Below are 576,716 nucleotides of genomic sequence, written 5' to 3' on the forward strand. Positions count from 1 at the left end.
GGAATTAGAGTAATTCACTACAGATGGTGATAGAGAATGAGATAGGCATTAAACACCATACAATTATGTTGAAAGAAGATGATCACACATAAAAGGAGAATAAAAAATAGAGAACAAAACATTGTAGTTTTCAAAGTAAAATTTGTTATGAGATTTTCGTCATTCTTTTGTTTTCTGATTTTGTCTTTAAACATGATATGAAGAATAAACTTTATGAAGAAGTCATTTATATTGAAGATATTTAATTTGTAAATTGTAATTGTTATCAAATGTTGTGCTTTGATATGTCTTAACAGAGTCTAGTTATTTGTAGTGCAAATACAGTCGATATCTTTCGGAAGTGTATAGTTAAACATGTGAATAGCTAATTATCATATCTTATCTTAAATATTTGTTTTTGATGTAGGTCATTTTAAATAGAATAATATAAAAAGTCCCAACGTTTCAATACATGACACCATCACACACAAAACAGGCCATATCAGCGTTTCTATTATCATGAGCAATTCTTTAGGGTAGTAATTATCTATAAACACATCAGCTTCTCAATCGTATAAGTTCTGTATGTAGTGTTTTTTATACAATAGTTTTGTCGTTTTATGTTATTTTGCTAATATTTTGTCGCTCTCACTTCGACACATGAGTTTTTATTCTTCTGTTGGTATATATTGCCTCTTTTTTTTATCTTTATTTTTTTATCAAAGCCAACCGATTTAAAAATCATAATTCCATGAACAAATTGTAGAACTTATGTAACGGAAACAAATCAACTTGTAAAATTAAACTTCAATAGCAACGCATTTTAAAGAAGCATGATTGCTTACGCTGATTTTTATTAATTTGAGCAGCGAATTTTGATAAAACTTTATCTTTAGCCAAAAAAAAACAAAAAAACAGTGTGTTAAGTTGTCAAAATTCCTTTTTTTTTGTTTGTTCAGGTGGATGTATATATCTGATCGCTATTCAGGAATTTCTAGATCTAGATTCGATTTAACAGAAGAAAAGAGGATCGTTAACTTTACATCAACTCATGTTCAATGCATGGATATCCATGATGTTTTCTTTATACAATCCTCTATCTATATTCATCTGTAATTAGTTCATATGCATATCAATATTATAGGTATCTATTTATAAAAACATGTACCAATCATGAACGTTCGCACTTGTATATGTGTAAAAAGAACAGAAAACATGACTGATATAAAAGAAGGACATACTAGCTGATTGTATGGAAAACCTTGCCGTCTTACTAGCATAAACATTTTGTAAAGATATATTTTACATGTCATAATAATCAGTGTAGTAACATGATCATACCAAAAAACATCTGAGTTTTTCTGAGAAGGAGAATCATTTCTATGTGTTTGTAGAAAAAGAGTGCTGTCATCTAACCTGATAAAGAAAATTGCTTCTCAATTAAATAATATATTTTCCATATATCAATGAAACTTTAATGTACATGTGTACCAACGCGTATTGCCTCAAAAACGTTAAAATTGTAGACAGAAATGAATTAGAAACCAAACTATTTAAAACAAAATGTAACTAGTAATAATGTGAAGAAACAAAACAGTTCACAAATCAAAATGTAAGATTTATCTAAATTTTCAGACTGTTAAATTGTAAATATTTGTGTTTAGATTGTAAGCATATTTATTTAGATCTGATTTAACTTGGCCAATTTGTTAAAGAAAAACAGCCAGCCTGTTTGCCCTGCTTCTTTGTTCGTTATACTTTGTCCACATTTATGTTAGCGTATCTTTGTGTAACCTTCATGCAACCTATTCTTTATTCTTAATTGATATTTCTGTTTACAATAGGCATAAAAATCGAATAAATAAAAGTAGCAAGTAGGCTAAATATATGAGCTGTTTCATAATCTGCCAAAAATCGATACAAAATATAGCTTCACATGTTTTCACATGTTTTCCCACGTTGAACACTTACTTATTTTGGAAAGTTTCAAGTTGGGTAGCTTTGGTAGAGCAGAAGGAGTTCTGAGCAAATGCAAACATAAGGAAGTGAAACTATTAAATCTTATTCCTACGTATACGTTTTATGTCAAGTGTATCAAATGTTCGGTCATGTGATCATTTTTATTTTTATATTATTGCATTTCGATCAGCTAGGAACCGCATACAGTTGAGTAGAATGAACTTTAAAGATATGATTAAGCCAGTATTATACTCCTAGATACAACAAATATTGTATTGACAGAGTCCACCAAAAATGAATATGTATTTTTTTATGAATTTTAATAAGATTTAAAGTCTAATCATGGGGACAGCGCACGGTCAGCAAGACGTTTGTTGTTATGCTATAAACTTTGAGAATTGATGATTTTATATTAAATTTAAAGACTATCTTCTTTTAGAATATCTCAGTAGATATTACAGTTTTTGAAACTATTGTAAAGTATGTTAAAAGAGGCACTAGAAACTCAAAATTAAAAGAAACATTGTGTATATGATTGAACACGCTAACTGATGGGATCTTGGTAAAAGCACCATTCTATGAAATTAAAAAATACAAGACACACATAATTATTGAGTCGAGGGTATGCTTCTCTTTTGTACAGTTGGCTTTTTTTAAGAATGACTAATTATAACTTGAAAATATGTGATCGTTGAATTTAATGTGTTTGTCCATGTGGTCATGGTTTCTGGTTCTCATAATCGGCTTTTTGATCCTAATGGAATTATAAAGACAAAACAATATGCTGATTAATAAGTAAAATCGTCACTGTATGGAGTAAGTGAAGTAGCTTGGTGCACACAGCAAGATCCATTAGTTAATTACAGAGTCCTTCGATGCTGGTTCTAGGTCCAACACTAGTAGTTGAAGTTTCAATAGAAGAGTGAACACGGTAATCGAACTACTGTCCCACTAGCTTGTCAATACTGATATTGTGAGTTCTGCACGTAGCAGGTGCGCTCGACTCTAATCTTAACAATTAATAATAAAACATCATGCATCAGAGACTGAAATCAACTAAAACACATCCCAGGGATTTAGTATTTTAACGTCATGAACAGTCAAAGAAGACATGACTTGTGCAATGCCAAAAAAAAATGTATCGACTGGTAGTAGGATAGTTAGGAGTGACTTCTTTATAGATAAAAATTAACGTGTGTGTGTCTCTATACATCCCGTTTGAAAAGAATATACAAATTTAGTTATGTTTTAATTTGCTAATGACAAAATCGATATTAGTGCCAATGTAAACTATATTCAGAGATCTAATTACAACATTGGTACGATAACCCTTACTAATAAGTTTGTTTAAAGGTTCGATGAGTTTACACGGATCACATAGTGATTTCCGCGCTTTAAGTACAATATTACCGTAAAATTTAGGATGTGAAATACCATTTTTAATACAGCCAATTTTACTAACCAAATCATATCTGTTATGTTTATGATATGTGTCGGTAAACAAGGACGTATAAGTGTACTCAAGATACAATGATATAAAGCCACCCCTGAAAAAAAAGAAAGTGATAGTCAGCTGCAGTAGAAATGATTAATGTTCAAAGGCAAACACGAAATTTCTAAATTGAGTATTATACTTTATAACGCCAATATATGAATTGGTTTTCTACATATGGTGTAGTCTTCTCATATATTTTATGATGGTATGATACTTAACCCCTTACGGGAGGGATTGTACTTGATTTTCATATGATGAAGTTATTATCTTTCAATCAGTTTAATTGAGGTCTGGAGCTGGCATGTCAATAACTGCTAGTAGTCCTTTGTTCATTTATGTATCATTGTCATTTTGCTTAGTTTCTTTTGTTACCTATTCTGACATCGGACTCGGACTTCTTTTAAACTGAGTTTTACTGTGCGTATTGCTAGGTTTCTTTATTCTACATTGGCTAGAGGTATAGGGGGAGGGTTGAGATCTCACAAAACATGTTTAACCCCACTGCATTTTTGCGCCTTACCCAAGTCAGGAGCCTCTCATCTTTGTTAGTCTTGTAATTTTTTTAGTTTTAGTTCATTTATATGTTTTGGAGTTAAGAGTGACGTCCATTTTCAGCACACAATTTTATTTAGGGGCCAGCTGAGGACTACCTCCAGGTGCGGTATTTTCTCGCTGCGTTGAAGACCCTTTGGTGGCCTAAGGCTGTTGTGTACTCTTTGGTCGGGTTGTTGTCTCTTTGACATATAACACATTTCCATTCTCAATTTTGGAAATAAAGAACACACGGAGTATGTGTTCAACGTTAATAGATAGCAGACTCGCCATACATGTTGTGTACAACGTTCTTGGACGGCGGTCATGTGAATTATCATAAACACAAATTGCAGTTCATGTATCTAAACGCAGGGAGTTGAATCGAATATTTCTGCACATAACAAGAACAGGTTAGGAGACAAACGACCTCCTTCTTTACAGTCTCTTTTCAAACTAACAACGTTTGACAGACAACAGTTCTAGGTGACAGTTGATGTAAAATCATTGTTGAACATTTTTAACCAGTTCATAATGGCGTCTCTGAAATTAAAATACTTAAGTGTTTCGAAGAGAAATGCCCATGATATTGAGTCAAAGCCTTTCTAAAAATCAATGAGTAATAATATACCAGAGATATCATTTTCTTTTGTAAAGTGCAAAAATCATATATAAGTCTGTAGTTCTTCATAATAAGTTTACTCGAATTCAGAATCAATAATTTTGTTTTGAACTAACTTCATACTCGCACCTAAACCACTCGAAGCTAGTTAGTATGTTGAGTTTAAAAGTCTAGTTTGACGCCATTATATCGGAACTGTTTTGACTTGCCTTCTTTTGAAATTCATGAAATAACTCCCTGCCTCTGTATGACAGACACCCCCCTATAGCTATTTGATATGCATAAATTATTGACCTCAAGACAAACTTTACAATGTCTATTCTAAATATTTGTTTTCAATGAAACCATCTGTCCCAGGACATTTCTTATTATTTATCATTTTCAAAGCTAGTGTTAATTCAATAAAGGATTTGTCACCTTACATGATTCTTTTTCGTATTGTTTTTTTGTTTTTTTGTTTTGTTTTTTTGTTTATTTAAGATGTAAAAAAAAAAAATGGTAATCGCCTTGATAAGTGTACTTTTTAAAGTAATATTCTTGTCATTTCTTAAGTTTTTTATGCAATATTTTTGTTTGTTTTAAAGTATTTATGATTTCCTTTTACAGTATTTTCATCGATAAGTAGTTTTGTATTAGTTTTATTGACAACATTTTGTGTTTTAAAATTGTTAAGGAATTGATTGGCTTCTCTCCTTCTTCAATTCATTTGGTACTTAATCATGATGACTTATTATCCGATTCACATTCGTCATACATTTCATTATATATAGCAATAACAATACAAGTTCTAATCCGTAATTGACGAGTCCAATTTTTTTTTTTTTCATTTATACTTTGCATAGATTTCGTAACAGTCAACATATTTTTACAGAATACTATATGAAGTTTTTCTATATCAGATGCAGTACAAAAACCCAATAATTCACCTCCATATAATACATGTAAAACAAGCGAAATATAATCATCAAATGAATACACTTGTGTTTGTACATTCAACCCTAATGTTTGATTTTACACTACAACATTGAAAAATAATTTCATCCTTTGGTAGCAATATTTAACTGCATTTGATTAAACTGTCCATTGAATTATTTTGAGTAATAACTTATTTTTAGGCAAAAACAGCATCAGTTACACCTTGACCGAGTTTGAACCAAAGCTGAGCATCAGTAAAGATGTCAGTTTCTTCGGCTCACTATGTGAGCCTTTCAATAATGATTATCGTAGAAAGATTGCAGAAACAATTACTTATCCTAACCTGATTTTCATACGATTTGTAGTTCTTTTTGGAATCTATTAGAGTTTGGCGATTCAAATTATTGTGTTCCTATTTGAACACCCCAGATTACATTGATATATATAGATATATATATAAACATTTTCTTACTTTGGTAGCAATATTTAACTGCGGTTTTATTCAACTATCCATTGTAATGGAACATAACACCGAGATATAAATATTTAAACACACAGGATTTACAAGAAAGCAAAATCGAGAATTGTTTGGACCACATGGTAATTAAAAGTCAAGTATGCATATCAAATTTAAATAGCTCTTTGTATGTTGAATACGATCTGTACGATATGATTCTCGATAAAACATCTTGTGTTCCAAAATACAATTCAAATAATAAACTGCCATAAACAAATTGAAATAACACCATCAAAGAATAAAAAAAAACACAAAGACGGGCGGCAAAGACTGCAAATACATTTAGCGCCATAAACGTCAATAATTGTATAGAAAAATATAGCGTTTACAAAAAGCCTACCTATATATCAAATAATCAATAATTGTATAGAAAAATGTAGCTTGTACAAAAAGCTTACCTATAAATTAAAAAGTGGCAACTAAGTGACAATGTATTATATACTTTTGGGGTTTACATAAATGTATCTTCTACCAAATATTAAAAACAATGAAATAACAATAGATATAATTCCGACATGTAGTAGAGTTCCTTGCTGTCGAACCAAGGCTTATCTGCATGAGCTTTACAACAATATTATCAATACTTTGTTCTTTACAAACCATTAGCTCAACATTACTGCTCATTATGTTCATATTACTAACCATACTAGTTTCATTTCCCCAATTTCGTCTGAGTCCCATCTATATGTGCTATGAACCTATCGATCATCATTTGATTTGTATGTATTTAGACCAGAATCGGCTACTGCAAAGCGCACTCGTGCATGATCCGACTATATGTTAAAGTCTATAACAACAAAAGCATTAACAAGACTTTACTGGTATTTATGTATCAATGCATAATCAATAACAATTAATCCCAAATGATTATAAAACGTTGATTTCCCTATTATGTCACTTACTAATCGACCATAACATACATTTAGTAGAATGACAAAGACGTAAAATTTCCTTCCAAAATAATTTGCCGTTTAATCTTTAGATAATCGAATCAGTACTTTGTCATCACTATCATAGCTATTACAATTATCAATATGTTTTTCAAAGTAATGTTCAGTTCGTCGTTTTTTTTTTTATTAAACCTAGTATCAGACCTATTCAACTGTTCCAATCAACAATAACAGCTCCGGGGCCTAAACTACTGTAATTTGCAATGTCTTCGGTCAGACATTCATAAATATCAACATAATACTTGTTATAAAAATGTTATTTGCATGTAGTACATATACAAAACATTAATACACATCATTGCTTTTATAAAACAATAAAGCATTGTCCACCTTCACCTATATAGTAATATCATGAGAACCGTTCAATGTTGCTTATGATTTCAAAACCATTCCCTGAATAAGAAGAGCATTCCACCACCTTTAACATTTTTTTCTTGGATACATTTATTAAACATTGATTACCAAATCATTTGTATCATTATGTTCATCGATCCAACATTCACACAAGAAAACAATATCATTGTTACAATATTTTTAACAAAATCTGCATTGTCTAGATGATTTTTTATTAACCTATAAATATTCCTTAAAACTAAATCAACTGTTTTTATAAATTGGTTATACTAAAAAATATCGTGTATTTTGGTGGAGTTCCTAAAAATAATTGATTGGTTAGTTGTAACATATCCAGTTACCAGAATCATGCCCTTTTTTACTTGCAATATCCAGTCATTTACATGTTTAATTGTTCTTATTGTTAAAATGTAGTAGTTTTACATACCTAACACTATCACTAACAGCTGGTAAGAGATATTAAAAAAAACAAAGAAAAAAAAAAAACGTCGGTGAAGAATTTGAAATGACCGTTTTCCAATATATCGGGACTTAACCTTCAAAACTCTACATGACGCCTCCGTGTATTTATAATCATTGAACAAACAATACATGTACCCATTAATACGACACAACATAGAGTATTACATTTGATATTGATGTCATAAAAATATCACGCGTGTCCTTTTCGTCTTTTAAAAATGATTTTTTTCAACTAGAAACGGACGTTAATTTACTTTTTTTCGTCAGGACTGGCCTCATATAATTGCATCTTTAGTAAATTTTAGAGTTCGTATTAAAATACAAATGTAACGAAGAAAAAAAGTATGTGGTGTTACAAAATATGTTGATCGGTATCGTAAGTGTATTTAAACACTGTATATCATTGAGATAGGAAAACACTTCCTGTTTAAATGCAGTTCACAAGATATCTTCTTTCAGCGTTTTGATTTAGGGTAAAACAAAAAGATAGTGTTAACTGAACAGACTCGTATTGTAATGTATACAAGAGAAAATATAATCAATACTGTTGTTGAAGCACATTTTACATAGTTTGATTACTTCAAATTATTACTAGCTGTCACCTTTCCAAATAAAAACATTGTATATTCTACGTCTAAATATATATACTTTATGAGAGGAATGTCGCATTATATTCTGATATATTATGAAAATACTTGTTCAAATCGCGATAAAAACATAGAATTTTGTATACAAGGTTGACTAAATGTTAGTTAATGTTAAAAAGAACAGGTGCTGGCTACACAAACTTCATTTTTTAAGGATAGCCAGTGCTGAATTCGAAAATGGCGTAATTTCAAATTGGCAACATTTCGTTAATCTTTTGAAAGCTATAAAGTAGGTATAATTCTATATACGTTTTGATAAAAAGTAAATAACAGTTCCCAAAGTAAGATCATGTAATACATTAATGGAGAAAAAGGCGACTTTCGGTTCCAAAATGGCAGCTTAAACGTCGAGAATGTCATTTTTGTTTGTCATTTCTATCAACTTAACAAGAACGTCCACTTACTTTCATCAGTTCAAATGCCTGGTTTAGTTAGAAAGACAGATTGCTTTATCTAATAATTATCTAACTAAGAGTAGCAGGTACAAACACTCTTACAAAGAAGGCTAGAACGTAGCATTTACAGTTACCAGCATAGCTTGATTTCTTACATCCGCATTTCAAAAGTACCTGACACGAGAATGCAATGACAGGAACATAAGTCCATTTTAGTATCCAATTGTCGTTGTCTTTTTCTTTCATCCAACCCCAGTGTTAAGGACTTGGTACCTGTTGAATGAATAAATCCGTTTGAGCCCAAACATGTTTCCCTTTATGTGATGCTCTTTTGGTGTGTTCCAGAAGAGCAACTCTGGTAGGCGGAATAGTATCATAAGGCTGCTGCTTCCTAGCAAACAGTTCAAACATTGTGCCTTGTTAACCTCAAATGTTGCTGTTGTTCTGTCATAAATGATACACACAATTGCTTCTATGATGTCCATGTATGTGTCTTTAATATAGTTTGTCTCATTCTCAAGCGGGGAAAAACGTCCATTACATCTGGAAATACTTCCTATGTCTCCCCTTTCCCACAATATGCCGAAAATCTGTCACATCCACTGAATGCATGGAATAAAGGTGGAGATTGCTATGTCATGTACAGGAGGCCAATGAAAGTTTGTATTCCTTCAAAAACCTATCAACAACTTGTCCACACTTGATCTTGCGAATGCTACAATTTCTAATACTACTACATCCGTGTCAATACTACTTAACATTACTTTTTTACACCAATTTTCAGCAGAATGCTTAATATGGACAAACATTCGTCGGAGATTTTTATTGCTTTTGAATATTCCGTCCAAACAATAGTTTTTTTCTTTATGGACCATCGTTAGTAAAAGATGGTTAGGAGACGTCAAAAATGTGCTTCAAACACGTGCGTCGCAAAGTCATTAATACATCGTTTGTGTGACATGTGACTTACGATATTGAACCATAACATTTTGTCAAACAATACAATCAACATCTTTATCAAGTTGTCCGTTGTTGCCTACTGCTATAAAATGCAATCAGCTGATTATTGATTTTCTGTCAAAATCTGAACGAGTTAAAGTTGAATTTCGAGTAGTGTCAGGTAAATTCCGAGAAACACGAAACTAAATGATGACATTAAATCGTTATATATATTTCTTTCGCCAAATTATTTCGCAAATGATGAATTTTAATCGCACCAATTATTATTTTTTCGCAAAATGCGAAAATGTCGACCGCCAGTGGAACCCCTGTAGAGCGTGCAAATCGCTATTTATATCTATAAATAGTAAACGCATGTGTATCACAACCTTGAAAAATGTTACTAAACCAATTCATAACATCATCATTAGAATAAGAAAAACACAAAGTATATAGTGAATATTTTAAAAGTTTTTGTGTGAAATTTGTGATATGCGAAAACCCTAGACCTGTGACATATTCAATTCTAGTATATACGTCACATGTAAGGAATGTAGCCACCAAACCTGATAAGGTTAAAAAAAAAATGTCAAAATACTTTTGAACTATTTTTTAAAAACAGTCATAAGAAAAAAAGCCTTGACCATCTTGAACAAAATGATCTTGTGTAGGGCCATTTTTTCTTAAAAAGTATATAACACTGATGAAATGTTCATGATAGTATCATGATTTGCAAAATTCTCTCGATTTCGCTTGCTATTATCTTTCACTATTAGTCATAAATTAAGCTCGAAGGACATAATCATATACTTCAGTTTAAAGCTTCACCGTATCATTAAACCGCACTTTTAATACAATACCAAAGATAATCACGTTTTGAATAAAAAATGGTTGTAATGTCCAATGAATGTACAGTCTTGCCTTTCTACGAACACAAATTAAGTGTTAAACAATATATTTAGTAAAAAAATCAACCAAATTCTGTTAAACTTTAACAAAAATGAATTCTGTTTGTGATCCCTTAGGTCTTAGGGTGTATAACATACACGTTTTAAAGCTATAGTGTGCATGTCACCTTTAAGTGCTCAAATCAACGGAATTTGACGTTTGAAGTATTGATCAAAATATAAATGAAAAATGCTTTCCCTCGAGTTGAACACACTTCTATTTTTACGTTGGATAACATACACATATTCTTTTCGTCGGATATAATGCACGATCGTTATTTCGTACATGTATAATGAAAAAACACTAGAAGATTATTGTTCATGATTAGGTAATTTTGTAATTCAATACATGCATATGTTTTCTATAAATTCTTAAAAAAATATATAGACATGAAAGTCAGTAGTATTTTTTCTTCTTTTCTATTTTGATGTTATATGACTGATTGGATGAATATAATCTATCGGGTTTTTTTTATCTTATTTGGTTCTATGTATGTAATGTAAAAGCAAATGTAACAGTTTAATTTAAAATTGTAATGCATGTTTTGTTAGAATAGGAAAACAGGTAAAGTTAAAGACAAATAACATGAATAGATATCAACCAGGTCCTAATTACATTACGTACGGATTTTATCGTGATGAATTATATGCTTGACGAAATTCTTCCGGAAGAAAATAACGATAACAAAAACAAATTATCATGTTGAAATGAATATATTCACGTTTACAGGTCTAATACAGTTTGATAAAATCTTTGCACTGACAGATAGTGGAGGTAAACGTCTGGTTTTGTATGTGTTGGTTTCTCCATTGCATTCTACTAGGATCATGTAAGTAATATTGTTTAATGTATGTTATTCGTAAGCTAAATAGAGTTAATGTCGACCTCATTTTTTTGTTATTGAATCCCCTGTGAGTTGGATTATGGTGGATAGTTCTTATTCTAAGTGGACTAATTTGAATAATTTAGCTAAAAAAACTATAAGTAGGTGTTAATATAAGAAAATATTTAAAATTTTGTTGCTTTTTCGTGTCAAACTTACTATACTGTCAATTTTGTTAATTTGGGATTTTTTCTCTTATTTAAGAACAAAAAGCTATTATCTCATTTTTTGTCATAAATGATTAAAAAATATATATCTAAGAGATTTGAAAAGAAATAGTTGATATGGGATGTACCTGTTTCTGATAAAATCATTTCTTACACCCTTCACCAATTTTCTCAACAATTTGACTAAATTGACTGACTTGATCGGTTATAATATTTAAAAATGTCATTACTCAATGTTATTCAAAAAGTACTTGTCGTAAATACATATTTTTTTTACAGAGGTAAGTTTGATAATAATCGAGATTTCACTGAGACTTAACGTCAGAAGAATACATCCTTTAAGAGTTAAAATAAAAACAAATAGAAGTTATCTGGTCCTGTATGGGTCAGACTGGTCGAGTATTGTTGAGTCCTTCGGTCTACGTTGTATCAGATCTTTAGTCGCGTATGTTTCAGACTGAAAAAAATAGATCAAGAGCTGCACTTTCTATATTCACATTCATTTACCGTTAATAACTGACAACAATCAGTAAATGCGTTACACATCGCCACCTAAACTGCTGATCAATACATATTATTAAAAAAAAATCCGCTTTTATCTATACTATATCTATTTTTTTTATCAAAACTGTAGCTAATGCCCCTTTTGGTTTTTCTTATTTAATCAACATTAATTTGACTCAGGTGGATAGTTATTTCATTAGCTATTAATATACATCTTATGTTTATCGTTTACAAAACTTTGAAATATCAAGAACGTGTACTTTATGATTGATGTATAGTTAAGTACCTAGACGGCTTCATAAAGATACAGATTTTAAAAATGGTTCAAACAACCATCTGCACATGTCCTGAAAATGAAAATCATTCTTTCTTTTTTGGAACATTTCTTATCATGCTTATATCGAATCAATAAACAAAACATGCATTCATAAAGATGGTTGACATATTCAAAACATTGTTTTAACTGTTCAAATATGCATAAAAATTTACGATGAAGAGTATGACATGACAAGATTAGCTGACTGCATGGTAACACAATCTATCAGTTATGAATTTCTTAAATTGTTTGATTCATTTTAAATATAACTCGTTCGAGTAAGTATGCGTTCTTTAAATTAAGTTAACAAATATAAACACACAGTCGTCAAGAAGTCATTATTTGCAAGTATTTTATATTTAATGATGTGAAAAAATTTGTGATTGGATTTTCTAGTTTGTCCATTCCATTTTTTTAAATCGTACTACTCTGATTCCAATTATGTTATGTTTATCTTGTTCCATAACAGTTTAAAGATCATGACGAATACAGTACGTCGGTTTTATGTATCAGTAAAACATTCTGTTATGATTTTTAAGTGTAAATGAACTAAGTTCTAAATGATTAAGAACTATGTTTAAATTAACCTATTGACATGAGAATTTGCTCTTTCACGACTGAGTTTTGGGTGTCCCTTTTTTAACGTAGGTCTTTTATTAGGCAACACGACAAACGTATGTTTTTTAGTGTGAAGATTGTTATCAAATTAAGTTTTGTTTAAATTGAAAAGGATACTACATTAACAAACAGTAATAAGGTATATGTAATATTGTTATTTTAGTGTTATATTTAGCATTGTCATAAAAGTGCGAGGTTTGGGTAGCCACAAAACCAGGTGTAACCCGCCATTTGTTCTGTATATGTCTTGTACTAAGTCAGGAAATTGACAGTTCTTATCTTATAGTTCGTATATGTGTGTTGCATTGTCGTTTTCTTTTTTGTTGCACTTCAGTGTTTTTGTTGTTTCATTGTTTTCCTTGATGTGTTTCCCTCAGTTTTAGTTTGTAACCCGAAATTGTTTTCTCTCAATCGATTTATGACTTTCGAACAGCGGTATACTACTGTTGCCTTTACTTGACTGGTATAATACTTACTGTTGTGCAACATCCATTACTAAGTTGCTAGAAACATATGTTTTAACTTCAGCCAGAACACTTCCCGTTGTTTTCTCTACTGAATATAGAAAAAAAAAACAAATATGTGTATTCGACACAAAACAATTGAAAGTAAACCTCGCCTTTCGCCAGTTTCTAAGCTGCAAACAAAAACGTAGTTATTATTTCTAGAATTGGCCGACTACTGAATAATTATTCTCTTGGTTCATTATAATGGTTAGAGGAAGCTTTGACAAAGAAAGGAAAGATACAACACGAATACAGACAGATATAGTCTTTGGCTTTTGAAAGTACTAAACAAAATAAACAACAAGCCTTTCAATATGACAGACATCATATGTAGAATAGTCTATCATGACTATGCGATATAGGCTTTGCTCATTGTTGACGGGCGTTTACTTTAAACATATGTATTTATAGCGGATTGTGAAACAAGTTATTGCAACTTATATTAATCCCTTTCCACTTTGCAGGTGCGAGTGCTGCCTTGTAGCGGCATTAGCCTACTCTTTTTCGAAATATACAATGGTGTCTTTTACGTGTAAGATATATGGCTTTCTCTTAACATGTGTCAGCCATTTATCGTCCCCTGACGGCTGTACGGTGACCTATAGTTTCTAAGCCAACTGTAACAAGGTTCACATTATTGAACATGTTTGTGTTTAATGCACTGATGTACCAGAATTATGGAAAGATTATTCTAACTTTTGAATTGTGTTTTTGAGTAGTCTTTGTTATCTTTGTTTTATGAATTTAGATGGAAATAATTGTATTCAATGTTTACAATGTATGGACCACACACTTAATGTATGTGCATGCATTTCGTCGTCTGAAATTTTAGAAGACTTATATTCTCTGAGACAAGCACGAACAATTTGTCGACAGATGGCAAGGGAGATGGTTAAATCATGGAATGCTTTTAGAGCATTCAAAGGAAGGTATCATGTACGGTATACTAATCTGGAGCTGGCATGTCAGTAACTGCTAGTAGTCCTTTGTTCATTTATATATCATTGTCATTTTGCTTAGTTTCTTTTGTTACATATTCTGACATCGGACTCGGACTTCTTTTAAACTGAGTTTTACTGTGCGTATTGCTATGTGTTTCTTTATTCTACATTGGCTAGAGGTATAGGGGAGGGTTGAGATCTCACACCACATGTTTAACCTTACCGCATTTTTGCGCCTGTCCCAAGTCAGGAGCCTCTGGCCTTTGTTAGTCTTGTATGTTTTTTAATTGTAGTTCATTTATATGTTTAGGAGTTTAGTGTGACGTTTTCTCTGAACAAGTACACAATTTTATTTAGGGGCCAGCTGAGGACCACCTCCGGGTGCGGGATTTTCTCGCTGTGTTGAAGACTCATTGGTGGCCTTCGGCTGTTGTCTGCTCTTTGGTCGGGTTGTTGTCTCTTTGACATATTCCCCATTTCCCTTCTCAATTTTGATATCAAAGACTGTTCATTCCTTATTAGTTCTCAGTAACATAACAACATTATCTCATAGTTTTAATTAAGTTTTAAACAGTGTGTGCTAATATTTGAGGCAAGTTGATTAATATTTCAAACATGGTTACTGGCCAAAGTTAACTTGCGACTGGATATATGTACTGGTCAAAGTCTATCAGATGGTGATACTTTTATTATGAACCAACCTAACAAATGGTAAAAAGCTGAAAATACAGAACAAAATACTATTTTACGATGTGATGAATTAATGTTATATTGCTAAAATGTCAAATGTAATTGATAGCACAGTCCGTTTAATGCGAGACAATGTTGTCAAGTTTCAAGTATTACACGGAGAAAAGGTTCGAATATCATAAGAGCAATTTGAAGGCTTCAAATACAATGTTGTAAACTTAACTCACTCTTTGGTTAGCCACGAATTGTGTCCAATGTGACGTTTGTCCTTAAATGTTCTCCAGTTCTTGGATGACCTTACAATTCAGTTCGAGATACGTGTAACAAAGGGAAAAGGTAACGATGATATAATGTTTTAAAGTTCTTTCAATTTCTTATAAGGTTTAAAGATGAACAATCCTCCTAGGCAAGGAACACAGAAACAGATTAATAATATAATCAAACGAACTATATCAATTAAGGAACGGTGTAACAGAATAATATGATTGAAAGCTAATGTCACTTGCTCTACATTTTTTTTTGCATCAGATTCGCATTAAAGTGACTTATCAAATGATATAAGCAAACCAGTAATAGTACGTATAAATGATAATGTGCTGTACAGATTACGTTGCCCTGCCGATATAACTTAAGAGCCAATACTACTTTTCGTAGTGGTCCAATACGGAAAAGGCCGAATTGAACCACGAACATCTTGAAATGTAAACTTTTGCAGCCTTTTAAAGAAAAATTTTAGATTTTTATCACTTCTTAATTTCCGTTCATCACTCACAATCATCAGCAGAACTGATTTAATTATTCCAACTACTTAATATTTGCTAGATAAAACGAATTTAAACAGCTAGGATTAGATACTTGGACCAGAAATCACGAATTAAATCAAAGTTGACAAAAAAAAAAAAAACACCGTGAATGCGGAAAGACAAGTTCAGACGTCACAAAATAGTCAGATCGACAATTATGAATTTCGATATCTTATAACGGTGAGTTTCTTCTTTTAAACTAAGCAACACAATCATTGACTCAAAAAGTTTTAAACTGGCTATTTCTGTAGTGGTCATGTTAAAGATTATTTATCATCAGTATTTGGCCTAACTCATCAAGTCTCTGGTCTAATACAGCAACTTCGAATCTTAAACAGAGCCAATACTCTGGCATTTAGAATGTTTAAATTTTGAATGTAGGCGCATATTGTTAGATGTCTTGCATGAAAGACACACATGTTAAATGAAATCATAAAGGTATATAGCTTTAAAATATTTTGTTCAAACTGATAGTAGTGCTATATTCAGTAACGATAATTAAGTGATAAGGTACATGTATATGTTTGACTTTTGTAAACAATATTATTGTGTATTATGTAACACTGTGCAGTCAGTTGCTTACCCAAATTATTATACAAGGACATGCTTCCTTGTTTTATTTTAAAGGTGTGATTAACACAACAAGTATATATAATCTCAATTCAGACTATTTTGGTTTTATATATTTAATCTATATGTTGATATAATACCATTATAATTCACATTACCAAACAAATGAAATATATCGGTAAAGTGACATGCTTTTTGATTAGTTATAAAACAGGGTAGGTGCTTTTGAATAACAAATTGCTAAATCGAGGAATTGTTGACAGATTTACCTAAGGATAATTTTAGTGCATGAGTTTAGATTCGTCTAATATTTTTGTTGTGTTAAATCTACAACAACAACAATAACCATACTGTAATATGATAGGATTACACAGTAAGCCACATTCCTAATCTTCCCTTGGGTCCTCATTGTATAAAAAGCGACAACAAAAACAAAAAGGTATTCATATATATGGCACGCCTAAACCATTTTTATAACTTAATCTTAGATTATCTCAGATAAAAAAATATATGGTTTACCTATCAACAAAATATAAAAATAAACAAATTGTATAATTTTTTCCTGTTTATTTTTCCATTCCGCCTAGGTCTTAATCAGACAATAGTTTGAAGTTGAGATAGGGTCTACCGGTAAATGGCATGATGCCAAAAAGGCATGCTATCGTCCATATAGTATCGTACATATAATAAGCAGTTGGAAATAACGTATATCAAGATTTTATTGAGTACAAAAAGCTGCTAAATTCATCATGATCTTCACTATGGATGTTAAAAGTAAAAAGTAAAAAAAATAAATCTCAGCAGATCAAATCATAGTTATCTAACGGCAGATAAACTACTTATAAATCTGTTTCTGTATACACTCATTACATAAATAATTAGCTCATAACATAAACACGCTAAACGAGTCCGCTTATCTGCTCAAGATGCCTTGCGACGTATAATAATGTGTGTTTACTTTCTTATATAATGGAGCTAGAAGATATATACAAATGCTTAAATTAAAGACAATTTTCCCAAACAGTCAATTATGATAGGTGCAAAAACATGTTGATTTTTTTGTCATTAAGCATATATTCCGCAGAAAAAAAATCCACAGAATGATTAAGTATTGTTCTGTGTAACAGTTGTTAGCATCTTTGCCCCATGTGACAGCTTTTTTTAGGAGCAAATGTTTTATAGAAGTTAACTTGCTGTCCAGGTTATGACTGCACACATCTGTAGAAGTCGAAATATATACTCATCTGATTTTTTTTTTTTCATTTTTGAGTGTTTTAAATACTAGTGAAATAGGCAAAGGATTAGAATGCAGATTATATACGCAGTATATTCTGTTTTCGATGTGTTTTACGGGCGATACGAATTCGGATTTAAAAAAGACTATATTTGTATTGAGTTACATGCTTTGTGTAATAAAAATAAACCTTGCAACTACTATTCGAGTGATGGTCTAACTGTTCCTACAACCGTTATGATCACAACTGTTATGGATTTTCATTTTATTTCTGATCGCCTTGATTGAAAAAAAAAATATATCAAACTTCGAGAAAAATTCAAAACGGAAATTCCTTATTAAAATGGAAAAACCGTTCAAACATATCAAACAGTTGAATAGAAACTGTCATATGCCTGACTTGGTACTGGCATTTTCTTGTGAAAATGAACGCTAAGCCACTGGACGTAACGGCGACACTATCTAACTATCAGTATAAGTCCACATTTTTTTAAAGGCGTTTTTGTGATTACTATTTCTATAAAGCTATTCATAGAGAAAAGTGTACTGGCTGTTTAAGTAAATGAAATGCGAGATATTCTGATTACACACTGCTTTGAATCATTCTATTTTTATTTCAGGTGTCCGTGAAATAGTTTTGTTTGCAGACTCATATAATATAATGGAACTCGATGTTGATACACGCAATGTAACTGTACTGTTTGTGCATGAAGATTCTGAGATAAATGCCATGGATTACGATTATGGAAACAGATATGTGTATTTTCCCAGATATTCACGTAGTGATATAATGCGGTACGATTATTTGTAAACATTGATAGGATACTAATATACCTTATTTAAAATCTTTATGACTAAATATGAAGGAATGTTAAGATGCATCACATTAGGGATATGTCTGGATGACAGTGTATTACAACATTAACAAAGCAAAAACACATCTTGATTATATTTTTTTGGATTACATGTCAAACGGGAGGTCCTGCGTATGGAATTTCTTTAACGCAGCATCAGCTTGAAGCTAGATTAAATTTGTTAAGGTTGTAATCGTGCACTAAACTGTCAAAGTTGCCAAGAAAAACCTATTGTTTTTTAAAGTTTGATACAGATTTAATGTGTAGTTGATTGCAAAAACCGTATATATAATTCACTTTCATGGATAAATCATCAATAATGTAAAATACAAAAGAAAAACAAATATAATTAAAAAGAAAAAAATACAGTTGTGTTCCCATAAATCACATACACATCTGACACAAAAAAAACATAAAGACATAGTCATTTGAAGTCTGACAAAAACAACAACAGAAAACATTGTTGTAATTGATAGTACATATCTTTAATAGTTTTAACACTTTGTATACCTGCTAAATTGCACGTCTGTAACATGCGACGATATAAACCCAATAGGTGACTTAAAGGCGACTGAGTCACGTCAAGATCCATATGACCAAAAGTACTATAGTCGCGCAGAAAACAAATAAAGACAAAACTGTTAGATAAATTGAGAGATATACAAATTCCGCATATATAGTTGATAGCTCAAGACCATGTTGTGTCATTTGTGTAGTAGATTTTAAATGTTTATCTATTGGCTATTAGTACTTTCTAAATAAATCTTCTAGAAAATTGAGGGTACTTTTCTTCTTTTTTTAATTCAATCATCTCTGCCTTAGATATCACCCAAATTCAACGTCACAAATGCTCATGGTAAGCAATAACGTAATTTATGAAATTGTTGTTTAATATGTATATATTTAACAATCCTTACCGTTCTGTAATCCGTGCTTTTAATGCTAATCATTATACCGTATGTTATATGATAATTGTCTGATTGGTTAATACGGAAACACATTGCCTAGTAAAATGTCGATGTTTTTTTTCGAAAAATTGGAAGGAGCGATGAATAACTCTGACTAATTGAAGACTTTATACAACAACCCTATTATTCATCCAAGTCAAAATTTGTAAAAGTAAACCAATATAGGTCAAATTATGGCCTTCAACACAGAACATTGTCTCACACCAAACAGCAAGCTATTAAGGGCCTAAAACTGACTTGTGTAAAACAATCGAACAGGAAAACAACGGGCTTATATATATATATATATATATATAGATATCAATAAGAAACCACATTAACAAAGGACAATCATTGCACAGCAGGTTTCTTACTTAGGATAGGTGCAAAGAAATGCAGCGGGTTTGAACGTTTCATCCGGAGTCAACATTGACCCTTACATGAGCCAGTGGTGTAACAATACGACATAAAAGGACACACTATAAACCATTTATTTAAAAAGGATCAACACATCAAAGTATGAATACTAACAGATATTAGACAAAACATTAAGACCATGGAAACCAAATTATCAAAAGGTTAAATTATAAACCACAGAAAAATATATCAAAGCCAACAGTACATGAAATAATTTTGCCAAACAACCGGTCATTCAAGGGCCACACAAAAATATCTTGTGAAGAAGGATCTTTAATGTGCAAAGTCATTGGTATTCCCTGAACACGGGACCGGGGATTAAAGAATGACGCCACTATACGTCAGATAAACAAGAACAAATATGGCAACAGCCAGGTTAGAAGTCTATTAAATAGCAAACAACCAAGGCTTGTAAATTCATTTAGTGCCGAGGATACCTCTTATTAACGGCAATTTTCAGAGCCGTCTATATTTTAAAGACAGACCTTTGATGGGCATACGAAAAATGTTAGCCACAACGATTGAAAATAAAAAAAAGATGTAGTTTGATTGCAAATTAGACAACTCTTTACAATAAATCAAATGACACAGAAGTTAACAACTATTGGTCACCGTACAGCATTCAACAATAGGCAATGCCCATACAGCAAAGTCAACAGTGTTCTAACGTAAATGATTTGACAATCTTTTTAAATATTGTCTACTTAATTGTTTGTACATGAGGGTGCATTTGAACTGCATATCTATGAATTGGAGAACTGTTATTGCGTTAAAAAAGTAGAAATTAAGACAAAGGTAGAAATTAAGACACATTGTCATGATATTTATTTTTGTTTGTTTGTTTGATTCTTCAGATTTCGGCAACAATCTTGCCTTTTGTGCAAATGTTTGTGTGTCAGGCTCAGCATAACAGTAACCTGTTTTACTGACTAGTCATTCAATTCGTCAGATCAAACGTTAGCGTGTTTGCTAAGAAAACAGCCACATAGACTTTTCGGTACTGTAAATTAGGACATGTTTGCGATCTTTAAAGAATGCACAAAGATGCAAGATAAATATTGTGATGCATGCAAATAGGGCTATCATATTTTACAATGAGAGTTGTGTATATGTTTGCAACATTAATCCCGTCACAGTCATAAATACATATCATACATTTCTGAGTTGATAGTACGTTAAAGTGTACTTTCCTATATTTGAGAATAACAGCGGTCAATAATTCAGACAGTTAATTAACAAGTTTTTTTAATTGGCCGGTTGCTAACATGCTGACGTTTAATCCTGTCGCTGAATGTGTAGGATATATCTTCCTGGTTAAATATATCAAAGTCGTTATTACCACTAAATAACTGTTGATCATTTATAGCATTTTATTTTTGTATTACTGATACATGCATTTGGTGACAGGGGAAATTTTGTAAAGTAACGTTCAATATTTGTTTTTTTAGATTTAAATATCCTTCGGAGAACAGAACATTAGAAAGAGTCATACAAACACAAAGTCCAGTAGCTATAGCTGTTGATTCTTTCAATGGTCATGTCTACTGGATAAAGTATCAGCATACTAACACACTTTCAAGATCTGACTTGGACGGAACCAATGTGTTTGTTGTATTTACACCTCTTCGAGATTTTTTTGCGATACGTCTAGATCTCTCCAGAAGGTATTATAACTTGATATATACATATAACTTTTCTTTTTGAAAAAACAGTATTATTGTTCTTATGCAATGTGTAAAAACACTCAATTTTTACCGAATTTGTATTATTATGATAACTCGGCGGTGTCACAATGAAAAGTACAACTACTTACCTGTTGGTTGTACATTGTTATGTTTTTCGATAAGACACACATTTTACATGAATATCAAAAGATATAATTTGATTTCCAATAAGCCATTTAACCAATAGAAACCAAATGAGGTAAATTAAAACAACCATTACTGTAGATCACTTTCAACAATGAACAACACAGTACCATAAAGTAAGCCGTAAAAGGCCCAATTAATCTTACGAACAAAACATATGTAGGAACTAAAGTTGCTGTACTTTTCTTGTACAATTCTACACCTAGTTTCTGTTCTAGTTCATGTGTGTATATATGTATTACTGAGATCGACGTCCCGTCTCTAATCGACGTATGTTTATAAAATCGACGTCCAAATCTGACGGCCTATGTTAAACCTAACTTATCGATGTCAATTTTTTTTACTTCTATAATCGACGTCAAATTTGTAGCTGTCTTAATCAACGTCCGCTTGTGACAAAATCGAACTGAACCGATAGTAGCTGCAACCTTTTAGACATTTACACATATTAAGTGTGACAAATAAGATCTAATTAAAAACATGTTTTTTTTTTCAATTAATTACATACTAGACTAAGTATGTAAACAGGTTGTGATTTCAATTTCTGAATTTTAGAGATTACATAAAATAAGGAGATGTGATGAGATTTCAAATAGGACAGATATCTACCAGAGTTTAAATAGAGTGAATGTGAACAATTATTGGCAATTATTGGCAACCGTACGGCATTCAACAAAACCCATACCACAAAGGATATCAAAGGCCACGACATTGATAATGTAAAAAAATTCAACTTGCGAGTATTAGGGGTTTTATTAATACAAAACAATTCCGAAAAACAAATTTGACAGACTCAAATCATCGAAAACCACTGCATTACAGACCCATACACAATATATCGGTGATGTAACAGCACAACATAACCACATAATACCAATTTCTTGCGTATATGTTTCACTCAAGGTGTAAAACTCCGAAATTTGTTAAAAAATATCCGAATTATAATACTCTAAAACTATTGGCTGTACTTCATTTGTTTATCTGTTGTTGAAAACTGAATAATGTCCTCTAGATGTCGTTGTGTTTTCTTTGTCATTGGGTTATTTTCTCATTAACTTAAAGATAAAATTGAGAATGGAAATGGGGAATGTGTCAAAGAGACAACAACCCGACCATAGAGCAGACAACAGCCGAAGGCCACCAATGCATGTCATTTATTAAATTATGAATAAGAATGATACACTACCCCGTAGATCGATTGGCTTTACTTTTTATTAAATTAAATATACTAATATGCGTGTTACCTATTCGTGTTGGAAAAAATCTACATCGAAAGTATGTATAAATGATTGAAAATTTAGTTGTCATAAGAACCCTACAAAACATGTACATGTATAAGTGTAAGTCGAGTAATTTATTATGTATTGGTATTGGACATCGATTACGAGAAGAATAGAATTGATTGGACGTCGTTTGTCCATACATGACGTCACATTGGATGTCGATTAGAGTATCAACAAAATGAAGGTCTATTTGAGAATGTGACGTCAGATTCGGACGTCGATTTGAGGAACGGACATCGATTAGACGGCGGACGTCAATCTGAGTCTTACATACATATGGGATGACTATTGCTGAAACTATATGACACGTTGACCATTTTGATTAATCACTAAAATCACCATAATCAATTCTCTAAAATGGCTTTTCGTTTATCAGAAATGTCATTAACACCGCTGTTAAAACAATAAATCGTACCTAAAAATAAAACACAAAAAAAGGACGAAAGATACCAGAGGGAGAGTCAGACTCATAAATAGAAACTTAACTGACAACGCCATGACTAAAAATAAAAAGACAAACAGACAAATAATAGTACAGAAGACACAACATAGAAAACTACAGACTAAGCAACACGAACCCCACCAAAAACTGGGGGTGATCTCAGGTGCTTCGGAAGGGTAAGCAGATCCTGCTGCACATGTGGCACCCGTCGTGTTGCTTATGTTATTACAAATCCGGTAAATAGTCTTATTCGGTAGGTCACTTTCGTGAAAAGGGAATGGTATTGTTGTTACGACATAAGGAACATATCCGATATCATCTGTGAAACGGTTATTCCATAACGGTCAAACAACTCGTGATGGCGTCCGTAAAATTTACGAAGGGATGATTTCAACTTCACCTTTTGGAACTCTGGGTTTAATAGCTTCCTTGTGAGTAGCAATCCTCTACCAAGGAAATCATGATAGGAAATACAAGCCCGGGAATATTGTATCAATTGGGAGATATATACTCCGTATGTAGGCGCTGCTGGAATGTTGCTACATAGAAATGTTACACATTATTTCTTGATATGACATTTTTTTTAGTTGCATAGTTTTCACTGTTTATAATCAATTCAAATGAAGTTGGCAGATATGTATCTTAGGTAAAAAGGAATCATCTATAAACCCCTTGTAGTTTGCTTTAGGAAAACTATACAGGAAAGTGTCCATGTAACCGACAAAAAGTAAAATCAAAGATGTTGATGTTTGTGACACATACTATTGTATAATACAACTTTTAACTTTTGTATTAATTTTGGGTTTAAAATACTGAATATCGCGGTGCCACACTAAAGTATTAATTGTACCACATCGGTCTTCACAGAAACCTTATAAATACAACTTGCGTTCCACAAAAAAGAAACAAAAGCACAAAGCAACTATTGTATTTCATTCATAATTTATATATTATAATGAATCATTGGTTGATTAAGATATAAAAACAAAAATGTGTCGATAGTACACGGATGCTTCACTCGCACTATCATTTTCTATGTTAGTGGACTGTGAAATTAGGGTCAAAACTCTAATTTGGGATAAAAATTAGAAATATCATATCATAAGGAACATGTGTACTAAGTTTCAAGTTGATTGGACTTCAACTTCATAAAAAAACTACCTTGACCAAAAACTTTAACATAAAGCGGGACAGACGGGCGGACGAACGGACGAACGGACGGACGAACAAATGAACGGTCAGACGAACGGACGAATGGATATGCACAGAGACCAAGGTGAGCGACACATGCTCTTTAGAGCCTTTAGTTTGCTTTGCAGATACACATACTTGCAAACCTACATTGTGTTTAAGTATGTTTCCAGACACACACACACAACAAACACACACACACATGACAATAAATACGCTTCAATATTAATACATTTTCATAGTTATAATGTTTTTTTAGATGGTTATATATGGTTGATCGCTTTTCCGGAATATCTAAATCAAGATACAATTTAACTGAACACAAGACGATTGTGAATTTCCATCCACAACGTGTTGACTGCATTGATATAGGTATGTTCCCACGTCTTATCATCTATGTACATTGTTACTACAATACAATTTTCCATCTTTCGTGATCAGATACATCATGTATATGTATCTTGGTATAACTTTTAACTTTTGTGTCACACAATTCGTCTTAACATCCCTTCTGCCAAAAACATCACTTTAGTTTACATAACTCCATTAACGATACATAGTCAACACTGATGCTTCACTTTTTTTAGTTAACGCCACCAAGATGTAATATTGATCCAATGCGAACGACTCTGGTTTCTGGAATTCGGATCGTATTCTTATTTGATCATGTAACAGTGATGCTATTACATTTTGCTGAAAGCTCTAAGTACCAATGATTCAAAAAGATTATGTGTATTACTAAAGGATTTTAAGGACACAGTTAATCTTTGAGAATTAAACACATGTTAAATGTTACGAAGTCCCCGTTGATAGCCACTAATATATTATGGACAGTGCATGACATATTTATTTCTACGTAACTATGCAATCTTAATAAAAAGGAAAGCAATTCCAATGATTTTGATCATATTGATTAATTGTGAGGTTAAGCTCACCAATGTATTCTAATATAGCCTGTTCAAAGTCACGAAAATTACATTTGTTTCTATATTCGTTCCATCGGTTGATAAAGTCTGACCGTGGTTTTGTCAGTTTTCATTTTCGAATTTACCTTTGCAATCGTTATTTTTGTTTGTTTTGTTTTTTTTTATGAATAAGACATTTTAAATAAAATTGGTTGGTGCTAAAATAAACGTCCAGGGATTAATACTCCATGCTATCAATTCATTTACCAATGTAGAATAAAAATATAAAACGAACCATCAACTCAAACAAAGCAATGAAATACAATATAATAAAAACTGACTCGTTCATCAATCGTAAAGCGGTGATTGATCATACTTGTTTGGTTTGTGCGAGGAATAACGTACAATTGTACAGTGTCTGTTCAAAATATGACTTTCTTCATCTGGATTAAATGTTTTGCTGAGTAGCAAAACCGTTAGAATGAGTCAATACACGGTAAGTAGTAGTGTTATGTCCCTTTATACAAAGAATACGCTTTTGAGAAAACAGCTTAAAGTTTTCAACAGACTATAAAATTGATAATGCACGATTAAAATAAATTCTTAAAATACATTTAAAGCTAACAATTTCTCATTGTTGGCATTTGTTTTTGTATAGACCAATGGAAGTAGGTTATAAAAGTATATTAATGGTATTGAAGACTTGATCATTTGTTAGGTCACTAGTCTAAATACCCCAAGTTAAGATAGTCGGTAAGATAAATTCGTTACATTGTGTGCCAGTGACCTAATACGATATATATGGGGTCAGTAAATTTGATACTGGGATTCGAGGTTCGCTCTCACCCCATGTTTTACTGACCCCATATATATCGTATTCGCTCGAATCCTCACATAGAATTTACTAACCCCCATATATATCGTATTAGGTCACTAGCACACTATGTAACGAATAATACCTACCACGATGGCTGACTTCGATAACACAGAGCCTAAGGGCCAAATACAAGTTTTGTCTATTATTTTGAGAACCGTCATAAATAAAGAAAATCTGACAAACGAAAGTTCAGAGCGTCGATTTGTACCAATTGTTTATATACGTCAAAACTGGTATTGCTCTTGAACGAGAAATTTAGCGAGTTTTATATAATGGAGGAAATCGTAAGATGATTCCTTACTTGACGTACCGCCCTTTAATAATAATGTTTTTCCATTTTTGTTTTGGCTTTTTTACTTTTATGATCAAATCTTAATAGATACAAAGGCACTTTAAATAAAAAAAATATCAGCAAGACACGATCTACTAACAAGTCAAATAGTAATAAGACTGTCACTCCATATAAGTAATGGTTTACACTCGTTTGTGTTTTGTTCAAAAACTAAGGGAGGTAAAGTGAAAGAAAACAAGCTAATGTTTCATTTATTACACTTTAGTCATGGTTTCTATTTTCGTCTACAATGTTGGAAACTGCACTTGTTGAATATGCACATATAACAAGGTGAACGACACAGGCCCTTTATAGCCTCTATCGACTATACAATCAATAACTTTTATTGTAGGAAAAATATATCATATTACAAATGTTTTGAAAACATTGTAGATATTGTTGAAAATAAACTGTATTGGATTGATAGTATTGGAAACTTAAAATCAGTCAAAGATGATGGTTCTGATGTAAAAACGATCAGTTCAACGAATGTTTCCGGAAATTACTATGCTATTGGTATTTTCGGTAGTGTCATTTATTATGCTGGACACAATCAGTTAATGATGATTAATAAAACACAAGGATCAAGTCCAACATCGTTATACAACGTTTCCAGCAGGATTGGCAGTATATTCGTTTTTAATCGATCAGGTATATTAACAGCCATGTTTTTAGATTTTTTTCAAACAATTTTATATTATATATGATTATTAATAAGAACGGGAATGTGTTGCAGTAACAATTATCAGAAAACGGTTGCGCAATTTCGGGTTCCTTTTTCATATGATTTGTACTATAAAACTAACCTTTCACAAATAATGTTAATGATGTAAATGTTATCATACACTTTATTGAATGTTTTAATACAAATACAAGCACTTGATAATTTAGGAATACTCATAAAAATAATAGCGATTTAAATATAATAGTTTATTGTTTTAACTTCAAATACCACAATAAATATAGTTGTTAACAAATATACATACATTTCCCACTTTTATGTTACAAAAACTTTGAGTATAAAGTGTATTCCAAGTCACAAAATGAAAATAAAAACTAATATGAATATGTTACATTTCTGGCATTTATAAGTAATAAGGATCTATGACCGCAACCAATAAAAGCACGATAAAGTTGGTTGAAGGAATTCTTGATTTTCAATTTGTTGTTCTTATATTTAACATAAAGGCTTGGCTTACACATTTGTTCATACTGCTTATAGTGAATTGCCTGCTGATTTATATTATTATATGTATTTCATTATTTAATATCAATCGTTACTGCTGTTTGATTTTGTGTGATGATCTTAACCTTGCATAATTACAATATTGCTTTGAATGTCTGGTAACACTTATAACCATCCACAGCTAATCAATGTATTTGCAATATTTAAAGAACGTTTTTTGTTACCTTTGTGACTGTCAATTCAAAGTCCGTTCATGAGTTCATATAAAATTTACTTCCACACCTTATTTTACTTTAATCTGTCGTTTTTTATGGTCATTGTTAACGCTTAAAAATTTGCACTTTAAAATTTGTAAAATATTCATTGAAAATATTACAATATTCTTAATGAAAATATGAACAAATATTAATAGGTATACATTAGGGTAGTACGATTGAATGTACACTCTTATTATTCAGCATGTAAGCAACATTTTCTTAAATTTTGTACAATAAGACATAACAATCTTTAAAAATCAAAAATTTTGACTTTAGTTGGAATGACGTATTATTGATTTTATTTGAAGTATGTAAAAAAACCATTAAGAAACTAAATTTAGTTCGCATAAAAAGGTTATCTAAAATACTTTTGTTTTCAATTTGTAATATTTCAATGGAGCAAGACTAACATGACGTCAACAAGAACTACTCCAACACTACTACTTTAGACGAAAATAAAACGAACTGGGCGGAAACAAACAGACAGACATTTGAAAATTGCGACGAATGATGGTATGATAATTATGTCTCGAACAGTTCTAATATGCTTAAACTTTTAAGTAGTCCATGCTAAAAAAAAACATTACTGAAGAAAATTGATATTGACGTAGAAACAAATTAAAATAGCTCAACTTGAGACCAACCACCAAACTAATAAAATTTATGAATGAGTTATACGAAATTGCAATAAAGTCTTTTAGACACACTAGAATGGCAGTGTTCAAATGCCACCTGCAGTGTAGTTTCTCGATAAATATGACATTTGTCAAATGTTTTGAAAATGGATGAAGGTGTTGCTGTAACAATACCTAGTGCCGATATGAATTTTATAAAGCTAGTGATGAGTGCAAATTGCAGGGTGGCAATTAAAATCGTAAGCTTTTTTCAAACAAGATAAAAAAAACAGTAGCCAAATAGAAAAGAACAAAATAGTTAAACAAAGAACACCACACAATAAACACGCTAAACTTGAAAGAGAAACACAAACCCAAGCCAAGCCTGATGTTATTTTGTATGTTCTAGATAGTTTGTTGAATGCAAATATTATATAAAGTGACAGTAATATAGTTACACCAACTATTGATTTGTCTATGTTATCTCACTTAATGGCCATGTAAGCTTTCGTTTTCATTAAGCATCAATCGACGTCGTCCGTTGTAAACGATTAGTTAAATCATGTCATCTGACATCATTTAGCAAAAACGTAACCGAACTTGTCTTTATTATATGTAGCTAGACATTTTATCCAGAGATTTGATCTAACAATATACTAAAAGTATGTTTCTAAAAAGAAGAATATGCAAGTTTTAGCCCAATCTCAAAACAAAAAACAAATTGATTAAAACTGACAATGTCAAAATGACCGACAGGTAATGTAGGTTCATTTCTGTAAATATTGACAATGCATTTTCCCATAGGAACTCCCTTTACGGCTAAAACTGTACCACTTTTATTATGAAGTTTTGAAAAAAATCATATCCTAGAATGGAAAGTTTATATGCCCTACTATTTTTTCAACGGTCCAAATTTGGGGCTGTGCGGCATGTTTTCAACGTTTATATGCCCCGAACTTCGATGAGTTTACACTAACACTAAATGTCTTTACTACCCCTACCTCGACTGTAGGGTTACCACTGATTTCAATATAAACAATATATACACATGTATATTTATGGGTAACATTCCCAAGTTATGTCTAAATGAGATGCAACATAGAGATCATAACTGGAAACCAGTATGTTAACAACATTTATTATCTATGAATATTCTATTTCTCCCCAATAGAGGCGTGGTTTGCGAAATAACTGTATTTACAAAGTGCAACCTATACAAACATTTATTCAAATAGAAAACTCTCTAAAACACTTTTCTTACATTAACACTTTTTTATCAGAATTATAGCCTTAAAGAAATCAATGCATATACTTTAAGTTTTATTTTACTGTACATTTTATACCCCCTCCCCTCTTTTAATTTTTTTAAGAATTTGAAAACTAGACTTTAATTATTGCCAACTTACCCTATTTGCATGTTTTCTGTCATAAAATGCCTAGAACCTGTTTAGAACTGTTCTGATAATATATTTAAAGCAATTCAGAATACTGTAAATGTAATGTTTAGCAGTCAATCATTCCAACATTCAAAATTATTTAAAATATCCAATCCTGCCCCTGTCTCCAGTCCACATCTAACTGTATGCCTATGTGTCAATAAAAGTTCACATTTTCTGCCTTAAATGGTCAGTTTAGAATTCTTGTCACACCAGTATCGTTTGTAACCATATATCTGACACAATTTAGCTAATATATGAACTAGAAGTGTTACAACAAAGCCATAATTGCAATAGTTGTAGGTATGCAGATACCAGTCTGATGTATAAATTCACTTAAAATGTTATAGAGATGACTTCTAACATCTGGCTATTGCATAACTTCCAAGCACAGTTATTGGTTTCTATATAAAGACCTTTAAAATCATAAAATCACAGCATTTACAAGTTAAATTATTTGTTTTATGACCCAGTGGGTAGGCAATTTTCTCTGGTTTTTTTTTGCCCCTTGGGCATAAAATTTCCTAAATTATTCTGCTGTTCCTAGCAATATGAAATATTTAGTACATATTCAGGATTGAACACACTATTGTAAGTTTTGAAGATATATTTTTGTATTTCTAGCTTGTATTTTTTATGCCGCAGTGACAAAAAAGCAGATTTAGGTGTTACGGCTTACTTTTGGGTTTTCGACAGGACAAAAACACCCCACCGATAATATTCAGGAAGTATCTATGAGTTTCAATGACTGCGAAGAGTAAATATAAGCACTTCTAAACAATGTAACTTACAAATACAATGTATGCATATATTATGCATGTTTTCTGACATAAAATGCCTAGAACCTGTTTAAAACTGTTCTGATAACATATGGAAAGCATTTCAGAATACTGTAAATCTAATGTTTAGCAGTCAATCATTCCAACATTCAAGTTTATTTAAAATATCCTATCCTGCCCCTGTCTCTAGTCTACATCTAAATGTATGTCTATTTGTCAATAAAAGTTCACATTTTCTGCCTCAAATGGTCAGTTTAGAATTGTTGTCAAACCAGTATCTTGTGTAACCATATATTTGACACAATTTAGCTAATATATGAACTAGAAGTGTTACAACAAAGTCATATTTGCAATGGTTGTATGTATGCAAATAGCAGTCTGATGTATAAATTCACTTTAAAAGTTATAGAGATGACTTCTAACATCTGGCTATTGCATAACTTCCAAGCACAGTTATTGGTTTCTATATAAAGACCTTTAAAATCATAAAACCATAGCATTTGCAAGTTAAATTATTTGTTTTATGACCCAGGCGGTAGGCAATTTTCTCTATTTTTTGCCCGTTAAGCATCAAATTTCCTAAATTATTCTGCTGTTTCTAGCAATATGGAATATTTAGTACATATTCAGGATTGAACACACTATTGTAAGTTTCGAACAAATATTTTGTATTTCTTGCTTGTATTTTTTATGCCGCAGTGACAAAAAAGGCAGATTTAGGTGTTACGGTTTACTTTTTGGTTTTCGACAGGACAAAAACACCCCACCGATAATATTCAGGAAGTATCTATGAGTTTCAATGACTGCGAAGAGAAAATATAAGCACTTCTAAACAATGTAACTTACAAATACAATGTATGCATATATTATGCATGTTTTCTGACATAAAATGCCTAGAACCTATTAAACCCTGTTCTGATGACATATTGAAAACATTTAAGAATACTGTAAATGCAATGTTTAGCAGTCAATCATTCCAACATTCAAGTTTATTTAAAATATCCTATCCTGCCCCTGTCTCCAGTCTACTTCTAACTGTATGCCTATTTGTCATTAAAAGTACTATTTTCTGCCTCAAATGGTCAATTTAGTGTTCTTGTCACACCGGTATCTTGTGTAATCATATATCTGACACAATTTAGCTAATATATGAACTAGAAGTGTTACAACAAAGTCATGTTTGCAATAGCTGTATGTATGGAAATGCCAGTCTGATGTATAAATTCACTTAGAAAGTTATAGAGATGACTTCTAACATCTGACTATTGCATAACTTCCAAGCACAGTTATTGGTTTCTATATTAAGACCTTTAAAATCATAAAACCATAGCATTTGCAAGTTAAATTATTTGTTTTATGACCAAAGGGGTAGGCAATTTTCTCTGTTTTGTACCCGTTGGCCATCAAATTTCCTAAATTATTCTGCTGTTTCTAGCAATATAGAATATTTAGTACATATTCAGGATTGAACACACTATTGTACGTTTTGAAGAGATTTTTTTGTATTTCTAGCTTGTATTTTTTATGCCGCAGTGACAAAAATGCAGATTTAGGTGTTCCAGCTTACTTTTTGGTTTTCGACAGGACAAAAACACCCAAACGATAATATTCAGGAAGGATCTATGAGTTTCAATGACTGCGAAGAGTAAATATAAGCACTTCTAAACAATTAAACTTACAAATACAATGTCTGCATACATGAATTTTATGAATTTAATTTGCATTCAGGCCTGTAAGTAAACTATGCATACTGTAAACTGTGAATTTATGCTGAGTCATCATATGTAAGGCCCATGATTTTTTCAATCTTCCTGAACTATTTAAAAACTTCATATTTGAGTTTTATTTCATTAAAATCTGTGAGATAAAACTGTATGTTCTCTTTTTTCATCCAATATAGGTTGCATTTCTGAAAATATCAACAATGCATTTTCCATAGGAACTCCCTTTGCGGCTAAAACTGTACCACTTTTATTATGAAGTTTTGAAAAAAAAAATCATATCCTAGAATGTAAGGTTCATATGCACTACTTTTTTTTCAACGATCAAAATAAAGGGCCTGTGCGGCATATTTTCAACGTTTATATGCTCCGAACATTCTAAGAGTTAACACTAACACTAAATTTCTTAACTACCCCTACGTCGAGTGTAGGGTTACCACTGATGTCAATATAAACAATATACACATGTATATTTACTGGTAACATTCCCAAGTTATGTCTCTATGAGATGCAACATAAAGATCATAACTGGGAACCAGTATGTAAACAAAATTAATTATCTATGAATATTCTATTTCTCCCTAAAAGTGGTGTGGTTTGAGAAACAACTGTATTTACAAAGTGCAACCGTTATATATTTCACACAAATCGGGCAACTGTTTCGGAGAAATTACACCTGGAAAGTCAATGTATGGCAAATGTTATATTGAACACTATTATAGATAAACAGAACCACCAATATTCTTAATTACAAAAAACATTAACAATATGATCTACAAATAAGTAAAAAAGGCAAACATCGTAAATAATCATTCGCCTTACTGCAGTTGTTGTCCTTGCATGATATTTCCAGACTCTACAGAAGATAGAGAGAAATGTTTTGTAGGCTAATAACATGATTTTTTCGACCAATATTATTAACTGAGATTATGAGATTTTGAACCGGAATAACTATTTTCTTTTTATCTTATATCCATAAACGGAGAGACTGAGCTACACACCCTCCTCCCCCCCCCCAAAAAAAAAAAAAAAAAAACAACGCGTGGTCTGAGGCGCTCTGCGATAGGCTTTAACTGGGGTTACGACAATTGAAAATTATTTGTCGTCATCTGTGAAATATCATTTTTCGAAGGTATGATTTTGACTTTCAACTCTCAAATATAAATAGTGAATGAAACTCAGAAAAGCAACAATGATTCACAAGGCGAGACCTTAAAAGCCGTCATTTTTGCTGAAATCGATGGTCAACTGTTTAAAGGAATGTCCTTGCATGACTTTGTTTACCATTTGTAGTTGTATATATACTCATGGATATCAGTGTATCAAACATATGACGAGCTAGACAGATACTATAAAGTTTAACATCACCTCAACTTATCGTTGTTTTATATTTCCATGTTTAAATCTAAAATATTATTTAGACTCATGACTACTTTTTCGGTAAACACCGTTCGTATTTTCATAACAATCGTAAGTTTGACGTTTCTAAAACTTAAGTTTATCATAGACAAAACACTAATAATGTTGATTCAAGTTTGGCTAGTCAAAAGATTTCGCTTAAAATTGCTGTAGAAAATCGTTAAAGTTACGATGAAAAATCAGGGTGTTAGCACACTTTCAAGTTACTTAAGTTCTTACTTCATCCTTGGATTTCAAATATTCGATTTTGAGCGTTTTTGACGAAAACTAATGTAAGCGTGAAATTTATATCTTGTTGTTTTTCACATTTTTTTTACATCTAAGGGTCTGGAACTATTCAAAAATGTGTAACTTAAAATGAGTGTACATTATACAGATTCAATTATTTTTTTTTTAATTTTCAAAAAAGGAATTAATATTATAAATGCATTGATTTTAGTTTCAAAATGTCAATATGAACTCTTCACTAATATAGGAAAGCTTAAGTATTCAGTGGTTAATAATATTAAAAGTGCCATTTTTTTCTGCAACAGATACGCAATTGAATAATTATTAATTATTCGGTGATGCTCAAGCCAAAATTTATTTTAAAAAGTACGACGAGCTTATAATCAAAAAAGTTAAAGGAGTTAAATCAACGCCGTCAGCAGAGGTATAAAATACCTGGTAGTACTCACATTAAATACACCATTAGTTTGTGCACCAAACGCGCATTTCGAATAAAGATGTCTCTCCACTGATTCATGACGACAGAGTATTTGAAAATCAATACGTTTTGTAAAAACACTTTAAGATCACAGAATGCCATCTAAAATGAATAAACACATATGAGGCATACTCAGTTTTGTCTGTGATATTTTGAGTGCGTATGCATGTTACGTATACATTTGTTTAACGTTTGGAAATGATACTGATATTATATCAAAACTAGATTTTATTCAGTTGAATGCATTAAACCTTTGGTATAAAGTTATGCAATGCAGTTTATACATGAGTGTTCATAATCATTGTTAACTTTTTGTAGGATGAATCACTGACTTCATATTGTGTAAATATTCCTTAGAAGCTGACATTATCTCCTTGAAGACATGGCTAGAACCTTGCTAAATATAGATGGTATTGAATCTACATAAATGGATGACCGACACAGACATTTCAATTCCTTACTCTAAAATCTTCTTTGTGAATATACGTTATCAAACATATGTCATTTAAACTTGAACTTGTACATAATAGATGTGTGTTTTGAATTAACGGTAATACATCAACTATAGTGTGGTTAATGAGCCCTTCTTATCTAAGAGGACATATATGTAACATTGACGAGAAGGAAAAGACACATTACCATCATTATTTCAAATCAATATTTCCCTTACCTATTAGCAGATAAAACCCGATGGTTCCCTTTTGATTACATAATTCATGTATCCAATCTGTGCATACCATGAGTTGGTAATACTTCTGTGTAAAACTTGAAGCAAATAGAATTGTTGTCGATGTTTTCTCACAAACAATAAGGTTTGTTATTATAGAAATTCATTTAATTTGCATTCCTTTGTACACTGAAGAGTAGAAACTGGAACTTAATGACTTAAATATATAAATAATCTCCGGGTCTTGATTTCATTTGAACTATACATGTGACTTCTCATTTGCTTGTAAAAGTGGTGATGATCATATAAATGATCTATGGATGTAAGCCACGTACACAATACAACATAAATGATCTTACTCTAAACAAAACCAACCAAAATTTGCATTCGATATTAGCATGGTGTACTCTTCAATATTATTCAAATCTAAGTGACCTTATCCAATTACCTAAATGCATTTCGTAAATACTAAATATACAGCTGTATATCGGGTTACTAAAGTAAATTAAGCACATATGTTAAATCTTTCTTTGAAATTATCTATTGCTTGATGTCAACACTATTGTGTATTTCTTTGTTGTCAGTTTCTATTTGATGACAAAGTCGCCGGAGAGAACTAATGTTCGAAACCTTCGGTTGGAAAACTGACAATCATAGTCGTATAACAATAGAGTCGGACAGACTTGGTACGTGGAGGGTTAAAACTCAAAATGTCAGTGTTATCAGGCTTGCATTACAGTAGTTGAGAACTTCTTCTATCATTTCAAAACCGAAGTCGCATAAAAAAAGGATTATTCTTTCACATTCTGCATACAAATACATACTATACGTCTGAAATCGAAGTTTTTGCTGAACAACTTATTTCAATTACAAGCACTTCCATGGTAAATAAAAAATAATGCACTTGAAAGCAAAACAGATGCTCTATATTCCGACATTTGTCCTTTTAGTTGTTCTTGACATGTTTGAAAACAGTATCTATATATCTATGCTTCTAATATAAATTGTTAATATCAATGCAATCACATTTAAAACCATGTTCAATGTGGATATGTGCGTGATTATCTTATATGTTGTTGTTTTCGGTTACTTATATCTTGCAGAATGTATTATAAATCAAGAAATTTAGATTATTTTGTGCATATCAAGTTTGTTATATTCCAATGTGTTATACTTAACATCTATTCACGTTTATTTATTTTTAAATGTAAACTATTTAATTTTGTTTATTTTCAATTGGCAGACAATCTTAACAATAACAATTAAACTTTTTGTATAAATACAGAGATGTGGTATGATTGCAAATGAAATAACTACATTTACCAACCAACGTTCAAATTAGGTGGCTGTAAGGAATTAGACGTAATTACACGACTTGCACCAATGACAAAACAAAAACGAATGGCATTGAGGAATGTTTTGTGAATATATTTATTCTATCACCTATACACTTTAAGGACCATCATTGGTTGAAAGCAAATTCGTGGTCACCGTCTGAATGTAATGTAAGGTCAGTGGATGTGTTTCATTTTAAATAGATATAAGAAGATGTGGTATGAGTGCCAATGAGACAACTCTCCATCCAAGTAACAATTTATATAAGTAAACCATTATAGGTCAAGGTACGGCCTTCAACACAGAGCTTTGGCTCACACCGAACAGCAAGCTATAAAGGGCCCCAAAACTTACTAGTTTAAAACTCTTAAAACGGGAAAGCCAACGGTCTAAAAATGAAAAACGACAAACACTTAAATATACAGTTAGTAGTAGTTCTTGGATATTAAATTGTTATCAACAACATGTTTGTTTGTATACGACGGTGCAAGTTGGTTCTTTCTTTTGAAGAATTGCATTGTATTTATCCATCTGAGACGACATATTCACGACACTGCTTGAATGAATTTTCCTACAAATAAGTCAGATATCTCTTCGATCCAAATTATTCTCAATATCCTGAGGATATAACGAGCAATTTGGTTGAATAAATTTGTCGTAATCTTTTACGGTTGCGAAGAAGTAGTGCACACAAGGAAAACAGTGTTCGGGGAGATAACTCTTACAAAATAAAGTATTCAGTTAAGCAGTCTCTGTTTTGAAAGCGCATAACCTGTTCGATATCATATATCAAATATCAAATCGACATCTTGCAAAATAACCAGCGAAAGAAAAAAAATTAGGCGGAAAAAAAAAATAATCAGAACAAAATCAATAGGTCTTTCCACGGAAAAGTGGAAAGACCTAATAAATATAATCATTGTTTTAAAAACAATTGTTTGACGGTCTTTCCCATCTGAGACATGATTAATTGATTGTTGATTGATTGATTGATTGATTGATTGATTGGTTGGTTGGTTGGTTGACTTCTTGCTTGGTTGTTTGGTTGGTTGACTGATATACTAATTAAACCCTTGGGATAGGGTCTCTTTGAACAAGCGAAAAAGACACAATTACATGCGATCTTGGACCCCGTATTCAATAGATTGATTGATTAGTTGGCTGATTGATAAGTTGTTTGCTTGATTGTTTGCTTGATTGATTGCTTGATTCCTAGCTTGCTTGATTGATTGATTGATTGATTGATTGATTGATTGATTGATTGATTGAAAGTTTGCATGGCACTCACGGACTTGACGTTCATATTCTGACCGGGCTGTGTACTTATACATCCCTCACTCCCAAACGGACAGCCTCAGGATTTCCTGATAAATAAAAGTCTTTACTTTTTTTTTTTTACTTTCTCTATTTGCTACGAGAACTGGTACTGAATGGTTTCTTTTAGGTGTTATGTGTGCATTTTGGTTTCAACTTGTAGGAAAAATCTGGGTAACATTTTGTCTTGGAAGTTCCACTTTCCATATATGGATATGGAATGTTTTATTCTAATTTTAGGTCCGCGCGCGTGATGATATTTTGAAGTCACGTTACGCTCGAATATATATGTCTGGAGTTAGAATATTAATATCTTTTCAGGGGAGACCGTTGAACAGAGCACGTGTGTATTGATCGGACTAGAGCTTAACACTATTAGTTTTATTATTTACCGGTAATTGATGTCGGATCATGCATGCATTTTACGTACACATGTTTACGGGAGCACAGATTTGTATTTTAATGCATGTTTAGAAATTTGATTGTAGGATTTCAGGAATAATTTCGAACTTGGGAACGATTTCTACGTCATTGAATTTTATTTGTCAATCAAGCGGACCGCGGCTCACGGAAACATCAATCTTGATTCATGTTACATTTTACAGGTTAATTATTGTCGTTTAATGCATGCACACAAAAATAATGCTGTTATTAAAGTATTTTAACAGAACAGTTTACATTTTGACAGTAAAATGTATGGGATTGAACTTTAAGGCGAAATATAATTCCTCCAAAAATAAAGGGGGGGGGGGGGGGGGGGTCGAGGATGATTGACCTTGTTGATAAATTAAGATCAGATGCATGTATTCATCATGATAGCTGCAAAGTGTGTCGCTATATTTAGTGAACTTTGTTCATTTTACCGTTTTAGTGGAACCCCTAAATCAATGACGCATACCATTTCATCAAAAACTTTCCAATTATATCATGTCGCGACTAACATTTTGGTCAATTTCTTTAAATTTAATTTACGGCTTACAGTTTACGTGTTTCAAAAACATAACGACATTTGCTAAAGTCAGATATTTCCTATGAAATTTCATCGAATCGATTCGAACCAAATTAGCCAAAAATTCCTGAGGATGTAACAAACAATTAAGAAAAAGAATTTTGTCGATATCTTTTTTTGTTACGAAGAAGATGCAGTCACTTGATAAACATTGAATAGGGAGATAACTCTTGTTAAAGAAAATTGTTCGGCTTAGCAGGGTGAAATTTAAAAGCGCATAAACTGTATGATACTATATAAGAAATATCTTAGCGACATATTGCGAAACAAAAATGTATCGCAAGAACAAAATTTGGCGGAAGAAAAAAAATAAAAAAATAAAAAATTAATCAGAACAAATACAATAGATCTTTCCACAGAAAAGTGGAAGGACCTAATAATAATAATCAGAAGAAAACCAATAGGTCTTTCCACAGAAAAGTTAAAAGACATAATAAACTCATCAAAGATATAAAATTATGAATTGCGCCAGACGCGTGCAACATTATATAAAAAAACTATATACCAAATAACACATACCGGTAGCCACCTTAGGTTTTCATGAAGAATCATCATATCTTTATCCACATTTGACATTCGTCTTTTTAATAAATCTATTCACATTTTGTTTAACGTTTTTATTTAAAGGACAATTGTCGTCGTAAACCATATCTGATGTAAATGTGCAACCGTTAATGGTTTCTCTTGTTATTCTGCGGTTTATATGTTATATTATTTTACCTATTACATAAAATTGAGAATGGAAATGGGGAATGTGTCAAAGAGACAACAAACCGACCACAGAACAGACAACAGCAGAAGGCCACCAACAGGTCTTCAATGCAGCGAGAAATTCCACGTTTGTTTTTACTGTACTCCTGTCACGAAGTGTTGTCATTTTAGCGGTATTTTTAGCATTGCCATAAAAAAGGGACGAAAAAAACCAAAGGGACAGTCAAACTCATAAATCGAAAATAAACTGACAACGCAGTGGCTAAAAAGGAAAAGGACAAACAGACAAATAACAGCACAGAAGGCACAACATAAAACAAGTGGCAGGTTTGACTAGTCATACAACAATGTTCAACCAACCATCGGTTCTTAAAATGTCTGTACCAAGTCATACATGTGGGAATTGTTATCGACGTTCAGTTTCTATGTATGTAATCGCTTGTTTTTGTTCTAGTTCAGTGTTTCTTTTATACCGTTGTTCTCCTCTTATAATTGATAGGGTTTTTTTCTCGGTGTTAGTTTGTGACTCGGATTAGTTTTTACTTAATCAAACTATCACTATTGACTAGCGGTATCCTACTGTTGTTAGTATATATAACTATGTTTGTTCAGTACTCCTGTACTTGAATGTTAGTTTTGATATTGTTTATTTGATTGCTGTTGTATTACATGACACAAATCATATTAAATGAAGTTTTTTTTTTATATCTTTCATGCATACAATATCTTAGGTGAAGCGTTACCTTGATCCCATCTAGCAAAAAAAATCCATTGTTTGAACGAATTATATGTTAGGATGATCAATGTATATTCACACAGTCGACAAGGCTCAAAACTAGTGGTAATCAGGTCGTCAGGAGTCAGTCAACTTAAAACTCAATGGTTAGATCGGTCGGATTATCTATTGACAAGACAAGTTGTGAAATATTTTGCCTGAGAAAGAGTTTTTTGTGCATCTTTTTTTTCTTTTCTTTTCATCTAACATTTCTTGTTATTTCATTTCGAAGAATGTTCTGTAAATTCGAAATTAGCAACAACAACTCCTTAACGGAACATGATTGTTTAATCAAAACCGATCAGTAAAGTTCCCGTCAAACAATTACGCCTAATGATGCAAGTACTGTATGTCAGTAACGGATAGTATTCCTTTGTTAACCTTTTTCATTTTGCTTAGTTTCTTTGATTACAGATTTCATTTTAGGACTCGCATTTCTTTAACAGGGTTACTGTGCATTTTATTCACATTCAATTTAGATAGAGGTATAGGAATGGGTTTATATGAAACGAAACGTGGTAAAACCGCCGCATTGTTGTAACCCTATCAATATAGGAATATCTATGCTGTGTTACTGTTTTGTGTTTTCTTTTTTTTTGTTTAGTGTTCTCATATTTTCTTTTTTATTTGAATAATCTTGGCGACTAATGGAGCTTCCATTTTTCCCCGGGTGCGGGAATTTCTCCTTCGTTGAAAACTTATAGATAGTTGTTGCCTGTGTTAACGTCGTTCGTAGAGTTGTAGTCTATTCTGTTACTTGTACACAGGAAACGTTTAATAAAAAAAGACATGAAACATCGTATGATATGTGACTATACTATTAGTTACACATTGTGCAAATGACCAAAGCTATATCTACATGTATACTGAGACCGTTTTATGCCAAAATCTTACATTTAATGCATATGATTATTGATTATGTGTTTAATCATGCTATGCATAACACAATTAGGAGTAAAACAATTGTAATATTGTCCCTTTTTGTTCATTCAAATGGAATTTTACATCTTGATATTCTTGAGTTTTTGACAAAGTATTATAATAAAAAAAGTATATCTTGTTCATCAACAACCGAAAAGACATGGACTATACCTTTAATCGTAGAGGTGATTGCATAGCATGATCTTGTTTGAATCAACGAATTAAAGAAGCTCTTTTAAATTTCTTTAGTTATCTATTATTACCAACATGTTTCTCCTTTACATGTTAATTTTTGCTGAATGCCTTAAAGTTTGGTTATATGTGTCCACTTATAGATAACCTGTTGAAACAAATCTTATCAAATTTTCTTAGTTTTTGGTTGAAATTGGAAGAGCACTATATTGTTTTGTATTATACAAACAACTATGTTTATTTCACTTACGTAACATACAATATAATAAGATGTCATTGTTTTCTGAATTATTGACATTATCGTTTGTAGACAAATACGTAGTAATCATGCAGTAAAGTTCAAATGATGTCAGGGTCAGCCAATTGTTCAGCTATTTGCATGTTGATTGTTTAGTTTTTAATTGCAACATAATGCAGTGTATCTGTTTTCAAACAAATATAAACACTTATGTTTGCATTGGTTATTATACTTTAGATTGTTCACGCATAGTCAAGAACAAGAGAAAATTTGTGTATGACAAAAATGTGGAAGACCCCAATGGACAATCACATTTTATGAGCAACAATATAATTTCATCGGAAAAACTACAATTTAAGTAGAACGACACTCTTTTTATTGTTTTCTCAAATACAACTATTCCGGAATAAGCCCTATCATGGTACATACAGATTCGCAGAGTAAAAATTGTCTTAAAATTGCGTTTTTAACTGCAAATAAATTTTGAAAATAATGATGTGAATGTGACGTATAGTAATGATACTTAATTTGTTTATCTCTTGTTGCAATATCTAATACATGTCTTCTAAGAGAAAATGAATCCATTTACCATAAAATAGTTTGTTGTGAGATCATACATTCTTACGTCCTGAGTACAATAAATGGTTTTCCATATCAGTTTGATAACTTTGCTTTTTTGTTTCACTATTCATTACACGTACTTGTTCTAATCTGTCTTGATTTATATAATTTTAATATTAACTTTTGTTTTGTTTTTACGTGTTGCAATATAGTATATTTGATTAGGAAACCATTAGCTGAGTGTCCGTAAAATCCAACGGACCTGAAATAAAAGAAAATATACATATATAAACACTTGAACAGTCTTTTTTTATGTAATAGGCATAAGTCTTCAGTAAATTACAAACGATCACATACTATGTACAAGTACACTTTTAAGTATAGTATATCAATTAATTGTATCGACATATATTATCAATTATATCAAGATATTAGGACAAGTTATTGAACATTCAATGACATTTTGAATATGAGCAAACACGCTGGTATGTATCTAAGTATTTAAAAACGAAATATGTAGCATATATACTATAATCGTGCAATACGCGTACGTATAAATGAATTATATATGTGGAATAAAAAGACATGTTCACTTCAACTTTTGGTCTTTTCAAATTTCGTTATCTCTATAATCCACAAACAACATTTAGAATAAGTGAAGAAAACAACATGAAATAGCACAAATGAGTAAAATTTTAAATGCTTATAATGTATGTTCAATAGTGAATCTAGAGAACATCATATTACAGGTTGACATACTAAAGTCGTAGTTGTTAATACTGGGAAACGAGTACAATAAAGCCCATAGGCCATTTATGAAGCTGAATTCCTCCTCTGGTTTTCTTCTTCCACTTTGCCATTTTATTATTAAAATAAACTGTCGTTTTTGTTAAAATGTTTATATTTTCAAGATTACTATGTTAACATGACTATTTAAAGAAAAATGTATAACGATCATTATTTTCATCACGATCTATCTAGTATTCAAAATAAAAGGATTATTGCGATGTACGTCAATCAGACAATCGACATTTTATAATTCAGGATTAACCAATAAACATCAGTACAAACATTATTCCTCGCTGTAATTGCCTTATAGTTTTTAATACAGAAAAGGTACAAACAAAACTAATAAACAATATTTCAATAAGAATGATCCAACTTAATAACACGTAATCCTGATGTACTACACTCTGATGTTGATGGCTGTACTGCAGAGATAATTTGATACAAAAACCTCATAAAACGTATATGTTATTTATAAAGTTAGTTTTGTGGATTTTTTTGTTTCATCAGTATTTTTTCGCGTTTCTTCTACAAATACATATATGAAAAGCATGTAAATGTACCAAGTGAATGTAGCAACATACACACAGCGTTCGCATATGGATTATTTATTTCCAAGTGGATACGTTATTCCAGAGCTTAAGGATGCTACTAATAATTCCTTGATGACGGGTGACTGCTCACAATGTCTACAAATGACAATGTGATTTGGTTGACAACTTTCGACATCAGATGAACACATGCACTTTTTGTTTGTTACATTATTCAATCGTCTTTTGTTATTGTGACATAATCGATTGCAATTTATCACTAACTTTTATTAAATATAATGTATTAAGCAAAAACTTGTTAATCATTAATATCACACACGTTCTAACGGGACGTTTTAATTGGTCACGCTTCGCTCTATCTTGTTCTATATGTGGTGTTTTCTGAACTGTTTGTTTTTTATTTATAAGCCATTTTGTTCACTTGTTTTACTTACCGATTTTTATGACGCTATAGATACTACATATCTAAAGGTTTTTCTTGTCGTATATGTTTGTTAAGATTGCTGAATTCTCCAACCGATTTGCAGGAAATTGCATCATTTACCTATCACATAAAAGAGAGAGAAATTATTTTGAGTTAAGATATAACAACGCCAAACAATTAAATTATAAGATGAAGAAAACGGTAGTGATTACCTATTGTTCAATTGTTTTTTCGGTATTTGCATGACGCAAGAAATACAAAATTCATGTCGACTGATAAAAAAGACGACTTACGTGTAAGTATATTGTCAAATTAGCTTTTGAAATATGGGTATGTGTTTTTTCTGGTGTTTTAAGACATGTTTATTGAGTAAAGGCACCTTTATATCTTCCCAAAGTTTGAAATGTACTATTCTTTGCTTGACAATATATTTTTTCTTATAACAAAATAAGAAGCAGGATAGTACATGTAGTAGAATGTTTTTCAGTCAAAAAACATCGCTGCCATGGCTGTAACAATTGCGTAAGGCTAAAATGCACGTTTGAACCCTATATATTGAAAACCAATGTATAGAGATCAATTCTGACAAAGCAAAAATTCTTAGAATTTCCAACCATACATATGTTTTATGTTCACCAACTTATTGGTACACCCATCAGAGATGCAATGCTTAAACATTTTTACGCAGGACACTGATATCGACAAATACAGTACGAAACCCAAGAGCATTGAGGACCTACGATTTTGAGAATTTTGCAAAATACAGCTACGAAAATATGTTCCTTGTAGAAGCAAATCATAGTGTGTCAGGTTGTGTAAAAGGTTTAATTATAAGTATGACCATATCTATGATAAATCTTGTCAAGATATAGTTCCGATTACTTGGCTAGTGACACTGTCCATCAACAGTGACACTTAATGTTGTTTGTAAAGTAAATAAACTCACTGTAAATATACCAGGCTTATTATTTGCATGACTGATACGTTTTACATCTACAATGACACTCGAATTAAAGCAATAAGGAGCAATTGCCAATAAAAGATTACTCGTTTGCTAATTTTAATGTTTTTGGGTTTTATCTCAAAATCTGTAATAGAAAGTAGGAAGGTAGAACGTTTGTACAGAAGAAATGATTAAAAGAACATAATCTACAAAAAAGCAAACATGAGCAAATCAATTGGAGGTCTTTTTGAGGACAATTTTAGATTGTAAGTACTTTTCCGTTATCTCGGCAATTGAAATGGATAGGTAGAAACAGTCTCAACGACCTTTACTTTTTATTTATACTTCTAATGAACACAAAGGTTTTATATTTTACAAGTAATATTTATTAATATTACGTTATCTAATGAATTATGTCTGTTTCCCTTATAACTGGCAAGTATGATACTTGATTTGAATCATATATATTCCAATCATTGGTGGTTTGCCTTGATTAGTTGAGTTATAAGGGAAACAGACAGAATTCATTAGATAACGTAATATTATTAAATATTACTTGTAAAATATAAAACCTTTGTGTTCATTAGAAGTATAAATAAAAAGTAAAGGTCGTTGAGACTGTTTCTTCCTATCCATTTCAATTGCCGAGATAACGTAAAAGTACTTACAATCTAAAATTGTCCTAAAAAAAACCTCCAATTGATTTGCTCATGTTTGCTTTTTTGTAGATTATGTTCTTTTAATCATTTCTTCTGTACAAACGTTCTACCTTCCTACTTTCTATTACAGATTTTGAGATAAAACCCAAAAACATTAAAATTAGCAAACGAGTAATCTTTTAACGGCAATTGCTCCTTGTTGCTTTAATTCGAGCGTCATTGTAGATGTAAAACGTATCAGTCATGCAAATTGTTAAGCCTGGTATATTTACAGTGAGTTTATTTACTTTACAAACAGCATTAAGTGTCACTGTTGATGGACAGTTTCACTAGCCAAGTAATCGGAACTATATCTTGACAGATTTATCATAGATATGGTCATACTTATAATTAAACCTTTTACACAACCTGACACACTATGATTTGCTTCTACAAGGAACATATTTTCGTAGCTGTATTTTGCAAAATTTTCGAAATCGTAGGTCCTCAATGCTCTTGGGTTTCGTACTGTATTTGTCGATATCAGTATCCTGCGTAAAAATGTTTAAGCATTGCATCTCTGATGGGTGTACCAATAAGTTGGTGAACATAAAACATATGTATGGTTGGAATTTCTAAGAATTTTTGCTTTGTCAGAATTGATCTCTATACATTGGTTTTCAATATATAGGGTTCAAACGTGCATTTTATCCTTACGCAATTGTTACAGCCATGGCAGCGATGTTTGTTGACTGAAAAACATTCTACTAGGTACACTTATGACCATGCATTTAAATTATGTAGAAATTGGTGCAGTAGTTTAGGGTGAAATGATTCTTATCAAAATGTTTACTACGACAATAACGACGACGGACAAATATCGACTAAGTCGACGACAGACAGCTAAAAAGGGTGACAAACATACACTTGCAAACCAATTTTGATCTTAATCAGTCATTGTAATCTTGACAGCTCTTATACAACTGATACATGTATATAAATAATTAAGGAATTTGCATTCTTTCAGTCAATATTCAGACGTATTCACGGAAGTAAAATCAGTGCTATTCCGACAATTAGTTTGATAAAAAGTCTATTTAGATCTATTCTGTCTATGTTCACCCTGTTTAGTAGTTGTTATCAACCTTAACAGCTGAACAACATATTGATTGGTCTGAAAAGCTAATATACAGTACTGAATTGACTGAAAGCGAATTTTCTAAACGGTACTACAGTTACAGCATCAGTAAGGCTATAAAATGACAGAAAGACTATAAACGATTTAACAATGTTTTGATCGGACTATTCACATGGTGTTGATATCAAATTTACTGTTTAAGACTAAAGCTCACTTACTAGTTATAAATTGAAGACTGTGTGTTCTGACTTTCCTAGTATTAAAAACTTCCTTTGGTTAAACAATTTTGTATCAATGAAGATGGCTTTATTAAACTTTAATTATTTGAATCTAAAATATTAAATATAAAACAGTAAAATTTTTAAAATACTTTTGATGATAATTAATTTGGTAAAATGATTTTAAAATGCGAGAAATATTTTGGTATGCAAGACGCACATTTCGTCTTTACATTCAAAAGACTAACTATTTACATTTATGACACATTGTATATACCGTAAAATTTAAAATGAATATAGAAAGTTTACGAAATTGATATCAGTTGGAGTTTGTTTCTACGCGTTGTTGACAAATATCCTTCATTGAAAAATATCCGTCAATATATATAGTAAGAACAACTAACATCAACTTATCATCATCATCCTCATCAGATTAAAGAAAAACAATTGAAATATTCCTATTAACCATTAACGGCGCCCTTAAGTTCACACTCAACCCGCTCGCAATGTGTATCTCATCATTAATTGATAAAAGCATGTCCTGGAATACATTTACTATTTTAAGGTAAAGATCAGTTAAAAAATGTGTACCCTTTTTTGAATTTGCCAATATACAAAAATGTGTAGCGCAATAAATAACAAAACTTACATGATGCCAGTAGAATGCAATGAAGAAACACACTTAGAAAAACCAACATTTTGTCTGCAATGTCACTCAGTGCCAGAACTTCATACTTCGTTGATCAATTGATGAGAACGTAACTATTTCGGCTTTTATATGAAATAAATAATGCGATTAAAAACTTGAAATCATAATAAATCTTTAAGCAAAACAAGTATTTGTAACCACAAATATTAAAGTCCTTGCACCAAAGAAATACTTTACTTTGATTTTGAATTGACATTTATAACTTGTTTATCATTGTTTATGGTATGTGTAAGTGGCATTTACAATGGTCAATCAACAAGATTAAGTCAAATAATAGTTAAGCTATAAATTGAATGATGTCCTTATTGTTCTTTAAATCATTAAGTCATTTACGATTGACATCAATACTACTACGTTAATGACCTATTTTTGCTGTGAATATCTGATTTGGTGGTGAATGACCGTAAATTGAAATAAATGAAATGTATTAGATTTTCAAAAAAAAACATGAACTCTGTGTATGAACTGTAATTTGACATATTTGTATTAAACCATTCGCTGCTTCCTTATGTGCATCAGTACAAAGGTTCCATTTTATATAATCACTAACAATAATAACCAAGTATTTAAATTTTGGTATGTCATTGCTTCAAACATTTTTTGTTTAAATAATCTGATTCGGGATGAGCAATCTTGTTCATGTGGGGCACAAACATTAACCATCAAGTATAAAGCAAAGATGGGTATGTCGAAAGGCATTTGCATCCGTTCTTTTTACGTTATTGATATACGAAATTGAAGATAAAAGTTATCTAAATTGGTGGTCGGTTTAAGTCCGTCCAACTTACTGTGATTTATTTCAGTGAACAGCCGCTGGAATTTCATGAACACAATTCATTAACCGTTATTGTTTCTTATATTTGTTTTTTGTTCTTTCTTTGAGTAAAAGTTCGATTTTCAAACGTTTGTAACATGCAAATGTTTGTCAATAGGTCAATGAATTCCCATGATTTAAACAAGATTATATCAGGTCAAAAATTAATGTATTGCAAAGAGGTATTTATGATATATTTCAGTATATTAATAAATTCGTATTTTAAAACTCCATACACGCGTTTCGTCTAGTGTATCACGTGATTATTCTTGTCCACTGATGAAACACATAATTAAGACAATTTCTAAGCACATGAGAGCAAACATCTGTAATTATCATTGCATGTTTTTTCATTAACTATATTCTTCAATCTTCATTATATTTACAAAAATCAATTTTCAACTTAGTCATTTATTTACACGTCGATCAATGGCCATTTTTTTTCGACAGCAATTCTAAATTTTGGCATTGTTCCGACTGCCCAAGGAATTATAACAAAAGTAATATATACGACCTTGGTTAAAAATTCATACAAATTCAGCATAAAAGCAAAAACAATTATAACTAACTTACAAACGAATGCCTAGCATTGCAAATTCTTTATTTTCATACAGAGTAAAATATGCCATTAAAGGGCAAATCCATAAAAAACAACACTTTCACTGAGAAGCAAAAGCAAAGTTTAGATGTTAATCGATCGACTTCCGTCAATCCGGGTTTCCTTGGACATGAGGAGGCGTGGATTCCTTGACAAACTGATGGTTAGTAGATCCGTGCAAAGGCGTTGATATACAATGTCAATCAGAATTGTTCTTCCATTATGGACGCGAAAAAATGACAAGGTCCACATGTGATGTTGCGTACATGGCTTTGGTTTCATAAAATTCAACTGGCAGCAGTGTTTTTTTATAAGCCATATGCTGAAAAGATCATTTCAGTAGATCAATAGTATAATAGAAGCAATATTGTTTGGTATAAAAGTTTGTGAATGCATAATCGAATTGTTGTAAATTTACGTTTGTCTTGACATAACTTGACTTAAGTGATATGGATGAATTTGATCTTTGTGACCTATTCAGAGAACTGTTGCCATCTATGAATTATGTTAAATGCATGAATCATTCGATTGTAAAATAGAATCCCCGAACATTTATTTTTCAAAAACACTTAAATATAAAACGTTTAATATAGAAATGCGTGGTCTGAAATTTGAGGTTGATGTCAATTTATGATTATACTTGAGAAAATCCAGGCGTTCGGTCCGAAAACTTCCCTGAAAAAATGCATATTTGAAATACAAGGTTTCGCCTTGCTGAAGGTCACTCAGTGCAAATTTTATTTGTGTTTTTCTAGCAGTGAAAGAAGACCAGCGTATCGTGTCAGAAATGAGACGTTGACAAAGCACATTAAAAAATATCACAATATAATTTATTTCAATTAAAAACTGTATGACAATCAAAATATTCGGAAATTGGCATGATCTTTAATACATTTTGCAGTATATTTGTGATAACATGGGACGATTATTGTGTACATTTATCTATGCATTAATATTGGAAATACGGATATTGTTTATTTAAAATCGTCTGTGTAACATTGACAATATTACATTGTACATGTTGTAACTGATTGGGCTACAAATTGGTAATTTTTTATTAAATCAACTCTTAAAACGATGCGGAAGACACTTATTGTACTAAAGAAATTATGGTGTCGAAGGGAAACAGACAAAAACAAAGAAAAGCCAAACAATTGAACACAGTATATTCTAAAACAATTTATTACTAAGTAGAACACAAAGTAGTTACCTTTGGTGTGCATGTAGGATTATTGTATACTTATCCAAATTTTACATTCGTCTATTCAATAAATGTTTTGCACGTTGTTTAACGTTTTTTTTTTATTTTTTAAACAAACGCTGTAAAGAAAATTGTCGTAATGTATATCAGATGTAAATTTGCAAATGCTAATGTTGTGCGTCGTTTTTTTGTTTTTGCGTTTTACATATTGTAACGTACTGGTATATGACTTATTATAGTATGTTGTTTATTTGTCTGTGTTGAGTGTTCTTGTGTGTGTTTGTACTGTATTCCTGTCACTAAGTATTGTCATTTGTTGGTATATATAACTATCCATGAAACCAGGTTCAACCAACCATGTGTTCTCAAAATGTCTGTACCCAGCCATACATGTGGCAGTCAGTTTCTATGTATGTTAGCGTTTGTTTTTGTTGTAGCTCAGTGTTCTGTTGATTTCCTCCTATAGTTGACGTGTTTCTCTTGGTGATATTTTGTTTTCCGGATTCATTTTGTTTTCCTTTATTGAATCATGACTGTTGAATAGCAGTATACTACTATTACATTTACAAATAACTATTACTGGGTCGTAGTAGCGGTCATCCGGTCAACCAACAACTTAACGGTTATAATGACCTGATTGTTTTATCGTCTGTAAAAGTCGTAAACATTTTTTTTTTCTGTGGAATCTAAGATTTTTTCGTACTATCATTTCAGAGAATTTTCGGGGATCTCATGCCTAATGAGCAATATCAAGTCCTCAACAAAAAACTAGATTTTTTAATCAAAGCTGGAAATTCCATAAAAAATTTCCTGAAACCGCAAGCTCATTTAAATAACATTAAAATAGATTGGCAACTAAGTTTTCGAAGCGAATGATCGATTTGTTATAAGTATATTCCTTCACTCCGATTCTCTTCCAAAGCTTCTGCAATTATTTCATTTATTGTTTTATGATTTCAACTAAATTTCTAACTGTTTTGCTTCAGATGCGTGTTTAATTTATATAGGTAGTCCTTATAAGCACGTATTTGTCAATATCATGTCCGGCAATCGCTATCAAGAGAATTTTGCAACCAAAACCGAACCGCAAAATATCGTAAATATTTGTCAAAATATCTAGTTTGGTAAAAGTTATTTAATAATATTTTAGATCAATACTATTGGAGGATGGAATAGTTTTGAAATAGCTTTTACGAATTCACTGAAACAGCCTTCGTTTCAAATGTCCAAATTAGGTTTTCAGTAAGTTTACTGTTATATTATTTTTATATTCATCATCTTATGACATTCAAATCATAATTGTTAGAAAATGCTTGTATGACATTATTTTGCACATTTCTTTTGATGCACATTTTTTGGTAGAAAAATAAGACAATCTATAATGTAAAAAATACAGATAACGTGTGAAAAGTAATTCATACATATTTTTGAATGTGTTATTGCGAAAAAGTTTATTAACAAATCAAGGTGTCTTCGTAGAGGTCCGCGTGCATCGCATGTAGATCTTGTGGAATTCGTTTTACATAAGGATTTTAATTGTATACGTATCTGTAACTAATTTACTTATCAATATTTGACGTATATGACGGATTCTATGGTCATCAATCACCGATCATTTATCGATCAGTCAAACATTCTTAACCGATCAATCACTGATCAGTCAAGATCTCGTCAAACAGTAACGCCTAATGTTGCAAGTATTGTATGCCAGTTATGGCTGGTATTCCTTTGTTATTTTTTTTGTAAACCAATTTAATTTTCATTTTGCTTAGTTTCTTTGGTTACACATTTCGATTTAGGACTCGAATTTCTGTAACAGTTTTACTGCTCATTTATTCCACTACGGATAGAGGTATAGGGAAGGGTTTAGATCTCACGAAAACCGGTTAACCCGCTGCATTATTGTGGCCCTCTCAATTCAGGAATATCTAGTCTGTGTTAATGATGTGTGTGTTTTTTGTTTATTTATTGAATGTTGTTGTTTTTTAAATTGTTTGGGCGACTTATGCAGTGTCAGTTTTGCTCCGGTAGCGGGAATGTCTCCTTCGTTGAAACCTATTGATAGTTATAGGCTGTGTTCACTTCGTTTTTTGAGTTGTTGTCTCTTTGAATCATTTCCTGTTCATGCTCTATTCTTTTATTTATTACTATTTACACAGCCAACGTAAAATAAAAAAAAAAAGACATATATCATCGTATGATGATATGTGAGAGCGGGCGAAACTCGAATTCCATATGAAACTTGTTGACTCGATATATAGTGTATTAGTTCACTAGTACACTGGGTAACACATGTTATCTTACTGGATGTATTTGTAAAAAAAATATTTACAGAAATATTTCGTGTCTGGTGTACTAATACAGTGTAAGTCTTCAATTTAAAGGGCAGATATGTACTGATATATACAAAAACAAAATCCAGTAATAACAAGTATAACTGTTAACTGTGTATTTAAAATATACAACTGAACTTAGTGAATACGCCCACTGACCTTATATCCAATAAACACGGCTACCGTGTATACTTTTAACTAATTATATATAATTATATGACGCATCTATGATGTATGATAAACCAATTTACGATAACTTTCGGCTATACGTAAGATAAATTACGATAGAAATTGTCTGTTTATTCAATTTATACACAAAAATCCTGCTTCCTCTTTAATACAATGACATAGGTTTGAGGTGTAGCAAAACTTGTATTTTACGACTTTAAAAAAAAGATTTATAACATTATCAATAACAAATGCAATAAAAGGCAAAGAGGAAAACATGAACGCAATATACAATACAAGTAAAATATATACTTAAAACGGTATAAATTTTGTCCGTTTTGATGCATACATCTTACAACTACTGCATATGGTTATTGATTCTATGTTTAATCATAATTAACTCATAACACGATTAGGAGTGAAACAATTTGGAAATTGCCCCTTTTTGTTCTTTTAAATGGAATTTCATATCTTGATGTTCTTGAGTTATTGCCTTTACATGTTAATATATGCTGAATGCCTTAAAATTTTATTTTAGTTGTCCATTTGAAGATAACTTGTTGAAACAGATCTGATCAAATTTCCGTAGTTTTTGGTAGAAATTGAGTACCATATGCTTTTGTATTATATAAACAAATACTATTATTTGAACGTAAGTAGCATACTATGTGACACATAGTAATGATAATTAATAAGTACATCTCTTGTTGCAATATTGAATGCATGTCTTCGGACAAAAAACGACTTCATTAACCATAAGATAGTTAGTTGTGAGATTCATACATCCTTAGTTCCTGAGTACAATAAAGGGTTTTCCATATAAGTTTGATAACGTTTTGTTTTTGTCTCACTATTCTTTACACGTTCTTGTTGATTTTTACAATTTTTATATTTAACGTTTGCGTTGTTTCCACGTGATGTAAAAACAAGTACACTTTTCAATAAAATAAATTGATTATTTGTAACCACAGTTATATCAAGATATTAGAACAAGTTATTGAAGATTTAATGACATTTTGTATACGAGTAAAACTTTGGCATGTATCTAAGTATCTAATAACGACATGTGTTGTATACATACTACAATCGTGCAATTAGTATAAAGGACTAGAATGTATGACATATATAAACATGTGTTCGCTTCTACTTTCGATCTTTGGAAATTTCGTGCATATAGTTTTGCGATAAAATGAAATGTTAAGCTATTTGTCCCGGTTCTCCATTTATAACGATCACATACTCTGTAAACTAAGTTAAAGTGCTTACCATGTCTCAATTGAAATGTCTGCATCGACAAATTATCAAACTTTACAGTCAATTCATCATCCTACAAAAAAGTGACAAGTTTTACAACAAAGTACGTGTTAACTGCAATATACAACTTCCTTTGAAATATGAAATACATTGAACTGAACATGACGTGAGTGTCTTGTTTGAATACTAATAAAATAATTAGTTTTGTTATATAGAATATACTTCCAATTACGAAAATACATTTTGTAATTTATTTATTCACTTAGTATCATATGATATCAAAATAATTACCTAAAGTTCAAAACTATATGATAGCATGTTTATGCAGTCAATATATAACAGGCACACCGCTTATTCTGTATATCTCTTTATCTATTATAGATGACATTAACAGGATGTGTAGGTCGTGTTGAAATAATAAAATCAACACGTTATATTTACCTTCTATTTGATATGTCAATTGAATTATGTTTCAGCACTCTGGATTCAACATGTTAGTAAACAAGATAATAACGAACTTAGTGTAATTATACTTTGTATAAGAACTATACATTGTCTTGGCTTAGGGCATACGAACTTTTTATGATACAATATTATCCCCTTGGAGTAAATTATAAGAGGTTAATATGAAATTTGGAATCGCTTATAACATTCACGGTATCAACCCTAATACACTAGATGTTCATTTTGAATTTAAAGACACTTCTATGATGCCCGGGGTAGAAATATCTGAATATCAAAAACCTAAAACAAACGATAAAGAGATGATTAAACCAGAAAGGACATAACATAAAGTCAACGTTACCCTCAATTTAGTGAATGCATTTGTTGTGAGATTGTTAAGGGATGTTAAGATACAACGCTATTTTAAAGACCGAAAATATATCAAATAACAAAATAAACACGCACATGATACTTTATATATCAGCAATGTAACAAAACTATAACAGATACTTCTGCTTTTAAACATCTAATCTAGGGAATGTTTACTGTAAGTCAACAGAGGCAGTTAAATATATTAATTTGTAATTGGGAAATATTTTACAGTACAACACTCAAACGTGGCTGTAATCCTAAAAATTTCACATTGATAATTTAGTATAGGTGTATTCCACTTGTTTATTTCAATGTGGTGTCAAATGCTAAGTATGCATCGATTGTGAAATCAAATACATTGATGTTCTGTTTCTTTGCCTATTTTATATGTATTTTAGATTGTCATTTTTTACATAATCAAGCTTAACATAAAATATATATATTAATACCCACCTGGTCATATGAGTCATGTACATTATTGCCACCATTCACGCTCTTGAAAATATTTCGACACGTTTACCATTGCTAGAATAATAAAATAATGATAAAATGCAAATAATATATTCTTAGAACAATTAGAGATATTTAAACGATAACTAGTTTAATGTCAGGATCTGCCTATTATTGATTTAAATAAGGAGTCTCCGAATTGAGTTCCTCACAAGATGGTTTAGCAATAATTTCGGCGTTTTCTCTATAATTCTCAAAACAATTGAAATAAGTATACAAAAAAATATAAAACAGCAAAAGAGACAAGCAATACAAAAAAAAAAATCAACTGCTCATTACGTATGTTCAGTAGTGAATCAGAAAAAAACATCATATCATAAGCCCACGAGTCATTTATGAGGCTGTTATTTCTCCGCCGGGTTTAATTATTCCAGACTTTTCTTTGATAAAGAAAACGGACATTTATTCGTGCGCATGTTCATGGGAATGGAGGCCGAAAATATGCTGCTCCCAGAAAAATTTGGAAACTCAAATACAGATCATGAAACATATGGATTAAATCGATATTTGAAAAAATTCAAGAACATTTGTGAAATTTTGACTTAGATATTTACAATTTTCTTTTATGTGCAGTGGCCGGAAATCGTAGTCCATGATATCCGGTTTTGAATTTTGATAAAATTTACAAAATAATAAAACTTTATACAGAATCTTTTGATTAAACAGGTTATAAATTCCTATCTTTATTCTCCCATAACGTTTCATATTAACAGTTAACCAGAGAGAATAACCTATGTCCTTGAGTCGCTCAAGGATCGTAAACGTAATCTGTTGGGGATACTAACCCCTCTTATTAATTGTTTTAACATATACTGTTAATTCATTATTATTCGTTGGATACCAATTTTCGTGGATTTCGTGGGTACAGGTGAACCACGAAATTAAATGTTCAACGAATGACAAATTTTCTGTAGGCATGTATGCAGGTTTTGTCAAAACCACGAAATAAAATACCCACGAACATGCAAGTTTTCCTTAATCCACGAAAATTGATACCCACGAAAATATATAGGTGTCACTTACCAGCTCCTCACATAAGATAACATTCATGTTGAAAGTGAGATTTTGTCAAAATGATACCTAATGTCTTGTTTACATTTTTTCAGAATTTGCAATATTGCTGAACAGTGGATTTTTTTTCAAAACTACATGTGTAAAAAAATGTGGACAATGAACTCTGTTTACCGACATATTTGTCTATAAGTGTGTCATTTCATTTAAACTACTGGCAGCTTCATGTGTTAAGCTTTAATAGACAAATAAAGCTCCGATATATGCATATACTTATGAAATTATTGCTCAGTAATCATGTTGAAGCAAATCCAGGACCAAATGACTTAGACGAATATAGCAGTCCATGTTCAATCTGCTCACGGGAGTGTACCTGGGATCAAAACGCTACGGTTAGTGATAACTGTGGTATATGGTGTCATACAGGGAATATAAATATGAGTTAATCCATGTATGAAAAGTATGGAAAAGCCCTCTTGACATGTCCTTATTGTGATACCCCAAACCATTCCAGAACAATTTGTCAGTCTTTTATTCGGTGTTTACAACAAACCCATTTTCATGTTAATCCCAAATTTATTAGCTACATCCTCTCCAAAACCAGTAGCAACACAAATAAATAAAAGAACAATTTGGCAAACTTCCTTAAGATTGTTAAATATGAATTTTGGAAGTTGTAAAAACAAAGTGGCACGAATAGAAAACTAAATAACATCATCTAAACCTGATATTATAATTCAAAATGAGACTTAGTTTAACAAGGATGTCATATCCTCTAAAACATTTCCTACTTCTCTATTTGAGGATGAATTCCGTAAAATTCGATATTGTAAAGAAGGAGGTGGACGTTTGATAGATATCACTAAAATCAGTAAGAGTCTTAAATGGCCAATATCTGTACTCGATTGTACTACTTTGAACTCGACCAGTCTGAATTGGTCTTAATTTTACTTAATTGTACTCGACCGAGTCTTAACCATACTCAACTGTACTGATTTGTATTTGACTCCTATCTTTGGTATTGAAAAAAGTCCAGACTAATTCCCGAACAGTATGAAACAATCTTAACATATTCTCTGATAACGTTAACGCGGTCAAAATAGAAATTTATAATGTCTACCGGAGATTTCACAAGTTTATTATTACGTGCACATGTAAGGATACGGACGTGTACAACAGATGTCACAAATGTATTTCTACGTGCACTTGAAAGTAAACACGATTTTACTTTTCGCGTTAACTAATTATGTAAATTATAAAAAAAAACTTCGTGTACATTTGTACATTTTTTTGAATTTTTTTTTTAATGACTGTTATCTCAATATCTTACGTAAATGTGTTTAAAACCATAACAATCCAAAGAAAAATTTAATTCGAAATATTAACTTTTAAAAAATGACATGTACAAATATCGATTTACAAAAATATTTGAAAAAAACAATATGCCAAAATTCAATATTTCAAAACTGTGTCTACACGTAAAATTATGTTTCATACAGTATCATGAGTAATTGGTCAACACCGATTTTATATTAATCAAAGAGGTGTAATATCATTAACTGTAATCGTCAATAAGGCAATCGGAAGGACAGTTGGTCATTTGTATGCGCCTCATCATGTGATTTGTTAGGTCAATGTATCCAGGCTGTCGTTTCATAAAACAATCGTTAGCGTACGTTTAAACATTAACCAAACGTAACGCTAAAATTCCGTTTCATAAAACAATCGTACTTTGCGATGGTCGTACATTGCTTGTGAATCGCGAACGCTATTTACGTGTGGTTAAACCTGTCGCAAAGCGATCGTTACATAAAAGATGGCCGTCGCCTTGCATACTTTGAGGCACGACCGACGCCGAATCTTTAGACGACACAGGGTTTTCAGGGAAGGATTGAAATCATGGACAATTTAAATGACACATATATCATATCTCGCTACCGTCTTGGTAGATAGGGCATATTTGAGTTTTCAGATACACTTTTACCACGCCTTGAAAGGACGACTTTGATAAATTTCTCAAAACTTCCTTTCACACAGACTTTCGGGTAAAGTAAAAGATAATTTGCGTGCTATGTACTTACAATTCATATGTATAACAAGTTATTTCAACAAAACAATCAGAAATATCTGGACCAAACCATTTGTTGGTGATATATATGAACAAAAACATGGACAAATAAAATATTATACCAAATGTTTACTGTTGACGCTACTAAAAGGTGTCTTCTGTCACGTCCGCGTTTTGGCAGGGAGTGCTTGTTTGTCCAATTATAATAACTCCGGTTGAAATATTAATAATATTTTGTTTTTAATTTCTATTCCGCGAGGTCATTTGAAACTATCTAAATCTGTAGCTGTTAGCAAAAAAAAGCAGCACTCTTTCAAAAAGATATGGGAAGGGTATGAGGGTATATTTATAAAAAAACAAACTTGTCAGATAGTTTGATACTGTGCGGGATTCAACATTATTCGTTGGATACCAATTTCATGGCTTTTGTGGGTACAGGTTGACCAATAATATAAGTCAACGAATTATTATTTTTCTATAGGCTTTGTATGCATAAATTGGCAAAACCACGAAATAAATATCAATAAAATGCATTTTTTTCTGAATCCACGAACATTGATAGCCACGAAAATGAATTAATCCACAGTAGCTGACCTTCCAAATGACAGAAACAAGTGCCTGTGATGTACACGGATATATTTGTTCCTTACCTACACAACAGACGAAAAATATACATAAAATTGGAACTTGAACAATCAAATTTCGGGTGTGCAACAATACAGAACGGTACCAACTTCCCTTAAAATGGTTTCAATAGTTATATATAATACAAAATAGCTTTTGCAAATGTTATTATTACTATGAAAATGAAATGGTAGTACTACGATAGCCAAAGAACCTTGATACTAGTGCCTTAAAGTTTTAAAACAATGAGAAAGGAACGATATAAATAATTTAAAGAAAGCCATTTAGTTTAAACATATCTTATCTGCAAAAGTAGCAAAATGGTTATAAATATGAACAAAGAAAAAATATTTTATTATGACGATAACCGAAAAGGAATACATGTTATCAAAAAATTCGGAACCCTTTGTCTCGCGGTTTAATGCTGCTGTCAGCGTAAAAGTGTAATGTTAACTAAAAAATTAGTCCATTTATCAGTAAACTACAGAATTAAAAAAAAAAATCTTAGATGGATACTGTCTTTTGGTCATAAACAACCTTCTGTCCAATTTCATGAAATTATACCAAGGGTTGACAAAGTTATTGATGTCTCAAACAAACTTTAACCACAGAGGGTCCACAGACTGTACCGAAATGTTGACCCCGACGCCGACGACGTAATCAATTATCGGTATGTCCCGCTTTATAAATAAATTTCGCAGGCTTGACAAAAAGGGTGGAAATATGTACATGTAAAATGATAAGACTGGTCTGGATTGGAATGAGAGAAATTAAGAATTGATCATTTTAATTGCATGTTTTGAATCGTTGTGTATTTCTGACATACGATTGTAGAGACTCCAAAATGTATACATATTTACAAGAGAGTTGTCTCATTGGCACTCATACCACATCTTCTTATATCTATTTTGCTGAAATGTAAGGTCTCCATCAACAGCCAAGTAAAACTCAAATGATATAGTATACATTTGTACATCTTTCTAATTAATAAAATTTCTCTCGCTTCATTGTGAAAATGGAACTAAAAAATTGTGAAAACATTATTCAGGCGAAAGCCATGTAAAAGAGGGTCGTAATGGGGATACCTTCATTACGAATAACGGTAAAAAAATTATTGTCAAATGACATTAACTGTAATTTTCGGTGCATGACCATTTTCTTAATGAAGATACAAAAAATCGACTGCTTTTGACAATTTGTTTTTCTCCAAAAATAACGGTAACAAATAATTATTTGAGATCGCTGAATCTCGAGAATACGGTGGCAATATGCGGCTATGAAAGAACGAGATAACTATCTTGTGGGAACGACGTATTATCTTGAGAGAACGAGATAACTATCTTGTGGACACGGCATATAGCATCTTGAGGGAACGAGATAACTATCTTGTGAGAACGACATAATATCTTGAAGGAATGACATAATATCTTGAGGGAACGACATATCATCATGAGGGAACGAGATATCTATCTCATGGAAACGACAAAACATCTTGAGGGAACGAGATTACTATCTTGTGGAAACTATATAATATCTTGAGAGAACGATAAAACTTTCTTGTAGGAACGGCATAGCATCTTGAGGGAACGACATAATATCTTAAAGGAACGAGATAACTATCTTGTGGTAACGACATAATATCTTGAGAGAACGACATAGCATCTTAAGGGAACGAGATAACTATATTGTGGTAACGACATACTATCTTGAGAGAACGATAACACTTTCTTGTGGGAACGGCATAGCATCTTGAGGGAACGACAAAGTATCTTGAGGGAACAGTATTTTTTTCTTACATGACAGCATTCTGCTACCGTACAATAAGGATATTTTGACAATCACGATAAAACTTTAAACATTTTGTCGCTTAAGCGACGTAAGCCGAAAATGACCGTTTGGCGCCTGACGGTAAAGTGCATCGCTACCCTCATTAAAGCTATCGATGTGATTAAAAAGGTATTAAAAAATAAAAAAAGAGCTATCAATGTGTATGTTCTCTATTTAATAAACACAATGTTGGAACGCAACTGTATGTTTTTTTTTTATATTGTGGTCATTCGGGAGACTGTCAAGCGGGGCTCCGACATTCGAAATAATTTTCGGATACGTGTTTTTTTTTCTCATTATTATCTCTGGGGCTTACTTGTAATGTATATAAGAAAACGTTTGTATCTGTCATTAATATTCAAACATTTAGGTGCCGAACCCATTCTTAAGGCAAGAAAACAGGGAGGAAATTGAAATAAAACTAAGAGCTTCGACCCAAATTATGGAAATAGTTGTGTTCGTTCAGCTGAAGTTTTGACTTTTAATAAAAGAATTGTTTTCAAAATTTGTAAGGTGTTTAAAAAGAATTAATATATAGTTTTTCCTCAAATTTATCTTCAATATGTTTACACTCACATATAGTTCTAAATCTTTAAAAACACATGTCACTAAATATTTTTCACTGTACGGTCACTTGTCGGTAAACAACTTTCTACTGTATTATCACTTGGATATGTAATGTCGCTTGGGTGCAGAGTCATGATTTTGGCTAGAGTATGCATGAAAAAAAAGTTACAAAACAGTACAACATAATAATAAATTATAAAGATATATTGAAAATGGTTCAACTCAACAAGGCATAAAAAACCAACGATCAAAAAGATAAAGTACCGATTGACAGTTACTGAAACTAGTTTTACACCAATTATAACTTATAAAACTCACGTGTCCCCAGACTTTAATATCACTCAGTAATCATCAAATTATTCTGAAAATTGATATGTCAAAAATAGTCTAGATCGAAAAGATATTTAGTACTTGTTTTTTTGCAGCTTTAACATTTCACATACAGTCTAAAATAGGGCCATGTTAGCCTATGTCATCACTTGACGTCCGTCGTAGTAAATTATTTTAAAATTCTTCTCCTCTGAAATTACTGTTCCAAATACATCCAACTTTAACTGGATGTTCTTTATAGTTGTGTCTAGTTTATAAATTCTATACCGGGATTTCATAAATAAAAAATTTGCCACCATTGCCAAAAATTAAACATAAAAGGGGGGGGGGGGGGGGGGGGGGGGGCGGTTTTTTGCTTATATCTCGAAACCTAAGCACTGCCATGAAATAAATAAAATATTTACTCATATTTAAATCGCCGTGGATTCGATTCTCAGCAAGTTGAAACCAAAGAAGAAAGTTGATATTTGCTGTTTCTCCTATTAGTATGCAGCATGTGGGGGTATTAGTAAAGATTGGTAGGTCCATATATGTCGGCCTAGTAAATTTCGGGGTCAATTATAGGTTCTAACCTGAACATGCATTTAACTTGCTACTGGGCGTGCATGCACACCTCATGTTTTATCAAACATGAATAAAACTGAATCCTATCAGTTCCTTTTGTGGTATTCAAAATTCTTTGTGTGTATTATATCTGGAACACACATTCTAGGAGTTGCGAGGTGGTAAATTGTAAGTGGCTTAATTACAATCAATTATAGTTCGAGTTCAAGTTCGAGATGATCTTCAAGTTATATTTCGAGTTACTTTCCAAGTTAAACTTCGAGTTCGAGTCAAAATTCCAGTATCAGCAACATTCGAGTCACCTAAATTATGTATGAATTGTTGTTACAAATTAGCAAATACGTGATTGCAAGAATATATGGCCATATTAAATACATTTTATTGTTACATATGTAAATAGTTCTATCTTGCCCTCGGGGTATAACCGCCGTACGATTGATTCCGGAAGTTAATCGCTGCATCGCGAGTTTGGCAGATAGACCATCCTAAAATTTTCACCGAAGACTAATTGACGTACTGTTCAGTTAAGTATTAAATTTTTATAAAAACATAGTTTACTGATCCTGACAGCATTCTATATTACTAGAAGATGCCCGCGAAATCGCAGTACAATTAGACAAGAGTTGAAACAAAACAAAAATCAATCATCGCGGGTAGTACGCCGACTTAGCATACACGAAAGCGTATAAGACACGGATTGATAAAGGTCTTCGAATTTTGATATTTACTAAAAAAAAATGTCGTTTTCTGTAGAAAAAAGATTGTTTCAAAGAAAAATACGTACTACAAAACACTACATGTATACGTCATATCACAAATATTTCCGACTTTGTATGGTTTCAGAGGAGTTACTGCTCAATGAAATCGGTCTCTTCCTTGAGTAGTATAGATTTATATTACAGGAACACAATGTGACATTTTTAAATATTACTTGTAATGATCGCGAAACAAATATAACAAATAATATTTCACTCGAGTTTTTTTTTTACATATATTTATTCATATTCTGTATAATTTTATTCTTTTAATGCGCATTTACATTTAATTTCGGTATTTATAACTAATAATACAAATTAAAAAAATATTATTTGCCATTATCTTCACTGAATTCACAAAGTCAAGAAATATCCGATATTTTTCGTGTATCTTTCACGTTTCATTCCCGATCATATGCCAGTTTATTGTAAAATAGGTTGCAGGTACGCGTAGCCTACAAAGGCCAATTTGGCTACGCAAAAATAAATCGTGTGTCATGTGAAAATTTCCAACTAATCTATGACTTGCATGAATTATTCTTTAATAAATAGGAAACAATTTTGTTAAGTCTACCTCGTTGGAAGAAACATTTAAAATTGGGATTTTTTATACTTGGAGTCTTTTTTTACTCTCAGTCGTTTACTAGCATATTTTTCTCCAACGACAAAGAGTACGATATCCGGGGATTCCCGTTCTAAAAATACATAGCGATTATCTAACGATCGAAAAATCTAACGATTCGTCTTCGTATGCTTTATGAAACGCACGTAACCGTAATCGTTATGTAGTCGTTAGTCGTACGCTAATATTAACGTTAGTCGTTATAAGGGATTGTTTTATGAAACGGCAGCCAGGATACAATGACAATCTCCGTTGAAGCGCGTTTACTAAAAATAGTAATCGTATGTTTACTTATTTACAAAAACAGAAGACGCGCCTTTTTTTACGTTAACGCGGAAGTAAACGCGAAAGTAAATGCCTGTTCACCCTTTACAACATTAGAAGACGCGCCGTTTTTATGCAAACGCAGAGGTAACCTCGAAAATAAATGCCCGTTTACGTGTTATGCTACTGAAATTTAGGAGTTAACGCAGAGTGGTCGCGGCGTTTGCATGAAATGTACGCCAGTAAACGCCGCTTTAACTTTTTCCATCCGTCTACATGTAGTGATTGGTCTGCACCAAACTATATATGGAAGATGTCAAACAACTTGAAGAAAATCCAAAATCCTTTTGGTTTTTAATCAATCTATAAAAGGGAAAAAGACTGAAACATCAACAGTTTTACAAGTTTGAGAAAAGAAGATGGCTTACCAACAAACACTATCAAGTATTTTAAATGAGCAATTTAAAAATGCATTTACTAAATGAGATAAATATTCAATTCCGCATAGTTCAAAAAGCCCCTACACCATGACAGAACTGTATAACCATTCATATTAAATGCATTATTAAATTCAAAAATCCATAAATGATGGAAAATTCCAGAAGAATGAAAACAGGCAAATGTTGTGCATTTTTTTAGAAGATAAACATAACACTTTAAGAGATAAACACAACACAATTAGCTATAGATCGGTTTCTGTACAAGTTATTTGCTGTAACATCAGGAAGCATTTAGATTTTAATTAATTTGTAAATGATTTCCAACATGGCTTTAGAATTCAACGTTCTTGTGAAGCTGAACTTGTCATAATCAATCAGGATAAAGCCAAAAGTATGGCAGAAGGTAATCAAGTTGATGCAACTCTTCAAGCTTTTTCTAAAGCTTTCGATAAGGTCCCCAACTAAAAGAATAATAACATAAGTTACTTACGGTATCAGTCAAAATTAGTTACTTTGGATAAGAGTTTTTTAGTCAAACAGGCACCAGCAAGTCCTGCTAAATGGTGTTCAGTCTTTAAAATTAGTTGTTTCTGGTGTTCCTCAGGGCAAAATATTAGGTCTAACTTTATTTTTGTTATTTATGACAACCTACCTGATCATGTCTCCTGTATGGTATAGTTCCAGACATGTTATCACGAGCGCCGATAAAGATCAACACAAATAATGAAGTGGAAAATGATATAGAGTGTTTCGTGAACATGGTCATAAGAAATACATCAATGTCTCATAGAAATCTTGAACAAATAACGGAAGAAACTTCAAAGGATGGAACATTACAAACAGTGACCAGGCTAGTAATAGATGGCTGGCCAGATGAGAAAAAGTAGGTACCCAAGTAGGTTTTTGAATACTGGAATTTCCGGGATGAATTATCAAACGTAAATGGAATTATAATAAAAGGAGAAAATAATTAAACCAGCGATTATGAGAAAGAGTATTATCAACAAACTACACGAAGGACATTTTAGAATAAAAAAACGAAAATTAGCAAGAAGCTCTATTTTTCGGCCAGGAATTAATGCACAGATTACTGACTTTATTTCGAAATGCAGTGTGTGCTTAGAAATCAGAAGATCAAACACAAAAGAGCCGATGTCAAAAAGTGAATGTCCGGGTCTACCGTGGATGACAGTTGGTACCGATTTTTTTTATTGGAACAATTACAATTACCTGTCGATTACTACTCAAGATAGTTTGAAATTGCGAAATGAGAGAACATACGTGCGTCATGCGTTATAACACATATGAAATCCGTTTTTGAAAGACTTGGCATACCGAAAAAGTCTGAAGTGATTCAGGATCGCAATACGTATCAGCTGAATTTCGACTATTTGCAGAATCATGGGGATTCACACACACAGTGTCTAGTCCACACTATCAAAAGTCCAATAGATAAGCCGAAAGATTCGTTCGAAGCGTCAAGAAAATGCTAGGCAAATCTAAACAGGACGGAAAAGATCCGTATATTGCTATGTTGAAATACAGAAATACGCCGTTGAAAAATCTTGACTCACCAGCTCAACTCCTAATGATTAGAAGGTTGAGGACAACTATTCCGACAATAAAGAACCATTTGAAACCAAAATGCGATAATTTAAAGAACACGCAAACGAAAATGAAACAACAAAAATTGAATCAAAAACAATATCACGAAAAAAGTTCAAAACCATTACCGGAATTACAACCAAATGACACTATTCGATTCCAGCACAATCCTAAAGGAAAATGGGACAAAGGAACCGTCGTAAGAACTAATAACACTCCAAACTCATACGTGATTGAAACACCAGAAGGACAAATTTTCAACAGAAACAGAAAACACTTATTGAAAACAAAAGAAGACAAAATCGAACACACATCTCTAGAAGAAGCAAATGAAAACAACGATTTTGACGATACAACTGATGAAATATCTACAGAACAATCGTTTGTTAGAAGAAGTGAAAGATCTGTCAAAACATCTACTCGACTAATAGAGGCGTGTTAAATCCTAAAGGAAATCTGAGTAGTACCGTAAGGGACAGAATAATGCCCTTGCTCAGGTATATCGAAAAGGCAGAAGAGTCTCTCCTGACCTTACGTTTGTATGACATTATTCAAATAGATAATCACAATTTCTTCTTATTTGTCCATCAACATTATTTAATTTAGTATACGTTTACTACTTATTTGAGAAAAAAATTTTCTCTATTTTCTTTTTTGATCAACATGTGATTTTTTTAAGTAATTTCGTATGATCATTAAATTGCATGCTGTCTGTAAATATTAATCGTAGTTAACTAGATTCAACATACAACACAAACTGGCTAGACTTTCAATGTGACTTAATGAACTGTGTTAAATCAATTGCTTGTCTCAAGAGGGGAGTTGTAATGATATTGCTATATCATCTTATCAATGTTTACATTTATAGAGACTCCGCCTATCTTATCTTGATTGACAATATGAACAGTTACACGTGCTTAAAGTTCATTGGCTTTATCTATATATAACACACTGGGGTTTTATAACATGTGCAGTTCTATATCATATAGTCTTACAATGTATTAATTATATGGATTACCTCAATTGGCCTCTAACGATGGTAACATAACAAATATAAACCAAAATAAGTTACAAACGAACAAAACATAGCAATAGTGTAATAAGTATGGCTAATACATGTAATCCTGATTTCTAACACTCTTTATTGGTGGCTGTAATGTACAGATGATTTTATACTGATTCAAACAAAAAATTCTCTGAAACTGACATTATGAAGATGCTTGATTTCTTGATTGACAACATATGCGTTACGTTTGGAGGACGTGTTTTTCAACAGACTGTCGGGATTCCAATGGGAACCAATTGTACCCTCTTCTTGCCGACTTGTTTCTTCATATTATGAGGCTGACTTCATACAGGAACTTCTTAGGAAGAAAGATAAGAAGTTAGCAATATCCTTTAACTTTACGTTCCACTATATAGATGATGTTCTCTCACTAAATAATACAAAATTTGGTGACTATGTTACACGAATTTATCCCATCGAACTAGAGATAAAAAAAATACCACAGATACAGTTACATTTTTGTAAGTCTGCCTCATATCTTGACTTACATCTATAAATTGACAATGAGGGCCGGTTGAAACAAAGCTGTACGATAAAAGAGATGATTTCAGCTTCCCAATTGTAGACTTTCCATTTCTATGTAGCAACATTCCTGAAGAGCCTGCATACAGAGTATATATCTCCCAATTGATAAGATATCCCCGGGCTTGTATTTGCTATCATGATTTCCTTGATATAGAGTTGTTGCTCACAAGGAAGCTATCAAACCAAGAGTTCCAAAGGGTGAAGTTGAAATCATCCTTTCGTAAGTCTTACGGACGCCATCACGAGTTAGATGACCGTTATGGAATAACCGTTTCACAGATGATATCGAACATGTTCCTTATGTCGTAACTACAATACCCGTCCCTTTTCGCGAATGGGACCTACCGAATTAGACGACTATTTACCGGATTTGTAATAGCATAAGCAATACGACGTGTGTCACATGTGGAGCAGGATCTGCTTACCCTTCCGGAGCACCTGGGATCAACCCCAGATTTTGGTGGGGTTCGTGTTCCTTAGTCTTTAGTTTTCTATGTTGAGTCTTGTGTGCTATTTTTTGTCTGTTTGTCTTTTTATTTTTTAGCCATGGCGTTGTCAGTTTATTTTCAATATATGAGTTTGACTGTCCCTCTGGTATCTTTTGCCCCTCTTTTATACCGCAATGTCATAAAGGTAAGTGTTATTTATGTTATCCCAGAGCTTGCAATTACTACCAAGAATTCATTGATGACGGGTAGCTGCTGACAAGGAAAAACGTAAAATCACAAAAATACTGAACTCCGAGGAAAATTCAATTGGAAAGTCCCTAATCACATGGCAAAATCAAATGACAAAACACATCACACGAATGGACAACAACTGTCATATTCCTGACTTGGTACAGGCATTTTCAAATGTAGAAAATGGTGGATTGAACCTGGTTTTATAGCGCTAAACCTCTCACTTGTACGACAGTCTTATCAAATTCCGTTATATTTACAACGATGCGTGAACAAAACAGACATTATAAATAAAATAGTCAAAATATGGGTACAGCAGTCATCACTGTGTTACAATATCAAAACAAACAATTATTTACAAAAAAGAACAAAAGCATCTATCAAATTAAAAACCACATTCATTGCTTCGCGTGTCTGACGTCAGAAAATGTAAACGTCACATAAGAAAAAATTTTGTCATTCAATGTTTATTCAAAACAATTTTATAATTTCACACGTGGAATGTTGGTATACAGGGTTAAAAAATCAAAAGTTATGTTAGAATTAGTTTCAGAAATAGACCAAGATTTAAAATTGTCCAGAAGTTCTTTAGAATTAAACTACCCAAACGTACCAAATGTTAAACATGTTTGCTAAAGTCTTAGTCAACGTTCGAAATTTTTACGACGCCATCATGATTTGGTTGAAAGATGTTTAAATCAGATCGTTACATATAATATTTGTTTGTTACAATTTTCCATCTTTTGGTATTGTCATATTATTAAATGTAATGTTTTACCAAATTTTATATGTACAATCAGTTGATTAATTGTGCGAAACCCACACGTTCACCCAGGAATTTGGATTTGGTACAAGTCGCTCAATCTAGTTATCTATGTGGTGTTTTCTGTAAAAAAAAATGAATCTATTTTTTTATAATAATTGACGACTTTGCTCACTGTTTTTGTTCGACGTAATGATTTAACTGGTATAAAAAAGATATTCTGTGTTATTACCATGTACGGCTTCTTCCATTTTCACATAAGTACCATTGCAAGATGTTTCATTATTTACTCGTCGAGATTTTATTTGATTTATATACAGAATGGATGAGAAACTTGCATAAATCAAAACATGGACATTAGAAATCCGAGAAGGGGTGTGAAAAAGAGCTGTGATTAGGAGTCCGCATCAAAGATGAGTGATACGGATAAAACAGCAGACTATTGATCAAACATTCAAGACTACTGTATGTACTACTAAATATATGATAACTAAGAATATGAGTACCTGTACATTTCACATATACCTGGTATATGTTTCAATCTGGTGATGTTTTTTCTAGGTTCTTTTTATTTTCGTCGTGAAAAGTTCATTGTGAACATTTTTGCTCCAGGTAAACAAATATGAATGAAAAAAAAAACATTAGTTTATGCGTCTATCTATTTTAAAGGTATTTATATGTTTTTTCTTTATTTTTGGCCTTTATCACTTTAAATAATCAGTAATAGTTCGAAAATCAGATATTTTTTCGAAATAATATGTTATTTGATTTTTAAAGATATCAATATCTTTTTTTTTCAAAAGCTTTATAATATTGCAAACCTGATAAAAGACATATCTTATAAAATGATAAAAGAATCAAATCTTACTGACTTCCTGTAGAATAACTCCTGTTTGCTCAGTTCTTTCGTTAATAAATAATAAGTTGTATTAATGCAGTTATTTAACAATATTGATATTTGTAAAACTAATGTATATACGTTAACAATTGACATGCTCAACTAAATATTCAATTTTACTATTTTCATCATTGGTATCTATATATAAGGTTGACCTAACATTGAATAAAAAGCCGAAAAGATAAACATGAACTAAGGTGTTCAAAAAACAAATAGGAGTATATAATAATAGGAGTTATCATTAAAACAATATGCATGGTATACATGTGAGGTTAGAAAGAAAACACAGCAGCTAATTAGCAATGTTAATAAAATATATTAAAAATTCCAAACTAACAAGCAATGTACATTAAATACAAAAGCATTCATGTAAGGTAAGCACACGCCATAAGCCACATATGTATGGGAAACTTTGATACAATCAATTACATTCAAGATATTCAAATTTCTGTATTTAAACCATTTAAGTACGTTTTTTGTATTATTATTCTTCTTTTTTTAAATCACCAACAAACAGGAAACAGATTGTTCTTTCATATTGTTGGAATACTTTCAAAACAGTTTTTTTTTTCAATTTGAATATAAAAAAGTATATATCTACATTATTCACTACCCATGTTCTGTAAGTATAGCATTACAATAAAATATATTCGTATCCGAAATCAATAATGTTGTCATTACTGTATTTGGTCACAAACATGATGTGGACATTATTACAGTTAGTTAACATGCTTCAATTTACAAACAACTAGTATGTGGATAATTTTATGCATCTGCGAATCAAAAACTAAAAAAATTAACCTGTCGCGAAATGTCAGTAATGCTATAACTCAAACTGAATCTTGTGTATTTTAAAAATATCAGTCATTGACCATGCATAACGAATTGCAGGTTTGTGAAATAGTAAATACTATTTACTTTAAAAATGTAAACATGAAACAGTTTATTGTTTTAAAACATGGTAGTCTACATACCTGATTGATTAAATACAAATATACTGGTAATCCAACCGGCATCGGCATACAGAACAGTCGGCGTTGACCCAGATGATTTAGATAGCATTTCCAATTGGTTGTAATTAGCATAGTATATGTAACTACCAAATACAGCGATAGCGTAGTTGCTTGTAAGAACATTTATTGAAAGTATTGTGTTAACATCAGAGCCGTCGTCTTTAGCTGACTTCATGTCACCTTCGGCATAAATCCAATACAGTATGTGTTCATCAGTGTCTACATTTTTCAGAAACAAATGGTGAAGCAGTCCATGTTTCCTTCACAGCTCTACTAAGTACAAATGATAAATAATACAACATTTTGCACTGTTCATTCTTTCAGTCGATTTTCAGACAAATTCACTACAGTTAAATCAGTACTGTTCAGAAAATTAACTCAACAAATAGTTGATTAAGATAGTTTCGGACTATGTTCACATTGTTCAGTACTTGATGTTTACCTGTACGCATCACCTACATGTTGATTTATCTGAAATGCTGAGAAGTGAATTGACTGCAAGAGAATTTTATAAGCATGACTACGGTAACAGCACCAATACGTCTATACAATGACTGAAAGACGTTAATTGTAATACGACCTAATAATGTAATGTTCTGACTTTTCAGATGATGTTAAGATTACATTGAAACTAAAATGCAAATGCCATTCATCAAATTAAGACCGTGTGTATGTCTTTGCTAGAATGTAGAAACTTACTTTGGTTAGATTAATAAACAACTTGATAAAAGTACGATGGCCTTTTTAACTTGCATTATTTGAATCTAAGATAGTTAGTTTGTTAAATTATGATTGTTTCCAAATGACGGCACTTTTTACCAACAGCTATACAAAAATGTTTTAACAAACTTTACTAGATAATCAAGTAGCAATTAATTAGTAAAATTAAAGATATATTTGGTATGACAGACTTTAATCTACAAGACTCAGTACAAACTTGTATAAAACATTTTATATATCTTTGTAAAATGTATGGCTAATATCCAAAGTTTACCAAATTGATATAGGTTGGAGTTTGTTTCTACGCGTTGATAAATTGACTTCATGTAAAAATATTCGTGGATATATTTAGTAGCAATAATTAACATTAAATCATCCTCATCATCCTCATCATATTTATGAAAAACAATTGAAATATTCCTTTAAACCATTTTAGATGGCGCCCTCAAGTTCATACACCGTCCATCCGTCAACGTGAATCTCATCATAAACTTTTAAAAGCACATCCTGGAGTACATTTACTATGTTGTGGTAAGGATCAGTTAAACAATTGTTATTGTGTAATGAATTTGCAAATATAGCGCAATAAATAACAATACTTGCATGATGCCAGAAGAATGCAATGAAGTAACACATTAAGATAAAACAACATTTTGACTTCAATATTCTTCCGTGCCAGAACTTCATACTTCGTTTATCAATTGATGAGAATGTAACTAGTTCGGCTTGTATATGCAGTCAATAATTCGATTACAAAATTTACCTTCTAATAAATCTTTAAGCAATAAAAGTATTTGTAACCAAAATTATTAAAATCCTTACACCTAATGTGTGACATGTGTAAGTGGTATTTACAACTTGCAATCAACAAGATCAATATAAAAAAAAGGTTTGAGCTATAAACTGGATAATTTTCTATTGTTTTCTTTAAAATACCAAGCCATATATAATGGCATCAATAGTTTAAAAAATAAAATAACAAAAGCTACTATGTTATGTTCATGATAATTTCTAGATCCTGGTTTGTTAATACTTCTTTGTATAATGGTTTATATTAAGCATACTTTATGATAACAAAAAAATATTGCACGATTATAATTTTAAAGTGGACAAAAACATTTGGTAGTGTGTTGTTAAATAACACATGTGTGATGAGCTGGCAATTATTTAAGTAATAATTAAGTTCAATTTGAATAATTCCTATTTGGAAAAAAATCTTGCAGATTTCAAAATCAACTGCTGACGTGGGAAACAATAATTATATGCTTTATGTTTGCAACAATATCATATAACAAGGTGTTTGAAAATGGTACCGCACGACATATTGTAATCAACAACAAAACCAACAAAAATATTTCTTCTTTTTTTAATTTTCAGAAGCAGGTGAAGGCGACACAACAATTAGAAAACAACATGTTTATCGTTGTACGGTTTAAAACGAGGAAAAGACGCAATGATAAATGACAACGTTTAAGTATCAGTCATCAAACAAATACTATTAAATCTGTCCGAAAATTACAAATCTTGTTGATAAAAAAACAAACGTTGAAGTAATAACAATTAATCGATTCCAAAAGAAACACATAAAATACACCAAATTATTTAACTTCAGTTTCGGCTAGGATAAATTAACAAATTACACCTGGAAAATATTAAAAACAAAAAAACTCAACAAAATCTAGCCTAATCATTTCATTTAGTATGCACGTCCTTCAAGATGCTATAATGACTGAATATCAAGATCATGATTTGTCAATCTAGGCACCACAACCTGAGAATTAACGAAGCAGTCACAGTCTTTCATCAGAATAAGTGAATGACATATTCCATTGTGTTCAAAACATTATGGATTCGTACTTGTGTCCAATCAGAAAAAATCTCAATTGCTTGTGATTTGATAACATTTATCTGGCATTATTTCTTCTTTGACATTGTTTGTTGTAACATCATTCCAACGGGTCAATTTTACAATGAATACAAATTGGTTTAAAGAAATGTGAATGCAAAATTTATTAATTTGGTAAATGTAATATTGTGGGATACATTTGTTATGAAATAAATCGATTGACGTGACAAAAGTGACTACATTTATTATTGCTGGCTTATCCAGAGACATATTTCCGTAAAGTAACATACATGAATCAAGTGATTGTAAAAATTAATCACGGAAAAATTATGTTTCAAGGAATAATAAATATAAAACTTCCAAAATAGAAATATGTGGTCAGCTATGTGAAGTTTATGTCAAGGTCTGAAAGGACTTGACAAAACCCATGTTATCAGTCCAAAAACTTCCTGAAATCAATAATATAATCGACATACAATGTTTCATTCACTGTATTTTTTTCTATCCGTGTAAGACTAACTGAATGTGAAGCAAATCACTGATGACGTCGATTTAGTCGTATAAGGCTTGGGTTCTGTTGGACGAGTAAACATATCGAAATATAAAATGTATATTTATTCATTTTGTAGTATGTGATTAACGAGGGATGATTACTTGTGTAGTATTGTCATTGTATTATCTTTGGACAAATGATATTGTACCCGGGTTTGCCTTTTAATAACAATAATAAAAATAATAAAAATAATTGTTTTAGCATTTGTATATGGTGTTTTTACAACTATCAAAGGACATTTATTAAAAAAAAAATATAACAATACTTTATAAATATTTTGTTTTATAGATTTACCCTCACTTGCAATGCTTTAAGCCGAATCGTTGTAAGCCAAGTACACACAAATGTATTTGAATAAGTAAGAGCAAATACTGATCGCAACAAAGTCGGAAATACAAAGTAAAATGCAACGAATATCCGACTCCGTCTGTCGGTTTGTATACAGTATTATATCTTCTAGTCCGAGATTCCTCTGACATCTGATTTAAAATTAGTTGAGCCGTCAGGTTTATTTCGGAAAAGGTGTCTTCGTGTCAATGTATAAGTGAAATAGTTGATGTTTGACGTTAACCCGCCAATAAAAAAATATCTTAGTTTTTTATAATCGTTTACAAAGAAATGGTTATTCAACTTAACATCAATTCTAACAACACTTTTGATTATTTGCAGAAAATCAGTTATTTAGTCAGTTTCAAATTCAGAAAGACATTTATGTCAGCAAAACGATAATATGAAAATTGAGTGTTAATGAAAATTGTTTGGAAAAAAAAAAAATGAAATATACATGTAATTTACAGGACTGTTATAAAAACACATATATAAAGCATTTCAAGGATATAATTTCAAGTGATTTGTACAGGAATGGGTCAAAACGGCTCTGACACAGAAACAATCTTTTTGTCAAGAAATGCAACATATTTTTCCACATACACTTGTCAAAGTGTTTTAAGATTTTGCTGATAATGCAAAGCATGTATACATAATAATCTGGTCGTATAAGTGGGCAATGATACCTTACGGTTTAATGTTTCCACCATTTTGTCTATATATATAAAGACAAACATTATAGATTGGTACATGTAACGTCTTCTTTTGTAAGAATTGTTTATTCCCGAGGCGTCCTTGCGTCCCAACTCTGATTGCAAATCTGTGTCAATCTACGGGAAGTGTTGTGGGTTGGTAGAATTATTTTCACGCAACGTTTTTGCCTGTGCTGTGTAAGAGACTCAAATGTGACTGGTGCTTGATTATTTGTAAAGCGAAAGGAAAAGACAACCGACTTAATTTGAAAAAAAAAAAGAAAAAAAAAACACGACTTTAATAATTATGTAGAGAGTACTTTGTTTTATGAATACGCAATTACAAGTCTCATCACTGACATTAAAAGTAAATTCCAATGACTATTCGTATATGCTGGATTTTTTGTGTATATATTTGTAATACACAGTGAAAAATGTGTTATGTATTTTCAACAAAAGTTCATGCTGATTCCAATTTTATCCGTTTTAACGAAGTTTCAAACTCAATAAAGTCTTCACATGTAGAGCCAATTATGATTGATTGATCATTTCCATTATTGTTGTTTTGAACTATTTTTAAACTCACTAATTTTCGATTATACCATTAATTAACAACTCGACGACTTTCAATTTTAATAAGGTCATGTACAGTTTAGATCAACATAAATCATCATGCTTGAAACAAAAATAGCCCCTTTGCATGGTTAAATGAATCTTTTTCGGTAATGAAAGTTCCGAGACAAAATTACTTGAACGATGAGAGACTGAACTACTAAGGACTGTTCTTTACCATTTCTTCAGTGAAGCGTATTTTTCCATAGAGATTCTCGAATGATTTATACAACTATTGTCATTGTATCATATGTTTCCATTTCTTTGACATACTTATAAGAACGACTAGATTAAATACCACGTCAACAACGCTTTTATGAAATAGATTATATTTTCTATCGCGACAATAATATACTTTCATTTGAATGGAGTAGTGGGGTGTCAGAATATCAAGGCGACCCCCTCCACCCAACTTGCCACTCCAGATAATATGAAGAAATTGTATGTTGTCTTAATGGTCACGCATATTCTTATCCACATGTGGTACTTTTGTTGTAAGTGTTTTTAAGTATCATTTTTAGCAAAATTGTCGAAATGCGCATATGAAGTATGCATACTACCGTCTATGGTATTAAGATTTTTAGATCGAAACCTATGCTGTTTTGTATGTGATAGAAACAGTTTACAAAACTGATTTTAATTATAACTTGCACTGGTTTCTTTTCCTATTTTGATAATACGGTTGGCTCTTTTGTGTTTTATCGGTCCTTTTAAATATGAATAAAGTTTGGATATTCAACTATGTTACCCTTTTTGGCATTACTGTTAGTATTCATTGAATAGCGAGTAAAAAGTAATTACAGTGGTACCTTGAATAAATCATAAACAAATTAATATCTAAAAGTAAACATTACTCTAATGTGAACCAAACACTTATATACCAAATCAAATTTAATATTTAAAAGTACATATTAATCCATAAATAGCTTTTGCACGCCTAGGAACTACGGTTTTTTAATTTATTAAATATTTCCTGTGTTATTGAATTCCTCTCATTTTTTTAAGTTCATTTTCTACTCAAAAAGAATGTTTAAATTTTGCAATGTCATTTAAATCAAAGATATGAGTTTCCACGAACAATAGTTTCGTAGGAAATTTTCAAATAACAATCAAGTAGTTTATTTTGGGAAGTTAGGCAAGCAGGTCAATTGGTATGATTTATAATGTTTTTTCTTCGTATGTCGAATAACGTTGATATGTTAATAATACATGTAATTGAAGTTTTGTTTCTATTTTTTTATTATTTACATTTTCAAAAATGATATTTGATTTGACCCCATAATTCATTGCCATCATTGGTGTTTTGCATTGATAAGTTGATATATTAGGGAAATAGAGAGAATTCATGAGATAACGTAACATAATTAGATATTCCATGTGAAATATAAAACGTGTGTGTCCATAAGAAGTATAAATAAAACAGATACCAAGTATAGGTCGTGAGAGTGTTTCTACCTATCTACCTAAACTTTTTAATTGCCAATTGCGCTTTGGTAGATTATGTATTTTTTTATTCATTTCTTCTGTAAAAACTTTCTACATTCCTAATTTCTATTACATATTTTGAGATAAAAGGCAACAAAATTTAAATAAACAAATGAGTAGTCATTTAATGGCAATTGTTTTTTATTGTTTTTATTCGAATGTCAATGAGGAGTCTTCTGTAGTTGTAAAACGTGTCCGTCATACAAAATTTTATGTATAGTGAGTTCATTTACCTAACACACACCGGTGAAGTGTCACTGTTGATGGAGAGTGCCACTAGCCAAGTAATTGAAATATATATCTTGACAAGATTTATCATAGCTATTGTCATAATTATAACTTAACCTTTGACAGAACTGGGTTTTTTTTTACACACTAAGGATTTGCTTCTACAAAAAACATTTTTCCTTAGCTGTTTTTTGCAAAAAAATCCAAATTGTAGGTCAGCAATGCTCTTAAATTTCGTTCTGTGTTTGTTCATTTCAGCGTCTCGCGTAAAAACGATTACGCCGTGCATCTCTGAAGTGTGTATCGATAAGTTTGGTGAACATAAAAAGTATGTAGGATTGGAAATTCTTATAATGTTTACTCTGTCGGAATTTATCTCTAAATATTGGTTTTCAAAATATAGGGTTCATAAGTGCATTTTATCCTTACACAGTTTTACAGTCATGGCAGCTATGTTTGTGACTGACAAACATTCTACTAGATAAACTTTTAAGATGACTTTTTTAATTTTAAATTATATGAATCTAACATATTAAATGTGTAACAGTAAAATTTGTAAAATACTTTATTTGATAATTCATTAGGCAAAATGCGTTTTAAAATGTGAGAAATATTTGTGTATGCAAGACGCGCATTTCGTCTTTACATGCACAAGACTCACTATTAACGTTGATGACACATTTATATATCGTAACATTTAAAGCGAATATAGAAAGTTAACAAAATTGATATCGGTTAGAGTTTGTTTCTACGCGTTGATCAATTTCCTTCATTAAAAAATATCCGTCCATATATATAGTTAGAACAACTAACATCAACTCATCAGCATCATCCTCGTCATATTAAAAAAAAACAATTTAAATATTCCTATTAAATCATTTTAAATGGCGCTTCCAAGTTCACACACCGCCCGCCCGTCAATGTGTATCTCATCATTAACTTATAAAAGCACGTCCTGGAATATATTTACTATTTTAAGGTAAAGATCAGTTAAACATTTGTTTACTTTTTAATAAATTTGTAAATATAGCGCAATAAATAACAAAACGTACATGATGCAAGTAGTATTCAATGAAGTAACACACTTAGATAAAACAACATTTGTACTCAAATATTCGGCAGACCAAGAACTTCAGTTCAATTTATGAGAACGAAACTATTTCGGCTTTTATATGAAATAAATAATGCGATAACAAACTTGACATTACAATAAATCGTTAAGCAATAAAAGTATTATTAAAATCCCTGCAATCTTTAATTTGATCTTGAATTGGCATGTATAACTTATTTATGCATTTGTAAGTGGTATTTACAACGTTCAATCAACAAGATCATTGTAAAAAGAAGTATTTCTTACTTATTATCGGTTTCTATATGCAACAAAACGAGGTGGAAGTTACGATAAGGACTTTCATAACTCATAGGTCGAGGAAAAACTGACAACGCCATGAAAAAATAAAGAAAAGCCGACGACATCACTGTGAAGTTCGTAAAATGCTCTATGAAAAACAAAAGACTGAGTAAAACGAGTCCCAGCACGAACCACAGCTGTTTCGTAAGCGTAAACAGTGCATACTCTATATATTGAGCCCGTCGTTTTAATCATCCAAGTAGCAACCTGGAGATAAATCTTATTCAGAGTTAATTGATAAAAAGAGGTGGTGATTGTAATTACGACCATTACAGCATATGCACGATAATATATGATACAGATATTGCATCAAGGTCAACCTACTCGTGATGGCCTCCGTAAAACTTTCGAAAGTGTTGGTACAACTTGACCTTTTGAAATCTTTGGTTCCACAGATTTCTTATACGCAGCAATCCTTTTTCACAGAAATCATGACGGGAAACGCAGGATTTGAATAGTGCATCAACCGGGAGATAAATATTTCATAGTCAGGTACTGCTGGAATATTGCTGTATAGAAATTGAAAGATCAAAGCTGAAAGCTAAAATCATCCGATGTCGTTATGTTTCAAATTCTTTGCCTTTTTGTAATGTCTATTCGAAATAACTAGTCTGGTAAATCAGAGACATCAGCTAAGGTGTGTCCTTGTACTCACCTGATGTAGCTACATCTATGGTAAATACATAAAATTTAAAGATATCACATATTGTTTGGTCCTCGTTTGCATATCACTGTTTATTATCCGTAGAACAAATTCCAAAATCAAACAAAATAAATCATAAACTTATTTTCTGATTAAAAAGTAATTGGTTTTTAGACGTCCAGCAGAAAATAGCCATTTTTTCTTAGTTCGGAGTCTTAATGTTAATGTCTTATCAAACATTTCTTTCAGGCACTTTCATTTTATAGTAGGAATACAATTGAGAATAGACATGGGGAATATGTCAATGAGACAACAACCCGACAAAAGAGCAGATAAAAGCCGAAGGCCACCAACGGGTCTTCTAGAAATGTATGTATTACTTTATTAGGTAACACTCCAATTGATCTACATTGAAATTATTGCGTACGCTGTGATATTGCTAATATATATAATGTTGGTCAGGAATCATGATATAGAAAACACCTTAGGAAGTATGTGCATTTATGATTGTAAAGTGTCGCATTTGATAGGCAAACAAGCAATATGTTTATATTAGCAGTGATTAAATTAGTATTCTTTTATTTTCTTAAAGTTCTTTAACTAAATGTGTATTTCGCTGTTGTTACAAACGTGAAAGAGTCGTGCATTTGATGAATATGGCATACATTGTAATTGAATGTATTTTTATGAGTATGTGTATCAAACATGATAATACCAAAATCGGTTATTATTGTACTTGTCCGACAAGTATAACTCTACTTGATATTTTGGAAAACATCATCGACACTTCATCTGTTTGGGTTTTGTTTTTATTTTGGAAAAGGCAGAACATTGTTGTTCCGGACACAGCTTTATCAACCGGAGCAGATTTCATATCTTATGTTTTTTTTATAAACTGTTAACGAAACAAATAACGGTTTATGTAAAAAAAAAGTTTTACCATCCATTCTGAAAATTAAAAAAAAATCCCAGAGCCCTTTACAGTCACCCACAATCGTGAATGAAGTGAATGACGGTGAATGTAAATATATAAAATTTATGAGATCTAAAAATATATGTTTTGAAATGCTACTAGTTAGTGTGTGTTATTATGGAAAATGTGTCCCTCTCTTTACTATCATAAGTTCATGCTCGGTAAACACTGGTTCTCCGTTAAAGTGCCTATTTTATGACGTTAATTTGTCCCACCGTAAGAAAGCAAAACTAACGACTTCGAGTTATGTACCCGTAGCTTGTTATACTTGTATCTGAGATTTGTATATCTCTTTATTAACTATATTTTTAATTATTATAAAGTTTAGTACATATTGCACAACGATAGTGATCGTACCGGCCGTCGAAATGTGTTCTTTGTAAACCTGTAATTTCCGTTAACCGGGATAAAAGACCAAGCAGGACAAACTATTTAGCAAAACATAGAGTGTGATATGAGATAAATTTGATTATAAGGTTACCGTAAATAATTTTGTTTATAACAATGGTCATTTATTCCAAATCATATCAGTCTGAAAAACTAAACAAAGTTGAAAACTGCAGAGATTTGTTAAGCATGTAATCTCCGTGGAATGATTTATTCTAAACAAACACCAATTTTGAAAAAAAAATTCTACGTCCAACAGATCGATATCGGTGTCAACATTTAATTTTAGTACAACTTCTATCTTCGGATACACATATTATGCTTTTAAAATGACGAAATCATCGAAGTGTAACCTCCGTGGAATGTAATCTCCGTTGACGTTTTGGTAAAGAGTGCTTTCTATCACGTCCGCACTTTTATCGAGTATGGCATGCCAAATAAACATATTAGATAATTATTATGGATGGCGAATATATAAATTCAATAACATACATTGTTATTCAGGCGACATAAGAAGACACCATGTAACAATTCTTATTAATCAATTGTTTAAGTGTAACAGAGTTGCTTTTTTCTCAGATCTAGAAAAAAATACCCCGAACCGGATGTTTTTATATCAATATCTATGCAGGTAAATATTTTTTTAATATTCACGATATGAAACTTTTATTATTAATATAAGTTTGATACCGAATTTAATACGATTTACCAATTATGCAAGTAGCCATAAAAATTGCTCTGCCTAATGAGTTTTATATCATGTTGAACAGGGAGAGAAGCTTTTAATTTCTTTCTTTCATTAATTTTTAAATGAAATAACGACGTCGGCTGAGAGGGAATGGTATATATTGTCCGTTACATTTATTAAAAACACCTTGTACAACTATTCTTTTCGAAAATAAAAACAGTTAAATAGATCAAACAAAACTGTCCGTCACAATGATATATGACGGTCTGGATTAGGGGATGGGGGTCTACAATTCTGTATTCTGTAATTCTTTTGGCCATTTTTTTCTATTCAGTAAGAAATATGCTTATTCTGTAAAATTCTTGTGTTCAGGTCCTGCATATGAAAATTTCCTGTTGTATCACAATTTTGACATGATAGATCTTCTTGTTTGTATCAACGAAATACGTATGACGACATTACCCCGTACCCTTCTGTTTTGAATCTGTCACTGAACTGCACAAATGATACCATTTATCAATTTTGATTAATTTCAGATTAAAATCAAACGGGGAGAAAAAAAAAAGTATTTTAATTTCTTCGTAATAATTTGGATATCTGGGATAATAAACAGAAGTTAAGATGACATGAGTTATATTTGATCATATTTGGCTTGTGATATGAGGTACTAGTACTGAGAAGCTGAACATTCAGTTTTATAACAAAAACAGTACCGGTAGTTAACCGACATTAAGAGAAATCTGATAGAATAAAATTTCAATCACCAGAACTAGATTTTATTCTCCATTACCCAACTGTCCAACAAAATATAAAAACATTGCCTATCAATCAATTGTTTTGGAGAATATTAAAATATAATTACATTACATGTATGTATATGTCATTATAAAAGGTAATTTGATTGGCTAACAGCAATCTCGCTTCATTCTGAAATTAACCTTCATTTCAAAATGAAATGTAACATTTATGATGACACGAGCTTCAACCATAAAACGCACAGGTAAATAAAAGAAAAACTTGATAGAAATCGTGTTTTCATGATCCAAGCAAAAAAATGTAATTATAATTATATAATTGATTGCTACTTTTAGTTACTTTTATAGGGGTGTAAAAACGTTGACCGTACGCACATTTTTAGAACAAAGCGCTTCCGCGCTTCATACAAAATGAACTTAGGTCAACGCTTTTACACCCCAATAAATTTACAAAAAGAAACATTCAATTCTTAAATATTTAACATTTATTGGTACTAAAAAAATGTAATACCCCCAAAAATCTAAGACAATGTCATCCGTTCTCAAGCATCAATCTTCCAGCCCTAACCAATAAATTGTTTTTTTCAATTATAATGAGCTATCATCATGGATCTTACAAATATGAAACTGCAGACGTAGGAATTATGACAGCATTTTGATTCCAGTCTTGCATCCAAACCCTACAGAGTGTATTTTCATATCTTCTCTCAATTATAAAATGGTAAACTAAAGCTGTAAATCTGTCACCTGATGCTGATAAAGGGTCAGATAATAATACTTAACAAACAGATGTTTATAACAAAAAACTGAGTTTGTAATAACAGTAGAGATGATAATACAGAAAATGTCCAGTTCTGATATTACCATTCCAGAACAGGAACAATGAAATTAATTGAAATTTTGATTATTTTAACAATTTATAATACTTACTCATGGAAATTAAATATTAAAAAAAGGATGAAGGAAAGTTTGTGATGTTATATTTCCCTACACATTAAAACAACATTGAAATTTTTATTTGTCTACCTATAAGTTTTAATTTTTATTACATGTTTACATTTGTAATTAACTAAATATTCACATTTGTATTTACTATTAATTCATTCATGCAACAACTACCACCAATTATCAAGAAAACAAAACATGTGGTATTCATCAACTAACAAACTTATAATTGGAGTGACAAATTTATTTGAAAATTTTGTGTTTTCTAAGTGGTGTTGGTGATAAGCTGATTTCCCATCAAACATCATTTTGATGCAAATTCTTGGGCATAGTTGTAGGACTGATTCTGCAATTCCTTTCAATATTTTGAAATTATAAAGAAACTAAGGTTTCAACTCGATTGGGCAAAGTTAATCTTCGACTGATTTGGTTATTTTTTTTATATGTCCTTTTGGTCATATAGCTCATCAAATCTTTCTGTTCTATTATATCCTTGGCTTTCAAATATTCGGTGCTGTGCGTAAATGATGAAGATAAATTCAAAATAGCGCTTCGGACGCATGAAATCTATAATCTGTTTTTTTTTTTGTGTTTGTTTTCCACTATTGCAGAGCTTTTTATTGTCAATGGTTATCTTGGTCTGACCTCTGTCACGAACTGTTTTATCAGTGGTGTAAAATGTAATCATTGTGACACAATGCAGGAGAAGGATGTAATATTATTTCTATTCTATAAACCACCTCATATATCTTATGTTATTTCAAACAAATATATGATATTCAAGCGGAATAGGATGCATAATACTACACATATAAGAGTATCTACAAGGAGAAGCTGTTTAATTGGTCTTTTTTGGTGGTCTCTTTTAAAATTTAAGTCGATGAGATTAATATGCTACAACCAACCAACAAAGAGGGTTACCTACTATGAATAAAAAATCTATGGAAAATGTTTTTATATTTTATATTTTGCTGGTTGCTTTTTTGTCGTCTCTCTCTCGTCATGGTTTTGTTTATATATATTTATATCGGTCAAAATGAAATATTTGCCACTTTACGTTCAGAAAACAACAATCAATACATCGTATCTCCTCTAAAATTGCAGTAGTATAATAACTTTAAACATTATCAAATAAGTGATTCGTTCAATCCTTTGGTCAGATATAAACACGTCTCGTCACTCTCCTATTATTTCAAATTTCCAATACAAAGAAAAAAAGTATTATTGAATATCAAAGGAAGTAACCCATCAACGATACAAGGATAGTGTTTCGTCTACATAAGAAAATTCTTAGTTATTCAAACTATTCAAAGCAAGATATGAATGCATTATACGCCATGCTTGTGCATTTTGAAATTGAAACAGTTGATTTATAAATATGACCACAAGGAATTAGTCCACAGGAAGATGTATTACCTTAATCTGTATTGAAGAGATAAAAAAAGACTTAGATAATAAAGCAGACATGGCTGAATTTCAACTCACAAGAAAAACGCACATTACAGTTTATGTGAATTATGTGAATTATTAAGATATCAAAACACCGTAAAAGAAATTATTACAAAGTTTTTAGCATTTTTGGTATTGAAAATCACGACGTCAAAGGATATAAAATGACGTTAATGTATTTTTTTTTACATTTTGTCATCTAAACTGTCTCGATCATTACAAATTAACGGTAGCATATTATATGGTGAAATTTAAATGGTGGATAGAATATGCTATGAGGATGTTCTATGTTCTTTATTTATAAGTTTTGCTGCAATTTATATTTTATCATTTTTAACTATGACGTTGGGCGCTTTACCGGAGAACCAGTGTGAAACGTGAACTCTGTGAATCAACTGTAATTTGACATATAAGTTTTAATCATTCGATGCTTCCTTATGTACATAAGTACAAAGTTTCCACTTAATATAATCACAGACTAGCAGTGTCTCTTAGTCTACCAGTATTTGTTATGCAGATCATTTCAATAAATCAATACTATTATAAGAGCAATATTGTTTTGTAATAAAAACATGTGAATGCAAATTGAATTGTTGTAAATATAATATTGTGTTTTACGTTTGTCATGACATCAATTGACTTTAGTGATATAGATGAATTGTATTTGTATGGCCTATAAAGAGAAATGTTTTCGTATATGAATTATGTTCAATGCATGAATCATCTGATTGTAAAATAAAATCCCCAAACATTTATTGTTCAAAGAACACTTAAATATATAACGTTTAATGTAGAAATGCGTTTCTGAAATTTGAGGTTGACGTCAATTTATGATTGTACTTGAGAAAATCCAGTTTTTCGGTCCGCAAACTTCCTTGAAATAATGAATGTATTTGAAATACAAGGTTTCGCCTTGCTGCAGGTCAGTCAGTGCAAATCTCATTTTGTTTTTCTAGCAGTGTAAGACCAGCTTATCGTTTCAGAAATGAGACGTTGACAAAGCATATTTAAAAATATCACAATATTACTTATTTCAAATAAAAACTGTATGACAATCAAAACATTCGGAAATTGACATGATCTTTAATAAATGTTGCAGTATATATGTGATTAACATGGGACAATTATTGTGTACATTTATCAGTGCATTATCATTGGTAACTTACTGATATTGTTTATTTGAAATTTTCATTGACAATATTACATTGTACATGATGTACCTAATTGGGCTACAATTTGGTAATTTTTGCTTATATCAACTCTTAAAAAAGATGCGGAAAACACTTATTGTATTAAAAAATTATGGAGTCGAAGGGAAACTGAATAAAACAAAGAAAAGCCAAAAAAGTCAACAAAATATCTTATAGAACAATTTAATACTAAGTAGCACACACAGTGTCACCTTAGGTGTTCATGAAAGATTATCATATCCTTATGCACATTTGACATTGATCTATTCAATAAATGTGTTTACATGTTGTGTTACGCTTTTTTTTTAAAGGAACTCTGAAAAGACAATTGTCGTAATTTATATCAGATATCAATGTGCAACTGCCAATGGTGTCCATTGTTATTTTGCGTTTTACATGTTGTAATGTACTGTTATATGACTTATTATAGTATGTTTTTGTATTTTTCTGTGATGAGTGTTCTTGCGTTTGTTTGTACTGTATTTTTGTCACTATTATTGTCATTTATTGGCATTTTTAACTTTCCATGAAACCAGGTTATACCAACAATGTGTTCTTAAAATTGCATGTACCAAGTCATAAATGTGGCAGTGGTTATCTACGGTCCATTTCTATGTATGTTACCGTTTGTTTTTGTTGTAGTTCAGTGTTTCGTTTGTTCCGTTGTTTTCATCCTATAGTTGATGTGTTTCCTCGGTGTAAGTTTGTTACCCGGATTTGTTTTTGCTTAATCGAATCATCACTACTGAACAGCGGGATACAACTGTTGCCTTTTTATATAACTTCTACTGACTGGGTCGATATCTCTGCTGGTTGACTGTTAGTTCTTGATGATAGTACAAAGACAGTTCCTCAGTACACCTAAATGATAGTTCTGATATTGTTCACTTGATTATTGCTGTATTACATTACAAAAATCTAATTTTTTTTATGAAGCATGTTATCTTGTTCATGCATACCTTATCTTAGTTGAAGCTTTACCTTGACCATGGTGATTTAATAATACCAACGAAAAACATGAGAAAGAAAAAAAGTTACCAAGACTTATCCCTTTAGGCGATAAAATCCACTGTATGGACGGATTTTCTGTTGGGATGTTCAATGAATATTCACACAGTCGACAATGCTCGAAATTAGCGGTCATCCGGTTGTCACGGGCGACTTAAAGTTGTTTCGGTTAACTCAAAACTTAACGGTTAGATCGGCTTGATTATTTATTGACATTAAAAGTCCTGAAATATTTTCATGCATCTTTAAATATCGCAATTTTTTTGTATTTAACATTTCTCGTACTTTCATTTCAAAGAATTTTTTGGGGACGCAACAACAACTCCTAAACGAGTACCTGATTGTTTAATTAAGGCCAGAAATTAAAGAGATAATTCACGGAAACCAGCAAGCTCATTTAAATAAACTAAACCTGGATGGGAAACTAAGTTTTCGAAGGGAAGTCACTATTTTACATGATTATACCCTTTTACTCTGAATCTCTTTTAAGCTTCTGCGATTATTTCATTAATTGTTTTACGATTTCATCTAAACTGTTGAATCTCCATTGGTTCAGAGGTGAGTTTAATTGTCCAGGCAGTCATTTAAAGCCCGTATTTGACGATATCATGTCCGTCAATCGCTCTTAACAAAATATGTGAAATTTATCTGTCCTTTACAGTGAGAGGGTTCAATTTCATTTAAATATTGTTCGATCGTTGAAGGGTAGAATTTCATGACACGATTTTTATCATCATTTTGAACAGTTAATTGTTTTTCCTGAAATATAGAAGTAACCTAAATATACAGCGTTAGTAAAATTACTATCAAATACTAGTACGCATTCAACGGTTGGCAGGATGAAGTGTTCGACTACAATTTAAAATTTAGAACAATCAAACCATAGCCATAATAATATAGCTTTTATTTTAAGTGCCGTAATGTATCCTTTACAAACGTTCCTTTAGCTTTCTGTTGTGTTGTAATTTGTATATTTTATTGACTAGTGTTGTATTAATAAATCCCTGTCACGCATCATTAAGTTATATACACTTAATTTTCGGTTTTTTTTGCTTGTATCAGATGTTCATTTGTACAAAATTCGTATAATGCAAATATATCTAGAACCTATGAAAGTAAGCTTGTTACATTAATACGTTTTCGCTTAATCGGGAAAATGTACAGTGTAAAGTGTTAGCAAGTCAAATACTAATCACTACTACAATATTCGTTTAGAGAAATGCAACAAGAAATTATCGTGATATACTGTGGATTCATTAATATTCGTTGGATACTAATTTTCGTGGATTTCGTGGGTACAGGGGAACCACGAATTTAAATGTTCAACGAATTACAAATTTTCTTTAGGAATGTATGCAGACTTTGCCAAAACAACGAATTTAAATATCCACGAATATGCAAGTTTTCCTCAATCCACGAAAATTGGTACCCACGAAAATGAATGAATCCACAATAGATACATTGATAGTTATTTATCGTTGTATTATGTGTATGAGTGTATAACGAATGATTTTCCCAAAACATCTAATCATTTCTCAACAGGTTATGCCAAAGGGGGAACAACTTAAAGAATATAACGTAAATATAAACCATTAAATCAAATATACTGCAACCTTTATATCAAAATGTAAGTACCGACATTTTCTGCAGTTACATCATGTTATTGTAATCTTTTTTTTATATGAATAAATGATGTTTGTTTCTACACATGCAGTAGCAAATACGAAGTAGTTGGTTAGGTAAGTCAAAAGTAAACTGGAAAAGAAAACAAAGTCAAACTGTATCAGCCTACCTCATTCAAATAAGTTTGGATAATAAAATTGAGAATGGAAACGAGGAATGTGTCAAAGAGACAACAACCCGACCAAAGAGCAGAAATCAGCCTAAGACCACAAATGGGTCTTCAACAGAGTATGAAAATCCACCTTCCGGAGGCGGACTTTAGCTGGCCCCTAAACTAAAATGTATACTAGATGCAAAAATCCGGCGGAGTTAAACCTGTTTTGTGAGAAATCAACCTTTTCATTTACTTCTTGTCAATGTAGAATAACCAAACACTTATCAATAAGCACAGTAAAACTCAGTTTGAAAAAAATCCCAGTCTGATTTTAGAATAGGTTACAGAAGAAACTAAGCAAAATGACTAAGATAATATAACTTAGCAAAGGATTACTATCAGTAACTGACGCACTAGCACAAGACCTCAATCAAACTGATTGAAAATTATGTCTTCGTCAAATGAAAATCAAGCACAATCACTCCCGTGAAGAGTTTAGTCTCATACCATCATAAAATACACATAAAGAACATAATCCGTATCATGCTAACAATTGGTTTTATAATACATGTGTTTATTCCCGATCATAGACCCTATGATTGAACAACATTAATTCCAAAAAATGTCATCTTTCATGACCTGACAACAGTATCGTAACTATATCCCCTCTAAATAAGTCTGTTCAAAGGTTTGGTTAGCTTTTGAGGTATATCATAGAACTACTACTTACTGTGCATCTAAAATTAGTCACGCCGACAAGCCTTGTATTTAAAATGAAATACTATTGAAGTAATATTAAATATACACGGTTCCAGTGATATTATGGGATGTTTGAATATGGTAAGGTCAAGCCTACTACCTTAATTCTTTACGTGAGATACGCGATTTTTCAGTATATGTTACTAACGTGTACGACGCCGTTACAACTAACATAACTGCATAGTATACGCGTTGACATTGTCTGTTAATTCAGAATAAACAAAAACAACTAGTTTCAAATTTAATAACAGATAAACATGAATAAATAAACATAATTAAAGATGTATTTTAAAACACATTGGGATACAACAAACTCTTAAGATATACACCTTTAAAAAAGTCACAATTACTAGTACATTCTTCAATTACAAATGCTAGAAAAAACAAAGATGAAAACGTTAACACAGTAAATAATACCAGTTAAACAATTATATTGAACACGGTATTCAATTTAACTGTCTTGATTTGTCTATAGATGTTATTTTTACTAATGCTAAGTATAACAAAATTGAAAGTCAGACGCCGGAAGATAGTGTTCTTTTCATGCTTTCAGGAGCAATTTTCACATGATCTGTTTTATTTGCCATTTAATTGCTTATAATCAAAATCAGTCTTTGTTGTTCAGCAAAAGCTTAGTTTTAAGGCGTGAAGTATGCCCTTTTATGCAGAAAATGATTGAATAATCTATTTTGTTTTAAAGCGGTCTAGGTGGCCGATTATTTTAAGTAGTCATCAACTACTGTATATCTAGCCTGTCAGCAATGAGATTGTGGGTTAAAACCAAGCCCGTAGCAGGTACATTCGACTCCCATCTTAATCATGTTAATTGAGTAAGATGCCGAAGGTCACGATCGGGAGTTGTCTGGGCACTCATAATTTCTACTCAACTAAAACTGAACGACACGAAATAGCCAATAGTGATAAAAGTGGCGCTAGACAACAATCAATCGATCAATTGAATCAAAGATTTTATAACATTCGTTGAATACACTTTGGTAACCCGATGTTGTCAAAATTTCCTTCTTATGTGCATTAAGTATTTACTAAATGCCGTTAGGTTTTCCTATATTTTCACTTAGATTTGAATACATTTGAGGAGTGCGCCATGATAATATCGAATGCAGTTTTGATTGTTTTAGTCAATATTAAGATAAATATGTTTTATTGTTAACGAAACTAACATACATCCTGATACAATGTTGTTTTTTTCTATATGAACATCATCGCTTGTAAAAACACATGAAAAGTCACTCGTATTTTTCAAATGAAATCAAGGTCCGGAGAATGTTTAACTTTTGTATGTATGTTATTGAGTTCACGTTTTAGGCCTGCCGCATACAAATGAATACAGTTCACAGATATTTCTATCATAAAAACACTTATCGTTCGTTAAAAATACTTCGAAAAACATTTTAATTCGATTAAAAGTTCCAGCATAAGTATTCCGAAAAAAAATCATGTCATGGTATGTACAGATTCGATGAATAAATAATGTTAAAAATTTGGAATTTTCGTTTGTATCAGCAACTAAAAATTGGAAATAATGATGTGAATATGGTACATAGTAATCTTAATTATGTCTCTTCTCGCAATATCGAACTTCTTGCCGTCTCAAAAAATATTTCTACATTTACAACTTTATACATTTCTTGTAAGATTCATACTTCCTTAGTTCTTTCCTGAGTACAATAAAGGGATTACCATCTTCGTTTGAACACTCTATCGTTTGACAACGTTGCGTGTTTGTGTCACTATTTTTTTTCACGTACGTGTTATAATCCATCTTGAATTTTACAATGTTTATATTTAATTTAGCTTTTTTTCTACTTGGCGTAATATAGTATATTTGATTACAAAAAATAAACGATTAAATCAGCGTTCAGGAAATCAAACAGACCTGAAATAAAACGAAATATATATATAAAAACACTTGAACAGTCTTTTTGCCGTTAATTAAAAATGAGCACAAGTTATGTACAAATGCACTTTTAAATTAAACATGTTAACAATTGTATCCACATACATTATCAATTGTATCATTATGTTAGTGCAAGGTATTGAAAATGTGACGGTATTTCGGATTTAAATAATTTATATTATGTATACCAAAAAATTGTTGTCACGTATTTCAGGATCTGTAAAACGACATGGGTATCATATATACTACAATTGTGCAATAAGTATAATCGAATAGAATGCAGTAACGCGTAGTATACATAAAACTATTTGCACTACAAATTGGGATCTTTCGAAATTTTGTGCACATAGTTTTGAATTAAAATGAAATGTTTATATATTTTTGTCTCGATTTTCTGTTTATAAAGATACCATACTCGATAAATTATGGCTAAATACTTACCATGTCTCGATGGAAATTTCGGCACTTAAAGACTAGCCATCTGACACAATTATGTGTTAACTTCAACTTTCCTTTAAATATAAAATGCATTAAACTGAACATGATGTTAGTGTCTTTTATTAAAACTAATAATTTAAGTAATTATTGTGTTATATAAAATACACTTCCAATTAAAAAGGATGCGTTTTGTAAATCTATTATGTTCATTTATAATGATATGATATAACATGTATGCTTTGATATAAAATGATTACCCGATGTTCAAAACTATATAATAGCATGTTTATGCAGTCTATATATCACAACACAGCGATTATTTTGTACATGTCGTTATCGCTTATAGATGGCATTAACAGGATATGCAGGTCATGTTAAAATAATATAATCAACACTTTATGTGTAACCTTCTTGTTATCTAGAATTTCTAGTTTGATATATCTATCGAATTATTTTCAAACACACTGGATTCAACCTGTAGGTAAACAGAATGACAATGAACTTAGTGTAATTATTTTATGACTATACATTTTCAGTTTGTTTTTTTGTTTTTTTGTTTTTTTCATTGGCTTAGGGCAGAAACACTTTTAATAACACAATAGTATCACCTCGAAATAATTCATGAGAGGTTAATATAGGATTTGCAATCGCTAATAACATTCATGGTATGAATTTTACTACACCAGATGCGCTTTTGAATTGAATGCCACTTCCTTGATGCTCGAGGAAAAAATAGTTGTTTATCTAAAACCGCATACAAACGATTAAGAACCGATCAAACCAGAAAGGACCTAAAATATAACCAAAAAACATAAACCTAAATTAAGTGATGAAATTGTTGTTAGCTTTTTAAGGGGTGGTAATACAAAAGCGCTATTTTAAATGACCGAAAAATAACAAACACAAACATGATACTGTATATTTCAGCAATGTAACAAAATTATAGGATAACAGTTACCAAACTACCAAAGGCGATTATACATTATTTTTTAAAAACAAGAACTTTGATATCTTTAGCAGATGTGAGCAAATGGAAAATTGATCTTAAAGTTATATCTTAATAGTTATCAAAGGTACCAGGATTATAATTTAATACGCCAGACGCGCGTTTCGTCTACATAAGACTCATCAGTGACGCTCAGAACAAAATCGCTATTAAGCCAAACAAGTACAAAGTTGAAAAGCATTGAGGACCCACAATTCCAAAAAGGTGTGCCAAATACGGCTAAGGTAATCTATTCCTGGGATAAGAAAATAATTTTTGAATTTTGATAACAAATGATTCAAAGATTTATAGACCTTATCGTCAGTTTATAACGGTAAAATATCACCTTTTTGTGGTGATATGTATAGAATCCGCACAAAACTATACAAAGCAGTTTATGTGTACATTATCCAACGATTACCTGAGGCTTTTAACATAGGATGTAATATCAATTATATGCCAAGGTATGACCCAAGCAGCTAAGCCTCGAAGACCAATGGACCAATATATTAAACAATTTTAAAATACATTTGACATGAACAGTTTCATCCAATAATCACCTTAAAAAATACTTCTGCTCTGAAACATATCATATTACGAACTCTAATCCCACCTACATTGTACACAATGTTTACTGTAAGTCGACAGAGGCAGTTTAATATATTCATTTGTATTTGAGCAATATTTAACCAAACAATACTTAAACGTTCCTATAATTCTACACATTTCACATTGATCAGTTAGAATAGTTGGATTACACTTGTTTATGTTGATGTGGTGTAAAATGCTGAAAATACATCGATTTTAAAAACAAATACATTGTAAGTACGACTTCAGTTCTTATTGTATATGCATTTAATAAGCAAAAGATATAATATATAGTACTACTCCACTTTCTCCTATGAGTCATGTACATTATTGCCACCACTTATCTTCCTAAAAAAACTACCGATACGGTTATCATTGCTAGAATAATAGAATAATGCTGAAATTCAAGTGTTTTTATTCATCGAACAATTTGAGATAGGGATACTATGATTAGTTAAATTTCAAGATCTACCTACTATTGATTTCAGCCAAGATAATAAGGCGATGCTGTACTGAGGTCCTCACATGGTGAATTATCAATAATTTAGGCGTTTTCTATATAATCCACAAAAACAATTGGAATACATTAAAAAAAAAAACACGAAGCAAGCAAAATGTGATGATCTCTACAAAATATTTCAAATCGCTCATTGTTCAACATTTTCAATAGTGCATCAGACGAACATCATATGGCAGGGTTGGTCTAATAATGGCGTAATCGTAAATCCTCAGAAACGAGTACAATGAGGCCCATTAGTCATTATACAGCTGGAATGTCTCCTAGATTATTGTTTCGTGATTAAAACGAACTATTATTTTGTATTCCGATGTTTATATTTTTAAGAGTACTATGGTAATATGACTAACTTTTGGAAAACTATCTCATATACAACGATTAGTATTGTCTATCCATATCTGTGTATTTGAATGAGAATAAAATGATTGTTTCGATGTACGGCAAAAGGATTGACACCCGAAGATATATAAAAGCTACAACATTTAGAGGTCAACATAATGTTATTAGTAAACAATTGTCTTTGCAAGATGGCAAACATGAAATCAATTCGAATGTGAACGGTTTTTATATCTCAGACGTCCCATTATTTTATATCAATAAGTTAAATAATTGATTGTTCAACAATGAGCAAGTATAGAAAATAGTCATCTTTTGAAAAGCGCAATAGTATAAACCAAAACAAAGATAAAAAACAAACAAAAATAGTACAATATTGTGTATTTATTACTACAAAACATGGTTACACGGATACCTAGTGTCCTACAATCTGATGCTGTTGGCTGTACTACAGAGATGATTTGATAAAGAATCGTCAATAACAGTATAGGTTACTAGTATGTTTACTTATACGAAAATATAGCAAATGACCTAAAATGTACCAGAGAAATGTAGCAACAAGTGACAGCAGCACCTGTATATGCATTAAATATCTCCTAGTTGATACTTTAGTTTAGAGGTTTTCATCATAAGTTGGATGACAGATGTGAAAAACAGATGCCCATATATACGTTTTATCCGATACTCATCCCGTTATCTTCTTTTAATGTGGCATTAACGAATGCGACTTGCTACCAAATTTGTTTTTCCCATCAGTCTAGCCAAACGGATTACATATCCGCAACACACAAGTTCATACTGAGTTTTGTGCGAGGTACTTGTTGCTCAATCTTGTTTGCTGTGTGATGTTTTTTTGTGAACTGTAGTCGTTTTCTGTTTGGCCATTGTTGACAATTGGACCAATGACTTTTGGTTGCCGTCTTGATATTCGTACTTTCTTTTTTAAGATTTATAAATCATATAAACATAACGACAATTTATGATGTTATCATTGACGAATTGGTCTTTGTTTACAAACAATCAAGCAGTTACAAGATATTGCAACTGTTTCGATTTTTCAGAAAGAAACAACTATGCAGGCAGCATTGAAAACAAGGAATTTTAATTGCTCAAGATTACTTCAATGCAATGTAAAAGTCAATTGAACTTTTTTCCAAAAGTGTTAGCTTCAAGTGTTTTATACATGTCTATGTAGTTAGTTAATTCGATCTTTAACGAGACGCATGGGCCGTGATATAGTATTTATGGTTTACAGTTACGTTGTTTGTCACAATTTATGTTTTTAATTTTTTATTTATCAATACAAATTTCCTGTATTATAGATTGATAATATTTTCGTGTAAGTTAAAAAAAAAAGGCTAAATCAAACCATCATTGATCACAATTTTCCTACCTTTCGTTGTGTTGCTTTCTCATTTTTCTTTTCATTTTCGTCAGTAGTAGTTCCTTATTGACGTGTCATCATCCAGTGAGATGCAGCAAAATAAAAAGACTATCATTAAATGTAATTATCTGTCGTGAGTTAAATTTGTTTAACATTTTCAAATTCGGACACTTTTTTATCCCTTACTTCAACAAATCATTCATATTTCTAAAATCCGATATTTTTTTTCCCAACAATAAGTAGTAGGCTTCAATTTGATTTCAAAAGATATAACTATTGTTTTTTAAAAATGTATTAACGTTGCCAACGTGGTGCAGAATATATTGTATGAAATAATAAAAGAATAGAATATTCCTCACCGCAGTAAAAACTACAAAGTTTGGTCTAGTTCTTACATTAATAAAATCTAAGTCTTTATATTGAATTTTTTTAACAATCTGCATTCTTATATAACAAGTTGTTATATGCTTATAAAATAAATATACTAAACCGCATTTTAATGTTTAATTCTATGTATTATGATCTACTCTAAGACAATTTGATATACTAGGTTACAAATGACTTAAAAATTTAATAAATTGTCAAAAAGTTAGACATATACTCGTGTATTTATAAGAGTAATGTATAGTAGTTGTAATTGTTATCAGGGTTATCTATGTAAAAATTAAACTTGAAATATATGAAAACATAACAATAATAAATATGCAAGATTAGGACGAAAATACAAAAGCAAATAAGCAATATCAAAAAATAAAATATAATCATATGTAAAGAATACAATATTAAAGCAACAAACAATTCACCATCAACCGTATAAACATGCATGTAAAACAAGCTTGCATTACAAGCTTACTTAACAAATACGAAAACAAAGAAATGGAACAATATCATATATTCTAGAAATTTTGTTTCGTTATATAGATCTATGAAAATCAAGTGATTGTTTTATCAACAACAGGTGAATTTGACCTGTATCTGCATATTGGTTTGTTGCGTTCATATTTGTTTACTCCATTTTAATGTCTAGACTTTTACATTTCTACATGATTAAGTACCCATGTTTCATAAATACAATGGCAACCAATATATGTATACTGCATTTCAACCCTAAAAAGTGCTTCAAATTCAATATTGTTGTTATGCCAATATTTGACACACATACTGATGATAAAATTAACAGTTAATTAAAATTTTGCCGCAATATATAACAGCTACTATTTGCATCTGCGAAAACAGTTATCAGTCACCGATAGGTAACCTGTCACAAACTACGAGAATAACCATCAGGGAATAGTTTTACACATGGTGTATCTTTAAAATATCTTGTTTTTGGTTGTTATTAAGGGGTGAAAGTGCCATATTTTAGATGTTTATGATAATTATTACAATACGTAGAATAGTTATTATCATATTATAGAACAATGTAAACGTGCAGTTGGTTTCCGATAAAGTTTTTATTAAGTCTAAGAAGATGGATGTTTACATACCTGATTGATTCAACACAAAAATACTGTCAATTGTGGTGGTATCATTGTAAAGAACAGTTGACGTGGATCCTTCTGTTTTATTCGTTATTAATAACTGACTGTCGCTAGAGTAGTAAATATAACTTCCGAAGATTCTAATGGATATGTACCTGCTACGACTATTTTTTGTTGAAATGATCGTTTTTACATCAGAGCCATCAACTTTGACTGATTTCATGATACCATCGGAATTAATCCAATATAAACTGTTTTCATCAATGTCTATAATATTTAAAAAAAAAAATGTTATACAGTTATAAATGATTCCTCTATCAATAATTTATGAGTATTACGACTGGTTTCAACAAGCGTAAACTTCACAATTAAAGCACTCAGGTGAGTCCAATTTCCTAGTTCCTGTGTCATCCACAGGGCTAGAATCTTTATCATTATCCCTACATGTTTTCAATAATCTCATACTTTTTTCTTCGCTACTTGTTGCTGTTGAAGGCATTTTTTATACAGAATTGCGAATTTCAGATTGTTTTGTATTTGTTTGTATTAAATGCATCGAACACCAACAATGATTTTTTTTGACAGCCATTATAATGGTTCACGCAGAATATTGAATGTGTTGTCTCTACTAAATTGGACCCAAAAACTTGAAACATGTATCAAATTGCGATTTCTATCTTTTGTTCTTTAAGTACTAAAATAGCTTCGTTAAAGTGAAGACAAAAACTGAAACTCAAAACACTGTCATAAAAATGCAAACATTCATTAAAACATAACTACATTTATTAGCCACTGAAAAAAACAAAAGACAAATCTGCAAACATGTAATTATACACCTCCTTGTACATGTTGTAATAGAACATGTAATAATCTTAGCAGATGTGCAGTTAAATATTGCCAAAATGTCTGTAGTAGAACATGAGGCATCTACAGTGGCTGAAATGGAAGCTCCTATAATTGAATTGAAAAAATATTAATACAAATATCAGCCAAAATGAGACCTGTCGTCAACCACTTGGCTAAAGTTAATGTGAAACTTAACGAAGAGTTGCACAAGAAATCACCACTGTGTATTCCTTCTAACTATTAGATGTTTTCAGATTCCAGAACTATTGGTATTATGTGTATGTGCTGTGTATCTGACGACCGTTTTTTTTTTTTTTTTTTTTTTTTAAACAGCAGTACGTTATAATATTGTATTTATATATATATGCTATCATTTGCAGAATATAACTTGACCACGGTATGATTTTGATAAATCACAGTTTAGACTGATAATTATTTGGAAATAATTTGAAAGCGATCTTTGTATAACCCATTGAAGTAGATATGCTATTTCTTTCGCAGAAATACTGAGACATTTGTTTTGATTTTTCTTTGGCCATGTTGCCGATCTGTTAATAAAGATATATCCTTACAAAATTAGTTAAATTACTGGTACCATTTTATTTTTCACCAGATTCGAGGCAAAACTCTTCTCAAATCTCAAACAAAAAATCAAGAGCTTTATAAACGGATAAAACATCAGAAAGACGGACGGACTTTTGTTGAAAGAACTGCTAGTATGTCTTTCTTGTATATCTTTGCCTTATATCTCTTTAAATGCCTTTAAAATTGGCATACATTTATATGAAGGCTTTGTGTCCGTTGTTGGTGCCTATTTTCATATCGATTGATCATAGATGAATATACAAAAAAAAATTATAATTAAAACAAATTCAAATTGTAACATGTTAATATGATTCCATCGTGAATTACAAGTGACAACGTACCTATATCCATGCACAAAACAGGTGTCGAAGTAAAGTTAACGATTGTCTGCTTTTCAGCTAAATTGAATCTAGATTTCGATATTCCTGAATAGCTTTCACTTATATACATCCATCTGAAAGAAAAATGGAAGTGTGATAACTTGAGATAAATAAAGGTGGAGCTTCAATGTGTGTTTTTTTATATATGTGTTGTTACGCTATTTATAATCAATTAAGAACTGGTCAGGTGATACTAGGTGAGGAAGATGATTTAAACCTGTGATTGCTACTTAAATTGATAACATAACACAATACCCAATGTTTCATCAATTGCAAGGTTGATTAATTGTTGTCAATTCGAGTTCAGTGAAAGATAGTTCGAGCCTGAGAACAAATTTATCATTAACCAAGGGTAGGATGAACATAGTAATTCGTTATACTTAAAATGTAATTTTTCGTTTGTGTTTTCCTTTTTTGTATGGACCGTTGCACATGTTGTCAGTTACAGACATCGGATTAACAGTCACGGATATAAACAAAAAATATGTCTTCATTCGTTTTCAGAACTGACCCCAGTTTTGTGTACAGAAGGTTTGTGGTTACCTTAAACGATGACCTGGCCTCAAGATACAATACACAAGGTATTGTCGAGTGAAATGTTTATCTACACAAAGCAATCCTAGAAAGACGTGTTCATTAGTGCACATTTCAGAAAATAATTTATCATCCGTTTTGAAATGTCCGTTATTTTAGTTATGGATATTTGTGTGACCTAAGTGTTAACACGGAGTACGTTCCGAATGGGGGTTAATGTGTGTAACTCTTTTCAAGGGAAAAACATACGTCTGAAGCTCATATATTCCATGGGCATTAATGCAAGATGTAAACGGTTTCTTTATCACCAATTTCTAAACCGCTATGCACAATCGCTCAAATATATTACATATCACTTTCTAGTTACTCGAGATTAATTGACAGATACGCCTGATCTGCGTCTTTTGTATTTATTAGTCCTCTTAATCCCCGCGATTGTTCAATGTTTTATGAGGGGATGTGATCTTATCCTTGACCTATATTAAAACATCTATCCTACTCAATCACAAAAATATAACCATTCACACATTAAGTTATGAACACGGTATGTCATTGCTATGTTTAAAAAAGACATGACTGAAACAAATATTTGTTCGTAAGGTTTACACAATATCAATGTCTTGCTCAATTCTTATCAAAAATACAATACCTGCTCGTAACATCAAGTCGTATCACCCAAGGATATATCAAAGTTGATATAACAGTCATATTAGATCCATCTAAATTGCATCTTGAGAGTTTGTATCTGAAATCATCAACCCAGTAGATATGATCATTAGCTGAATCAACAGCTATTCCTTTTAGAAATGTCGCTGTCTGGACAACTGTCTGTAATATTCTGTTATGTGAGGGATAGGGAAATCTATATAAATTAAAAAAAAACATTTCTGAAATTTCAAAAAAGTAAAACAAAAAATACCGAACTCAAAGTAAAATTAAAATCGGAAAATCCCTTATCAAATGGCAAAATAAAAAGCTCAAACACAATAAACGAGTGGAAAACAACTGTCATATTAGCTACTTATATCATTAACAAACTCTCTACTATCTAAACCATGTTACAAACAAACACATTTCATTTTTTACATCAGAGCGGATGTTTGTAAGTAACAAACAATATTGAAGCGATTGTTTTTTAACCAGATAGTCAGAAGATACTGCCACTAACTTGAATCATTGTTGCGATTTGGAAATCAGAGAGGAGAACATTTCAAAAAGGGAATGTAGTCCATACGCTGTATATAATTCATTCACATTTGCTCTTCAGTCATAGTTGTCATTTGTCTCTTCCCTGTAATCCACTAATGTTTTCTTTCTTTTTAAGCTTGTTCAACTTAACAGAAGTATTATGAAGTTTCTATGAAAAAATCATCCTTATTATTTGTATCTCAACCTCAAGTTTTTTGTTATTTACTGTGAATGTTTAATATTATTACATCAAAATGTAGCCTAAAAATATAAATAAGTAACAGAATCTGAAGCGAGATGGTTTATCAAATAGGGTTGCTTAATACGTTTTCAAGATAAAACAGTCAAAACAAACACTCCTAAACATAAAAAGTCGTACCCGACTTTTGGATGAGATGATTGCCCATTTTTGGACTTTTTTTACGAAAAAATGTTATCAGTGGCAGAGGTGCAAATTGTTGCCATAAACAGATCAATCGTTTATCTTTCTGTGCATTTTTCAGGCGGAATTTATGCTTAGGCAGAAAACAGATCCACATATATTTGCACCTACCTCAATCGCTTGTTTTGTGAACATTTCCTTTTGATTTAAAAGATTTACAAATATCTCTCAGCTACATACTATGATATAAGTATAAACACATATATAAGATGCATCATTTTTTCACTTATATTTTAAAGCCCATAGAAACAGATGTAAACAATTCAGATATAGTAACTTGGCCAATTTTACACCCTGTAATAAAGAGTTCTATGTCTTTTCTTTTTTTTTTCTTTTCAACTGGATATCAGCCTGATTCAAGATCTTTGTATTTGGCTATTTGGCTTTTGATATAAAATTTGATGAAATTCATTATTAGTTTCAAGCTATTTTTATAGTTTATTGATTTAAACCCACGCTATTTTCGACCTACAGATTTCGTGAAGAATCATTGTTGACAGTATTAAGGACACATGATAAATCTAGTCGGATCGGATACAGATGTTGGACTTGTTTCTCGGTATAATTGAATTCCTTAGATAATTACTGTTTGTTTTACTAGTGCTCATTTTGTATAAATAATAACATTAACGATGCTAATTTTACTGCACCAAATGGACATTTCGACAATGAATGGTTCTTTAGTGATGTTTAAGGCCAAAATATTTGAAAATGCCAAAACCTAATAAACATTTTGAAGAGCTAATAGTGTTAAATTAACTTTAATTGTTTTCTACAATGTTGTATACTATGTCTTGTTCAGTAGTTGTCTTCCCTAAACGGACTGTCTGTTCAACTCTTTCTTTGTAAATAGTTGTGATTTAATCATTTTGTATATGACACTTCAATTAATTTTATTAACGAAAAGTGTACTTTTTTAATATCTTTCTAATGATAAGTATATTAATACGAACACTACTTTTACAACATGTCAGAAATTAATAAAAACTTTAATTTAATTTAATTTTTGTGAATCCAGGTGACAAAGTGCGTCAATGTATTCGGTAATTATATACTAATGTTATATATTTGGCTCCTAGTTAGGCAGAATTATTGATTCATGTTTTGTTGTTCAGTTTTTTAGCTCCACTTTCAAATGATACAAGAAAACAAATAACATGATCATTTTTGGTTAAAATTCCAGAAGATGCCTAGATATAAGTCTATCAAAATATACATATTATTTCTAAATATACTAGTATCATTTAACCTCTTGAACTTGTATTACTAAACCAATCGATCCAGTAAGGTTAATATAAGGGATCATGGCTGTTTTAAAACATTCTCACAGTTAACATCATGCACAAAAAAGACATACACATTCACATTCGTTGTGCATTAGGTACCAGTCTATCGGATACCAGTATTTCTCGATATTCACAAGCATTGGTTACACCTGACCATTTCGTGGAACAAAAACTTTATACATTTTGCTTGACATAAAATATGAAAACAATGATAAATGGCTTTATATACGTTATATGAAAAAAACCATGAAGATTAGAATACAACGTGTTCGAATCGAGATATACCTCAAACAGGAGCCCAAACAGAAACTTAATATGGGCACGATGGTTACACAAATAAATAAATAGAAATGAAAGACCAATATCAGAATTGAAATAAACGGATGCATGTTAAATCAAGACACCACATATCAATGTGTTTTAGTCTGAAGCTGTAGAACAACTTTGTAGCATTTGTCATTACAACGATAACATTGGCATGGTCCGTATTAACTCATTATCTGTCGTATTATAATTAAATCTAAATATAACAGAGACAAATTCAGTGCTCTAAATTTTTAAATGTTTTTTTAAATGTATTTTCATCGGAGGACCTAAATCGTTTATTCAGGTCCTCGAAGAAAATACATTTAAAAAAACATGTTTTTGGTTTTTTTTCCCGTGGATCTAATTGTTTTTAAAAAAAAGATCCTTCTTAAATTGCCAAAGTCGAAGGTTCTAAATCACCAGTTAGAATTAAGTTTGATTTTGGTCTTTTTTCCACAAGAGGTTACCATGTCCACGTGTGCCATAAGAAAATTGATACAAAACTTTTTGTTTTTCAAATTACTAAATAAACAGACTGTAAACTGACTGTGAATAACGCCGTATTCTTTCCCTTAAAAAAGCATTCTTATCCATAGATCAGTGAGTTTAAGATAATTTCTTTAAAGATTTGCCTGTAAAGTAACGTGTTTTGTTTTTGTTTTTTTTATATTCGAGATTTCTAGATGAACAATATTTGTTCATAAGGAAAACCGAAGATTCATATATATTGGTTAACCACGATGCGAAGCATATTTTCTAAGACAGTACTCCGATTCTACCAAAAACGTATTTGAAACTAGGAGATATCTGTTGTATTCATATTCGGGTCAATTCGTTGTAAGTCTAAACAAGACAGCTGTCGTAATGCGAGTTTTATTTCATGTTTTTTATAAAGTTACTCAATACATATTAGGTTGACAGCTATGGAACATCTGTGCCACATATGTACATATTTGTCAAAGCCATAATTCTGCCTTAGCGATGAGACCCCCTAAATAGGTGTTCGATTCGAAAAGCTGGATGCATACAAATATTTGTTCTGAAACAAATGTTAAACCTTATGCCTGAAATCTGAAATCTGAGATTTCTAAGCTTAGTGTTTGTTCTGATCGTTCTGAAAAATTTAAATAAACCCACATAGGTTTATAATGTATAATAATCAACATACCGCATAATGTCTCCTTGCCCAGCTTTTGGAAAATATACATATCCGTTTCCATAGTTGTAATCCAAGGCATACACATTACCTTGTACATCGTCAAACAGTACAGTCACATTTCGTGTAGCAACATCAAATTCCTTAATGGAAGGATGACTGAAAACAAAATTTGTCCAGGGTAAGCTGAAAATACATCGGTCTAACTATGATCTAATATGTAATATTAACAAAATACTTCATATATTAATTAAAAAGAAAAATTAAAATCATCTTATCAATGTTATGGGGAAAAGCATGTGATTTTGCCAATAATAAGATACATACAAGTTTAAGGATTATCTCAAATAAATGTTGTAAGCAACATAATATTTACAGACGTATTCCATAGATATCAGAGAGCACAACTAACAGAACGTTCACTAAGAACACTTGAGGCAAACAGATTTGAAGGTGAAATCAAGAAAAATAGTTACTTATAATCATCATGAAAAAAGCCAAATATCTTATTGTGGTAAAGTTTGCCTAAATATTCATGTTTTATAGCAACCAATGACCTCACTTTTAGTAAACAATACATACATTTTGGCTGAGTTTTTACAACGATAAGGTTTATACGTAGCACTGAATAATCTTTGGTCAATATCAGATAAGAATTCCAATGCAAACAAAAGTTGTTTGAAGAGAACTAATTATGTAAAGTGTGAACCAATGTCACATTTTACTGGAAACCATCTTTATTAATGGATCTTCCTTTTGTAATAGCCCATTACTGATTTTTTTTAATTGTAAACTGATGAGTCAGAAATGTATTACATACAATGTTTGTGAAAACAAAGTAAACATTTCGCACACTTATTTTTCATTGTGTTCTAAACTAATAGAATTTCATATGTTTTTACAACAAAAGATGTTGGTTCTATTTCATAATGGTGACTCTGATAAAATAAGCACAATATTGCATGAGGAAATATTCATATTTGGTTGATTTTTATTTTTTTATTGATGTAATTGTTTGTAAATTTCATGGTATTGAAAGCGAGATATTGTATCTTCAGAAAAAGGGATTTACTGTAAAATAAAAACATTTCGGTTGACTTAATCAGACTATTTGGATACACTTTAAGACATAATATTACTAATTTTAATGCAAATAGTAGGGTGTAAGATGTATGAAAAAGGTTTTCCAAAAACAATTGTTAAAGGATGGTTAACTTGTTCAAGATTTCTTTCAAAAAGTAATTACCTTTTGTGTATTCAATTTGATGATTTATGATGATAGTTGATTATTGTTTTCTGAACAGTATTGTGCTATATTGTGTATTGTGTTGAAAATTTAAGAAATATAAACAAAAATGAGCAAGTCTGAATAAATATTTATTATTTAAGAAAAATAAGTCTAAATAAAAAAAAACAAGATAAGCAAACCATTTGTGCACGTCTCTAAAAAAAATTCAGAAAAAAAAACTATCTAGGTGACAAAAAATTGTTTTATACAACAATCATTATTGATTCTTCGCATTATTTATAAAAAGTAAATAGTGTCACTTATTTACGCTGTTAAAATATGTATTATGTTTACCGTTTTTATATGTTTCTGCATTTTCACAAAAATCGTCTTGTATGAGAAATTTACTAATAATACAAGTAAAAATAAAGGAACAAACTATAAGATACCCTTATAAATTATGTCAAGAACACGAGTGTCAGCTCAATTTACAATAGTAATATGAAAAGTGTTCTTGTTTATTTTTGATTCAATGATTCTAAACATTGGTGTGTTTTTTTTTCATGGACAAAGAATAGTAAATATCTATTATTTTAATAAGTTGAGAAGAATGCAGTTTTCTCAATCAATATGAAATCCCAGTTGCCTCATCTTTTCTAGAAAAAAAAAATAATCTGCTGCAATGATCGAAATGGATTACTAAAGTAATAATAACTAATTTCAAAATTTTACAAGAACTAATGCGAATTCAACACTATTTTGATATTTTAACGGATTTAAGCAACATCAGTCTCAGCCAAGAGGGACGAACGATACCAGAGGGACAGTCAAACTCATAGATTGAAAATAAACTGACAACGCCATAGCTAAACATAAAAAGAAAAACAGACAATTAATAGTACAGAAGACACAACATAGAAAACTAAAGACTAAGCAACACGAACCCCACCAAAAACTGAGGGTGGTCTCAGGTGCTCTGCAAGGGTTAGCAGATTCTGCTCCATATGTGGCACCCGTCGTGTTGCTTATGTCATTAGCCAACTTAGTTCATGTAATATATATGATGATTCATGGACTTTGGAATAATCTAAATGATAGCATATAGAATAACAAACAAAGTGTCCTAGAGACGATGAAATCGCTATCAAATAAAAGGTTAAGCTAGTTTTTGCTGATATGCATTTGAATTTCTTTTATTCTATTATTATGATGGATAAAATAATCGAATGCATTTAATGATTCTTCAAGAACAACACTAACGGTTGAGTTACGTACCACCCATACCTGATACGTAGTAAATCAGGAATCTGTAGCCTGATTTATGCTGTTGAACAACGTTTATCTATGGCTAGATAGTAAATACAACTGTTGGGTAGTTCATGAAGGTACTGCTACTGCAGGAACGAGGATCATTGTCAATCGTATCAGACGTCGTATGTATTGTTAAATTTATTGTAAAACGTTTAATTGACTCATTCATTGCCTGCCTTTTTTAAATTTCAACAAATATTTCAGGACCTATTTTTTGTTTCAACGCAATATTGCACCGTTTATTACTACATGATGACTAATGTAGGCGTTTAAACTAACTGTGGATGATAATTACATGTATAATGTAACTGTGTCAGAAAAAAAAGAATTGAGTAGCAGGTTTTTCTTTCTTTCTTATATGACCATATATTTCTCAAAAGGTTGAAAATAACTCGAAACTAAATTTAAGCAACAGATCAAAATAGAAAGAAACAAACATAAATCGCAACTGTGTATCGTGGTTTCAAATATCAAGCTATTAAATGTAATATGCAACGTTTTACAAATTCATTACTGGTAGAATGTGGTTCATTATCTGTATGTCATAATCATTATTGTCAATTTTAAATTTATATTTGGTTTTTTTAAAGCTCAATAGTTTTGTTAAACATATAAAATATGCCCTCTAGACACTACAAGCCCTCATAACGTAAAGCGTTTTTACTAATTTGATATAAAAGATGCGATTGAAAAAAGAAAGAAAATCTTTAAGGACACAAAGTGTGCAAAGAATTGTAAACTGTTATTCGAATCAGTACATAATAGAAAAACAAAGGTTATGGGGTATCCATCCATGACACGAAATCAGTACATGTACAGGTAAACGCACACAAAGAGCAAAGGGACATCGCTTTGATTGCTGTTCTTCATATCAGATTCACTAGGAGGTCTTCAACACGCAGCAAAACAAAACTATCATGTACGTTATCAAGTCGTATATTAGTATACAACTATGATTAAGTAAATGTAATTATGATTCATTAGATTATTTACTTTCAAAGTTCCGTTTAGGGTAAAGCATAATTTAAGGTTTTCATGTCGTATAACACCCCGATGTGTGTTATGTGACAGAAAACCCTTAACATATGCGACACCTAGCTAATATACGATAAACATATAGTATTGTCTGCAAAAAAAGGCAGGATCTGTATCCTATTTTCCAGAATACATGTAAGTGATATATTCTTTTCTCCTGTGTTTAGGTTTAATACGTCCCCATACTATTTTATAATGTGAAATAAACTAAATATTCAACCTAAATGTAAACTTAAGAAATACTTGTCCCTTAACAAGAAAATAGTATTGAAATTTCATGTAGCTTGCATTTTCATGAGGGAAAATATTGACTTACACAGGTCGTTTTTATACCTAGTAGCACATTTTATTTTAAACTTGATATTTTCCGATTTGTTTCTTCAAATGGAATGCCTATCGTTCTGCAAGAAAATAGCTCCACATACATGCAGGTACATAACTGAGGATAAACAAGGAGATCGGGCGTGCATGCTTATCATGCATACAACTATCACAAATAGTCAAAATAACGTGGATCTTATAAGGACATTTACAGATAGACAGTTTTCTCACAAATATGTTATTAAATTTCCATAATGCCTACAACTTGAATACCATACAAAATAATACTTACTTGATGCCAGAAGACTACAATGAAGTAAAATACACATACAAAACCAGACTTGCACTTCCATTGCCGTCAGTACCAGGATTTCTTCAAACTTTATTTGACAGATTACGGTGAATCCTTCAGTTTGTATAATTTGATTATGTAAGCGTACTTTTATTCCAGGCGTATTTTTTCCGACGTATCAATTATCACTTGTTAGAAACATGTCCAGGCAGTTTTCATGGTAATTCAACGCAAGATGAATATCTAAGTCACCTTGGACGATCACGTTTCTCTTTTGTGTACTAATTGTATCCTTACGTTATCAACCAGGTATAGAACTTTAAGTTGAAATTCTATCTACTTAAAAATAATTAGACATATCTAAATAGACACACACACTTAAAATATCGGGTTAAAATAGTATAACAAAAGAATAAGACCAGCGAGCTACAATCATTTACAATTTTAAAGAATGACTGTGCAGTGGGTTTTTCATTTCTAGTTTAATATCAGACTATATTAGAGTTAAAAATCAAACGTATAAGAGACCTAAAAATGTTAGCTGCAATGGGAATATGTGCATATCGTATGAAGGGGCCTCGATGGCCGACTTGTCTAAGTAGTCCAACTGCTGTATGTCTAGCCTGTAAACCTTGAGGTTGTGAGTTAGGTGCGTTCAACTCAAATCTTAATTGATAAGGATTGCCAGTTTTCCTACCTAAGTCAGGGCACGCCTGCTTGCTACACCAATACACACTGACAGCCACAATATAGTTAGTAGTGCTGAAAGTGGCGTTAAACAAAAATTAATCAATCATATCGTATTTACTTTTAAATTGCCATTATTGGCTTCTTCTTTCGCCATGCCGTTGTCTGGTTAATTTTAACTTATGTGAATTAATCCCTTTGGTATTTTTTGTCTCTCTTTTACAGCATGGATCACGGTTAAACTTTGTTCTTGTAAGGCATACTTTTTTTCTCTTTCCAAAGGACCATTTCATTCATGTGTCACTCTAATCCCGGTCAACACATTTTGCGTTTGAGTCCTTGAAGCGTGACGTATCGGCCAATGGACGATAAGGGAGACCTGTTAGATATTTTTTTTTTTTAATATTTTATGTAGAGGTTCAAAGAATTCGATATTAGGGGTTTTCACATATGGAAAATGCACAGACTAATTTTTGAACATTAAAATTACAACAACTTATTTGATTTCATCTGAAATAAAAGGTTTCTAGTTGTTACTGACGATCCAGTTGAATAAAACATACACCTCAATAAAATGTTGACTTTGATTTGATATTAATTTGTAGAAATTCTCAAATAAAAATATGAAATCTGTTTATAGTGTAGTTCGATTATTAATATTGAAGTACTACCTGTGACGTTTACTCAAAGTTCATTTAAAAGTGATGTAAACAATTGTTACATTTTATCCTATCGTGTAAAACTGGGGCAAGAGAAGTAGAACTGATAAAAAAAACTGGGTGAACTTACTATTTAAAAAAAGCGACTTACGGTCACAGTCATGTCAATACTTTTCAGCAAATTTTATGCAAGTTATTTGCAAAATTTCCTGTTTTATTGTCATTCAAGGAGGCAGTACTGTATGTTTATATTTTCACTTCTTATCTCTGTAATTATGTTTTTCTTGAATAAAATAAGAAGATGAGGTATGAATGCCAATGAGAGAACTCTCCATCCAAGTATACAATGTATAAAAAGTAAACAATTATAGTTCAAAGAACGGCCTTCAACACGGAGCCTTGGCTCACACCGTACAGCACACTATAAAGGGACCAAAAATGACTAGTGATAAACAATTCAAACAGGAAAACCAACGGTCTAATCTATATGAAAACGAGCAACGAGAAACACTTATGAACCACACCAACAAACGATTACCACTGAACAACAGGCTCATGACTTAGGACAAGTGCATACAAGTGTTTGAAGCACTTTTTAAATGAGGGCCAATCGTTTTGATAGGAAATGACTTCATCAAGGTATACAAATAAACTTTAATTGAAGTGTGACATTTCAATAGTTTGTTTAGAAACATCTTGATTTTTCTTTTAGCTTTATTCTGGAACTAGAAATTGTTCTATTATTTGTATTCTCAAAATTACTTACTAATGTAATTCTTTTTAGAAAAATATATCAGCATAAAACAATCAATCACACTTAAGTTATGTGTAATTTTAACGTTTATAATACAAAAATCCTTCATAATATGTTAAACCAGGGTTAACTCTAGAAGCAATTTTCATAACTATAATGATTTAATGTTATGGTGTTTGGAAATAAGACTTTGTTATTGTATTATCCCTTTGTTTAATTTTGAACAAAAGGGAGGAAGGAGATATATTTCAAACTTATTTTAACAGGAACTTGTTGTCTCTTGTTGAATTACTACTTTTCAATGCCGTCCAAAGATATTGATCAAAACCTGATTAACAAAAGAAGTAGTTATTTTATTTTTCTATACCAATAGTCATTTTGTTAGTATATTAAAAGAAAAAAAAATAGAGAGACAGTATGTGCTGATTTTACCTTGAACGATTCGTCCGATTTGCATTGTTTACAATTTTACAAATTCCTCAGTCTATTTGTCCGTGTTTACACGTTTTGGATATATAGACACAATGTCACACCGTGTACCTTAGCTGTTAGTAGGCAATGATTGTTTTGCAACGTATTGATATCGTTAAAGTCAAATGTCATCTTTTTCTGATGAATATAATAGTACGACAATTGATTTGAACGATATGTTTAATTTAAGGGGAAAATTTAATAAATAAACGACTTTGTTTTTACGAGATCAACACTTTATTAAAAATAGCCAAATGTTTTTAATTGCATTATGTTTTAACTGTCATTCAAAAAGGGGTATACGAGGAGTTCCCAAATGTATATAAGGCCAGGTACAGATGAAAACCATTATGTGTGTAGAGTTATGCATGTTCATTATCTGTAAACAAACATTATCTACGTAGCAGAAAATGCCACAGCTTTCATTTTTCATCGAATTATTATTTCAGATAAATGTAGCAAAAATTTTAAATAGAAAACTCCTCGAATTGTTCATCATATTTACACTCACGATTGTATGGGAAATATCTTTTTCGTGAGAAAACTTTTTATTTTTCAAGTACGTGTCCACACAATCAGCTCACTTATAATCACAATTTTGATTCGTAGTAGTAATTGTTAGTTTACAACAAAACTCGACACTACGCCTTCCGATTAATTAAAAACACTGCAATATTTGTAATGATAATTCACAAAACCGCCTTTCATGAATGTAATACAACGTTCCTAACACTTCATGGCGTGTCTCCTATCTATTAACATTGAACATACAATTAATGTGTTCTTTGATACGACACTATATGCAGAAAACCATATTAGACTTTGTCGTTATAAGGTTTAATGTCTTATTTGGTATGTTTATTAAAAATCATTAATTTCTACTGCAACGGACCATAAGTTACCTGTTGTCATCAGAAGTGGCTATAAAGCATTGACTCCTAAGTACATTTGGAACTCCTGAATCACAGACAAATAAAGCTTGCCCTGTTTACAGATATTTTTATCAATATATCGCTATTTTGCTTATGCATAGAAATTCAATGAGAAAAAGAAAACTTCCTGTTAAAAAGAACTTCGTGAAGTTCACAAAATAGCTCGTACTTTTGTTTGAATTCAAAGAAAAAAGATCAACAAAAAAAAGACAAAGTCATGAATATATTGCATCGCATACATATATACAACAGAAAATTAAATCACGGGTGTTGTAAAAGTTTACATACATTTAACTTCATTTCTTAAGATATCTTAAATGTATTTAAACAATTCCTATGGTTACATTTAAACAACACAAAAGTGCGATTTTTGTGTTAATGTATATCAGAAAGGTATTACATTCGTCACTTTTGTGAAATTTGGCGTGAACGAAATAATAAAATAAAACAGTAATCAGTTTCAACACATAATTAACATGCATTCAGATTGCAAAACACAATAAACCTTAAATAAGATTAGGCTACACTTTATGTCGTTTTTTGTTTGCATGCTCTCCAACGTTCATAATAGGTTTTGCATATCAAATGTGTCGGCCTCAATCATCACTGAAGAGGTGTAGTTTATAATGAGATAATTTCATTGGTGCCATATTCTGGTATAGTCCATTTATTCGATGAATCAAAAGTAATTCGTCATTAACATACCAATACTCATGAATATTCATTATTCCATTTATTGATATGAAAACAATAAAACAGGCATTGTTCCCACATGAAATATGATTAAATAAAAATAGTTGATAAGTAATGATTGGTCATATTGCTAATGTCATTATTACAATATAACTTTGATTGATATTGATTTTTCATAGTCCTATGTATTAATATAAAAACACTAAACGAATACGTCCAGGAAAGCAACATCACTTATACATAATTTTAACTGAAAGTAAGTTTCGGACATATGCTAAATTTGTAATTCGCGATGCACCATAATTCAATTTGGATTATCTCTCTTATCCTAGACAAATAATAGCTCCAAATGTATTTTGTATATAACACCCTTTTTCGCTCTCGAATCTATATTTGACTAGTCGTTATAAAGGAGTAAGCCGACATATAATTACTGACACAAATGCTTAATGATCAATACAATATAACCGAATTTAAATCAACGCCTACTAATACGATTGTGATAAAACATTATTCGATTTTGAAGCATTTAGCTTACACAATGTAATGAAATCACCTTCAGTTTTAAATGTTTATATATATGATGCCATGCTTTGTCATGACGTATAACCACTGAAATCATTCATTTTGTGTAATGGAAATTTAATTTATTTCTAATTTTTACATTTTTCAAAATTCTAATACATTAGTTCATTATTATAATTATTGTTATTTATTTTATTAGGAATAAAAGTAATATAGTTGAAGAGTGGCTGCCGTATATTATGGAATTGACGGGGTCTGCGTCACCAGTAAAACTGCATTTTCGACCGTAAAATTCGTTTCAACGACTGTAACTATTGATCTTCAGGACTGTCTTTCCTTAACATCAGATATGTGAGATATAAACACACCTATACAAAGAGTTGACATTAGTTCATTGAGGTTCGAACCTAGTAAATCCCTATTGAATGTACAAAACCAATACCAATAAGACCTTCTTGAACTCACAACAGAAAAATGCCATATGCCTCGACAAGGTAGGCGTGTCTTCATATATACGCACCATCCGGTCTGCAAACTCAGACGCAGTCAAAAAGTAGCGATAAGAAATGGGACATCATTGGTACATTATAACAACATAGTTTCACAGGATGTATTGATAAAATATGGCCTAATAAGCCCGAGACAACTATTTTGTACATCATTTTAACGGTTCATAATTTGTTATATGTAAGTTTATATACAACGTGATAACCACTAACATCGTTGTGAGGGTCGTCAGTTTTGTTGATAAAAGTCACAACCGCGTGATGCAGTGATTGTAAAATACGAAATCTGTCTATGAAACAAATTGAATAACCTCTCGTTTTATAATGATAATCCTATCGTTTACACATGGTGAAACGGTTAAAAAAAAAGGCACATTAAAAAAGTTAAAAGCACAACACGATTTTATGTGGTCAATTTCGTTTATGCATGGAGTAGAATAGAACAAAACACGATATAACCGCAAATAAAAAAATGAACGAAACGCGCAAACAGAATGCATGAAACACGTTACATAAATGGATAATAATCGGGAATGTTGAGTGGTTCAGCAGCCGTATTCTTGTTTAAAATTAAAGACAAATCCAAACAAATATAACGCATAATAAACTAGATAAAAACAAGCGATACAAACAAATGATGCAATTTTGAATCGTGATTTCGAATGTTGAGCTTGTTTACTACATCTTTAAAACAAATGGTTGATTATGATCCCGTGTTTATCCCTTATCTTTATGTCATTAACTTCGTCGTCAAATTTAGATATACATTTGACCTTTTTTTATAAATTTCAAAAGTTCATGTCAACGTACAAAATATGATCGCATTACCCATACATGATTGTTTATTGATTCGATATAAACGATGTCCCCTTAATACAGAAAGAAAAAGATTCAGGACGCATACCAAGGATTGTGAAATGTCATTTGAAGCGTTTCGTTATTAGTTCGTATCTCAATTTACAACAAGATGTCGTTAAATGAAATTGGATACCCTGCATGTATCATGTCTTTCAATAACAAATCTTCAAATAGCCGAAATACACCACTCCTGAATTGCAAGTTGCATACGTTTACAGCACCACACGCTTTTATTCAGTCAAGTTTGTTTATGAACGAAATTCAAAATAAACGAAACACGCAAACAGAAAGTATCAAAAACGTCACAAAAACGAAAAAAGTGAATGTTGAGTTGTTCAGTAGATGCATTCTTGTTAAAAGTTCAAAGACAAATCAAAACAAAAATATCGCATTACAAATCAGATCAAAACAAACCGATACAAACTAATCACACAATTTTGTACCGTGATTTCAAATGTCAAGCTCTGTTACTTAATATTAAAATGCATAACTGTTTGATTGTGTTCCCGCCCGTTCACTCAGTATCTTGATGTCATTATCCTCGTCGTCAATTTAGACATTTATTTAACCTTTTTGTTACTTCCATCATTCTTTATAACTTTCAAAATATGACCTGTAGTTGCAACATCCTCCAGTCTGATTACCCATACATGTTTTTGGTTAGTGAAACGATAAAAAAACGATGTCTCCCACCAAAAATAACAACTTTCATGACTCATACAAAGGATTATGAAACGTCACTTGAATCTGTATTTTATGAAGTCGTATCTCAATATCCAGCAGGTACATGTATTTACTGTATAATCCTTTTAATAGTTACCTTCCATATTCCGTAAATATAATATAAGAATAGGTGGTATGATTGGTAATGATCAACTATCGACCAGATGACGTTGATTTTACAACTATGTTTGTTTAAATTTCTATTTAGCTTGCGAAAATAATACAGTACACAAGGTTACTTACACGATGCCAGTATTGTGCAATGCAGTAAAACACACAACCAAAAGAGAACGTTTACTTCCATTTCCGTCAGAGCTAGGATTGTATCAACCTTTATTTGACTGAATATGTAAACGTGAATCTTCGGGTTTTAATATAGCCGAAATAATATGTTTACGTAAGCGTATCTTTCCCACAGGTTTTTTTTTTTGCTGGTATATTACATATCACCAGGATATTCAATCCGCAAACAGTGTATTTAGAACTTATTGACATTTAATCACTACTACAAAACGATTTAACATGTGAAAATGAAAAAGAGATATTGATCAATTTCTTTTGATTATTACATGATTTCAAATATCTGAAATACCAAATCATAAATAGAGATACATAGGTTGCACATACTTAGACATATTCAAGATATCCTCGTTAACTCCTTTTTCTAGCGGCACCAACCGTTATATTTTAAGCAAACAGCTACTATTTTAGTTGGGTACCTGGTTTCATTGTGTGAGGCTTAATATAAAAAAATGATATCACTGCACATGCCGGGTGTTCAGTCATTGCCTCAACTTTATCTTGTCCAGTAAATTGTCGGAATAGAATCAAATTGTATCTTTGTTTACAATATGTTTTTTATAGATACAAAGATTATATTCTTCGTTATAACGGCTTAAATTTTATGAATTTTCCGCTAGGTTAACATGTTATCTTTTTGAAGGCTACTCTTTTAGTTTTTCATCTGAACACCAACAGGATAAAATGAAGCCTATCTTTCAGTTGGTTATCAATGCAAACTAAAAAATATTTTTTGATGATTGAATTACACGATTGAAGATGATTGTTAAGCAGTATAAACAACTGATTACTCATTTAGGATTATCTATTGTCCTTGATAAACATGATACATGAAAACAAGTGTAGATATACTTTTGTGTGAACTTCATTTTGTTCTTTTGAACCAATGTTTGATAGAAGAAATATAGAAGAATAAAGAAAACACTGGTGTTGACATGAATTATCATTGATTTGGTCATAATTATAAATTAACTGTTTACCACACTTTGCATTTTTGAAATTCTAAGGCTTTTCTACCTTAGGAATAGATTACTTTAGCTGTACATGCTGTATTTGGCAAAACTTTTAGGATTTTTTGGTCCTCAATGCTCTTCAACTTCGTACTTTATTTGTCCTTTTTAACTTTTTTTGATTCGAGCGTCACTGGTGAGTCTTTTGTAAACGAAACGCGCGTCTGGCGCAAATTCAAAATTTCAATAAATATAGATAGCAATAATTGATAATAATTTAATCACTCAAATTGATGCAATTAAAAGTTGGAATAAGTATGTTTAACACTTAGATATTTTCAAATTACTAGAAAATGTATGCATGTTACAAGTTTGCTTGCAGATTCTTGTTTAATACATGATCTGTGTAAGTATATTTCATTTAGTAAAGATAGTAATGTTATTAAAACATGTTAATTTATAACAGCTTTTTCCAAAATACTGTTAATGAAGACAATTTTTTTTCGAAATCAAGAAACTAATTTTTTTTTTAAATCAAGAAAGTATTATTTTTTTTTAAATCAAGAAACTAAATTTCCTTCGGGTAAAGTTAAATTTCGATGAATTTTGCTAAGTATGATCATGTGTGGTCAAATCGCATGCGTGTTAGGGTCTTAACGAAATAGATAAAATAAAACATATCCTCAATTCTGAAACAAAACAGGACACTAACAAATAAGGCTCCTTTTTTTAAAAAGTCACTAAGACTGAGGGCAGTGAGTCCTTGATAATATTTGAATCTCTTATATATATATATGGATTCAAAGAAATGATTATAGTAGAAAGTGGCTGTATTGTTTATTTTCATTGTTTTACTGTATTATATGTATATCTTGTATAATGTTTGTAAGCCATTGGCGTAAAGTGCTTTTTCAATAAAGAACTTATATATGCTCTGACTTTCAATTGTTGGTATTAGTATTCATGATCATGTTAATCTTTGGACACACGAATTAACAGTGTTAATTTCCTTTACTACAACTGGGTCACTGTTATTGGGCTGAGGGTGTCATCAAATTAGTCCGTGCTTCGGTAATGACAAAACTTCTAACAACTTTCGGTAAAATTTCCGTCGTTATTCAAAATAAAAAGAGTAGTGTGTGTATCTGTACAGAAAACACTGTCTAGTCATTTGTATCTATATTATTAGCACTATACATTATCTTTTTTTTTAATTTCATTCTACCCCCCCCCCCCCCCCCCCCCCCCCCCCCCCCCCCCCAAAATACACTGTTCATGTAAACATAGATTACCCTCTTGCAAAACCCTTTCCATGATAGTTGGGTTTTCAAAATTGGCACAAGCATACATTTCTAATGGAAAGGAAAAACATGCAAACATTTCAATGGAAAGGAAAACATGTTCTAATTTATAATAACTTGTCCACTTTTTCCTTTTTTTCCGCTGACATTATAAAGTTATTAAGTTTCCAGCTCAGACAAAGATGACCTTCGATGAATTTGACTATGTATGATCCATTGTGTTTACTCCTTGTGTTTAAGGGTCTTATACATACTCGTCCTCCTTTTTGATCGAGATAGATTGATAATAGCTTCTTGGCGAATGAATTAATAGTGTTATTTTCGTTTACTACAAATGAGTCGATACTACTGCTGGTAGACTGTTAAAAGCCCTGGGACGGTAATGGGATAACTTCTTACAACTTTCGTTTAATTTACCGATGATATATTAAGTATTTTTTTAGAAACCAAGGTTCTGACCCCCTGCGGAAACGGTGACCATAGACGAATTTAGCTGTTTTAAGTTCCCTTTTGGTCGCGTAGCACTTCGTGTGTCGGTTCTTACTCTGGTTTTCTAACGATTTAAACTAAAATAACTTTATTCATTTTAGGAAGGTATTTGAAAGTTAGTTAATGTAGAGCTGAATCCATTTCAAACACCAATTTTCGACTATTTGAGTACTTAAATGTGATCTGAGATAGTCCATTGAGAACATCTGTTTTTAATGTGTGGAAGGATTGTGCAGAATTTTTTCCGCATTTTTTTTTTTTTTTTTTTTATGAATTACAATACTTATTAGGTGTATTGCGTATTTCTTGTACAGTATGCTTAATATGTACCAGTTTTAGGGAACTTATGACTGTACATATATTTTATGTTAAAAAGCAACGTGGGAATGTCTACATAATGAAGTCTGTGTTTTCATTTCTATCAAACGTCATGTATGCGCAAACAGGAGATTGCGAAATCGAAAACCTGTAAAAGCAAATAGTTTGAATTGATCGAAGGAAAAATTGATATTAGTTGTCGAATTGCTCCTCTGGTGCAGTAACATTGGAACCCTTAATGTTACCTTGATAAAACGTATATGAAACTAAGTAATAAACATTAGTTTAGTAAGATTGAAATACATTTATTACATCAAATAAAAAGTATTGTAGTACCATCTAAATCCATAAACAAACATCCATTATTTTAGTACTTAAAAGTATTATATGAATTTATTAAATGTTTCCTGTGATACAAAATTCCTTTCATGTGCGAGAGGAAATTTTACTATCGCTATGCATTACGATCTTAATTGTTCATGCGTTTTTAAAGGTACGTCAGCAAGTGTATTCGTGATATGTTTTAATGTGTGTCCTACTTATATTTAATCTAATGTCATATTCAGCTTTTAGATCGATAAAGATTTAATGCCGTAACGAAGGTATGATATCAGAAAGTGATGTTTCGTTTCTTTTGTTAGCTAATAGTTGAGTTAACCCCTCAATATTATTGGGAATTCTAAAAATTTAATTTTTACATGACAGGAGGTAACTAGTTCGCTCTTGGTTTAATATATCAACATTTCTTGGAAAAAACAAGGACAAGTTTGGGTAGGGTAAAAACAATGCAATAGCCATACAATATAAAACAAAACAAAACAAAAATACTAGTATTGTTAAAGTGGTTATTATCAACAGAATGGCACAGTCTATAGACAATCATAATGTTAAATTAGAAAGAGATCATTGTCACATGTGGAGCAGGACCTGCGTATCATCCTGGAGTACCTGAGATCATCCCCGTTTTTTGGTGGACTACATATAGCTTAGTTTTTAGTTTTCTATATTGTGTTTTTTATATGGTTGTCTGTCTGTTTGGTCCTTTTCATTTACTCTCTATCGCGCTGTCAGTTTATTTTCGACAGATGAGTTTGCTTTCTACTTAGTATCTTTTGACTTTCCTTATCTTTTCTACTTGGTTAAGTTAAACACGGCAGTTATTTAATTTAGGCAGTTGTAATTTTTCCTGCTTGCCGAAAAATTGCAAAACAAATTTCGGTGTTCGGCTATCTTGCAAAAATTATAAAGGCCAACCGGATTAATGGCATATCTATGTGTTTATGCCATTTATAAACATAAACATATTTATTTGAACAATAAAAAAATTGGAGATGTGGTTCATGTATGATTGCCAATGAGACAATTATCCACCAAAGTTCAAATAAAAAGAATGGTAGTAAGTATAGTCAAAAGTACGGCCTTCGAAAATGACAAAAACTCATACCAAGTAGTCGGCCATAGAAGGCCATAGAAGGCCCCGCCATGAAAAAAATGCGATACAATTCAATTAAGAAAACTAACGTTCTAATGTATAACAAAACAATTTACGAAAAACAAATATGAATAATGAACCAACGTCAACTACTCAAATACAGAATCCTGACTTGAGATAGGCGCATACAGAATGTGGTAGGGTTAAACATGTTTGTGAGTGCTCAACTATCCCCTAACATGGGACAGTGGTGTAACAGCACAGCACAAGAATAAACTATGAAATTCAGTTGAAAAGGCTCAACTCATCAGATCGATACAAAGCAGAAAAAACATCAAACAAAAACACAGACCGGACGTGGAAGAATATGTATCCATCCCTCATCCACAGAAAAGGCACTTAGTACAAATCTGATAGTACTTGCAGTTGCTGAAAGCCAATAGCAACTTATAAAACAAATCATGTATCTAAGACTAAAATATCGATCCGTACACATCCAACATCCAATAGATTTAGTGTAAAGACGTCATTAACAGTCAGAGAAACACATGGCCTTGTGCAATGACAAAAACAAAAAGATATCGAATTATTGTAATACCGTTAAAATGGATTTGTGCATAACAATACTGTTTAGTATGATTTCAATTTACAGATAACAAAATCAATATGTGTACCAATAAAACAATATAAAACAATATACAAAGATCTAAGAACAGTGTTGAATTGAAAAATATGTTAAATTGAGTTTATTTGAAGGATTGATCCGAGCTTGGTAAACAACATCATCTTAAAATTTAGGATGTATTATTTCGTCTGGAATAAGTTGTTTGGAGGTACAGCCAAACTTGCAAACCAAATATTTGTATCTATGAAGGAATCACTGCATGAAAGTATTAGTTTAAGGAAACAATAAACTACTTGAAAATCAGTCTTAATTTCCGAGTTTATTTTTTTTCTGGTAGTTTATAGGTCAAGTAAACGCAATGTTTAATAGTAGTTTACAAATAGTTTACTGGATGCAGTAAGTTCATGAATTGACACCTGATTTACTGTCCAGTAATTTTCAAATTTAACAAAGTTTAATAGACATACAACTTCAAATTTAATGTAGAGCAAACCTGTATAACATGATTTACTAAAAATTAAAGTCAAAGATATTCCAAACAGAAAACTGTTTACTGTGGTTTTAAATCTGATTTAACCTCGAGTTGCAAAATTTAATACAACAATAAACTTTCATTTAATGCAAATTGAAATCAGATTCAACTCCAAGTTTAAAGATTTAATGTGTGATATAACTTGATTTACTTCAAATTTAAACTCATTTTGACTCCATATACTATAATCAAATCTGTGTAATATCCGTGTTTGTTGCACCAAATATATGTCAATTGATCTGCATATTCACCACAGTAAACAGAATATATTTGCAGTTTTCATCCATATATCACCAGTTACAGTTCTTACAAACTCTATTATAATGCATGACATATTTGTTTATGCAAAAGTTCTTCATTATTACAAACAAAAGCAAAATTGTGCACCCTATGTTGCCTCAACCAATAATTCGAATCAAAGACTCATGATTGCCTCAAAATATGAGATAATTACAGTGAGAGGAGCAACTGGAAATGTCATTAAAAAGCTGTCTATAATGGAGAATTAGCTTAACTAAGGCGAAATCCTGAATAAAAAAAAAACAATTGTCTAGAGTCTTAACTAAATTTATTTATTATTTTCAATTTACAAATACATGACATATGAAAGAACTAACATTTCTTTCTACAATAATTTGAAAAAAAACCATCTGCATACATATCGAATCATAAAACTCTAATTTTGTGTATTTTTGATTGTTTTTGTTATTGCTGTTTTAAGGAACAATAAAACATACATAAAACGTAACATTTAATTTTATCATCTTCATGATGTAAAAGGACTGAGCATTTAAATATAATAAACATTACGATATTTGAAGAATCCTTTTGTTGTGGTTGTTTCCATTGTATGACCTAATTGATTCTAATTGCAACTAACAACTGTTTTAATAGAAAGATTTATTTCCCTTTGAATACAAAAGTTCGAGCTGAATAATGAAATCCAACGTAATTTGGAGGGTTTAACACGCGCACCTAATTATATGCAACCCCCTTCTTATAAAAGTAAAAAAAAATCAAGATCTTCGTACTTATTTTTTATAATAATCTTAATAATTATGAACGTATAAACCTTTAAGTTAAAACAAAAACCTTCTGAATATCCCGCTGCTGTACCGTAGATATTTTTTTTTCATTATAACGCCCGTTATCCCATAGTGAAAAAAGCCTCGATTTTTTCATGTTGTTTATTCTCTTCTTTGTTTTATTTTTATTTTTTGTAATTGCTATTTTTTCTCTCTTAAACATTTATATATTCAAAATATCCATCTAATCACTTTTCAACTGACATAACTTGTAATAAGTGTAATACATTCGTTTATATTATTTTTGTAACGTTTGAATAAGGTTTGAATTAAAGCAACATTCTATGTCTGCTCTTTGAACATACCTTTATTTCCCTTCATATTAAACTTTAAAAATTTCTTCAATTTTTTAAAGATACGAAAAATATTCTTATTTTAACAAGAGTTGTTTCCCTTTCATTGCTTACTGTTTTAAATCAATTGTAAAAAAAATCACATAATAAATTAGATCCTAGTGTTTAAAATATATATTTGATTATGCTCGCGTGGACACAAATGAGCAACATACACAATGAAGAGTTTCACCACTAAGACAAGGATTTTTAATGTAAAACCAGCTGTTGTATACATGCATTGTATGATTGCTTACATCAGGATACCAGATACAATTTACTGCTATATAGCTTTTTCATGTTAATATTGTATAATTACGCAAAAAAGAAATATTTAAAATATTGAAACTTGATATATACGAAGTTTCTTACTATTTCGAAGAATTTCCATTTTGTCTTAAAAAATTTACTACTGTGTGCAAATAAAATACACTGCTTGTTTCCGCGGTATCACTTATATATTAAATAAAAACAACAAGGTTTTCCATCTAGACATGACAATTCTATAAAATGATAATTGTTTACATTTATTTTCCGTGATGTTAGGTTTCAAATCAAAAAGGTAATAATTTTGTTTTGCAAATGACATGTGTATTGTTCTTGTTATTTGTAGATAGTTTTGCCTATTGCGACAGTACTGTTGTTTCAAGAAGCACTTAATATTTACTATTTTTTATCAAAACATCCTCCTACGAACCGCTTGTTGTTGTTGAAGACGGTATGCTGACATCCGACATGAAGGTGCATTTTTTGTCTTTCTGTTCGCATCTATTTGATTTCGTGATGACTGAAAAGTTTAATCAATGACTTTTACTATCTAAACACCCATTCATGTCCTGGCACGACTTCTGGTTTTTTCCTTGAGGAAACTGCCCCAACCTTTCGCCTATTATGCTGCCGTCTGCTTCTCTTGGTTAGTTTTCCATCATGTTTTTGGTCTAGTTTTTTGACTAATTTGTCAAAATCGTCAGACCTCCAAGGCAGAGGTCTGACGATAAACGATCCTTCGTCTTCTGAATCTGTTTGTTCAGAAGACATATACTGCATCTCCATACTTTGCATGACTGTTTCTTTTTGTTCCTTTGGAATACTGGATTTTTCTTTTAATGCCTTTTTTCTGTTGTTTAATTTCTAACAAAATAAAATAAAGCTCAAATGAAAATTCCTTTAATTTCATTTTGAATACATACAGATAGATTCTATATATGCCGTAATAACTCTCTTTCAATATAGATATTATTATTATCATTATTTTTATAAACAATAACGTCCAGCAAAAAGCAATCTTAAGTTTTTTTTTTTGTGAAAAAGCGCCGTATTTTCTATTTTGATTTTTAGATGTTACGTAGACATTCTTTTTCACTAATCTGCAAAATGATGTAAGTACTAGTATGTGATCATATATCTGACGTCGTTAGAAATAGTCACCATTTTATTGTAGCGTCACAATAGGAAATCAGCAAAAAGCAAAAAGCAAAAAGAAAATGAATTAATTAAGTTAAAAGGGGTCCCTATTTTAGAGTGATATAACTATATAATAACAAATAAAGCTCCTGTCTAAATCCGCTTCTGTAATTTATGGACTGTATGTAGTTTACTGAAAATTACAACTGAGGTATCAGAAATCTTTATACCACTGCTTTTTTTTGGAACTAATACAGATTCAAGAAACAGGTTTTTTTTTCCAAATTGTTTACCATAATAAAAAAGAAAACAGTTCTTACTCTTCTCATTCTGCTGTACACAGCCATTTTCTTGTTATGTTCTTCTTGTTTACCAGTCTCTTCTCTTCGTTTCTTTGCTTTGAACGATTCAAAATTTGTCTTTATTCCTTCTACAAAACAAAACATCTACTTAATGCAATTTAAAATAATAATTAAACATGCAATTGCTTTTCTCGAATTGAGACCAAACCGTGTCATTTGGTAGTCCATGGTAGAATGTTTTGATGTGATATGATCGAAATCAAAATGGATCTATTAAAGTTACATGATATTATGCATTTGCTAGTAAGTGATTCGTTAACATAAAACTTATTTATAATATGGAAATTATATAGCGTTTCAAAATATTACTGAAAGTGTCTGCTTATTAAATTTTTGTACTACAAACCTCTAACAACACCCTCCACTTCGTCAGGATATTGGCCTTTTACGAATTCAATGATGAATCCGGACATCTCTTTGTTCTCTGCTGAATTATATCTGAAAAAAATAATTTGAAAAATAATCTTACTGTAAATCATAGCTGACCAAAGGAGATCATTCCTTAAACAAGAGTGTAACAAATGTCGGTAAAATTATCAATGTGTGCTAAAATGTTGTTTGAATCTGAATAGAAATATGATTACTAAATACACTTATATCTCTTGCAAACTTTTCACTTAAAATGACTTAAAAGTTCAGATTTATACTCGAATTAGAATTATGATAAAAGATTAAAAGTAGTCGTATGATCAAAATTAAATCTGTTTCAATGTCGTAAATCACAAGTAATCGAACATATTTCCGAAAACCGTATTGTTTAATGATGAATGTGGACATACATAACGAATTAAATAACATCAATTAATTGAATATAGATAAGCCATGCGATTTTTTAATTTCCAACGAAATTTCAAAATCATTTAATTTCATATACATACTTAAGAATACTGCCAGCTTCGTTCTTTGTTTTCCAGATGAAATCCTTTTCAGTAATACCCTGCTGGTAACCATCCCTTATTGATTGCTGAAAGGGAAAAGATACGCTCTTAGGCATTTGAAATGAATTTAAATTGCATGCTCAAATAAAAAACTGAGAACTGAAGTAATGCATATGTGTAGAAAGTCGCAAATTATACAAAATGTAATATATATATTGTTAACTTCACGACTTCATTAATATTACGTTCTAATAAACACGACAACATGTATTCAAAGTTTGGAAAATGTCCCAGTTTTTGTACAATTAATACACAAATTGTAAGTGTTCAATATGTATGCAAATCTTTTGCCGCAAATCTGTTGCCGACAACAATCATGGTCAACACTTAGCTTTGTAATCCGTTAACAAATAAAGATAAATGACATTGAATTTTAAGTTCGCAAACTTAGTGCATATTGTTATGTTGCACTACATAAAAATGAAGATTGTATAAGCTATCCCCTCCTACATGCACAATGAATAATTACTTACTGCAATTTGTGCAGGAACGTTAATCTTTTGGCTTCCTTTTTTTGGTTCATTTGTTTTTGAGTGTAGCAATTGAATCAAAATATCCACTTTCTTTTCAACATTACTTTGGTTTTCTTGCACTTTTACCAGTTGTCTTTTCATTTGGATGACTTCATTTGTTAAAGTGTCAATCTAAACGAAATAAAAATAACTAAATCATTTGAAAAACATGAATTACAAAACTCAATGAAGTTTATCATTTAGAAAACTAAATAGATATGTCATCCAGAATATATACTGTATGTACCTAAAAAAAAACACTAAATGTATGAGAGTCACTGACTTTTTACAAGTTGTGTTTATAACAGATTAAAAGCATAACATATACATTATTATCTATTTATCTAAATTAATCAACAGTTTTAAGATTAATTGTGTGAATAAACATTTATATATACGCAGGTGTTTACTCTCTTTTATAATTGAACAACATTGAATAATTGTAACAAATAACTTGGGCGATATTACACTTCAAGCATTTTCATTAATGTTTGAATTTTAATTTCCCATGGAAATATTCTTTTGGTATTTTCTGCCTCTCTTTGGTATATTTTTATATTTATGTAAAATTTGAAAAATTATTATAACTGGTTTGAAGATTTTTTGTCCTGTCTAGAATGAAATCTAGATGATTTACATGAGATAAAGAGATATGAATATGTATAACTGTCGTATACAAATAATCCGTGTTCAAAAATCTGAATAAAAGGACAAATCCGTGCAGTCCTTGAAAATGATAGTCTTTTGATTCCATCAAGGAAGTTACTTAAGGTTCTCATATAACCTCCTTGATTCCATATAGTCACGATACCCATCCTCTATAAACAGGCTCCTATTGATTCTCAACATACAACCACTTATGAATGTTATATAATACAGTATATATAATGACGTGAATATATGACAGCATTCATTATTCGGATTCGGACAAAGATATAAGTGCTACCACAGCTTCAAAATTGATCCTCAAGAAATCAGAAAACCAGAAAGAAGAAAACCGAGTTGATACCTGTTACAGATCCAAGTTGAATTACCGTTTCATTCAGAAGATTCTATTTTAGTAAGTATAGTTATTTCAACAGGAACAGGAATATCTATGGTTCAGGGGTGGGGATCTCGACCGTTAACAAGTTCTCAAAAGGGGGTGATCCCCAGGAGACTCGCCCTTTATTTCATTTGATTTGGTTTTTGTTCCATACAAGAATATATATGGTTAAAAGATGGGGATCTTGACCGTTTACAAGTTCTCAATCAGGAGGGGGAGGTAGTGACCCCCAGGGGACGCGCCTTTTATTTTATTTGATTTGTTTAATTGTCCCATACATAAAATTCATATGGTTTCGGGATGGGGATCTCGGCCGTTTACTTGTTCTCAAACAGGAGGGGGGCTGAGAGTGACCCCAGGGGACGCGCCTTTTATTTCATTTGATTTGTTTTATTGTCCCATACAAGAATATATATGGTTTAGGGGTGGGGATCTCGACCGTTCACAAGTTCTCAAACAGAAGGGGTTGGGGGTGACCCCGGGGACTCCCCCAATATTTCATTTGGTTTGTTTTATTGTCCCATACAAGAATATATATGGTTTATGGGTGGGGATCTCGACCGTTTACATGATAAAAGCACATTCTGATATTGAAGGGGGTGGGGTGACCCACAGGGACTCACCATATTTGTTTCATTGTCCTGTGATCATTAATGGAGAATGCGTGTGTCTATCACTTACTGTTTTCAAGTTAAAGTCATTTGAAAATTAAAAAAAAAATCCATAGGGTTCTATAGTAAACATCACATATTTTAATTGAAATATATGGTAAAATTATAGAACATTTTCAGTTGTTGCCGCAGTTTTAATTTTACAATATTCATAGATAAAGAATACGAATAAATATTTCCGATTAGCGGCTTTTGCCTCCGTTTTGGTTTGAAATTGACCAAACAACTTTAGTTATAGCTACATGTACATGTAGCTACGCATTGAAAACCCAATTAACGGATTGATATTGTATAACTATTGATTTTGCAACAGTTCATTTAGACAACATGGTAATAGTGCGAATGATTGGTCTTTATTTTCTTTTAAATATTTATCTTATTTTGAAAATAATGAACATGTGTGTACAATAATAATCAGAGACGATGATAGAAAGGACCAAGAAGCGTGTTAACAAAGAAATACAAGTAGTTTTACTGAAAATAGAAAACTACGGTAAAAAAATCGGATTGAAGTGTACGTTATTGCTTTTTATTTATTCATTTATATGATATGCCTCCTTTTTTTTTGTTAGTATTTTTAAATTAAAGGACATTCTTGATGGGGTAAAACATTGTTTCAAAAATCATTAATTAATTTCATTTATTTTTTATCAACCAAAAATTGAAAGTTCATAATTATTAAAACGGAAAAAAGAACAACTAACCGACAAAATTTAGATCATAAAAGAATAAGGATATTTAACACCTAAACATACCAGTGGCGGATCCAGGGCGGGAGTTCCGGGGGTTGGAACCCCCCTTTTTTACGGTCAATGCATTTGAATGGGGACATGCAGTTGGAAGACTCCCTTTATCCTGGGTTGGGACCCCCCCCCCCCCCTTTTAAAAATGGCTGGATCCGCCCCTGCATAAGTTATCATTTACTTTTCAAAGATAATAAAGAAATAAATTGTTTTAAGATGTTTAATCTTTAATGCTTTTTTATTTATTCATTAATCGATAGAATCATAATATAAGAGATTCTCAGAAATTATATCTATTTGTCAATTGTCCGACAGATGCTTTCATTTTTTTCTTAAATCTGATAGTGTATTTATCTGTCGGGCTTTTCAATATAGTTTTATAAGAATTCTTCGACTGTTTGTTAATGTCTGTGTCCTTTGGTCTCTTGTGGAGAGTTATCTCATTGACAATCCTACCACATCTTCTTTTTGATAACCTATTTCTAAGCGTACAGGGCAAGTTGAAAAAGAAATTTCGTTTCTTTTTATCTTCGTGGAATTATTTTCTGAGCAGATTCAATTACCAGGATGGCGCCACACCATCTTAAATCAATAAAGTAGATAAATATATACTTTCATTCACTATATACTTGATTTGTCCAGATTTCAAATATCAGTATTGGTAATTTGAATTTAGCCGCAAAACGTATTAATGACCATTTCATCCTGTATTTTTTCACACCGTTGGTTTAGAAATCAGGCAGTGATTAAAACCGTTGAAGATATGAAAATTTGAGAAAAAAATATAAAGGAACATCGTTAACCTAAAAACAAAATTATGTTGGCAGTTAAGATATGTATCTTTAGGGTACGTCGAATAAATCCAATTTGGTTAATAATGATGTCTTGCTGTGTGCAATTTCATTTTCAAAACATTCGTCTTTGATTTTCTGTTGGCCGTTTTATGCAAACAATTAATAGACACATCATCTAGCCGATAGCTGAGGTAACTGCCATCAAACATATATTAGTTACATTTGCAAACTAAAGATGACATATGATATACAAATTTATACGATTACGAACGTTTTATTTTGATTCGGCTATTTTTAAATTTAACTTAAATAAACATTTTTCGTAGCCAATAAGATGGTTTTCAAGAGGAAAAACTTCTAACTATATTCATTCTGTGAAATAATAGATTATTTGCCAATTTTCTATGTTGTACTGAAAAATGCCTCTAAAATTGGTTTTCAAAGGTTATAAAAATAACCACCAGTAATGCAAGTCTAAGATAGCAATTCATAATGTTCAGCATTTGTTCTCTCTTTCAAATAAACCCAACATCAAGTAAATCCCTCGCACGTTGGTTTACTTTTGTCTTTATTTTATTGGTAACAGGAACGTACGTTAATGAAATATCCTATCCTGTTACCTTTTTGTCTATCCTGTTACCGATAGCAGTATTGCACCTGCAAATGCTAAATTGCGAAGATTAAGACGCTATAACCTTTAGATGTGTTCAAACAACGAAACGTTTCATTAAGTGTGCAACTATATGTTGTTATAAACTTTTTAAAGACGTTTCTGTTTACTATTGTCTATCCTGTTACTGTAACCATAGCAACCATAGTAACAGCCTTCATTTTTGAATGCTGTTGTGAAAAAAACTACTCCCTTTGATGAAGTGATAATGTTTTTATGTTGTGATTTTGGTTTCCGACACGTTATTGCACTTTTTGCAAGTATAATATTGGTGTAATTAATCAATATGTTGGTAACAGCTTAGACATGACAAAAAGTACCCACTTTTTTTTTTTTCACTAAAGGTTTCGAAATTTCTTTTCTCTACATTGTTATACAAGAAACGTGCTGTGTTAAATGTTTAGGTTACTTTGCGCTTTTGAAATCAACACTGACTAGTTCAATATTCATAGGGAGAAAACTTTAACGGCTGATTTAAGTAGTGGTAACAGGATGGACATGAACTTCATGTACGCTGATTGAATATAGTTTGTATAAAAAAATGTTACATATAATAATAATGACGTTACGATTTTTCGTTAGATTTATTATTTACGTTCTAAAAAAGTCCCTTTGACATGTATCAAGAAGATCAGAAAATAGGAAAAAAATCATTTGAAATGTGTTACTCGGACACTGTACGCACATAAATTACGCAAACATCGGACTTAAATATATTTTGATCTTATCAAAATAGATCTAAATCGTGTTTATTATTAATGTTCTTACTCATAAGTCCTACAAACTTTCATCTAAACACTTACAACTGCATTTTCCATTAGAAATAAAAAAATTTAGCATGGGTGTACTGAAAATTCTTTTGAAAATGACCAATATACAGCTTTAGTAATGAAGGGCTTTCATGGTAAATGCGGCATCACTGTTAATTAAAGAAAACGACATTAAAAATAGCGTATTTTTAAAACAAAAGATACACGAAAGAACATTTGTCCCGGAAATGTGAAATTTTGAAGTAGGTGTGAAAAAAAACATATTTGAACCTTTAAAGGAAAAAGTTTGTTACCCACAAAAAAATCTTGAATTTAAAGATATTTTTTTCAATGTGTGTTATGATGGTCACGTGTCTTACACTGTTCTAATAAAAATCGTTGGAAATTAGGGCAGGGTACTTTTGTTTTAGCCCTCCCCCTTTTGTTCCTGTAATTTGTTATTGTTTTTGTTTTCTTATAATTTCATTTATCTTTCTTGCGTTTTTCTGTTTTATACGAAAATAAATATACTAGAAATAACTTGTATTTGCAATTTTCTATCATTCCAAGTTTACTATCAACTCTGTCACTGATATGCATGTATACTATCCTATTATCAGTGACTTCTGTGGATAGTAAACTTGGAATTGATAGATATTTCTAGTATTTTTATGTCTCATATAAACTCCTTGATATAACACACTAAAAAATGCGAAAATAATTGAAGTTAACAGATTTTTTTTAAACAAATTTCAGGAAAAAATGGGCGGGCTAAAAAAAAAGGGTCCTGTCCCCAAGTATCTTTGACAAAATCGTGTCCGTTGTTAGCAGACAGATAGACATAATTAAACCATAACATATTACAATCAGTAAACACTTCATTGTGGGAATTTTCATCGATATTTAAAGTTTTTAATTACCTTGTTTTCTGATCCTGTAGTCTGATCTTTTCTTGATATGTCTGTGACAGGTGTAGGTGACCTGCTAGAACGAACTTCTCCAGATAAAGGTGTTCTTAGGAAAGTCGGAATGATTGTCCTGCTGGAACATGGTGTACTTGCCAAATTGGTTGAGGTACGAGAATTCATTCGAACGGACGGAGTACTAGAACGACTGACTGATACTCTACTGCATTCCAAAACACTGTCATTTACCGATGACATGGACTCATCGGGCATATCCTCTGGTCCGCCACATGCTCCTGTCATATTATCACTGGTTGTTGTTTCCACTCTTTGTCTTTTGCTGCTGTTTTCATCTTCACCAGATGAATAGTATCGTAGATGAAGGCTTTCATCTTCAATAGACACATTTTCGATCATATCAAGTTCATCATCACTAGATAGTAAAGATGAATAATCCATCACGATTTATAACTACAATACAACTTTTTTTAAGAAATACAAGGATCTAGACTATTAAACTGGCTATCTATAAATGAAGGACAGACTTTCTATACCCAAGTAATATTATTTAGGGTGTGTGTTATTTATATATATACATGATCATCTTGACAAGGTTGCATAAACAAAGTAAATAACTGTTAGTTAATTCTGAACTTCCGTGCCCAGAAGTTGTCATGACAAAGGAAGCACTATATTGGCATGTAGAGTACTTCCATACCCAGACGTTAAAGGTGAGGTTATAGAAGAACATTTGTCCACAAATGACCATGCAATTATGTGCATTGATAACGGGATACGATAAGAAACGGATCGTCATAGATTGATACATTAAAAAAATAAACCACGAAAACCCCTAAATATTATAGCTATAGATCGTGAAAATTGGGATACTGGGGCCGTGTCAACGAAGCTTTCATAGGACTTTGACGTGTCTTAGGGTGTTCGTAGGGCACGTCTTAGTACTAAGTCAGTTTAACGAGAGTCTCCTAAGATAAAATATTACAAATTTGCTCCTAAAGTTTGGATATATCAATAGGTGTCTTAGGATGGTCTTCGGAAAAACCTAAAATTTGAGATGTCCTAAGACGAAATAAAACAACACACACATCGCCCCCTTCAGTCAGTACTTAGAGAATTAATCTTTCTGTAATTACTATTCCATGTCTTCTCCTTAATATCATTCTTCGTTATACTTGATAGGTTGCTGTTTGCTGAACAAAGTTCCCCTGGGTCTATTTATATCGCCAATAATAATTTCCTTTTATTTCAACAGGATAAAATACTAGTTTATAATAAGCTCATCACCATATACAAATATATATTACAAACATAAAGTATAAACTTGAATAATAAAAATACCAATACAAATATTAAACTATCATATACTGCTATTAGAATAAACAAACTATTCTTCAATATAATAGTTTATGTTTTTTAAAGATTCAAATGTCTTACATTGTTTAAAATTTGTTGACAAATTGCTTTAATAAAATACTTCCAAATCTATCAACAATTTAGGTGCATGTATAGTATTCTGTGTTAGTTTTTGGAACACAAAGTATGTTTAAGAAATTTTCCTTTAGCTAAAGAACTAATCTGATACACATAATCTATAAATACATCGGTTCTAAATACATTGAGATATTCCGGAGTCATTTGGTGAAGTACTTTTCGAACTAAAATAATAAAATAAATACAAAATAGTATGAAATGGGCATCCATCGCATCTCTCTCAACAGTGTGTTTGACGATGTCATGTTATTTCGCTCATTTTAATTAATTCGTACTGCCCCTTTTTTAAGCTTTAATATAAAACGCCTATAAACCACACATCCCAAATAGCCTGCTATGACGCGACACTTTTTTAGTGTTCCTGCTATTGATAGTCATCCTAAGATGCATTACTTTTATATTATCAAATATAAAAATTATGTATAAATGTATTGATATATTTAGATTAAAATTCTTCATCAATTTGTATTATGCAGATCTGCCAGCATCATGGGTAAAATTGTATAAAAGTTTTAGCACAACGGCTAGTTTCTAGGCTTCATTAGTCAAATAGCAAGATCATTACCCAATTAACAACTTATTGATATATCATTTTGTCAACATTCACTTGTTTATGTGTCTTCACAGCAGGAGTTGTTCTATGACTGATAAGAAAATGACCAGCTTCTGACTTTTGAATTTACAAACACAGAATATACAAGTTTTTGTTTGCAAATTTTTTTGTTGAGTATCTTATTTTAACTTTAAAGAAATAAGGAATGTGACTGATTTTTACAAATTGATTTTTTTTATTATTAAAAAATAAAGTAGATATCAGTGAATCAATGTTTACCTACAGCAAGCCGTAGGCACTTGTCTCTGAATAATATGTTTACAAATTTTATACTATTAAATGAGAAGTCCTCATTTTGTGTGTCGCTTCTCTTCCTTCCACGATAAATTAATCAATATGCCTCTGTGTCCTATAGGTACCATGCATAGTAGCATTTGTCATCCTCGCTAATGATTATTTAGTAAGGGTTATTTTGGGAGAAAAACGAAAATAAAGGCGTCCGAATATTGTTTCCGTCATCGGACGGACTTTTAGTCATGGACAAGACTTCCGTTTAGGACTGTCTTTTATAAGTACACATAATTTTCAAAAGTACTTGGGACCTGGACAATTATTTTCGCGTTTTTCTGTATACTATGATCATACATATTCTATAAATAAAGTGTCTTTGCTATTACTATCAATTCCAAGTTTATTATCCGTGGCTGTCACTGATATATTATATAGAGTCTCTATAATGACTATATCGCCTATGATACTAAACTTGGAATTGATAGTAAATAGCAAATACACTTTATTTATATATGTATGTTCATAGTTCATAGACTTAAGAAAAACAGGGGAGGGTTAAAAAAAATGTCATGTCTCCAAGTACCCATTACTTTTGATACCTTTCCTGAAATTATCCAGTCATAAAATCTTTTACAAAAAATTCATCCTCCAACAGTTAACGTACTTTCAACCACGTTCTAAATGCCCGCGATTTCGATGGTGTGTTCTAGTATATATTTATATTAAATATTTAAAGGTATATACTAGTAGATAGGTGCCTGTGTCGCAAGCGTATTTTGGAAATTTATTCTGTTGACAACTGTGGCCAACTCTTATATTTGCTATGCTAAATTGTATACAATCGGAGAAAATAAACAAAACCTATAACCTATATTTTCCATAACACATCGTTTTCTTGGAATAAAAGGAGACACGGGTATGTTCTGTGTAGAAAAAAGGGAAATGTGAAGAAAACGTATTGTTTTCCATGAATGAAAGAAGATGTGAAATATACAGTACATGGCCATAAGGATTCGTCACCTACAATTTGTTGCTATATATATTTCATATATATGTATACGGTTTTTTTTTCTTCATACAAATAATGAGGGACTATTTCTGGTTTGATTGTAATCAACTTGGTAACAATAGACGCAAAACTGTTTTTTTTTTTGGTATTTGGTGAATTTGTTGTGAAGCGTTAACTATCAACTTCTGCTGATATATAATTTGCTGTATATTCTTACCAAATTAAATTAAAAAAACACACTTATTCGCGTCAATAGAAAACAAAAATATCTGAAGAAAAAATTATGACCAAATAAACAAATACACTTCAGACAATCCTGCGCTTTTCAACACATGGTTTGTGAAAATACAACTGTAAAGCCGTCAAAACGTTGTTTTAAATAAAATACTTATAATATTTATATTCACTGACCAATGTATTTGTGTTTGAGAAAGCCAGAACTAATAAAAATATAAAAGCATTGGAGAGAATGAGGTATGGGATAAATGCAATAGGAATTTTAACGTTCTTCCTCCCCGGACACCAGCAATTGTTGAACTACCATATAGCCATTGTTTAACTGTACTCACATCAAAGTTCACGGTATTGCATGTATAGTAAATTTACTTTCTTTCTATTTTTTTTCTATACTTATTTAGAATTTATAAAAAGATGAATAGAAGACTAGTATGAAGTTTTGAGCTCAAACTTTTGCGAATTATATACTTTTTTGGAATTTTTCTATTCTTTTCAGTCAATACATTTTTTTTTTTTTTTTACTATAGAACAGATTTAGCGTTATATGCTTTTATACCGATTAGACTTTGTGTAAAATGATGAAAAAATCTCGTGTTAAACTTATAAATATTATCAGAAGTCCATTACTCGAGCCCTAGTAATGGACTTCTGATATCATTAATTGGAACAATATATAAGTATATTTATCTTGTGCTGTGACACACGCTTAAACGAAATTCTTTGAAAACTGATTGGTTGATTGTTGATGTTTAACGCCACTTTCAGCAATCTTTGTTATGGAAGGAGAAGAAGACGTTTATTTCCATAAAATGGCTTACAAAGAGCATATTACGAAATAAGACATTATTCTAGACACCGGAATGCACAGAGAAAGCAACAGACGTTCGTCAGGAAACTGACACTGGCAATACTAGTAAATTAGTATCGAAAAATTGAGGACACTAACATTGTGACATTTAGGTAGACAACCTTGCAATGCATCGATATTTGATACTAGTCGAAAAAAATATTATTGAAAGCGTAGAATATTGTCTTTTTTATTTGGAATTTATAATACTGGCTTCATTTCTCCATTCTAAAATGCATTACACATTATTTTTCATTGTTTTCCGGAATTTCTAAAGTAACACGTTGGTAAGTTTTGAGACGGGAGATCTTTGGGGATTCATATACTCAGTATTTTAATGCTATATTTTTTATAATAATATGGTTTTCCGGGGATCCTTTCTGATTCTACAACAAGTCAAATAATATTTGATCAATTGGCAGTTCAAGCTTTTTCAAAACACACCACTAATTTTTAAAAGAATCCTTATTTCTTAGTAATTACCCAGACATGACATAGTACACTGCTTAAACTTGTTTTATAGTTTTATAACAAAGATATATAAGGAATTAAATCTTATATCTAAAAGTTCACAGAATCATATTTTTATGTCACTTTCAATTATTCATTTCTCTAACTAATTATTTGAAATAAGTTCTTAAAATCAGATATCTGAATCCTAATATTACATTCCAAACACACATGTTGGTTTCCTGGCACAAATTTCACTCAATACAGATCTCCGAAGTAGTGCTCTAATACAAATTTGAATGATTCACGTGTCTGCTTTAATTTACTTTTATCTATCGTCAATAGTCCAATTACCACGGTAACAGATAAAAGTTTCATTCTCAGTCATAAAACTTACTTATCTCTAACAGCAGGTTGTAATATATTAAATGAATTAATTAACAAGAATAGATTGTGTGATCTGATATCGTCTAAATTTAAGGATGAAATCTAAGGTTTATCCCAGCATGGAAGCATCATATTATCATTTGACTTCCATGGTGACCGTCCCAGCTTAAGACAGTTTAACCTTGATCTAGTTGAAATGTCTTCTTCTCCTTTATGCATCTTCATCTGACCGCAATAAATGCCATTGTTTTATAATTGTTTTTTCATATATAATTTTATGTACATACCTAATTGTAAGATTTATAATTTGATATTAAAACTAAAGGAATATGTTTTTTTCCCTTCATGTTCTTTGTTGCAAATTATAAACGAAAATCAAATAATGACTGAAACGTAAAACAGATTAACGTAGATAGTTTTATATAAGATATGCATACAAGTATTTTTGCAAAAGTGAAATAAGACTTCTAGCATAATTAAGAAATTAAGATACCTGTTCCTGCGAAAATGATATATTTTGAAGATAAAATTATGCGCAAATGCAAAAAAAAAAAATCGACACAATAGGACTGCAGTCATTTAGCCAGTGTTTATATTATATTTTCAGTCCAACTTAAGTGTATCTACTTTATAATAAGTATAAAATGCAATGCTTAGAAAGATAGACAGTCCGAAATATCGCCAATGTTTCAATAAAATATATATATTTATATACTAGTAATTATAGATTTGTATATCATGTGTTGCTATTTATAGGCACTTATGTACTAGTAATTAAATGTAGTTTTTTTTCTTTTTACAGACAAGACATGCCACCAAAGCACAAACTATCTATCGGTCATGAGTATTTCAAGAAAAAGAAAAGAAGGAAAATGTGTCCAGGGTGTGGAGGAGAATTTGTCGATAGGCATTTTGAAAACCATAAAGTTGAATATTTCTGGGACAACAAATGGGAGTGTGGCAAGTCAAAAAAATCAAAACGAGAAGAAAACAGCAACCAAGAAGTGCCGCCAGAACACACTATACCTGGAATGCACCAAAGGGACCATTGTGAAGAACCAAGCACCTCTGGCATTCAGCAACCTTGGGCTCATACGCAATCAATGATGGAAGTGAAACGCAAGTTCAAAGATCACTTACGAAGCCTCAGTGGAAATGAAACCTATCCAGAATCTGACAATGAGGATGAAGAATTTTGGTCAAATGTAACTTTAAACGATATTGATATGGATATTGAAAATGAAAACATTCACGAAAGCCAAGAGAAAAAACAGCAGACGGACTTTGATACAGCAAAAACAGAGATGATCAAGTCAACGGTTGCAATATTTCAGTCAATTTGCATTTTTCTTTGCTGTTGGCAATCATTTTATATAATTCCAGATACTGCCTTAAGTAGCATTTTGTCGTTTTTATCCACAGCATTTCAACATCTTTCTGCTGAAAATATTGCACTTACAGGTGTTGCATCAATATTTCCCTGTTCAGTTTATATGTTGTACAAGAATCTCGGCATGAAAAAGGACAATTTTTCGAAATACGTTATATGTAAGAAATGTTTCACTTTGTACAACTATGAAGACTGTATTATACTGATTGAAGGAGAAACGTCTTCAAAGAAATGTTCGAAGATAATGTTTCCAAACCATCGACAAATTGCTAGACGAAATCAATGTGGTGAACCATTACTGAAATCAGTGAAACTAAAGAGCGGAGACATAAAACTATATCCGTATAAGACCTACTGTTACAAATCTGTGAAAGAATCACTCTCTACAATGGTGAAACAAAAAAACTTCGAAGATAAGTGTGAAGAATGGAGACAAAGACGACAGGAACCAGGAGTTATGACAGACGTGTATGACGGAAAAATTTGGAAAGAGTTTGGGGAAGACAAAAAACAACACTTTTTGAAAACCGAGAGAAATTACGGTCTGATGTTAAATCTTGACTGGTTTCAACCATTCGAGCATGTTCGATATTCTGTTGGCGTCATCTATGCTGTTGTGTTGAATCTGCCACGAGAAGAACGATTCAAACTGAAAAATGTGTTTCTAGTTGGCATTATTCCCGACATGTCTGGCGAACCATCAGTCCAAACATTTATTAAACCATTTGTCGAAGAAATGAAAATTGCTTGGAGTACCGGGTTTTCTATGCGATCACACAACAATCCGAAGAAAGATGCAACTTTTAAATTAGCATGCCTTTGTGTTGGATGTGATATACCTGCTACGAGAAAATTATGTGGTTTTTTAGGGCACGGTGCAACACTTGGGTGCTCCAAATGCACGAAGAAGTTCCCTGGAGAAGTCGGGAAAAAAAATTATGGAGGCTTTGATGTACTCAATTGGAGATCTCGCTCTTTACCTGATCATCTTCATAACCTCGAGAGAATTAAAGAAGCTACAACAAAAACAGATAAAGAAAACATGGAGAGTCAATTCGGCATTAGATATTCACCTTTATGCGAACTTGATTACTTTGATCCAATTCGTATGTCTGTCATTGATCCAATGCACAATTTATACCAAGGAACCGCAAAAAAGATGATTAAACTGTGGTCAGAACTTAAAATTTTAGAAAGTAACAAATTAAAAATTATTGAAAAGCGTGTTGACTCTGTTTCTGTTGCAGCTAATATCGGCAGCCTTCCCAGAAAAATAGCTACATCATTTGGAGGTTTCACAGCTGATCAATGGAAAAACTGGACAAATGTCTTTTCTATATTTGCATTAAAAGGTGTCATACCATCTGAAGACTTTGAAGTGTGGCGGAAATTTGTTCTTGCCAGTCGGTGCATCACAACAAAAACAATAACCAATGTAGATATACTGAAGTACGAAAAACTAATTTTGGAGTTTTGCTCCGGATTTGAGCGGATCTATGGGGATACAAAAGTAACTCCAAACATGCATCTTCATTACCACATGGCAGATTGTATTCGAGATTACGGACCTGTTTACTCTTTTTGGCTATTCAGCTTTGAAAGATACAATGGTCATCTTGGATCGTTACCTAACAATAGCAGATCAATTGAACTTCAAATCATGCGACGTTTTCTTCGAGATTCATTCGTCAATTGCCTACAAGTACCATCTGAATACAAAGAAACATTGGACAAAGCGCTCTTTCTAAAAGAACCAACTGCAGTTTCGGTAGATGTGCAAACCGATGAAGACGTTTCATGGATTATGTATATGGGAAAGAAAAATGCCCCAATTGGTGATCAACAATGGACCAACATCAAACCATATAGAATACAAAAATCAATGGTTGACAGTCTTTCATCAGGCGAACATGCTGTATTAAAACAAATGTACAAGATGTTGTATCCGGGAAGAGAAGATATGGTTATCCCGATGTCCAGCAGAAGATGCAACTCACTCTTTCTTGGGAATGAGGTATTAGGTTCGTGGGATTCTAGGCAGAGGAGATCATCATATATTATGGCATACTGGAATGATTTCGATGGGAGAATAATGCAAGACGCTGAAAGTGTTGTTCTGACTCCAGGAATTGTACAAAAGTATATCCTCCACAACTTGATCGTCGAAGGCAATAATCAGATCCACTTGTTAGCCAAAGTAAACTGGTTTACGCCTCTACCAGCTCCATTACGATATCACTGTGGAGAACCTATCGAAGCTTGGAATAGTGAACTTATTGACACGTTTGGTCCATCAGCTTTCATATCCGTACAGAGATTTTACTGTAGATTTGTTCAGGCAGACGGGTTTATATCTAATAAGACAGTTTCCTTTGTTTGTCCTCTTAATAATGGACTAAATGTTTGATAACCTTTGATGTCATAAATTTTTACGCGAGTAACAAGATTTTGCAGATGCTATTTTTAATTACTTTATAGTTTATAATTGGCAAACACTTTATGTAAACAAAATTCCACGCGTGTATCATGTATTAAAATAAAATTACTCTCTAAATACATGGGCCGATATGCAAAAAACACTCAAGTTAAGATATCCATGCGTAGTACTAATTTATCGTAGGACGTGTAGAAAAATCCGTCCGTTCGGAACAAAACTCGAGCAGTTTAACCCTGATCGTTTAAGATGTCTGCACGTTGATTTTATTTACAGTCAGATAGCCGAATTATAATTACTATCATTCATATATTTTGGGTATATTCGATAAATATTTTCTGTTAAAAATATCTAATTTCCCGCTTTTCTAGAAACGAGGTTTATGTGTTTCCTATGAAGTTTGACAGGGGTCGTTTTAATGAAGCGTCTGGTAAATAAATGTGTTTAGACACTCTTACAGATTTTAAAACGCTTTTAACTAGTTTACGATTGTGTTATGCACAGTGTTGTGGTGTATTGTTTAAATTCAAATCATTATTTATTCATCTAGACCTCTTGAATGATTTTTCTAGTATATATCTTTGTTAACTCTTTGTGAATTAGTTTTATGAATGAAGCGGAATTTTTATTTATCAATTGTTTTCCAATCTTTTAAACACATTATTTTTACTGAATAAAAGGACGTTTACTTTGATGGGTTTTACATATAATCTTAATATTCATTTTCAAAAATCCTCCTTCTCCAATTCCGTCTCAATTGTCCCTTTGAGTTGAGTATACAAGGATTCTAGATTAATTTGAAAAAAATCGCCCCTTCCGAACATCCTATATCAGGAAACTCAAATGTATAAATGAAAGAAGCATTAAACGAAAAAGCATGCTATACATACATGCGACCAAAGATAAATATCTAAAGATAACAACGACGATTGATTTGATTTGAATTTGATTTTTGGTGTTTTAACGCCACTTTAAAGCACCGCTTTTGGGCTATTTCGTGGCGGCCAGTTTTTATTGGTGGAGGAAGCCGGAGTGCCCGGTGAAAACCACCGACCTTCGATAGGAAAACTGACAATCCTAGTCAATTAAGATTTGGAGTCGAGTGCACCCGCACGAGCGGGGTTCGAACTCACAACATCAGTGTTGACTGGCTAGTGATCACAGTAGTAACTACTTAGACCACTCGGCCACCGAGGCCCCTCAACTACGATTGACAACGGCTCACAAAACGTAAGACAAGCTATATATGTCTTTCTATGTCTGTCACGTGTCTTTCTGTGTTGTGATGTTACACTATTGTTTCAGAATAGGTTCGAAGGTTTGTACCTATCAAAACGTTTAAACCCCCTGCATTTGTTTGCACCTGACCTACTGACCTAAGTCAGGAATCTGATGTCGTTTGTTGAAACGGTTTATAAGTGTTTCTCGTTTCTCGTTTTTTAAATAGATTAGACCGTTGGTTTTCCCGTTTGAATGGTTTTACACTAGTCATTTTTATAGCTTGCTGTTCGGTGTGAGCCAAGGCCCCGTGTTGTAGACCGTACTTTGACCTATAATGGTTTGATTTTACTAATTGTGACTTGGATGGAGAGATGTCTCATTGGAAATCATACCACATCTTCTTATATATATGCTCTATGGTTGGGTTGTTGTCCCTTTGACACATTCCCCATTGCCATTCTCAATTTTATTTCATGTGAAAGGTGTGAGTGTTTTGTATCAAATTGAAGAAATTGCATATAACCATTGATGATTTCCATTAAAGAAACTCACAAAATGGTTGATTTTATACCTTTTGAAAGTTATCAATGAACTGAAAATACTCAATGGAAATGTCTCAATATCAGTTTTATTCAGAAAATATCTTTTCATGCGAGATAGAGATAACAGGCCAAAACAATTACAGAAAATAATATATATATATATACATGTATATTAAAGTCAATTTCATAGGCAATCAAGAAACACAATCTTATAATTTTAAATTGTTAAAATATGTATAAGCTTGAAATATGAAGACATTAGTATTGTTTAACTTATTCAGGAAAAGATACCAGCAATGTAAACATGACCTCTCTGCCGTACATTGAAATAGTTTTTTTCCTACCTTTTTATGCCCCACCTACGATAGTAGAGGGGCATTATGTTTTCTGGTCTGTGCGTCCGTACGTTCGTTCGTTCGTTCGTCCGTCCGTCCGTCTGTACCGCTTCAGGTTAAAGTTTTTGGTCAAGGTAGTTTTTGATATTGAAGTTGAAGTCCAATCAATTTGAAACTTAGTACACATGTTCCCCATGATATAATCTTTCTAATTTTAATGCAAAATTAAGTTTTGATAGTGCGAAGTTCAGGTTAAAGTTTTTGGTTAAAGTTTTTGGTTAAAGTTTTTGGTCAAGGTAGTTTTTGATGAAGTTGATAACCAATCAACTTGAAACTTAGTACTCATGTTCCCTATGATATGATCTTTCTCATTTGAATGCCAAATTAAAGTTTTGACCCCAATTTCACGGTCCACTGAACATGGAAAATGATAGTGCGAATGGGACATCCGTGTACTATGGACACATTCTTGTTTTTGTTATCTTATGACGGTCCTACTTTTTATGTTGCTTAGAGAAGTATTCGGATGGAGAACACAATATAAAAAAAGGAGATGTGGTATGCTTATCAATGAGACAACTATCCACCAAAGTTCATATGAAGTAATTTTAAGCAATTATAAGCAACCGTACGACCTTCAACGATGACAAAAAACCCATACCGTATAAATAGTCGGCAATAAAAGGCCCCGACAAGCCAACATTATCATTGCCCATCAACAGTTTTACAATTTTTATCGACAGAAACGATTTTGTACCATTAATTAACATAAACTTCAAATACCAATACGTATATAAAAATTATCGTTGTGCTTCCAAAAAATGAACTAAAATTGTTCCGGCTCCTAAAGGATATGCAGATCATGCTTCATATATGGCACCCGTCATGTTGATTATTTATGAACAAATTCGATAAAAAATCTCATTCCGTGATGTAACATTCAAGGGAAACAGGACGATCAAGACATGCAATACTCTAAGGAACATATAGGTGGTTATCTGTGACATAACTATTACTGAATTGTAACCAACGCGTGATTTTCTCTTAGTAGCTCTTGGCGTTGTCAGATTATTTTCGATCTATGAGTTTGACTGTCCCTTTGGTATCTTTCGCCCCTCTTTTTGAAAGGATAACTTTAATTATATTACGTGGAACCCATAGGTTAATAGCTTGCTTTTAATTATCAAGGAGATCCCATTAGTTGACAGGAGTCTATCTAGAAACATGATCATTTCTTGGTCTTCTCTCGACGGCAGTAAAATCGTATCCCAAAAAAAGGCCGTTGGGCTGTTTTGGATGTATGAATTCACAGCCACGTCCGGTCAGAAAGAGAACGTTACTCCCGCCATGCCGGTGCTTTATCATGGTATGAACCCTTGCAACAACTCTGTGAGAGGACGGGCGTTGGTCAGTTACAAGGCCTAAATTCTGTCCCTTTTCCATATACCTACATTTTCAATTTGCATTCCAAATTTCCAGCGATCATCCCGGTCTATCCCCTATTGCAGGACCTAACTATTGTATTTACTTTTAATTTGTCTCATCCTGATAATGCATGAAACATTTGTTCTGGACGTTAATCAAACAGCAATAAAGTTATCCCAGAAATTGTGTGAGGACATACAAGCTCTGAAATATCGTATAAAATGGAAGCTATACAAGCTATATACAAGAGCTGCTAAAATATTTTTGCAAAGAAATGAAAAGTTTGGTAGATGCCATCATCTCTGTTATGTCAAGTTTTTGTTTGAAATCGACCATCATGGTCAATTTCTAGATGTTTAAGTCAAGATGAGAGACAAACTTAACTGTACAGTGCTATCCTTTGTTTCAAGTTCGATGCGATAGATCAGATCGATGCGTTCGACGAAGTCACCATCATCTACATAGCGGAATGTAAATATAATTCGAAGATTCTGAATGAAATTTAACTCGTATGAATAGAAAAATAGTCGACAAGCAGAAACGCAGTTGATTCCCATATAATGCCTATTGCTTGTCGAAAAGATGTCCCCCAAAGTAACAAATATGTTGTCAATGAAAATAATCAAGCATCTTGAAAAAAACAGCTTCAGAAAATTTCTGTATGAATATATAGAGTAGTTTTTTTTTACAATACGTTGATTAATTGTTCATTGCTAAATGTTCAGTGGCAAATAGTTCATGTGTATTTAGGACGATGACCATGAGCAATGGTAGGATATGCAAGGTTCTGGTCGACAGGGATGGCGGACGGGAATTTTGGACTGTCATTGGAAAATAATGGTATGTTACGTACGAACCCCTTCTTTAACGTGCAAACAGCAGCACTCGTTTACACAAAGCATCGGATTACATAGATATAAGAAGATGTAGTATGACTGCCAATGAGACAACTCTCCATCCAAGTCACAATTTGTAAAAGTAAACCATTATAGGTCAAAGTACGGTCTTCAACACGGAGCCTTGGTTCACATCGAACAGCAAGCTATAAAGGGCCCCAAAAATAAGTAGTGTAAAACCATTCAAACGGGAAAACCAACTGTCTAATCTTTTTAAAAAACCACACCAACAAACGACAACCACTCAACATCAAGTTCCTGTCCTCATTCCGCACTACCGCAAGGTTTTTACTACCGGAACGAGTAGTACCAAAGAGGACAATATATATATAAATCCCGGTCAACCCTTGGGGTCTTTTACCAAGTATGATTTATTCCTCCCTGAAACCAGATATCTGTATCTATAAAAAATTCGTAAGGGTTCCGCGGAACCCAGTGTCACGCCTACTTTTGCTGTTAATCACAGGCTCAACAAAAATGAGGAAAAAAACTAATAAAAATATTCCTCTCTATACTATCTTTTGATTGTAAGTAGCTTCTGTCCAAGTTTGGTAAAAATCCAGGATAGTTTATGAATCTAATAAATGTTTTAAAAACTTAAACTGCAGACTGTATGTAATGTTAACTGGAAGAAAAACTAAGTCCATTTATAAGTAAAACACTGAAAAAATGGAACAAAATTTTAACAAAATTGCCTTCTAGATACTAGCTTTTAATCATAAACAAGCTTCTGTCCAAGTTTGGTACAAATCCAGGATAGTTTAAGAAAGTTGTTAAAATTTTAAAAACTTTAACCACAGAGTGAATGTAATGTTAACTGGCAGAAAAACTAAGTCCATTTATAAGTAAAATACGGAAAAAATGGAATTTTTTTTTTTACAAACTTTACTTCTGGATACTATCTTAATATGATCATAAACAAGCTTCTTTCCAAGTTTGGTAGAAATCCAGGATAGTTTAAGAAAGATATTAAAATTTCAAAAACTTTAACCACAGAGTGAATGTAATGTTTCCTGGCAGAAAAACTAAGTCCATTTATAAGTAAAATACGGAAAAAATGGAATATTATTTTTACAAAATTTACTTTTGAATATTATCTTATGATCATAAACAAGCTTCTGTCCAAGTTTGGTAGACATCCAGGATAGTTTAAGAAAGTTATTAATATTTCAAAAACTTTAACCACAGAGTGAATATTTGTGGACGCCGCCGACGACGACGACGCCGACGGAATGTAGGATCGCTATGTCTCGCTTTTTCGACAAAAGTCGAAGGCTCGACAAAAAGAAGATGTGGTATGATTGCCAATGAGACAACTCTCCACAAGAGACCAAAATTTTATAAAGGATCAATACAAAAAATGTAGATTCCTTGTCTAAACCTGTATACTGTAGAATACGTTATGATATTATAAAATGTATTTTAGAATATAATTTATTTGTTTTTACATCGACTTTCTCAGCCTAGTAGACATATTTCCTTTTAGTTTATTCATACATGGTGCAAAAATCAATAAAAGAAAGAGAAAAAATGTATAGAATATACATTTATATTATTTATTATCTAAACAGCCGTCTACATTGGTAAATATATTAAAAAAACTTTACATTGTTTAGATTATATGTCGATTTTCTGAATTTGAAGATAAACGACTGTCAAGAGTTCAAATTATTATGTAATAATTTAACACGTCCCATTAAGCTAATTGATAAGGAACGCCACGATCTTAATGTGATGAAAGTTTGATAATAGAGTACTATGGGCGTCCTTTGATCCTTTATCAGAAAATGCACCCTACTACGAAACATTTGTTCTTGCGGATGTGAAAATATCTGCCAGATTTTACATTAGAGTTTAAATTAGGGCAAGGAGCTCATATAACCAGTTTAGTTATTTTACTTCCATGGTTAGGGTAAAAAACTAAAAAAACTAAAAAGTCAAGCGTTGATAAAATAAATAATAATAATCTTTATTGTCATATAAACAAATTAAACATGTTTGTGACAAACTGAAAAAAAAACTAACATACACTCATACATATAATATATATGTATATATCAATTGTTGCAAGTATATAATATAGTGAAAAATCAAAATACAAATTACAACATATTAATATACCACAAAAATTTTAACCATCGGTAAATCAAGAGTCCCCTGTCCTCAGTTCCATTGACTGTTTTAAAAACGAGCCTAAACTTTGTACCTGTTCCATTGACTGTTTTAAAAACAAGCCTAAACTTTGTACCTGTTGAAAATTTTATTGATTGAGTATGTATTGTAGTTTTTGTTTGTTAGTGCAACTCATAAAGTCAGTATTTTGAGAAGCAATTTCAGAGAAGTAATCATTTCTTACATGTTTATTTGTTTCGCAATGAAAGAAGGAGTGAAATTCATCATGTTTAACTTTAATAGGGTAAAAATAAAAATTAATTTTAACATAGAAAGCGGTGGAGCTAATTTCCTCTAAATTTCTTTCTACTAAGACCATTATAAAAAGTTCTCCGTTATTTGAAAAGTCATACATGTAGTGTCAAATGAATACTTTTAGATTTAAACATGTAATTTTTTTACATATTTTCGCACACGTGATTATCTTATTATTGAAATTTCTTAACATGGCACAAGACTTCAATTTTTACAGATATTTGCAAATTTTTAGTATTTATTAAAAATTGATCTGTTGGACACCCATAAGCAATTTAAATCGCAGGAGAGTTTTAAACTCCTTATTTGATAATAATTGATAAACTTAAGTTATGACCTTTATATACAGACCTTTATATTTTAGAAACTTTTGGAAATTTGGATCTCAGATTTGAATAGATACCTAGACCATGGAAGTATTATATTTATATATTACTTCCATACATAGACACTGCATTTGGAAAGGTTCAGAGTTATTTGAATTTGAAAAAATATTCTTGGTATCCATTCGTTAGGCTAGCATTAAGTACACAGCTTGAGGTTATGGACTAAGTATATTTTGCCTTCCAATAAAATAGACTTGTGGTTAAAGCCTATACTTAATTTTCACTTATGTTGTATATGTTGTACACTTGTATTGTGCATTGTTATATAAATCATATGTGCCTTATCCAATGAATAATTAGGATTTGGACACGTTACATGTAGTACAACAAATACAGGGGAAATTGGCCGTACCTCTGTAAAATTTCATATCCTTTAACTTTTGCTTTATCTTAATCTTGAACTCTGCTTTAATACATAAGGCCAATGTATACCAAATCGTATATGCCACATCTGTCTATATCATAGAAACTGTGATTGGTAAACAAACATAGCTGTTATGATTACACAAAAGATTCCATTGAACCACATTTGCATCTTCCTTTCTATGATACTAAAAGAGGAAATATACATGAACATACAAAGACACATAATAACGATTTCTCGATTTCTACCGATTGGATTGAGCTGCGAATGCCCATATGTTACGACATTTCATAGATCCGTCACCCATTTTGTCTGAAAATGATAAACCACTTAAAAAAGGGGGAAGGGCTAGTTAGCCAACATTTGGACTGTTACTTTTAAAAAGTCTATGCACTTAACAAATATGCAATTCAATAAGGGGGACCGTCCCCCTGCCCCCTCCACTTCCTCATCTGCCCACTGTCGTAATCGAAATGTCACTTCATTGGAGTCGGTGTTGACGAAGTCTTCTGTGTCTTCATTATAAACAAACCTGAATGATACAATGGCATACCTTCTCTTGTATTAACGATATTATTTCAGATCACCGAAATTAAAATGGTTTATTCAATATTTTGGGCAACAAATACAGTATATCTGTTTTCAGGAATAGGCGCACAATTAGGGTTCTCAGAAGTGCAGTATCAAAAAAGTGAAGAAAAATGTTTGCGCAATCATGTCTTGAAAATGGTTCAAACTGAGATAAAATCATTTTACCCGTAAGCGAAAAGAATCGTAAATGTATGATGAGTTATTGTTATTAAAGTTGTATTGAAATTAAACTTATGTGAATTAAAAACTTAAAAACTGCAAGCTGTCAAATTATAAATCGATTATCAAAGTCTATAGATGAGTTAACGCACATCAGCAAGATCAAAATATCAATGAACAATTAGTTGTTTGCTGGCTTTAATGCCACTTTCATTACGCTTGGCTTTCCATGTCAATCAAGACTAATTTGTAGAGAAAGCCAGAGAGAACCACTGGCCTTCGACAGGAAAATAAAGAACCGTCTGTCTATTTTTAAAGATCTAAGCCGAACACGCTTTGCCGAAGAAAAAAAAACAAAGTTTTGACACGCTAGTGGCCATTAAAGTACTACGTATACAACTCGATGATCAAGTTCCCTTCACATATCGACAGTTCCAGTTTTCTTATGATAAATGAATATTCTATATCATACTCTTTGAAATGGATAGGGTTTGTTGAATTGGTTCGTCCTGGATATATCTGTAATACTTGCCACTGAACGACGAAATGATCTATTAACCATTTATAGGAATTGCGAAATTGTACTCTTTCAACTGGGAGTAAGACTAATTGTTTATTGAATTTTGATTATCAATATCATTTCCTACGTACTGTTAAGGGGATGACCATGTTATTGTTGGAGGAGAGGGGGCAGTATATGACTTTCGGGAAGAGAATATAAATTTTCCCCTTTTGCGAAGCCGGCTATTTTATTTTTTTTTATCTAAAATGGTCTTTTTTCAGAGACATGTATAACAAGGCCAGAAGACTCATGAAATAATCCCCCTCCAAGAATATCAAATGGTCGTTGACATATAAACAAAGCCGGAAAATCTTTATTATTTTTTATACATATTGATAGAGAAAATTGATTAAGAGATTTTTAGATAGCTGCATGCGTAACATCAACAAACAACAAACAGTATACTCTAATGTTAATGCGAAATGTTTTAGAAGATACTCTGATTTATGTAGACCGACACACTGAGTTGATATTTTAAAATGATGACTCCGTTATTAGTCCAAAAAAGAACTCAATGTTTAATATTTTGTCAAGACTTAGTCTTTGCTCTTATAACTACAAATACCATTTGTAAAGTCTTTGGTTTTTTTCCGACTTGGACAAACCCACAACCTCAACGCCTGTACCTGGGACAAATACACGCTCTTGGGGAGCTACCATTTGATTTTTATGGGGGGGGGAGGGGGGGCCAGGATGAAAAATTTTTGTCCTGCCTATTTATTTTTCCCTCTTTTCGGTCCTGCCTTTTTATTTTTCACTCTATTCGGTCCTGCCTTTTTATTTTTCACTCTATTCGGTCCTGCCTTTTTATTTTTCACTCTATTCGGTCCTGCCTTTTTATTTTTCACTCTATTCGGTCCTGCCTTTTTTTTCAGTTTATCCTGACTTTTGTTTTTACATAAATTGTCATCCTGCCTTTTTTTTTTGCAAATAATCTCATCCTGCTTTTTTAACTCAAAAATTCTGTCCTGCCTATTTTTTTCAAATTTTATCCTAGCCCCCCATAAAAATCAAAGGGTAGCTCCCTTACCGTGAAACTACCGATGTGGTAATACAAGAAAAAAATCTAGAGTTAAATAGAACTTAAATCAAAAGCAACAACAGTTGTATAGGATATTCCATGTAAAAATACTTTCATTTATAACCGCCCTTTCAAAGAAGGTAGGCCTATTGTGTGTGCCATTCTACCTGTGTGGAAGTGCTATTGTAAAAAACAACTTTTCTTTTGAAGAAGACCTACGACATACGATGATGTTCGGCTTAATTGTCATCATGACTGGTACAAAATGTATATTACCTTTAAGTTCGGTCTCAATGTCAAAATATCAATGTCGCATTATTCGTATTGATGTTACCTATCCGAATAAAGTCCTTTGACTTAACCTTTGTGACTTGATGTTAAATGAGTTGGTGTAATTTTTTGTCAATCTTACTTATTCATGATATTGGTTCTCTAAAAAAAGTTATCGGTTTCGAACTGTGTGTTCGTGTGACATTAAATAAAAAAAGAAAAAGATTTCAGGTTTGAAGGTTAGAAAATTTTCATACAATAACAACTTGAACTAATTTTAGCCAGACTATTAAATTCTGTGGTATTTGACAACCTGGGTGTAGAGAATATACGGAGAAATGCACAACGTCAAAATGTAATAATGGGAGGGAAATTGAAATTGTGTTTTCGTCATCGGTTGTTATAAACTGACTACTAAAACTTTCAAATAGTTGTGCAAGTTTGTCTAGTTTTCTATTACGAAACAAAAACATTCACAGCTCGACTTTCTCGTATGATATTAAAAAAGGAGCGGATGCTTCGCATGCTCAATTCAAAATAATTATCCCTGAAACACTTTTCGCACAAACTTAATCTTACATGACACAAACATACAGATTCAAGCAGGCTTCAAAGATTCGTTGATGGGTAAAATAGATACACATCTAGCATACTCGACAACACTATAGCTTTTTTGTTGATTTTATAGCAAGAAAATCCCAAAGGATCAATGTTTTAAAAAAAGGCCTATATTTTGTTTTATAATTTCCCACTTATTCTTCTTTCATTTAGAAAACAATCGAAACTAGGTGCGTAAAGGAACGACCATTGAACTTCCAAGGGGGTCCGGGGGGGGGGGGGGGGGGGGGGGGGGGTTAAAAAATTATTCTGAATGAAAATTCACCCCATGCCTTATATTTATAGTGTTAGATTTGAAAAAAAAATATTCTGGTTGATCGCGTCAAAGATTGAAGCTTGAAAAAATATTAAACATCAACAGTAAAATCATATCAATCTGATATGTTACTCTTCTGTTGTAAAATTCTAGGGGGCGATTTTTTTTCTTGATTTTATTCTTGGCTTTATGAGAGAAGTAAGCGGTCTATGTATATACATATATATATATATATATACAAGTCTAAATTGAAAACAATGTTCAAACCTATGATTGCGTTGGATAAAAACCGCAATTTTTATACGTGTGCATGCAAAACAAATTTCTTGTTAGAGGGGTCTAAATACAGCACAAACAACATTTTCCAAAAGACCAAAAAGTGAAAAAGTATATTTCAACAAAACGCATTTGACTAACAGGTCGAACAACTGATGTTCTTAAATCCTGCTGACTGCCATTGGCGATTGCCAAATAAACGGATCACCAGATATAACAAAATGGATCTTATAATAATTTATTACCAAACAGAAAACCATAATCTTGCGGAAAAGATGGTATACCGCAAACATGAGGTGCATAAATGTGTACACCATATCCGGATTTCGACAATTAATGTCTCTTCAGTGATGTTAGGAATCGAAACGGTATTTGGAAGGCCATATAATTTACCTCAATTTAGGATAGACTCTTGAATTTTGAAAGAGTCGAAATAGGATGAACGGATCATATAAACCCGAAGGCAAATATAATACAAGCCAAAACGAAAAAATATATATAACCAAGTCTAAATTGAAAACAACGTTCAAACCTATGATTGCGTTTGATAAAAACCGCAATTTTTATACGTGTGCATGCAAAACAAATTTCTTGGTAGAGGGGTCTTAATACAGCACAAACAATATTTTCCAAAAGACCAAAAAAGTGAAAAGGTATATTTTAACAAAACGCATTTGACTAGCAGGTCGAACAACTGATGTTCTTAAACCCTGCTGACTGCCATTGGCGATTGCCAAATAAACGGATCACCAGATGTAACAAAATGGATCTTATTATAATTTATTACCAAACAGAAAACAATAATCTTGCGGAAAAGATGGTATACGCTTTTTCGCGCTTTAGAACCGTTCTAGCAAAAATAAGTGAGTTTTCAGAATGAGGCTTTTTGTAAGGAGAAACTTCTATCCAACATATCTTCTTTTTATGAACAGTCCAAATAATATTATGACATAAACACATTTTATATTACAAGTATGATTACAATCATTAATCACGAACATTGATTCAGATATTATTTATAGTAAGAACAATTAGAAACAAGCACATAACGTATGTTTTATGTCAGATAAGTTTTGAGCAGTCATTGTCCTAAATCCGACATCGGCGATTGTAACACCACTGTCCAAGTTAAGCGGATTGTTGACATGTTTAAACCGGTTCTAAGGCTTGTAAGTTCCTGTCCCAAGTCATTAGCCAGTAATTCAGTAGTTTCGCTTAATTGTAATTGTTTTTATTTAATAACTTTTAATTGATGGCTTACTTTCAATATATACAATGTATGAGATTAGCTCATTGGTGACGGTCATGCGGTGAACCCATGTCTGTTGGTCTCAGGTGGATTTATGTATCATCCTAATTCTTATACAAATCGGTTTTATTTTAATTGTGAGAAAATAAAAATCTATAGAAGACAATATAATGTTTAACATATCATCTTGTCAACATAACCATTACACTGAGATTTCCCTATAATCATGGTCATATTTGTATTGATATCATGGACAGATTGTCACTAAAACTTGTATAAGGAAATCTGTTTGCAACTACAGTAAATGTATTAGCAGATACGACATAAATAAAATAATATATCGAAAATAAAAAAAGAAAAAAGGAAAAAAGAATGCATTTTTTCATTCCGTAGTGGTTGCTTCATATTTTCATTTCTCTTCTGCTTCTTAACACAAAGATTGGCCAGACTGTTCCAATTGTATTATTTACATAAATAAATACTAGATATATAATTTGTTTAGAAAATAGCCATGCCCTTAATATTTTTCAGTATTTTACATCTTTTTATTTTTTAACCTTGATCATATATTACAAAATCTTGTATGTGCTGGCGTTGTTGTGCTAGTAAATAGAAAGAGGTAAACGGTACATTAACCAATTAGATAATACATGTAACTTGTATTTATGAATAACCAAATAAAAAGTTGCTGTAAATGCAGCGCAGTTAGTTCCCCCTGAACACATCTTTTGCAATCAAAGGGAGGTAAACTGTACGAACATAAGAATACAATTTAGGATTCATAATGCTACATGTTTATATTGTTTAATGTCTATCGTTTTGTCATTAATATGCCTGTCTGTCTGTCTGTTTGTTTGTTTTGTTTTGGTTTTGTATTGGTTTGTTTATTTAGTAAGAATCCTATTGTTTGGATTTTAAACTAATAAAATTCGTATTCTTATTCTTACTGTGCAAAACCAGTACTATATATGTCTAGTTGTAGATGTATGCTAAACAATTACAATATAAAATAAATTTATTGCAAAATTTAAAAACCCTGACTATACTGATAATGCAAATGAATATGGATAATAACGAATATACGAATGATAAATACCTGATTAAACAGTTTACTAGCATAATACAGCATATTTGATGTATATAAAAATAAGGAGATGTGGTATATTTGCCGATGAGGCAACTAAGTTTAAACTATCCACCAATGTTCAGATGAAGTGGATTTAAATTATATGCAACCGTACAGAACGTCCTTCAACGATGAGAAAAACCCTATACCGTATAGTCGGCTACAAAAAGCCCCGACATGAAAACTATGAAACAATTAAATTGAGAAAACTAAAAGCCTTATTTCTTAATAACCCTCGAAAATGTTAAATTATGTACGAGGAATATAGGAATTTGCAATGTAAAAGAAGTTATATATATTATGATGGAAAAGGGAGTAAAGAATTATGATCAATTACTTGAAATCTGACCCCCCAAAAAATAGTTTTCTTTAATAAATGATTCATTAGCCGATATATCCAACCTGAGATTAATCTACTGTACAACACTAGTACTGTTGTCTCTGATCATACTACTCAAAGGTCTATACAAAAAGTAATGTCACAGTAACTTTCCTCGTAATCCGATAATTCAGTGAACAAAGAAAAAAAAAATTAGAATAACTTGAATATAAAAAAACTAATGCTATATTTTTTTTAAAAACTTGAGTAGAAATATTATACTTTCTCAAACATATATTTTTTCAAACGTAATTAGAAACATGTTTTATATGAAATTAAGTATTATCTGAAACTAATTTGCTTTGAACTACTCCTAACTATATGTATACTATAAAAATAAATCTCATTAAAGATAGAGTTAAATGTGATTTAACTAGACTTTAAATTGCAAATAAACATAGCAGAATAAATTCTCATAAATAAGAAGTAGAAAATATTTTAAATTCGCGTTATTCGTTATTAAACTCCAACTGCAAAACTTTCAATAAATTCTGATAAACTTGAAATATATTGTATTGTAAATTTACTTTAATGTGAATTAATTTTCAAATCCAAGCAATTCAGTAATTTCTGACTAACTTGTAGTAGAATTTACCTTAAATTTCAAGTATATTTCTAAACTTAAGTAAAAAGGAATTTATTGAAAAAATAAATGTTAGTAAACGCATGCGTTCATGCAATGAATGTCGTACAGGTTTTAAATAATTTGTGGTAACAAAATGACTGACTTAATAATTTACCACTAATACATAGATTACGCTCATTTTAACGTGTCTTACATTTTAAAGACACGATATAATTTAGTGATTTGAAATCCCACCCTCCAATAATTGTAGCAAAAACTATTATAATATATAAAAATATGAGAGCTGTGTCTGTTATTTATATTTCCAGAATGATCCTCGTACAAACCCTATTGTGAATTGTCATCTAAGAAGTTTATGAAGAACATCAAGTTAATCTTCTACTGGTACCGGTGTTTGACCATTGTTTACTTATATATTTGTACCAACAATTCGCAACGTGTTTGCTATTCTTATGCGGTATTTTGGTAGATCATGGAATCTAGTTAACTGTAACTTGTATGTGTATCACCTTTCCATCTACCATTTCAGTTTGGTTTTACAATTGAATTATATTCGACCACTCTAGTTCAATCTGTAAAGAAAAGGATGAAGTAAATATCTATTATGATAAGCGCACCTGTATTCTTTATATATGTCATGCATTTTGAAAAATGTCATGTTGGTTGTTCTTTATCAAATGACTTCAGACATATTTGTTAAAGCATTTTTCTATTTATTTGAATCTTTACATGAATATGCAAATACGTAACCTTCATTAAGATTAATGACTACTACAGAATAGCACAACTGTGATGTATTATTTAATATCAACTTCTTTATCCGACTAATATAACCAGTTTACTGTTATCATAGAAATTTTATCAAAAATTGTTGACATGTTGATAAAATTCACACAAATTCAGCACTATGCAAGACTTAAATATAACACAATTTATCCTGTTTTAAGTTTCTACTTCTATAATGCTTAATTACTGATTATAGGATCTATTCATCTCTCCCTGACGTCAAACATGTACTGGCAGCGCTGCATCACACTCAGGTGAGATGTATTAAAATGAACAGTGAAAATGTGGATATAGCTTAAAGAGCTTTTGTGATTTTTTCCTTCTTTTTTCGCGTGTAGTACTGCTATGTAAAAGTTCATTTGTATAAAGTATGGAAAATAATCAAATTATACGAAAAACGAGACATGGTGAATTAAATTGACTTTATAAACATAAGCATGATATTACTATTCAATTGAAACAAATGAATAGTTGTCTCGGTTGAGAATTATCCAATATTTCATTTTGATACTGATAGTGCAAAGAAGAATGTTTCTTTGTTTAATATTAAAACCGTAATGCTATTCAATTAAAACAGATGCTAAGAATTGTCTTTGTTGCCAATGCTACCACATTTTTGTATTATAATACTAACAGGGAAAAGAAGTATACTGATTTGACTAAGATTTAAAAATTAGGTTAAAATTACTTACCTTTTGTTTGTTTCGCACAATTTCATTCTTAAAAAATGCAGACTTAAACAATAACAGACAACTAACCTGTTTCCATGAAATTATCAACAATTGTAAAAAAGATGAACGAGATGGAAGAAATTAAATTCAGTTATTTCAATTAACAACAAAACATCAATATTAAAAACTTTTTATCAGTCAAGACAATGCAAAAGTTATAGAATACAAATGTTCCTTTAACTTAAATGATAAAACATTGAATAAGCAATTTGCAAGGACCGCATTGAAGCCAACGTTAGGAAGAAACTACAAATGTACATTTGATTAACCAGAATGATAAGAAATGTAAGTACTAAGTAAAAGCTGTATATAGAAATTAGAAAGCAACAAACAAGCAATTCGAAATAAACGATATAAACATGTACAACAATAATAAAATGCCTTTAAACCTATGAAATAGTAATAGTTTACAATATTAGCAAGATTGACTTCTAAGTAGTAGTGATCTACTTATGACAATTCCCAACTGAGTGAAAACGGATTGGTTCTTTCAAATATTATTCTATTTCTTATGTAATGCTTGGTTGTTTTCACAGACGTTTATGCCATTTTATTAAAACATCATCAAAACAATGTATCATTCGTGCTGTACTTCACATGTTAGGTGAATTAATATACAGATAAAAAAAACTAACAGATGTAGTGTTATTCTTTAAAATATGGAGACAAACGATATATGCACATTTAACGTTAACCAGATTGTGCACTGTAAAATCAACATTAATTCTATTTTCAAACGCAAACGACCATTTTTCAGTTATTGTGAACATATACCTAATTATAGATGGTCATTTACATACCTGATGAATCGAACACAAATATACTGTCAATCCTGTTGGTATCGTTATACAGAATAGTCGGCGTGGATCCTGGTGTTTTAGTTACCATTAACAACTGATTGTCATTTGCATAATATATGTTACTACCGACGACACTGATAGCTAAGTAGCTTCTACTTATGTTTGTTGAAAGTATTGTTTTAACATCAGAGCCATCATCTTCACATGATTTCATGTCACCATCGTTATTAATCCAATACAGTCTGTTCTCTTCAGTATCTACAATATGTTGAAACAAGTGGTGGATCAATTAAAATTCATTCTTAAAACAATAATATATAAATGTAGTTCAGTTATTTTATTTATAAATCTGGTGTAAACGTCACGATTGATTCACCTAGAGTAACGACGAAGTAAACAAATCAATGCCATAAATGTTTACAAATTCTATCACTTTTTGTTCCTCCAACGTGTAGGTAAAAAATATTTGATCAGCATTTCAAATGTTCTGAACACTAAGCCGTGAACAAAATAAATGTTCTATAAACACTTACACCAAATATCTGCAGAAAGTATGACAAATGACGATGAGGACATATCTACAAGTTCATTAATATACGATATTGCATGTGTTATGTCTGATCGTATATCAATATGATATTGTTTTCTGTAACTAACAAGAATTATAAGTTGGGAATACACTTACCAATAATTCTCCATGTTTCATATATAAAAAGGCACGCATGCAGTTACACAGATTTAAAGAAATTTGTTAAACAATGTATTGCTATCTAAATGCCTGTTAACTCCATTTTAACTTTAACAAAATACTTTAAACAGGCTCTTTTGTAGGACTCTGTTTATAAAGTATTTGTTTGATCTAGGATTATGATACTGACGTTATCATATTTTCAAAGTTCATTCTACTAAACTATGCAAAGTTCGTTAGTTTAAAAACCAGATTATAATGCACTTCAAACATTTAGCCTACTCGATTCATGGATTACTTGACTTTGATGCATATGATCAATAAATATAGTAATTCAAGAACTCGTCCAATTGTCAAATTATTATGTTACCAGCTAAATTGACATAAGTTAAAACACTGTTCTGCAAAAGGAAACAACGAATTCACCAACATTTCAACTGACTCCATATTCAGAAAATGACATCTGTAACAAACATCAACTTTTAGCAGCCTCTTTACAAGCAGAACAAAATACATTGAAAGTTCAAACTATGTACTCGCTTCCGAAGCTGAACAAAACACCTTACACATATGAATATATTTCGTCGTCAAGCCCTTTGTTCCACTACTAAACTGTTTATTTTACTTACAAGTACACTGAGTACAATAAATTAAAACCTGGTAATAAATTGTTCAAAAAAAGCCTTTGAAAATAGTGGAACTAGTTACTTTTGGAGTGTCAAAAATTCTTTGGAAATACATGATAAATTGCATGCCTATATTGGTGATTTCGAATCTGTTCAAAATTTAGATTTGTTTACCCTAGCTACCACTTTATGTCATTATCTTATAAAGAAAAAAATCACACACCTAATTAAATGCGCAATTAAAAAGTCAGAATGCGAATCTATATGTTCAAACTCTTTTAGGACATCTTTAGTAACAACAAACAAAAGAACTATGTCAATGGGACCTGCCTTAATACTATAACACTCCTTGAATTGTTACTAGATATCATTTTTGTTCGCTATAGAGATTCCGTATATTGTCAAGTTATCAGAATTCCAATGGGGACTACCTGTGCACCACTTATTGCGGACCTGTTTCTGTATTGTTATGAGTTACAATTTACGACTAAAATCAGCAAAGACCCATCAAAACAACATCTGATACACAAATTTAATAGCACTTTTATATATTTGGATGATATATTGGCTCTCAATAATGACGACTTCAGTATGTACACTATAGATATTTATCCTGCTGAAACTTACTTTAAAGAAAGCTAATAATAACAATGAAAACTGCCCTTTCCTGGATCTTGATATCTATATCTTTAACGGGGAAATAATACCAAACTTAATGATAAAAGAGATGATTTTTCATTTTCTATTGTTAGCTATCCATTTTTTGATGGTGACGTTCCCTTGTCACCATCTGATGGTGTGTATATATCTCAACTTGTTCGATTCGCTTGTGTATGTAACAACGTATTTGATTTTAACGAAATAAATCTCTGTATTACTGAAAAATAGTTGCACCAGGGTTTTCGATATCAGAAACTAGTCAAAACATTTTCTATATTAAATCATCAATACAAGGACATTAACGTGCAGACATTTTATACGTTCGGGTATTTCACATCCAATCTTTAATATTAATATTCTTTACAAAGCACACACATTTCGGCATTCACTCTTAGAGTCTTTGCATCCGAAAAAAAACAACATTTGTTCTGAAACCAGTTGTTGGCGTGATACGGGTTATGTTCTTCTCATATATTTTATGATGGTATGATACTAAACCCCTACCTGGAGGTGATGTTTTTGATTTTTATATGATGAAGACAGAATTTTCCAATCAGTTAAATTTAAGTCTGGAGTTGGCATGTCATTAACTGCTAGTAGTCCTTTGTTCATTTATGTATCATTGTCATTTTGCTTAGTTTCTTTTGTTACCTATTCTGACATTCGACTCGGACTTCTTTTAAACTAGGTTTCACAGTGCGTATTGCTGTGTGTTTGTTTATTTTACATTGGCTATAGGTATAGGGAAGGGTTTAGATCTCACAAAACATTTTTAATTACGCCGCATTTTTGCGCTTGTCCCAAGACAGGAGTCTCTTGCCTTTGTTAGTCTTGTGCGTTTTTTTTTCAATTTTAGTACACATCTTTATTTAGGGGGCAGCGCCGTCCTCCGGGTGCGGGATTTTCTCGCTGTGTTGAAGATCCATTGGTGGCTTTCGGTTGTTTTCTGCTCTTTGGTCGGGTAGTTGTCTCTTTGACATATTCCCCATTTCCATTCTCAATTTTATGAACAAAGTCTTTGGCTTGCAGTTTGAACTTAAGAAAGGACCATGAAGTACCATATCCAAATTACATATACTTATAACCTTAAAATATTTAAATGTATATACATTTGAGTTTTTTTTCTGAGAAGATCTTGTTTCACAATATTGATAGGTTCTTTCGAATTGTACTGGTTTTTTTTTTTTTTCAATTCATACATTAAGGTTAAATTAACCTAAACATACTAAAGTTTTATAGTTTTTTGTAAAGCTTATATGTGTTTATATTAATAAACTCATCATAGATACCATGATTAAAACTTTGTATTTACGCCAGACGCGCGTTTCGTCTCTCATTAGTGGCGCTCGAATCAAAAAAAGTTTAAAAGGCCAAATAAAGTACGAAGTTGAAGATAATTAAAATATTATCCGTGAGTTATGAAAAAAGTGTTCAACTTGTGAAGCAAGTTTTAAATATGTTAAGATGAAAGCACCAGTTATAAGCATTAAGATTGAATTATTCAGACATTATTCTGCTTCTATGGTTATGTTACTAAACTTCTTATTTGGATATCACCCATAATGGTGATGACAGATAGACTGGAAAGTTTTTCATGAGAACATGTATAATGTCCTGATATATCTTTTCCAATAGGTCCTTTTGTTGTACAAATTAATTTAATGGCTTACACGTTCATTGATGGTACATATAATAGAAAGGCACATACATATGGGGTATCCATTCATGACACAATGTTCACATTTACATTAACATAAGTATAAGAACATCTAAATATAAATATCAAATCTTAAAATGAAGAAAAATGCCAACTGTCACATTTTAGGCAACATCTAAACAACTATACCTGATGACCTCCTACGTATATCCATGCAATAAACAGGTGTTGATGTAAAGTTAACGATCGTCCGCTTTTCAGATAAATCGAAAGTCGACTTAAATATTCCTATATCATGTTCAACTATATACATCCACCTGAAAGACAAATCAAAGTTTGACAACTTAAAGAAATTAAATTTCAAGTTCAGTTTGTATTTGAGTATGCATGTGGTATAATATTAGTTATAAACAATTAACATATAGGCGGTCGATACTACTCGAGGATTAAGATGGAAAAAAAAAACATTTGATGACACCTTAAATTGGTTACACTATATATTGTTTGACTATACACCGATAGATACATGTAGGTTCTACATAGTGAATCGACTAGGGAAAAGGATGTATGTCTAACAAAAATTACTTTAAACGATTACACTGGTGTACTGGAAGGAACTAACATTTAGCAATGAAACAACTTCTGACCTTAAAGGTAGATGTTACAATGCCTCATTGTCAAAAAAATACGTCCCCTTAAAGACACATTGTATTTAACATGCAAATCAAACATGATGAGTTAGCTAGTTTACATATCCCGAAAGAGAAAACAGAGGTCTAATCTAACCTAATTAAGCATGAATTTTACTACCAAATACAAGTCATCAGGACTATGTTTTCATATCTAAGTCCACCCTTGATTTGAAATAAATATTTATACTATAGATATGATAAGACATTCTGGTCATTTAAGGGCATTAACGCTATTGGTGATGCCTAATTTAAATAACGTATATATGATTAAAAGAAGATGTGGAATGTACATAATTGGTAACATTAGAAATAAAATACGACCGAAGAACAAAAGTATATGTCTGATGGGAACCAAATAAAGGATCCATGACTTATGTTGATATATATATCAAGTCATTTTTTGAAAAGAGACAAATTCGTAATGATAATGTTTTCCTTTATTTTTTTTTTTTATTTTTCTTCTTTCATATTCAAGAAATTGAAAGGCCCAAATAAAACATGTATAATATGTGCATGTACTACCAATAAAAACGGACAGACTTTTATCGGTTTAATATCTCAAGGTAGGTCACGATATTTTGTGACTTAAGAATTAAGAAAAGTCCCCCTTTAGTAGGCGAAACGCGCGGCTGGCGTACAAAATTTCAATCTTCGGGTTCCACAGTGATTGTTGAGCTTGGTTTTGACAAAAAGCGCGACAAGTGTGCGAAATTAAATAACCAGGTTTCTAAACTAATGACTCAATCTTTAGGAAAAAAAGGAGACCAATATTCGAACTTTTATAAAAAAAAAAGGAATGTCCTTTTTTACAATACCTCAATTTTTGTTTGCCATGGCAGCAACAATTTAAGATATCAACTTCTTATATATAGTATATGCTTTAGAGAAATCAATGTTGGTGTTGCATTATATTTATAACAAACACTTAAACAAGAAAGTATTTGTTTGAAACAGATCGTACTGCATGCCAGACATCCAATTTATAAAATTGTTTTTCAATTTATAATGTTTTTACTGCGAACATATCCATGACATGTCTTGGTTATCCTATTGTATCGGTCAGGGCATCAGTCGAGTATGTAGGTACATGTTTACTCTCTGTATTCATATATTGTGTCGACTAAGTACAGATGTTCTTTCGTGCAAACTCAAAGTGATACGGTTCCTCGTCATAATGTAAATCTGTTAAGTTTGACTATATCAGCTGGAAATACAAATTAATATCTATAGGAAACTGTATTGACAAAATCGAAAATAAAAAAAAAACAAAACCAATTAAAGAAACCTTTCAAAAAAAAAGGACAATTTCTTTCATAAAGAGAACAAATTTCAAAAAAATCACATTAAAAGGAAACCAAAATGACAATTGGATACTTGAAACGTTGATAACGACAACGTTAAATCGACAATATACTAGACATGACTAGCAGTGACACATATAACAAGTTTCACATTCTAAAAGTAGACCATCAGTGTTGATAAACAATATAACAAAATAATACTATTAGCGAAACCAATTTTACTACTACATATGCGCTTTCGACAAGTAATGTCAGTTTCGATAATGAAAGGGGCTATAATGATAAGCAAATCTATGAATTATACATATGTCTAAGAATTATTCATAACCTAACAGTGATAGTTGTCACGGTAAAATATAATGTGCGAAGAAACGCTAATAATGATCCTTTGGATCTACTGGATTTCATCAATCGATTTAACTTCTTTTTGATAACATGTTCATTCGATAAATAAAACTCATGTAAAGCTAAATGTTCATGACATAGAGCTAAAAAGATATATTGAACTTTCTTGCATAACAGTGTCATTGTGACATCACAGTAAAAAGGGCCGGCTATCAGGCGATTTATGTTTCTGTTTAGACTTAAAGCCCAGTAGCAATGGTATCTTTCATCACAATTGAAGGATACCGAAAATCAGACCTGATTTCAAACTTTATCAGTACTTCGAGAGGGTTGTTGTGTCAACATTGACGTTACCAGTGGTCATGTATATCCTTCTAAAATGCATTGCAAGATTCGATGAAATGAATATATATGCATTCACTGGTAATGTATTTACCATACGAAAATGCATTGGTCAGGTAGATATATTCTAACTCTAGTTTCCTGCTAAAATGAACAAAATGAACGCAGCATATTTAACACGGTTGAGATATTCTGTGACTATCACCAAAACTTTGTCATTGATTTGCAAGTTTGACGCTGAGCTAGGAGTATATACCTCAGCCGTGTTTGCAAAATGAATAACTTTGAACTATAAACTTAAAACAGAGTTCTAAAAGGGACATGCATATCTTTGTAACTATGTTATTCAATTATACATAATGCACATGTATAATATAGTACGGATAAACATGTTTGCAAGGGAACAACTCAAACCCTATCATAGACATTAGCTAAAAAAGCTAAGCATACGAACAAACTGTAGACCTCAGTTGATAAAGAATTGACTAATTATTTTGACAGAAAGCAAAACATAACTAACTTCAGGACTTCCAAATACAAATCTGAGAGTACTAGCAGTGACTTATTGTTCAAATCAAATTATAACTTATACAAAAATTGTGTTTTCCAAACTTTAAAAATAGTCGTTACACATCCAATGTATAGAATGTAAAGACGGTGTCACTTGTCTGAGAAAACATCCCCTTAATTATTTCACAGTGCTTAATTCGTCACAGTTTAGAATGTGTTTGTTCTTATATCAATAAAATTGAGAATGGAAATGGGGAATGTGTCACAGAGACAACAACCCGACCATAGATCAGACAACAGCCGAAGGCCACCAATGGGTCTTCAATGCAGCGAGAAACTCCCGCACCCGGAGGCGTCCTTCAGCTGGCCCCTAAACAAATATGTATACTAGTTCAGTGATAATGGACGCCATACTAAACACCAAATTTTACACAAGAAACTAAAATTAAAAATAATACAAGACTTACAAAGGCCAGAGGCTCCTGACTTGGGACAGGCGCAAAAATGCGGCGGGTTAAACATGTTTTTTGATATCTCAACCCTCCCCCTATACCTCTAGCCAATGTAGAAAAAACAAACGTACAACAGTCATCACAGTAAAACTCAGTTCAAGAGAAGTCCGAGTCCGATGTCAGAATAGGAAACAAAAGAAAATAAACAAAATGACAATAATACATAAATAACAACAGACTACTAGCAGTTACTGACATGCCAGCTCCAGACCTCAATTAAACTGATTGAAAGATTATGTCTTCATCATATGAATATCAGGCACAATCCCTCCTGTTAGGGGTTTAGTATTATACCGTCATATAATATATGAGAAAAACATAACCCGTGTCATGCCAACAACTGGTTTTAGAATAAATATGTTTAATTCCGATGCAAAGACCCTATAAGGTAATCAATATTGAAGCCAAAATATGCAATCTTTAATGACTTGACAACAGTATCGTAACTATATCCCTTCTTAATAAGTCTGTTTAAAGGTTTTGTTAGCTTTTGAGGTGAATACTGACATGTTTGTGCTTTGTAAAGAATATTACCATAAAAGATTGGATGTGAAATACCCGAACGTATAAGATATCTGCATGTTGAGTTATATTTACGAATGTTCAATTTGTTCGACAGACAATGTATCATTCCCAATTATGTTTTAAGAACTCCGTTTGAACAACTATTTTTCTAAAATATTGAGATGGCTATTTTGGTTAATGAATAAAAATTTCATATTATGATGAAGGTCTTTGATAAAAGTTTACTCAGATATAGGAAAAACACTTGATCTATAGACCTTTCGAAATGAGGTCATGATCAGTTGATAACTGTTGCAAACACTTATACGTTTCCACAATTCTATGGAACATCAGTCCAACAACAAACGCAAAGAACAATTGAATAAAAAATGAAAGATAACCCGCTCTTATAATATATACCCATTATTAAAAGGAGAAGTACATATGTGTAACTGTAACTAATGCAAGTATTATTCAAAAAAAAAACGTATTGCATCGATCTATGTCTTTTTTCTCGTTGTAACACGCATAAACGTGTGTCATCTTTCGATCATTGAAACTCGAAGTAAGTATAATATTGTTTTAACGATTACAGATTAGAATTATATTAGACTCGAGCTAGGCAAGTATTACCTGTAAAGGTTGTTTGATTCCTTTTCAGTAGCAGTCGTCAGAAATTAGATATGGTCCATATATTTCAATGACAGTTTTCGAAAAGAAATGAAAATTTATCGGGGAGGCAATTTTTTTTCTGATTGTTTGATGTCGTAACACGAAACAAAATGCTTTAACCACTCACACATACAGTTAGGAATGCATAATGATATTGCTTTCTGGAGTAAGACCTGACCGATAAAACAGCTGTACATTTAGTTTAAAACAATTCGACATACTTGCTCGATTCTTAGAAAACATAAAACGTAATACCTGTTTGTAAGATCAAGTCGTATAACAAAAGGAAGACTTAGAGTTGATAACACTGTCACATTGCTTCCGTCTAGATTGCATCTTGAGAGTCTCCCAATAACATCATATGTAGTCCAGTAGATATGACCATTGGTTGAATCAACAGCTATTCCTGATTGATATTGATCTGTCTTGACAACTGTCTGTAATATTATGGTCTTTGAGGGATATGCAAATCTATATAAATCATAAAATTTTATTTACATTACATAGATTCATTGATAATACTGGTCTTGTATTTAATACCTAAAACTCTCCACTGTCTGGTTCATATTGCACACACACTCTATACTGAATTTGTTACATCATGATAGTGGAATAGTGTGAATGATACACAATGATGAATCTATGTTTTTAAGCACATACCTTGACATTGTGCCACTAATTTGAACGATTGTTTAAACATATATTTATCACCATTTAAATGTAGGCTGCTTATCTTAGACGAGAAAATGTTCAGTACTTGTAAAACTGATAGCTTATGAGCTTGTAGAGTCTAATGTTTTTCATTGTGTTCCTTTTTCTCATAATCCACTGATGTAACACTTCGTTTCAAACTAATTTAAAACTATTGATTTAAGTTGTCAAATGTCAAGGCAAAGTTTATAAGTTCATGATGTTTTAAGAAAATGATCTGGAAGGAATACAAACAAAATATATTGCAAAATTCCGAATATTTTGAGAAAATGCAGGTTCTTTTTATTATTTATTATTATCATTATTATTAGTAGTAGTTGTAACAGTAGTAGTAATAGCAGTAATATTTTTTTTATTAATTTTATTTGGGTCTTTTTACTTCTCTGTGGAAAGACCTTTTGGTTTGTTCTGATTATTAGGTCTTTCCACTTTTCTGTGGAAAAACCTATTGCATCTGTTCTTATTATTATTGTTATATTGTTCTTCTACCAAACCCTTTTCTTGAGGTAAAAAGTTGTTTCGCAAGATGTCACTTAGACCAATTATGTCTGTTTGTTATGTCACACATCGTTGTCAATATTATGGAATTTTATGCGACTGTCATACAAGTGAGAGGTTTCGCTAGCTGAATCGAAAACATCCGGTGAAATATTTATCTACCTTTATCAAATGCATTTGTCGTTATGTTTTTGTAACTGATTAACAGTAAGCTGTATACACCTATAATCTTTTTTTTTGAGGTCATACTAGAAAATACCCGCGAAATATACTTTGGTTCATAATTTGAAGATATATATTTTTGGTGTAATGCGATATTAAGATCTTAAATTTTTTTGAAGCGTTTCACAGACGAAATACCACCACTCAATATGACACCCTAAAGAATAGTCTTCCCGACAGAAACTATTGTCGTTTGTGATCTAATCATAGGATATGTCATTGTTATACCCTGGATTCATTGCACTGATCAAAATAATATGTGTTTATAAATACCTTTAATTGGTGACATATAGAGCGAAAACTGACTGGGATTTTTTACAAAAAATATCCTGACCCTGATTTGGTAAACAAAAAAAATCTGTCTAGCACTTCTAGCAGTTTTGTCAATCCCCCAAAAAAATTTGGAAATAAATTTTGTGTACTGAACACATAGGGAAAACATTGAATGATAAAAAAATCCAGGTGCGCATGACAGTAATTCCGCATCTGATTTCAGGTGTTTTCGTGCTCAGAACCACCCCAGTATATGAGTGGGCTGAAAATTTTATGCATTAATATATGAAGGGGGGGTCACATTCCAGCAGCACTTCTGTACCCACTTTTAACCGAAAACCGAAGTAATCCCCCCAACCTTTAGGGTATACTTTTTGCTGAGCAGACCATAATACTTGCAGACAAAGCGGAATTGATGACACGTAAATGTTTGCCAATTTACCCAAAAATATTACGCAACATGCTCCGTTCTGCAGAACAATATATTTTGCACCCCCCCCCCCCCCCCTTTAACATTAAATCCTGGATCCGCACCTGATTTCTGGTGTTTCCGTGCTCAGAATTACCCCCATATATGAGTGGGCTGAAAATTTTATGCATAAACATATGAATGGGGATGGGTCACATTCCAGCCGCACTTCGGTACCCATTTTAACCGAAAACTGAAGTAATCCCCCCAACCTTTTCATGTTAAATTGATGCAGTTCCCCAGAAGGAAAAGCTCTTGACGTGTTATCTGTTGTTAAATTGCTGAGAGTGTCAAGGGAATGTGTATCACAAAGCGTTTCAGTGTAAGGTCAATATTTACCGTATCTGCTACGAAATCAAATTTGAATTTGCTGGGCAGATGTGCAATGACGGAAATGATGACGGCACGTAAATTGCAGAGCCTAACGTCGTGACGGACGGTCGATCCGAACTGGTTTTTTCAGATTTTAACCCCCAAATACCCCCCACAAGATTTTGAAATGAACACATAATAAACTACGCTGGTCATTACCCCTTCGTGGTATAAAACTATATTCGTGGATTTTATGTGAAAGAAGAAAACGCGACACCCAATTTCAACTCTATTCAGTTAGTTATATAAATTCTGATTGTTTTCTTTTGCTTGTTTTTGCATTTTCTCTGATATCTTTATCGTTATATATAAAATGACTAATGCAAAATTTTTGTTATATTGTGATGAATATATAATACATTTGGTCTGAAACAATCCTGTGACATCTTAAAGGAGTTATTTTCCCCTGAAATGTTTTATTTTAAGGTAAATTGATTATTTCTTCAGATTGGTACATAACAAATCCATAAGTTTTTTTTTTTCAAAATGTAACATGATATATGACCTTGAAAATTATCAATCGAAAGTGACCTTGAGTGAACCGAAAGTAGTCATATTTGCACTATTTTTCTTTAAAAATACCTAGAAACCATATATTTTTCCCAATGGGTATACATAAACCTTTTTAGACCGGAGTTGACATTTCTAAAACCGTAAGTTGCAAAGTATTTCCTTATTACAGGCATAAGTATCTACAAACTATACATTTTTTGAATCAGTGTGAATAAAAGAGGGACGAAAGATACCAGAGAGACAGTCAAACTCATAGATCGAAAACAGACTGACAACGCCATGGCCAAATTTAAAAAGACAAACAGACAAATAATAGTACAGATGACACAACATAGAAAATTAAAGACTACGCAACACGAACCCAACCAAAAACTGGGGGTGATCTCAGGTGCTCCGGAAGGGTAAGCAGATCTCGCTCCACATGTGGCACCCGTCGTGTTACTTATGTTATTACAAATATATTGCTGTCATTTGACACCGAAAGTGACAAATACCTAACATGAATCAGAAGTCCCAAGGTGGCTATCAAAAGTATTTATTGAACAGCATCCAATATATTTACTATGATTTTTAATGCGTTTCGTTTCAATGGGGCAAATAACTGGGTCCCCGTTCCTGTCAGAGAGCATATTTTGAACACTTCAAATTGCAATTGTAAGATTATTTTTAGAATTACATAGATTAAATTTGGCTAGAGACTTCAAAATTCAATAAGAAAAACAATGGTGTTAACATTTTTTTTTAAATTTGAATTAAACTTTTTTAATTAAAATAAAATTTAAATTGATGAAATTTAAGAAAAGTGTTTTTGTTTTTCAATTTAAAGTTTTAAAAGGGGTTACAGTAAGGTCATTTTGTTGATAATAAGTATTCATACACTTGTAAGTTAAAATGGAGGGATTTTTCGACAAAGTATCAGCAAATAATATTAGAAAAGAGCCACCTGGCAAGAAATAACAAATGTCTGATATGGGATCAGGGGACACCAACAGATGGAAAATATGGGCTTATTTCTTTCGAGTATCATATTTCTAGGACAAAAACAGCCTATAGAATCAGTGATATGGTTTTTAATAAGTATTAAATAAAACATTGTATGCCAGCCATTTGTGTCATAATAGTTGTGTGCGAACGTGGCTCACAGTCACATTACTTTAGAGCTGCATCACATAAATAACGACAGAATATTTTGTAAACTCGGAAACTCTTGCCAGGGGCTCTCCAATTTTCAAGATTGGGTCCTGGAATTTTTTTGGAAGATATTTAATAGGTAGGGCTATAGCTTATATAAACAATTTTAACTGAATGTACAACAATTCGAGACTCCTTTTTAAAGAATGTGGTGGTCCTTAAAAGGACCGTTAATTTTGTTTGTATCTTTTTTTCAGCAGTAGATGAATACAGCTACATCTTCCTTGATTTTGGAACTTTTGGAGAACAGCTTCTGGTAGGTATATTCTTCTTAGCAGGTATTACTCCACAATTTGAATGATCGTCCTTTATGATTTTACAAATGCAGCATCAAGTCTTGGATCAGGTTGCCCTTTTTTATATCTATCTGTACATTTACTTCGATCCTTTTCTTCCACATGAACCTGTTTTCTGTCCGGTGTGTTGTAAATTTTCCTTTTTTCTTTCTAGAGTGTTTTGGTATACTTTGTTCCATTCACACTCCCTTTGCATCTGGTCCAAGTGTTTTAATGAACCGTTTGAGATTTGAAAACCAATACATTCTGCGTTTTCTAACCAGGAATAAGCTATTCCATTATTCAAAGTGTGAATTATCGCTGATGCCCTCACTTCAAATTTCAAGAAACATTCACATTCTTTGGTAAGGAAACATGTAGTGCTCCGTTAACAGCTTCACCCTTTTGAGTGTTTTAATAATTAAATTTCATTTTCATTAATGCTTCTTCGATAAGTTTCATTTTTGAAAGTTCCTGCATTATAAACTTGTCTTTGTTATCAATATTCAGGTTGGTTAACTTGTTTGGACCCTAGTACGTGGATCTCAGCCACCAACAGTTTGAGTGTCTACCACCAATCACGTATGAACTAGTGGGACATTTAGAGCAGTCACAAGTATGACAACGCACAGTAGCATTAAGAATTCAGGCAGATCCAGGATTTCCTTCGATTTCTGTTAAGCTGTAGGAGGTGCCGTCTTCGCCTTGATTTAGCTTAAAGTGTGAACTTCTCTGCATCTAGCCTCTTCCATTTTAAATTAAATGAACTTAGCAGACTGATTGAAGACTATGTCATATGTTATACCCTTGTTATGGGGTATGCTTCTTTGCATATGTAATTCTTACAACAACAAAAATTTGTTTTATAAATAAAAAAATAATTATAATTAATTTTTTTCTCAGCAAATTTTATTTAACTGAATTTCCAATCAAAGAATAAATTTATATACCATCTGGAATTTACAGAATGTAAATATCTTTTGAAATAAAAAAAAGTTTTGCTGATTTTAAGCATTTTTAAACATATGAATTTATGATTTTATTCGATCAATGTTCTGGTATTTGAGATGCTATAGATAAGGATCAATAACTCTGTAACTGTTGGATCAGATTTATTGAAACTTTGCACAGTAACTTCTGAGATGTATACCGTTATTTTAAAAGTGCAGTTTTAAGTATGGAAAAAAAAGTCTGACAGGAATAGGATCCCTGTTACGGCAACCAGTCCGGTACCCACGAATGTACTTCTTAAAAAAATATATAACTTTTTTTTGAAATGGTGTAGTGTTATTTTACACAACTTCTGTAACTGAAAGTAGATTTATTTAAAAAAAGGTAGGCTTACTAGTTTGAATTTCTGTAAAAAAAAAAATGATTGATTTAAATGTAATCTGGCGTCAGTACATAGAGTAAATTGCCTAATTTCTAGCATTTATTCTTCCCCGGAAGTAGACAGACTGACCCTGTTGTCAATCAAAACAAAATTTTGCAACGGAATGAGGCACTGAGATTGTACTTAGAAACTTCGAAACACATGCCTTAAATGAACCAGAAGTCCAAAGGTGACTATTAAAATTATTTATTGAACAGCACCCCATTTATTTACTATGATTTTCAAGGCGTTTCAATGGGGCAAATAACTGGGTCCCCGTTCCAAGTATATAAAAACAATATATTCGTTGAATCAGTGTAAATACAGCAATCATTATAAAGAAACCTATGATTGGACGCCAAAAGTAGCTTTAAGTAAACCAGGAGTATCGTCTTTGAAGTGGAAAGACCTTTCAGAGAATATTTGTTTGTTCTCCTTCCGCCACTTTTATTTCTTGCGTGTATATTTTGTTTCGGAAATGTCGCTAAGATGTTTGGTATGTGATATCGCACTGACACAGTTAGTGCACCTTTGCTTAAACGAATACTTTTCTCTGTAGGAGTTATCTCCCCAAACACTTTTTGTTTGTTGTATCTCCTCCGTTACCAAAAGATTCTTTTTCATTTTGTTCGTTACATTCTCAGACATTTTGTCATCTGGTGAAATCTACTATTACCAAAAATATTTTTCGTTATATTTTTGTAACTCAAAAAAAAAAACTGAGCCGTACAAAAGTCAAAAAGTCTGAAAAGAACAATTTTCGTCTGAGTTTGCACAAATGTTTACTTAGCATTCTCTCTTTCTCTGAAATATTTTTAAAAAATTCTTGACAAAATCTGATTTTGTCTAAATGAAGTTCTTGATTTTTTTTGACATATGTCTTGACAGTATCAATTTTGTCGAAACATTTCTCGACGCTTTTTTTATCATCTGATAAGTGTCTTGATTAGTCTCGAAAGATCGACCAATTCTCGACTGTCTAAAATTTGTCTCGATCAGTCTTGACACATTCTTAACAGTCTTAAAGCTGTCTGATTATATCTCGACACATTCTTGACGGTCTTAAAGATGTCTTGACACTATCTCAACAGTATAAATTTCGCCTAAATTGATTATAGACACTTTCATGACTTTCTTACAGCTTAAACACTTTTACTTTGCTGTTTTATACTCAGTTCACTTATCGCTCAACTAAACTTATAAGAATTAGGATACAATAATACATTGTTAATTATAAAAAGCCACATTTTGGTACATATTTTTTTATTTACCATATTAATATTGAATATTATGCTTGAACAATGAAATATGTCTACAGTTTGATTTATTCAAATCAATTAGCAATTATTTGTAAGATTTATATATCAACAATTGTAATTATTGACAGACCCACATTTAAATTGGTTTATATCAACATACTCACATTTGTATTTGATAATATTTTCATAGCCATATTTATATTTATAAAAAATATTAATATACCCAAATTTTTAATTATAAAAATATTTACATGCCCAACTTTTGTCTTTGTTGTAATAATTGTAACTTGAAGTATCAGTTTAATCCATAAAGAGAAATAGAGATGAAGATATATCATGCATATTGGTCATGATTTGTAAAGCTCAAGTCAAGTTAACTTAAGACACAATTCAAAATGTCCAGAATATGTCAAGCCATACTGAGAAAAAATAATGTCGAGAACCTGTCGAGAAATTTCAAGACAGTATTCAAATGTGAAGAATTTGTCAAGAAATTTTAAGACCATATTCAGAATGTCGAGAACTTGTCGAGTAAATTTCAAACAAATCTAATAGAAATCAAAAATTGTCAAGAAAAATTAAGACACAAGTCATACTTTTGGAGAATGTAGAGTAATTGTTCATGCAAATTGAAACAACAATTTGTCTTTTCAAACCTTCGGACATTTGTAGTACCTAAAGTCTTTTATTTGACATCCTTGGGTCCTTACTTAGAAAATGAGGTCAAGGTCATGTTCTCAATTTTGCCATTGCGTGTTTTTGCATTTTCTCTGATACTTTTAACATTATATGTAACAGAACTAGTGCAAAGTGTATACTTTACTGTGTTGAAGATATGAAACATTTGGTCTGAAATAATCCAATGACAACTGATAGGAGTCAGGGATCTCGGTTGCCTATTGCTCTAAGTAGTCGAACTACTGTATCACTAGCTAGTCAAAACTGAGGTTGTGATTTCGAATCTCGCACAGGTCAACTGCACTCGACTCCCATTTTAATTGACTAGGATTGTCAGTTTTCCTTCCGAAGTTTGGTGGTTCTCTCCTGGCACTCCGGCTTCCTCCACCAATAAAAACTGACCACCACAAAATAGTACAATATTGTTTAAAGTGGCGTTAAACAGCAATCAATTTATCAATCAATCAATCAATGTAATAGGTGTCATTACCCCTGGATTGTTTAATTTTAAGGTACATTGATTATTTCTTTAGATTTGTACATGATGAAGCCATAAGGTCTTTTGCAAAATATTGGGTGACATATGACCTTGAAAAAATTCAACCGGAAGTGACCTTGAGTGAAGCAGAAGTAGCAATAATATAATTACATTATGCTGACAACGATGTGTGAACAAAACAAACAGACATAACAGCTAAAAATGTCAAAAATAGGGGTACAGCAGTCAACATTGTGCTATAATCTTTAAGAGTACAAAAACAAGCAAATATGTCAACAAAGACAAACAAAAAGGCATAAAGACAAAAGCCAAGAATACAAAAATCTATCATATCACAACCCCACAATGACGGGATGTACAAGTACCGAGGGACGTCAAATTGAAACTGCCAAAAGTAATGCGAAACAGTAAAAGTAATTTATTGCAAAGACAAATAGAGGTATACTATAACACGTTATTAAGATAATAAACAACGTCAGTACCTAGAATCTATACTTCAACCCAATCGTGTAATATTTGTGAAGTTGATACGGAATATTTATCAACAAGATCTTGGTATCTTCCGATGAACTTTCTTTATTTTTTATTCAATTGGTATAAATTGTCATTTTAATGCAATATCCTTTATTCAATTGGTATAGTAGTTTTTTATTTATATGCAACAATTGCATTATGGGAAATTCTTTGACGTCACAAGGTCAAATTTGCAACAACATTCGTGATTTGTCGGTAATTGTTTGGATTTCTTCCCATTCTATAATATCTATAATATGTGCTCTCATGTCTTATACCGCATATCATTTTACATTTAGGATTCGTTGCTGAGCTTTTTTTACTGTTCCCATCTCCGGAGTCCTTAAATAGATTTTTTTTCAAGCCCCACAGTAGTTCAATAACTACTATATGTCTTTGCATAAATAAGTATGCAGGGCATATTTCAAAACATATTTTTTCTTCAGGACTTTTAATTGATTTACTTTTCAATACTGCAATGGGAAAAGGAGGGAGGGGGGGTTATACAAGTAACTTCATTTTGTGACACAGTATATAATATAATTAGATACAAATCTCTAATGATTTGTATCAAACAAATTGTAGGATTGTACGTTTAGCTATTATCTAGACCCGTACAAAATGTATATAATAAGATACATTTAACAGGGGCGGATCCAGAACCTCGGTGTCTAGGGGGGAGGGGGTTCAGATTTAGATATTTGTATAGAGATGTATATTTGCGAGTATTGGCAGTAATGGTTATAGTGTGTGTGTGAGGGGAGGGGGAGGGGATACAGATCAAAGATCGTTTCTATAATTCTAAATCTTTTAGTTTTTACCATTTCACTCTTTCCTTTATCCTTTGATCTCTATTATATTTGTCCTAAACATGCGTGAAATATTTGCCACTGGACATAAGGCAACCAAAAAACAATCAACGTATTCTTTATATTTCATCATTTCTTTAGTATGTCATCTATAGGTTAGGTCCCGCCCCTTATCTATTTTTTGCACATTATTCTCTCTATGTAAACCCAATTCCTGTCCTGATAAATGGTGACTCATGCATAGCATCATATATGGTTATTAAAACAAGAAACATATTCATATTATAATAATTTACTGTATGCTTGGACTTATAGATAGATGTCATTAATCCCAAATCATGTAATAAAGTAGGTCTTATTAAAATACAATAGCATTGTAATGATGATTATATATATGTATATATATTTAACAATGCCAATGTTTGGGAAAAAAGGGTAGGGACAAGGCGTTTTTAAAAAATATTAACGGGGTGCGTTTTTTTTTGTTCTTCGGTAGTGAGCCAGAAGAAGTCCATTTCTTTTTTTTTACATTGGGAAGATCTTCTGGCTCTTTTCCACCTATTCTTTTTTGATAGGTTGTTTAGACGGCAAAGGTACATAACAAACATATGGCGTCGTTAAGTCTAAATGGCTAATACATTTATGAATGCAGATATATTAGAATGTGAGCTGTGTTATAAACGTTTTTATGGTATGACAGCCTTAGTAGGACATCCCTGTGGGACGATAAGCTGGATAAATATAAGAACTACACTGTCTGACAATAACAGTTAAGGGACGATTATTTGATATTCTAGGGAAAGGATTTTGATTGATTGGTGTTTAACACTACTTTGAACATTATTGGGCTATTCCGTGGTAGTCAGTCTAAATTTATAGATGAAGGATAGGGAAGGGAAGAGAGGGTATTATTATTCATTTTAATCTGTCGCTAATCATGCCTATTTTTCAGCTCTTACCAGGCAACCATATTCATATATGAAATCCTTCTGTCCCCCACCCCAACAAATAGATAAATATCAAATGGTTTTCCACTTATTTAACACAATTTTAAATTGATTGATTGTTTGTTGCTAATTTTTAACGCCCAGTGACACATATTTCATGCTTGTTGAAAACACGAATTTAGAAGTCAGGTATATAATATAAAAACGAAGATATGGGATGGGATATGATTGCTAATAAGGCAACTATCCACCGGAGTTCAAATATGAAGTGGATGTAAGCAATTATAGACAATCGTAAGGCCTTCAACAATGACAAAAACCTGATACTGTAAAGTCATCTTTAAAAGGCCCGATATGAAAAGTGTGAACAATTCAAACGACAAAAACTAATGGCCTAATTATACATAACAAAACAATTTACAAAATATCAATTATAAGTCGAGACATGAACCAACGACAACCACTAAATTACAGGCTCCTGACCTGGGACAGGCAAATAAAGAATATGGTAGGGTTGATATAACACGAAGATGATTGCAAATGAGACAACTCTCCACAAGAGACCATATTACACAGAAATCAACAGCTATAAGTCACCGTACGGCCTTCGACAATAAGCAAAGCCTACACCGCATAGTCAGCTATAAAAGGCCCCAAAATCACAAATGTAAAACAATCCAAATGAGAAAACTAACGGCCGAATTAATGTACAAAAATGAACGAAACACAAATATGTATAACACAGCAACAAACGGCAACTACTGAATCAAAGGCTCCTGACTTGGGTCAAGCACATACATACAGAATGTGGCAGGGTTAATAGATATAGGAAGATGTGGTATGAGTGCCAATGAGACAAGTTACAATTTATAAAACTTAACCATTATAGGTCAAGGTACGGCCTTCAACACGAAGCATTGGCTCACACCGAACAGCAAGCTATAAAGGGCCAAAGAAAAGTACTAGTGTAAAACCATTCAAACTGAAAAACCAACGGTCTAATCTATATAAAAACGAGAAACGAGAAACACGTATGAACTACATAAACAGACGACAACTACTGTAATCAGATTCCTGACTTAGGACAGGTGCAAACATTTGCAGTGGGATTAAACGTTTTAATGGTACCAAACCTTCTCCCTTTTCTGAAACAATAGTATAACATCACAACATAGAAAAAACACACTATAAAATATCAATTGGAAGGCTTAACTCATTCAAAAAACGTAAATTAACACACAATGAACGAATAGATTTGACCTGTGACACCTGAATGCAAATACACAGTTAATAAAAACTTACAAGGGATAAACATGTCAGCAGGATCCCAATCCTCCCCCTAACCTAGGACAGTGGTGTAACAGTACAACAACATGTGTGTGAGCACTCAATCCATCCCGAAGCTGGGACAGTGGTGTAACATTACAATAAAAGAACAACCTACACTAATCAGTTGCAATTAGTCAAAAGATCGGTACGAGACACACAAAAAAAACTAACATTAAGACAATAGACACAAAGCACCGACATTAGAGTATTTTCAATTACTCAGTGGAAGTTTGCTCAAAGCTAATAACAACTAGTACTGAAATAAATCTTGTTCTCCCAGACTGAAGTATCAATCAGTACACAACGCGCGGCAAAGGATTTATTAAAAAAAGACAACAGTCTGAGAAACGTCTGGTTTACGTTGTATATAGATATAAGAATATGTGGTATGAGTGCCAATGAGACAACTCTCCATCCAATTCATAATTTGTAAACCATTATAGGTCAAAGTACGGTTTTCAACACACTGGCTCACACTGAACAGCAAGCTATAAAGGGCCCCCCAAAAATGACTAGTGTAAAACCATTCAAACGGGAAAACCAACAGAGCCGTCTAATATATTTAAAAAAAAACCGATATACTTGCATATAGATCCATATACAATGAAAGTTTTTGAAAAGTTGTGGTCCGAACGTTTTGACCATCGAAATTTTGCAATAGAAATAATAGTTAGGACCAGAAGATTTTAACAGCCAGTGCAGGACTCACACGAACGCCAGATTTAGTTTCAGGGGCGATATTCTGAAGCGTTTTTTAATTCTTGGTCACTTATGTTTAGAAAGAAAAGGGAAAAATCCAAACAATTACCGACCAATCACAAATGTTGTTGCAAATTTGACCTTATGACGTCAAAGAGTTTCCCATAATGCAATTATTGCATATAAATAAAAAACTACTATACCAATTGAATAAAAAAATATTGCATTAAAAAGACAATGTATACCAATTGAATAAAAAATATTGCATTTAAATGACAAATTATACTATTTGAATAAAAAATATTGCATTTAAATGAAAAAAATATACCATTTAAATGAAAAAAATATACCATTCAAATAAAAAAATATTGCATTTGATTGAAGAAATATATCAATTAAATAAAAAATATTGCATTTAAATGAAAAATATCAAATTTTTGCAACCAATAACATGCCATACTCCGAGTTGATACGATATTCCACTTCTTTCTTTACCTTCATGATTTTGTAGGTTGTTGCTCACAAGGAAGATACTAAACACCAGTTAAAAATGGGAAGTTGAATTCATCCATGAGTTGGTTTCTGTTATAGAACATCGGATTCACAGATGACGATTGAATTTGTTATTATTACCAATTGGTTATATGTCGCCGTGAGCGAAAGTACTTATTTTCGCGGATATTTGTCCTCTTGCGTTTAGTCCTTTTTACTTTACTCTGATGCTGTTTTTGACGGTTTTAATTACTGCAACTAAGAATCTCCAAAGTAAAATTATACCAAGGGGACAGTATCTAACAATGAATCAATGAGAAAGGTCCAACAACCAATTATCGTAAAAATTTGGAATGTTTTTTCTTGACCTTTGACCTTGATTAAAGTTAAATTGCACCGTACGATTGTTCATGACCGGACAAAACAGAAAGTACAAGGAATACGCTTTTGTATGATATATAATACAGCAGTGTGTTAGGTAGGTGCATTAAAGTCCTTAACTAAGAGGCTTTTTTGAAGAATGTCACTCGCATGTAACAAAATATGCCGTTTGGTATCCCAAAGTAACAAATTAAAAGGGTATGGTATCATTTCTATGTTCAAAAGCATTGTGGATTTTTTCTTTAGGCGATTTCTTAATTTCCCATGGAAAATGGTGGTATACAGGGTCGAAAAATCTAAAGTTTTGATAAAACTAATTTTAGAGAAAGATCGAGATTTAAAATTGTTCAGAAGTTCTTTACAGTTTTTAGAATCCACATATGGTTAATACCACTACGCAAGTAAACAGCTTTACAGTATTTCTGAAGACCCTCTTTTACTGCAGGACAATTCTATCGTCGAACATGCAGATAAGCCAGCAATGTACCGTTGTTTGTACGGAATTATTTTCTGTAGATTAGGTATCCAATAAAAACAAGGTAAGTCCTCCGATTTGCTGTTCAATGTAATGTCAACGTTGTTGTTTAAATACATACAATGTTGACGATCACCTCCGTTTTAATTGTACAGACAGTGAAAATTTCAGACCAGACAATGGTCGGATAAATTAAAATATATTAGGTTATAACAGTAGCACTTTTTGTAAGAGATTTGTGTTGATATGTTATTAGATGACAACTCTAAGTTCATCAATTTAATAATCACATGCTAGCCACAACGATCTACAACGTACATACATAAACATTTTGTCACTGCTCATTACACTTTATCATCATTACTCTCTAAAATAATTAATCAAAAAGTAATCAGGATGACTAGGAATTTGGAAAAGTAATTGATTGAATTCAATTACATGTAATCAGATTTTTGGCCGATTAATAATTAATATGCAATAAAATCGATTGCGGCTGATTAATGATGAAAATTGCCCCAAGATTGCTTAAGACAAGCATTTTACAAGAAATAAAAAATACTTTTTTGAAAATGGATGATATAGATATCTGTGATTTTCATTAATTACAAAAGTCTATGTCATTGAGGAGAGTCGCCGCATATGTATATTATGTCTTGTACTTTTTTTTTCCTTGTTGTGTATTATGTACTATGTATTTTGTTAACTGTATGCAAATGATGTATTCCATCAACCCCAATTTAAGGTATCAAAGATATCAAACTCACAAATTCGTTTACAAATCACGTGTGAAATATACAAACGCTTTCCGAATGAATTAGTTTTTTGCATATTTCACACGTGCCTTGTGAACAAATTTGTAAGCCTGATATCTTTAATAGATTATTATATTTATTCAAGGTGACACATCTAAACATCTGCATGTTACCACCAGCTGTATACCCTGCTAAAATTTACTTGGCTTATAGTTGCGTTGTTTGTCTATAAATAAAGGCAATAGTAGTATACTGCTATTCAATAGTTATGAATCGATTAAGCGAAATCAAATCAGTGTCACAAACCAAAACCGAAGGAAACACATCAATTTTGAGAGGAAAACAACAAAACAATATAAAGACCGAACTGCAACAAAAACAAACGCTAACATATATAGGAATGCACTATTTTATAACAACTGCCATATTCCTGGCTAGGTACAAGATATTCAAGAAACAATGATGGGACTTACCTGGTTTTATGGCTAGCAATATGGCAATGTTAAAAATTCCCTTAAATTAACAACATTACGTGACACGAATACAGTACAAATAAACGCAAGACCACTCAGGACAGATGAATAAATAAATAAATAACAAAGTATTATATTACAACATGTAAACCACATATTAGCAACGGACATCTCCCACAAATTTACGACAGTACCCCATGACACCACAAACACATTATAAACTGTGCGTCACAAAAGTATCAACGCCACAAAAAGTGACGTATTTTTTGTGACGTCTATATTATCCCAGCTAAATTTCTAGAAATAGAATAGATAAGTTTTATTGTAGACACGTACAAATATATAAAATTGGGATTGAGTTTGTAAAGGTGTTATTTTATATATTTCCTAACCATGAAAAGAATATATATATGGAATTGTGTTAGTAATGATGTAGTTATTTTATTTTCTAGCCATGTCGGTGTTTCTTCAAAATCAAAACATTGTAGAAACAAAAAAAAATCCTGTGCTTATAGTTGCTTTAAACTAGAAATCTTATAAATGAAATAGATGATTATTTATCTTTACTTTGACATACGTATAGAAAATAAAAATAAAATAACTTTTATAAAAGACAAACAGTAAACACACTTGAACACACACAACGTTAAACAAAAACACTGTTGACGTAACACGAGTAACTCAACTCGACTATACTGAAAAATAAGACATATTTGAAATGTGCCGAAATAACAGAATTCAATCACAAACAATAAGACATAACTCAATATCCAACCAGTAAAACACTCTATGTCTTGGATGGGAACACAAATTTATTGAACCCACACTTCTGTTGAACATGCTAAAATGATTTTAGAGAGCAGGAAATTCCATAATGTATAACAACATATATCAATATTTATCCTTTTTTCTGTATCTTGAAATTAGATGTTTGTTGAAAAAGAACGACTGTTAACCAACAACAATATTAAAAAATAAAGGTATTTTGCAATTCGAATGACGAGGCGTTATTTAATCGAGCAAACTATGCGATCAAGCAGACAGTCATAAGATATAACAAGCTTACCATTAGTAAAAGGCAAAATATTGTGACATCGTCACCTATATCGTACAGTTTGGATCAGTTCCAATCCTTTTTAAAACATTTAACGAACTGTACAGATTCTCATGTTTTATTTCGGAGAAAAATGGGTGGTAAATTCAAATTCTCTTATAACTCTGATATAGATGTGAAATTATATAAGTAAAATATGACTCTCAAAATTCTAAACCTTATAAGGCTCCAGTAATATGTTGTATGTATTAACACACAACATAGATACATATATTCTTAAATATGGTTCTTCAAAGTTACTTTGGTTTCAAATCATAATTATGTTAGCTCAACATCGCATACTTTCAACTGTACGTCGTGTAGTTTCAAGTGAGCATATTGCATGGAACGCCTATCATGACATTGTACTGATAAACCATCGTGAAACCGTAGCTTAACTTCAAGAATGTTCAACGTTGCATTGTGTAGTTTTAATTTAACAAATTATATGGTAAGCCTTTCGTTTCAATATAGTGTTGAAGCATCGTTCTATCATCAATTAACATCATGAACTTTCAACCGTACATCATGTTGTTTTAAATCAACATAGTGTATGATAAACCTGTCGTTATATCACAATGATATAACATCGTACTATCTCAGCTCAACATTTATTAATGATAAGTCAGCACCACACATGCTAGATATCCATTTTATTTGTTTACATAGTAATTGAGTTGAATGACTGAGCATTATTCATCTGCAAGCTTATATCATACAACGTCAACTTCACGTCATGTAGTTTAATCTCAGCGTAACGTGTTATTGGCATATCGTCACAACATATTGACTTATCATTATTCTACTATAACTAAAGCCAATGTCATTGGAATTCAATATAACGCAAATTCAACTTATCATGTTGCAATTTAGAGTTACCATTTTGATGACTCAATGCATCATCACGCTAGCTTAACATTACATTTTCAGCTTCAGCTTAACGTTTGGTAATATATGACAGCTGAGGCTTCTCATACCGACTGTCTATAAAGGATTTTTTGTAATATGTGTTTGAGTTAAGAATGTGGAATAATTTTGAAACGTTGGAGAGGATATATTTGATAATGTCAACCAAGGAGAGTATTGAACATGTTGAACGAGCTCTTATAATGATAGTAAATATTTGTTATTTGCTAAATGTGTGGTGTTTGAGTTCGAACATTCAATAATATCTCTTTTAAATTGTTTGGGTGACTTCAACCGCAGTTTTTAATTATTTTGATTTTATAGACTTAGGCGTATGAAAATTTCGACTAACATATTTCGTAGAGATGCAATGTTGACATTGTTGAGAACATCCAGTAACACTAGTCTATCCGCATCACACATGAATGATGACCTGTTATGTTTGTTCTCGAATTTTGTGTTAATAAGGTTTGAATTATTTCAACAGTTGCAAAGCATGTCTTTCAAGGATAAACCTTCATCAGGAATGCTTAAAGCCAAATATTTGAAAAACCAGATTTATCGGAACCGAAACAGTTAAAGAGCTATCTGACAGAAAAATTACCTAGAAATAATATCCAAATATATGGCCCAGATTGTTTGTGTCGTGCATTATGAATTTTTATTCTGTATATAATGTTTTAAGAGTATGTCATCTAAGCAAATTTAAGTTTTTTCCATTCAATTTTTATTGTCCCCGACCAAACCTGTGTGGGACATGAATATTCCAGGCGTCCGTCCATGTGTCTGTTTGTCTGGTATTGTTAGCGCTATTACGTGAACAATTCTTTAAAGATTTTATTATGAGATTCATGTACCAGCAATGTCTTGGACAAGTCAGTGCCAAGCCACTATTTTAAAGGAACTATCCTACTTGAAAATATACTTATATGGAGAATTGCATCGTAAGTGCTCTAAACTTTACATCAATCGTAGGACTGTAATGACACCTACATCAAAGATTTATTTAAGTTATGTCTGGGAGGACTTCGCATATCAGCACTGATCAATTATTTTTAAAGTAACTATGTTCCTAAGAAGTGTAAATTCTTAATACAATTACATTGTAAGCGCTCTTAAGTGTACAGTTTTTGCCAGTTATATATATATATATATATAAGTCTAAATTGAAAACAACGTTCAAATATATGATTGCGTTGGATAAAAACCGCAGTTTTTATACGTGTGCATGCAAAACAAATTTCTTGGTAGAGGGGTCTAAATACAGCACAAACAACATTTTCCAAAAGACCAAAAAAGTGAAGAGGTATATTTTAACAAAACGCAATTGACTAGCAGGTCGAACAACGGTTGTTCTTAAACCCTGCTGACTGCCATGGCGATTGCCAAATAAACAGATCATCACCTGTAACAAAATGGATCTTAATTATTAGTTTAATACCAAACACAAAACAATAAACATGCGGAAAAGATGGAATACCGCAAACATGAGGTGCAAAAATTAGTACACCATATCCGGATTTCGACAATTAATGTCTCTTCAGTGATGTTAGGAATCGAAACGGTATTTGGAAGGTCATATAATTTCCCTCAATTTAGGATAGACTCTTGAATTTTGAAGAGTTGATATATATATATATATATATATATAAATATATATATGTCTGCCTATGTGTAGTGACAACTGTAAATTATACCAAGCGTTAGAATATTTATAAAGTGCCTAGAAAATCAACCTAACAATGTTAAAGTAGATCTGATTCTTTACTTCCTCCCCGGCCGGGGCTAGAACCTGAACTTTTCACTTCATACCTCTACGACAACACCGCCTAGCATTGCGCAGACGCAGTATCCCCTCCTATATATATATATATATATAATAAGTACGTCTGAATCAGTGACGACTCTACAACAGATTTTATCCATCGGATCACCAGCAGTGATTGTGAAACAAGGCTGGAAATACATTCTGTATATATAATTCGTCTAAACAACAGCCCAACAATGTTAGATCTGTTAATTTGCGGAAGCAATTTTTTTGTTCTTCCCTGGCCGGGATTCGAACTCATGCTACTGAGATATCGTGGCACCAAATCGCCTTGCACTATGCCCGACGCGCTAGACCACTCGACCACCTAGGCTCTATAATAATAAAGCTTTCGGTGTCCAGGTGTTACTTTTCCTCGTCAGTTTTTATCTAGCGTCGTAACACAGAACATGATATATGAGGCATGAAGATTGAATTGTAACAGATCAGCTGAATTATCTATTGTAAAGGATCCTTCAAATTAATGAAAGATGCAGTCACAGAAATAATTATATTATAAGTACGTCTGAACCAGTGACGACTCTACACCATATTTTATCCATCGGATCACCAGCAGTGATTGTGATACAAGGCTGAAAATACATTCTGTATATATACTTCGTCTAAACAACAGCCCAACAATGTTAGATCTGTAAATTTGCGGAAGCAAATTTTTTTTGTTCTTCCCTGGCCGGGATTCGAACTCATGCTACTGAGATATCGTGGCACCAAATCGCCTTGCACTATGCCCGATGCGCTAGACGACTCGACTACCTAGCCTAGGTATATATATATATATATAATCCATCAAATGTTTATACGAGCATTGTTTCGAACACATTTTACTATCGGTGCAAATCAATTGCTACCATTTCGAAAAGATATGTCCTTGGAAATATCAATGTAATAGGAAATTGATTGTACGCACTCTCACACCTACACTTTTTGTATTATATTCATGAAATATATGATATAGGTTTATAACCGAAATGTCTTGGCGAGTTCGAAAATTATTACTGATCAATTATCTTTTTAAACATTGTATGTCTCTCTGAGATTTAATGTATATTGAAAATTGCATTTTAAGGATTCGCACACCTATGTTTCATTTCTGAATATATGAAGTTTATGTCAAATGCTCATATCAACAGTGTCTTGATAGCGTGCTGACCAACTTATTTTACAGGAGTGTCTCCCTTGGAAATAAAAAAAAATATGGAAGAAAAAAAAATAAGAGATCCCATGTCTACATTATTTGATAGATCTTTATTACACAATAGAAACAAACATATAATGTTTTAGGTGTACAAACTACAAACCAAACACTACTTGACTAGCCATATACGATAAATCTATGATATTGTTTTCGAGTTTTTAGAAGACTTATTGTGTCGCTTCATTGGTACATTGTATACCTAAGCGTACATACTAGCCTTGTTTAAATGAGGATCGATTGTTCTGTTTTCAGTTTTTATCTCTCAACTTTTAAAATTTACGACAAAACAAAAACAAGATTGACATTAACCCTATTGACTAGTTTTACTTAGCAAAGTAAAAAGTTTATTTATCAATTTGATAGCTATTTTTAGAATTTCCCAAAATAAACGTCATGTTGTTGTGAATTTAGTATAAGTCTGTCGAATATCAGTACTTTATATCATTATTAATGCTAACAGTCAAATTTTCTTACAAATAAAAGTATATACATTTTTCTTGAAAAAAATATGAAAGCAAAAGATCAACCGTCAAAGTTACAGCTTGCTTCATAAGAATAATACATATAATTAATCTTCGGCAACAGCACGATGGAACTAGCAACAAATACATTTTGAATTGAGAATCGGCCCAATAGTTCGTATTAAAGGTTTGATGATCTAAGCGTTAATTAGTGCTACTGTAAATAATGTATGCCTATGTCGCTTTGACATGTGTATGTCTGTATGAAAATAAATTTCCTTGGTGAGGTGAGTTTGAAAATGGTTTTCAAATAGAAATGTGTTATTTGAAGATAATTTACTATCTTATTCAATAAAGGATTAAGAATATGACAAGAGAAAAAACTACAAAAGATGAACGAAAAATGTTGCAGGCACTATACAAACCCCATCAGGATTTGTAGAGTTAAACACTGAATGAAGCTACTGGATGCAAAACAATTTGTCAATAAATTGATCACATGTCAGAAATATGTGCTATTACTAATTCTATTTACAATGATTTTTTTTCATTTTTTGAAAACAAATCTTTCATGATACAAGACATATTAAATATGTACCACTACTTGGATTTAATAAATATCCCTCTTTTTATTTAGAATTGTAAGTAGTTTGTTATATTGAAATGTTGATAACAAGCTTCAACCTTGTCTGCTGCGTTGAGGTAACATTGTTCATTAAAGTTGACAAAAATGAGAACAAAGATGCCTATATATATCACTTGAGGAAGTCTGATTACAATTGATTTAATTGATTGATGTTTTTCTTTATACGTGATTTTACCATTTTCATTCGATGTTTCCCTTACTATTGACGTCATCAGAATAAACGTTTACATACCGAACGATGTCACGGGTATTGTATCTTGGAAAATAAATGAATCTGTTTTTGTAATCATAGTCCATGGCATACACAGAATTAACTCCGAGCTCTACCAGTACAGTCACATTGTGTGTATCAATATCAAATTCCATAATTGAAGTGTAGGTTGAATACAAAAGTTTTCCTGAATAAGCTGAAACAAAAATAATACCATTAGTATCCTAACAATTTCATAAAAATCTAAACTACAATACATCAAATAGGATAAAACCATAGCAATAGCTTACAGTGTTACGTGACTCGCGATCTCTTTATTTTATTCAAATGGCTAAACTGAATAAAGATGTAAACAAGACGACAAACAAATATACATACAAGTAAATATTTTACAAATTATTTGAATGATCTTCACGCACAAAGAAAAAGTCGTATGCCTTACCTACTGCTTACCTTTCATTTAGAAATAGAGATCATGTTAATAATGGACAATACAACATTATTTCAAAATAGTAATGTTATCAGATATTTTCTCTTTGAGGGTAACACGGATTTGTTTTCGCTTAATCGATTTAGCCTTATTGAACAGCTGTATACTACTGTTGCCTTTATTTATTAGATATAGTATTTTAGGAAGTACACATTGTATATGAAAAAAGAAATAAAAGACACAAAATACTTTCAGACAAGATAACACAGTTAAAGTTTAGATTTAACACTTGAGATTAAAAAAATAGATGTACACTCATTTATTATTCCGTATCAACTTCACAAATAAAACATGATGGTCTAGAGGTATATATTATATGTACTGACGTTGTTTATCATCTTTATTACGTGTTAAAGTTGTTCCCCCTTTTTGTCCTTGTACATTTTAAGCCTTTACTGTTTATCCATTTTTTTATTATATACTTATGACGTGGATCGGTATTTTTACATCCCACCATTGTGCTATGGTCAATTTTGTGTTCGTGTTTTTTTGTTTGTTTTTTTTTTTGCCTATGTACTTTGTATATATGCCATTTTTCTGTTTCCTTGTTGAAACATTTATTTGTTTTTATAGTGATTACGATTATATTACAATGTTGACTGTTGTACTCCTATTTTTGACGTGTTTACCTATTATGTCTCTTTGTTTTGCTCACACATTGTTGTCAATATAGTGGAATTATATGTAACTGTCATACAAGTTAGATGTTTAGTTAGCTGTAAAACCAGGTTTAATCCAGCGTTTTCTACAGAAGGAATTGTCTGTACCAAGTCCGGAATATGATAGTTGTTTTCCATTCGTTAGATGTGTTTAAGCATTTGATTTTGCCTTTTAATAAAGGACTTTCCGTTTTTTGGAATTTCCCTTGGAGTTCGGTATTTTTGTTATTTTACTTTATACATATTATTTCTTCTTCAGATCATCTTTGACAATTGTTATATATAAGGGTAATGTTTCTTTGATGTCAAAATTGGGTCATTTTACTTTGACTGGTAGAATGAATGGAGACCATATCAAAATCCAGAATGATATATGAAGAACTATAAGCAACGTGGCGACACATAACAAAAAACAAGTATGCTATTCGAGTATGAGTCCCATCTAGTAAACCTGAGACAAATTTCAGGGACGACACATACACAATTTTGTTGTTATGCTTAATAAGATATGCTCAGTACTTTGAATAAAAAAGGACATGTTGTCAAATTCCAAATTTACGCCGACAATATTTTGTATTTATTTATGGCCAATATTGCTGTATTTTCATTTTACAACCCATCTTGAGTTACCAAATTTATGATTTGTGATACTTGCATATATTTATCATTATAAAGTACAAATATGGTTATCGTTATCAATCTAACCTGAGTTATTAAATCTAAACGCCAATATTGATACATTTCCATTTAGAGTACACACATGGTTTATTGCTAATCGACGCTACCGTAATCATTTTTTAAGCTTACAAATGCACACAAACTGTTAAGTTTCAAATTTGATCAGAACTTAACCTTTAATATAAAAAGATAAATAAAGTGTAGCTTTGACAAGTTTTTAAATTAACAATGTACGTCTGCAGTTTGTTTTTTACGGGGTTACCTGATAATCAATAAAGATTTCGATTCTAACAAGGCAAATCAGAAAATATTTATTTTCTAACCCATGTACTGTTTTCAACTGTTTTGTGTATATTGAGAAACAGAATTATTTTACTATTTGTTATAATTTAACTTAGTGTGGAGTAGACGAGCCAAGATTTAATGGTAAAGCAAGTGTGATGCAATTGGAGTTATGCAGTAAGAAGTTATATGTGTACAGGGATAGTTTCAAACTTAACTTCAGTAGCCGAAAGGTACATAAAAGATTTCAATAATCCTATATTTGTATTGAGATTGCCACCACAATTTGTGAACATGTTCAAAATATATTCATCTTGATTACAAACTCATCATATATACCAGGATCAAAGTTTTTGTCGTACGCCAGACTTGCGTTTTGTTCACAAAACTCTCATTAATGACGCTTGAACATGTTGAATCAAAAAAGAAAAAAAGCCAAATAAAGTACAAAGTTTGAGAACATTGAGCGCCCAAAATCAAAATTATAACCTCCACTAGCAATGACATTGACCTACTGGTTGTAAATAACTCATGATAATAACCTAGTTTCACAGCTAACATCTGATTTCTGCATAACTTCCATGCACAGTTATTGCTTTCTATACAAAAGACCTTTAAGATAATAAAATCGTAGCATTTACAAGGTAAACTTTTTGTTTTATGACCCAGGTGTAGGCATTTTTTTCTTTTTTTTTTTTCCCCTTGGGCCTCAAATTTCCTAAATTATTCTGATGTTTCTTGCAATATGGAATATTTAGTACATATTTAGGATGGACCATACTATTGTAAGTTGTATTGAGTTATTTTTGTATTTCAAGTTGGTTTTTTTTATGCCGCGGTCACAAAAAAAGCACATTTAGGTGTTACGGCTTAATTTCAGGTTATCGACAGGACAAAAAAAACCCACCAATAATATTCAGGAGTGGTCTTTGAGTTTCAATGACTTCAAAGAGTAAATATAAGCACTTCTAAACAATTTAAATTACAAATATGCATGTATTATGAATTTATTTTGCATTCAGGGCTTTAAGTAAACTATGCATACTATACACTGTGAATTTTTTCTGAGTCATCATAGTTAAGGCCCAGGATTTTCTCAATCTTCATGAAATATTTATAAAACTTCATATTTTAGTTAATTTCATTAAAATCTCTGAGATAAACCAGATTAGGTGAACTTCTGTATGTTCTCTTTTTTCACCCAATGTAGGTTGCATTTCTGTAAATATCGACAATGCAATTTCCCATAGGAACTCCTTTTACGGTAAAAACTGTACCACTTTTACTATAAAGTTTTGAAAAAAAATTATATCCTAGAATGGAAATTTCATATGCACTACTATTTTTTTCAAAGGTCAAATTTAGGGCTGTGCGGCATATTTTCAACGTTTATATGCCCCGAACTTCTAGGAGTTTAAACTTATACTAAAATTCTGTACAACCCTTACCTTGACTTCAGGATTTCGACAAATTTCAATATGACTGATATGCATATGCATATTTACTGGTAACATTCCCAAGTTATGTCTCTACGAGATGAAACATAAAGATCATAACTGGGAACCAGTACGTAAACAAAATTAATTATCTGTGAATATTATATATTTCCCCAAAAGAGGCGTGGTTTGAGAAACAGTTGTATTTACAAAGTGCAACCCATAACTCTTGCACCAAAGCAATCTTTACTTTGATCTTAAATTGGCATCAATAACTTATTTATGGCATGGGTAAGTGGTATTTACAACGGGCAATCAACAAGATCAATATAAATAGGGTTTTAGCTATAGAATGGATAATTTTTGCATTGTTCTTTCAATTGAAAACCTTATACAATCTGTAATACTATTTACACATGAAATAGCAATAACTACATTTGCACATTCAGAAAGTAAAGCTTGCATTTATCTATTATTTTTGATAATGGACCAAAATGCGAGATTAATTATTTTAGGAAAATCTCCATGTAGACGGAAGTTTCAAATACCAGAATGCTAGTTCGCATTATTGTGATACACACACAGTTGCATTTTTCGCATTTATAAAAACCTCGCAATATTTTCTGAATTTTCAGTGTTTACTTGTTTGAATAATGTTTGTTTTCAATCTTGTTGTTTTATTACTTTTTTATGTTACAATTTATTATTAACATACTTGATTATGTCATAAAATAGACATTTCATAATACAATTTAAAAACTTAAAATAACCTTTACTCCTGTAGGAAAATGAATAAGTTATCAAGTTAAAAAGACACAAACACGTTAGTTGTGAGTTTCGTCTAAACTAACTAAACTCGGCAGTGACGCTCGATTAAAAAAAAAAGGTATAAAAAGTACAAATATTAAAGCATTTAGAACCAAACATTCAAAAATGATTTTGCTAAATACTGCTCATTAAATATAGCTATACAGACATAAACAAATCATAACCACAACATTTACGAATTTAATACGGTTGATGCACAAATCATACCAAATTAAATCATTCTTTTTTTTTTGGTCTCTTTAATTAGAGAAAAAAAGTGCGCAGATACGGAGTTGACATTCGAAAAATTGCAACCGTTTAAAAAGTTTATAATTGGGACGCTGAAATCATACCTTATGTCGTAAAGTTCTATTCCTTTTCCGATTATCTGCAATACCATTTTTTACATTAATCCGTATAAAAATGTTCAGGACGATAATAACGGATGAAGATCGACGGATCTTGAAGACAGAAATTTAAAAACGATATTACATATACCACTTGTAAATATATTTCGATCTGAAACAGTCATGTTAGTCTTGACAGCTCTACTAAATACAAATGATAAATGGCACATTTTGCATGCAACGTTTATTCTTTCAGTCAAAAATTCACTACTGTAACAGTCAAATGAGTACTCTTCAGACAATTAGCTTGATATATAGTAGATTAAGATATTCTCGAACTATGTTCACATTAATCAGTACTTGACGTTGACCTGTATACATCAGCTACATATTGATTTATCTGAAATTCTAATATTCATTAGTTTATTGACCGCAAACGAATTTTCTAATCATGACTACAGTTACAGCACCAAGAAATCTATAAAATGACTGAAAGACGTTCATTGTAATACGACTTAACAATGTATTGTCCTGACTTTTTAGATGATGTTAAGATAACAATGAGACTAAAATTCAAATACCATTGACTGTGTGTACGTCTTTGCTAGCATATAGAAATTTCCTTTGGTTAGGCTCAAAAACAACTTGATAAAAGGATGATGGTCTGTTTTAATTGCCTTATTTGAATCTAAAATATTTAGTTTGTAAAACTATGATTGTTTCATAATGACGGAACTTTTTTACCAACAGCTTTAACAAAATTGTTTTACAATGTTTTAACAATTTTACTTGATAATCAAGTAGCAATCAATTGGTAAAATTTCTTTTAAAATGAGAGATATATTTGGTATGAAACAAGACTCACTCCAAACTTTTATGAAACATTTTATATATCTGTTTCCAATGTATAGCATATATACAAAGTTTATCAAATTCATATTGGTTTGATATTGTTTCTATGCATTGATAAATATCCTAGAAGCAAAACCACCCGTCGATAGATTCAGAAACAATAATTATCATCAACTCATCAGTATCATTATAAACATACTAAAAAAAAATTGCAATAATTCAGTAAATCATTTTAAATAGTGCCTTTAAAATCACACAGCCCGCCTGTCAATGTGTATCGCATCAATCACTTACAAAACACTTCTTGAATCAAGATCAGTTGAACAATTACTTAATTTTTAATGAATTTGCCAACACAGTACAATAAAAAACAAACGTTACATGATGTCAGAAGTATGCAATAAAGTAACACTTAGATAAAACAACATTTTGACTCCAATATTCTTCAGTAGCAGAACTTCATACTTCGTTTATTTAATTGATGGGAACGTAACAATTTTGGCTATTATATGAAAGAAATAATGCATTTACAAACTTGACAAAAGTATTTGTAACCAAAATAATTAAAATATGTGCACCAAAGCAATCTTTACTTTGATCTTAAATAGACATATATACAACGCATTTATGGCATGTGTAAGTGGCATTTACAACGTAGAAGCAATAAAGATCAATGCAAATAGGGTTTTAGCTATAAAATGGATAATGTTCTAGTTGTTCTTTAAATCACCAAGCCATATGTAAAGGTATCAATAGTTTAAAAATGAAATAACAAAAGCTACGAATTTATGTTCATGATGATTTGTAAATCCTGATCTTGTATAAATTCTTGTATAATAGTTTATAATAAGCATACTTTATAATAACATAAAAGAAAATATGTCACAATTATAATCTTAAAGTCGGAAAAAACATTTGTAAGTGTCTTTTCAACTAACACATGCGTAATAAGTGGCAATTATTAAAGTAATAATTAAGTTCAATTTAAATTACTTATATTTGGAAAAAATCTTGCAGATTTCAAAATCAACTACTGATCTGGGAAACAATACATATTTGCTTTATGTTTGCAACAATATCATATAACAAGGTGTTTAAAAATGGCACCGCACGACATATTTTAATCAACAACAAAAAAAACAAAATGTACTTTTTTTTTCATTTTCAGAAGCAGGTGAAGGCGACACAACAATTAAAAAATAACATGTTTAGCATTGCACTTAGGTCTTAAATGAGGAAAAGACGCAATAATACATGACAACCTTTAAGTATCAGTATTCAAACAAATACTCTGAAATCAGTCCGAAAATTACTAAACTTTCTTTTTTTTAAATCTTGTTGATGAAAGAAAAAGAAAAAAACGTGGAAGTTTAGCATTATTCGATTCTGAAAGAAACAAATAAAATACACCAAAGTATTTAACTACAGTCTCGGCTAGGTTTAATTAACAAATTACGCCTAGAATTTATTTTAAAAAAAAACACTCAACAAGACATTGCCTATTCATTTCATTTATTATGCACGTCCTTCAAGATGCTATAATGTATGAATATCAAGATCATAATTTGTTAATATAGGCACCTAACCCTTAGAGTTAACGAAGCAGTCACAGTCTTTGATCGGAATAAGTGAATGACATATTCCTTTGCGGACCAAACATTATGGATTCGTACTTAATGTTAAACAAATGTACACATGTTACCTAATTTCATAAAATTAGGTTTGTTAAATAATTTGCCTATGTTATAATCACATGAAACTCGTTTAATATAACTTTAAAGAACGTATTTTACCTTTATATATATATATATGATATATATCGTATTAATATCTGTACCAAATCAAGAATAGGACAGTTGTTATCAATTCGTTTGATGTGTTTGAGCTTTTGATTTTGTCATTTGATTAGGGACTTTTCGTTTTGAATTTTCCTCGGAGTTCAGTATTTTGTGATTTTACTTTTTACTTCCTCTATGTATACCCTGCATGTTTTAATGTTATACTTTGTAAGGCAAAATATGTATCTTTAAAACCCAAAATAAAAGTTATTATGTCATGCGAGACTGGCATTGTTGCTGGGTATATTTCTATTGTTAGTATATAACTTGGTTAAAGAAAGACAGATACACGATATTTTAGAATTTCAAATACACAAACCTATATAAAAACTTGACCAAATCGCATGAGCATCAATGCATGCAACACCAGTCAAACGAAGCAACACTCGTTAAGTTATAGCACAATAGCAAATAAGAAAATATCAGATAAGACGATGTTACTAGTGTCGTCAGATCGAAAATCTCAAATAAATATCTTCAGTGAACTAAGGTACAGATACATCGCGCCAGTCAACTAAAACGTTATAAAGTAACTAAAACTATCGTCAGATTGAATTGTTGAGTATTCGAAAAACAGGTTGTCCTATCAGAAAAATCTCAATCGCTTGTGATTTGAAAACATTCAACTGGCATTAATTCTTCTTTGACATTGTTTGTTGTAACATCATTTCAACGGGTCAATTTACAATGAAAACACATTCTTGTTTTGGTTTATCGAATCGTGAATGCAAAATTGAATAATTTGGTAAATGTAACACATGCGTAATATTATGGGATACGTTTGTTATGAAAGAAATCGATTGACGTGAACAAAGTGACTCAATTTGATATTGCTGGCTTATCCAGAGAAATATTTCCATATAGACAGAATGTCCAATACATAAATCATGTGATTGTAAAATAAAATCACGGAAAAATATGCTTCAAAGAATAATAAATTTAAAACTTTAAAAATAGAAATATGTGGTCTGCTATGTGAGGTTTATGTCAAGGTCTGAAAGGACTTCACAAAACCCATGTTATCGGTCCAAATACTTCCTGAAATCAATAATATAACTGACATATCAATGTTTCCCTCACTGTGTGTGTTTTCTAGCAGTGTAAAACTAACTGCATGTGAAGCAAATCATCGATCACGCAGATTTTCGGTCTTAATACAGCATGGTATCTTCTATTCCGAATTTGCTCTGACATCTGATTTAGGATTTGTTGGGCTGTCAGGCAAATCTTGTAAAAGGTGTCTTCTTGTCAATGTATTAGTGAAATATTTGATGTTTAACAATCGTTTACGAAGAAACTGTTAGTCAATTAAACATCAATTCTAACAAATCTCTTGATTATTTGGAGAAAATCAGTTATTTAGTCAGTTTCAAATTCAGAAAGTCATTTATGTCAACAAAACGGTAATATAAAAATTGAGTGTTTATCGAAAGTTTTTGGAAAAAGAAAAATGAAAAATAATGTCATTTACAGGACAGTTTTAAAAAAACATATATAAAGCATTTCAAGGATATAATTTTAAGTGATTTGTATAGGAATGGGTCAAAACGGCTCTGACACAGAAACAATCTTTTTGTCAAGAAATGCAACGACTTTTTCCACATACACTGGTCAAAGTGTTTTAAGATTTTGCTGATAAAGCAAAGCATGGATACATGATAATCTGGTCGTATAAGTGGGCAATGAAGCCTTATGGTTTATGTTCCCCACCATTTTGTTTATATACAAAAATATACATAATAGATTTGTAGATGTAATGTATTCCCTTGTAAGAATATGTTATTCCCGAGGCGTCCTTGCGTCCCAACTCTGATTACAAATCTGTGTCAATGAACAATGATGAGAAGGTTTAATGACTTTAATAATTATGTAGAGAAAAAGAGTTCTTTGTTTTATGTATACGCAATTACAAATCTCATCGCTGACATTAAAACTACATTCTAATGGATGGATTTTTTTGTGTATACATTTGTAATATACAGTGGGAAATGTGTTATGTATTTTCAATACAAGTTCATTCTGATTCCAAATTTTTATCCGTTTTAACGAAGTTTCAACCTCAATAAAGTCTTCAGATACAGAACTAATTATGATTGATGATCATTTCCATTATTGATGTTTTGAACGATTTTTAAACTCATTAATTTTCGAGCATACCAATAATTAACAACTCGACAACTTTCAGCATTTGAAAGTTTACGATCTATAAGGTCATGGGAGCCAAGTTCATGCACAGTTTAGATGAACAGAAATCATCACGCTTGAAAAAAATAGTCCCATATTTTGCATGGTAAAATGATTCTTGTTCGGTAATGAAAGTTCCGAGACAAAATTACTTGAATTAAGATACTGAACTACTGAGAATTGTTCTTTTTAGTGAAGTGTATTTTCCCTTAGAACACTATGTATTAGTATACCAAAACTTGCACGATTCTCGAATGATTTATACACATTTTGTCATTGTATCATCTATTTCCATTTCTTTGGCATACTTATTAGAACGACTAGATTAAAAACCAGGTCAACAACGATTCTATGAAAGAGATTATATTTTCTATCACGACAATAATGTACCTCTATTTGGGGGGGGGGGGGGGGGGGGGGTTTGGGGTGGGGGAGGGCAATGGTGTGTCTAAATATCAAGGCGACACCCTCCACCCAACCCCCCACTCCGGATAAACTGAAGAAAATTTATGTTGTCTTAATGGCTCACGCATATCCTTATCCACATGTGGTACTTTTGTTGTAAGTGTTTTTAAGTATCATTGTAAGCAAAAGTGTCGAAATGCGCATATGAAGTATGCATATTACCGTCTACGGTATGAACATTTTTTGATCGAAACCTATGCTGTTTTGTATGTGATAGAAAGCGTTTACAAAAACTCATTTTAATTATAACTTGCTCTGGTTTCTGTTCCTAGTTTAGCAATACGGTTGGTTCTTTTGTGTTTTATCAGCCCTTTTGAATATGAATAAAGTTTGGATATTCAACTATGTTATCCTAATTGGTATTACTGTTATTATTCATTGAAATGCGAGTACAAAGCAATCAAAGTGGTACCTTCAATGTAATTATTATTATATTATTTGTATATCAACCAAATTAATATTTAAAAGTAAACGTTACTATAATGTGGCCCAAACAAATGTATAGTAAATCAAATTTGATATTTCAAAGTATCTATGAATCCATAAACAGCTTTTGCACGCCTAGTAACTACAATTTATTTATTGAAAATTCCTGTGTTATTAAATTCATTTAAGTACATTTTCTACTTGAAAAGAAATGTTTAATTTCGCAATGTCATTTAAATCAAAGATATGAGTTTCCACGAACAATTGTTTCTTAGACAAACGTGAAAATTTTGAAATAACTATTAAGGAGTTTGAGGAAGTTAGGCAAGCAGGTAAATTGGTATGATTTATAATGTTTTTTCTTCGTATGCCAAATCTAATATCAAAGTGTTCATTCAGTCTGTTAACTGATTCAGATTTGATATTATAACTTATGTATGATAACAATACTTAAAGTTTTGTTTCTATTTTTTATTATTTACATGATATTTGATTTGACCCCATAATACATTCCCATCATTGGTGTTTTGCATTTATCAGTTGGTTTATAGACCGAATTCGTGAGATAACGTAACATTACTAGATATTACTAGTGAAATATAAAACTTGTGTGTTCATTAGAAGTATAAATTGAGTAGTCATTTAACGGCAATTGCTTTTTATTGCTTTTATAAGAGTGTCAATGAGGAGTCTTTTGTAGATGTAAAACATGTCCGTCATACAGAATTTTAAGCCTGGTATGGATAATGAGTTTTTTTACCTAACAAACTACGGTAAAGTGTCACTGTTGATGAAGAGTGTCACTAGCCATGCTAGCCAAGTAATCGGAACTTATATCTTGGTAAGATTTATCATTGATATGGTCATAATTATAACTTAACCTTTTACAAAACAGATTTTTTTGACATACTAAGGGTTTGCTTTTACAAAGAACATCTTTCCTTAGCTGTTTTTTTTTTTGCAAAATTTTCGAAATTGTAGGTCCGCAATGCTCTTGAATTCGGTTCTGTATTTGTCCATTTCAGCATCGCGCGTAAAAACGTTTAAGCCTTGCATCTCTGAAGTGTGTATCGATAAGTTTGGTGAACATAAAAAGTATGTAGGATTGGATATTATTATTTTTGCTTTGTCAGAATATATCTATATACATTGGTTTTCAATATATAGGATTCATAAGTGCATGCTATCCTTACACATTTGTACAGCCATGGCAGCTATGTTTGTTGACTGACAAACATTCTACTAGATACACTTAAGACCATTCAGTCAAAGTTTTGTAGAAATTGGTGCAGTATTTTAGGGTGAAATGATTCTTATCAAAATATTTACTACGACAATAACGACGACGGTAGTAAAATCAGAGATATTCCGACAATTAGCTTGATAAAAAGTCAATTTAGATCTATTCTTACTATGTTCAGTAATTCTTATAAACCTTTACGGATGAACAACATATTGATTGGTCTGAAAAGCTAATATACAGTACTGAAATGACTGCAAGCGAATTTTCTAAACAGTACTACAGTTACAGCACCAGTAATACTATAAAATGACAGAAAATACGTTCCCATCACTGGTGTTTTGCATTTATTAGTTTGTTTATAGGGGAAATAGACATAATTCGTGAGATAACGTAACATTACTAGATATTACTTGTGAAATATAAACTTTTGTGTTCATTAGAAGTATAAATAAAAAATATTTCAAGTATAGGTCGTTGGGGCTGTTTCTACCTATCCATTTCAATTGCTGAGATAACGGAAAAGCACTTAAAATCTAAAATTGTCCTTAAACAGACTTCCAATTGATTTGCTCATGTTTCCGTTTTGTAGAGTATGTATTTTTGATCATTTCTTCTGTACAAACTTTCTACTTTTCTGCTTTCTATTACAGATTTTTAGATAAAAGGCAAAAACATTAAAATAAACAAATGAGTAGTCATTTAACGGCAATTGTTTTTTATTGCTTTTATTCGAGTTTTTATTAAAATGACAGAAAGACTACAAACGACTTAACAATGTTTTGTTCTGATTATTCACATGATGTTGATATCAAATTTACTGTTATGACTAAAATTCAAATACTAGTGATCAATTGAAGACTGCCTTTGCTAGCATAAAGAAACTTTCTTTGGTTAAACAATTTCATATTAAGGAAGATGGCTGTTTTAAACTTGAAATATTTGAACCTAAACTATTAAATGTGTGACAGTAAAATATTTAAAATACTTTATTTGATAATCATGATAATTAATAAGGTAAAATGTTTTTAAATGCAAGGCATATTTTTGTATGAAAGACGCGCATTTCGTCTTTACATTTACAAGACTCACTAGTAACGTTTTTGACAGATTTTATATATCGGTTTCAAATTTAAAGCGAATATAGAAAGTTTACGAAATTAATATCGGTTGGAGTCGATAAATTCAGTAACAACAATTAACATCAACTCATCTTCATCATCCTCATCATATTCAGGAAAAACAGTTGAAATATTCCTATCAATCATTTTAAATGGCGCCCTCAAGTTCACACACCGCCCGCCCGTCAATGTGTTTCCCATCATTAACTTATAAAAGCACGTCCTGGAATACATTTACTAATTTTAGGTAAAGATCAGTTAAACAATTGTTTATCTTTTAATGAATTTGCCAGTATAGCGCAATAAATAACAACACTTACATGATGCCAATAGTATGCAATGAAGAAACATACGTAGATAAAACAACATTTTGACTGCAATGTTCTTCAGTGCCTGAACTTCATACTACGTTTATCAATTGATGATAATGTAAATAGTTCAGCTTTTATATGAAGTAAATAATGCGATTAAAAACCTGACATCATAATAAATCTTTAAGCATAACAAGTATTTGTAACCACAAATATTAAAATCCTTGCACCAAAGAAATACTTTACTTTGATTTTGAATTGACATTTATAACATGTTTATCATTGTTTATGGTATGTGTAAGTGGCATTTACAATCATGGTAAATCAACAAGATTAAGGAAAATGATAGTGACGCTATACATTGAATGATGTCCTCATTTTTCTTTAAATCAATACTAATACGTTAATGACCTCTTTTAGCTTTGGTCATCTGATTTGTTGGTGAATGACCGTAAATTAAAATAAATCAAATTGATCAGATTTAGAAAAAAAACGTGAAATCTGTGTATAAACTGTATTTTGAGATATATATATGAAACCATTAGCTGCTTCCTAATGTGTATGAGTACACAGTTTCCATTTTATCTAATCACACAAAATAATACCCAAGTATTTAAATTGTTGTATATCATTGCTTCTAACTTTTTTTTTTAATAACTTGATTCGGGATGAGCGATCTCTTTCATGTGGGGCACCAACATTAACGATCAGGCGATTCTTCAAAAGTATAAACAAAGAGAGATCTGTCGAAATGCATTTGCATCCGTTTTTTTTTTTTTTTTGTTATTGATATACGAAATTGACACATCTTTTCAATCCTGATTATTTTTCATGTATGATGGGACGTTTTTTTTTTCTTCTTTTCTTTGTATATATATTATTAGAAGATTAAATCTTACCTCAATTGGTAGCCGGTTTAAGTCCGTTCCACTTCGTGTGATTTTTTTAAACAAACAGCCGCTGAAATTTTGTGAAAACTATTCATTTTCCGTTATTGTTTCTATGATTTGTTTTTTCTTTCGATATTAAATTTGGAGTAAAAATTCGTTTTTTTAAACATTTGTAACATGCACATTTTTCTCGATGGGTCAATGCGTTCCCATGATTGAAACAAGAGCATATCAGGTCAAAAAATTGGTGTCTTGCAAAGATGGATTTTAGATATATTTCAGTATATAGATATGTATAGAAAGGATAAAGCATGAACATTCATATTTTGTAAATTCTGAAATATAAATGTTTACTTTGAAGTATCTACTATAAACTATTTTATTCTGAAAAAAGGTTGAAAATTATATACTTAAAAAATTCTTACTAAATTGCAAATAATGTCACTAAGAAATATTTGTAATAGATAATAAACTGCATGACTGTCTGTCGGTTATTTTTATCGCGTGGTTGCTGTCCATATGATGTTAAACACACATCTCAATGGCATAATGTATCCTTGGGAAACTATTGCGTTAAAATTAGATAACAAAAGTATTCTTTAGTTTCTTTCTTTGAACCTGTACAAACGACGAAGGTGTTAGCTGTCAATCACATGATGAATTTACCCACCAATTATTGTTTATATAACACATACATTCTACAATGGGAAAATATATTTCGAATGAGTAATATGAATTAACAATTTACTTATCAATTTCGAAATAAAATGATATGAACGTGATGATCTCGTTAAAAAATGAAACATTTTTTTTACAAACGTTTTACTGAAACTGGTGTTGGAAAGTGAAACACTTGACTATAGTGATACATATTAGTTTGATCTGTATGGACTATTAAAAAAAATACATGTATCGTGTGATTGTGAAATAAAGTCCTGGAAAATTTATTTTTCAAAGATTTTTAAATATTAAATGTTTAATATAGAAATGCGTTGTCTGCAATTTGAGGTGTAAGCCAATACCTGGTTGTACTTGACAAAATCCCTGTATTCGGTCCAACAAATTTCACTGAAATCATACATATATTTGAAATACAAGGTTTCGCCTTGCTGAAGTTCCTTCAGAGTAATTTTCATTTAGTTTTTCTAGCAGTGTACGATAGACTCATCGTGTTTGAAATGAGAACTTGACAAGTTAATTTGTCGACTTCCGTCAACCCGAGTTTCCCTGAACATGAGGGGGCATGAATTCTACGACATACTGCTGGTAAGTTGATCCGCGCAAGGGCGTGGATACGCAATGAAAACCGGAATTCTTCTCGCACTGTGGGTGCGAGAAAATGTCCACAGGTGATGTTGTGTATATGACTATCTTTTTGATAAAATTCAACTGGCATTGTAACTGTATCTGCCATCAGTTGTTGTACAGCTCATTTCAAAAGATCAATATAATTATAAAAAATAAACATTAATCATTAATAAAAATTTGTGAATGCAAAAATCGATTTTTGGTTTAAATAAAACTGTGGGATACGTTTGTCGTGATATCAATTGACTTTAATGATATAGATGAATTTTAAATTGATGGCCTATAAAGAGAAATGTTTCCGTATATATTAATAATGTCCAATGCATGAATCATGTGATTGCAAAATAAAATTCCAGCAATTTTGTTATTTTAAGAAATATAAAACGTTTAATACAGAAACGCGTGATCTGAAATTTGATATCAACTTATGATTGTTCTTGAGAAAATTCAGGTTTTCAGTCCAAAAACTTCCCTGAAATAATACATATATTGAAAATACAAGGTTTCGCCTAGCTGAGGTTCATTCAGTGCAAATCTCATTGTGTTTTTCTAGTAATGTTAGACCAGCTTATCTTTTCAGAAATGAAACGTTGACAAAGCACAATATTACTTATTTCAAATAAAAACTGTATGACAATTACAACATTCGGAAATTACATGATCTTTGATAAATTTTGCAGTACATTTGTGATTAACAAGGGACGATTATTGTGTATATTAAAGCTAGCTTAATCTCTCACTTGTATAACAGTCGCATCAGATTCCATTAAATTAACAACGATGTGTGAACAAAATAACAGACACAATAGCTAAAAATGTCAAAAAAGGGGGACATCAGTCAACATTGTGTTATAATCTCAATCACCATAAAAACAAAAGCATACGTAAAACAGAAACACAACATGGCATATAGTCCAGGTATATTAGCAACAAAAGCAAAGACAAGAATACAAAAATGTACCACAGTACAATAACACTATGACAGGATGCATTAGCAAAAACGAAAGACAAGAATACAAAAATGTTTTACAATAACACAATAGCGGGATGAAAAAGTACAGAAGTACGTCATATGTATCAAAGATAACACAAGAGGCATATAGACAAAGCATATGATCAAAAATGAAAACAAGAATTAACATAGAACAATAACACAATGTTGAATTTTTTTTATCATCAATATTGAACATAATGTAAACTGTTGTTTTTCTCCTCTGTCGAGGCTAATGCTAGAATGATTTCATATACTAGTAGGATGTATTACATTTTGAACTTCTACTTTTGAGCAACTTTAAAGGATCAATATATCAAAATGTCACTGTCGTATTAGCTCTCGGTCAATATCAGCCCTCTAGTCTTCGGGTATTGGGCTCATATCAAATATTGGGCTGATAATACATCTGATATGAGAAATAACATGTAATTATCTGATAATGATGCACGGAATAATGACGTAGAATCTGCATTGATATAAAATTGTTCAATCAGATATCCATATACGATTATGAGTTCACATATATTGATGAACACAATAACGATCCATTATTCAACGTTTGTTACATTCAATTTTTTTTTATAATTCAAAGAACTATTACTAAAATATAGGTCCATGTCAATGAATGAATACAAATCACAAGTAATTTTGAGTTTTTTAATACGAGTAGAGAAAAAGCAAAATATGAAGAATTATATACGTATATAGTATTTTCATTCGAATGAGACACAGTTAAAAAAATCATACAAACAATGATCTTCCTGTTGTTATTATGTGGTTTGTTTGATTTGTGACTTTAAATCAATTTAAATATGGTAACGTCGTCTATTAAAACTACATAACAATGAAATACAATGTACTATAATGTCCTGTTCAATCTTAAAAACGCCTTCATGTTTTAAGCACCGACGTATTTTTAGATGAATTCAGACAAAATTGTCCTGGTTTATTAAGTTCACTGAACTTCTAATACATTAACCTCCTATTCATAAAGACTATTTAGAAAGAAAAAAAAGTGTCATCAAGGCTTTAAATAAAAGAAAAATAAGTTTTCCTTGTTTTGACAGATAGAGAAAACAATTTATATAGTCTTCAACAATATTTTTTTTACAATGAATTAAATTTTTCATTTCTCATTTCTTTTAGCTGTTCGCGTGCCACATTTCAGGTTAAACGGTTCATTAATCTAGTTAATCGATTCCAATGTTCCATGTAAACAATTATTCCAGACAGTTAAAAAAAAACATGTCTTATTTCTTATTTCTTGTCTTTGAAATGTTATTATATAGACAATACTAGTGTATTGACTTGACATATCAACGATTAAAGGATGAGGCTTAGCAACAGAGAAATGCGAGGCTCTATCGAGCGTTTTCCCCTTTTTGGGCCGAATCCTTATATTGTTGATATGTCAAGTCAATACACTATTATTGTTTTTATGCTGCAATCTAGTAAAAAAATACATGTTCAGTTATTGTTTATTGTGTTATTGATATTCATTTGATACAATCTTGGGGAAAACCCTCTTTTTAAAAGACCTCATATCTGGCGGAGATATATACAACACAATGAATTGTTACCTGTTGAAATCAATCGATGGTGCACGAATTCGTTTGAGCACGGACTAAAATATCAACAATAAGCACAAAACATAATGATTCATTAGTTTTAAACAAAAAATATTAACAAGTGATTTATATTTTTCCAACAATTGTAAAAGATATAAGTTTGAGTCGTTCCATGCTTCATTGTATACATTGGAAACAAGAACAGGATGAAGAGGTCGTCATGAATAATTTAATACATGTCCGGCAACTACCACTAGAATTTATATATTCATGAAGAAAAGTGAGTTCTGGTCAGTGACTGTATATGACATAGAAATATACAGTCAAAGCATTTTGACTGCTTATAATAGAAGTAGTGCAGGATAGATAAATGTAAATACAGATAATAAAGAACAAGAAAAACAAACATTTCGTAATATAGAGGTTTTTCGTAATTACGAAATCAGTAGTTTACAGATTAGCAAATCTAACCAATTGATAAGGATGACAATTTAAGGAATGAACTAACTTAATAAATCACATGAACTTCAAACAGAGTGAGACGAATATCAACAAAAACAGTGTATCATGTCATGCATGCATCAACTGTAGACCAAACTCAGGTAAACATTTACCACTCTGAGTAGAACACTATCGGTTAAATGACAGAATAGACTACTATTATCATAGTATATGGCTAAGACTGCGGACACCATGTGGCTTGTGCGTTGTGACACTAACATATCGTTTTTGTCAAACAATTCTTATAAGTGACATTAAAAATCTATACAGTTTCGATAGTAGTGGTTCTGTCTTGTGACTCTGTTTATGCACTGCTTGCGTAACTCATGATATTGCAGTTTGTATCACTTGAATATGGACGATCGTTACATATCACTGGAGATGTGTACATGCCAAGTTGAGATACTGTTGAGCAGCAGAAAGACTTATACTGCAGACAAATGAAACATTGGTTATTGAAATGACGGATTGATGTAAATCGCCAATCCATGCCAATAGAAAAATAAGATAGATCTTTGGTTTAGTTTTGTTTCCGTAGTCAATGTACTCTACATTGACATCGATTTTTTTTTAAAATACTATATGTACACACAGTTAACAAATCGTTGTTTTTCTCTTCTTCCATACTCTTCCTCAAGACCGCTCGAAAGCAAGAAAAAAAATACATAATACGTATGATTAAATGCACGAAATCCGTTGTATAAGCAAAAAAAAAAAAAAAAAAATTAATATGAAATCTGTCATTAATTGTTTTTCTACATGTAATTAAAAAAATGTAGCAGCAGAAAGATTTATACTGCTGAAACGTTGGTAATTGAAATGACGGATTTTTGACGTTTTTTCAAAGAATCTAGTTGTAAATCGCCAATCCATGTCAATAGAAAAATAAGAAAGATCTTTGGTTTAGTTTTGTTTCCGTAGTCAATGTACTCTACATTGACATCGATTTTTTTTAGAAACTATATGTACACACAGTTTACAAAGCGTTGTTTTTCTCTTCTTTCATACTCTTCCTCAAGACCGCTCGAAAGCAAGAAAAGAAATACATAATACGTATGAATAAATGCACGAGATCCGTTGTATAAGCAAAGAAAATTAAAATTAATATGAAATCTGTCATTAATTGTTTTTCTACATGTAAATAAAAAAATGTAGATACATCTTTCTTAAAAACATCTTCGATCTTAACTTAAGAATGATAAATGCAAACAAACTTTCCTTGACAATATAAAACTAATCCATCCATAGTTTTTCTCTAACAAAACACATTGCTTATTTTATATCTACGTTCTCATTGTTGTTGTCCTCCGCAGTTTAAATATTATGGCATGAATATTAATTTATAAAGTCCTTAATTTTATCATGTCAAATGTTTGTTTTAGAAGCCGTTTTCCATTTTTTTTCACCAGGCATAGACGTGTGCATCAATAATTTTAACTTTTTTTTCAAATTAGTATCTGCATTATGACAATATATTTTGGTTTACTGTGACATGTATAGGCAAACATATATAAATCTATAAAACCATTTTTCAAAGGAACTTTTTAAAGTTTCTTCACCATTTAATTAATACTGTAATTATTTGCTCTATAGAACATTTGAGTTGTACTAAAAGTATAATACATTAATTTCGTTATTTCCATCTACAATATGTATAATTATTGTCATTTTGTCCCTCTTTTTGAATTAAAATAAAGTCAGGTCACAATACTTTAGTGTGGCTTAATTTAGGCAACAGTGTGGTTAAAACTTTAAGCTTGAAAACTTAATTGTTCATTTGCAGTATAAAAAAGTGACAATAACATAAACAATACAATATAATGGCAAAATAAGAAAAAACGATAAAAAAATAAACAAACGTTTACAAAACACTACATAGAAAAACAAAGACTTAGTAGCACAAAGTCACTAAAACCGGTACTTTTCTCAGGTTTTCCGGAATAATACGTAGGTTTTGTTGTCCTGTTGCATTAGTCGCCCTGGTCGATGCATTACCAACCCGATGATTAATCTAATTCAGTAGGCCAGTTTGGTTTGGTAATGGTTTTTGGTGTAGGATTTGACATGTATGTAAGCTACAAGGCTTGAAAATGCACTGGAAAATGTGCTGTCCACCAGTAGATATTCGTACCAGTTGATGATGAATTATAGCGATAGCAGTTAACCAATTTTCGTATCACTTGAATGAGCCAGAAAATGGCATTTATGTATCAATGATTATGTCTGTCATACGAGTACGGGTATATTATCCATCAGATATTTGTTTGAATAATGCATACATCCTTAGTTTACTTACTATTACAATTTATTTTCCTTTCATTGGTTTCGGTTACATTTTGGTACATGTTTTATTCTTATAAATTCTTTTTGTCTTTTTTATATATAAATTCAGTCAATCTCAACGTTTTGAACTGAGGTTGGTAGGAGCGTTTTAACTGCTATTTTTGGCCTGGAATTAGATAAAACACATATGAGTTACAATCTCACTTGTATGTCTCTTGCATTAGATAAGTGTTACCGATAAACTTATATTGTTAATATTCTGTTTAAAAGTACGAACGTTTATTGTATAACACATGCAATTAATTTAACACCTAACTTTATATTTATTATATATCAAATCAAAAGTATAACGGAAACAAAAAACAATATGTGCGGAACTCGCGTTTTATAATGCTTGGATTGTTAGGTAGAGTTACGTACATATCTATATGCATTTCAGTCAGACAAAATAGCCAAGTCAGGAGCCCCTAGCCATTGTTAGTCTTGTACGTATTACAATATAATTTAATAATATTTTTGGAGCTTAATATGACGTCCATTTTCACTGAACTAGTATACATTTTTATGTAGGAGCCAGTAGAGGCATACCTCTGGGACCGGGATTTTTCACGCTGTATTGAAGACGCAAAGGTGGCCTGCAGCTGTTATCTACTCTCTGGTCGGGTTGTTTTCTCTTTGACATATTTTTCATTTCCATTCCTAATTTTATTTCTAGAATACATATTTGCATCAATTTACAATTTGCAATATACGGATATTATAAACAAATTCAAATACTAATACTGGTTATCATTTTTCGAACTTTAGTTGAATGCATACATTAATAGATTTTTTTGATTTTGTTTTTAATTCCGATCATTTTCAAAAGGTGTCTCGCAATATTTTAATTAATTGTATGTCGGGACATTTGTATGATTAAACACTAGTTGAGAAAGTGACAGAGACAGGGCAACCCGTGTATATACACAATAAGACATACAATATTCCATCAATAACAGTGTTTTTTTCAAATATTGTCTACGCAATACAAGATTGACAATGGTTTGCTATTAAATTGTTATAGGTATGCAAACAGAGCTGAATACATTGATTGCAAATCATATAGTGATATGAACTTACTATGTAAATTTGGACGAAATTCCAACAATTTTTCGATAGTTTACTGTCAGCATCCAAATAAACATAATCAACATTGTATATGGTTGATAAAATTGTCCTAAAATATAGTGATTGTATTCAAACAAATTATATACAAATGAATTCCATAGCTGTATTTATACATAACAATGTACTGAATTGGGCATAACTTACACAATGTATTTAACTCTTTCAATTTGAGAAAGAAAAAATCAGGTTGATTTTCAAATCCCTAATATTTATTAATAATAAAATACCATCAGAATAATTCGCTTGGAAAATGCGCCAGGATATTATCAATTCAAATTTCAGAGCTGAATAAAGATGCAATTAATTATGTAGTTTCTGAATTATGTCTTCCTTCTTTGACAATTTGAATTTCTTAGCGTTACAAAAAGAACAAATGTAGCTGTATTTGGCAAAACTTTTATGAATTTTGGGTACTCAATGCTCTTTAACTTCGTACTTTATTTTGCGTTTTAACTTTTTTTTATTCTGGCGTCATAGGTGAGTTTTTTGTAGACGACATGCGCGTCTGGCTGTGTAATATTATTTGTTTTTGTTTTTTTATTTTTTAGCCACGGCGTTGTCAGTTTATTTTCTGGACCTGATGTTAATGGTTTGGAATGGGGAATACTCTTTTCAATATATGAGTTTGACTGTCCCTCTGGTATTTTTCGCCCCTCTTATAAATAGCTATGTAGCGTATTCTATGATCTAAATTGCTGACCATGTGAGATGTCTTAAAATGTAAAATAAGGTTTAACGACCTTCAAAAAAGTGCATTTGTTTAAAGTAGTAAACACAAATTCAAATTATAAATTATACGAAATTGTGTTAAGTAAATTGATTTTAAACATAATTCGATTAACATAAATTTAAGAGTTGCCACAGTTGACAATGCTACCACAGTTTTGTATTATGATACTAACAAGACTGAGTAGTACAAGTATTTGGTGATGATTAAACACGTTATGCTTCCAATTAAATTTCTCTGGTGCAAATGCTACCACATTTTAAAACTTATAGGTTAAAATAATATATTTCCTTGATAAAGATAAAACTAAAGGTAAAATTACTTACCTCGTGTTCGTGTTGTACAATTTCATTAAAAGCAATGTCAGCAAATTGTCAAAAAACCTAACGCTAGCAATATTAACAGATAAGTCATATTTTGTTATGCAATTATTAAAATACATAAAAAAAAAAGATATTGAAATTGATCAATAGAATAGAATGAATAAACGAAATTCGAGAAATAGTACCAAGGCATTTATAAAAACAGATATAAACGATAATACGTTTCATTTGAGAAGACAATATTAAAATTGTAAAAAAAAAAGGCAAATTGCATGAAACGCATTGAAGCCAACGTTAGACTGAAACTGCATTTGCACATGTGGTTAATCAGAATAGCAAAATATGTATATTTTAAGAACCAGGCGAATATGAACAATTCGAATGCAACTTTTAACACAAATAAACAATATAAACACATGTAGAACAATAGTACATCATAGGATCTCATTTAACATGTTGAAAATATGAAAACAAAATGTTATGTTATGAAATATTTGTAAGACTGACTTTGCTTATAATTCTTAGTACCGGGTTCTCATATATGACGCTTTACAACTTAGTGGAAACATATCACTTCTTTTAAACGATTGTCCTTGTAAGCCAGGATGTTGAGTTTTTTTAATCAACGTAAATTGCATAGAAACGAACCATCTTTAAACCACGCAATGCGTTACAAAACATGTTTGGCGAAATTAAATTCTTCAAATAAACTAATAGATGTGCTTGGATATCAACATACATTTTAATTTCATTTGGGTAGCATAACATATTAAAGACGTTATTTATAACAATAACATTGACCATATTAATAGTCATGTATCTACTTGTTTGTGATTGCCTCTCATGCATATTAACTTTGAATTAATGCCATTTACTACTAGCGTGTATATTCAGAAATTGCAAATCAAGAATGTTGAGGATCAAATATTGTGGATGCACATGACGTCACGTCGATCTCTACCTTAATATCTACATTGCCTATACTCGGGATAAAAAAGTTTAAAAAAATGTAAGATAATTTATAAATATATGCACTTCTTAATAAGATGTGAACACATACTATCTTCAATGAAGTCGACATGTGTAACTGCTTATTGTTTAACAATATGTCAACAGTTGTAAACATACCTGATTGATTAAACACAAATTAACTGGTTATCTCACTGGTATCGTCATATAGAACAGCCGGCGTAGATCCTGGTGCTTTATTTACCACCAATAACTGATTGTAAGTATGATAATATATATAACGTCCAAATATACCAATAGCGAAGTAGCTTCTGGCAATATTTGTTGAAAATTTTGTTTTAACATCAGAATCATCGTCTTTGGCTGATATCATTATACTATCGTTATTAATCCAATACACTCTGTGTTCCTCAGTGTCTACATTTAAAAAAAAACAAATGATGGAACAATTAACATTTACTCCTACATCAATACTATTTTAGTGTATTGCAGTATCTTTAGAGTATCTAATATACCCTTTACGATTTCATCTCTCCAATCAACTGAAGGCGCAGGGATCAATGTTCAAGATATGTTTGCACATTTGTTTTTAAATGTCTACACTTGTAAAAGAAACATCTGATCAGAATTAAAAAGGTTTTGGACCAGGAATATATTCAGTCAACAACAAAAAGCTTTTGAACACAAAGACGAAATCTTTGCAGCAAGCTTGTCAAATGACGTGAACGACATACCTTCACGTTCATTAATCGTATGATATTGCATCAATGTCTGATCGTATACCAATATGACATGGTTTTCTGTGACTAACAAATGTTCTTAATGTAGTTCTTTATTTAAAACAAGCGCTTACATTAGTGAATACATATGATGTTATGGTTTTAAGAATCTATTCAAAGAACTTGGTAGTGTCTTTCAAACGTTTTCCCTTTAGACGTTTAGAGAAAAATAAAATAGAATCATAGGTAATTAGGACTTAGAACTTATTGAGGTTTTGCTATAAATAGACTGCTGATGCTAATGTTCGATAAACATGGTATTGAACAATAATATTCATGCCCATGATCAATAAATATGCTTTATTGTCAAACAAAACGTGCAAATTAGTGGGACCTACATGCTTTCTAATTTTAACAGATGGGACATCCAACGTCAATCATAATACATGCAATATATAGATGAATCTGACACTCTTTTTTTATTTGTGTGCAGTGGTTTTTTTTCTCTGCACAACATTGACAATTTTTAACATATGTTGTCTTAATTTTTGTTCGATTTGACGAACTTGTTGTTACACGTTTTCATTAACATACTAATACATACAGATATACAGTTCTACTGATCGTAGATGAATATAAATATAGAATCTTATAATACACAACATGCTACATTATTAGATTTTAAGAACAATTCATCAACGATAGTTATTGATAACGTACCTATATTCATGCATTGAATAGGTGTTGATGTAAATTTCACGATTGTCTGTTGTTCAGATACATCAAATCTAGATTTTGATTTTCCTACGTTTTCTTCAGCTATATACATCCACCTGAAAGACAAAAATAATGTTTGACAACTTTAGAATATTGAAATTTCATGTGAAATTTGTGTTTGTGTATGTATGTGTTGTTGCTTCGTGTATAGACAATTATAACGCTGATCATGGATACCAGGCGCGCGTTCCGTCTGCAAACAAATCGCTTAAACATAAAAAGTTTCGAGAGTAGAAAATCCAGTGTTTTTCGAAAAAATCTAAATTTTGTAAATTACAGTTATTTATAATCATGATTATATCAATGACAATTCATGTCAAAACAGAAACTTCTGAGCTAGTAAAACACGGGGGGAGAAAACCTCTACCAGAACTGGCATTGCCCAAAGGATGCAATTAAACTCATCGTAGATACCAGAATTGAAAGTGTGTACGCCTGGTGGGAGTTTCGTCTACAAAAGATTCATCAGTTACGCTCGAAAAAATGGTTTACAAGCCGAAATAAATATGAAGATGAAGAAAAGCAAAGGTAATCTATTAATGGGGTAGAAAATCTTGTGTTTTTTTTACTTTTAATGTAAAATTATGACCATATCAGTAACAATTTATGTAAAAGCAGTAGTCCAAACTTTCGGCGATGGATCCTCCACCAGCAGTGGCATCGACCCTATATTTTTTAATGAACTCGGCATATATACCAGGATTTAAATTGTATACGCAAGACGCACTTTTTGTTTACAAACAACTCATTAGAAATGATCGAACCAAACAAATAAGAACGCCAAACAAAGCACAAACATAAAACAAAGTTGAAGGGCATTGAGGCCGCATACATCCTAAAGTTGATTTTCTTTACCTAATGCAGCTGAGGTTATCTATTCAAGGGGTAGACAATCCTGAGTTCTACATATAATTCAATTTGTAAACTGTTAACGTATGATTATGACCATATCAATGATAATTCACATCTGACTAATGGGCTGGTGATATCTTCGGAGAGGCAACGTCCATAAGTAGTGGTTTCGACTCAGTGGTTGCATTAGATAAGTGTTACCGATAAACTTATATTGTTAATATTCTGTTTAAAAGTACGAACGTTTATTGTATAACACATGCAATTAATTTAACACCTAACTTTATATTTATTATATATCAAATCAAAAGTATAACGGAAACAAAAAACAATATGTGCGGAACTCGCGTTTTATAATGCTTGGATTGTTAGGTAGAGTTACGTACATATCTATATGCATTTCAGTCAGACAAAATAGCCAAGTCAGGAGCCCCTAGCCATTGTTAGTCTTGTACGTATTACAATATAATTTAATAATATGTTTGGAGCTTAATATGACGTCCATTTTCACTGAACTAGTATACATTTTTATGTAGGAGCCAGTAGAGGCATACCTCTGGGACCGGGATTTTTCACGCTGTATTGAAGACGCAAAGGTGGCCTGCAGCTGTTATCTACTCTCTGGTCGGGTTGTTTTCTCTTTGACATATTTTTCATTTCCATTCCTAATTTTATTTCTAGAATACATATTTGCATCAATTTACAATTTGCAATATACGGATATTATAAACAAATTCAAATACTAATACTGGTTATCATTTTTCGAACTTTAGTTGAATGCATACATTAATAGATTTTTTTGATTTTGTTTTTAATTCCGATCATTTTCAAAAGGTGTCTCGCAATATTTTAATTAATTGTATGTCGGGACATTTGTATGATTTAACACTAGTTGAGAAAGTGACAGAGACAGGGCAACCCGTGTATATACACAATAAGACATACAATATTCCATCAATAACAGTGTTTTTTTCAAATATTGTCTACGCAATACAAGATTGACAATGGTTTGCTATTAAATTGTTATAGGTATGCAAACAGAGCTGAATACATTGATTGCAAATCATATAGTGATATGAACTTACTATGTAAATTTGGACGAAATTCCAACAATTTTTCGATAGTTTACTGTCAGCATCCAAATAAACATAATCAACATTGTATATGGTTGATAAAATTGTCCTAAAATATAGTGATTGTATTCAAACAAATTATATACAAATGAATTCCATAGCTGTATTTATACATAACAATGTACTGAATTGGGCATAACTTACACAATGTATTTAACTCTTTCAATTTGAGAAAGAAAAAATCAGGTTGATTTTCAAATCCCTAATATTTATTAATAATAAAATACCATCAGAATAATTCGCTTGGAAAATGCGCCAGGATATTATCAATTCAAATTTCAGAGCTGAATAAAGATGCAATTAATTATGTAGTTTCTGAATTATGTCTTCCTTCTTTGACAATTTGAATTTCTTAGCGTTACAAAAAGAACAAATGTAGCTGTATTTGGCAAAACTTTTATGAATTTTGGGTACTCAATGCTCTTTAACTTCGTACTTTATTTTGCGTTTTAACTTTTTTTTATTCTGGCGTCATAGGTGAGTTTTTTGTAGACGACATGCGCGTCTGGCTGTGTAATATTATTTGTTTTTGTTTTTTTATTTTTTAGCCACGGCGTTGTCAGTTTATTTTCTGGACCTGATGTTAATGGTTTGGAATGGGGAATACTCTTTTCAATATATGAGTTTGACTGTCCCTCTGGTATTTTTCGCCCCTCTTACAAATAGCTATGTAGCGTATTCTATGATCTAAATTGCTGACCATGTGAGATGTCTTAAAATGTAAAATAAGGTTTAACGACCTTCAAAAAAGTGCATTTGTTTAAAGTAGTAAACACAAATTCAAATTATAAATTATACGAAATTGTGTTAAGTAAATTGATTTTAAACATAATTCGATTAACATAAATTTAAGAGTTGCCACAGTTGACAATGCTACCACAGTTTTGTATTATGATACTAACAAGACTGAGTAGTACAAGTATTTGGTGATGATTAAACACGTTATGCTTCCAATTAAATTTCTCTGGTGCAAATGCTACCACATTTTAAAACTTATAGGTTAAAATAATATATTTCCTTGATAAAGATAAAACTAAAGGTAAAATTACTTACCTCGTGTTCGTGTTGTACAATTTCATTAAAAGCAATGTCAGCAAATTGTCAAAAAACCTAACGCTAGCAATATTAACAGATAAGTCATATTTTGTTATGCAATTATTAAAATACATAAAAAAAAAAGATATTGAAATTGATCAATAGAATAGAATGAATAAACGAAATTCGAGAAATAGTACCAAGGCATTTATAAAAACAGATATAAACGATAATACGTTTCATTTGAGAAGACAATATTAAAATTGTAAAAAAAAAAGGCAAATTGCATGAAACGCATTGAAGCCAACGTTAGACTGAAACTGCATTTGCACATGTGGTTAATCAGAATAGCAAAATATGTATATTTTAAGAACCAGGCGAATATGAACAATTCGAATGCAACTTTTAACACAAATAAACAATATAAACACATGTAGAACAATAGTACATCATAGGATCTCATTTAACATGTTGAAAATATGAAAACAAAATGTTATGTTATGAAATATTTGTAAGACTGACTTTGCTTATAATTCTTAGTACCGGGTTCTCATATATGACGCTTTACAACTTAGTGGAAACATATCACTTCTTTTAAACGATTGTCCTTGTAAGCCAGGATGTTGAGTTTTTTTAATCAACGTAAATTGCATAGAAACGAACCATCTTTAAACCACGCAATGCGTTACAAAACATGTTTGGCGAAATTAAATTCTTCAAATAAACTAATAGATGTGCTTGGATATCAACATACATTTTAATTTCATTTGGGTAGCATAACATATTAAAGACGTTATTTATAACAATAACATTGACCATATTAATAGTCATGTATCTACTTGTTTGTGATTGCCTCTCATGCATATTAACTTTGAATTAATGCCATTTACTACTAGCGTGTATATTCAGAAATTGCAAATCAAGAATGTTGAGGATCAAATATTGTGGATGCACATGACGTCACGTCGATCTCTACCTTAATATCTACATTGCCTATACTCGGGATAAAAAAGTTTAAAAAAATGTAAGATAATTTATAAATATATGCACTTCTTAATAAGATGTGAACACATACTATCTTCAATGAAGTCGACATGTGTAACTGCTTATTGTTTAACAATATGTCAACAGTTGTAAACATACCTGATTGATTAAACACAAATTAACTGGTTATCTCACTGGTATCGTCATATAGAACAGCCGGCGTAGATCCTGGTGCTTTATTTACCACCAATAACTGATTGTAAGTATGATAATATATATAACGTCCAAATATACCAATAGCGAAGTAGCTTCTGGCAATATTTGTTGAAAATTTTGTTTTAACATCAGAATCATCGTCTTTGGCTGATATCATTATACTATCGTTATTAATCCAATACACTCTGTGTTCCTCAGTGTCTACATTTAAAAAAAAACAAATGATGGAACAATTAACATTTACTCCTACATCAATACTATTTTAGTGTATTGCAGTATCTTTAGAGTATCTAATATACCCTTTACGATTTCATCTCTCCAATCAACTGAAGGCGCAGGGATCAATGTTCAAGATATGTTTGCACATTTGTTTTTAAATGTCTACACTTGTAAAAGAAACATCTGATCAGAATTAAAAAGGTTTTGGACCAGGAATATATTCAGTCAACAACAAAAAGCTTTTGAACACAAAGACGAAATCTTTGCAGCAAGCTTGTCAAATGACGTGAACGACATACCTTCACGTTCATTAATCGTATGATATTGCATCAATGTCTGATCGTATACCAATATGACATGGTTTTCTGTGACTAACAAATGTTCTTAATGTAGTTCTTTATTTAAAACAAGCGCTTACATTAGTGAATACATATGATGTTATGGTTTTAAGAATCTATTCAAAGAACTTGGTAGTGTCTTTCAAACGTTTTCCCTTTAGACGTTTAGAGAAAAATAAAATAGAATCATAGGTAACTAGGACTTAGAACTTATTGAGGTTTTGCTATAAATAGACTGCTGATGCTAATGTTCGATAAACATGGTATTGAACAATAATATTCATGCCCATGATCAATAAATATGCTTTATTGTCAAACAAAACGTGCAAATTAGTGGGACCTACATGCTTTCTAATTTTAACAGATGGGACATCCAACGTCAATCATAATACATGCAATATATAGATGAATCTGACACTCTTTTTTTATGTGTGTGCAGTGGTTTTTTTTCTCTGCACAACATTGACAATTTTTAACATATGTTGTCTTAATTTTTGTTCGATTTGACGAACTTGTTGTTACACGTTTTCATTAACATACTAATACATACAGATATACAGTTCTACTGATCGTAGATGAATATAAATATAGAATCTTATAATACACAACATGCTACATTATTAGATTTTAAGAACAATTCATCAACGATAGTTATTGATAACGTACCTATATTCATGCATTGAATAGGTGTTGATGTAAATTTCACGATTGTCTGTTGTTCAGATACATCAAATCTAGATTTTGATTTTCCTACGTTTTCTTCAGCTATATACATCCACCTGAAAGACAAAAATAATGTTTGACAACTTTAGAATATTGAAATTTCATGTGAAATTTGTGTTTGTGTATGTATGTGTTGTTGCTTCGTGTATAGACAATTATAACGCTGATCATGGATACCAGGCGCGCGTTCCGTCTGCAAACAAATCGCTTAAACATAAAAAGTTTCGAGAGTAGAAAATCCAGTGTTTTTCGAAAAAATCTAAATTTTGTAAATTACAGTTATTTATAATCATGATTATATCAATGACAATTCATGTCAAAACAGAAACTTCTGAGCTAGTAAAACACGGGGGGAGAAAACCTCTACCAGAACTGGCATTGCCCAAAGGATGCAATTAAACTCATCGTAGATACCAGAATTGAAAGTGTGTACGCCTGGTGGGAGTTTCGTCTACAAAAGATTCATCAGTTACGCTCGAAAAAATGGTTTACAAGCCGAAATAAATATGAAGATGAAGAAAAGCAAAGGTAATCTATTAATGGGGTAGAAAATCTTGTGTTTTTTTTACTTTTAATGTAAAATTATGACCATATCAGTAACAATTTATGTAAAAGCAGTAGTCCAAACTTTCGGCGATGGATCCTCCACCAGCAGTGGCATCGACCCTATATTTTTTAATGAACTCGGCATATATACCAGGATTTAAATTGTATACGCAAGACGCACTTTTTGTTTACAAACAACTCATTAGAAATGATCGAACCAAACAAATAAGAACGCCAAACAAAGCACAAACATAAAACAAAGTTGAAGGGCATTGAGGCCGCATACATCCTAAAGTTGATTTTCTTTACCTAATGCAGCTGAGGTTATCTATTCAAGGGGTAGACAATCCTGAGTTCTACATATAATTCAATTTGTAAACTGTTAACGTATGATTATGACCATATCAATGATAATTCACATCTGACTAATGGGCTGGTGATATCTTCGGAGAGGCAACGTCCATAAGTAGTGGTTTCGACTCAGTGGTTGTAAATAAACTCATCATAATTACCAGAATTAGAATTGTGCACTCCAGACGCGCGTTTAGTCTACACAAGATTCATCAGTGACGTTCGAATAAAAAAGGTTGAAAAGCCAAATAAAGTACGAAGATGAAGAGCATTGAGGACCCGACTTTTCCACAGTTGTTGTTAAACATGTTTTATACAACTCAGGTAATATACCACTGGGGTAGACAATCCTATGTTTTTTTTCGAAAAAAAACAGAAAAATTGTAAAACTTTATTTAAAACTCTTTATTTATAATTATGACCATATCAATGATATGTCATGAGAACACAGAAGTCCTGACTAAAAAGCTGGTCAAATAAACAGACATGCTCGAATCAAAATGATAAAAAGGCCAAACAAGGTACAAACAAAGTACAAAGTTGAAAAGGATTGAGGCCCTAAAATTCCCAACGTGCTTTTTTTAAAATTCAGCTGAAGTAATCTATTGTGGCCGAAAATCATAAGTTCTACGAAAAATGTGTAAACTGTTAATTTATAATTCATAATTATGACAATATAATTTATGTCAACACAGAAATCTGTCTACTGGCCATGGGCTGGTGATACCTTTTGGGGAGGTAACCTCCGCCAAAAGTTGTCTCCACCCAGTGGTTGAAAAATAAACTCATCATAGATGCCATAAATTACGTTTTGCACACCAGACGCGCGTTTTGCCTACAAAATACTTACCGGTGACACTTGAATAAAGGTTAAAGAGATGCAACAAATTCATAATGAGGGATATAGAAAAACAAATGATCATGGTCCCTTAAATAGGTAACTTACGACAATGTTTTGTCAGATTTCGTTTGTCCAAGTCGGTTTGATCAAACATGGAACAAGTTGACGTAAAATGGCACCATAACCATTTGACTGATGATGGTGATGATTAAGATACTATATGTGACTCATACATGTATGCTTTTGTTATGGAAAATATCTAGCTACAATATTATATTCAATTCAAATGTTGCATGATCTAGCTTTAAATAATACATTATGTTTTTTGACAACAAAATTGTCATTTTCCATTTCGTTGTCTTTATTTTTAAATATATTTTTTTTCCATCATTCGACCCTTGTAAATACGTTTTTATTGTACAGTTACCGTACACCAGGTATGTGATACCTGTGCAGTAACACTCGTCTGCAATGAAATATAATTTATTTATTTTAATGCATATCTTTGACATACATAGCGAACTCCCTGCTGAGGTACATTATTTTGAAAAGATTCGAAGACATAAGAAAAATTATAACCACACACACATACGCATAATAGTACGGCCATTGCTTTCTTGAGTCAGACTGAACTGAACCATTAAATTATTTGTGAAGTTTGGTTTTCACAATATAGTCATACTTGCTTAATTCCTTCATAAAATGGCATACCTGTTTGTAACATCAAGACGTATCACCCAAGGAACTCTTAGAGAAGTTGATACAGTCTTTACATTTGTTCCATCTAAATTGGACCTTGAAAGTTCACCATAAGTAACCCAGTAGATATGCTTTTTGACTGAATCAACAGCTACTCCTGTTGGATGTGGATCTGTCTCGACAATGACCTGTAATTTTCTGTTCGTTGAGGGATATGGAAATCTATATTGATTATAGAAAAGTACTGAGACTAAATATATTCATAAAATATAATTATCTTGTATTCGATACATTTTTCTTTTTCTATTGGTTTTATTTAGCTTTTGTATTTTATTTATTTTATCTATTATATTTATAATTTATCATTACTTCAAAATCAATTTCATCTATTTGAATTATTTTATTAATTCCATTCATCTTATTACCTTTACCTTTTACTTATACCAATAGTATGCATGAATGCATGCATTCTTGTTTTGCTCTTCTTTTTTCTTTTCTTCATTCTTTATCTCTCCTTTTTCTTATCTTATGTACCGTTTTTAATTTCAACAACACATTAGTGGGAAGTTATCGTTCTTTGTTTTTCGTAATTTGTTATTAGGTATTGTTATTCGTTTTTCATAATTAGTATTATTTTGAGAGTATTCCTTAGCTGCATTTGAAAACACAGAATTATTATTTTTAAAACTGCTTGATGAGCTATACCGTTGTTAATGAATATACTCTTAAAGATTTAAAACCGAACTCACTGTTGCACGGTAGGTATAGTGTCCGACTAGGACCGTGGTTTTTCGAGTGAATCTGTCCATTTTTTTCGAGTGATAATACATGCGATCAGGTCAATTAACTACTAATTCGTAATTATAATAGTTTGTTACGTGACTACCCATCTTATTTTGAATACTATACATGTTTTGAGTAACAAAGAAGCACAATTTCCTTGTATTTAACTATTAAATTCAGTGTTTGTTATTGTCCGGGCTTTTTCGAGAGGAACTGTGAAATCGTCCGGGTTTTTAAACAAATGGTCCGGGTTTTTTAACGAAAATTTAAAGAAAAAAGTTATTTCTGACTTTAAAAAATGACTTTTCTAGTATATAAATGTAATTTAATGAATGAAAATATCATATATTCTCAATAAATCACCAAAACATATTCCTACGTTGATCAAAATTAACCTTTTTCAATTTAGTGAAAGTTTTCTGTTCGGAAAACATTCTACCACAAATTTCCAGTATTAAATAATAAATTATTGGATCCTTTATAAAAAGGTCTTAAGAACATAGTGCAGGAGACTCATAATCTTTTCAACTTCATTTTATGGTATTTTTTGTTGTCACAGTTAATAATATTTTTCGTGGTGAACCCCGGAGTTTTTATACGGTACGTATTATGGTATACCGTTGTCCGTCCGTCGTCAGCATGTCCGACAAAACTCAAAAACGCTGTAACCAATTTACATGAAACTTCGTTGATTTTTTTTTTTATCTGTTGAGGTATCCTCCCTTTCGAATTTTACAAATTTTAGATTTAACGTTTTCGAGTTATAGGATTTTAATAAACAAACTAGAGGCTCTAAAGAGCCTGTGTCGCTCACCTTGGTCTATGTGCTGCAGTGCATATTAAACAAAGGACACTCTTCTACATTAAAGACAAGAATATAATTCATGACAAAATTCTCTGTTTTAGTGATGGTGACTTGTTTGTAGATCTTACTTTACTGAACATTCTTGCTGTTTACAGTTATCGCTATCTATAATGAACTTGTTCCATAAGTATTACAGGAGAAGATTTCTGTAAAAAAATGTTTGCGTTGCACATGATCCGCTATCCTTAACATTAAAATACAGTTATTAAGCTGCTCAGATTGTGATCTGTTCAACAGCAATTAAAACTCTAGACGTATATATCTGAGCATCACGGGACGACACAATGTAAAAATTAACGGACAACGACGGACGCCAAGTGATGAGAAAAGTTCACTTGACCCTTTAGGGCCAGGTGAGCTAAAAAAGGGTGATTTTACAGTTTTCGGACAATATTTTTAAAGTGCTTTGGGGAGTTTTCATGACATTTTGGTGACTGCTTTATATAGATTAAGGTAACCTCCCTTTTAGTTTTTTTTATAAATTTTTGATATGACAATGAGAAATTATTTATAGGTTTTATAACGAGTGATAATGGATATTGCTTGATATCGACTCGAGTTATTTAATTTCAATATAATATTAAACGATGCTCCGGCGAGTTTGATATCAATCGTATCATGTGCCCATGGCGCAGCTGTTTATTAAAAAACGGAGTAAGAAACCTACTGGACAGCAGAGAAGAATCAGAAAAATGCATTTGTTTTTGTTAGATGTATTTCTATTTGTATACATCTGATGAGTTAAGCCTTTTTCAACTGATTTTTATAGTTCGTTCTTATGTTGTACTGTTACACCACTGTCCCAGGTTAGGGGGAGGGTTGGGATCCCGCTAACATGTTTAACCCCGCCACATTCTGTATGTATGTGCCTGTCCCAAGTCAGGAGCCTGTTATTCAGTTGTTGTCGTTTGTTGATGTGTACATATTTATTTTTAGTTTTTTTTTTTACATACATTAGGCCGTTAGCTTTCTCGTTTGAATTGTTTTACATTTGTCATTTCAAGACCTTTTATAGCTGACTATGCGGTATGGGCTTTGCTCATTGTTGAAGGCCGTACAGTGATCTATAGTTGTTAATGTTTGTGTCATTTGGTCTCTTGTGGAGAGTTGTCTCATTATCTTCTTTTTTATATGTAATAAAAAATATTCTACTAAAAGACACTTGATCCGACCAGTTTTTATTCCCATTGACAATAACATCTGAATTAAATGTCATATATAGTTAACAATGAAATGAGTAATTCATCAGCTTTATTCACTCTTTGTACGTTCGTCTCAATCCAAATTGTCTTTGCTTACATTAGATTATTGACATCATGAATATATACTGTACATGTAATTTATTAGATGTGATAAACAACAATATATACAGATGGCTGATACTTGTTTATAAAGTCTAAGTGTTAGTATACCTTTATTAAACTGATGAATGCATTGGTTTCGTGCCTTAAACAGTACATAATTTGAACCCTTGTTTATTGTTTTTAAACGTAAATACACTGACACACAACATTCTAAAATATAGGAAATTTGTATAATCACTCGATAAAACACGAACGCACTCGAAAAAGCCCGGACTGCTATCGAAAAAACCCGAACACATAGAAATGAATTTAGTCTCAAAATATCGTTTTTCAATGCAACAACAAGAATGTTTGTAAAGTTTCTGTATATCTAAGGATATATGGATTCCATGTATGCATTTCCATCGACGTTTGCATTGGTATGTGTATAAAAATGGCTTTATTCTGTTTTTTGGAATAAAAGCATTGTAAGGCTAAATTCAACTTTTTGAACGAAAAATAATGTTGGATTGATAATATCTTTTTATCTCAAATACTAACACACCTTGTATATCCTTGTATATTAAACTCAAGCTTCTATATCACGTCTTTTCAGAAAGTAAGTCTGTTTGTTTACATTTTTGATCATATTCACTCGAAAAAAGTGGTCACACTAAAAAAAACTCGATCAAATCACTCGAAAAACTACGATCCTAGCCGGACACTATACCTACCGTGGTTAGGTAACCAGATAAAACTTATGCAATCCGCAACATAAACAACTACTTCAAATCTCAATTTATGTTAAAAAAAAGTCGCTTATTCATTCATTACAAAGTGGCTATGTGTACAATAATGTTTGATAGGCTGATCCGAACATCTAAATCGCCGTTTATCAAATACAAAAACTGTAAATTCAAAATAAGCTGTGTTCTGTTAAAGTTTTATTGACATGTTTTTTATTTCTTTTTTTATTCAGACAAAACTTAACATCAATTTAAGGCGTACAACCGTAAGCTATGGAAAGCCAACGGGGTCAAAATTCTTAATGCGTAAATTGTGAATGTGTAAATTGTTAATGTGTAAATTTTGAATGTGTAAGTTGTCAATGTGTAAATTGTCAATTCGTAAATAGTCAATTTGTAACTTGTATCTCTGTAATTTCAAAATTATTAATTCGTAAATTGTTAATTTGTAATTGTATCTGTGTGATTTCAAAATTCTTTATTGGTAAATTGTCAATTTGTATATTGATGTTTTGTAACTTGTAACATGTCGATTTGTTAAATGTCAATGTGTGAAATGTCATCGTTGTATTATGCTAACGATCATTATGACGACAGATGGCGCTCGATTTCTTCTTCGGTGTAATAGCCTCCTGTAAGTAAGAGCACCTCCATATGGAATATATACCTAAGTAATTTCAATCAAATAAGAACAGCAAATGCGTCTAAAAGAAAGCAAAACAAAAAAAAACATTTTTACAGGATCACAGTTTTATTTTGTTTACTGATGTGGCGTTTCATTCGCGAACGGAAACTATATCAAAATACATCCCCAATAGTTCAGTCCCTCCGCGTAATCGATCTCTCCTAATTGCGAGGTTAATGAAATGTCGTCTGTCAGCTGAATATAACGACAAGATTATTCAGGTAAATAAAATAAGGAGATGTTGTAATAAACCGTATGATTGCCAATGAGACAACTATCCACCAAAGCGAAGGTCAAATAAAGTTGATGTAAGCAAGTATAGGCAACTTACGGCCTTCAACAATGAGAAAACTTAATACCATATAGTCGGCTATAAAAGGCTATATTTTTACTGGAAAACCAAGGTACTAGTAATAAACGATTTCTTTTAATCCTAAAATGCTATTATCAGACCATTTTATTCTGACAGGAGGAGAAATGGCTGACATAGCCTAGGTGGTCGAGTGGTCTAGCGCATCGGTCACAGTGCAATGCGATTTGGTGCCACGATATCTCAGTAGCATGATTTCGTATCCTGGCGAGGGAAGAACAACAAACTTGCTTACGCAAATTTACAGATCTAACATTGTTAGGCTGATGTTTAGACGGATTATATATATTATAAAATTGAGAATGGAAATGGGGAATGTTTCAAAGAGACAACAACCCGACCATAGAGCAAACAACAGCCGAAGGCCACTAATGGGTCTTCAATGCAGCGAGAAACTCCCGCTGCGGGAGGCGTCTTTCAGCTGGCCCCTAAACAAATATGTATACTAGTTCAGTGATAATGGACGTCATACTAAACTCCGAATTATACACAAGAAACTAAAATTAAAATCATACAAAACTCACAAAGGCCAAAGGCTCCTGACTTAAGACAGGCGCAAAAATGCGGCGGGGTTAAACATGTTTTTTTAGATCTCAACCCTCCCCATATACCGAGTCCGATGTCAGAATAGATAACAAAAGAAAATAAACAAAAATGACAATAATACATAAATTAACAAAAGACTACTAGCAGTTACTGACATGCCAGCTCCAGACCTCAATTTAACTGATTGAAGATCATTGAAAGATAATGTTTTCATCAAATGAATATCAAGCACAATTCCTCCCGTTAGGGGTTTAATATTATTCCATCATAAAATATATGAGAAGAACATAACCCGTGTCATGGCAACAACTGGTTTTAGATTAAATGAGTTTAATTCCGATGCAAAGACCCTATAAGTGAATCAATATTAAAACCTGGTATTAATATACATGCCTACTGAATTTTTCTGGTCAAGAAGCTTAAAAATTGCTGCTACCGATTTCCGTTCTATAACCAAAAAAGACCAAAATATTCCCGATTCCCTCGATCCCAACAGCTGCTTAACGACCAGTACTCCCGATATGAACCCCACCCGGTGCAACACCTCCTTATAGCACGACAACCTTACCAAATCTACTATTTTTGTCGATCGGATCGTTAATTAACTGAAATGATTCACGATGTTAATCATTAAAGCTAATTTTTTTGAAATTTGCATGTCATATAAAATTTTAAAAAAATTGCAATTAATTTATAACAATATAATCCTAATATTCAATTGCCAAACCATGTTGTATTCCGCTTGCTCTTCTGTCGAGCAGTCAGCCAGGATCCCAGGCTACCATTTTACTCTAAAAATGACACAAGACATTCCTCTCGGGCCAAACCCCAAATCATGTGCAAATATTTTCATGGAGAAATAAAATTAGTGTAAGTATATTGGTGATAATTGCTTCTGTCATGCAAATGGCGAGATAGCGAGATCTTCTCTCTGACATGACAATGGGGTAGGGCGTCACTATGGTTAAAAGTTGGTGTAGGTGACGTGTGTAGTTAAAAGAAACAGTTTCAAAGTTTTAAGATCATTGGTCATTAACAAAATATCCAGAAGGGGACACCTCCTAGTGTATTTCGATCTAGTACCATGATCATTCTGGATCTGTATCTGTATCTATAGGAATACGTTGTGGATACCAATACTGGCTTTAATACAACGGTAGAGAGAGCGCCGTCGATATATTGACGGTGCACGAGAGCAGTTACTGAATGACTGACTGTCAACGCTCGGTGTGCGCACTACAGTTTCTTCAAGGTGGTGTCACTCGAATACTGTTTTTACGAAAAATGAGTTAGAATATTGTGGTATTTTGCTCGTTGAGATCTCAAAACATTTTGTGTAGTTCTTGATCTGCATGTTTTTTCACAATATTTCTTGACCGATAATTGTCAAATCCCTTGGCAGCAATTCAGTTATTTTTGGACGAGCTTTTGACTGGTTCTATAACACTTAGAAACCAGCCCCTCGACCACCTCTTACAGAAATATTAGCTTCTGGCTTGAGCGTCTTGTCTATATGTCTAGTAGTTTTAGTTTGATGATCGTGTTTGAGACTCAACCAACTTCTCTGGATTTGTAGTCTCCTGTTACAAATCTTGCAGGTTATCGAACATGTAAAACATTTTTTTATCTTCATTACTCAGGAGCCAAATGAATAAAGATTGTTCTTGCATTTGCTTCTTGTATTAAAAAATCATTAGATAATAACATTTTTTTCTGAAATTTTCATATTAAGATTATAATATTAAGGAATAATGGGTGCCAACCCATTTCTCCTATTGTACATTTAGTCCAAAATTTTCGGCCCAGAACAATATTAGTATGAATACTAGTATTCCAGCACCGTCTTATATTTCATGTATTTAGTCTAATTTTGACCCGCTCAAATATTAAGTAGAAATGTCTTGCCAAGTGACAGTACTATATTTACGAAGTTGACAAGGAAGCCCATTACAGCGACACATCTATATATACCTTAATACAGGAAGTGCCAAACCCCATCCGAGGTTTGGTGACCAGTACAGTAAACAAACATGTTTATTCGAGGTCACCTCTATATAAAACCGAGTCCCTGGTATACATGCCATATAAAACAAACAATGTATTTATCTATTTGTTTTATTTTATATGTATGTCCTGTATATAATTGATTTACATTACTTAGGTATATATTCCTGTTGGTGTATGGCGGTGCTCAAACTTACAGGAGGCGTATACACCGAAGAAGAAACCAAGCGCCATCTGTCGTCATAATGATCGTTAGCATATTACAACGATGACATTTCACAAATCTACATTTCAAACATTGACATTTAACGAATCGACATGTTACAAGTTCACTGTAGGTATAGTGTCCGGCTAGGATCGTGGTTTTTCGAGTGATTCGGTCCGTTTATTTGAGTGTCGTTCGGGCTTTATCGAGTGAAAAAAAAACATGCGATAAGGCCAATTAACTGCTAATTCGTTATTATAAAAGGTTTTTTCATGATTACCCAACTTATTTTGATTACTTTACATGTTTTGATCAACAAAGAAGCACAATTTCCTTGTATCTAACAAAAAAAAAATGAGTATTTATTATTGTCCGGGCTTTTTCGAGAGCAACTGTGAAATCGTCCGGGTATTTTAACAAATAGTCCGGGTTTTTTCAAAGAAAATTTTGATAAAAAAAAAGGTATCCTTGACTTGAAAAAAATGACTTTTTCTAGTTTATAACTGTCATCAAGTGAAGGACAATATAATATCTGCCCAACAAATCACAAAATCATGCTACTACGGTGATCAAAATTAATCTTTTTCAATTTAATTCTGTTCAGAAAACGTTCTACCACAATTCTCCAGTATTAAATTAGAAATTATTGGATCCTTTATAAAAAGGTCTTTAGAACACAGTGCAGGGGATTCATAATCTTTTCATGGTTCTTTTGTTGTGACAGCTAATAATATTTTTCGTGGTGAACCCCAGATTTTTTATACAAGACGTTTTATGGCATACCGTTGTCCGTCCGTCGTCAGCAAGTCGCAAAATAACTCAAAAACGCTGTAACCAATTTACATTAAACTTTGGAGAATTTTTATATATATTTAGGTATCCTCCCTATCGGATTTTATAAATTTTAGATTTTACGTTTCCGAGTTATTGGATTTTATTAAACACACAAGAGGCTCTAAAGAGCCTGTGTCGCTCACTTTGGTCTATGTGCTGCAGTGCATATTTAACAAAGGACACTCTTCAACATTGGAGACAAGAATAGAATTCATGACAAAATTCTCTGTTTTGGTGATGGTGACTTGCTTGTAATTCTTACTTTACTGAACATTCTGGTTGTTTACAGTTATCTCTATCTATAATGAACTTGGTCCAGTAGATTCAGAGGAAATGATTTTTGTAAAAGTAAACGGACGCCGAAGACAGATAGCGACGAACGCCAAGTGATGGGAAAATCTCACTTGACCCTTTATGGCTAGATGAGCTAAAAGGGGTGATCATGTTTACAGTTTTCAGACAATATTTACAAATTGCTTTTAGAAGTTTTCACGAAATTTTGGTGACTGGTTTACATAGATTAAGGTAACCTCCCTTTAGTTTTTCATAAAGTTTTGATATGACATTGAGAAATTATTTATAGGTTTCATAACAAGTGAGAACGGATATCGCTTGATATCAACTCTAGTTATTTAATTTCAATATAATACGGCGAGTTTATTCTATTTGAATTAAATAACGAGAGTTGATATCAAACGGTATCCCATTCTCATAAATTGGTGTCGAACCTAATTGTCTTAATATGGTCAATACTCTCATTGTGTTAAATCAAAAATTACGCGAATCCTTGGTGAGTATTTTTCACACGAAATATACATCGTCGTACCTTTTAAAGAATAGCAAATGAGATGCCGTAATATCATCTTATGATTATGGATAAGCAAATCAAATTAACACAGATTTTCGTATCATTTTTTTCGTATCAGAATCTATGCAGTGTGATACGAAAAATGTCTATTCATGCAAGATATAGATAATAAGCTACAACCATAAGAGAATGAAATGTATTCTCTGAAAACGCTACGGGCGTAGCATGCGCTCATGGCACAGCTGTTCATCAAAAACGCAGTAAGAAACCTACTGGACAGCAGAGAAGAATCAGAAAAATGCTATGTAATAATAAATATTCTAATTAAAGAAGTCGGCTCCCTTTCTCCACAAAAAAAAATCATAAAAAACAAAAACAAAAAACATACACACACTAAATCCGACCAGTTTTTATTCCCATTTACAATAAAATTTGATTAGAATTTCATTATTATATAGATAGTGAACAATGAAATGAATAGTTCACCAGCTTAACACACTATATGTACGTACGTCTCAATCCAAATTGTCTATGCTTACATTAGATTGTTGGCATCATGAATATATAATGAACATGTAATTTATAAGAAGTGACAAACAACAATATATACAAATAAACAATAATTGTTTATATAGTTTGATCGTAGTACACCATTATCAAACTGATGAATGCATTGGTTTCGTGCCTTAAAAGTGCATGATTTGATCTCTTTTTTTTTTGTTTTTTAACGTAAATACACTGACATTTAACATTTTAAGCTATAGGAAATTTGTATAATCACTCGATAAAACACGGACGCACTCGAAAAAGCCCGGACTGCTCTCGAAAAAACCCGAACACATAGAAATGAATTTAGTCTCAAAATGCCGTTTTCAATGCAATAACAAGAATTTGTGTAAAGTGTCTGTACATCTAAGGATATATGGATTCCATGAATGCATTTCCGTCGACATTTGCATTGGTATGTGTATAAAATTGGCTATATTCAGTTTTTTGGAATAAAAGCATTGTAAGGCTAAATTCAACTTTTTTAACAAAAAATAATATCAGATTGATAATATATTTTTATCTTAAATACTAACACACCATGTAAATCCTTGTATGTTAAACTCAAGCGTCTATAACACATCTTGTCAGAAAGGAAGTCTGTTTGTTTACATTTTTTATCATAATCACTCGAAAAAAAGTGGTCACACTCGAAAAAGCCCGATCAAATCTCTCGAAAAACCACGATCCTAGCCGGACACTATACCTACCGTGAAGTTACAAAACATCAATATACAAATTGACAATTTACCAATAAAGAATTTTGAAATCATACAGATACATGTTACAAATTGACAATTTATGAATTAAGAAGATACAAGTTACAAATTGACAATTTACGAATTAAGAATTTTGAAATGACAAAGATACAAGTTACAAATTGACAATTTACGATATAAGAATTGTGAAATTACAAAGATACAAGTTACAAATTGACAATTTACCAATTGACAATTTACACATTGACAACTTACACATTGACAATTTACACTTTGACAATTTACACATTGACAATTTATGCATTAAGAATTTTGATCCCGTTGGCTTTCCATAGTAAGCACGTGTGATTTGTTTGTATAAGTTGTATACAAAAGCTCAGCAACATAAAAAGTACAATGCTGTAGTTGTTTTTTTTTTATTCGGACAAAACTTAACATCAATTTAAAGCGTACAACCGTAAGCACATGTGATTTGTTTGTATAAGTTGCTACAAAAGCTCAGCAACATAAAAGTACAATGCTGTATCGACAGTTTTTTCGTAAAATGTTGATGCATGCCTCTCTGCTCAAATTAAAGGTATCCGACTGGTCAGTATTGTATTTCTAAAACGGTGACCTATAGTTGTTAATTTCTGTGTCATTTGATCATTTGTGGAGAGTTGTCTCATTGGCACACACCTTCTTATATTTACATTGGTTAAGAAACACACATTTTTCGTGCTTGCGTTCTTGCCTTAGACTCAGGTTGCGTAAAAGTCCAGAGGAAACATATTTTGTTGGACAACAAATTTTGTTGATAATGCAAAACATTAGATATGTATTACACGACGACAAATTTAAAAAAAAACAGTGAATGTACAAATGGAACAATATATCAAAAAATTAGTAGTTTTCAACCAGGAAATTAGCTCTCAGCGTTTCAGTTTAAAAACAAAACAAAAATATGCAAACGTTTGCGTCCATTGACAATGTCGTTGTTTTATACTTATGAGGTCAGGTTGTAAACAATAATGTTGTATTGTTTTTGAAAATTTCATCAAATTATTAATGCTTAGAAATGTAACCAGACTTCTGAACAAATAGTGAGATACCAATCAACTTTTTAAAAAATATACCGCAAGACAAACATGACAATAGTAAAACAAACGGACCTTAAATCTAAGTAAGTGTAAATCAAGACAAGGCATGCACAAATTTAAACAACAAAAACAACCGTTTAAGCTAGAGGTGACCTCATATTGGAAGGAGATGTATGTGATGTGTGGCACCTGTTTGTCATATGACCATTTGGTGGTAGGTCAGATACATTTACATTCAACGAGACAAGCAAAAAGGTAATGTCGATACTTAAAATTGAGCTAATCAAATGTCATCTTTGAAATGTATCCGCCATATCGCACATGATAAAATAATCACTAGGAAAGTGGTGAAGATGAAATCATTCCTTCGTAAATGTTATAGCCATTGCGACATGGTTGACCGTAATCTGATATATGTTTACCAGATGAAACACGGATATGTTTATATTCTGTCTTCTTTTTCCCCAAATGCAATTATAGGTTTAGACGTTCCAGCGCAGTTTTATACTAATTTGAGCAACATGACGGGTGGAGCAGGATATGGTTACCTATCAAGAGCACCTAAGAATATCTCACTTTAAAATGGGGTTCAATTGCTCAATTTTTGCATTAAGAATGAGGTGTATTAACTGCATCTACCACATTACCAAACTTGTGTTTGACCATTAAAAAATTAGCTGCATTACTTTTTGTTTGTGATTGCTAGTAGTGTATAACAGTTTATAACCTTGAAATATTGAATCAAAAGTCGGGAATGTGTACATTTGGTCGGGGTAATGTCACGTTCGACGGTGTGATGGATGATAAGAGAGATTTCAACATATATCACTTTAAAAGTCTTATTATATTTGATAGGAATGTAGTTTTGTGTTATATGTGATTTGATTATTACTTTTGAAGTTATCAGAATAAAATCTTACATACAGAACTATGTCAAATTTATCGAATCTTGGTAAATAAACGTATCTGTTTGTGTAATCGTAGTCCAAGGCAAACACAATACTTTCCACTTGCTCAACCAGTACAGTGGCATTGCGTGTTTCAATATCAAATTCGCTACTAAAAACGAGAGACTTTAGTGTGTGTGATCTGTCAAAAACTACTTCTTGTATATAAATACTTTAACAGCCGATTAGAGATATACATTACACAAATTACACGTGCATTATTGTTAAGAAAACTTCATATGTTTTTTTTAAGACATAAAATACATTTAATTAAAATATATATATATATAAATCAATGTTCGGTACAAATGTTGTTTATGACAGTATAAATGTATGCACAAAAATCTGAGTCAATCGATTTAGACCTAATTTCAATCGTTTCGTTGGTGCATTCAAGTCGTATATATTTTCAATGCATATTGATGAACATGTGTTAGAATAAGCCTTACTATTAAACGCCTTACATCAAAATGACGTCAGTTGGTGATAATATACATTACGGCCTGTGAACACTGCGTATGACGTTTCAGTTTTGGAATATTAAAAAATAAATTGTTTGACTCAAATTCTCATATTTGATTGATACCTTACTAAAACGTATATACAAAAGTTTAAAATAAACAATTAGCAATGCATGGACTCGATAACATGCATAAACATTTAGTGTTTATTATAGATTTCATCGAATTACCCGTCGAGATGACCTCTGAAGACTACCTACGGTCAAATTACCCGATATAAAAAAATACATCTAAATATAAACATGTTTCCATCTGCAATTTGTTATATTTACCTGTGTAAGAATGATTTTTTTGTGGACCGAATTAGTGAACCAAATTATTCTTGTTTCACTTTCAATTTTGACATTCTTTTTTTTTTTAACGACGCGTTTCCAAATAAGAAGCTGTTTTATTACAAATTTAAAACTATTAGAACCTTTTTTTTAAAACAGACACTGGTATCCATGTTTTAGAAAAAAAAAATGAGTATGTAAATGTGGGTTTATGAAAATAAAACAAATCCCATGCAATGCCCTTTGCATACTGGCCTTTCACGTTATATATACTGCATATATATAAGTTGACGGATAGCAAATTTTCTGACATTGACTTAAATAACCACAGTTGATAAGTCTTAAAATTGCCTGGTGGACTGAAGTGTACTTAATATTTCATTGTTCAGTCTTTTGACAATTGTTCAAATAAACATGAGCATTTTAGGTTAAAATTGTTTAAACACTGAAAGATAGACAGCTAAATAAAGGCAACAGTAGTATACCCCTGTTCAAAGTCAAAAATCAATTGAGAGAAAACAAATCCGGGTTACGAACTAAAAGTGAGGTAAATCCATCAACTATAAGAAGAAAACAACGAAACAACAATAACTCACCTTTATTATAATTTCTATTAATTTATTAGTAATATATATTACGAAACACTTACATGATTCCAGTAATATGCAATTAATATAAACACAAATACAAACACAGACTTTTATTTCCATTTCCGTCAGGGTCCAGATTATTTCAGATTATATAAATCTAATCAGACCTGTTAATGTGGATGTTTTGACTTTGTATTAACAACATAGTATGTTCATGTAAGCGTACTTTTTATATGTATTTTTTCGTCATATCGATTACATTTGATTGAAACATTTTTGTGTAGTTGCATTATTATTTAACGCAATCTCGTGATCTATGATACCAGGGACGATTCATTTTATGAATTATCTCTGTATTAACTTACTGACCTGGATTTGTTTACCCAGAGTAGCTCTTTGAGGTGAAGTACTATTTATTAAAACTTAATCGTGCATGACATTTAAGACACACGTAATTAAAATCAAGATCTAAAATAAGATTATTAAAAAACAACCAGGAAAATATAATAATTTACAAGTTCAAAGAATTAAATGGCATTCGCTTAATCATCTGTAAAAAAATATGGCGGTATTAGATTGGAAATTTAACATGTCTGAACAGTATCAATGAATGTATATGCAAAACATGTACATTTCTTATTTAACTCTTTACACTACCAGGAAATTAGATACCTTTTACATGTACGTTTAATGCCACTACATATACAGTACTGAAGTAAAATATCACCATTCAGTACATTTCTTATCCATATCCTTTCAGTACATATAATTATATGCGCGGTAAGAAAAGTTGGTTATTCAGTACTAAACATTTTAGTTATTTTTCAGTACTGACAATTTCAGTCATTTTTAAGTACTTACAAATGTAGTCATATTCAAAACTTAATTTAAAAGTTTTCTGTTATGCTATCACAAATACGATAAGATGGTTTTGATAAATAAAAGGTTTTTTTTTAAACTTCACTGCTGTAATTCTTCTTTCACTTCAACCAGTTAAGGCATTGGATATTCTTTTGACGAAGTATACGGCTTCATTCTTTATGTGCCTGTTTCAAGCAAGTATTTTTAATTGTCGTTGTTTGTCGTTGGTCATAATAGGTATTATTCAATGAGTTTGACGTGGATGAGAACGTTTTATTTTCTTACAATTAGTTTCACTAGTTATCAAGCAGACTTGTTTAGCCTACCATTGTTTCATTGTTTTTGTTTGGGAAAAATTGAAGAAGGAACAATGTAATGAAATCAGCCAATTTTATATAAGCAACAAATACAAAAACAACATACAGAGGTCACCATAACGGTTCTTCAATGTTTGGCAGTCCACACATTACAATAAGCTCTAAATGGCTCCGACAAAAATATAAAAAAAGTAATACTATCAAGTCGAGAGTACAATGTCAGAGTACCGTTTAGTAAGCTAAATATATAACTACCTAACTATCAAAGACATAACAATGACATTCACTTGTCCGACTTGGGACCGAGGTGCATATAAATGATACAGAGTAAATCTGGTTTATCGACGTCTAACGTTAGACATTATGGTTATACCTAGTATCCTTGTTCTGTGATTGATAGTTGGCTATCGTACCACATCTCCTTGTTTTTTTATATTACAATTTAAACTAGAGAATTATATGCAGTCGTCTATATAACACTGTTGCTGTATAAGCAACAATGCGGGGTCGTAACTATTTTTGATTAGGTACTTTTTTGGACCACTTAAATTGCAAGGAAATCAGTAATGTAGTTCACATGTTTCTTCTATAGATAGAACACCTTCTTCTGATTCTATGATAATTTATTATAATAATAATTTCAAAGTAATTTTAAAGATAGTGCACACTTTTCAAGATCTTTTTATATCATAGATCTTGTCTTTCTGTCACGACAGACATGAACCAACGAAAACCATTGAACCACAAACTCTTGGCTTCAGACGGGCACATGAAGAATGTGACGGGGATAAACATGTCTGTGAGGGTCCAACCCTCCCCTAACCTGGGACAGTGATGTTACAGCACATTTAAAAATTAGTTAAAAAAGTGTTTAACGGGACGGATCGATACAAAGAAGAAACACATATAAGAAAACCACAGACCAGACGTGGCAGGGTATTTATACATCCATAACTACATCCGTACGGTTTTTGTGTCAACTTTGGTATCGTCTGCAGAAGATACTTCATATGATTTACCTGCAAGGGTTTTTTTTTTTTTAAATGCAAACAACACAATTAGTATTTACATGGGTTTAAAGAGATTTTCCAGATTTACCTTCATCAAGAATATTTCAAAGCAATGTATGTATAAATCCGAAACAGTCGAAAATCAATATTACCAAAAAGTGTCTAAAATCAAAATATTTGTTATGTTAATTTTCTCAATTGAATTGTTTCATATTTGTTTCATTTTAGAACCTTTTTTACAGTCGACAATAAAGTATGGGTTTTCCTCATGGTTGAAATTCGTATGGTTGCCTACAATTGCTTTAATTCATTTTATTTGAACTTTGCTCGACCGTTGTCTCATTGGAATTATCACCACATCTCATCATATTTATATCATATTACACCCTTTCTGGAGTTTATTTCCATGATTATGAAAAGCAATAATAATGCTTAAGTTTACTTTGCATTTCGGAAAGCTTGCTATCGGTTTAAACATGAAAGAAACCAGCAATACCAACATTGATATTCTTTATTCAACGGCAGTTGAATAGATGCTGGACGTTGGTGTGTTTCTTTGTGTGGTGTTAGTATTGCAAGCCAATTTTGACAGCAGTTGATACAGAACTGAACTAATTGTATGGTAGTAAGGAAGAATCCAAATAAAATACATAATTTGAATAAAAGGAAATTTTAGTTGACTGCCCATGAAACAGTTACCTTTTGCCCAAGGTAATTTTTAACGTGATTAATAATAACGTATACATTACAATAACAGACGCTTTTTTGGGTTGATCTAAAGCCCTTCATTCCAAAACGATTGATATGAAAACAATATTCAAAATCCACAGACAAATTTTCTACCCGTGAATGTCACATGAAAAATGTTAAGCTGGGTTCACACATTAACGACTTTTACTGCCGTCCTTGACAGGACCATTCCCGATTAAAATTTGTCAAAAGTCTGATCAAGATCCTGTGAATCGTGGATGGAAAGTCAAACTTAAATTAAAATTTGTAAAAAAAAAATGCAATCACAACAACAATCGGATATTGTTCAGGAAGCGTCGATATTGAACCGTTTCCAAGCAAATTTGTCCCGATAATCCCGTTCTCAATCCGATTCTAATCCGATTTGTATCTTTCGCATGGTAAAATTTGACCGAGTCTGTCACGACTGCGTCCTGATTCTTCCGAATGTAATCCGACAGAGATCAGAAAGTGATCAGACAATGAACCGACGCTGACGGTAGTTATCCGTTAAAAAAACTGTCGGCATATTCCGGATGATCAGGTACTGTCGGAAAGTAATCCTATCACGCGCACGGTCCGCTCTACCGCATTGCAAACGGCTTTGTCTGGTCTCAGTCGTATTGTATTCTGTAATTTCGGGACTCTGACGTGACGAATTTCGTATTAATAACGGGACTGTTCCTGAACGGTTTCGGTAAAGATGGTTCGCATTCGACAAGATCTGGATGCAATCTGGACTCAATCGACAAAAAAACAGCAAAGAAAAGTTTCTCCAGATCATTCCCGTTTCACAAGACACCGTCCAGAAAACACAGAACACTGTTAAGATTTTGATCCGAAATAGTAGAATTTGTCACGACATAGTCACGCTTGTAATCCGACTAGACAAAATCGGCTGAGTTTTCCCGAATGTTAGGGGACGCACCTAACTGTTGGGGTGCTTGACCTACTATCCGGACCATATCCGACCCGTAGTAATTTGTTACGAACTTAAACGACAGCGTTCAGACAATAATAGGACATTCCAGATAATTGAGAATAGTAATCTGATTTTTTCACTTTTCGTGTCTTATCGCTGTCTGATCTCAAACGGGAGCAATAATCGGCAATGTGTGAAAACCGCATTATGTGAAACTAACACGAATCGAACCTTTCGCAAATATTAAACAGTAAATGAACAAAATTCAGATAATGTCAATGCTCATCTAGTATACCTTCTCTCTTTTTAAAATTTTAAATATAGATATGTTGTTTTATTGGTATTGATCATGTGTTCAAACTGTCATTTTATATTTCTGTTTTGTTAAAATTTCTTGGTCATCAACAATACTAATCAGTATTGTAAACTCACACCAACAAGTATCAGATGCAATGTATAAGATGCAAACAAGAATGCACACTGAAATGTCTTGCCTGCTTTACTATTCATGAATTATTTTATGTTGAAAGTCCTTGGGATAAAGTTTTGATACAAATGTCATATAAACTTTTTACTTGATCAATGATTCATGAAAATCAGATCAAGGTACACCATGGGCCGTATTTGGTCCCCTATTTTGTCATAAATGAACTGAGCATCGTAAAATATGTTCATATATCTGTTCTTCCGTACCACATATTTTGTCTTCTAGTATGGCAGAAACCTGAATTTGGGTTGTTTAAAAGGCGTTGATAACGTCAAAAGATAGGAAAATGTTAATTTGTGGACTGCAATTCTTGGTTTTAAAAGGCCTCCGCCAACGTGAGCAACAGTAATAATTAGTGATAAAGATGGCATATAAACGGGGTTTCCAGAATATGAAAGATATTATTGGCTCACGTTGGCGGAGTCTCTAAAAAAATAAAAAATCTCTCCGAAAAACAATTATTTATTCGAAATAGCTGTGTCGGATAGAAATCGAAGAAAGGAATGAAAATATTCGCATTCGTCTGTTACAGCAAGACACCCTCAACAAAAGCAAGAATAATTCGATAAATGAGTTTTTCAGTTTCAGGATTTTGCCATCATTTCTCAAATTGTATTTTTTTTTTTTTTATCTTTTTATCAAGGTGGATTGTGTTTTATCGATTTAGATCAACACGTCATATGTTAAAAGCATATGCACTCGGCACACACGATGAGCAGGCGTTTTTCAATTTAACAAAAGAGCCTCAGTGGTATACATAATAAAAGACTGAAAAAAGATATCCCGTGAACTTCCTTTTACAGGAAGTATTTTTTTTTTCTCTCAGTGGTATACAATATTTGATACAATAATGATACCGATCAACATATGTTGTGACGCGACATATTTTCTTTTTTGTTACATTTGTCTTTAACCACGGACTCTACAGTGCATTATAGATACAATCATATAAAGCCACTCCTGATTAAAAAAGTTAAGTTCGCGTTCGTTTAAGTAGAAATCACTTATGTTTAAATGACAACAACAAAAAACCCAAATTTGATATTATGATTCAGGACATCAATGTCAAATATGTTATACTACATATTGCGTCGTATTAAGGAGTGCATGTATTGTTAGTTCAATGTTTATGAATACAAATAGCCGTACTGTGGTGTTTGGTTTTATTTCCCGTTCGTTTAAGGTAGTCATTTCATTTCTCATATTAAACACATGAACACGAGTGATTCGTAGAGTAATCATATTTGTTGAAATATCAAACGTTATATAAGAATAACGCCAGTTAAACATCACTGTAAAAGAAGCATACACAATTTTACATCGGTTGCTGGCTGTCGAAATCAAAGGAAATTTAGCACCGTATTATATAGTACATTATACTCAGTCTTCCTTTAATACTTTGTGCAGGCTAACATAATTTGGTCACACAAACAAACTCATATTTTGTAGTATTTTTTTTCAAACTGTCAATTATAGCGAACTGTACGACCAGCAAGTTAAAAAATAAGGTCGCTAGACGTCAGAGCAATCAGGGAATATCAAACACTATGCCTAGTTATTTTTGTACTATTAATGACCGTACTGCCTAAAACAACAACAAAAAATCCACACTGTATATTTGGCTTTACAAGACTCCAACAAGAGAACTATTTAACACACACACATGTATTTATGTAGAGTAACATGTCATTCAGAGTGCTAATCTGTAACCATCACATTAAGGTCCGTCTTGTGAAAGAGTATTCATCTCATATAGAAAACAAAATTGTGCTGATATTCATGTACTATTTGCCACTGAAAGTTTTGCAAAAATCAAGAAAAAAACGAAAACAAAAACAAAACAAAAACTAGTAGTTCAGATGTAGGTTCGTGTTCAGATCACTCAATGTGATCACTTGCCTGTCAACAAGCAATGATATAGGGAGATTGTCAGATTCCGATCATGACTGTAAAGGACAACCATTTGTTTAATACAAAGGTAGCTGATTTACTCTTGATACCTTGGTTCTTTAAAAAAAAAAATGGCTAACATGATATAGCAGAGTGCTGAAAGTGGCACACACAATCAATCAGTTATTTTCAAATTACCTATCATTAATCAGTTTTGGCAAAAAAAAGTATATAGGCTATACCATACTGAAACATAAATGTGATAAAAGAATATACAATTCAAGAAAGAGAGGTGCACCAACAGCAAATAGAAACTGCAATCTTTCTTTTAATTTCATCGGATCTCAGATCTCAAAATTTTAACTCTTACCAGAATTTATTCTATCTTACAGTATAAATCGGAATTTTATAAGTGAAACTCGAGCTTTAACTAGAACTCTTACTCGAATTAACATTCGAACTAAAAATAAAACTGGAACTTTAACTCTGAATTTAGCTGGAACTCGAACTCTTATTCTACATCAAAGGTTATCCACACTCTCATTTGTCATCTGATAAAAAAATTCGTAAGGGTTCCACGGAACACAGTGTCTCGCCTACTTTTGCTGTTAATCGCAGGCTCAACAAAAATGAGGAAAACAATCAATAAAAATATTCCTCTCGATATTATCTTTTAGTTGTAAGAAGCTTCTGTCCAAGTTTGGTATTAATCTAGGATAGTTTATGGATCTAATAAATGTTTTAAAAACTTTAACTGCATACTGTATGTAATGTTAACTGGAAGAAAAACTAAGACCATTTATAAGTAAAATACGGATAAACAGGTACAAAATTTTGACAAAATTTCCTTCGAGATACAAGCTTTTGATCATCAACAAGCTTCTGTCCAAGTTTGGTACATATCCAGGATAGTTTAAGAAAGTTATTGAAATCTTAAAAACTTTAAGCACAGAGTGAATGTATTATTTCCTGGCAGAAAAACTAAGTCAATTTATAAGTAAAATGCGGAAAAAATAGATTTTTTTTTACAAAATTTACTTCTGGATACTATCTTATGATCATAAACAAGCTTCTGTCCAAGTTTGGTAGAAATCCAGGATAGTTTAAAAAAGTTATTAAAACTTCAAAAACTGTAACCACAGAGTGAATATTTGTGGACGCCGCCGCCGCCGACGACGACGACGCCGACGACGCCGGAAAGTAGGATCGCTATGTCTCGCTTTTTCGACTAAAGTCGAAGGCTCGACCAGAAACTAGAGTTAGATAAAATATATCGACATGTCCACAGAAACACGGATAGATGTAGCAGAACAAGAAAAAAAAACTAGATCCGTTTATTACAAATTAAAAGATTTTTTTAAATACATATTTACTGGGAACATTATATGTTCCTGATATCAATATGGCGATGTGTATCTTATTGTCAATTAACTCTAAATTATGAGATGCATTGTATTTCTCATAACATACCAACGTTGAGCGATTAATCGAACGGTAATAGAATATACGTAATACATATAGTTTTAATACACAGGCGATGAACATTGAACATATGATGTACAATGAACATGAAACGATGTATGAAAAATGGGTGCGGGATGATAGAACTCAGAAAACAATTTGGTTTCCACAGTTCGAATAAATTATGAAGCGTTGTGTAATTACGAAACCAATTTTAAATTCCTACCGAAAATAGGTTTCGTTTAACGTGCTGAGTTTGTGGCATTTTTAACAAGGCATTTCAGGTTTTATCTTCCCGGTGCGAATTTGACAAGCTAGTGAAATTATGGTAATGAAATTATTCTGCCTGCAGTCTAAAAGGAACGTGTTACTTTTTAGCCCGGATACCCTCAGTCTTCCGAGGTAGAAGATTATTTATCTGGAAGCCGAACATTATTTCTATAATACGGCATGAGGCAAACATTCGTTTTCCCCATACAACAAATGCAATTAAAACAATGAAATGACTTCAACTTTGACAATTACTTTATAATAAACTGTTATTGTATCTATGTTTAACGATTCGATAGATGGATAAAGATATCAATGAATAATCAAAATACCTTAAAAAATGTTCAAAAATGATATTATATTTTGTAGTGAAAAGGTTTAATTCAACCCAAACTTTGCAAGAAATGCTGTTATGCCAGCAACGTCGTTCTATAACGTTAAAAGGTTATAGTTCCCGCCAAAATTCAATAATAAAGATTATTTCCGTTTTAGCGGATTTAAAACATCGGTGACCCCCCTTTTTTATTTATGCTATTAAAATCTCCCCTGAAGCTGCAACTTTTGCAGAAGTTTGAAGGGAAAAACATTAGTAGATTTTTTTTATTTCAAGAAAAATCTATTATAAATAGCAATTAACAATTTAGAGCGGTATTTCTATATTTCATTATAACGCGATTCTTTAAGTTTTGATGACGTCATATCTCGAAAACAACATCGGTGACCCCAATTTTTTGTTCGCCTAAAATATCTTATTAAGTATGATCTGTCTACATGCAAAATGTCAATGAATTATTATTAGTAGTATAAATAGTGTGATTTCCCTTTAAGAACATTTTTGATATTGTTTACTTACCATTATATCTTTACAGACGGAATTAATATATACTAACTAAACTCATCATAGATATCAGGATTGAAATTTTATATTTACACCAGACGCGTGTTTCGTCTACAAAAGACTCATCAGTGACGCTCGAATCAAAAAAATTACTTAATGTCAGAAAAGACGACTATGTTTTTATTACTTACACACTTTTATGGTTACAACAATTATTATTTTCCTTTATAACCAATTAAATGTTGACTTGAAATAATTGGAACAAAAATAATTGCAAGTTTGCAAACGTTCTTTGATTAATAGACATACAATATAAGACCACAAAAGAATGCCCTCCATTCTTTGCCGATTTTATTCATAAAGGGGGAACATCCCAAGATAAACACAGGGAATATGTCGCCCGTTTTGCATCCGAATTTTTGTGAATCGTTACACCACTGAACCCGATCTTACAAAATCTAAAAGCATATTTACCTTTGGTCTGATTTGATCTGAACAAGGTCTCATCAAGTCTAAATCGGATGCAAGAGCAATCTGTCTTGTCTATCATGACTTGACTGAACGGACTAAACACGGTATATCGTGACAGCGACGTTTTTCTCTAGCAGTAAATCCAGTAGATGAAGACTTGCTCAGACCAAAATGACCGTTTCAGACTTAAATATCGCTACAAGTGAAAAGTTCTCAATTATCAGGTCAGTAAAAGAATATTAAAAAAAAAGAAATATTGCCACGTGTACCATTATTAGTCTACTTTGAGTCGTTTTCTCTATTTCTTACATTAAACATGCAAATAACGTAAAAGACTTAATTCTGGACCAAAAACAATACATTTAGTTTGTAATTTGTCATCATAACATAGTAGGTGTGTTTGAATGACAAGGTATCAGATAAAAGCTGAATTATATGCAAATTTCTCTACCCCTTTAAAACGCAAAATCTGACACCCCAATTTTGATGTTAATGTAGCTTTAAAACCAATACATTGTAACTAAGACGCTGGTATTTGGTCAAATTCCATGAAACTTGCAAATGAAGCCTCAGAATCTGCAACACGAAAAACTAGGGATAGGTGTTTGAGAAAACTGAGCTCTGAAAACTTGTGCTCCTGCTTGCTGGAAATAGATTACGGTTAGGTTCCTTCCGTGAAACACATTATTTGGAACTAACAATTCTGACCAGAGACATTTTAATACTTGAACTTTCATTAACATTTTTTCTCCGCTTTAAACCGCCACCACGCGTCAAGCATAGCCCACAACCTGCATGTGGCGTTCTACACGGTTTAACTGGTGTCTTTAAAAATGGAAATCAGAAGGTCTTTTAACATGTTAAATATATGTACTCTGTCCAAACTTTTCTAAATTTACGGCACATACAGTTATGTTGAATGGGTATTTTTTTGAAAAAAAGGAATATGGAAATGTATATGTACATTAGACATTCTTAGACTGTTTATTCCATATTGCATGCATACCGTTTGATGTGTGATGCTTGATTCTTTATTATGAGAGCACATTATTAATCCATTAACTATATTGTCTTTATCATGGTAGGTTTTTGTGCTTCGTGACAATCTTATGAGTCGAGGCAGTTTCAACTGATTTTTTATGGTTGTTCCTTACTTTATGGGGTTTCATCACTGTCCCAGAGTGGGGAAGGTTAAATGCTTTCAAGCATGTTTGACCTACAGCCTTCTATGTATGCCTGTCGAAAGTCAAGAAACTGTAATGCAGTGGTTTGTTGGTTTTTTGTTGTAATTTTTTTTTTTATTTCGACTTATTATTTTGTCACACATAAGGATTCTGGATTTTTAGATCAAATTGGTGAACACCCTTTATCATGTCCGGATTGTTTTTTCTCAATGGATTTTGTTCACAGTTATGTATAATTCCCTTATTTATTAATTGCATGAATGATATCAATTTCAGTCATCGTACTGACATTTTGACAGTAACTGCTCTTCAGTGATTGAATAGGCCTAAATTCCGAAGGCTTTAACACGTGTTATTCATATAAAATCTAAAAGGACAATGCTTAATCCAAATTTGAATCATAGCAAAATATAACTGATGTGATTGACACAAATTTCGAAACATATAAACGCAGTAAGGTTACAATTCCCATCACTTCAAAATAAATAAAACTATGCTATTTTTAAATGTATTGACCACATGGATGAGATGTCAAATCTAACGAAAATTAAATGTATAACTTATGAACAAGATATAATCTAATCATATTTAAAAGGAAAAAAAAATAACAAAACCGTAACAGTTTACAAAATGTATTACAATGTACGTCAAAACATACAACGTAAACAATGCATTTTTTTGTAAAGTTAATTGTTTAATCATGCATAAATTTAGAGGCAAATTATGGTAGAAATACCATCTGGTATGCTTTCATATGAAGTGCCCTATTATTTAAATAATGTGCACTATTGTCCAACGAAGTGAAGTATATCCAAAAAGGATCCATCATATTAAACAAAAGAATAACAATTTCATACGTCAATCATGCATTTTATTCAAGCGCTATGTGTGATTGATTAACAAGTTGCAGTTTTGAACAAAAGACTCTTACACGTTTAAATGACTTTTGCAATTGTCTTACATCTTCATTTATCAATCCTTGTGTGTTGCTTTCATCTATTTGCCTTGATAGTTTTAAAGGTGGTCGATTAAAATATATTGATGCTGTAATGTCTGTCGGCAATTTCGAATTTTCCATAGTGTTATATTGAATTGAATCATGTATCTTAAAATTACAAATTACAAATATGATTTGTGTAATATTGTTAATGGTAAACATGTCTCATTTAAACATGTGTCTCTGAGGAACCAAACGTGATATTCGTGTGATCAAATGTTTGAAAGTTGCAATATATCAGCTTTATTGTCTGTTAAGGTGGTACATCACACTACAGGGAGATAACCGTGTAAAACCAGTTAAACGTTTTAATCAAGTTGTTAAGTTATTATTAAGGAAATATTAAGCTTCCCAATGATTAAAATTAGTGTTTGTCAAACTGCTATATAACCAATGATTTTTTCTGGAAAAGTGGTTGGTTCAATTTTTTTGAAATTTTCATATTTTTGTCAAAGTTACAAAGTAAACATTTTTAAAACATTCATGAAAATTAAACGAGCCAACTTAATATTAATCAAGGTGATGGGTAGAGTGAGGTGCTCATTTTCGCCATAATTTTTCATATGTTCTGCAGTTTATATTCAGGTCTTTATGTTTTTGAAGTATACTGATATTTCTATATGAAGATAACATTAAAAGCAAAATATTCTAAGCTTGAAAAAAATCATCTGAAAAGTAAGATTAAAGTCTATTTGAAATTTCTTAATGTTTTGTCAAAGGGGGACACATATTCGCCGTTTTTACACATATATTTAAAACTATATAACTGCAGCTTAAAACAATATTTATCAAATCAATTTCATTGTACCACCTTAAGACACATTTAAAAGCCAAGGAATATGTTTAACAATTTGTGTAGCTTTTTTTTCTAAAACAGCAATATTATTTCATCGGGTAATTACATTTGCTACTTGAAATAAAATAGAAGACTTATATTTAACTATTTCAAACATGAGTATCAAGGATTAACGAAAAATAATTAGATAAGTTCATTAGAGTGTTCCGGCAAAATCTAAATGAAAGTATGTACAAATTTTATCACTACAACATGTTTAGGTCTAATGTTTCTGAAAGTTGAACAGTACAAGGGCCAATTATTAAAAAGAAGAATGTCTAAGTTTGCATAGAATATAAGGAGCAATTCGAAGACTGAACAATGTTCGTTTTCATGAAATATCTTTAATTATTCTTAGGATCATCTTTTTCTTTCGGTGTTGATGTTTCCTTGACAACATTTCATCCATGTTTTTCATGTTACGCAACATACATGTATTGTCAAGTAAATTGGTATTTTTCTACATCAAGGCATGCGATTCAAAAACGGGCATATAAATCAAAAGGAAATATATTGTTTTTTTCTGAGGTTGGAGGGGTATAGTATCAATACGATAGTTTATAATACAATTCATATATATCCAGTTCACTCTAGATTATAACTAAACGCGTGAAAACTTAGTATCCTATCATCAGTTTAAGCACTTCAGTTATACATGTTATACTAATTTTCTCCTTCCAAATGCATGTTATATTCCGACAAGAATTTGTTTGAATATAAGTCAAGTCTTTCGTTGACATATTTTAACTAAATGGAGTTAGAAACCACGTTTTGCATCATTTTGAACATTCACCTTCACCTGAAATTAAACAAAAATGGTGATATGATAACGAACATGATATACCATTTCACTTTCATTCTCTAGTATTAATCAAAAGTTATCAGTTAATTTAGATTGTATAACAATAATAATGTTAATTTATCATACAGGATTAAATTATACCGACACACATTATCACATTATCTGATATATGAAACTTCTATAGGCCAGGAATAGATTGTTTATGCGGAATGTCGAATTCTAGAACATTTTGCAAACGTAGATATATCAATATACATTTCATTTTGATTAAATAATGAAATGATATGGTGTTTTTTATTTCTATTCCAAACTTTTATCAATGTATTTCACAAACTGTTGACATGTTGTATAAATGGAAGTTGGTGTGATTTTTATAGTTGTTGTGAAAAGTAAAATACGCAGTGCAACGAGTAAATAAAACAGAGAACAAAATAATCACTCGATAACGCAAAAAGTAAAAAAAAAACTAAATAACATAACGAACTTCTAGGAAAATCCGAAACGGGAAGTCCGTAAAGTGAACTATCCCTCAAATCAAGTTAAATGTCAAACGATTGCTTAGGAGATGCTGTCTACTTAATACATGTCTTGGTGGTGGTATACATTTTAATTGTTAAGTGAATGTAAATTATGATATGAACTTACCATGTAAAGTTTGGGAAAATTCTAAGCATGTTTAAATCGATATATCTATATATATAAATATATATATGTGAATATATAAGTACGTCTGAACCAGTGACAACTCTACAACAGATTTATACATCGGATCACCAGCAGTGATGGTGATACATGGCTGTGTACATTTTGTTTATATAATATATATATATATATATATATATATATAAGTGCCTATAAATAGCAGCACATGACATACAAATCTATGGGAGTGTGGATTAATCAGTACAGAGATTAATTCAATTACACAAATAAAATTATAGATTGCCTAACAATGTAATTTTAACACACTATTTAGTATGTAAATATAAGAATGTTTAAAATATTTACAAAATGATGAAAATAAACGCAATATTTCGCTAGACTAACTAGCTTTATCAAGCGTGCATTTCCAGATTTCACCTGGATAGATGCACGCTTGATAAAGCTAGTTAGTCTAGCGAAATATTGCGTTTATTTTCATCATTTTGTAAATATTTTAAACATTCTTATATTTACATACTAAATAGTGTGTTAAAATTACATTGTTAGGCAATCTATATATATATATATATATATATATATATATCGGCATCAACACTTTACCAACAGTTGATACGGTCAGTCAACCATCCTGAAATATAGTGACAAACATTTAGAACAAAGTCTTTGTAATTAAAATGCCTCGCCTTATTCGAAACATGTTTTGGCCTTGACGGAACATGATTAACGTTGTGTTAACATCAAAGCATACCATAAACCAACTCATTTTTGCGTGCGATTTAATTTTCCCATATTTCGTGAGTAGAAACAATAACACGAATATAAATCGGCGCAAGTATATAAAACTTAAAATTAAATCGCCGCAAAGTAGGCTTGCACTCTATGTAGTATTTGTACTCGTATCCAGCTAATGAGTTAAGCTTTTTTCAACTGATTTTAATAGTTCGTTCTTATGTTGTACTGTTACACCACTATCCCAGGTTATGGGGAGGGTTTGTGATCCCGCTAACATGTTTAACCCCGCCACATTCTGTATGCATGTGCCTGTCCCAAGTCAGGAGCCTGTAATTCAGGGGTTGTCGTTTGTTTATGTGTTATATATTTGTTTTTGTTCATTTTTTTTACATGAATCAGGCCGTTAGTTTTCTCGTTTGAATTGTTTTCCATTGTCGTTTCGGGGCCTTTTAAAGCTGACTGTGCGGTATGGGCTTCGCTCATTGTTGAAGGCCGTATGGTAACCTATAGTTGTTTATTTCTGTGTCATTTGGTCTCTTGTGGAAAGTTGTCTCATTGGCAATCATACCACATCTTTTTATTTATATTGAAAGGGTTTAACGCGAAGAATATCCGCGAAAATAATTTGGTTTACAGTTTTGCTGTTTATTTCAATCTAGAAGGATAATTTTCCGAATCCGTTATGTTTATATATTCTATATTGAAATAAATCTCAGACATTTGCTAGCCTATACTTATTTTGAATTCGGTATTTTGACAAACGTCACATTGATATTTTGCAATTCTGGGGAATGCATCAAACAAATAAATGTATTTGCAATTTTTTTTTTTTTTTATTTTTATTAATTTGAATTCACTTTATGAAATTGAAGATAGTCCATTGACAATCAGATATTCGGATCCGAACTCTGTTCAGCTACAACATGTTCATAGAATTGATATTTTCTTACTGTTATAAGCACCACACACTATTAGAGCGTAGTATGAAGGAATCAACAATATTCAAGAACCATACCCTTAATTAATCAAAGTAGCGTTACTATCATTATGTTTACACAATCATGATTAAAGCAAGAACATATTTGTTTTTTATCTAGCCGTGTGATGCACTTTCAGTACCAGCATTCGAAAAACATAAAACCGCAAAATTCAAAACGGAAAGTCCGTAATGAAATGGCAAAATCAAAAGCCCAAACACATCAAACGATTAGATACTGTATGTATTTCTAATTGTGTGGGTTTTTCTGTCATGGGGTGGGGGTTGGTTTTTTTATTTTATTGACAATAACCGAATTATAAACGTTTATATACTATTTCTTTACGTTTTTTAATTGCAGTGTTAGCTGTTATCGTCACGTTAGGTAAAAAAAACTTGAAACTACAAAAACAAAGCTTAATGGTTATATTCAAGAAACTCAAACATTTACGCTTAGACATAAAAAAAAGGCTGATATTGTTTCCATCTTCCTTCTTTTAATTTTAACCAAACATATCAGAGGCTTTCATAACGTTATTCCTCTTACATGGCGATGCTGGTAACCGATTACCGTATTTTGGAAAAGTGATGCATTCTTACATTCTATTTTAAGTAAGGGTAATGCAAAACAGACGTCATACGATAACTTAAACAACGATTAAGAAAAGTCAATACTCGGTAATGCCCAGAATATACCTGTACAATTTTGAACAAGTTGGAGGTAGAACAAGTTCTTAATCAGAACTTAGAAAGCCCGTTCTGATGAATGAAATTACCAAACGTAAACATTGAAAAATAACAGTACAAATGATAAATAACATGAATCTAAATATAGTGACTGAATTTGTGTTGACCTTAGTGGGGGTATATAAATAGAATATTATTTTACATAACCGAAAAAAATATCAAACAAACAAACACAAGCAGACATGGTATTTTATTTTGCAACAGTGTAATAAAATACTTAGTATAGAATAACAGTTACCAAATTACTAAAAGCGATAATATATTAATTTTCAAAAGCTGATATTTTGATAAAATATCTTTATCAAATATAAGAAAATTGGAAATTGGTCTTTAAGTAATATCATCAAACATCGGATATTGATGACAGTTGATACAACGAATTATAGACCTCATCCTATGTTTATAACGCTAAATGGTGACATGTTTGTGATGATTTGTCAAAACAAAACAAAATTGCATGTATATGATACAGTTTATTTGTAAATTATCCTTTTCACATATGATGTAATATCAGTTATATACTATGATAGGACTCAAACAGCCAAACATCGAAGACCAAGGAGAAGCATGTGATATGAATAAGTAATCCAATAATTCTCTACATACTTCTGCTCTGAAACATATTTAAAACTTCAAACTAGCCTACGCACTAATTACTGTAAGTCGACAGAGGCAGTTGCATATATCTATTTGTATTTGAGGAATATTTAACCATACAGTATTCAGACATATCTATATTCCTACAACTTTTACAATGATATTTTAGTTTAGTTAAATTACACTAGTGGTGTCAAATGCTGATAGTTCATCGATTTTAAAACAAATATATTGTAAGTACGACTTTTTTTCTTGTTGTGTATGCATTTAGGAATGTCATTTTCTACAATGACTAAATTGAACATATAATATGTAGAACTACTCCATCTAGTCACACGTTTAATATACATTATTGTCACTACCTATTTTCTTGCATAACTTCTGATACAGTTGTCATAGCTAGAATAATGAAATCATGGTTAAATGCAAGTAATGTTTCTTTAGAACATTAAGAGATAAGAAAATAATGACTTGTTAAATTATCAGATCTACCTACTATATATTTTCATCAAAGTAATCAGGAGTCTCCTCATTTAGTGTCTCACATGATGGTTTAGCAATAATTTAGGCGTTTTCACTGTAATCTACCAATACAATTAGAATAAGTAAAAAAACATGAAACAGCTAAAATGATAGGCAAACAAAATATTTCAACTGCTCATTACGTATGTTTAATAGTCACTGAAAAAGCCCATCATATTGCAGGTTGACCAAGTAATGACGTAATCGTAAATCCTCAGCAAACGAGTACAATGAAGGCCACGAGTACTACTGTTCCTGCTTTTGGTTTAATAACTAAAACGAATGTGTTTTGTTATCCGTTGTTTATATTTATAAGAGTACTAAGGTAACATGACTATTCAAGGGAAACAACTATCTCAACTATAACAAATAGTAATTTAATCAGATCAAAATGATTGTAGCGATTTATGTCCATCGGTGAGCCACTCGTAAACAAATCCACAACACATGGCGTCAACATAATATTAACAGTAAACAGTTGTCTTTGCAATATTGCAAACACGGAATTAACTCACATCGTTGAGGTTTCTATCACAGACTTCCCATCATTTCATATCGATACTTTGTAGCATTATTCCATTGTCTTTTTTACTTTGATATCATCGAATGTAGCTTATTACCAACTTAAATATAATCAGTTGAACAAAAACTTATTAATTATCCGCAACCTACAAGTTCATACATGATTTTGGTTTAAGTATACGCGGCTCAATCTAGTTTTCTATGTTGTTTTTTTCATATCTATTGACCTAAATAATGAAACATTCGCCAGTTAAGCTGCGTTGGTTGTCACATTTTAAGTTTTCAAATATGTACATTTCTTTATTAGTTTAAATGTTTAAAAACATTATTTTCATACCTTCATAACCCACAGTTTTCCAATATCTGGTAATGTTGTTTTTTCCAGGTTCTTTTTTATTTTTGTCGTTAGTAGTTTTTACGTACCTACTCCAGTCAGATATAACGAAATGAAAATATTATATTGTATTCATCAATTTATTTACATGTTTACATATCTTTTTTTTATTTATAATTTTATCACTTTAAATCATTATTCATATTTCTAAAATCTAATGTATGCTTTGATTCAAATTTGAAGGATATCAATATTCTATTTCAAAAACTTAGTTATGTTGCCAACGTTCTAAAAGAAATATTGTATATAATGATGAAAGAATAGGAACTTTCTTATCGTTTGTAGAATTACTCTTTTTGTCAAGTTCTTCCTTCAATACAATTTTAATCATTGAAGTTAAAACAAAATCGATGATTGCAAAACTAAGTTGTTAGCGTTAACAATTATCATGCTAAACGAAATATTCAATTTGACTATAAGTACTATTATCAACTATCATGAAATTGTTATATAATACATGAATTAACATTAAATCAACGGTAAAAAAAGGTACATCTAAAGTAAGTAAACTTTTTCTGTATAATGAAATTAAAAAGTTATCTGTGAAAATAAGAAACTTAAAACAAATATGAAAACATAACAACAATATGCATACAAGGTTCAGACGAAAACACAGAGGCAACAAAGCAATAGCAAATAAATACATTAACATATGTTACGAGTATGTTAGTGCCAAAGCAACAAACAATGATTATATATAGTGTAAACATTTATGGAAGAACAGTATACACCATACGCTAACTTAACAAATATAAAAACAAAAATTGAAACGATACGGGCTAAATCAAGTTGCATCTATTTTTGACAGGTTAATCTCAATTAATTGAAGCCTTTGTTTTGTATTTGAGTTTTATCAACAATAAACGAAACAAGTGCAATTATGCATATCACTATTTAGTGAATAATATAGGGTCTCATGTATAGTTTTTATTCAATTTGAATACCAAGAATCATATCTAACTGATTACTCATTTAATGTAAGTACATTTAAAAAGGTGCTTCAAAACTATATTGTTGTCAAATCTTTATTGTTTACAAAATATACTGATGACAGTAGTTACAGTTAGTAGATTTGCAACATTATGTAAATTACTTATATTTGAATAGCTTTATGTATCGCGAAATCAACTATCAATTACAGTGTAGTTTTATTCCCAGACTGCCTCTTGGTATGATACATGGCTGTTTACATACCTGTTTGTTTAAAAACAAATATACTCTCAATCCTGCTGGTATCGCTATATAGTAGAGTCGGTGTTGATTCAGGTACTTTGTTTACCATTAACAAATGTTTTCCATTACCATAATATATGTAACTACCAAAGACACAAATAGCTACGTAGTTTTTTTCGAAAATTCGTTGAAATAATTTTGTTTATATCACAGCCATCGTCTTTAGCTGATTTCATGTCACCGTCCTGATTAATCCAATACAATCTGTTTTCATCAGTGTCTACAATACGTTGAAACAAATTATATATCATTTTTATATGAACAAATATCTTAATATGGGGGTTATATATAAAAACTGCAGGTATGCAAACAGATGAACTGTAAAGCAAACATACCAATGTCACGATAAAATAGATGTTTTCAAAATTCTCCCTTTGATTTCTACACTTAAAAGTCAGTAAAGTCATCTGATTGATAACAATGTGACATGCTCTGTACCAGGAATATATTAAGTCATAACAAACCTATTCATTTGAACCAGGGTTTTCACTGGGTCAATCATTTTTTTCGCCACCTCTTTCATCAAAACAATATATCTTTCGCTACATTATTATTTAATTCGCCAAGTAACAAAAATATATATTGTTTGTGTGAAATTTTCTTCTTTTGCCCCCCCTCCCCCCCCCCTAAAAAAAAAGACAGATGACTTTGCCCCATTGTTGACTATGACTATTCTCTCAGACTTATCTTTCAGTCTACATTGTAATGAATAAATACTAACATTTACTTTTAAAAATAAAACTTTGGGTTTTTTTTACTTAAAGGGGGGAAAATTCATTATATTTGGAACAATTTTCCTAAAAGAGGGGTATACTTACTTTTAACTTTAAAGAAGGTATATAAGTCCAGGAATATAAAAAAAAATCTTGGACATGTTTTGACCATATAATATCAGATAGATGTATAGTTTTTGGGAAAAGTTTTTTCAAATAATATAAATATGTGCCCTTTTCAATCATAACGTGGTTTTTACAACACAAAAATGTTTTATCACTTGAAATTAAAGTAAAGTAAAGTAATCTTTATTTAAAGTCGGGTTGCATATATACAAAATAACAAGGAACATGACCTCTTAAGATCTTGATCCCTTATTAAAGGGATTGTCTTTACGTGAAGGGTTATCACTCATTTGAGTGGTTGGTCCCAACCTGAATATATTCCTTCATAAGGACATTTTTTTTTCCAAACCATCGTAAAAGAAAAGGTTGAGACGTAAAACTATGCTTGAAACACGTGCGTCGCCTAAAAGACTTTGTCAAAAGGCAAAACGACCCTATCAAATAAATTATCTATCAAAGTCAAAGGATAAAGTTTTTTAAAAGTTAGATATTTTTTTTATTTGAAAACTTTTCATCATAACAACAGTTTTCCTTTCCAGACCATCGTTATTAAATGAAGGAGAGGAGACGTCAAAAGTTTGCTTTAAACACGTTCGTCGCAAAGTGGTTAATAAATCCTTATGTGACATGTGACGGATGCCGTTTAATCATATCATTTTGTCAAACAATACAATCAACACCTTTATAAATTAGTCCTTTGTTGCCTACATCTATGAAATGCAATCAGCTGATTATTGATTTTTTGTCAAAATCAAAACGAGCTCAAGATCAATTCCGAGTATTGTATGATCAGGTAAAATCCGAGAGACCCGAAACAAAGTAAATAAACAAGATGGCTGAAACTAAATCGTTATATATATTTCTTTCGCCAAATTCTTTCGCAAATGATGAATGTTAATCGCCACATTTATTTTCCAGCGGAAACCCTGGTTTGATCACCAAAACCAAATATCTGTCGACAATTTGTAATGAGAGAGTAAAGACAAAGTAGAAAAGTGACGATAATGCTTCGGTGACTCGAAACTAATTATTCAAGACGAGTCTATAACATACCATTCATGATAGGTAAACAATCTATAATCTGAAAGTACATTACTTCGAGTCAAATTGATTAATACATATAGCAATTTCATCAGATCTCTGTTCAATTTTTCTGCATCTGAAATACATATTTTAAAGTTCTGATTCATAATGAGAGTATCAGTTATGAAATAAAACAAATCTCGTACAATTCAAATAAAAAAAATCTCGTACAATTAAAAAAAAACTTTAAAATCTCCTTTGGTGCAGAAGTCATTCTTCGACAGAGAACTTAAATTTCAACTATAAACATATATCCTTTCAAAGTGAAATGTACGATTTTCCTTACGATCATAATTGTTATTATGACGTAGATATCAATTTGTAAGATATACAATGTATAGATGTAAGACCTTTTTTATATTATTCATAAGCTTTAACGTAGTTTAAGTTTTTCTGTAATTAGATATCGGAGAAGACGACCCATTGGTCTGAGTGACTACAGACATGGTACAAAAGAGTTGAATTTATGAAATGGGCAATCGATTTCAATCTGTAACTACGAAGCTTTCTGCAGACCAGTAGATTCAATTATATAACATTTTACGTACTGTAATAGAAATCAAGGGACTGTTAGAACAAGTAAAATCACAAAAATACTGAACTCCGAGGAAAAGTCAAACGGAAAGTCCCTAATTAAATGGCAAAATCAAATGATAAAACACATCAAACGAATGGACAACAACTGTCATATTCCTGACTTGGTAAACTATTTAAATATTCAGGTAATCTTAATTGGTGTTTGCTCACACAAACTAAGATGTTAAGTAGAATCTTCTTTGCAGGATGTAACCTCATATCCCCAACATTGATGTATTTTCATCTGTCTATGGGGACTGGAGTTTAAACTCTTATTTTCTCTCCCCAAAAATTGCTTGAACTCTTTATTCTTATATTTGGAAGGACTAATCATTAAATATAGGATTAATGAAAAAATTTGCATAAAAGCCCTAAACTAATTACTTTCTTTGATGCAGTGTAAACTAAACAGTGACAGGTCAACTGGTTAATCACTAATGGGTTTGTATTTATCAATGCATTACGATCAAAGAGGCGGTTGTGTTATATGTGAACTTGACAAATTTGGCCTCATCGATAAACGGATTATATTAAACGATCATAGATGTTCAAGTTATAACGGGTTGTTTTAAAAAAAAAAAAACGATTTGTCAACTGTTCAAAATAGATCACACACTTAACTGAATATATTGTGTGTCTTTTATAATTAACTCCATAGTATGAAATCATGATCCATCATATAAACGGTCTTTTGAATATTTGTACACGGGCAGACAAGGACACATATATTACAAGGTTCTGATTCTTTCTATGACAGTTGACATGTATTTAGACTCCATATTTTAAAAGAAGAAAGTCTTTACATTTACAGTTACATCATTTTTTGTCAATTTTTTTATAGCATTCACACGTCTTGCTGACTGTGTATGTTATCTTCAACAGAGGGAATCTTTTCTTAATTAAAGAAAACACACAAACAAAGTTTTTTTGTTGGATTATATAAATAAATAGCTTGCTTTATTTAAGATAATACTACTGACTTGAAAATATTTTGAAAGTTCGTCATAATCAACTTTACAAAGTTTCTGAATGTTCGATGTGTAATACAATGTACCACCAAGGTTTTTCCTAGTTATTTTTAATCTTACGCAGAATTTATCTTTGTTTCAAAAAATGAAATACTTAGCATGAGTAAAATTTCATCCTGTTCAGAACAACAGACAAATTTACACATATAGCCTAGTCAATTTAGCTCTAAAATCAGTCAACCTCCAACTAATTGCAACACAAGGTTTTTTTAATGCAAATTATAATATAGACTTGTATTTACAACATACTAAAATTATACATTGATATAATTTGCGGAAAAGGTTATTTTGAGCTGAAATATGTGGTTTTTAGAGAAAAAATGCGGAAAACGTGAAAAGAAGAAAAAATGTTATTTATCGTTACATTTTTAGACCTAAAGCTTGTTGAAGACTGTAAACCTGATCTTAATAGAATATTATGTAGTTCTCTAGTTATTATTATTCATACTGAAGTAATTTTGAGGTGAAATGAGTGAATTTTAGTGAAAAAACGTCGAAAACTGGAAACGTAGAAAACCTCCGTTGTTAATGGTTAATATTTTTGAAATTTGATATATATAGAAAAAAGAACATACTATTTTATGTTTATTTTGTGAAGTCCTTTAGTTATCAATATTAATATTTAGGTAATTTTGGTTGAATATATGTTTTAAGACAGAAAACCCAATAACTGGAAATGAAAAAAATCTCGGTTATTGATGGTTTAAAAAACTTTCGAATTGGGATCTAAATAGAAAATAGAAAATACTATCTGATGTTTATCTTAAGGAGTCCTATAGTAATTAGTGTTTAAAAATAATTGTAATTCTTGTGTAAAATGTGATTAATGTAGTTTAAAAATGGTGAAAAATGGAAATAAAAAGCTCGGTTATTCATAGGCTCTTTATAGACATATTATCTTATGTTTATATGCATATGTATTCCTCTTGTTATCGATATCAAAAATAATCAATTTGTTGTGTGAAATATTTTGTTTTACGAACTAATTACAAAATAAGAATGTGTCCATAGTACACGGATGCCCCACCCGCAGTATCATTTTCTATGTTCAGTGGACCGTGAAATTGGGGGTCAAAACTCTAATTTGGCATTAAAATTAGAAAGTTAATATCATAGGGAACATGTGTACTAAGTTTCAAGTTGATTGGACTTCAACTTCATCAAAATCTACCATGACCGAAAACTCTAACAAAAAACTTTAATCGAAGTGGGACAGACGGACCAACAAACGGACGCACAGACCTAAAAACATAATTAATACCCCTATGTGAGGGGTTTAAAATCTTGGTTATTTCCAGTTTGATTTTTAAAACGAAAATGGAGAATGGAAACAGGGAATGTGTCAAAGAGAAAACAAGACCACTATAATGGGTCTTTAACATAGCAAGTAAATCCGGCACACGGAGGTGGGCTTCAGCTGACCCCTTAATTATTGTGTACACTAGTTCCGCGAAATGGACACCACCCTTGAAACTCCAATACATACAAATGAACCAAAATTATAAAAAAAAAACACAAGATAAACAAAGGTTAGAGGTTCCTGACTTGGGATAGATGCAATAATTATGTGACTGGAGTAAAAAATGTTGTGTGAGAACTCAACCCTCCCCTAGTTTCTCTAGACAATGTAGAATAAATAAATACACAGTAAAACTCAGTTTTAAAAAAGTACATTTTGTGGAAGTTTGAAATTTTTATCTTATGTTTTTGTTATGTATTTATAGTAATTATACGTGTAGGTATAATAAACAAAAAAAATGATTGTGTTCAAAAATAACTGTTAATCAGTTTGGTAATACTGACTTTGATTTTGTCATGTTTATTGCTGGAAGAGTTATTTTTCTAGTGCCCTTGCATCGTCAGTGATTGTAGTCCTTTTACTGTGTATTTTTTCATTAGCTACTTTTTCAACATTTGAATTGCATAAAGTCACAGTTAAACACAGACCAATTTTATTTAGCAAGCTATATCAATATCCACGTTTAATTTCAGATATAGAAGCTTTTAAAATTTGGGAACATATACTAGTTCACTGAATAAGAATGAAATGTAGATCTGATATTGTTTAAGGCAATTTCAATGGAAGCTTTGTCAATATAATTACAAGTTTACCTCAAGAGCTTGAATTTAAATAGTTATTGTACCAAAGTAGTCAGATTTTGGATGTTGAAAATGAGATAAGCACTGCATGTTGAATGAATTGATGGGATCACTTCCTGTTGAAAGTGTTAATAGTTACAGCGCCTTATGTGTGTACCTTGTAAGCCTGTATGTGGTGGTCTTTAACATTAATCAAATGATAATGACAAAGTACTAACATGGGTTGTCTGCTGTATGAAAATATTATGGTCAAAGATATACATATATAAAGAAAAGCATTACCAAGTTCCTTCTTTAAGATATCTCATTGAATTAATTAAATAAAAGGTAATCAGCTTTAGCCTAAGAACTGTAAAAAAGTGGGCGACTTATGGTCAGAGATAGTGATTAGATAGTCATATCTAATCTGAAAGTATGTCTGTTGGTTTTTGTTAGTCGTTTGAGTTGCTTTCTCATTGACTCTAAAAACCTCAAATCTCTCTTTATTCATAATTATATTCTATTACAGAAATTAATATCAATGTTAAAGACGCGATTTTCTGCTTCCGGAATGTGCTGACCTGTATTCAACTCATTTGAACAAAACTAAAAAAATATTTTAAAAAATACACCTCATGCCTAAAGAATATTATATAGCTCTTCAACTGTTTCGGTACTTATACATCCCTCGGATTTCAAATGTTTGGCTTTGAGCGTTCCTGATGAAGGTAAATCCAGAAAAGCGCTTCCACGCATGAAATTATTAAACGTGTTGTTTTCAATTATTTACATCACTGGGTCGATACCTCTGCTGGTGGACTATCAGTCCCCGAGGGTATCATCAGCTCAGTAGTCAGTACTTCGGTACTGACAAGATTAATAACAAACTTTTCTAAAATTTCCCGTTTATAAAGTTGACCCTAGATGGATGATTTGGCTATTTGTTTTAGGTATTTTTGTCATATAGCTCTTCAACTGTTTCGGTACTTATATATCCCTCGGATTTCAAATGTTTGGCTTTGAGCGTTCCTGATGAAGGTAAATCCAGAAAAGCGCTTCGGACGCATGAAATTATTAAACGTGTTGTTTTCAATTATATTAATGTTTAGCTTCTAAGGTCCACTAAACTCTTTCAGTGATCTCTTGGTAGTATGTTTGATCACTTGCCAGTGAAACCATTAGTTATTGTAAAATCTCCCCACTTTAAAAACATAAGAAGATGTTGTATGATTGCCAATGAGAAAACTTTCCACAAGAGATAACATAACAATGATGTGGGTGTGGATATTAACAACTATAATAGCTCATCGTTTAAATTATAAAACTGTTAAGACAATAAGTGGAAAAACAAATATGACCGACAGCAAACACTAACCACCAAGTAATAAAGGGCCACTTACTAGTGATAATAATATTCATAGTGTGCAGGGTTAACCATGTTTGCGAGCACTCAGCCCTCCCATACTCAGGAACAGTCTTGAAATAGCAAACAACATGAGAAAAAATTGTAAAACTCCGTTGGAAAGGGTTCGACTCAAAAAGATCAGCATGGAGTATATAACCAATTAACAAAATGACACTGAGTTCTAATAGCTAGTTCAAAGCTAATCACACTACAGTTGATGAATATAAAGCAGTACACATCCGATTAGCAACCAGTGGAAAGTGGATTCAGTGTTACAGCGCTGATGTGTAACTACTGAGATAATCGCTAATTACATGAGTAGCTATTTGCTTCGAGGAGCCTGAAATTTTCATTTGTGAAAAAATATTTAACATACAATCATTTAACACTTATCATTCTTATTTTTTTATGAAAACAATTGTTGGATTCTAAATCTTAACATGTTTGTTCAAGAAGGAAAATGAAAAAAAAATGTTTTATTATAAAGGACAAAACATGAGTTTCGAGAACCCCTCCCCCATCTAAAAATTAACTGTCCGGCAGCCTTTAACACAGGGGCAGAGTTCTTTCAAATACCGAGTAGGATTGTGACTAAGTTGGCTAATCTAACTCAGTACAGTTTTCCATCTATAGGTTTCATACCAACACTGTAAAGGAGAATTAGATTCTTGGATTGTAAAATAGCAGAACACAATCTCGGTCTATATCTTTATTCAAATATACAAATTTTGGGACAGGAAAGTGATGCATATGTAATTTTATTCTTTTGAATAGAGATCATTATGTATTGTATTGTATTACTACAATTGTTTTAAAAAATACAGAACATTTTTTGTATTAATTTATTTTTTTCAACTTAGGCACATAAGGGGAAGCAACTCATATAACCTTACTTTTACTGCAAAATATTTACATGAATTACAACACTTTCCGCAAAATATATTTTTGTATAGTTTTAGTATGTTGTTTATAGATAGTAACAGACTTGTTTTTCAGAGAAAAACTTTGTGTTGCGATTAGTTGCAGGTTGTTCACTAAATTGACTAGACTAATAACATTTCATTGAACATAGGATTAAAACCATCACTGGAAGTTAACCAATCAAACAGTCACCCCTTTATTTCTTCTTTATAAACTTAAGTAACCATATAACCTCAAATTTCCGAAATATTTCATAGAAACGCTAAATTAAAATATGGTGGTGCTTTGAAACAATACAGAAATATGTTTATGACTCATATTTTTTACGGGAATGAAAGGACTAATTTCCTACAAATGTCCAATCCAAGAAACTATTTTTTACCCTTTTATTAATGCAACCGGATGTGACGTCCTATGATTTGGTGGTATTAAACCTCAAACAGCAACAACATAACACATGGAACCCCTTCTTATCTATTGAAACTATAATGCAATAAGCTATCCTAATGAAATGGTGTTCAGCATGCATCTGACAATAAAAGGTATTTGAACAAATCTACATGAACAATGTTTTGGGCAATCATGTTAGCCTGTACAAAAGGACCACTAATATCACATCTCAAAATTTCTGTCAATAACCTAAAATACGCAAATTGAGATAACTTTGACTTTGTTCTACATATTTTTTTCCAGAGCATTGTTTTTATACAAACTATTGTTTTACAATGTATATAATATTGATTCAATCCAAACTTGAAGACAGATCTATGCAATTTTTCGAGGTAAAATGTTATTGAACATACTTTAAAAGTTCAGAACCCTTATTATTTAAACTAGAATGGCTATTTCGTTCAAGGAAATAATGAAACATTATTTTGAGTTTTTGGTACGGTCGTGTTACTGATCTGCTTTAAAGTGTATGTTTTTACAAAAATAAAATGCTTAGATAGTCAACCAGGTTTTTCATTAATCAATAGCTGTTAGTTTTTTTTCTTTCATATTCTTTCCTTTTTTTTTTACTTTTACAAATAATCAATTGTTGGTAGATATTTTCATTAACATGAATAAAGAGTCAGTATTTTGTAAGGAAAACAATAAAGCATTGTGACTTTTTATGCTACATTAAAACTGAAAAAAAATACTGACAACGTACCTATATCCATGTTAAAAACAGATGTTGATGTAAAATTTACAATTGTCTGCTCTTCAGCTAAATCATATCTATACTTTAAAATTCCAGAACTGTAATCAGCTATATACATCCACCTGAAATCAAATTAAAAGTATGACAACTTAGGCATGTTAGGTAAATTCAAGTTTAAGATTGAGTGTTTGTGAATGTATGTGTTGTTGTTTTATTAGTTAACAATAAATAGAGAGTCGTGGAACCGCAGCACGCAATACATGCATAAATCATACTTTGTAAACAATTAATCTAGCATGTCTCATTCAAACAAAAAAAATTACTGAAACTGACAATCTCAAGATGCTTGATATGTTAATTGACAAAAGAATTGTAACGTTTTGAGGACGTGGTTTTCAACAAACAAAAATCGGCGTTACCATTAGAACTAAATGAACTCATAATAGATACGAGGATTTAATGTTGTACTTACGTCAGACGCGCGTTTCGTCTACAAAAGGTTATCTATTCCTGAGGTAGAAAAATTTTAGTATTTCAAAAATTCAAAAGTTTTGTAAACCGTTAATTTATAAATATGACCATATCAATAATAATTCAAGTCAGCACAGAAGTCCTGACCACTGGGCTGGTGATATCCCCGGGGAATTAAAACTCCACCAGCAATGGCATCGACCCAGTGGTTGACAATAAATTCATCATAGATAACAGGATTAAATTTTGTACTTACGTCAGACGCGCGTTTCGTCTACAAAAGACTCATCAGTGACGCTCGAATCCAAAAAAAAAATAAAAAGGCCAAATAAAGTACGAAGTTGAAGAGCATTGAGGACTAAAATTCCTAAAAGTTTTGCCAAATTCAGCTAAGGTAATCTATTCCTGAGGTAGAAAAACCTTAGCATTTCAAAAATTCAAAAGTCTAGTAAGCAGTCAATTTATAAATATGACCATATCAATTATAATTCATGTCAGCACAGAAGTCTGCGCCTCTCTTTTTTGCGACTTGTTCCTGTATTCATATAAGTCTGATTTCATACAGGAACTTCTTTGGAAGAAAGAAAATAAATTAGAAGTATCCTTCAACATTACTTCCCGCTTTATAGATGATTTTCTCTCACTAAAAAACTTCAATTTCGGTGACCGTTGGACGCATCAATCAAATTGAAGTTGATATAAAGGATTGAACAGAAACAGTTATGTCTGCCTCATATCTTGACTTACATATAGAACTTGACAATTCGGATCAGTTTAAAACAAACCTTTGTCACGAAAGAGATGATTTCAGCTTCCTAATTGTGAACTTTTTAAGCAACGTTCAAAAAACGTCTGCATACGGATTATATATCTCCAAGTTGATACGATATATCAGGGCTAGTGTTCCCTTGATAAAGGATTGCTACTCACAAGAAAGCTATTAAACCAAGAGTTAAAAATTGCGATGTTGAAATCATCGATAATTTTACGGCCGCCATCACATATTGGTGACATTATCAAATATCCGTTTCACAATTGATAGCGGATATGTTCCTAATGGCGAAACTACAATCTCGACCCTCCTTTTCCGGAGTTTGAATCGACGAATTAGACTTAATTACCTGGTGTGTACTAGCATTAGTAACACAACGTGTGCCATATGTGGAGCAGGATATGCGTACCCTTCCTGAGCACCTGAGATCACCCCAGTTGTTGCCCAGTCTTTAGTTTTCTATTATGTGTTTTGTGTACTATTGTTTGTATGTTGGTCTTTTTCTTTAATTCATGGCGTTGTCAGTTTGTTTTCGACTTTTGAGCTTGAATGTCCCTTGTGTGTCCTGTAAAAATAATATTCGTAAAATCGCATACAGCTTGCCTTTCATTAGGATATCTACTGATATCTAAAGTAGATGTTGTAATAGTTCATAGTAATTAAGGATATACTTAGGTGAAATTAGATAAATCAAGAATTTAAAATTGATACTATAAGCCAAAAGAGCATTAGATCAGAATAAGCTAAAAATATTGATATGTCATGGAACTCCTTTTCGAGATATTCGATTTTTAAAATATGGCGCGAAAAGGTTGACTCGGACTTTTACCTTATATTTACATTGGTATTAATTGCGTCTCAAATCAACAGAAAGAAAATAAAGAATCTGCTTAAATTTGGTAAACGACCTTTGATGAGCTATTAAGTGTTATATGATGAGATCAATCGGTGTAATGGGGCAAACTGGTTTACTTTGAATCGAATCGAAACACACCAAGGAGTCAGAACATCTGACACTCCTTTCAAAAGACTTTGTTCTCAACATTCATTTCGACCGGACAAGAATGTTAGTGTTTCAACTCACACATCAAAACAGACACCTGATTTAAAAAAAATTGTCTTGAATAACAGAACTAATCTAGAACATTTTTTATATCTCAGTCGACCCTTAATTTCAACGTATGACGAGTTTGCACATACAGTCTTTTTAAGTGCATGCACGTCATTGGGGGTGTTAATGTGACCACCTACTGTGGATTCATTATTATTCGTGACGTACTAATTTTCCTGGATTTCCTGGTTACAGATAAACCAAAAATTTAAATGTTCAACGAATGTCACGTTTTCTATAAGGTTGTATGCAGACATTGGCAAAGCCACGGAATAATTTATTTACGAAAATGCAAGTTTTTCTCAATTGACGAAAATTGATACACTAGAAAATAAATGAAACCACAGTATATAGATATATATGATAACATTTAAATAAATCTACAATTATGTACACAAAAGTCGATGTATGGTTTACGATCATATTAGTTATATTAAGGGTGACAAAAACAGCCGTATACTACATGCATACGTTGAAAAGAGACGTTAAAAGTCTTAATGGCTAGTATAAGTATATAACACGGAATTTCTGAAGTAGGGACAAATACATCATATTTTTTTTCCTTTGACAAGATCGAAGACCCAAGTTAACATATAAAATTATCTCTTCGTTAGAGAGGTCGCTAATGCGGTTATGGTATTGTTAATGATTTCCTTGCGACGGCAACATTATCGGATTTTATCCATCTTCAAAGAAAAATATGAAATAATTTTAAATGCAGGTGAATTTTTGAGATTTTTTTTTAATGTTGTATGCACTGCTTGAAAAAGACCTAAAAGCACTAGTGGCCTTAGGTTTATAAAGATAGCAAATAAGTAAACGGTCATGACACATATTCAAATTCATATCTGAATAATATAATTAAAGTTCTTCAGTTAACTGTGTCTGTAGAATTTTGAACAGTGTTAGAAAGTGGTGAAAATTCTAAAAAAAGGCTATCATTATCCATAATGGCCAGGAAATACTACTGTGCCCCCTAAACCTACTTCATTTGAGTCGACTATTTTGTAAGGACGTTTCTATTGTTTAACAAGGAACACTAAACAAAAAAGGAGACAATATAGCAGATTTTTGTTTTACCAGTCAGTAGCTTCGTTGCAATGTGACCATACCACTTGGCTCATTTTATGAATCTTTGAATTTATATCATTTACATTGTCTGAACCGTATATCATATATGCAGTGTAAGTTTAATATTGAATAGAAGCATTGGAATGTGTGTTAGATCATCAATGATCATAGAGGTGGTTATGAAGGATTAATGTTCATGATACGTATAAGTCTATAACAAAGTATATCACTGGATTGAGCTTTTTGTCTAAGTGTATTATTAAATTATTTTGCTTTGAGCTCAGTTCATTGTTATGCAAATGCATGCTTTGTGAAATAAACATTTGACACACAACTCCCAATTGCACATGATCTGCTGTAAGGTAAGATGACAACAACTGTCAGCACAAAGAGCTGTTGAGTAGCATCCATTCAATGTAAGTATTAAAGGGGAGATGAAAGCATTTTTTTTTTATACTTAAACCAAACATTTTTTGTCCAGAAGCCAAATTAAGAAAAACACAAATTTACCAAACAATGCTCGTGCTACTAGCAATATAATGCTAGGTGGTTTTGTAGCACTTTTTATGAACATAGACAAACACATAGAGTTTAAATGATCCTTTACTTATACATACTGGTAATGTTAGCAAGTATAATTTTGTTAATCCTTTTGCTCGTCGGTCCTGTTCATATCTAAAAGACTTTTTATCAGTTTGTATATATAGGAGTCTTGTGCATCTGTATTGGTATCTGACATAATTCGTATATTGTTGTTACTTAAAGCCATAACTTCATCGAAACAATTTCGACATTTTGACAAAATATTTTACTAATGATACTTGGAAGATCCTGAACAAATTTACAGTATAATGTGGACAAGTCAAGTAAGAAATTAACACCTCAAAGGAACATAAATAGAACCATACAAATATTACATTCTTGCAGGTCATCGGATCCCATCTCGCATATAAATATCACATCATGCAGAAATGCACCTTATGTGATCCTCTTCTTATTTGAAGTTTTGCTACTATCCAAAATCAAAATTGTGGAACATATTTTATCGGAATCATCTGGCAATATTTGCAATCTTCTGCTTCTTTTAGTAAATCTCTCCAAGGTTGAAGCACACTCAGCTAGCTGTGTTCCATTAACGGATCATTTTTGAAAATCATAAATGTATTCAAAAAGAAGTTATTCCAAAGTTAAAACGTTGAAAGAAAAAAACCCAATGGAAGGTTGCACATGCACAAAATTTATTTACAGGAATGTACATATTCATATACACGAAGCACTCAAAGTGTATTGTCTAATATGTAAATTTGATATTAAAGGACACCTGACATGAAATCGGGTTTTTGCTTTATTTTCTATAATTTGACTTAAAAGAGGTTTGTGTTAATGTTTTTCCAACTACCTGTAACCAGTTTCGTATATATAGGTCAATTTGATTGACATCTCATTGACCTGTGAAATATGCAAAAATTAATTGCGAAAACGAGGCACTTTACGACCATTCTGACTGACAGCATTAATCACTCATCATTATCATTAGCAAAAAGAATCAAAATACGTTTTCGTGGGACACTGACATTAATGCAAACCAGACATGGTGTATTGTGCAGCTTAAGCAATGTCTAACTAAATAAAATCAATGAACGGTTGGCACTGATTTAAATTAGTGTCTCCTCCATGACAGTCTTGAACATTAAATAAAAGACACTGCTATTTTAGTGTTTGGTACAGGTTTGCTGTCACTGTGCACAACAGTTCAACATAGCACTCTATGGGGGAAAACCAGAGACCTTTTTATGTCAGAAAACACTATCAAACATCCAAACATACTATCCACACTGATCTGTGTCCATACTTGTTTAATGATAAAAAAAAGTTCAATCAACATTATCTTATGATTAACTTAAAATAGCCATTAACTCTCGCTCATTGATAATCCAAGTTAACCACTTGATCATGCACCAATATCCTAAAATTTCATTACACAAGGACACCTGTGGTACAGCAAGGATTTGAATATATAAAATTTAGTTTGTTGTACGTTCATGAATATTCATGACATGTGACCATTTGTGTGCACTTAAAACCCGTGCAGTCATCTTTCTGACCATCGATCCGACCGTGCAAGGGCTTTATAGCCAGTCAAAGTCGTTAAACATTTCCATATATATCTGACCATCGAATCTCGCTTTAGCCTGAAGCAGAGACACGTGTTTTCACGGATGATTTAATGGAAATTTATATTTGTAATTATGATATTGTTATCATGCTTGTATTTGATACATAAGATATAGAATTAAAAGGTTATAGCGAGCCTTTTTGTTGTTTTCTAACAAACATACAAGTGTGCCATTTTTCGATAATCGGAACTAGAATCGACTGTTGAAAGTGTGTAAGATTATTATTCCATGCTGACTGCTGATCCAAAATTTTTAATATTTTACCAATTATGTCTGTTTCTTTTGCTCACACATTGTTGTCAATATAAGAAAATTATTTATGATTGTCATACAAGTGAGAGGTTAAGCTAGCTTTAAAAGCAGGTTGTTACTGCCATTGTCTACAGACATGAAAGGTAACGCATGAACATTGAAAGTTGTTTTCCATTCTTATGGTGTGTTACAGCTGATGATTTTGCCATTTGATAAAAGATAAACGAAATTTACCACAGGGACACTTTCATTAGGATCGGGTTTTTTTTTAGTTTGTTTGTCTTTGTATTCATACGTTTTATTACTCACAGTCTAGACTTATTAACACTTATTAAAAACAGTATTTCACATCCTAAATTTTACGGTAATATTGTACTACAACCGTGGAAATCACTATGTGATCCGTGTAAACTCATCGAACCTTTAAACAAACTTATTAGTAAATGTTACCTTACCAATGATGTAATTATATCTTTAAATATAGTTTACATTTGCACAAATATCGATTTGTAATCGGCAAATCAAAACATAACTAAATTTGTATTATTTTGAAATGGGAAGTATAAATAAACATCCACGTTCATTTTTTCTATATAGCGATTAACTTTTAACTATCCTACTGACTACCACTAATTTCTTATTTGGCATTGCACAAGTCATGTCTTCGTTGACTGTACATGGCGTTAAAATACTATAAACCTGGGATGTGTATTAGTTGATTTTAGTCTCTGATGCATGAATTTTTATTAATAATTGTTGTTGGCTTTTAACTAGCTTTCAGTAACTGCGAGTATTCTCAAATCGTACTTTCTTGTTAATTTAACATGTGGATACAATTTGTTTTGTTTTTGTGTTATTTAAAGTTTTTGGTATGACTATAACTTTTCACGTTCTATGAACAAGAAACCGATTTGTTTGTAAAAAAATATTTCCGTTCTCTCATTTATACTTTATATCTTACAACAAAATTATTTCATTTACCTGTGTACATTATTCTATTTGGCGACATTTTGTTCAAAGTTATGGTTGTTTTTTTTTTTAAATTATTTAACATCTATTCCCTTATTTTATTGATTTCATATTTACATTGTGTCATAGATCAAATCTATTCGTTCAATGTATGTTCACTTGTGTTACTATGTCTTTTGGTTGAGTTAAGTCATTTCAATTTATATTTTATAGTGTGTCTTTCGGTGTTGTTATGTTACACTATTGTTTCAACTAAGGATGGAGGTTGGTTACAATTTAAACATTTAAACCCGCTGCATTTGTTTGCACCTTTCATAAGTCGTCGTTTCTTGTTGTGATTCATGAGTGTTTCTCGTTTCTCGTTTTTATATAGATTAGACCGTAGGTTTTCCCGTTTAAATGGTTTGACACTAGTCATTGTTGGGGCCCATTATAGCTTGCTGTTCGCAGTGAGCCAAGGTTCCGTGTTGAAGACCATAATTTGACCTATAATGGTTTACTTTTACAAACTGTGGCATGGATGGAGAGTTGTCCCAGTGACACTCATACCACATCTTTTTTTATATTTATGGCTTATTACGTGAATTAGCTATGTATTGCCTGCTACGAATGGACAACTCCGGTCAGAAGCAGCGGTCGACAATGAAATATGGTCTATATATAACTCGATGCCATTTTAAAAAGAAATTAAAACATATTGTGGAGGCAAAGTATGGTTTGATCACATAGCATGAAATAAAACTGTATAACTACTAGCATACATAGTCGTCACAACGTTGTGTCATTGCTTTTTTAAGTAAAATCTGTCTGATGAAACAGTTGTATAGTTCCGTTTGCAAAATATCGTCAGACTTACTCAATTCCTAACTATACCTTTTTGTAACATCAAGTCGTATCACCCACGGTTTGATCAAAGTTGATAAAACTATTATATTGGTTCCATCTAGATTGCATCTTGATAGTGTGTTCATATGATGATCGATCCAGTATAAATGATCATTGGCTGAATCAACAGCTACTCCTACTGGATATGGCCCTGTGTGGACAACTGTCTGTATTGTCATGTTCTTTGAGGGATATGGAAATCTATATGAATTATAAATAGTTTCTGAAATAAGAAATGTTTATCAAATATACTTACCTTGTTTAACTCTTTTATTTGTTTAATTTATTTTATCTTTAACTTATCTTATCGCTTTGTCATTTTTTTCATTCTTGTATTTGCTTCCTTTTGTTCTTTTGTTCTTTCTTTCATTCTTTTTTCTTTTTTCTTTCTTTTTCTTTTTTGTTCCTTCTTTCCTTATCTTGTTTTATTTGTATTGTATTGTTTTTATTTTAAACAACTTTATTTTGGGCATGTACCATTTTAGAAGGAATTATAAAGTCGTGTTATTCATTTTATATAGGTAGCGTTTTTGTTTTATATTTCATCTTTATGTAAAGGATATATATAAAGAATAAAGTACTTTTTGATACTGTCTTTATCACAGTAAAATTTCATATGAGCCCGAAGTCCTTTATTCTTTTTATATGTAGTTATGAAAAAATAAAAATCACTACAATTTAATATACAATAAAAGAGACAATAACAAACGAACTACTTTTTTCGACATGACGTCACAGGCTGCATAACGTCATTTGAAATTTTGTCATGTTGCAGTAAACATGGCGTTCTCTTGCACAAAGTATTGAAAATGAATTTTTGTATGCGTTTCATTAATGCTGCTTTGGATATGACTTTAACAATGTCGAATGTAATGGTAGCATACCGGTAGGTCAAATTTCTTTATTTTCCATAAAGCTTCAGCATAGATGATACGATATGAGGACATATGAATCAGCAGATTTATCATTATTTTAGAAGTTTAACGACAAGTTATATTGTTTACTTAGTTGGGTCACAGGCGCTAGATGTTCTGTAAATAGTAATAAAATATGGCCAATGGGAAGATAATAGTGTCCAAATATATATTAAAAAAGAGCTCACTTCACACATTAACGTCCAGTGGCAAGTTAAATGCATATTCAGACTTCCATTGCCCATATTTTATTTCTATTTACAGAACGTCTAGTGCCGGTGGTTGGGTTGATAACATTACATTTATTTTGTCAGAACACGCTTAGCGTTCATCATGAAAACGATCACAATAATTTCAAATCATTTTATGGAAACACCGTGTAAGCAGACATTTCAGGAGGCAACGAGTTTGTAGCCTGACTGTAAGTTTTAATAGATGTTACTCAACTTTGGTCTATTTCTTTTAACTTAAAATTCTTGCTTTTGTACAAAGTTATGTTCATTTATTTATCAACTCGGCCAAGAAAATTTAACTTTTGAAGGCCCAGTGGTCACCTTTAGTTTCCGAAGCAGATTTCGGAGAAAGCGACTAGGGATATCCCTTCTTAAGGCTACATTCATAGTTAATGCAGACTTTTTACCTCTTCCACACCAAAATTTGTCTAGTTGTTTGGGCCCCCGGGCCACCCTTTTTCAAAATTTATATATCCGCATTTGAATTTGTTTGCGTATTTGTTCTTTGTTCTATGAATATCTGTCTATACATGTATATTGACAATGAAACCAGATCTCCTCATTATAATTGTATATGATGGTCTCACAGATAACGCAATTGTTCCTAAGTTGATCGGGTTTTTCATACATTTTCTGTTAAAATTTTCACAACAATCGGTCAAAAAGGCTAAACTTACTCTACTGAAACGTTCAAACAATGACAAGTGTTTCATTTACCAACAAACTCGTGCATTTCTGCAAAAAAAATCATGCGCGATTTTGTGAATGAAAGGGGAAAGTAGATGCTTACGCGGTGCACACGCGCATGTTAATTGCGAACTGACCCAATATTTTTTTTATATCACGACCAATCCACTGATACTGACATTATCAGAGAGGACACATCAAAGGAAAAATGCACAAATGACCAATAAAAGCCGATCACAGTCCATTCTGTAAAATTTTGGTCAATTGTTCAATATTTTACAGAATGGACTGTTCGAGGTTTGTATCTTACTTAAAATATTGTTGAACAAGCCGAAAAGAAGATTCAGACACAGCGTATGAGTATCATGATTTTTGCGTGCGTAAGGACTACTTTAAATATTTTCCGGGAATACCTTTACATGCATTTTGTGTTTCAAAATGGATAAAGACGATGAAAGTATAATCTGAATTCAAAAAAACGAAGAAAGTGATGTCGGTATGAGTGATTGTGTTGTTTCAAACTTTGGATTAAAATTAAATGTGTATTCAGATATATTTGATTTCAGTGTGGATTACAAAGAGGATATAGTTATAGCAGCTAATAACAGCAAAGTTATAAATATATTATATTTCAAAATGTATAGATATAAGAAGATGTGGTATGAGTGCCAATGAGACAACTCTCCATCCAAGTCAAAATTTATAAAAGTAAACCATTATAGGTCACAGTACGTTCTTCAACACGGAGCCTTGGCTTACACCGAACAGTAAGCTATAAAGGGCCCCAAAAATTACTATTGTAAAACCATTCAAACGGGAAAACCAACGGGTTAATCTATATAAAAAACGAGAAACGAGAAACACTTATGAACCACATCAACAAACGACAACTACTGAACATCAGATTCCTGACTTAGGACAGGTGCAAACAAATGCACCGGGTTTAAACGTTTTAATGGTACCAAACCTTCACCCCTTCTCTCAAACAATAGTGTAGCATCACAACATAGAAAGACACACTATAAAATATCAACTGAAATAGCTTACTGTGGATTCATTATTATTCGTGGGGTACCAATTTTCGTGGATTTCGTGGATATAGATAAACCACGAATTTAAATGTTCAACGAATAACACATTTTATATAAGGTTGTATGCAGACATTGGTAAAACCACGAAATCAACTATCCACGAAAATGCAAGTTCATCTCAATCCACGAAAATTGGTACCCACGAAAATAAATGAATCCACAGTAACTCAATCAAAGGACATATTAACACCATTGAACATACACTGAACAAATAAATTTGACCTAGGATACAATGTAAATACAAAATAAATAAACTAAGGGAAGAATAATAAAAGTAGTCCTTTCCTATTAGTTTCTTTTTTCATCCGGGGTTTTATTTCTTACTAGGTGAGTGAGAAAAAAAGATAAACATGTGAAGACAGATTCGATTCGCTCCTGTATGTAACAACGTATTTTATTTTAACAAAATAAATCTCTGTATTACTGAACAATAATTACACCAGGGTTTTCGATATCACAACCTAGTCAAAACATTTTCTAATTTTATCACCGGTACAAGGACATCGTTCGTAATTATAAATCAACATGCAGACGTCTTGTGCGTTCAAGTATTTCATATTCAATATGTTATGGTAATATTATTTACAAAGCACAAAAGAATACGCATTCACCTCAAAAGCAAACCAAACCTTCAAAGAAACTTATTCAGTAGGGATATAGTTACAATACTGTTTTCATGTCATTGAGAATGACATATTTAATATTATTATTGATTCACTCATAGGGTCTTTGCATCGGAAATATCATTCTAAAACCAATTGTTGGCATGATACGGATTATATTCTTATCAAATAATTTATGACGGTTTGATACTTAACTCCAAAGGGGAGGGATTGTGCTTGATTGTCATATAATAGATAGAATAAGATGTGGTATGAGTGCCAATGAGACAACTCCATCCAAGTCACAATTTATAAAAGTAAATCATTATAGGTCATATAGGTCAAAGTACGGTCTTCAACATGGAGCCTTGGCTAACACCGAACAGCAAGCTATAAGGACCCCAACAATAACTAGCGTAAAACCATTCAAACAGGAAAAACCAACGTTCTAATCTATATAAAAACGAGAAACGAGAAACACTTATGAACCACATCAACAAACTACAACTTAGCATATTTTACCGCCAACAAATTCTAGTTTGCAAATAAATGAACTGCATGTGAAATTAATAGTTTAGGCTTAAACATCTTTCCTATATTAGACCGGTTTCCACACCTTTTTGTAATGCTTGTTTTGTTCTATTTTTTATACCGAATCAAATATCAAGTTCGAATTTTTCCAGATCAACACAGCGTTGACAGAATAAATGTATATAGATTAAATGAACCAGTAATATAATATTGGGATCGTGTATACACCTCTTGTTTTCGTCAAATTTCTGCATTTTCGTATTTTTGTCATCCTCATTTTTTCTGATACTATTCGGGGTATTGCGTGCAGTATAGTCTTCATCAAAACCTTTTCTTTTTTTCGTTTTTTCACACACATGCACATGGCGCAACTCTGCTATTCTATTTTACAAACAAATCATGTCTCGATCGCTTTCCCTTTTCTTCAACTGCACGACTAAGCATAATATTAATAATGTTTGCTGAATGGAGTTAAAGTAACAAAGGAAAATACTTCTTGTATCATTATTTGTTAAATATCCACATGCACGGTTTCCTAAAAGATCGAAAACTGCATCTGCATTGCATGACTCTTTAAATGTTTCGGTTCTTATACATCCTTGGCTATCAAATATTTGGATTTAATCGTTTTAGATGAATTTAAATCCGGAATAGCACTTCCGACGCATGACGTTTTTAACGTTTTGTTTTAATTTTATCTTTTGAGTTTTAATGGCTGTAATAAGGAGAACTCGCATATATTTTTTAACAAAAAAGAGCAGATCGGAGTTTTTGATATAACTTCCCGTAGCGCATATATTATGCTTATTAAAAAAAACATACTCATAACATAGTACTTTAAGATCGACGTACCTAGTGCATTTTCTGCAAGATCATTCACAGTGTAGTGTCATAGAATTTATTATAGTTTAATGATATGGCATTGTGTATAAAATAATATTTCAAATGTAATCTTATCAGAATGTACCTTGTGTAATGCAATGTGACTGTTCATAACATAATTCTATTAGATTTTACCTAGTGTAGTGCGATACGAATATCGCATGTATATATTGCAAATGCATTGCATTTTTATTAATATAATTTTAAAATCCGGAGATGTAGTATGAGTACCAATGAGATAACTGCCCGTCACAGTTCAAATGAAGTGGATGTCAGGCAATCATTCGATCTTCAACAATGAGAAAAAAAAACCAATCCGATTAGTCGGCTTTAAAAGGCCAGACATGAAAAATGTGAAACAATTCAAACACGAAAACCAACGGCCTTATTCATAACAAATAGTTTACGAAAACAATTATAGTGATAACCACTGAACCACAGGCTCCTGTATGATTGTTATTTCTTTATTCAGTTATAATTGTGTTGGAAGGCGTTTTTACTCTATGCTGACATAAACGCGCGTACGGATTGTAGTATGTGTCTTAAACAAAAAACAGGGGTAATAAGAGAGTCAGGCTTACTAACAATCGGATACTTTGATTTCTAATTGGAGTCATTCAGAAATTTTTTCGAGGTTTTGAGACAGCACAGGTGTATAAGTTTGGAGTCATGATAGACCGCACTAAGACATTTCTCTTTCGTGCTTCTTTTTATTTTATTTCTTGAATCATGGGAGATAATTTGTGTCACTAACGTTGAACTTGTTTGTTGTTATCCTGAATCTGCCAGAGGCGTGCAATTGCGTATACTTCGCCATAATTAGAGAACAGTTACTACCTCGCCTCACACAGAAAACAAATCCACATAGAGACACGCACATGTCCAAAGCAAATAAGCGAAAATGGGTGCTAGCTATTCACACTATCTAACGCCGAGAATTGATATGCACATTACAAAGTAATGTTTAAATTTTACATTTAAAAAGTAACGTATTGATTAGGTGTCTCCTGTGGAAAAAAAAGACCGCGTACAGTTGTATGTCACTTAAACTAAAATAGACGCACGAATTTGAAATTATAGAAACATTTAAAATTACTTCTGATCAATGCGATAGAGCGAAACTAATTATAAGGGCAGGAATTACAATATATATAGTAAAATATATACGTGATATAACACAACTTTATGACATAAGTCACATTTAACCTTCAACGCTCATCGCAACTCGAATGTATTTCCTAACTTTTTTTATAAAGTAGTATATTGCTGTTTGATATGTTGAAAAACTAGCATACATCTTGTTCTTATTTTAAAGTTACTTTATAATATTAAATAAAATTTAAATCAATTGTGTTGTGAATAAGGAGGGAAGCGTTTATATTTATCACATACAGATGATTTATAAACACGATTTGTTTTTGCGTTGTTCGTGTTTGGTATTTAGTGGGATATTTGTTTAACTTTGACGTCATCAGAAACATGAAGATTGTACTATTGACAAATGATTGACATTATATTCTAAATACGTTTTCTCTCATTTCCCTCTAAACGTTTACATACCTTACAATGGCAGGCACTAATGCAGTTCTTGTGAAATACAAGTATCTGTTTTCGTAATCGTAATCCAATGCATACACTGCACTCCCTCCAGTGTGAACCAGAACAATCACAATACCTGTATCAACATCACATTCCATTATTGAAGATAAATCTGAAAACAAAACTTTTCCATGGAAAGCTGAAAAAGGTTAAAATTTATAATGATTATCATTCTAATTATTTCATAAACATCTTAATTACAAGACACTTACCGGTGAAAGCCATGTCAAATAGCCCTCATATTTGCGTAACACACTAATCACTTTTGTTCATTTAAATGGTTAAAATTACTTAACATCTTAACAAGTCGGCATTCAAACATTCACACATGTAGATAATTTACAAATCAGTTTACGACTTCGTAATTTAAGTTCAATTCAAAGGTTTTGTTTGCATTCCATATACAAATTATAAAAATGTATCATGAACTATACAAACTTGTCTTTGAATGGTAATTTTCTGCCAGATGTTTTCTCATTTAGATTAATAATTTGTCGGAAGTACACGATTGTATTTTAAAAAAGGAAACAAGGAAACTAAATACTTTCACAAAAGAGAACGCAGTTCAAGTTCTGATTTGAACATCTGAGATACAAATAATAAATTAACCTTCATATGTGTTCGCCTTTCAAACTACTATATGTTAGTAAACAAGGTTAATGTGTCTTTTAATATTAATAGTTTGATGCAAAATGAGTGTCGATAATTCCATATACAATGGGTTTAATGTGTTGAACTGTCAGTAACATGGGGACACACAATAACTTCATAAAAGATCAAATATAATATGTGATAATTCCTAATCACTTTATTGACATTCGCAATGATTTCATAGGAATAACACAATAGGTGTCGCGTGATGTGTAGGATATGCTGTCTTTCTGGAGCACATACAATCTATTCTGTTCTTTGTTTTGGTTTGTGTTGTCTCAATATTTAGTTGGGTTTTTTTTTCTGTTGTTTACTGTTTAATGTTCTTTTTCTTTCTTGTTTACGTTATTCGTACAGTATAATTTGTACCTATAAGGTTACTTTATTTCGCATTGCCTACCCAGCTCGTGTAATTCTAAACATAAATATGTCCAAGTACACTGCAGACAAATGTGGGGGAGCACATACCCAGACTTACTGATATGCTTAATAAATCACCTGAACAAAGGTAGCATGCACTGTCTACGTCAAAGCTACTCGTTACATATATAGTTTACCAATTTGCATTAACTTAACATTCGAAATGAAATATTGTTATATATTTACAAACTACTAGCTTTGGAACGTAGCAGTTTATTACATCTGACCAAGAGTTACTAGTTATGACTGTTTTTGGTTGATTTGATTCGAATTAGAAACGAACACTAACCATGTATAAATCAGATTGGTACTGTTATATACAGACGTTTTGTCTGTATATAACAGTACCAATTTGATTTAGACATTTGAAATATAAAATACAAGACCACTCTATCTACAGGAAGTGCATGATGCGTTTGATTTAGATCTGCATCAAGATTTATTTGTCTCAATGCAATATGCTTTGGTTTGTCAAATAACATGTAGTCAAAATTTTGTAAAATATAACATTAATGTTATCATTTCATTTAAAAGGTCTGAATACTCAACCTAATAAAACTTATTCCGATTTAAACAGCACATGATCCTGTTTAGATTCAGAAGACTCGTCTAAGTGTTTGCAGACAAAGTACAAATTATATTTGCTAACACCAACATCAAAAAGGAGTAAAATGTAACAACCGTCTTATGTTAACTAATATTTTATATATTAACGATAAATTTGAAGTGTTAACAATTTATTTCACAAAAATAGTCAAGGTCAATTCGTGCGATATCTGTAGTATGTAATTTTTATTGGTTACTTATGGTCGTATTCATTTCTACCTAAATTCACCGCGTCAATTTATTCATATTTCTTAACTTAGTTACAATGCAACCACGAAATATTTAAGAGTAGAAAGTTTCAGGGTAAACGTATACTACTTAGATATAAGAAGATGTGGTATGAGTGCCAATAACACAACTCTCCATTCAAGTCACAATTTGTAAAAGAAAAACCATTATAGGTCAAAGTACGGTCTTCAGCACGAAGCCTTGGCTCACACTGAACAGCAAGCTACAAAGGGCCTCAAATTCACTAGTGCAAAACCATTCAAACGAGAGAACCAACGGTCTTATCTACATAAAAAAAAACTAGCAACGAGAAACACTTATTAACCACTCCAACAAACGACAACTACTGAAAATCCGGTTCCTGTATAGTATGATACCTGGAAACTGTTTGGTTTAATTGCAAAACAGAACTATTTCGATTATTATGATCATCATTAGAAGATATGTCAGCATAGAAAAAAATATGTTGTTGCACACAATTATCATTTAAAGTTAAAAAGGTCTCAAGAGATAAATAGTGCCCGACTTTGAAAGAAAACTCTTAGTAACAGTAAGTTAATAAATGCAATTTGTTATTACTTAAATTACATCTATTTTGTATTCGTTCAAATTATATAGTTGATATTTGTAAGCACCGGATCGAATCAGCTGTTGGTACTCAGATAACACTAAAGTCACTCTGACAAAACACATAGAGCTAGTACACATTGTGCAACTTGTCAGAGTAAACAATTTAGCTACCAGTCATATTTTCAATAGTTCAATAGTACGCCGGAAGGGTACGCAAAAAAAAAATATAAGTTTTGTATTAAGTTAATTTATAATTATTCCTAAATTAATGATTATTCGTGTCACTACTGTAATACTGAAGACTGTGTTGGTGATGCCCTCGTGAAGTAAACCTTCACCAGGAGCGACATTGACCCAGTAGTTGTAAATTAACTCATAACAACACAGTTTCACAGGAATTGAACATAAAATATGGACATTAGATATGATGGCCAAAGACACAATTATCTAGCAACGTCCAAAAGTATGGGAATTATTAAAGAGAAACTTAAAAGTAGACAGCTTGTAATATATATAGCTTGCCAATAAAATACATTACACAAAAATACTCACATGCTGCATGTAGTGTGAAATGAAGTGAAAGACCCTCTCAGATATGTGTTATTTAATTTATTATATTGAATGTTCTGTTATTACTGTCGATTAAATTTCACTTTCAAAATAATAAACTATGACGTCTTGAACATAACAACCATCCGTGTTAAATAAAGCGCACACTTGATCAAGCGTCTCCGTGAAGGGTAGTATAGTATTTGCCATAGGATAGAGTCGTATTTAATAAAGCGCACACTTGGTCAAGCGTCTCCATGAAGGATAATAGAGTAAATTAACACCCTCGTATTAGCCAATCAAAATATGGCATTTTAACATGAAGTATAATAATTTCAAATATCATATACAGTGACACCTATCAAATCGAATACCTTCGGAACTTGGTGTTTTGTTTTTACAGGTGCTCGGATTGTAGAGGTGAATAAAAGTGGACAGTTTAAAATCATTCTGACACTAATTGACGACGGATACTAAGTGACACAATAGACGACAAGTGTGTCATGTTGGTTTCAATGTAAAATATAATAAAATGAAACATATGATTTTTTTTTTTTTTTTATAAATGCAGATAAAGATAGTACTCAAATGCAAGTCCTTGGTTTAGCTCGATACTAGCTCCTTATTTTCAAATCAAAAATGCCGGTATCATTTATGTCCGATCCCGCTAAGTAACATTCCCGCAAGTCTACGTCGTCGTCTAATTCAATTAAGTGTTTCCCCGTACATTCACTGTTCAAATCAGATTTCATTTCGGCTATGCAAATTTTTATCATATTTATCAATATTAGGTGTCTTGTAATGAACTGTAGCAACTAATTATTATATTAAACTTGAAATACCCTAGGGGACCCTTTGCCAGCATGTGTTTGTTTAAATACTCGTACAAATAATTGTAATATACTTACATTGTTTTGATACCTATCGATTTATTTTGACAGGTAATCTTTTAATACAAATTCACTAACGAGTCTTCCAAAAAACGTTCGGAATTCAGTATCGGCAGGATTCGGTTTTTTCAGGTTGAATTAATCTTAATTAATAGGGAAGTTTCGTGGAGCTTTTGGATTTTTCGGTTTAAAGTGTAATTCGGTTTCATCAGGCTTCGGTTTTTGCAGGTTTTACTGTATTTGTATTGATATAGCCACCATACTTGGTGAACTTGTTTACAATATATTCATCTTGATAATAACACAGTCTCACATAATATATTTATAAAAAACGGTCTTATAGGCCATAGACACCTAAATTGTACATAAATTTAACGGTTTTCAATTTTGTTATTATATTTAAGTGCATGTAAACTGGTATAACCAGTATGATCGTTGTGAGGGTCGTCATTGTTGTTGATGTAGAAAAATACGCTTAATGTAGTGATTATAAAGTACGAAATATGGCAATGAAACAAATTGAATTAATTTTTGATTCAGAATAGTACCATCGTTTACACATACATGTGTGTTGTAAATGTTCATAAATGAAACGGCAAGTGCCACACGTTTACAGCACAACACGCTTAGAATGAGTCAATTTTGTTGTTGAACGGAGTGGAGTTGAACGAAAGACGGAATGAACGGTAAAGAAATGAACTAAATTTGGATTGAATGAAAAACGCGAGCGAAATAAATGTGATAATGAACGAAAACGAAAAGGGAAATTTTGAGTTGTTCAGTATATATATATATATATATATAAACAAGTCTAAATTGAAAACAACGTTCAAACCTATGATTGCGTTGGATAAAAACCGCAATTTTTATACGTGTGCATGCAAAACAAATGTCTTGGTAGAGGGGTCTAAATACAGCACAAACAACATTTTCCAAAAGACCAAAAAGTGAAAAAGTATATTTTAACAAAACACATTTGACTAGCAGGTCGAACAACGGATGTTCTTAAACCCTGCTGACTGCCATGGCGATTGCCAAATAAACGAATCACAGATGTAACAAAATGGATCTTAATTTTAATCTAATACCAAATAGAAAACAAAAAACTTGCGGGAAAGATGGTATACCGCAAAAATGAGGTGCAAAAATTTGTACACCATATCCGGATTTCGACAATTAATGTCTCTTCAGTGATGTTAGGAATCGAAACGGTATTTGGAAGGCCATATAATTTACCTCAATTTAGGATTGACTCTTGAATTTTGAAGAGTCGAAATAGGATGAACGGATCATATAAACCCGAAGGCAAATATAATACAAGCCCAAACGAAAAAATATAAACAAGTCTAAATTGAAAACAACGTTCAAACCTATGATTGCGTTGGATAAAAACCGCAATTTTTATACGTGTGCATGCAAAACAAATTTCTTGGTAGAGGGGTCTAAATACAGCACAAACAACATTTTCCAAAAGACCAAAAAGTGAAAAAGTATATTTTAACAAAACGCATTTGACTAGCAGGTCGAACAACGGATATTCTTAAACCCTGCTGACTGCCATGGCGATTGCCAAATAAACGAATTACAGATGTAACAAAATTGATCTTAATTTTAATCTAATACCAAATAGAAAACAAAAAACTTGCGGAAAAGATGGTATACCGCAAAAATGAGGTGCAAAAATTTGTACACCATATCCGGATTTCGACAATTAATGTCTCTTCAGTGATGTTAGGAATCGAAACGGTATTTGGAAGGCCATATAATTTACCTCAATTTGGGATTGACTCTTGAATTTTGAAGAGTCGAAATAGGATGAACGGATCATATAAACCCGAAGGCAAATATAATACAAGCCCAAACGAAAAAATATAAACAAGTCTAAATTGAAAAAACGTTCAAACCTATGATTGCGTTGGATAAAAACCGCAATTTTTATACGTGTGCATGCAAAACAAATTTCTTGGTAGAGGGATCTAAATACAGCACAAACAACATTTTCCAAAAGACCAAAAAGTGAAAAAGTATATTTTGACAAAACGCATTTGACTAGCAGGTCGAACAACGGATGTTCTTAAACCCTGCTGACTGCCATGGCGATTGCCAAATAAACGAATCACAGATGTAACAAAATGGATCTTAATTTTAATCTAATACCAAATAGAAAACAAAAAACTTGCGGAAAAGATGGTATACCGCAAAAATGAGGTGCAAAAATTTGTACACCATATCCGGATTTCGACAATTAATGTCTCTTCAGTGATGTTAGGAATCGAAACGGTATTTGGAAGGCCATATAATTTACCTCAATTTGGGATTGACTCTTGAATTTTGAAGAGTCGAAATATATATATATATATATATATATATATATATATATATCCATTTAGAGTACACATGTGGCCATTGTCAATCGATGCTACCATAACCAATTTGTTTAAGCTTACAAATGTACACAAACTGTTACCTTTCAAATTTGATCATAGCTTATCTTTTAATATACAAATATGAATTAATTGTAGCTTTGACAAGTTTTTTTTTAAATAAGCAATGTACGTCAGCTGTTTGTTTTTAACGGGATTACCTGCTAATAAAAATAGTTTTCGATTTTTGAAAGGCAAATATTTGTTTTCTAATCCATGTACTATATATAAAGTTGAGAATGGAAATGGGGAATATGTCAAAGAGACAACAACCCGACCAAAGAGCAGACAACAGCCGAAAGCCACCAATGGGTCTTCAACGCAGCGAGAAAATCCCGTTCCCGGAGTTGGTCCTCAGCTGGCCCCTAAATAAAATTGTGTACTAGGTCAGTGAAAATGGACATCACACTAAACTCCAAAACATATATTATTAAATGAACTAAAATTAAAAAAAAACTGTTTTGTGTATATTGAGAAACAATTTTACATTTTACTCTTTTGTTATAATTTCACTTAGTGTGGAGCAGAACAGCCAAGAGCTAATGGTAAAACAGGTCTGATGCAATCGGAGTTATGAAGTACGAAGTTAACTTTGTACAGGACTGGTTTCGAAGTTAACTTCAGTAGCCTAAAGGTACATAAACAAGTCCAATGATCCTATATTTGTATTGAAATAACCACCACACTTGGTGAACATGTTCACAATATATTCATTTTGTTAAATTATAAACTCATCATAGATACCAGGATCAAAATTTTTGTTGCACGCCAGGCGTTCGTTTCGTTCACAAAACACAAATGAGTGACGCTTGAATCAAAAAAGAAAAACAAAGGCCAAAGAAAGTACGAAATTTGAGAGCATTGAGCGCCCAACATTCCGAAAGTTTTTTTTCTTCAATTGAAGCTAAGGTATTCTATTCCTGAAATGGAAAATCCATAGTATTTCGATAATTTTAATAATACAAGTTTTGTAAACAGTTAATTCATAACTATGACCATACCAATGATAATTCTTGTCACCACTGAAGTGCTGACTATTAAGCTGGTGATACTCTCGGTGAGTAAACCTCCACTAGCAGTGGCTTTAACCTACTGGTTGTGAACAACTGATTATAACAACATAGTTTCACATGTATTTTTTTTTATAAAAGACGGTCTAATAAGCCGGAGACAACTATTTTGTACATAATTCTAACGGTTCAGAGTTTTTTTTATTTTGTGTTTTTTTTTTTTTATATTTAAGATTATGGTCGTTGTGAGGGTCGCCAGTTTTGTTGATGAAGAACATAATCGCGTGGTGTATAGTGATTATAAAATACGAAATCTGTCTATGAAACGAATTGAATAACCTCTCGTTTTCTAATGATAATCTGATCGTTTACATATGCTGAAGCGTTCAAAAAAGGCAGTTTCAACAAGTTAACAGCACAACACGATTTTATTTGGTCAATCACGTTTATGCATTGAGTAGAATAGAATGAAACACGATATGAACGCGCAAACAGAATGCACGAAACACGTAACAAAAAATGAAAATAAATCAGGAATGTTGAGTGGTTCAGCAGCCAGATTCTTGTTTAATTTTGAAAAAAAAATAAAACAAATATATTATACACAACAAACCAAATCAAAACAACCAACAAAACCTAATGACGCATTTTTGTATCGTAATTCCGAATGTCGAGCTTTTTTTACAAAATCTGTTTAAAACAATGGCTGATTGTATTCCCGCAGTGATTTTTTTATCTTTATGTTATTATCTTTATCGTAAAATTTTGATATACATTAACGCCTAACAGATAATTGAATATATCCTCACATATCCATTAATACCATATGTCTATACGTATTGGTAGATTAAAAGGGGATAAAGCTCATGGGCTAGATCATATTAGCAAGAACATGTTGAAAAGTGGTCATTTTTTTTAACAAAATGTTTAATTAAATTGTTCAATACCAGTTTATTATATGGTTTATATCCTGAATCATGGGCGGAAGGATATAAAAAGCCACCGCATAAAGGTGGCGATAAAGATGACCCATGTAACTATGGAGGCTTGACAATCACCAGCTGTGTTGGTAAATTTTCAATTGCATAAAACTCTAGATTGGATAATTTTTTAATAAAGCATGATCTAAAAGATGACGCTCAGATTGGTTTCACTAAAACGGCTAGAACATCTGACCATATGTTTTTATCTTAAAATGTATTATTAATAAATTTTGTTGACAAAAAGATGGTAGAGTGTTTGCCTTCTTTGTAGATCTAAGAAAGGCTTTTGACACTGTAATTCATACAGGACTACCACTTAAACTCCTAGCAATTAGGGTTGGTACTAAATTTTATAATGTTATTAAGAATATGTATTCTGTAAGTAAATCTTGTAAAAAAACAAGTAACACTGCTCGCACTGACCTGTTTGAAAGTAAATTGGGAGTTAAGCAAGTCGACAATTTAAGTCCTAACGTATTCAAAATTTTTATTAATGATCTTCCTTTATTACTGAAACAAACATCAGACCCGATTATACTGAATTATCGGCCTATACATTGTTTGATGTATGCAATTGATATTGTTCTGCTCTCCTTCTCATCACATGGTCTTCAACAAAAACTAGATATTTTAGATAAGTTTTGCAAACAGTGGTTTCTTACTGTAAATTTATCTAAACTAAAAGTACTAATATTTAATAAGTCACACAGACATCTCAAATATAATTTCAATTACAATGGAAAAACTGTTGAATGTGTAACAAAATGTAAATATCTTGGCATTACTTTCTGTTCATCTGGATCTTACTCCTATGCTAAAAATGAACTGTATCAGAAGGGTCTAAAAGCTTATTTTAAACTGTGCAAGGAATTTATTTCTCATTGTTCTTAACCCAAAATTTCATTACATGTATTCGATCACAAAATTTTGCCAATATTATTATATGGTTGCGAACTTTGGGAGTACTTTAATCCCTTTACCACAAGATTGAAAAAAACCCTGATTTGTCCTTTGTTTAAATTTATAAAAGACTTAAATGTGAAGATTTGCATGTGAAATTATGTAAATTTGTTCAGGGTTGTGGCAAAAAGAGTTCTAAGTTTGCCTCCTTGTCAGAGCTTGGCAGATTACCCACACATGTTAATGTTGTCAATGCAATGCTGAGATATTGGCACCGCTTAGAACATTTAGATAATCAATTTCCTACTTTTAAATACCTATTTAACTTCCATAGAGTTGTACGAAAACAAACGACCTTCTTGGTATGGCTCTGTGAATATACAGAAAAAAAAGTAATGTTTGACAACCGAATTGACTTAAAGTCAATGACAACAAATAGTTTTAAGAAGACAAGTAAAAAATGAATGAAAACTCATTATATTAATCTTTGGCAAAAGCAAAAACATCATTATCAGATGGCAAACTGTGTACATACTTCAAGTTTAAACAAAACTTTGGATTTGAAAATTATTTTACTATTATAAAAGACTTTGGGCAGATGAGAATTTTTACCAGATCAGAATATCAGCTCATAGATTTCAAATAGAGTTAGGAAGATATCAAGGTATTATCAGGCAAAAGAAATTGTGTATTCATTGCTCATCTGGCGAGGTAGAAGATGAGAACCAATTTTTACTTACTTGTACAAAGTATAAAGTTGAGCGTTGTAATCTCATTAAAGCTATTAATTAACAATGTCATAATTTTACCCAATAACAAAATCCTGAAAAAATTATTTGTATGATGAATAATGAAGATAATGAAATTTTATGTAAAATGTGTTGCCTTATAGCCAAACATGAACATCCTAATTAGGGAGCATTGGGACTTCACTTGCACCTGCTACTGCTAAGCTAGGGTGTTGAATATTTATATATATGCATATGTATGTATAGGTATGTGCTGTTTACAACTATGATTAATGTTATGATCTCAATAAATATTTTATTTTGGTCATTTAAAAGTTTTTAACATTATACTTAAATATATTCAATATATTGTGGACTGCTGTCACTGCTGAATGTAATAAATACTTCTATGAATGCTTTTATAAAACGTATGTCTTTAAAAGTACTCATTATATTTAGACAAAGAGATGCCTAAACCTTTAAGAATCATCCCTTGGTGACTTTTGCATTAAAGTGATACAGTACTTGCAACCTTAGGCGTTACTATTTTAGCGATCAATCAGCGGTCATCGATCAGTCACCGATCTGTCAAGTTCACGTCAAACTCACGTCACCAATCCGTAAGACTTATAGTTAAAATATTTGACTGATCGGACGGATCGGACGGATCGGACCGATTGACCTTTTTGACAGATTGAACTCTACTACGTCACATGATGAACTAATACAAATTATGGAATCTTATTTTCGTTTCATTTAATTAAAATGGCGCCATTGAATATACGAAACGTTCAAGTACAAAAGCTCAACATATTGTTTTAATAATTATTCAGCAAAGTTTTAAGAATTTTAAAAGAAGAGAAATATGCATATAAAACTAAATTTAAATATCATTATAAAAGAATGGTGATTTTCGTTTTTATATAAGGTTATATGTTATCAAACCCGAAGAGTGCTAAAACTGTGTTTATCGCGATTGTTATTTTTTTTTTATTTTTCGAAAATGCTCTGGAAAATGAAATGAAATAATCGTTTATTGCAAATTTCGGTGAATTATTTTCAATATTTTTAAGTATTTTTGTCCTTATTATCTTTAAATTCTTATAACAAAATTATCGTGAGAGCTTTAAAATACATGTAACTTATTATAAATAACATTTCTGGGTTTTTTTCGAAAAAAGAAGAAATATTGGTAGTTTGGTTTAAACATGCGAAAGACTTTTAGTATATTTCCTCTGATATTCATTTTATTTTGTGAAAAACAACCCATTATGATGCAAAAAATTCAAGAAATTCCAATGTTGGTCAATAATTTCCATTAAAATGAAGAAATGATTGCATTCTTATTCAACACAAACAAAAGTGTACATTTATGTATATTTATCCTTAAGTTATTCACACTAAATACATAATTACTTATCAAAGTCATTTATAATGACTAATTAAAAATGACGCTGCATAATTTTTGATTTAAAGAAGACATTTTGCATTTTTAAGCAACGCGTACACAAATTTAGTATCTTTTCCCTCAAATTCAGCATATTTCATGCAAAACAAGCAATCCTGATTTACAAAAAGTACTGAAATCAAATGGCAGTTCACAATATCTTTCAAAATAAAGAAATTAATGCATTCGTATTCAACATAAACAAAAGTTTAAGTATTTTTTCCTTATATTATAAAAAATCTGATCTTGAGATCTTTGAAAAAACTAGATACCACAAAAATTACATCATTTTGTATCCAAAGAAGAAAACTGGTAATTTTAAACAATGCGAACAACATTTCAGTATATTTTCTCTGATATTCGTTTAATTTTATGAAAAACAGCCAATCCTAAAATATAAAAAAAGTACAAAAATCCAATGGTGGTCAATGATTTCTATTAAAATGAAGAAATGATTGCATTCATATTCAACAAAAACAAAAGTTTATGCATATTGATCCTTCAATTATTCACATTTTACACAAAATTACTTATCTAACGTCATTTATAATGACTGATTGAAATTGACGTTGCATTATTTCTGTTATAAAAGAAGAAATATTTGCATGTTTAAGGAACGCGAACACAAATTTAGTATCTTTCCCTGAAATTCAGCATAATTTTAGAAAAACAACCAATCCTGATGTACAAAAAATACTGAAATCAAATGGCGATTCATAATTTCTATCAAAATAAAGAAATTTGTCCATTCATACTAAACACAAACAACATTTTAGGTATGTTTTCCTTATATTTTTTTAAATTCTCATAAAAAAAATCTAATCTTAAGGCCTTTGAAAAAACTAGATACCAAAAAAATTGCATCATTTTCATCAAAAGAAGAAAACTGGTAATTTTAAACAATGCGAACAACATTTCAGCATATTTTCTCTGATATTTTTAAAATTTTATGAAAAACAACCAATCCTTAACTATAAAAAGTACAAAAATCCAATGGCGGTCAATGATTTCCATTGGATTGAAGAAATGATTGCATTCTTGTTCAACAAAAACAAACGTTTATGCATATTTATCCTTCAATTATTCACATTTTATACAAATTACTTATCTAAAGGCATTTATAATGACTGATTGCAATTGATGTTGCATTATTTCCGATATATGAGAAGAAGTATCTACATTGTTAAGCAGCACTTTCAAATATTAAGTATCTTTTCCCTAAAAATCCAGCATATTTTATGAGAAACAACCAATCCTGATGAACAAAAAATACTGAAATCGAATAGCGGTTCATAACTTCTAAATAAAGAAATTATTACACTCATATTCGACACAAACAAAAGTTTAAGTATTTTAATTTTTATTATATTAAAATTCTAAAACAAAACTTATCTTGAGGCCTTTAAAAACTACTTATTACAAATAGCATTGCATTATCTAAAAAAAAAATTAAAAAAGTTAAAACAACACTCTTAATCAACCCAAACAAATATTTAAGTTTCTTTACTGTTATTTTATTTATATATTCATCATCTAGTGACATTAAAATTCATAATTGCTAAATAGAGTATTTAGTTTAAATGATAACAATTTATCGCTTTTAAGTGGTACATAAGTATACTTAGAATGCCGTTATTCTGCACTTATGTTTATTTGGCAGAAACTAAAATAAGAGAATATGAAGTAATACATAAAAAGTGAAATCACAAAAATACTGAACTCCGAGGAAAATTCAATCGGAAAGTCCCTAATCACATGGCAAAATCAAATGACAAAACACATCAAACGAATGGACAACAACTGTCATATTCCTGACTTGGTACAGGCATTTTCAAATGTAGAAAATGGTAGATTGAACCTGGTTTTATAGCGCTAAACCTCTCACTTGTACGACAGTCTTATCAAATTCCGTTATATTTACAACGATACGTGAACAAAACAGACATTATAAATAAAATAGTCAAAATATGGCTAAAGCAGTCATCATATGATCCTTAAAAAGTAATTTATAATTCTGTATGTGTTATTGAGATCAAGTTGAATACAAATTAACGAGTAAAGGTGTCTTCGTAAAGGTCCGCGTTTATCGAATGTAAATACTGTGAGGTTCGTTTTACATAAGAATTTTAATTATATACATATCCGTCCGATCCGTGCATAACATTAATTAACTGATCGCTGACCGTTGTCACAGTAACTCTCACATAGCTTATTTGACTTATCTGACGGATTCTATGGGTCATCGATCATTTACCGATCAGTCAAGTTCACATCAAACAGTAACGCCTAAGGTTGCAAGTACAAGTATATAAAAAAAAAACGTGTGTGCACTAGTCACGAGGAGGTTAAGACGGTGTCTAAAATCACACTTGCTAACATGTCCAAGTGCATTTGCCCCTGGTCTCTTTTCCTTTTTAGTGACTTGTATTATTTATTCCTTCAACTTGCTTTTCTGGATAAGAGACAAGGTGGACCTCTGTTGGCAAACTATATGATAAAATGATTATATTATTTGTATTGGCAGTCTGGCATGGCAGTAAAATCAATGATATGAAACTTTGAAAGAACTAAACTAACGTATATATCAAACAATGCTTGTTTTTGTGCAGTAATATTTTATATGATTATATATTTTCTATGATAGACAATTATAATCTCAGCCACTTTATGTGAATTTCAATTTTATCTTCATTTATATGTTTATGTGTTATGAATGAGAATGTATTGTTAATTGCTGTCATTATGTCCCGTCAGGGGCACTTGATTGGAAAATAAAGAACTTTGAACTTTTAACTTATACTGTTAGACAATTGAGGACCTTGTCCTTCTTTGGTTTACTTTTACATGGTTTCTTCAATGGTGCTGTATATTTGTGTAAAAGGGTAGGTCCCGACATGGTGTTCAAAACGGACCAATTAATATAATCTTGAAAATAAACTATTTTCATCTGTATAGTGTAGTTTCAATACATCTATACTGAACACAAGATTATACTTGTAGATTTAATATTGAGCATGTTTATTAAATATCATACGCCAAACTGTTGTGTGTGACTATCACTAATGTAAAGCCTATAACTCAACATCAGAGTATTATTATAAATAACGTTTTTGACATGCACCCATGTAGCTGGTACGGGGATAGCATGTCCTAATTATTTCGCAGTGAACATATATCCGAAAAACGTTTACGTTTACGTTTGCGTTACCTTATGTAAGATGTGTTTGAGCTTTTCCGGTATTTTTGTTATTTTACTTTTGACATGCGTAATTTAAAAAAAAAGTTATACCCTGCTTCGTTTGACCTTTGTAATAGTCTTTTCTAATATGGGACATTTTGATAAGAAAACAAGTAGGGGGAGGGTAAGGGGAGAGTTGGTGCTTTCGAACATTTTTAATATGGCCTCATTCTGTATGGCCCTGTCCAAAGTCAGGAGCCTGTCGTTTCATTGTTTCCTAAAAAAAAATGGTTGTTGATATTGGATGAGTGTTATTAATTAAATTAAATGCAATATTTTTCCCATATAAATGAACCAAAAAAAAAACGCAATTTCTTCTGTTTGAATGTTATAAATCGAAACTGTTTTGATATAATCAAACTATGTTCAAATGGTTGAACAATATTAGTAATTATATCTCAATATGACTCTGTTCAAATTGAACTATCTATTTATTGCATTTCAAGCAAAAGGCTAAAAGGAGATATCCTTTGAACTTCAGTTTAATTGGAAGGTTTTGTTACTGTAAGTTGTATACAATATTGTATACACTAACGATATTTACGTATTTACGAGATCAACACATTATACAAAATAACGGACTGTTTTGCATTGCAATATGTTTTAATTGTCATTCAATAAGGTGTATACGAGGAATTCTTAAATGTATCTAAGGCCAATCGCAGATGAAAACAGTATGTTTGAAGCGTAATGCATGTTCGTTTTCTGTAAACACATTTTTTCAAGTTGATATAAAACCCCACAGCTTTAATTTCTAATGGAAACATAATGTTTGATGTATATAGCAACAACTGTATATAGACAACTCACCGAATTGTTCATCGTTTGTTAACTTCAAATTTGTTTTGGAAATATGCTGTCGTGAGAAAAGTTTGTATTTTCAAGTATGTGTCAACACAATTAACTCATACATGTCATATATAATTATCATTTGAACTTGTAGTAGTAATTATTATTTTACACACACATTCGACACCACTACTTGCGTTTAAATAAAAACAATGCAATATGTCACATGACCACCTTTAAATAATGTAATACAACGTTCCCAACACTGCATGACGTGTCTGCTCTCTATTAACATTGAACAACTAATTAATGTGCTATTTTTTCCGACATTTAAAAGAAATTCGGCTTAATCAAGGTTCGGTTTTCGCAAGTTTCACTGTATGTGTATTAAGATAGCGATCACACTTCGTGAACTGGTTAACAAATATATTCATCTTGTTAATAAGACAGTCTAACAGGAAGTATTTAAACAATACGGTTTAATACGCCAGAAAAAACTATTTTGTACATACATCTAACGGTTCAAAATTGTGTAATTATATTTAAGTGCATGTTAAATGATTTAACCAGTATGATAGGAGTGAGGGTCGTCAGTGTTGTAGATGATGAAAAATATGCGTAATGTAGTTATCTTTAAAGTACGAAATCTGTCTATGAAACACAATGGATTAATTTCGATTTAGAATAATACCATCGTTGATATATTATGTAAACGTTCATTCATAAACTGACACGTTTACAGCACTATACGATTTTAACCAGTCAATTTCGTATATGAATGAAATTTGAAATGAACGAAACACGCAATCGAAATTATTAAGAAAAGTAACGAAAACGAAAAAAGGGAATGTTGAGTGTTAGATGTATTCATGTTAAAAATTCAGAAAACAATTAAAACATAAGTAACGCATTAGAAATCAGATCAAGAAAAACCAATACAAACTAATCACGCAATTTATATCTTGATTTCAAATGTCTAGCTCTTTTACTTAATATTTAAAAAATCATGACCGGTTGATTGTGTTACCGCGCGCTTATTCAGTATCTTGATTTCATTATGTTCGTCGTCAAATTTACATATATATTTGACCTTTTTTGTAAATTCTATCATGTTGTGTAAACATTTAGAATACGACCTCTAGTTGCAACACTCTCCACCCTCAATACCCATACATGTTTTGTTATTGGTTCGATATGAACGATCCTCTCACTTCCCCCAAAAAAGAAAGAAAAACTTTTAGGACTCTTACAAGAGATTGTATAACGTCACTTCAATTTGTACTTTATAAAGTCGCATCTCAATAAACACCTATTTAAAGTAAAAGTAATTGTAATCCATTTAAAATTTGCATTCCCGATTCTTTTAATATTAAATACGAATAGGTGGTATGATTGGTAATGAGACAACTACTAACCAGAACCCAGATGACGTGGATCTCACAATTATGTTTGTTTAAATTTCTATTTAATCTTGCGAAATAATACAGTACACGAGAATACTTACACGATGCCAGTAGTATGCAATGCAGTAAAACACACAAACAAAACAAAACTTTTACTTCCATTTCAATCAGAACTAGGATTGTATCAACCTTTATTTGACTGAATATTTAAACGTGAATCTTCGGGTTTTAATACCGACAAAATAATGTGTTTACTTTAGCGTATCTTTCTCACGGGTGTATTTTTACCGGTCTGTTACATATCATCAGGATTTTCAATCCGCAAACAGTGTGTTCATGGTGTTAGAGACCTAATTGATATTTACTCAATGCCACAAAAAGCTTAAAAACATATTTAAACGAAGAAGAGATATCGATCAATTTCTTTTAATTATTAAATGATTTCAAATATCTGAAATACCAAAACATAAATACAGATAAATAGGTTGCACATACTTAGACATAGTTAAGGTATCTTCGTTAATTCCTTTTTCTAGCGACACCAACCATTGTATTGTAAGCAAACACCAACTATGTCAGTTGGGTACCTGGTTTTATTGTGTCAGGCTAAATATTAAAAAAAATAATATCACTGGATATGCTGGGTGTTCAGTCATTTCCTCCACTTTACAAAAGTCTTGTCCTGTGAATTAAGCGTGCTTCAACTAGTTGTTCCTAAAAATCCGTGCTCTTACGGTAAAAAGCCTGTAATTATTGTTAAAATAACTGTCTGAAAAGACTCAAATTGTATCTTCGTTTACAATATGTTTTCTAAGATACAATGATTGTATGTTTTGTTAAAACTGCTAAAATTTTATAAATTTTCGGCCAGACTAAAATTTTGTCTTTTTAAAGGCTACACTTAAAGCTTTTCATCTGAACACGAACAAGATAAAATGAAGCCCACCTTTCAGTTGATCATTAATGCAAGCTAAGATTATATCTTTTGATTGTTTTAATTACAGGATTAAACGAGGCTGTTAAGCAGAATAAAAAGACTGATTGCTCATTTAAGATTATCCATTGTTGCTTTTTGATTTACCTTAAACCACCTCATCGATTTAAAAACAACATTTGAATTACCGATACTCAGTTATATGTGATTTAAAGGAATGCTCGGAATTATTTGTATAAGAGCTAATAATATAATTAGCGATAATTGATACTAATTTAATCACTAGAATTGATGCAAACGAGAAGGCAGAATAATTCTGTTTTACACCTAGATTGTTTAAATTACTAGAAAATGTATTCATGTAACAAGTTTGCTTGTACTATTCCTGTTTAAATACATTACCTGTTTAAGTGTATTTTATTTAGTAAACACAGTAGTGTTATTAAAAACATTTTATCATAGATTCCCCTCATGCGAAACCCAGTTTATGATATTTGTTTTTTTCAGAACTGGTACATGCATAATCTCAATGGAAGCAAAATAAAACATGCAAACATTCTTAATGGACAGGAATACAATGCCTAATTTATTACACTTTTTCCTACATGTTTCTTTGATAGATAAAGACACTTTTAAGAAATGAAAAAAATAAGGTTCTATCTTAATCAGGCAAAGTTAAATTTCGATAAATTTTGTTTATTGTAGATCCCTTGTGGTCTATTGGTGTTAAGGTTTTATACATACTTGGCCTTTCAATTGTTGGTTTGAGTGTTTGTGATGAAGGTAATTTTCGGACACATGAATTAACACTGTTAATTTCCTTTTCTACAACTGGGTCTATACCATTGCTGGTGGCATTGTTAATGGGGTGAGGGCATCATCAAATTAGTAGTCCGTGCTTCTGTACTGACATAACTTCTAACAACTTTCGTTAAATTTTCCGTCGTTATTCAAAATAAAAACAGTGTTGTGTGTATGTGTAAAGAAAAAACCAGCTAGTCCTTTGTGTCTATAATATTAATGCTAACATTGTTTGTTTTTTTAATTCCATAACCCCCCCACACACACACACACAAAAAAACAAACAAACAAACAAAACAAAACAAAACAAAACTTAAAAAAAAAACACCCAAAAAATAAACAAAAAAAAAACAAAAACAATTACCATTAAATCATAGACTCAGCAGGCAAAGTTGACCGTCGATCCATTTGGCTATTTAAAGATAATTTGTGGTCACTCTTTACTTTGCGTTTGAAGGTCTTATACATCCTATTAATTTTTGATAGAGGTAGATTGATAATAATTGTCGGGCGAATGAATTAATAATGTTATTTTCAGTTACTACAAATGGGTCGATACCACCGCTGGTAGACTGTTAAGTAGCCCCGGGGTATCATAAACTCAATAGTCAATGCTTCGGTAATGAGATAACTTCGTACAACTTTCGTCAAATTTTCCGTTGATAAATCAAACAATTATTAAAAAAACCAAGGTTCCGACTCCCCGAGGCAATAATGACCTTAGACGAATTTAGCTGTATTAAGTTTCCTTTGTGTCGCATAGCACTTCGTGTGTCAGTTCTTATTCTGGATGTTTAACGATGTTAACTAAAAGAATTTATTCATTTTATAAAATTGTTTGAAAGATGATTTAGAGTTGCATTCACTCCAAACATAAATTTTTGACTATTTGAGTACTTAAACGTGATCTGAGATAGTCCATTGAAAAAAACTGTTTTGTAATGGGTGGAAGGATTTTGCTGATTTTTTTCTGCAATTATTTTTTCTATAATTTACAATACGTTTTAGGTATAGCATATTTCTTGTACAATATGCATGATATTTCCTAGTTTTAGGGATCTTATGACTGTACATGTACATAAATTGTATGTTAACTAGCAATGTGGGAATGTCTGTCTTGTAATCGTTTTGTTTTCAGATTTACCATAATGATGTCTGTGCTTTAAACTCTGTCAAACGTTATGTATGTGCAAACTGGAGATTGCGAAATCTAAAACCTGTAAAAGTAAAAAAAAAGTTTTAATTGATCGGAGAAAAAAATTATATTAGTTGTCTAATTGTGCCTCTGATGCAGTAAAATTGGAACCCTTAATGTTACCTTGATAAAACATACATGAAACTTATTAATGAACATTATTTTAATAAGATTGAAATATGTTTATTACATCAAATTTAAAGATCGTAGTAAAATCCTTTTAAATCCATGAAATAGCATCTATAATTTCAGTACTTGAAAGTTTTAAATAAATTTATTAAATATTTCCTGTGATACAAAATTCCTTTGAAGTGTGAGAGGAAAGTTTTCTATCGGCATACATTACGACAACGATACATTGATCTTTATTGTTCAAGCGTGTTTTAAAGGAATGTCAGCAGGTGTATATGTGGTATCTTTTAATGTGTGTCCCTCTTATGTTTAATCTAATGCCATATTCAGCCTTTCAACCGATAAAGATTTAATGCCGTAACGAAGTGATGATATCAAAAAGTGATGTTTCTTTTCTTTTGTTAGATAATAGTTGATTTGACCCAACAATATTGATTGAAATTCTAGAAATATGATATTTGCATGACAGCAGAAAACTAGATCGCTCTTGGTTTAAAATTTCAATTTTTCTTGGAAAAAAATCACAAGTTGGGGTAGGGTTAAAAGCAAAGCAAAGCCATCAAATATAAAACAACACAAACATTTATCAGTATAGTTTTAGTGGTTATTATGGTTATTATCCATTATCAACAGAATATCCAAGTCTATAGGTTGACGCCTATTAAAACGTTTAAACCTGCTGCATTTATTTGCACCTGTCCTAAATCAGGAACCTGATGTTCAGTGGTTGTCGTTTGTTGATGTGGTTCATAAGTGTTTTTCGTTTATTATATAGATTAGACCGTTGGTTTTCCTGTTTGAATGGTTTTGTTTTCCTGTTTTACACTAGTCAATTTGGGGGCCCTTTATAGCTTGCTGTTCGGTGTGAGCCAAGGCTCCGTGTTGAAGGCCGTACTTTGACCTATAATGGTTTACTTTTACAAATTGTGACTTGATTGGAGAGTTGTCTCATTTGCACTCATACCACATCTTCTTATATCTATCTATAGACAAACATAATGTACAATTAGAAAGTGATATTGTCGCGTGTGAAACAGGATCTGCGTACTCTCCTAGGGCACCTGAGATCATCCTCGATTTTTGGTGGACTTGATGTTGCTCAGTCTTAAGTTTTCTATGTTGTGTTTTGTATACTGTTGTTTGTCTTTTTGGTCCTTTTCCTTTATCGCCATGGTGTTGTCATTTTATTTTCGACTGATGAGTTTGCTTTCTCTTTGATATCTTTTACTCTCTTTATCATTTTTACTTGGTTAAGTTTAACATAGCAGTTATTTGATTTAGGCAGTGGCAATTTTTTCCGGCTTGCCAAAAAATAGCAAAACAATTGTCTGTTTTCGGCTATCTTGAACAAAAAAAACAATTCTACAGGACATCCAGATTAATAGCTTTTCTATGTTTGTATGCTATTTTTTGGCCTTCTATGACATTTAACTATATAAAAATAATGAGGTGTGGTATGATTGCCAATGAGACAACTATCCACCAAAGTTCAAATAAAGTGAATAGTAGCACGTATAGGCAACCGGACGCTTTCAACAATGAGAAAAATTCATATCGTGTTGTCGGCTATAAAAGATCTCACAAAACATGATTAACCCCGCCGCATTTTTGCGCTTGTCCCAAATCAGGATTCTCTGGCCTTTGTTAGTCTTGTATGTTTTTTATAAATTTTAGTTCCTTTATATGTTTTGGAGATTAGTGTGACGTCCATTTGCACTGAACCAGTACACAATTGTATTTAGGGGCCAGCTGAGGACCACTTCCGGGTGCGGGATTTTCTCGCTGCGTTGAAGACCCATTGGTGCCCTATGGCTGTTATCTGCTCTTTGGTCGGGTTGTTGTCTCTTTGACATATTCCCCATTTCCATTCTCAATTTTATCCGTCATGAAAAATATGATACAAATGAATTGAAAAAAAACGGCCTAATTTATTACAAAACAATTTACGAAAAACAAATATGACAGACATGAACCAGCATCGCTAACCAAATAAAGACACTTAGTACAGTTCTGAGAGAACTCGTAGTTACTGACAGCTAGTTTAAAGCCAATAACAACTAATAAAACAAAGCATGCATCTGAGACTAATATATCAATCAGTACACACCCAACATCCAATGGATTCAAGGTAAAGACGTCATTAACAGTCAGAGAAAAACATGACCTTGTGCAATGTCAAAATAAAGGTATTGACATATTTTAGTACCGTTAAAGTCCATTTGAGTATAACAATTATATTCAGTATGCTTTTAATTTGATAATAACACAATCAAGATTTATACCAATAAAAACAATATACAAAGATATACTAACAGAGTTGAATTGGTAACCTTTTAAGATAAGTTTATTTGAAGAATTGATAAGTTTACCCGGATCGTATATAAATTCCCGGGCTCGGTAAACAACATCAGGTACAGCCAAAATTGCAAACCAAATCTTTGTACATATGAAAGAATTTAGTAAAGGTTTTGAGTAATTTGTGGTAAAAAAATCACTGATTTAATAATTTACCAGTCATACATAGATTACGCTCAATGGAATCCAACACGTCACTACAGACACGGGCATATGGAACGAGTTTGGATATATAAACACCATAATCAATGCTTTCTTTTGATGCTTAGTGGTAAATATAGCCGCCGGTGGAGAATGCAGTGGCAAACAATTACTTCCTGTGCAAACAATGATAATTGGAACATTCATGTTCTACACGATGAAGTTTCATGATAAAACGTTCTGAAAAAATATCAGTGATGACAAAATAATGAAAATAACAACAGATTGACATCATAATACTGATATTTCTTAAGTAATGTTACAATCGATACGTACAGTAGATTACAGGATTTGTGTGTATAATGTGTTTGCAATGTTTTTATTGGAGTGTTTTCAGCTGATTTTTCTACTTGCCGTTTACTTTTAAAGAAAACGCCGAAACTTTGATCGATGGATAAAATTTCAGTAACATTTATTGATATGCAGCAAAGTGACTTTTGAATTTAAGTCACGTCACAAAAAGAAATGTGCCAAAAAAGTGTCCATTTACAAGGCCTAGTCGAAATGCAACTTATTTCTGTTTACAGTATACAGAATATCTTGCCTTTGGTCACCAATCGTCGTTGTTTTCCTCCGTTTTACGAAATTTTGTTCCTCTGCAACTTGGCTGAAGATCAAGCTTGGACAACATTATCAATGGGTTATCCGATATTTTATCCGACAAATATAGCCCGTAGCTAGAAATAGAAGACAGGGGTATACAATAAGTTATATTATAGATAGAAAATATGATACAAAAATGTTCAAAATGTTGAAAGCTATTCATATGGAGTCTCACATATTGACATTGGTTTTATAGTAATTTCGTGCTCTAACTTTTCACAGTAAATTATCAAAATATGAAACACATTTTCCAACTGTAATTATATCCATTGCATAATCGAGTTTAAAAACCGATAACTCATTCTGGAGACATATCGAAAGATGATACTGGTGTCGAAATAAAACATTTGAAAAAGGGTAAACACAGGGTCGGATATTGATTGATTGATTGCTGGTTGCTTTAAGCCCAGTTGCAAATAGTTCATGCATGTTCAGGACGAGAACAAATTAGCAATAGATACACTAGGTAGGTGCTGCAATAGAGGTCGTCTGGGATGAAAGTCGGGAAAATTTAGACTGCCACGAAAAAAGAGGGTATATTGGATAGGAACGGAAATTTAGCCTTGCAATAGGCCACCTGCGGGCCTCGCATAGAGTTTAACGTCACCATTCTGACCGGATGTGGATGCTAACTTGTACATCCCGTACAGCTAATCTGAGGCCCGACTTTTGCGATAATTTTATTGCCGGTCGGAAGAAGACCAATGGTGACCATATTTCTATTCGTCAGTCACCTTTGGGGAGGGGTTCGGAAAATAGAGTTTTTTTCCTAATCTTCCTAGCTAGAATGAAAAAAAAAAACGTACATTAGTGTCAGTAATATCTTAAAAAAGAATATATTTCCTATTTCGATTTTCTTTTTTTTTTACCTCAACGAGTTCATTCACCAAATCATCATGGTCAAGGAAAGTGACACAAATACCAAAAAAACACTATCCTTGCTATTAGTACTTTTTAGAAGAAGCTTCTTTGGAAGTGGAAAATAGTTGCAGCAAACATATTTGCGATAATAGATCGGGGAGTTCACCATGACATGGGAAGCACAGACTCCAATTCAGTGCAAGATTTGTTTCTTTCATAGAGAAGAATATAACATGAAACATTTCCTTCTTAGTTAATAATTTTTAGAACTAGAGTATTTTTTGCTAACACAAGTAACAGTTTTAATGATCATAATATTATAACAGCATCTGCACATGTTTATGACAAAGCTGATTTTGTTCACTTCGGCTTCTCAGACGATAATATTTCATTGATTCTAAACTCACATTATTTAAATGATACAGAGTCCTATTGAAACCTTTTGATTTTTTATGATCAAGATGAGATGACAAGTGCATGTAAATACCAGAACGCAGAATAATTTATAAAGTTATTATATATTCATTAATACATGCTTGTTATATAATGTTTATAACTATCAAATCACGTTTATTTAACAGTTATCTAAGTTTACAGATCATATTATTATGTTGGAGATAGATATTTGAAGACTGACACACCTCAATCGGTTTTTACAAAGACAAGTGACTGGGTATGAAATATATGAGGTTAAATGTCTCATCAATTTAAGTGAATCCATGACGAGAACCGGTTGAAAAAAAAAATCATACGTTTTTCGATCGTACACCAGCTGTCAATAACGTGCTTCAATATAAAAAGTAAGACTTATAATAGTTTTTTTTTATAAAACATTCAAAAATACTATCATGTGACTGAATAATTATCTTTGCTATCACACGAAGACCAGTGTCACGTCATCTGTATAGGGTTTAATATATCATCATCTTAATACAAAGATGAAATAAGGAAGTGTAAAATAATAACCATATACGTTTATATGTTTTCAAAAGTTATATGTGTCCATGATTTATCTGATTAGGGAAATATCTTCTTTCAAAAGATACGTACATTATTTTAAGTAATTTCATATTGAGAAGTGGACGGTCTTTTCAGAACAAAAATCTCAGTAAGATTTTTTTGTTATGCTGCCAACTATTTCTTATGAACAACCAACTGTTGATTTTTTTTTCAATAGTCATGGTTTCACAATCCTATTTTATCCCCACCGACTAGGGTGTTACGGGTTTTTACAAATAACAAAACAAATGTTATCAGTTGACTACATGTCTACTATTACATAATTACACACATACACACAGACACACATACACACAATTACAAACACATACGCACACATACACACATATACACACACTAATATACTCGCTTTTAAATAACATAAATCAACTTGTTTATTGCAAGAAAAGCATGTCATCTATGTAAAGATCTGCTCTTTATAGACTGAAGATAATCATTGTAAGTTTTCTTTCTTTTTATATATCTACCTATCAGTAAACATGTATTTTACTGGGGCAAATAATAATTTTGGAAAAAAAGCATGGTACCATTTTTCTTTGCTCTGTAATGGTAACTTGCCTCTTATTTTCATATTTTTGCTCTGAGCTCAATTATACTCGTGTTCTTATCATACAATTTGCATGTGTATATATATATTTATTTTTTTACGATTCTGCAATTATAATCATAATTGTCGAAAGTAAACTCATTTTTAAGGTAAAGAAAATTATGTGCCTTTGATAATTTAAAGTTCATAAAATATTGTTTTAATTTTCGAGAAAAAGATTCCCATATAAGATTTGCTATTGAACACTCATAGAACAAATGCTCCATGTTTTATTTGAAACCTTACAAAACGTACAGTCGTTTACAAAACAACCCGGTCTCTAATAAAACGTCGAATTTATAAGTTGAAAAACTGTGTGAATCATCGTTTTCAGAGACGAGGAAGATGGGAAATGTCTATCATCTCTTCACGATAAATATGTTGTTGTTAATACGGATAAAGCTTTAACTAATATTGTCTTGATATGCAAATCGTACTACTACGAGTGTCTTGTAAAGGAATTAGGAATAAATGAGCACTCAGGTAATACCACATACAAAAACATATCATTTGGCAAAGATGAGATTTTTGTGGATCATAAGTCCTCCATGGCTTCAATGAACAGCAAATCTGAGGATTTACCTTGTTTGTATTGGATACCTAAGCTTAAAAAAATTCCGTACAAACAACGGTACATTATCGGCTCATCTGCATGTTCTACAAAGGAATTGTCCATGAGATTGACAAAAATTCTGTCCGCAGTGAAAGAGGGTCTTCAGAAATACTGTGAAACTGTTTACTCGCGTAGTGGTATTGACCATATGCGGATTCTGAGGGACTCTAAAGAACTTCTGGATAATTCTAAATCTCAATCTTTCTCAAAAATGTTCAACCCTGTATACCTGTTAATAGTGAACGGAGGGGTGAGGCATGCTACATAGGGGAACAGGTGGTCGGTGTGCTGGGGTTTCTAACTGACAAGTTTGCAATTTGATAAAGGACTTTCCGATTTGGATTTTCCTTGGAGTTCGATGTTTTTGTTGTTTTACCTTTTAGCTTAACTTTATGTTTTACATATACCTTGAGGGCCTTATCCCGAATGGTTTTAACTAATGTACGCCAAGATATAATTGTTAGTGTAGAACGATAGTTTTCAATACTTTTGAAGTGGGGTCATTCAGCCATTGAATCATGTGTTCTTGAAAATCATGATAAATGCCGGGTTTCCAATTTCATTTAACAACATCTCGGTGTTAATTTAAAGCAATACGTTGCAATTATTATATGCACAATCGTATATTAACAAGTTCTTAAATACGTGTCTTTTCATGATTTTCTTCACATAATATAATATTCTGACCAATCTGGAATTGCTATAATTAGTTATTCTTTCCATTACAAGAACGTTTAAATTTGAAGTTACATATTTCTATCGACAGGATATTTGTCTACACATTTGGCTTTTTTGATCTACAATAATCTTCCAAAAAATTACCAGTACAACTACACGTTTCAAAACTTACATGAGCAAAGTTCTCTTCAGCATTTTTCTCATCGTATATGCTTTGAAATGTTGGAAAAGAGACTTCAAAAAATTATTTGTCTGAAGTGTTGGTCCTACATTGTACCGGACATAAATTATAAAAATCGTTAGGTTCTATATTAACAAGGCCTAAAAAAGATTGCACATCAGTATGAACAATCGTTATATCAAGCTGCACAGTACATCCTTCAAAAGTATTGTTTTTAGATTATCAGTGATTTCTGTGAGGTTTATCCTTCTGAAAATGCAATATTCTTTCTACACCATGCTGTTCTAGGTTTGATAACAATGATAGCCAATCACCATCTAGATTGGATCGAATACATGTATCAAGCTAATCATAAGGTATCTATCAAAACATGTAAAATAATTACATTTCGTCTTCTTGTGATTAATGTATTTCTACCATGTTATTTATTCCATATTTCGACTCTGGCAAAGTTGACAGTGCAGTAAACATGTCGATTATTGTTGGCAGTGCCAACGTCTTGAAAACAGTATTTTTCCCTTTACGAGTAACTTTTAATATTGCCAAGTCATAAGCATGTCTGACCTTTATTTCATATTTTATGAGAAGTTAATTTCTGGAATACTGTCAAGATCTCAAGAGAAATCGATTTCCAAAAGTATAAAATGTTAATAGAACTACTGAAATTTTAATTCAGAGCAGACAAAAGGGTCTGAATAATGATGACTCACAACCCACGCATCTTTATATTGGATGAGTTAATGTTCAAACCTGACATTTTTGGAAATCAAAACATTATAAATTCTCCTTTAATTATGTTTCACTTCCATCTCAAATAAGGAAAGTGTCATTAGCATATTGAGTCAAACGTTATTCATGTTCATGAACATATATTCATTGTACATGTATATTAGGGTTTGATATAAAGTAACTAAACACCATAATCTATAGTTATATTGTTTTCATTGCCGTTTATAAGCGTAAGGATGTGGGTTACAGAGTAGTTAACCTATAATGGTTTACTTTTACAAATTGTGACTTGGATGGAAAGTTGTCTCATTGGCACTCATACCACATCTTCTTATATCTATATAGAGAGTAATCAGCAAAAATGTAAAGATAATAAAAAAAAAGGTGACAGAGAATAAATGCTGAAAATAAAGGGGTGCATGCATATAATAAATAGAGACAATTGGATAGTCAAAATAGAGAAGAACGACTTTAGAATTTAAAAAGTGAATAAAAATGAAGACCATAATGAACATACATATACATAACTGAACTAATCCTTGGCTTTTGCTGCATTGAGCCTCTTCCCTCCCCAGCCATACAGGTTATTGATTCACCCAGAAATTGTTATCTTTGTCTTTTACATTGTAAGTGTAACATACAATTTAATTTAGGAGTAGCTATATTTTACTAGTTGAAATCGATCAAACAAGTATTTTCCTACTGAAATATGCGCAGTGAAAATCTCAACCAAAATATTCAGGTCGTCCCCTTATCGCTAAATCTATTGTACTTGCGATGAGTTAACGTAGCTATCATAGAGCAGCCACATATAACGACATAATTACAGGCGTTATACAAGTATCATGAAAACTGTATAGGTACCTATGTATTACTCACAAAAACGCAATGGTATAAACAGTTGGTATATAATATCCGAAACACATTCGTATGTAATCTCTTGCGGACACAGGCATAAATCAGAAACGATACTGTGCCTGCTATGAATGTCTTTCAATCAACACAATGAAGTCACAAATACTTACAGTCAACAATTATCGATCACTGTACTTTCAACTAATATTTGAATTCCAAATACACATTTACAGTTAACTTTCAAGGTCTAATACAATTCGCAAAATACTCCGGCAATGTCTATTTTCCAGCTTGGATGGGTTCGAGCCCCAATCTTTCGCTAGAACAACATTCTAACTTTTATCAATAAGCATCATTAAGTTGCAGAACATTCTACCGTAACATTCTTACCGACATTTTCTGGTGTTAATGATTATAATTAAGACTCAGCTTTCTTCTAAAATGTTGTTTAGTTTACTCAAAAAAATACAGTTTCAAATAAAAATATCAAGAAAAATAAATGATTATTGAACTTCTTGTCTTATCGAAACTAAGTAATACATTTTATTGTTTTAAACATTTGGAAAAGATTATTCTTTAAATAGGTTTATCATTTTTATCAACTTATGATTGACTTGATTTTTTACGTGTGCAGGGCAAACATTTTGATGATTATGTCTACTGACGGGAATTGTGGTTGTCTGAGATTTTCAATCAGGAATATTCAAACAAAATTTCAACCACTTACGAATAGGATTGAGGTAAACGTTAGTAGTAAGATTAATCATCTTACTCCAATTATACATCTTCTTTAATCATACAAATCTTTCTTCTTTTCCCTAATTGCTGCGTTGATTGTATTATGTTATATAAATTCAATAACCGACATTTAAACGCTTGTATATGTAATAAGCATCTTCTAGTCGATACGTTATTCTAGAGTTGCGTTTCGTATCGTCATTTCTTTGATTATAGGAATTTACTTACACTATTTTACATAGTTAGCTGTTGAAACAAGGGTTAATAGTGACGAAAATGGATTTATTCTTTCCAAAACTTTATGGACGCAATAAAAGTTAAGATGGATCCATATGAATTCCTGTGTCTTAAATGGGCATGGCTATGTTCTAGTTGTAGCCAAAATCCCGTAATTTTTTCCTTCGATTTTGACATTACCGAATTAAACGTATCAAGAAATTTGAACTTATCATACCGCCATATACAAAATCATACGACAGTTGCATTGTTTGGAGCAGGATATTTTACTCTTCCGAAGCACCTGCAATTTCGGCATTTTTTTTTTGTATTGATCGTGTTGCTCACTTTTTAGTTGTTTTTTTTATGCAGTCTTTTATAGACCGATGTATTGTTACTTTCTGTTTTATGTATGTATATGTTGATGTGCAGCTGTAAATTATAACTGTTGTTGTTTGTGAGTATTTTCCCAATTAATGTTTCTAAAAGATTTGATAATGCCATGATCAAATACCTGTGTATTATTAAAATGATCGTTTCAGAATGTTGAACAAACAAACAGGAAACCACCGGAAAACAGAATAAAAGAGAAATTACTTTTTGGCAAATATAGTGTAACTTTCATTTTCGTTTTCCATTTAAAGCTTTTTTTCTTTTTGTAATTCGTTTTGAAAGTCAAATATCTTCATTTCTTATTGATACTTATTTTGTTTTGTAATTGCAACTTTATTCAAGCCCTTTTCAGTTTACTAAATGTCATTGACCTAGTAATAGTTTCTCCTAACGTTTGTACAACAGTTGCAGTCAGAAAATATGTGTTAGATAATACTAGTAAACAGATCAAGCGTTCAATAAGAATATTTGAAATGAAAGTATAGAGACGCTTGATTTTGCATTTTTGATTATTAACCTACGTACAATGTGAAAAACTTAATCATAATAAAATCACTTGTTCCAAAATAAAAAGACATTACTTTACAACGGATTACAGAAACAGATTTCGTGACAACAACAAATAAATAGCATCATTTTAATGTCAAGTTCCGCTATATAGATAATATTAACTAACTAAACCAATTAAATTTGGTGAAAATTTTGAACGTACCCATATCATCCAATTTCAAATAAAAAACATAAACAGTTAAGTATGCTTCAAATCTTAACTTGCATCTATACATAGACATTGATGATCGAAGATCAAAATTATGAGACAAGAGAGATGATTTCAGTTTTCAACTAACGAACTTTTCATTTCCACTGACATGTTTCAACATTCCAGCATCGACAATTATACGGATGTCATCATAAAGTTGTTGACTGCTATAACATATATATTTCAAAGATGACGAGCGATGTTATCCAATTGTCGTAACCAAATTACCGTCCTTTTTTCTTCTAATGCCATCACCGAATTATACTTATCACTGAGTTTATAATTACATGCGCAACACGACGGGTGCCATATGTTGAGCAAGATATACTTATCCTATAATTTTCTGTGTTGTGTTGTTTATCTTGTTTCTTGTCTTTTTGGTTGTATTTTTTTTCCTATCGGTTTTTTATAATCGATTTATTTTTTGGAACATCCTTTAATACTTTTTGCAAATTCTTTACACACAGAAACTCTTAAAATATGCCGGGCTATTAATTTGTAACGCTAGTCGCAACTAACGTCCACAATGTTGACCATTGTTGAATATCTATTAACAGATGACGGCGGTATAGTTCAAATTATGGGAGCCACAATGCCGTCCTCTTTTCCTCCAATGTAATATTACCGACATAGACTGATCACTGAGTTTGTACTTGAATGAGCAACCCGCCAGATGTCACATGTACAGCAAGATGTGCTTACAATTAAGAGGATCGTGGATTGTTGTGTATACGGTGTTTTGTCTTTTGGTCATTTTTTTTTTTTTTTTGTAACGATTTATTACTTTCGATATCCTTTTAGAATATTTCCATCTGTTTTCAAAACTATAATTCATAAATATACTAGCCTGATATTTCGTTATGCTGAACATACGTTGTAGGTTTCAGCCACAAAAAAAAAATCATCAGCGACCACCAAAAGAGCAAATCAAATATGTTGTGCTGTTGAAAAATCATCTTTTTTTTATCTTGATCAGTAGACTTATTAATAGTAAATGAAAATGGGTCCATGGGATATTAAAACAGGAAAAGCACTACACCATATAGTGACTATATAATAGAATACCATACAGAAACAAAACACACTAAGCAATTCAATTTCGAATTTCATAGCATTCCGATAATTACGCTTGTATAATCAAGGGAAGGATATAGAACGGAGTGGATATCTCTTCATGTCTGGATAGCTTTTCTCTTTATTTTCCCACATTAATCTCTTTTTTTTCATCTTTATTATCTATCTTGTTTTGCACATTTTTATGTTCTATTTTTGTTGGTTATTCTCTAGTTTGTAAACCATCAAGGACGATTTTAAATTAACAAATAGGAAACCTTAGATCAAAGGCGTCATTGTAAACAACAATCCATTATTAGGAAATCCTGATATAACCGTATTGACCCCCAGTTGATACATATAATACCATAAGAGGTGCAATGAACATCAGATAATTCCACCAACAATAGAAACAGATAAAAACGGACTCATTCAAACCAATGGCAGATTACAAACAAAAAACAACGAACATAACTTTCTGAAATAAGCTATGACCGTATATCCTACATGAACAGTATACTTTAAACTAAGTTGGTGTGGTAAAATGTACCTAAGTTTTAAAATAAAATTTTAAATTATCAATTTAATACACGATTCTAGCCAACGAAAGTCGTACTTGATTCAGTTAACGTATTTCTATATTTTGATTGCATTGTTTTATGAGGTAAGTTGCTGTTAAACTAACTTTTGTTTAACCATCTAAATTGCGTGGGGTTTGAAAACATACAACTAAACTGTCCTTATTTCAGCTGCATTGTTGTACTTAGATCCACATTATCATGATTATGATAAAAAAATCCTTGTTTTTTAAACAAGAGATGTGCATTCAAAAAAGTATATTTAAAATATAAAATCATCGCTTACGTCTGTTATGATAAGATAACATGACTTAGATAATATGACGTAATACCATAGCATTAACAAAGTGCAGGACAATAATGAATATGAAAGTAAATATAAAAACAGGGAAACATCTGTTGAAATAAACACGTTAATATAAAACTTCCCGTAGGAAAATATGGTCTGGAATATTTAATTATATTTAGTATATTTTTATCACAAAACGTCCTGTAATAAGAATAAATCTTTGAATAAAAGAAATACAATATACAGTTTCACATGTAGTATGACGCAATATACTATACATACATATACAAACATATAGTTACAATAGCAACTTTTAGATGTAAAACATTTTCTATATGTATCCCTATCTTTTTCTTTAGAATTTTTGGTGTCTGCAAATAATGCAAATAGGGCAAGTGTTTTGTAACACGGGATTTGAATCCAATTAGATATTAAAAACGGGATTGTTTCAAGTGTTAAAGAATAATGTAAAGTGTGTATTTTGTATTGTGTTAATAAACACTTAGATATGATTTTCTTTAAAACGTATGACTATTCATTACTTTAAAGGAGGTTTATGAAGAACCTGCAAAAGAAACAAAACATAACACTGTGGCAAAAAAGTATAACAACAATACTGAGCTCAAATTAAAAAAAAAAGGAAATCCATAAAAACTGACAAAGTAAAACTGTATCAATCAACGGAACAAGCTAAACTCAACAGTCATATATCTTGACTTCGTACAGATACAGAGTAACGATTACGCCAACCCCTAGGGTCCTGTACCTATAAAATGAAGTATTACCTACCCTGAAACTTTGCATTTTTTTTAGATGAGTTCATAAAATATCTCTTGTGTCATTAAATACCATAAAGTATGGAAAAGTAGACTTTCTGTGGTCATAGACTTCTTGAACACGAAAGTGTTATTCAGGTTAATATACATGTTATATGAAAGAATTGAGATTCTTATCACAATATATCCTTGTTTTGACAAACATCATTTTGATAATGGTACGTCAAAAAGTCAGTACGGTATTTTTGTTTATGCTAGCTGATCGAGTTCAAACTTTAAGGTCAAACGGTTCATATATTCATTTACGATTCATACTTGATATATTCAAATTGATAACAACATTTTTGTTCTGTTTTGTTTATTCTTTCCAACGACATTAGATGACGAATACAGGTACAATCTTAGCTTAATATAAATTAGATGTGATTATTTAACTTACTAGTAATGATGGCTGCTACACATTTGTAGTGTCGGTTTACTTTGTGCGCGAGAAGCATAACCCTGCTACTGATGTATTGTAAGGTCCAAATGAGCACAACTCTTCATTACTTGTAAGGTATTATATATACTTAGTGTAGTTGTTGCTGATGAAACTAAATACAGAAAGTGCTTTGTCTATATGCCTTTTTGTGTATCTTTCATAGTGATTAATATTATAACACAATGTTGACTGCTGTACCCCTATTTTCGACCTCTTTACCTATTATGTCTGTTTGTTTTGTTTACACATCGTTGTCAATATAATGGAGTTGTATGCGACTGTCATACAAGTGAGATATTTAAATAACTTTAAAACGGGGTTTAATCTACCATTAGAAAATGCCTGTACCAAGTAAGGAATAGGACAATTGTTATCCATTCATTTGATGTATTTCAGCTTTTGATTTTGTCATTTGCTCAGGGACTTTCCGTTTAGAATATACTTCGGAGTACGGTATTTTGTTATTATACTTTTTACAAACAAGAATTAAATAAAAATTGAGAATTGAAATGGGGAATTATCATAGAGACAACAACCCGCTCAAACAGCAGATTGTATTTTATCCAGTTGACATTCTTTTATTAAATCAGAATCTTGTTAGAACGAACAAAAATTATCAGTTTCAAGTTATAATTACTAACATCTACAAATTACAGGATGTGTGTTCCAAATCATTGCCTGTCAAACACAAATCACTAGTGTTTAGAAAAGAAGATCAGGGTATTACCTTAATATTATATATATCAAGCTGTTTGGTGTGAGCCAAGGGTCCGAGTTGAAGACCGTACTTTGACCTATAATGGTTTACTTTTATAAATTGTGACTTGGGTGGAGAGTTGTCTCATTGCCACTCATACCACATCTTCTTATAACTATATACATTCATTTGTTTATGTGTAAGCCTAAAGCTTTATGTCGGTATCAACAATGTGAACACAATTATTAAATAACGTTGAAACGCGTATTTACCTAATCGGTTCTGTTTATCTTTAATGGTAAATAACTGTACAAATTTGTCCTTAATATTAACTGTCTGTGGAGTACATTTTCTTTGGTTTCAAATACGAATCAGCATATATGTTTTCCTTTAACGCTGAATAACGTTAACAAATAATATTGAAATTGAAAAGAAAATTAAAATTAATATATGCTATGGTGTGTTGTGTATTCTCTTTTTAATTTATGGCTGATTTTACAATTACCAGAATAGAAAAAAAAAGTACTGTTGTTTGAAAACAGGATATGTATGCTGATCAGATTATAATCATGGTCATTGATGTATTGTGTAGGTAACCATTAGAATGAAACATTTAACATACCTCCGACAATTTATTTTGATGAATACATATTTATAGAATTGACCTTCTCATACCACTTTTTTATTATAAAACGAAAAGCAGAAGATTCCAAAGGAAAATCAAAAATGCACGTGTCCACGTAGAAAAACCGAGAAAGCTATGGCTTACACAAAAAAAAAACATAAAGACCCAAAAAAAAAAGAAATGACTTAGTATCATTAACCCCATCACAACTCGGGTGGTAACTGATTATACAACCATATCACAATTGAAGTCGATTATATATTGTGTTACCCTGTTTTACAATGGCTTATACTTCATCTGTAGATCATCGAAAGGTTTTGTAGTTCAAACATTTCACAAATGAGGGGGAAAAATGAAAATTGTATCGTGATAGATGCGCATTCCGACAAATAAAATGGCTTTGTAAATAAGGAAATAGAAGGTAAATACATGTAAAAGGACATAACCAAACGTAAACAATGTATCAATATAAGAAATGAAAAAAAACACACGACGAAGAAAGATGTGCATAAACACATTCAATGTTATCTGTGTATAACATGCATCGTCTATGTACAGGCACATCAATGCAAGTCAGATGACATTACATATCATTACATATATACCGACAGTGTTAGTTCTGCTCTATATTTTTACCAATATTGGTGAGGTTTGAAAAGTATTTCATATTGGCATGTTTAAGTGGTTAAATATATTATTGAAATGCATCTATATACAATAAAGACGATATATTGTAATATAACTTTTTAAAATCTTTGCGTCGGTTTACGTTACGCATTCCTCCATCCCAGCTTAGTGTTTTGCTGATTGTTGCTTTTTTTTCATTTCCTTTTGACAATGATGCCAGCACGGTTTGTCGGTATATGGGTTTTGATAACCACCTGCTATACAATTGTTTTATCCCAACTTGTTGCCTACTCTCAACAAAGTTCTCTTTACATTGTGCAGTTATAGATTTTTTTGATCTGGCGATAACATATTTTGGTTTTAGTACCTCATTGTATCTTTCTTAAGATATGGCGTGGTACTATTTTTCATCATGCAGTGTTACATTTTTAGCTTTAACCGGTACTGTTAAGATTTCCTATACACATCCTCTTAAGACTCTGTGATTGCTAGTATGTTTATGATCATATAATGTTCGACAATACATTAAATTTTAGTATTTCACAGTTATAAGTAGACCGTTTTGGATTAGATTAGGTTTTGAATGTGATATTTTTGTTTTGCGGAAATCAGACATGAACTTTCAAGTCTTTTATTCAAAATCTTACTGCAAAAGGCTATTTGCTCCATATATGTAACCCATCCACATTCAATATTTATTTCTAAAGTCTGAAGCCTACAATTCAGTGACTGTCGTTGGTTATATTCTGGCATATTTGTTAACGACTTCTTGTGTTGTAATAAATTAGGCCGTTGAATTATTCGTTAAAATTAGTATGAATGTTTTCATGTTTAAGCCTTTAAAATCTGTTTATAGGGTATGGATTTTGCTCATTGTTAAGGCTATGTGGTGACCTTTAGATCCCTGACACCACGCTATTTAGACTCAACTGGATGTTATCTTATAGAAATCATACCACACTCTTTATTGCATAATACTATCGGTAACGGTTCTACATGCACTGCATCATATGCACATTTCTTAAATTAAGTCTCCTCAGCTGTGTCATAATATTTAAAAAATTCTAGACCTTATACTATTTTAAAGAGCTAATTCAATCAAAAGTACAAAAGTCTCGCTAAATGTTGAGATAGAATCGGAGCTATGGTTGAGGAAGATACATTTCTTTATTAAAAGAATTGTTAAGATATAAATGACATGTTCGACAAAGCTATGATAAACATTAGTATGCCATGAGATTAGCATTTTCGTAAAAAAATGCTGTTTTCAAATTAAAAGGATCACGCTGAACACATGTGAATATAATATATTTGTATGTAACGAAAATTAAAAATACATTCTAGATGAATTATAACACAGGTATGATATAAATATATAGAGAAAAAATCAATAAAAGAACAGAGCAAAACTGTATCTGTTTAGAAAATATATTACCAAGTCAGGAAAATGGCCATTGTTATATTATAGTTTGTTTCTGTGTGTGTTACATTTTAATGTTGTGTTTCTGTTGTGTCGTACAAATGTAGTTCTCCTCTTATATGTGATGTGTTTCCCTCAGTTTTAGTTTGTAACCCGGATTTTTTTTTTTTCTCAAACGATTTATGAATTTCGAACATCGGTATACTACTGTTGCCTTTATTTAAGTAGAAATCTAGTTGATCCTTTATACAATACTTGTATTAGTGTTAATACTAATATCAAATCATATACGTATTCCACAATACTTTGTATTTAATCATGCAAAATCCAAACGACAAACTGTGATATATATAATACAGTTGTACGTTCTGATGCAGTTTCATGCTTCCCTGATAATATGAATTATTTGACATTTAAGTACATTATTTAGAATTGGTCTTGCTTATTGAACCAACTCGATAGGTCAATCATTCTATCTATCCAAGCTATATTTATGATTTGCTGACAAATTAATGGTTTGGATCAAAGACTTTAAAAAGCTTAATTGACCATTGATATTCATTTATATTTCACGATATGTTCACATATCATTGACTTGCTGCAACAATTTACGTAAATCGTTTAAAAATTTCTGCAGTTTGAGATCAAATTGAGGGAGTGCAATTCGATATTACTGAATGCATTCATGATTTGTTTAATAATGACTGAGACAAATAATTGCTATTGCAAACAAGAATCGCTATGAAAGAAAAACAATTTATAGTGTGCAAATAGATTTCAAAATTATCAACACTTTTGTTTGTGAATAAAGAAACATAACATTAACAGGATACTATAGCAAGTCAACAGTTGTATTATTTTTTTTTATAAGCTACGATACTATCTCATAAAAAATAAGTTAGTTTTTATATATAATTTAACTGAAAAGACAACCCTTGTATTCGCTATCTGAATTATCTGAAAGTTGTATAGTACATGGACGACTATACATAAACTTGTCTGAAATTTTGCAGTAAAAAGAGGAACTCGGAGAATAAAAATGATTTTTTTTAAATTGATCCTTGGGCCACCTGTATTTTTTATGGTGTGTCCGTGGCAACATTCAACAGACACAATTTTATCCTGGACGACGTGTCGTCCATTTCTCGGTTTCTTTTCTAATATGTGTCATGCAAGTGCTAACAAGCTGGTAATTCCTCGGAGAAAGTCCTGCCCACCAATAGATATTTCAGGTTTTGTTCCCAAATTTATCTTTTTCTTCATATCGATTAAGTCAATCTCAACTTTTGAAAAAAAAAAACCTTTGACAACGTTTAATTTATAGATTTATAAACCACTTTTTGCACCGTTTTCACAATTCAGTTTGACCTAAAATAAAAAGAGAAACAGATATGATATACAATGTCATGGTCATTTCTGTAGTATTAGTTAAGCATTACCAGTAAATTTACATTGTACATTGTTTAAACATTGTTAAAAGTACCAATGGTAATTATCTAAGACATGAAATATTCTTAAGGCAAAGTATACATAACATGTGCTCATTTTGGAATTAATTGTGATTATGACATTTAATAGAACAACATGCAAGTAGAAATATTTATACGCAATTCACATGTTTCAGAAAGACTCAATTATCAATTAAATACCAAATAGAAAACAATAAACTTACCTTTCATGCAGACATAAAACGTATTGATTATGGACAATAAAACATTTTTTTTTTTAAATAATCATATTATCATCAAACACTGTCTCTTTTATATATATTTTGTTTGGAAATACACGATTGTATATACAAAAAAGTAAAAAAAAGACACAAAATACTAACAGACAAGATAACTTAGAACGCAGTAAATGTTTAGGTTTGAACAATTGATATTCGAATAATAGATATACGCTCATACATATTATTTCTTCTTTATTACAACTCTGTAACAGTTGTTTTATTTACAAGAGTTATTTTCTTTGATGACAAATTGGCTCATCTTAAATTGACTGATAGAATGAATGAAGACCTACTCAAAATCCATAGTGATATATGGAGAACTATTAGCAACATGGTGACACATGATGACAAAACAAGTATAGCACTTGTTACAGATAAGATGCCATTTAAGAATAACTTCCATCTGGTAAACTGGAGACAAAATGTGTTGGACGACACATACAAAATGTTACTGATATCCTGAATGAAATAAGTTATGTGTTTTGAATAAACATTGGACATGTTGACACTCTTAATTAAAGCCCATACAATGTTGAAGTCTAAATATTACTGTCATTTAAAAATCATACAACCCTTCTTGATATCTGATGTATGCTACTGGCATATAGTTATCATAAAAAAGGGCAAATATGGCTAGCGTTGATTGATGTGGGCAATCAATTTTGTTGTACAATCCATCGTGCGATACAAGTATAAAGACTTCTAATATTTAGCGACAGTATTTTGAATAAACAGGAGAGCACTTTGAATCGAAACCGACCAAAAATGTTAGCATCTGAACACTAATATTGCTGTTATTTATCAGTGTTTGTTTCTATTATCTATCGCATACAATATAACCCGATTAATCAAATATAATTGATACTTATTTTAATATACGACACACGTTAACTTTTTTTTTAAAGGGGTTACCTGGTTATCAAAAGAATTTTCGATCTTTAAAGGGAAAATATTTGTTTTATAATCCATGTACTATATATAAGCTGTTATGTGTATATTGTGGAACAAAAACTTTTACTATTTGTTATAAATCATCTTAATGTGGAACAGACCAGCCAAGAGTTAACGTTAAAACAGGTCGGATGTAATCGAAGCTCTCTAGAACGAAGTTAACTTTTACAGGACTGGATTCGAAGTTAGCTTCAGTAGCTAAAAGGTACATAAAACAATTTCAATGATCCGATATCTGTATTGAGATAGCAACCACATTTTGTGAACTGGTACAAAATATATTCATCTTGATAACGTAGCAAACTGTTTTTAGATACCAGGATTCAAACGTTGTACGGCAAATGCGTATTTCGTCTACAAAACACTCATCAGTGACCCTCGATGACAAAAAAATTAAACGACAAAATAAAGTACGAATTTTGAAAGAATGAGCACCCAAAATTCCGAAAGGTTTTGTCAAATAAAGCAAAGGTGATCTATTCCTAGGGTGGACAATCCATAGTAATAGAGCAAAACGTTGTTGTAAACAGTAAATGTATAATCATATGATCATATTAATGATACTGTATGTCAACACTTACATGCTGACTACTGAACTGGTGATAGCTTCAGCAGTGGCATTGACCCAGTGGTTGTAAATAAACTCATTATAACAACACAGTTGCACAGGCGTTATTGATAAAAAACGGTCTATTAGGCCCGAGACAACTATTTAAGAGCATCATGTGCATGTACAACGTTTAAATTAACGTTGTGAGTGTCGACAGTTTTGTTGATGACAAACACAATCGCGTGATGAAGTATTTTTAACATACAAAATCTGTCTATGAAATGAATTGAATAACCTCTCATTTTCTGATAATAATTCTATCGTTCACAAATGCTGAGACGTTAAAAAAATGCAAACTCAATAAGCTAACAACACTATTTTATTTGGTCAATTTCGTTCATACCTGGGGTAGAATAGAACGAACACGAAACGGAACAAAAATCGGGAATTAAGTGGTTCAGCAACCATGTTCTTGTTTAAAGTTTAAAGACAAATTCAAACAAATACATGAAATATAAAGCATAACAAACAAGATCAAAACAACCAATAAAAAACAAATGGCACAGTTTTTATCGTAATTTCGAACGTCGAGCTACTTCACAAAATATTTTTTTCTACGGTTGATTGTGTTCACGCGTGGATCGTTATCTTTATTCCATTATTTCCGTAGTTAGATTGACATTTGACCTTTTTTTTAACCTCCTCTGTTAACATACAAAATATGACCTCTAGTTAAGACACTATCTATCTTAATTGTGTATGAATGATTTTTTATTGATACAGTACTTGCAACCTTAGGCGTTACTGTTTGACGTGAACTTGACTGATCGGTGAATGATCGCCAAGCAGGCACAACAACGTTGATTCAACATTGAATAAACGTCAGATTTCAACGTTGAATCAATGTTGAAAAGTAGTGTTGGATTGAAAATTGATATGACGTTGAAAACATAACGTTGATTCAACGTCAGCTCCCAACGTTGAAAATAGGTTGAATTTTGGTCTAAATTTGGTCGGTGTATGTTGAAAACAAGTCGATTGCTGGTTGAACTGTGGTCAAAGAAAGTTGAAATCAGGTTGAATGTTGGTTGTTCTGTGGTCAATGAAAGGTGAAATCAGGTCGAATGTTGGTTGTACATGTTGTATGGTGGTCAGTGTATGTTGAAATCAGGTCGAATGTTGGTTGAGTTATGGTAAGTGTATGTTGAAATCAGGTAGAATGTTGGTTGAACTATATGGTCAGTGTATGTTTAAATCAGGTCGAATGTTGTTTTTACTGTGGTCAGTGTATGTTGAAATCAGGTCGAATGATGGTTGAACCGTTATCAATGTATTTTCAATGAGATTTCTGCTTGTTCGAATATTTCCCTTTTTATATTTCTCTACATTTTATGATTACAGCTAATTTCCTAATGCATGTAGAGTAAGACTTTGGTTAGCTTGCTTGCTTTGTTTGTATATTGTACAACTGTTATTGGGATTACGTCCAATCAAACTTAAATATAATTTATACAGAATAACTATGCCTGTCTATATTGTAAGCAGATGTTTATCTTTATTACAATGTTCGAGCTAACGTTTATACAAACATAGCAAGCAAGCTAACCAAAGTTTTACTCTACAAACATTAGGAAATTAGCTGTAAGTGGAAAATAAGTCATTCCCTTTGTTTCGGTAATACTGGTAAGGAGACCACTCACTTCTGAGTCTGATATTTATAATACAAGACTTGACAAGAAGAACAGGCACAACTTTTAACCTTACCAGGCATAGATAATCTGAAACTTTATTGTTGTGTCATACACAAAATATGTTTGTGACACAAACTAGTAGTTATACAACAAGTTGCTCACATATGCATCTTACAATTTCAAACAAACAAAAACTGAATACTTAATTTTATTTAAAAAAATTAGTCCTTCTGCTAGACACATTCCCAGATATTTCAGGGGCATATTTTAGGCATCTTGCACAGTAGTTCCATATTGTGGTCTCCGTTGCACATTCGTAACTACAGCATCTGCAACAGAAAAAAAAACATATTGTACTATCTTTATCATATTAACTTGATTAATATCATTATGCAGCTCAAATAAAGAACACTACTGTCATATGTGAACAAATAATCTCTGTGCAATGCTATTGTTATTTTAAAAATTATTTAAAAATTTATCGAGAGCGACCATGTGGTTTTTTTTTAAAACTTGAGTTCAGATAGTAAAAAATAAATATTTTTAATAAAAAACAAACCTATACTAGATTTTAGTAGACAAAGATGCTAGAGCACATTTTAAAGAAATTGTGACAAAATCTCACACATTTTTAATGTGGAAAAACATTGGTATATATTTCAATACTCACCCTCTTATTATTTCAAACAAGCTTGAACCACCAAAGGCATGTTTATTCTTTTTACCCGATATGTATTTTTCAGACATGGGTTTATTGGTAAGACATCATCTACAAAAAAAAAAAAAACACTTTTAAGTGCAGCATTTCCAAATTGTTAACTCCCCTTTAACTTTAAAATAAAAACGCGTACAAAATTTGGACTTCCAAAACCTTTCATTGGGGACTTTCTGTTTTGAATTTTCCTCGGAGTTCAGTATTTTTGTGATTTTACTTTTTTTCATGAACTGGTTGAAAACCCTTTAAGTCCAACTATTTGTATTGTAGCATTACAGGAAATTTATCCTGCAGAATCCAACAAGATTCTGGAATCAGTGGCGGATCCAGCAATTTTCATAAGGGGGTCCACTGACTGCATAAGGGGGGCTGCTCCAGTCGCCCTTCAGTGATTCCTTATATAATCAACCATTTTGTTCTCTCTAATGAGACCGGCAACGTCCCTAACTCGGCCTCCGGGAATCAAGGGCTTTATAATTAATTTTAATCCTAAATCATAGTTTAAAGGTCTCACAATAAGCTAATGGGTTTTCAATCTTTTTTATCTTGACAGTCACTCATCATGAGATACAATACAGCATCAGAAGCACCGAGATCTTGACAGTTACTCATCTTGAGATACAATAATGTACCACAAGCACCGATATCTTAACAGTCACTCATCTTGAGATACAAATATGCCCCACAAGTACCGAGATCTTAACAGTCACTCTTCTTGAGATACAAAAATGCCCCACAAGCACCGATATCTTGACAGTCACTCATCTTGAGAAACAATAATGCACCACAAGCACCAAAATCTTGACAGTCACCAATCTTGAGATACAATAATGCAGCACAAGCACCGAGATCTTGACAGTCACTCATCTTGAGATACAAAAATGCCCCACAAGCACCGAGATCTTTACAGTCACTCATCTTGAGAAACAATAATGCACCACAAGCACCGAGATCTTGACAGTCACTCATCTTGAGATACAAAAATGCCCCACAAGCACCGAGATCTTGACAGTCACTTATCTTGAGATACAAAAATGCCCCACAAGCACCGAGATCTTGACAGTCACTCATCTTGAGAAACAATAATGCACCACAAGCACCGAGATCTTGACAGTCACTCATCTTGAGAATCAATAATTTACCACAAGCACCGAGATCTTGACAGTCACTCATCTTGAGAATCAATAATTTACCACAAGCACCGAGATCTTGACAGTCACTCATCTTGAGAAACAATAATGCACCACAAGCACCGAGATCTTGACAGTCACTCATCTTGAGAATCAATAATTTACCACAAGCACCGAGATCTTGACAGTCACTCATCTTGAGAAACAATAATGCACCACAAGCACCGAGATCTTGACAGTCACTCATCTTGAGATACAACAATGCACCGCATACACCGAGATCTTGACTGTCACTCATCTTAAGATACAATAATGCACCGCAAGCACCGAGATCTTGACACTTACTCCTCTTGAGATACAATAATGCACAACAAGCACTGATTTCTTTCAGCAACTCCAAATGTTCTTATAAAACATCCATAAAACAACGCATCCTATATTGCATGATAGGATCCATACACTTTTTAGTGTTTTCGCAGATAAAGCTTTAATAAATATTATTCACGTATAATTAATTATATTGATACATGTCATTGTATACCTAAATTCTTCATCAATAGATACTTTCGGCATGGTTGCTTAACGCAAGAAGTAGTTCAACTTTGAAACTTTGTTTACATTCTTCTTCAAACTGCAATACATTCCAGTCTTTCGTGATACATGTTATAAAATTAACGTATTCATACACATAGGTTATGTTTAGATATTAAAACTAAAGGATCGAATATTTACTATTTCCTTGAATTGTTTATGCTGTAATCATTCAATACTGTCAATTGATAAAGCATTTATTTTGACGTTATCATATACCAGAGACATATATACCTGCATTTTACCAACTTTGAAATTAGTAAGATTGTGTATTAATTTGTTATGGTCACACCTGTTTCTTATCTGCCGTATTGCTTCACTTATACAAAGATTAATAAATCCTCGGAATACATGCTGTGAGTGACATCTATTCTGATCAAGAGAAAATAATTTGTTTGTTTTAAATGTGTTTCAAGGTCAAGAATGCCATGTGTTGTAAATCTTTTGACTTTTAATTACATCAACATATAAAAGAGCGAGTTTGAGATCAAATAGGTGAATTTCAATAATTGGTTTTAATTATTTGCCAGATGAATAAATTCTTCAATTTCTACGATGTTCCATGGTATTTAAAACAATCTACCTTTCTGTATCTGCAATGATAGAATACTTTGCCATACGCTTTAGCTTTTTACCAAATAATTGTTCATAAACCCCATCCCCCTTTTTCAAGTTTTTACATTATAAGTTGCCTCACCCAATTAAATGTACAAATATATCTTAAGGTCAAGGTGGTCCCCGATGCTTCAAAAATGTGTATCTTGCCTGCTGGATAATGACAACTACGTACATGTATAATTATAAATTATATCCGATAGATCTGCTTAACTCACTATTGTATACTCATACTTGCTGGGACAGCGAATAATTACGGCTACATTAATGTTTACATTAAATTACAACTATCATTAAAACAAACAATAAATGAAAATTATACTTACTTTGCACTGCTTAGAGCAACTGTTAACTTGTTGTGGTAATCAAATTGGCGCAAATTTATATTTATGAATTCGAAATGTCGGCCTCATATGCATGCGCCAATCGGAAAAAGAAATCTGTTTCGCGTTATTGAAATATTGTATCGCAATTTGAAGATTAATTTATATATGCAACAGTAATCATTGAATTTATTCAAAAACATCAGTATACACCAATATAAATAAAAAGTGAAACTTAAATCAAAAAGGACTATACAAAATTGGTTCAATCTCATCTTAAATACAAATTTCAGTCGACACTTAAAGTCATCAACCTTAAATAAACCTTTTATCAACGTTTTATTTTCAACCAATTAAAGCATTGAAAGCATCAACTTAAACTCAATGTTTTTTCAACGTTGACAGTTCAACGTTGATATTTTTAATCATACATCAACGTTGATTCAACAACGTGATTTAAACATTGATAGGATTGACGTTGATACAACGTTGGTTTTTTCGTTGATCAACGCTACAACCAAATTTCAACATATTTTCAATGTTGGTTCAACGTTGTGTGCCTGCTGGGCGGTGACGGATGTTTGACTGATCGATGACTGATCGGTGATCGATGACCCATATAATCCGTCAGATACGTCAAATAGGCTATGTGAGAGTTACCGTGAGAACGGTCAGCGATCGATCAGTAAATTAATTGTATGCACGGATCGGACGGATACGTATGTAATTAAAATTCTTATGTAAAACGAACTCCACAGTATTTACAGTCGATAAACGCGGACCTCTACGAAGACACCTTTACTCGTTAATTATGTACCACTAAAAAGCGATAAAATGTTATCATTTAAAATTAGTTCTCTATTTGTTGTCGTTAGATGATGAAAATAAAAATAGTATAACAGTAAAGATACATACAACTTTGTTTGGATTAATTAATTTAGAGTGTTGTTTTAATTTTTGTTCTAGATTACCAATATTTCTTTTTCTTATAATGCAATGTTATTTCTGATTAGTTATTTAAAAGGCCTCAAGAAAAGTTTCTTTGATAGAATTTAAAAAAAAATAAGTATTAAAATACTAAAACTTTAATTTGTGTTGATTAAAGATGCAATCATTTCATTATTTTGTTCTTTTTTGTACATCAGGATTGGTCGTTTTTCATAAAATATGTTGAATTTCAGGAAAAAGATATTAAATTTTTGTTCGAGTTGCTTAAAAATGCAAATATTTCTTCTTTTATATCAGAAAAAATGCACATCAATTGCAATCAGTCATAATTAATGCATTCAAATAATTAATTTTGTATAAGATATGAATAATTTAAGGATAAATATACATACACTATTGTTTTTATTAAATAAGAATTCAATAATTTCTCTTTTTTAATGGAAATTATTGGAAAGCCTATGGTTTTTTGTACTTTATATGGTTCAGGATTAGTTGTTTTTTATAAAATCAGAATAATATCTGAGAAAATATACTAAAATATTGTTCGCATTGTTTAAAATTACCAATTTTTTCTTCTTTTGATAAAAAATAATGCAATGTTATTTGTAACTTGTTATTTCAAAGTCCTCCAATACGATTTTTTTTAAGAATTTTGATAATGTAAGGAGAATAATACTTAAACTTTTGTTTTGTGTTGAATAAAATTAAATAATTTCTTTATTTTAATAGAAATTATGAACCGTCATTTGATTTCCGTACATTTTGTACATCGTTGATTGGCATATTTTTTTCATAAAATATGCTGAATTTCAGGGAAAAGATACTAAATTTTTGTTCGCATTGCTTAAATTTGCAAATATTTCTTCATTTATATTATAAATATTGCAACTTCAAATGCAATTAGTCATAGTTAATGCATTCAGATAAGTACTTTTGTATAAGATATGAATAATTAAAGAATAAATATACATAAACTTTTGTTTTTGTTAAATAAGAATTCAATACTTTCTCTTTTCTAATTGAAATTATTGGAAAGCCTATGTATTTTTTACTTTTTATGGTTCAGGATTCAAATTGGCTGTTTTTTATAAAATCAAAATAATATCTGAGAAAATATACTAAAATGTTGTTCGCATTGTTAAAAATTACCAATTTTTCTTCTTTTTATAAAATATAATGCAATGTTATTTGTAACTTGTTATTTCAAAGTCCTCCAATAAGATTTTGTTTGTAAGAATTTTGATAATGTAAGGAGAAAAATACTTAAACTTTTGTTTTGTGTTGAATACAAATCAAATAATTTCTTTATTTTGATAGAAATTATGAACCGTCATTTGATTTTGGTACATTTTGTACATCAGGATTGGTTGTTTTTCATAAAATATGCTGAATTTCAGGGAAAAGATACTAAGTTTTTGTTCGCATTGCTTACATTTGCAAATATTTCTTCTTTTTTATTAGAAATATTGCAACTTCAATTGCAATCAGTCATAGTTAATGCATTCAAATAAGTACTTTTGTATAAGATATGAATAATTTAAGGATAAATATACATAAACTATTGTTTTTTGTTAAATAAGAATTCAATAATTTCGCTATTTTAATGAAAATTATTGACCTTCTATGGCTTTTTGTACTTTTTATGGTTCAGGATTGGTTGTTTTTTTATCAAATCAAAATAATATCTGATAAAATATTCTTAACTGTTGTTTGCATTGATTAAAATTACCATTTTTTTCTTTTCTTCTTTTGATACACGAATATGCAATGTTATTTGTAACTAGTTATTTTAAAGTCCACCAAAAAGATTTAGTTTTTTTGTGAGAATTTTCATAATGTAAGAAGAATTATACTTAAACTTTTGATTTGTGTTGAATACGAATGCAACAATTTCTTTATTTTGACAGAAATTATGAACCGTCATTTGATTTAGGTACTTTTTGTACATCATGATTGGTTGTTTTACATAAAATATGCTGAATTTCAAGGAAAAGATAAATAATTTTTTGTTCGCATTGCTTAAAAATGCAAATATTTCATCTTTGAAATCAGAACAAATGCAACGTCAATTGCAATCAGTCATTATACATGCCTTTAGATAAGTAATTTTGTATAAAATGTGAATAATTGAAGGATAAATATGCATAAACTTTTGTTTTTGTTAGATAAAAAAGCAATAATTTCTTAATTTTGATAGAAATTATGAACCATCATTTGATTTTGGTTCTTTTTGTACATCATGATTGGTTGTTTTTCATAAAATATTCTTAATTTCAGGGAAAAGATACTAAATTTTTCTTCGTGTTGCTTGAAAATGTAAATATCTCATCTTTTGTATCAGAAATAATTCAACGTCAATTGCAATCAGTCATAATTAATGCATTCAGATAAGTACTTTTGTATAAGATATGAATAATTTACTGATAAAAATGATAAATATACATAAACTTTTGTTTTTGTTTGATAAAAATCCAAAATTCCTCTATTTCAATTTAAATTATTGACTGCCTATGGCTTTTATACTTTTTATGGTTTAGGATTGGTTGTTTTTTATAAAATAAAAATAATATCTGAGAAAATATACTAAAATGTTGTTCGCATTGGTTAAAATAACCAATTTTTCTTCTTTGAATAAAAAATAATGCAATGTTATTTGTAACTTGTTATTTCAAAGTCCTCTAATAAGATTTTTTTTGTAAGAATTTGATAAAGTAAGGAGAATAATACTTAAACTTTTGTTTTGTGTTGAATACGAATGCAATAATTTCTTTATATTGATAGAAATTATGGACTGTCATTTGTTTCGGTACATTTTGTACATCAGGATTGGTTGTTTTTCATAAAATATGCTGAATTTCAGGGAAAAGATACTAAATTTTTGTCCGTATTGATTAAATATGCAAATATTTCTTCTTTTATATCAGAAATAATGCAATTTCAATTGCAATCAGTCATTATACATGCCTTTAGATAAGTAATTTTGTATAAAATGTGAATCATTGAAGGATAAATATGCGTAAACTTTTGTTTTTGTTAAATAAGAATGCAATAATTTCTATATTTTTATAGAAATTATGAACCATCATTTTATTTTGGTTCTTTTTGTACATCAGGATTGGGTTTTTTTTCATAAAATATGCTGAATTGCAGGGAAAAGATACTAAATTTGTGTCTGCGTTGCTTAAAAATGCAAATATTTCTTCTTTTATATCAGATATAATACAACGTCAACTGCAATCAGTCATAAGTAATGCATTCAGATAAGTACTTTTATGTAAGATATGAATAATTTAAGGATAAATATACATAAACTTTTGTTTTTTTTTTAAATAAGAATTCAATAATTTCTCTGTTTTAGTGGAAATTATTGAACGCCTATGGCTTTTTGTACTTTTTATGGTTCAGGATTTGTTGTATTTCATAAAATATGTTGAATTTAAGGGAAAAAATTCTTAATGTAATGTTCGCATTGCTTAAAAATACAAATATTTCTTCTTTTATATCAGAAATAATGCAACGTCAATTGCCATCAGTCATTATAAATTCCTTTATATTAATTGTTTTTAATAAAATGTGAATAAATGAATGATACATATGCATTAACTTTTGTTTTTGTTGAACAAGAATGCAATAATTTCTTTATTTGAATGGAAATTATTGACTGTAATTAGATGTTTGTACTTTTCATAGTTTAGTATTGGTTGTTTTTCATAAAAGTAAAAGAAGATCATAGAAAATATCCTTAAATGTTGTTGGCATTGTTTAAAATTACCAATTTCTCTTGTTTTGTTAAAAAATAATCAATGTTATTTGTAACTAGTTTTTTCAAAGGCTTCGAGATTATGTTTTTATAAGAATTTTAATATTGTAAGTAGAATAAGGCTTAAACTTTTGTTGGTGTTCAAAATGAATGCAATAATATCTTCATTTTGAGAGAAATAATGAATTACCATTTGATTTCAGTACTTTTTGTACATCATGATTGGTTGCATTGTAAAACTTCAAGATGGTGTTCTTTGTACTGAAAGTAAATTTGACATACATTCTTAGAATCAGGGGTACAGTACTTGCATCCTTAGTCGTTACTGTTAGGTGGGAACTTGATTGATCGGTTGTTATCAAAAACAATGCATCGTTTATTGTAATCTGTTATCTTTAATACCTCTGGATGAGTCAGTTTTATAAAATGTTAATATCAGGATGAAAATACCTAAACGTTTGTTCGTTTTGTATAATAATGCAATTATTTTCTTACTTAAGAAATCATAAACCGTTATTGGTTTTTTGTACTTTTTTGTGCATAAGGATGGATTGTTATTTAGAAGGTAGGATACATATCAGAGAAAGGATTCTAAAATACTGTTTGCCAGGTTTTAAAATATCAGTATTTCTTCTTTTTATTATAAATACGCCAACGTTATTTGTAATCAGTCATTTTAAAAGCCCTTGATAAGTAATCATTGATAAAATGTGAAAAATATAAGGATACAGACACTTAATGTTTTGTTTGTTTTGAATTCTAATGTAATTTTTTTCCTTTTTGTAAAGAAAATCATTATCGTCATGTGTTTATGGTACTTTTGTAATGTTTTTTTTCCTCACAAATAATAATAAATATCAAAGAAAAGATTAAATTTTTGATTGTATTGTTAAAATATACTATAATAATCCTATTTCTCATTTTAAACATAAGCTAAAAGAACTCGCAAAATAATTTGTTTTGTCCCGGCTGATAAGGCTGCTTATACTTTCATTATTGTTGGATGTAAGTTTTACATCCAGGTACTGCAAAAGGAAATAACAAATTTACCAACATTTCAACTGACTCTATTTTCCGAAAATGACATCTGTTACAAACATACAATTTTAGCTACCTCTTCACAAGCAAAACCAAATACAATGAAAGTTTCAACTATGTACTGGTTTCCGAAGCTGCACAAAAGACCTTATAAATATAGATTTGTTTCGTCTTCAAGCCTTTGTTCATCTACTAAACTGTCTTTTCTACTTACTAGTACGCTGGGTACAATAAAAAACCTGGTAATAAATTGTTCAAATAAGACCTTTGAAAAAAGTGGAATTAATTACTTTTCAAGTGTCAAACATTTGTTGGAAGTACTGGATAAATTGCATGCTTATATTGGTGATTTCGAATCGGTTCAAAGTTTATATTTGTCTACTTTATATACCACTTTGCCTCATAATCTTATTAAGAAAAATTCACACACCTAGTTAGATGAGCGTTTGCAAAGTCAGAATGCAAATATCATGAATATATATGTTCAAACTCTTTTAGGTCATTTTTTAGTTACAACAAACAAAATAATTATGGACCTGTTTTGATACAATAACTGCCCTTGAATTTTTACTAAATAACATTTTTGTTCGCTATGGAGATTTCGTCAAGTTTTTGGAATTCCAATGGGGACTAACTGTGCACCACTTATTGCGGACCTGTATTGTTATGAGTTATGACTAAAATCAGTAAAGACCCATCCAAACAACATTGATACAAAAATTTAATAACACATTTAGATATTTGGATGATATATTGGCTCTCAATAATCAGACTCCAGTATGTACACGAAAGAGACTTATACTGTTGAATTGACTTTACATAAAGCTAATACTTACAATGAACACTGCCTTTCCTCGATCTTGATATCTATATCTTAAACGATAAGCCTAATATCAAAATTATGATAAAGAAGATGGTGTTTTATTTCATATTGTTAATTATCCGTTTTTAGATGGTGACGTTCCCGTGTCACCCTGTTATGGTGTTTATATATCTCAACGTGTTCGATTTGCTCGTGTATGTAACAATGTATTTGATTTTAACGAAGAAAATCTCTGTATTACGGAAAAATTATTACACCAGGGTTTTCGATACATCACAAACTAGTAAAAACATTTACTAAATTTTATACTGGCATATATAAAAAAAGTAGCTGTGGTATGATTGCCAATGAGACAACACTTCACAAGAAACTAAATGACACAGAAATTAACAGCTATAGGTCACCGTACGGCCTTAGACAAGCAGTTATTTTCATTCTCTGAATATTTTTTTTTTTTTTTTTTTTTTTTTTTTTATAAAATTTGAATAATGTAAGGATAATTTTGTATAAACTTTTGGATTTTTTTTTTATAGGAATGCAATTATTTTGTTTTTATTTTAATGAAAATATACTTTAGTTTTTGTTTGCCGTTTTCATTAGAGCGTCCGTTTGCAGATGTTTTATGCTTCGGAAAACAACTCCCCAAAATTTGCAATCATTTATCATTTAATTTCATTTTTAGATAATTTTCGGCAAATGTTACTCATTGGGTTTAGAAAAAAAACACCTAGATATTTACGACAATCACCATTCGTTAATGTATTTAAATTTAAAACAACTAGTCTGGCTTTCGTACGTGAACTTTTAGTACTTTTCGGTTGCGCCATGTTAATAATAATCAAATGAAACGAAACTACGATTACGTAATTTATATGAGTTCTCCATGTGATGTAGTAGAGTTTTATCCATTATAAAGGCTATTCCGTCTGATCCGTCCGATGTCTGGTCAGTCAAAGATTTTTACTATAAGTTTGACGGACAAATGAGGTGAGTTTGACGTGAACTTGACTGATCGATGACTGATCTATGACCGCTGATTGATCGCTACAATAGTAACGCCTAAGTACCGAAAAAAGAAACAAGCGAAATACCACCATTTACAATTTGAAAGATTTAACATTCATTGAGTTGATCATCTCTATTTAAAACTCAGACTGTAGAAGTGTTTTAATTCAAACATGTAAGAAAATCTGAAAGTTGTGGCTCACATTGTGTATGAATATACATAATTAGTACATATTTCATTTACTTATTGCCTTTTGTTCCATTTTTTGACGCTTGTTGTTGGCATTTGTTTTCACTGGAGAGAAAATGGCATCACACAGGTAACATTACGATATGGGTCACGGTTTTACTGTATTATTGATATGCATCTGTTTTCAACGTATCATCTCATTAATGTGTCACTCTAATTTTGCTAAATAAGACATCGTAAAAAAAATCCTACTCTTACTTAATATTTTCGAGAAATAGATCATTGAATAGATCCTAACATATAAAATAATACCATATGTCTATACTTATACTGTTAGACAATCGAGGATCTTGTCCTTAGATAGATATAAGAAGATGTGGTATGAGTGCCGATGAGACAACTCTCCATCCAAGTCAAAATTTATAAAAGTAAACCATTATAGGTCACAGTACGGTCTTCAACACGGAGCCTTGGCTCACACCGAACAGTAAGCTATAAAGGGCCCCAAACAATTACTAGTGTTAAACCATTCAAACGGGAAAACCAACGGTCTAATCTATATAAAAAACGAGAAACGAGAAACACTTGTGAACCACATCAACAAACGACAACTACTGAACATCAGATTCCTGACTTAGGACAGGTGCAAACAAATGCAGCGGGTTTAAACGTTTTAATGGTACCAAACCTTCACCCTTTTTCTGAAACAATAGTGTAACATCACAACATAGAAAGACACACTATAAAATATCAACTGAAATAGCTTAACTCAATCAAAGGACATATTAACACCATTGAACATACACTGAACAAATAAATTTGACCTATGACACAATGTAATTACAAAATAAATAAACTAAGGGAAGAATAATAAAAGTAACATGTTATATCGGTAAGATGTCTTGTTTGGTTTACTTCTATATGGTGTAGATTTTGCGATAAAACATTTTGAAGAACCTTTGGAGTATGTGACTTAAAAAATCGATAGGCTCCGTGTTGAAGACCGTACTTTGATCTATAATGTTTTACTTTTTTAAATTTTGGCTTGGATGGACAGTTGTCTCATTGGCACTCATACCACATCTTCTTATATCTAATAAATGTAGTTCGTATTGTTTTTTTTTTTAGAAATGTGTATTAAATATTGTTTTTTTTTTTTTAAATTGTTATGTTGGGACAATATGCATCTGCATCATTCTTAATAATACAAAAAATTCATTCACTAATATGGCGTAGAAAGGCAAGAATATATATTCACTCGAAATAACGACCATTCTTATTTCAAAAAACCTTTTTTTTTGTATTGTTTTTAAAGTGCAGTTTAATTATATGTTATATAATTATATGAAACTACATTTTATGAGAATTTCAGTGGAGCTCAATTTAGGATTTCAAATAAATGAACACACAAACAAACTCTTCTGTGTAAAGGCTATAACTTAAAATAGTTTTGATACAATCAATCTATGTTAAAAATGTTTTAACAATATCAGTCATTATACTTTCTGTTGAAAACATTTCAATATGACTTTGTTCAGTTTGCATTATCTATTTGTTTTATTTCAAACAAAAGGTTGAAAGGAGATATCCTGTGAACTTCATTTAAACAGGAAGTTTTTTTCATGTCATGCAATATTTGATTATACTCACGATTATGATATCATATTTTGTTAAACGACATATTTTTTTCTTTTGTTACATGTGTCTTTAAACACGGACTATAAAGTGTACTATATTTACCATTATAAAAAGCAACTCCTGATGAAAAAGATAAATTAGCGTCCGTTTTAAGTTGAAATCAATAATTTTTTTTTAATATTGATGTCGTATTATTGAGTGCATGTATTTTTTGTTCAATGTATATAAATACATGTACACAGAGCCGTAAAGTGGTGTTTGGATGGTTATTTTCTGTTCTTGGAAGGCTGCCATATCATATCTTATATTAAGAAATATAGCTATAATCTTTTTTTTTTTTTTTTTTTATTTCTTACCAGCGATTGACGATAGTGTTTGGTATATGAAATACTTTGGCACATTTTGGTCTGTTGCAAACAATAAATCAATCATTTATATAAAATAAGTCACCACACCTCATATGTATCAGTATTACCGACTATAAATAAAGACTTTTTTTTATAAGTTGAAAGTGTTTTCTTCTGATCGATGTTTGTGTCCTCAACAAATATTTATTTTTAAATGATTCACCTGTAAATGATATCTTATTGCCTTTTATAATATGCGAGTGTTTGGTTAAATGCTGATAATTGTATTATTTTTAACTGTATTGACTGGGTTAATTTTTTTTATGAATTACAGGTTTCGCTGTAGATGATTTGTTTGCACCTATTTTGGGTTTAAGTCTTATTTATTCACATAAACAAATACATGATGTATTAATGTCATCCATTAAACAGAATTCAATATATAGTAAATATGTTCCATAACAATTTAACGAAATCTTTGAAAGCATATCCTTATTTTATTTTAACGTAAACTAAGCTATATTTGATCTATCCATTGTACATTCTATGCAAATACGAACGCATGCAGCAAACAGTTTGGAAGAACAGCTCAAGTGATGTTAGTGCATGATGATGAGTACAAAGCAAGATCTTAATTCCTTCTGATTAAGATATACTCTGCATTGATTTTTTTTTGTTTGTATTTTTCCATAACAATAGTCATTTTGATAGTACAAACATAGAAACAAAACAGAGAACTGTATTTGATGATTTTACCTTGAACTACTCGTCCGACACGTATTGAAAACAATTTTACAAATTGCACAATTTATTTTTCCGTGTGTATACATTGTGGTTATATAAAAAAAAGCATTATCAGACCGTTTGTATTAGCTAATAACAGGTAATGACTGTTTTCTAACGTATCGATATCATTAAAGTCAAATATCATCTCTATCTAATGAATATTATAGTTCGACAATCGAAATTTAAATTCATCGGCACGATATGTTTCGTAGTGTTTAAGGGGGAAGTGAATAAATAATTGCCTTTGTAATTATGAGACCAACCCTTCATAAAAAAATAGCAGAATGTTTTCCGTTACAATCTGTTTTAATTGTCATTCTCAGATTTGTATACGAGGAGTTCTTAACTGTTTCTAAGGCCAAGAGCAGATGAAAAACCATTATGTTTGTGGAGTTATGCATGTTTATTGTCTGTTAACAAATGTATTCCAGTTGACAGAAAATGTCACAGCTTTAATTTGTCATTGAAATATTATTTCTCATGAATGTAGCAACACTTTTGATTAAAAACTCCTCAAATTGTTCAACATTTGTTACATTCACGATTGTTATGATAATATCTGTGAGACAACTTTTTTTTTATTTTTCAAGTACGTGTCCGCACAATTAACTCACTTATCATAATTCACATGACCGCCTTTCAAAAACGTAATACAACGTTCCCAACACTCTATGGCGCGTCTGATATCTATTAACATTGAACAAACAATTCATGTGTTCTGTGGTACGACATTATACATGTTATATGTAGTAAACCACATGATACACTAATGTTATAAAATTAAATGGCCAATTTGCTTTGTCTTTTACAAATTGTTAATTTCTAATGCCCTAAGTTACTTTTAAGTGACTTTATAGCATTGATTCATGAGTACATTTGTAAGTCCTTATTCATAGACAAATGTAACAAAGAAAAAAAAACGTATCCTGTTAAGAAATATTTTACTCTTGGATAGAAGTCGAAAAGAAAAATTAGCGTTTTAAAAGAAGTTCAAAAGATATCTCTTCCCCTCCTTTTGTTCAAAATAAAACAAAAAGATAAAACAAACAGAACACAATCCTACATGTATTGCATCATAACATCAGAAAACGAAAACACGGGTGTGGTAAAAGATCCATCTAAATCTGAAAGCATTTTTAAGATATCTTAAATGTACTCAAACGATTGCGATAATTACGTTTACAAAACAAAAATGCGATTTCTGTGTTAATTTATATCAGAAAAGTATTACAACCGGCAACAATTTGGTGTCAAGGAAATGATAAGATAACAAAGTAATCTGTTTCAAGATGTGTTTTAAAAACGAAACAAACAAAATAAACATAGAATTGGATTTGGTTATACTTGAGGTTCTGTTTGGTTTCATAAGCTGTTCAATGTTCGTATTAGGTTTTGTATTTTCAAATATTTTGGCCTCTGTCGTCACTGATGAGACATACATTAATGAAATGCGCATCTGGTAAAATTGGTACCATTAACTTTATTCAGTTTTTAAGATAAAGGGGATTGTATGTATTTACTAGATGCTTTTCTACAAACACCATATCTATTGCTTAGAATTCACAATTATTGTTAAGTGAGGTGTATGTAGAATATGACCAAATAAACACAAACAATTAAATACAAATTTAAAACAGTATACATACTCCGACAGATTAGTCGGGAGATTCAACCTGTAAAAAGAGACCCCTCCGAACACTTACGTACATACTTCATTACCTCTAGTTGTCACTGCATCAATGCGCAGACTCATTCTCAGAAGGGGTGTAGTTTATAATTGGGTATTTTTATCAATGCAATATTCTTGAATAGTCCAGTAATCTGAAGAAAGACAAGTAATTCGTCATTAACATACCTTTACTTATAAATAATCAATATTCCAGGCATTGATACGGACACAATTAAAGAAGTAAGATCGGACGTATGATAAATGTATGATAAATTTAATGGACGATGTTTCATGATTCAATTTGGATTATCTCTCGTACATCAGACAAGCGATTGCTCCAAATGCATTTAGAATGTAACATCATTTTTCACTGTCAAATCTACAATTGACTAGTCGTTAGAAAGTAGTAAGCCGCCGTATTTACTTGATGATCTTCAAAAATGTTTACGGATGAATACAATATAAACTAAAATAAAACAACGCCCATCAATATGATTGTGATAAGACATTATCCCAATTTGAAGCGTGAAGCGTAGACAATGTAATTAAATAGCCTTCATATTTTAATGTTTCATACGTATGATGCCATACTTTGTCACGATGAATAAACGCTGAGATAATTCATTTAGTTTCTTAGAATTTTAGACTATTTTTATATTAATAATTTTGTTAACATCTAATGCATTAGGCCTGTATATAATGCATTTGAATATGAAGTTGGGTAATATAGTTGAAAAGTTGCTACCGTCAATTGGGCATTTTACAGGCTCCGAGTCACCAGTAAAACTGCATTTCGACCCTAAAATGACCTCAACCTGTTGTTCAGTGGTTGTAGTTTGTTGAAGTGGTTCATAAGTGTTTCTCGTTTCTCTTTTTTTATATAGATTAGACCGTTGGTTTTCATGTTTGAATGGTTTTACACTAGTCATGTTTGGGGCCCTTTATAGCTTGCTGTTCGGTGTGAGCCAAGGCTCCGTGCTGAAGTCCGTACTTTGACCGTTGTTGATACTAATCGGATCAAGCGGTCTGTTCGAATATTTGTAATCAAATTCCGTTTCCAAGTCCAAAGGTTCAAAGACTATTTGTAACATGTACAAAGTGAAACAACATACCAAGCAATGTTTTCGTGAGAATATATCTGCTAGGATACATAACAACTTTTTTTGTTTAAAAATCAATATATCTTTTCATGTAACAAAATTTAAGCAAGAGATGTCGTTACAGATTGTAATTAGATTTTATACATTTGTTAAAAGTGTTATTGAATTTTATCACAAATATTAAGAATTATTGTGCACGTATATGTCAACGCTCAGGAATACAAATACAATCAATTTCACAGCGAGCTTTTTGCAGTAATGTTGTTTATAAGCTAACATATATATGTAGATATCCTCAATCCTTTCTTCGTCCTGAATATGCATGAATGTTTTGCCACCGAACGTTAAGCAACCAACAATCAATAAATCTGTCCCTTCTCCTTTTCTTTATAGGCTTATTGATTTTATTTGAAATTATACTGACTGTGTTAATTCCGCCGTGTCTCGTATATCAATTTGTGTATCAGAGTTTGAAGTAATAATGAAATGCTTCCGGTGATTAATTTATGATGGATATTGCTCTGGATAATGTTTTCCCGAGATTTTTATTTCGTTGATAATTGACAATAAAGTAGAGCAATCATCAGGGCTATGGTGTGTGTTTTTGTGCAATGGATTTTTTACCATTGATATTTTCTGCCTCTTTTTTAGAGTACGTATTTTAAGTCTGTGTTCAGAAACTGCATGCATACTTTAGATTATAATATATATATTGTTATTTATTTTGTGCTGCCGAAATTAATCACACCGTTGATTAAAAAAATACTAGCTATTCATCTAATGATGTTGTTCATTTGTGTACGCTTTGATATTTTACGGATCATGATAATCAGATTACAAAAGATGATAGACATACAACGTTGTGATACTTTAAACTCTTTGAAATACCAGGCTTAGCATTGTTTTACGGTGGTCACGCGTTCTGAATACATAAGTGGCGCTTGAATCAACGCAGTTACAAGACCAAATCAAATGAGAAGTTTATGAAAATCTTCAGAAAACCAAATCCCAAATATGAAAATAAGAAGATGATGTATACTTATCCATGAGACAACTCTCCACCTGAGACCAAATGACATAAAAGATAGCATCTATAGGTACAGTCTTAAAAATGAGCAAAACCCGTATCACATAGCAAACATTTCGAAACGTTGTGCGTAAAACGGCTAAAACTATCTATGCCTTGGGGTAAAACATAAGTGTAGAGAATGAATAACAATTTTATACAAACAAGTCATGTTATAAACAGATGCTTTATTGAAAATGACAGCATCATTGAAAGATCATGTCAACACACACGTGGTTTTTACTGGGCCGGTGAAAAACAAGTTTAAACATTTCGCATTTGCATGGCATGCTTATCCCAATTCAAATCATCGGCAGTAGTTGTCTTATATTGTACCTTGGTCTCCTCAGGTTTTTTTTGTATATGATTTGGACATTGATTGTGAAGTGTTGATTGTTTTCTGTATAAACGCACAACAATCTGGTGAACGTCTTATTCAGTATGCAAATTGAAGAAAAACAGACCTGGGGTGTGGTAACGAGACACGGAGCATATCATTCGTCATCTGTGAAGCATATTGTCTACAATGGTCAACCAACTCTTGGTTTAAAATTATGATAAAAAATGCAATTTCTAGAATTTTGTATTAACTGGGAGTTATCAACTCCATACACAAGCGCTTCTTGAATGTTACTACATAGACATGGAAAGTTCACAATGAGAAGGTAAAATAATCTGTTTTGTCTTAAGGTGCTTTTCTCACCCGACCGTCATTGTCAACTTCAGTTATAAGTCAAGATATGAGGAATACCCTCACGGTGCCCTGTGATTTTATGCTTGTTTATAATTATAAGATTGTCGACAATACATTACATATTAATTATTCACAGTCATATTCTGTCCCTTTGTGGTTAACATGTGTGTGTATTGTTCTGGTATTGTATATGGTGTCTGTTATATATGTACGGATTGATAATTTCGTCACGTAGAACATGATTTGTGTATTAAATGTTTATGAGTATGTTGCCTTCATGCTATTAGTGTTTGTGTTGTGTACCAATCGTCGAGCATTCCAAACTTATGTTTACAGTATTTGCTTATGTTGTATGGTTTTACTTCTGTCACCTGTAAGGGGGGAGTCGAAGCTTACAAACGCGTTTAAGCAGCAATATTAATGTTTTCAAACTAAACAAATGTATGATGTATTTCCTGAATACAGAAAGCTGAATAAATGTGAAACATAACTTATTAAAAAAATGAGCAAAAAAAGCCAATACTGTAACATATCAAACTACATATTAAAGAAAGATCTATTTTGAACATGCATACACTATGTTTATTGGTGTACATCATATTATAGATACAAAGGCCCACACACTTTGTCCAAAAACTTAAAGGCAACAACAGAAATATAGCAACTTTTGATCTTCCATGATATCCTGACACTGTGCATTCGTTACTGTAGAAGTGCAATATATTTAAATGAGTCTATCATATTTAACCAAAGACAAATTATATAAAACGTGAGACATGCCAGTTACTTCTGCGATATTTGTGATTCTATAAGAAAATAAAGTGTTGTAGCAAAGAAGCTTAATTGAACATGTGAAGTGTATTTTATTTAAATTTTTTTATGTTTGGTTCCTTGCAATCTTTATATGCATTTATATCTGACGATATTGCTATCTAGAGTCGACTTGCTACAAACATGTCTGTTCACATTTCGAAATTCCCACTGTTAAAGATAACCAATGATGAGAACAACTTAATAAAACTGATTACAGTTATGATTCGTTTTATAATTATTAAGATAAGTAAACGTGTACCGATAAGAAAAGATTATATTTTAATATATATATGGATTTCAATGTTATCAAAACTATTATTTGTTAAAGAAAACTGAAAAAGACCATGATAATCTTTAAACAATTGTATAAATTTGTGTTTTCTATCTACAATTTTTTTTCAAATAATTTCATTTGCTATTTTAGTGAAATGACAGCCGTTTCATTCGCTATTTCAAACATTAGTATTCATGCAAAAGTCATGACACAGTATGAATATATTAAATGACTAGAAATTGTCTGGATCAAATTTATCTGAATGTGGTACAGCACTTGGATGACTATATATAAACTAGTCTGAATTTTTTGAAATTCGAAACTGAACAAGTTTTTTTATGACATCTTTTCAAAGCAATCCTAGGGCCATACTCTTTCTCTTTCGGAGTTGTTGTGTCCTTGACAAAACCTCATTCACTCCATTTCATCCTTGACGACGGATCATCTAGTTTATTGGTTCTTCTTCTACTATATGAATGCATACAAGTGACCGGAATGGTCAATCCTCGGGGAAAGAACAGTCCATCGGTAGATATTCTAACCATTTCATGATGAGTTAAGGCATTAAGGCGACAGTTTTTTACCGATGTATAAATCTCGTAATGAAGCCAGGAAATGGCATGGTGGGAAACATGTTATTTCTCTTGGCGCAATATTCATGAAATTGAAATCACTGTCTACTTGAAGAGTATGTGTATATTATCCATACGATATTTGATTGTATAATTCATACATCCTCAGTTCACTTCTGATTAAAATTAAACGTGTAAACGTTTTATTCGTTCATCATTTTAAGCTCATTCGGTATCGTTTTATTCCCATTTATATTAGTCTTTTATTTCAAATTAAGTAAGTAAACTTTAACTTTTTGAACTGTCTTTCGTTGACAGAGTATAATTTAAGAGATGTATAAACCACGTTTTGCAGCGTTTTAACAATTCAGTATGACCTAAAATATAACAAAAGAAACATATATGATATGCAATGTCATGGTCATTTCTGTAATATAAGTTAAACGTTACCAGTACATTTAGATTTAAAAGTACTTACGTCAATTATCTAAGACATGGAATAAATTGAACAACAGCTATTATCACGATTATCGATAGTATCAAAAGTCTTAAGGCCAAGTATACATAATATGTACCGAATATGGATTGTATTAATCGTATAACAATTTATTGGAATACACATACGTAGGTATATCTATACTCATTTCAGTAAGACTTAATATCATGTGTAGCATGCATGTTTCTATTATGTACCATTTCCATGAGAGGGATATACATACAAGTACAGATACGAATAAGTCTTGCGATTTTCTTTATTGCCTTTGTACAATTATATGTTTTTTTGTTTTTTTTTTTATTTCAATTCCAATAATTGAGAAATGCATTTCACAAATTATTAATTGGTTCTGTTTCGGGAAGTTTGTATGATTTAGCACTTGTTTGTGGGAAAAACAAGATTCCGGCAAACGAGCTTATATACAAAGATAAGGCAAAATAAAAAAGTATGATTCGATTACGTCTACTTTCCGTCGATATTTTTTTTTGTCCTTCTCAAATACAATTATTGATTTAGAGATACTGTCTACTTAATACAAGAGTTGATCATGGTATGCTTTTAATAGTGAAAGATAAGTGAAACTGACCTAATGACGTTGGTTACTATTTATATAGTGATATCAACTTACCATGTAAAAGTTGTCCAGTTCTGATTACGTTCGATAGATTGACGTAGGCATCAATACATAATCAATAATGTATACGGTATAGAAAATCGTCCTAAAATAGAGTGACAAGCACTACAAACAAAGTATATTAAAATGAAATCCATAGCTTTATTCAAAATAGTTAATGCACTAAACTGAACATTACTTATATAATTTGTTTAACATAAATGAAGCCAATACTCTTTTTAATTTCTATTAACATGTAGAGAGGTGCATTTTCCGAATCCTTAATGTTCATAAACATAATATACTTTCAGGATAATTACCCAAATTAACAAATGTATGTGTATGCACTTAAGATATCACATGCAAATAGGTACCTGTGAAAATGTCTTAGTTTATTTCATGAATCAACCACCGGATATTCAGCTGTTCAAGTACTATCTGTTAAAATAATAAAATCAACACGTTATGCTTACCTTTCTACCTATTATTTCAGTTTTGTTTGACCATCGAATTATATTGCAGCACTCTGGTTCAATCTGTGAATTAACGAAGTAAATATATATCATAATTAACACGCATGCATATCTAACATATGTCCTGCATATTGCAAAATATCATGTTTGGATGATCTTTATTAATGACTACACACATATTTGTTATTCAGTTTCTAATGTTATAGGTTTTAATGTTTGTCTTTGATTAAGATTAAAACATGATATATATTATTACTGCACGTACGCGTGGTCATATTAGCCATGTGAGCTGTCACCATCATTTTGATACAACTAGAAACAAAGCATAGAGGTTAAAACAAGAAACTGAAAGCATTTAAGAACAGATAACAAACGACAAAACAAAAATTGCTACAATTGATAACAACTTGTTTTTATATTTTAACTAAAACTATCAGACACATCCATAACGGTTGTTGTCCTTACATGACGAAGCTGGGTACCAAGTTCCGTGTTGTCTTTATCATCGCGAAAATTATTGTACAAGACAAAACAGAAAACGTAACAGCAAAATTGCTCTAACATATTTTCACAAATGTTCAGTAATATTGTTCAACTGTGATTCCAAAAACCATCTTGCGGGTACATATACAAATACCATATATTATTTTTTTTACAAATCTAATAACATTATATAAATTTATCATGAATGAAGATGATTTTTTTCTGCAGTTTTCGTTGTTTTTTGTATTAAAACACAATCGTCTTTTTTTTATTCTGATGTTTATATTCTAAATGATATCCTGCTGACATAATCTTTCAATCAGTTTAATTGAGATCTGGAGCTGGCAAGTCAGTAACTGCTAGTAGTCCGTTTTTCATTTATGTATCATTGTCATTTTGCTTAGTTTCCAGTGTTACCTATTCTGACATCGGACTCGGACTTCTTTTAAACTGAGTTTTACTGTGCGTATTGTTATGTGTTTCTTTATTCTACATTGACTAGAGGTATAGGGGGAGGGTTGAGATCTTACAAAACATGTTTAACCCCGCGGCATTTTTGCGCCTGTCCCAAGTCAGGAGCCTCTGGCATTTGTTAGTCTTGTATGTTTTTTAATTTTAGTTCATTTATATGTTTTGGAGTTTAGTGTGACGTCCATTTTCACTGTACTAGTACACAATTTTATTTATGGGCCAGCTGAGGACCACCTCCGGATGTGGGATTTTCTCGCTGCGTTGAAGACCCATTGGTGGCCTTCGGCTGTTGTCTGCTCTTTGGTCGGGTTGTTTTCTCTTTGACATATTCCCCATTTCCATTCTCAATTTTATCTTTAGGTAAACCACGTTCTATCAATTTGAATATGAATAAGATCATGAATTTGACGTCAACACAAGGAAATAAAAACACAATCTGTTAACAATAAGCGGATGTTATTTTTTTTTACAATATATATCAATGTGACAACCAATTCGAACGTAAGAATATATATACCTCCGTTCAAATTCGAATATAGATACTTAAAAACCAACAACTATCATCATACAAAACACTAAAATAGCGCTATAGTTTATAACAAAATGAAAGTATAAACAAAACAAACATGGTAACACTTTGACGAGTTAATCCCTTTTCAACCGTTTTGTATAGTCTGTTCTGATTTTGTTTTATTACACCACTGTTCCAGATTCGCAAACGTTCATGTCTTAGTCCACCATATTCCAATTAGCCAGTCCAAAGTCAGGAGTCTGTTATGCATTGGTTGTAGATGATACTGTATATTATACTTGTTTATCGTTTATCATTTTGCATATTAATCACGCCGTTAGTTTTCTTGTTTGATTTGTGTTGTATTTGTCATTTCGGGGCTTGTTATAGCTTACTATGCGGTATGGGTTTGTTCATTGTCGAAGGCAGTACGGTGACCTATAACTTGTTAACTTCTAAGTCATTTGGTCTCTGGTGGAGAGTTATGTCATTGGTACTCATACAACATCTTCGTATTTGTGTATGTGTATTTGTGTATGGTAAATAACTGACAATACTGAAGACATTACTACTCTTTCTATGAAATCCTGCCCTTTTTACAATTTAATGTTAGTACCTTTAATGAAAAACGGAATTCATAAAAAAAAAGTATAAGAATGCTCAATCTTGTGTAATGGTTAAAAAAGACCTGAAGATAATTTTTGAGGCAGAAAAAAGACCCAAACAGATCATTTAATTATTTTCAAAAATTCTGAATACCCGAATTGATGTTAATTCCTAGCGCAAATATTGAAAAGTAACAATATAATAATTTCTTAAAAGGTCAGTTTGAAAATCCCAAATAATTTACAACATAATAGCCCAAAACGGTTTTAAATGAAATTACCTTATTAAACTTTGTGTTTTAACAATGATGATGTCGCCTAGGTAAATTGTACAACGTTCTGTTCACGTGATACGATTTAATTGGGAATTACCAAACGATATCCAATTTTAGTGTTCACACGATACGATTTTGTTAGGTAAAGAATTGGATGGACCACAAATCAGGCGGAATTCAAAACTTGTCAGTTTAACATTTCCGGATGATACTTCTTTAATGGGTCGACTTATTTCAGTCAACAGTTTGTTTTAAGTATTATTGTGTTGACCGTGGACTGTTTATACGTGTTTCAATATTTCGCTTGGAAAGATGCGCCATGATATCATATATTCAATTAACAACTGATTTAATATGCCACAAATCATGTGTTTTCTAATCGTTCTTTCTTCTTGAACAATATCAATATCCTGGACAGACAAAAAAAAAATTGCTGTTATAATAGAATTTGATCAAACATTGTTACCATGTTTACAAAAATCACAAAAATACAGCACTACTGAAGACCCTAATATTATACAGTTTACCCGTGTTTAATTGCTACCTCTATGATCTATACCCATGTTATGTTGCTGTTTATATGACCTATACATCTCATCCTGACGTCAATCTGGTACTGACGGTGCTGCATCACTCTCAGATGAGATGTATGAAAATGAAAAATGAAAGGAAAAGTGTTGATAAAGCTCTCAGAGTGTCTTTTTTATAAACACAATTTCGCATGTTTAACAACTTAGAAAACAGTCCATTTGTATCAAGTAGAAACATTTTTTTCAAACAACGAAATTTGTTGAATTAAATTCGTTTATATTCGAAAATAATCATGATAATGCTATTCAATTAAAAATAAAATGAAGAGTTCTCTCAGTTGATAATGATAATACACATGTTTGCATTTCTTTACGAAGAGGGCAAAGAAGTATAGTTCTTTGATTTAGAGTAACATGATTGAACAAGTATTCATATTCAATAAAAACAAAAACAGTGAAGAGTTGTCTCAGTTGACAATACTACCACACTTTTTGTATTTATATACTAATAGGGCAAATTTGTATATTGATTTGATTAAGATTAAAAACTTAAGGTAAAATTACTTACCTCTTGTTTGTGTCGTACAATTTCATTTATAGCAACTTCAGTCGGAAAAATTAAACATCAAAAACATACCAATATTAATACATTTCATCAGTGAAGACAATACAAAACTTATAGAATACAAATGTAACTTAACTTATATAATAAAAACATTGCATAAACAATTTGCATGGAACGCATTGAAGCCGATGTTATGATGAACTTACACATGTTCATTTGGTTAATCAGAATAACAAGATATGTATTACTAAGTAAAAAGCTGAATATGAAAAACTAGGAAGCAACTAGCAAAATCGAAATCAACGATATAAACACATGTTGGACAATAATAAATCATACAATGTTTGTAAACATATGAAAACATAATGTAATGTAATAAATATTTACAAGATTAACTTTAAAAACAATTATAAGTATTGGTGATTTAGTAATGACAAATCCCAACTGAGTGCACACGGATTTGGTCTTTCAAATAGCTTTCTATGTCTTATGTGATGTTTGGCTGCTTTCATAGACGTTTATACCATTTAATTAAAACATCATCAAAACAATAACTCGTCCGTGCTGTACTACACATGTTAACTGAATTAGAATACAGAAAATCTAGTATTATTCTTTAATAATATGGAGACAAACAATATATGCGCATTTAAATTTAAGCAGAATGTGCACTTTAAAATCAACATTGATTTTATTTTCATACACAAATGACAATTTTTCAGTTTTTATGGACAAATAGTTAGAATTGTGTATGTATTCGATTCCGTCGTATAACTACCACTTACATTGCTAGTATGCATGCTTAAATGTCGAGTAGTTCATGTAATAATTTAACAATAAAAACCATTTTAACAGGTCTATGCATGTGTGTATAATGATTTAATATGATATTGTAAAGAGGTATTAATTAAAGTCAATTTATGAAATACGTTATCGATTTATGTATTATAGATGGTTATTAACATACCTAATGAATTAAACACAAAAATACTTCTAATCTGAATAGTATCGTTATACAGAACAGTCGGCGTAGATCTTGGTGTTTTAGTTACCATTAACAACTGATTAGCGTTAGCATACTATATGTAGCTACCAAAGACACCGATAGCGTAGTAAGTTCTTTTATCATTTATTGAAATGATTGTTTTAACATCAGAGCCATCGTCTTTAGCTGATTTCATGTCACCATTGTAATTAATCCAATACAGTCTTTTTTCATCAGTGTCTACAAATTTTAGAAACAAATGGTGAAACAATCATAATGCATTCATATAGCAATGATATAGGAGTGTATTGCAGTGATTTCATAAATCTGGTGAAAACTTTACGGTTGATGCACTCAGTTGAACCGTGAAGGAAACAAATCAATGTCACGAACAAAGAACTATTACAAAAGTGTTATAAATGTATTTCCTTCAATTTATACATTTGTAAGTAAAAACACATAATCAACATTTAAAATGTTTTGTACCAAAAGGAAACAAAATTGTATTTTTGAATACCTAGACATACCTTCAAGTTCATTAATACACGATACTACATTTGTTATATCTGATTGTTTACCCAAACGGTATGGTTTTCTGTCACTGGCACGTGTACTTAATTGGGTAAAATTGCCAACAATTCTAAATATTGAATAGGAAACAAGCGCTTAGATAGGTACAGCGACTTGATAAAATTGTTTAAAGCATGTACTCAAAGATATTCAAAGTATACTTCGAACGTTTACACTAAAAAAAAAAATAGTAGGTGTGGCAGTTTTTACTCTGAATTTATTGTTCAAGACGAGTTTAGAATTGACATTTTTTGTTGACTTAAAAACAATTTGAAATTTGAAATAAAATGGTAATATAGAATACCGAATCAGATGAATTAATCTTAAGGCGAAGTGTACGTAATCAACTACTCCACAGATTTTTTGAAAATTTTACATGTGGATTCTGCTTGTACAAATACATCAGAAAATAAAATAAAAAAAGGGGGTAACCGTTTTTGTTTTTCAGATACAAGCTGTTGAAATTAACAGCATATTACGCCAAAAAAACAAAGGATATATAGGGAAAATCATAAAAATCGGCAGATATTTTTACTTTATCAAGATTTTCTAATTCGTTGGTCCACAGATTTTTTTTTTAAATCGAAATGTGATTCAAAAATGAACGATGAATCCATTGGTGCAAAGAAAGTCCTTAGCAACCGTGCTAGTTTTCAAGCTATATCGTCTGGAAGTTTCATTTGTAGCGGAAAAAATAAAAAAATATTCGGCGACGTTATTGATGTCTACTGTAACGTCGTCATAAATTCTACTCTATAACGCTATTATACCGTACAGTGTCGTAACAAAAATCGTGTGTATAACCAATTTTCCTAATGTTTGCAAATGCTCAAGCGTAATCGAATTGATAAGGAAATAAACTGACTAATTCTTAAGGATATTTCTGCTGCCAGAAAAAAATTAAAATTGGCAAATAAATATACTGCAAGTGAAATAAAGTTACTTTATAGACTCCATCTTTTCTAAATAAGACAGGGTTCCACTTCTGTTTGGCAATGTTTGTATTGCTCTAATAATTATGAATCAAATATCGAGTTTGAAATTGTCCCGGTTAGCACAGCGTTGACAGAATGATTCGATAGATAGAAAATAAAAGGATAGGGAGTAAATGTACATGGGACAAAATCGCACACAATGTATAGAAAAAATAAAAGAATTATCAATGAACAGGGCTTTTATTCCTGTTCTTCATCTTGACAGTTGATGTAGGGTCTTCAACAATAAACGAATCATTCATACCATACAACAAGTTCAAGACGGCCCCTAGTGTCGACTTATGCGGTACTATTGATAAAAATAAACCACAGTTCACCTTCTTGCTCCCCATCCGCCTCTGAGTGCCAACTTGTGCGATGCTTGTGTACGACGGTTCTCCAGTCGAAAGCACCAGAGATACAAGAAAAGTGCAGTAATTTTGAAAGACATCGATCGCCGTTAAATATGCTTTGAAGTTACACATGTCGGGAGCGGTCAATGAATTAAATTATTTATAATTACGGGCGAGGTTTTTCAACTTTTTGTCACACATTGCCCAAAAAAAGACCAATATATTCGAAACAACAAATGATAGACAATACATATAAAACTAAACAACAAATGATAGACAGCACGGGACACATCGAAATATATGTAAGAAAACCTAAAAAAAATATATATATTAAACAATTCGGTTATAATATGGAGGTCGCGTATAGAAGTCTTTTTTAAATCTTATTTCTGGATGTTCGTATTTGAAAGAAGTAAATGTTATTTTCTGCATCTTTTATCCTCACCATTTCCGGTGCTATTGAGGTATTGCGTACAAAACCCATTATGTTTGTCAGGTTCACACACGTGCATGTGACACAACTCTGCAATTTCATTTTAAAAGTTCCTGTCTCAATCGCTTTCCCTTTTTCTTTAACTACACGACAAAGCATGATGTAATGTTTGATGGAGTTTCAGTAACAAAGGAAATAATTTCTTGTCCCTTTTTGTTAAATATCAACATGTACGACTCCCAAAAAATAAGAAAACTGCATCTGAATATTATCTTGAGAATTTGTATGGCTGTAATAAGGTCAAAAGAAGAACCCGCATATGAATTTTAGCCAAATAAAACAGATCGGAGTTTTTTTATATAACTTCCCGTAGCACAGATAATTCCCAGTGTTAAGCCTTAGCATTGTGTATATTGTAATGCAGCTATAGCATTGTATAGTGTAATTCTAAAGCTTTGTGTATAGTGATATGCTATAAATGTACTGATGTAATGCTATAAATTTACGGATGTAATGCATGTACAAGGGCGATGTTATGATAATGTATCAGTATGATGCTAAAAATTGTACCTAGTGTAATGCAAGGCGATTGTTTATAATGTAATGCTATACGAGTTTAACTTGTGTATAGTGCCATTCAAGTTTTTTTATATCATATAAAAATAAAGAGATGTGGTATGATTGCAAAAGAGACAACTATCGGTAGATTAAATGGGTTATTTTTCTGTGAGTCCGTTCTGGTCATGGTTCAAATTCTCTTTTGTTTTAAAAATATTTTACCAAATATCATTCAATATAAAACAAAATACCTAAAACTTGAAATTTAAAGACTGAACTATCGACAAATTTAGTGTCGTAAAGTTTATTTAACATTGTTGGGAATTTTTTCAAGAAAGTAAGTCTCGTGACCCCTATTACTTAAAAGTTTCCCCTATATAAACAAAATGAAATACCCCAAACTTCGTTAATTTCAATGTATTATGACGGAAAAATAAGGTCCGTGATCCCAAGTTTTTATATTGAAATTTGAAATTACATTGACTGAAAAGTCTTTTACAGAAGTTTACGAATAATCTATCGTCGAACATTTAGACACCCCAGGTACCTTACTGAATGAAGTGGATGTAAGCAATTATTAGATAGGCAACCATACAGCCTTCAACAATAAGAAAAATCCATACCGTATAGTCTGTTATAAAAGGCCCCGACATTGTAACATCATTTTCTTCGCCCTTCCCCCTTCTTCCCCTACCTTATACTTTTATACTCTATTCTATCATAATCTTCAATTGAGACTTGAAAAGAAAAATTGTACTTCAAAATTGTATTCACTTCTTCTGAATGATACCTTAAAGCACAACAAAAGAATACAAATTTTGCAATCCCTTCCAAATTAGAATTTGATAAAGTAAAAACAACATGTTCTATTTTTATCATACATGCGTAGTTTCAGTTTCAACCATGGTTCAAAATTTAGATTCTACTTTCCCCAAAAATTGCGGACGGAATAGAAGACACCTGTTTATTTTCTGCACATTGTCATTTGAGAACTGAGATTTGGATGACATAGATTTTACTTATTCCGAGATAAATGTGATAGTGCTCAATTCTAAGTTTTTGTGTAATGTTTTGTGGATGGAATCTGATTGTCTTTTTTGGTTATGTTCTTCGACTTATAAATGTTATAAGGACTTATAAATGTTGCACTATAGTGCCGTAGTAATCGATAACCCCTTTGCATACTTTTAACATAAATGAAATCATCCTAAAATTTTCAATTTGCATAAAAAACGGGACATGTCAATGTCTTTCTAGTTCAACACACAAATTCACATGCAATATAATTATTCGTTACCTACAATTTTACGCTACACTGTGAATTTCATTAAAAACTATTGCTTTTCAAAAAATATTGTGGGGTCAACTTTGGTTTGATTTTAACGAGTTTGATACGACTAGAAGCAGAACTGTCACTGGTTTATTTGTTTATTTGTTTATAATTTTGTTGTTTAGGCGTTTTTACTTTCTACTTAAATAAACACTGAGTCGTATTGTGTACCTGTTCCTGCCTGTCTAAAACAAAAAAACAGTGGCAATAGAGTCAGACTAACTCACAAGAGGATACTCAGATTTCTGATTGAAGATGTTGTAGTCATTCTGATAATTTCTTTGAAGTTTTGAGATGACACAGGAATACTTGTTTTGATTCACGATAGACCACACGAAGTCATTTGTCTTTCATGTGCCCATTTTCCCTTTCTTTGAGTAGGGGAGATAACTCGCGTAACTAACGACGCACGTTGTTTATCCCAAATTCCGCTAGAGGCGTGCAATTACGTATACTTCGCCTTAAATCAATTTCTTCAAGTCTCTGTATAGCTATTTTGTTTTTGAAAATCAGCTTTTGAAGTTCGGATCTATAATATCAATATCAGTAATAACAGTAATATATTGAATAAATCTTTTACGAATTTAGAAAAAAGGAATAGACAAACTTTTGTAGCCTGTCTAAATCTAATCCAAAACAAATATCCTTTGAATTCCAAGTTTTTCATAAAATCCTTATTGATACTTCTGAAACGATACCGGGTACTGTCTTTGGACACCTAACATGACTTTGTATCGATGAGACAGCAACCCAACAACCTTTCCTTTATATAGATATAAGAAGATGTGGTATGAGTGCCAATGAGACAACTCTCCATCCAAGTCAAAATTTATAAAAGTAAACCATTATAGGTCAAAGTACGGTCTTCAACATGGAGCCTTGGTTCACACCGAACAGCAAGCTATAAAGGGCCCCAAAAACTACTAGTGTAAAACCATTCAAACGGGAAAACCAACGGTCTAATCTATATAAAAAACGAGAAACGAGAAACACTTATGAACCACATGAACAAACGACAACTACTGAACATCAGATTCCTGACTTAGGACAGGTGCAAACAAATGCAGCGGGTTTAAACGTTTTAATGGTACCAAACTTTCACCCTTTTTCTGAAACAATAGTGTAACATCACAACATAGAAAGACACACTATACAATATCTAGTCTAAATCGTTCTAGGACTTAAATTAATAATTATGCCCGTCTGTAGAATATTTTAAAGTGTTATTAGGTATATTATTTATCGGTCTATACCACCAATTTATAAATGGTTTAAACCTGTGTATTCCAGAACTGTATATATGATGGTTATAATACCCAGATATTCAGTCATAAGAAGTTTCTAGAACCTTTCTCGAACAGTTGATAAAGAGTGATCAGTTTGCTCTTACGACCAATTTAGATGCTAACCTTTGACCTTGACCGCAGCCCGACTTGCATAGTGTCGGACTATCTATACCAAAAGATGAAACAATCATGTTCGTCACAAGACAGATCAGGAGCTGGCGGTGTACCAATAAAAAGTTTTCGAGGAGATTCAATGAATTTACAGGAAAAATCACAAACACAAGTGTTCTGGGAGATGTTCAGTATATTATTTGTACCATCGGTGTCATACCACAAGCATCAAGATGCATCTAGAATGGAATATCTCTCAGTATATTTAATTTTAACTCAAATACGAAGAACAATCCTAATCTATCTTTATAGCAAGTATCAGAGTAAAGCTACTACATTTAAATAAGTTTGGGTTAAACAATGAATAAAGGTGGAACAGACCAACAGACAAAATGTAACTAGCTCGACTTGATAATAGTGGCCGTTTCAAGCACGGCACAACAAAGGTATAATCAAGACTTTTCAAAAACTAGTTCTCAATTCTAAGGCCAGTAAATTTACAAGAATATCAAATATCAAATACTGAAATAATAAGAATCAGTGTGTAAATCACTGAGGGAAAGTTGAAACAAAATAAGACACGTTCTGTCCTGAAAATGCTTACACACAAACAGTCTGTAGTCAGGACAGACTAAAATACTTTTCAGCAACTCAAACTTACATACCAAAATTTCAGAGTAGACTGGTACTAAATATCAAACCATGAAAGGTAATTATCAAGGGGAATGGGTTGATGTCTAGGTTATTGTCTATACAAAGGGGAGTAACAATGATTATTTTAATCACAACACTTAACTCAGGCCATGGACAAGGCGTTTATCTGCAATAAAAAAATTCAGTAAAGTACAACTTTTATTTAACAACACACAGTTGTTAAAAGACAATAGGATTCAGCTGCGTCTCAAGCACATGTATGATTCTGTTATTGAATGGTCTCTGATTCAACAGTCTCTATATTTCTAAGACCAAAATGTTAAATGTTTTTACAACTGTAATTTTTTTCTAAAAAATATCACTATGTCATTCTGGCTAGGGTTTGCATTTAAAAAACCCTTAACGTTTTAATACTTTAAATGTCTGTCTTTAAGTTTAAGTCATAGATTTGAGACACGTACGAAAATGTCAGCAAATAATGACCCCGAACTTTAATCGTTTTCAAGCAATCTATAAATAACTTTAACTTAAACGACTGACAAACTGAACAGTAAATCGAATTTCGATATTCGCAAACTGACAACGTTTATTCAGTTCAAAGAACTATTCTAAAACTCAGCTTATAATTTAACTAAATTAACCCGCGAACCGCTTTCTAAATAAACTGCGTCTCAATACATAACTATTCCAAGTTTCTGCTTAAATTTTCAATGCAAACCCTGACCAAAACTAGCCAGTTTTATTCAACCAAAATATACATCAAATGGGAGGGGGGACTTCTTACCCAGAACACGCCAAAATACACATTTTAAATTCACGAAAAAAATTGTACAGATTTAATGACTAAAAATTGTCTGGATCTTATGTATCTGTAAGATGCACATCATATTGCCGACTATGCATACACCAGTATAAATGTGTGCAGTACAATGAGGAATTCACAGAATGAAAAAGACATTGTCCTCATGAAATCTTTTAAAATGAACCTACAGTAAACCTATTTCTTTCGGCGTTGTTGTGTTTTTGACAACACCCCCACTGACACCATTTTATCCATGACGACTTGTCATCCAGCGCATAGATTCATCTTTTGATATTTCGCATGCAGTTAAGCTACCCGGCTGGAAATCTTCGGGAAAAAGTAATATCCACCTGTAAAACTGTTAACCGTTTGATGATGAATTATAGCTGCAGTAGTTGACCGATGTTTAAATTTCATAAACATTCAGGAAATGTCCTGGTGTATCACATATGTTTTATTTTGTTGCAAAATTCGTAACATTGAAATCCTTGTCTACTGAAAGAGCATGCGAATATTATCCATACAATAGTTGATTGTATAATTCATGCATCCCTTGTTCATTCGTGATTTCAATCGAAATATGCGAACGTCTAATCCTTTAATGAGTTTTAGAACTTTCGGTTTGTTTTCAAGTTTTGTTCTTAAATTTATCTTTTTCCTGATATCAATTAAATCATTGTCATCTTTTGAAAATTTTTATCTTCCGTTGACATAGTAAACTTTAATGGATTTTTAAACAGCTTTTGCAGCGTTTTATCAATTCAGTTTGACCTAAAATAAAAAACAAAAGAAACACATAAGAAACACATAAGATATACAATGTCATGGTCATTTCTGTAGTATAAGTTAATCTTAAAAAGCAAATTTAGATTGTATTGTTGTTAATTCTCTAAGACATAACATAAACTGAACATCATGTACCATTTTGCAAAAGAGGGATATACATACAAATACAATTACAAATAATTATTGCGATTTTTCTAAAAGTGTTGCATTCATAGGATGATATGTTTTTTTTCCAATATTTTATAAATGCATTTCACAAATTATTAATTGGTTGTATTTCTAGAAGTTTTAATGATTTAACACTTGTTTGAGGTAATACAAGATCCAGGCAAACGTTCTTGTATACAAAAAGATCATACACGAAAATGAAATATAACTCGATTACGTTTAGGTGTAATACCACAAAATCATAGTACGTCACATCATGTTGCATACGAAAAAGGGTTAAAAAATGTTACCTTAATTTGACAGTTGTAGGAAATTAATCCTACATTTCATTTCAGTAAAAAATGTCTGTGTCATAGACATTCATCTTGCGTGTTTAAAAGTACCATTTTTTTTTTATTTGATGTTTCTATAGAATATTTTGGAAACTTGCGGTTACATAAAAAAAGGAAGTTGTGGTATGATTGCCATGGTTACATGGTTACTAAAGCTTGTACACAGGTAAAAAGAGGTGAAAATTCGATTGATTAATTTCCAATGATGGTTATTTTCTGATATGCAATGACATGTTATATGAAATTTTGTTTATAGTACTGGACAAGATAAAACTTTACTCATGCCAAGTATTTCTTTATTTGAAACACAGATAAATTATGCACAATTTTTGAAAAGTTCAAATTTAACAAAGACTAATAGGGGAAAATCAATAGTGGTAATACACCTTTACTGTCCGTTGATATTTGCATGTTATTTTCTCAAATAAAAGAACAACAATTGATTTAGTGATACAGTCAACTTAATACAAGAGTTGATAAATGGATTATTTGTAATTATAAAAGATATTAAATGAATCTGAGATTATTACCTCGATAACAATGTATATAATAATATCAACTTACCATGCAAAGTTGAGCTAAATACTGACAAAGCTTCAATAATTGATTTTTGCATCCACACAATAATTTTAAAGGTATAGTAAACGGCCCTAAAATATAAAATATAGTGACACGCAATTAAAACACTTTATATACAGATACAATGCATATCTTCATTCAAAATATGTTATGCATTGAACTGCACATTACTAACATAATTTGTTAAACATTAATGAAGTTAACACTTCATTTAAATATTGGTTTGATAGCTGTCTCATTGGCAATCATACCACATCTCCTTATGTTTATATTTATATTCCTTCAGTTTCAATCAAAATGTAGAGAGGTAGTTTTACCGAATCCATAATTTTCATAAAGAATCAAAGACTATAAGAATAATTACTCAACTTCACACAGGTATGTGTATGCACTTACAATATCATAGACACATATAAATACTTGTGCAAATGTCTTAGTATATTTCATAAACCAACCACCGGATATTCAGCTGACAATGACACATTTGTTAATAGTATCAAATCAACACGTTATACTTACATTTGTACCTTTCTATGTAAAATTTCAGTTTTGTTTGACGTTAGAATAACATTGCTGCACTTTAGTTCAATCTGTAAATATATAAAGTAAATATCTATTATAATTAACACGCGTGTATGTCTTATACATGTTATGCGCATTGCAAATTATCATGTTTGGATGCTCTTAACTTAATGATCAAAGACATATTTGTTACAGCATTTGTCTACGTATTTTTATACTTCCATGAATAGGCAAATAAGGAATCTTCATTCAGATTGATGGTTACTGCGAATAACAATACTTTAATGTGTAATTAAAGAAACAAGCACACTAACTGGTTTATAGTTGTTTTGAATCCAGTGTTTGACCAAATTTCAAATTGATCTTTAATGCAGATTTTGTCAATAAATCATACAAATCAATGTATTTGCCATTGTTGCGTTTCCTTATAACTTGTCTGCACACTATGACATTAAGATTAGTTTATGAAACAACCAAAAATAAATGTTTTACTATAACGTATTTTTACACTCAACGATTTCTCACTGCAATTAGCACGACAAACTGTCGACACGTCGTTAAATACATCAAACATATCTACTAACCTACATCCAATGAACCAAAGTAGCGTTACCAATATCATTAACACACAATGTGTACAGATGGCTCGCACATTCATATGTTTTTGCCGAGTGAAGCATTGCAAGAACGCAGAATTGAATAGAACAATAATGTTTTTAATTTCTAATGTTGCATGTTTTAATGTTTGTCATTGTGTACAATATTTGATTTTATAAGATGATATATATTATTACTGCACATATAGCAATGTGCGTTATCACCATCATTTTGAAACAACATGAAACAAAGCATGAAGGTGAAAACAATTAAAACGATGAAAGAAAAATTGCTACTACTGTTAACAACTTCCTTGTTTTAATTTTAACCAAATCTATCAGACGCATCCATAATAGTTGATACCTTTACATGACAAGGCAGGTTACTAATTGTCGTGTAGTGGTTATTATCTCGAAAATTATTGTATTAGATATAACAGAAAATGTAACAGCAACAATTATCAGTAATACAAAATTGCTCTAATATATTTTCAAAAACGCTCAGTACAACTGTGATTCAGAGCAATATTGTCTTGCGGGTAGATACACAAACATCATATAGGTTGCACTTTGTAAATACAGCTGTTTCTCAAACCACGCCTTTTTTGGGGAGATATAGAATATTCATAGATAATTAATTTTGTTTACATACTGGTTCCCAGTTATGATTTCTATGTGTCATCTCATAAAGACATAACTTGGGAATGTTACTAGTAAATACACATATGCATATTGTTTATATTGTGTTATGTGGTAATCCTACAGTTAAGGTAGGGGTAGCTAAGAAATTTAGTGTTAGTTTAAACTCTTAGAAGTTCAGGGCATATAAACGTTGAAAATATGCCGCACAGCCCTATATTTTGATCTTTGAAAAAAATAGTAGTGCATATGAACTTTCCATTCTAGGATATGATTTTTTTCAAAATTTCATAGTAAAAGTGGTAGAGTTTTAGCCGTAAAAGGAGTTCCTATGGGAAATTGCATTGTCAATATTTACAGAAATGCAACCTATATGCAATGTTTACCAATCGAAATTATATACATTTATAATTAATGATTTTTTTCTGCAGTTTTCGTTGTTTTTTATACAAAAAACAATCGTCCTTTTTTATTCCGACGTTCATATTATAAATAATACTCTGCTAACTTGAGGGGAGACCACGCTCTATCAATCTGAATATGAATAAGATCATTGATTTGACGTCAACACCAGGACACAAAAACTAGTGTGTTAACAATAAGCGGGTGTTTTGTTTAATAAAATCTATGTGACAATCAATTCGAACGCTAACATATATATTCCTCCGTTCAAATTTCGACAAGATAACTAACATATAGTTAAAACGACAACTATCAGCTTGAAAAACCCTAAAATAGTGCTATAGTTTATAACAAAATGAAAGTACAAACATGGTAACGATTTGACGAGTTGATCCCTTGTTTACCGCTTTTAATAATCTGTTCTGATTTTGCAATATTACACCACTATTTCAGATTCGGGAAAGGTGCATGTTTTACTCCCTCACATTCTCTATGTGCTGGTCCCAAGTTAGGAGCCTGTAATGCGTTGGTTGTCGTTTGATACTGTATATCATATTTGTTTTTCGTTTATTTATTTTTTTGTACATAAATCACGCCGTTAGTTTTCTTGTTTGATTTGTTTAAAATTTGTCATATCGGGCCGTTTATAGCTTACTATGCGGTATGGGTTTAGCTCATTGTTGAATGCCGTACGGTGATCAATAACTTGTTAACTTCTAAGTCATTTGGTTTCTGATGGAGAGTTGTGTCATTGGTAATCATACCATATCTACGTATTTTTATATGGTAAATAACTGACAATACTGAAGACATTACTACTTTTTCTATAAAATCCTACCGTCTTACAATTTAATAAAAGTGGCTGTAATGAAAAGTGGAATTCATACAGCCACTCAAAAAAGTATAAAAATGCTTAATCTGATGTAATGCCCAAAACATACCTGTAGATAATTTGGACATGTTGGATGCAGAAAAAGACCCAAACAGATCACTTAATTCTTTGTAAAAATTCTGAATACCCGAATTGAAATTAATACCTAGCGCAAAACTTGAAAAGTAACAGTTGATGATTTCTGAAAATGTCTGTTTTGAAATCCAAAATAATGAACAACATAAAGGAGCCAAAAGATTGTTTAATATAATTACCGTATTAAACGTGGTTTAACAATGATGATTTCGCCCTGGTAAATTGTACAACGTTATGTTCACGTGATACGATTTTCCATTCGAATTACCAAACAATTTTCGATTTGAGTGTTCATATATGCGATTTTTGTTAAAACAACACTAAAGGTAAAAACATCGGATGGACTACAAATCTGGCGGAACTCAGGACATGTCAGTTTAACACTTCCGGATGACATGACTTTGATGCCTAAAGTTGTTTAACCAAAAGTTTTTTTTTTAATATATTGTGATGACCGGTCTTTGTTTATAAGTTTTTCAATATGTAGCTTTGAAACATGCGCCATATTATATATTCATAATTCACAGCTGATTTAATATACCATAAATAATTTGTTTCTTAATCTTTCTTCCTTCTGTAACAATACGAATCGTCTGGACTGACAAAATGCTAATTTACTGTTATAATAGAATTTGACGAAAAAATGTTAACATGTTGATAAAAATCACAAAAATACATCATCACTGAAGAAATTGGTATTCTACAATTTACCCTTGTTAAGTTGATACATCTATGATCTATACCAATGTTATGTTGCTGATTGTATGATCTATACATCTCACCCTGACGTCAATCCGGTACTGACGGTGCTGCACCACACTCAGATGAGATGAATTAAAATGCAAAAAAGAAAAGTGTTGATAAAGCTCTCAGAGATTGTTTTTTATTTTTATATTTTCGCGTGTTAAACGACTTAGAAAAAGTACATTTGTATAAAATAGGGAAACAAATCATTTTTTCGAACCACGAGATTTGGTGAATTAAACTGATTTTATCAACATAATCTTGATAATGCTATTCAAATAAAAAAAGAAGAGTTGTCTCAGTTGACAATGATACCACATGTTTTTTTATACTAAGAGGGCAAAGTAGTATATTTATTTGATTGAGATCAACATGATTAAAAACGCAATTCTTTTCAATAAAAAATAAACAGTGAAAAGTTGTATCAGTTGACATTATTGTATTTAGATACTTATAGGGCAAAGTAGTATATTGATTTGATTAGAATTAAGAACTTAAGGTAAAATTACTTACCTCTTGTTTGTGTCGCTCAATTTTATTAAATGCAATTTTAGTCATAAACATTAAAGATACTTAATTATCAAAATTGTTGTCAAAAGTTGTTACGTTAACCATTATAACAGATTCATCACCTTATTCCACGAAATTATCAAAAACAGTGAATAGATGAAGTGAAGTAAAGAAATAAAAATAATATTAAACAACAAAAAATATCAATATCAATATATGTACATTTAGTTAATCAGAATAACAAGATATGTATATACTAAGTAAAAAGCTGAATATGAAAAATTAGGAAGCAACTAGCAAAATCGAAATAAACAATATAAACACATGTAGGACTATAATAAATTATAAGATGTGAAAACAAAATGCAATGTTATAAAATATTTGCAAGATTAACTTTAATAATAATTCTAAGTACAGGTAAGTTAGTTATGACAATTCACAACTGAATGCAAACGGATTTGTTCTTTCAAATAGCTTTCTACGTCCTATAAATATGGTTGACTGCTTTCATAGATATTTATTCCATTTAATTAAAACATCATCAAAACAATAAATCATTCGTGCTGTACTTCACATGTTTCGAGAATTTAATGCAGATTAAAAAACATGTAGTAGTATTCTTTAAGAATATGGAGACAAACAATAATGCGCATTTAAATTTAATCAGAATGTGCACTTTAAAATCAACATTGATTTTATTTTCATACACATATGACCATTATTCAGTTTTTATAAACACCTAGTAGTTATTGTGTGTGTATGCAATGTCCGTGTGTCGTATTACTTTCCCTTACATTGCTAGTATTAAATGTCTAAGCTTGTGTGTATAATACTTTAATATGATATTTTAAAGACGAGTTAATCCAAATCGCTTGATGACTATGGCATCGTTACAAATAATTTTAAATTGTTATGAACATACCTGATGCATTAAACACAAATATACTGTAAATAGGGTTAACATCGTTGTACAGAACAGTCGGCGTGGATTCTGATGTTTTAGATACCATTAACAGCTGATTGTTATTGGCATAATATATGTAACTACCGATGACACCGATAGCATAGTAGTATGAATTATGAGTTGTTGAAAGTATTGTTTTAACATCAGAGCCGTCGTCTTTAGCTGATTTCATGTCACCATTGTAATTAATCCAATACAGTCTTTGCTCATCCGGATCTACAGTATGTTAAAACAAGTGGTAGATAAATCATAATTCATTCTTACAACAATAATATGTAAATGTAGTTCAGTTATTGTATTTTCAAATCTGGTGTAAACTTGATGACTGATCACTTAGATGAACCATGAAGTAAACAAATCCGGTTGAAATGCTATGCCCGACTTGCCCGACTCGTACATTTGACCGACCGTTTGTGTCTCTGTTGCCCGTGGACAATTAAAAAAAACGTTGCTTGACAATGTTTATTTTCATAATCATATAGCAAAGTCCTCGAAATTTATTCACTAAAGTAGAAAAATATTAAATAACAAGAGGAAAGCAACATGTTTAGGTAAAACAACATCAATGATCAAGTAATAGATCGATTATCAAACACAAAAAAATAAGTATGCAGACCTGGTTTTCGTTAGTATTCAGCGATTTTTCCCATTTGTCTGGGATCGTCAATCAGGTTATAGCAACGATACACTGGAAATCGTCATTATTAGTTTCGACCTCTGATTTCTCAAGAATGAAACTAAATGACCAGTCGATTTGGATAAGGATATTGAGATAGGTCATCGTTGGAAAGTTTACCAACGGAATAGAGTCGCCTCAGAAAAAAAATAACTGCTGATTGAAGAACTTGGTTTTGACAAGAAACATAGATTAGTTCTAGCAACAACAATTCAATAATTTACCAATCATATGCTTTTTATTTCTCCATTAACTTTAACACTTTGCACAGGCTCACAGAAGAAGTGTAAGTCATGATATAATCTCCCAGGTTCATGTAAGCTAACACTAAAACAAATAATTTGCAAAGTTGGCCTGTAGATTATTTAGTTAAAAGTTGTTTTTTTGCTTAGTTTCTATCTCGTTGGTGCATACTCTACTTATAAACATTTATTATTCGCACATACAAACAGAAACCACGAATACCATTTACATTGTGTATAAAACTTTTTAAGAAATATACACATCTACCACAAAATACATCTTCATTCCAAAATTCATTAAGAAATCAGAGCAAGTAGCTTTTCTTCTGGACATTTAGAATTTGTTATACACTTTCCCGGAGACAAGTGCAAGGGGTCTCAACAAATATGTTCACACCTCTGCAATGGCATGAATGTTTACAGATTCTATCATGTTTTGTTCCTCCAATTTGTAGTTAAAATCATGTAATCAGAATTTCGAATGTTCTGTACACTTAGCCGTGAACAAAAATGTTTTTGAATACTAAGACTAACTATCTGCAGACAGTATGTAAAATCACGATGAGGACATACCTTCAAGTTCATTAATGTCTAATCTTATATCAATAAGATATGGGTTTCTGTAACTAACAACTATCATAAATTGAGAAAACAGTTGTAAATAATTGTACATATTGCATATTTGAAAGGCGCTCATGTAGGTGTACAGACTGTATGAAATTGGTTGAACAATGCATTGAGAGAATATGGCAGATTCCTGCTGCATAGGTATAAGAAGATGTGGTATGAGTGCCAAGAGACAACTCTCCATCCAAGTCACAATTTGTAAAAGTAAACCTTTATAGGTCAAAGTACGGTCTCCAACACGGAGCCTTGGCTCACACCGAACAGCAAGCTATTAAGGGCCCCAAAAATAACTAGTGTAAGTAGTTATGAAATGTACCAGGCTGATAATTTGATACCAAAATAACTAGTGTAATACCATTCAAACGGGAAAACCAACGGTTCAATCTTTATAAGAAACGAGAAACGAGAAACACTTATGAACCACATCAACAAACGACACTATTGAACATCAGATTCCTGACTTAGGACAGTTGCTACTTTACACATGTTTTGAGACAAAGCAAAGTTGTAGGAATTGCAACTTGGAATCTCAGCTAATAATCCAAAACGATTATAGAATTGATATTTGTTGTCCGGTTAACATTTTGAAGTACAAAATTATAATATAGTACACCAAACCAAATCAACAGATTATTAGAACAAATTCATTAAATATCATCTGTTCAACTATTCCTTATTTGAAATACATATTTTGAAGTTCAGATCCATAATAACAGTATATTTGATATGTTAAATGCATATTTTATTTCTTTTTTCAGGAACAGGCAAACTTCCTAGATTTAATGAACTTTCTTAGTGCAACATTCCAATCCAAAACAAAGCAGCTGCAATACACGTATATCTTAAAATATGTTTATTGATACTGATACTCAGATGTGCATATGTATGTACGAATAAACATCCTTAAGTGACAAAAAAAGATGTTGACGGCACAGCAGGAAAGCAGTTTTTTTCATTTCTGCTTCAATTATTCCGACTATGATTCATAAAAAAATGAAGCACTTTCAGACCATTAAACTTAACTAAATAACCTGTATGTACTCCAAAGTCAATATACAATACTCAATTATGTTCATATTCTCGTAATTAAATCTCCCCATCTTAATGTATGTCTTCTCAACCGAAATAAAATTTTTGATTGGATTGAACCCTCTTAAAAGGATGAACCCTCTTAACCCTTACATTGATACATCGCCCTCTGTTTATCAATGTGTCAGATGCCACTCTCTGTTCATCAAAGCTGCTGTTGAACACTATCCATGGAATCTGAATCTAGGAATACTTATGCTTCAGATAGTGTAAACTAAACATTGACGGATCAACTGGTTAATCGTCATATTGGTTTGTTGTAATCATTGAATAATGACCCAAGTGCCGAATACCTTTTTTTGTGTCAGAACCAGAAACAATAGCATCATTGACATACATGTATGGATTATATTAAACCAGCATATATTTTCAAGATATAATGGGTCATTCTTACAAAAAATATCAGCCAACTGTACAAGAGAGATCGAACCCCCGTCTGAATATATATACGTGTTTCGTGTATTTTTAATTAAATAAAATGAAATCAGGACCAATCATATACACAACGACTCGCTGAACTGATTGTTTTAGGTATCGAGTAAAACATATCTGCCAAGAAAGCACATTCTTTTTTTATAAACAGTAACATCTACCGTAATTTGACTTTCTATATTTGTTTTCAATAAAAAAAAAAAAGTCTTCAAATGGACCAAATTATCAATTTCAAAGGAAGTTTAGTGCAGACAAACACCCGACTTTCCGACCATTATAGTCTTTGACTCCATTATAACTTAAATATGTTAAACAAAATAATCTAAAAAAGGACTTTTGTTGGACTCTTATTGTTGTTTATAAATTATTTGTTTTATCTAGGATTATAATAATGGCGTGATCATATATTCAAAGTTCATTCTACTAAACTATGCAAAGTTCCTTACTGCTTAAAACGCACCATCAAACAAACACAGCATGACAATATGACCGAACGTTCAATATACATAACGTGTACAACATGTTTATGAATCAGACTAAAAAATAAAATCTCCTAACGGTTTATGATAAGCACATAACATAATTTTCCTTATCAAAGCTGCTTTACCACATGCTTTCCAAATAAGTTAGCGTTCAACATGTTCAATGTTTAAAAACCAGATTATATTGCAGTTCAAACATTTAGCCTACTTGAATCATGAATTACTTAACGTTATTGGATATGATCAATAAATATGGTAATTAAAGAATCAAACTTATCTACATGTCCAATTCATATGTTACCAGCTAAATCGATACATGAACATGAACAAAGTTTTGGGCTTGTATTTGAACGTAAGTAAGGACCATGAAATGTCATATCTAAAAACTTACATTTATAGCCTAAAACTATGCAAATGTAGATAAATCTGACATGTGTACTGTAAAGTCTTTGTTTCACAAGTTTCTTATGAATTAAACTGTTCACTGTGTTTTCAATTCTTACCTGAACGTGAAATCTACCTAAAGTTTAATAGTTTTAAGGCTTAGATGTTTTGATATAAAACAAAGATTTCCTTAGCGTTTTGTGAAGCAATCTGTGTTTATTTGTTAAGACGAATTCCCATTTATATGCAATAAGATTTTTTCAGACATTATTCTGCTTCTATGGTTATGTTACTGAACTTCGTATTTGGATATCACTCATAATGGTAGTGAAAAATAAACGGCAACGTTTTTCATGAGAACATTTATGATGTCCTGATATGTCCGTTCCAATAGTTCATTTTGGTGTACAAATTGGATGGCTTACACGTTCAGTTATAGATCATGCATATTTTAAGGTTTTTCTTGTCGTATAACACACCGAGGGGTGTCAGGATCGATCAAACGAAAGACCGACCGTCGGGAGGTCTCTCTTTGGGCAATCCTGACACCCCGAGGTGTGTTATACGACAAGAAAACCCTTAAAATATGCATTATCTGACTTCTATACCGTCGAAAATATTATTGTTTGCAAAGATTTGTAGGATTTGCATCCTATTTTACCGACCACACTAAAGTGGGATATTCTTTTCTGTTGCGTTCAGGTTTAAATTCGCCCTACGGCTCTTTTATAATGAGAAAAAAAACCTCACTAATTAGCCTATATATAAACTATAGAAATCAGTATTCAGTTACAATCAAAATATGACTGCAACTGCAAGAAGAATCGAATAAATAAATAGTTACGGGGTATAAAACAATACAAGTCGTTTTGTAAGTAATTTATTCTATCAACTTAACGAAATAGGGATGCTATGTTTTTGGTTTATTTTCTTGATAATTTTATCGCGGAAAGCAAATATTTTTTCAATAATGTTTAACGAACTATTCAGAATAATAGTTTTCTCTCTTTTGTCTGGAAAACTTTTCTTTTTTCAAGCTGAGATTAAAAACTAAATATTATATTCCACCCACCCTTTTATAGAGTACGTGTCTGTTATTCTACAGACAATACAAATATTTGGTCATTTGGTCATTTGATAGAATAAATGGTATATATATAGATGTGAAAAGTTAATAACTGACACATAGAGAACACGCAATCGTGATACATGTACATGTAATACGAAAAACGAATACCCATCATACGTCAAAGTACAATACAGTGTGAATCAATAAGATCAGAGGCTTATTTAGGGGGGGGGGGGGCTTAAGTAGCTTCATTTATGATAAATGCATAGACGTTTTATTAATATTACTCCATACGTTAGCTTGCTAAGGGGACCCCCTTTTCAAATTCCTACACACGAATGTGATAAATCTTGCTTGTTTTAGAAGTGTTATAATAAGTGTTGTATTATTAAATTCATCTCATATAATGTCTCTTTATTGTAGCAATACATAATTAACTTCACATTATTTGTTTCGAAAGTTAAAATGTTCGTCAAGAACGATGTTTGGTATTTCAGTCTAATGAACGGAGGAAAGAATTGTTTATGCCTTAAACCTAAGTAAAATGTAAAAACGCAATTGACTACAACATACGATAACTTTCAAACGAATTAAATGTTTAAGTAATTTATAGTTTGCATTTCAATCAGGCAAAATAATGACCTTACACAGGTCATTATTTTATGCCTTGAAGCAAATTTCATTGAAACTTGGTATCGTCCGGGTTGATTCTTCAAAAGAATGACATATGGTTCTGAAAGAAAATAACTCCATAGAGGTATATAAGTGTTGGTACATATAATTGAAAACATAAGGATATTGGGTATCCATCTATGACACAATGTCCAAATTTACATCAACATAATTATACAAAAATCTGAACCTAAATATCCAATCATATAGTGAAAAAAATGCAAATTGTCACATTTCAGGCAACATTTTAACAAATATACCTGATGACCACCTACCTATATCCATGCAATAAACAGGTTTTGGTGTAAAGTTAGCGATCGTCCGCTTTTCAGATAGATCGAATCTAGACTTAGATATTCCTGAATAGCTCTCAACTATATACATCAACCTGAAAGACAAATCAAAATGTGACTAACAGAAATTAAAGTTGCTGGATCAGTGCATGAATGAGTATAAATGTGTTGTAACGTTCTTCGTTACCAATTACGATAGAGGCGGACGATGCTACACGAGGATTAAAATGAAAACACATGAATATTACAACCAAAAACAAGTCATCATGACTATGTTTTCATATCTCAGTCCACCCTTGATTTAAATGAATATGTCTACTATCAATATGATAAGACATTCTGGTAATTTAAAAATTAAAATAAATCACATTAAAGGGAAACCAAAACCACTCTGGGGTACTTTAAACGTTTATAACGACAAAGTTAACTAAAACAATACTAGACATGGGTAGTAAGGCCATGTTGGCAGATATGACATCTTCAAATTTATGCAAATGTCTAAGAGCTAATTATAACCAATCAAAGAAAGTTGAGACGGTTAACTATAATGTTCGAAGAAGCGCTAATAGTGATCCTTTATATACATTGGATTTAATCATTTTATCTAAGTTGCGGTTGATTACATGTACAATCGGTAAAGGATAGAAATCATGTCAAACGAAATGTTGCTGAAATAGAGCGCAATAAGACATATTGAAATGTCTTGCATAACTACATGTATTTCATCGTGACTTCAAAATAGAAGAGGGCCAGCTGTCGTGCAATTTGTGTTTTTGTCTAAGACATTAAGTTCAGTAGCAATGGTTTCATTCATCACATTTAAATCATATGGAAACTATGACCTGAATAATCGTTTAGGAAGGGTTCTGTGTCAAAATTGACGGAAAACATAATTTTTCTTGATATAAATGGTTATGTATATCCTTCTAAATATTATTGTACTCTGTATATGTAGTATTAAACGATTGTTGAACATACATATCTATGCATTCACTGGTAAAATATCTACCATACGATAATCTTTGGGTGGGTAGATATGTTCTAATTTTGGGCACTCCCTAAAATGTTCACAATACATGTAACATATGCATGGTGTTTAAGAGATGCTTTAGCTATCAAAGGTGCTTTTTCATTGGTCTTGTTTGCATGTTGGACGCAATACTAGGGGTATTTGCGTCAGCATTGTTTGCAAAAGGAACAACGTTGAATTATTTACGCAAAACACACATGAAGGAAGACCATTTATATCTGTGTTTGTTATTCAATAACTTTCTCAATATTGGCCAAATTCCCTGCCCTAAGTGGTCACATTTTAAAGAAGAGGTGAAAGATACCAAAGCGATATTCAAAATCTTAAGTCGCAATGTAACTTACAACACCATGGCTAAATAAGAAAAAGACTAACAAACAAACAATAGTACACAAAACACAACATAGAAAACTAAAGACTGAGCAACACGAACCCCACCAAACATTGGGAATGATCCCAGGTGCTCCGGAAGGGTGAGCAGATCTTCCTCCATATGAGGTACCTGCCGTGTTGCTCATGTTAGTACAAACCCGGTACTGAGTTCAATTTGGGAGGTCATATTTGTGGAAAAGGGACGGGATTATAGTTACTACATTTGGAACATATCTGCTATCATCTGTGAAACGAATATTCCATAACGGTTTACCAACTCGTGATGGCATTCCTAAAATGTTCAAAGGGATGATTTCAAGTTCAAAACTTGGAACACTGGGTTTAAAAGCTTCTTTGTGAGCAGCAACCCTTTATCAAGAATATAATGAATAGGAAATACAATGCAGGCGGGGCTAGAATGTTGCTACATAGTAAATTAAGGACCACAATTGGGAAGCTAAAAAAATCTCTTTTCTCGTAATTATTTGTGTTCAATCTACCCTCTTTGTCAATTTCTAGATGTAAGTCAAGATATGAGACAGACTAAACTGTAGACTTCTAGATGTGTTCAACATAGTAACCACATTTTGTTTGAATTATTTAGTGAAAGAACATCATCTGTATAGCGGAAAGTAAAGTAAAAGGATATTGCTAACTTGTTTCCTTTCTTCCTTAGGATATTACAATTGAGACTGGTATATAAGAATTAGAAGACGTGATATGATTTTCAATTAGACCACTATCCAAGAGTCCACATGACTAAGATTTAACAAATATAGGTCATCGTACGTTCTTGAATACAGTACAGTAAAGTGAGTTATAAACGGCCTCGATATGACAGTATACACAACAATATAATCGAGAGAAGACAAAAACAACGGCTTTATGTACGGAGTACCACAAAACAGTTAAACATCAAGCAAACATACCAGACAATCATAAACAGCATATGGTCAAACACAGTAAAGAACCGTCTTAATTCCATTTAATTGATACATTCATCCACATTTACCGTTATCTTGAGGCTACTTTTTCGTTAAATAATCAAGAATTCACTAACTATACTGCTGAAATTTTCCCAAAGGAATTTACTTTAAATACATTTAATATCAACAGCAATAACTGTCCTGTTCTAGATTTAGATAATTCAGTTTAACACCATAAGATCTACACAAACATATACGACAAATGGATCATTTTTCTTTCCCTAGTGTTAATTTTCCATTTCTAGATGGCGATGTTCCTTTGGCACCGTCTTACGATGTTTATATATCCCGACTCGTTCGCTATGCTCTTGTGTGTAGAAACGTTTTGGATTCTAATGAGCGTAATCTATGTATTACAAGTAAATTATTAAGTCAGGGATTTCGTTACCATAAGTTACTTAAAACCTTTAATAAATTCTTTCATTGATACAAATATTGGGTCTGCATGTTTGGCTGTATCTGTAGAAAAAATTGACAACAACACGTTTAATAATTTCATGCGTCCGCAGCGCTTTTCTGGATTTACCTTCATTGTGAACGCTCAAAGCCAAACATTTGAAATCCGAGGATGTATAAGTACTTGTTTCAAACGGAAGAGCATATCCTAAATTTTACGGTGTGATGTTGTAAACCGAGTCAGGACATGTAGATACGATCCGGGTAACTTATCCATCCTTTAAATATACTTATTATAAAAGGTTACCTGTTCCACAATGTAATTAAATCTTGGAATATTGTTTTTATTGGTTTAAATATTGATTTTGTGATCCATGAATTAAAACCATACTAAATATTACACATATGCACCTTCACGGTACTACAATATGTCGATACTTATAGTTAAACAGTGCACAAGTTCGTGTTTTTCTCTGACCGTTAATGACGTCTGTACACTAGATCCATTGGATGTTTGATGTGTACTGATTGATATTTTAGTCTTAGATACAATATTGTTTGCATTAGTTGTTATTGGCTTTTAACAAGTTTCAGTAACTGCGAGTACTCTTAGATCTGTACTTAGTGTCTTTTTTGTTTTTGTTTTTGGAATGTATTAGTACGCAGCCACATCTACTTTGTGTTTTTGATAGATGTACTTCTATGTGTATCCATCTGATGAGTTAAGCCTTTTTCAACGATTTTTATAGTTGGTTCTTATGTTGCACTGTTACGGGGATGTCCTATGTTTTGCAGAGGGTTGAGCGCTCACAAACATGTTTAAACCCGCCCCATTTTGTATCTGCCTGTCCCTTACATAATTCCTCTTGCTAAATTTCATCAGCTATGATAAGACAATAGCAAAAGTCAGGAGCTTGTAGATCAGAGGTAGTCGTTGGTTCATGTTTGTCATATGTGTTTTTCGTAAACATTTTTGTTTTGAATTAGGCTGTTAGTTTTCTCAATTGTATTGTTGTATATTTTTATATCGGGGCCTTTTATAGCCAACCTAACGGTATGAGTTTTCTCATTGTTGAAGGCCTCACGGTTGCCTCTAATTGCCTAATTCCACTTTATTTGACCTTTGGTGGATAGTTGTCTCATTGGCAATCATACCACATCTTCTTTTGTCTTTATATAAACGCCTGTTTCGGGCATACACATGTATAATATAACGGGGTTAAACATATTTGAAAGGCCACAACCCAACCTTTACCTTAAACACTTGGTAAAGCATAAGAACTTTTGAACTCAGTTGAAAAAACCTCATTACATAGACAGAGGCAAAACAAAAATAACTCAAGGCCTATAACACACAATACCAATCTACGAGTACTTGAAGTTACCATAGTTTAGTTTAAATCCTATTAAAAGTTATAAGAAAAATCCCAAATATCTGAATTAGTCTTTACACATCCAAAGTAAAGCGTGTAAAGACGGTATAAATTGTCGAGGAAACATTTTCTTGTGAATACCAAAATACAAGTTTCTACAGGACTTTTGACCGTCAGTGTCCATTAATTTCTGCGAATACATATTTAGCTATGTTAATTTTCTTCAAAATATAATCAATGTTTTACCGATAAAACCAGTTCTACAGATTGTATCACAGTGCTAAATTTGTCACAGTTTTGAATGTTAAATTGAAAATGGAAACGAGGAATGCGTCAAGAGACAACAACCTGAATAGAGAGCGGCAAACAGCCCATCTATTGGTCTTCAACACAATGTAAAATGTCCGCACCCGTAGGCGGGCTTCAGCTGACACCTAAATAGTATACTAGTTCAGCGAAAATGAACGTCACACTGAACAATGAAACATACAAATGAAGGAACCAAAATTTAAAAAAACAACATACAAGACTTACAAAAGCCGGAGGTTTCTGACTTGGACAGGCGCAAATATTCGGCGGGGTGGGTTAAACATATTTTTGAGATATCAACCCTCCCCCTATACCTCTGAGTATGTTCTTGCATCAATGTTAATTTGTCCAACATGCCAAAAAAAAAAAATCGTTTTGACAGTGTGATATTCTAAATTAATGAGTTGGCTTTTCTGGTAAATCAAAAACTGCACATTTTGATGAATGTATTTGATAAAAGTTAAATCAGGTATAAGAAAATAAAAACTTTTGAAATGAGGTCATGGTCAGTTGATAACTGTTGAATAAACATATAAGTTTCCACAATTATATGAAATACCAGGCCAACTCCAAAAAACATTATCAACCACCGTATGGAAAATTGGATAACAAAATGCAATCTCACGCAAATCATTGCAAAGGAGCACATGCATGATAATTAAAAAGTTAAGGTTTGTAACTGTCACTTATGCGAGTGTTATTCAGAGAAGGAACTTATTCTAACTGGATGCATTAATTAATATCTTTTATTATTATGCATCTGCAATTCTATAATATAATGTTTGAACCTGATATATAGATAATCTTTGTTCCTTTACATGTTTTCTTCATACTATAATAGAAAAAAACAAAGGATATTGAGTATCCATCCTGGACATACAATCAGTACATGTACAGCAAAAATACACATAGTAAGCATTGAAACAGAGCTTTTTATGCTGTTCTTCATATCAATGTCACAATGAGGCCTTCAACATGGATCAAATATACTATCAACTCATTGCAAGTTTAAGACAGCCCCTTGCACCAGCTTGAGCGGAATTATTTGCAATACATTTGGATTGACTTTGTAAGATATAACACAACGTAATCGGGTCCGGTCAAAAAAGAACATGCTAGAAAGTAGTACATATTTAAAAACAAAATAGTAACAACGCATAGGTGTATATCTAAAACTCTCTAGCATATATTCTAGTAAGTATTGCCCATCAAATCAATCTGCAATGTTACAAGCTTTGTTAAATTTTAGCCAATCAGATTGTATCATTTCTCTGACGGCCATGTTGAATGATCTATCCGCCACAAGACACACAATACACAGAATTTAACAACTGATTGGTTGTAGATATTGAACTGAACGCGGTTACACACATTATGTTTAAATAATGGCAACGAAAGAAAAGCGTACAGAATACATACATGCACGGATCATACTGTGACACTGTTGTTTGCTATTTAGTTGGAAAATTTCAGTTTTGTTTTTGTTGTCGTCTGAGTTTTTGCACCTATGTGCGTGATCCTGTCGATGTAACGCAATTTGTTTTCATAAGTATAAGGCCTAATGAATATTTGCATAAAAACTTGTTTTAAACAATTGCGAGTGTACCGTATATCAATCAGTTTTGTTGATAAAGGTGTCTTTGTGATAAGGCTTCATAGATATACAAAACATGTGCTTCTATCTATGGCGTACATAACAGATGATCAATAGAATAAGATTGGCATTTGATAAATTTATTCAAAATCTTAATTGTGAAAAAAAGTAAAACACCAAAATTACCGAACTCCGAAGAAAATTTTAAACGGAAAGTCCCTAAGCAAAAGACAAAATCAAAAGCTAAAAAAAATCAAACGAATGGATAACAAATGTCATATTCCTGACTTGGTACAGGCATTTTTTCATGTAGAAACCTGCGATACGCAGCAAGTTATATCGTAAACATAGAATAACATTAAGTGGTAATTCTGTTTTGATTATTGCCATAATTATTATTTTTCAAACAGCTTTCTTGCAAACTATTGAGTCCTTGTAGAAAACTAGCCAACTATCAAAGAAAACCGTTTGTATGTGAAATCACGGACGATAAGGTTTTGTCTCTGATTTTCTGACCGATTACATATGTGTCTGTCTATACGACAGAAGCCCGAAATCCAATGCTGGTCGTTGTTTGCTGTCTGCCATAATTGTTTTAAATTTTATCTAGATATTTGATAGATAAGATATAAATAATCACAAGTTTTTATCTAACTCAAATTTCAATATGATTGTTTACCTATGTTAATCAACGAAGTAATGCTATTTTATGATACAATGTTATTTTAATTGTTGCGATAAGCGACGTAGTTTATGATCTTTAATTAGAGGTTTTCCGTTTTGCTACGTTTCAGATGCGGTTGGTACGTAACTTAATCGTTAGTGTTGTGTTGGCAGGATCATTTAATGCAGCAGATTATTCTAGTCATTATGATGACATTACTGAAATAGAAAAACATATAAGCAAAAACTACCGTACCTGTTTCTTTGATAACGATTTAACCGTAGCTAAAACACTGTGTTAGTTATTCTACATGATATTATTTAGTTAGTCCACAGGTGCATAAACCAATAAGACCTTATATGAACTGAAATGACACGGCGTTTTGGTTCTAAAGCAAAGATTTGCGTTTCTTGGTATTGTTTTTGTTTTGTTTACATATAGAAAACGTAATAATTTATCTCGAGTATAAACTGATGTTAGTTATATACGTAAATATGACAAAATTGTGTTGATTTCTCATTAGTTCTAGCATGATTTTAAAATTAGTTATTAATATCTAGAAATGCATTTTAAAAAGAAAACATAAGAAATTTACGAAAGCCGAGAAGGATCATTCATAATTCTTCATTCAAAATTCAAAATTCAAAATTCAAAATTCAAATTTCAATACTCCAAAAAATCCTACTTCAATCTATCATGTTTCCCCGCGCTTACGAAAGCCAACAAAGATATCACTTTACTGTACCACTGAAAAATATGGTATAACGTTTGTTAAGAACACGAACCCATTAACAAAGGCAAAGGATCGATAAAACTTTCATAGGATAAATCTAACTTCTTTCGAAACTCTTGATAAAACAGCGTCCTTGCAAGCATGTACCCTCTATCAAGAAAAATAGGAAATGAAACATAAGCCCTATACTATCGTATCGTATCGTAACGTATATATATTCAATGTACAGGAACAGCTGGAATGTCGCTTCACTGAAATAGAACGTTCACAATGGAAACATTGAAATCATCGCTTTTTTGGAATGTTTTAATTGTCAACCGACTCTTGTCAATTTCTGAACAATCCTGTACCTGTGGTATCGTTATATCAGGTTCGTTGATTTAGATTTACATAAGCTAAGTCGAAGAACCCTTGTACCAAATTTTAAGGGGTCTTGTTGCAAGGCCCAAGTTATGTCCTAACCCTATATATCCTTATTTCCAGTGATATTCCAAATTTTTTCGCCCTCGATGGACCACCTATTACAGGACACATCTTTTGTATAGATTGTTATTTTTATCTCGTCATGAATATGCATGAAATATTTGCCACTGGAAGTTAGGCAAATAACTACCTCTTCATAACCCGGTTTTCTACAGGAAAAATATAGTTATTATTATGAGTTTTTATATACAACAGACAGATTGTGTGTATCCTTTAGAAACTTGTGATAATTGTGTGTTGTTATATCGAAAACGAGTCAAGTTTTTGACGATTTTCATTTATGTTGTTTATGAATTACGGTCTGTGATTAAACGAAAGATGACACTTATTTTTCATTAAATTATGTAATTTAATTTAAAGGGGCATTAACTGTCAAATTCATGTTCATCGATTTGACTCGAATTCTCATATTTGATTTTTAACATAATAAAACGTAAATCAAAATTAAAAAAAGTCTGAAATAAACAATTTGCAAGGCATAGGCACGATAGTATGTATCACCGTTTTGTGTGTATTATTGTCTAGTCGCCATCTAATTAAAGTCATACAAAACCTCAAATTTGAAAAAAAAGTTGAATATGTTTCATATACTTGAATGGCTAAGTGTTAATCTAAGAGAAGTGAATGTAAACTTTTTTTTTAACGAACATCCTTTATATGAAGTAAATCGTCATAAATGTACCGATATTTTATTATTGCACTCCCAGACACTAATTCGCCGATGATTTCCCGTATGCAGTGAAAGTTTTAACTTCGACCAACGCGCTTGGCAAGGCCGAGGGGAAAACCGCAATGAAAAAATGTAAACACGTGCTTTTGAAGGTAAATAGAAATAACAGATTCTTAAAGAACAAATTTCATACAACAATTTTTTTTTAAATTGTTAATGAATAGTTTAAATAATAAATGGGAACACATCGGAAATATAAAAACGAATGTCATGGCTCTTTCAATTCACTTCATGCTTTCCACGTGCACTGTTTTTATTGTTTATCAATGTCATGATCCGGTAAACTTCGGCAACAAACATGAAAATAATAAGCTTGCAATCAACAACCACTGAATGAAAAATTATTTGTCAATAATTATAGATGTTTGATAAATATAAAAAAAAACGTGTATGCGAGACTTATTTTATTTTATATGGATGCATTATTTGAATTATTTAGAAAACCTCAAATTTGTAGAAACTCGTCTTATATGACTTCACTTTCGAGTTGACATCCGAAGACTGCCGTCGGTCATATAAGGACTATAAACATAAATATATTTATAAAAAGACAGCGAACTCGTGCAATTGGATTTTTCTAGATCTGTTTAATTCCATATTATAGGTTAACAATATATTGTAATCGTCGTTTTTACCTATATAAGAAGTTTTGTTGATCGAATTAGTGAATCAAATGATTTACCTTTGTATCACTTTTAATGTTGACATTCTTTTCCTGTTAATAACTGAACACGCATAATTCATGCGTAATCCAATTCTAGCTAATTGGTTACATTGAAGGTCACATGAATACAGATTCAATGAGGTCGAATTTTTGACTTGTGAGTGAATAGCCCATCATCGATGTTTCTAATGAAATTGAGAATGGAAATGGGGAATGTGTCAAAGAGACAACAACCCGACCATAGAACAGACAACAACAGAAGGTCACCAACAGGTCTTCAATGCAGCAAGAAATTCACGCACCCGGAGGCGTCCTTCAGCTGGCCCCTAAACAAATATATATACTAGTTCGGTGATAATGAACGCTATACTAAACTCCAAATTGTACACAAGAAACTAAAATTAAAAATAATACAAGACTAACAAAGGCTAGATGCTCCTGACTTGGGACAGGCGCAAAAATGCGGCAGGGTTAAACATGTTTCTGAGATCTCAACCCTCCCCCTATACCTCTAGCCAATGTAGAAAAGTAAACGCATAACAATACGCACATTAAAATTCAGTTTATGAGATCTCAACCCTCCTCCTAAGCATATTTTGAAAAAATAGAATCATACTGGCTGCTAAAAGCGAATTATTATTTCACTATTTCACTTCCATTAATGATTGAACAAAAAAAAATATTTCTTTTTTTTACATATCTCGTAGCTAGTGCCCTTTTAAACATTCATAAAGATAATTGTCTTGAAAATATATATAAGTATGTAAATACAAAATCTAATGAAGTCTATGGGTTGTCCTGAATCGGTGAATATTATACAAATGTCCAAAGTAAGCTCACAATTCATTTATAACAATTTCACAAAACTGTCACAAGTACAAAGTTTAAAAAAAAAATGCAAACAATAAACACTGTAAATATACACGTTCTACACTTGAACTCGACAAGCCAGGACGATCGGTCGGTGACCTCAATTGATTTGAGAATGCAGATCAGTAGCTAATAAATAATAAGTCACCAATAAAGGGGCAAGTGATGTGCATCGATATGATATACTAACATTGTTATCATAAATATATGATATACAAGAACAATGCACAAAAAGCAGCAAAAATTTATTTTGTATTTCTACCGTCTGGACACTCGCATGACCGACATACAGTCAACAAACACATAGGAGGCGTAGAAAAGGGCTACCACACATTAAATTAAATTGAACATGTATACACATACATGTAATGTTGAACATACAAAAGTTGAAAATCGTTCTCCTGTTTTTTTTTAAATAGTCACCCATTACTAAGGATGCAATTCTAATCGTTAACATGTCAAAGATTAAAGTCGTTATAATCTGTTTCACGCTTAAAACTGATAAAATGAACACGTTGTCAAATGTTAAAAATTACCAAAACAGCTTCTGATATATTAGTATGACAAACGTATTTGGGAATGCTGGAAAATTAATAATGTTTTCAAACTGTAAACATAATAAAATTTTAAGAAAATATTATTCACTTCTTTGAGGTCTTTTCTCATAATTCCGGAATTCTACAAGATCTCAAATAACAGGCGCTTAAAGGATTTGGCTCTTCTTTCACATTTCATTTTTGAAAATTAATTCAAAATTGGAATACAGGGGCATCGTTCATACACTTTTCTTGTTTTTAAATCAAACGAAAAAGCACGAATACGTTAAAAAGGGGAGAAATAAGTTAAAGTACTGAAAAAATAAGAAACTTTACTTAAATTAAATTGAAATTAAAAAAAAAATAAAAAAGTAGCATTCCCCAAGCGAATGCAACTCCAATATGATGGGCTTGGTTCTTTGTACCCTATTTTCTATGATTTGTTTTTTCTATTAGCTAGACAGGGACAAAAACGGGGAAACTATGTCCACCTCCAATGTTAAGCTACAAATTTAAACTAATTCCTGAATATGAAAGAGGACAATGACTAACTTTTAGACTATTACACTACTCTGTTTGTCACATTCAGAAGTTGCGCCTACCTTTCCACACACCCACACTTTCCAGTCTACTTCATTCTTATAAATGGACTATTCCTATACGGAGATATACAAATACGTGACGCTGAAATAAATTCAGCTGCGGCAGAGGGGGCATTATTGTCCGACTGTACGTCTGTACGTTCATCCCAAAATAAGTTTTCGTTCTCTTACTTTAGTTTACTTCAACCAAATGGTATGAAATATACACAATGCTTTTCACTACCGAACTCAGATAAAGATTGGATTTGCATGGCGTAACTTTAACCGTTCTTGGGTTATGTCCCTTTATAAATTGATGTTTTTCTAAATTTGATTTTGTTTTGGCCCCTAGTTACTAAACAGCGTCGCCAATAACCCCAAAATAAAGCCCAACCTTCCTATTGTAGTATGGAACCTTGAGCTAAAATGTCATAGAGATTTAAATGTTTATACTCAAGTTATTGTCTACGAACCAATGTATTGTCTATAAACGAGTAAAATGCTGGTTTTTTTGGATCATGTTTGGACCATAATTAACACGGATACGATAATATTCCACAGTATCAATAATAACCTTCCTATTGTGGTATGGGACCTTGTGCTAAAATTTCATAAGGATCTATACACTTATATTCAAGTCATTGTCTGCGAATCTAAATGTTGTCGTACGCCGACGCTGACATCGCCATAACATTATTTGAACGCCAAAAAACATTGCGGTCGTATAAAAAGCCCCGATGTCAATATATGAAAAAACTGGATTGCTTCAAATGCCATTAGTGCCGCTGAACCAATATGTACATATGATACATATGCGGTTAATTGGGATGTTCCAGGGAGGTATTTTGCCAATAGAAACATAAATTAAAGCTAGTTCTGCAGGATTTTTTTCGCAAATGACTATTTTATCCCAGTTTTACACAAAACTTCTACAGCCTGTTATACTTATTATTTGCTATTTTAGGATGAATATGATAACTTTTTATGGAAATTTTGTTTTTTATTTCAAATCTTTTTTTATTGTTACTATTTACCAGAACGTTTTCTTGTGAATTTATAACTGATAGTTTTCTTGCTTAAATTGAACCAACATTGCAAAGATCAAGTTTTAAGTGTTTACAGGGGAGGTAACATTTCAACACTAGATTTCCCACTGACAGTATTGTAATACAAAGAAAAATATCTAGAAGCACTAGGTGAAATTAATATCTGGGAACATTGCAAAACAATTCGCCCTTTACACAGGCAATTTCAAGTTCACTGAAAACAGAATTAAATCGGTAAATAATTATTTTAAAAGAATAGTTGCAGTCTTATAAAACAATCAAATATAGTTTGTAAAAATTATGTAAGCACGTCATCTACAATGTAAAAAAAGTCATTTCTGACACAATGCGAAATGCTTGATTTCTAACAGCATAGGATTCACAATTTGCTCCCTGTGTGAATAAAAACAAACATCGCTACAATCTCCATCGATTAGTCACCACAGTGGAGGCATGACATGATTTGCCTGCCTATACTCTAATTTGATAACTGACAATAAGTCTCATTCACTACACCGAAAAGCGGACGCGATATATGTTTATGCTGTATAAATGAAGATGGTACAACCTTTGCCACGAAAAGGTTCACCTACAATCTAAATCAATGCAAACATTTTGACTTACGGAATTTGGAATTGGTATCAGATATAGGATTCATTAAATTTAAAAACATTCTGTTTGAAAGTGAAATATGCTAAAAGCCCGGTTTATTTATCAGCGGATGCGGATCCAAGCAGGGAACACCTGGCGTCCCTCCAACCCCCACCTCTCCCCCCCCCTCCCCCCTAAAAAAAGAAAGAGCCTATTCTGCGTCAAAATATAGTCCTGTAAATCCTACTTCTAAGGAGTGACACTCGATATCCCACGCTAACCCGAGTATAAGTGATTACAAGAAATGTTTCACTTGTCTGATATGATGTCGGCACATATTCTTTCAAAAGTGTATTGTTTGTATGTGCATATTTATATTATTAATCTACGGTATATATCAGATCAAGTCATAAGATTAAAATGCTATTTGTTCTGTTTAATTTCAACTGCAATAAAATAGGATTATCTTTCTTGATTTGCGAGTTCTGAATTTTGAATTTTGAATTCTGAATTCCGAATGATCCTTCTCGGCTTTCGTAGAAAATAAATATTAACTCCTCTGTTGCCCATAAAAAAAATCCCGCAAACGTCTAGAATATTTGCCTAAAAATAACTAAAATAATTGTAACATAGTTATAGTAAATTGCACTAACACTCGTGTCCTTATAACAGTTAATTAGCATCCGTGCTAATTTGACTCTTTCTTCGTACTTTTATTGTTGGAAAACTGTCTCATACATGTTTAAGACGATTTTTGACAGCATGCAGAAACATTCCAAAATGGAAAGACGATAAATATATACACTTTTTTTTTTGCGGTATAATGACCTATAGAAACTTGCACAGTTTAAGTGAACACATCAATTATTTTCTTCAAAGGTTAAACGACTGCTGCCAGTTCGTACTACGGTTGGTAATTTAGAAATTCGGGTACCTTGTATACGTTCGAAATTACCTGTTAGAACTATTATTATTAAAAGTTTCTTGCAAATTTGCTATTAAGATATGCTTTTATTACAGTTTGTGTTTGCCTTCGAAAATAATTATCGTTGATAAGTGTACTTTACTAGAAGCAAATTTATTTTGATGTATCACAACGCAACCACGCACGGGTCGTTTTATCCATTGCCTCAATTAGGAACATAATTTTGATCTGTACATGTTAACATCTTGCAACAATTATTTGACCCATCTGTGAGGGTCTTGTCAAACTGTTTACCCCTATTCAACATAGCATAGTTCCACAGTGACAGTTACATTGTTGTCTTAATTAAGTATGTTAAAACTTTTGGAATCGATTGTCACTGGTGAGTCTTTTGTAGACAAAATGCTCATCTGGCATACAAATATACTCATCATAGATACCAGGACTAACATTTCTAGATGAGACGCGCGTTAAATCTAAATCCTAGTATATTTGATGATTTTCTTTATAATAAGCGCTTTGCTGCTTCAAGCTCCAAGTGACGTGGTCTTATCCTTGATCTTTATTTAAAATTTACCTACTCTTTTATCATAAACACTTCCACATATTGTTGTTCCAAATCCTTCTTAGCAATACCCTTATGACAAAACTTTTTTAAATTTAACAGATAGTGGCTTCAAAAACATAGGGTTAAGGGTGTTGGCAATACCATGATACTTTTGTTATGAACATATATACCCTCAATACTATATTTGTCAATATTGAACTTATCGTATAATATATTAATATCCATATGCTCTCTATGTCTTTTTTTCGTTTTGTAACAATCATAAACGTGTGTCATCTTTTGATCATTGAAACTCGAAAAAGATACAAACTTTTTTTAAATGCTGACAGTCTTTAATTTTACTCGAGCTACGTAAGTACTACCTGTTAAGGTTGAATGATTCCGATGAATGGTTCAGTAGCAGCCATCAAAAATACAATATTGTCCATTCATCTTCAATGACATATCGCGGAGGCAATGTGTTTTTTCTTCAAATGGTTCGATGTCATAGCATGCAATAAAATGGTTTAACCATTCACACATACAGTTAGGAATACATTATGATATTGCTTTCTTGAGTAAGACCTGACTAAAAAACAGTTGTATAGTTTGGTTAACACAATTTAGTAATTCTTGCTTATTTCCTAAAAAAAACCCACTTAATTAATACCTGTTTTTTACATCAACTCGTATCACAATGGGATAAATTAGAGTTGAAAGAACAGTCCTATTGCTTCCATTTAGACTACATCTTGAGAGTCTGTGTGTATTATAATCAACCCAGTAGAGATGATCATTGGTTGAATCAACAGCTATTCCTGTTGGATATGATAATGACTGGATAACTGTCTGTAATGTTATGTTCTTCGAGGGATATGGAAATCTGTAAGAATAATAAAAAGTCATTGGCATTAAATAGATTCATTAACTTTACTGATCTAATAGAAAAACAAAGGATATGTATTTTACACTTAAAACTCTCCAATGTCTGATTCATATTACACACACACTATGTTTAGTCCATTACATCATGATCATAGTGGAATAGTGTAAATAATATTCAATGACAAATCGATGGGGTTTATTTCAAAGAGATAACTTAAGATTGTGCCACTAATTTGAACGATTGTTCAGATATATTTATTTTAAGGTATCAATTAACGCTGTACATGATAACGAAAACATTACCAGTACTAGTAAAACATATACAGTATGAGCTTGTCTAGACTAAGTATCCTATTGTTTTCCTTTTTTAAAAATCCACTAATGTTATCTTTCATTTCAAACATATTTGAAACTATTAATGTAAGTTGTCATATGTCATATGAAACTTGAAGATGTTTTAAGAAAAAAAATTGTTTGGCCAAGTTACTAAGATTAACAGAAGATTATCAAAAATATCGAAAAGAAAAAAAAAATACTTAAAAGGGTAATAACTCATTAAGGGGTAAATTAAACATTTTGGTCATATTACCTTGGACATTTCCTGAGGAAATATGTACACAATGGCACTCTCTCTTCTCTTTTTATATTATCGCACTTCAAAAAATCATGAATACACATGGCAAGATAAGAGTACATAAATATTATTAATTTCTCTCTATGTATTATTTATCTTCAAGATAATAACCAAAAACAGCAGCATGTCCATAAATTATCAATTCAGGGGCAACAACCCAACAGCCTACTTAAATAACAGCTAGGCAACAAGTAACAACACTGTGTAGGCGCCTCATTAGGAACAATTAAATATGATAAATAAGAACATGTGGTATTAGTGCCAATGAGACAAGTCTCCTTTCAGGTCACAATGTATTTAAAAGTCAGTAATTAATGTCAAATACCGGCCTTCTACACAAAGCCTTGGCTTTGGATCCATTCAGCTTTTCTTTATAAGACACTTTGAAAATTTCATGTATTTCCAATAGGTTCTTATGGTACACTAAGGCCCCTTCTTGAGGCCATCTAGAATAACAAATCGTATAAAAGGTAACAACACTAATTGGTTCACATCTCAGAAGGAACTTTCATGTCATATTTGATTTCATTCCATTTAGTTGATCATATAAGAACATTTTTTAATGTTTTTCCTATAATTAGGTCTCCCTTTGGTGGCCATCTTGGATGACAAATCAGTTACAAAATCGAAAACCTGGATATTACCGGGTAAGCACCTCAGAAGGAACATTAAAGCTATGTTTGGTTTCATTCCATTCAATGGTTCTCTAGATGAAGACATTGGCTACATATTTCCCATGGTGTTCTATTCTAAAATAAGGTCATCCTGGCAAAGAATGCACAAAGGTTTTTCAGTTCAGCCACAATAGAAAATAATACATAAAAATCTGCTTGAATCTTAAGTCAAGCCAATGTTTATGATAAAGAAACGATAATTATTAACTTAGGCATATGTTGGAAAAAAAACATAAGTGTGACTGATATTCTTTTTGACCTTATTAGCTGTCAACACTAGTTATCGTTTCTATTTTCCCCTTAAATGTGTATTTTGTACAGTGGCGAAAATTTACTCGCTTTCGTTGTGGTCCATGGTGTTAATCAAGGACTTGAAATTTTGTTCTGATCCTTCAATACTACTTGTCTAAATTCGGGTGTCTTCCTTCGGCTGTATGTATAGATGACCGGCAATAAACAATTGATAGTGTACTGTATAGCTCAGACATTTTGCATATGGACAGCTATACAACAGTATTAAAATTATATAGAGTATAGCAGAGTATACATATATTTATTTGCAAACAGCCAGTGATAGGAGATTTATTGCAAAAGCTAATTTTCAATTATAAGAATAAATAAGAGTTATAAGAAATGAAAATATAAACTGTATAAAAAAAAACAGTAAAACTAATATATAGATGAAGGAGAATGTACAAGAAATATAAAATCTGTTTCTTTAGGCCACACCAATTTATTTCCTCGTTCCACGGACCCTCAGGCCCCCCTCCCCGCACATGTTTGTTTTTCTAAACAGCGAACTATTAAACTGTTTCTAGCATTTACACAGATTTTTTACCAAAGGCAAGGACGATTTGATGCCGATTTTCGTTGTCAGAATAAAGAACGCATAAGGAGAAGTGTTGCCTTCAACTGCAATATCGTTTGCCGGCGGAACAAAACTATTTTTACCCTCTGCATGTTTATGCAACTGTCCTGAGTCTGGAGCCTGTTGTTCAGTAGTTGTCGTTTGTTGGTTTGCTTCATAGGTATTTCTCCGTTTGTATAAGATTAGATCGTTGGTTTTCCTGTTTGAATTGTTTTACACTAGTCATCTTGGGTCCTGTATAGCTTGCTTTTTAATCTGGGCCAAAAGCCACGTGTTGACGGCCGTACTTTGACCTGTAGTCTGTAACTGTTAACTTCAAATACATTATGACTTAAATGGATAAATGTCTCATTGGCACTCATATCACATCTTATGTATATACAAAGTACCAAAAAGACAAAGAACAAAAAACAAAAATGAGAACACCAAAACGACGGAGATACAGATAACCAACATGTATCACAAAAAAAATAAAAAGTACAACAAATTCAATGGAGATCATTTAAAGCAGTTTAAATATTTATTCAATTATTAAGTTCAAGATTTGAAGTCCTCAGAAACTAACAGAAATACAAGAAGTCATAAATATGTTGCAATTCAAAAGTTATACAAGTCATATTTGCGTTTACTGTAAATTTCTTACCATTTTTGAAATAGTTCGTACTGCCGATTTCTGAATAATTATAATTGTCTCTGGAACATACTCCACAGCGTGAATCGCCACACATTTTTACGGATGCTATGTTTTCAACTATATCGAATCGCGCTATTGTAACGTTTCAAATTTTTCGGTTGTCTTCTACTATAAATGATCGATTCTTCTTTTACCAAATTTTTCATATATATATATATAAATATATATTGTCAAAATCCGGATCTGGTGTACAAATATCTGCACCTCATGTTTGTGGTATAACATCTTTGCCGCAAGTTTATTGTTTGCTGTTTAGTATTTAATTAATATTAAGATCAATTTTGTTACAGCTTGTGATCAATTTTTTTGGCAATCGCCAATGGCAGTCAGCAGGGTTTAGGAACATCAGTTGTTCGACTCGTTAGTCAAATGCGTTTTGTTAAAATATACTTTTTCACTTTTTTGGTCTTTTAGAATATGTTGTTTGTGCTGTATTTAGACCCTTCTACAACGCAATTTGTTTTACATGCACACGTATAAAAATTGCGGTTTTTATCAAACGCAATCATGGGTTTGAACATAGTTTTCAATTCAGACTTGTTTATATTTTTTTCGTTTGGGCTTGTATCATATTTTCCCTCCGGTTTATATGATCCGTTCATCCTATTTTGACTCTTTAAAATTCAAGAGTCTATCCTAAATTCAGGTAAATTATATGGCCTTCCAAATACTGTTTCGATCACTAACATTACTGAAGAGTCATTTATTGTCGAAATCCGGATCTGGTGTACAAATATCTGCACCTCATGTTTTTGGTATAACATCTTTGCCGCAAGTTTATCGTTTGCTGTTTAATATTCAATTAATATTAAAATCTTTTTTGTTACATCTTGTGATCAATTTATTTGGCAATCGCCAATGGCAGTCAGCAGGGTTTAAGACCATCAGTTGTTCGACCTGTTAGTCAAATGCGATTTGTTAAAATATACTTTTTAACGTTTTTGGTCTTTTGGAAAATGTTGTTTGTGCGGCAAAGATGTTATACCAAAAACATAAACAAGTCTAAATTAAAAACAACGTTCAAACCTATGATTGCGTTTGATAAAACCCGCATTTTTTATACGTGTGCATGCAAAAAAAATTTCATGGTAGAGGGGTCTACAGCACAAACAACATTTTCCAAAAGACCAAATGAGTGAAAAAGCATATTTTCACAAAACGCATTTGATATATATATATATATATATATATATATTTAATTTTAAGATATTATGAAGCAAAAACAGCAATTTAAACTTAGCAAATTGTGCCAATTTGTTAGAATTATAAATGACAAACTGGATTATCTCAGAAGTTAACCTGTCGGCTGCTTCTGATACGGTTATAATGTAACTCATATGCATGTTTCCTCAAAAATTGTACAACTGAATGTATGTAAAAAAAATTGTTTTTCTGTATACCTTTGTTCGACTAAGGTGATACCAGAATAAAATAATTAAAAATGATTGTGTTACAACTTTATGAACATATATATAATATATAATGTCTGAATAATAGCAAACGATAAATCTTACGAGCCGATGAATCATATAATTATGATACAGTACATTACAAATATAATATATAATAAGCAAGTCTAAAAGGGTACAACATCGTCAAACAATTAAATCATGAACAAATGTAAAATATTTCGGATAACTAATTGTACTTCATCAGTAAGAATTCTAATGGTTCTTACACTGTAATAGTAATATTGATCATTATACAAGTTATCACGAATCAATAACGTAACGCTGGGATTTTTTCTCTCCATTGATGTTTGGGATAAATTCCTTAAAAACTATAAGAGTCCTTTACAGGATACTGGGTTACTGGACACAAGTGATGATAGAGACTCATTCTATGTTTTTTCATTAATACCCTCTGGGGAAACTGTCCTTAACTTACTTATCCAAAAATTTACCCGAGCAAGTCTGTCGGCTGTTGACCAACCCTTGTTGTGGTCTATGATAGTGATTGTAAGGCTTTTGAGATCAGCTTCGGCGTCCCCAGGTTATCTCAAATAACGACTTATAATATAATATCTTGTCCTTTTTAACAAAGAATGATATGTAACATATTTATAGTTGAATCGAAAAGAATGATGCCATATTTACTAAATGAAAATTATTATTACATTAAGGATAAGCGACCATATTGAAATTGAATGGGGTACATAATTGTATCTGATTATAATAGTTTTCAAAATGACCCATTTGAATGATATAAATAATAAACGGTAGCACTTGAATCAGCAAAGTGGAAAGGGATGAATATAAGTTGCAATTACTTGTTTTCCAATCCATAACATGCACAATATTAAAAGGTTTCAACAATAGCACTTTTTATGAAGTCTTGTTGTTGATATACCATAAGATGATACAGATGGGTGCAGTCATTGCCTGTACATCAAGTTAACTTGATAACCAGTAATTTGGACTTATCAAAGTGAACCTGTGACAGGATTTAGGACTGCTCTGACCAGTCCTAGATTCACAATCTAGTTAATTTTAAATAGCGGACTTGGTCCTAGGACTGTTTGTATGTCTGCCGAAAAAGTTAACTTGGAAACAGGTCCGCTACTGATATAAGTTAACTTCGAAACCAGTCCTGTCATACGTTAACATAAGTTAACTTTGATTTTGAACCATTCGAACCAGACCTGATCTCAAGTTAACGTTTGGCTGGTCATACGTTAACATCAGTTAACTTTGATTTTGAACCATTCGAACCAGACCTGATCCCAAGTTAACGTTTGGCTGGTCTGCTCAACAATAAGTTAACTCGTAACTAGGACCGCTCTACATCGTTTTTTTTTTTAAATATTTTGTAATGTCTGTTTCTTGCAGAAAAATAAAGTCAATTTAATACTTCCGTGATATCAAGACGTCTATTAAATATATGTATTTGTAAATAAAGTACGCATAAAACTGTGCTTGATATACAAATTTATCTTTCTATATTTAAAAAAAAAATATTGGTTACATTAATAACGGGCATTGAATATATATTCCAATGCATAATCGTATAATATTTTCACTTTATTATGTAAATCTATACAGCTGCAAAGTAAATCAGCAATATTTTTATGTCAGGATAGAATGTATAATACAAATGACAGCAATATTGGAACACAATAACTACAAATTTGTTTCCGCATAAATTTAGAGTGCCAGCATGTCCTCCTTTTGTTCAATGTATCGATATATTGATACGTAACAAAATTTCAGTAGTTTTGATACCTCAGGCTGACTCGTATAGCAAAATTAGTTGACCGTATCAACCAAAATTGACCATAATTGCACTTTATTATGTAAATCTATATAGCCGCATAGTATTTTTAATGAGCAATACTTTTATGTCAGGATTGAAGGTATAATACAAATGACAGCGTTATTGGAACACAATGACTACAAAATTTAGTCGGCATCAATTTAGAGTGCCAGCATGTCCTCCTTTTGTTCAATATACATGATATATTGATATTCGTATAGCAAAATTATTTGACCGTATCGACCAAAACTGACCATTTTGCACTTTATTGTGTAAATCTATATAGCCGCATAATAATTCAGTAATATTTTATGTCAGGATGTATTGTATAATACAAATATCAGCAATATTTGTTCGAATCAATTTAGAGTGCAAACATGTCCTCCTATTGTTAAATATATTGATACGTAACAAAATGTCAGTAGTTTGATACCTCAGGTAGACTGGTACAACAAAATTATTTGACCGCTTCAACCAAAACTGACCATATTTTATTGTATTATGTAAATTTATATAGCTGCATAGTATTTTTAATCAGGAATACTTTAATGTCAGGATTGAATGTATAATACAAATGACAGCAATATTGGAACACAATGACTACACAATTTTGTCCCTGTGAATTGAGAGTGCCAGCATGTCCTCCTTTTGTTCAATTTACATGATATATTGATAATTGTATAGCAAAATTATTTGACCGTATCAACCAAAATTGACCATATTGGCACTTTATCATGTAAATCTATAAAGCCGCATAATAATTCAGTAATATTTTATGACAGGATGTCTTGTATAATATAAATGACAGAAATATTGGAACACACTGACTACAAAATTGTGTTTTCGGATCAATTTAGAGTGCAAACATGTCCTCTTATTGTTCAATATATTGATACGTAACAAAATTTCAGAAGTTTTGATACTTCAGGCTGACTTGTAAAACAAACTTATGTAACCGCATAAACCAAAACTCACCATATTTGCACTGTATTGTGTAAATCAAAATAGCAGCATAGTAAATAAGCAATATATTTATGTAAGGATAGAATGTATAATACAAATGACAGCAATATTGGAACACAATGACTACAAAATTGTTTCGGCATAAATTAAGAGTGCCAGCCTGCCTCCGTTTGTTCGAAATACATGATATATTGATATTCGTATAGCAAAATTATTTGACTGTATCAACCAAAACTGACCATATTTGCACTTTATTATGTATATAGATATAGGAAGATGTGGTATGAGTGCCAATGAGACAACTCTCCATCCAAGTAACAATTTATAAAAGTAAACCTTTATAGGTCAAGGTACGGCATTCAACACGGAACCTTTGCTCACACCGAACAGCAAGCTATAAAGGGACCCAAAAATTACTAGTGAAAAACCATTCAAACGGGAAAACCAACGGTCTAATCTATATAAAAACGAGAAACGAGAAACACTTATGAACCACACAAACAGACGACAACCACTGAACATCAGGCTGACTTGTACAACAAAATTATGTAACCGCATCAACCAAAACTGACCATATTTGCACTTTATTACGTAAATAAATATAACGGCATAGTAAATCAGCAATATTTTTCTGTAAGGATAGAATGAATAATACAAATGACAGCAATATTGGAACACAATGACTTCACAATTTTGTCGCCATTAATTTAGAGTGCCAGTTGTTCTCCGTTCGTTCAATATATTGATATGTAACAAAATTTCAGTAGTTTTGATTCCTCAGGCTGATTTATACAACAAAATTTTTAGCCCGTATCAACCAAAATTGACCATATTTGCACTTTATTATGTAAATCTATATAGCCGCATAATAATTCAGTAATATTTTTATGCCAGGATGTATTGTATAATACAAATAACAGCAATATTGGAACACAATGACTACAAAATGTTGTCCGCATAAATTTAGAAAGCCAGCATGTCCTCCTTTTGTTCAATATATTGACATGTAACAAAATTTCAGTAGATTTGATACCTGGGGCTTACTTGAAAACAATGAATGCAAAATCTTTTTCCGCATCAATTTAAATTGTCAGCATTTCATCTCTGTATTTAAAATATTGAACCGTCACTGAAGTAATTAGTAAAGGATAGTTTGTATAACAAAACTATTTGACCGCATGATCCTGATATCCCATGATATATCAAAATGCTTCCGATGCGTTGGATAACCTTTCTATTTGCCTTCTAATAAAAAAAACACTTTCCTTTCTCTATGATAGCTGTGTGTAATTTTATAGCCATTATTTAATATATTTATAAGAATATGAAATGAAAAAAAATATTTTGTTTAATGTGTATAATATCTATACAGTCTATAGGAGTAAAGAAATTTGCTTTACTGGAAAAAAAGAACAATGTGATTATTTTTTACATAATTAAAGCTCAGGTACATTATGAAAAGTCTTAAACACGGAAATCTGTCAAAAGCAGACCTTTTCCTCAGGCCTTGTCAATAGCAGATTTGTCAGCAGGTCTGGTCGGGAGCAGACCTGTCAATAGATCTGCAGTTGTCCTAAAAAGGCAGACCGTAGGTCTGGTCTACCAACGACGAAGTTAACCTGCGTGTCTGCTTACATTGTCTTAAGTTAACTTGGAAAGCAGTCAACAAGTCTGCTCCAAGTTAACTTTTTTACAGACTAGGACTGCACCCATCTGTAACTCAAAGTTCATCAATTTAACAAAAAACATGATAACTACAAAATTAACAACGTATATACATAAACATATTGTCACTAGTTATGGCCATTACACTTTATCATCATTAATCTCTGAAATATACAATCAGAATATAATCAAAAAGTAATCAGAGTTACATGGTATTTTGAATAGTAGTGATTAAATCAAATTACATGTAATCAGACATTTGGCTGATTCATGGTAATAGTTATTATGCAAAAACACGATTGCAGTTGATTGATGATGACAAGTTCCCAAAGGACAATAATTTGTACAAGAAATACAAACAAAATACCTTATTAAAAAATGGATGATGTGGATATCTTGGATTTTCATTTATAACAAAAGGTTTTGTCATTGAGGAAAGTCGCCGCACGCACTGCCTGTTATATTAGTTCTATTATAGACCCGAACATTAATATAAAATTGGAATTATGTTTGTAATGGTGTTAATTGCAATACTCATAAAAGAAGACCCTATATTAATACTGAACGAATAACAATTAAATGAAGAACAACGATCAAGAGTTGTTGACGTATTTTCTAAACTATGTTGAAGTCCTTCCTTTAATCACAAAGTGATTAAAAATTGTTCTAGAGTTGTCTCTATTTGTCTATTGTTAATTGTAATTCACAAATTCTAAAATTAAAATACTACAGACTTTCTGTATATTATACTCATTTGTGTATAGGTTCCATCCTCTGTTTTTCATTTATAACTTTTACAATTTATACCAAAACAATCATTCTAATTACACATACATTTTATTACACCAACTTGTATTTACATTTTCATGACTAGAATATACATTTTTACTTTGTGTCATTACTTTGGCTACAGAGTATTCTATAATATTTTGTTGAGGCGCCAGGGTGACTACCAATTACCTATACACAATGGCTATCAGCTGACCTATGTTGACATAGTGTCATAAAACACCTGGTAGTTAAACACGGTTATACCCCCACCTACCATTGGGAGTGACCGGGGAAAACACTCGTATTACCAATGCTCCAGTTATTAGTGCCCCACCTGTTCGCAGGTGTAGGCCTCCCCTCTATAAGATGAGGTGGAGAATGTCCCAGAGTTAACCATCTGTAGACCCCACCGTTACCACTAACCACATTTTCCAAACCTGCAAATTGTAGAACTTGTCAGGCCCAGAGCAAGGACCGAGTGAAATAATCCCCCAACCACTACCAGTCTCCCTGGACCTCCCCCCATTCAAAATTGACTCTGCGCCTAAGGATAGTAGAAGAAAATTAATTTCTTTAAAATGTCTTGTTTTCTTCCCAATTAATAAAATTGGTAATTAATATAAACCTAAATTCATTCTGGTTGCTTAAATCACAATAGTTCTTATATAAATAAAGTGCTTAATAACGGAAATGTCCAAATCAAAGAAACGCAAGTTTACTCCAAACTATCCTGTATTGGTCCAATACCATGGAGGAACTGCTTGGATACTGGTAACCATAATATTGCAACCCAATACAGCAAACTAGTGCCTGCAAAAATAAAACAAAAAACAGCAGCAACTATTCTTATTTGGGAGGGTGGGCGGGTTTTAAATAATTTAACTAATTTCTACAGCACCTGCTTTGTTGTTGACAGCAAATTAATAAGTGCCCGATACGGGAATTCCAAAATTCAAATTCCACCTGAGAGCGCCATCTATGGCCATGCCAAATATGGCAATGAGCTAAAGGCTGCAACACCCACACGACCACACAAATATTTTATTGAAATAAACCAGACTATTGAAAATATAAAATTTTGATAATCTCTATTAATTGCAATACTCATAGAAGAAGACCCTATATTATTACTGAACGAATAACAATGAGATGAAGAACAACGATCAAGAGTTGTTGACGTCTTTTCTAAACTATGTTGAAGTCCTTCCTTTAATGACAAAGTGATTAAAAATTGTTCTAGAGTTGTCTCCCTTTGTCTGTTGTTAATTGTAATACAAATACCAAAATTAAAATATTACAGACTTTCTGTATATTATACTCATTTGTTTAGAGGTTCCATCCTCTGTTTTTCATTTATAACTTTTACAACTTACACAAAAACAATCATTCTAATTGCACATACATTTTATTACACAAACTTGTATGCACATTTTCATGACTAGAATATACATTTTTACTTTGTGGCATTACTTTGGCTATAGAGTATTTTATAATATTTTGTTGAGGCTCCAGGGTGACTACCGATTACCTATACACAATGGCTATCAGCTGACCTATGTTGACATAGTGTCATAAAACCCCTGGTAGTTAAACACGGTTACACCACCACCTACCATGAGGAGTGACCGGGGAAAACACTTGTATTACCAATGCTCCAGTTATTAGTGCCCCACCCGTTGGCAGGTGTAGGCCTCCCCTCTATAAGATGAGGTGGAGGAGGTCCCAGAGTTACCCATCTGTAGACCCCACCGTTACCACTAACCACATTTTCCAAACCTGCAAATTGTAGAACTTGTCAGGCCCAGAGCAAGGGCCGAGTGAAATAATCCCCCAATAACTACCAGTCTCCCTGGACCGCCACATGAGAGCCTTAGTCAGCTACCAAATCTGACTTGGGTTCTCACCTCCATAAAATGTTCATTACTGAAGCAATGGAAAAGTTGAAATTGTTGTGCCTAGAAAAGACCCCCCCCCCCTTGTATATTATTTAAGAAAACCTGATTTCCAGTTTGTGATAAATGAGTTCCATCTGTTCTGTATAAAGACACTTCACTTGCCCTAATGTTCTCGTGTAAAATAGCTTTCCCCCCATTTTCTATTACACAGTTTTTAACCACTGAATTCACTCTTTTTCTCTTCTGTTCGATTATTGCACCCGCATTCAAGGGTGCAAAATGCCAGTATCTGCGCTGTAGCATTGAAGACCATATTATAATAACATTTTTAAATAAAGCCTGGTAACGTAGGATAGAACATTTTAAATTTTCAATTAAACCCTTCCCTGTCAATTCTAAATCTGTCAAATCATAAGCTCCACAGTGAATAATAATAAAATTAGGAGAAGGTAAACATTTTCTTTTTGCATCCAGTAGGGAGTCCAAATCTTTAATCTGTAAACCAGGTTGCCCAATTCAGTATGTTGTAACACCTTTGGACTCCAGTCCCAGGTTGGTCCTACCATATTTCTTCGCCTCTACATTGGCCCAATGAACAAGGGAACTTCCAACAATCCATAAAATCTTGCGACCTGTGAAAACTTGTAGCTTGTTAGCCATTTTAAACTAGAAAAATGGCAACCTAATATAGCGAGAATAAGCATGCGATGTCCATCTGCCTAATTTCATAATTACCTCCTCTGAGACCCCCTGCCTGGCTAGTTCCGTGGCTCCCCCAATTCTAAAACTATGTGACCTAAAATGACCTTTACTAATATGAAGAAAATGTAAAGCCTTTTCCAGTATACTGCTGAATTGGTATCTAGTTAAAGGCATACCATTATAATGAATAAACAAATCTTTATTGTCACAGGTAGGTCGTACCTTTAAGTATTCGTTAATGAGTTGTATCGGACAGTAGTTTTTTTTTCTGTTCTCAGGTATCAATAAAGTAACGGACTTTCCCTTTTGGTCAGTTTTTGACTACCTTACCCTTAGCTCCAGGACTTTTTCTTAACTAAAATATCAGAAATTGTTAAGTTGGAGCCATTTATAACAGACTTAGTTTTTGAAGTAGTGATTTCCCCTACCCTTAGCAAACCAAAGAAGGCAACTGAAAAAAACTGCTGAAAATAAAGCAAATTCATATTTATTCTTACATACTTTATCTTAACAACCTATCATATCTCCTAACAATTGCACTGTAATTGGTGCTCTAATGTCATTACGTTTCCCTCCTTGAATTCTTTTTATTCCTTCTAATGCCTTGCCAATTATAAAGAATTTTGTAGTATCCTGTATGCCTTGTATTTTATGATGGTATGAAACTCCTGATATATAAGATGATATGGTAACCCCAAAAAGACCTTGTACTGACAAAAAAACTATAATTTAGCAAATCATTGACTGGCACTGGCCAATGCTGTTTCAATTTGTAAGATGATCTAAAATTACAAAGTTTTGACAGAGCCAAATTGTATGATTTTTGTGTATTTTTGGACACACCTTGATTGACAATAAAATCCGCCACCTGACTTAAATGATCCAGATCTGTGTTGGAATTTTGGTTCGCCACTGGTCTGATTCTGGAGCTAGGCTTCTGAACTTCCCCCACTGAGAACGAGAAAGACAATCAGCAATTTGGTTTTGTTTGAAGGGATATACATTGCCTTAACTGACGTATTGTTTTGTAAGTTCATTAAAACCATTTGTCTTACTAAAGTCATAACTCTACTTAATTTGCTAGTTTTCATATTAATGATTTGAACAACCGCCTGATTATCAACATGAAAAATAACTTTGTTGTTAACAAAATATGATTTCCAGGACATAAGTGCTGCTACAACTGGAAACAACTCTAACAATGTCATATCTCTGGTGATTCCAGTTTCAACCAAATGTTTTGGCCATATGCCTTGGGCCCACTGACCTGCAAAATAGATCCCATACCCACCTTTGGACCCCCCTGCACTATCCGTGAACAACTCGAATTTTTCATTTGAAACCCATACATTGTCGGTTATTACAGTGACACCATTGTATTGTTTTAAAAAGTCTAACCAAACTTCTCAAATCAGCTTTTATCTGCTTGTTTACTCGAATTTTGTAATATGATTTTCTTACCCCGATTGTTGAATTTATGAGTCTGCGACAGAAGGTGCGGCCTGGAGCAACCACCTTACAAGCAAAATTCAGGAGCCCAAGAAGAAATTGCATATCTTTAAGAGTTATTTTAGAACTGTCTAAGGTATCTCTGATTTTTTGTGAGAGTTTGACAAGTTTTTCATTTGGAAGCCGCATGATTAAATTCTGTGTATCAAATTCTATACCCCCAAAAAATGAGTAATGTAGTAGGCAAAGTAGTCTTGTCACTAGCAAGAGGAATACCTATTTTATCGCATACCTCTTGGAATATCTTCAAAGTATTGCCAACTTTTGATGTTTGGCTCGACTCGACAAAAAGAAAATCATCTAAATAATGGAGGATATTATCATTTCCGCTTTTTTGCTGTATTATCCAATGCAAAGCTTTTGCAAATTTCTCCCACAGGGCACAACTTATTGAGTCCCCAATTGGCATCATTTTATTAAGATAATATTCACCCTGAAATTTTATCCCTAACAAGTCAAAATCCTGCGGGGCAAATGACAACAAGCGAATAGCCGCTTTTACATCACACTGACTTAAACGGGCAAATGTTTTGTGTCTATTTATCAAACATGCTGCTTCGTCCACTGAACTGTACTGCACTGAACAATGATCTTTATCAATACAATCAGTTATTGAATTATTCTCAGGATAGGATAAATGTTAAATAAGTCTTAAATCCCCTTCCTTTTTTGGCACTAGCCCCATTGGTGATAATTGAAGTGTGGGAAAAGGCGGGTATCTGAAAGGACCAGCAATGCGACCAAGTTTAACTTCCTTCATTAATTTTTCTTTAAAAATGTTGGGTAGCTGTAATGCACTTTTTAAATTGGAACTCTCCCTTGGTTCCCTAGAGCCAAAATATTTTAATGAAAAACCATATTTGAAACCAGATATAATTTCATGTGCTACATTGTTATGTGGGTAAAATTCTAAATAATTTTCCAAGACCGATACTTTAACAGGAGTATTTCCTAATGAATAAAGATTAATACTTTTTGTTACTTCTTCCTTGAGCCCGGTTGTTACATTGGGCCTTTCTGTGTTTGCCACTGCATATTTCACATACATGTTTAAACCTACAACGAGGGAAGTAGGGACAGTCATGACCATTATTATAGTATTTACATGACATATTTACACTTCCACTAGTTACCTGTGATTGTTGATGTGTTCTCGTGTTAGTGATTGAAAGTGTAGCTGCATTTGAGTTATAATGACCACGATTTTGTGTATTTGTTCTATAACCCTGTCATTGCACTGACACATTGTTTTGTACTGTGGGAGATGTGATGTGTAATAGCCAATATTCACCGTGTATATTTCCCCAAGATAAATTTGGATTCTTTTCTATTTTTAGCCTAAATTGCTCGTCATAGGTGGCCCAGTATTCTGACCTCGTTGCCTCTAATCTTATATCGCGCATATATTTTAACAATTTCTGTGCCCGTGTCCTGTATTTCTCAATGTAGACACTCATGAAAACCATAAATGCTGAAGTCCATTCATTTATGGACAAATAAACACCCGACGATCTTTTTTCAATGCAAATTTTCCCCCTTTTTAATTTCAAATCGCCCTCGTCAACCTCCTCAATTTCTTTTTGCGTTCTCAAAAGATAATGAAGCTCTATTAAACTTTCCCTCCCAATTTTTTTACTTAATTTTAAAAGGCACGTGTTCCCCTACTGTGTCATGAATGCTAGACTCTTGTGTCGGAGTGAAATCAATGGAATTATTTGCCATTTCAAAATGTTTGTGTGACGGGTTGTGCCTAAAAAAGGGGAATGCCCGTGCATCCTCCTCCGACTCATTACCTGATGATATTTCAGCATTTTCTTCTGGTCCTTGTGTCTCCACGTGTCCCACCTCCTGTGTTTTACTGACCATTCTTTGCCGTGTAACTCCGTCCTTCTTTTGAGTGATTTCTTCGTTCCGCACTCCCTGTCCTTCTTTCCTGCTGGTCGTCCTCCTCTTCTTTCCAATGGCCCTTGATGGCGATCCCCTGGCATTTCTTTTGTTTGGCATCTTTTCGTTTAAATAATTTAACTAATTTCTGCAGCACCTGCTTTGTTGTCGACAGCAAATTAACAAGTGCCCGATACGGGAATTCCAAAATTCAAATTCCACCTGAGAGCGCCATCTATGGCCATGCCAGTATGGCAATGAGCTAAAGGCTACAACACCCACACACCCACACATATATTTGATTGAATTAAACCAGATTATTGAAAATATAAAATTTTGATAATCTCTATTATTTTATGTATTTTCTAACCATGAACAGAATAAAATTATTGAATTGTGTTAGTAATGGTGTAATTATTGGTATTTTCTAACCATGTTGGTTTTTCTTCAAAATCAGAACTGTAGAAAGAGAAAAAAGTCCTGTGCATATAGTTGATTTAAACTTAAAATCATATACATGAACTAGATGCTTATTTATCTTTACTTTAACATACATATTAATGCATATAGAAAATAAAAATAAAATAACTTCAATATAAGACAAGATCAAGTAAGACCAAACAGTTAACACACTTGAAAACAAATAACATAAAGCAAACACATTGTAGACGAACCAGGAGTAACTTTACTATAATGACAAATAAGGCATATGTGAAATGTACCGACATTACAGAATTCAAACCACAAACATTAAGACATAACTCAATAACCAACCAGTAAAACACTCAATGTCTGGATAGGAAAAAAATGAACATACACTTCTGGTGGAGATGTTGAAATGAATTTAGAGAGCCATAAATGTCATAATGTTAAACAACATATATCAATATTTATTTTTGTATGTATCTTGAAATTAGATATCTGTTGAAAAAGAACGAGTGTTAATCAATAACAATATTTAAATATTCAGGTATTTTCAATTCGAAAGACGAAGAGTTATTAAATAGATCAAACTATGCGATTAAGCAGACGTCATAAGATATAAGAAACTTACCATAAGAACAAGTCAAAATATTATGAAATGCATCACCCATATCGTAGAGTTTCAACCCCTTTTACAAATATAATGAACTGTACAGTGTCTTATTTTCTATTTCAGGGAAAAAGGTATGGTAAACTTAAATTCTCTGATAACTCTGACATAGACTTGAACTTATAGGAGTCAATTTTGACTTTCAAATCTCTAAGCCTTATAAGGCTCCGATAATATGTTATATGTATTAACATATATCATAGATAAATATGTTCCGAAATATGGTTCTTAAGGTAACTTTGGTTTTAAATCATAATTAGCTTAGCTCAACATCACATCCGTTCAACTGTACGTTGTGAAGTTTCTAGTGAGCATATTGTATGGACAGCCTATCATGACATTGAACTGACAAACCATCGTGATACCGTATCTTAAATTTAATAACGTGCAATGTTACATCCTGTAATTTTGAGTCAACAAATTATAAGGTAAGCCTATCGTAACATTTTAATTATATATCATCATGTACTTCCGTCTCTACATTCTTTAGTTTAGAGTCAGCATGTGTTTTATAAGCCTTTCGTTTCATTATAGTGTTGAAGCGTCGTTATATCTTCACTTAACATGATGTACTGTCAACTACAAATCGTGTTGTTTTAAATCAACATATTGTATGATAAACTTGTCATTAAATCGCAATGGTTTAACATCGAACTATCTCAGCTCAATGTGTATTAAAGTAAATGATAAGTCAGCACCACACATTTTAACTATTCCTTTTATTTGTAATCATAGCAATCAATCGAAATGACTGAGCATTATCCATCTGCAAACTTATATCATACAACGTCAACTTCACCATGTTCACATCATCATAATATAGTGACTTATTAATACAATACTATAAAATAAGCCATTCTCATTGGAAGTCAACATAACGCAAATTCATCTTAAAATTAAGAATGGGAAATATGTCAAAGAGACAACAACCCGACCAAAGAGCAGAAAACAGCCGAAAGCCACCAACGAATCTTCAACACAGCGAGAAAATGCCGCACCCGGAAGGGGGAGGCTTCAGCTGGCCTCTAAATGTTACAAATGTTACCATGTCACAATTTAGGGTAAGCACTTGGATGACTCAATTCATTACGCTTTCTTAACTTTACATGCCTTAGTATAACGTTTAGTAATATATGACAGCTGAGGCTTTCTTAACCGACTGTCTGTTAAGGGCTTTTTGTAATATGTGCTAAATTAAAGAATGAGGAACGATTTGAACGCTGCTGGGGATTTATTTGATGGAGTTAACTGAGGAAAGTATTGAACGTGTTAATTGTTCGTTCTTGAATTTTGTATAAATAAGGTTTGAATCATTTCAATAGTTGCACAAAATATGTTCCAGTTGTTTTGCTTTTTTTGATGACATGTCTAAAATAATTATCAATTTCCTTCGTTCGAGGCACTTTTCTGGATTAGCATTCGTCAGGAATGCTTAAAGCCAAATATTTGAAAACCAAGATGTATCAAAACCGAAACAGTAGAAGAGCTATCTGACCATAAATGACCTGAAAGTAACAGCCAAACATATGGCTCAGTTTGTTTGCGTCGAACATTATGAATTTGTATTCTGTATATGATGTTTCAACAATATGTCATCAAAGCAAATTCAACTCTTTTTCCATTCACTTTTTATTGTCCCCTACATTACATCATTCGGGAGACAAACATATACTAGTGCCTTGCTTCCGTGTGTCTGTCCGGTCTTGTTAGCGCTATTACGTGAACAATTCTTTGAAGGTTTTTTCATGAGAACCATATTTGTATTAGTAATGTCATGGAACAAATTAGATAGTCAGTGCCAGGCAACTATTGTCAGGAAACTCTTTCACTTCAAATTATAGTTATGTGGAAAATTTCATCGTAAGTGCCCTTAAGTTTACATTTATTGTAGGACTATGATGAAACCTATAATAAAGATTTAATAAAGTAATATCTGGGACGACTTCTAACATCAGCACTAATTAAATATCTGAACAGAAACTGTTTCTATGAAATGTAATTTTTTTTATTATATTGCATTTTAAGCGGTCTGAAATGTACAGTTTTTGCTAGTTTAAAATATAATTTCCATTAAAGGTTAATACGAGCATTGTTTCGAACAAGTTTGATATCAGTCAAAATAAACACCTTGTATTTCGCAGAGACAAGTCCGTGAAAATAACAATTATTTTGAAAAAGGTGTGTCCGCACTCTCCTATCTACTTTTCCTGTAATTTAATCATGAAATATATAACATAAGTTTATAAACGAAATGTCTTGGGCGAGTTCGAGAATCGGTAGTGCTGATCACTCATTTCTTGCACACGCTATGTCTCTATGAAATGTAATGTATATTTAACTTTACATTTTAAGTATTCTCACACCTATATTTCTTTTCTGAATATAGGAAGTTTATGTAAAATGCTTATATCAACAGTGTCTTTGTAGCTTGTCAAACAAAATATTTAAAAGGAGTAATAATATGACGTTCTTCTTTAGCTTTGGATACAAAGCCATGTTCTCAATCCAATAAAACATGGGCTGCACGTAAAATATGATATTGTTGTTGACTTTTTAGGAAACCCTTTGTGTCGCGTTATTGGAACAGTGTATATCTAGGTGGACATACTGGTCTTATTTTAATGCAGAATTGATAGTTTGTTTTTCAGTTTATATCTCTTATCTTTTAAAACTTACAACAAAACAAAAACAAGACTGACATTTTCCCTGTTTGGTAGTTTCACTTATCCAAGTAAACAGTGGTTTTATCAAAATGATTGTTTTTTTTTTTAGAAATTACCAAAATAAACGTAATGCTGTTGTGAATTAAGTATAAATCTGTTGGATATCAGTACGGTAAGTTATCATTAATGGTTACAGTCGAAATATTTATACGAATAAAGGTATATACATTTTTTTGCAAAAAATGAAAGCAAAAGATCAACCGTAAAAGCTACATCATGATACCGGAAAATAGTACATGTAATAAATATCGATTTTCTTTCAAGTGGATTTGAAAAGTATTCGATTTACGCTAACAGCATGCAGAAACTAGTTACAAAATGCATTTTTAAATTGAATTCGGAAAGTATTTAATATACAAGGTTGGATGTTTTAAACGTTAATTAGTGGAACTGTCAAATAATGTATGCCTATGTCGCGTTGACATGTTATGGCTGTGCTTAAATTATTGTCCTCGATGATGTGAGATTACACATTGTTTTTTTGATAAAGAATTTTTATCTGAAGTTAATTTATGACCCAAATTAATGAAGGGTTTAAAATATGACAAGTAAAAAAAAATGCAAAAGATGAACGAATGATGGTGCATGCACTAATCAAACCCCATCAGGATTTGTAGATTTCATTATTGAATGAAGCTCCTGGATGACAGACAATTTGTCAATCAAATATTCACATGTCAGAACTATTATATCAATAATTCCGTTTACAATGAATTTCGATATTATGAAAACAAATCTTTTCATGACACAAGACAGATTGTTCGTTGAACGTTGTGGTAAATGAGAACGGAGATGCATGTATATATCACTAGAAAAAAGTCTTATTACAATTGTTATGAATTATGCGTTTCCCTATACACACATTTAACATAATCAGTCGATGTTTCCCTTACTATTGACGTCATCAGAATAAACGGTTACCTACCGAACGATGTCACGGGTATTGTATCTTGGAAAATAAAGGAATCTGTTTTTGTAATCATAATCCATGGCAAACACATGATCATCTCCATGCTCAACCAGTACAGTCACATTGCGTGTATCAAAATCAAATTCCATAATTACATTGTGGACTGAATACAAAAGTTTTCTTGAATAAGCTGAAACAAAGAGAATAAGATAAGTATCCTAACTATTTCATAAAAATCTAAACTACAATACATTTAGGTAACTCGCCATCTCTGTATCTTATTAAAATGACTATACTAAATAAAGATGTAAACAAGACGACAGACAAATATGTATACATGTCTATAATTTACAAAATATTTTAATGAACTTCACGCACAAAGTGAAGGTTTTATTTATAATATATATATTATAATATTTACTGCTTACCTTTTATTTAGAAACACAAAAAGGACTGGTAAGGGAGGATGCAACATGTTTTAGAATAATCATCTATCGAAAATGTTCTCTTTTAGATATATGTCTTTTTCGGACGTACACGATGGTATATAACAAAGGAAAAAAAGACACAAAATACTTTAAGACAAGATAACGGAGTTAACGTTAAGATTTGAACACTTGAGATTCAAATATAAATTTACGCTCATACATCCTATTTCTTCTTCAATACAACTGTTTTAGTTAAAATGGTAATTTTCTTTGATGACAAATCGGGTCTTCATAATTTGAATGGTAGAATTAATGAAGACCTACTTAGAATCCATAGAACCATAGTTATATATGGAGAACTATTAGCAACATGGTGACACATGATGAAATAAAAACAAGTATTGACACTTGTCACATATACCATGCCATTTTAGAATAACTCCCATCAAATACACTTGAGACAAAATGTTCGGGACGACACATACAAAATGTTACTGATATCACGAATAACATAAGCTAAGTGTGTTAAATAAGAAGACGACATGTTGGCAAACTCTAGATTTAAGCCGACAACATTTTGTATTCATTTTGAGCCAATATTGCTGTAAGTCATATGATACAGTCCCTGTAACGTAAAAGTTAAAACTCGGGAATCGTACGTACAGCGTTCGAGAATCGTTAGTATAGAGTTCCGGCATCGTTCGTACATCATTCGTATATCATTCGTACAACGTTCGGTCAGCATTCGTTCGAATTCATCGTTCGTTCATCGTATGGTAAATGTCATCGTTTAGGGTTTTGTACATCGTATGGTTCTTGGTATCGTTAAGCGTTTTATTTGTCGTATGGTACATAGTATGGTTTCGCGTTTAGCGTTTCGTTTATCGTATGGTATGAGATATCGTTTAGCGTTTCAATTGTCGTATGGTATATCGTTATGTTAAACGATAATATATGTTAGGGTGTTATTTCAGAAAGTTATTTCAATTGTTGCATTGTATTGTTTGAGTAAAATAATTTATTTAAAAAAAAATAACTATTAGATTGTATTGATTGATAGTTGGTTGCGTACTTGTATATCCCAAACAACCAAACGAATACCACACTTGTTCAAGGTTTTTGTAACGCTAGCCGAAAGAACACCTGTACTGACCTTTTTTCTACCCCCTAGTCACCCTTTGCACTTTATTAGATTGGACAAATTAGATTGGAAGCATTTCGATTGTTAATTAAAGCAAATAAGTTATCTTAATTATTATATTTTTTGTTTTATACTAATTGCGTAATTCTTAATGTCTTTTTGTTATTTTGATTCACTGTGTAAATAACATTTCAAATTCGATCTTATAAAATGTTAAAAAAAACTAACCGAAAAAATATCCTTAGTTCAATGGAACGTGAACTATCTATTCTGCATAAAACTTATTAAGTAGTAAAAAACTGTATTGGTTGTAAACGTTTTATCGTCATTGAGAAACGTTTAGCAGTTGCATTTAACTTAATTTACATGTACTATAACTCTATGTAGATTTCGAACTGTAAACCATTTCTGACCGATAGAGAAAAAATCTGAAACTTATATCATTACATTATTGAATACCCTGCTATATAAAACGAAGGGGAAACATTTCCTTCCATCACATTTTGACATGAGTAACATGAGACCAAATACCGCGAAATCTCTCTTTCTCTCTTTCTTTCCTCCTCCCCCTCCACCAAATATTTCTTTGATACAAATAATTTCTTGACACAATAATTAATATATAATGTTCTATAAATGAGGCTGTATACACGTTGTATATCTAAATGTAGAAGACCAAAAACCTATGAAGTTTGTAACTCTTATACAAAAAAATGTTGTGAATTAAAAAAGACAAGATATCCATGGCATTTGTTCCCTCAATGTCAGTCTGGTATATCACTGAACTAGTATATATATTTGTTTAGGGGCCAGCTGAAGGACGCCTCCGGGTGCGGGAATTTCTCGCTGCATTGAAGACCTGTTGGTGGCCTTCTGCTGTTGTCTGTTCTGTGGTCGGGTTGTTGTCTCTTTGACACATTCCCCATTTCCATTCTCAATTTTATACACCGAAGATTGCCAGGGATATATAAAAATTCGTGAAGACTTTTATCGAACCAGCGTCGCTTGCGGTTCCTAAAACTAAAACTGAGGGAAACGCATCAAATATAAGAGGAGAACAACGACACAACATAAACACAACATTAAAATGTAACACACACAGAAACGAACTATAATATAACAATGGCCATTTTCCTGACCTGGTACAGGACATTTTAAGAAAAAAATGGTGGGTTGAACCTGGTTTTGTGGCATGCCAAACCTCCCGCTTTTATGGCAACGTCAAACACAACACAAAAACGACAACATCACATGACAGGACCACAATACAAATAAATGGGAGAACATATAGGACAAAGAAACACACGAATTATTTCTAACAAAAGGTACTAGGCTTAAAATTCAATACGCCAGACGTGCGTCTCGTCCACACAAGACCAACCAGTGACGCTCAGATGAAAAAAGTTTGAAAGCCAAAACAAGTACAAAGCTGAAGAGCAACGAGAACCAAAACTTCCAAAAAATTGCGCCTGACACGGTCAGAGTTTTCTGCCTGGGACTAGAACATCCTTATTATTTAGAATAATTTATAATTTTGCAAACAGTAAATTTTATAAAATGACTATATAATAGATATACATGATAAAACCGAAGTGGGGACTAACTACAGAATAAAAACGGATACATTACATAAAACAATTAATCCAACACAGAAAAATACACAGCCGAGTTAGCCAAAGCCTCAACGCACAAAGTGACGTCACATTTGAAATTCTAAAAAAACACACAAAGTGACTTCACATTTGAATTTGTAAAAATATTACCCAAAATAAGATAGGATTAGACAGTGTAAAAGATGAATACACGTTTGTTAGTGTACAAACGGTGTTTTGGAGGCCGATATCCATTTGCGCTGAAACAAGAATTAATTTGCGCCAAAACTTAATTACGCAAGTTCTTCTTTTACGTCACTGTATTTTGAAAACTGCAGCATTCATTTGCGCCAATTAAAACCAGCATATAATTGTGCAAATTTTATAGACTTATATACTTTTACTTTGATATTTACTTAATAACAAACATGACTCCTTCCTCGTATTTACAAGCTAGTTTCTGAGTGCTTAATTCATGTATGTGATCTTATTCACCATTCGAAATGATTGTGCACGTGTCATCTGTAAATAGCCTTAAAAAGCATGATTTGACAGCGCGCATTATATTTCCATCAAATTTCTCCATTTTCTCTATAAAAGCCTGGCGGAATTTATAATATTCACAACCAGGTCAGGTTTCGAGACCTCTATCAGACTCTCAAATTTCGGATATCCTTTCAAGTGAGTATTCTAATGTTACATGTAAATAGGTTAATCGTTTAGAGGTAAATATGGCACAATTAAGTTCCATTTATTTGCGCAATTCATACTATAAGAAAAGAAGAAATTGGCGCGATTCAAACCTTTTCAATATGGTAGTTGGCATAAATTACACATAACCGTTCTGACCAACCGGTAATTTCTTCACCCGAGGATATGAATTTGACATTAATCTTCCTTCAGTAACTTTACAATACCCAGCCGTGTCATTTCCGTATATTTTACATGTAGATAGTACGTGTGATATATGTATATTCACCAAATATACCGATCCAAGTGAATTCTACCTTTTCGGAAAACTCCATATCGGGTAACATTTAATATATATAAAAATAAAATTACAATAAAAAAAAATGATAAAAATAAGTTCAAATGTTGCTTTTTTAAATGCACCTAGGTACGTATTTTAAACTTATGTTTTTTTTTTTAATTTATATTCTTTTTAGGGGTCAATTACTTATTATTTTTTTTAATTGACTTCTTCATAAATCGAAAAACGCAAGAAACCTAAAGAGAATCACATGGCATTTAGTGATTTCTCCAACTCAAAACTAGTTATAGATGCCTCTTAAATTTTATTTTTCTCGTTGGGTTGCTTGTCCATTAACGTTTCCGCCATATTCTTTTTTTCGGTATTCGTAAAAAGCCGCTCATCGGTCAATTTCACAAGAAACCTAACGAGAAAAATACTTGTAAGTCATTAACATTAAATTATTACTTGCTATCAACTTTTGTAGTAAGATTGTTTTGTGAAGAGAGCCCTTTATGACACTTTATCGTATACGCACAAAGATAAAAAAAAAATAAAAAACTGTTAAGCTGATTAAATCATGCAGTGCATTTTAAAAATATGGTTTTGAAAAACCAGTTATTTCTGTTTAATACTTTTCTGTCCATTGTCTTAATAATTAGGACATGTGGCACTGGTTCTACAACTAGTCAACCATGAATAATCTCAAACAACAAATGTCTGATTGGTTTGTCATAATTGTTTATCAATGTCGTATTGTTTTCGGAAATATTGTAACAATAAAGGTTTTTCCTTTAGAATTATAATATTTTGCTTCAGTCATTTAATATATTTGATTTTTATTGTGAATGATTTATATTGTTAGATTGATAATATAATTGGATCATTCTTAAGCAAAATTTATAATAATATATAATATTTATTTAACGTGCAAACCGATTTTATTTTTACACGTGACTGCATAATAATATTATACATGAGCGTTTTTTTTTAAAATTCGGCGGATACATTTAATCAACGGCTCCCAGGAAAGTTTTTTTGTAGGGTAAAAGAAGGGGGAAATATACCTCTAAGTAGTAAAACTTTAAGATTAGTAACCTTAAAATTGTTTTACTTTTCATATTCAGGCTTTCTCCTCAATTGTTAAATTATATGGAGAATCGCGTTTTAATGCCAGATCCTTTATTATTGTTTCTGTTAAATCAAAGACATGTAATGCATGTATTCTATTTTTCTGGGTAAATTTATTCACAATGATCATGTTGATATAGAAATTTGGGATGATTTAGAAATTGGCATGTTGTGTATACACTTTTCTATTGGTAAACACTATATATGTTGCCCACTAGATGTCCTTATGTGATTTTTGTTGTGTGAACGCTGTCTCATTGTTTTTAAACCCAATGTGATCTCCTACAGTTTAAGTTCCGTTTGATGTACGTTAAAATAGGTTTAAAACAAATCATATTTGGGAGGGTTATTGAATATAGATTTCCCTTAAGAATTTGCTCAGAGGAAGAGTAATAGAATAGGCTTGTATATACATTTTTAGTGCAAAGTTAACAATAAAAAAAAAGTTTACTTTTCAATTTTTAACTCCCAAAATTTTAAACTGTATCAATTTTGAAGACGTGTCTCATCTAAACGAAGTCTGAATGGTCTCCTATTTACCAGTTTATTGTTTCCCTGCTCGGAACATACCTAAATATAAACCTCATCACATTTGATCCAAAAATTATCAATACAATTTAATTGGTCGTATTAAATTCTATTGAGCACAAAACAAATCCAAACCAGATTTGAATTATATATCGATATTCATTTTTTTTTAAGAAATATGAAGAAAAATAATAACTATATTGTTTGATTTTGAATCACGGAGTTCATACTTTGAACTACATTGTGCACAAAATATCCAAATCTTCCTACGAATGAGAAACTTTCTTCATAGAAATGTACAAACTAGTTTACACTGGACATTAAACAACCGACAATCAATCAACTAAAATAAACACTGCTCAGGACCTCCTGAGTTCAACCAGGACTTATAAAGTGCACTCAGGACTCTTTATAGTTATCGACTATGCACACAGGACGACTGTATATATTCGTTGAACGCTGTTTATTTCAGTGGTTAATTTTGGTAAATTTTGAAAACGAACTTCGAGAGTTCTGGATTCTTTCAGATGTTAACCTGTCGGCTGTACTGATCATACCGTTGTAATATAACCCATATTTAATGTTTCCTCAACAAATGTACAACGCAATATAATGTTAAATAATATGTTTTTTTTTGTATACCTTTGTTCAACTTAGGTGATACCAGAATAAAATGACATAGAGATATTTATTATTTTTATAAAATATTGAGGGCACGTGTCACTTATAACACAACTATTCAGCCTTGAATTATCAAATCAACAAAATGATTGGATTATCCTTATTGCTTATGAATATCATATCATGTTATTAAAATAGTTTTTGAGTAAAATTAAATTTCACACGTTATACGATATTTTTTATGTTGGGCGGAATTGTTTCATGTTTACTTTATGCGTTGTGCATTTTTACGATTATGAAGAAAAAAAATACTTTCAATGCATTTTTACAGTTTCTCGTATAATCTTTGTCTATTATATATTTCTTGCATGTATATAATTATATATGTCTCGTATCAAACTGTACGCACGAAGTAGGATACGAAAATGCGTCACGAAAAAACTTAATTCTAATTATTTGAAAAATACCCAAATATGATGACTGACAGAAAGTGAGAGGAAAACGGAGATAGATTCATTTATTCAGAATTATCTAAATTCCTTCAAGGCTTTAAATACTGGGCCCGTATGTATCATACAATTGAGAATGGAAATGGGGAATGTGTCAAAGAGACGACAACCCGACCAAAGAGCTACTAAAGTTGAAATTTGTTCGAACGGACGTATTTTTCTTCATGTCCTACGATAAATTACTATACAAAACAAAATATTGCTTCATGAAAATTAAGGAGAAATGTTGATGTGAAATTCCTTATTCAAATTGTATTTTCCTTTTCAAACTCGTTCGAGGAATTTATGATTGGACAAGAACGAGTTAATTGTAAATGGGGGAACATATTTTACGTAATGAAATTTGAAATTAGATCGTATTCTTTTTTCACAAAAAGGCTATCGTAATAGAGATAATTAAAACAAAATTATTTCAGAATTTCGCTTGTTCAAGAAATGTATTACTAGACAAGAATGAGTTTTAATGGCGAAATATGATTCAAGAAAATTTAAGCTGTCTAATAATACTGTTCGACTCTATCATGAGTTTCAAGAACAATAGGGGACGGGGGGGGGGGGGGGTGGGGGGGGGGGGGGGGGGTGGGGGGGTAGACGGTTGCGTCTTAACACTGCTAAGGACTTCTTAGTGCATTAAGGACTGATAATATGTCACAAAGGACTAGAAAGACTGCTATTACATGTAAAAAATTGCATATTATGTTAAGTTTGGTATTTATGCATTTTATCGAAAAAGAATCACAAATAAATGAATAATTTAACAATGTTTAGGCACGTGCTGGGTTTTCTTTGATTTTGCAGAAAATCGGTGAACCGTAAGACACCCGTCAAATTACATATCTGATAACACTATTATCTAAAAAAAAAATGAAAAAATAATAATTTGCATAAAAAAATAACCCAGATATTAGATACGTTTACCATAAAAAATACTTTGGGATTTATTATTGTTTTTAATCTTCTTTTTAATTCAACATCTATAGTTGAAAATCTTTAGTATACATCGGTTACTTTAATGATAGAATATAGAAAATTGTTTAGTGTTTTTTGAATAAAGAAAAATGTTTGTCCCGAGAACTCCCGAGAACTCCCCCCCCCCCCCCCCCCCTAATCTCCTTATGATTGGTCATTACCTAAGTGGGGGTATACATTTAGAGACAGAGGCTTAATAGACTACGAACAGTAAACAGTGGATACAACATTTGATATGTTTGAAAGACAACGTTGGACACAAAATGATTGCACTGAATAATTTCAACTACCACATAATACCATATGAATTTATTTATATACTTGAACTCGTCGAAGGAATATATTTCTGGACAAAAATGAATTCGGTATATGTTTACTATCCAAACAGACACCAATCGATGGATACACTTGTGGATTATATTGTTAAATTCATTTTAAAAGCAAAGTTTTATTAATCGATTGATGGTTGCTTAACGTCCAGTGGCAGTCATTTCATGCATATTCAGACGAGAAGTCGTTTTAGAAACAGATTATGAAGTATTAGGTACTGTGGATTCATTTATTTTCGTGAGTATCAATTTTCGTGGATAGAGAAAAAAAGAAGTTTCGTGGTAGACGTAAACTCGTGGATCGCTGATTACAAAAAAAAAATCAAATACGTAATTCGTGGATTTACTTTTGATTTTGGAGATCATATAATCTCCTTGGTTTGATCAATAATAAAACAAACAAAAAAGAAGAAATTCATTGAAAAGGTTTTGAATTGTCAAAATCCTCGCTTGGTCATTCTAGGTTAAAGTGTTCATTGAAAACTTATATTACCTGATTACAATAATGGACAGAGACAACTAATTATTTGTTTGTTTTACAATTTATAAATTATTGTCGGAATTTTATAAGGCATTCAAAACTCTATGATTGAAAGCTCATTTCCCTAATCACGATATAATAAACAGTCATATAAGTAAAAGGTGTGAAAATAAATGTTCCTGTCATAAACAATATTACCTACGGGCAATATCCCCATACTTAATCCTATTGATTTTTAATCACCAGTAAACCAAACTATGAGACGGTAATTAACACTTGCAGTTATTTTCCAAGAACAGTTTTAATCAATTTTAAAAAGTAAATTATCACTGATATTCGATATATTTATTATTGATTTAAGGTAACTTACGATACTAAGGGAGATAACAACGTTTTACTGATGTAAAACTGGTTTCCTGTTTTAATCTTAGGATATATCGCCTATATATCTGGGTCACGGGTACAGTTCCGTTGTCGCCTGTTGATAACGTGTGTAAACAAAGTATTGCTGATCGCACGGAAGAGTGGAAGGTTTATCAAAAAGATTAAACTCATGTGTTCGTTTAAAATGAAGAATATGAATAGCTTCAGCTTGAAAGTTCACACAGTCTTAAATGATTCTCAACTTATAAGATCATATGATACAAGTTTTTGTGAGTTGGAGAAATTCGGCGTCCGATCACAGTGGCCTTTCGTTTGACGAAACCTGGAAAGAAGGTCGACGGCTAGCTCTAGCTCACCACCTAGCGCAGAATCTGTTCGTTAAGATGTGTGACTGTCCCCTGTCCATACCATGGTACCTTGTAGTAGCTGCAGTGCATGTAACCTGCATATCATGCATATGTAACAGCGTAGATACGAGGAAAAAAATGGGACTGGTGAATTTGTTATCAATTCAAAAGCTGCACTTGGTAAGAGATCTAAATTTTCTCTCTAGATTCTCTTTACACATGTTACTTAGTGGAGAAGGTGTATGGTTTCATGTCTTGTATAAATGAACCTGCCCCACACCTCTTTTTAAAGTTGTATTTTAAATCAGGACGGCCGAACGTCTTCATTTTCTAATCGTTTACATTTTTATAGCTAGCATTCGTAATGGTTTTTGCTCGTTGTTGACGGTCATACTTTGACTTGCAATTGTTCACATCTTATTCCATTCTAGTCAGTTTTCATCACTCATGTATGATAAGCAAGTCTGGGTCGTTTTTTTCATCCAGTCGAAATGTATTGGAGACAGTGTATTTATTAAGGATGAAATTAGAGGCACCAGTAGTTAGATCATCTAACCTCGTATATTTAATTGAAATTAAACAGTCAAACGTTTATTGTCGTTATTAATGTTGCTTTACCTCAAAAACCTTTTAATTGTTACGTAGTTATCATATTATGATAAATCCAGAAAAGCGCTTCGGACGCATGAAATTATTAAACGTGTTGTTTTCAATTTTTTATGTAGAGAATTATCAATTTAGGGGCGTTCAATATCTTAAATAAAACTATTCTAATTAGATACATTTTCATCTGATATTGGAAGGAAGATGTATCCCTTTTATGTAATATAAGTTACGATTATTAGAAAACAATTATTAAACAGCCAAATAGATGCGCAAAAGTAAAAATAGGATTTACAAATCCGATGGAATACAATTATCTGCCCAATTTTATTGATTCTGTAACGTTTGTTTTGAATATAACCAACCATTTACCAAACATCATCAGCAACGTATCAGGACCCACCAGCACAGAATCAGGACATGTATAAACTGCGAAAATGCACAATTTTAATAAATTACGCAGGTTTTTCACAAAATAACTTTGTCGTGTGGATTTGGGCATAGAAAGCGGATTCCAGGGCATATTCTTTTTATTTTTTTCAGTTCTAGATTTTATAAAAATGAGCACTTTTGTGTTACGCTTACTGAAACAGTGTAGAGGGTCACATTTTACATTGTGTGCATTGTGAACACATAAGAAACAAAATTAAAACATCTCAACTGTTTCCTTTGTAGCATAAAGGTAGCATAATGTTAAAAAAAAAGAGCAAATGTTCATCTATGCCACAACACCCCTGGGAATATATAACTTGACAGTACTAAAAAGCAAATTATTTCGTTTTACAAATTTCTTCCACTCTATTGAAAGTAATATATTTAATTGTTAACATGAAATTACAAAATGTGTTGCATAAGAAGGAAGACATGTTAACTCTACTTGTACACTAGTCGTTATGGGCTCATATTGGTCATCATCTATGTTTGTTTCAGTCCTTTAACAATGGTGCTTGTTTGTATTTATCTGGTGTGTTGTTTCAGTTTTACTTGTCCTCATTCTGTGATCACTATATCACCTCTCCTGTTTTGAAAAATGTGTATGCAAATATTATCTGCAATACATTGAAAAGGCACAGATGCTATAACAAAAAAGACATGTGGGGTATATGTCAATGAGACAACAACCCAACAACAAAAATATTCTTTGCACATCTATGTTTGTTTAAAAATTCTTGTGGAGGTCAAAAGCACATAATGTGTACTTACATATCAGTAACCTGGTACATGTATGTACCTATTGATGCATATTCCATCCAAAAAATAAGTTGTGTTAAGAGACAAAGCAGTTTGATTATATGCTTATAGAACTGATATTAAAACGAATTCCTGTATAAAATATTCAGAGAATGAGACACTATCTTATTAAAACCAGTTTAGATATTAGTGGTAAAGGTTTAAACAGAAGCAGGAGATGTCAAGGAGCAATGCAAAAGTACAGAATCGTGTAACACAGAGGTAAAAAATAACAAATGGAAATTAAGAAGATAACAGCCCACACAACACTGCACCGAAAATTACCTTGAACAACATAAACCCACCAAAGATGAAATAAAACTTGTACACAATTTCAAATCTTTCTCATTTCAAACTCTAGTTTAACTTCCCGATAGTAAAAAGTAAAGATAAGAATGTTGCAGTATTACGAAAGTCTATGAAACAAAAAAATTAAAATCTTCAGTTCAGCAGAGCATTTTACTGTACTTATGCTGTCGATACTATATTTTGGCATTGCACAGGGTCATGTTTTTCTCTGAATGTTAATGACGTCTTTACATTAAATGCATTGGAAGTTGGGTATGTACTGATTGATGGTTGAGTGATTGTTTGTTGTTTAACGTCTAATGGCAAACATTTCATGCATGTTTAAAACGAAAACAAATTAACACTTAATACAAAAGGTAGGTCCTGTAATAATGGCCATCCAGATCAACATGATCAAAGTAGGGAAATTAAGACTGCCACTGAAAAAGTAGGGTAAACTCGATAGGACAGAAAAATTGACACAGGCCACCTCCGATTGATATTTTAGTCTTAGATACATGTTTTTTTTTTTCGACTGAGTGTTATGGGCTTTGAGATAGCTTTCAATAACTGGGAGTAATCTCAGATCTCTGAGACACATACATTAGGCCGTAAGTTTTCTCGTTTGAATTATTTTACATTTGTCATTTCGGAGCCTTTTATATCTTACTATGCGATATTGATTTTCTCATTGTTGAAGGCCGTACAATGACCTTTAACTAGTAATTTCTACGTTATTTAGTCTCTAGTTGAGTTCTCTCATTAGAAATTGTCCCATCATAGATGAGCATGTGTAATATAAAAAAGAAAACTACGTATCGTATCTCGGATACATATCTATTATATATAATAAAGAAAACTTTAGTAAGATTAAGTACAACAAAAGCTTTGCCTTATGAAATCCTTGATGCTGTCTCCCTCAGACTGTCAAACACGTCACCCTAATTGTTAACACGGTATTATATGTGATAAATTGCCGTAAACAATAGAAAACTGAGTATTTATTCACAGTAAATTCAGACTTTGAAAGAAAATGAACAAATATATAACACCGGTATGATACCATCTGATTTTAAAATCAATGTTGTTCCCTTTATCTTCAATTACATGTCATCAATGTTCGTGTGGTTTAAAGCAATTCCTTTAATTTTTTTGTTTTTCTTCCAAAATTCATGTGCACGTCCGGGCGTTTTGACGTAAACGTAGCTACGCACTTCCTATTTTAGGTGTGGTGATAGAAATCTTACTATTATTGATACACGTTTGAGAAATATGTGCAGTTCTTCAAATGCAGATTTAAACCTTGTTAATATTAAACCCAATCCCGCATGCAGCTGTGGCCATCCTATTGAATATAGTATTCATTATTTTGTAAGTGCCTTTTTCACAGCGAAGCAAGATAAATATTGTTTTCATAATTAGAAAGATATTCTATATCCATGTTGCTTCTATTGGCTGGTGGCGGTGACCTTTCATTTCAGCAAAACAAATAATTTTTTGAGTCTGTACAATCATATATCAGAAATACACAAAGATTTAGAACATTCAATTAAAATTCGGAATTACTACTTTCCATTTCTTCACTCCAGTCCAGTTTTATATTATATTCTATATTATATTGTATTTTTGAGACAAGGCCATGTTTTGTCAAAAGAGAAGCACAATTACTCCAAGGGGAATTGCGAGAAGTGTTATAGAAAAAAAATACTGGTCTAGTAACGACTTTCTTGCGATTATGTTGCGTTAATATCTTTTTAATAAATTGGTGCAATTGGATGCAAAAAAAAAATGACCATAAAATGACAGGTTTGCGAAATCAGACAGTAACCCAACAACGAAAAAATTTGAAAATCTAGGGATCAATATTTAATATTCGTCAGTAATAAAAAAAATCATTACAGTCAATAAAACATGATTAAGTCGAATTTGTTGCAAGTAAAGTAAAAGAGACTACCATATATTTGTTAATAATCCAAAATGCTTGATGGGTACAAATGCAGTATTCAGGAGTTGCATTTTTCGCATTAAACCACGTTACAACAGAAATTTGAAAATTGAGTCTCGTGTATTTCTAAGACACCGTTTTTTCCCTGTTCTATGTAGCTATCTTACTGGCTAAAATGGTGATAGATTTTATAAATGTTGTCAGGTACCGACCATTGAAAAACAATCGATCTGTTTAAGAAAAAATGAAAATAACTCTTGTTGGCAAATTAGTAAAATGACCGTTTGATTTAAAATTATTTAAAACTATTTTGAAATAGATTAATAAAAATAACTTATTTACATGTGAAAAAGCTAGACTTTGCAGTGAAGGGATGTGATTGAGTGGTTTTGTGTTTGATTTACACATTATAACAAAACTAAGAATATGACGTGAATTTATAGTTAGCTGTTAACGTTCAGCGGCAACTATTAGATGTATTATAAGGAGGACATTTAAAATGTTATAAAAATGAACAAGGACATCCTTTGTTATGAAAAATGTGTATCTATGCACAAGCGATGACCTATAGACCCTCTGTAGCATATGTACATTTAGGTTGGGGTTGCTCCCAATAAAGGGAGTATAGATACAGGAAAATAAAAAAAAATATATAAAATAAGAATAGAGTATAACGGACAAAATAAAGAATAGAGGAAAATAGTCTTAGAAAATTAAAGAACAGAGGGAAATTGTCTAGTTTTTTTGTTGTTAGAAAATACAAAAATTAACACGCTCAATTATAATTTCACTTAAGAATTCAATTGTTCATTTGCCGGACACGCTTTTTTATGATTGTTTAAAATCAAGTTCATTAGTAGTAAAAATAATACACCATCGTTTGTACATTGATAAGGATTGATGTATGGGGATTGATGAGGCACATAACGGGTAATTGTTTTTATTTTTATTTATCCTATTTGAAATTTTTCAAATATTTGATTTTTTTTGACTGATTTGATAGATGAATAAGAAATATATTTATAATCTAAAAAAAAATGGTTTAATTACGATATATAGATAAAACTGTTATTCAGTCGATTTTAAAATACATGCAAAAAAAGAGAATACATTAAAATAATTAACAAACCTTTTGAACAAAAGGCAAACCTTAAGACCCCGAATATACTTTTGTAATAACATTAGATTTATTCCGAATTCCATGTTGATTTTATAAAAAAAAACTAAAGGTAGACAGTCGTCTCACACACACTTCCTTAACTGCTGCAGAGCTTGCGAATATAAAACATTTAGCAACAATACTTACATGCTGCAAGAAATATGCTGTGAAGTAGAATGAACATACACAACCAGACTTGTACTTCCATTTCTGTCAGTACCGGCATTTTGTTAAACTGTGTTTGATTGACGCTATTACCGTGCATCTTTTGGTTTTAATACCAACAGCATAACATGCTGATGTAAGCTTACTGTTAGTTCGTATTTTCTCCGGTAAATTTACTATCAATTGTTACAAACCCTTTTCATAAACGCATAAAAACTATCTAACATACCTGTGATAACGACATTTCATAAAGGAGTTCTTTTGTTTATTTTTTAATTGTATCCTAAAGTTATTAACCCGGTGTAAAACTTTAGATGATGTTTTATTTACTAAAAGTGAATTAAGAATACACCCTCAGAATTCGGGGTATAACATAGGACTAAAAAAAGCCACTAGCGAAATACCACCATTTACAATTTCTAATAATTAATGTTCATTGGGTTGACCATCTCTATTTAAAGCTCAGACTGTAGTAGAGTTTAAATTTAAACATGTAAGAAAATTTAAAAGTGTGGCTGCCATTTGGGATGTATATACAAAGTAAGTACATATGTTATTTGTTTTCACTTATAAATTGCCAGCATTGACTTATATTTCATTTTTTGTGGGGTTTGTTGGTATTTTTTGCCGTGGACAGAAAATGTCTTTAAAAACGTATCTTACGGTAAAGGTCACGGTTTAACAGTGTTCATGTAAGGCATATGTGTTCACTCTTTTCAACGTACTATCTCATACACGTGTCATTCTAGTTTTGTTTTATAGGACGTCCAAACAAAGGTCTTACTTTTACTGAATATATTGAAAAACACAAAATTGAATAGACCCTTACACATCCAAAAATACTTATACTGTTAGACAATCGAGGACCTTGTCCTTGTTTGATTTACTTCTTCATAGGGTAGATTTTGGGATAGAAAACATTCAATTTGAAACAAACCTGAAGTCTTCATTAGTGCTCTTTATTGGTGTAAAAGAGTACGTTTCGGCACGGTGTACAAAACGAATTAATTAATTTACTCTTGAAAAAAAAAAACCATTTGTTATCTCTACAGTGTAGTTATATGCAAAAAAAAAACAATTTTCTTCTGTGTAAAGGTTTAAACTTGAACTTGTTTTGATATGGTCAAACTATGTTAAAAAAATTTAACAATATCAGTAACTATATTTTCTGGTCTATTCATTGCAATATGACTCTGTTCAGTTTGCACTATCTATTTGTTTTATTTCAAACAAAAGACTAAAAAAGGAGGTACCCGTTGAACTTCATTTTAACCGGGTGGTTTTTTTTTCTCTCTCTCATTTGTACACAGTATTGAATAAACTAACGATAATTACTTGTACGTATTGAAGAGATCAACATTAAAAAAATACCAGATTGTTTTGAATTGCAATATGTTTTAATTGTCATTCAATAAAGTCTATACGAGGGGTTCCTTAATGTATCTAAAGCCAAGCGCAGATGAAAACTAGTATATTTGTAGAGTTGTATTTGATTGTTTTCAATTGATATATATCCACACTGTTATAATTTTTAATTGAAACATTATTTTTGATGAATGAAATAACAATTGTATGAACTCGTTTTTTATTGTTTGTAAAAATTCACGATTGTTTTGGAAATATAATGTTCCTGAGAAATCGTTTTATTTTTCAAGTACAGGTCAACACATTTAACTCATATATAATTAAAAACATATTGTTCAGAGAGCAATTGTAGGTCTTTCCACATCAATTGTCTAAGCAATTTATAATAACCTACTTTCTGTTTACTCAAAGTTACTATTAGCGTCTAATGGTAGGTTTCTTCATACTGATTCAGAAAAATATGGTTTTGTCAGAAAATAAGATAATTTGCTACTTCTTGTTTACAAAATGTCACTTTAGATCTCATTTGATTGCTTTATTAAAAAAAAATTAAAAACAAAAATATGGTTGTTATATATCTCTGCCTGAAAAATGAAAGATAACTTGCAAATTTCGGTTTAGAAAATATCACTTCTGGTCTCATATGAAAGCGGTATTTACACTGATTCCAAAACATATGGTTTCTATGTATGTTTGCCTATAATAAGGGTGATGAATATATATTTCCGATTTATTGAAGGTCCCTTCCAATCTCAAATAATAAGTGAATGAATGTCTTTTAACAAATTAATATGGTTTCTAGGTTCTTTTCTATGAAAAAGTACAAAAATGGCTACATCCGGTTTACTCAAGGTCACATCCGCTTGAGTTTGTTGAAGTTATGTGTAACCCAACTTTTTTGCAAAAGGCAATATGAATCAAGTTTCAAGTTGAAGTAATAATCATTTAACCTAAAATTGAAACATTTTAGGGGCATAAACTGTTATAAGATTTTATTGGATTGATAGAGACAAAATTCATCATATCTTTATTACAATAAAGCAACCATTTTGCGCTAGTTCTTTATATATATATATATATATATCTTTAAAAGAGTCAAAGAAAATGCAAAAAAACAAGCATAAATAAAATTGAGAACATGACATTGACCTTGACCTCAAGACTCTAGGTTCATAATTTTTTAGTTACAAAAACATATCGACACATTCTGTTTTGATAAAGGAGGGACGAAAGATACCAGAGGGACAGTCAAACTAGATCGATAACAAACTGACAACACTATGGTCAAAAATAAAAAGACACACAGACAAATAATAGTACAGATGACACAACATCGAAAACTAAAAACAAAGCAACACGAACCCCACCAAAAACTGGGGGTGATCTCAAGTGCTCCGGAAGAGTAAGCAGATCCTGCTCCACATGTGGCACCCTTCGTGTTGCTTATGTTATTACAAATCCGGTAATAGTCTAATTCGGTAGGTCACATTCGTTAAAGGGAAGGGTATTGTAGTTACGACATAAGGAACATATCCGATATCATCTTTAAAACGGTTATTCCATAACGGTCAACCAACTCGGGATGTCGTCCGTAAAATTTACGAAGGGATGATTTCAACTTCACCATTTGAAACTCTTGGTTTAATAGTTAACTTGTGAGCAGCAATCCTCTATCAAGGAAATCATGATAGGAAATACAAGCCCGGGAATATCGTATCAATTGGGAGATATATACTCCGTATGCAGGCGCTGCTGGAATGTTGCTACATAGAAATGAAAAGTTCACAATTGGGAAGCTGAAATCATCTCTTTTGTCGTAAAGTTTTGTTTTCAACCGACCCTCATTGTCAATTTCTAGATGGAAGCCAAGATATGAGGCAGACTAAACTGTATCTGTAGTATCCTTTATCTCTAGTTCGATGGGATAGATTCGTTCAACATAGTCACCAAATTTTGTATTATTTAGTGAAAGAACATCATCAATATAGCGGAACGTAAAGTTAAAGGATATTGCTAACTTCTTTTCTTTCTTCCTAAGATGTTCCTGTATGAAGTCAGCCTCATAATAATAAAGAAACAAGTCGGCAAGAAGAGGGACACAATTGGTTCTCCTTGGAAATTCGAACGGTCTGTTGAAAAAAAAAACACGTCCTCCAAACGTAACAAATATGTTGTCAATCAAGAAATCAAACATCTTGAAAATGTCAGTTTCAGAGATTTTTTGTTTGAATCAGAGTGATTCTTTACAAAGTATGATGTTTCCCTCCCAAAGACAAGATACTTGTATCTACAATCGTCATTCTTTTTAATGAAACAAAGTAATACCAACTCTTTCAATTTGTCTTTTAGTTTGGAATGGGGAATAATTGTGTAAAGTGTAGAAAAGTTAAATGTTTTAATACTATTGCAAGATGAGAGAGTCTTAGATTGTATTTACTCTTAAAGATCTTTGGAATTTTTTAGCATCCACATCTGATTCACGCAACCTCTAGAATAGGCAGTTTCACAATAATTTTAGAGTCCGGCTTTGATTGCTGATAAAATAGATGTTAATAATTTAGAAAGAGGTTTCGTGGAGCACTTGGAAGACCCAGCAATATACCGTTGTTTGTAAGGACACTTATGTAGTTAAGGTATCCAATACAGTGATGGAAGATCCAGTTGTTCATCTTTGGTTGAAATTCCAAAGGAACATAGAACAGACCTATGATTATCCAGGATGTCCTCTTAGGGAAGTGTCGTGAGGGTATATGTTGAGTTTCCAAGTGAATTGTCAATACCTAATTCATTTATCAAGCAGTTCATGTAATGATATTTACACACAAAAACGATGTTATTTGGGGCTTTATCTGCGGGGACAACAACATATTTGTCATGGAGAGAGGACAAGGGTTTTGCAACATTTGGGTCTTTAAAAATTGACGTAGCGTGGGTATTGATAGACCTATTTAGTTTCTTAATCCGGATTTGTATCAACGACCTCACAGCCTTAATCCATTCGGAAAGAGTATCTACGTCTTCTTTCTCTCGTTTAGCCCATTGCCTGGCATAATCCTCGACTGAATTCATCAGTATTTTGAAGTTGTATTTCCAATTGATAGATTTAGGCTTACGATATTTCGGACCTTTGGATAACAAATTTCGCAGGCAAGTGTTATTGACAATGTTGAGGTCTCCGGTAATAACGTGGTCAGCCGGATAATATGTGAATTGGGAACATTGCACAGGTGCAATCAGGAGGTTTAGACTTGAAGTCGTCAATGTTGAAATCCTGCAAAACATGTTTGTAATTGAAAATTGTAGTTGCAATTGGTTTGGTATAGGTATAAGAAAGTATTGGTAAAGACTGATCTTTAACATAAGGAGGTATTTTCGACTGAACTAATTTATGATGAAGGATATTGCCTAAGTTGACGCCATCGAGACCTTTGTTGGCAAAGGAAAGTTTAAGAAAAGATCTTTTCTCTTTTTCATCTTTTCCAATGCGAACTGGTTTGAAAAGTGAGTGACTTGCAATATCCGAAATGATAGCTTTAAGTTTGTATTGGTTTGAATGAGGGTTTGTAACAGTGGTTTCCAAACATAAATTGAACAGAGAATGAAGTTTTGAATGGGGTAATGAATAAAGTTTCGTGCGAATGTGATAAATACCTAACGGCTTTTGTATAAATGGCAGCAAGTCATTAATAGAGACATCATGCAAAGTAGGTGATATATAATGACGATGACCATGACTGCGTCTACGTCGATGAGTAGAGTTGAAAATATTCATCACATTCACCGAGCTACAGGAAGGACTAGATAAAATACCTATACCATCAAGTTTGTCATTGCAACCAATTGGTGTCGCAGTTCCCAATTGTCGAATCCGGTAGTCCTCTTTTTGTCTACGGAGAGGCGTTGCGAGTTGGGGATTGTAAGTCTTGTTGTATATGTTTTCGATAATACGAACTGTCATAGAAACGATGGAATGATCAGGCTGATTAAAATGCTGGTACAGAATGACGTTTGCATTGAGGTTTATATCTGATCTATGGCCGCACATACGTTTGTTTAGCCTTCCTTTCGTTTCACCGACGTAAATCAATCCCCAAAGGTTACACTCTAATCCGTAGACGACATTTATAGATTTACAATTCAGATCATCGTAACTTCTAGTAAAATAAGACTTTTTAGTTAAATTGCTAGTGAATGGAGCATCTGTTATTAAAATTTAACAAGTTTTGCAGCCATTTGTTCCACATTTCGAAATGAGACAGTGTTGTTCAGAGTCATCAAAATCCAAAATGTCTTTAAGGAGAACTGAACATGGCTGTGTATGTGTATTATTGCTATTGTCACTAGTATGATTATCTGAATGAGTCATGTTTGGGATGTTTGTCATGTCTGGTGATGAGGGGACACCTGCCTCATCAGATGACACCGTGTCTATGGGGACGTCTGTTTCGCACCTTTTTATTCTGGGCGACGTCCGAGCCAGTATCCTGTTAGATCTTTGTAAATTCATACAATTTCGCTACTGGGCGGGTGATGTCCTCGGGGACAAAATGTCCACCAGCAGAGACATAGAACCAGTGGTTATAAAAGAGGTACGAAAGATACTAGAGGGACAGTCAAACTCATAGACCGAAAGCAATCTGACAACTCCATGGCCAAAAATAAAAAGACAAACAGAAAAATAATAGTACAGATGACACAACATAGAAAACTAAAGACAAAGCAACACGAAGCCCACCAAAAACTGGGGGTAATCTCAGGTGCTCCGAAAGGGTAAGCAGATCCTGCTCCACCTGGTGCACCCGTCGTGTTGCTTATGTTATTACACATCCGGTAAATAGTCTAATTCGGTAGGTCACATTCGTGAAAAGGGAAGGGTATTGTAGTTACGACATAAGGAACATATCCGATATCATCTGTGGAACGGTTTTTCCATAACCGTCAACAACCTCGTGATGGCGTCCGTAAAATTTACGAAGGGATGATTTCAACTTCACCGTTTGAAACTCTTGGTTAAGTAGCTTTCTTGTGAGCAGCAATCCTCTATCAAGGAAATCATGATAGGAAATACAAGCCCGGGAATATCGTATCAATTGGGAGATATATACTCCGTATGCAGGCGCTGCTGGAATGTTGCTACATAGAAATGGAAAGTTCACGGATGGGAAGCTGAAATCATCTCTTTTGTCGTAAAGTTTTGTTTTCAACCGACCCTCATTGTCAATTTATAGATGCAAGTCAAGATATGAGGCAGACTTAACTGTATCTGTAGTATCCTTTATCTCTAGTTCGATGGGATAAATTCGTTCAACATAGTCATCTGTTGTCGTAAAGTTTTGTTTTCAACCTTCCCGCATTGTCAATTTCAAGATGTATGTCAAGATATGAGGCACACTTAACTGTTTCTGTAGTATCCTTTATCTCTAGTTCGATAAATTCTAGTTATAAAGGTTTATAACTCCTATAAGACGACATTCAAATCAGCCAATAATAAAAGGGAACATAATTTTGTCGTTATCATTTAGAGTAGAGAAACACTAACAAGAAAAACAATGTTTTGGGATAAAACTCTTATAATAAAAAACAAATATTTTGCTTAACAGGCTGAGTTTTCTAAGCGCAATGACGGTTCTATAAAAAGTCCAAAATATCTAAGCGACGTCTTGCGAAACCACTTTTATATATAGCAAGAAAATGGTTTGGCGGAAGAAAAAAAATAATGATAAATATCATCAGAACAAAATTATTAGGTCTTCCCACGTAAACCTGGAAAGACCTAATTACCATTTGAACTCGTACAATGTTATACACCCCTTCGACACCACTCCTTGCGTTTAATTAATAATACTACAATATGCCTGATGATCATAAACATGACTGCCTTTCAAGAACGTAATACAACGTTTCCAACACTTCATGGCGTGTATGTTATCTCTTAACATTGAACAACTTCTTATAGGTGCAGTCCTAGATACAGGAAGATGTGGTATGAGTGCCAATGAGACAACTCTTCATCCAAGTTACAATTTATAAAAGTAAACCATTATAGGTCAAGGTACGGCCTTCAACACGGAGCATTGGCTCACACCGAACAGCAAGCTATAAAGGGCCCCAAAAAATTACTAGTGTAAAGCCATTCAAACGGAAAAACCAACGGTCTAATCTATATAAAAACAAGAAACGAGAAACACGTATGAAATACATAAACAGACGACAACTACTGTAATCAGATTCCTGACTTAGGACAGCTGCAAACATTTGCAGCGGGATTACACGTTTTAATGGTACCAAACCTTCTCCCTTTTCTGAAACAATAGTATAACATCACAACATAGAAAAGCACACTATAAAATATCAATTGGAAGGCTTAACTCAATCAAAAAACGTAAATTAACACACAATGAACGAATAAATTTGACCTGTGACACCTGAATGCAAATACACAGTTAATATAACATAACAAGGGATAAATAATTAAAGTCGAAGGTAAATAAACAGGTTTAAACTAGCCTGTACAGCAATTTAACTTGCTAACCGGTCATTTTGAAATGTCAAAAATAAATTGCAACAGTAGTTTAACTGCTCTGATCAGTCCTCGTATTGCATATAAGTTAACGTGAAAAGCGAACTTCGTCCAAGGAATGTTTTATGACTGCCGAAAAAGTTAATTTTGATACAGGTCCGCTTCTTTTATAAGTTAACTTCGAAACCAGTCCTGCAATAAGTTAACTCTGATTTTGACAACTCCGATCGAACCAACCCCGATACCAAGTTAACGTTTGACTGGTCTCCTCAACACTAAGTTAATTTGTAACCAGGACCACTTTACATCGATCCATAAAATATTTCTAAATGTCTTTGTTTCCTGATTTATCAATACATTTTAAACTCGTAAATAAAGTACTCATACAGCTTTGCCTGTTATACAATTTCTCCGTGATTTGCCTTTTTGTAAATTGAAAACGATATTGGTTATACACACTGCCAATATGCCTTGAATATATATTTCAATAAATATCAAATTATTTCAGTCGTATATACCTGTATTTCATATAAAATGTGTAAGTTCTGATCAGAGGAGGGACGACACTCTGCACACAGCACGCAGATTTGTATTATATTATCAATCGGTCACGGTGATAAGGTGTCATTTATTACAAACATCTCGTGGCGTTAACATCACCTGGACATTCGAAATTTGTTGACTGAGATTATACATATAAGCAGTTATATACAGTTATAATAGTTACAAAATATACATTCATGTACACATAATAAACGTATGTTGTAGTTGTCACTATTTGATTATTTGTCGGGAATATACATAAATTTGTTATACTTGTCCCCGTATTAAACTAATTATTCCCGAGGGTTTATTTCATACGGCATGGACATTAAAATAATTCAATTGATTAATTTTAAGCTTTAATTTGGAACCAACTTTTATTTGTTACAAAATTATAAATATTGTTCTCGTTCTTTATTTTTTTGTACAATATGTGATGAAAAAAAAAGAAAAATCGTTAACGAAGTCGACCAATACACAAATTATACACATTTTTAAAGAAGCTATTTTATTACATAGTTTTTCGGGTGAAATAAAATCAAAATACACAAACAAGTAGTTTTTATGCCTAAGGGGTTACTTATTTACTCACGTATATGACAAATATATTTGGAATTTAACTTGAAAATCGTCGTTTGTTAGCGTACAATGCAGCAACGGATCCAGACTTAAGGAGACCTTTTATGTGTTAGGTTGTATTCACAATGTTCTTTAACGGTTATAAATGTCAATGATTTCTACTGGCAAACTCACGAAATTCTAACAAAAACTTGAGCCTTGTATTTTTATAGACATCGAATAAAAGTCCCGCCATTACGGAATATAATCTTTAAAGATACAATTTACCAAAAGAAGTAAACAATACATTATTTCCGATCATCAATAAATCTTTCTGTAAGAAAACTTGCTATATTTTCCATGAATTCAGTAGAGTTGATTTTAAAACACGTACAAATCGATCTTTTTTTCAATATCTAAAATTGCCAAACGGAAGCTGACATTGTACCACGTGTAATGAAAAGTTTTGCACACGGCACCTAGGCTGTCGTCCCTCCTCTATGTTCTGATAATCTGTTTTAAAATGTAGCATTAATCTTTAAAACTTGGTTGTCCGATAAAATCGACGAACAATGTCAATAACGCACAGTACTTAGATTATATAAAATATTCATGAAAAATGAAAGCAATATTATGTACAGTTACTAATATCTATCATGTTAGGGTCGGCTATAATTCAGAGTGCACACATTACTAATGTTTCTTTTTCTGCATCAATTAACAGTGCCAGCATGTCCTTTTTGTATTCAAATAATTTAACCATCACCAAAATTCAGCAGTTTCTATATCTCAGACTGGATCGTATAACAACATTATTTTACCGCATTAACCAAAAATGACCATATTTGCACTTTATTATGTAAATTTAATTAGCCGCATAATAAATCAGTAATTTTGTTTTTGTCAGGATGGATTGTATAAAACAAATGACACAATATTTGAACACAATGACTACAAAATTATGTCTGCATCAATGTAGGGGGCCAGATGTCCTCTTTTTATTCGAAATATTGACCCGTACCACATATTCAATAGTTTTGATACCTCAGGCTAGTGTGTTCTTTTATACCACATGTGCAACACAATCAAGTTTCGGTTTTCGCAAGTTTCACTGTATCTGTATTTATATAGCCATCACACTTACTGAACAGGTTAAAAATATATATTTATCTTGATAATAAGACAGTCTCACATGATGTATTTAAACCAGACAGTATATTGGCCCGATACAACTATTTTGTTATATACATTTAACGGCTCACAATTGTGTTTTTATATTTAAATGCATGTTAAATGATATAATCAGTATGGATGGTGTGAGTGTCTTCATTGTTGTAGATGTAGAAAAATACGCGTAATATAGTTATTTTTTAAAGTACAAATTCTGTCTATGAAACACAATGGATAAATGTTCGATTCGGAATACTACCATCGTCTACACATGATGTAAGAGTTCATACATGAAATGACAAGCTTCACACGTTTACAGCACTACACGTTTCTAATCAGTCAATTTCGTTCATGAACAAAATTCGGAGTGAACGATACACGGAAACTGAAAGAATAAGAAAAGTAACGAAAACGACAAAAGGGAATTTTGTGTGTTCCAATAATGTATTATTATTGAAAGTTCAAAAACAAATCAAAACAAAAATAACACATTACAAATCAGATCAAGACAAACCAAAACAAACTATTCACGTATTTTGGTTTCAAATGTCAAGCTTTTAAATTAAAATCAAAAAATCATAATTTGTCGATTGTCAGGATCCTGTAGTTCAGTGGTTGCTGTTGGTTCATGTCTATCATATTTGTTTTACGTATATTGTTTTGTTATACATTATACCGTTATATTTCTCATTTGAATTGTTTCATCTCTCAATGTCGAAGTTTTGTACAGGTGACTTTACAATATGTTTTTTTTTCATTGTAGAAAGCCGTGCGGTTGCTTACATCCACTTAATTTTAATCCGGTCATAGGCTATACAATTGATTAATTTCTCATTGCTCGTTCAGTTGGAAAGTTAAATAAAATCGGTATCAATATTTACATTATATTACAATTACACTATAATTTTGTTGACAAGTGGTCCAACAAATATGTTGATAACACTTTTCAATAAATCAAAAGGACATAATATCTTTATATTTAATAGGCTAAATGTCAAGATCATATGCCATGGGTTCAAATTAAAAGACCCTAAGTCTTTTAGATAAATGATCGAGGAGTTTGACTGATTTCAAATATGTAAGGGGGAAGGGGGGGGGGGTGTCATCGAACCACTTCAAAGTCGCGCTAAGTCGTAACACATTTTTTGACAAAGCCTTTTATTATTTTTTGTTACAGTTTCTGTGGAAAAAAAAAATAGCAATCAAAGTTCAAGATTAATAACATGACCTTGACCTTTGACCAGACTGACATTTTCCTCCAAATTAACAAATGACTTCATATCAAAAGACTTTAGCTCTCTATAGCTTATGGTGTATATCACGTATTTAGTTCAACAATATTGAAAGAAGCGTCTTGAAGAAAGTATAGACCATCTGGAGGAAAAAAATGTCGATTGCTTTTACGGTTACAGGGAATCAATGATAGCAGGAAACAAAAGATTCAGGGAAATAACTCCTATACAATAACCAGAACAACAGTGAAGATAACCCTCACATGAGAACGTTAACGGTTAAACAGGATCAACTGCGAAAGCGTATTAACTGTTCGAAATAATATGCAAAAACTGTTCGAAAAAAAAACAACATAAATTTCAACCTCAACAAGTGGTGAAAAAAGGAACAATATCTAGAAGTCTTTTCATATAAAAGAGAAAGGACCTTAAAATGCGGATGGGCTAAAGAGCGTCACCGACAAAAAATGGGACTGATTTATTATCAGTTGTTTCAAATCAAGTAATGGGATTATACTTAAATCGTTAGCTGAAAAAATCTGCAACGACATTACATTTTGCGTTTCATTTTGCTAGTTAAATGTACATTTTAGCATTTCCTCACTCATATATCTTAAAAAATATATGTAGTAACCGAATTTGTAGATAACGTCGTCTACACTTGTTCAGGTAACTCAGTTCGCTGAATATAGTTGACTAAATTGCTTAAAACTTTTACTAAATTCGTTCATAGATACAAAGATTTGATTAGTAAATTTGGCTCTACCTGTAGAAAAAACGGTATTTCACATCCTAAATTTTACGGTAATATTGTACTAAAAGCGCGGAAATCAGTATGTGATCCGTGTAAAATCATCGAACCTTTAAACATGCTTATTAGTAAAGGTTATCTTACTAATGTTGTAATTAGATCTTTGAATATAGTTTACACAAATAGCAATTTTGTCATCAGCAAATTAAAACATAACTAAATTTGTATTCTCTTCAAACAGTTTTTGGGATGTATAAATACACATCCACGTTCATTTTCTATATAGAGATTACTCTATCTGTATATTGCATTATGCATATTTACTAATTATCCTACTGCCTGTCGATACTTTTATTTTTGGCATTGCACAAGTCATGTCTTCTTTGAATGTCCATGACGTTAACAAACTAAATCCCTGGGATGTGTTTTAGCTGATTTTAGTCTCTGATGCATGCTTCTTTTTTATTAATTGTTTTTGGCTTTTAACTAGCTTTCAGTAACTGCGAGTACTCACAAATCGTACTTTGATGTTAATTTGACCTGTTGATACAATTTGTTATGCATTTTTGTTATTTAATGTTTACTTATTCAGTGTTATATCTAGTCTCACTATTTTTAATATAGACCACCTTTGATAAGTGTTTAGTATGAAGATAAATTTTCACTTTTGTTCTCGTACTAGGAACAACAAAATTATTTACTTGTTTTTGTTAATATGTCTTTTAATTGAGTTAAGCCATTTCAATTGATACTTTATAGTGTGTCTTTCTATGTTGTGATGTTACACTATTGTTTCAGGTAGGGTGAAGGTTGGCGCCTATTAATACGTTTAAACCCGCTGCATTTGTTTGCACCTGTCCTAGGTCAGGAACCTGATGTTCAGCTGTTCGTTTGTTGATGTGGTTCATAAGTGTTTCGCGTTTCTCGTTTTTTATATAAATTAGACCGTTGGTTTTCCTGTTTGAATGGTTTACACAAGTCATTTTTGGGGCCCTTTATAGCTTGCTGTTTGGTGTGAGCCAAGGCTCCGTGTTGAGGCCGTACTATGACCTATAATGGTTTACTTTTACAAATTGTGACTTGGATGGAGAGTTGTCTCATTGGCACTCATAGCACATCTTCTTATATCTTTAAACAATCTAGAATGACTCTGTACAACAGTAGCTGTTCAATTCATGTACAAGTAGTTCACTTATTTGAACATATTGACTCTTGCCAATCATCGGAGACCGTTTATTGATCTCAATATCTGTTGATAGTGTTGTTCGATTAGTACCACTTTTGACGTTTACCCAAAACTGCATTCAGACCGTCAGGTTGACTTATTTGCAGCACTTGTCGTACTATTTCAGGGCAACAATTTCTATAATGCTTCATCTGACGATTTGAACCGTTTTACCAATATGCATACCTTATCTTACTGGCTTTTGTCCTGTTTAAAATGTCTCTATACCTACGATAGTCTTTGGCAAAAAAAGCAAAACATGAGTATAAACAGTCTTTGAAGGCGACAGACACTTTCAGCCAAGTGACTTATTTGTAGATCTAGTTGACCAGTTTTGTAGTTAAAAATTGAGCTCTATTTTTAACAGTTTTTACAATTGAAGCCAAACACGTACACTTGTATGTAGTTCGAAGGCACCCAATAAGTCCGACTCAAACATAATTGAACAAGGTATGTATTTGTCGTACAAATGTAATATACATTCAATTTCATAAAAGTTGATGTGGCTGTTAAGAGATGGATTCAGGTTTGGGGAAGCGGGCTTGCAACCCTTCCAGAATATTATTTTGGCATATAAGAAGTTCAAACAAATCCCTGCTTTTACTGAATATATTGGAGAAACAGATAATTGAATACAACAACTCGTATCCAATAAAATCATACACATTAACATACACTATAAGATACTCTATGGCCATGTCAATAATGTATGCGTCTATAAATGTTTCTTGTTTTATTTTTCTAATTGATATTTAATGTTTGTAATCTATTTATGTATTTACTTATCAATCGTATATTGAAATATTTGATAATTCCCCAAATAATTTCTGACGCCTGTATTTTATTTTAAAGAATTTATACTTATAAATATAAGAAGATGTGGTATGATTGCCAATGAGAAAACTCTTCACAATGGACCAAATTACACAGAAATTAACAACTGTAGGTCATATTTACTAAAAGTTATAAACGTTAATTTGACATAACAGATTTGAAAGAAACGGGTATTGTGTGGATTTTAGAAATTAGTAGGAAAAAGGAAGTCCTTCTTCTAAATTAAATATGTATGGTAATTTCTTTTGGTTGAAAACAAATTGCAAATTTTAAACGTAAAAGAAAAAAAAAAGAAAATAAATACTTTATAAATTGCTACGTATATTACTCATAAATACTTGGTCCGAAGCACTTTTCAGGATTTACCTTCATGGGGAATGCTCAACACCGAATGTAATATGATTTGTGTCAGAGGATTCGTTTCGTTATTTTTCGATACTTTCTTCTTACAGTAAATGATTAGCTGTGGGCATTTATTCGTAACAGTCGTGGAAGTTTTTGTTTATAAAGCGTCTATTTTCGTAGCTTTGAAATATTATCAGATAATATAATTTACATCATACAGTGATGTGTCTAAACACCAAGCCCACCTCAGTGCAACAGAAATATAGATGTCTATGAGTTCACTAAGCTCCTGAAAAAGAGGCGAAGGATATAAAAAATCAATAATACTCATAAGTTCGACTTATTCCTTTGCATTGTTGAATAAAAGTTAAATTAATTTGAACCATAACAAGGATATATATTTATTGGTGCTATGGAGCTAGTCAGTTCAGAAGTATCATTAGTAGCATGTTTCTTTACTAAGAATGTATAAAGGTAAATCTCGATGTTTGCTTCAAATGTATTCAATATGTAAGAGATTAGGATTTTTTTTAATCTCTGCCAAAAAGGACAAAAAGCAATTGTGACTTTCTATCCTACCTTCTGATTGATACCTTAATCCAAATAGTGTAAGCATGTAATGTATACATACATAATTCGACTCGGGGTTATCATGTTAGAGAAATACCTTTATGATGATTTTCAATTATTCTAGATTGAATTATGTATAGAGAAGTGTATTTTTTTTCTATTTCTCTAGCAAAATTGTATCTTTATATACATTTGGTATTTCCCATGTCCATCTAAAGTTACATTATCATAACTATGTTTTGTTTTATCATGATAAAACATACCACGAATTTTACAAAAAATACCGTAAATCGTGTTTTTTTCGCGTCGGCTTTTTTTTGGCGATTTGATGACAAAATGGGCAGGTTAAACTTTCGCTGTGTATAGTTTTTGCTGAATGGGAAAATGCACGCGAAAAAATCACCGTATTGTATTGTTAAAGATGTAAACTATAAATATGAATGACTTACAGATAATTGATTACATATAAATAATTAATTTCAATTTAATTTTTACACTAAATACAAAATGTTCGGGTTCTGACAACAATCAATAGATTTGTATGATTAGCCAATTTAATTATTATAAAAACAGATATCTCAATTAGTTGCACACACTCTTTTGATATACCGATCAACACAAAAGACTTACTTTATATAAAATGTAATATCACCATTAGGACTAAATGAGTATACATATACCTTTTATGTAAACTCGATAATTAGCCGTTTTATCTATGAAACGTATAAAAACAGCTGTAAATCTAGGAATAGGCAGGGAAATTTTCGCGTTTCTGTAGGTGCCGCGAACAAAGTGAAAATGAAACATATGCGGTATATTGAGAGGGAGGAGGTTTTGTCATTCTGTAAAAATAAACAGTGAATTCAGAATTATTGAAAATAAAATCATCCATTCCCGAATCCCAATAAGTGTAAATCCTGAATTCCCGCAAAAATAAATGCTAAATCCTTTAGACCAGAAATTATTTTTCCCTTTGTATTATGTATACACATAAAACAAAATAAAATATAGTTATGATAATGTAACTTTAGATGGACATGTACCTCATTTTCGCAACTCTTTAGATTGCTTTATAAAGTCACCAACTGCTGTCATAAGTTCGATTCAGGATATGAAATTATTTTTAGCTTGAAAAGAGGTTTAGAACTTGTATAATCAAGTTTTAATATTATCAATTAAAAACAAAATTACTGATCTCTTAAAGTTGAGTTCAGTTTGCAAACTAGAATGCGAGAAGTTATGGGTTTTATCCCCAGTCATCGTATCAAATAAAAGACCAATGGGTCTTCAACGCAGCGAGAAAATTGCCTGTCTGAACTTTCGAAAAAAGGTGGAACATGTTGAAAATGTCAAAACGCGTATTATAATTTTATGTAAATATCTTTGCAACGCAAAAAGGTCTTTTGAAATTAATAATGATTGATTGATTATTTATTTATTTATTTATTTATTTATTTATTTATTTATTTATTTATTTACTTATATATTTATTTATTTACTTATTTATTCATTCATTTATTTACATGTTTATTTACTTATTTTAATTTTTATATTTTTATATATTCATTTATGTATTTATTCATTTATATATCTATTTTCTTATTTATTAATTTTAAAATTAATTAATTTATTTATCTATTTTTATCATGTATTTATTGTTATACATATATATCTATTAATATTTTTTAATTATTTATTCATTTATTCATTTATTCATTTATTTATTGATATACATATACATCTATTAATATTTATTAATTTTTTATTCATTTATTCATTTATTCATTTATTCATTTATTCATTTATTTATTTATTTATATTTTATTTGTTTATTTATATTTTAATGTATGTATTAATTTATTTATCTATTGTTAGATATTTTATTCTTTTTTACGCTTTTGTCATATCGAAAATATAAATGAATAAGAACATCTTAAAAAAGGAACAATACGCCTTAATCTATTTATTAATTAATAAAACAAGTTGAAGTATGACCTGATTATAAAAATTATCATGACATTTTTTCCAGAGATGTGTAAATACTCGACTACTTCAGATGCTATATTTCGAAGAGAGAAAATGCCTAGGACATGTAAATATCTAATATTTGGAAAAGCTATATGACAAAACAAGAGAAAACCGAAGATAATTCAGTACTTGAATACTTGAGAAGCTATATGACTAAAATAGATAAAACCAAGGATGTGTAAATACTTGAATACTGTTAATTCAAAAATAATTTAGTTTTTTTTATTTTTGCAAAAAAATGCAACTGTATCATGTTCGCAATAATAAAAAAAATCGCATTCATTATTTCAGTACTAATTTTCCTTTTTACACTTTTAAGATAGCATTATAATTAGATTTCGCAAATTTTATCAAGGATTCGCAAAAAAAAAATGCACACATTTATGTCTAAACTAACAGTTCTTGAGAATCTATATGTCAAACAGAGAGACATTCAAAGATGTGTAAATACTCTGATACTGAAGAAGCTATGTGACCAACAGAGATCTAAAATAATTTGCGAAATCAACTTAAGGTGATATTTCCCAGATGTATTTGAGCCTCACTTTTTTAATATAGCTAAGTCCATCAACAAAAAAATTAGAAAAGAAATACGTACATGCAGATAGAGTTAACGATGTATGCTAGGTAGTCTTATAATTGGTCTTTGTTGAAATGTTTTGGTCGGTTAGACTTTTTTTTTAACATGTTATTGGAGTATGTGAGTTCAAAAAGCATTTAGATGTGGTTCGTGTTGTTCTATTTTATGTGTTTTTGTATAATACATTGTATTTTTTACGATTTATGTGCAGTATCATCATTCTTAACAAAAATAACAAATGTAAAATTATGAATGGAAATGGGGGATATGTCAAAGAGACAACAACCCGACCAAAGAGCAGACAACAGCCGAAGGCCACCAATGGGTCTTCAACGCAGCGAGAAAATCCTGCACCCGGAGGTGGTCCTCAGCTGGCCTCTAAATGAAATTGTGTACTAGTTCAGTGAAAATGGACGTCACACTAAACCCCCAAACATATAAATGAACTAAAATAAAAAAACACACAAGACTAACAAAGACCAGAGGCTCCTGACTTGGGACAGGCGCAAAAATGTGGCGGGGTTATACCTGTTTTGTGAGATCTCAACCCTCTCCCTATACCTCTAGCCAATGTAGAATAAAGAAACACATAGCAATACCACAGTAAAACTCAGTTTAAAAGAAGTCCGACTCTGATGTCAGAACAGGTAACAAAAGAAACTAAGCAAAATGACAATGATACATAAATGAACAAAGGACTACTAGCAGTTACTGACATGCCAGCTCCAGACCTCAATTAAACTGATTGAAAGATTATGTCTTCATCATATGAAAATCAAGTACAATCCATCCCGTTAGGGGTTTAGTATCATACCATCATAAAATATATGAGGAGAACATAACCCGTATCATGCCAACAACTGGTTTTAGAATAAATGTGTTTATTTCCGATGCAAAGACCCTATGAGTGATTCAATATTAATATCAAAATATGCAATCCTTAATGACTTGACAACAGTATCGTAATTATATCCTTTCCGAATAAGTCTGTTTAAAGGTTTGGTTAGCTTTTGAGGTGAATGCCGACATGTGTAATCATTGATATGGTGTAGTACAATTCTTTTTTTATTAAAAAAGAAATCAGAATTTTCTCATGGTATTGTATATTGACACTTGAAACTGTATTTTATGATTATTTCCTTGCAGCTCTATTTATGACTTATGCAATACTTGTCTCATATAAATGGACACAAACAACGCAATGTTGTTCTGTTTTTTTAACATAATTTAACTATGTTTAAAATGTGTTAACAACAACAGTGATAATATTTTTGTTGTATCCATTGCTGTTTGCATTATCTATTTGTTTTATTTCAAATCAAAAGCTGAAAGAAGATATCATGTGAACTTCTTTTAACAGGAAGTTTTTGTTCTCTGATTGATATACAATATTTAAATGCACTAACGATATACTGATCAACATATTTTGTAACACGACATATTTTCTTCTTTGTTGCATTTGAATTTAAACAAAGACAGTACTATAGATACAATAATATATAGACACTCTGAAGAAAAAAGTAAATCAGCGTCTGTTTTAGTAGAAATTAATATTTTTTAAAAGACAAAAAAGAAATCCCAAATTTGGTATTAATATGTATGACATCAATGTTTAATGTGATATACTAAACATTGCGTAGTATCAGGGCGGGGATGTATTGTATGTACAATGCTTATAATTGCATTGTGACGTCATGTGGTGTTTTGGAGGTTATTTCTTGTTCTTGTGAGGCGGTCATTTCATTTGTCATATAAGCGACGGGTTTTTCCGGTTTCTAATTTATGTCTTACTAGCGTTTGGTGATAGGATTTGGTATGTGAAAACATTATATTATAACGTTGGTTACAACTAAATGCCTTAATTATTGACGTAAGAAAAGGCATAATTCGGGTCACATGTCGTCTATTGCAAACAATCAATCAATCATTTCTATAAAATAAACCAACAAACATGATATGTTTCTGCATTACCGATTTATAAATTAAGATGACATATTTTTTAAGTAAAAAACGTTTTCGAAAGTCCAATGTTTGTGTCTTCAATGGACATTTCTTGATAAGTGATTCTTCTGAAAATAATCTCTTTTTTGCCTCTATCGAATGGTCGATAAATTACTGAAATGTATGTTACGTTTGACTTTTCCGACTCGGTTTAACTTGAGGAAGAAATATAAACTGACACCTGTTTTTTGGGGTGTTCTTTTTATGAAAAACACGTTTTGTAGTAGACGATTTTTTCTTTTGTTTACCTGTCATTGGGTGTATGTGTCATTGACATACAAATAACTAGTGAATAAATGATATCCGTTTTTGCAAACAAAATTAAATGTTATGAAAAGATGTTCTTTTCCCATTGAAATTTAATCTATGAAAACGTATCCTGAGTTCTAGTAAAATACGTAGTTTTAGCTATATTTGATAAAAAACATTTTAAGTTCAAAGCCAACACGAATGAATACAGCACAAAATTTGGTTTGACAGCTCATGATGACGAGTACAAATCGTACAGATCTTCATTAATTATAGTTTGCATTTACTCTGCATTTTTTTTTTCCTATACTTATAGTCATTTTAATATTACAACAATAGAAACAAAACAGAGAAACAGTATGTGATGATTCATCCATGAATTATTCGTCCGATTCGTCTTGATTGCAATGATACAAATTTCTCATTTTTTTTTCCGTGTGTATGCATTTTGTTAAAGTCAAATATTCTTTATCTGATGAATATACCTACGACAATTGTAATTTAAATCGATCTGCACGAAATATTTCGTTTAAAGGGAAAATCGAATGAATAAATGACTTTGCATTTACGTTATCAACACTTTTTTTACAAATAACCGAATGTTTATAATTGCAATATTATTTAATTGGCATTTAATAATCTATATATACACGAGGGGTTCTTAAATGTATCTTAGGCCAAGTGCTGATAAAAGCCATTATGTTTGTAGAGTTATGCTTGTTCATTCTATATAAACGAATATTTTCCTGTTTACAGAAAAAACTACAGCTCTCATGTTGCATGAAATTATTCATGTTATTATTTCAGATGAATGTAGCAACACTTTTAATTAGAAAATTTCTCGAATTGTTCATCATTTGTTACATTCGAGATTATTTTGGAAGTACCTGTGAGACCATTTTTTATTGTACCTGTCAACACAATTACCTCAGATATGATACCCATTTGAACTCGTAGTAGTAATTAATAATTTTTAACAAAAATTCGACATTACTCCTTCTGATTAATTTTAACGCAATATTTCGTATGATATTTCACATGACCGCATTTCAAGAACGTACAACTTTCCCAACGCTTCATGGCGTGTCTGCTATCTATCAACATTGAACAAACAATTAATGAGTTCATTGATATGACACTTTATGCAGAAAACCACATCAGACATTGACGGTCTTAAGGGTAATGGCCATTTAGGTATGTTTAAACATTAAAAATAATCAATTTCTACTGCAACGAACCATAAGTAACATTTTGTCATCAGAAGTGGCTACATAGCATTGACTCCTAAGTACATTTGGAACTCCTTATTCACAGACAAAGAAAAAGTTTGCCCTGTTTATGGATATTTTGATGATATATCGTTATTGTACTTATAAATAGAAATTCAATGAGAAAAAGAAAAAAAAACTTAATGTTAAATAGAAGATCATGAAGTTAAAAAAAATAACAAACAAAAAGAGCCATACGATGAAAAAGTTCATAAAATCATAAATCGAAACAAACCTGATATTGCAATGTTATTAAACGGAAAACGAGGAAAAGAAAACAAAAAACAGTTATCTACAAACCATGAACAGAGAAAATATATCTCAACATCGGGACTTTAATTACCGATATAATAAAACATAACATATCACTATATGTTTCCGGACGGTAATGAGACACGACGAATATAACATGATTGGAATCAGACATATAGGATAAGTTAAAGAAATAACAGAATAAACAGAAAAGTCATAATAAGTGTTCCTGGCATTATTACATGGTGAACCTCATGGTGAACCTTTGCAAATGTCAGTCAATTTGTAAAGATGTAAAGTCAGAGCAATACAATAATAGTGTGGTATTTATTTAAAGGTTCGAAGACAAATCATTCAATGTGTACTTACTTACTAACGTTTAATTGAAACGAAATAGAATTGCAATGTATTAAACGATATGAAAATAAGTTGAGGAATAATCATTTTGCCAAAAAAGGTTCTATATGACAACAACTTAAGTATTCGATTTTACGTTTTGTATCGCGCTTTGTTTAACATGACAACTACATACATCATATTTCACAGAAACGAAATATGCGGAATAGTAATGGTACTGATGATCAATACCTGATCCATGCAACAACGTTTATCTATGCCTTATGTATTCATATGCATGTTAGGTAGTTAGTCCATGAACAAATGGTCTTGTCGGTCGTATCATGCGCTGCATATTGTGTTACATTCCTTGTAATCGTTTCATTGATGCATTCATGGCCAGCATATTTCAAATGTCAACATTTATTCCTGAACCTATTTTTGGATTGAGCTTAATAATTGCATGGCTGACTGCAAGACAATGAATACTTATTACCGATGACTGAACTACATGTATACCGTTACGATGTCAGATACAATTATAAAAGAAGCTGATAAGGCAGTATTCCTTCTTAATTGAAAATATATTTATTAAAAGTTTAACGACAAATCGTAACAAAAACAAAGCAAAACAAATCAGATCAAATAAAGCGAAACAAATGTATGACGCATTCTCGTATCGAGGGTTTGAATTATGAAAATTCAAAACAAGTAGATAGTGTTTCCACGTGGTGATTTATTATCTGTACGACATAAACTTCGTCGTCAAATTTATATACATATTTGACATTTTTAAAAAACAATTCAATGACCTTGTAAAAATCATATAAAACGTGCGCTGTAGTTCAGTAACTACCGAGTGTATTATTTCCGGTATATTAAGTATCACTTGTAACAACCTTTCATTGTTATTCAACACAAAATAATCATACAAGACACCTTTGACGATTACATTTCATACAGTATTTCTTTTGTTTACTTATTGTAACCCGTTGTTATTAACCATGTATAACTTTAAATTGAGGTTCTAAATACTAGGGTTTGACTCATTAGACACATACCCTTAGAAGTAGGGGTTCAAATTATGATAACCAAAAGGCACCAGCAATAAATGTACATTGGGTTGATAATCTATACAAAAAAAATCATTGAAGAATTATTAGAGTTGAAATGTATACATGTTCGAAAACTAAACATCCTAGCTGCATGTATAATGGGGATGTATATACATAAGCAATACATATAGTATTTATTTCTAGATGGCCTTTATTGCCTTTTGATTTATTGTTGTTTTATGGTTTCGGCATTCGTATTCCGTGGAGATAAAAGGAACGCTTATATCGGTTACCTTACGATATGGGTAATAGTGCAATTATATTCTTGTAAGACATATGTTTTGCATTTTCAAAATACAATGATCTTATGCATGTGTCACTCTACTTATCTTAACGTTGATCCGGGCCGACCACATTTGCACAGGGTCCTGCATATGTACGACAAATAAGCCGCTGGATGCTAAGGGAGAAATGAATTAGTCAGATGCATTTGTTGACCTGAACAGTTTTTAATCTGTAGTCTTTAAACAAGATTGCCAGTTTTTAGATGATTGATTTCTAAGCGAGAGTGTAAGTAAATATGACAAGACTAGTGTACATTTACTTTTACATGGATGAGTTCAAAGACTTCTTTAAAAGAAGTTCCTATATATGGAACATATAATTTGTGAACATATAAATCAAGATTGATTTGGTTTCATCTGGAATAAATGGAGTATAATTGTTACTTAATATTCAGCTGAATACCATATACATGCACAACTCAATATATAGCTGACTTTGTTTCGGTTATTTCAATTGTACACATTCTAAAATGAAAATATAGAAGAGTTCAGGGCTTGAATTTCATATCATAATTTCATTGACATAAGGTTGTTGCCCACAAGGAAGCTGTTAAAGGCAGACTTTCAACTGGTGAAGTTGAATTTATCTATTCGTTAATTTTACGGACACCATCACACGGTAATTGAATGTTTTAACATATCTGTATCACAGATGACGACGGATATGTTCAAATTATCGTAACCAAAATCCCGTCCTTTTTTCCCCGAATGTGACCTACCGAATAAGACTTGACATCGGGTTTGAACTTACATGAGAAACAAGACGGGTGCCACATGTGGAGCATAATCTGCTCATCTTTCCGGAGCAGCTTAGATCACCTCTGGTTTTTGGTTGGGTTTTTGTTGCTCAGTCTTTAGTTTTCTATGTTGTGTTTTGTGTACAGTTGTTTGTCTGTTAGTATTTTTCTTTTTTCGCTATGTCATTTTTATTTTGTGTTCGACTTATGAGTTTGAATATCCCTTTGGTGTCTTCTTCTAACTGTTTAAAGAGCGTCAGCGACAAACAAATGGAATTTATTGTTTAATCACGTCTTTCAACCCCGGTAATGGGATCATACTTGAATCGTTCAGCTTGAAGATCTGCAACGACGTTACATTTTGCATTTCTTTCTGTTAGTTAAAGGTTACAGAACATCTAAGGGTGTCTACTTTTTAAAAAAATCAGTTCAAAATGTTAATCACATAATTTTAAAAAAGAGAAAAATCAAGCTTCCTAATGCACAAAATCTTCTTTTTTTTCAAACATCAGCTATATTTCTATTAAAATTTCTTGATTTTTTTTTTACTTATATGTTTTAGATAACGTCGTCTACAATCTTTTATGTAACTGAATACGCTGAATAGTTGACTAAACAATCTAGAATGGGTTTTTGATGGTACAAAAAAACACTATGAAATTGATGTAAAAGTACTCTACTTATTTGAAATATACATATTGATACTTGTCTATCTTTGAAGTAGTTCGAGTACCTTGGACGTTTAACTGCATTTAAAAAGTTAAGTAAAATGTTAAAGTGTAATAAAACGAAAAAAAGGGGTATTTAATTCAATTCGTAATACAATTTTATTCTTGTATTTGCCAGTATAATTTAAGGTGTATATACATGATAAAGTTGTATTGAAACGAGATAGGTTTAAAAGGACTTACCAATTTAAAAAAAAACAAGATGGCGAATAAACTTTTCATAAATAATTCCTCTGTATGAAAACAACTACAGTTTTAAGATTTTCCGTTTTGCATGGTACTATGTTCAACATGACAACAACTTATATCATATTCGCCAGAAATAAATGTATTGATTGTATTAACAGAACATGTAATTAAAACTTGATCTTTCCTGTCGAACAACGTTTATCTGTGACTTGTTTATAAACATAATGTTGGGTAGATAGTGTAAACACTACTGCGCGAACAAGTGTTCTCGTCAATCGTATCAGATGTTGTAAATGATGTTAAATGTATTGTGATCATTTCATTGCTTTATTCACAGCCTGTCTGTTTTAAATTTTAACACATATTTCTTCTGGTCATATTTTTTTTCGTAAACTTTAGGATTGCAACGGTTACTGCAAATACATAATGACTACTGTAGTCGATAAGACAAATTATGGGTAAATAAACTGCATTTTTATTGTTGTGGTGTCAGAACATGATCATAAAGTAGCTGATGGAGGTGTCTTTATTTCAATTAAACTTATACTTGTTAAAATTTTAAAGATAAAGCAAAACCAAAACAAAGCAACACAAATCAGAATAATACAAAATGAAACAAAATCATGACACAGTCCTGTGTCTCGGTTTCAAATGTCAAACTTCTATAACATATTTTAGAAATTTATTCCATATAGATTGAAATCCCAAACGATATGTTATTTCAGTTATGTAATAATCTACGTCGTCAAATTCAGATAAATATTTGATATTAAAAAAAAATCAACAGATGTGTAAAGCATGTAAATGTGCCCCTCTTGTTCAGAACATATCCGCCCTCGTTATGCATAAATATTTTATTTTCTGATTTCATAAACAATAATGTCAGGAAACATACAAACGTAATGTAATTTGAATTTATTTATTATATAGCCATATCTCACTATACACTTATTATAAACTAGTCGCATTTGTATTTAATTTAATTATTTACTTATTAAATTCGTCAGATATCAAATAGGAAGATGTGGTATGTTTGCAACTACTACTATCCACCAGAGTCCAAATAACAGTGGATTTAATAAGAAAAAGTTAATGTAGACAATATCTGTTAATTCTATTACGCTTACGAATAAAATACATCAAACATTAATACTTACATGATGCCAGCAGAATCCAATTGAGAAAAATACACATACAAAACCAAACTTTTACTTCCATTTTTTTGTCAGTGCAATGATTTTATTTGACTAGTGAGACCTGTAAACGCGAATCTTAGGTTTTTAAACCAACACAATAGTGTGTTTACCTAAGCGTACATTTCTTCCGGATGAATTTTGTGATGTGTAATAATAATCATGATGAAATTTAATCTGTAAGTAGTGTAAAAAGGACCTTATTTATATTAACTCATGTTAGTTTTCTTCATATTTGCCTGTTTCCCCATGTTAACAACAGATGCATTATTATTTTACGTTAATCGGGTATATTTTATCTTAAATTAAATGCAAGTAAACCTGTATATTAAATCAAATAAGATAACACAAAATGATTAGTGATATTGATATAATCAGTCACATTAAAGCTAAATAAAAAAAGAAAAAATAATCGTTTTGACATTTACAGATTGCTAAAACATGCATGCATGCTAGAATTTCACAAAGTATCTTATCATGAATAACAATCTTTTTATTTATTTGATTCTACGTACTCGTGCATTATATCCTACGAACAAATGTGTCTTTTATCCGATATAAGAATAGCAGTGTGTTTAACATGTTTAATTCATGAGAAAATACGATATCAGTTTAAAATATTATCTTCTTATTTCAATTACACCCAAACAGCTAAGGCCCATATTAACATATATACTCCTCATGAAATTCCCATTTCATGGTGTTTGGCTTTTCACAATGTTGCATGCATAAATTCCCAAAAGAAATGGAAAAAACAAGCATACATTTATAAAGGAAAGAAAAAAAAACGTTCTTATTTGTAACAACTTTGTTTGTCTTTCCTTATTTAACAAAAAATATAATGTGAGATAAACTAAGGTTTTTACTTCCTCAGGCAAAGCTGAGCTTCAATTTATTTTGGCCATTTGTAGATCCGTTTCAATCATACCGGTAATCACGTGTTGTGGTAGTTTAATCCTCGGTTTTTAAAAGTTTGGGTTTGAGTGTTCGTCATGAAAGTAAATCGGACGCATGACATTAATAATGTTATATTCATTAACTACCACTTGGTCGATTCCACTGCTTGAGAATTGTGAATGTCATCAACTCAGTTGTCAGTGCTTCCGTAATGACATGACTTTCCGTTGAAACATTAAGAAATTAGGACAATAAAAAGGATGTGACTCCCTGCAACAAAGTTGACCTTTCATAAATTATGTTACTTTTATGTTCCTTATGGCCATACAGCTCTGAATTTGTTTTCGTCTTTTTTATCCTTAGCTTTACTAATTTTCTATTTGAACGCTTCTGGTGAAAGTAAAACCAGGAACGGCTTCAAAAACACGAAGTTAATAGTGTTATTATCATCTTTGAAAAAAATATGCAGATAACGATTTACTCTTGGATCATTGAATAATTCCGCTATTACATTTCCATACTTGAAATTTGATAACCATGAGCACAGACACATTTTGAACCATGTCATTTCATCAAGTTTCAATTTTTCATGTATTACCTCCATTATTTGATATATCTATGGCATTTAAACGTGCATTCACAACTAAAAAAAATGCTAAATCTATAATTTTCCTGTTGTACTATAAGGGTTTGAGCCATATAGAATTAGTATTCATATCTGCACATGAGATAAGAATAAATCTGTATTTTCTTAAGTACTTTTGATGCTTCATTATATTTTAAATCCTGATTGTATATATATATATATATTTTTTCTTTTTACTGAGAATTATTCGGATACTTATGAGGTCACTCAAAGAATGAATATTGAATAATCACATTTTGAAATTTTAAACAACAATGTTAATTGTCTTGTTAACTAGCAATCAAAAGACATTTAACCCAGGCGAACAACTTATACATTTTGTACCTCTTGGTATATTGGCAATACTTGTTATATTAAACAGGATTAATGAAATTACACAAATTTATTTCAATTTGTCATCTGCAGATAAGATGTAATTATTTTGGAACTATCTACTGCTGCATATATATCGAGGAAGAGAAGTATTCAAGTTATGTTTTATAACAAAATCATGTAATGAGGTGTTTTCAAATGAATATAAATTTGCGTACATTCCAGACGTCAATTTCCGTTGATTTTAGTACCTAAAATTGAATTATTGTCATTTTTAAACAATGCGAACAAAATTTTAATATCTGTTCCATGAAAGTCATTAGTTTTTCGAGGGTTTAATGCAACAACTACTGAACTGAAAAATTAGCAGTTTTGAGATTTATTGATTTTTTAAACATAATGGTATTAAAGAATATTCTCAAAATTTTTTAGGGCAATTGGATATAATGTAAAATTTTAATCGACATGTTCATCAATCTATTATCAGTTTAATATAGAAAGACTTATCTCTTATTACTTTGTAGATGCAAGTTAACTACTCATTTTATAATTAGGGACTTTTTCATTCGATGTCAGTTAAAAATAAAATATCACAGGAAACTTGAATTTTAGCTCTTCAAACTAGGCTGAAAGTTGTAGACTGTACCTTTTGTATCTATATTTCACAGCAATGTGAAAATGGTAATATTATCCACAACGTTTATTTTTCGCTTTCATATGCAACAATTTAATATCCTATCGGGACCTACGCTATTTATAGAAACGTAAACAGACATCAAAATGTTGCATGCATCATCCTGAAGTTGAGAACAGTGAAATGTTGTAGATATCCTAATCCAATTTCGTCATTAAGGTGTCTAATTCTGATCAACAAAATTTTGAGTTTTCCCCCGAAAAGATACTCCGTGTTCACATATTTTTCAATGATCCATCGCTCCCCGCAATCTACAACATATTATCTTTAAAACAATGTTCAGTTTATGTAAATGTGGTACGAAATGAGGAGGCGCCAGTGCGTCAACGGCGGCAAGGTCCAACATTAAAAGAACCATAAAAGCGCCGTAACGTTAGATTTATTCACTGTTCACATCTTCATGCAGTCAGTTAAACATTTAATTTCTGCTAAAAAAAATACACTGACGAACGTAATGGTTGCGTTATTCACGATCCATTGTTGTCAATTCGTCAGATTATAAATTCGAATACATATTTACTTGCACAAATACGACAAAGATTCGCTCGTTTCAACTTCATGAAATATTGTCATTATGGATACCTGATAAGGGTTAATTCCCTTTGTTTATAAAACAATAGTTTGAGGTACTGTGCAGGATATTCTGTAAACTTGAATTCACACAATTTATTAAAACTTGTAATGCAATAGTAAGAGTTAAGTATAAATAATCTATTTACTCAACCAATTGATACTTTCCTTTAAAGAAAAAAATATATTATTATAATTGAATTCAAACAAAATATGCAAAACAAGCGACGTAAAATTTTTCTATTTTAAAAATTAAAATGGTCTAGGTTTCGTCAAAAATGTTGAAAAAAAAAAACTATCCTCACCCCCTTTTCCAAAAAAAAAAACAAAACAAAAACAAAAACAAAACAATGCAAACATAAAACAAGACGAAAAAGAAAAGTTCAAATGATTTAACGAAAAATTAAAATGAAAATAAGCAAAACAAGCAAAAAAGAATTAACAACATCATGTTTTATCTTAAAATGGTATGGATACAAACAAAATAAAAATAAAGAGATGTGATATGATTGCCAAAGAGACTACTATCCATCAACGTTCAAATGAAGTGGATGTAAGCAATTATAAGCAACCGTACTGCCTTCAACAATGAGAAAAAATAATAACCTATGGTCGGCTATAAAAGCTTTTTATTGATTGTCTCCAGTTATTACCATTCAGTATAGATTAAATTTGAAGGAAACATTTATGATAAGCATTTAATTCAAATTGAATTATTGTCACGGAACACATACTACATGAGACACGTCTTCTTTAAAATATTACACTTGTACGAAATTGAACTGATCTTTATTTAAATCGATCTTGAAAAGACCAGTTCGCGTTTACATTTGCACAAGCAAGATCGATCGAGATCGATCTTATTTAATCTGGCGCGTTTACACTGCAACATGAACAGAACCAGTCTGACCTGATTACTTTACATTTCGTAAACAAATAATCGTTAAAAAAGAATTGAATAATAACGAGTGCATTTCGCGCGGGCAATCACACACTGCAAAATTATGGAGAAAATAGTTGGATCATTGGACTTTCGTATGCAGTTATCTATTCTCTTTTTCGTTCACACGTCACAAGTAATTAAACATAGAAATGCGAGAAGACTATCACTTTAAAACAAACTGTCAATGCCTTTGAAAATGAGGATTTGCAGCAAAGAACTATAATTTATCGATTCAGAAGAACGATCCAAAAACGGCGGAATAATTTTTTAATGTTTTGTGCTAACTAGTACAGTTTCCCGTATTTTCCTGTGCGAAATAAGATTTTCACGTACAATGGTCATACGCTATAAAAAGTAGTTAGTTTTTGCATCCTTTCTGCTCATTTTTTGTATGATGTGTGCTGCGGTAGTTATATTACTAAGTTTTTAAGTGTGTTTTATTGTAAATTGGAATGTTGGCAGACAAAAGGTACATATTCAAGAATATCAGGCAGATGCTTGGGGTCAAAGGTCAAACATAAAAATGAAAACTCTTGTCCTAGTATATTTCTACCTCATATATATTTCAAATAATTAATGTTTTTTGTGTATTTTTTTCATTAAAAACAATTCCAACAGAGTCCCTAATTAAAAAGATTGCCCTGAGAACCACATCACAGTATCTATAGATAATTTGTGTTGCATTCCTTATAACAAATAACGTTTGCAAAATCGTATGCCATAACACAGCATCTCGAAATACTTGCTTATTGCATTTAACATTTTAATTGATTTATCTTAACACTTTATACCACATCCCATACAACATCAGATAATGGGTTACAGCTGTAAAAGAGAAGTGAATATCAGCAGGTCATCAACCAAGTAAAGTCAATTAAGTGTACCTATCATGACCTCATAGTATATAAGATAAACATCAATTGAGAATAAAACAAGTAATTGTTATAATTTTTAATGATTTTTGATATGGAATTTTTTATATTAAGCTAATTTAGAAAGGTGTATGTAAATTAAGGTTTATATATGAATATTATATTTAAAAGAATTTATTCTGAATTATATACATGATATAATAACAATGTTATCGTTAGATATGTCTGTAATCATGGTAATATGAATGTGTAATGCTACAAAACATTCAAGAAATATAAAATTTATTTTAAAAAATTAAACCTTTTTTTCTAGTTTAGTATAAATTCAATCAATTAATTTGCAGTAATATCATGATTTCATCGTTTTTTTTTTTGTTTTTTTTTTGCTGTTACATAGATATTTTCTTTTAGTTAAGAGATCAATGATCATGATTCAATTATGATTTTTAACATTTACAAATGAAGTATCCAAATAATATTTTAAACATACAAAACTTCAAACAAATTAAGGTTGGGTTTTTTTCAAAACACAAAATGTGTTTCTATTGTATAAAAGATAATTTATTTATATAAAAAAAAAGATTTCAAAATTTAGAATAAAAACGAAATCTCAACTCATAATAGAATAACAGCAAACGAAAAATTAAAGAGGTTTCATTAAAATGTATTACCTTTACAATAACAACACTTCTAAAGATATGCACGACCTAGAAATATTTGGTCATTTCGGTCTTGTTCCTTTTTGCTCATTATCATATAGTTCCTAACATTCCATTTTAAACATTCACGGCTTTCGAAAAGTTTGGCGCTTCGAATACACAAAATATCTTTAATGTGTATTTCATTCACATTAGAGAAATCTTAAAACGAGAACATTTATTTATATCAACATACAATTTTCAAGCTAATAACATTTTTTCATTTCCAAATTCTTAATATTATTATTAAAAGATCAGCAATTATATTGTATCTGTTGAAAATATTCGTGCGAAACATTAAAAGAAGACAATAAAATGGCTGAAATAGTGGAGTTTTGAAAAGACCCGAATCACATATCCTTCAAATATAAATTTTATGACCCTATTCGTAAAGATGACCGTTACAGAAAACACTAGATAAACTCATCCAGCAATTTGCTGGAGGCACAGGCCAATTTAATGCAAAGCTAAACAGACTGTACCAGCTGCTAGGAAGAAGGTTTTACTTTTTACTTGAGGTGTTATTCCAAGACAGTACCTTGGCTTCTACATAGGATTACTGTCTGACAACAAAACACGTGACTAACACCCTGGTCCAGATTTTGTGGTTGATGAAATTGACTCCGAAAAAAGTAAAATGATTTAGGAAGAATACTACATCAGTTGACATTGAAAAACAACATCTAACAATGTTCTTGCACATGAGGATTTATCAGATATGATAAAACCTTAAGTTATATTGAGACTTGCTCCTTTTATAGCATATACCCAAATACCGTATTACATATTTATATTTTGTATTTTATTATTTTTTTTAGTAAATTAAAAAAATTCTGCCATGGTATATCATAGTGTGATAAATAGTGCAGTATGTAAGTTTTTAAGTCTATTCTTACAGACAATCATATAATATAAACAGATAATAATCAAGAGAACTTCGTCCATTCTGTGTTTTTGGTAGATGTATTTCTATTTTTATCCAACTGATGAGTTAAGCCTTTTTCAACTGATTTTTATAGTTCGTTCTTATGTTGTACTGTTACACCACTGTCCAAGGTTAGGGGAGGGTTGGGATCCCGCCAACATGTTTAACCCTGTCACATTCTGTATGTATGTGCCTGTCCCAAGTCTGTAATTCAGTGGTTGTCATTTGTTGTTGTGTAACATATTTGTTTTTCGTTCATTTTTTGTATTTTTATTAGGCAGTTAGTTTTCTCTACATTTGTCGTTTCGGGACCTTTTATAGCTGACTATGCGGTATGGGCTTTGCTCATTGTTGAAGACCGTATGGTGACCTAAAGTATAGTTGTTAATTTCTGTGTCATTTGGTCCCTTGTGAAGAGTTGTCTCATAAACAATCATACCACATCTTCTTTTTTATATTGGTTAATTTTTGGGGAAAAGAACTATTCTGAAAGGAAAGTCTAAATTAGTAATTTTTCCTACTTGCGAGCAAAATTATATTAATGATTCAACAAATAAACAATAAACATGTTAAATTATGATTTCAATTTTATTTTGGGTTACTATATATTCGTTTGTGAAACACATCCATTACACACAATTTTCTTTTGGAACTTTGATACAATTCATCGTTTTGTTTTGTCTTTAAGATTCAATACATATTATTTCACATAAAAAATGTATCAATCCAAGGTCTTTGTGTAGATAGTCTGATTCAATTATATTATGTGTTATTAAGGTCAAACAAGTATTATAAAGACAATGACATATCTTTTATTTCTGAAATGTTTTAACCTTCTCTTATTGCTTTAGGAATGTGCGAATTAAATGATATTTTTTTAGTTTGACAAGAAGTAAATTATAAGAGTTTTCAAATATGTGTATGTATTTCTGTATAGTTACATCCACTTTCCATAATTCCTTTATGTACTGTATTGCTTTGCATCATCTTTTGTTTCCTCTTAACAATGTTTTATTACGTTATGTGTATGTATATAATTGTTAAATTAATATATCGTTCATAGTACAGTTATATTTATTCATATTTCAAATTTCACAATCTCTTATCGCTTGTAAATGCAATGATGTTTATCAAACACAATCTAAAATATGATATACCTCAGAGCGTATACCTCTTATCACTAGATACGACCTTGTGACAAACACATCTGCATTAGATTTAATCATTATGGAATGCCTATATCCGTTAAACATTACAAGTGCATTTTTATTTGTTATCTTTCGTCCAAAATAGCATCAAATTATAATCATTAGGAGTATTTGCGCAATCAAAGTTAATTTGATACATTTTTGAAGTAAAATGAAATTGATATTGACATTCAAAATTTGTATGTCGATTTCTGAAAAGTGACAAATTTTCAGTTACGAGGTTATGGCATTAACCCATCGTTTTTTTTTTTAGAACTATCAAGATGTACAAAATGTAACAACATTCAAAAACGGTTCATGATTTCTATTTGGATAAAGAAATGATTGCACTCTTATTCAGCATACAAATAACTTAAAGCATCTTTATCCTTAGATTATTCACATTTTATAAAAGTAACTCAGCAAGAAGGATTTGAAATGACTGATTTCAAATAAAAGTCCTTTGCTTTTTATAAAAATAAGAAATATTGGCATTTTTTAAAACAATGCGAACAAAATTTAAGAGGTTTTTTTTTTTCTGATAGCATTTTTATCCTTTGAATATAAATATTCTATAACAACAAAAAAATTATCCAGATGCATTGACAATGACTGATTGCAAACAACAGTGCATTTTTTTTGATAAAAGGAAGAAAACTTGGCATTTTCAAACAATGTGGACAAAATTTTCTGTGATAGTCTTCATATTTTATGGAAAACAACACAAGCTGATGTACAAAATGTACTAAAACCATATGCAATTTATGATTTTCATTCAAATAAAAAAAAATCGCATTGCTATTCAACACAAACTACAGTTTTAGCATCTTTATCCTTACGTAAATCACGTTTAGTAAAATGAACTCATCCAGAGGCATTTGAACAGACTGTTTGCAAATAAACGTGCATTAATTTTCATAAAAAGAAGAAATATTGGCAGTTTTAAAAGAATGCGAACAACATTTAAGTATTTTTTCTCTAATAGTCATCATATTCTTTGAAAAAAAGAACCATCCTGATGTACAAAATGAACAAAAATAGCGGTTCATGATGTCCATTAAAATAGAGAATTAATTGCACTCTTGTTCAATATACACATAAGTTTGATCGCATTTATCCGTAGATTATTCACATTTTATTAAATAACTCATCCAGAGACATTATAAATGACTGAATGCAAATATAAGTGTATTGGTTTTCATAAAAAGGAGAAATATGGCATGTATGGTTATTTTTAAACAATGCAAACACAATGTGATAATTGTCTCTGATATACATCCTATCATATGAAACACAACCCATCCCGATGTTCAAAAAGTGCCCAAAATCATTAACGGTGAATGATTTCTGTTCAAGCGAAGGGGTTATTGCACTCTTATTCAGTACACAGGTAAGTTTAAGCATCTTTATTCTTAGAATATTGACATTTTATAAAAAATAACTTATCCAGAGACAATAACAATGACAGCTGGCAAATGATATTGCATTCTAATATGACGTTCTATTTCGCTTTGTAAACAACACCGTGATAAAATTCTCGATATATCTATACTTATAGCAGACTCAGAGCTGTACATAATAATGACTGTTACAATATATCTCCCACGTAAATCCACATGTATCGTAACCTATGTGCAAACGCTATGCCGATTTCGCTGGGTTTAAAATTGCATTTGAAAAAAAATATCGTGACTTCATTCTTATTCTGATGCATAACAAAAACAATTAACGCATTACAGTTAGGAAAAATGTACAAAATCAAAATAAAATAAAATTCCGCCGAATTCCATGAATGCTTTTGGCACATTAACGTCATTTCAAAACATGACGTCATACGAATGAAAATGTTATCAAAGCTGAAGTTTCTTCCGTTACGTGAACCCTCCAAATTCGGATAATAATGCATTAAAATGGAGTTTTGAGGTGAGAGTTATTTTATTTGCTATTCTAATGCATTATTCGCACATTTACTTATTTCAGCAAGAAAAAATGGCGGATCCTTAGTTACGAAATGTCAACTGAGGATAGATTTGACAGAATTCTTACGAGAAAAACATGTAAATATAGAATGTCAAAACAAATTTTTGTTCAATCGTTTATTTTAGAAATAATTTATTCAAGCTATAAATTTATTTAAATTGTTTAGCTTTAACTAACAGGGGGTAAAAAAGAACAGCAACACACAAGGCAAACCCACCCTCGCTTTCATTTTTTTAATAACCATATTTGTCCTATAGATTAGAATCGAAATGATTCACGGAAGCCATAGATTGGTTGTAAATTTACACATGGTCTGAGCCATGATATTCGTTAACGCTCAGGATAAAATTCGAATGTCACGGCCCAGGCCATGTGTAAATTTCAAACAAATCTATGGCTTCCATGAACTATTTCTTAATTTTGTTTTGTAAAAAGAAGAAATATTTGCTTTTTTAAACAATGCAAACACAATTTTAGAACTTTCTAGTATGATATAATCATATTTTATGAAAAAAAAAACCCATCCTGAAGTTTAAAAGTACTTAAAACAAACCCATCCTGAAGTTTAAAAGTACTTAAAACAAATGACGGTGTATGATTTCCATTGAAATAATCAAATAATTGCACTCTGTTTTCAAAACACACATACATTATCCTAAGAGTATTAAAATTTTATAAAAAAAACAACTCATCCAGAGCCATCTGAAATGACTGATTGCAAATAAATGTGCATTTATTGTATGCAAAGTTTAAATATTGAATTGTTTGTACAATGTAAACAAACTTGGTAACTAATCTCATATTTGATGAAAAACAACTCATCCTGATGTAAAGAAACGTGCTAAATACAGATAGCGGTTCATGACTTCGATTAAATAAAGAAGTCATTGCACTCTTAATCAACACAAACAAAGATTTAAGTATCTCTACTGTTATACCTTTTGCATTTTATAAAAACTGACTCACCTACTATCATTAAAATGCATGATTGCTGTATAGGGTTCTTATTTCAAATGATAACATTTATCTCTTTTTAGAATAAGTGATACAGAAGCATTACGAGCATGTCATTATTCTGCAATTATGTTATTTATTGAGCATAAAAATAAAAGAACCAATAATGAAAAGATATAAGAAGATGTGGTATGAGTGCCAATGAGACAACTTTCCATCCAAGTCACAATTTGTAAAAGAAAAACCATTATAGGTCAAAGTACGGTCTTCAACACGGAGCCTTGGCTCACACCGAACAGCAAGCTATAAAGGGTCCCAAAAATGACTAGTGTAGAACCATTCAAACGGGAAAACCAACGGTCTAATTTATATAAAAAACGAGAAACACTTATAAAATGCATATAAAGCTTTTGAAGTAATTTATATATTTTTTTTTAAATGTTATTTCGACCAAGTTGATGGACCCAAGTTGATGACAACTCATCGGGTAAAGGTGTCTTCGTAGAGATCCGCGTTTACTGCATGTAAATACAGCGGAGTTCGTTTCACATAGGCATTGCAATTATATATGTATCCTTGAATATAAATAATTGACTTATCGATTGCTGACTGTTGTCACAGTAACTCTCACATAGCTTATTTTGGGTATCTGACGGATTATATGGGTTATCAATCACCGATCGTTCATCGATGAGTCAAACATCCGTCACCGATCTTTCACCGATCATTCAAGTTCCTGTCAAACAGTAACAACAAGTACCGTAATGATGATGATGATGATGATGATGATGACGATGATGATGATGATGATGATGATGATGATGATGATGATGATGATGATGATGATGATGATGATGATGATGATGATGATGATGATGATGATGATGATGATGATGATGATGATGATGATGATAGAAACTCTATTCAAACATATGACCAAGAGGGATGAAAACATTCTGACAAGTCCTCATAACTTAAGAGTAGTAAAACTAAAAGACAAAGCGGATTTGTTTGGCTTAAATGTTTCCAAAGTTTCATTATATGCAACTAATCAGAAATGTTATGCAAAAATCAAACAGAGATGAAATTTGATATTTCAATTATACAATGAACCAACCTACAAATGGCTATTTTTTTATGTTATCAAACATACATAATATCTCCAGGTGACAACACGTCAAGCAGAGCCGTTACTTTAGCGGATTTTTTGTTTTATTCAGTTTTATTTTACAAGATAAAAAACGTAATTGAAAAATAGACACTGTATAAACTAAAAATCTTCTTTGTAGAGAAATTTAGCAGAAAAGTGCGTGTCATTCTTTAATGCTTAAGTATATGCTTACAAATTTTCAGCATGAACCAGATTTATCTTCATCTCAAAACATATTGCAAACTGTCATACAATTCATGTTCTGACATAAAAGATACTGAGAAATGTCACTCGAAAAGATAAGTGTGATAAAGAAAAAGTGACACAAATACCAAAGCCAATATCCTTGCACTAAAAACTTTTTAACATTATCTTTTTTTTTGATTTGGAAAATAGTTGCAGAAATATATTGGCGATAACATATCGGTGGAGTTCGCAATTAAATTGGATGCACAAACTCAAGTTCTGTTGCAAAATGTGTTAGATATCGAGGATAAAAACAGAAGATGAAACATTTCCTTCTAAGTTAGTTTAATTGATGCTACTATTTTAGTAGAGTTAGAATGTTTTCGTAAATAAATAAATTGGTATTTCAAATATCATATTGTTATAAAAACACCTGCACATATGTATGACATAGCTGATTTTTCACAAAAGCTTCTCAGATGATAATATTTCATTGTATTTAAACTTGCATTATTTAAACTATGTAGTGTCATATTCAACCCGTTAGAATTCTTAAGATCAAGATGAGATGACAAGTTTGCGTAAATACCAGAACGCAGAATGATTTATAAAGTAATTCTATACTTATTAAAACATCTTTGTTATATGATATTTATAACTATCAAATCACGTTTACTTAACAGTTATCTAAGTTTACAGATCATATTATTATGTTGGAGACAAGTATTTGAAGTCTGACACTTCTCCTTAGGTTCCAACAAAGAAAAGTGACTTGGTATGAAAAACATGAGGTTACATGTCTCATCAATTTAAGTGAACCCAAGACGAGAACCGGTTGAAAATAAACATGATATGTTTGGTGTACGTACAACAGCTGTCAATAACGTGCTTAAATATAAATAGTAAGACTGATCATAGTTATTTTTATTAAACATTCAGAAATACTATCACCTGACTGAATAATTATCTCTGCTATAAAACGAAGACCAGTGTCACGTCATCTGTATAGGGTTTAATATAGTATCAACTTAATACAAAGTGGAAATAAATTAGTGTTGAATAATAAACATCTACATTTATATATCTATATATGTTATATGTGTCCTTGATTTTTCTGAATAAGGAAAATATCTTCTTTCAAAAGATATGTACATTATTTTAATTACTTTCATAAGTGTGCCGTCATTTACAAACAATAATCTAATTAAGGTTATTTTGTTTTGCAGCCAAATATTTTTTTATGAACAGCCAACTGTTGATTTTTTTTTTGTTCAACATTCATGCTTTCATAATCCCTTCTCATCACCACCGACTAGGGTGTTAAGGGTTTTTACAAATAAAAAAACAAATATTAAATAGTTGACTACATTTTTACTATTACACAATTACTCACACATACACACAATTACACACACAGACGCACACATATACACAATTACACACACATACGCACAAATACATACACATACACACACTCTTGTGCTTGCATTGACATAACATAAATCAACTACTTTAGTGCAAGAAAAGCATGTTAAATTGAGTTTTACTGTGCGTATTGCTGTGTGTTTTTTTATTCTGCATTGGCTAGAGGTAAAGAGGGAGGGTTGAGATCTCACAAAACATGTTTAACCCAGCCGCATTTTTGCGCATGTCCCAAGTCAGGAGCAACTGGCCTTTGTTAGTCTTGTATGTTTCTTAATTTAAGTTCATTTATAAGTTTAAGAGTATAGTGTGATGTCCATTGTCATTGAACTAGTACACAGTCATGTTTGTTTAGGGGCCAGACGATGCCCGCTTCCGGGTGCGGGATTTTTTCGCTGTGTTGAAGACCCATTGGTGGCCTTCGGCTGTTTTCTGCTCTTTGGTCGGGTTGGTGTCTCTTTGACACATTCCCCATTTCCATTCTCAATTTGATGTTTGTAAATATCTGCTCTTTATAGACTGAAGATAATCATTGTAAGTGATATTTTCTTCTATATAATTACTTATCAGTAAACATGTATTTTACTGCGGCAAATAATGTTTGAAAAAAAGCATGGTACAATTTTTCTTTGCTATATAATGGTCACTTGCCTCGTTCTTCAATTTTTGCTCTGAGCTCTATCCCAGCAAACATACAACATTCTAAAACATTTTTTAAATGTCATATGGACGTCTCTCACAAAACATTTTAATGTGATATCATTTGAACATCAACTTATCTTTATCTTATTGTTTTTGAAATGTTTTATTTCTAAAATTTAAGTTAAATGTTTTTACAACATTCAAAAACTATTATTTGCTAATATCTTTTATTCATGTTCTCAAACATTGTTCTAAAATATCCCGTATATATTTTATAATATAAACAAAAATATTTTCTTTAATAAGTATTCCATATTGTTACAACATTTAAAGCAAATTTTTTTCCAAATATCAAAAAAACATTCTGCAAAAAATGTTTTACAGAAAACATAATTTTGCTATTTGCATAAAATGTTTATAACTTAAAATTAAAATGTGTTACATTTAACATCTGAAAAATATCAGCTAAATGTTTACTATAAAATATTTTGACATACACTTTATTTTATAGTCTTACTGATATTTTATTCAACATTTTTCGGATATAAAATTAACATTTTATTTAAACTTTGTTCAAAATCCCACAAACAACGTTTTGTGGAATTAGCTAGTTTTTTTTTCAGGATAAGATATAGTACTAAATTTCATCAATATCATCAAGCAAGATACTATCCGGGGATACTATACCGTTAAAATCCTTGATATCTTGAAGTCAGATGTTATTCCTTCTAATATTAAAATTCAAAAGAGTCAACATTAAATTAAGCAATAATGTATTAATAAGCAATTACCTTTCTTTAATGTATATTTTTATTTAGAAATTTTAAAGAAATTAATTCATTTTCGTATCGTTTATATGCATTACGGAAAACCGACCTTTTCCGGAATTGGTGCAAAAGTCGACTTTTGTTTTATCACCGGAAATGATATTGAAATTTGAAATTTGAAACAAAGACAGGATATCAACAAAGAGACAACCAAGAAAATTTGTTGTTACTTACTTGGTAAGAATGATTAATCTCTTAAGATGAAACTTGTACATTCATTTTGTGTGTTCAATCATAATCGGAACCAATACATCTGTTTCTAGAGGTGCGGATCAAGGTTTTGAAACAAGTGGGGCCTTCCAATGGCAAGGAAACGTTTGGAGTGATACTTGTAAATAGTCTATGCATTTATCTTATATGTAGCTCCATCAGGGGGTCGGGGCCCCTAAATCCGCCACTGTTCTAGCATCTACGTACCAAATTAGGAATTTGTTCATTGATATAAAAATAAGGAGATGTGGCTTGTGTGTTTGATTACCAATACACCTTATCGCTATTTGTCCGCCATTACTGGACATCACAAAAGTTCCCGTAAAATGTTGACGTCATATTAGAAAATATCTGACACCACAATGGAAAAGTAATTGTAAACGTATGCTGACGTAAAATTTCAAGCGTGACAGATTTCCAAATAACAATGAGGTGTATGAGACAGCTATCCACCAGAGTTCAAATGACTTGGATGATAGAAGTTATAGGTCACTGTACGGCTTTCAACACTGAGAAAACCCATACCATATAGTCCCCTTTAAAAGGCCTTGAAAAACAAAATGTTAAATTTTTTGTCAACACAATTGAAACAAAACAAATAACCGCTAACATTTAAAACACATTATGAAAAACAAATATGACAGACTTAAACCAACAACAACTGTTGCAATAAGCTTGACCCAATATATTGTTCCGAGGCACACAAACAAGTAACATTAACAATAATCACCATGTGAATATGGTGAATTTATTTTCTAGTAAAATCAGGGTATATATTTGCAAAACAGTAAATTAAATTTCCTTTAACAGCTTAATGAATATTACAAAGACTATGTAAGACTTGAGTTACAAGCAAGATAATATAAACTTTTGCTTAAAATTATATTCATTGATTCATACGCACAATGTATATATCTTTTATTTTTTAACAGGAGCTAAAAGAAAAGCCACAAAGGACAAGTTCAATATGCAGGTTTACAATTTGGAAGTGGCGCAGGTTCTTTGGAATGTCTACAACCTTTCAGGAGAAATTTTTTTTTGAAGTAAGATGTTCATACAGAATTACTGTTATTCCATATTTAATTCAAATATTTAGCATAAACAATACATTACATTCAACGTGTCCAAGATTAAGGGCATACAATACAGAAAAGATATTTGGATTTTTGAATAAATTAATTTTGTTGTGACAAAATAGAAACAAGTTGTTTATCATGTTTATTTAAATCAATCTTTTAGTCAAACAGTATGCTTTGATAAACAACATATTTGCTTTCCTTTGAAAAGCTTTCAAATACAAACAACCGATTTGATGACATCTGCTTGTTTCTCGGAAGTTAAGTTATAGTATTATCATCATTGCGAAAACAATGCGTAAAACTTCGATAAGTTATTATTTGCCTATATTATACTACTAGGATGGTATCGTATGCCCTTAGATACAAATCACAAATTATAAATTATGTCACTCTACGGATTTTAACACTTAAAAAGAACAATAAGATGTTTAATGTAGCAGGGCTTTTAAAGGCCCCTACATGATACAATGTATAATGAAAACTTAAAAAAAACCAAGAAAAACAACAGACTGATTGATACAAAACAGTAAAAGAAAAAAAATATGATAGACAACAATCAACAAATTAGTATAATAAAACAAGACTCTTGACTGGACACATCTTTAGTCTAATTTTTTTGTATGTGTTTTTTTCATAACAAAATGAAGTTCAGCGTGGCGTTAATCATGTTAATGAAAGGCAATTAAGCCATTTATTGATTAAATGAAAATGGTTTTATCTGAACTATAGATGCCTTTTTAGAATTTTTCAATATCCTCATTTTGAGACTACTGGTTATTTAGTTTAAACATATTTATTTTTAGTGGATTGGGAAACAAGTTATTGCAACTTATATTAATCCCTTTCCACTTTGCGGGTGCGAGTGCTGCCTTGTAGCGGCATTAGCCTGCTCTTTTTCAAAATCTACAAGGGTGTCTTTTACGTGCAAGAGATATTGCTCTCTCTTAACACGGGTCAACCATTTATCGTCCCCTTCCGACAGACTATCATCGTTATTTGGTTATTTGTTTCGAAACTTTAAAGGGGAGGGGATGCATATCCTTCAGGCATCGTGAATCGTTCTCTAATAAAGGAATGTGCAAGAAATTTAAATATAAATGTAAGATTAATTAATTTTTTTCAGAAGCATGGCACAGCAAGAAAAAGATGCAAGACACTACAAGACATTCCAAGTGATTCTGAATAAGACAATTGATGGACTTTTTCAATGTATTCTTAAATAAATCAAATAGTGGATGCAAAATGGTGTTTTGCTCTTCATCTCTTAAGCCATTTATTAATCATTATGGACTTAAGATGTAACCATATTAGAAGTGTAACGTTTTAGTTTAGATAGAGAAGTTATATTGAAAAATCTAAATTTGGGACACAAGTTTTAGTCAAAGTAACCTCAACTTAAAAATGAGTATAATGTTTGCTTAATATCCAGTGGCAAATATTTCATGCATGTTCAGGTTGACATATGCATGGTGTGTATAAGATAGGTAATACAAACTGAGATTGACAAACTAAACAGTATACCAATGTGGTAGGAATGTGGGCTTTCTTGCACTGCCTGTCGTCTGTCCATATATATTTGTCCAACAAATATTTTCATTACTGTTTTTCCCAAAACTGCTGATCAAGATGAGTTCATATTTGATGAGCTGCTTGATAGTGATGAACTGTGATGTGTGAACATTTTTGTATCTGGAACTAATATACCCGTTTCCTGTTTGCCTTTACATGTATTTCAATATGTTAAATGTTCTCAAATTTTGCATTACTTCTATTGGTAATGCTGCTGAACAGAATGACTTCATATTTGGTTAGTGGCTTGACCATGATGAATTGTGTCTGCCATTTTGGATGTTGGTTATTTTCAGATACTTTGAATTGTGAATTTTCATATGCTTAGCAAAACAACTGATTTATTCTTGTTTGTATATAGAATGAATCACTGTGTATATATTAAACTAATGATTTGTTATATAAAAAAGCAGGAAACTCAATTAAAAATACAGAAATTTTTATATTGATATGATCTAGATATCAACCAAAAACATCTTCTTAAAACATTTTGAAAACATTTTTTAGCCACAGTCTCACTTGAAAGAAAACATCCAAAAATCATTTTTATAACATTATTTGATGTTCATGATGTTTTTCAAACGTTCAGAAAATATTTCTAGAAAATATTTTTTGAAAGATTATCAAAATGTTTTATACGCCATTGTTTTTCACATTATCATGATATATCTTGACAACATTTTAATTATATAATGCAAATATTTTAGAAAATATATTAGAAAACGTTTTAGCGATGTATATCCAACCATACACTTTTATATTTTTCTTACGTTTTTTTGCGATATTATCATGACATTCGACATAACATTTTAATAACATTTTAAAGATGTTTTTGTGTTTGCTGGGATAATACTCGTTTTCTTATCATACAATTTGCAATTTGCATTTGTATATATATTTAGTTTTTTTTTTTTTTATGTTGCAATTATAAGGTAAAGAAAATTATGTGCCTTTGATAATGTAAAGTTCACAAAATATTGTTTTAATTTTCGTAAAAAAGATTCCCATACAAGATTTGTTATTGAACATTCATAGAACAAATGCTCAATGGTTTCATTTAAAACCTTACAAAACGTACAGTCTTTTACAAAACAATCCGGTCTCTGATAAAACGTCGAATTTGTAAGTTGAACAACTGTGTGAATTATCGACCGAAGTCCGTTGTCAGAGACAAAGAAGCTGTGAAATGTCTATCATCTCTTTACTATAAATGTGTTGTTGTTCCTGCGAACAAAGCTTCAGATAATATTGTCCTTGTATGTAAATCGTACTACTACGAATGGCTTGTAAAAGAATTAGGAATAAATGAGCACTCAGGTTATCCCACATACAAAAACATATCATTTGACAAGGATGATATTTTGACGAATTATAAGTCCTTCATGGCTTCAATGAACATGATGATCATCACATTGAACAGCAAATCTGAGGACTTACATTGTTTGTATTAGATACCTAAGCTTCACAAAATTCCGTACAAACAACGGTGCATTGTCAGCCCATCTGCATGTTCTACAAAGGAATTGGACCATTAGATTGACAAAAATTATGTCCGCAGTGAAAGAGGTTCTTTAGAAATACCCTTCAGAATCTGTTTACTTGCGTAGTGGTATTGACCATATGTGGATTCTAAGGAACTCTAAAGAATTTCTGGATAATTTTAAATCTCAATCTTTCTCTGAAATTGATTATATCAAAGCTTTTGATTTTTCTACCCTGTGTGCCGCCTTTCCCCGTGTGAAATTTGGGTGGCGGGTCGTCTAAGGGAAATAATTCACAGTGCTTTTCAATATAAAAGTGGCAAAATACGCTGTGAATTTATTGCTTTTGGATACCATACGTCATATTTTGCTCATAGTGTACAGAGCGGTGCAGCATGCTACACAGGGTAACAGGTGGTCAGTGTGATAGGGTTTCTTGTTGACAGCATATTTGTTGAATTTGGGGGTAGACTTTTTCAACAATTCGTCGTCATTCATGTGGGATGGAACTGTGCGCCTCTCCTTGCCGACCTCTTCTTGTTTTCATATGAGTCGGAGTTCCTTCAGACACTCGTCAAGAACTAGAAGATCAAAGAAGCTAGATCATTTAATTTCACATTCAGATATATTGATGAGGTTCTTACAGTTAACAATCCATACTTTTCTGATTGGGTTCCATTAATTTATCCTCCAGAACTAGAAATTAAAGAATCAAGACTCGGCTTTCCTCGCCTCAATTTTAGACTTATACCTCGAATTTGACATAAACAGTCATCCCAGTACCAAAATTTATGACAAACGAGACGATTTCAATTTTGAAATTACCAATTCCCAATTATATTCTTGTTTTTCATTTTTGCTTAATATATGCTTTGTCTATATGCCATTTTGTTTGTCTTGGTTGACATATTTGTTTGTTTTATAGTGATTAAGATTATAACACAATGTTGATTGCTGTACCCCTATTTTTGACATTTTTACCTATTATGTCTGTTTGTTTTATTCCCACATTTGTGTAAATATAATGGAATGTTATGCGACTGTCATACAATTGAGAGGTTTAATTAGCTATTAGCACATTAGCAAAAACGAAAAACAAGAATACAAAAAAAAAATAGATGTAGCACAATACCACAATGACGGAATGTATAAGTAACGATCCACGTCAAATAGATATTACTAAAAATAGACTAAACAGAAGAAGTAAAACTTTACAAAGACAAATAAAAGAAAACAACAAAACGTTATTAAGATGATTAACAACGTCAATACCTAGAATCTATACTTCAAAACCATCGTGTATTATTTATGAAGTTAATACAGAATATTTATCAACAAGGTCTTGGTATCTTCCAATGAACTTTATTAGAAAAAGGACGGGACATTCTTTGACATAACCCTGATTCATCAACTTTCTGCCCATACACTGGTGACGTTTTACGAAGTCTGAGTAGCAGCTGTAATCTCTTGAATACCGACTGAGTTGGGAAATGTATCTTCCATATGCAAGTGAAGTTGGTTTATTGCTGCTAAGGAGGAGAAATTTATCATTTCAAAATTAAAATCATCTCGTTTGTCATAGATTTTGGTACTGAGATTACCACTTGTGTCAAATTAAAGGTATAAGTCTAAAAATGAGGCAGAGGATTCCGTGTCGTGTTTCTTTAATTTCTAGTTCTGAAGGATATATTAATGGAGCTCAACCGGAAAAAGTTTGGATTATTAATGGAAAGAACATCATCAATATATCTAAATGTGAAATTAAATGATCTGGCTTCTTTTATCTGCTTGTTTTTGACGTGTCTGAAGGAACTCTGACTCGTATAAAAATAAGCAGAGGTCGGCAAAGGTGAGTCGACAATTCTTTCTCATTGGAATGCCGAGAATTTGTATAAAAAGTATACCTCCAAATTCAAGAAATATGTTGTCAATAAGAAACTCCAGCATACTGATCAGTTGTTCCTCTGTGTAGCATGTTACCTTTTTGCTCACTATTAATAAAATATGCCGTATGGTATCCCAAAGTAATAAATTTAAAGCGTATGCTACCATTTTTATGTTGAAAAGCATTGTGGATTATTTAATTTAGGCGATTCTTCAATTTCAAATGAGGAATGGTGGTATACAGGGTTGAAAAATCAAATGTTTTAATAAAAATTAATTTCAGAGAAAGATCGAGATTGAAAATTATTCAGAAGTTCTTTAGAGTGTTTTAGAATCCACATATGGTTAATAGCACTAAGCGAGTTAACAGTTTTATAGTATTTCTGAAGACCCTCTTTCACTGCCGACATAATTTTTATCAATCTAATGGACAATTCTTTCGTTGAACATGTAGATGAGTCGGCAATGTAACGTTGTTTGTATGGAATTTTGTGAAGGTATCCGATACAAACAAGGTAAGTCTTCCGATTTGCTGTTCAATGTAATGGTCGTTGAAGCCTTGAAGGACTTATGATTCGCCACAATCTCATCCTTGTCAAATGATACGAAGGTACGCCAGCAGGTCAATATTTGATTACTAATGTCTTTGTGTGTCAAATTTAATGTCAAACTGTTCATTCAGTCTTTTAACTGACCCAGATTTAATTTCACAACGTTGAAATCATTACAATAACGAAAGTTGTATTTAGGACTGTTTTCATTTCTTGCAATGATATTTAATTTGACAAATTTGTATATTTCCAGCATTGGTGTTATGCATTGATTATTTTATGCATAAGGGAAATAGAAACAATTCATTTAATTTTTTGACGTTATTGGATATTTCTAGTAAATAATAAAACCTTTTTGTTCATAAGAAATATAAATTACAAAAAGTGTTGAGTATTGATCGATGACACTGTTTCTACCTATCAATGATTGATGTCGAGAAAGGAACTTAAATTCTAAAATCGTCCTTAAAAAGTCCTCAAATGTATTCGCTAATTTTTGCAGTTGTTTAGACTATGTTGGTATAATCATTTATGCCGTAAAAAATTGTACTTATCTATTACAGTTTTTGAGATAAAGGCAAAAGCATAACATAAGCAAACGAGTCTTAATTTAAAGGCAATTACTTCACTAGTTAAGTAATCGGATCTTACATCTAGACATGATTTATCATAAACATGGTCATAATTATAACTTAACTGTATACACAACTGATTTTTTAAACACAATGAATGTTCTTCTACAAGGAACAGATTTCCTCAGCTTTATTTTGCAAAGCCTTTCAGAAGTGTAGGTCCTCAATGCTCTTGAACTTCGTACTTTATTTGTATTAACACTTTTCTTTTATTCAATCGTAACTAATGAATCTTTTGAAGACGAAACGCGCGTCTCGCGATCAAAAGTGTAAGCCTTGTATCTGTGATGAATGTACTGATAAGTTTGGTGATAATTAAAAGTGTGTAGGTTTTAAAGTTCTTATATTTTGTGCTTCGTCAGAATTTATCTATATATACAATGGTTTTCAAGATATAAGGTAAATTAGAGCATTTTACCCTTACGCTCTTTTTGTAGCCACGATGGCCATGTTTGTTGACTGACAAACGTATTTTAGATACACCTATGACCTTTCAATGAAAATTTAGTAGAATTTGGTGCAGTAGTTTAGGATAAGACGACCCATATCATAATGACTACAACAATAACGACGACGGACAAAGATCGACGAAGATCGACGCCAGACAACTAAAAAGAATAGAAAACATACACTTGTAAACCAATGTTGATCTAAACAGTAATTTTAATCTTGATAGTTATCAAACAACATATCAATAAATCATTGAGAAATTATCATTCTTTCAGTAAATTTTCAGACAATTTCACGGCAGTAAAAGCAGTACTGGTCAGACAATTAGCTTGATGCAGAAAGCCAAATTAGGATCTATTCAGACTATGTTCACACTGTTCCGTACTTGTTATTTACCTGTACACATCAACAACATATTGATTTGTCTGGAAAGCTTATATACAGTACTGAATTGACTGCAAGCGAAAACAGTACTACAGTTACAGCACCAATAAGTCTATAAAATGACCGATAGACTTAATACGACTTAATAATGTATTGTTCTGACTTTTCAGATGATGTTAAGATCAAATTGACCGTAAAAGACTTAAATTCATATACAAGTGATAAAATGAAGAATTTGTTTATGTCTTTGCTAGCATTTATAAACTTCCTTTGGTTTGGCTCATAAGCAACTTCATATCAAGGAAGATGTTTTGTTTTAACTTTAACTATTTGAATCTTAAATATTAAATGTGTAACCGTCAACTTTTTTTTATGATTATTCAACAATGACGGAACTTGTTTACCAAAAGTTATAACAACATTTCTTTTTTTAAATACGATAAACAAGTAGCAATAAATTGGTAAAATTGCTTTTAAAATACGAGACATATTTTGATATAAGAAACGTGCATTTCGTCTTTACATTCACTAGTATCACTTATAACGTGTATAACACATTATATATATTTATATATATCGGTTTCAAATAAAGCTAATATACAAAGTTTACGAAATTGATATCGGTTGGATATTGTTTCTACGCGTTGACTAACTTTCTTCACATAACAATACCCGTCGATAAATTCAGTTACAACTCATCCTTATCATTCTCATTATATTAATGAAACAACTGCAATACTTCTATAAACCATATTAAACAACGCCCTTAAGTATAAATACCGCCCGCCTAGCATTGCGTATCTTATTTTAAAATGATAACAGCACGTCACGAAAAGAAGTTAAACAATTCGTTTTAATTTCAAATGAATTTGCCAATAAAGTTCAATAAATACTTACATGATGCCAGTAGTATGCAATGAAGTACAACAATCAGGTAAAACAACATTTTTACTCCAATTTTCTTTAGTGACAGAACTTCATACTACATTTATCAATTGATGAGAACGTAACTATTTCGGGCTTTGTATGAAGTAAATAATGTGATTTCAATCTTGAGATCATAATTAATCTATAAGCTATAAAAGTATTTGTTACCAATATCATTAAGATCCCTGCACCAGGGCAATCTTCACTTTGATTTTGAATTGGCATGTATAGTTTATTTATGGCATGGGTAAGTGGCATTTACAACGAGCAATCAACAAGATCAATGAAAATAGGAGTTATAAGATACATAGTTTTATCATAGCGCTTTAAATCATTGAGTCATGTACAATCTGTATCAATATTTACACGTGAGCTAACAAAAAAGACCATTTGATGTTTTGAATATTTTCTAAATACTGATTTGTTTTTATTATTGATCTATTCTACAGTTATCAGCTTTAACATGGATATTTAAAAAGGTCAACCAAATAAAGATGGCGTAGATACAATTTTAGAAGCGACGAAATACCAGGTGTCCTTTTTTTTTTATTCCCACGGTATTTATTATTCTTTATATTTGTCCACCCTTTTTTTTTTGTCTGTTCTTTACATTTTGCTCATTATTATCTAATGTGTAAACCTCGTTTAGAAATGAACTTTCCCTGAAGAAACCTTTATTTCCAAAAGCTGTCTTCTAATCATCAATTCTTTTCAGGGAAAGCAATAGAAATTTAAGGTATTACAGATACTCTAGGTATACCCAAAATAAAATATATGGACAAAGCAATAGAGCACATTAACTACCAACAACCGACTCCTGCCGAATTTCAATAAATCCATCATTTGTTACACTAATCCAACCAAAGTATGTCATACTTATTTTCGGCTTCTATATGCAAAACAAAGAGGCAGAAGATACGATCGGGACATTCAAAATTCAAAAGTTGAAGAAACTGAAAATGATATGACATATAGCGAAAAACCGACTTCAACGTCGTTTTGATCATGCAAGTAACAATTTGGAGATAAATCTCATTCGGTGTTGTCGTAATTGATAAAAAGAGGTGGAGATTGTAGTTACGACCATTATAACATATTCACGATAATCTACGATACAGATATAGCATAAAGGTCAACCTACTCGTGATGGCCTCCGTAAAACTTTCGAAAGTTTTGTCACAGCTTCATAATTTGAAATCCTTGGTTCCACAGCTTCCTTATACGCAGCAATTCTTTTTCACGGAAATCATTACAAGAAAATACAAGATCTGGAATATTGCATCAAAAAGTTAAATCACAAAAATACTGAACTCCAAGAAAAATTCAAAACAGAAAGTCCCTTATCAAATGGCAAAATCAAAAGCACAAACACATCAAACGAATGGACAACAACTGACATATTCCTGACTTGGTACAGGCATTTTCGTATGTAGAAAAAGGTAGATTGAACCTGGTTTTATAGCGCTAAACCTTTCACTTGTATGACAATCGGCTTATATTCCAGGATAGATAAATATTTCATAATCAGGTGCTGCTGGAATGTTGTTATATAGAAATGGTAAGATCAAAGCTGAAAACTGAAATCATCCGTTGTCGTCATGTTTCAAATTCTTTGCTTTTTGTAATGTTTATTCGAAATAACTTTTCTGGTGATTCAGTGACATCGGTTAAGGGTGGCCTGGTCCCCATCTGATGGAGCTTCATCTATGGTAAATGCGTAGAATTTTACTGTATCACACTCATATGCATGATATTCCGTTACTGCTCGGCTGATTATTTTTTGGTCCTCGTTTGCATATTACTGTTTGTAATCAAACTGTATACGTTTATGAATACAATTTCTAAATTAACAAAAAATAACTTTTGGTATGATAACGCCGGCATTTAAAAAAAAAAATATTTGTAGAGTCAAATTCTTAAATAGAACAAAATAAAACTAAAAACTTAATTTCGTGTTAAATGGTAATTGGATTCTATATGTCCAGCGGCAAATAGTCCTTTTTCTAAGTTCGGGGTCTTAATAAAGAATGTTGAGGTGCAGTTGTACAAAATAATCAACGTACAAATAAAAAAAAACAATACTGATTGCAGAAATTAACGATGTAAAGAATAAAAGAAATCAGAATTACAAATACATTGAATAGTAAACTAATTGCTATGACAATTTTTTGGAATTTATTTTCGAAGGTAACAAAAAATGCCCCCACAAATTAAAGAATACAGGAACAAAACATCTTCATCCGTACCCTAATGTTTGCCAAATATTGGATTAACAAAGCTTTATGGCTTCATCATTATTTACTTTGTTTAAGATTCTCAATTTTGTATACCCCCTATATGCGATGTTTTCACCAGGACACATAAACCAAAAATACGTGCAATAGTTACAGGTGACTAACTTACTGATCGAAATAATTCGAATTTTGCTTCACGCATATCGTGCATCAAATAAATTACAGTGATATATACTTTTGTATCAAGCATAATTGTATAAAATCGGATATTATTGTACTTGTCCGACAAGTATAACCCTATTTGATATTTTGGAGAAAGTCACTGACACTTTATCGGTTTTTATATGTTGGAAAAGGCAGATCTATCAACCAGACAACATTTCTTATCGTATGGTCCTTATATAAACTTTTAACGAAACAAATAACAGTTTATATAAAAACAAATATATAAAAAAAACAAAAGTTTCAATTCGTTCTGGAAAAAAAATAACCCCGAGCCCTTTACAGTCACACACCGTCGTGATTTGTTAGTGAGGGACCGCGAGTGTAAATACATCAAATTGATGATGCTCAGTGAACTCATACAGGTATTAAACCATTCGCTGCTCCCTTATGTATATAAGTACAAAGCGCGAGGAATGACTTATTCCACATGTACTGTAGTGTACATGGCTTTTGGTTTGATAACTGGCAGTGGTTCTTAGTTACCAGCATTTGTTTTACAGATCATTTCAATAGATCAATATTATTATAAAATAAACATTGTTGTGTTATGTGAATGCAAACTAGAATTGTTTTCAATATAGTATTATGGGGTACTTTTGTCATGATAAACATCACTTGACTTTATTGATATGGCTGAATTTTATCTGTATGGCCTATTCAGAGAAATGTTTCCGTATATGAACAATACTCATTGCATGAATCATGTGATTGTAAAATCAAACCCCGGAAAATTTATTTTTCAAAGAACACTTAAATATAAAACGTTTAATATAGAAACGCGTGATCTGCAATTTGAGGTTGATGTCAATTTATGATTGTACTTGAGAAAATCCAGATTTTCGGTCCAAAAACATCCCTGAAATAATAGATATGTTTGAAATACAAATTTGCCTTGCTGAAGTTCATTCAGTGCAAATCTTTTTTTTTCTAGCAGTGTAAGCCCAGCTTATCGTGTCAGAAATGAGACGTTGACAAAGCACATTTAAAAATATTTGCCTGTGTTTAAAAAAACAACATCACAAAATTACTTATTTCAAATAAAACTGTAAGACAATCATAATATTCGGAAATTGACATGATCTTTCATAAATTGTGCAGTATAATTTTATGATAAACAAGGGACGATTATTGTGTACATTAATCAGTGAATTATGATTGGTAACTTACTGATATTGTTTACCTGAAATTTTCTGTATAACATTGACAATATTACATTGTACATGTTGTACCTGATTGGGCTACAATTTGTTAATAATTGCTTATATCAACTCTTAAAAATGATGCGAAAGACAATTATTGTACTAACATTTATTGTGTTGAAGGGAAACTGACAAAAACAAAGAAAAGCCAAACAAGTCAACAAAACATCTTATTAAACAACTTAATACTAATTAAGACACAAAGTTGTCACCTTAGGTGTTCATAAAAGAATCATCATATCCTATTCCACATTTGACATTCGTCTATTCAATAAATGTATTTCCATGTTGTTTTACGCTTTCTATTTTAAAAGAAACGCTGAAAATACAATTGTCATAATATATATCAGATGTAAATGTGCAACTGCTAATGGTGTCCATTGATATTTTGCGTTTTACATGTTGTAATGTACTGTTATATGACTTATTATAGTATTTTTTTGTATTTTTCTGTGATGAGTGTTCTTGCGTTTGTTCGTACTGTCTTCTTGTCACTATTATTGTCATTTATTTGCATTTTAAACTATCCATGAAACCAGGTTATACCAACCATTTGTTCTTAAAATTGCATGTACCAAGTCATTAATGTGGCAGTGGTTATCTACAGTCCATTTCTATGTATGTTACCGTTTGTTTTTGTTGTAGTTCAGTGTTTCGTTTGTTCCGTTGTTTTCATCCTATAGTTGATGTGTTTCTCTCGGTGTAATTTTGTTACCCGGATTTGTTTTCGCTTTATCGAATTATCACTACTGAACAGCGGTATACAACTGTTGTCTTTATATATAACTACTACTTGGTCGATATCTCTGCTGGTTGACTGCTAGTTCTTGATGATAGTACAAAGACAGTTCCTCAGTACATCTGAATGATAGTTGTGATATTGTTTACTTGATTATTGCTGTATTACATTACAAAAATCTATTTTTTATGAAGCATTTTATCTTTTTCATGCATACCTTATCTTAGTTGAAGCTTTACCTTTACCATGGTGATTTAATAATACCAACGAAAAACATGAGAAAGAAAAAAAGTTACCAAGACTTATCCCTTTCAGCGATAAAATCCTCTGTATGGACGGATTGTCTGTTGGGATGTTCAATGAATATTCACACAGTCGACAATGCTCGAAATTAGCGCTCATGCGGTCGTCATGGACGACTTAAAATTGTTTCGGTCAACTTAAAACTTAACGGTTAGATCGACTTGATTATTTATTGACATTAAAAGTCCTGAAATATTTCATCTGAGAATGACGTTTTCATGCAGTTTTAAATATCGCAATTTGTTTGTATTTAAGATTTCTCGTACTTTCATTTCAAGGACGCATGCAACAACAACTCCTAAACGAAAACATGATTGTTTAATTAAGGCCAAAAATTAGAGAGATAATTTACGGAAACCAGCAAGATCATTTAAATAAACTTAACCTGGATGGGCAACTAAGTTTTCGAAGCAAAGTCACGATTTTACATAATTATACCCTTTTACTCTGAATCTCTTTGAAGCTTCTGCGATTATTTCATTAATTGTTTTACGATTGCATCTAAACTGTTGAATCTGCATTAGTTCAGAGGTGAGTTTTAGTTGTCCAGGCAGTCATTGCAAGCCCTTATTTGACGATATCATGTCCGTCAATTGCTCTTAACAAAATCAGTGTAATTAATCTGTCCTTTACAGTGAGAGGGTTCAATTTCATTTAAATATTGTTCGATCGTTTGAGGTTAGAATATCATGACACGATTTTCTATCATCATTTTGAACAGTTAATTTGTTTTCCTGAAAAATAGAAATAACCTAAATATACAGCCTTAGTAAAATTACTAGCAAATACTAGTACGCATACAACAGTTGGCAGGATGAAGTGTTCGACTACAATTTAAAATTTAGAACATTCAGACCATAGCCATAATAACATAGCTTCTAATTAATGTGTCGTAATGTATCCTTTACAAACATTCCTTTAGCTTTCTGGTGTGTTGTAATTTGTATATCTTATTGACTAGTGTTGTATTAATTTATCCCTTTCAATCATCATTAAGTTATATACACTTAATTTTCGGTTTAATTTGTTTGTATCAGATGTTCATTTGTACAAAATTCGTATAATGGAAATATATCTAGAACCTATGAAAGTAAGCTTGTTACATTTATACGTTTTCGCTTAATCGGGAACATGTACAATGTAAAGTGTTAGCAAGTCAAATACTAATAACTACTACAATATTCGTTTAGAAAAGTGCAACAAGAAATTATCGTGATATAGATACATTGATATTTATGTATCGTTGTATTATGTGTATGAGTGTATAACGGATGATTTTCCAAAAACATCTAAATATTTCTCAACAGGTTATGTTAAAGGGGGAACAACTTAAAGAATATAAACGTAAACATATACCATTAAATTAAATATACTGCAACCTTTATATCAAAATGTAAGTACCGACATTTTCTGCAGGTACAGCATGTTATATTAACCTTTTTAATATGAATACATGACGTTTGTTTCTACACATGCAGTAGCAAATACGAAGTAGTTGGTTAGGTAAGTCAAAAGTAAACTGGAATAGGAAACAAAGTCAAACTGTATCAGCCTAACTCATTCAAATAAGTTTGGATAATAAAGTTGAGAATAGAAACGAGGAATGTGTCAAAGAGACAATAACCCGACCAAAGTGCAGAAATCAGCCCAAGGCCACAAATGGGTCTTCAACAAAGTATGACAATCCACTTTCCGGAGGCGGACTTGAGCTGGCCCCTTAACTAAAATGTATTCTAGATGCAAAAATCCGGCGGGGTTAATCATGTTTTGTGAGATCTCAACCTTTTCATTTACTTCTAGTCAATTTAGAATAAACAAACACTTATCAATACGCACAGTAAAACTCAGTTTGAAAAAAAAATCCTAGTCTGATTTTGGAATAGGTTACAGAAGAAACTAAGCAAAATAACAATGATAACATAACTTAGCAAAGGATTACTAGCAGTAACTGACACACCAGCACAAGACCTCAATTAAACTGATTGAAAATTATGTCTTCGTCAAATGAAAATCAAGCACAATCACTCCCGTGAGGAGTTTAGTCTCATACCATCATGAAATACACATAAAGAACATAATCCGTATCATGCTAACAATTGGTTTTAGAATACATGTGTTTATTCCCGATCATAGACCCTATGATTGAACAATATTAATTCCAAAAAATGTCATCTTTCATGACCTGACAACAGTATCGTAACTATATCCCCTCTAAATAAGTCTGTTCAAAGGTTTGGTTACCTTTTGAGGTATATCATAGAACTACTACTTACTGTGCATCTAAAATAAGTCACGCCGACAAGCCTTGCATTCAAAATGAAATACTATTGACGTAATATTAAATATACACGGTTCAAATGATATTCTGGGATGTTTGAATATGGTAAGGTCAAGCCATCTACCTGAATTCTTTACGTGAGATACGCGATATTTTATTATATGTTACTGACGTGTACGACGCCGTTACAACTAACATAACTGCATAGTATACGCGTTGATATTGTCTGTCAGTTCAGAATAAACAACAATAACTAGTTTCAAATTTAATAAAAGATAAACATAATTAAAGATGTATTTTAAAATACATTGGGATACAACAAAATCTTAAGCTATACAACTTTAAAAAAGTCACAATTACTAATACATTCTTCAAATACAAAATTTAATGCTAAAAAAACAAAGATGAAAACGTTAACACAGTAAATAATACCAGTTAAACAATTATATTGAACACGGTATTCACTCTAGACAACAATCAATCGATCAATTGAATCAAAGATTTTAAAACATTCGTTGAATACACTTTGGTAACCCGATGTTGTCAAAATTTCCTTCTTATGTGCATTAAGTATTTACTAAATGCCGTTAGGTTTTCCTATATGTTCACTTAGATTTGAATAAATTGAAGGATTGCGCCATGATAATATCGAATGCAGTTTTGATTTTTGTATTCAATATTAAGATAAATATGTTTTATTGTTAATGAAACTAACATACATCCTGATACAATGTTGTTTTTTCTTTATATGAACATCATCGCTTGTACAAACACATGAAAAGTCACTCGTATTTTTTAAATGAAATCAAGGTCTGGAGAATGTTTAACTTTTGTATGTATGCTATTGAGTTCACATTTTAGGCCTGCCGTATACAAATGAATACAGTTTACAGATATTTATATCATTTAAAATACTTCGAAAAACATTTTAATTAGATTAAAAGTTCCAGCATAAGTATTCCGGAAAAAAAATCATGTTATGGCATGTACTGATTCGATGAATAAATAATGTTAAAAATTTGGAATTTTCGTTTGTATCAGCAACTAAATATTGGATATAATGATTTGAATATGGTACATAGTTATCTTAAATATGTCTCTTCTCGCAATATCGAAATTCTTGTCCTCTCAAAGAATATTTCTACATTTACAACTTTATACATTTCTTGTAAGATTCATACTTCCTTAGTTTCTTTCCTGAGTACAATAAAGGGATTACCATCTTCGTTTGAACACTGTATCGTTTGACAACGTTGCGTGTTTGTGTCACTATTTTTTTCACGTACGTGTTATAATCCATCTTGAATTTTACAATGTTTATATTTAATTTAGTTTTTTTTTCTACTTGGCGTAATATAGTATATTTGATAAAAAAAAAAAAACGATTAAATCAGCGTTCAGGAAATCCAACAGACCTGAAATAAAACAAAATATCAATATAAAAACACTTGAACAGTCTTTTTGCCGCAAATTAAAAACGTGCACAAGTTATGTACAAGTGCACTTTTAAATTAAACATGTTAATAAATTGTATCCACATACATTATCAATTGTATCATTATATTAGTGCAAGATATTGAAAATGTGACGGTATTTCGGATTTAAATAATTTATATTATGTATGCCAAAAAATTGTTGTCACGTATTTCAGGATCTGTAAAATGACATGGGTATCATATATACTACAATTGTGCAATAATTATATTCGAACAGAATGCAGCAACGCGTAGTATACATAAAACTATTTGCACTACAAATTGGGATCTTTCGAAATTTTGTGCACATAGTTTTGAATTAAAATGAAATGTTTATATATTTTTGTCTCGATTTTCCGTTTATAAAGACACCATACTCGATAAATTATGGCTAAATACTTACCATGTCTCGAAGGAAATTTCGGCACTTAAAGACTAGCCATCTGACAAAAAAGTATGTGTTAACTTCAACTTTCCTTTAAATATAAAATGCATTAAACTGAACATGATGCTAGTGTCTTTTATCAAAACTAATAATTTAAGTAATTATTTTGTTATATAAAATACACTTCCAATTAAAAAGGATGCGTTTTGTAAATCTATTATGTTCATTTATTATAATATGATATAACATATATGCTATGATATAAAATGATTACCCGATGTTCAAAACTATATAATAGCATGTTTATGCAGTCTATACATCACAGCACAACGATTATTTTGTACATGTCGTTATCGCTTAGAGATGACATTAACAGAATATGCAGGTCATGTTAAAATAATATAATCAACACTTTATGTGTTACCTTCTTGTTATCTAGAATTTCTAGTTTGATATATCTATCGAATTATTTTCAAACACACTGGATTTAACCTGTAAGTAAACAGAATGACAATGAACTTAGTGTAATTATATTATGACTATACATTTTCAGTTTGTTTTTTTGTTTTTTTTTTCTTGGCTTAGGGCATACATACTTTTTAAAACACAATAGTATCACCTCGAAATAATTCATGAGAGGTTAATATAAGATTTGCAATCGCTAATAACATTCATGGTATGCATTTTACTACACAAGATGCGCTTTTGAATTGAATGCCACTTCCTTGATGCTCGAGGAAAAAATAGTTGTTTATCTAAAACCGAATACAAACGATTAAGAACCGATCAAACCAGAAAGGACCTAAAATATAACCAAATAACATAAACCTAAATAAAGTGATGAAATTGTTGTTAGCTTTTTAAGGGGTCGTATAAAAAAAAACGTTATTTTAAATGACCGAAAAATAACAAACACACAAACATGGTACTGTATATTTCAGCAATGTAACAAAACTATAGAATAACAGTTACCAAACTACCAAAGGCGATTAAACATTATTATTTAAAAACAAGAACTTTGATATCTTTAGCAGTTGTGAGCAAATTGAAAATTGGTCTTAAAGTTATATCTTAATAGTTATCATAGGTACCAGGATTATAATTTAATACGCCAGACGCGCGTTTCGTCTACATAAGACTCATCAGTGACGCTCAGATCTAAATAGTTATAAAGCCAAACAAGTTCAAAGTTGAAGAGCATTGAGGACCCAAAATTCCAAAAAGTTGTGCCAAATACGGCTGAGGTAATCTATTCCTGGGATGAGAAAATAATGTTTGACTTTTGATAACAAATGATTCAAAAATTTATTGAGCTTATCGTTAGTTTATAACGGTAAAATATCACCTATTTGTGGTGATCTGTATAGAATCAACACAAAACTATACAAAACAGTATATGTGTACATTATCCAACGATTACCTGAGGCTTTTAACATAGGATGTAATATCAGTTATATGCCAAGGTATGACCCAAGCAGCCAAGCCTCGACGACCAATGGACCAATAGATTTAATATATTTAGAATACATTTGACATGAACAGTTTCATCCAATAATCATCTTAAAAAATACTTCTGCTCTGAAACATATCATATTAAGAACTCCAATCCCACCTACATTGTACACAATGTTTACTGTAAGTCGACAGAGGCAGTTACATATATCTATTTGTATTTGAGTAATATTCAACCAAAAAATACTTAAACGTTCCTATAACCCTACACATTTCACATTGATCAGTTAGTATAGTAAAATTACACTTTTTTAAGTTGATGTGGTGTAAAATACTGAAAGTACATCGATTTTAAAAACAAATACATTGTAAGTACGACTTCAGTTCTTATTGTGTATGCATTTAATAAGCAAAAGATATAATATATAATACTACTCCACCTTCTCCTATGAGTCATGTTCATTATTGCCACCACTTATCTTCCTGAAAAACTGCCGATACGGTTGTCATTGCTAAAATAATAGAATAATGCTAAAATGCAAGTGTTTTTATCCATCGAACAATTTGAGATAGGGATACTATGACTAGTTAAATTTCAATTTCGTACACTTTTGTATCCCTTACTTCGACAAATCATTCATATTTCTAAAATCAGATATTCTTTATCTCAACAATAAGTAAGAGGCTTCAATTTGATTTCAAAAGATATTAATACTGTTTTTTTAAAATGTTTTAACGTTGCCAACGTAGTGCAGATAATATTGTATGAACTAATAAAAGAATAGAATATTACTCACCGCAGGAAAAACTACAAAGTTTGGTCTAGTTCTTACATTAATAAAATCTAAGTCTTAATATTGAATTTTTTTAACAATCTGCATTCTTATATAACAAGTTTATATGCTTATAAAATAAATATACTAAACCGCATTTTAAAGTTTAATTCTATGTATTATGATCTACTCTAAGACAATTTGATATACTAGGTTACAAATGACTTAAAAATTTAATAAATTGTCAAAAAGGTAGACATATACTCGTGTTTTTATAAGAGTAATATATAGTAGTTGTAATTGTTATCAGGGTTATCTATGTAAAATTTAAACTTGAAATATATGAAAACATAACAATAATACATATGCAAGATTAGGACAAAAATACAAAAGCAAATAAGCAATATAAAAAAATAAAATATAATCATATGTAAAGAATACAATATTAAAGCAACAAACAATTCACCATCAACCGTATAAACATGTATGTAAAACAAGCATGCATTACACGCTTACTTAACAAATACGAAAACAAAGAAATGGAACATATATTCTAGAAATTTTGTTTCATTATTTAGATCTATGAAAACCAAGTGATTGTTTTATCAACAACAGGTGAATTTGTGCAAACAGCTTTGACGTGCATCTGCATATTGGTTTGTTGCGTTCGTATTTGTTTACTCCATTTTAATGTATAGACTTTTACATTTCTACATGATTAAGTACGCATGTTTTCTCAAATATAATGGCAACCAATATATGTATACTGCAATTCAACCCTAAAATGTGCTTCAAATTCAATATTGTTGTTATGCCAATATTGGACACACATACTGATGATAAAATTAACAGTTAGTAAAATGTTGCCGCAATATCAAACAGCTACTAATTGCATCTGCAAAAAACGTTATCAGTCACCGATAGGTAACCTATCACATACTACGAGACTAACCGTCAGAGAATAGTTTTACACATGGTGTATTTTTTTAAATATCTTGCTTTTGGTCGTTATTAAGGGATGAAAGTGCCATATTTTAGATGTTTATGATAATTATTACAGTACGTAGAATAGTTATTATCATATTATAGAAAAATGTAAACGCGCAGTTGGTTTCCGATAAAGTTTTTATTAAGTCTAAGAAGATGGATGTTTACATACCTGATTAATTCAACACAAAAATACTGTCAATCGTGGTGGTATCATTGTAAAGAACAGTTGACGTGGATCCTTCTGTTTTATTCGTTATTAATAACTGACTGTCGCTAGAGTAGTAAATATAACTACCGAAGACTCTAATGGATATGTACCTGCTACGACTATTTTTTGTTGAAATGATCGTTTTTACATCAGAGCCATCAACTTTAACTGATTTCATGATACCATCGGAATTAATCCAATATAAACTGTTTTCATCAATGTCTATAATATTTTTAAAAAAATGTTATACAGTTATAAATGATTCCTCTATCAATAATTTATGAGTATTACGACTGGTTTCAACAAGCGTAAACTTCACAATTAAAGCACTCAGGTGAGTTCAATTTCCTAGTTCCTGTGTCATCCACAGGGCTAGGATCTTTATCATTATCCCTACATGTTTTCAATAATTTCATACTTTTTTCTTCGCTACTTGTTGCTGTTGAATGCATTTTTTATACAGAATTGCGAATTTCAGATTGTTTTGTATTTGTTTGTATTAAATGCATCGAACACCAACAATGATTTTTTTTGACAGCCATTATAATGGTTCACGCAGAATATTGAATGTGTTGTCTCTACTAAATTGGACCCAAAAACTTGAAACATGTATCAAATTGCGATTTCTATCTTTTGTTCTTTAAGTACTAAAATAGCTTCTTTAAAGTGAAGACAAAAACTGAAACTCAAAACACTGTCATAAAAATGCAAACATTCATTAAAACATAACTACATTTATTATCCACTGAAAATAACAAAAGAAAAATCTGCAAACATGTAATTATACACCTCCTTGTAATAGATCATGTAAAAATCTTAGCAGATGTGCAGTTAAATATTGCCAAAATGTCTGTAGTAGAACATGAGGCATCTACAGTAGCTGAAATGGAAGCTCCTATAATTGAATTGAAAAAAAATATTAATACAAATATCAGCCAAAATGAGACCTGTCGTCAACCACTTGGCTAAAGTGAATGTGAAACTTAACGAAGAGTTGCACAAGAAATCAACACTGTGTATTTCTTCTAACTATACGATGTTTTCAGATTCCAGAACTATTGGTATTATATGTATGTGCTGTGTATCTGACGACCGTTTTTTTTTTTTTTTTGTTAAACAGCAGTACGTTATAATATTGTATTTATATATATATATATTCTATCATTTGCAGAATATAACTTGACCACGGTATGGTTTAGATAAATCATAGTTTAGACTGATTATTATTTGGAAATAATTTGAAAGCGATCTTTGTATAACCCATTGAAGTAGACATGCTATTTCTTTCGCAGAAATCCTGAGACATTGTTTTGATTTTTCTTTGGCCATGTTGCCGATCTGTTAATAAAGATATATCCTTACAAAATTAGTTAAATTACTGGTACCATTTTATTTGTCACCAGATTCGAGGCAAAAATCTTCTAAAATATCAAACTTATTAACAAAAAATCAAGAGCTTTATAAACGGATAAAACACCAGATAGACGGACGGGTTTTTGTTGGAAGAACTGCTAGTATGTCTTTCTTGTATATCTTTGCCTTATATATCTTTAACTGCCTTTTACAATTGGCATACATTTATATGAAGGCTTGTATGTCCGTTGTTGGTGACTATTTTCATTCAAAATATACAGATAAGTATACATATCGATTGATCATAGATCAATATACAAAAAAAAAATATTATAATTAAAACAAATTCAAATTGTAACATGTTAATATGATTCCATCGTGAATTACAAGTGACAACGTACCTATATCCATGCACAAAACAGGTGTCGAAGTAAAATTAACGATTGTCTGCTTTTCAGCTAAATTGAATCTAGATTTCGATATTCCTGAATAGCTTTCACTGATATACATTCATCTGAAAGAAAAATGGAAGTGTGACAACTTGAGATAAATAAAGGTGGAGTTTCAATGTTTGTTTTTTATATATGTTTTGTTACGCTATTTATAATCAATTAAGAACGAGTCAGGTGATACTAGGTGAGGAAGATGATTTAAACCTGTGATTGCTTCTTAAATTGATAACATAACACAATACCCAATGTTTCATCAATTGCAAGGTTGATTAAATGTTGTCAATTCGAGTTCAGTGAAAGATAGTTCGAGCCTGAGAACAAATTTATAATTAACCAAGGGTAGGATGAACATAGTGGTTCGACTTGGATAAAATTCTTTATACTTAAAATGTCATTTTTCGTTTGTGTTTTCCTTTTTTGTATGGACCGTTGCACATGTTGTCAGTTACAGACATCGGATTAACAGTCACGGATATCAACAAAAATATGTCTTCATTCGTTTTCAGAACTGATCCCAGTTTTGTGTACAGAAGGTTTGTGGTTACCTTAAACGATGACCTCGCCTCAAGATACAATACGCAAGGTATTTTCTAGTGAAATGTTTATCTACACAAAGCAATCCTAAAAAGACGTGTTCATTAGTGCACATTTCAGAAAATAATTTATCATCCATTTTGAAATGTCCGTTATTTTAGTTATGGATATTTGTGTGACCTAAGTGTTAAAACGGAGCACGTTCCGAATGGGGGTTAATGTGTGTAACTCTTTTTAAGGGAAAAACATACGTCTGAAGCTCATATATTCCATGGGCATTAATGCAAGATATAATCAGTTTCTTTATCACCGATTTCTAAACTGCTATGCACAATCGCTCAAATATATTACATATCACTTTCGAGTTACTCGAGATTAATTGATAGATACGCCTGATCTGCGTCTTTTGTATTTATTAGTCCTCTTAATCCCCGCATTGTTCAATGTTTTATGAGGGGATGTGATCTTATCCTTGACCTATATTGAAACATCTATCCTACTCAATCACAACAATATAACCATTCACACATTAAGTTATGAACACGGTACGGCATTGCTATGTTTAAAAAAGACATGACTGAAACAAATATTTGTTCGTAAGGTTTACACAATATCAATGTCTTACTCAATTCTTATCAAAAATACAATAAATGCTCGTAACATCAAGTCGTATCACCCAAGGATATATCAAAGTTGATAAAACAGTCATATTAGATCCATCTAAATTGCATCTTGAGAGTTTGTATCTGAAATCATCAACCCAGTAGATATGATCATTAGCTGAATCAACAGCTATTCCTTTTGGAAATGTCGCAGTCTGGACAACTGTCTGTAATATTCTGTTATGTGAGGGATATGGAAATCTATATAAATTAAAAAAAAAACATTTCTGAAATTTCAAAAAAGTAAAACAAAAAATACCGAATTCAAAGTAAAATTCAAATCGGAAAATCCCTTATCAAATGGCAAAATAAAAAGCTCAAACGCATCAAACGAGTGGAAAACAACTGTCAGATTAGCTACTTATATCATTAACAAACTCTATACTATCTAAACCATGTTACAAACAAACACATTTCATTTTTTACATCAGAGCGGATGTTTGTAAGTAACAAACAATATTGAAGCGATTGTTTTTTAACCAGATAGTCAGAAGATACTGCCACTAACTTGAATCATTGTTGCGATTTGGAAATCAGAGAGGAGAACATTTCAAAAAGGGAATGTAGTCCATACGCTTTATATGATTCATTCACATTTGCTCTTCAGTCATAGTTGTCATTTGTCTTTTCCCTGTAATCCACTAATGTTTTCTTTCTTTTTAAGCTTGTTCAACTTAACAGAAGTATTATGAAGTTTCTATGAAAAAATCATCCTTATTGTTTGTATCTCAACCTCAAGTTTTTTGTTATTCAAACACACCTACTCTGTTCTTAAGACTCATAATAAAGGTATTTCGCTTGACCAATATATCTTATGTTTATTACTGTGAATGTTTAATATTATTACATCAAAATGTAGCCTAAAAATACAAATAAGTAACAGAATCTGAAGCGAAATGGTTTATCAAATAGGGTTGCTTAATACGTTTTGAAGATAAAACAGTCAAAACAAACACTTCTAAACATAAAAAGTCGTACCCGACTTTTGGATGAGATAATTGCCCATTTTTGGACTTTTTTCAGTGGCAGAGGTGCAAATTGTTGCCATAAACAGATCAATCGTTTATCTTTCTGTGTATTTCTTAGGCGGAATTTATGCTTAGGCAGAAAACAGATCCACATATATTTGCACCTACCTCAATCGCTTGTTTTGTGAACATTTCCTTTTAATTTAAAAGATTTACACATATTTCTAAGCTACATACTATAATATAAGTATAAACACATATATAAGATGCATCATGATTTCACTTATATTTTAAAGCCCATAGAAACAGATGTAAACAATTCAGATATAGTAACTTGGCCAATTTTACACCCTGTAATAAAGAGTTCTATTTCTTTTCTTTTTTTTTTCTTTTCAACTGCATATCAGCCTTATTCAAGATCTTTGTATTTGGCTATTTGGCTTTTGTTATAAAATTTGATGAAATTCATTATTAGTTTCACGCTTTTTTATAGTTTATTGATTTAAACACACACTATTTTCGACCTACAGATGTCGTGAAGAATCATTGTTGACAGTATTAAGGACACATGATAAATCTAGTCGGATCGGATACAAATGTTGGACTTGTTTCTCAGTATAATTGAAATTCCTTAGATAATTACTGTTTGTTTTACTAGTGCTCATTTTGTATAAATAATAACATTAACGATGCTAATTTTACTGCACCAAATGGGCATTTCGACAATGAATGTTTCTTCAGTAATGTTCGAGGCCAAACTATTTGAAAAATGCCAAAACCTAATAAACATTTTGAAGAGCTAATAATGTTAAATTAACTTTAATTGTTTTCTACAATGTTGTATACTATGTCTTGTTCAGTAGTTGTCTTCCCTAAACGGACTGTCTGTTCAACTCTTTCTTTGTAAATAGTTGTGATTTAATTATTTTGTATATGACACTTCAATTAATTTTATTAACGAAAAGTTTACTTTTTTAATATCTTTCTAATGATAAGTATATTAATACGAACACTACTTTTACAACATGTCAGAAAATAATAAAAACTTTAATTTAATTTAATTTTTGTGTATCCAGGTGACAAAGTGCGTCAATATATTCGGTAATTATATACTAATGTTATATATTAGGCTCATAGTTAGGCAGAATTATTGATTCATGTTTTGTTGTTCAGTTTTTTAGCTCCGCTTTCAAATGATACAAGAAAACAAATAACATTATCATTTTTGGTTAAAATTCCAGAAGATGCCTAGATATTAGTCTATCAAAATATTCATATTATTTCTAAATATACTAGTATCATTTAACCTCTTGAACTTGTTTTACTAAACCAATCGATCCAGTAAAGTTAATAAAAGGGATCATGGCTGTTTTAAAAAATTCTCACAGTTAACATCATGCACAAAAAAGACATACACATTCACATTAGTTGTGCATTAGGTATCAGTCTATCGGATTTCTCGATATTCACAAGCATTGGTTACAGCTGACCAATTCGTGGAACAAAAACTTTATACATTTTGCTTGACATAAAATATGAAAATAATGATAAATGGCGTTATATGAAAAAGAACCATGAAGATTAGAATACAACATGTTCGAATCGAGATATACCTCAAACAGGAGCCCAAACTGAAACTTAATATGGGCACGATGGGTACACAAATAAATAAATAGAAATGAAAGACCAATGTCTGAATTGAAATAGACGGATGCATGTTAAATCAAGACATCACATTTCAATGTGTTTCAGTCTGAAGCTGTAGAACAACTTTGTAGCATTTGTCATTACAACGATAACATTGGCATGGTCCGTATTTAATCATTATCTGTCGTATTATAATTAAATCTAAATATAACAGAGACAAATTCAGTGCTTTAAATTTTTAAATGTTTTTTGAAATGTATTTTCTTCGGAGGACCTAAACCGTTTATTTAGGTCCTCGAAGAAAATACATTTCAAAAAACATGTTTTGGGGTTTTTTTTCCGTGGATCTAATTGTTTTTAAAAGAATTATCCTTCTTAAATTGCCAAAGTCGAAGGTTCTGAATCACCAGTTAGAATTAAGTTTGATTTTGGTCTTTTTTTCACAAGAGGTTACCATGTCCACGTGTGCCATAAGAAAATTGATACAAAACTTTTTGTTTTTTAAATTACTATATAAACAGACTGTAAACTGACTGTGAATAACGCCGTATTCTGTCCCTTAAAAAAGCATTCTCATACATAGATCAGTGAGTTTAAGATAATTTCTGTAAAGATTTGCCTGTAAATTAACGTGTTTTGTTTTTGTTTTTTTAATATTCGAGATTTCTAGATAACTACAATATTTGTTCATAAGAAAAACCAAAGATTTATATATATTGGTTAACCACGGTGCGAAGCATATTTTTTAAAACAGTACTCCCATTCTACCAAAAACGTATTTGAAACTAGGCGATATGTGTTGTATTAATATTCGGGTCAATTCGTTGTAAGTCTTAACAAGACAGCTGTTGTAATGCGAGTTTCAATTCATGTTTTTTATAAAGTTACTCAATACAGATTAGGTTGACAGCTATGAAACATCTGTGCCACATATGTACATGTTTGTCAAAGCCATAATTCTGCCTTAGCGATGAGACCCCTACATAGGTGTTCGATTCGAAAAGCTGGATGCATACAAATATTTGTTCTGAAACAAATGTTAAACCTTATGCCTGAAATCTGAAATCTGAGATTTCCAAGCTTAGTGTTCGTTCTGATCGTTCTGAAAAAATTAAATAAACCCACATAGGTTTATAATGTATAATAATCAACATACCGCATAATGTCTCCTTGCCCAGCTTTTGGAAAATATACATATCCGTTTCCATAATTGTAATCCAAGGCATACACATTACCTTGTACATCGTCAAACAGTACAATCACATTTCGTGTAGCAACATCAAATTCCTTAATGGAAGGATAACTTGAAAACAAAATTTTTCCAGGGTAAGCTGAAAATACATCGGTCCAACTATGATCTAATATGTACTATTAACAAAATACTTCATATATTAATTAAACAGAAAAATTAAAATCATCTTATCAATGTTATGGGGAAAAGCATGTGATTTTGCCAATAATAAGGTACATACAAGTTTAAGGATTATCTCAAATAAAAGTTGTTAGCAACATAATATTTAAAGAAGTATTCCATAGATACCAGAGAGCACAACTAACAGAACGTTCACTAAGAACACTTGAGGCAAACATATTTGAAGGTGAAATCAAGAAAAATAGTAACTTATAATCATCATGAAAAAAGCCAAATTATCTTATTGTGGTAAAGTTTGCCAAATATTCATGTTTTATAGCAACCAATGACCTCAATTTTAGTAAACAATACATACATTTTGGCTGAATTTTTACAACGATAAGGTTTATACGTAGCACTGAATAATCTTTGGTCAATATCAGATAAGATTTCCAATGCAAACAAAAGTTGTTTGAAGAAAACGAATTATGTAAAGTGTGAACCAATGTCACATTTTACTGGAAACCATCTTTATTAATGGATCTTCATTTTGAAATAGCCCATTACTGATTTTTTTTTAATTGTAAACTGATGAGTCAGAAATGTATTACATACAATGTTTGTGAAAACAAAGTAAACATTTCGCACACTTATTTGTCATTGTGTTCTAAACTAATAGAATTTCATATGTTTTTACAACAAAAGATGTTGGTTCTATTTCATATTGGTGACTCTGATAAAATAAGCACAATATGGCATGAGGAAATATTCATATTTGGCTGATTTTGATTTTTTTATTGATGTAATTGTTTGTAAATTTCATGGTATTGAAAGCGAGATATTGTATCTTCAGAAGAAGGGATTTACTGTAAAATAAAAACATTTCAGTTGACTTAATCAGACTATTTGAATACACTTTAAGACATAATATTACTAACTTTAATGCAAATAGTAGGGTGTAAGATGTATAAAAGAGGTTTTCCAAAAAACAATTGTTAAAGGATGGTTAACTTGTTCAAGATTTCATTCAAAATGTAATTACATTTTGTGTATTCAATTTGATGATTTATGATAATATGTAGTTGATCATTGTTTTCTGAACAGTATTGTGCTATATTGTGTATTGTGTTGAATATTTAAGAAATATAAACAAAAATGAGCAAGTTTGAATAAATATTTATTATTTAAGAAAAATAAGTCTATATAAAAAAAAACAAGATAAGCAAACCGTTTGTGCACGTCTCTAAAAAAATTTCAGAAAAAAAAAATATCTAGGTGACAAAAAATTGTTTTATACAACAATCATTATTGATTCTTCGCATTATTTATAAAAAGTAAATAGTGTCACTTGTTTACGCTGTTAAAATATGTATTATATTCACCGTTTTTATATATTTCTGCATTTTCACAAAAATCGTCTTGTATGAGAAATTTACCAATAATACAAGTAAAAATAAAGGAACAAACTATAAGATACCCTTATAAATTATGTCAAGAACACGAGTGTCAGCTCAATTTACTATAGTAATATGAAAAGTGTTCTTGTTTATTTTTGATTCAATGATTCTAAACATTGGTGTGGTTTTTTTTCATGGACAAAGAATAGTAAATATCTATTATTTTAATAATTTGAGAAGAATGCAGTTTTCTCAATCAATATGAAATCCCAGTTGCCTCATCTTTTCTAGAAAAAAAAATAATCTGCTGCAATGATCAAAATGGATCACTAAAGTAATAATAACTAATTTCAAAATTTTACAAGAACTAATGCGAATTCAACACTATTTTGATATGTTAACGGATTTAAGCAACATCAGTCTCACGTGTCAATAGTCGTTCATTGTAAGTCACTGTATCAAAAATCTAAATGATGTGCCAAGAGGGACGAAAGATACCAGAGGGACAGTCAAACTCATAGATTGAAAATAAACTGACAACGCCATGGCTAAAAATAAAAATAAAAACAGACAATTAATAGTACAGAAGACACAACATAAAAAACTAAAGAAGACTAAGCAACACGAACCCCACCAAAAACTGGGGGTGATCTCAGGTGCTCTGGAAGGGTTAGCAGATCCTGCTCCACATGTGGCACCCGTCGTGTTGCTTATGTCATTAGCCAACTTAGTTCATGTAATATATATGATGATTTATGGACTTTGGAATAATCTAAATGATAGCATATAGAATCACAAACAAAGTGTCCTTGAAACGATGAAATCGCTATCAAATAAAAGGTTAAGCTAGTTTTTGCTGATATGCATTTGAATTTCTTTTATTCTATTATTATGATGGATAAAATAATCGAATGCATTTAATGATTCTTCAAAAACAACACTAACGGTTGAGTTACGTACCACCCATACCTGATACGTAGTAAATCAGGAATCTGTACCCTGATGTATGCTGTCGAACAACGTTTATCTACGACTTGATAATAAATACAACTATTGGGTAGTTCATGTAGGTACTGCTACTGCAGGAACGAGTATCATTGTCAATCGTATCAGACGTCGTATGTTGTGTTAAATTCATTGTAAAACGTTTAATTGACTCATTCATTGCCTGCCTATCTTAAATTTCAACAAATATTTCAGGACCTATGTTTTGTTTCAACGCAATATTGCACCGTTTATTACTACATGATGACTAATGTAGGCGTTTAGACTAATTGTGGATGATAATTACATGTATAATGTAACTGTGTCAGAAAAAAAGAATTGAGTAGCAGCTTTTTCTTTCTTTTTTATATGACCATATATTTCTCAAAAGGTTGAAAATAACTCGAAACTAAATTTAAGCAACAGATCAAAATAGAAAGAAACAAACATAAATCGCAACTGTGTATCTTGGTTTCAAATATCAAGCTATTTCATATAATATGCAACATTTTACAAATTCATTACTGGTAGAATGTGGTTCATTATCTGTATGTCATAATCATTATTGTCAATTTTAAATTTATATTTGTTTTTTTTAAAGCTCAATAGTTTTGTTAAACATATAAAATATGCCCTCTAGACACTACAAGCCCTCATTACGTAAAGCGTTTTTACTAATTTGATATAAAAGATGCGATTGAAAAAAGAAAAGAATTGTAAACTGTTATTCGAATCAGTCCATAATAGAAAAACAAAGGATATGGGGTATCCATCCATGACACGAAAACAGTACATGTACAGGTAAACGCACACACAGAGCAAAGGGACATCGCTTTGATTGCTGTTCTTCATATCAGATTCACTAGGAGGCCTTCAACACGCAGCAAAACAAAACTATCATGTACTTTATCAAGTCGTATATTAGTATACAACTATGATTAAGTAAATGTACTTATGATTCATTAGATTATTTACTTTCAAAGTTCCGTTTAGGGTAATGCATAATTTAAGGTTTTCATGCCGTATAACACCCCGATGTGTGTTATGTGACAGAAAATCCTTAACATATGCGACACCTAGCTAATATACGATAAACATATAGTATTGTCTGCAAAAAAAGGCAGGATCTGTATCCTATTTTCCAGAAAACATGTAAGTGATATATTCTTTTCTCCTGTGTTTAGGTTTAATACGTCCCCATACTATTTTATAATGTGAAATAAACTAAATATTCAACCTAAATGTAAACTTAAGAAATAATTGTCCCTTAACAAGAAAATAGTATTGAAATTTCATGTAGCAATAACATTAATTGCTACGCTGTATGAAATAAACAAGTGACTTTCTAATTAATTGATAATGTTTACTTTATATGAAGGGAATGGGTTGTGTTTTCTCTTGTTTCATGAGATACTTACCGTGAAAAAACATATTATTCTTTCAACTATTCCAAATAATTGTGTTTTCTTTTGTTTGGAAATATGAACAAAAGAAGTCTCTTTGAAATTTACTACATTAATTTTATAAAAGGTGGATGCTATAGTCAGTCAGGGGTGTTACTTAAACAAGTTATTTTTTTAAGTTACTTATATAAGTAATTTTTGTTTTTAAAAATAATAAAATTACTTAATAGAGTTATTTTAAATTTCAATAGAAGCATAGACTAAATGTAGTTTTCATGAATTTTTACATCATTTTATATCATAAAATAAAGAGTTTATTAGATTTGAGAGGAGTATAGAGATAAAGGGTTACTTTAAAAATAATGACAAAAATATTACTTGAATAAGTTATTTTATACATTTTTGAAAAAAATAGTAATAACACTTATTGAAGGAACATATGTAATTGATTTTGGTTACAAGTTATAAATAACTTCAAGTCTTAATTAATTCACAAGTATCTATCTATTTATACCAGTCTACCTTCAAGATTTTGGAGGAAAATGATAATTTAATAGTCCCATGAGACCAATCTTTGACCCAGAAGCGTCGGTATGAAAGATAAGTGCGTCAAAAAGTTAATTAGTGTTTCAGAAGGATTAGATTTTATATTTCATGAGAAAAATAACCAGATGACTGTGAAAATTTGTTAAAGCTACTAAATTCTGTATAATTGGACACCTATAAAAATAATATTCAGAAAAGTTACTTATATAAGTAATATTTAAAATAGCCTCGTTTTCAACATTACTTGTATAGGTAACTTTAATTGTTACTTATTTAAGTAATGCCCCTGACTGATAGTATTGTCTTGTTTTATACCATTTTAACCGTGGAAAAGCAGATTACTTATTCAACTATCAACAAGATTTTTTATTTTTTTTTGAAAATACAACTTTTTCTTCAAAAATCAGGATAAAATATTAATCCCCAATTATGAAGTACAGGGAATTTCCTTTACTGAAAACGAGTTTATTCAGTCATTTAATAGATTATATGTGTATATATATATATATATATATATATATATATATATATATATATATATATATATATATATACAAATGAAAAAAAATTGGAAACTCCACAAAGACAGCACAACATTGTAATGTACATGTAACAGAAAATATCGAAAATTAACAGGTCAAATTTCATAGTATTTTTTTTAAGTTAACATGTGCGTTAGCGACGTTTTCTGGTATTTCAGTAAAAAAAAAAACAACAGAAGAATGGATGGATTCTTCCTGAAACATATTTAAGACGGAAGATTAAGAAATAAAACCATAATTGCCAGCAGCACAATAATACTATTAAATGAATTGAATGATTGAGCAAACTAAAGCTTGCATTTTCATGAGGGAAAATATTGACTTACACAGGTCGTTTTTATACCTAGTAGCACATTTTATTTTGAAACTTGGTATTTTCCGACTTGTTTCTTCAAATGGAATGCATATCGTTCTGCAAGAAAATAGCTCCACATACATGCAGGTACATAACTGAGGATAAACAAGGAGATCGGGCGTGCATGCTTATCATGCATACAACTATCACAAATAGTCAAAATAACGTGGATCTTATAAGGACATTTACAGATAGACAGTTTTCTCATAAATATGTTATTAAATTTCCATAATGCCTACAACTTGAATACCATACAAAATAATACTTACTTGATGCCAGAAGACTACAATGAAGTAAAATACACATACAAAACCAGACTTGCACTTCCATTGCCGTCAGTACCAGGATTTCTTCAAACTTTATTTGACAGATTACGGTGAATCCTTCGGTTTGTATAATTTGATTATGTAAGCGTACTTTTATTCCAGGCGTATTTTTTCCGACATATCAATTATCACTTGTTAGAAACATGTCCAGGCAGTTTTCATGGTAATTCAACGCAAGATGAATATCTTAGTCACCTTGGACGATCACGTTTCTCTTTTGTGTACTAATTGTATCCTTACGTTATCAACCAGGTATAGAACTTTAAGTTGAAATTCTATCTACTTAAAAATAATTAGACATATCTAAATAGACACACACACTTAAAATATCGGGTTAAAATAGTATAAAAAAAGAATAAGACCAGCGAGCTACAATCATTTACAATTTTAAAGAATGGCTGTGCAGTGGGTTTTTCATTTCTAGTTTAATATCAGACTATATTAGAGTTAAAAAACAAACGTATAAGAGACCTAAAAATGTTAGCTGCAATGGGAATATGTGCATATCGTATGAAGGGGCCTCGATGGCCGACTTGTCTAAGTAGTTCAACTACTGTAGGTCTAGCCTGTAAACCTTGAGGTTGTGAGTTAGGTGCGTTCAACTCAAATCTTAATTGATAAGGATTGCCAGTTTTCCTACCTAAGTCAGGGCACTCCTGCTTGCTACACCAATATACACTGACAGCCACAATATAGTTGGTAGTGCTGAAAGTGGCGTTAAACAAAAATTAATCAATCATATCGTATTTACTTTTAAATTGCCATTAATGGTTTCTTTTTTCGCCATGCCGTTGTCTGGTTAATTTTAACTTATGTGAATTAATCCCTTTGGTATTTTTTGTCTCTCTTTTACAGCATGGATCACGGTTAAACTTTGTTCTTGTAAGGCATACTTTTTTTCTCTTTCCAAAGGACCATTTCATTCATGTGTCACTCTAATTTAGTAAACACATTTTGCGTTTGGGTCCTTGAAGCATGACGTATCGGCCAATGGACGATAAGGGAGATCTGTTAGATTTTTTTTTTTTTTTAATATTTTATGTAGAGGTTCAAAGAATTCGATATTAGGGGTTTTCACATATGGAAAATGCACAGACTAATTTTTGCACATTAAAATTACAACAACTAATTTGATTTCATCTGAAATAAAAGGTTTCTGGTTGTTACTGACGATCCAGTTGAATAAAACATACACCTCAATAAAATGTTGACTTTGATTTGATATTAATTTGTAGAAATTCTCAAATAAAAATATGAAATCTGTTTATAGTGTAGTTCGATTATTAATATTGAAGTACTACCTGTGACATTTACTCAAAGTTCATTTAAAAGTGATGTAAACAATTGTTACATTTTATCCTATCGTGCAAAACTGGGGCAAGGGAAGTAGAACTAATAAAAAAAACTGGGTGAAATTAATATTTAAAAAAAGCGACTTACGGTCACAGTCATGTCAATACTTTTCAGCAAATTTTATGCAAGTTATTTGCAAAACTTCCTGTTTTATTGTCATTCAAGGAAGCAGTACTGTATGTTCATATGTTCACTTCATATCTCTGTTATTATGTTTTTCTTGAATATAAATAAGAAGATGAGGTATGAATGCCAATGAGAGAACTCTCCATCCAAGTATACAATGTATAAAAAGTAAACAATTATAGTTCAAAGAACGGCCTTCAACACGGAGCCTTGGCTCACACCGAACAGCAAACTATAAAGGGACCAAAATGACTAGTGTAAAACAATTCAAACAGGAAAACCAACGGTCTAATCTATATGAAAACGAGCAACGAAAAACACTTATGAACCACACCAACAAACGATTACCACTGAACAACAGGCTCATGACTTAGGACAAGTGCATACAAGTGTTTGAAGCACTTTTTAAATGAGGGCCAATCGTTTTGATAGGAAATGACTTCATCAAGGTATACAAATAAACTTTAATTGAAGTGTGATATTTCAATAGTTTGTTTAGAAACATCTTGATTTTTCTTTTAGCTTTATTCTGGAACTAGAAATTGTTCTATTATTTGTATTCTCAAAATTACTTACTAATGTAATTCTTTTTAGAAAAAATATATCAGCATAAAACAATCAATCACACTTAAGTTATGTGTAATTTTAACGTTTATAATACAAAAATCCTTCATAATATGTTAAACCAGGGTTAACTCTAGAAGCAATTTCCATAGCTATAATGATTTAATGTTATGGTGTTTGGAAATGAGACTTTGTCATTGTATTATCCCTTTGTTTAATTTTGAACAAAAGGGAGGAAGGAGATATATTTCAAACTTATTTTAACAGGAACTTGTTGTCTCTTGTTGAATTACTACTTTTCAATGCCGTCCAAAGATATTGATCAAAACCTGATTAACAAAAGACGTAGTTATTTTATTTTTCTATACCAATAGTCATTTTGTTAGTATATTAATAGAAAAAAAAATAGAGAGACAGTATGTGCTGATTTTACCTTGAACTATTCGTCCGATTTGCATTGTTTACAATTTTACAAATTACTCAGTCTATTTGTCCGTTGTTACATGTTTTGGATATATAGACAAAATGTCACACCGGGTACCTTAGCTGTTAGTAGGCAATAATTGTTTTGCAACGTATTGATATCGTTAAGGTCAAATGTCATCTTTTTTCTGATGAATATAATAGTACGACAATTGATTTGAACGATATGTTTAATTTAAGGGGGAAATTGAATAAATAAACAACTTTTTTACGAGATCAACACTTTATTAAAAATAGCCAAAAGTTTTTAATTGCATTATGTTTTAACTGTCATTCAAAAAGGGGTATACGAGGAGTTCCTAAATGTATATAAGGCCAGGTGCAGATGAAATCCATTATGTGCGTAGAGTTATGCATGTTCATTATCTGTAAACAAACATTATCTACGTAGCAGAAAATGCCACAGCTTTCATTTTTCATCGAATTATCATTTCAGATAAATGTAGCACACATTTTAAATAGAAAACTCCTCGAATTGTTCATCATATTTACATTCACGATTGCATGGGAAATATCTTTTTCGTGAGAAAACTTTTTATTTTTCAAGTACGTGTCCACACAATCAACTCACTTATAATCACAATTTTGACTCGTAGTAGTAATTGTTAGTTTACAACAAAACTCGACACCACGCCTTCCGATTAATTAAAAACACTGCAATATTTGTAATGATAATTCACAAAACCGCCTTTCATGAATGTAATACAACGTTCCTAACACTTCATGGCGTGTCTCCTATCTATTAACATTGAACATACAATTAATGTGTTCTTTGATACGACACTATATGCAGAAAACCATATTAGACTTTGACGTTATAAAGTTTAATGTCTTATTTGGTATGTTTATTAAAAATCATTAATTTCTACTGCAACGGACCATAAGTTACCTGTTGTCATCAGAAGTGGCTATAAAGCATTGACTCCTAAGTACATTTGGAACTCCTGAATCACAGACAAACAAAAAGCTTGCCCTGTTTACAGATATTTTTATCAATATATCGTTATTGTGCTTATACATAGAAATTCAATGAGAAAAAGAAAACTTCCTGTTATAAAGAACTTCGTGAAGTTCACAAAATAGTTCGTACTTTTGTTTGAATTCAAAGAAAAAAGATCAACAAAAAAAAACCAAAGTCATGAATATATTGCATCGCATACATATATACAACAGAAAATTAAATCACGGGTGTTGTAAAAGTTTACATGCATTTAACTTCATTTCTTAAGATATTTTAAATGTATTTAAACAATTGCTATGGTTACATTTAAACAACACAAAAAAGATTTTTGTGTTAATGTATATCAGAAAGGTATTACATTCGTCACTTTTGTGAAATTTGGCGCGAACGAAATAATAAAATAAAACAGTAATCATTTTCAACACATAATTAACATGCATTCAGATTGCAAAACACAATAAACCTTAAATAAGATTAGGCTACACTTTATGTCGTTTTTTGTTTGCATGCTCTCCAACGTTCATAATAGGTTTTGCATATCAAATGTTTCGGCCTCAATCATCACTGAAGAGGTGTAGTTTATAATGAGATAATTCCATTGGTGCCATATTCTGGTATAGTCCATTTATTCGATGAATACAAAGTAATTCGTCATTAACATACCAATACTTATGAATATTCATTATTCCATTTATTGATATGAAAACAATAAGTAGATGAGTTTGCTTTCTACTTGGTATCTTTTGACTTTCCTTATCTTTTTTACTTGGTTAAGTTAAACACAGCAGTTATTTAATTTAGGCAGTTGTAATTTTTCCTGCTTGCCGAAAAATTGCAAAACAAATTTCGGTGTTCGGCTATCTTGTAAAAATTATACAGGCCATCCGGATTAATAGCATATCTATGTGTTTATGCTATTTATAAACATAAACATATTTATTTGAACAATAAAAAAATTGGAGATGTGGTTCATGTATGATTGCCACTGAGACAATTATCCACCAAAGTTCAAATAAAATGAATGGTAGTAAGCATAGTCAAAAGTACGGCCTTCGAAAATGACAAAAACTCATACCAAGTAGTCGGCCATAGAAGGCCCCGCCATGAAAAAATGCGATACAATTCAATTAAGAAAACTAACGTTCTAATGAGTAACAAAACAATTTACGAAAAACAAATATGAATAATGAACCAACGTCAACTACTCAAATACAGAATCCTGACTTGAGATAGGCGCATACAGAATGTGGTAGGGTTAAACATGTTTGTGAGTGCTCAACTATCCCCTAACATGGGACAGTGGTGTAACAGCACAGCACAAGAATAAACTATGAAAATCAGTTGAAAAGGCTCAACTCATCAGATCGATACAAAGCAGAAAAAACATCAAACAAAAACACAGAACGGACGTGGAAGAATATGTATCCATCCCTCATCCACAAAAAATGCACTTAGTACAAATCTGATAGTACTCGCAGTTGCTGACAGCTAGTTCAAAGCCAATAACAACTTATAAAACAAATCATGTATCTAAGACTAAAATATCGATCCGTACACATCCAACATCCAATAGATTTAGTCTAAAGACGTCATTAACAGTCAGAGAAACACATGGCCTTGTGCAATGACAAAAACAAAAAGATATCGAATTATTGTAATATCGTTAAAATGGATTTGTGTATAACAATACTGTTTAGTATGATTTCAATTTACAGATAACAAAATCAATATGTGTACCAATAAAACAATATAAACAATATACAATGATCTAAGTACAGTGTTGAATTGAAAAACATTTTAAATTGAGTTTATTTGAAGGATTGATCCGAGCTTGGTAAACAACATCATCTTAAAATTTAGGATGTATTATTTCGTCTGGAATAAGTTGTTTGGAGGTACAGCCAAACTTGCAAACCAAATATTTGTATCTATGAAGGAATGTCGTACAGGTTTTAAGTAATTTGTGGTAACAAAATGACTGACTTAATAATTTACCACTAATACATAGATTACGCTCTTTTTAACGTGTCCTACATTTAAAGACACGATATAATTTAGTGATTTGAAATCCCACCCTCCAATAATTGTAGCAAAAACTATTATAATATATAAACATATAAGAGCTGTGTCTGTTATTTATATTTCCAGAATGATCCTCGTACAAACCCTATTGTGAATTGTCATCTAAGAAGTTTATGAAGAACATCAAGTTAATCTTCTATCGTGTACCGGTGTTTGACCATTGTTTACTTATATATTTGTACCAACAATTCGCAACGTGTTTGCTATTCTTATGCGGTATTTTGATAGATCATGGAATCTAGTAAACTGTAACTTGTATGTGTATCACCTTTCCATCTACCATTTCAGTTTGGTTTGACAATTGAATTATATTCGACCACTCTAGTTCAATCTGTAAAGAAAAGGATGAAGTAAATATATATTATGATAAGCGCACCTGTATTCTTTATATAAGTCATGCATTTTGAAAAATGTCATGTTGGTTGTTCTTTATCAAATGACTTCAAACATATTTGTTAAAGCATTTTTCTATTTATTTGAATCTTTACATGAATATGCAAATACGGAACCTTCCTTAAGATTAATGACTACTACAGAATAGCACAACGTTGATGTATTATTTAATATCAACTTCTTTATCCGACTAATATAACCAGTTTACTGTTATCATAGAAATTTTATCAAAAATTGTTGACATGTTGTTAAAATTCACACAAATTCAGCACTATGCAAGACTTAAATATAACACAATTTATCCTGTTTTAAGTTTCTACTTCTATAATGCTTAATTACTGATTATAGGATCTATTCATCTCTCCCTGACGTCAAACATGTACTGGCAGCGCTGCATCACACTCAGGTGAGATGTATTAAAATGAACAGTGAAAATGTGGATATAGCTTAAAGAGCTTTTGTGATTTTTTCCTTCTTTTTTCGCGTGTAGTACTGCTATGTAAAAGTTCATTTGTATAAAGTATGGAAAAAAATCAAATTATACGAAAAACGAGACATGGTTAATTAAATTGACTTTATAAACATAAGCATGATATTACTATTCAATTGAAACAAATGAATAGTTGTCTCGGTTGAGAATTATCCAATATTTCATTTTGATACTGATAGTGCAAAGAAGAATGTTTCTTTGTTTAACATTAAAAACGTAATGCTATTCAATTAAAACAGATGCTAAGAATTGTCTTTGTTGCCAATGCTACCACATTTTTGTATTATAATACTAACAGGGAAAAGAAGTATATTGATTTGACTAAGATTTAAAAATTAGGTTTAAATTACTTACCTTTTGTTTGTTTCGCACAATTTCATTCATAAAAAATGCAGACTTGAACAATAACAGACAAATAACCTGTTTCCATGAAATTATCAACAATTGTAAATAGATGAACGAGATGGAAGAAATTAAATTCAGTTATTTCAATTAACAACAAAACATCAATATTAATACTTTTTATCAGTCAAGACAATGCAAAAGTTATAGAATACAAATGTACCTTTAACTTATATGATAAAAACATTGAATAAGCAATTTACATGGAACGCATTGAAGCCAACGTTAAGAAGAAACTACAAATGTACATTTAGTTAGTTAACCAGAATAATAAGAAATGTAAATACTAAGTAAAAGCTGTATATAGAAATTAGAAAGCAATAAGCAATTCGAAATAAACGATATAAACATGTAAAACAATAACAAAATGCCTTTAAACCTATGAAATAGTAATAGTTTACAATGTTAGCAAGATTGACTTCTAAGTAGTAGTGATCTACTTATGACAATTCCCAACTGAGTGAAAACGGATTGGTTCTTTCAAATATCATTATATTTCTTATGTAATGCTTGGTTGCTTTCATAGACGTTTATTCCATTTTATCAAAACATCATCAAAACAATGTATCGTTCGTGCTGTACTTCACATGTTAGGTGCATTAAAATACAGATACAAAAAACTAGCAGATGTAGTGTTACTCTTTAAAATATGGAGACAAACGATATATGAACATTTAACGTTAATCAGATTGTGCACTGTAAAATCAACATTAACTCTATTTTCTAACGCAAACGACCATTTTTCAGTTATTGTGAACATGTACGTGATTATAGATGGTTATATACATACCTGATAAATTGAACATAACTATACTGTCAATCCTGTTGGTATCGTTATACAGAATAGTCGGCGTGGATCCTGGTGTTTTAGTTACCATTACCAACTGATTGTCATTTGCATAATATATGTTACTACCGACGACACTGATAGCTAAGTAGCTTCTACTTATGTTTGTTGAAAGTATTGTTTTAACATCAGAGCCATCGTCTTTACATGATTTCATGTCACCATCGTGATTAATCCAATACAGTCTGTTTTCTTCAGTGTCTACAATATGTTGAAACAAGTGGTGGATAAATTAAAATTCATTCTTACAACAATAATATATAAATGTAGTTCAGTTATTTTATTTATAAATATGGTGTTAACGTCACGATTGATTCGCCTAGATTAACGACGAAGTAATTTAATGTCATAAATGTTTACAAATTCTATCACTTTATGTTCCACCAACGTGTAGGTAAAAAATATTTGCTCAGAACTTCGAATGTTCTGAACACTAGGCCGTGAACAAAAAATGTTTTAAACACTATGACAAAATATCTGCAGAAAGTATGTCAAATGACGATGAGGACATATCCACAAATATAAAAAAGAAGATGTGGAATGATTGCCAATGAGACAACTCTCCACAAGAGACCAAATGACATAGAAATTAACAAATATAGGTCACCGTACGGCCTTCAACAACGAGCAAAGCCCATACCGCATAGTCAGCTGTAAAAGGCTCCGAAATGAGTTCATTATTATGATCGTATATCAATATGATATTGTTTTCAGTAACTGTCAAGAATTATAAATTGGGAACACACTTGCCAACACATCTCCATGTGTCATATAAAAAGGCACGCATGAAGTTACATAGATTTAAAGAAATTTGTTAAACAATGTTTTAATATCTAAATGCCTGTTACTCCATTTTAACTTTAACACAAAACTTTAAAAAGGCTACTCTGTATATAAAGTATTTGTTTTATCTAGGATTATGATACTAACGTAATTATATTTTCAAATTTCATTCTACTAAACTATGCAACGTTCGTTCGTTTAAAAATAAGATTATAATGCAGTTCAAACATTTAACCTACTTGATTCATGGATTACTTAACTTTATGCATATGATCAATAAATATAATAATTTAAGAACTCGTCCAATTGTCAAACAATTATGTTACCAGCTAAATTGACATTAGATCAAACACTGTTCTGCAAAAAGGAAATAACGAGTTCACCAACATTCCAACTGACTCTATATTCAAAAAATTCCATCTGTAACAAACAACAACTTTTAGCTGCCTCTTTACAAGCAGAACAAAATACATTGACAGTTTAAACTATGTACTCGCTTCTGAAGCTGCGCAAAACACCTTACACATATAAATATATTTCGTCTCAAGTCTGCCACTTCTACAATGTCTATTTTACTTACAAGTACATGTACACTGAGTACAATAAACAAAAATCCTGGTAATAAATTGTTCAAATAAAGCCTTTGAAAATAGTAGAACTAATTACTTATGGAGTGTCAAAAATTATTTGGAAATAATTGATAGATTTCATGCAAATATTGGTGATTTCGAATCTTTTCCAAATTTAGATGTGTTTACCCTAGATACAACTTTATGTCATTATCGTATAAAGAAAAAAATCACACACCTAATTTAATGGTTTTAAAAAGTCAGAAGTCAAAATAGATATGTTCAAACTCTTTTAAGTCATCTTTAGTAACAACAAACAAAAGAACTATGTCAAGTGAACTCGCCTTAATACTATATCTGCCCTTGAATTTTTACTAGATATCATTTTTGTTCGCTATGTTGATTCCGTATATCGTAAAATTATCAGAATTTCAATGGGGACTAACTGTGCACCACTTATTGCGGACCTGTTTCTGTATTGTTATGAGTTACGATTTATGACTAAAATCAGCAAAGACCCACCGAAACAATATCTGAAACACAAATTTAATAACACTTTTATATAATTGGATGCTATATTGGCTCTCAATAATGACGACTTCATTATGTACACTATAGATATGTATCCTGCTGAAACTAACTTTAAAGAAACTGCCCTTTTCTGGATCTTGATATCTTTATCTTTAACGGGACAAATGATACCAAACTTAATGATAAAATATATGACTTTTCCTTTCCTATTGTTAGTTATCCATTTTTCGATGGTGACGTTCCCCTGTTACCATCTTATGGCGTGTATATATCTGAACTAGTTCGATTTACTCGTGTATGTAACAAAGTATTTGATCTTAACAAAATAAATCTCTGTATGACTGAACAATTATTGCACCAGGGTTTTCGATTCAGAAACTAGTCAAAACATTTACTAAATTAAATCATCGGTACAAGGACATTAACATGCAGTCATTTTATACGTTCAGGTATTTCACATCCAATATTTAATAGCAATATTCTTTACAAAGCACACACATTTCGGCATTCACTCTTATGGTCTTTGCATCGAACAAAAACACATTTGTTCTGAAACCAGTTGTTGGCGTGATACGGGTTATGTTCTTATCATATATTTAATGATGGTGTTGTGCTCGATTTTCACAAGATGAAGACAGAATTTTCCAATCAGTTTTATTTAAGTATGGAGTTGGCATGTCAGTAACTGCTAGTATTCCTTTGTTCATGTATGTATTATTGTCATTTTGCTATGTTTCTTCTGTTACCTATTATGACATTCGACTCGGAATTCTTTTAAACTGAGTTTCACTGTGTGTAGTGCTTTGTGTTTGTGTATTCTACATTGGCTATAGGTATAGGGAGAGCGTTGAGATCTCACAAAACATGTTTAACTACGCCGCATTTTTCCGCTTGTCGCAAGACACGAGCATTAGGTCTTTGTTAGTCTTGTGCGTTTGTTTTTTATTTAAGTTTATTCATATTTTTTGGAGTTTAGTATGTCGTCCATTTGTACTAAACTAGTACACATTTTTATTTAGGGACCAGTGCCTCCTCCGGGAGCGGGATTATCTCGCTGTGTTGAAGACCAATTGGTGGCCTTCGGCTGTTTTCTGCTCTTTGGTCGGGTAGTTGTCTCTTTGAAATATTCCCCATTTCCATTCTCAATTTTATGAACAAAGTCTTTGGCTTGCAGTTTGAACTTAAGAAAGGACCATGAAGTATCATATCCAAATAACATATACTTATAACCTTAAAATATTTAAATGTATATACATTTGAATTTTTTTCTGAGAAGATCTTATTTCACAATATTGATAGTTTCTTTCGAATTGTATCGTTTTATTTTTTTTTTCAATTCGTACCATAAGGTTAAATTAACCTAAACATGCTAAAGTTTCATAGTTTTTTTAAAGCTTAGATATTTTTATATTAATAAACGCATCATAGATACCAGGATTAAAACTTTGTATTTACGCTAGACGCGCGTTTCGTCTACAAAAGACTCACTAGTGACGCTCGAATCAAAAAAGTTTTAAAGGCCAAATAAAGTACGAAGTTGAAGATAATTAAAATATTATCCGTGAGTTATAAAAAAAGTGTTCAACCTGTGAAAGAAGTTTTTAATGTGTTTCGATGAAAGCACCAGTAATAAGCAATGAGATCGAATTGTTCAGACATTATTTTGCTTCTATGGTTATGTTACTAAACTTCTTATTTGAATATGACCCATAACAGTGATGACAGATAGACTGCAAAGTTTTTCCTGAGAACATTTATAATGTCCTGATATATCTTTTCTAATAATTCCTTTTGTTGTACAAATTAGTTAGATGGCTTACACTTTCATTGATGGTACATATAATAATAGAAAGCCATAGGATATGGTTTATTCATCCATGACACAATGTCCACATTAACATTAACATAATTTTACAAAAATCTGAATATAAATATCAAATCTTAAAATGAAGATAAATGCCAGCTGTCACATTTTAGGCAACATTTTTACAATGACCTCCTACCTAAATCCATGCAATAAACAGGTGTTGATGTGAAGTTAACGATCGTCCGCTTTTCAGATAAATCGAAAGTAGACTTCAATATTCCTATATAATGTTCAACTATATACATCCACCTGAAAGACAAATCAAAGTGTGACAACATAAAAACAATCATCGTTAAATTCTTTGATAAAATTTCAACCAATCAGATTCACATATTGGCTCTGACGGCCTTGTTGAATGATCTATCTGCTACAAAACGCATAATACAAACAAAATCTTCCAATGTACTTACAAAGGACAGTTGTTGATTTATGAGAGTAGAATTTGAAAATCACTTTTAAACATTGTTCCTCAAATGACTGATATGATGATTGATCTTGATTTTGATCAATAACACAAAACACATTTGTAATAATATTTGTTTAGATCAGGTCGTCTGGATGTTTACAGATATGCTTGTGATCTTGTTGGTTTAACGCTACGCATATTTCCATCAGAATAGAAATTTTGCCTAAGACTTCAGTTCAAATTGTTCAAATATATTGTATATACATATGTTTTGTTGATTAATGTTTCATAGCAACATAAGAACAAATGTGAGCATAAACTAATCAGAGAAACACAACACAAATAAAAAAGAGTTAACTCAAAATTGAATACACAAAAAACCTTTTAAATAGTATTCACTGGTTCTGACAGCTTGTTCAATGTCTATTATTAAAATTAATTGCAACTGTTTTAGCTCCTCTTGGTTAAACCTCAGATTATATTTTGTGTGTAAATAAACAAAATATTCGTATTTTATAAGATGATCTTTCTTATTTAAACAATTTAACATCATGTTATATATGAATAAAATATGCAATGATCAGATTACCTCCTGATGCTATTTGGAGGACCAAAAATATGGTCTGAAAAATGGTCTGTCACATGTAAAAGAAGAAAAAAACAGTTTGATTAGACCGAAGATACATCAGCTTACGTATTTTGTTTTAAGATTGAGTGAGATCAAAATAAAAGAGGTAAACGGATATCCCTTGGTCTAAATTTTCAGAGTAATACCAGTTGGAAATAACATGTGACTATAATCCACAAACAACCGTTGTTCATAGTAACATGTAGTAAAACTACCTTAAGTTTATGAGTTGTATCAATTGCTTGTAAAACAATAAATAATGTTTATATTCGCCCTAGATATGCCATCAATATGTGTACACCAAAAGAAGCAAACAGATTTGAACGTTCAAAGCGCATCACGTGACGTACTTATACTTTGTTTTAAACTAGCCTACTGGTTTATATTAAACATTGCAACGCCTTTGGCTTTTCTGGATATTATTTATCGAATTCGGTTTAGTTATAACCAAATGACTGAAGATAATTAAAACAGTATGTGATTTATACCCCTAATTTTATACAAAAAAAAAGTATTTAGGTAAAATATTATAATGTATTTAGTTCGTACACATCTAAACGTGTAATAACATTGTTTGTTTAATATAAATTAGTCTTATTTGGTCTATACTTCCCACTGCCAATTATGTCTTTTTGTCGTCTTTTAATCGAACATAAAATCGTGTCATCTTTTGACCTTTGCAAATCAACAAATGTGTATCCTTTTAGAAAAAAATAGTTTAGGTTTTGTAAATAACGCGAATGAAGCATTCACTACATGTGAAAAATGTGCAGAAGAATCCATAAGGGACAAAATATTCGTAACACTTGTCAATGATAAATTTACAAAAGAAATTAAAACTGTTGGTCTAAAGTGTTTGTAAATGGTTATATAAAACAACACGAACAATGTATAAATAACTATTCGCATATTTATAAATTATATGAAATGGCATTTCTTTCTTGATGTTGCCAGAAAAGAAACACAAGTGTATTGTTCAGTTAACACAAATATTCAGTTCTCGGTAAAACAGCATACCTGTTTGTAATATCAAGTCGTATCACCCAAGGATTTTTTAGTGAAGATACAACAGTTGCTACATTAATTCCAACTAGATTGCATTTTGAGAGTTTACCATGAGATTCAGTCCAGTAGATATGATCAGTTGCTGAATCAACAGCTATTCCTGATGGATATGAACTTGTCTTGACAATTGTCTGCAATGTTATAATCTTTGAAGGATATGCAAATCTATATAGAAATAAAAAAGTTATTGACATTAAATAGATTCGTTAACTATATTTATCTTGTATCTTATACCAAAAAAGTTACACTGTCTGGTCATATTACATTCACACTAAATTGAATCTGTTATATTATAATGGCAGAATAGTGTAAATTATATGCAATGAAGAATCTTTATTTGCATAAAGAAACAAGTACATTGAATTTGAGACACTAACTGGAACCATTTTTCAGACATACCTATTAAAACATATCAATTAACGCTGCACATTATTGACGAGAAAATGTCCAGTTCTTGTACAACATATACATTATAAGCTTGTCGAGACTTATTATCTCATTGTTTTCCTTTTACTCAAAATCCACTAAATTATTGTAATCTTTTAATTCAAACGTATCTAGATAAAAGCAGCAGTAGTATATCGCTGTTCAAAAGTAATAAAATCGATTGTGAGAAAACAAATCCAGGTAACAAACTAAAACCTAGGAAAACACATCAACTATAAGAGGAAAACAACGAAACAACAGAAAAAATGAAGTGCAACAAAAAACAAACGACATTTCAACATACATAGAAACGAACTATTAGATAAAAACTGTCATTTTCTTGACTTGGTACAGGACATTTTAAGAAAAATTGGTGGGTTGAATCTGGTGTTGTGGCTAGCCAAACCTCGCGCTTTAAAAACTATAAATACAAGTTGTCATAATTGAGGACAACGTTTTAAACTTAATGATGTTTTAAGAATCTGTTTTATTTGTTTTCTGCACGAACTATATACAAAATAAATTGAAAAAAATATTTTATCTTTATAATTATTATCATTATTTATAGAAGGAGTGCAAGAAGTAGTAGTAGTAGTAGTAGTAGTAGTAGTAGTAGTAGTAGTAGTAGTAGTAGTAGTAGAAGAAATAGTAGTAGTAGTAATAGTAGTAGTAGTAGTAGTGGCAGTAGTAGTAGTAATATCAGTAGTAGTAGTAGTAGTAGTAGTAGTAGAGATTTACAATAATTGTCTGACTCCAACCTGAGTCCGACTACGATTCATAGTAAGACAGTTTAAATGACGGGGGCTATCTTGAAAAAATAAAAATATTGTAAACATTGTGGTTTTGTAATTTTATACTTTTTTTTTCGTCGACTTATAAAACGTGTTCAACGGAAACTCGGTATTTTTTATACATCTGTTCTAAAGCCTAGATGTGAATTTAGATGATGAAACTGATATGGTTGTCGTTGCGCAAATAAGTAAAACAACATAATTTATGAAAACAAAAAGTCTTAATTATTTATTTATCTTTGCTTCTTTCACGAATGAATTTTGGATTGTACATCGTTTGTGTGATTTAGTTGTTCTTGCTTTTAGGAAGAACAAAATACGAAAAGTCAAACAATCATAAAACAAAGAATAAGTTAAAAATACGATATGTTATGAAATCCAATAAGACAACTTTCCATCAAATACCAGCTGACTTAAAAAACTACAAAATGTATGGGTCTGCGTACGGACTTCAACAATGAGCAATTCAGCTATAGTCAGCTATAAAAGGTCCCAAAATGACATATGTAAAACAACCGAAACGAGAAATTTAAAATATATTCCCTTTAAACGCACAGTTCCAAAAATAAAATTAAAAAAAAATTAATATGGCTATATATTATCACATACAATAAAGATAACAAGGAAAATGCATTGAAATTCACTCGCAGCTATAAAAAAAAAAAATTTCTGATCAAAAACGATTTTAAATAATTTGCAATCATGCAATTGAAATAGTTATCCTATCCTCCAAGATTTTATACGATGGGAAAAAGTATTGTTTAAAAAAAATGAGCAATCGTAATATTCAATTCCCTTCAAATAATTCATAAAATTGAATAGAGATCATATAGAAGCGATCAGATATCACGAGCACAAGATTGTTCTGAAGGTATTAGATTTTGAAAAATAAACTGTTATAAAGAGAGAATAACTAAAAAGCGTTTACTGCAACCCTTCAGGACAAAAAATAAATTGATGAATGGTTTTGTCCTATCATATTACAACTCAAAGATTTAAGACGGTAAAATTAATTAGTGAACACATTATTTTGAGATCACCCCTATAGCTTACCTCTATGATTTGTAGTCGTACTCGGACTCGAATTCGGGTAGTTTTTGTAAATCTCTACTATTACAATAACTGTTTAATTCCGACCCAAGTCCGACTACGAGTAATAGTAAGACAGTTTAAATGACGGGAGCTATTTAAAAACGATAAAAATATTGTAAACATTGTGCTTTTATAGTTTTATGCTAATTCAAAAGTTGTTTTTTGCGATTTTCAAAACTTCAACAATGGCTTTGAGTTTGTGACGAAGATGCCTCCTTATTCCATTTCACTTCGCCAATAACGTGTTCAACGGAAACACGGTATTCTGCTATAAGTCTGTTCAAAAACCTAGGTGTGAATTTGGATTCCATTGAAAGTAATGAAACTGGTATGGTTCAATGTTTTCGTTGCGCAAATAAATGAAACAACATAAGTTATGAAAAGAACAAGTCTTATTTATCTATTTATCTTTGTTTCTTTATAGCATGACTTTTGGATTGTACATCGTTTATTTGTGTTTATTTGTTCTTGTTTTTTGAAAAGTCAAAAAATCATAAAACAAAGAATAATTTAAAAATAAGATATGGTATGATTTCCAATAAGACAATTTTCCACCAGATACCAAATGACTTAGAGGATTAAAACTACAAAATGTTTAGGTCTGCGTACGGACTTCAACAATGAGCAACATTTATACCTTATAGTTATCTATAAAGGGTCCCGAAATGACATAAGTATGTAAAACAATCAAAACAAGAAAACTAAAACCTATTCCCTTCTAATGCACAATTCCAGAAATAAAATTAAAAATAGTTATCAAAGGTACCTGGCTTATAATTTAATACGCCAGACGCGTTAAAAAATTATATGGCTATATATTATCAAATAAAGTGTTTTCCCCCTGAAGCCAAACCACCTCCATATGCCATCAATGTGCAGTCCTGTCGTTTTAATTGTTTCTTCTTTTTCTATTTCATTTTGATCTACTTATCGGATTAAATTAGTCAGCATTTTGCGTCATTCACCGTTTGTTTTCAATTCTATGTTTTCTTTTTGAATTGTTTGTAGAAAAGCTAACATAGTACACTCTTTCAATTGCTTTGTCCACAAAAAAAAAACATGCTGAACTGAAAGGCTGACAGATTAAAGATCTTGTAGATTAGTCTTTTTGAAAGAAAAAAAAAGAAGCGTCGTTTGGTTCTTTGTCAGACTTTTTTTTAACTTTTAAAATCAGACGAACAATTTCAAGCTTACTTGACAGGAATCGAGGATGATTGGAATGACTTAGAATGTTAATGCTGATTGAATATTCATAATCATTCACGTAACTAATGATTTTTGTTTTTCATGCAAATAAATGCGAACAAGTGTATGCAGTACATGCACGATGGGTCCCAGACGAGGAAAACCGGTTTATTGAGACACTCGTCAGTGACGTTACAAAATTAGACGAGATATAACTGTTTTTGTCGGAGGACAGTAATGATCCAAAAGAACGAATCAATACAGTCGTTGACAAAATAGGTGATATTTTTAAAAGCACCGCGAATCGTGTATTTAAACCAAAGGGAAGATTCTATCCATCTGGATCTTCTAACCAACTCTGGTTTAATAAAAAGTGCAGGGATAAGCGAAATGTTTTTAATAAAGCGAAAAATCGTTACAGTTTTAATAAAAATAAAGAGAACCGAGATGAGATGAAAAAGTCCGGGAAAGCCTACAGAACCGAAATGAATAAAAGTTTTGAGAGTTTTCAACATGCACTAGAATCTGACATTCGTAAACTTTCGAAAAAAGATTCTGGTAAATTTTGGAAAATTTTGAAAAGATTTGATAGAGGGGGTCAGATAAATATATCCAAATTACTATTGATCAATTATATGAGTATTTTAAGTCATTAAAAAAGAGCGATGTTCCAGATGATAATATTGATTATGAGGAATTAGCTAATAGTATAAAAGTCAGGGTGTTATTGAAATTATAGATCAGGAAATTACAGAGAACGAAATACTGTCAGCTGTTAAAAAATTAAGCAATGGTAAAGCCCCAGGGGAAGATGAGATTGTCAACGAATATATAAAAAGCACGGTGAATCAATTTTTGCTTATTTACACTAAGTTTTTCAATTTAGTGTTTGATTCTGGAATCGTTCCAAATTCATGGCTTATTGGTATCATAAAGCCGTTATTTAAAAACAAGGGGGATCCAAATAATTTGGATAATTACCGAGCTATTTGTCTTACATCGAATTTAGGAAAAGTGTTCACCTCTATACTTAATTCAAGACTTAATGCTCTGTCAGACGAGATCGGGATTATAACTGATGCCCAAGGTGGTTTTCGAAAGGGGTATTCTGTCCAAGATAGTATGTTTGTCATGCATGCTTTAATTTCACTATATTTGAGTTCGGGAAAGAAATTATTTTGACCTTTTGTAGATTTTAGAAAAGCTTTTGACACAGTGTGGAGGGTGGGACTATGGCAAAAACTATTAAAATATAACATTGGTGGGAAAATGTTTAAAGTTATATTGAGCATGTAAATAGATATTAAGTCTTGTGTTAAAAATTGAGAACTAAAAACAGATTTTTTCCCGTGTGAGGTAGGTGTAAGACAGGCAGAAAAAATGTCACCCTTTCTCTTTGCCTTATACCTGAATGACTTGGAGGAATATCTGGATGAAAACTCTGTGGATGGTCTAAAATTTTTAAATGAAAAAATTACAGAGAATCTTGATTTGTATATCAAGTTATTTATTCTTCTGTACGCCGATGACACAATTATTTTTGAGGAGTCGGCAGAAGGGTTACAAAAGGCTCTGAATGTGTTAGGGCAATATTGTTTTGAGTGGAAACTCACATCAATGTATCAAAAACAAAGATTGTGATTTTTTCAAAGAGAAAGTTTAATAAGAATGTTACTTTTAAACTATGTAATGAAATTATTGAAATTAAAGATTCATATGTTTATCTTGGTCTGCTGTTTAATTACAACGGAAATTTCTTTCAAGCTCGGAAAAAATTGGTAGACAAGCTCAAAAAGCACTTTACGCTCTTTACAAGAAGATACAAAATATATCACTTCCGATTGATTTACAATTATAATTATTTGATGCATTGGAGGTTCCTATTTTGACCTATTCCTCGGAAATATGGGGGTTTGAAAATAAAAATAATAATGAAAAATTACATCTACAGTTTTGTAAGCGCATTTTGGGGGTGCGATCATCTACGCCAAATTTTATGGTGTATGGGGACCTTGGAAGATTTAAACTTGAACAGCAGATCAAGTTAAAAATGGTATGTTTTTGGCACAAGCTAGCAACAAATGATAAAAAACTATCGGGTAAACTGTATAAGTTACTTTGGTACATGCATGAGCATGAAGGTTATAATTTCAAGTGGTTTAACTATGTAAAATCTGTGTTTAATGATTGTGGCTTTTGTGAACTATATAGTATTCCGGGGCAAGTTGATTATAATTATATTAAAAGTAATGTAAGGCAGCGTCTCCAAGACCAGTTTATTAAAAAATGGTTCGCTGATATAAACAACTCATCAAGGGGGGGATTTTATTTACACTTTAAGGACGAGTTTTGCTTAGAAACCATATCTGTTAAAATTAAGGCGGGGTCATAGAGTAAATATATGTAAATTAAGGGTATGTAATACAAAGTTTCCCATCGAAACAGGAAGATGGAGAAATGTACCGCGAAATGAGAGAATTTGTCCACTGTGTAAAGCTGGTCTTGGGGATGTATACCACTATATATGTAAATGTACCAATTGTGAAGTTAAGGATTTAAGGGGGAAGTTCATACCTCCATATTATTTAAAATATCCAAATGTAAAAAAGTACTAGGCATGTTTAAATATTGTAATATTAATGTGCTGTCTAAGCTGTCAATTTTTATTCAAAAGGCAGAAAAGATGCTTGTCTAATTTAAAACTGTAATAAACAAAGACTTATTTCTGAAGATGTATAATTCAAATATGTATACTGTTTGTATTATGAACTATGTTGTAATTAATATTGTGTATAATATGCTCCTGTTACGCAGTCTTCTGCGGCTGAGTTTTCTTTAATAAAATATGAAACAATTCATTCGCAGCTATAAAAAAAAACCAGTTTTCTGATCAAAACCAGTTGGAAACAATTTGCAATCATTCAATTGAAAATAGTTATCCTATCCTCAGAGACCATATACAATGGGAAAACATGTTGCTTAAAAAGAAACAAAATACATAAAAAAAAAAATGGGAACAATATTATTATTCAATATCCTTCAAATAATTCATCAGTTAGAATAGAGAACATACAGAAGTGATCAGATAAAACAAGCAAAATATTGTTGTGAAAGTATTAGATTCTGAAAAAAAATTGTTATAAAGGGACAATGAAAAAGTGTTTCCTTCAACCCTTCAGTAAAAAAAAATGAATTTGATGAATGGTTTTGTCCTATCACATTGCTACATAAAGATTTAAGACTGTAAAATTAATTAGTGTACAAATTATTTTGAGATTACCCCTATTGCTTACCTGTTTGATTTGTAGTCGTACTCGTACTCGGGCTCGGAGTCGGGTAGTTATTGTAAATCACTAGCAGTAGTAGTAGTAGTAGTATTAATATTATTATTAGTAGTAGTAGTAGTAGTAGTAAGTAGTAGTAGTGATACTAGTAGCTTTACACAAGTCGACAACCTCACCTTTTAATATCTAATTAAATTACATTTCAGAAATTTTTGACAAAAAATGTCAACCAGTCATGATTTATAAAAGAGGAGAAGGATACCAAAGGGACATTCAAGGTGTCTTTCGTATGTCTTATGTTCGCGGATTATTTATTGTTGATGAATTTAAATGAAGGGTTACATAAGTCATTACAGAATCATTAGGTAATTATTATAAAAGAAATGGCAGTTTTCAATAAACATAACTTTAACCTAAGTTACGGTTTCTCAACAACAACAAATAAACAAACCCTACACTAAAACAGAGTTTACATTACAGTGGTGATAAGTATACCAAAAAACAATCATTGAGGCTTTTGATCATTTACACACTAACAATTTGGTACGACAAAAAATAAGACATTAGGTTTTGTTCAGTTCATCAACAATTGAAGATAACCAAGAAAAAAACATAACAAACTGTTTGAATCTTTAGTCAAACCAATTTAAATAGACGTGTTACGAAAAGGTATATACTCGACGCTGAGGTTGACAAATTAGACCTTAAATTCGGGACTGTGTCAAAGCATTGATTATCGATTAAAACAGGTAAAATTCAACTTGCGTGATGTTAACCAGGTATTCTACACACTTCTTGGTTAATTAAAAAATATACAAATTTAGAATTATCATTGCTTGTGATTATAGGATGGGAAAGTTTTACGTGTGTGCTGGGGGAGGGGTCGATGGTTTTTCTAGTATGCACATCTAGATTTGAAAGAAAAAAAATAAGCCAGTTTGATTTTTTGTATTAATTACGATATAAATCTGTCACTCCACTATTGAACCTCGTCCTGAAAATTCGTGAAATATTTGTCACTGGACGACTTTAAGCGTGTTCCACATATTCCCGACACCCGAACGATAATTCATTTTTTACATTATATGCTTTCTGCTTTTGTTCTACACGTAGCTCTAAGTTTATGGCGCCTATAGAGGGTAACAAACGGAGAACGTCATGCGGTATCTATTTGACCTAACATGACAAAATCCTGGGGAAATCTAATTTCATACCTGGCCGATTACAGGCAGTAATTTAAACTGTTGAGCATCATCCTGTTGTTCTAGGAAACTACTGTGTGTGATCCTTATATGTGATGTCCACAAAAACCTGCGTAGGTATGTAATGCCGGTATCTGGAGTAACATGGTGCCCGAGGCTGCGTGTCTGGTCTAAAAATGGCACGAGAATTGCTGTCAATTGCCGCTAACGCGATGGGCATTTTATGCCACCCGCCACGTAGTTGTTGATGATGTGCAACCGGCGAAAAGCGAGTCACATTTTACATTGAACCCTGACAAGAGAAGTTACAATTTAAGTTAAAGTTAGAGTAAAAAAATAAATAAAAAAAATACATGCATTTGAGTGTATATGACAGGAGTACTTTTCGAAATGTTTGAAAGGCTGGTCAAACGGGTAAGACAATTTCAGACCTCAGAAATTACCATGCGAAATGTTTTGAAACTTTGCAGGTATGTGTATAAGATGTCTCTTTCCAAAGATCTTCTGAGTCATTTCGTTGGGTCGAACCAGTTACATTCTACATGAAAATAACATTTAAGAAAGGTTAATATTTTTCTGCGTAGGTATTAACAGATTATTATACACAAAATCGTATCCAATGTCTAATATGGGCTAGTGAGGCCCTAGAGGTGTCATGTTGGTCATATGTACAATTGCCAAAAATCACGGAGTTCCAACTTCCGAAAAAAAAAAAGCTAACCAAATCCAAAATGAATCAATAAAAAGAGTTGCACATTTTCTATGTATAAAAAAAAATGTGCAAAGTTAAAAAGTGCCTAGGTTAGGAGTTTATTGCTCAAAACGGATACCCTCTTCTCCTGCTCGCCTGCACGTCCAACCTGCCGCTAGCTTGATTTCATCATATTATACAATAAGTCGGTTCTGCATTGTGTACAACCCGTCCTAAATTTCTGACCACGGGTAAACACACCTTTAACTAAATGTCCGTCACTTTTGATTTCGAAAACGCAAAAATTATGAATAGCAAGTTGCTTTAATTTTTAAGGATTGACGAGGGATTTTTTTCCCTCATTCATTATTCCTTTTCCTGTGCTTTCCTTCTGGATTTAACACCTTTATATATATGCCTCGCCTCATGCCAGTGTTCAAAAAAATATAAAAAGAAAAAAAATATTATGGGATTATCATTTTTATTCTTCACGGAATAATTATTTTTGAATATTTGTTCCATAAGGAATATAAATTTATAATGAAATTGTCTATGATCAAGTCTTCAAAGGGAAGTCTGTTATAAGAAACAAATATTCGTGGACATCATGACTATGCAGTTTAAACACAAGATTTAATTGATACACAGGTAATTTGAATCGTTAAATCACTTTTCTGTTTTGATACGGTACCCGCATTTAAAGTATAATTTGTCAACCTCAGCGTCGAGTATATACCATTTCGTAACACGTCTAATGATAACGATACGATAGCTTTGTTTATTAATTTAGGCATATGTTAAAAATAAGAACGTCTTTAAGCGTGCCTATTGATATTGTTGTTGAACTTACTAGTTATAGACACTGGTTATTTTTCCGGTATCCCACTAAAGACGTGTAATTTGTACAGGCGATGGATTTTCCTTGGTAGTCCGTGGCGTAAAAGAGATTTCCAAGAAAATGACTTTAAAAAATACTCGACATAACCATCCTGTCTGACCGTATCTCGGCCTGTTGCAGTGAAGGACGACGGATGGGAGCATAGACTGCATGCTTCTTAAAGCTCATAAATCAAAATAAAGTTTGAAAAAAAATTAATGGAATCTGAAGGGTGATCATATTCTCATTTGTAAGTTATAAGATTAAAACAAGAGTTTCAAACAAGCCGGATTGTAAAAGGTGTACAAGACTTGCCTCTTCTTTTTTTAGCATACTTGTATAATTTATTTCAAGATTATTTTGTCGAAGGTAAAAATTCAGATCACTGATGCATCTTTCTGATAGTACTGTGTCATCTTTCCGTAGAATTTTATCAAATGGAACTTATGAGGGCGCATCTGCAGGAAAAAATATGATTACACTTCACTTAATCAGTTAATTTATTTATATCTTTTCTTTATATTATGATGCATGGATTCTTGGAAGAGCCCGTACTTGTAAACGTAGGCGTAATTAATCGTCAGTGTTCTTAAGTTTAATTATGCAAATACGTATGACAAGCGGACATGTTCGGACTATTTAATTAAATTTTGTTAAGAAAGGTGATCGTTTTAGTTTTATGACCAACTTATGATTGCATGGGGATATTTTATTTACTGGTTTGTGCATCATTCCGTTCTTCCGTTCTGTTCAAAAGATAAAACCTTTAAAATTATATACCAACTGTGAGTTTGACCCAGATTAAGTGGTGCACTCAACATGGAAATATTATCAGTTCCGTCCATTCAGAGTGGGGACGTTGAGTCCGATGCCTCTTTTAGGTATAAAGTCACGCTCTCTACACGTTAATTGTGCATGCAATATTTGACACTGGACGTTAAGCAACCAACTGTCATTCAATTTACAGTAGCGTTACTTGAATTAAATTTCTGGGGAGGCAAATTATTTGAATCTCGACAGTTAAAGATTCACCTTGGTTTAAATACGTCAATGCCAGTAGGGAGTGGACGGTTATTTGAAAATATGAATCGCAAAATCGGTGTAGGTGATCATACTCTTGATAGGTCACACAATGACAAGCATATACTGTCTATGAAAAGTACAGATTTGTGGAATTCTATCAGGAAATATTATTTCTAATGCGTATTTGATCAATATATTTCAATGAAACTTCCGAATAAAGGCTTAATTCTCAGTATTCAGTTAGGTATTAGAAATTCAAATAGGTCCTGATCAATCAAACAAAAAATTACAGAATTATGTGTGACCTCCTCTAAAATGCTTTTGTACAGATTTGGGGATACTAAGTTCAAGATCCATTACGTCAATTACCTTTATACGTTTAGCTTTTTGTCAACATGTATGGATGATAATACATGGTAGAACTATTAAGGTTTGCTTATATTAAACAAGGTAGAATAGTACTTCATTTAATGTAGGGATGCCAAGTGTCTGTTGAAAACTTTGCCCACCAAAGTAACAAGTTAATGATTTACTCTTTAAAATGAATTCGGTGACCCCTTTTTATTTGTTAATCAATAAAATAGATAAAATACTTTTAGTTAATTAACCCCAAGGTATATCAAATATATATTCCCTAGAATCAACTTTTGTATTTGGACTCCGATTGCATTCCTGTTAAACAAATTAATACAGAGCATTCTCTAATCGAACACACCTGAATTCTAAAAAAAAACATATATAGGAATTTCTTTATCAATGCATGTTATAATAAATTCAAAATACTTATAATGTCAGAAACAAATCCTTCTAAATATTTTCCCAGCAACAAATATAATAAAAAGATAGATAAACTATAAAGAAAGACAGAACAAGGTATAATGGGGTGTTCATCTGCAAAGTATATTGAAAAATAATTGTCATAATCAAAACAATGAAAGATAACCCGAATCGTACGTATGATAGGTACGGGATACGTGTGTTAATATGCCATCAATCCCATTTTAAGCTATTAAAGATATCAAACTCACACATTTGTTTACAAATCACATGTGTTATATACAAACGCTTTCCGAATGAAATAGTAAGCCACTTCTTTGATATCCTTTTGATAAGATTCGTATTGTTTATTACATTTTTTGTTCCCGCTTTTGTCTTCTGTCTGGCCTTCTATTTAAGTGTTACGCGCCTGAATTAGAGTTTCAATTATGAGGTCGATTATATATTCAGTCAACCATTTTTTATTTTATATTTCACACGTGCCTTGTGAACGAATTGTTAAGCTTGATTTGTTTGATAACTTATTATAACTAGTCAAGTTAAAACACATAAGTATCACCATCTTACCACCAGCTGTATACACGGTTTAATTTTGTTCGGCTTATAAACGCCTTGTTCTTCTATAAAAGAGGGGAGAAAAATAACAGAGGGACAGCCAAACTCATAGATCGAAAATAAACATTGACAACGCCATGGCTAAAAAATAAAAAAAGACAAACAGACAAATAATAGTACACAAAACACAACATAGAAAACTAAAGACTAAGCATCACGAACCCCACCAAACACCGGGGGTGATCTCAGGTGCTCCGGAAGGGTAAGCATAACCTGCTCCACATGTGGCACACGTCGTGTTGCGCATGTTATTACATACCCGGTAAATAGTCTAATTCGGTAAGTCACCATCGTGAAAAGGAAACGGGATTGTAGTTACGACATAAGGATCATATCCGATATAATCCGTGAAACGGATATTCCATAACGGTCAACCAACTCGTAAATACAGGCAATAGTAGTATACCGCTGTTCAATAATCATAAATCGATTCCGCGAAAACAAATCCGGGTCACAAACCAAAACCGAGGGAAACATATCAACTATGAGGGGACAACAACGGAACAACAGAACACAGAACTGCAACAAAAACAAACGCAAGCATACAGAGAAACCCACTATTTGATAACAACTACAATATTCCGGACCTGGTACAGGATATTTAAAAAAAAAGTTGTGGGCTAGACCTGGTTTTATGGCTAGCCAAACCTCCCACTTATAGGCAATGTAAGCATGACCGCTAAAATGACAACATTACAATTAAACGCAAGAACACTAAGGGCAGAGAAATACCTAAATAAATGATATAGTAGTACATTACAACATATAAACCACAGAATAACAACAGACACATCCCATGAATTTACCGCAGTACACCATGATACCACAAATGCACTATACACTGTGCGACACATGAATGTATCAACGCCACAAAAAGTGAAGTATTTTTTGTTTTACTGTATTATCACAGGCACATTTCGAAAAATTTAATAGTTTAGTTTTATTGTAGACACGTACAAGATTGGGATTGAGTTTGGAATGGTGTTATTTTAAGTATTTTTTAACCATGAAAAGAATATGGGATTGTGTTAGTAATGATGTAGTTATTTGTATTTTCTAGCCATGTCGATTTTTCTTCAAAAACAATACTTTGAACAAATAAAAAAAAAAATCTGTGCATATAAATGCTTTAAACTAGAAATCATATAAATGAAATAGATGATTATTTATATTTACTTTAAGGTAGATTCATGGTAAACCGCCATCTTGGATTGTACAATAGCAGTTAAAAATCGGTCTAGTTATTATCCGAAATCTGCAAATTTTGAGACAGATTTGCAAGTTATGTGTCAGACTGTTTATTCGTGTAAAGAAAAATAAATGATTTATTGCATTATTCATTACGTTTAAACACATACCAAATAAAATCAACTTAGTCATTTAAGGGGATATAATTCTTTTAATAAAATATTTATACTGGAATGATAGGGAAATTTTCAATTTTTCTTGCGAGAAAACTAGTTCGGTGACACTATTTGTTTCTCTTAATTTTCTTAAAGCATATCATAAAACGTATCTTTTCATATTTTATTTTAAAATTCTATCTCATAGATTTCTATTAATGCCCAAAATTTGGTTTTGTCATGAATAGTCTATGCAAATTTTGTCAATGTTGTACGACTTGTGAAATATCACGGTAAACCATACTTTTTATTTTATTTAAAAAAAAACATATTTAAATCTTCATTTTGGCAAAATATAACAAAATGTTATCTGAGGAAATATACACCGATGATCTACCATAACATACATATCGAAAATAAAATAAAAATGACTTTAATATAAAATAAGATCATGCATGTAAGACCAAACAGTAAACACACTAAATAAAGACAATGTAAAACAAAAAAACTGCAGACGGACCACGAGTAACTCTACTTTGCTGACAAACAAGACAAATATGAATTGTACCGAAATTACAGAATTCAAACAACAAATGATAAGACATAATTCAATGTCCAACCAGTAAAACACTCGATGTCTTGATTGGAAAAAAATATACTGAATCCACACTTCTGCTGAACATGTTAAAATGAATTTAGAGAGCAGAAAATACCATAATGTATTCCAACATGTATCAATATTTATCTCTTTTCTGTATCTTGAAATTAGATATTCTTTGATATTTTGTTGAAAAAGAAACACTGTTAACCAACACCAATATTTAAATATACAGTTATTTTGCAAATCGAATGATGAGACGTTATTTAATCGAGCAAACTATGCGATCAGGCAGACCGTAATAAGATATACCAAACATACAATAAGTAAAAGGCAAAATATTGTGAAATCGTCACCTATAGCGTACAGTTGGGATCAGTTCCAACCCATTTCAAAACATATATCGAACTGTACAGATTCTTATGCTTTATTTCGGGAGAAAGTAGGTGGTAAATTCAAATTATCTGATAACTTTTACATAGATGTGAAATCGTATGAGTAAAATTTGACTATCACAGTCCTAAGCCTTATTAGACCCAAGTATTTTTGTTGTTTATATTAATAAACAACATATATACATATGTTTTTAAATATGCTTCATCAAAGTAATTTTGACCTTTAATAATTATTATCTTATCCCAACATTACGTAGTGAACTACTTTTAACTGTACACCGTGTAAGTTTAAGTGAGTATATTGTATGAAAAGCCTATAATGACATTGTACTGATAAAGCATTGTAATACCGTAGCTTAACTTCAAGAATGTTCAACGTTGCAATGTTTAGTTTTAAGTCAACAAATTATATGGTAAGCCTAACGGTACATTTTAGTTTTATATCAGCGTGCTATATTAGCTTAACATCATGTACTTTCGTCTGTACATCATGTTGTTTTAAATCAACTTATTGTATGATAAACCTGTTGTTTTATCACAATCCTAACATCGTTCTATCTCAACATAACATTTATGTATGATAAGTCAGCACCACACATTTTAGCTATCCATTTTATTTGTTATCATTGCATTCGAAGTGAATGACTGAGCATTATCCATCTGCAAGCTTATACGGTATCATACAACGCCAACTTCACGTCATGTAGTTTAAACTCAACGTAACATGTTATTTGCATGGCTTCACAACATAGTAACTTATTACTATAGTACTATAACTAAAGCCATTGTCATTGGAAGTCAACATAACGCAAATTCAACTTAGCATGTGGCAATTTCGAGTTAGCATTTTGATAACTTAATTCCTCATCCCGCTGTCTTAACTTTTACATTTTAAGGTTCAATAAAACGTTTGGTAATATATGACAACTGAGGCTTTCTAAACCGTCTGTATATTAAAGACTTGTTATAATATGTCCTTAAGTGACGAATGGGGAATAATTTTGAAACGTTGGCGAGGATATATTTGATAATGTTAACCGAGCTCTTATAATGGTAGAAAATATTTGTAATTTGTTAAATGTGTGGTGTCTGAGCTAGAACATTTAACCGAATTAATAATATATGTTGTACATTGCTTGAGTAGCTTCAACCGCACTTTTCGATTATTTTGATTAACTACACGTATTTACTGACCTAAACGAATGCTATTTACATACAAATAGATATAAGAAGATATGGTATGAGTGCCAATGAGACAAATCTCCATCCAAGTCACAATTTGTAAAAGTGAACCATTATAAGTCAAAGAACGGCCTTCAAAACGGAGCCTTGGATCACACCGAACAACAAGCTATAAAGGGCCCATACAAAACACATGTGTTTCTTTTTCATACAAATATGTTTTGGCCGTCAGTAAACAGTTTTTAGACTTAGGCGTATGAAAAGTTTGACTAACATTTTCGAAGAGATGTATTGTTTGACATTGTTGAGGATACCCAGTAATACAAATCTATTTGCATCATTCATGAATGATTACATGTAATGTTTGTCTTGAATTCTGTTTTTAAAAGGTTTGCATCATTTCAACAGTTGCACAAAATGTCTTTTAGTTTTTTGCTTTTATGGTGATACGTCAAAAATGAAAAAAAAATGATATTCTGTATATGATGTTTCAACTTTATGTCATCAAAGCAAATTTAACTTTTTTCAATTCACTTTTTATTGTTCCCTACAATAACTCATGCGGTGGACATAAAAATAACGGGCTGCCGTTCGTGTATCTGGTCTTGTTAGCGCTATTACGCGAAATATTCTTCCAAGATTTTTTTTATGAAAATCATATTTGTATAAGTAATGTCTCTGACAGATAAGACATGTTAGAAAGTCTGCGCCAACCAAATATTGTCTAGGAACTATCCCACTTGAAAATATAGTTATATCGAGAATTTTATCGTCAGTGCTCTCAAGTTTACATCAATTATAGGACTATGATGAAACTTATATTTAAGATTTAATTAAGTGATGTCTGGGACGACTTCTAACAACAACACTAATTACACATGTGTACAGGAATTGTTTCTTAGAAATATAAATTGTTAATAAAATTGCATTGTAAGTGCTCTTAATTGTACTTTTTAGAAAGCCTATTGTGTGGCTTCATTGGTACATTGTACACCTAAGGTGACACAACTAGCCTGATTTGCAGAATTGATTGTTTGTCATTTTTAACTCTCAACTTTAAGAATTTTACAACAAAACAAAAACAAGTTTGAAAAATTCCGTGTAAATTAGTTTTAAATAACCATGTAAACATTTGGCTTCTTCAAAATAATAGCTTTTTTTAGAACTTCCTAAATAAAACATAATGCTGTTATGAATTAGGTATAAATCTGTCGAATATAAATACGTTATATCATTATTAATGGTTACAGCCAAAACATTCATGGAAATAAAATTATATACATTTTTCTAGAAAAAAAATATGAGAGCAAAACAATTCACTAGTAATTGTAATAATTTTTGATTCTCTTTCAAAGGATATTGAAAGGCACTCAATTAAAGTCAACATCACGATGGAAGTACCAACAACATACATTTATAACGTGAATTTGTCAAATATTAAGTATTAAAAGTTGGATATTCTAAGCGTTAATTAGTGTTACGGTAAATATTGTATGCATATGTCGCGTTGACAGACATGTGTTAGTCTGTAGGTGAATAATTTTCCTTTATGAGGTGAGTTTGAACATGGTTTTACTCTAAAGACTGTTTTATCTAATGTTAGTTTTCAATGAAGGGTTGATAATATGTATAGAAAATTAAAGCAAGAGATAAACAAAAGATGGTGCATGAACTATTCAAACCCCATTAGGATTTGTAGAATTTTAATTTTTTATACTTTGCAAATAAATCTTGTATCTTCGTTTAACGTTGTGGTAAATGAAAACAGAGATGTCTATATACATCACTAAAAAAAGTCATATTACACATTTTACAATTGATAGAAATTATGTCTTTTTCTATAAACGTGATTTTACCATTTTCATTCGATGTTTCCCTTACTATTGACTTCATCAGAATAAACGTTTACATACCGAACGATGTCATAAAATGTATTGTATCTTGGAAAATAAATGAATCTGTTTTTGTAATCATAGTCTATGGCAAACACATGACTACTTCCAAGCTCTAACAGGATAGTTACATTGCGTGTATCAACATCGAATTCCTTAATTAAAGAGTATGTTGAGTACAAAAGTTTTCCCGAATAAGCTGAAAAAAAAAAAAAAAATACTATTAGTATCCTAATAATTTCATTAAAAAAAAACTATACTTCAATACATTAAATAGGATAAAAGCATGACAATAGCTTACAGTTTCACGTAACTCGCTATCTATTTATTAAGTTTAAATGGTTAAACTGAATAAAGATGTAAACAAGACGACAGACTAATATGCATACATGTAAATAATTTACAAATTATTTTAATGAACGCCACGCACAAAGATAAAATGTTATGTAATACCTACTGCTAACCTTTCATTTAGAAATAAAACGCATAAATAATGGACAATACAACATTTTTGAAAATAGTCATGTTAGCATATAGTGTCTTTTTTGTATATATTTTTCAGGCAGTACACGATTGCATATAAAAAAGAAAAAAAAGACAGACAGTTAAAGTTTAGATTTAGAAACAAGTAAAAAATTTACGCGTATATATTTTATTTCTTCTGTAGTGCACATCTGTGATATTTGCTATATGTACAAGGGTAAGGTTTCTTTGATGTCAAATTGGGTCAATTTACCTTGCTGGTAGAATGAATGCCAACCAAATCAAAATACGTTGGAATATATGGAGAACTACTAGCAACATAGCGATACATAATAAAAAAACAAGTATGGCACTTTTTACAGATAACACGCTATTGACTTCAATCTAGTAAACTTGAAACACACTTTTGGACCGATACATACAACATGTTACTGATATTAAGAATAAAATAAGCTAAGTATGTTGAATAAGAAGAGGACATGTTGGTGCTCTTAGTTAAAGCCGACACTGTGTTGTAGTATTAGTATTGTTGCAATCTTCATCATACAATCCTCCCCGTTTTACTCAATTTAATGATTTATGATATTGAGATATAGCTACCATTAACAAGGACAAATATGGCAAGCGTTAATTGCTGTGGGCATTCAATTTTGTTGCACAAACTAACGTGTGATACAAGAATGGAATCAAGACTACTAATTTTTATCGACAATTCAATCTTATGAATATACAGGAGAGCTGTTGTCACTTTGAAAATAAACAGACCAGAATTGTTAGCATGTGAACACTAATATTGCTGGTTTTTTACTTATTAATCGATGCTACAATAACCAAATATATACAATGTACGTTAACTGATTTTTTTTAGGGGCTACATGGATATCGATATACTTTTCGATTTTTAAATGGCAAATTAGACAATATATGTTTCTAATCATGTTCTGGATATCAATTGTTTTATGTATATTGAGAAATATTTGTTATAATTCAACTTAGTTTGGAGCAGACTATTCAAAAGTAAAATCACAAAAATACTGAACTCCGAGGAAAATCAAAAAAGGAATGTCCCCACTCAAAAGGCAAAATCAAAAGTTCAAACACATCAAACGAATGGATAACAACTGTCATATTCCTGACTTGGTACAGGTCAAGAGTTAGCAGTAAAACAGGTCTGATGCAATCAAGAGTTATCCAGAACGAAGTTACTTTTTACATGACTGATTTCAAAGTTAACTTCCGTTGCCAGTCAACGGTGAGGTTGCCAGTTCGAATCCCATACCGGTCAGGTGCACTCGACTCCAATCTTAATTGACTAGGATTGTCAGTTTTCCTACCTCAGGTCGGTGGTTCTCCCCTTGCACTCCGGCTTCCTCCGCCAATAGAAATTGACAGCCACGAAAAAGCACAATTGTGTAGAAAATATCGTTAAACACCAATCAATCAATCAATCAATCAATTGCCAAAAAGGTACATTTGTTCATTAAACAATCTCAATTATTATATAATTTTAATGAAATGGCCACCACCCTTGGTGAATTGGTGCAACAGATTTTCATCTTGATAACATAAAATAAGCTCATCATAAATACCAGGATTAAAAGGTTGTACACCAGACGTACGTTTAGTCAACAACACACTCACCAGTAAAGCTCGAACCCCAAAAAGTTAAGGCAAAATAAAGTGCGAGGTTTGAGAGCATAGAACACCAAAAATCCCAAAAGATTTTGTCAAATAAAGCTAAGGCGATCTATTCCTGGGGTTAACAATCCATAGTATTTTGAGAAAAAAAAATATTTGTAAACAGTTTATTTATAATTATGACCATATTAATGATAATTCATGTCAACACTGAAGTACAGACTACTGGACTGGTGATACTGTCTCCAGTGGTATTGACCCAGAGGTTGTAAATAAAAACCCACGGATTTATTAATAAAAGACTGCCTAATAGGCTCGAGACAACTACTTTGTACCTAATGTTAACGGTTCTTATTTTTTTTTTTTATTGTATTAAGGTGTATGTACAACATTGTGAGGGTCGCCAGTTTTGTGGATGAAGAACACAATCGCGTGGTGAAGTGATTATAAAATACGAAACTTTTCTTTGACACAAATTGAATTAAGGTGGTACCAAACACCTTGACTTAAATTAATTTGACTCGTTTAATTTTCATAAAATTTTGACAAAATATTTACTCTGACAAACATTTATAAATTTCGGAAAACTTGAACCACACACTTTCTCAGAAAAATTTCATTGGATATATAGCAGTGTGACAAACACTAATTTTGATCATTGAGAAGCTTAATATTTCCTTAACAATACAATGTCATTTAATCGTTTAGCTGATTTTACAGGGTTATCTCCCTGTAATGTTAGGTACCATCTTAACTTTTGTTTGATAATTATACAAATATAATACTTTTGTGTACACATGCTGTTAACGTTCATAAATGAAATAGCAAACACGTTAACACCCCAACACGCTTTTAATTAATTGATTTCGTTAGCCCTCATTACCCACACATTCTTTTTCTAATTATTCGTTAGAAACGAAGTCTCCTATATACAGAATGGAAAAAAAATTAGGACGTATACACAAGGTTACAAAGGGATTGCGAAACGTAATGAAATAAATGTTCTTTTTAGGCGTATCTGAATTTACACCAAGCTGTCGGTATATGAAATTGAATACCATTCATTTATCATGCTTTCAATAACAAAAAGTCAAATTGCCGAAATACCCGACTCATTGAAAACTATTATCCTACATTACGAACACTTCTTTAATATCTGTGAAGTTTGCCAGTACAATACAATACATTACACAAAAATACTCACATGTTCCATGTAGTGTGCAATGAAGTAAAAAACACAGACATAACCAAACTTGTACCTCCATTTCCGTCAACACCAGGATTTTCACAAACAGTATTTCATTGCAGTGTTACCGTGAATCTTTTGGTTTTATATCAATAAAATAATGTGTATATGTAAGCGTCATTTTTTTGCATGTGTAATTTTTCCGGAATATCAATTATCACTTGTTTCAGATCCTTTTTTGTAAAATTAGAATGGTAAGTCAGGGCAAGATAACTATCTAAGATACGTGGGATAAAGATAATTCATAAAGAAGTCGCTTTGTGTATTTGTTGTATCCCAAAATTATAAACCCGGTGTTAGTTGATGTTTTCATACTAAAAGAAAATTGGAATTACACCATTAGAATCAGGAGTATGACATAGGACCGAACAAGCCACTACCGAAATACCACCATTTATAATAATTAAAGTGCATTGGTTTGGTCATCTCTATATTAAACACAGACTGTAGAAGAGTTGACATTCAAACATGTTAGAAAATTTAAATTGTAACTGCCATTTGGGCTGTATATACACAATAAGTAAATATTGTGTTTTTCTTTTAAATTGCCAGTATTGACTTTTATTTCATTTTGGTGGGTTTTGTTGGTGTATGTTTGCCTTTAGAGAAACATGGTTTTAAATACGTTATCTTACGATATAGGTCACGGTTAAACTGTATTCTGGTGGTGCATATTTTTTTTTCACTCTTTTCACGTGTTGTCTCATTCATGTGTCATTCTGATTTTGTTATATAAGACATTAAAACTAAATTTTTGCTTTTACTGAATGTATTGGGGAAACAGACAATTGAATAGACCCTCACAAATCCAGTAACACCATACTTCTATACTTATGTTGTTGACAATCGTGGACTTTTTTCTTGTTTGGTTTACCTCCACATGGTGTAGATTTTAGGAAAAAAAAACACTCCACTTAAACCAAACCTGTATATAACAATCTGCATTGGTGCAGTCTATTGTTGTAAAGGAGTAAAATCCATTATGATGTATTAAACGCATCAATTATTCTAATTCTGAAAAAAACACTATGTGTATCTCTACAGTGTATTTTCATTATATCTACACAGAACACAAGATCATACTAGTCTTGTAGATTTGATGAGAGAAGTATACCGCTGTTCAATAGTCGATTATGCGAAAATAAATCCGAGTCGCAAACCAAAATCAAGGGAAACCAATTAACTATGAAAGGAAAACAATCACTATCGCCAAAAAAAAACGCAGACTGTGTTCGTGTCTACAACGAAGTCCTTACCCTGAGTCAACAAAAGGTAAACAATGTCACAAACAATAGCCACGATGATAATGAGTTCAAATATGCACGTACACATGAGGGAAAATCAACACAAAACGTCATTTTTAAATGGGTCTGTTAATACCCATGCTACGTCAATCTTTAATTACCCAAATGTTGCTAAAGATTTGTCGTACCTCCAAGACAAATATGTTTTTGTCTCCGCAAACAGCATCGTTTTATTTGTGTAAATCACATTACATAAACTGCTTGATATATGAACTAGGTATTGATAATTCACTTAGAAACTAAACATATACCTTAACGACACTCTCTAAATAGGAAATCCTTGATAATCATAGGTATGTTCTATGTTCCTTTGGAATTTCGACCAAAGATGTAGAGCTGGATAACTCATAACTGTAATGGGTACATTAACTACATTATTGTCCTTACAAACAACGGTATATTGCTGGAACTTCCAAGTGCTCAACGAAACCTCTTTTTTCTAAATTATTAACATCAATTTTATAAGTAATCAAAGCTGGGTTTCTAAGTTATTGTGAAACTACCTATTCTAGAGGAGGTGTGAATCAGATGTTGATATTAAAAAATTCCAAAGAGTACATAATGTCTAAGACTCTTCTATCTTGTAGTAGTATTTAACATTTGGCACTTCTACACTTTACACCAGTATTCCACATTTCAAATTAGAAGACAAATTGGAAGAGTTGGGCATGCTATGTTTCATAGAAAAGAATGGCCAACGTACAGACAAGTGTCTTGTCATAGGCAGGGATAAATCATACTTTGTAAAATAATCACTCCGATTCTCGCGAATAATTGTCTGAAATCGACAATATCACGATATTTGATTTCTTGATTGACAACATATTTGTTACGTTTGAAGGACGTGTTTTTCAACTAATAATAGGCATTTCCATGGGAACCAACTGTGCCAGTAAGCAGTATCCTCTATTTTTACTTACCGCTAAATAGATGATGTTCTCACACAAAATTTGGTGACTTCGTCGAACGCATCTTACCAATCGAACTTGAGATATAGGATACAATAGATACAGTTAAGTATGCCTCATATCTTGACTTAAATCTAGAAATTGACAATGTGGGTCGATCAAAAGCAAAACTTTACGACAAAAGAGATGATTTCAGCTTCTAGTTTGTGAACATTTCATTCTAATGTAGCAACATTCCTGCAGCGACTGCATACGGAGTATATAATTCTAAGTTTACGCTATTCCAGGGTTTGTATTTCCTATCATGATTTCCTCGATAGAGGGTTGCTGCTCACAAGAAAGCCATTAAACAAAGAGTTCCAAGTGGTGAAGTTGAAATCATCCCTTCGTAAATTTTATGAATGCCATCACTAGTTGGTTGACTGTTAAATAAAATCTGTTTCACAGATGATAGCGGATATGTTCCAAACGCCGTAGCTATAATCTCGTCCTCGTACCGAATAAGATTTATTACCGGGTGTATACCCTCATTAGCAACACGATAGGTGTCACTTATGGAGCATGATCTGCTTATCCTTCCGAAGCACAGTTGTTGTTGTTTTTTTAGGGTTTTGATTCAAATAACTTTCAGAAAGATATTATGACTATAAACAGCAAACTAGATAGACATATTACAATTACAATCTACAATCTGCAATGCAAGGTCATTAATTGAACTGTTAAACTTGCTAATGTATTGATAATTTTTCCCGGAAAAAAAAATGCTTGTGAGTTCAATGTCAACATGCTGTTGTACTCTGTGGACATGAACAGTCATTTAACATTTAAATGTGTAGAGCACCCGAGGTAAAGTTAACGATTAGGACGTTAAAGAAAATGACCATTCGTCATCACGAGCCGACTATTCGAAACATGTTGTGTCATTTCACGAATTAGATCAGTTAACGAACACATGGACAATTTCAAATAAGGATAGGGTCAACTTTAAAATACCAGTACTTGTAGGGAAATACTGAAGAAATAAAACATTGTAAAACTATAAAATGAGGATATAAACCCCACGATAACTCTTAACATTTTAGCATTGAATGCCATGTATATTATAGTTTCCGACTTTATTTCTTGTACTGCCTTGCAATAATAAATGAACATAAACTAAAACTGAATACATTGCATTATATTAAAAGTAAAAGATAAAGAATTTTGACAGAACTTTCAGCTTGGCACAAGAACATAATATTCAGACGATCAAGATAAATTGTGTGCGCCTTTCGTTAGACTTATACGGGAGTTGCAAAAAGATGACATTCAACAATGGATTAAATGATTCATAAGAATATTATACTTGTAACATTCAAAAATACAGTTATCAGCTAAAAAGAAAGATTGCAATATAATTCCTACATCTGATACCTTGATGTTTGATCGACAGATAAAGAAAGAAAGAGAGAAAACCAATGATGTTCAATTCCATGAACACAAGAGAAGCTGTATGACCAATAGATAAAACGCCCTGTATAAATGATTGAATTATGTACGTTCAAAAATATTTGATGTTTTTATTACTGCGAAATATAACTAAAGGTTTGGTATGATAAAAAGTCGTATTTGTCATTTCAATACTGATTTTCCTCATTCTTTTTTTGTTAAAATAACATTAATTAAATTTCGCATGTGTGTCAAGATTCACCATATTAGGCAAGCCTAAATTTCTATATTTACAGTTATAGATTACTTACAAAAAGATAACCAAAGATGCGTAAATATTTCAATATTGGAGAAGCTGTTTGACCAACAGAGATATAAAATGAATAGCGAAATCAACTTAACATTTGTCTGATGTTTTTAGAGCCTCACTATTTTAATATTATTTAATCTATCAACCAAGTTTTAAAACACAAATGCTTACAGAGTTAATGAAACATGCTTATTGTCCTTCAGATTTGTCTTTTCTGACGCGTTATGGTCAGTAAGATTTTTTCTTAACATTTTGAAGAACCTTTGGGATATGTGAATTCAAAAATAAAAATGTAGTTCGTATTGTTTATTTTTGAATATATGTATTATACATTGTATTTTTTTAAGATTTTTATGTTTGGACAATACGCATCTGCATCATTCTTAACCTCAATACAGAATTTCAATTCACTAATATGGCGTTCGTAGAAAGGCAGGAATAAATTTACTCGAAATTACGACAATTTTTATTTCAAAAACCGTTTGTTATATTGTATTATTGTATTTTTATATTGTATTTATAGTGCTGTTGAATTATACTTGGACTTGAAACTGTATTTTATGAGCATTTCATTGATGCTCAGTTTATGACATACGCAATATTTCAAATAAATGGACACAAGATAAAAATTCTTCTTTGTAAAGGCTATAACGTGAAATAGTTTTGATACAATCAAACAATGTTAAATATGTTTCAACAACATCAGTCATTATATTTTCTATTGAATACATTGCAATATGACTTTGTTCGGTTTGCATTATCTGTTTGTTTTATTTTTAAAAACAAGGTTGAAAGGAGATATCCAGTGCACTTCATTTTAACAGGAAGTTTTTACTTTTTTCTCCGTGGTATACCATATTTGGATACACTAAAGCTACTGATCAACATATATTGTGACACGACATATTTCCGTCTTTGTTAAATTTGTCTTAAAACAATGACTTTAAAGTGAACTATATATACAATGAGATAAAGCCACTCCTATTTAAAAGGGTAAATTAATGTCTGTTTTTAGTAGAAATGAATCATTTTTTAATTCTGAAGCGGTTTCTAGTGTACGATGTTTTTAACGGACAATTATTTGCATATAATTCAGCTTTAAATGATATCTTACTGCTTTTTATAATATTCGAATGTTCGGTAAATTGACTTTGTGATTATTTTATATGAAAAACAGGTTTTGCTATAAACAATGATAAATTATTTTTGTATTGAACCTAACAATGGGTGTATGTCTAATTGACATAAAAAATACACTGTTTATCAAACACATTTTAAGTTCAATGTTGACACAAATGCAAACAGCAAAAAGTGTTGATGGAGAGTTCCTGTGATGTTAGCGTATGATGATGAATACAAATCGTAAAGATCTTCATTATTTTTTATTTCAACCATATTTTTGTTTCTTTCATACCTATAGTACAACAATAGAAATGAAACAGAGAAACATTATGTGGTGATTTTACTTTGAACTTTTCGTCCGATTCAATTGGTTTCAATTTTTCACACTTTCTCAATTCATTATTTTCCTCGTGTGGACGCATTGTAGATTATATAAATATTTGTCAGACCAAGTACCGTAACCGATAGCAGGCAACGAATGTTTCTCTACGTATTGGTATTGTATAAGTCAAATGTCATCCTAATCAAGGAATATATAAGTACGACAATCGAAATATAAGTTGTGCACGATTTTTTTCGTTTTATGGCAACATTGAATATTAAACTAAATATGTATTTTCGAGATCAACACATTATCAATAAGTAGAGTGGTTTGCATTGTAATAAGATTTAATTGTCATTCAACAAGGTGTTTACGAGGGGTTCTCAAATGTATCTAAGGCCAAATGAAATGAAAACTCTTATGTTTGTAGTGTTATGTATGTCCGTTTGTTATAAACAAACGTTTTCAAATTGAAATAAAAAGACAGATGTCTTGATACATGTAGCAACAATTTTAAATGGAAAACTCCCCGAACTGTTCATCGTTTGTTAATTTCACACTTGTTTTGAAAATATCCTTTTCCTGGGAAAACTATTTATTTTTTATATACGTGTCCACATAATTAAATCATATTTGAACTTGATGTAGTAGTAAATATTTTCCAACAAAATTCAATACCATGACTTTGATGAAAAAAAACCTGCTTTTTTTCCTATGAATATTAAGATGCCCGCCATTGATGAACGTAATACAACGCCCCAAACACTTCATGATGTATCTTCTATCTATTAACATTGACACAAAATTAATGTGTCCATTAGATATTGACCTTATTAATTCCCATTGGTGTGTCTTTAAAAAAAACTATTATATTCTAATGCAAAGGATCATAAGTTTAATGGAAGTGGCTTTGTAGCATTGACTCCTGAGTACACTTGGAAGTCCTTATTAACAGACAATTGTACCAAAGGAAAATCACTTGACATGTTTAGAAAAAGTTTGATTAATATCGCAAGTGCACTTATAAATAGAAGTTCACAAAGAGAAAAATAATTCCTGTTAAAAAGATGTTCAAAAGATATCTATCTCTTTTCCATCTTTTGTTCGAAATAAAACGAAAAGATGAAACGAAAAGATTAAACAAACAGAACAAACTTCCTGCATGTATTACACAGTTCATGTTATTCAATTTCAATTAAGGGAATTGTAATTTCGAATGAATATACTGATTGCTCTTTTACGCACATTGTTTAGAATCTATATGTATCGTTACGAAAGGTGTAGCTACGATATGACCACACAGACACGCTAAGGAGAATATTAAAATGTATGCATACTAAGGAGTTTTAAACAATCAATCGGGAGAGTCAAACTGTCAACAAAGACCTATCCGAACACAAGCACATATATTTTATTAATTCTACTAGCGTGTGGGATTTATTAAAACTATTTGGTAAAAAATTTTGAAATGATTAAGAAAGGGAGCCTCCCAGTATCTCATTCATTGGTCCCCTTCAGTAGACTTCGATGGCCTCTACCAAAACTGAACATACATTTATTGTCGAATTCCGCATCTGGTTCAGAAAAATGGGTACTGTTATGTTACTACTTTATTTACCCTTTGGTTGTACAGCTTCTGTTCAAGTATTTACAGGATCTTGCTTTTTCACAAAATGTAAAATAACAAAAATACCGAACTCCCAGGAAGATTTAAAAAGGAAAGTCCTTTATCAAATGCCAAAATCAAAAGCTCAAACACATCAAATGAATGTAAAACAACTGTCATAATTAAACTTGGTTTTGTCATGTAGCTTAATATATATAAGTATTCACGTATTTACAAAGGATCGTCATAGAAATTATTATTGTCACTGTATCAATACGCAGACTCATTTTAAAAAGGAGTATAGTACAATGTATATGACTAGGTCATTGTATGCGTTTAATATTCGGGAATGATCCAGTAATATGATGAATGAAAAGGAATTAGTTATTCACATACACATGGGTGCGCTCCTAACCTGTACAAAAGATAATTTAGAGCAGACTTGTTGACTGCTTTCTAAGTTAACTTGAGAAATTTTAAGCAGACAAGCAAGTTAACTTCGTCGTTGGTAGACCAGACCTACGGTCTGCTTTTTTAGGACAGCTGCAGACCTATTGACAGGTCTACTCCAGACCAGAAATTTGTACTTTATAATGAAAAGTATATTAGGTTCTCTTCTGGGAATCGTATACTATTAGTATATTATGTTATTTGATTGATTGTGGTTGTAGCTAAACGTCAAGCGGGAACTATTTCATTCATGTGCACAACGAGTATATTTGTCGGACGTCCCATACATAATTTATAATCGGCAAAGACAAATTTGACGAAATTGACGAGATTGTTCATAATGATACAACACCTTATGTATCTGGACACTGTACAATTTTCGTTAGACTATTTTGTTGAAAACAGAATCGTAAATTCAAGGCAAACAAGGTGAATTACGATGAAATATTCATGCAATGCATAAAGTCAAATTTAGGAAGGGACTGTAAAAAATGGAGAACGAAGCAACGTCGACAATGATGTTGATATCCCATGAAATAAAAATATTGTTTCGGTGCGTTGGATAACCTTTCTATCCGCCTTCTAATTAAAAAAAAAATACTTGAGCTTTAAATATTAAAATATTAAATGTTAACAATAATCGCATTGCTCTTTTTTCCCAGTAGACCTATATAGCACATTTCTTTACTTGTTAGACTCTATAGATATTATGCACATTAAAAAAAAATCTTTTTTTCATTTCATATTCTTATATACATTAAACAATGGCTATAAAATCACATAAGCTATCATAAAGAAATGAATGAAATCAGACATGTCAGTGTTGGATGATGGGGTTAAATAATTTTGTTATACACACCATTCTAAACTTCTAACTTTAGTGACGGTTCAACATTATGAATACAGAGATGAAATGCGGAAAAGATTATGCATTCATTGTTTTCCAATATTGCTTTTATTTGTATGATACAATATTATGTCGACTATCATATTATTTGTTTGTGCGTTTCTCTGTTATGAATGTTCTTGCGCGTGTTTATGCTGTATTTCTGTCACGTAGTGTTTTAGCGATTTTTGTTAACATTGTCATAAAGCGGGAGGTTTGGCATGCCATTAAACCAGGTTCAACCCACCATTTTTTCTTAAAATGTCCTGTATCAAGTCAGGAATATGGTAGTTGTTATCAATTAGTTCGTTTCTATGTGCGTTGGCGTTTGTGTTTGTTGTACTTCGGTGTTCCTGTTGTTCCTTTGTTTTCCTCTTATAGTTTATGTGTTTCCCTCGGTTTTGGTTTGTAACCCGGATTTCTTTTCTCTCACTCGATTAATGACTTTTGAACACCGGTATACTTCTGTTGCCTTTATTAATCATTTATCTTGTTATCCAGTAAGCGGTGTTAAACATTATGTAGTTTTGTAATAAAGCTTGGGCAAAATACTGTCAGTACCATTATTAGGATCATTGCGTACCAACAAAAAAAAACGTATTCAATAATAGTTACTGACAGCTAGTTCAAAGCCAATATCAATTATAATGTAAAAAAAATCATTTATATAAGACTTGAACATCTATCAGTACACATCAAGCATCCAATGGATTTAATGTAAAGACGTGATAAGCAGTCAGAGAGAAAACGTGACCTCGTGCGTTGTCAAACTATAGGTATCGACAGATTGTAAAACCAAATAAATATTTATACCAATACAATCAAAATTCAATTACAGTGACCTTTTAGAATCAGTTAATTTTAAAGATTGATACATTTACCCGGATACTATCAAAATTGTCTTTTATGGTAAAAAACATGACTCTAAAGATGATGTGCTATTCCGTTTGAAATAAGTCTTCTACAAGTGTTGCCAAACATCAAGACCAAACATATGTTTCCATGGCAGAATTTAGGAAAGGTTTTAACTAATTTGTGGTAGCGAAATACCTGAATGAATAATTTACCAATAATACATAGACTACGCTTGTTGGAATCTAAAACTGCACGTCAGACATGAGCATAGGGAACGGGTTGGGATATTCAAAAACCGTAAGACGTTGTCAAAGGAACATCAGCGTCCAAAAAGAAAAAAAATACAATAAAGAAAGAAAAGTCATCCCATTTATCCTAATTTTTTGTGTAGAATTTCTCGTGTTTAACTGAAATATCTTACGCAGGGACGTTAAGGGCGTTTCAAGAAATATCCCATTTTTATACACAGGAAAAATCATGTTGAACTCAAAGTAAGTTTTCTTTGCTTAAAGGTTAAAATGCACGTCAAAAGCGTAAACAGAGGGAAAAGGGTCTATTCTGAATCACATTCCAAACTTTTATTTATAGAAAAATATAAATACACTAGTGTCACGTGACTTCAAACTGAAAGTAAGGACATTTCCTAAAAAAGTCAAAAGGGCAGGTACAAGATGAAATCCGATCGCCCTAGTTTTTGGCTCCCTGTAATCAGGATAACTTATTTTACTGGAAAAGTGCTGTGCCTAGTTTTTAATAGAGGTGTTGTAAATAAAAATCAATAAAACGTGGAGAATTATTTCGATTTATTGACTTTTTGGCACTTCGGGTTGTGAAATTTCTTTTACACGAACGCTATATAACTAGGCACAGCACTTTTTGAAAAATTTGAAATGAGGCCTTTCTACCAATACCAGAATCAAGTGGGTTGGTATACCTCTTGCACCTGCCCTTTTCAATTAATTTAGCATGAAGTAGCATTATCGCCTTGAAATGCGAGAGAAAAACGTTTGAATGACCTGCAGTAGTCGGATAGGCTGACGGAAAAACTCAGTGTATTTTTTGTACTCACCGTGAAGCGATAATAACGTTATGTTGGAGCGAATAAACAAATATTCTTTTATTACTTGCTTAATTTATTGAAGCTTCCTATTCAGTATTCGGTTTTTTTTTCAGGGAATTTTCAGTGTGACAGGCTGAACTTTCATAAAATAGAATATTTACATCTTCTTGCATTCCGCCTCTTGTGTAGATCACCGCAAATGGCTGAAATGGAAGAGGCGGATTCATGTGGGCTCTGATCCCTTGTGTATCAACCAACTTATGGTTAATGTATACACTTCTTATATGTCCATAACTTTGATTAGTGTTGGGACACGCAGCCCCCCCCCCTTTTTTTTTTGTCAAAATCCGGAATCCGCATCTGGGCAGTACTGCCAAGTTTTCATGAAGCAAATGCGTGAGATTTGGCCAAAATTGTAAAGATCAAAGAGAAAAAACAATAGATCAAAGGAAAATGCCGCCAAATATGCATGAAAATAAGTGAGTCTCACGCTACGTGAGACATGGCAGCCCTGTTCAGACTGGGGTCATAGTGCAGTTCTCATTTTTGCAAATGCAAGTTCATTATATAATTAAGAGTATACTATAAAGTCTCTTCTAGTGCTTGTTTATTGGAAACCATTAAAATCTTAATGAAAAAAGTTGCATTTTCATACAGAACTTTATACCAAAATTCATGATTTTTCTGTTTGCTCTTTGTCATTGGCAATGTTTAAATCATAAACATTAACTCCTACCTGCATATAAATATTCACATTTTACTAGTTGAATATCTCCTGTATCTCAAGTGTGACTGGTATCAATTTGTAAATCATGATTGGGAGGTCTTTTTGAATTTTATTCTGGTGGGGTAGGGTTAATTGTTTTGCCTATGAATGAATATGAATTTTCACCAGTTACCAGGCCAGTATTTTGTATGGCTTGCTTTTTTTATAAAAAAAAAGCTACGGCTTTGAGTACCCCATACCTAATAATTGTACCTTAAGCTCTCATTATTTTTGCTTACACTATATCATAAAGCTATAACCAGTTCGACAAATATCGGATGCATATATATATACACAACTAATTTTAATCGCATCTGTGAATACATGTACATGTATGTACCTATGATTCAATCAACAACCTTGTCATAATTATATCATCTCAATTTCTCAACCTTACGTATAGTTTACATTTATACCATGAAGTTGGAAATAGTGACCTATTTTTTTCTGCTGCTCATTTCATATTAAATCCCTGCCTACCAGTGTTCACCAATACAAATGGACAGCCAAGAAATAGCCAAAAGTGCTTACATGACATTCAGCACAATCAATCAATTGTTTTTTTCATTATCAAGTGCCATAATATTTTAAGGTTCATCTCAAACATGTCAAAATCAGAAAACTTATTTCCCATCACCTGCTGAGATTGGAGGCAACTGAATGGTATTTCTTTTCTGTCAGAATAAAAGAAATTCTATGTACCATATATAATATAAATACACAGAAATGACTAACTCAATCACAATTAATACATATATACACAATCCAAAAGTTTCAGGCAGTGTCAGGTGAATGAATCATGACATAGCGGACAGGACAAACTAGTCAGCTTGGAAATTAAAATGATGTGTAAATGCTTATAAAACTACTGCCTACAAATATCATTGACAAGGGTACAATCAGTGGTTAATCTTTACCTGAACCAATCACAAGAGTAAAAAAATGACTTAATTGTAAATCAAAACTTCATTGGCAATTATACCAGATCATCTTTTTTTATATCAAATTCTAGCTGGAATACAAAAATATGTGTGCAATTTCAAACTGAGAACAAAGCAATTTCTGTCTGTTTTGGGGATGCTGTCTCATTGCCATACATGTATACCCAACATCTTTTGCTTAACATGCTAGATATAAGAATCTCTAAAACAGTAACTGTGAAAATATCCCATCACAAGTTTCCAAGTTTATATATCCTTCAAAAACACTCAGAATTTTTTGAGTAAATTTATTCCCAAGATAATTTTAATTATTGAACAATGTAAGGACAATTAAAAATGCGAGATTAATTATTGCAGTTTCAGAAAATCCTGGATACAAATCATACCATCATTTAAATAAAATTATATTTTTTTTGGCCAAACGTATACAATTGTATAACCAATTTTAATTTAGACAAGAAATGAAAAAAAATTCTGATTTCTAAGTATAGACTAATATATAAGTATAGATATTTTTTTTGTTCAAACATTCTGTGGCTGTTACAGAGGTCTTGCTCAGTATTGAAGGCCAACGTCAATATGACTAAGTCACTTTAAGATGAACAATAACTGCAATTAAAACACTTTTTTATGCTTCTGAACTTTTTGTATACCTTTATTCTGTGTTAACTGTTATGAAATGAAATGAAATTGAAATATTATGATATAATATGATCTTCTTGTTCTCTGGTCATGCTGGTGGACAATATATAATATGACTATTTGTTCTCTGATGAAGAGTTGTTAATTTATTGGCAATCATATGTCATATTCTTAGTTTTATAATTACATGTAACTCCATTAGTGGTGCATCAGTGAATTGTATGCCTACATGTATATGATAGTATATCTCATGTATATCTAGGTAGGATTAATGTTTAAATCAATTACTATCTTTTCCCCGTAATTGCCATAAAAATAACAAAACACTCATTTAAGTCTTATAAATGAATAAGTCCTTCTTTACAGTTCAACTGAATATCATATGTCTATTTGTAGATCTCTCACTTGGTCAGATACAAATGTATTGCAAATTTTTCAAATATTTCATGAAAGAAACGACAAATTACATCCATGAAATATGATTTTGTTAAATGAAATCCTTTTTTGAAACTCCAATTGTAAGATAATTCACAAATCTCCAAACTGTCCGTATTGAGAATTCATTTTAACTGAGGTAAAAGCTCTTTAAGATGGTTAACATCAACTTCAGTGATACATGATGATGAAAAAGAAGCTAAATTGTTTAGTTATTTTTCCTCTGTCTCTCAGCATCAAAACACTAAATTCCAATTCATTTGGTCTTGAAACAGTCAATGCTTCTGCTTAGTATATATATGTACATTATATAGAATTACTGTCTTTTTTCTACTTTTCATGGACATATTTGGTGGCTTTCTAAACAAATTTTAATCAGATCTTCCGTGATGGCCATGATGATCGAGTTATAAGGAACTTTCTACTGCAGGTCATCATCCCTTAAATAAGAAAATGCAAATATAATATATATTAAATAAAATTTTCAACATGTGAAAAGTAATCAAAAGTTAGTGCAAACATATTTCTTCAAGAAGTTTCTGTTAAAATGCTAACACAATAATTTCCCTGTCCTTATTTAATAATGTCTTCATTCATCATTTGAACAAGGATTTAATTTTCCGCATACGTTTTAACAAAATGCACTACATGTAATTTTATAAAACTTTAAAGTTAAATGAAAAATAAACTGTTATCACAGAGATATGTCTCGCCTTTTTGTAATTTTGATAATGCAAATGTTGAAATTAAAATAGCAATACTTTAACATTTAAGTAATGCAAATATTCAAAGTCGATGAACCATGACTGAAGGTACATGGCTAAACAATCTCCATGGAATGAGATGTGCCAATGCTAATACAACTGCATACCAAATACCATTGACTTATTATAAGTCGTTCCCTTTAAACAAACCTTAACACAAACTTTAACTTGTAAACTATGTAAAAGTTTCAAAGTCAATGAACCATGATCAGGGGTGGGGCTATATAATCTCCATGGAAACGATACTTGCAAATGCCAATAAATTTGCATACCAAATATCATTGACTTAACATTAGCAGTTCATCTTGAACTGATCTAATCACAAACTAATACATGTAAACTAAGCAAAAGTTTCAAAGTAAATAGACCATGACTGAGGGGGCGGGGCCAAATATTCTCCATGGAAATGAGATGTGCTAATTTCTTATACACCTGAACACCAATTAACATTGGCCTACCACTAATGGTTCCCCTTGAACTGACATAATCACAAACTAATACATGTTAACTTAGCAATATTTTCAAAGTCTAGACCATGACTAAGGGGGCGGAGCCAAAAAATCTCCATGGAAAGGAGATTTGCCAATGCTTATACAACTGCATACCAAATATCATTGACCTACCACTAGTGGTTCCCCATAAATTGACATAATCACAAACTAATACATGTAAACTATGAAAAGTTTCAAAGTCAATAGACCTTGACTGAGGGGGCTGGGCCAAATAATCTTCATGGTAATGAGATGTGCCAATGCTAATACAACTGCATACCAAATATCATTGACCTACCACTTGTGGTTCACCATGAACTAGACCTAATCACAAACTAATACATTGTTGACGCCGCCGTCGCCGGAAACAGCATACCTATGTCTCGCTTTTTGACTCCGTCAAGGCGAGACAAAAACCCAGATGTGCCTATAAGATGTATTATGTAATAAATATTTAAATTTATGTATTTATGTTAATTTACTTTGTTTTGTATCTCCTTTTCCGACAGGAATACTTCAATATCAATTTCAGTAATCCACAGCTAAAAAAATTTTGCTAGCAAGTTCAGTATTATATTGTATTAATATCTGTCATGTCAGTGTAAATAAATTTTATTGCTGGTACAGATACTTCATTAACATTGATTTAATTAAGAAATTATCATGATTATTGGGTATATTTGTTTTTTGCAATTTTTGAAGAATGGACAAAAATGTGAGATTTATAATTGCGATTTCAGAAAAATCTGCATACTTGTACAGTTATATGTATAGATTTCAGAATGTGAGTTCCTTTTATTGCGATATTCAAAGTTGCCTCATAAAAACATTGCAATAATTTCTGAGTTTACATCATACAATATTCTTACAATGTACATGATGTAAGAACAGAAACTTATTTGCACAAATTATAAAACAGGAAGAAAAGCCAGGCTCGCTAACATGTTTAACCCATCCACATTCTGTATGTACAATGTATGTTCCTGGAATTCAGTGGTTGTCGTTTGTTGCTGTGTTACATATTTCTTTTTCATTCATTTTTGTTTACATAAATTAGACCATTAATTTTCTCCTTTGAAATGTTTTATATTTGTGATTTTGGGGCCTTTTATAGCCAAATACGCAGAATGGGCTTTACTCATTGTAGAAGGCAATTCAAAGACCCATAGTTGTTAATGTCTGTGTCATTTGGACTCTTGGGGAGAGTTGTCTCATTGTACAATAGTTAGCTGATATCAGGATAAAACAATTTACCTGTTTATAATAATAAGCACTCCAAATCAAACCATTGCTTTATTTCATCAAAGGTGGAATGGCATACTGTATCTTGTAATTGACAGGGGAGCTAAAAAAAAATAAGAGAAAGTAATTATTAAATTACATATAGGTACTTTTTTTTTAAAATAAGGAGCATAAACATATGTATGATGATTCATATAATTTTTAAAATAAAGAAATTACGTCTGCCACACAACCCTAATTTGACATGTTTGATATCAGGATTTCCTCCATAGATATACAAATGCCTATTTTTTTCTTGGATTTCTAGGATTGCTGCATCCTATGCTAAATAAAGAGCTGTGCTAAAAAAAGCCAGCCCCCCAAAATAAAAAAAACAATCTAAAACAAAGAAGTGAATCTGTGAGCTACTAATATACCCCCATACCCTTAAAGTAAAAGGTAAACAAAGGTTGTTGAGTGATGAATCTAATCAAGCATCACACGGTATAGCTGACACATATAAACCCTGAAACCAAATTTCAGAAATCCTTGTAATGTTCCTGAGAAAGATGCAAAGAAAATATTCATGGGACGGACGGACTGACTGACTTGGGGATGTACAGACAGAAGTAAAACAGTATACCCACCCCCACTTTGTTAAAGACTAAAAGTGGGGGTATAAAAATTAACAAAAAACAAACTTGCGCACAGTGGCACAATTCATGAATAATTCTTATGAATAAAATCCCATAACTGGAATAAGTAAAATATGTTCCTGAGAAAGATGCAACGAAAAATATTCATGGGACGGAAGGACTGACTGGCTTGAGGATGTACAGACAGAAATAAAACAGTATACCCACCCACATTTCTTTAAAGACTAAAAGTGGGGGTATAAAAATTAAAAAAAAAAAACTTGCGCACAGAGGCAAATTCAAGAATAATTCTTATAAATAAAATCCCATAACTGGAATAAGTAAAATTTAAAATATATCAAAAATCGTGAGGGAGCTTACTTTACATTTCAGCAAGTTTCATGAAAATGTGTTTAAGCGTTTTTGAGACATTGTCCAAAAAACGCGATAATTTCGACCCGTTATTATGAATAAAGTCCCTATACTCGAAAACCAGGTATCAAAAATATCTAATAGAAATGGAAAGGAAACTTATGTCAATAAATTTAAACAATTCACCAAAGTTTCATGAAGATTGGTGAAAGCTGTTTTGAGTTATCATCTGAATGATTCATCAGCAAGGCATTACTCCAAATAAAAATATATTTCTTTCAAATCTGTGTGATAGCTGTTATTTAATTTATGATTATTAATTTATGTTTAATTTGTGTTCATGGTGTCTGTTTCATTTTAATCGTTACGCTAGTTCGTCCATAACACTTGTACATGTAGTTTTTTTTTCTCAGCGGTTGGTGGTAGACTTACTTTCAGAGCAATAAAAATATGAGACCCTCCTTAATCTATGGGTTCCTGTGGCTTTTTCCTTTTATAAATTGATTATGTGATTTGCGTACACTAGTGATTCCACAAACTGGTCTGTTGTCACAGAATAAACGACTTTATCATGTTTATAACAAATGGGGCTTTTTTCTGCCTCTCTGACTAGTGGTCTCCCAAACAAAATCTTATAAATGGGTCCCTTCTGTTTACCGGGGATATATCTTCGAGTAATGGATTTAATTCCTGCCAACAGGAATACAGTTCAGATATTTTATGTAGTACTCTATTTTTAGAACAATGATACATGTAGTGTTCTATTCAATTTAAATACTGTTTTACTTATATATATATGTAGGACTCTAAAGTGAGATGGGGACGCTAAAACGCGATGGTCACGCTAAAGTGCGATAGTCTGTGCTATTTAATGGAACACGCTAAAATCCGATGCCGCGATACGCTACAGTGCGTTTGTTCGCGAAAGTATTTCTTGACGTTTCCAACGTTAAATCGCATTATGACGCTACAAGCCTTTTATACAAACAAAAATGGACATGCCGGTAAACGAGAATGTTAGTGCAGACAAAGAATAGACAAGAAACAAATGAACCCAATCCGGAACATTTTTGGTCGGTGCTAGAAGAGTGTGTATCCGGAGTAGTTACTTCCCGAAACTCATCCACAGTAACAGAATGCAAACCTTTGATCCCGCTGTGTCGGCGGGGACAAACATGATTCTGTCAGTATACTGGAAAAAAAATATTTTTCATAAACATAGACTGAAACTGACGTTAGTAAGGGAAAGGTGTATACCATAAAAGAGAGCGAAAATGGAAAATACACCAAGTGTCAAAGTATTTAATTCGTCCCATGTCATTTACTGGAAAAGCATATAGCTCTTCAACTGTTTCGGTACTTATACATCCTCGGATTTCAAATGTTTGGCTTTAAGCGTTCCTGAGGAAGGTAAATCCAGAAAAGCGCTTCAGACGCATGAAATTATTAAACGTTTTGTTTTCAAATTTTTACTTGCGTGAAATAAAAGCTACTTTTTAACTTTCTAATTGAATAATTTTGTAAAAACAATTTTTTAAAATATGGTTCGTCATGTCTGTAAAAGAGATGGATACTCGTCAACAAGACAGTAACATAACGACCAGAGGTGTAGTATCATAATATGATTGCCAATGCGACAAGTCGCTATCCAATTATAAATGTCATTAATGTAATTAACTATAGGTTACCGTATGGCTAACCCCGCAGATAGTATTCTATAACGACCAAAGAGTATCAAAACGACCAGTGTATAACAATTCAAACGAGAAAGATAACGGACTGATTAATATACAAAAAGACCAAATATCGTTGATGTATGCACCTAATAACGTTATGACCTTCAATGTGGAGCCTTGGCTTACGTCGAATAGAAAGCTATACAGGATCACGAAATGACTTGTGTAAAACAATTCATAAGAGAATAACAACGACATGATTTAGAAACAATACAATAAACGAAAAACTAATATGAACACAGCAAAAAACAAAAACCATCGCCTGAACCCCATTCCCGTTACACCATCGCACTTTAGCGTGTCATCTGATCGCATTTAAGCGTAGATCATCGCACTTTAGCGTGACCATCGCACTTTAGAGTCCTACATATATATAAAAAAGAATATGTCAAAGTGGGCAGTCTTGATGAGCAAACTACATATTAATTAGTATAATATTATTGTGTCATGAAAAGCATCTTCAATTTTTTGCTGCGATTCCTTCCTAATAATGACGGGCATAGGAACATGAGGAAGGCGTCCCAGTTAATCATTAACAAAGACTTTCAAGAAATTATAATATTATTTTGACTATGTATTAAAAATTGTTCTATTTAGCCAGCAATTTAAGTATTTAAACTTGCAATTGGTTATATATATATTTCTGACTTGGTAATGATTTAAAAAATACTGGTTCACAGATAATAAGATAATTTATTCAAGGTGCACAGGCTTTTTCCAGAGAAAAACGCACTGTCCAGGATATTTCCAAATAATTTCCCAGATACTCAGCCATGTCAGCCTTCTGCAGTATTTCTTAATGGACATAAAGATGTAATCATGTTGCTGTCACCTTTTAACTTCCTAAACAGCCTAAGTTGCATCCAATTTCAAAAAATTATTATTTATAGTACATTTAAATTTGAAGTTCTTTATCACATACATGAACCATAAATATTCAATAGAATTGCAAAACTTTTTTGACAAGCATGAGAAATAAATTGTACGACAGGAAACATGAAAATAAATGAGGGGAAACATGTAGCACGCACAAAGAACCAAACACGAGATACATGTATTGAGAGGTCAACCGTCAAAACACGAAAACAAGTAAATAAAATATAAACACTGGGTAAATAGAAAACATTGCATAAAATTAACCATTTACCGCCCTTTTAAATTCAAAGTTGATTAATACCAACAGCACTGAGGGGGCCCCAGCACTAATTAGAAAATAATATAGTATGGACTTCACACTGATTAAATGGTGGGAGTAGTACTAGAAGTTTGTGTTACAAATTAAGAGCTGCATGCTTTGAAAGTAGGGGTCATGGCTCCAGCAATGTGGGTGCCGGAGAGAAGTGAACGGTGGAAACCCCCCTCCCCCCCCCCCTTTTCCCCGAATGGCAGGTACCTGCTAAACGAAAATTAGAAACGAATTTAAGGGTAAATGTTGAGAATGGGCTCTCGGTATAATGGAGGGATCTTGTTTCATTCGATATTCTGTTCATTTATTGACGGGATTCGATAAATTATTCAAATTTCAGATATTTGTTGCAGTCTAGTTTCGTTTTGACCACCATGACCACGTGTATATCATGCTTGCCAACACTGAAATCGATTTTATCTATAAGTATACTTATTGATTTCTGAAGCGAATGATTAACAAAACAAGCAACGTATGTTTCATAAATAATACTTATTTGGAGGCTCACACTTACATTTCTGGTTAGATTTTCACATAGAAGTGAAATTTTTTTCGCTGCAAGGTTCTTTCCATTCTGCAAACTACAAACATCTATTTGACGGCGATCGTCTACTGATTGGTTAATCTGCAAAAGTAGGCGGGGTCCACAAGCCGACAATCTCGTCAACAAAACCAGCTATTGCAACTGTTTTCCATAATAATTAAAGCACAAACATACAATATTCGTGTTTCGATAAACAAATTACATCATATGGATACCCGTTTTTAGTTAACAGGCATGTATGTAATTTGATTTCATACAGTTTCATCGATAGACGCAGCTTACGGAATCTTCGCCATTAATGAATATATGAATACATAATGAGGTCCTTACGGGGTTATCTGCCCCTGACAAAATCTTAACGAAATTGCCTTAACATCGCTGCGTAATATAGTAAAGTTATTTCTATTAATATTTGATTTATTCAAAGTAAATATCGGCAGTATATTTAGAGAACCTTTCATCATGCTGTTTTTTCAACGACCAAATATTATCAAGACAACGGTAAGTATTGATAAATATATCAATTAAATAGAATTTAGCGGGATTTTTACAAAGTTTGTGCATACATTGTGATTTTTTAACAGAACAGAACACGTCTGCTATTAAAGGGGCACACTTTGTGCTCATATGTATACCTACAACCTGTCGATAAACTAGATTGCCGAGACACACATAAATGTTGTCAAGGCAACATTATACAGTTTGAATCATCTCATTCAACATCAAGTAAGTATATTCAGCATATTTACTTTTCTCGTTAGACAAAAAGCTTTCTGTGAATTGCAGCAAATCAAATTGAAATTTATTTTTCAAACGACGGTTTAATTCAAAACGTTCAATTCATGAAATGCCCTCAGATGTTTAGCTGTTTAATTATTGAAATGAGTGTAATCAATATGTACTCTGTCATCAATTTCCCTTAAAGTTGAAAGGTGGACTTCCTGCTGGCATAGACTCCTTGGACAATAACGTTTAATCAAAGTTATCATATGAACGAGTTGTGTGTTTGTTTCGATATAAACGTGCGTTTATTTTGATTGATTTTCAAATAAATATATTTGAATATTAGTAGGCCAACATGTCAATATGTTTTGGAGTTTATTTAGTTTTTCAGTAAGCGTGCCCAATTTAAGGTCATACGGTGCATCGCATTAGTTTACCGATTCAGATTTGTTATGCCAAAAAGGGGGAATATTCACATGCGTAACAAACGTACAGGTAACGTATAAATTGAGTTTTTTTTTTATTTATCTGTATTCCATTTATTAGCTGTTCCTGCCTACTGATAAAACTTAAGAGCAATAGCGTAATTTAATGAAAAGTAAATATATTAACAGAGGTATTGATTTTATTAACTTGTCTAGTATATCTAATGACTCTACCAGCCACAATTTTATACCTTCCAATTTTTATAACGAAGAACCATCTCTTATTTTGTACACATGATGCAGGATGGGTTTTCATTGACCTATTCAAATTTTTGAATTTAATTCTGATTTGTATCAATGACCTCACAGCCTTAATCCACTCGGAAAGAGTATCTACGTCTTCTTTCTTGTGTTTAACCTATTGATTGGCATAATCTTTGACTTAATACATTAATCTTTTGAAGTTGTTATTCCAATTGATTGATTTAGGCTAACGATATTTCGAACCTTTGGAAAACACATTTCGCAGAGGATCTTTTATCCTTTTCATCTTTTCCAACATGTCCAAAGCATACTAGTTTGAAAATTTTGTGAGTGTCAATACCAGAGATGATAGGTGTAAGTTTGTATTGGTTTGGATATGGGTTTGCAACAGTGGTTTCCAAACTTAAGTTGTACAGAGAATGAAGTTTTGAAAGGAGTTCTGAATAAAACTTTGTTCGAATGTGATGTATACCTAACGACTTTTGTATAAATGGCAGTAAATCGTTAGAAGGAATATCTTGAAGAGTAGGTGATGCATAATTACCATGACCATGACTGCGTCTAAGTCTAAGAATTCACCGAGCTAAAGGAAGGACTAGATATAATATATTTACCATTAATGTGGCCTTTGCAACAATATGGTGTAGAAGTTACCAAATGTCGAATCCAGTAGTCTTTTTTATCTACGGAGAGGTATTGCAAGATAAGGATTGTTAGTCCTGTGCTATATTTGTTTGATAATGCGAACTTAAATAGAAAGGATTGAATGATCAGGCTGGTTAAAATGCTAGTAAATTTTTAGCATATTACACAATTTATCATAAATTTCTTTGAATATAGAACTTTTGATTTCAAGCTTTTTTATCGTTCAACAAAGATACATCGATTGACTTACAGTAATTAACAAATAATTAACGCTCATCCTTATCGTAAGTGTATGGCATTTTATTCTTTCGATCGTTATACATGCAGATTATCAGTAGATTATATTTGTGTGGCAAACAAATAACAAACGTTGACTTCCATAAAAGGTATTAACAGATATGTTATAAAGCCTTTTGTTTCTCTTCGGTAATTGATAAATCAAGAATAAAAGAAGAAGGCGACTTGGTATAATGGATTCTAACCAGTACTTGATAGTATAGAAATATCAGATTCAACGTAACAGAGTCGTTCTGATAGTGAAGAGAACAAACAACTCGATCGCAATTATGTTTTTCTTTTATTGCATTGATTGATGTTGGCTAACTGGTAAGACTTTAACAAATCATTGCTTAATATCATAATCAAGTATTCGATTTGATCTAATTAAGTTCAGTTACAATTAAAAGATAAAACTACATATAAGTGAAAAACGCGAGAAAAAAATTAGGTTCAGAATATGATGACTTACACCTACATATCCCCGGATTCATGTTCCACGTCAACTATGCCTGTCAAACACTAATTACAAAATTGCCTTTTTTATGTAAGTTTGAATCTTAATTTAAGTATCAACAGCGTAAACAAACTATTCTTTAATAACGTTGAACCTCACTTACTTTCAATCGCTTCACTTTATGTCAAAAGGGGAATAACTGTAAAAATTGTATCCGGAATTTAAACTTGCGGTGTAGTAAAGTTTGCATTGGCTTTAAATATGTATCAGTATATTTGTGTATTCCTATGTGGCTAAAATAAGTTGCCCATTAATAAACGAAAAAGAAAGAAAGATGGGGAAAAGGGAATATGCCGTGTTATTAAACTTATTTAAGATGCTGTAACGTAATTAGATAAATATTGATTCGGATCACAAAAAAAAAATCAACCCGTTATGGACTATTCTGCATCAAGTTCAGTTTGAGTAAATATAGTGTATTGTAAAGGTACTAATTAGAATTTACAGGATGCCATACCTCTGTTAATTTTTTTTTTTATCAATACATATTGATAAAATTTACCTTTTCATATATCTTTTGATTAAGAAAACAAGATTCCAATGAAACATTTAAAATTATTTACTTAATCGTTGATTGTAGACTATTTGTGTTTGAAGCCTCTTTCAACAGTAATATGAAAATAAGAAGATATCTATTCAGTGGCGGCCAGATTTTATAGATGAAGAAAGCCAAAGTACCCGAAAGATAACTATCGAACTTCGTCTTTCGAAAGATTGAAAATCATATATCCAATTAAAATTTACAAAGTCGGACGCACTTGCACATGCGGGGTTGGAGCTCACAGCCTCAGTGTTGACTGCTGTTGGCACTTTGATAAATTAGTTGGACCACTCTGCAACCAAATCTCCTCATATCTCGAAGAAAAACTCACAAACATATGAAATATATGGAAAAACGACGAAAAATACATACATGTACACAGTCTACTAAAACAAAAACTAAAAAATCTTATTAAAACGAACCCAACTAAAACCCCGGGGTAATACGTCTTATACAACAGTGGAGTCTATATTCGTTTGCGTTTTGTTCACACTTTGTTGAACTGTTATCTTTAAAAAAAACACACAATATATTGTTTACTTCAAGTATTGAACACAGTGTGTTTTACTCTATTGTAAAATTAGAAAAATAGCTAAAAACAATATAGATCAAATAAAAAAAATGTAACTTCTGCAATATCAAAGTGTTTCGGTAGAAATTGCTGTTACGGGTGAAAAGGTAAATACAATTCAAATGTTAGAATGCCTCGTGATTGTTGTCAACCAATCAAAATTACGGATTCTTGTGAGGCATACATGTAATGATTTCATGATAAAGAATAAACAGATTGAATATTGTGACATATAAGACGACTTTAAGAATGCTGAATAACAAAGATTACAACATTTTATGTTATTCAAGAATATTTAAAAATCACCAGTGTCAGTGCACTAAGTAAAAAAATATAGTTATTTCTATTCAGCGACAAACTTGACAACCGTAAAATATTGATAAACAAGCATATTCTATAGTGACCGACCAGCACGTGCTGGCGTTAGCCAAACTTTCTAAGATATGACTCTTTGAATCGTCAATTCAATAACTACTGTATACCAATGTAAATTGTAAAGCGTCATATGTTTATGTTGACAAATAAACTGTCTGTGAAGTAAAGCTAAATTTTAAGGGCGTTCGCTACTCTTGTTTTTGACTTTTGTCAAAAGTGTTGAATCCTTAATTTTATAAAGATGGTGTCATTAAAAAATGACCTACTGACCTCTACTATTCATTTCATGAATATATCGCATGTAGTTTACACATTTTTGTTTTAAATCTTATTAACTTGTTTTCTGATTTTTTGAAAGAAAAGATATACGGTAGTGTTAAATGTATGAAAAAAATCTAGAGAGACTAAAAAAGAAAGGCGAACGATAACAAAGGGACATTCAAACTCATAAGTCGAAAATAAACTGACGACGTCATTATTTCAAAAAACAGCACTTTCTATAATTGAATAAAATTTGTAATATTAAAAAGAAAGAAAAAACCTAAATCTAACATAAACAGCAGCAGTTGTCCTTTTCTAGATTTAGACATTTCAATTTCTAAAGGGAAACTCCATACTAAAATTTACGACAAACGAGACAATTTGTCATTCCCTATTGTTAATTTTCCTTTTTTAGACGGCGATGTGCCTTTGGCTCCATCATACGGTGTTTATATATCCCAACTCCTTCGGTATGCCCGTGTGTGTAGTGATGTCATAGATTTTAACGAACGTAATCAATGCATCACTGGTAAATTATTAAGTCAGGGGTTTCGTTACCATAAATTACTTAAAACTTTTACTAAATTCTTTCATAGATACAAGGATTTGATTAGTAAATTTGGCTGTACCTGTAGGAAACTTAAAATGGTATTTCACATCCTAAATTTTACGGTAATATTGTACTTAAAGCGCGGAAATCACTATGTGATCCGTGTAAACTCATCGAACCATTAAACAAACTTATTAGTAAGGGTTATCGTACCAATGTTGTAATCATATCTCTGAATATAGTTTACATTGGCTCTAATATCGATTTTGTCATTAGCAAACTAAAAGATAACTAAACTTGTATTTTCTTTTCAAACGGGATGTATAGAGACACACACTAGTTCATTATTATCTATAAAGAAGTCACTCTTTACTATTCTTCTACCTGTCGATACATTGATTTTTGGCATTGCACAAGTCATGTCTTCTTTGACTTTTCATGACGTTAAAATACTAAATCCCTGGGATGTATTTTAGTTGATTTCAGTCTCTGATGCATGATGTTTTATTATCAATTGTTTTGGCTTTTAACTAGCTGTCAGTAACTGCGAGTACTCTCAAATCGTACTTTCTTTTTAATTTTACCTGTTGATACTATTTGTAATGCTTTTTTGTTATTTAATGTTAACATGGATCTTGTCTGTATACCAGCTTTGATTATTTGGTATTACTACAAATTTTCTTCGTACTATGAACATCAAAATTATTTCATTTCTCCTTAAATTCTGTACAGGAAGTATTATCTAGCACTGATTGTATAGTTTTATTGTTGATATTCACCCCATATGTACCAAGTGTTAAATTAGTTGTATTGATATTGAAGAAATTACTTGGTATTCCCAAACGGAATATTTTATTCACACAGAAGAAGAAGTATACTTAACAACAACATTATTTTCATTTACCTGTGTATAATATGACGCAGGTTTTTTTCAAAAGTGATGATTTTATAAATATTGTTTAACATTTCACAGTGGTATCATACTTTAACTTTGTTTAAACCTGTTTATTTACTTTTGACCTTAATTATGTATCCCTTATAATTTTTATTTACTATGTATTTGCATTCAGGTAGCACAGATCATATTTATTCGTTCAATGTGTGTTAATTTACGTTTTTTTATTGACTTAAGCCTTCCAATTGATTTTTTATAGTGTGTCTTTCTATGTTGTGATGTTATACTATTGTTTCAGAAAATGGAGAAGGTTTGGTACCATTAAAACGTTTAATTCCGCTGCAAATGTTTGCACCTGTCCTATGTCAGGAATCTGATGTACAGTAGTTGTCGTGTGTTTATGTAATTCATACGTGTTTCTCGTTTCTCGTTTTTATATAGATTAGACCGTTGGTTTTCCCGTTTGAATGGTTTTACACTAGTAATTTTTGGGGCCCATTATAGCTTGCTGTTTGGTGAGGGCAATGCTTCGTGTTGAAGGCCGTACCTTGACCTATAATGGTTTACTTTGTATGCTATCTTTTTCAATTAGAACGCGCACCTGTGAGGGGACTCAAACACTGTTATATGTGCCACTTAAATCATATGTACTATTTCTAATGTATACAATGTTTATGAAGGAAAGCATATTACTGTTCCGGTTTTTTTTTTGTACGTTTAACTTTTATTCCATGATGATTTGATTGAACCTATCAGTATATTTAATAATTTTATAATTTATGTATGTTCAAAATTGTTTTCAGGAAAAAAATAAGTACGTTTCCTTCGTTATTTGTCACAAGTAACAATAAACTGATCTTTTTTCAAGCTGCAGTTTAACTGTAACATTGAATTAGTACTCCTCATAAAATTAAAGTAGTTTAATATATTTTCAGGGAAGTTTACCAATATATGTGGTAACTGGCAAGGGTCAACCCTTGATTCCCATATCTTCAACACCTCAAACCTGTGTCATTACCTGGAGACAAACAACAGAGGACTTGTAGACGGTTTGATCCTCGGAGAGAGCGGGTATGCATGTCGCCCTTTTCTCATGACACCCTATCCAAATCCCAGAGAAAGACACCAGCAAAGATTTAATAGAGCACACTCCAGCACAAGATCCACTATTGAAAGGGCTTTTGGAATCTTAAAGAGAAGATTTCATGTTTTGCACTCTGAGGTAAGAATAATTATAGAAGACTTAAAATATGTTAAAATAAAAATATGTGGTATGATTGCCAATGAGAATACTCAAAACCAGAGACTAAATTACATAGAAGTTAACATCTACAGGTAACCGTACGGCCTTCAACGATGAGATAATCCACGCCACATAGTAAGCTGTAAAGGCCCAAAAATGACGAATGTTAAACAATTCAAACGAGATAAGTAATTTCCAGATGTATGTACAAATAATATATATACGAATCATCTTTACAAACACCCCTTATGATGCATAGCTACAACGATTAAATAACCTCAGCAGTTTCGTACAACAAATGCAAAAAAAACTTCAATCGAGGAGAAAGAAAATATATAGGGAAAAAAGGGACACAAAAAAGAAACTAATTATGAAAAGGACAGGTAGACATTAAGGGAGCTACAATTTAATTTTTAGATGAGGAGGGGGGAGGGCAGGCTAGGATGAAAAAAAAAATTGTCCTGCCTTTTTCTTTTAGTTGTGATCCCTGTCCTACCTTTTTATTTTTCACACTTTTTTTCTAAATTGTCATCCTGCCTTTTTTTATACTCACAACTCCTGTCCTGCCTTTTCTTTAAATCTCATACAAGCCTCCCTCCCTCCCCCCCCCCCCGCCCCCCTCTCCCATAGTTTCCATTATAAGAGCTCTTACAAAAACTTGTGAGGGGTCTGATCATACCTATTGTACTCTTTGTTAATTTGTTCTCATCATAAAATTGCATGAAATATTTGCCACTAGATGCAAAAGCAAACAATCAAAATGAATGGCCTTTATAAAAATAGAGTGGTCAAATCCAAGGTCAGAACACAGTGTCAAAATATAAACATTTCCAATAAATGCATAGCCAGAATTAAAAAAAAAAAACGTACAAATTGTAAAATTCAATTGTCTCGAATACACCAAAAACAATAACACAAGGAGACTCAAAAGTGGTATATATATATATATATCAAAATTAAAAAATGCAAAATATTATTGAACGAAGAAATTGAATCCAAAACATCATTTGTGACTTGGTACCGTACACAGGCATTTTTTTCTGGCAAATATTTGTTGATTGATAAGAAAAATAAATAATTTAATTCATTGAAAGTTGAGAAAATGTTAGTTGAGTATTCTCTTTGTCTCGTTTCATTTCTTCCAGCAACTCTATCTGAAGATCTAATTTCCTCATCTCTTTAGTCTGCTTTGCCATTTCTCCCTTCAAATACAGGATCTGAAATGAAAATGATACATGTAGATCTCTATATTTTTAACATACCGGTATATCTTTATATGTGTCTGTATACCGTACAACTCTTGTGGAATTTACAGAAGTATTGCATGAAATTGAGAGTTCCATATATAGTGTATGACCTGTTGGACATATGCTTTGTCCAGAGGCTGGAAGACCATAAATTTAAATTATTTTTATTGGACGATTTTCATAAAGATGAAAATTGCAACATTTAAAAATGAAATGTTGATTAAGTGTAATTCAAGATCAATTTACGGTCTCACATCATTGCCTATAGATACAAACAAATCGATGGGGATCCAAAAGGTAAATTTTTCTTAGTGTTGATAATGGATTTTTACCTTTTCATTTTTCCGAGTTATGACAGTCTTGAACCTACCACCGAGTCATTCATTATAAGACAATGGTATGTCAATCGTTTCTAAATTATTCTGGATTATTTCTAAAATAAATGCAATTGTGAAATTTTAATTTTAGCTCATAAACATCATCAGCAGTTGCTTTCCTCTTCTTTGAATTTACTGCTTTCTGTGTTGTTAGAGTCCCCAGCTCAACTACTGCAGCTGCTGGGCATTGCATCTGGATATTTACAGCTGATAGAAGTGGTAGAAGTGGTAATGGCTGATGAATGGAATCAGATCCAGATAGGGAAAGTGGGTGGCTTGGAGGGGTATCAAACAGGTCATGGAAATTTGTTGCACTCTCCTCTGGCAATGTACCTGAGTTGTCAACTAGAAAATATAATAAGGTGGTTGTTATAAATTACCATGAATGGAGGTCATGTGTGTCTATTGTTAATCTTTTTTACTTAAAGAGGTTTTTTTGTTTAGCCATTCTTTCTTTGCTTTCATTGACCTAGCCTGACAAACCATATGCATCAATGACAACCAAAATGAGATGGCTAGTAACAGAACTATATCAGAAGACAAACTTCTGTCCAATTATGAGGCAGTATTGCACCATTTAAAATAATTTTCTAGTAAATCTATTGGTTTTGATGGATTCATGGATTGGTGCTATTTCGTGGAAGTCATTTTTTATTGGTGGATGAAGCTGGAGTAAACACCCGACATTAGGTAGGAAAATTTCCAATCCTTAGTCAATTATCATTTGATTGGAGTGCACTGCCCCGTGCTGGATTTAAACTCTTAATCTCACTTACTGGCTATATATATATTGCTAATTGTAAAATGACAACTACTGGCCCATCTACATTTTACACTATTGAAATTGCATCCCCCTGGTATATTTGTCAAAATAAAAAGGACCTGTTCCAGTTGCACTTCTATGTATACCTTTCTGTAGGACCCCCTGCCCCTTTTTATCAACATCAATTTTTCACTTATATCCCACCAAGTTTAACACCATCTATATATATATTTATTTTTAAAATCTTGAACGATCATCAAAAGATTATTAATAAAATTGTTTTAATCTAGGCCTTTACGAGCGTATTCCACGATCGAATTTAATGTACGGGTTAGCCAGGGTCCGAGAGACATCGTCCTGTCGGCTACAAATCAAGGGGAATTAACAGCAAGCAGGTTCTTCCATGAATAAACGAAAATTTAAACTGAACATGTATTGTTCCAAACCATTATTACAACATTGTCAAATGACAATATTTAAAATCAACCATCGTTAGAAGAAAGTGTGTCATGAGGTAATAAGGTTCAAAACCTAATATGTTCATTAGCATGCTGAGCGTCTTTCAAGGTTAATATTTAGGACGTAAATATGTGAATGCAGACGACATAAATAATTGACTAAATGAATTAAAATAACTTACTATTCACTGAGTAAAACAGAATATAGCCGAATGCCAATTAAATAATAAGCTTACACATGATTAAGGATCAATAAATCAGCTAACTACCTGTCAATTTTGGAAGTCATAGTATAAATAAAATGTTATCAACAAAAAGTTACAGGAAATCGGAGAGAATAACGAATTGCATTTTAAGATTTATTATTGTTATATATTCACAAAAGAGTATGAATTAGTTACTGATACATACCAAGTACACTTTCAACTCCTTCAAAACCTTTGAAAGAAGCTGAGTCTTTGCAAAGGTCTATTGTCCTTTCTATGGCAAGATTCAATTTTTTTAGCTGTGGACCACCACCAGTAGCCCTCTGCTCTTTTTTCAATTTGCTAAACACCTTTTTAGTCTCCTTCTTGGTGTTAGCCCACATGTCTTTACAGTTTTTGGTAGACCTGTTGGCAACACCCAGAGCACTGACCTAGATAGAAATCCTGAACCAGACAGCAGTCTTTCTGGAATTGTTAACTCCATCCCCAAACTTTTCATTTAACACTTTGTAATTTGTTTGTACTTGATCTTGTATAACATTTACTTCTTCTTGAGTAAAGTTATGTTTTCTGTCACTTTGTTTTTTAGCAGAAAAAATGTCAGCCATGTTGAAATAAATATTAACAAACCAATGCATTGTGGGTAACAAACATATTCTCTTAACTTTAGTTAAATATTCAAAGAGTGGTTAAAATATTAAACCACGTTGAACAACACCATTTTAACCATGGGTTAAGTAACGACACGTTAGAGATTTTAACGACACGTTACATTTTACGCTTACGTTAAATTAACGACAAGTTGAACAAACGGGCCCTGATTGACAGCCATACAACTTATCCTTTCACATTATATGATCAAGCTGAAATATGATTTATTGAGATGAAATGGAACTGAAAACGTATGAACTATATAAAATAGTTACATTTGAATCAAATATAAAAATATATATATATATAAAAACAGTGTCAAATTCGAACTTTTTCGAAAAAAAATTACGCAATAAAATTATTTCAAACCTGTAAAAACTTATTAGATGGGTGTTTATAAGACGAATGCATAAACCTTACGATTCTGCATTTAAGGATGTACACCTCTGAGGAGCCAACAATTTCTAGAATTAAACTTGTTTTCTTAACCTGAATTTTTGGGTTTGTAAGACTGTAAAAAAAAATTTTGGTGAAGAAAAATTCATATGGTGGTGCACTTCTATTTTTGAAAAGCCAGTTGAAATTACCCATTTTTGATAATTTTTCCACTTTTCATCAATTTTTACTCATTTTTGGGCTATTATCATGAAAAAGAATACAGTTTCACAATTAAACTTTTTTTCATACTTGCACACAAGATGAGGTGGACCAATCTGAATAGATTTATTAAGAAAGTTTTATAAAGTTTTGATGCTTTCTCCGGTCAAATTTACCATGTTGTCAAATTTGTAAATTTGGGATTTCTCTTTTTTTTTAACAAAAAGCATATTATTTCAACTTCTTTGCTTTAAATGATTGTAAAAATACATATTTAAGAAATTTGAAAAGAAAAAAGTTATATGGGATGTTCATGTATCTGGTAAAATCATTTCTTGTACCCCTCAATCATTTTCGCAACATTTTGGCTAATGAGACTGACTTGATTGGTCATAAAATTTGAAATTTTATTTCGAAACAACTACTTATTGGAAATACACTTTTTTTTTACAGAATTAAGTCTGATTATGATATTATTTAAATTCAACGATATTTTCCATTTGTATAACACGTTTTGGAAATTATTCCAGAATGAGATTTCAACGAGACTGAAATGTCAGAAGAATACATCCTTAATCATGCAAACCCCTGAACAAAAAACCGGCGGTAGACATATTATACAATCTGTGTGCAGGTGCAGTATTATATTATCATGATAATGTGTATTTCCAATTGACCGTAAAAGTGTAGTGTATTAAGAATAGATCTATCTTTTTTCAACCAAAAGAAACAGTATTTAAGATGACGAACATGGTATGTTATCGATGAAATATTTGAGGTTGAATAACAAGGATACGATTTGAATCAGAGAATTTAAAACCCTCAATTGACTTTTGAATAAGTAGTTTATTATAGGTTACTAACACTTGACAATTGATAGTCTTTGTATGCAATGATCTTCCACGATATGTTTAACTCACATTAATTTCCCGCAACAATTTTTGTCAACAGTTTTGAAATTTCCGCAGTTTGAAATAAACTTTGATAAGAAGATTTGATATCATTGAATGGAAATAAAATTTGTTTTCATCGTGATTTAGATAGAAAAAAAAGCTATTGAAAGTGTGTACCCCCAAAAACACATCTACTTTTAGTATACAAATGTACTTCAACGTTTTCAACATTATTATGTGTTAATTAGAAGTTAAAAAACGACCAGGATAATATAAACGATTGGTCTATTAGTTCTAAGTTACAATACTACTTCATCAGAAATAGCGTGTTAATTTTATTTAATATTTAACTTAATTGACAATCCATTTACTTGCTATTTCTAAAATTAGTTTGTGCAGGGTTTTAAAATTACTAAACATTGCCGGGATCTAATGTATTAGTAAGTTGTACATTATATGACCTAGTATACATAAACTTGTTCACAAAGAGGAATTCGAAAATGAAAACAAAAATGGTTTCATGAAATATTTCAAAATGAACCCGGGTCATCTATTTATTTCGGGTTGGTGTGTAATTGACACCATCCAAATGCCACCATATCTTTGACGACGTGAGAATAAATGTATATATTCTTCTTCTTGTATATGGTATGCACATGAGCTAGCGGGTTGGAAATCCTCGGGAAAAGTAGAAATTATAACCATTGTATGATGAATTGAAGCGACAGTAGTTTATCGATGTTAAATTCTCGTAAATAAAACAGGAAATGTAATATTGTACATCACACAATTTGTCACTGCAAACATTGTATAAGTACAAACGTTATTTCTCTAAGACCTGAAGAAAAAGTATACATAATATTCGGATTTGATGATGCCTATGAAATTTTATATATTTACATGCACGTATAAATGTATAAACGCATTTCAGTAAGACTAGATATCATATGTAACCATCATGTAATATTTTGCAAAAGAGGGGTATACATATAACTACAAATACAAAACAGTATTGCGATTTTTCAAAATGTGTTGCAATCTTAATATATGTTTTTCTTTTTCAATTTCAATGATTTAAAATTGCATTTAACAAATCATTAATGTGTTGTATGTCTGGAAGTTTGTATGATTTAACACTCGGGGGAAATACACGATTCAAGAAAACAAGGATAAATATACAAAGATAAAACAAAAAAAAAATAAATGTAACTCTTTTACGTTAATTTTCTGATGATGTTTTGTTTCTCTCAAATAATACTGATATAGAGATGCAATCCACTTAATACAAGAAGGCATAATGGTATGCTTTTAAATAGTACAATATAAATGAATCGGAGCTGATACCATGTTTACAATTAATAAACATGTAATGAGATCAACCTACCATGTATTTTGGCAACGTTTTGACACTGTTTCGATAGATTGATGTCGGCAAACATTATCAATAATTTATACAGTATACTAAATCACCCTCAAATTTAATAATAATCATTTAAAACAAAGTATATACAGAGAAATGCATAGTTTTATTTGAAATATTTAATGCATTGATCTGAACATTTCTAACATAATTTGATTAACATCAATACAGTTTTTATATTTTAGTTTTAATGTAGAGAGGTACATTTTCCGAATTCATAATTTTCATAACGAGTAATATACTATCGGGAAAATTACCAATATATAAACCGATGTATATGTATGCACTTAAAATATCACAGGCAAATAGTGTCTTGTGCAAATGTCTTTTATATTTGTTATAAATAATACAGCCACCGGATATTTAACTGTATATGAACGATATGTTAAAATAATCAAATCAACACGTTATGTTTACCTATCGATCTAAAATGTCTGTTTGGTTTGACAATTAGAATATAGCACTTTTGTTCAATCTGTAAATTAATGAGATAAATATCTATTATAATTAGCACACATGGATGTCTTATATATATATCATGCATATTGCAAAACATTCATGTTTGGATGATCTGATTAAATGACTGCAGTTTGTTACTGCGTTTTTTCAAAGTATTATTATCTGTACATGAATAGGCAAATGAGGAATCTTCATTCAGATTAATGATAACTGAGAAATACCAAAACTTTAATGTGTAATTTAAGAAATAAACACCTAGTTTGGTTATGGATGTGTTGAATCTCGTGTAAAAGTTAAAGTTAGTTCATTAAAACAAAAAGATACGGATTCCTACTATAACATATTCATAGACTTAACTATGTCCTACTGCAATTTGCACGACAAACTGTCGACACGTGGTTGAAGGAATGCAAAATATTCATGAACCTATATCGAATGTATCGGAGTAGTGTTACCAATATCATTTACACAAAATGCGTACAGGTGGCTCGTATGTGTTCATGCCGAGTAAAGCATTGCAACTACGCGGAATTGAATAGAACAATAATGTATTTAAGTTCCAATGCTTTATGTTTTAATGTTGGTCATTGTATACAATAACCGATTTAAAAGATTATATATAGTATAATTGTAGGTACGCGTGGTCATAGTAGCCATCAGAGCAACAATTATCAGTAATACAAAATTAAATTTCTCTAACTTTTTTTCAAAAATGCTCAGTTATATTGTTCAACTGTGATTTCGAACAAAATCATGTTGCGGGTAGATGTACAAATGCCAAATATTCAATGTTTACCTATGTAATACAATTATATACATTGTCATTAATGATGATTATTTGTTTGTGCAGTTTTTGTTGTTTTTGTATTAAAACACAATGGTCCTTTTTTATTCCGATGTATATATTATAAATGATGCTCTGCTAAGCTTAGGGCAAACGACGTTATATATATTTAAATAGGAAACAATCATCGATTTGACGTCAACACAAGTACACAAAAACACAATATGTTGACAATAAGCGGGTGTTTTTTTTTTTTTGACAATATATCCATGTGATAATCAATTCGAACGTTAACGTACAAACTCCGTTCAAATTTCGACAAGATTACTAAAAGACTACTAAAAGAAAGTTAAAACCAACAACTATCCGCATAAAAAAACACTGACATTGCGCTATAGTTTATAACAAAGTGACAATACAAACACAACAAACATGGTAACGATTTGACGAGTTAATTCATTTTTAGCGACTTTTAATAATGTTTTCTGATTTTGCAATAATACGCAGTCGTTTACGATTTGAACACTGTGCATGTCTTACTCCGTCACATTCTAAATGTTTTGGTCCCAAGTAATGAGCCTGCAATGCAGTAATTGTCGTTTGATAATGTAGATCATTTTTTTTTCGTTTATTTTCTTTTTGTTTATAGATCATATCGTTAGTTTTCTTGTTTGATTTGTTTTAAATTTGTCATTTCGAAGCTTTGTATAGCCTACTATGTGGTATGGGTTTAGCTCATTGTTGATTGTCGTACGGTTATCAAAAATTTGTTTACTACTAGTCATTTGGTTTCTGCTAGAGTATTGTGTCATTGGTAACCATACCACATCTACATATGTTGATATGGTAAATAACCGACAATTTTGAAGACATTACTACTCTATATATACAATCCTGCCGTCTTACAATTTAAGAAAAGTGGCTGTAATGAAAAATTAAATTCGTACAGCAACTCAAAAAAGTATAAGAATTCTTAAAATTGTGTAATGGTAAAAAAAATAGTAAAATAATACCTAATAGATAGTTTGAGGCAGAAAAAGACTCAAATTGATCACGTAATTCTAATTTTCCCAAATGTTGATTACCCGAATTGATGTAAATACGGAAAGATTGAAAAGTGTAATGATTGCTTACCTCGTCAGTTTTAAATCCCAATTTATTTACAACTTAAAGGAGACAAAAGGATTGGAATAAAATTACCTAATTAAACTTCGTGTTTTAACGATGATATCGCCACGGTAAATCGCTCATCTTTATGTTCATGCGATACGATATTCCATCCGAATAACCAAACGATACCCAATTATCGTGTGTACACGATGCGATTTTTCTGGATGTAGAAAATTAGGCGGACCTCCACTGAAGCCGATTTCAAAATATTTCCGGATGTCATGACTTTAATGTCTCCATTTTTTTAGTCAAAAGTGTGTGTTAACTATTATAGTGTTGATCGGTCTTTAATTATAAGTTTTTACGCTTGAAAAAACGTACGTCATGATATTGATATCGTATATTTATCACAGCTGATTAAAAACGTCATAAATCATGTGATTTCTAATCTTTCTTCCTTCTTTAACAATATCAATTTCCTAGACCGACAATTTTTTTTTTCTATTTGTTTTAGCAAGTTCGACAGGACAAATGTCCATTTGTATAAAGATGAAAAGAAATCATGTGTTTTGATTATAATCATGATAACACTATTCAATAAAGAAAAAAATGAAGAGTTGTCTCTGTAAACAATGATACCATATGTTGTTTACTAAGAGGGCAAAGTAATTTATCCTTTAATTAAGATTAGCATGATTAAAAAACGAGTTTAATCAGTTAGAAAAAAAAAACATAGCCAAGTTTTCACAGTTGACAATGACTCCACAATTTGGATTTATATGTTAATAGAGAAAAGTAGTATACTGATTTAATTAAAATTAAAAACTTCAGTTAATATTACTTACATCTTGTCTGTGCCGTACAATTTCATAAATAACAATTTCAGTCGTAAAAATTAAAGTTACGTGATTATTATAAATAATGTCAAAAGTTATAATGGTAACATTAATAACAGAAACATCACATTATTTTATGAAATTGTCAAAAAGTGTATACAAATGGACGAGATTTAAAACAACTAAGAAGTTATTAAAACGAGCAACACGACCGGTACCACATATAGAGCAGGATCTGCTTACCCTTTCGGTACACCTGAGATCACCTCTAGTTTTTGGTGTGGTTTGTGTTGTTTAGTCTTTAGTTTTCTATGGTGTGTTTAGTATACTATTGTTTGTCTGTCTTTTTCTTTTTTAGCCATGGAGTTGTCAGTTTATTTTTGATCTATGAGTTTGAATGTCCCTCTGGAATCTTTCGCCCCAGAACAAAACATATCAATATTAATACATTGTATCAGTGAAGATGATATAACAATATAAAATACAAATGTATCTTTAACTTTCATAATAAAAACATTACATATTAAGCAATTTGCATAGAACGCATGGAAGCCAACGTTAGAACGAAACAACACATGCACATTCAGTAAATCATATCACAAAATATGTTTATACTAAGAAAACGCTGATTATGAAAAATTAAGTAGCAAAAAACAGTTTTAAGTAAACAATATACATTGTTAACACAAGTAGGAAACTAATACATCATAAGCGGTCTTTGAACATATGAAAACAAAATGTAATTTTATAACATATTTAAATTTAATACTAGTTATTATTACTTGTTATTTAGTTTTTTACTGAATGCAAACGAAATTGTTCTTTCAAATAGTTTTCGATATCTTGTTTCAAGCTCCCCTTGACATTTTGTTACCAATTTCAGTAAGAAATCATCCAATCATCAACACAAATAAATCATTCGTGCTGTTCTAATTAATGAAATTTAATCAGAATGTGCATTTTAAAAGGAACACTGATTTTATTTTCACGACCATGTTTCAGTTATTGCGGAAAAAAATGTCAGTATTTTATATGTATACGATTTACGTGTCTGTCGCATTACTTCCAACTACATTGTTGGTATTCATTCACAAATGTCGAATAGTTCATGATATTCTTTAGCAAAAAACGATCATTCTAATATGTCTAAGCTTTTGTGCATAATGATTTAATATGATATTGTAAAGAAATGTTTTAAATATATGACGTATGATATCGTTATTCGTGATTAAAGATGGTAATTAACATACCTGATGAATTAATCACAAATATACTGTAAATATAGTTGACATCGTTGTACAGAACAGCCGGCGTGGATCCTTGTGTTTTATTCACCATCAACAACTGCTTGTTATTGGCATAATATATGTAACTACCGACGACACCGATAGCATAGAAGTTTGTATTAGGAGTTGTTGAAAGTATTGTTTTAACACCAGAGCCATCGTCTTTAGCTGATTTCATGTCACCATTGTAATTAATCCAGTACAGTCTTTGTTCATCAAGATCTACAATATGTAGAAACAAGTGGTGGATCAATTATAATTCATTCTTACAACAATAATATATCAATGTAGTTCAGTTATGATATTTATAAATATGGTGTAAACTTTACAATTGATTCACCTAGATTAACGACGAAGTAAACAACTCAATGGCATAAATGTTAACAAATTCTATCACTTTTTGTTCCTCCAACGTGTAGGTAAACAAATATTTGATCAGCATTTCGAATGTTCTGAACACTTAGCCGTGAACAAAAAATGTGTTAAACACTAAGACCAAATATCTGCAGAAAGTATGTCAAATGACGATGAGGACATATCTTCAAGTTCATAAATGTACGATATTGCATGTGTTATGTGTGATCGTATATTAATTTGATATTGTTTTCTGTAACTAACAAGAATTATAAATTAGGAAAACACTTGCCAATAATTCTACATATTTCATATATAAAAAGGCACGCATGTAGATACACAGATTTAAAGAAATTGGTTTAAAAATGAATTGAGAGAATTTTGCAGATTTCTTCTTAAGTCTACTTTACATATATTTCGAGAAAAAGCAAAGTGGTAGGAATGGCAATTTTGATTTCAGCTAATAACTAAACACGTTGTTTAGAATTGATACTTGTTGACCGGTTAACATTTTGAAATACACAATTGTAATATAGTACACCAAACCAAATCAATAAATTATTAAACCAAATTCATCAAGTGTCTGTACCGCTATTCCGTATTTGAAATACAACTTTTGAAGTTCTGATCCATAATAACAGTATATTTAATCTATAAAATACATTTTTTACTTTTTTCAGGAACAGACAAACTTCCTTGGTTAAGTGAACTTTCTTGGTGCAACATTTCAATCCAAAACATAGCTGTTGCAATACACGTTTATCTTAAAATGCTTATTGATACTGATACTTAGATGTGCATATGTATGTACGAATAATCATCCCTTAGCGGCAAAGGAAATGTTGGAAATGAGTTGATAGTCCACTGATAAAACTTCTTAAACGACATAGCAATAAAGCAGTTTTACATTTCTGCTACAATTATTCCGACTTTGTAAAACGTGAAATGAATATGATTCATAAAAAACGAAGCACTTTCAGACCATTAAATTTAAATAAATAACCTGAATGTACTCCAAAGTCAATATACAATAATTAATAATGTTAATATTCTAGTAACTAAATCTTCTCATCTAAATGTATGTCTGCTCAACTAAACTAAGATGTTTGGTTGAATCCTCTTATCCCTTACATTGATACACCGCCCTCTGTTTATCAAAGTGTAAGATGTCGCCCTCTGTTTATCAAAGAGTAAGATGTCGCCCTCTGTTTATCAAAGAGTAAGATGTCGCCCTCTGTTTATCAAAGAGTAAGATGTCGCCCTCTGTTTATCAAAGAGAAAGATGCCGCTCTCTGTTTATCAAAGAGTAAGATGTCGCCCTCAGTTTATCAAAGAGTAAGATGTCGCCCTCTGTTTATCAAAGAGAAAGATGTCGCCCTCTGTTTATCAAAGAGTAATATGTCGCCCTCTGTTTATCAAAGAGTAAGATGTCGCCCTCTGTTTATCAAAGAGTAAGATGTCGCCCTCTGTTTATCAAAGAGTAAGATGTCGCCCTCTGTTTATCAAAGAGAAAGATGCTGCCCTCTGTTTATCAAAGAGTAAAATGCCGCCCGCTGTTTATCAAAGAGTAAGACACCGGCCTATGTTCATCAACGCTGCCGGTGAACACGGGTTATGAAATTTAAAATCTTGTTTTTCCTTTATCATTGAAAAGTTGCTAGCTACTATTGCTGGACCTAATTCCACTACCTAAACTGAACAGAGAGGGAATTGCGACCCAAGAGCCAAATGTCATTTTTTTTTTGTCAGAACCAGAAACAAAAGCATCATAGACAAATGTATTATATTAAACGATCACTTATTTTCAAGATATAATGGGCCATTCCTACAAAACTAAATCAGCCAACTGTACAAAAGAGATCATACCCTAATCTGAATATTTCTGTTTTTCTTGTATTTTTAAATCAATACAATAAAATCAGGATCAATCATATACAAAACAGTTCGCTTAACTAATTGTTTTTAGTATCCGGTGAAGCACATTTGACAAGAAACCGGATTATTTTTTTTATAAAAAGTAACATCTACCGTAATTGGACTTTTTATCAATATTTTAAAAGAAAAAAAGTCTATAAATGTACCAAATCATCAATTTCAAAAGAAGTTTATTGCATGCAAACACTTGTTTTTTCTGACCATACTTTTTATCCTAATGCCTGTTACTCTATTTTAACTTTAACAAAATACTTCAAAAAGGCGCTTTTGTAGGACTCTGTTGATAAAGTATGTGTTTTATCTAGGATATTAATACTGACGTAATCATATTTTTAAAGGTCATTCTACTAAACTATGCAAAGTTCCTTACTACTAAAGCATCAGCAAAAAACATAACATGACCGAACGTTCAATACACCTGGCGTGTTTATCATGCTTATGATTTAGTATTCATAAGAAGACCTCTTGATGTTTTCCATTTGTTCTTAGATCAGAACCTAACCTGCCTCATGAAGGCTTCCATACCACTTTTGCAAAAAAGTGAAATTTCGTTCGTTTAAAAAGCAGATTGTAATGCAGTTCATTTAGCCGCCTTGATTCATGCTTACTTAAATTTGATGCATTTGATCAATAAATATAGTAATTTAAGAAACAAACTCATCCAAATGTCAAATTAATATGTTACCAGCTAAATTGACAAATAGATAAAACGCGAAAAAGCTGACAAGAAATCCTTAGATTCTTTTTTTAATTCAGTAATGAACACAGTTAAAGTACTTATACAACATTTTAAAGAACATTTTACTCCTAACAACAACCATAATAGCTCTATTTCTCGTGTCAAACATAAGCTAAAAGATGTCGCCAAGGAATTTGTTTTTGTCCAGGCTGTTAAGGCTGCTAATATTATCATTATAATTTGACGTACATTTTACATTGAGGTTCTGCAAAAGGAAATAATAAATTCACCAACATTCCAACTGACTCCATACTCGGAATATTTCATCTGTGACAAACATAAACTTTTAGCTGCCTCTTTACAAGCAGAACAAAATACATTGAAATTTCCAACTATGTACTGGCTTTTGAAGCTGCACAAAACACCTTACAAATGTAAATGTATTTCGTCTTCAAACAGTTGTTCCACTATTAAACTGTCTATTTCACTTACAAGTACACTTAGTACAATAAAAAACCTGATAATAAATTGTTCAAATAAGGCCTTTGAAAATAGTGGAATTAATTACTTTTGGAGTGTCAAAAATTCTTTGGAAGTACTTGATAAATTGAATGCTTATATTGCTGATTTCGAATATGTTCAAAGTTTTAATTTTTCTACCCTAGATACCACTTTTCGTCATAATCTTATTAAGAAAAAATTCACACACCTAATTAAATTAGCATTTAAAAAGTCAGAATGCGAATATATCTGTTAAAACTCTTTAAGGTCATGTTTAGTAACAACAAATAAAAGAACATTGTCAATTGGACCTGCCTTGATACTATAACTGCCCATGAATGTTTACTAGATAACATTTTTGTTCGCTGTGGAGGTTCCGTATATCGCTAAGTTATCAGAATTCTAATGGGGACCAACTGTGCACCACTTATTGCGGAACTGTTTCGGTATTGTTATGAGTTACAACTTATGACTAAAATCAGCAAAGACCCATCGAAAAAACATCTGCTAATCAAATTAAATAACACTTTTAAATATTTGGATAATATATTGGCTGTCAATAATGACGACTTCAGTATGTACACTAAAGATATTTATCCTGCTGAACTGACTTTAAAGAAAGCTAACAATGAACACTGCCCTTTCTTGAATCTTGATATCTAAATTTTTAACGGGAAGCTTAATACCAAAATTAATGATGAAAGAGATGATTTTTCCTTTCCTATTTATAAATTATTCATTTTAGATGGTGTCGTTCCCTTGTCATCATATGGTGTTTATATATCTCAACTTGTTCGATTCGCTCGTGTATGTAACAACGTATTTGATTTTAACGAAACAATCTCTGTATTACTGAAAAATTATTGCACCAGGGTTTTCGATATCAGAAACTAGTCAAAACATTTTCTAAATTAAATCATCAATACAAGGACATTAACATGCAGTCATTTTATACGTTCAGGTATTTCACATCCAATCTGTTATGGTAATATTCTTTACAAAGCACAAAAATGTCGGCATTCAACTCAAAAGCTTACCAAACCTTTCAACAGACTTATTCAGAAGGGATATAGTTACGATACTGTTTTCAGGTCATTGAAAATGGCATATGTTGGTATTAATATTGATTCACTGATAGGGTCTTTGCATCGGAAATAAACAAATTTAATTGTTCTAAAACCAGTTGTTGACATGATACGGGTTATGTTCTTCTCATATATTTTATGATGGTATGATACTTAACTCCTTACGGGAGGGATGTTGCTTGATTTTCATATGATGAAGACATAATCTTTCAATCAGTTTAATTTAAGTCTGGAGCTGGCATGTCAGTAACTACTAGGAGTCCTTTGTTCATTTATGTATCATTGTCACTTGCTAAGTTTCTTTTGTTACCTATTCTGACATCGGACTCGGACTTCTTTTAAATTGAGTTTTACTGTGCTTATTGCTGTGTGTTTGTTTATATTACATTGGCTAGGGGTACAGGGGGAGGGTTGAGATCTCACAAAACATGTTTAACTACGCCGCATGTTTGCGCCTGTCCCAAATCAGGATCCTCTGGCCTTTGTTAGTCTTGTATGTTTTTTTAATTTTAGTTCATTTATATGTTTTGGAGTTTAGTATGTCGTCCATTTTCACTGAACTAGTACACATTTTTATTTAGAGGGTCAGCTGAAGCCCGCCTCCGGGTGCGGGAGTTTCTCACTGTGTTGAAGACCCATTGCTGGCCTTCGGTTGTTTTCTGCTCTTTGGTCGGGTTGTTGTCTCTTTGACATATTCCCCATTTCCATTCTCAATTTGATGAACAAAGTTTTGTGCTTGCAGTTTGAACTTAAGAGAGAATCATGAAGTAGCATATCCAAATTACATATATTTATAACCTAAAAATATTTAAGAGTAGATAAATCTGAATTTTTTTCTGAGAAGTCCTTTTTTCACAATATTGATAAGTTCTTTTGAATTGTAATGTTTTATTTTTTTAAGGTTAAATTTACCTCAACCTTTATAGTTTTGTAAGCTTAGAAGTTTTGATATAAAAAATTATGCGTGAGTTTTAAAAAAAAAGTGTTCAACTTGTGAAGCAATCGTTGAATATGTTAAGATGAAAGCACCATTTATAAGCAATAAGATTGAATTGTTCAGACATTATTCTGTTTCCATGTTTATGTTACTAAACTTCTCATTTCGATATCACTGATAACAGTGATGACAAATAGACTGCAAAGTTTTTCGTGAGATCATGTATAATGTCCTGATATATTTTTTCTAATATGTCCTTTTGTAGTACAAATTAAGTGGATGGCTTACACGTTTATTGATGGTAAATATAATAGAAAGGCACATGATATTGGGTATCCATCCATGACACAATGTCCACATTTACATAAACATAAGTATACACAAATCTGAATATAAATATCAAATCTTAAAATGAAGAAAAATGTCAACTGTCACATTTTAGGCAACATTTTATCAACTATACCTAATGACCTCCTACCTTTATCCATGCAATAAACAGGTGTTGTTGTAAAGTTAACGATAGTCCGCTTTTCAGATAAATCGAAAGTAGACTTAAATATTCCTATATCCCGTTCAACTATATACATCCACCTAAAAAACAAATCAAAGTTTGACAACTTAAGGATGTACTTAGGTGAAATTAAATAAATCAAAAATCTAAAATTGATACTATAAGCCGGAAATAATATTAAAATATGGCGGAAAAAGGCGGCCTCTGACTTTTACCTTATATTTGCATTGGTATTATTTGGGTCCCAAATCAAAAGAAAGAAAATCAAGAATCTTCTAAAATTTTGGTAAATGACTTTTTTATGAGCAATTAAGTCTTATATGAAAACATAAATGGGTGTTATGGGGCAAAATATTTTACATTGTATTGTATGGAAAAACACCAAGGAGTCCGAACATTTCAAACGAATTCCAAAACCTCACCTAAGTACATTCTTAAAGAAATTAAACTTCAAGTTCAGTTTGTATTTGAGTATGCATGTGTTGTAATATTATTTATAAACAATTAAGATAGAGGCGGTCGATACTACTCGAGGATTAAGATGGAAAACAAACATTTGATGACACCTTAAATTGGTTACATTATATATTGTGTGACTATAAACCGATAGATACATGTAGGTTCTACATAGTGAATCGACTGGGGAAAAGGATGTATATCTAACAAAAAAAACTTTAAACGATTACACTGGTGTACTGGAAGGAATTAACATTTAGCAATGAAACAACTTCTGACCTTAAAGGTAGATGTTACAATGCCTCATTGTCAAAAAAAATACGTCCCCTTAAAGACACATTGTATTTAACATGCAAATCAAGCATGACGAGTTTGCTAGTTTACATATTCCGAACAAGAAAACAGAGGCCTAATCTAACCTAATTTTGCATGAATGATACTACCAAATATAAGTCATCATGACTATGTTTTCAGTCTACCCTTGATTTAAATAAATATTTATACTATACATATGATAAGACATTCTGGTCATTTAAAATGTTTAAGGGCATTAACTTTATTGGTGATGCTTAAATTTAAACAACGGTTATATGATTAAGAGAAGAAATGGAATGTACATAATTGGTAAAATTATAAATAAAATAAATGAGAACAAAAGTATATGTCTGATGGGAACCAAATAAAGGACACTGCATGACTTATGTTGATATATATATATCAAGGCATTTTTTAAAGAGACAAATTCGTAATGATGTTTTCCTTTATTTTATTTTTTTTATTTTTTTTCTTTCATATTCAAGAAATTGAAAGGGCCAAATAAAACATGTATAAGATGTGCATGTACTACCAATAAGAACGGACAGACTTTTATCGGTTTAACATCTCAAGGTAGGTCACGATATTTTGATCGAAAAGTCCCCCTTTAGTAGGCGAAACGCGCGGCTGGCGTACAAAAATTCAATCTTCAGGTTCCACAGTGATTATGGAGCTTGGTTTTGACAAAAAAGCGCGACAAGTGTGCTAACTTGAATAACTAAAATAATGACTCAATCTTGGGGAAAAAAAGGAGACCAATAGTCGGACTTTTATAAACAAAAGGAATGTCCTTGTTTCACAATACCTCAATTTTTTGCCAAGGCAGGAACAATTTAAGATATCAACCTCCTTATATATAGTAAATGTTTTGGAGAAATCAATGTTGGTGTTGCATTATATTTATGACAAACACTTGAAAAAGAAAGTATTTGTTTGAAACAGATCGTACTGCATGCCAATGACATGTCTTAGTTATCCTATTGTATCGGTCAGGGCATCAGTCGAGTATGTAACATAGGTTCATGTTTACTCCCTGTATTCATATATTGTATCGACTAAGTACAAATGTTCTGTTGTGCAAACTCAAACTGATACGGTCCTTCGTTATAATGTAAAGCAGTAAAGTTTGACTATATCAGCTGGAAATACAAATTAATATCTATAGAAAACTGTATTCACAAAATCGAAAATAAAAAAATGACAAAACCAATAAAAGAAACCTTTTATCGTAGAAAAGGGCTATTTCTTTTATAACAAGGAAAAAATTCAAAAAAATCACATTAAAAGGAAACCAAAATGACAATTGGATACTTGAAACGTTGATAACGACAAATTTAAATCGACAATATACTAGACATGACTAGCAGTGCCACATATAGTAAGTATTACATTATTAAAGTAGACCAACAGTGTTGATAATCAATATAACAAAATAATACTATTAGCGAAACCTATTCTACTACTACAGATGCGCTTTCGAAGTAATGTCAGTTCGATAATGAAAGGGGCTATAATGATAAGAAAATACATGACTAATACATATGTCTAAGAATTATTCATAACTTAACAATGATAGTTGACACGGTAAAATATAATGTGCGAAGAAGCGCTAATAGTGATCTTTGGATCTATTGCATTTCATCAATCGATTTCACTTCTTTTTGATAACATGTTCATTCGATACATAATAGAACTCATGTAAAGCTAAATGTTCATGACATAGAGCCAAAAAGATATATTGAAATTTCTTGCATAACAGTGTCATTGTGACATCACAGTAAAAAAGGCCTGCTATCAGGCGATTTATGTTTCTGTTTTGACTTAAAACCCAGTAGCAATGGTATCATTCATTACATTTGAAGGATACCGAAAATCAGACATTAATTCAAACATTATCAGTACTTCGGGAGGGTTGTTGTGCCAACATTGACGGGAAATATAACTTTTCTCGTTACCAGTGGTCATGTATATCCTTCTAAAATGCATTGCAAGATTCGATGAAATGAATATATACATACATTCACTTGTAATGTATTTACTATATGAAAATGCATTGGTCAGGTAGATATATTCCAATTCTAGTTACCTGCTAAAATGAACAAAATGAACGCAGCATATTTAACACGGTTAAGATATTCTGTAACTATCATCAATACTTTGTCATTGATTTGCAAGTTTGAAGCTTAACTAGGAGTATATACCTCAGCCGTGTTTGCAAAATAAATAACTTTGAACTATAAACTCAACACAGACTTCTTAAAAGGGGCATGTATATCTGTGTATGTTAATCAATAATACATAATGCACATGTATACTATTATAGTGACAAACATGTTTGCAAGGGAACAACTCAACCCTTACCCTAGACCTCAGCTAAACTCAAAACAAAGCTAATCATACGAACAAACTGTAGACCTCAGTTGAAAAAAAGACTTGACTCATTATTTTGACAGACAGCAAAACATAACTAACTTCAGGACTTCAAAATACAAATCTAAGAGTACTAGCAGTCAAATTATAACTTATACACAAATTGTGTTTTCCAAACTTTAAAAATAGTCCTAACACATCCACTGTATATAGAATGTAAAGACGGTGTAACTTGTCTGAGAAAACATCCCCTTGATTGTATCACAGTGCTTAATTCAGCACAGTTTAGATATGTTTGTTCTTATATCAATGTTCATTTTGTTCGACAGACAATGTATCATTGCCAATTATGTTTTAAGAATTCCGGTTTGATAGTTTGAACAACTATTATTCTAAAATATTGAAATGGGTATGTTAATCAATAACATTTCATATTATGATGAAGGTCTTCGATAAAAGTTTACTCAGAAATAGGAAAAACACTTGATCTATAGACCTTTTGAAATGAGGTCATGGTCAGTTGCAAACACTTATACGTTTCCACAATTCTATGAAACATCAGTCCAACTACAAACGCAAAGAACAATTGAATAAAAAATGAAATATAACGCGCTCTTATAATATATACCCATTATTAAAAGGAGAAGTAAATGTGTGTAACTGTAACTAATGCAAGTATTATTAAAAAAAAGAAACGTTTTGTAACTGGATGCATTAATTAATATCATTTATCATTGTTAATCTGCAATTTTATAATATAACAATTTAGCTCCTGATAAACAGTTCTTTTGTTTACACTATTGCCCATTAAATCTATCTGCAATGTTAAACAGCAGGAGTTATACAATTGATATGATATTGGTGACTGTTAAACCTAATGTTCGTAACTGATATAAAACGCATATACTGTTTTGTCTGTAACTGTTAAAGTTCGTGGAAGGTGGAAGTTTTATATGTATTACTGTTTATCAGTATAAACCATTTCTTTTATGAAACCTCTTTACAAGTAGAACGTTCTAATAATAAATTGTAAATTCATTGAAGTAAATGAATTTCAAAGTATTTTTACGAATTTGTTTGTGTTCTTAGTATTGATCTAATAAGTCAAACTCTTACTAACACTTTGCTATGGTATGGGGTTTCAGTCATGTAAATGTTAATGGAGGAGTTAGGATTTAACAAAATATTACACCCAACCACATTATATATGTGTCTGTCCGCACGACAGAAGCCCGAAATCTAGTGATTGTCTTTGTTTGGTGTCTTTCATTGTTGATTTCTGTTGATAGTTGCAGTGTTAATTATTTATTAAACGTTTGTTCAGGATTATGTTTATTTTCTTGAGTATAACAAAAACAATGAAAATAAGGCTCGTTGTCATATCATTTTTAGATGGCCATATGGGGACACCTGTAAAGTTCCATTGTGTGTCATTTGATCATTAACAATCATCCAAATGTTAATATCATCGCATTGGATCTATTTCTATTTGTCGTTGTAACAAGCATACACGTATGTCATCTTTCGATCATTGAAACTCGAATTATTATAATGTTCAGTAGTTGTCGTTTGTTGATGTGGTTCTTAAGTGTTTCTCGTTTCTCGTTTTTTATGTAGATTAGACCGTAGGTTTTCCCGTTTGAATAGTTTTACACTAGTAATTTTTGGGGCCCTTTATAGCTAGCTGTTCAGTGTGAGCCAAGGCTCCTTGTTGAAGACCGTACTTTGACCTATAATGGTTTACTTTTATAAATTGTGACTTGGATGGACAGTTGTCTCATTGGCACTCACACCACATCTTCTTATATCTATATAATATTTGTTTAACGATTACAGATAAGAATTATATTAAAATTGAGCTAGGCAAGTATTATCTGTAAAGGTTGTTTGATTCCTGTTCAGTAGCAGTCGTCACAAATTAGATATGGTCCATATATTTCAATGACAGCTTTCGAAAAGAAATGAAAATTTATCGGGGAGGCAATTTTTTTCTGATTGTTTGGTGTCATAGCACGAAATATAATGCTTTAACCACTCACACATATAGTTAGGAATACATAATGATATTGTTTTCTGGAGTAAGACCTGACTGATAAAACAGCTGTAAATTTGGTTTAGAACAATTCGACATACTTGCTCCATTCCTAGAAAACATAAAACTTAATACCTGTTTGTAAGATCAATTCGTATCACAAAAGGACTATTTAAACTTGATAACACGGTCACATTGCTTCCGTCTAGATTGCATCTTGAAAGTTTCTGTGCATCATAATCAACCCAGTAGAGATGATCATTGGTTGAATCAACAGCTATTCCTGATGGATATGATAATGATTTGATAACTGTCTATGTTATGTTCTTTGACGGATATTCAAATCTATATGAATCATAAAAAGTTATTTACATTAAATAGATTCATTAATTATACTGGTCTTGTATTTAATACTAAAAACTCTCCACTGTCTGGTTCATATTGCACACACACACACACACACACACACTATACTGAATTCGTTACATCATGATAGTGGAATAGTGTGAATGATATGCAATGACAAATCTATGTTTTTTTTTAAACAAATACCTTGACATTGTGCCACTAATTTGAACGATTGTTTAAACATATATTTATCAACATTTCAATGTAGGCTGCACATCATAGAGAAGAAAATTTCCAGTTCTAGTAAAACTGATAGATTATAAGCTTGTAGAGTCTAATTTTCCCATTGTTATCCTTTTTCTCAAAATCCACGTAATTAAGTAATACTTCATTTCAAACTTATTTAAAACTATTAAATTAAGTTGTCAAATTTCAAGGCAAAGTTTAAAAGTTGATGATGTTTTAGGAAAATATGTTTTATTTGGATCTGCAAGGACTACATACAAAACAGATTGCAAAATTCCACATATTTTGAGAAAATGCATGTTCTCTTTATTATTATTATTATCATTATTATTTTTATTAGTAGTAGTTGTAATAGTAGTAGTAATAGTAGTAGTATTTTTTTTTATTATTAGGTCTTTCTACTTTTCTGCAGAAAGACCTTTTGGTTTTTTTCTGATTATTAGGTCTTTCCACTTTTCTGTGGAAAAACCTATTGTTTTTGTGCTGATTATTATTATTATTATTTTTCTTCTTCCGCTAAACCCTTTTCTTGTGGAATAAAGTTGTTTTGCACGAAGTCGCTTAGATATTTTGGATATTATATCGAACACTTAGTGTGCTTTTAATACTTATCTCGTTAAGGCGAAGACTTTTCTTGTAAGAGTTATCTCCCCAAACACTGTTCTTCTTGTTAGCGTAACCAAAAAAAAAGATAACGACAAAATTCTTTTTTATATTTGTTTGTTGCATCCTAAGGAATTTTTGGCTGATTTGAATCGAAGCGATCCGGTGAAGTTTTATATGAGTTATTTACCTTTATCAAATAAATATGTCGTAAAGTTTTTCTAATTCGTTAACCGTAAGCCGTATACAAC

At 31.5% G+C, this 576,716-nt stretch overlaps 3 protein-coding genes and 6 long non-coding RNA genes across 12 annotated transcripts; all 9 read right to left on the minus strand.

The window, feature by feature from the left end:
* Nucleotides 1–121,969: 121,969 nt before the first annotated feature.
* Nucleotides 121,970–125,642, minus strand: LOC127706908 (uncharacterized). Its single transcript, XM_052211640.1, has 4 exons — nucleotides 125,446–125,642; nucleotides 124,914–125,005; nucleotides 124,526–124,635; nucleotides 121,970–123,932 (listed from the first exon to the last, which is right to left on the minus strand). The coding sequence occupies exons 1-4, from the start codon at nucleotides 125,559–125,561 to the stop codon at nucleotides 123,615–123,617; spliced, it is 636 nt and encodes a 211-aa protein (XP_052067600.1). The 5' UTR covers nucleotides 125,562–125,642; the 3' UTR covers nucleotides 121,970–123,614.
* Nucleotides 125,643–125,951: 309 nt separating this feature from the next.
* On the minus strand, nucleotides 125,952–132,093 carry LOC127705499 (uncharacterized). Its single transcript, XM_052209825.1, has 2 exons — nucleotides 131,610–132,093; nucleotides 125,952–126,149 (listed from the first exon to the last, which is right to left on the minus strand). The coding sequence occupies exons 1-2, from the start codon at nucleotides 132,051–132,053 to the stop codon at nucleotides 125,952–125,954; spliced, it is 642 nt and encodes a 213-aa protein (XP_052065785.1). The 5' UTR covers nucleotides 132,054–132,093.
* A 14,974-nt stretch (nucleotides 132,094–147,067) lies between these two features.
* LOC127706934 (uncharacterized) lies at nucleotides 147,068–148,010 on the minus strand. Its single transcript, XR_007984651.1, has 2 exons — nucleotides 147,372–148,010; nucleotides 147,068–147,329 (listed from the first exon to the last, which is right to left on the minus strand). It is a non-coding gene; the product is annotated as an uncharacterized LOC127706934 (long non-coding RNA).
* A 9,118-nt stretch (nucleotides 148,011–157,128) lies between these two features.
* LOC127706905 (low-density lipoprotein receptor-related protein 4-like) lies at nucleotides 157,129–442,677 on the minus strand. Of its 3 annotated transcripts, XR_007984618.1 has the most exons (7): nucleotides 294,582–294,698; nucleotides 277,607–277,784; nucleotides 271,095–271,307; nucleotides 263,408–263,520; nucleotides 253,034–254,543; nucleotides 252,149–252,236; nucleotides 249,168–249,228 (listed from the first exon to the last, which is right to left on the minus strand). XR_007984618.1 is itself a non-coding variant. In XM_052211635.1 (5 exons), the coding sequence occupies exons 1-5, from the start codon at nucleotides 442,616–442,618 to the stop codon at nucleotides 157,703–157,705; spliced, it is 846 nt and encodes a 281-aa protein (XP_052067595.1). In that variant the 5' UTR covers nucleotides 442,619–442,677; the 3' UTR covers nucleotides 157,129–157,702. The 3 variants fall into 3 exon arrangements, 2 of the variants coding, with proteins under 2 accessions (XP_052067595.1, XP_052067594.1); XM_052211635.1 differs by lacking the exons at nucleotides 249,168–249,228; nucleotides 252,149–252,236; nucleotides 253,034–254,543; ... (2 more) ...; nucleotides 277,607–277,784; nucleotides 294,582–294,698 and adding exons at nucleotides 157,129–157,968; nucleotides 161,531–161,658; nucleotides 166,475–166,690; nucleotides 401,716–401,890; nucleotides 442,558–442,677; XM_052211634.1 differs by lacking the exons at nucleotides 249,168–249,228; nucleotides 252,149–252,236; nucleotides 253,034–254,543; ... (1 more) ...; nucleotides 271,095–271,307; nucleotides 277,607–277,784 and adding exons at nucleotides 157,129–157,968; nucleotides 161,531–161,658; nucleotides 166,475–166,690; nucleotides 187,783–187,957.
* LOC127706924 (uncharacterized) lies at nucleotides 246,159–248,778 on the minus strand. The gene is made up of 2 exons (XR_007984639.1): nucleotides 248,583–248,778; nucleotides 246,159–247,934 (listed from the first exon to the last, which is right to left on the minus strand). It is a non-coding gene; the product is annotated as an uncharacterized LOC127706924 (long non-coding RNA).
* Nucleotides 320,024–323,224, minus strand: LOC127706932 (uncharacterized). Its single transcript, XR_007984648.1, has 3 exons — nucleotides 323,176–323,224; nucleotides 320,469–320,567; nucleotides 320,024–320,127 (listed from the first exon to the last, which is right to left on the minus strand). It is a non-coding gene; the product is annotated as an uncharacterized LOC127706932 (long non-coding RNA).
* On the minus strand, nucleotides 352,357–359,862 carry LOC127706912 (uncharacterized). The gene is made up of 4 exons (XR_007984623.1): nucleotides 358,676–359,862; nucleotides 355,358–355,428; nucleotides 354,824–354,909; nucleotides 352,357–353,744 (listed from the first exon to the last, which is right to left on the minus strand). It is a non-coding gene; the product is annotated as an uncharacterized LOC127706912 (long non-coding RNA).
* A 60,356-nt stretch (nucleotides 442,678–503,033) lies between the features above and the next one.
* LOC127706925 (uncharacterized) lies at nucleotides 503,034–525,847 on the minus strand. Its single transcript, XR_007984640.1, has 4 exons — nucleotides 525,695–525,847; nucleotides 522,391–522,568; nucleotides 504,949–505,161; nucleotides 503,034–503,146 (listed from the first exon to the last, which is right to left on the minus strand). It is a non-coding gene; the product is annotated as an uncharacterized LOC127706925 (long non-coding RNA).
* Nucleotides 525,848–553,875: 28,028 nt separating this feature from the next.
* On the minus strand, nucleotides 553,876–560,186 carry LOC127706917 (uncharacterized). 2 transcript variants are annotated; one of them, XR_007984631.1, is made up of 5 exons: nucleotides 560,036–560,186; nucleotides 559,583–559,669; nucleotides 556,263–559,036; nucleotides 554,586–554,975; nucleotides 553,876–554,223 (listed from the first exon to the last, which is right to left on the minus strand). It is a non-coding gene; the product is annotated as an uncharacterized LOC127706917 (long non-coding RNA). The 2 variants fall into 2 exon arrangements; XR_007984630.1 differs by having other exon boundaries at nucleotides 553,876–554,975.
* Between the last annotated feature and the right edge of the window lie 16,530 nt (nucleotides 560,187–576,716).

This window comes from Mytilus californianus, unplaced genomic scaffold (assembly GCF_021869535.1).
Source record: "Mytilus californianus isolate M0D057914Y unplaced genomic scaffold, xbMytCali1.0.p SCAF_6, whole genome shotgun sequence".
Lineage (NCBI taxonomy): Eukaryota > Metazoa > Mollusca > Bivalvia > Mytilida > Mytilidae > Mytilus > Mytilus californianus.

What these genes read in the sequence shown, in the direction of transcription:
- LOC127705499 (XM_052209825.1), bottom strand. Translation starts at nt 132,053, where the DNA reads ATGGATTATTCATCTTTACTATCTAGTGATGATGAACTTGATATGATC. An exon ending in CTACAGGATCAGAAAACAAG is followed by an intron (nt 126,150 to 131,609) that starts GTAATTAAAAAC and finishes TATTTCGTTTAG; the next exon opens with ATTGACACTTTAACAAATGA.
- LOC127706905 (XM_052211635.1), bottom strand. Translation starts at nt 442,618, where the DNA reads ATGGAAGTAAAAGTTTGGTTTTGTATGTGTATTTTTCTCAATTGGATT. An exon ending in TTGGATTCTGCTGGCATCAT is followed by an intron (nt 401,891 to 442,557) that starts GTAAGTATTAAT and finishes TCTTTGTTTCAG; the next exon opens with CTTATTCAAGAAAACTTTTG. An exon ending in AATACCCGTGACATCGTTCG is followed by an intron (nt 166,691 to 401,715) that starts GTAGGTAACCGT and finishes TGATTTATATAG; the next exon opens with ATTTGCATATCCCTCAAAGA.
- LOC127706908 (XM_052211640.1), bottom strand. Translation starts at nt 125,561, where the DNA reads ATGCCTAAGAGCGTATCTTTTCCCTTTCAGCAATCAATAAGGGATGGT. An exon ending in GAAGCTGGCAGTATTCTTAA is followed by an intron (nt 125,006 to 125,445) that starts GTATGTATATGA and finishes TATTTTTTTCAG; the next exon opens with ATATAATTCAGCAGAGAACA. An exon ending in AGTGGAGGGTGTTGTTAGAG is followed by an intron (nt 124,636 to 124,913) that starts GTTTGTAGTACA and finishes TTTGTTTTGTAG; the next exon opens with AAGGAATAAAGACAAATTTT.